Source organism: Cinclus cinclus, chromosome 14, assembly GCF_963662255.1.
Source record: "Cinclus cinclus chromosome 14, bCinCin1.1, whole genome shotgun sequence".
In the NCBI taxonomy this organism is placed as follows: domain Eukaryota; kingdom Metazoa; phylum Chordata; class Aves; order Passeriformes; family Cinclidae; genus Cinclus; species Cinclus cinclus.
The window spans coordinates 17,846,780-18,391,464 of record NC_085059.1 but is presented as its reverse complement, the minus strand read 5'-3'; the positions used below and the strand labels follow the sequence as shown (position 1 = coordinate 18,391,464).

Genomic DNA, 544,685 nt, shown 5'->3' with positions numbered 1-544,685 from the left:
ACCTTATAACTTCATATTCATAACACCCAATTTATGCACACCCTTCCTGAATTACTGAGAAATGACACCTCAGCCAGATCCTGCAAACCAGTTCTCTGCACTACACAGACTTATGTTTTCTATGTACAGACTAAATACACAGGGACTCTAATCTGCATCTAGGTTTAGCATTAACAAAGCATTACTACAGGCTACATATGTTAATTTTGCAGTGCCTGCAACACAGAATTTGCATTGGAAATGTGCTTTCTAGCTTGTATAATATGTGGGTTTCAGGCTACATCTGATTTTTCGAGTCACCGAGACACTGACTCCATCAACCAAAGCCAGCAGTTGCACCATTTGGCCTCACCTTTATTATGGCCCCACTATTTATTTTCATTTATAAATATTTCGAAGGCACATAAATGTTATCAGGCAGGAGGTAGAGCAGAGCAGTTATTGAAGCACTCCCCGTTCCACTACACCTGCTCTGTTTCAGAACAGAGCTCTTGTGAAAAAGTTCTAAATTCAGTTGACCTATTTCTTGGATATTTCACATGGGTTTGGCTGCCTGGAAGTCAAATGCTATTCCTGATTTTTAGCAGTACTGGAAACCAGTTGATTTTGAGATCAGGTTAAACCAACGTGGAAAATTGCATTCAGCCAAACTCAACTTCTCCCGTATTTTTTTGGAATAAAATAAATAGATTTTTATATCATTCAGTTGATCTAAGTGCAGTGCAATATTCAGATGTAGACAGCAACCTTAACAATAAAAATGATCTTACAGATTTGTGTTTTACGTGCTAGGAAGATTTCACATGATGAGTTTTAGAAATATTCATGGCTGATGTCAAGACTTGCTAAATTTAACAGGCTGTGAAATAACTGGGCTGAGCCGTAAGGGCAAAGTAAGGATAATTCTACAGCCAGTGTGGGATCATATAAAACTAATTTATAGACTCTGCATAAACTCTGCCAGCTCCTTGAGGCACGTTTAAGCACCTTTCCTTAAGCAATTTTCCTGAATTCCTCCGAGCAAACGAAGTTTTATATCGGATGTAAGAGATTGGGATTTGGATGCAAATCAGAGAAACTGAGGAAAGCATCAGGGAGGCCTAACACAACATCACTGTGAGATACCTCCAGGAGAGACCATAAAATAATGGAAAAATCAGAGAAAAATAGGTCTGAAAGGATGCAAAGAGCTCATCTTGCTGTACCAGCCTGGCAAATATCATGTTTGCAGTAGATATAATTATATTTTCAATAGAAACATAAATGTATCAAGTTCATTTATTATGTAAATATACAACATTTGTATTTTCCGAGGTGAAATGCAAATATCCAAGTCACTATCAATATTTATACTGTGAAATACAGAAATCTCCACCTATTTTCAAAAAAAATCCTTCCCTCTGAAGGCTTACATAATATGGAACCATCACCTTCTTTCCCGAAATATAAACTCAGTACTTCTTATATTGACTGAAAAGTCAAGGAATAGGAATTACAAAATCATGGGATGGTTTGGGATGGAAGGGAACTTAAAGAGCACCAGTCCTTGGACACTCCTCTCCTGCTTCAACATCATCTTAACATTAATTATTAACATTATTATGTTAATTTCTTTGGCTATAGCTCTCAACGATGGTTATTTATTTTTTAGGGTTTTTTTTTGGTTGGTTGGCTGGTTTGTTTTTGGGGTTTGTTTGTTTTTTTTGTTTGGTTTATTTTGTCTTTTCGTCGTCGTTGTTCTTGCTTTTTGGTTGTTTTTATTTTTCGGTTATGTTTTTTGGTTTGGGGTTTTTTACAGGGTTGGGGGGTCGGGGGATTGTTTTGTTTTCTTTTGTTTTTGGGGTTTTTGTTTTTGTTTTGTGGTTTGGTTGGTTGGGGTTTGTTTTGTTGTTGGTTTTGGGTTTGGGGAATTTTTTTGTCGGTTTTTTTGGGTTTTTTGGGTTTTGGGGCTTGGGGTTTGTTTTGCTTTGTTTTGTTTTTTGGTTTTTTTGAGTTTTTTGTGGGTTTTTTGGGGTTTTTGTTGTTTTTTTGTTGTTGTTCTTTGGGTTTTTCTTGGTATTGGGGAGTTGGGGTTTGTTTTATTTTGTTTTGGTTTTTTTCAGGGTTTTTTTGGTTTTTTTGCTTTGTTTTGTTTTGTGGGTTTATTTTTTGGTTGGTTGGTTGAATTTGGGGGTTTGTTTGGTTGTTTGGTTTGGCTTTTTTTGTTTTTGGGGGGTTGGGGTTTATTTTTTGTTTTTGTTTTTGTTTTGTTTTTTATTTTTTGATGGGTTTTTGTGGGGTTTTTTTTTGTTTTTTGTTTTGTTTTGTGGGGTTTTTTTGCTTGGTTAGCTGGTTGCTTTGTTTTGCTTTGTTTTGTTTTGCTTTGCTTTATTTTTTTGTGTGTGTGTGGGTTTTATTGTTTATTTGTTATTTTTTTTTATTTTGGATGAGGTTTTTTGTTGGTGGTGGTTTTTTGTTGCTTTTGGGTTTTTTTTTGTTTGTTTTTTAATTTTTGGGGGAGGGGGAAGGTGATTCTGTACAAAACACAACAGTAATTTTTCCCAGGACACTTGGGACCAAGCATTTCCCAACATAATCTTAGTAATGATGGAAAGGGAATTACTGGGTAAAATGCCCATTAGCAAATTCCACACATCAATGGATGTGAGAGATAATGGGAGCTCAGAGCCCGAGGTATCCCAACAAAACAGCAAGGACAGGGTCGAAACCACACTGAAAGCACCGATAATTGCATTGGCGTGGTGAACACCCTATTTTTAGAGGAATCACTGAGGTCTTCCAGCCCTGGAGTTATTCCAGCCCTAAAAAATGGGCAAACCTTGTGTCCCACACTTGCCATGCTGGGATGGTTTCTATCATTTCTTACATTTATTTTTTTTTTTTTTTTTTGGTCGTGTCTTACTTTTATTTTTATTTTTATTTTTGGTCGTAATGTCAAATGATTTTTGCTTTTTTTTTTTCCTTGTAGCTATTCTCTATTCTTTACATACATATTTGTAGCCTATTAGCTAGTTTGCACAATTTTTTTTTCCCCTGCCCTGATAGGCAGAAAAACAAAACACATCCCAAGGCTCCTATCCTGTCTTGGTTCTCCTAGCTCTTCCAGATACATTTTTATAAATAAAAAAAATATGTTTCCTATCTGAGGGGAGAGGATTTAGGAGGGGTTTGAACCTGAGCAAAGTTATGCCACCTCTTGTGTCTCTAAGTGGTGATTTTTTTTTTCCCTAATTATTCTAATTTTCTAAATTTATAAAACCATATTCACCCCCGTGGGGGGGTGGGCATTTTGTGGAAATTTTCTGTATCTGCCCCTGGAGGCCTCCAATAAAAACTTTATAGAAATATAGTTTATTTATAATTATATTTATTATTAATATCTATTAGTAATATTTATTATTAATAATACTTATAATTAGTATAAATTATTGTATAATAATATAGTTATATAACTATCATATCATTACTTCATTACCGTATAATAAATTGAAATGTATAATTATTATTTCTATTTTATTTATATGATATATACAAATATATAAAAATTATAAAATAGAAACACAAATCTATATAAAATATACACATTTATATTTTTTATATAAATATAAAGCCTCTATATTGCCTCCCATACTAATATTATCTTGAAAATGTCCTGTTTTATTTCCAGACTCCTTAAGGCATCAGCCAGACAGACAAATATTAAGGCCAGCACAGGTTTCACCCTCTCATGTTGTTAATCCACACATTCCATGACAAACATAACCCAAATAAACCTAAATATTCAGCACCCAAAACCACACACCATTGTTCAGTTGCTCCGTGGAAAAGCTGAAACCTTAAATTTCCTGCAGGGTGCTCCTTGAAATTTGAGGCATCTCCACAAGATTTGAGGGTGTGATTGAATTTTCAGGTGAATAAAAATTAAAAATTAAAAATTAAAAATTAAAAATTAAAAATTAAAAATTAAAAATAAAAATAAAAAATAAAAAATAAAAATTAAAAATAAAAATAAAAATAAAAATAATAATAATTAAAAATTAAAAATTAAAAAATAAAAATTAAAAATTAAAAATTAAAAATTGAAATGCTTCTGTTATAACAGGAATATAGTTATTGGCTTTCACATTTATCTATTGACTTTTACACGGTATTATTGATCAAAAATATTTTGATATAATGCAATTTGTGTTCCCTTTTAAGTGCTTTTTGATATAGTGTAATCTGTCAGCTTTTATACACATTGTATAGCTTATAAATAATAATATGATAAATATATTACAGCTTAAAGCTTTGCATAATATTAAAATAACGAGTATGTAATGTTAAATACTTTTATTTGTGTAACTAACTCAGATAACAGTATAAAATAAGTATATAAATTCAATATATTTATAGTTTATCTTATCTGATTGATAACAACAAGAAGAACCAGAACACCAAGAAAAAAATTTAGAACTGACTCTGCAGTGTCAAAATATACAAATATATACAAATACACCAAATATGCAAAATATACAAGATAACATACAGACAAATCACACAGGTAAAACCGAGCAAAAAAAAAAAAATTCCCAAAATATATAAACTCACAAGAATGTTTAAATATATATAACCCTCATAAATATATATTTAACCACTGCAATGAAAAAGCACATTAAAAAAAATTAGTTCAAGCTAGCAGTGTGCTCTTGGCAGTTTGCCAAGCACCCCAGCACTAGATATTATCCCTTCTATCTTTTATTAAAATTCTAAGAATTTTAAAAAATAAACCCTATTTCTCACGCTTCTGCTAAAATAAATATTGCAATTGCCTTTTGAGGCACCTCACAAATGCAGCATTCTGTGCACAGGAGCAGCACTGAGTGCCTCCAGCACTTTTCATTTTCCCTTTTCTCCAAATGCTCAGACAGTGCCGCAGCAGAATTGAATTTATTGAATTTATTGAATTTGAATTTATGTGCAGAATTCGTGGGGGAAATTTAGAATTTTAGAGATTAGCGTGTTCTGATATTTCTATAAGATTAACGAAAGTGCTGTGTTTGGCTTAATCCAGCTCCCATGAATGCTGTGCTCTGAGTGAGGCTTTTTGATGATCACCCTTTGTATAAACTGGAACTTAAATCACAGCCAACAAAAATGTGCTGCACCATGGTTTTCTGCATTTTTACACTGATTTGGTTGGACATTTTTAGATGATCTGGCAAGTGAAACACTTATTTTGTGGTGATTTTATTTCATGATGGCTATTTTAAGGGAGGTGAGATGAGAAAATAAAAATTTGGTACGTTGAAAATATTGAAATGTTAAAAATAATAGAGGGGAGCAGGTAAATTGTGAGGGGTTCCTGTAGTAATATCCAAGCACAGCCTCGGAGTCTGTTAGCAGTCAGTTACCATCACTAAACTGTGATATCTGACCACAAAAAGAATTCCAGGCCTGATTTCTGCCTGATCTGAAGGGCTTTGCTCACCTGTGCTGCAGATTAAACCTTGTGCAGCCAAGTGGGAAAACCCTGCAAAACTCATCATTTCTTCAGGAATCTCCTCAGGGATTTGTCCCACTGAAGAACGGCAGGAGCTATAGGGTTCCTGTGGAAAGTACAGTGAAATAAACATCAGGAAAATGCAAAGCCTTTAGGATCTGCAGTTCCAGCTTTCACTTTTAAAATTATCATGATGGGGCTTGCATGAAACTGCCTCCCATGTGTCCACTCTTAAAACAGGAGGGCAGTCGTTCTAAAATAAAGGTTATTGATGAATTCCAAGAAGAATAAAACTATCACTGATAATCCTGTTCTGGTAAGGAAGCAAACAAAAGTGAATAAGAATTATTCATATTTTGTGGCAATATAGGTCCTGACCCTTGGTGTGTTTCAAAAAGGCAACTACAACTGGTGTGTAATTTGGTGTAGATTTTTAGATATTTCAAACCCTGTAATTCTTTCTCCAGGATTTTCTTTGAATTAATCCCTATACCTTTATGTTTAGAGATTAGAAGCAATGTTCCACTTAGAAGTACCAAGTGCATACCCGAGTCCCAAGCAGAAAAGAAGAAAATGAACTGTTTTACTTGAATAGCTGCTAGAAAGAAACACACAGAGAAGAAAAATCTCATTTTCTTCATTTTCCACTCACTTCACAAAAAAGCAACTTCTGATATATAGTTTTGTTTAAAAAAATACTATGAAATGCATTCTACATTTATTTATTCTGATGAAAATTCACATCAGTGTTTCTTCATGATGTTCCTTACTGATCCTATATCATTGCAACATAATAAATACAAATTATTCAGAAGCCTGTGCAGATCTTGAGCGGTAAGAATAAAGGAAGGGAATGAATAAACCTCCAGGAAAAAAAAAAAAACAACAAGGTACAGTTCCCATTAGACCCATTAATTACTGCAGAGCTTTCAAACCAACATAAATTCAAAGCAATATACTGATGTCAGAGTAGAAGTATTTGTTCTGAGATAAATATCACACAATATCAAGTAAATCTGCTAACTGGGACTGATTTATTTTTTTGGGGGGGTTGTGTTAATTCCAGATTAAATCTCTGATTTACGGCGCTGCTGAGAGCACCAGATCCTTCCTCCTGGTAATGGAAGATGGATAAGCTGCTCCAGAGCTGGGATGCTGAGATGGAAAAGGCACAAAGTGACCTGAAAAAATAAACTCATCCCCTCTTGGAATATGGGAATTGGTCCCACGAGCTTCCAGCCAGGCTGAATAAATCCCTGGCAGGGCAGTGCTGGGCTCGGGGCTGGCACAGGATCTCTCAGATGAGCCCCTGAGCCAGACCCTGCTCCCACAGCTTTGCCCACTCTGTGAAAAGGGATCCCTGCTCTGCAGGAAGCATCCCAGAGCCCTGGAGCACCCAGGCAGGGGAGGAGAATCCCAGGTGAGGAGGAAAGATAAAAGCAGCCACCAGTGAGGGATTGCCCAGCCTGCACTGATGTGCCCATCCATCATAAACAGGGAATGCTCACGTGTCCCAACGTGGAAAGGTACAGAACACAGATTTATTGTGCCCCTTTTCCCCTCCTGTCTGTGATCCATGAATCTGCAGATTATGGGCTGTTTTTCTCATTGTAAATGTGCCAAACGTGTCCTTTCTGTAAATACAACAGCTGACTGAGATTCATTTGGCTCATTTTACCTTAAAACCAAGAAAAAATGGACAGGACACACTTTGAGGTCCTGTTGTCTCAGGAACAAATGAAATAAAATTGCCACTGATTATATGGACCACTGCAGAGAAAAAAACCTTCTCAAATTCTCTTGCAGTTTCTTTTCCTTTCTTCTTTTGTTTGTTATGGACATTCACTATTTCCAGAAGGAAGCATTTGTACCTGGGCATGTCAGAGAAGGTCTCCCTGATATCACATTGATTTATTATGGAGAAGTTTGGCTTCATGGGCAGAAGTGTGTGAGCAGGTGAAGTTGCACCCACAGATCAAAAGAAAATGACCTACTGTTGTTCCCATATTGTGGATTTAATACAAGCAACAATGTTGTATGCCTCCATAATTTTGTCAATTTTCTCCAGTAATCCCAAGTGGATGCGAGATTTCTCTGAGTCATAAGCAATTTTAGAAAAGGGATACGGGAGCAGATGAGGGGGGAGAAGCAGAAACCTTTTAAGTGGGAAAAAGACAACTGTTTCAAGAAATTCCTGAGGAACATTTGTTTGATGTTTACACCGTGCAGCGAGTCATGGTGATCTCAGAAGTTAAAACCTGTGACAGCAAAGAACGTGCTTCAGAAAGGGACATTTCCAGGGAAAAATAATTGCCATTTCTGCCCTCTTTTGTGCAACTCACAGGGGCTTTATTCACTCAACAGTGAATTCTTGATATTCCTGTAAGTCTGTTTCCTTTGCACCTGGGACCTGTGTACTACAGTGGAGATGGCAAAAGTGTGGCCTGACATCAAAGAATTCTTTCTCTGCTAGGATTTGTTGGAGAAAACAGCTTTTCCCACAACCTGCCACCTCCCCCGAGGGACTGTGGGATGGCAGTAGCATTAGGACAATTAATTAGCTGATAATTAATCTCCCATCCCACCTTTCCAGGCAGCCCAGCAAATGCTGCACAAAGTCCTTAATTAAAATAACTTAAGTAGGTCATTAAAATGTGACATTCCTTTCCATTCTTGAACACAACAAAAAGAGGGGCTGAGACTTTTATGATGCAGAGGGTGCAACACTTATTCCAATACTGGACTAAATTGTGCCTCAGGTGCTAAAGAACCACGCTTTACATTTTAGACTGGATTTTTCCCCTCCATTTTCTTTTTCTTAAATAAACCACTTGCTTTTAGTGGTGATATTTATTGTTGCCACTACACCATTAAGCAGCAGAACAGCCACTGGGGTGATATTTCATTGAGTAGCTAAGACACAAAATGCTGTAAAACCAGCCAAAGCCAGGAGCGCACAACTCCTGTGCAGGTACCTGTGAAAATGAGGGATTGTCTGGATCTCTCAGCATTTTCTTTGACAAATGCCTCCAAAAGCAGAGAGCTCATTGGCTTGAATTTCAGGATATGCAAAGCTAACTTCCAGCTCTGTGTTGCAGTGACTTAGCTGATATCATTTAATTTCATCTCCATCTGCCTCCTGAGCAGATTTGGCATGTGTTCCCGAGTCCCCATCTGTGTCTGTGGGCTGGGTCAAATGATTGTACCCACAGACGTCATTTGGGATTCTTCTGGTTCGGGGCATTCATGAAAACCAGCAATCCATTGGCAAATGGCTCTTTAGTCATTCTGGACTCTTCCCACATTGTTCTTGTCAGCCACGAGATTCCTGCTGAACCCTTGTGCCTGGCTGGGCTGTGGAGCTGTTGGTGCTGCTGAGGGTGTAAAGCCAAACCTCAGAACGGTGGAACATGGCCCCAGCAGGGCCTGAGAGGCCAAAAAATGTATTTACAACTCTAGATCTGATGGAAAACACTCTGTTTGAGAGTCCAAGAGTTTGTCCAGAGTACTGTAGATTACTGACAGCGCAGGTCATGGATGCCTGCTTAGCAAGGGCTTCCAAATTCCCAAGGAATGCCAGTGGGTTTCAAGGATGCTGTGGAGAAGGACAAATTGCAAGAAAAGCTTTGGGATTAGGAAGAATCCAGCTGCTGGAATATTCAGGTACAAATAGCAGTGATCTGAAATGTGATGCTGCAGAGTCAAGAGGTTTGGCTGGGACCTCACAAATTGCCACTGGAGAATTCTCACAGCCCTGATGACAGTGGGATTTTCTGGGACTTCCAAGAAAGTCTCTGAGACTATTTTAGTTAAAGAAACTTTCCTTCTTGCATGGAAAAATGGGCCCTGCAGAGAATTCTTGTCTTCGAGGCCTTTAGCATAAATTAACTTGAAAACAAAAAGCTGCTGTTAAGTTGTCTGCTGCCAAATCTTTCAGCCTCACACCCCTTTTGCCTCTGTACTGGTAACTGCTGAGCAGATTTTTCATCCTCAGAAAGAGTTATGGTCACCCTAATCTTTGACAGAGAAACACCAAAAATTTCATTGTATCTCGACGAAACAAAGAGGAATAAAGACAAGGGGATAAATATTTCCCTCCACACATAATAACCAAAGTTTAGTAGTTTTGAAAGAAAACCTTGCACCTTCCTCATCAACCCCTTTGCACAGAGCAATGCCTAAGACCTCTTTTTTTTTTTGCATCATTTCCTTGGTGTTTTTCAAGTCTCTCTCCTGCCAAGTGGCACAAGCCAAGGCAGATTTAACCCCAGCACTGCTGCTCCCTGAGAATTCTCCTGCTTTGACCCAACAGCTCAACAAAAAAAGTCCAGCCAGAAGTTCTGCATCCACAGGCAGTGACCCATCCCCAGCAAATCCCTGCCTGGCTTCTTCCTGCATTGCAGAACCTAAATTTAGCATCCTCAGCAGCGCAGAGCTCAGCTGCAAGGGTCTGTGACCTGGATGCTCCTGCAGGATCCTTTTTTCCCTGATGGACTCTCAGGGCAGTGATGTGGGGATGCTCCAGAGCACCCCGGGCTTGCCTGGCAGCGCTGATTCCCCCCACACATGGAAATATCTCCTCCTAACAACCCCTGCAAAGATTATTTTTTTTTTTTCGTAGCCACAAAATAAGGGTTTTTTTGGTAGCCACGCAGAGTGCTGGCTGTGGGAGAGCACTGCAGGCTCCCAAGAAGTTGCACTGCACTTTTCCCTCTCTCCACCTCCCTCTCTTCTCCCCTCGTTTTCCCTGACACTTTTTTCGGAACACTGACTTTCCAGCTCCAGGCAAAACAGCCGCTGCTATTTTTCTCTTTCTTTTCAAGGATCACCTCGAGTGAAACTTTGTGGCATTTTAAGAACAAGTGGATTTATCTGTTATTTATATAAACCTCCTCAATTAACCCCTGGATTTCTGTTTGGATGGAAAACTAGATTGGCAAGAGGGTGAGGGTGCCCTCATCTCACTCCCACATCCTCCCTCAGATTCGTAGCAAAAGATGTTGCTTAGTCATGTTTGAATTACATGGTGGGGGATTACTACAAAAAAAAAAAAAAGGTTATTTTCAGGATGGATAAGGCACCCTTTGAATATTGAATAGTGAGTTGGAATAACTGACACATTTCAATTCATAAATGCCTGAAGTGCAACTGAAAATATGTAAATAGTCTGAAATTACCAACTTTACGGGTCTATTTTCCTGAACACTTCTGGAGAAAGTGATACCCTATAGTGTGAAATCTTAATTCTTGTAAACCACAGCATCCTGAGTCTCTAAAGATGTGGAATCTGGCCCAACAAATTTTAGTGTGCTGCTTCTTTTCCCTCCTTAATCTCTGCTGGTGTTCTGAAAGCAGCCCCTGTATTCCCATGGGACCGCAAGCTGCTTCTTAAAAACCTTACAATAAGCAAAGTACATTTCACAGTTAAGTTTTCTCTCATCAGGTACCAGGTCAGCATAAATTATTACAATCTCAGCATCAAACCTGCCTGTCAAGATGCTCTTTCAATACAACCCAAATATTCCAACACACCAAGGATATTTTCTTCTTCTATAACCAGACAGGCTGTTAAGGGGCGGGAAAAACCCCTAAGTGTAGATAAAGATAACTTTTTTTTTTGTTAATTATGCAAATTTTATGACAAAAATAATTAAAATATAAATAATAATAATAAAATATTTTTTTCTTCTATGGAGCCACAGAATCATTTAGATTGGAAAAGATCCCCAGGGTCATCAAGTCCAGCCTTTGGAATATCCAAGCCCTGCACTCCGAGGGGTTCTGCCTCAAGAGCCACTCACCAGTAAAACCAAGCACTGAGAGAAAGTGAGATGAAAACACTTCTGGTCTGTTCTGTTGTGGCCAAACAGATCCGATTTGGCTGATCCATTCCTGTAAACACTGCAGATGTGATGGGGCCTGTGAAACCACTCCATCTTCCACCAGCACAGTGAGAATAAATTAGGACAAATTACAACAGCATTAAACAACAGAAACGCACCAGACTTCACAGTAATGCCCTCTGGATTTTTTTTTTTTTAAACGTGGGGATTCAATTAAATGAGACCCTCTCTACATGTGCTTATCAGAGCAGGCCAAATTCATTTCATGCAGCAAAATTCAGTGAGCAATTTTGGTCCAGTCACTTGAGAACCTCCTGCACAGTGCTACAATATAAAGATGTCATTTAAATTGAGGCAGAAAATTAATTAGAACCACCCTAACGATTTTGCATCTTTAATTTGGATGGGAGCTCTTTGCAGAACATCTGTGCTCCCCTGCCAGCCAATTGAAAGCACAGAGGGAAAAGCCACAAGCACGATGTTTGATGTCTCCTCCCAGAGACCCATTGACACTCACTAAAGCAAACACAGCTTGCTGTAAAACTTGCCAGCACTCTGGGCTCCTTCCACCTCCTGATTTCTGCTTCCTGGCCAGTGGAAAAACGTTGGGGTTGAAACTGCCACTCAAGTATTTATTAAAGCCCTGGGTGCCTCATGGAGTAAATTGAATTGTTGTGACACAAACTGACAAACTGGTTAAGGCTTGTGCCCTTCCCTGAGCTCAGGAATTACAGATTTGGAAAGACCTGACTGTGTGAGGGACAGCTGGCATGATGTCTGTCTGAATTTTCCCAACCTCTCAGTGGTTTTGAAGTCCGCAATTTTCCTTTTATGTTATGGAGAGTTCAGTTCTCTGTGGGGCTGCTGCTCTTCCCTGTTCCAGGTGTTCCTTGAGCTGCTGAGCTGGTCAGGAAGGATCAATTCCAGTGGAGCCTCAGGATGTGCTGTCTGCTGGAGGAGCATGCAGAACAGTTATTTTACCTCAAATCCTCTGCCTCAGAGTAAATGCCATCAAAGCAGGAGGCTTTTTTCTATTCTGTGTGGGTTTACACTAGTCTGTGTTGTGTACTAGATCTCGAAAAGTCTTCTAAGACATAAGAAATATAAATATTCCTTGATTTTTGATAAAAAGGAAGAAGGGCATATAAGTGCAGTGGACTTTGCAAGCTTTGGAGTGTCTTCTCACAGAGAAGATAAAACCATTCTTGTGGACTTTTTGCTTTAGTGGTGTGAATGAATTGCCACATGTGCATGGCAGTGATGTTACCTGACACAAGTGAGCAGGAAATCGAGCCAAAGAAGGGGGAAAAGCTGAGTTTAAATTAGTTCAAGGAAAGAAAAGACCTGCAGATCTCATCATGGCAGGTTTTTCCTGACCTTTCTGCAAAAAACTACTCAATTACATACCTGAGGAGTTCTCCTTAAAAGCACCGTTTAATGTGGGGAAAAATAAACAAAATATTAGCCAAGAGGTAAATCAGGCAAAACAAAGGAATGATTCCTTCAGCACCTACAGAAGTCTGTGTTTAATTCTGTCAGTGTGTTGGACCATAGAAAAGGCAGGGATTTGAGTTCCTCTGGTGGTTTCCTTTAAGGGCAGGCTGATGGATGGAGCCCTTCTCCTCTGATAGCTCCATTAAAAACCAAGGTGATCAGTCAGTGGTGAGCACACATCAGGATTTCAGTCATTGCTATGGGAGCTGTGAAGTTAAATATGAGCACAGACAGCCTCATATTACAGGCTGGAGATATAATAAAGATTATCTGTAATAACGTTTTGTAATAATACAACCTTATTAAAAAACTACTTCATAAATAAAGCACAAAATACAGGAAAGTCGGGTTAATTTATATTTCTTTATGCCTGGAGCTAAATGCCTGTGAAATGCCCGTTTACCTGCAGAGATCTGAGTCCATAGATCAGTGCAGGGTTGTGGAATTGGGGTAAAAAGTGGCATTTTGAGGCTGCACATCCCTGTAAAGGCTCAGCTCAGTGATCCCAGCTCTGGGACAAGGTGCCTTTCAGTCTGTGAGGAATGGGAACATTAATCCTGGGAGCAATCTCTCAATATTGATAATGCTGCATTTGTCAGCACCCCGTCACTTGTTTTCATTTTGCTGTTATCCCCTAACTTTGTGCCATCCATCAACACAAACTGCCTCGGGGGAAAACAGGAATAGCAGTGAGAAATTACTCTCAAAATTAAGCAGAAAAGGGCAGGGGGAAAGCATATCTGAAAAGAAAATATTTTAACTTTCCTTTGCAGTAATTAGAATTTGTTCTTGCAGTGCTGTGTTCCTCTGCAGTTACTTCTCTGACCTTCCATCAGAGTGTGGGTGAGAAGGAGGATTATGAAAATGAGATGAGCTTAATTAAAACTGCTTAATTTATCTCATTTTTTTTTTAAGAGCAAAACAGCTACCCTGATTGAAAAATGTAAATATTTAGCAGGCTTTTTTCCCTATTCTATTAAACAGAAATATAGTTCTAGAAATCTTAATTTTAAATAAAGTTCTAGAAATCTTCATTATTTAACTTTATCAGCCTTTATTTTAAAGCTTTTGCTTCCTGCATGAATTTCTGTAGTCCCCCATAACAGAAAGAAAAACCCAATCCAAACTGTGAAACAGGAATCATTATTAATAAAGCAACTTCATGAGCACTGAGAATTTTTGGGTTGCTCACATAATAAAGAAAAGTTTCAGAAATGACATGTCCTAAAACCAATTAAATTTTCCCTTCTGGAGGGTCCCATCCAGTGAGGTTTAAGTGAGAAAGAGAAATGTATTTTATTGAAGTAGAGCTCTTTTACTGGGGAGTGTCAGTAGATCCAGAATTATTCCACTAAATCATGAGCATCATTTGAATGTCACCGCTGACGTGAGATGAGGATGAAGGTGATGATTAATGCCACGACTAAATTAAAATATTTATTATTGCAATTGGGTATTATTAGCAAAACTGAAGAAAAATAAATGATACCAAAAATACTCAGTTGCATTTGTGTTCATCAAAGCTCATGTTTTGGGTTTTTTTTTTTTTGCTTGTATGAGAATTCATCAGAAACGAGAACCAGCTATTACCAATAATCACCAATTTTCCTGCAGCTATTCTGGCAAATGTCACCTAATTAAAAAGAAGCAAATAAATTAAAATCTTAAGGTGGCTTGGTCTAACACAAGAATCACAAAGTGAAAATTGCATTTGTGGCAGAACCAGGTGTCTGCTGGCATTTCACAGAGGATTCTGCAGGTCCTTCCTCAGCCAGGTAACCCCAGAAAAACCAGGGCATTGTTTCCATGAACATTACTCACGTGAGCAACATCTTGGGAGTGCTCAGTGCTGCATGTGATACAAATCCCTGCATAAAAGTGACTTTGCTGCCACCCTGATTACTATTTCTACCTGTATGGTATTGTATTGCTGCTTCTTTTTTTTTTTTTTCATTTTAATTATACCTGATTAGCAAAACTGCAGCACAGCAGGAAACAGGCAGGAGCAGATTTGCTGAACCCTTGCACACCCCTGCTCATGATTGCAAAAGCTCTGAAAAGATTTGAAGGTCACACTATTCCTCTAATAACCATTTCTTTTCTCAGGGGGTAAAATGTTTAGGAAGGTGCAGTGCTACCAGTTGGAGATTTATTATAAAACAAGCTTTGAGGCAGAATTTACTTCCATCACTGACTTAATTAGAAATGCTGGAGATGTTATAGATGTGTCTGTTTGGGGGTTGTGTTTTTAAAATCTCCTGTAGCACAGGCTGCTGCTCAAAAGCAACCACCCAAGGTGCTCTGCCTGGCCTCAGAGCAATGTAGTTCTCAAATTAGGGATCCTGAAGGAGAGAAATGCAGAGGATGGGAAAAGGAGAGAAACGCAGAGCATGGGAAAAAGGAGCCCCAGCACAGTTGTAGGGGCTGGGTTGTGTGCAGTGACAAATAGCCATGTTTAGGGATATGTATATCCCTATATTTACACGCCAGGAATATTTATATTCCTTATTTATATCCCTGTTTGCAGACATTTAGGCTCTTCTGCCTGAAAACCTTAATCAACTCCATCCCTCCCTGCCAACCTTTTATCCAAGAGGAGAGCGAATCAATCCCAGGTAATTAAGTGGTACTTTGGGAGGAAAACTCACAGATTTTTGCCTTAAGTCAGCACCTACCAGCACAATTATGTCATGTAGCTGAGGGGAGAAACAGAACCTTTTTCTTCCTTTCCTCAGATCATGTAGAAATAGGTTGGATAGTCCTGAGGGGAACGAGGCTGCCCTGCACCAGAGCACGGTTTTGACATAATATTTTTACAATTATATTAGATTCAATTCAATGAGAACATGATCCTGGGGGTGCCATCTCAGTGGGTGCCCTGGAGGGGTACAAGAAATAAAAATTTATGTGTATATTACCCTGCAAGTGTTGAAGGACTGTGCGTGATTCTAGACATACCTCTATGTTTAGTATGGAATATTACAGATATAAAAGACAGAAATATGTCACCCATTCTTCTCCAGGAAAGGTGAGTTGATTTCCACAATTCTCCAAAGTTTCCCCTGAGGAGTTCTGATTTATTTATTATTAGTAATGAAGAGGGTAGGATGTGGCACTAGAACATCTAAATGCAGCAAAATCTTTGCATATAATGCATGTTTACATCAGGTAGCTGCAGTCTAATGAAAAAGCTGTGCTTGTTTGTCTCTTTTTAAACTTTGATGATGCTTTTTTCTTATCCTGAGAAAGTTTTCTTGCTTTGGTTTCAGGGATTCAAAGGCAAAGCTGCTGAATCTCACATTTCTTGGATGACTAGGAATCTCAGTGTAGGAATGTTCAACACACAGTTTCACTACTCTGGCTTTGCTCTTTAACACTGCTTTTTTGGACAGAATTGTATGTAATTGGCTGCTCTGGACAATACTGAATATTGGCGGCTGCTCAAACCCACTCAGGCTGCTCAAATTTGGAGGCACTTCTGCTCACACTCATAGCAGTTTTAAATCCTCCTGACTGTGAGGCTGATGGAAGAAGAAAAGCCAACTTCAATCTGAAACTCAAATCAAAAATCAGCTTTTCTGACTGCATTTCCCTTGTGGAAAGGACAAAAAGCCTGTGCTAAAACACAAGCCCCAAGCAGGGAGGTTAGTGCAGCTCTCATGTCTCCAGCTAATCTCTTATAAAATGTGAATGAGATTTTTCAGTAGAGTTTTAAGGGCTGCAGAAAACATAGGACAGTAAACAAGAGTAGCAAAATACAATGGTAATAGAAAATAGTTTATTAAGCCAAAAGAATGTATTCTCTCCTTTTTCATGTTTGAAAAATTGCTTGTATTTTAAGTAGTTTCTTCCTGCTATTATTGCAAAGGCAAAAGGATGGCAATTTTAGATTTCCATAAGCTCATTCACTCAAAAGCTCCTTTATCCATAATTTAAGTGATACATTTGTGTAGAAGCCAGTCCACAAAAATTGCTTTCTTCTCATATCTTTTGTAACTTCTCTGTAGGAGAGCCTTTCTTTCCTTTGTGCACATTCCTCAAGTTTCTTGCTCAGAAAGTCAGCTCTTATTTAGTGCAGGCAGGAAAAATTATGGCCTTTTGTCTTAATAAAAATTAATAAAAAGTAATAAAAATGTTAACAGGCACAGTTAAGGTTGACACAATCACATCTGTGGGATAAATAATAATCTTGATACTTAATGTGGTAAATTTTTTAGAGCACCCCAGCAATTGAGAGACTTAGAAACAGTGATGGGGAGATTGGTGAACTCTTCTGAAGCACGAGGAGCCACATGGGAGGGAGCAGGGAAGCACTTGGCTGAAAATCTGATGTGATCGAGCCAGAGAACACTGCAGCCTGAGGGACAGCAAGGGCTGATTTCCAGTGGAAAGGACAAATAAAAGACAGAGAAGGGATAAGAGATATGAAAATGAAGGCTATTTAGGATTGATACCCATTAAGGGTGGTGGGACAGAAAAGAAGCAAAGCAGCAATGATCCAAAACACTGAAAAGAATTAGAGGAATGGGCAGGAACTGATGCTCAGGAAGTTTCACCTGAACACGGGGAAGAACTTCTCACCTGTGCAGTGACTGAGCTCTGGAAGATTGCCCAGAGAAGGTGTGGAGCCTCCCTTCCTGGGGATATTCCAGAATTATGGAGCCTCCCTTCCTGGGGATATTCCAGAATCATGGAGCCTCCCTTCCTGGGGATATTCCAGAATCATGGAGCCTCCCTTCCTGGGGATATTCCAGAATTATGGAGCCTCCCTTCCTGATGATATTCCAGAATCATGGAGCCTTCCCCTCCTGGGGATATTCCAGAACTATCCAAATGCAATCCTGTGCCAAGTGGCCTGGGATGACCTTGCTCGAGCAGGGAGGTTAGAGCAGACACAGCAGTCCCTTCCAGCCTGACCCATCCTGGGATTCTGTGAGTTCAAGGCACTTTCACTGCTTAGTGCAGCAATCAGAGCCCTGTCTGTCAGTATTTAGGACAACACCAATTGTTGAAGCTGAGTCACCCAGGCCCATGAGGTATAGCTGCAACAGCTTGAGCCCCCCAGCCTGTGGACACTGTGATTTTCTATTTCTTTATTCAGGGTGCTCAGGAGCTGCCCTGGAAGAGGATCAACTCCACCTTAGAACAAGAACAGAGCCTTCCCTGGCCCAGCCACACCCCACAGCCAGGCCATGTACCCCACACATTCCCTCTGGGACAGATCCAGGAATCCTGGTGTCATCCCTTCATTGTGGGTGACACAACACCTGCAGCAATATTTCTCACTGTGGGGCACATAACTCCTTCTTACGGCCACAGCAATGAGGTGAGAGCATAAATTAAAACCTGACTAAATGAAAACGCACTTCCAAAGAGTATTAATTTGTGTGAGGATCATGGTTGGGAATTTACAGGGATGTTTAATTACGAAATTACCATAGCAACTTTGTGAGTACCATAGAGTCACCCTGGTGATTTTTAAACCTCTGTATAAGGGGAAATGTTTCTTCACACACCAGAAGGAAGAATGTTTATGTGGTTCAGATGCCTGCTTGGTGTTTTGGAGAGGTGGCTCCCAGATTTGCTGCAGTCACTGTGTGAGCCTTTGGGTTGGAGACTGATTTGAGGACTCTTAGTTGGATGCTTAGAAAATCTCAGGAAGTTTTAGCTTGCTGTGGTCAGGAGGAAGCTGAATGCTGATTATGGAGCTCCTGTACTGGTACATCCTTTGGATTGAGTGGATTGTTGCTTCTGGTGCCCCTTCCCAGACCTTGCTCTTCTCTCTCTGCCTGTCTTTTCCTGATATTCCAATGTGATAGTTCATCAAAGGCAGCAAGAGATGATGCTGTACTATTTTTCTAGCTGCTGTTCAAGTGATAATTCAGAACCTGCTGAACTCCATCTTCATTAATTTAATATTTGGCCAAACCTTGAATACTTAGATCACCTGTAAACTTCTGGTTCACAACATTTACCTTGGAGAGTTTTATGTTCCCCTGCATTCAAACAAGTACCACAAGATTTTATTAACAATGGACTTTTCTTTCTTCTTACCATAAAAAGTAGCATGAAAAAGACAAATCTCCCTGGGACACAGAACAGTGTGTCTGCTCCTTAGCACTTCATCAACTTCAGCTGGAAAAACAGCACCCAAAAATACTCTCCTAGGGTTCAGACAGGTGAAGGCAAGGGCCAGGGGGATTCCTGGTGAACTTCTGGACTCTCCTCTGGCAAGATGTTTAATTTTGCTCCCAGTTACCTGTTTGTGGAACAGGGGTGATTCTCTTGCCTCCTCCTTGAACTTCCTGTTACTGTAAGTTGTTGAGGATGGAGCTGTGCTGTCTCTGGTTGAGATAATTCTTTGCTCCCCACCTTCCTGGACACAATCAGATTTTCTGAGGAGGAAGTTACCCTGCTGTCCCCTCCCAGGAGCAGCACTGGTACAACACACACCTGATCCCATTCCATTCTCCTCCATTTAGACCTGCACCCACTCCTTGGAAAGCCCTGTGTATAACCACATTATTCTCATTATAAAACAGCCACTGACTGATAACCCTCATGACCCTGGGCAAACCTTTCTCACAAAACAAACCTTTCCTTACAAAACAAACCACTTCGAGCTCACAAGTCACATACTTGGGTTTGGTTGTGGGTGTTGTCTTTTCTCCTCGTGGAGATGTGTAACACGGGACTCTATCCTGGCTCAGGGCTGTCCCACTCCCAGCTGCACAAGGCAGGAGGCAAAAGCAGACCTGACACCCCAAATTTCCAGAGCTCAGGACTAAAATAGTCTTGTCTGTCTGCATCTGTCTGCGTGGTCAGTGGCTGCTCCTCGCCCACAGATCCAGAGGATGCTTTTTGGCTCCTGCAGTCGTGGCTGTGTGTGGGAGTTGTGATGTATTTTCCTACACTCATTTTGGATTTTTCATTTCAGTCTCCTTTCATTACTCTCCCCTCAGTCTTTCAGACCAAATGGGATTCCAATTAACGATGAACTGTCAGTGACAAATCACTGCCTTTTGTTTCCAGCAATGCCTCTCTTTGTTAGCTTCACTTTGCAAAAGCAACTAAATCAATGGAAAGTAAAAATATATATTTAACCTTTTTTTCTTTTTTTTTCTTTTTTTTTTTTTTTTGCTGGGAGATTTTGAAAAGGAAATAATTTATTGTTTCTTAAAGGAAGTTTCATTCTCTCTCTTGTAACTTCATATTTGGAAGACACATCTTCCAGCCTGGCTACTTTCTGCCATCCTAAAAAAGATTTGAGATCCCAGGGGTTCAGTGAATTGAGTGAATTTAAGCACTGTGTTATAAGGATGAGCTCCCTTGATCAAAGTAAAATATATAACAACAGTACCAGGAAAGTGATACATATATTGAAATGAAAAATAAAGATAAAATTGTAACAAAAGCAGAAATGTTGCCGCCAAATACCATAGAAATGAAGGCCATCATCATAGTTGGCTTTTCAGTTCCTGAAGCATTTTTCTGTGATGGTTCCCCAAGGATATCCATATCCATAATACTTTTTCTTATATCTTCCTGAGAAATGCAGGCTGCGTCAGGAGAAAAATAAGGTCCAGAAGAAAAACTAATTCCCTAAATCATGTGAAAAGCTGGAAGCTGAGGAAGAAACAATTCAATGCCATTAACTTTTATCACACCCCAAGTTGAACAAAACAATCCTTTGAGATTATAAATAATGCTCAACGTGCTTCACTCTATTTCCCAGCACTAATAAATACAGTAGCGCTGGAGGAAATAAATGGGAGACCCAAATTAAGATCACCTTCTTCCTAATCCTGAGAGCAGCACAATATTGAGCCTTCAGGAAAAATGAATTCTGAAAAGGAAACTACTCCTTAAAAACTTTAGGGGTGAAAAAAAAGGGGGGGGAATTATAAAAAGAAAGGAGCAATAAACTGTGTGTACATATGTATTGCTTGGAAATAAAATGCCAACAATATTCTGGAGTGTGATTGTTGACAATTTATCTTTTGCTATGTAACCAGTAGCTATGAAAAATTCTCAGTGATACAAACAGGGCCAGGCCAGCAGGCACCAAAGAGGAGCTGCCAACAGCCCACATTGGCAACTTCATTTTAGTGCCTGTTAAAATTGTGATATACTGCTGCACCCCATGCTGGGATATTTGAGCTTCTTCCACGCCTTTTGCTAGGAAATACATATATTTTTTAGCTCACATTGACATGTAGTAGTGCTTATAGAGACCCTGAAGTCTCTTAGATGAGCTCCTAATTTTGCATCGTTCAAGTGCTAAAGTGTCATTGACCCAGAAACAGATTCACTCAATAAAGAGGAGAGGAGAGGAGAGGAGAGGAGAGGAGAGGAGAGGAGAGGAGAGGAGAGGAGAGGAGAGGAGAGGAGAGGAGAGGAGAGGAGAGGAGAGGAGAGGAGAGGAGAGGAGAGGAGAGGAGAGGAGAGGAGAGGAGAGGAGAGGAGAGGAGAGGAGAGGAGAGGAGAGGAGAGGAGAGGAGAGGAGAGGAGAGGAGAGGAGAGGAGAGGAGAGGAGAGGAGAGGAGAGGAGAGGAGAGGAGAGGAGAGGAGGCACATGAACTTCTGCTCTGAGTATAAAATGTTGATGGCTCAGAGATCTGAGAAAAATAAAAGGGATTTATTCCTGCAGTAAGTGCAGTACTTTGTGTTCTTTAAACCTAATGTATCAAAATTGAGCCTTCCCATCAAAAGTGGCTATTCCCTAAGATATCCAAGAGTAGGTACTCTCGAGACAATGCTGTGCTGATTTGAGCTGAAAGCTCGCAAAATGAAACCTGTTCTTACACACAAGAGATAATCTGCAAGAAGGGAGCCTGCAGGAGGTGCTAAAGAAATTTGTATTTGTGCATTTGGTGGTGTATTATTCTTCCCTGGACGCTGGCACAGTGATTTATGGCATTTTTCTGTCACAGAGGGATGAAATCTCTGACAGCACTGCGGACTGAACTGAATTGCCATCTCCTTACAACACTTAGTGTAGTACAACTACTTAAACATTGACAAATACATGGAGAATGAGTGTGCATGGCTGCACTCGATAGCAGCTAAAAGTCTGAGCAGAGTGCACTGGCTTTGACACAGAGAAAGACAGGTGTTATGAAAACCAACCCGAATATATGGCAAAATAATCCTTGAAATCCTTTCAATCTAAATAATTTATGTAGCTTTACCTAGAAGAGAAATATTTTGCGTCAATTTGTCCAAGAGATAATTTTAATTAATCTTAACTTGTAAATATTCAGAAGAAACACTTAGCTGTACTGATGTGTTTACTTGTATATGAATTTTTAAATTTGTTTAAACAATCAGAACTAGTCACTCTGTGAGGGGCAACAAAAATTCATCAACTTCCCACAGCTCTACAGCTCCTGTTGCCTGAGTTTTGTTATTCTTCTAAATAAATATCTCAAGCATGCACCATAAACTCCAATGTGTTTGCATAGGGTTAAAGTAGCTGCAGTTAGCAAACATATTTATTGGTTTGTTGTTATTTTTTGGTAAATTCACCCTAGGAGGAGAAAAGGTCAGATTTAATAGAGAATTATTCCCTATAAGGGTTTAAGACAGATCCTAAGCGGTGTTCTGCACCAAAGGTATTTTTTGTGCGCAAAATTAGAGAGTTAAGAGACTTTGAAATCTCTCATTCACCTCTTAGTCACCTCTCCTGAGATGTGTATTGAATAACAATGAAATAAAAGTCATTGTGCTCAGTATTTTTTTTTTAGCCACTGACTTGAGCTTGCAAGATCTGTGTAATAACAGCAGAAATATTCACAGCTGACTAACTGACAAGGGGCTATTTATGGAGCCACCTTTGAAGGTGCTCATATTTTCAAAGTTCAGGAGGTAAAAGGTCCAAAGTTCCTTGTGTGTCACTGCCTTTGAGGGTCTCCAACACAAAAGCGAGTCCTGTTCTTGTACAAGGGATTTTGTTTTCCCATTCCTACAGGAGCCTTGCTAAAGAAAGAGTTTGGGAGGCAATGGAAAGTTGGTTTCTGGTGGGGCCTGGCAAACAAATCCCTGGTGTAAATGGGGCAACTGCACCACCTAATTAGTGGCTTGTCTTCATTTTCTTCTGCCTTTGCTCAGAGTTGGGATTAAAAACATGAAGGAGATGAATTTCTCGGACTTGGTTGTTTATTAAATCTTATCTGAAGTACAGAGAGTTCTGCAACACTCCCAGCTACCAGCTAAAAGCGAGCAAAAGGGAGTTGAATTTAGTTAGTTACAAGGTCTTTTAAAGCTAAACAGTCCAATATAGAGCTAACACCTATATTATTTATGCTTTTGACCCAATAACCAAACTCCTGTGACCCTCAGTGCAGCACTGACTGTCCAACCAAAAACTACTGCCTGAAACCATGAAGAAGAAGGAAGAAGACAGAAAAAGACAACTCCCAAGAACCCCCATCTTGTCCCATGCCTGTTACTATATCATAAAAACCCAAGACTCAAAACCTGTCACCATATGAAATCACACACCTCTATTCTAACTACACACCAGTGATTTTAACTTCATCACTCAAATTTGGAAGCTTTCTCCAAGCTTTCTCAAGTCAGAAGCAGTGTTCTCCTGGGGGTCAGTGACAGAAAGCACAGAAAGCTCAAAAATCCCAAACTTCAGGGTTCCAACACCCTGAGTGAGCTGCCTGCACAAAGCTGGGGCTCTGCAGATGTGTCCATGGGTGGGGAAGAAAATAGATAAGGACAAAGATTTTCAGAGAAAAGCCTTTGTCACACTGTGCTTTACATACTGGAGAGAGTCCAGGTTGATTCAGGGGATGAAGCACTTCTCCTGTGAGGAAAGGCTGGGATTGCTCAGCCTAGAAAAGCTTTGGGGTGGGTTTATTTTGGCATTTTAATGCCTGAAGGGATCCCACATGATGAGAGAGATGTTTTACAAGGGCCAGAGCCATAAAGGAAGGGGAATGGCTTCCCACTGATAGAGGACAGGGATAGATGGGATATTAGGAAAAGAAATTATTCCCTGTGAGGGTGGGCAGGCCCTGGTACAGGGTGCCCAGAGCAGCTGTGGCTGCCCCTGGATCCCTGGAAGTGCCCAAGGCCAGGTGGACTCTGGGGTTTGGAGCAGCCTGGGACAGTGGAATTTGTCCCTTCCAAGCCAAACCATTCTGTGATTCTGTGTTATGGGAAAGTTTTAGACAAACCATTTCCCTTCGTGACTTGCACAGGCCCTGGGCCGCAGCAATGACATTTTGGCATCTTTCCAGTGTTCTTCTTAAAATAACCACTTCAAATGAGCTGGTCCAGTCCCCCAGAATTTCCTCCTGCATAAAGAAACCACCAATGTCTCATGGAGCCCTGAGAGTGCCCAGACAATGACCCCAGTCAGTGGTGCTTGGGGGAAGTTTGCTCTCCAGAAATAAACCCCCTTCCCTTTCTTTGCCTCTCAAAGAGCTGCAGCCGAACTGAATGCAAAGCTTTTCCTCTTTGCTGCTGCAAGGTGTGAGCAGCTGAAAACTGAGCAGCTTCTATATTTAGAGCCAGGCATCTTCCAGGGACTGGCTGTCAAAGAGCTGCAAGCATCTCCCTCTTCCCTTCCCCTCTGCCTCTGTCTGGAAGAGGGCACTGGGCACGTTTTAGCACCCCAGACTGCTCAGTGTGTCGTAGCCTTTCCATGTCAATGGTAGCAGGGAATTCCACAGCTCACAGAAATGTGAAACCTCAAACCCAGGAGATGCTCAGGATGGAGGCGAGGAGCTGCTGGCACTGAGGCAGCCCAGGCAGTGGAAAGCTATGGAGCTTCACAGCTTTCACAGAATTCCTTCAATAGGCTGAACTAGCCCGGGGTATCCATGAAACACCTCATTTCCAGCAGGAATTCATCTCAGCCTCCTGCCATTACAGAAGTCCCTCTCTTGGCTGCAGGGAATCTCCACACTGTTGGGGTGAAAATGCAGGATATCATGTAAACACCATGGAGCTGGTGTTCCACTCCTTGAAATGTCACTGCTGATCACAGCTCAGCACAAAACTGTTAGTCATAGGTTGCTCTTTTTGCTTCCTGTGTGTTTTGCAAAAGGTGAATTTTCTTTCTCTTTTCTTCCAAAAACCACTCGGGGCTCCAGTGTTTGATATTTGAACTCAGACTGAGTAAATAAGAACTTGGTTTTCCAATCATATTTTGATGACTAAATGCACTGCTGTAATTCCCAGGTCCTCCTTGCAACACACTCTTTCATTAAAAATAAAAAAGGAATGCAGGTTTTAAGTGTAGACGTCACAATTATGACCTTATACTCAGAGATTTTGTACAACACCCATAAATCATATTTCCTGGTGACTTCAGCTTTGTACAAGGGCTTCTGATTCATCCAAGGCACAGTTTCACAAAAAGTCTCGCAGGAATAGGAAGAACTCTCTGTATCCCTGACTACATTATCCCAATGCTTTATTATTTTAAAATATTCTTGAAAACACACAACTGTTGATTCTTTTCCTGCTAGATAAAAGTGCCATTTACTGTGACAATTCCTCTTTCCAAACAGGCTGCACACTCCTCTGCTCCCTTTTATGTCTCCCCCTGAATAACTGAGTAAATCATGCCCTCACACTTCCCTGCCTCTGTATTTCCCACTGCTCTGCATATTCCCTCCAAGCCCCCTTGTGCACATTTCTCTGTTTTCAGCCCCAAACTCAGACTGCAAATCTCCACACAGCTCCACAAACCTGTGCTGTCTCATCTTCTGCACCACTGTGCATTTTGCTGGTGTTCTTAGTGCTGTGCAAATTAAAAAATAGCTTCTGAGCCAGATACATACTGAAATTCCAGCTTACAGTAAAAGCACATGAGAAGTACAAGTGCTTTGCTTTGTTTTGTTTAAAATATTGCTCATAAAATACACAGGAAATGTCTTTTAGGAGCTGAACTCTTCTGTCCAGCAAATGGACAGAAGTATCCCTGACTGTGCCTGGTTAAACACCCTCCTTATGATTGTTCCTGGAAGGATTTGACCTTTGAATTTCTTCACACATCCTCTCCAAAGGCTTTTGCAAGGCTGCAGCCTTTCAGGAGAAGGCCACGAGAAGCCTCTCAACGTAATGAGTCAGTGACTTTAATCTGCAGCAAACATTCCCTGTGAGGCTATAGATTTTAGTCTGCATTTTACCCAGATAATTGCTCCACCCTATCAGACCAGTTTTCAGTCTCACTGATAACATTTCTCATTTTCAGGTTTTGTTACTCTTGACTCTTTCAATCTCAAAACCTTCGCTGACTTGATGATGACTTTAGAAATGTGAATTTCCAGTTCGAGGATCCTGGCAGAAACCTCCTTATGTGAAAAGACTCTGATCTATCACTGTTCTAATCCTAAGTGATGAGGTTAAGAATTTATAGAGGAAAAGACTCAGGAAAATAATTTGGAATTATCAAGAACTGGCAATCAGATAGCCTTGGGAAAATGCTGCCAAATTAGTGATAGAGGAGTTGCTGTGCAGGGCATCTTTCACAGGATAAGTGACCCTGGGGAACTGCTCCTCCACCTTCTGTGAAAAGCACCTGGAGATAAGGATTATTTAGAGACCTGAGACGTGGAGATCATCCAAAGTTCAATTCAATTTAAAAGTCTCACAACTCAGCCAATGTCCCTCGTGCAGACAAATGAGAGTCATTATCTGTGCTAATCCTACCATCCTCTGGCTCTTCCTTTCCTCAGGATGTCTCCTGCCAGTGTAATAACTGATGGATGCATCTTTGTGACTTTAATAGGCTTTAAAAGAGATTGAAATGCAACTCCTGCTGGAGCCCTGAAACCTCAGATTCTATCATAAACATACACTTAGAAAAATAATTACATTATTATTAATAATTACTATATTATATTGTATTCCATTTCAGCAGAAGAAGAGTTCTTTCCCCCCCTTTCTCCTTTTTATAGAATCATAGGATCACAGGATGGTTTGGGTTGGAAGTTTTAAGTTTTCAGGCTGACTGTAGAATCTGTTGAAGCTGAAGAATTTCCCATCTTAATGACAGTAAGTGATCAGATTGCAGCAGAATGCTATCAACACGTTTATCCAAGCTGATTTTGTCAGCTTTTGACAAAATTATGGTGTATATTTGAAAAAATGGTAGCTAATCAAACAATTCTGGCATTATTTGGGGCAAATTTATAATAAGATGTGTTATTTACACAAGGTCTCCAATGCATACAAAACAAAACCAGCTGTTGGATGCACTTTTCCTCACCCTTAATTCTCAAGGTCCTCATGTCCTGAGGCTCTGAATGTGTTACAACACAAGACTACACCATCATAAACCAAAAATATTCCAACCAGCTCATTTAAAACTTAAAAGAATGAAAGAAATAGAAAATCGTTATCACTCAGAGTCCTTGCAACTTCCTAACCAGAAGCAACCATGCAAAAAAAAAAATTATGAAAAATTATCCTTTTAGGTCATTTCTGGTCCATTTGAAGACGTAAGTCTGAAGTTTCCCAGAAGATCACAGCCTTCCCGAGTCTCCCAAGCTGAAATATTCCAAAGCAAATTAAGAAAAATTGCAAAACCAGGTTCCATGAAACTGTCATTCCAGAAAAATCATGTCAGCTCATATCAAGGGAGGTTCTCCAACTCAACGTTTTACTTTTTGTTGGTTTTATTTGGAGTTTTTTTTAATCTCAAAGGGCAAAATCTGCTCCTGCAGGATTGAAATTCCTTGGAATAACTTGTATATTTTAGTGACTTACTACTTGTAGTGCATTCATGACCTGGATAATGTGCATTGGTGAGCTGGGTCTCTCATAAAAGATTGGGAGGTGTTTTATTGATGTCTGGATGTTGTAAAGCTGCTTGTAACCTTGGGGCTTCTTATAATGTGTTGTAAAAGATGCTTTGCAGTCTTAGAAAGTGCTTAGAAAGGGTTCATTGGCTGTAAACACCAGCCTGGGTGTTTTCATGGTTGGATTTTTTCATCTGATTGCTCATCATAGTCCTGGACTTTCAGAGAGATTCACCTGGACTTTCCTTAAACAGATTCCAGGTAGTTCAGTGTGTTATACTCAGTGATACAGATAAATGTTACATTTGATTTGGCAAAATTAACTTATGTGCTTTTCTAGCTTTGTTCTGAGATGCAATAAATGTGAAAGCCTGCAGGCTGATATTTGCTGTTGTTGTTGTTACTATTATTATTCTTGTTAATAATAATTACATTATTGCGATTGTGGTGTTTTAATTTGTTGGATTATCTTTTTTCATGTATTATTTCTTCCAACACTGCTCATTTTCTGTGTAATTCTCAATATTCACACCAGGAACAAGCACAATTACATATTCCAGCCTCGTCATGCCCAGAGCTCTAGCAAAAATTGATTGAGACTAATTTAATCAAAAGAATAAAAATAACCCCTTGTCCAATGTGAAAATGAACAAAATACAGAGCACAGTGTGGAAAAAACAAAAAAAAATTAATTAAACCTTGACAAGATTTTGGAGGCAATTTTCAACTCTTTTAGGCATTTTTTTTAAATCAAAGGTGTTGGCTGCTGCTCCAAGTAGAAGAAAATATTTCTCTTTTTTTCCCTTTATGTGTATGTAAAGCAAGAGCTAAGATAGTCCCATGGTGCAGAGATTTTCTTGAAGCTTTTCAGACGTCTGAGCAAAGCAGCTCCCAGCACATCTCTCTAATAAAAACTGTCCCTCTCTATCAATCACTTCAGATTTTCTTTCCAAACAAAGCAGTAGCAGCCGCAAGTTCAGTTTAGCTAAAAGGGCCAGGAGCAGATAGGAATAAGTTTCTACTCAAAGAGAGGTTTTGTCTGGTTCTTACACTTCATAAAATATCTCCTGATTTTCACTCTGTGCTCCTCACCTCAGCCCTACACCCTGAAAGTGCTGCTGGTCTTTTCAATTCCAAAAGCTGCCCCTGCCACGGTGCTGTTCATGCAGCAGAGATTTTTGTAGATCACAATAATATCTGAAACCAAAAGTACCCCAGGAGAAGAGGAACCCCGTTTTTTCCCCGCTTTTGTTGCTGAGATAACTGAGAACTGAAATGCTTGTGCTGCTCTGCACCTTTGCCTGTGTCCCTCAGTGAAAACAATGCCATCAATTGCTCCCTGCTGATTTAATAAAGTGACCTGGCTAGAGCCCAGAAAAGCAGATGGCATTATAGATTATAGCCTGATGCCTCCAGGGAGGCCCAGTGAAGAAAGATCCTCAGAAAAGAACTCAAAAGAAGAAAAATTGCTGTACTCGGTGTCTGCAAGAACTTCCTTAGCTGATAGGACTGGGCGAGTCGTGACAGAAAATAACCACGTGTCTCAAAGAGAAACATGTTAAATGCCACTGTAAAACACCTTGCACACAAATTTATCCCTCCAGGTGTGGAGCCTGAGGTCCTCGAGGCATTTTGGGGAGCAGCAGGGTCCCCGGGGAGGAGGATGCTGAGCAGCAGGGACCACATCCCAGCTCAGCAGGGCAGACTGAAGCTGCACAAGGAAAGCCACTGGGAGTGTTTCACCGTGCACGATTTTTGGGCTTGCAGGTTCTTTTCCCATCTGCCCCGAGGTATTTCCATTTCACTGGAGTTCACACTTTGGCCTGATGGCAGCAGCTCCCTTTGGAAGAGATGAAGAGTGAGCACGTGCCTGGTGACACAAGTGGCACTTCACCATCCTAACAAACAACAAGGGGCTGGAGGGTCCGTAGCCCCCCAAAGTGGGTCAGAACTTCGGTCCTGTGTCCCACCCAGAAATCAGAAAACACAAGCACTGAGCTGCTGTGACCTCTTGAGTGATTACAATCATAATCCATTGTGTGCCTGTCTGCAACAGATCCATTTCTGTAAGCAGTTGAGTTTAATTGGGCCACAGCTGGTGTTGGCTGAGTGCATGGGAAGCAGGGGGGTGAGGGGAAGGGTTTATTGACTCATCAGCTCTCTGTAAACTGAGGTTTCTCTCTTCGATGGTATCTGCCTTGTTTTGGTTAGTTCCTGAACCCTTACACTGGGCTGCCAGCCTTCAGAGCAGGAACCACATTGTGGGGCTCACCACGACATCTCCACAGAAATCTGGGAAAAGTCACCACTCCCCACCACGTGGGTTGGTGCTGTCACATCAGCTATGTGGCACTTTTGTCAAATTCTTGTACAGGGCCCTCCCCAGCTTTGAGCAGCAGGTCTGCAGCTGCCTCCTGCTCCTGCCCTGGCTACCAAGCCCTGTCAGGCTGTGCCTGTGCTGCTGCTGAACAACAAACCACCTGCTGTCCTGGGGCAGGAGGAGAAGGGATGGCATGTCCAGAACTCTGGGATTAACATCAGAGCCACCCTCCTGTGTTGGAGTTAGCTCCAATAAAAGTGCATGGCTTAATGCCATGGGAAAACCCTTCAGCAGTAGTGAGTAAAAAACAATCACCCCAGAATCCTCCAGTTCCAGTATGTTCATCATTGCCAGAAAGTTCTCTGCTTCCCTTGTTACCACTGGTTCCCTTTTGCTGCAATAATTTTAATTTCCTAATCACCCTTCTTTACTGGATAATACCCTCCCTAAACTCCACCCTAATTCCTTCCCTCCTCCAAGTTTATAAACACCCCTGCCATGCCCTAACTCCTGCTTCTGCCCACCTGCCCTCGTGCATGGATCAAGCCTCCCTGTACCATCTTTCCTGGTTCATTCAGTACAAACTCTTCGGTTTGCTGTTTGTTATTTTCTAGTATTAAAGTTCTCTAGATCCTGAACAATCAGGTCAGATTTTCTTTCTGCATAAAATCACCGAGTTCTGTGCAGCTTCTGGCTCTAAGAGCCAGGCTAGGAAGGATTGGAGTCTACACTCCTGCCTTCAGCATCTTCAGCCTCCAGATGTGGACAGGGAAGGCTCCACCCAGACACATGAGATTTTCTGCAACCTCCAGCCACTGATGTGAAGAAAACACAGTGCCAGAGCCTGAAGTTTTCTGAGCTGTTTATTCAAGGGCTGTGGTGATGACCTCAAAGATCTTTCTGGGGTTTTATTGGTTTATTTTATGCTCTCTGCCAGGTGCAGTTTGGTGACGGGCATTAACTGAGAAATACTGTCCCTCCTGAAACTCCAAGCCCAGCAAAGACAAGAATACTGAACAGGATACGAGTCAGGATGAAATTTTTATCTGCTGCCCCTTCTCTTCTTTTCCTCTTCCCCTTGTAATGTGGTTATTCCCTCCCATCAACAGAAGCCAAAGTTTATCTTTGGCTCTTTCCTTCCCTAGAACTCACATACATAGAGCATGGCCCATCCCACAGGCACTGTGAATAATTCCAGTCTTCATGATACTACTCTGAATTTGGTTTATTGATATATTTTGGCCATGCTTAGCCAGCAGATCAATCAGCTATAGATGTGGATGTGGCTCCCCTCTGCAGCAATTCACTTGGTGGTGATTCCACCAGCCTTTTGTGGCTGATTTTCTGAGAAAGACCCTGCAGGTGGAAATTTCAGACTCTCCAAGTGGCAAATCCTTTGATGTGCTGATATTTAGCCATGGGTCTGGTGGCAGCAGAGGTGGCATCTCTCTGTAGCTCAGGAATGACCCTCCAGTGAATGTCAGCAAGCCAAAAGTGTGGGAAATTATTGCCTGCTAAGGTAGGTAATTGCCACAGCTTTATCTGATGGTTCATTTGTCAGACACTTCAAACTAATCTGCTGAGGTAAAAAACCCCAGAGAAAAGCTTTCACATTTGGGATGGCCTAATTTACATGTGGACTTCATCAGGACTGTTCCTGTGATCCCTTAACAGGAGCTCAGAGAAGATGGGGTTAAAATCCAGATATTCCTTCGTGCTCCCTGAGAGAGCTGGATGGCCAACATAAAACCAGTCTCTCTGAACTGCTCCTTCCCTTTTGCTCTGCTCACAACCCTCCTACAAGCTCTCTGTGGAAATCCTGAATAGGATTAATTACTCTCCTGTGAAGATACTCCCTTTCAAATCTGCTGGTGAGTGATTTTCTGTTCACTTGAGCACACCTTCCCCTCTCTGCCTCATTTGTCCCTTTGGCTTTAATGCTTCCCTGAACAGCTCCAGACCCACTCCCCCAAAGGAGCTCTTCCATCCCCACCAAACCTCCTGAGCATCTACAAGCTGGTGAAAAACCTCTCCATAACTGGGGGCTGCAGGTTCTTTGTCCTGGACCTTCTGCACATCTCATTTTGTTATGGGCTACATAAAATCCCAGATTTGACCCTAAGAGATGAGGAGCAGCACACACATCTTCTCACTCAGGCCAAGCCTGAGGCCACACCTCTCTGCTTTTTTTTTTTTTTCAAAAGCAGTCATTTTGACTTCTGCAGCAAAATAAGCACTTCAGCTTCTCTGGGCACCCTGTGCCAGGGCCTCACCACCCTCACAGGGAAGAATTTCTCCCTAATATCCAATCTGAACCTTCCTCTGTCAGGTGAAGCCGTTCCCCCTTGTCCTGTCACTTGTAAAAAGTCTTTCCCATCTTTCTTGCAGCTCCTTCAAGCACTGGCAGGCCAGAATTAAGTGACCCCAAAGTCTTCTCCAGGCTGAACAATCCCAGTTCTCTCAGCATTTCCCATAGGAAAGGAAATGTTAGGAACTGTTGGAAGAGGTGCAAAGATAAAAAGAGGAGAATGTCCCAGTGTGACCCTAAGAGAGGCTGCCAAGCTGAGGAGTCGCGTGAATCCTCTGAATTCAGGGCAGCAAACTGGGGCTGGGCTTGGTGACCAGCCCAGAAATCAGCTGTGTGAGAGCCTCAGCATGAACTGTCATCATCCAGTTGGCTCTATTTTAGGTAAGAGAGCAAGGGAAATAATCTGAGATATTCATAGTTTCAGTGAGCATCTCTTGCAGTTGCCATTTAAAATGAAACTTTTTTTTTCCCCCCAGTGAAAAATATTTTTTTTTCCCCCGGTGAAAGTATTTTCTAGTACTAATATGCTGTAGAAATAGAGACAATTTTGAGTTTACACCAGGTATAAATGCTCTGATTTCCAGCACTAAAATATCACTGCAAGCATTTCATCTGCTGCTCTAAATGTGTGATCCATCACTGAGGAAATAAGCACAGTTCAAGCGAGTAGTTACATTATTAAAACATGGAAGTGCTGTTATTCCACAAACAACCACTGATGTGCATAAAGGAGACATTTTACTGCCATGATCTGTGTTCAAGGCTCCTGAAATAAATTAGATTTGCAGCCTGTGGTTTGTAATACAGCACAGCTCTATGTATGTGTATTCTCATTTTCTTAAGTGTCACTGGTGTACGCAAAGGGAAAAATTATTTGTTAACACTGATGAATATTTATTAGCAAATTCTCAATGAATATTTCACAGCAGAAGAGTTGCTCATATTCTTATTAATTAGGAAAAGGAATAATGCTGCCCTCTGAATGTTTTTTACTTGCTGGGACAGGGGAAAGTCAAGGCAGTGGGTGGAATTCTGCTCTCACAAACAGAGCCAGTGGATGGGAAAGGTGAGTCTCAGTGGGCCAAAAAATCACTTAAATGATGTCATATCCCATCCAATAAAATTGAGTCTGATAAAAGGCCAAGCCCAGGTCACTCAGGAGGCAGTGGGAGCAAAAGGAAAGGAGGGAGACTCAGATTAGTCTTGAATTTAGTGGGTGTAACAAGACGTGGGAGCAGAGAACTGACTCTCACTGTGTCTTTCACTTTGATTTATACCTTCCTGGTACTTTCTTTTTCATGTGTTCCAGGAGGTCATTTTATAGAGTAACTTAAAATAAAAATCCGTGCTCCCCTGTAATTAAATTACACAGTGGCTGCAGATACTGATCTCTCTTCTACACTTGGAAATAAGTAGCTTTTACTAAATTTACTAAATTTAACAAGTTACACAGTTTAAAATTGGGCAGAGATGAAAATCAATCTGGGTATTTTGAAGAAAATTTAAGCAATTACACGCTTAACAGGAAGTTAAAGTGCAGGATTTATGTTTCTCATTTTGCTTTTATTTAGGCCAGACTTTCCCAAGGTCCAGCAGAGTCTCACACTTGCAGGAGGAAATACCTTGGAGGGGAAAAGGGGATTCTTCTATCAGTGACTCATTTTAGCCAGCTTAACCTAATCAAGAGAGTCTCTGGGTTAATTACTCCTAGCAATTTCTGAATAAGAGAAATGGAAGCAGAAATAAGAGCTCTCTAGGTCCTCTTAGTCTTCTTCCAATTTTTTTTTAAATATCTCTCCAGTGAATTCTGGAGCCCCCAGAGCCCTCTTGAATATTCAAAATCATTCAATAACAATGGGTAACACACCACACCATTTTAATTAAGCTTGGTGTGCACTGACCTTGAAATTGGATCAGAAGGTCTGTTTACTGACAGCATTGTAGCTAAATTCAACAATTGATTTTCACTAGTTGTTCTGGAAATGCCCATGAGCAGCTCCATGTAATTTCAGTTGGTCACTGGAGACAGTGGGGTTCTTCAGAGAGCTTTAAATATGTTTAAGTGGGAAAATATGGGCAAATATTTCTCTCTAACTAGCACAGGGGAAGAGAAACACTGGTACCTTGATGTTGCATGCAGAGAATGTCAATAAAAAACCTTTTTAGTGCCTATCATTCAGACTCTCAAATCCTTCCACAAGAATTCCGAGCAGTGTGGCACTCACAGAAGTTTTATTTCCAGTTTACTGCTGGGAAATTGAGGCACCATCTGAATAAATAACTCGTCAAGATCAAATGGAAACACCATCATGCTGCAGAAATATTGAAGGGCTTTTAGTTTTTGTCTTCAGCACATCAGAGTTCAGCTTTTAGGACCAAATATTCCTCTCTGCCATTGTAAATGCAGGCTAAGGCCTCTGATATCTATGAGACATCAATTTAAATCTTGAGCAAACAAGATCACAGTCAGCTTTAATCTCATGGTTCTTTTATGTAATAGAGGATATATTCCTGCAGCTTGCTATCTTTTTCTTATCTCACCTGGGATATTATAAAACACAGCAAATACTATTCCCTTTCCAAATGGATATTAGTTGTGTTGACTGAGGGATTCTATCTTACTCCTGATTTATGTTTTCAGGAGGAAACACCGCTTTCAGGAAGGACAGAGAGTAGAAGTGATTCTCCCTGAAGAAGTGATTTCTCTGCCTTTGCGTCCCCAGAGTTTCCTGCAGTTTTGTGTTTCCAGTCATTGGGATGATGCTGCAGTTGTGTCAGAACCAGGACAATTGTATAATCCTACAAATTGAACATAAACCATCCCTCACTGACAGCTGCCCAGTAATAAGGAGGTTTCCCTCAGAAGCCAGGAGAATTATCCAACCTTTATTACCCATGGCAGTAAGAAAAAGTATGGCCCAGTTCTGCAATTTAGGCCACCAAAATAGGAGGAAAAATTTCAAGCATTTCCCCAAAATAAAAATTCTTGCTAATGCAAATGCAGAGAGTGCAGTCCTGCTGACTCACTCTTACTGGGGTTTTTATTTTCACTTAAAAAAGAATGTTAATGCTCACTAGAGTTTGACCTGCGTGAACCACGTTAAAAATTTCTTAAGTGCAGTGGAAGACAGCAATCCAGAGTGAAAAACAATTTTTCTTTAGAGTGGGATTTTCAGTGCATTTTATTGACTTTTAAGCCCCACAACCTTATGACCTCCAAGACCAATTTCCTCCAGCCAGGGCTTGTTTCCAAGGATTTATTTGAAAAGGGAAGTTCCATTACAGTTAGTGCTATCTCTGTGTACCTCAGTTTTAGTAAAATATGAGGTTATACAGACACAGTTCAATCCAGTGAATTTATAAAGAAAATTGGCCCTATTTGAACAATTTAACTGCTCCCATTACAGCTTCCTCTGCTTGTGGAGATAAAACTGAGGGTCACTGCTAAGGTTTTAAACATTCCTTAGAAAATGAGTAGATTATTTAGCTGCTGGAAATACAAGTTGTGGCACCTGTTTTCACACATCTTGACCCAAATTTGCACATACAAGCAGTATTTGGCATCCAGACACACTCAGCTTTATGGCTTATCAAACCCCTGAATGGGCCCAATACAAATTAATATATTTTCTGTTAATTCACAGCACAAAAATTCAAACTTCTGAGTCCTTCGTGTGCTGGTGTTCACCAGCCAGACTGTAACCTTTAGCAAATAAGCATACATTTTGGTTAATTAAAAAGCCAGTGTCTTTCACCTCATATTTTAGCATTTCTCTACTCTATCATCTTTACTATTATAATGTTAATTTAAAAGATTAATCAAAGATTCTGAAGAAAAAAAGCCCTGTATTTGAAGAAGATCAGAAGATAATTTTAAAAGCGTTTCTGTTTATTCAATTTTTCATCTGACCTTCAAGGCTTCTTAAGATCTTTGGAAACACAATCTTCCTTTTTTGCGTCTGGGTTAATGCCAGGGAAGTTCCCTGAATCCAGCACACCTGCAGGTGTTTAATAGCAGGCTGCAGAGAAAGCTGCTCTCCAGACCTGCCTTGCTCAGCTATAATACCCCTCAAACTCTGAAATTAAATCATTACAACTGCATGATCACCCTAATTAGGCAAACCAATTTCAGTGCTGTTACTTGAAGACTGCCAGCATTAAAAATGAAAGCTTTTTTAACTAAAGTGGACCACAAAAATACCAAGCTATGAAGTTTTTAGTGGCATGGAGAAGTGCACATATCTGCATTGCACACACCAGTGTCTGAGGATTTCTTCTTGGAAGACCCTTGATTTTCAGGTCATTTCTTAATTCTCACTTCATTTTCCCCACTTCTAAATGGCAATGAAATTTTAGAAACCATATTCAAAAACTTCAGAAGCCATATTCAAAATTTGCCCTTGTATTTTTTTTTTTAAATGCACGCGGTAGTAACAAGCTTCATTTGATGTCTCTGCATCACAGATTTATTTTCACTGCACTTTACACACACGTGTGTGTGCACGTAGGGATGTGCAAAGGTTTCTTTTCCTAACTGAACTTGAGCACAGGCAGTGCCAGCCTCCTGACATGCCCTGCTGAGAAGGCTTTTTAAGCTTCTCTGAGTCAGAATGTATTTGCTTGTGCACAGCACTGGGTTAATGAGTGTGTGTGACATCTCCAGGAAAAGTCTTTCACAGAGAGCTATTCCAAGCAAGAACAAAAGACCCCAAACCTCCCTGTTCCCACCTAAGTGCTCTGGGTCCAGGCCAACAACTTGTTTTGAGATCTCTTCTCCCCGTCATTTTACCCAAAGCTTTTAGCATTAGAACCCTCTTGAAGAGAAATTCTGTTACATGAGAATTTGTCAGTGCAGGTTTATTCCCAGCATTTTTCACTTTGGCATTAATTTAATACCAGTTTTAGTGAGCTGAAACACCCCCAGCCTGTGTTTCCCTCGTGCAGAGCACCTCAGTGTGTAGCTTTTGGTGTTTATGCCAGGATTCACTGGAGCAATCCTCCAGAAAAACAAATCCCAGAGCCTAATGCAAACAGGCTGAGTGCTTGTATGGCTTGCAGGGAGTCAGGAATCACCTGTCACTGAATCTGAAGCCTCAACACTCCGTGCAGATGACACTTCCACCCCCAGCTCTGCGATTCCTTTCCTCTGAAGACAGAACCTTGTTTTCTTGATTGAAATTGCTGTTGTTATTTACATATGCAGGCAAAAACAAGACACTTGGTGTGAATCTAAGGTTTGGCAGTGCTGCTGGGACCATCTTTGGAGATGAATTTTCCTGTCCTGGCTCTGCTGGGATCAGCTTTACCACCCACCATGTTCTGGAGCTGCCTCTCCCTGCCTCCCCCCAGCTCCTCAGCACAGAACGTGCTCTCACTCAGCATCCTCTCAACAAGCCTCAGAGCCTCCATGTACTGGGAATATCACAGAATACTGGAGGTTTTTTTCCTCCCTGGGTTGCTCCTCAACCTTTTCTCTTTAATTTCTGTGCAGTACCAGGCCTGTTTTTAATATAAATTTGTTTTGCACCTCTCCCTATGACCAGTCTCAAGTTGCATCAAGGGAAAATTAGACCAGATATTAGGAAAAAGATTTTCATAGAAAGAGTGATAAAGTACTGGAATGGTCTGCCCAGGGAGGTGGTGGAGTCACCATCCCTGGATGTGTTTTTTAAAAAAGACTGGATGTGGCACTCGGTGCCATGGTCTAGTTGAGGTGTTAGAGCAGGGGTTGGACTCAGTGATATTGAAGGTCTCTTCCAACCTGGTGATTCTGTGATTCTGTGTTTTCAGCAGTTTCCTGGATGGGAATCAGCCTCGTGCCTCATTCCATGCATCCCCCAGAGCAAAGCTGAGCTGGCTACTTCAGGTCCCAGAAGATGCCAAGAGCACAGGCTCAGTGTGTGCACAGCAAACGGATGGATCCATTCCAGCCCGGAGCCAGGAGACACCGTGACGATGTATTGATCCCATGGCTGCAAATCTGCTGATTTCTCCATGGAAAAGACCAGGAGCACCAGCATTGCTCCTGCCCTGCTTCCCCCTGCACAGGCAAAGCAGGAGGATGGAGGAGAGGAAGGACAAACGGGTGCTTTCCTCAGCTCACAGCACTCCTGCAAGCTTTTATCTGCTTTTATCTGCTTATTAATTGCAAGATGCATCTGTTTCACAGCTCTGTCCTCTGCTTTTCTGTGCTACCTGTGTTGAAACCACTCTAGGGCATTACCCCTTTCCCTGAGCTTGGCTAATGAGTAATGGTTGTCAGGAGAAAGTCTGGAAAAGGAGACACTAAAAACAAAGTTTCTTCCGCTCTTAAATTTGCTCTGTCAGCATCTCCAGATCTGAAAGCTTTGAAAGCTATCAACCCATTTTTTTGGATCATTAGGCACTTTCAAAACAAAGCAATTACATTTTCACCAGAAGAGTGTTTTGGAGATTCCCACCTCTTAAATTATTTCACTTACCTTGGCCCAGTGCTAGGCTGATGGGACTATTCTACAGGGGTGGAATTTTCTGAAAAAAAAAAATAAAAATAAAGCTTTGAAACGTATTTCAAACAATTTTACATTGTGTATTATCAGTTTGTCACACAATGGAGAAATCAGCACCTTCATCAGGAGCTGCATTTCACGAATGGGACCTCTCCATTCTTTAATCTTTTCTTTTGAAGCAGGAGGTCTGCTCAAACCTGAATGTCACTCCACATCACATGGAAAAATCCCTGTCTGTAAATCATAAACTTCCTGGGAGCCAAAAAAAAAAAAAAAGAATTTAGACCAAATATATCCACAAGTAGGAAAGTCAAGCTGCTGAAAAATAATCTGACATTCCCCAACGGGCATCAATTAAACCACAAAAGGAAGAGTGAAAAGAAATTGCATTTGATTATATCTTGCATTCTTTATCTTGAAGAAGGTGACCTGTTTACAGTTTGTACATCATCTTCAGTATTCCTCCCATGCTCAGCTGAGTCTAATGAATGTGTCACTTGTTTGAACAGCACAGCACAGATTTTGTGCAGAGCTTCTTGACGTCCTCTCTGGGTGGAATGGGGCAAAGCACCCTTTGCACTTCATTTTTGCATTTTGCTGTTGAGAGAGAGGAAGCAGGGGCACAAAGGGAAAAGGCACAAGGAGAGATGTTACAAAGCTTAACGCTGATTATTTATTTGAGGGGAGATCAGACTCCGAGTTGAAATGGAAAAGTATGGAGAATTTTCCAGGCAAAACAATTTCTATCTGTAGTAAGCACAAATGTGATCATCAATTATGAGAACTGAGGAATGGAACAGGACAGAGAACTTTACACTTTCAAAGGCCCTGGCATCCCAATTTACTGATGATCTTTATTCTCAGCAGATTTCTGAGTAAATCACTCTCCTTGTGCCATGGAGATGAGTAAACTCTCCAAACATGAAGTGCACCAAACACTTAACAACAATGATTGTGGAACTTTCAGAGGTTTAAATCAAAGTCCAGTCAAACCTCATCAAGAAAAATCTCATCCCAAAAGAGTGAACTGAGCCAAGCAGCAGTGAGAGAAGCAATTTTCCAGCACTTGGAAGTGTCTGATGCTCCTTTTTTTAGCTGCATTTGAAAAGATTTTATCCTCTGTGATATTTTGTTTACTTCCCTCCTGCACAAATCATGCAGGCATTTCATTGCCTGTTTGGATGCACTTCTTCAGCAAGTTGTCAGACAAGTGTGGGTGCAAAATGATGGCCCAGGAGAGAGGCTACGCCTGGAAATGTCAAAGCCAGCCACACAAAGAGACGGTTTCACTTGGCATTTCCTTCATTGGAATTCCTATTCATGGAGATTTCCAAGTCCCAAATGCTAAGTAAGCATCTATTTAAGGGGCACTGGGAGCCTGCCTGCACAGCTGAGTTTCCCCCAGCTGAGATGTTTGTTATCCCTGTGGTGATTCCAGTGATCCCCCTGACTCATGTGTCCACTCAGCTCAGGAACACAACGTGCTTTAAAGAGGGGTTGAAACCCTAAGAGGGTTTTAAACCCCTTTCAAGAGGGGTTCAGCTGCAGAACAGACCCTGTGTGGAGCTGCAGTTTGGGAAGCAGCTCCCTCCCCACCTCCTTCCCTTGTGCTCCATTTTGGGGGAACATCCCCCCATTGATTTCTCCGGTGGCTGCCAAATGTTTTATTTCACAGACTCTGTGGAGCCTCAAGTGTGGCCAATGTGCTACAGGGAGGGAAACAACAGGAGAACCGAGGTAAAATTCCCCTCTCTTCTCATTCCTGCTCTTTTTTACACACAATCCCATTGTTTGAATCGGTCTCATCCAGTCCTTAAGTCTGAGTTTAGGACACGAGTGAGCAAAAGTGAGTTTAAGTCACATTTATTCCTCCTTGATCCCAGCCTGGCTTTAGGCCAGGTCAGTCATCTCCAAGGAGCTATTTTTAGGCTCTGCACCAGCTCGTGTCTTGAAGCAGTTGACATGATATGACAAACGTTTTTAAGACTTCTCAATAGAAAGTTACTCAGCTGCTTTGCTAAGAAAGAGCAAACAAAACAAATAGCCCCAACAATGACTTTCACAAAGTAATTTGCACAGGGTCACTAGAGGGATCTGTGAAGTGGAGCTACCTGCTGAAGAAATATGGATTTTTCTATTCTGAATTGTTTGTTTTCCTGTGCACAAGCAAGTTGTGAAAATGTGTGTGGTTAGAAAGTAGAACTTAAATCATAATGTTAGTCTGTTAATTAAAAAATAGGCAATCACATCTTCAAATTATTAAATTCTATTTATTATTTGTATATTATGCCATATTAATTGTATTCTATTACATAAGCTATAAAATGTTATGTTATTTAGTATATTTAGTCTTCTAAAATTCTTTTCAAATCAGGCAAAAAATGTCTTTTAATTTCTTACATTTAAAGACTTTTACAGTTTTAAAGTCTTGAATTCATCTTTTAAATTCATAGCCAGGGTTCTCAAGATGCTGTTTTAAATAGACATTCACAAACATGGCAGCTGAAGCCATGTACAAACCCCATCAGCTGATTTCTGATGCCTCTCAAAGCACATTCTGAGTTAAGAGCCACCTGCTGCCTTATGAAGTGAATAAAATAATCTAATTTTAGCACTAAAAACCAGTTGCTGGTTATACCCAGTGCTGCCGAGATGGAGATCCCTTGCAGCTCTTGGAGGAATCTTCCTTCAACTCAGCAAAACCCGTGTGTGTGAGAGACAATCAAAGGTTTGAGTAACAAAAGCAGCTTGTCTGATAATGCTTTTTATTTAGGAAGGTGTTGAGAAATCCACTTTATGTGTTTGCAACCTTGAGATTGCTGAGAGGTGCAAAATTAGGCACATCCCCTCAGGAGCTGGAGCTACCACATGTGACAAGTTTTCCAGAAGGCAGAGAAGGTTGGGTGTTTCCTGGAATTTGCCACTGGATCCATGTTATTTTATGGCCAAGCCCTTGGAAACCTGTGCAGGTTCAGCTCCAGCTGAGCCTGGATTTCATTGTCAAATGCACCAAAATTATGCAGACTGGGGACACCCCAAATTTGGGACAAGCCCCGTGGTTGACACAGAAGTGGCAGATGGACTTCCAGACAGATCAATATTAAGTGACACAAAAGGAATACAAACCATGTCTACATGGGGCTGAACTCATTCCAGCCACTGACACCCACGGGAAGAGATTTTGGGGTCATGAGTAGCAGTTCTCAGAAACCAGCAGGACCTTGTGCAGCAGCAGCCAAGGCAGCAGCATCCTGCAGCTCTATAAAAGCTGATTGTGCTCATGTCTCTGAGAAGTGTGGATTCACAGTCTCCACACCTCAGCAAAGAAGCAGTGGAGGCAGAGAGGTGAAAAAGGGCAGCTAAAATGACCAAGGGGAAACAGTTGTTCCCAAGAGACTGAAAAAAACCCCAACTTCTTCATTTTGGAGAGAAGGAGTGTAAATAAAGTAAATACAGAGCTGAAAAGCTAAATCAAAGTAACTGCACAGCAGTGGACAAATGGAACTGGCTGCCCCAGGCACTTGTAGGCACTAATGGCATTCACAGGATGACAAAAGGATCATATAAATTCCTGCAGAGCAGGTGCTTGTTTGGGTAGCTGGAGGACCAGGCAGAGACATCCTAAATACAGCAATTGGGAGAGCCAGGGAAAGAGGGGGAATGGGCCAGAGGATGTGACCATTTTCTGTGTTCTTCCCAAACAGCAGCTCCTGATGGATGGAGAGCACTGGGGTGTTTATGCATCCAGTAGGACATTTCCTACATTCTTACACTATTGCTCATATTTTGAAATGGGACATTCAGAGCGATACAGACACCAAAAATTTGAAATCATTAAATGACTGTCTACACTTTTCGATTCTTCAGAAAAGTAATGGTACCAGAAGGAAACTGTTTCACTTAATGATTTGTTTATTCTTTCATCACTCATGTACATCTGGCCAGTATTGTGACAGCTTTCAGTTCTATATTGTTGTTTCCATCTTACTCCTGATTGATTTATTCATCCTTGCCAGTATATAAAGAATGGATTTGCAAAGCTGCTCATTTTTTCCAGTTTGTCAGGTGTCAGTCCAGCACTAACAATCTGATTCAAAGCACAGTGCAGTCAATTGACATTTCACCCTCATTAATACTGCTTGGGAGAGAAATTGAAAATTTGAATTGCTGCTCTCAGCTTCCCTGTTCCAGCCCATAAACAGCATTAAGAGAGAATCTTTGCTTCCAAACTCCTCACTCCAATCTTTCCCAAAGAGCAGGAGGGTTCTGGGGCTGTGCCTACAAACCATGGGCAGCTCTTTTGGTGGGCAGGACCAAACAACAGCATTTACCTCATATCTTCACGTGGAGATCCATCAAAGTCTCTTCCCCTAGCACTTTTATTCTGATTTTTGATGCACTACAGTCCTTCTCACAACTTCTTCAGAGCTGCTCTCAGTGCATCGACCCTTCAGCGTGGTTTTCTCTAACTGTAAAAAAAAAAACCATGAATTTTTGCAGGGGTTTTGATCAAATGGATTTTCTAAACAGTCAGAATTCCTCCATGCAGATGTGTGTATCTCCATTAATTTATACTGAGATTCCTACAGCTCAGTATTTACTGCTGGTTCTGAGCTGGTACAATGGGTTTATATCATTTCAGTCCAGTAAGTTCTGCAGAAAATTTGCCTGAAGCCCAGTGTTTGTAGCCCTAATTTTCAGAGATAAGGATGGGAGAACCATCAGATTTTCTATCCCAGAGGACGTAAAAACCTGAAGATCCTTCAGCTTTGTGCTTTAAAGCCCAGAGGGTGAGTGAGAATTGCTGCCAGGTCTGCATTGTCACAGCTCTGTCTAAAAGAAAAGTGTCCTAAAGCAAGTCCTGATTCCAGGTGAGGACTGTGCCACACAACCAAGCAGATCCAGCTCCATCCATGTGTGGTCTCAAATTCATTAGGGTATTTGAAGACTATCTGGAATGGTTCATTTTTATTTCTGCTTTTCACACATTTCTGTCACATTTGTTCCCATGACAAAAAGTGGGGTTTTTTTGAAAAATGATGTGGCAGATGTAGCCTGTCTGAGATTTGATGGCTCTTGAACAGAAATGTAGCCAGGAATCTGCAGACAGGATTGCAGTGAAGGGCTGCCTCTGAAAACTGTCCTTCTCAGTCTGTAACGAATTCACATCCAGAGTTCTCAGATTGTTGTGAATTCATTCTCTCTAAATGAAGCTGTTTCAAGATAACTCACAGCCCATCTGCCTGGCAAGGCAAACCAGGGGCTGTGATTGCAGACGAGGTCCCATCACACCCTGGAGAGGAAAGGTCAGGAACCCAGTGGCCTCTGAGCAGCCTCCCAGCCTGGGACTGCCAGAGCCACTGGGCTGGGCTTTGCTGACCCACAGATCAGCTCTGAATCCCAGCACAGAAACAGCCTGGAAGATAACTTGGGCACACCAAGAGGGGGATGCTTTTGGGGATTCTCATATTCACCAGCCAGCTCATCCTGGCTTTCTCAGTTTCCCACTTCTTCCTCCTTGTCCATTCTTTTTTTCTGATGCCGTAGGACCCTTCTGAAGAAACATGGTCATTATCAAACTGAAAAGCACTTTGTATGAAGATTCTTAACTCCAAAGTGCAATTTTCTCTCTCCACTGTGCAGATCCTCCAGTCTGACCTTTCAGTTCCTGGCCCAAAACACCATGGAGTGCGTGGAGCTGGAGAATGCCAGAGCCCAAACCTCTCACTGTCACCAGCAGCTCTTGGAAACATTTTGCATCCATTCAGACGAGTGCAAAATCTGGTTAAACCCACACCACAAACTAAAGAATGACTGAAAAAAAAAAATATTAAAACCCCAAACCAAACCCAAATAGACTAAGCTAAATCCAGAAAGATGGAAACAGATTCTTACTCCAGGCTTTATTACCAGGCTGCTGTGCACTCTTTGGAAAGGCAGGAGCCAGCAGCAAGATACTCAGTGAACTCTCCCATTCACCACAGACTTGGGGGGATTTTTTCCAATTTTACATTTCTATCGTTTTTGCAATGTGCATCTGCACAGCAAGGGCCCTCTCTTTCCAGATGGCATCTTGCCTGCTTCACTCTGGCTTCCATCTGGGAGAATTGTTTTGCATCTGCCTCCAAAACTGGAGCCAGCTCTGCTCCAATAATCAGTCAGTAACATGAAAAGGGAGGTAGTTCATGCTCTCTTAGCTGAGCATCAGTGCTGTGGTCCCCCAGCCTTCAGAAGGATTAACCTTAGAGATAAATTCTTTGCTATCTCCTTTCCCCAACAGAGCTGCTTGGTGCAAACCCCTGGCCTGACTCTGGTGATGCTCCTGGAGCAGAGCTGGGTGGAACCAGTGCAAGAAAAATGCATTAACCGGATCTGTGACATTAAGGATTGCCCTGCTGGTGTTTAATTCCAGACACCTGAAGCTAAATCCCGACAGAGTGAGGGTGAAAGCAATAAAAAATACTGTAAAGCACCTCTACATCAAAGGATTGCTCTCATGTAAGATTGAAAGGAGAAGTTGAATCAAAATGAGTCCTCCAGTTAGAGGACAGAGACATCTGGCTTTTCTCAGGGTGGGGAGAATCACTGACAATCCTGCTAATCTAGCTGTCAAACCTGCCTAAAATCAGATTATAGGAATCCCAGCCCAAGAGGTGTCTCGATCACAATTCAAAGAAGGCTGAAATTGTTAAAACTGATTTTCTAGACATTAGAGCCTTTCTGTGTGACAGTGCTGGGGATGACAGATGTCACTGAGACATCACACCAAGTACCCATTTTAGCTGAAGCATTACAAGTTTCAAGCACAAGTGTTCCACCCTCTGCTAACAAGTTAGAGAGTAGTTATCCCATGGGATTCATGAAAAGGACCGTGTTAACCTTGTCCTTGCAATGCCACAGGGTAAAGTCTCTCTTTGCAGCCTTTTGTAGCCATCTCCTTTGAGCTCCCCTCCTCTGACATGGATGATGGCAGAGACAGAGGAAATCTTCTTGCTGACATGTGTGGGCCCACTGTCTGCTAAACACACTGGTTGTGTTCAGCGTAAGGATAAACTTTGACTAATTAAGGCTTATAAACTATCAGCCACAGATGGTACCAGTTTGAACGTCTCCTTGCAGGAGTCTGCATATGGCTGGGAGAACAGGAGCCAAACCCCACCAGCAAACTTCCATTAACAACCATCAGGGACCTGAAGCAGGTCTTTGGAAAAAGTTGGGGTTTATCATTAATTTCTGGTGTACCCATCAATTTAAAAGCATGTACCTTTTCAGTTTTGGCATTTCCTTTTCCATTTCATTCTGATTAATCCCATAGTAAAACTTCTGTATTAAGACATAGCTTGGAAGTTCAACAGACATTATTTCTTTGCTTTCCATTTATTTTTGAAGTTATTTTTGGTATTAGCATCTCATCTGATTACACAATTTATTTTCCCTGCAAGATAGAGTTTGCCGTTAGCATTTAGGAAAAATATGTGTACTGGATTAACCCTCAGGAACCAATAAATGAGAAATTGGGACTATTTTGGCTAGGTTGAAAATGCAAATGAGCAGCAAAACCACTGATTGTTACGAAAATGGCGGGACAGGAAACCTGCAAATTCACCTTAATAAAATCTGTAGTGGGAAATTACAAAATATGCATCTGTCCATAGTGTCATATTTATATCCACCCACTCATTAACAGGGGATGGCTCAGTGATATCTGTGCATTGGATTCCTGCCCCTGGTAGGTAGAAAGCATGGAACAGAGATATTGATAGGACTTATCTCCTCCAGGCAGCTGGAGTGGAATTAAAAAAGGTAGGATTTTCAGTTCTGTGCATGTCTGTAGAGAAAGCAGCCACATTTGAAATGACAGCATGATTGTATTTAAATGGGACAAATTCAGGATTAACCAGCAGTGAACAGGTGTCAACCCCCAAGTGCTCTACACTTGTCACAGCCTCTGAGCATTAATAGGACCTGAGTTTTTTCCAGGGCTGTGGGAATCTGCTCCATCCAAGCTGTCAGTCCTGAGCAGGCTTCACCCAGTAAAACCAGAGCAGTTACTCAGCAGCTGAGTTATCCTTGCCTGTGGACAAGGGGGAATTCATGAACACACCACACTCTGTCCCCACACTCACACAACCCAACCTGTCCTGCTCTGCAGCTTGGACAGAAAAGTCTGTGCTACTGTTTTCCTCCTGCACCCTATACAGAGTTCAGAGCCTTGACCTAAATCAGAGACAAAATGTGTGCCCAGAAACACAGCCCTGTATTTTTTGGCTTCCTTTGGTACTTCCAGGCAGGAGGCAAGACAGAAATCACAACCCCACAGCATTGTTTCTGTGGTGCAGAGGTGCAGGGCTGTGCTCAAATCATTTGTACAGTAAATGGGGTTCAGGAGCATTTGCCAGAGTCCCCATGAAGAAGAGAGGACCTGGACACAGCAGCTGCTGTGGTTGGCTGGGTGCTGTGAGGAGACCATTGAAAGATTTGTATAAAAAGATTCCCTCAGAATCAAGGTTTTTGATGTCACTCACTCAACTTCTCTCCAATGATTCCACGCCCTTCAACTTCAGGGAATCTTATATCACACCCCATGTTTTTTTCATTCAGAATGAATAAAATATAACATCTCTATTAATAACTGAACGACTCCAGCTTGTCTCCTTCCAAAACTTTTAGAGCATCAGTAATAGAGTAATAGCAGTGGCTGGTGATCAGCCTGCTCCACCCACACCCCTAAATAATGGAGCAATGATTTTTGTACAGGGTTTTAAAGCTGGATTTGCCAATAGAGATAATTTCTCATCACGTGCCAGGGCTGGGAGAGTGCAGCTTTGCATTTTGCTCTGGAATCCAGCAGTCAGGAAGATGCTGCATTCACTCTTCTCCTGATGAAGGGAAATGTTTGTGACAGTGGTCACTGCAGCAGCTCAGCAATCAGATCTAACTGGACATGAAGGGATGCTTGAAGCATGTCACAGCTTATTCTTAGTCATTTTTTTTTTAGTCATTATTTTTGATTATTTTCCCTGCCCTACTTAGTCATTATTTCTGACTCAAAGTACTTTGAATTCCATGCAAATAAATGAAGCAAAGCAAGGCCCCAGTTCAGCACCAAGACCAGCAGGCTCATCCTCTGCAGAGGGGGATGCTCCAAGCACATGGAGCCCTCCAGAGCCCCCAGGGAAAGGCTGCCCCAGCCAACAGAGCATATCCACTGAAGGCAAGAAACAGGACACAAAGGACCAGCTTATTATTTTTGGAAAGATATGAAGGAGCTGAAGAGTTCTCAGGCAGTGGTAAAGGATGGGTCAAATTTCTGTTGATCCAGAAATCAGTACCATGCTGGTTGTACTGAAAGGAAATATCCACATGAGAATCTTGGAGCCAAAACGGCAGGGAAATAAATGTGTGGGAATGAGAAGTCACAGAAACAAGGGCCTAATATGGATTATCTGAATCATGGGGACAATTCTGGGACTGTTACCACCAAGCACGATCTTCCTTAAGCAGAGATGACCAAAACCAGCACTGTTAAAAAGATGGTAATATCCAGGTTAGACTCCAAAAGCGAGTTTTCCTCTCTCAGTACACTCCTTATCACTATTGTTATTTGCTTAATGAGAGACTGGGGGTTCCCTGCAGCCAGGATTTCCCATTGCTTTATCTCTGAGTTGAGCACAGGGATGTTTGCAAACAGATGCTCCCATCCCAGAGCTCAAATTCTCTTTGTAGGGAGGCTTCAGAGCAGCTCTGCTCTTCGTCAGGAATTTTTCCATCCCCATTGCAACTTCTCCACTGTGATCAGACATGTCTTACCTTGATGTACTGAGTGGCACCTGGTGTCAGAAACTGGCAAGCTGAAGGAACCTGAATTTTCCATTACAAAAATAAAATTCATTAAAAATAACCCAAAAAATCTAACTAGAAATTAGACAGTCTTTTATTTACCTTAACTAAAATTGCCGGTTCTTTCTTATCTTTCTTATATCGAAATGTTTTCTTTACAGCTACAGATGTTCGTTTCACAGTGTCAGAAAAACCCCTGGATCCTGTGACATGTGGAATCTCTCATTACTGAAATCCCATTCAGGTTTGGTGGCTCCAAAATAGCCAAATCCAAAATCATTAGTTTGTAAATGGGACCTTGCACTACCCACCATATATTTTTGCAACTATATCTTTCTCATCTTCCTCTTACTTCTTGTATTTAATATATCTATTAAAAATACTTTAAAAGTATTGAAACAGATATTCTCAGAGATCCAACTCTCTCTGATGAGTGAGCAGTGATTCTGGAGGTGTTTTTAACACAGGGGAGTCTGGCCATATGTGGCCAGATTTAAGTTGATCTCTGCCCTGTTCTTACTTCGATTATTTAGGCAGAAAAGCCTCCCTGGATTTTCCTTTCCATTATTTTAATTTTTACTGCACGAATTACATTTCCTGTGCTTTCACCAGTTGGTTGAATCCATACATATTCATAGATACACTGATAAATGACTTGGGCTCATTCATCCCTTAAATCTCCACTGACCTCTCAGGTCTTTAATTAAAGGATTTCCTTCCAGCCTGCACAGTACAATACAAATAAATATCTTTATGCCCGAGTTTAGCGAGCCATTCCTTTCTCATTAAAATGGCAAAGCTCTTGGCTCAGGCAGGCAGTGAATAAGATTAAGGGACTGGAAAAGACCCCGCTACAAGGGAGCAGGGGAAGGAGCATCAGCAGAACATCAAAACTACTCAGTCATTAAATAGTTGGTAACTGCTCACAAGCTGAAAGGTCCTGTGGGGTCAGGATCGCTGCTGCATCCCCCACAGTTCACATCACCAACCCACTGAAATTCAAGCTATCCTTGGGAAAATATTGATCGAACGTTTCCAGTATGAGCTGAGAGCGTTCGCACACAGCCAGAGAGGGACTTTTCTACACCAGGCTCTGCTCAGAGCTCTGGACCAAGCAGAGTGGGTAAAATCCATTTTTCTCCATGCTGGGAACCATCTGGAGACCAGTCCCACCAAAATCCTTGAGTCCAAGAGCAGGACTGTGCCCTCAGTCTCAGCTGCTCCTGACCTTCCTTGTAGGGATGCACCCTCTGTCTCAGCAGCTCGAAGAAGAACAGAAATACACAGGAAAATGGTTAAAACCCTAAAATCCAGCCCTCACCCTCCTGATCAGGGGGTGCAGCCACCACAAGAACAAACTGCTCCTCATCAGGGAGATGGTTTATTTAATTTGGGACCTACTTCACAAAAGGCCACCAAGGATGTAAAGAAAGAGGAAAGAAAACTCTGACTGTCATGTTTAACTGTCCAGCCTGACCAGGATGGCTTCAGCAGAATATTCTAGTGGCCCCACATTCCCAGAAAATCAGTGTCTGGAGCAATCACCTTGGGAAATCTTCGTGCTCTCCAGTAGAAACTCAATATGATCTTCAGTATTTATAGAAGGAGAAGGGCCAGTGAGGCAGCTTACTGCTGTGTGAAAATCTGCTACCTAATGCAAGTCTGCTTTAAACTCAATACAGATGGAAATTGAGGGAGGAATTGAATATATATATACATACACACACACACACATATATATATATAAAAATATATATATCCTCCTAGCTTCCTTAAGTTCAATCTTTTTAATACAGTTGAAAAGTTTGAAACTGGGCTGACTCTACAGAAGGGTTTAAAGGAAAAAAAAAACAGCTAACATGCCAGTTTTCAAATGAAACAAATATTTGAATTTGTTCTCCTTTTTTAGAAAAATATATACTTTATGCTGATAATACAGCCATCTTTGTAAGTGAATAATGCAAACTAAAGTTAGAAAAGAGAGAACAAAATGAAAGGAAAAAATAATGCCAAACCAAAAATGTCAGTTCGCCAGCTCCCAGAATGTTTATTCAAATTATCCACATGGGTAATTTAATTCTCCACTAATCACCCACAGAAGAGAGAGTTACTGATGACAAGCTCTGAGTTTAATCCAATACACTGTAATCCACTCCTTCCTGACTTTCTTGCTCTTGAGTTATACCCCACCACAACAAAGACCAGCACAGATCTGCAGAATAAATCAACCAAGATGAAGCCACTGTTAAATATTTCCACACAACCTCACGCTACAGAAGCAAAACCCTAAAAATGAATTATCTTGGCCTTGCTACATTCAGGGTTTTTGTGGTTTTATGTCTTGGTGAAGAAGACACAAACTTAAAAGCTGAAAAGACCATAAATTCCACAGATTATTTTTTCCATCTTGCATTCAAGCTCACTTGCTCCATTCCCAACCTCTGTCCCAGAAAAAGAAGCAATTCCAAGCTGCCCAACTTCTTCATTCCTCCTTCCCTCAGGGTTCTCAATGCAATCACCACAGTCCAGGAAGCCAAAGCACCAGGACACAAACTCTGCTCCAAGTCCAAGATCCCTCTGAGACAAATCTTGTTTTGAGTCCTCCAAACCTTAAGTTCACCCAATCCCCAGAGTGGGAACCTCAGCAGCATTCGGGCAAAACCCCAAATGTGCTCCTCATGGCCCACATTGCTTTTTTACAGGTCCCACTCCTACAGTACTGCAGGTTCCTGCAGTGCCCTTGCCTCTTGATTTAAAGGATAACTCAAAATATCAGTATTTTGGGCAGTTCTTTCTCCAGATGAACCCCACCTTAAGGAAGCACCTGAAATAGAAGAGGTGGCAGGATGCAAGCACGTTGTACTGGGGAATTTTTTTCTCTTCTTCATTCAGTAAATCAGGGGAAGTCAGTTGTTACCCTCAAATGGCAAAACAAACTTTGTAATGACTCTGTCTCTAATTTTGAAGTCTCCCACCAAACTATCTGATGAAACACCAGTATAAAAATCAGTCTTAGATACAATAAATTAATGCACTCTCAAAACATCTGGACACAAATATTTCTAGTGATTCGTGACTCTCAGCATGTACAAATTCAGCAAATTTTTGGATTATATTTTAAATAGTTCTGACAAAAGGTGATTAAAAGATTTCTTTTACATAAATTCTACAGTGGGAATATGTACTTCCTATGGAAATGTTCATTTAGTAAAACCAGAAAAAAACAATAAACTCTTCAGCTGTGGGAAAAAAAACCCAAAACCAAAGAAAAATACCAAACAATAAAAAAAAAAAAAAAAAAAAAAAAACAAAAAAAAAACAACAGAATTGTAGTGAGCAACTCATAAATGTTCACTTCTCAGCCATGAAAATCAGATCTGTGCATGTCTTCTGGGAGGGGGATAAGCTTTTCCTGAAGATCAGAAGTGCTGCATTCATAATTACTGATAAACTGACTGATTAATTAAATACTAGAGAGGCATATGAATTTATCTAGTGCCTGATCCAGCTCTCATTTACAACTCCCATTAGTAACATTAATGTGAATTGCAATAGGTATCTCATCCATTTCACTCTCTCCACCCATTATGCTTCAGGGAGAGCTGATTGAATGCTGCAAAGAGAGTGAGTGCATCTTGGCAAATATTAATTTGCACTTTGAAATGAATTTACTCTGACTGCTCTAGTTTGCCAGCTGGAATACTCATCAGCACAGGGAATTTTAAGCAGGGATTGGACATCATTCAACAAAAGTAAAATTAGGATGGTATGATATTCCCCAGGAAAGCTTTTCTACATATTTATAAATCCATTTAAATGAGAAAAATACACTCTGTGAGTATAACGTGCAGCAGGAAGAGCAGTGTTTTACCACCTGATATCATACGTCAGTTAAGGATCATTGCAGGGTGTCACAAACCCAACTTGCTTCCAGAAATCATTCAATTAATGTAAGCAAAGACCAAGAAAAACCCCAGAGATTTGAGATAATCTTCTCGTTCGTAGTTTGCAGCCAGAAAAAAAAAAAAAAAAGACAAAATTCACTGCAAGATGTTTTAATTTCAAAGCCCACTCAGGTAACTTGAAAAACCCAAAGGAGCCCCTCAGTATTGAGCATGAGGTAGAAAAGAAGCTGCACATCAGCTGTGAAGAGAGAAAGGTTGGAGTAAATCTCTGAATGGATTCACCAGCCCCACTCTTACAGCCCCAAGGCTGCCCTGTCACATCAAAATTCCCACATCCTCTGTGTCTCACTGGAAAACCAGGAATAAACTTCTAAGAGGAATTTCCTTCTGTATTGAAATGTTGAAGAACAGGGGGGAAAACACATCAGCCTGCACAGTTTCTGCTTTATCTCTGTGTTCCCAGGTGCATCCCATAATCAAACACAGGGCTTGGTCCACTCCACACCTTTGTTTCATTCTTCTGAGCACGTGTCAACAGTTTCACCTTTCATTATTCAAGAATGAAGCAGATCCTCAGTTGTCTGGAAGCAGCCTTAATCTTATTTCAATATTTCACCAAGCCAGGAGCAAAAATTAAGCAAAATTTGGGATACAGTGTCCATAACCCAGTTTGCCAATGGACCCAGGCAAAGTGTGTGTGTGTGTGTGTGCGCCAAGCAGGGGATCCTTAAGGATAAAAAAATAAATTTCAGGGATGATAAAAGGATGGGTTTTCATCTTCATTTTTGGAAACCTGAGAGGGACCTATAACAAGTCTGGCACGTCTCTGCTGCTCTGCCTGCAGGCACTCACAGCCTGGCTCTGCCTTGATCTTTTCACTTCTCTGCTGCAACTATTTTTTTTCTTTTTAACCAGAAGTATGTGAATCAAGTGCTAAACCCTGCTGAGATCTCTTGCATCTCCTCTAAGCCACCTTCCCAGGAGCAGCAGTTCTGCTGCAGTGATGTCAGCAGAGGTGAGACAGGGAAAGGACTTTACAGGATCAGATCTGTGACACGGATGGATGGAAAAGGGGCATCAGCTGATTTTCATCTTCCTGTCCTACAGTACCCAGTGACTGTTCTCTTAAAACACAGCGAAATAAGCCCTTTAAAACAATATTTCAGCAAAATTTCCAGCTCAAACCTCAGCTGGGTGGCAGAGAACCACAGAATCGTTTGGGTTGGAAGGGATCTTAAAGATCATTTCATTCACCATGGGCAGGGACACCTTCCACTATCCCAGGCTGCTCCAAGCCCTGTCCAGCCTGGCCTTGGACACTTCCAGGGATGGAGAATCCACAGTTTCTCTGGGCAGCCTGTGCCAGAGTCTCAGCACCTCCACAGTCACCAGTCTGGCACAACCCAGTGAGCTGGGGGCCAGGACCAGTGATTTACTGGTGAGCTGGCAGACACAGGGAATGGTGGAGCTGCTTGGTACAAGGGTAACACTCACTCTGCAAAACAGAAAGAAAAAGTGCTCAGACCACAAACAGCTCAACTTATTGACACCCGAATCATGAGCAGAGCATGAAAAAAAAAAAATGAGAACATAAAGCCCAGTTCTTGGTATTTAAAGACTCAGAACACTGCACATTTAAATGCTTTTTATACAGTGAAGCTGGCAAATAGCTCTGTGTTTCTTTTAAAGTCTTCTATTTTCTGCTTCTCAAATTTTGGACACCTCCAGACTCAGGAGAGCAGAGATGGAATTTACATGAAAATTAAAGAGCATTTTACATGTTCAATCTGTGTCACTTTTGAAACGTTACCTTCATGAGGGTGGAGGATGTTGGATTGACAGCTCTGGAGATTGGCATCTCTATTTATAACCGAGGAGAAGGGAAAACCAAGGCAGGAGGAGGGCAGGCACATGCCCAGATGTCCTCTGGTTTCCTCCCTTTCCTCCTCATGCCTGCCTTGCCTGGGGAGCAGCAGATTTTGGATGTCCTGCTCTCCCTGCAGAGATGCCCATGGAGAAGGGGATGAGCAGCCACTGGTCAAACCCTGTCACTTGTGGTTTCGGGTGCTCACAGCCCAAGGGGGATCATGCAGCACCTCTCCTATGAGGAAAAGTCAGGAGAATTGGGATTGTTCAGCCTGGAGCATCTTCGGGGTGACCTAAATGTGACTTTGCAGTGCCTGAAGGAGCCACAAAAATTATGGAGAATTTACAAGGGCCTGGAGGGACAGGACAAGAGGGAATGGCTTCACACTGACCTAGAGGTTTAGATTGGATATTAGGAGGAAGGAAAATTAATTATATACAGCAATTATTGTGGGGCAGGGGCGGTGTTCAGCACAGAGCAAAAAGTTTGTAATAAGTTCACCTGAAGCCAGGGATCAAGGGGAAATGGTAAAACTAGAAAAACTTTCCTGAGCCTGACACTGCCCAGCCTGCAGTGATTCCATCTCTGCTGCCACGTTTTTGGGAAGGAAGCCTTGCCTGCTTTCAAGTCTGTGAGCTGTTCATTCGATTGTCAGCTGCGTTTGAATATCTTAACATCTCATTTTGGAGAGGCTCTTGCTTTATTTTTAAACTCTTCTTAAATTCCAAGAACAGGCAATAACACCTCCGTTTAAAACAAAGCCATCCTTTCTTTTTATTCACAAATTGAATCACACAATGGTTTGGATTGGAATTGATCCTAAAGATCATCATGTTCCAGCCCTTGCTGTGGTCAGGGACACCTTCCACTATCCCAGGTTGCTCCAAACCCCATCCAACCTGGCCTTGGACACTTCCAGGGATGAGGAATCCACATCTTCTCTGGGAAATCTGTGCCAGTGTCTTACAGTGACAAATTTCTTCCTAATATAGAATATAGAATTAAAAAGTCACTTCACTAGCAGAGATAAATGGTTTACTAAAGCAATTGAAGCAAGGTAATAAACTGAAAAGGCCTGGGGCAGTGACTGACATAAATTGGTTAAAGACCAGACAGGGGTCATTAGACCAGAGATTATTCATGCAAAAGATGTGAAGGATCTTGAAAAAGAGTTAATTACAATGCCAGTAAAAATGCTGAAACTGAAAACTACACAAGAGCTGGCACTTTCTTTTGGAGGGCGGGATCTTGATTACAGGAATTTTTATAATAGAGTTTGAATTAATTTACAAAAAAGTTGATTGAAAATATAGAAAGGGATAAAATAATAAAACTACCAGAAAAACCGAATTAGTTACAAATGAAACACATTTGCTAATTGTTGGAGAATGCTGCTCATTTAGTTCAGTGAAGTTATCTGGCGAATGAATGAAGGAAAAAAAATAGGTGATAAGGGAATCTGGGTTTCCTTGAAGAACATCCATCAAAAAATGTTATTAACAAAAAAAATATTTTCAGATGCAAGGTGACAACACCATCCTGGTTGAAAAGAATTCTTCAGGAGAGAATTGGAAAGATTTTATCTCAGCAAACCTGGAATCAGACTCGAAGGAAGGCAGGAAGCCAAGACTGGTAATTCACATCTCCCACAAAATTGTGATGTTAGCTGAAGCACCTTGGAAACCTGCAGGGTAAATCTAAAGTTGGAAAAGAGAAGTGAGTGGCCACTGGCTTTGCAGACCTCCAAATGTCAGCAGAGCTCAGCCACAGCACGCTGTGAAATCTGTGCACGCCTTTGTCCAAAGAATTGCTCACACCCATCCATGCCTCAGCTGGCTCAGCCTTTGCTCACAAGCAGGGTCACTGAACCCACCTTTAGAAATGTATTTTCCACAGCACTTTGTCCTGTTCCAGCACCTGTGGGAAAGCTCTGGGGGCTCCTTTGGGATTTATTTTGGGCCTTTTTAGAGCATCCTGTTTCAGAGAGGAAGAAAAAGCAAACTCTGCCATGTGGAAATCTTTCCATCTGCCCATTCCAGCGGCACTTGCACAAGGCTGTGGAGGGTCAGGAGGAGAAGAGGGAAGGGCAAATCTCCCAACAAACCCAATGCCAACCAGAACCCCACATGAGGAAGGAGGGGAGCTTCTCCCCAGCCTCGCAGCTCAGGTGCTGCCTCGGTACGAGCCTGGCTGCCAAGGCAGGTGGCTTCCCAAGCAGGCAGGATAAATAAAAGGTGATCTGTCAGACTGTGCTTTCCCTGCACGGCTTTGGAAGGAAGGCTTTTAACGCTGTGCTGAAGGCAGCAGTGACTGTAACACTTGGTGAGTAAGAAGTGAAACGTTAGCGTGAAAACCAGAGCCAAAGAGGGGAACAGGAAAAAGAATGAGTCAGAAAAGTGATTGCGGGGGCGTATCAATATTTATAGCAAAAAAATCCCCAGGCTCCAACTGACTCTAGTGGCACAAAATAGAATTTTTTCATTATTTTTTTAACACCAATCAGGGAATCTGTTTGACAACAATAAGGACCTGTTGATTCAAACCTTGTGCTCTGCACGGCTACACCAAGCTCTGAAGATTATTTTATGAAACCTTTTTATTTAAAAATAGAATTTTTTTTTCTAATTGCTTACTAAAGGTCAAATCCCTTCACTTTTTTTGCAGCCTACCATGACTGCTTCTAGTGGATTTTACCTCTTTGCTATCCTGCAATTAAGGCAAAAGAAATCAGCAAATCAGGCAGATGAATGTGTCATTTTTCTTCCAGATTCCAAAAGTTCTTTGAATTTCAGAGTTGAAACATTTTGAGTTTGGTGAATCTGTTGCTAAGCAATTGGAGCCATCAAAGTTTAAATCTTGAATTATTATCCTTTATTGTCTGGAAATAGGATGCAAGTGAATGGATCAAAATGTGAGCTGATATGTTCCAGTTCCAGCTCCCAGGGGCTTCTCCCAGGTATCACCATGATCCATGTTGCACATTTTGCAAAGAGCCAAATTTTCTTCTTGTTGAATGATCCTTTTCCAAAAACCATTTTCTAAAGAGTCTTTTGAGGGCATTGAAGCAACTTGGATTTATGAAATATATAAATGTGCCATAGAGCATGTTAAATGCTGATAGCAGCACTCAGTTTATAGGCAGGCATTTTAAAGAGTGGAGAAAACAGAACAGATTCTCACATCCAACCATTATCTTGTCCCACAAATGAATGGGTTTTTTTTTTTGCTTACAATCACTAATGATACACTGCTCTGGTTGTGTTTGGAGCCGTGCTTTGTTTCCTAAATACTTTTAATTCTGTTTATTACCCACAGACATTTAATCACCCCTGGCTTAACTTTCAAAGCACATTATCATCACTCGTTCATGTAATTGCTTGGTTCAGACTGGGTTTTCTGCAGGAAATTGTCCTCAGGCAGTCTGGTAAGTTTGGACAGCCACTGATGGAAGCCAGTTTGGGAATTATTGATTGCTGATATTTTCATACTGTGCATATTTTTATTTCAGGTTGGTAAGGATGTGGGGTTTTTTTCTCTCTCATGTGCTCTGGAAAGATTTATACCAATAAGAATATTATTGGAAGAAACAAAGCATTATTACACACTGCATATCATATTTCTGGGTTGAACCAGCTGCTTAGCAGCTTTTAAAATACAGCTCTTGGTTGCAGAAATACTTCTGGAAAATAAAATCACATTGGATTTTGATTTCCTTTTAATGCTTTCAACAATTTCAAACAGATATGCAGGAACCTTTGATGTCACATATAAAAAATGTACAGCAACAAAGAATATTAATCTGAACAGTAATGGCAGATCCTAAGGAAATAATCTGGTGGAAATGAAACCTCTGGTAGGTACATTTTCCATCTGTTCACCAACAGCAAGGGATACAGAACTCCTCCTCCTATAGGAATTTTCTCTTTTAGAGTTAAGAGAAATATTCAATCGTTTTGGCATCATCTTCCTCCTCCTTTCTGCCTATTCAAAAATAGCCATGCATGAAGACCTTGGGGAACTGCAAAAGAGGAGACTAAACATGGGTTCAGAATTAGTCTCTTCTCAGCCTCAGACCAATGGGATTAATGTTTATTGTTTATGTAAAAACATAAAGAATTGAGCAACGACTGAGCTGACAAAACACCCTGTGAACAAAAGCTGTAGGTCACAGACTGTTAAATCAATGGACATTTGAATATTGAACTGTGGGAAGTTCTGGAGGCAAAACCAACCAACCAAACACATTGGAGGCTGCATCTTTTCAACAGAGGCTTTCCTCTCCTATCCAGAGCTTTTTAAAGTTTTCTTTGGGGGCAGCATTTCCTTCAAGCACAATCAGCAGGTGAAGATCAGTGTTTTGAGGAGGGTTTTTTCAGGACGCTGTTGTTTCTCTTTCCCTTCTGTGGAAGCTTCTCCCTGGCTCCCTGACAGGTTTTAGCCCTTCCACCCTGACCCACAGACACTCTGAAGTGGTTCATGTGTGTTAAACTGTCTCTGGTCCTTCTGGAATGGACCAGACCCAGTTCAGTTGTAAATTCGATGAGGAGTGGCTGAGGGAGCTGGGGTTGTTTAGCCTGGAAAAGAGGAAAGCTGTGGGGAAAGCTTCTCACCCTCCACAACTCCCTGATAAGAGGGGACAGCTGGGGAGGAGCTCTGCTCCCAGGGAACAGGGACAGGAGCAGAGGGAACGGCCTCAGGCTGGGCAGGGGAGCTCAGGGTGGACAGCAGCAGGAATTTCTGCATGGAAAGGGTGCTCAGGGATTGGAACTGCCCAGGGAGCTTTGGATCCCCATCCCTGGAGCGCCCAAGGACAGGCTGGAGGTGACACTCAGCGCTCTGGTATCACTGACAAGGCTCTTGGACTAAAGGATTTTTCCATCCTAAACGATTCTACAATTCTGCGAACATACGGTGAGAGTCACCCAACAGCAGATTCAGTGAAATATATTTATAAAGCAATTGACAGTTCAGTGTGGAAGCATTGCTGGGCTGGTTCCAGCTGATCAGATGGATCGATGGACAGCGATGCTGCCTGTCAGAATGATGAAGCTCCATCTCATCACCATCCCTGCGTAGGTACAGCCTGCCTACCTACTCACAGCAAGAACATTTCTCAACAGGACCCTTATTTCAAAAAAAAAAATTTAAAATTAAAAATTTGAGGTTTTGCTGTGGAGGCTTTCTCATACATGCCTATAATATAATAATATATATGTATTTATATATATATATATGGATATATAATATATATATGTATAAATAATACACATGCTCTTGTTTAGTTTTCTTTTACTTTTGATAAGGTGGGTTAACTAAAATCTGAAATTTAAATATTTATACTGTAGGTTTTTTGATTAGCATATTTTGAAGTTAATCATAATAGGGCTCAGCTCATTTAGTGGATGTGTCAATAAAATTAATAATGAATTCAGGGGTGAAGAGGAAAGGAGGAAAAAGAAGTAATTTATACTTGTGAGAAGGATAATGTCTGTTATATGGGGACAGACCTACAGAAAGTTAAGTAGGAGACAGTTCCTGCTCCCTTTCCAATTCAAGGACCAATTTTTCAGAGTACACTTTTGGAATATTATATATTTTAATCTGAAGTTTAAAACTCCCACTAAACTGGTTTTCAAAGTTTCCCTTAAGTTTAATGGGAAAGGATTCAGATCCTTTTAGCATATGGTACAAAGCTGATCACAGGGAGAATTTAAATCCTGGTTTGAAAGCACCAGGGGCACAGCCCTCAGGATTTCAAACACCAGCCTTGTGCAAGTCCAAAATAGCAGATTGATACAATTGTTCTGTTATCATCTATACATATATATTATAAATGCATGTAATCCTGAACTTTGTTTATTCTGTGCAGCCACAAAGGTCAGAGGATGATTAGGAAGCCAAAACTGATCTATGTGCACGACTGAAAATACTGAGCTTTGACAGAAATGTCTGGCATCATGCAATTTGTCACAAAATGACGAGAACAAGGAAAACAGAAGTCAACTAAACAGCAGAGAAGGATTTATTTTGTTTCATCTTAGATGACTGTGACACATAACATTTTGTCTCAGGCAGTCAGCCCTGACAAAGAGCATCTCCAGAGCATCATCCACACACAGTCTTTTAGAGCTCGCTGTTCCATGAGGGGGCTGGTGCTTCGTGTTTGTTGCCTTTTGTTCGCTATCAACCATTTCCTTGATTCTTTTTTTTCCCTCTAAATTTTCCGAATTACACGTGGGAACAGGAGAGGTGAAACTATGGAATGAAAATTGCCCAACCCATCAGGTCAAGACCATGTTGTACAAGGTCTGACACTCAACACTAAAGCAAGTCAAGAAAAACTCTTCATTTACATCAGCTGAAAGCACTCCCAAGTCTGAGAGGCAAATTCATTGGTTTGACTACAAAAGCCAGAGACAGAAATTTCAAAACTCAAACAAAAATTGGTCCTGACATTTCTCTAATGAAAAGCCTAGGGGCTTTGTAATATGAAAAACATTGCATTTAGAAATTAACTTAAACATGCTTTAAAGGAAGGAATCATCCCTAAATCAAACAAACCCATGAATGCACTGTAAAAGAGTCAAATTTGAGACAGTTTCTCGATCCAAACCTAATTCCCCTGGTTTTGATTCCATCCAAATGGTATTTGTAATGTAACTAATGAATGAATTTAGCCAGGCTGATGAGCTGGCACTGTGACAAGCTCCATTCAGAAAGTCACTTTATTCCTTTGGGTGAATTCAGCATCAGGAACAAACTGCAGGCCTGGTCTTGCCAATGTGATGCCTGAACAAGGACAGATTCTTGAACTGGTGTGATGACTTGGCCTTTTCAGTCTGTGATTTATCCCAAAACAATTATGGCAGTGACACCCATGGCTGGCTGTCACCACATCCATTGCCTGGCATCACCTGAATTTGCTTTTTTTCCATCTGGTCGCCCACATGTCCTTCCCTCTCCTGTCTCCCAAGCCAAGCAGCTGAGGTCTCTGATGGACCCTGGCCACACTGCAGCCCCTCCGCTCTCCTCAGCTGGGCTTGAGCTCCATTTAGAACCCTGGTCCAGTGTAAAAATCCTTAAATTCTTCCCAAACAGCATTTGCAGGTGGGAACAGAGGCGTTGCATTGCACGAAGCTTTTCATTGCAAACCCCATCTTCCCCATGAGGAGGAAATCCAATTATCCTGTATTTTTAAAAGAGGTGCAAATCATTAATTTCTAAACACTTCTTTCTGTAACAATATTCAGAATATATCTTGGATCTATTTAGAAGGCCAAGGGGATAGATTATTATGTTCTTACGAAGTTTAATGGAATTTCAGCACCTAACTCCCAAAGGCTTCTTTGACAACTGCATTCAGAGTCATTTATCAAGGAGATGGAGACTTTTTTTAAACAGTTTCTCTAGTCTACACCGGATATCTTTCTCCTTTCCTTTTGTTGTGGTGGCTGTTATAAATATTCAGTGGTTTTTATGAGCCTCAGCAGACCAAAAATGATCTTCAAAGAACTCACTTACATGTATTCACATATTTTAAAAACCCGAAGGCTTTCTTTCAAAGAAATATTTTCTGTATTTCTGCATGTCTGCAGAGAGTGAAAAGAAATTATTTGCAGCAAATTGTATTTTCACTCAGGAACAAAAGGGCAGAGGAAAGGATGAGAGGGCTGGAGAAGTGATATACACTCCAAGAATTCCTGTTATGGAGCTCTTGAGAAATACTTGTTTACCCCAACACAAAATGAGATCAAATTAAATTTCTTCAAGGGTTGATTGTGCAAGATAGTGAGAGAGTTAAAACTCCACTGAGAAGAACCAGAGGTTGTTTGTTCTCTATCCTCTCCACCGTATGTTGCCAATGAAGGGAAAGGGCATCAGAGCAGCTGAAATAATCATGAAATGCTGTGGTTTGTACTCACACCTCCAAAGGTGATTTATCTCATGGGCATTTCCATTTAAGCAGTAGAAACAAAAATTCTTCCAAAACATGGCGGTGTCATCTAGAGAAATTCCAAGAAAAAATCAGAGAAGGAGCTGAAATCGAAGTACAGGTCTAGCTGTGAGGAAATAAATATCAATTTAAAAAACATTACAAGATTATCCTGTCTGTATCTTTGCGGGGACTTCTCAGAACTGTGGCTAAACAAAACCTGGGTTATCTTGATGCACGCCCAACCTGGCCTGGGACACCTCCAGGGGTGGGGCACATCCCTGTGCCAGGGTCTCACCACCCTCACAGGGAACAATTCCTTCTGTACATTCAACTTAAATTTCTCCTCCTAGAGGGGGAAGCCTTTGTCCTGTCACTCCAGTTCCTGAAGAATTCTGCCTCTCCTGCTTCCTTGCAGGTCCTTCAGACACCTGAAGGTGCTGTGAGGTCTCCACAGAACCTTCTCCTCTCCAGCCTGAGCAGCCGCAACTTTCTGTCCCCATAGAGGGGGGTTTCCAATCCTCTTATCAACTCCATGGACTCCTCTGGATTTGCTCCAACAGCTGCACTTCTTTCTCATGCTGGGGGCACCAGACGTGTGCTCAGGATTCCAGCTGAGGTCTTAGGAGAGCAGAGTAGAGGGAGACAATCACCTCCTTCCAAGCATCCACCCTCCAAACCAATGCTTCTTCTCCAGCCCCTTCTCCTTTATTTCTGATGACAGCAAAACAGATTGGGATGCTCAGAATTTTTCCCGGTCCATAATTTCAAGTTTTTTCCCAGCAGCTCTGCGATATTTTCTTGTGCCTGACAAAAAGTGGAACAGGGACACAGCACTTGAGCAATGACCACAGGGTAATCAATCACTGTGGGAGGAGATTGAAAACAATCTGGCCTCCCACAGGAGGTTCAAAGCCACCAGCACCATTTTATGCACCACCAGCACATGTTTTATGCATCTGTTATTCCATAGTGGAAGCCATTCAACAGATGGTTTCATTTTCACTTACACTAGGTATATTAAGTTGAGAGCTTGTTTGTAACAAGTGATAATCGAGTTTGAGCTATAAAAATAAGTGTATTGATGCCACCCAAATTTTTAGTACGTGTTTGCTACTACTTTAATGAGAGGTGAGGTTTCAGATACTCAAGATCCACTTGATAGGGTGATAGAAGGATCCACCATCCAAGACAAGACTGGGTCAATTCTGCTCCTCCAGCACCTTCTGCTTGAGTTCTGATGAAATCAAAAGCAGACTGGGATGCTCAGGATCTTTCCCCATTGAAAATTTCAAGTTTTTCAAGAAGCTTGGAATTTTCAAAGCTCAGTTATTCACCTGGATCAGTTAGAATCCAAGAGGTGCAGTGACAGGATGTGAGGACCATCACCTCTGAGTGTAAGTGGCCAAATCATATCTTCATTGTATTTATTTATTGCTTGACAACAGATTTTCAAATTATCTGAAAACTGAACATAAAGGACTTCCAGACAGAATCCACATGGATTTAATGTCAGTTTATGACTCAGGGAGTGCATAAGTGTTTGAAAACCACTGGGTTATGAGCAATGAAAGGCACAAAGTTGAAAGGCTTTTCCAAACTTGCAGTTATAATCATCAATGAAAAATGAATATTCTTGATATTCCTACAGGCCCCACATTTCTTTGAAATTCTTGTCAAAATTCACATTTTCAATTACTGTGCCTAAAGTGACTGTTTTGTACCCTACAACCAGCAGTTTCCCACCTTCCAACGTCCCTTTGATCAGGTAATGCAACACCTGGAGAATTTTCTGACCCCCTGCTCACTGCTCAGGCTTTGTGCCTTTACATCATGCTCACTTCTTCCCAAAAATAAAGAATCCGTATATAAATTCCATGAAAAAGTTCTACCTATTATTAAAAAAGAAGTTAGTTTATGCTAACATTTTAAGCAATGATTTGTGCATAATAGTTGAAATGACAGAGCTGAGCTGAAGCAGTTTCTGAATGCAGATGTTTCAAAAGTGAATGTAAAAATTGGATTTGTGGTGGCCTTGGGGAAAAAAAAGTGAAATATTTCTGACAGTGATGGTGTAGCGTTTTTCTAACATTGTTTTCGCTTTCTTTTTCCTTTTCTTTTTTCTTTTTCCCATTATCAAGTTTCACTCAAGATAAAAATTTCTATTGCTTGAGGGAACAGAGAGAAAGGAAATAATGAAAAAAAGGGAAAGATGAGCAGGTACAGGCACGTGGCATTAAAAGGGACTTCCCACCTCCTTGCACCATTTCCCCCCCTAGCCTTCACTGGGTCAAGAATTCTCTCTTTTGAGCAAAACATTTCCATGGTTTGTTGGGTTCAAGGTGGTTTTGGTTTCTTTCTTGCAAAATTGCCTGAAATGTTCAGTTCTGCTGGAAAAAATGTTGGTGTTCTTCTGTGACATTTCCTGGGCTGCTTGCCTGGAAGGCTCTGCTCAATCTCACACTCTGCCCGTGGGGAGGGAAGGGAAGGGAAGGGAAGGGAAGGGAAGGGAAGGGAAGGGAAGGGAAGGGAAGGGAAGGGAAGGGAAGGGAAGGGAAGGGAAGGGAAGGGAAGGGAAGGGAAGGGAAGGGAAGGGAAGGGAAGGGAAGGGAAGGGAAGGGAAGGGAAGGGAAGGGAAGGGAAGGGAAGGGAAGGGAAGGGAAGGGAAGGGAAGGGAAGGGAAGGGAGCTGACAAGCCCTGGGGAGGGAGAAGAGCTGGCAGCAGGGATGGGGCAGGGGGAGGAAGGCTGGGGTGTGAGGAGGAGGAGGAGGAGGAGGAGGAGGAGGAGGAGGAGGAGGAGGAGGAGGAGGAGGAGGAGGAGGAGGAGGAGGAGGAGGAGGAGGAGGAGGAGGAGGAGGAGGAGGAGGAGGAGGAGGAGGAGGAGGAGGAGGGTCTGCCATCGTCCTCCCCCAGAGCAAAGTCTTCCATGAAAATCTATGCTCTAGGCTGGAATGTCAATGGAAAAGATCCAGAAGAAGAAACTTATTTTGGTTTCTTCAAAACAGCCGGAGACTCGCTCAGAGCTGCTGGTGCAGAAGAAGACAACATTTTAACCTGGAACAATTTTCCATGAGACTTCTTTTCCCCATCTCCAACCAAAACTCATCACACCAATGCCCTCTTTGCTCCCCCTGCTTTTCACAACCCTGTTTCCTCACTTGCCCTTTATATTCTAACCTCATCTTGAAGCATTCTCCCTCTCTCTTGCCCGCTGGCAAAGCACAGGTTATTTTTATATCTCCCAAAGGTGCAAAGCGTTGAAAATCACAGACCAAGGCCTCATTTCTCCTGCCCTGTTAACTTCTCTAACCACAGTTCTGCAGCTCCAGGAGAAGAGCCTCCAGCCCCTGCAGCCTGGCCAGAGCTGTTTCTTGGTTTTATGCCAAATTATTGCTCACAGACCCTCTGTAAGCACCTTCTGCCACCTCAGGTGGTGCTTCCAGATCCCTGACAGCACATTTCTGTGCTGCCAGATCACCCAACCATGCAACACACTCTGGATGAAATGGGGACATCCAAATGCTTTGGACAAGGTGTTAAGTTTCCCAAAACCACAGTAAAAAAAAAAATCCCAGTTTAGTAGTTGTGTGCTTTGCTCTGCATCTCTTTTTCACAGGGGCAGATTTCAAACGCAGCATTTTTGATGCACTTTTTTTTTCCTTGACAAGAACGCTGTCACCAAGACAAGGGCTGTAGATTTCCTTTTGCCTGGTTGTGAACTGACTAACATCTTTCAAGACCAACACATTTCTAACCTGTGCTGTCTCATAAATTTCTGTGCCCACCTCTTCCAGCCATGTGTGCAGAGGAAAAGGTGGCACTTAGAGGAACCAAGCATTTGGAAAACAAGGATTGTTGTTGTTGTTGTTGTTGTTATTGTTGTTGTTGTTGTTGTTGTTCCCTTGTTGGCCCAGGATTTGAGGGTTCACTGCTGCCCTGGCTGCAGACAGAGTGGGGGTGGCAGAGCCAAGGAGGGGACAGGAGATTGTTCTGCAGGGGACAGGCTGGCAGGATCAAGGGTGACAACAGGGCAGCAGCCCCAGCTAGAGGAGATGCAGCCTCCCAGTGCTTTGGCAAGAGCTGAGAGAGTCCAGTGGCCACTGACAGGGTCTGCCACAATCCAGAGCCCAGAAAAGTGATGGGGAACTGCAAACCAAACCATGAGGTCAGAGCCTGTTGGCATCCTCACGGTCATGGCTGGAATTCCTGACTGCCCCACCCTGCACCCCATTTTGTGAGCCTCACCACGAGCCCTCACACCAGGCTGGCTCCCAGGAACTGCCTTGGCCCAGCCAGCTGGTTCCTCTGCAGCAGAAACATTTCATTCTTGAAACATTTTTGGCTGCACTTTGCCTTAAAAATAAAATGTGCAAAATCAATCTGTGTAGCAATATTGAAATCTGACAGCATCACTCTGCACAGGGCAGGCTGGTTATTAACACAACCACTCACAGCGATGATCCCACTTTCTCTAGAAACATTGATTACAGGTGAGATAAAAGAGCAAGTTTGATCCGTAATTCATATTGGCCACACATTATTTCTGTAAAGAAATGGGTGCACTCAGTGTCTGCGCAAATAGACCTTCTGGGGAGCTGCAGGTGGTGAGGATGAGGTCCCCTGTGCCAGCTCATGTCAGGGGACAGATGTGGAGCAAGGCTCTTTCTGGGCAAGGAAATCATTAACAGACTTCAGAGACACAGCGGTGTGAATCAGAGGTGAATCAGCCTTGCAATATAAATCCAGAGAATGGCCAGGCAAGGCAGCTTAATAACAGGACAGTGGCAATTCCCAAATATCTGGGCAGTTCTCTGCAGTCAAGATGCCTTGAGAGCGTGGCCCAGTGGGCTGGCACACCAGAGCCATGGGCAGCAATGAAAATCTCCTGGCTCAGTCCTGGGGGTGCTGCTGGGGAATGCATCCAAACACTCAGCATGAACTGCTCACAGGATGGCATCCTTCTGCATGGTGACTCCTCCCTACAGAACTGTTATTCACTGCAAGCCACCCATCCCAGCAAGTCTGTTGACATTAAATTCAGGCTTCATTTGTGTGTTGACTTGCTCAGGAGAACTCTCTTGAGAAATGACATCCTTCAAGACTTCATGGGGAGAGCTGGAGAACTGCAGGCAGCAGAGTGCATGTCATTTATTGAGTGGGAAAAAATAAAATATGCATCAAAGCATCTTAATGGAAGTTGTTAGGATGCAGCTTAGCTTTAATTTGTGTGTGTAAGATGGTGGCATTTCTACACTGTCACCTCAGTAACATCACTGCCATCACTCATTATTGGCAGCTCTGAATATTTGATTACAACTTCACACATACAGGCTGCCTACAGCAGGCTCTGACTCCTTTGTATCCCACAGCTCAAGCAGGATCCTGCTGGATCTGTCACAGATCCCAGACCTCTAAAAAAATTCATGGAGCTGCAGTTTAGAGAGGGTAAACTCTGTGCTGTTGCGCACTGCTTAAATTAGTGACAGTCACGTAATTTATCTTAGTGGCAGGAGAAAAAGAAAAGCAAAGATCTGGCTCCCGTTACTGAGTAAAAATCCAGAAATTAAATTCAAGGAAATAAAAAATATCCAACAACTGCTATGAAGAATTTCTCCCACTCTGTTGAATATTTGTATGAGCAATTAACTGCCTTCTGCCTAAAATTCTCCTTCAAAGGTAATAGATACAGCATATTTTCTCCCTTCTTGCCCCAAGCTGGTTTGCAGTGAATTATGTGCATTGTAAAAATACTGTTATTTCAGCCCAGGAGGGGCTGAAGGGAGCTGGCAGATAAAAGGATGGGGTTTTTAGACAGTTTCTTAGAAAACTGCACTGAAAAGTACAATACAAAAGTATATTATGATGCAATTTGTCTTCAAGACGTTCTTCAATAATAAAAAAACCCTCCCACATATTGTGATACTGGTTGTTCAGTTAAGGAGGACAAAATTGCACTCAATATATTCAGGAATCACTGGGTTTTTTAAAAATAAATCAACCCTGACAGGACCGCTCCTTGTCCAGATTTTAATGATCTGTGTCACCAAAAGCCCTGTTCTTTGTCTGAGCTGAGTCCTCCTCAACAAATACTTCAATCAGCTTTGGAATGAAGCCAATCAGCCGAGCAGGGATGGGGCTGTGGCTGGATGCTGCCCTGTCCTCGCTGAGCAGAGCAGTCAGAAGCAGCTCCCTGGGTTTATTAACACGATTAAAGCAAATCCTGGGCATTAATTTAATGGGAGAAGCAGAGGTCAGAGATGCCACAGAGCTCCTGGAGTTCAGCAGCAGCTCCTGGAGCCCTGGAGAGAGGACGATTCCCTGGGATGTCTCCATCTGACAAGGGGATTTTCCAGGGAAAATGTCCTGACAAACCGGCCCTGTTAGCACAGCAGGAGAGCTCCCTCGTGGAAATGGGAAATACAGATGGTTTAAATCTCCCTGGCAGGGAAGGGATGGGGGGGAAGCTGCGTGTGCAGAGAGCAGAGCTCTGGGGTAGGAAAGCAAAGCTCTGCCTGATAAATCTTAATAGATTTGGGATAAATATAAGTGAAGGGGCTGAACTAAGAAGATGCTGTTGTTCAGAAAGGGTCTGAAAAAAACCTGTCACTAACAAGCCTTCAGGTTACCTCTAAAATAGCTCACTTTTTATATTTGACATATATGAATAACCTAGGTGTTATCCAACATGATAAAACCTACCTTAGCTACTCTGAAACTGCAAGATTTTGTTTCTTTCACTGTTCTGTTTTGGCTCTTTTTCCTTTATTTTTAAATATATATTCGACTTCTGGAGGTTTTACTTTTGCTTGATATAGCTTTGAATCTGTGCTCTGGGCAAAAAGCCACGCTGACACACAAACAGGTTAAAAAATGTCCTGTGAAAGTGTTGCTTGGAAAATATCACCTTCCAACTGAAAATCTCACAAAACCAGCCCTGCTCCTTATTTTCATGGCATTCAAAAAGGCTCATCTTTCAGGTATTTTGCATTTTCCTGTATGTATTCCACTTGCTTCCCATGGCATACTTTAAAACAGTCCTGAGCCTTTCTTCTTTTGAAAACAGACCTTCATTTTGTAAGACAAAAGGTTTTGTAATTCTCTCTTCTATTTCAGGAGAATATTCACACTAAATAAGAATTCGTGCTTCTATAATCAAATCATTTATCTTTAAATTTTCTGTGGGAGGAGATCCTCATCCAGACTCAGAGCCTGGAATCTCATAAAAAAATTCCAAAGGGGTAAGGGCAGCTTACATAGGAAATTATGTTTTTTATGTTTGTTCTGCTTGTGTAAGAGGAAAACCACGGATTGCTGAGACCACCTTTAGCCCGTCCAGCTGTGTTTGATATGTCCTTATCAAAGGGGAGGAAGGAGCAAATGTGGAATATGCAGAAAATGCCTCAGCTCCTGCAGAGCCAGGGGGCTCAGGTTGAGAGCCCAAAAGAGAGCATCTCTTGTTGCTGGTAGCCTGGAGTGGGACATCAACCTCCCAGCCCTGGGATCACCCAATTCAGAACCTAATTCTCTCTCCAGTCCCAACTCACCAGCATCACTTTGAAAATATATTTTTTAAATATTTGAAAAAAACCCAGCAGGAGTTCCGCAGTGTAGCATATCTGTGGCAATTAAAAGGAGCTAAAGGGGGAGAGGGGGGAAGGAAAAGGAAAGAAAACCTTTCTTTGAAAGGAACCTTAAACTTTTCTTTGACAGGAGAGAAAATTCTGCAAACGGTTTGGTTGAAGGATTTGCTGCATGTGTTAACAAGGAATCTCAGGGGTTACACATCGACACAGCTCTAGCTCTGCTTGGACCTGACACCTCTGCAGAAGGGGAAGGGCAAGTTGCTGCCTTTAGAGGTGAGGCTGGACCTCCCCATGCTGTCACCAACAAGCACAGAGGGTCTCGTGGGGGCTGAGTCAGAGGTTTTTGTTTCATTTAAATCCTTTGCAGAACTCTCCCTACCCAGTCTCATGGCTGGGGGACAGAGCACAGTCCCTGTGCACCCCAGTGAACCAGCTGGGTGGGACTTTGTCCTCTTCAAAGTGCAGGGGGCACTTCTAAACCTTGGTGGGGAGCCACGTCTGACTGCTTTAGCCTGGTGCTGTCCTTTTCACCCCAACCCAGAGAAGTGCTGAGCCTGTGGAGAGCAGAGGGCTCACTGCGCTGAGCTCCAAACCTTTATTGTCCCAAAGCAGCCTCCTCTACTCCAGTCTTTCCTAAAGGATGGACTTAACAGCTCCTGCACGCCAACCCACCCCCAGGCTCCTCTGTGCAGCACCGGGCAGGTCCCCGGGGCAGAGCAGCAGCACCTGCCCATTGCTGAGGGTCTGCCCCAGGTGCTCTGCTCTCCCACTGAGCATCTCCAGTGCCAAAACTGAGAGAGCCACAAAGTAAATCAGCTCCCAACCCACTCCAAAAGATCCAGAGCAGAGCATGGAGCAAGTAGTGAGACACAAGGATGCTCTTTTTTCCTTTTTATTTACACAATAGTCTAATTATTGTTGTAGGGCCAGAGCCTACATCTGGATGAGGATTTTATCCCAGCCCTCCTCATGAGAGCTCAGCAGAGGCTGGAAGAGCCAGAACTCTGCCCTCAGCCCTCTGTCTGCAGCTCCCCTTGGTGAGCAGCCCCAGGCTGAGCTCCCCCCATGCTCTGCACAGCTCACACTGCTGCTGCTCTTCTCTCTGCTGCAAATTTTACAGTTCCTCTCTGGAACGAGCATCATCAAATGTCTCCTCGCCTGACTCATTGCTGCCTGGAGAGGATGGCTCAAACTCTGAGCTCACTTTCTACCTCTTGGGCTTGTGGTTGAGCCTGTGACTCACACATCACCTCCTTGGACTTCTTTGGGTTCAGGCCATTTTCTAATTTCTCTCCACAAGACTCTAAAGATTCACTGCCCATGACCCTTTCTGGAAAATTCAGTAAGTTTTTTTGTCTTGGTCCACTTCTCTCTTCCTGCTGAATTCCTACACTACATGTTGCTATTTCCTGAATTTTCAGCTGTCTGAGCCCTTTGTAAACACATACTTTTATCTACGCACACAAAAATGAAACCTCTCCTCTATTATTAGAATCACAGAATGTTTTGGGTTGTAAAGGACCTTAAAACTCACCTTATTCCAAACCCCTGCCGTGGGAAGGGACACCTCCCACTATCCCAGGTTGCTCCAAGCCCCAATGTCCAACCTGGCCTTGGACACTGCCAGGGATCCAGGGGCAGCCACAGCTGCTCTGGGCACCCTGTGCCAGGGCCTGTCCATCCTCACAGGAAGATTTTTTTTTAATATATCCAAACTAAATTTCCCGTTTTTCAGTCTCAACCTATCACTATTTGTGCTATCACTACAGTTCCTAATAGTGAGTCCCTCTCCAGCTTCCTTTCCTGTCTTTTACTCTGACTTCCAGGACAAAGTGGATTTCACTGCCAACACGAAATTGTTCCAGAGACAAATTGCTGTTTTTGTTGAGTGGTTTTTTTCCAGCAGACATCCCAGTTAGCTTTCCAAGCTCTTGGTCCTGTCTGAACACAGCCATCCATCAGGTGTGCACCAGCTGAAGAAAAGGCTTCAGAAGAGAATTCTGGAGACAAATCAAGGCTGTGGCCCCACCTGAGCTCCTCAGATCCATGTCAGAACAGAGATCCTGGGCTGTCCCAGGGTGGACTCCCATCTGTGGTTATTTGAGCTCTCAGCCAGTGCACTCAACCCCCAGGAGAGACCACACTGTGAGTGAAGGGCAGAAGCACATTACAGAAAACAGGATGCTAAATTTGAAATTTGTTTTATTGCTTGTACCCAGCCACAAGCTGCTCTCCTTTTTCTTTAGACGTTTCCCTTAGTCTATGTATGTTATGTTAAGATTTATTCGTATTTCAAATCTGAAAACAGCCATTTCTTGAAGAGATAAACAGACCACAACCAATTGATTCCAATCGGAGAATTTGGTTTTATTTATTTTTTTAAAGCCTCTGAAGATTTATCTATTGCTATCTGAATAATGGATAGAATAGAGTAAGGTGAAAGATAGTGCAAGCTAAATTCAGAGGTGCAGACACACTTTGTTAGGCAAGTTCAGGAAAACTGGAACAAGAAAAGTGAAAATACAGGTTGAAATTCTGAATACAGCACTGTCCATGCAGCCTTTTTGCATTAACTGAGGGCAACCCTGGCAGGAGCAGGAGAGGAGCAGAACCACAGCAGCTCCTGCACAGACATAGCAAAACCAGTCTTTGAGTCCAAAGCTGGGACCTTCTCCTCATTCTCACCCACAAGCTGTAGCAGTGCTGTTAAAAGACAGTAAATTAATTTTAAAACACAATATGGAAGGGAAGGCAGTGTTGTCTGCACTGGTCAATGGAGCAAGCTCTCAGCAGATCTTCCCTTCGTTAGGAAAAGAGGTGAAGAGTGACAGGAGATGTGGAGCAATCTCAAGCAGAGGTTCTCTTCTGCAATTGCTTGATATTCACAGCCAGATTTAAATATCACTCGTTCCACAGCATTTCAACACAAGGTGCCAGTTTTAAGTGCAGTGCTATTAAAGAAAACAGAGCTGTGACAATTTGTATCTAACTCACCCTGACAGTACAAAACACTGGTGAAAAATGGGCAGGCACCGTGCACTTATAAATTCTGATTTTGGAACTATTCTTTCAAGGGGCTATTTGCTTTTCATGTTCATTTATTCCTTCACTGGAGCCTGACATTCAGCTGAAGTTATCTCCTCTCATTTAGAGAGCAATGTATCAGAGCACAGTAAAATTCACATCAGCTTTATTATTACCTAGCAGAGAAAACAGTGGTTAACTGACAGCAAAATGAAGAGGAATAAAACAATTACAATATTGCTGTCTGCCTCACAGATGGGCGAGGTACTAAATAACCACAAGTCCATTACAGGGGATTTCTCAGATGCTAAGAAGGTTAAATGGTTGAATGACTTATCCAAAAGTGATTGCTTTTCTGATCCCAGGCCCCTCGTGCTATGGCAACATTACCTTATTGCTTTCAAAATCACTCATGTGGCTTTTTTAAATTATAATTTGAATCTTCTGGAAGGTACCATCCCAACCATCTGGAGCCTGTCAGCTCTGCCCAAGGTATTTAAAGCTCCCAGCACAGACAGGACAGCAAGGGACAAAAAAAAAAAACAACCCCAGGGCTGTGCCTGCTGCTGGGGGGACCAGGGAGAGGGCCAAGGTTTTGTGCTTCACCCAAATCAGCCAGAAGAAGAATATTCCACAGCTGTCACAGCCTTGCCCACGGCACAGGGTGGGACTCAAAGATCCACCCCAGCTGATGGAAATTCTCTCACAGAGCCCTCTCACTTCTCTCCCTTTCAGACTGCAGCTTTTCCACCGACCTGGATGGGTTTTATTTCCTCCTTTCCCAAGTTTTCCATGAGCTTTAGGATGAAATAAGCAAGCCAGCATTTGCCTAGAGGAGAAAATAATGTCTGAGTTGATCAAATTGTTCTGTGAAGTCATCCTGCACATGTGGCAGTGGATTAGATCTTCCAGTCTTTCTTCTCTGCAGAAATCTTCAAACACTGGGGAAATTGGTCAGGAAGAAAATAAAATGCATCAGCAGAACAGAAGAAATATTTTAAGGATCTAGAGACAAAAGAACTCAGCGTTCTCGGGCACATGGTGGAATTTATTGGGTTGTCCTGTGCAGGGCTAAGATTTGAAACTCGATCCTTGTGGGTCCCCTCCTACTCAGCTTACTCTGTGATTTGTGATTCCATGCAATGACATGCCTGCTCCTCCTGAGATTCCCCTGGAAATGAAAATTTATCTGTTTTTAGATCCTTTCAGACAAACTCAGATCCTCAATCTAAGCACGTCCTGTCTTTCTCCCCTCCATCAGCTCCATCAAAAGCCTTGGATACTTGAAATGGAAATGAATCATGTAAAGGAGCTCTGGATTTGTCATTCAGTTTTGGTAATAAAAATCTTTCTTTGATCCTGCAAGGTGTCACGCTCGCTGCCTGAGCATGTCAGCAAAACCAAATTATGGAGCTGCCATGTTTTTGCTGCCTCTCAATTCCTGTGACACAAGAATTGTAAGGGATTATGCTTTTTTAGGCTCAGATAAATATCAGCAATTTAATTGCTTTCTTTAACCTTGGGTTTGGAAAGTTGATGGGACCATTAGGAAAACAGGGTATGTAAGTGGGTTATTTTTAGTCAGTTAAGGAGAAAAAAAGTAACTATGATGCCTATAGGCATAAAAAATAAATAACTCTTTACCCCTCTCCACACTCACTTTAGTACCTCAAAAAGGCCACATCTAATTGGAGCACAGAGCCAGAATACAGCTTGCTTCTATTTCAGACCACTTTGTACAGTACTCATCATCAGAACTCCTCTTCAGGGAGACTCATAACATACAGGGCAGATTTTGTGTCTTAACATCACAGATTATTTTAAATGTAGATGTTCTGCACGACCGTGCAATTCTGCAAAGCTGCTGCCAGCAATTTCTGCTTCAAATTCCTTCTTCAATTCCTGCCTGTGTGAGGTCTAAAGCCAGACAGCAGAAATTCTCCTCGTGGTGAGCTGGGTATGTTGTTAGAGTGAGGCAGAATTGGTGTGAATTCCAGCAGGGCAGGCTGACAGCCTTGTGGGGATGGTTTGGATTGTTTCCTCCCATGATTCTGCCCAAGGAAACCTTCTGGAATCAGGTCTGGGCATCACAAGTGGGAGCAGCAACTCCCCAGCATCAGTCTGTGCTGTCAGCAGCAACGTTATGAGTGGACATAACTCCTTTTTCTTTTTTTTTTTTCTTTTTTTTTTTTTTTACAAAGTCACCAAATCCTTCATGTCTCTTTCCCATCTTTTGCCTCTATTTGAGTTGAACCTTCAGCTGCTTATTTCCCTTTTTGTTTCTGTGGCTTAAGCCCTCTCAGGCTGAGCCAGCTTTAAGAGGAAAGACTTCTGCTGATCTTTCCTGGATGGCAGTGCTGGAATCACCTTGGGCACACAATTGTTCATTAAACACACACATGGAAGCAAGTAATCAGCAATATCTTCCCTTTCTCACATTCTGGTGCATCCCTTTATTAAAGATCTAAAAAGCATAAATGAAACCTCTCTCCCTCTTTGTTTTCATTTAATAATAAATCCTTAAAATTGGAGACCTTGTCTTAGGTGAAACTCAAAACTTCAGTGGAAGTAAGCCCGGATCCAGGCAGAAGGAGAAGGAGCACATTTGGTGGAGTGGTGAGGTTTTTTGTGAGGTGCCCACACAGTCCCAAGCACACAGGAGATGAGGTAGCTTCAAGGACATCTAAATTCCTGAAGTTCAGGTGTATTTTTCCCTGATGGAACAGCAAAATCCAACAGAAGGCACCTCTAGACCCAGCCACCTGCAGAACTTTCTCCCCTCACTCCAAAACACAGCAACCCCTGAGCTTCGCCTCACAACAGCCCCAAATTTTCATGTGGGGAACACAACTTTCCTTTTCTCCTGTTCTCTTACGCTGCACTGATTTCACTGCTGTGACTGACACTACAAAAGTTTGTAGGTTTGCCTGAGGCACAGATCCAGCATAGAAAAATCTCTCTCCAAAGGCTGAGGCTCAGCAAAAGAGATAAGTGACTGAAAAAAAGGGTCTTCTAAGGGAAAAATCAGACAGTCTTAAGGTGGTCTGGGTTGCACCCCAATCACATTCTGCTAATTAGCGGGGGGATTCTGCGGTCTCATATACACCAGGATAAATCTAATGCAAATCCCTGGGAGTAAATTATATTACTGTGGATTTATTCAGCTGTAATAGATCAACATTCTCCAGCATTTCTTCCCTGGGTGTGCAGTCCCTTCCCTGCAATGCATCCCCACAGGAGGGAATGTTTCTTCTGCTAAGCAGGAAACAGGGGAAGAAGCCAATTGCATTTTGCTCGATGGGAGAATTTCAAATGTACTATTTCCCTAAGACAGAGGCTCCCGTCTCAAACAAACACAGATATGTAGCCATGCCCTCACATGGAAAATACAATAAACTCAGACTGTGAAAAGTGTGAGATTCCTCAGAGCTCAAGAAGCTTCATTCCTTTGAATTTCTCTCCTGAAACATCTTTTGTATTAATCCAGAGAAAGGCCAGTTGTCCAGATCCTCATAATCATGCACCCTGCCTTCTGCATGCACCAGAAATTAAGTAGCTGTTCATCTGGCACATCTCTCTCCCTAAAGTCTCTGATTAGAAAGTGCTCCCGGGCAGAGCAGGGATTGCCCGAGCTCCTTTCTAATCCAGCTCCAAATGACACAGTCAGGTTAACCAGATGCTCTCTACAGTGATGCCACAAGGCACAGCTGCTCCCAGCCCTCACCACCAGCCAGGAGTTTGGAACTGTACATTTGAATGTCAGTGTGCTGTGTCATGGCAGTGGCACAGCTCCCTCCTCCTGCTCGTGGTTGAGGAGAACAAAAAAGCACAATAAAGTGAACATTTTGCTGCTTGCATTTTGCTGAAGTCAGTGTTGTCCAGCAAACATCCTCATTTGATGTGACTCTGTTTCAGGTGACTCATTCATTCTTTGGCTCATGATTGACCTTTCTAGGTGTGATCAGGAAATCAATCAGAAAGTCTCTCACCTTCATAGCTATTGCTGAAAGGAATCACCGATGTCCCAGAATCAAATATGTTTGTTTCCACCTCACAGTGAGTTCTGTGCTGGTGGGGAAGAAGTCTGGGATTTTTTGGAACGTGGTTTTCAGTACTGAAACTCCTCTGCCCAGTTCTGAATTAGGATTTCTGAAGCCCGCACATTTAATCACAAGTCTTTTCTCCAATTAGGCAGTAGTTCACAGCATGACCACAATGAAAGAAAATAAAATAATGTTTCTCAATATTAACTGAAAAGTTGGTGCCCATGTCTAGACACACAAATTTTCCTGCAGTGGTAAACATTGGTTTTGATTAGAAAATTGTTCTTACTCCAGCTTAAATGTCACAAGACAGAATTATTATTTGGCAGCTGAGATCTGAGAAAGCTCAGAAGCTGGCCAGTTAAAAGTAATATTTTTCAGTTTTAATGAAAAAATATTATTTGCTGTATTTTTCTCCATCCTGCTTGGAAGAAAATGTTGTTTTACTGCAGGGCTCTGACTGCAGCTCTGCATCACATGGGAGTCCAATGGCAGAGAACAGCACTTAGAGCATTAAAAATGCATTCTCCACGTATCAAACCAAAAAAGCGTGCCTCTTGGCAGCATTGCTGGCCTAATTTTGGCTGCAGAATGAATAAAATCAAGGCTTCCACTGAAATCCCAGCACGTAGCTGCTGAGCTGCAGGCAGGGAGATAACAGGGAGGGAGTTTGGGCAGCCTTTGGGGTTGTGGGTGCCATCTCCATCAGGGCTCTGTGCTGGGGGAGGCAGCGCTCTGAGCATCCCAAGGACAGCTGGAGAGTCCCTGGGACTGGATCAGCAACATTTGTCTCCTGAAATCATCACTTTCCTTTAAATATCTCTGCCCACCCGAGATGCACCCAGGCAGCCTCGTTAATCCCTCAGCAATGGTTTCTTTGCCGGGGATGGGAGCTGCTGCTGACGGGAGGGACCACGGGGAGGTTGATCTGGAAGCAGCCACACCTCATCCTCACACACCAGATGTGGGAATGTCTCCATCTCCTCAAAAGGCGGCATTCAGGACTAGCTGACCCTGTCTCAAGAATCTGTCTGTAGAAGGATTGATGCAGGCAATCCTTTTTTCTTTTTCTTTTTTTTTTTTTTTTTATGAGACTGATTTCAGAAAGGAACAGAGGAGGCAGAAGCTGTTTGGGGTGCCAACACGTCACAGACTGGTTTGGGTTCTAGGGGACCTCAAAGTTCATCTCATTCCAAACCCCTGCCATGGGCAGGGACACCTCCCACGGTCCCAGGATGCTCCAAGCCCCAATATCCAGCCTGGCCTTGGACACTTCCATGGATCCAAGGGCACCCACATCTGCTGTGGACACCCTGTGCCAGGATCTCAGCATCCTCACAGGGAAGACTTTTTTCCTAAAATCTAATCTAAAACCCCTCTATTTTAGTTTAAACCCATTCCCCCATCATAGTTTGTCCATGTAAAAAGCAAGGGGTGCCGCATGACAGCTGTAATGAGGATAGTTTGGAGTATTACAATGACCCTCAGAGCAAACTGAATCCAGGGTCTCCCAACACCTCAAATCCAGGCCCTGTGTGATAACAGCAGCTCCTCCAAGACTGACAAATGATAATGACTCTCTGAAAGCAACACTTAAACCTCCCCGTGGATGTTCTTCCCATCTCAGCTTCCCACCGAGACAGATGTGATAGATGGGAACAAGCTGGAATTAAAGTATGGAATGGCATCACACCCCCAGCCTGCGAGAACAAGGGTGCTGGCTTGAATAACAATCACAGAAATCACAGTACTGGAGCCTTAGCCCTGTGAATATCCCCTGATCTGTCTGTGGTGACCATGAGGCTGTTAAAAGTACATATTGTATTATTGGCTTTTTGCAAGGATTAAGAGGAATGCTATATGTATAATATTAAAATACCTTTGCTGTATGGATATAGTTTTTATTTTCTGCTATTAGCAAAAGTTAGGCATAGCATTAATACTTAATAGTATGCTTAAACTGTCTGCTTGGTTGAAATAACTTCCAGTGAACAAATGATGAAGACCCTGCTGCTGACATCCCAATTATCAACACTCATGGTCTGTGAAAAGAAGGAACCAAAGCCCAAATTAAAGTTAATAACAAACACGTATTAAAACCACAACCAAAAAACACGCGTGCTCCAAAAAAGCAGACCCAAGGAGTGGCCACGCTGAACAGTTCTTGGAAAATGTAAACTAGTTTATGTAGTTTGAAAATGCACAAATGTCTATGAATATGTAACAAGTTAGAGTAATGGAAAAGGTATTTAAGGGGTGTCTCCAAAGTAGCAGTGATGCTCTTGACTGATTTCCAAGCACCTGGCCCTATTAACTCTTTGCTTTATTTCTGTCTCCTATTGTCTTTATATTAAACCTTTTAAATTTTACCAGGCGAGTGAATTCTGTTTTTCACAAAACCCACACATGGGTGCAGGCTTTGACCCACGAGTGCCTGAGAGGGAACTTAAACACTGAGAAACTACTCTGCAGCATTACATGCCATCCTTTTCCTTAAGGAACTAAAACACATTTTGATTAATCCAGCTGCTGAAACAATTACAGTCTGTTTAGTGCCCTTGAGTTATGGATACAACTAAACATGGACTCGCTGCTAAAATAAAAGCAGCAGTGTTACAAGATAATGCAAATTAAGGGAGTCCTTTGTAATAAAACAAGATATTCAGTCCAAGCGAGGGAAATGCTCACTTCAGAGGGCACAAACAGCTTCTCAGAGAGGAAGGTCCTCCTTCCTAATATCACCTTTTTCTTCAGCTCAGTGACTCCAGGTTTCCCTGGGCAGCATTTCTGGAGCATTGTTTTTGCTCACCCTAACAAGTGAGCTGGCCTTCATTATCTACAGGTATTTGTAGTTTAAAAGTATTACCTAAAACACAGAGGACATTGGCATTCAGGAATGATTTTGTGTCAGTTGTGAGCAATGGAAAGCAGTAAAATATAAATCACATCATAAAAATGTAATAGAATAAAAAAAATTAAATTATAAACAGCGAAGCTCTTTCATTTTAGGGAAAAGTGTATTTTCTCCTTTTCCCCTCCAGCTGAACTGTAAACCCCAGAGGCTTTTACTGGTGACTCTTTCCTACACTTAACTTTGAGCACAGGCAGCAAATGGATGTGGAGAGGAATTTCAGTCATTTTGAAAAGGGAAGGAAATATTGAACGTTCCCCTGATTGCAGCCTGTGGTGTGCAAAGAGTTTCCTTCATGGTGCTGCTCCTGGAGTGGCAATGGATGGGCACTGCCATGGGGGAGATGCTGCTGGGGCTCCTCACTCCCACTCAGCACAGTTTTGTTGTGTTTTCCCTGCCTTACATCCCATCAGTGGGGTGGGGATCCAGCCCTTCGCTGATGAGTTCTTTTCCTGGGTGTCAGGATTGATAACTTCATATTCTCTTTGCTTTTATTGTGCAGCTGGGTCGTCACTTCAACCACGTGTCAGAATTGAGGGTGTTTGCACGGCAGAGCTGGATAAATACTGCAAAATAAAATCAATTTCTGTAAGTGGTTTTTGAGCTGGGAAGGGCAGGAAGCACTGGAGAGCAGATTCCAAGGTTAAGTTTACCAAGGGGTTAGAGCTCATCGACTTTTTGGCCTTTTCTTGAGAATGCCTCAGTCAATTCACTCAGAGCATGACTCTCCCTGTCCCACCCCAAAATGTGCAGCATTCACCTCGGGATGTGGGTGGGGAGATCCCAACAAACAGGATTCCTGGGATGCTGCATCCATGCACAGGTGTGAGTGCCAGGGATGTCCCACAGGTCAGACTGTGGCTGGCTGGGCTGTGAACATGATGTTAAAATCACGTTCAAATCACACTCCTACAATTTACTTTATCTCAATAAATAAAGGCTGAAGAGGCTGAAGGAGTGAACATGCATTAAAGACAGGGAAGGGGGAAGAAGGAATTTGCTCCTGCTGAAAAGCAGCAAGACAATCACAAAGGGCAGGAATTCTTGTGCTGTAGCCTGGGTATAAAATGCAATTTAGAGAGGTAAAAGTCCACTGAGACTCCCAGCAAAAGGCCAATTAATCACACTTATTATAATGAAAATTACCTTTACATACTCATTTAATCAATTTTTAAAATATAATCAATATTTTACAAGGGGAACTAAAGAGCACAACTGAAATTACTTAATGTCTAAATGTGACTGCCTATACTGTTTGCTAGAAAGCCTTTTACTCATGTCACACCTTATCCCAAAGCTCCCCATCACTGCATTTTATCCTCTCAAGCAAGTAAGAAATATGACTGGAAGTAAATTAAACTGTTCTCATCAGAAATTGTTTTCTTTTTTGGAGATTATCATGCATGAATAAAATGCATTGAAAATGTTCTATTTTATAAGGATTGCAATGATGTTTAATTTTTTTCTGAAATTTTAACTATTATGATCTTTCTCACTTTAAAAATACTGCTGTTCTTTAAGCCATAAATCTTGCTTTTGAGAAAATTAACTCAAACTGTTTGCAAACAAATCCAGAAAAATATGAAAATGGATCAGGTTTTGGACTTACAAAAAAGATACCAACAGAAAATGCCTTTTTTTGCTCAGAAATAATTTCAAAAACAGCTGTTACCAGGGGGCTCCTTTCACTGTTGTCCCACATCCCAACAGACCTGGTGGGATCCAGGGTTCCAGGAGGTGCCAGGAGCTGCTGGAGCAGAGTCTGTTCAGCTGAGAAAACAAATCCATATCAAAGTCTGATACCAGCACAGAAGAGCAAAGAGAAGAAACCTGGATGAATTTACAATTCTGAAATCATTACAGAAATTGCCACAAAAGCTTAGCAAACAAGAACGTGAAAAGGTACATAACACTATAATTAAAACTTTTTTCAATATAATTTAAAACACTTTTACAATGGAATTTTGAAGCGTGTTTTCACCGTTTTTTTAAACATTTCATCTCTCTGGCACAAAGTGCTGGCATGGGAGATGTTTCAGTCCTGACAGTTTTGTCCTTTTAATGCAGGTGATGCAGGCCTGGTTCATCTCCTGCTTCTGTAACAAAGAAATTCTCATTCAACTTCACCATTTGTCCCTTCCACACGCTCCATGAACCCTTTAATTGAGAATGATGGGTGTTGTGTACGAACATGCACATGAAAATAGATTATTGGTACTGACACAGAGTGGCATCCAAATCATTAAGAACTTGGCACCATTGAGAACTCCTTCATTAACAGGAGTAAATAACAGAAATAAACAGAAAGTAACAGAAATAAAATGAAAACAGGGGGAAATATCTGGTGTCTGAATCCAGAATTCCCTCTGAAATTAAGAGAAACTTTGCAATGGTGGCAAAAGTCAGGGAGATGTTTGATTCCTCTGCTTGCATCAGTGGACGGACAATCTGGGAAGCAAATATTTCCCTCATTCTCTTCTTTCAAGATCTCAAAAATATTCTCTTGTCTTAGGAAAATGTGAAATGAATAGGAATTCTATTACCTGAAAATCAAGGGATGGGAGCAGGAAAAGGTTTTTACCAATCCAATTGTTTAATGCAAGTCATATTGACTTATTTCATTTTATTGTAGTGTTTAACTTCCTTGTCAGTATATTCAAACCAGGGATTTGAGTTTTAAAAATCTCACACTGCAAATTCTATAGTTAAGTACGTAAAAAATGAAATCATTTTGAAAACATAAAAAAATATATATACAAACAACAGTTTTTCTGATTGTCTGGTTTGGGTTGAGTTTTTGTCGTCATCGTTTGAAATATCCCACAAACTCTTTTATTCCTGTAGGGTGGGAACTGCTCAAACAGAAAAAATGCAACCGGTTTGGAGGCTGTGCCACACATAGCTCTGAGTGAAAACCACATTCCCTGCTGAGCTGTTCCTGTGAGGATGCAGGGACTGGGAGCTGGTTTGGTCCCTGGGTTGTCCTGGACCTGGGCTCTTCCCTCAGCCCTCTCTGGATGCCCAGGATTGTGGCAGGGCACGTGAGCACAGCATTTGCCCAGTGCCACCAGCCCAGCCCCACTCCCCTGCAGCCAACCCTGCAACCTCTTTCTCTTTTGTGCCTCTTCCACCCCAAATCATCCATCTCAGCAGCTCCAGAGCATGATAATGAACCTGACCCAGGGTATTCTTGGATCCCATTTCCATCCTGGGTGAAGCCACCCCCACCCAGAGGGACAGGAAATAAAGCCAGGCCACTGACCTGACAAATCACATTATTTTGCTGGGTCCAAGTGTGTGGCTGCAGCTCTAGGTGGTGGGTAGCAGGATTTGCACCTCCTGCCACCCTTCACCCAGGCACTGAGGAAACTCCTTCACCAAAAAAACAACAGGAACATCCCTCTTGAAAAAGGGAGGAACAGCCTGCCACGACCAAAGGGGAAATGCAACGGGAATAGAAAATCAATGGCCACCAGCACAGCAGGGCCAGCAGCTTTCTTTTATCATTGCCCAAAACTTCTTCCTAGAAATCAAATAAAACAAAGCATGGCAGAAACTCGCTGTTTCGTTCTGACCTTGATTGTAACAACAATCAACATGAAAACAACTGTTATAGAACCATTATATACCCGATTTACAGGTTCAGCCCCAAAATTACACCTTCAGAAAGATGCTGGCAGTGGTGGCTGGGCAGGGCCAGCACAGGGTTCAGCAGATCCCTTGAGAAAGGCTGGTGCCAAAATGCAGCCCCAGCTCTGAGATCTGAGGTGTGGCAGGAGCACCAGACTCTCTTTCAAAGATGGGATCATCACCTGAACCAAGATGGGAGCCCAACACTTGGCTCACAGACCAGTGCAAGAACATCTTGGATTTGTGCTCCCACCTTCTAAAAGCTGTGGAATAAATACTACAGTGCTCCTTGCCGAAGTCGCATTCATTGTGTGGCCATGTGTTCATCTCTAGAAGCACACTCTGCTATCATTACACTAGAAACCAAAATAATTGCTGGAATAATCTGCCTTTTAAGATACTAATCATAGCAGGTTTCTCAGATTTCAATCAGATTTGGTTCTGAATTATGAATAACTTCTGTAAGCTACTGATTTGAAAAAAAATCCAGGATTGGCTCCCAGTAACTGTGTCATTAAGCCTGTGCCTCAGCAAAAGCATTTCCTCATTCATCCTCTATCTTTTGCATGCTTTGGTAAGTTAGAAACTCAAATCAGCATAAAATGCTTAACGAGGGAAGGGGAGAAATGTATTCAGATTTAATCTGGTGATTGCAGCTCATTCATTGCCAACAGCTCCTTCATCAAGGCCATCAGGTGAATTATTAACCTCTTCCATCCACAAACAGAAAAATACCTTCAGTCACGAGGAAGCAAATGCCAGAAAAAAAGGTTCCTTGGTTTATCTGGGTAAGCAGATTCATGTCCTGTCCTTGCATTCATGTCTTGTCATGGGAAAGGGACACAGCAAGGTTCACTCTGCAGAGGAAAACGCTGCTGGGAGGGGAGCAAGGCAGGGAGAAAGTGTGAGCAGGGAAGAGAGAAAAGTGTGAGCAAGGCAGGGAGAAAAGCACAAGCAGAGCAGGGAGAAAAGCGTGAGCAAGGCAGGGAGAAAAGTGCCTGATTCCCCTGGAGTAGACGTGGGGACTGGCCTGGTGGGAGCAGTGACATCCCAGTGTCCTGGCACTTCACTGCTCCTCTGTGGCTCTGCCTCTACCCAGGCACTCACGGCAGCACAGGGTAAGAAGAAACCTTCCTGGGGAGGTGTTCCACCAAAGCGGCCAAAGTTGTCTCGGGGGAGACACTCTCAGAAATGAGTTCCAGAGCAGCAGCTGCCTGCCAGGGTGGAACAGCCAGCAATCCTCCCAGGCCAGCCCCATCAGCCAGCTCCCCTAGAGCCCAGCAAGGGGCTGGCATTCCTCCAGCCCCTGGGGTGCACCCTGACATTGGTGTGACCAGGAATTCCAGCACACCACTGGTTTTGAGCAGCCGGGGAGCAGGCGCAGAGCAGGTAATGAATGCAGCTGCTGAGCGATTAATTCAGCACATAAATAGAGAAGCAGTCAGCAGGTGCCTGCTGCTGTCCCTGCTAGCCATCCCTGACACTGGTGTCCAGGCTCTGCTACAGGTAAGGGAGGCATTTCTGGGAGCAGGATGTGGGAAGGGGACTCTTGGCTGTGCTGGGGGAAGGATTTTAATCTGGGCTTTCTTCCAAGCAAAGGGTAATTGGGGCAAAGAAAGCCAAAAATGGAAACAGAAAGGCTCTGGTAATAATGGGAGGAAAGGCAGAAAGGACAGGTAGAGGCACTTGCTGGGAAGGCTGGAAAACAAAGGGCAAATGGGATGTGTTGGTAAATGAGGATCAAGGCCAATTCATGTTCTTTTAAAATGTATGGAAGGAAAAGGAGCCGGAAGCAAAAAAATGAGTTAAATCAAATGAGAGATAAAACAATAAAATAAAGTCATCCAAGTGTCTCCCCAGCCTCTCACACCTAGAGGAGACTCTCAGCTGCAACAACAGCAGCACTTCACCAAACTTCACAGAGCCCCCTGAAACCCAGATCTTTCTGCAAGGAGGGAAGTTCTGTGACAGCTCCTGGTCAAGCAGAGCAAACTTTTATTGCAGAATACAAATTATCCCCTATGAACTCGTGCAAAACCAGCACCTTGCTTTACACGACCTCCTAAAATCACATTTTGTATTTTGCTTTTATATCAGACTGCTGGGAATTTCAAGTATAAGTAAGAAACCACAGAACTGCCTCTTTGGCCTGTGTACTTTTAAAGAAATGAAGTAATTCCTCAAAGGTAACCTCAAAAAATCAGGCATTAGGAAATTTCCCCAAAGGAGTTCAAAGAGGTTGGAGGCAGCCACGATGCCCTGTTTGCCCCAGACCTGCTGCTTCACTGATCCCCAGGAGCAGCCAGGAAGGGGGACCTGGACATTCCCACAGCTCCTGCATCAGCTCCAGTCCCAGGTGCTGAACTGGTCATGCTGGTGTTGCTGGAGGCAGAAGTGACCATGTGGATTTGTTTCTTCATTTCAAAATGAATCTGCTGACAGAGGCAAAAGCAAAGGGCTGCCAGGAACAGAGGGATCCTCAGCTGCACCCATCATCACCCCACTGCTGAAATGGTTCATTTTGCTCCAAAAAAACAGGCACCAGCAGTGGGGTGTATCAGGCTTTGAGAAGTATTCCACAGCTTGGAAGGGGAAAAAAAAGGAAAAAGGAAAGGAAGAACAACAATAAAAATGCATTATAAACCAAATTCATTATGCTGTTACACCAAGGCACAAAAAATGTTTTAAATAAAAGTTACCAGTAGGTCAAGCTTTACACATTTAAAGCAGAGAGTGGCTGTTTCCAAACTGCTTTTACTGCTTTCAAATTCTAGTTTAGAGCAAGGGCTCAGTGGTCTCTAGTAAGGAGGTTTTCCTCTGCTTCTAACAGAAATTCCCATCTGCCTCATTGGGTGTGATCCCAAATAAGGGCAAATGGGAAAATAAAGGAAACATCCTTCCCTTTAACACGATCAATACAACTGCCAAAAAACAGCATTTATTTAATAAATGCAATGTAGATTGCTTTATTTGACCTTCTGTTCACAAAATAATTTTATTATATGTATGAAAGCAGCATACAGGCAATAAAATTATGAAAACATTCACAATACATAAATACACAGACCTGATGCAGGATGTATATAGTTTGTTAGACTTTAATTTTTTTTTCCTCTCAGTTCTCTTTTTCTGACAACACTTCTTTTATTTTTTTTTATATGTGTTTTGAAAAAGTTGCTCCAGAGGGTATTTTCTCCCATTCAGAAAATAAATGGATTTCTTTGAATGCTGCTGAATATTAACACCCAATGTTCCTGTTGCTAATGCTCGCTGATTGCTTTTGGCATTACAGAGGGAAAGCAGCAGGGAAGGACAGTGGAAAAGTAGCAGGATTTGTTAATTAAACATTGGCAACTTTTTTGGAGGAGGATTTCGAGATGGAGGCTGCAGTTCCACCCCTAATTAGAAATGTTTCAATCCAAAATGGTAATGAGGCCACTGTTCCTTATTGATTGGAGTATTGACATGGCAATCACTAAAGTGTAATGTCCTCCCAGCTCCCAGAGTAAAGCACCAGGGACCTCAGCTTTTCCTTCTGACTGTGACAGAGGAGCAGACAGACAGCAGGGTCCAGGTGGTCCTGCAGGATAACAAGGTTTTGGCATCCTTCCTACCATTATAACCCAGTGTGTTTGTTCAGAAAAGATAGCCAAGACTTCAAATAAGAAAAGTCTGAGAAAGCTGTTTATCTTACATAAATACAAAACACTATATACTGAGAATTGTTATCTAAGAAGCTTTCCTTCCCAAATCGGATTCTTCTTAAGGTTGTAGTCATATTTAAGGTATTTACAGATCCACAAACTTGACATTCTAGCAAAGTCTCTGTAACATGAAACTTTTTAAAAATAAATAGCAGCAATTTCTTTTCTTTCTATAAGGGACGAGAATTCTCAACTCAGTCAACTCTGATCCTATCTTTTGAAAGAAATCACACTTAAAAACAACAACAAAAAAAAAGCCCACAAGCAAATGAACTCCACACAGCATCAGTTCTGATGATTCCTTCATTTCTTGCTGAGCTTCTTAACATTCCTCTGTTCCCCTCACCAGCTCTCCAGACTATCAGAGCTTGTAATAAAGTGCTGACTGGTTGACTGGTCAAAATGCAGTTATGACACTCCAAAAATATCCCATTATTTAAACATTTTAAATAACATAAATAAAGCTAGATCTGTTATAACATATGAAAAATATCAATTTAAAACAATCAATAAATAAAACCAGTATCAACATATTACCTCCCAAAGCTTTAAAAATAACCATTCTTGTTATAAGGCTCAATTATTTGTCAGAAATAATTTTAAGAAGGCATCTACCTACCTTTACAATCCCTCAGTCTTTAATTAGGACCTGTTAACACCCACTATCACAAGACACAGCAATCTTTTAACTTCTAGTAAACATTAATCTTTAAATACTTAACATTTATCTTTTGCCTCACTTTTAGCTAGAAATTGGTTTCTCTGTACAGAGAAGAAGCAACATTTTCTTTGTAACTGCACTGTTATCTAAATTTGTAGATTTTCCTCAGTATGAACAGTACAGTTTAACATCCTTTTTCATAACCAATTTCCAGTATCTTTTTCTCTTTATTGTTTGAAATGTTAAATTTGCTCTGAATGCCAGGAAAATTAATTCTGGGCTTGGTGTAAACATGCATTTTTCTCCCTTAGAGCTTAGGTTCTTACCAAAAAAATCTTGTGTATCTTTTTTTTTTCCCCAAAAAAAGATTATTACAATACACACCATTAGGTCTGGCCGAGTAAACCTTACTGTTCAGGTTTTATGCTGCCCATTCTGTGTAATGGGATTGATCTTTTCCAAAGAAACGTCAGCTTCATAATCCAAGATACCCGACAGTGCTGGAGACATTTTCTCCAAGGTCTTTGACAGCTCACCCTCGTCTTCCTTTTTAAGAGGTTCTTCTTCCGGGCAGATAATGGAGTGTGGAATCAGATAAACCAGATTAGACTCTTTGGGGCTGGACCCTTTGGGCTCGTGTTGGCTGGAAAAAACCACTGCCCCGTTGTTGTTAATGCTGACAGTCTCGATGGCATTGCCAGACATGGGGCAGAGCCTGTAGCAGCCCAGCAGGCTGGAGAACGCCTTGCGGAAATCAGCGTTGAAGGCATAAATGATGGGGTTGAGGGAAGAATTTGCCCATCCAAACCATACAAAAACATCAAAGGTGGTGGAGTTAATGCAGAAAGCCTCTGCTCCCTTGGACGGCTGGGTGGGCTCACAGAAGGGAATCATGCAGTTCAACACAAAAAATGGCAACCAGCAGCACACAAACACCCCCATGATCACCGAGAGAGTCTTCAACACCTTTGTTTCCCTCTTGAAGGACATTTTGAAGTTGCTCTCTGGCTGCTGGCAGTCCATGCTGCTCCTGTTGCCGCCCGGGTTCTGGCAGTTCTTGGCATGCACTGCTGCTCTCTCCAGAGCCGAGATGCGCCGGATTTGCTTCTGAGCAATCCGGTATATCCTGGTGTAGGTTACTATCATGATGGCCACGGGGATGTAGAAGCTAATTAGAGAAGAGGAGATGGCATACATCCTGTTTAGGCTAGAATCACAGTTGTCCATGCTTACACCGTGTAAGCTGGCGTTGAAGTCCAAAAAGCTCGTGGTTGTAGCCTTGTGCCAGTTCAGCTGCACTGGGATGAAGGAGATCAACACGGACAAAGTCCACGCCACGCTGATCATGATGAAGGCTGCCTTGGGGGTCATTTTCCTCTCGTACCTAAATGGGCTGGAGATGGCCCAGTATCTGTCCACACTAATGACACAGAGGTTTAAGATGGAGGCTGTCGAGCACATAATATCAAAGGCCACCCAGATGTTGCAAAATGAACCAAAAGGCCAGAAACCGGCGATCTCGGCCACAGCTTTCCAAGGCATGACCAAAACTGCCACTAAGAGATCTGATACAGCCAAGGAGATGACAAAGAAGTTGGTCACCTTGGACCTGAGGTGGCGGAACCTAATGACAGCTGCGCAGACCAGCGTGTTTCCCAGCAGCGTGGAGAGGATCAGGAGCGAGAGGAAGCAGCCTGTGAGGATCCGAAAGGAAGAGGAGTCCCTTTCCACCAACAGCCCTTCCCCGTCCATAGTGGTGTCGTTCCAAGTCATAGTTTCTCCTGAGGGAAAATCATATCATCATGACCTTCATGACAACATCAACTCCTCTCCTTGCAGAGATCAGAGAGATCAGACGTCCATTAATTACTCATCACCAAACCGACCAAAGGTCTTTTCCTACAGTCCCTCGCCCCCAGACACCCCACCCTCTTTGAATCATCCTGAACATCCTGAAAGCTCCGTGAGCACAAACTGAAAATGCACAGACACAGTCCACCCTACAAACAGGGGTTTTTAGCAATCCCTTCAGAAACACACTGCACCACCCCAGCATGGAGTAGCCTCACTCAGACAGCTCACCTGTAAATGTCCTGCTGCCGTCCTCTGCAAACACACCCCACACAAAACAAAGCAATCACTTTTCCATGCTTGCATCTATTCCCACTTAAATAGACTATTGATCGAGTGTTTCCAGTGTCCACTGCACCAGCCCTTCAGATTTACCGAAGCGTATTAAACAAGATGCCTTTTCTCTAGTTCCCTAAATGTCTCACTGATGAAACACTCCATCCCTCCTCCTCGGTACATTCCTGTTGCAAAATGCACCAGTCCTCTGTCTCTTGACAGTATCAGAAAGCAAATCTTCACTTTGTTTCAAACTGTTTCATATTTCCAAGACAAAATAAATAGACAGTAGGTGTGTTTTAAAGGTTTTCAGCAAGAAGTAGCTCAAGTTATTTAGTTTGACTTAAACAAGAAATGCTGGCTCCTACCTTTCACCTCTGATTCCCTGTTTGCTCTGGGACGCAGGGCCGTCTCTCCTCCTGTTTTAGTTTTGGAATTGCATAGCAAATCTTATATACAAAACCAACACAGGAACACTGCATTGCATCGTGTATGTGAGGTTTTTTTTTTCCCCTGAAAAGTGTAAGTTGGCAAGGGAGAAGTAAAAGTTGGACCACCAGGAGTTAGTTTTCAAGAGAGCAGCAGGTCTGTGCCGTCGGACTGTGCTGGTGTGTGCCCAGCTCCCTCCATCCCACGGCCCCTGCTGATCACTCTGCAAACTTTGTTGGCCGCATCAGTCCCAGTCGCACTTTGTACATCCCGTTGAGGCGGCACATCGGGGCGAACCATCCCAGGCAAAAGGCACGGTATTCCCAACACTGGCAAGAGACGATTACCAGTTTTTCCCTCGGTCGTTTGCCGGATGAAGAAAGAGGCGAGAGGAGGAGAAGGACTCGAGTGACCTTCCCTCGGCCACCACGCCGGCGATGCCCGCAGTGGCTTCTTCTTCCAGCAGGAACAAGTCGCTTTAACACTCCGCTGCCAGGTTATAGCTCTCCATAACTACTCCGGAATAATCCCACCTCCTGCTCAGCGGGGCTGCGCTCCAGGGACCGGGTCCAGCTCTTACCATGTTTTTTCCCTCTCGGAAAGGCGAAGGCGGAGGCTGCTCCTCACTCTCTCCCGCTGCCCGCCCCGGGCCGCGCATCTCCCGTCTTCCTTCTGCCCGGGGCAGGGCTCGGCAGCATCGCCCCTGCGGGAACGCTCTGTCTGCCCGGCGACTCCTTCCTAAAGGATTAAGACAAGGGAATGACAGGCACGGAGGCACGCAGCGTGCAAAAAGCCACCCCCTTTCGCCTCCTCTAACATATTCGGTCGGGCTCCGCTTCTTCTGGGCAGCTTTTCCTGCCTTTCTGGGGAACAACGCCCCGGGCAGGCGGGACGAGAGGCAGAGCGGGGGCTCCGCCAGCGGCTCCCGTGGAGTTTAGCGCAGACGGGATTACTTTGCCCGAGCTGCGGGACGCGCGGGGCGCTGATGCGGACAGCGAGTACCGGCCCCGCTCGGGAGGGGCCGCGGGGCGAGGCAGGACCAGCCGGGGGAGCGGCGACAGCCCGGAGCACGCTCGGGAGCGCGGGGCAGGGGCCGGGGGCTCCAGGGGCAGCGCTCCGTGCGCGCCGCCCCCCGCCTGGCGCAGCCGCGGCCGCCGGGCTCCCTCTCCTGGGCGGCCCGGGGTGGCCACGGACGGGGGAACGGCGGCGACAACACGTCCCGCACCTATCCCAGGCTGACGCCGCGGCCGGCATCGTCATCTCATCCCGCGCGGGCAGGGAGCGGGGAAAAGCCACGGAGAGGTTCCGCATCCCGACTGAGAGGGACAAACACTGCGGAGCAGCCGGAGCCCCGAGCGGGCATCTCCGAGGGCAGGGAAAGGGCGAGCACAGCCGCAGCTCCCTCCAAAACCTCTTGCCAAACTCCCCCGCCCCGTTCGGTGGTGAGCGCCAAAACCGGAAAGGTTGTTCCTCAAATCATTCTTTCTACAAAAGGGTCTTTTCTTGCTTACCTTAGCTGCAACAGGCAGGGAAAGATGAACATGCTGATTTGTAACCTTTGTATAGGAAACTTAACACACCCCCCCCCCAAAAAAAAAATTAAAAATCAGAAAATAAATATAAAAGACATCACGAGGAGGTTTAAAAACCTCCTAGAAGATTCAATGCTCTTAATAAGTTGTCAACATAAATTCTGTGGGGTCCAGCACTTGTGAAATTCCTTTTGAGCCATCCATAATTTCTCATAATATCACTTAAAGCAGAGACAGTGTTAAGCTAATCTTGACTAGTTAACTGAAACTCTTGTTTTCCTTTCCCCTTCTCTTTCTTTCTTTATAAATTTTAACTGCTTCTCACCAAGTTATCATCCCGCCCTCCTCCTGCTTATTATCCTGTCCTTTAATCATCATTCATCCCCAGAGGAGGGTGAAAATAGACAAGAAAATGAATCCTGTGCTGTTTGGTAATCAAGATCTCTAATGAAACTCACTGTGAGTTTTCTATTTTCAAGATCCTTTTTCTATTGTCTACTGTTCTTAAAGCTCCACACAGGTGAAATTTAGTGCACGATAAGTACTTGCTGCAAAGATAGCACATTCCTGGTTTTCCATAGAAACCCTGGGTTGGGGGGAGCATTGCCTGCAGAAGAAGCCACTGAGCACACTTGGTTTTACTTGCAGTAACTTCCAGAGGCTCTCCTAAAATGATTTTCAACCACAGTCATCCTGAATTATTCCAGGAGAAATCACAACTTGCAATCGCCCAAAAAGCAAAATTTTTGAGGCATATTGGAGAGAAATACTGAGATACACATTGCAGAGGAAGGAGAAGTCTGCTCTCAAGCATCTTCTTATCAGCTCATCCAATGAACTCCTCTTTTCAGTTCAGTTTTACCAGGGAGTGCCCTTTTCTGGGGGAGAGACTGGATTCAGCATTGGAGGATCCTAATGCTGTTAATATGGGTGAGGATTTCACTTGAATCTGGCATTAAGAAAAGGCCTTTTGGATCACTACTCACACCAGCTTGCAAGACTCTCACAGCTCTTATTTTTTTGGCAATTCAAGCATCAGTTTCAGAAGCCAGAGCCTCTCTCCTGTCTCTTCCCTAAGTTTGTGTGACCAGTCCAGGGATGAACATGAGGTCCAGCTCAGCCCTCCAGCAGTTTCAAACACCAGCAGTTCATCCAGGGCATCCTGCTGGATTTGTCACTTCTGCTAATTTATGAGCTTTTAAAACTTTCATGACTTAACAGTCATACCCAGGTGAGGAACAAAGGAAATCCATTAAACCCCTATTATTATTTAGGTAAATTTAATGCTGGGATTAGGCAGCAGATTGCCACAACTCTGGGAGCCAGTTACAGGAGTGTTGGGTCATTTTTCCTTTTGCTGCTCTCCAACCAAGCTGTCCCCAGCCAGTGTGAGCAGAATCAGCTCTGGTCCAGCTCTGGGCTTGCCTGAAACTGTCAGCAACAGGATGATGGTGCAGGTATTTCCTGGAGATTCAGAAACAAGCACAGAGCTTGTTAAATTCTCCCTGGGTACCCACATAAAACAGCTGCTTAACTTTATTTAATGTTTTTCAATCACTACCAACTGCTGCTGGAATCAAAGCAATGGCCAGCAAAGGAAAGCTTTTGTGTCTCTATTCCCACCTGCTCCTCCCAGGAGACACTGGTTGGAGAAGGCCCTTCTTGGTTCTTATGAAGACTTAAAAATATAAATACTGAGTAGCACTTTGATCCAAATGATCTTAGTTCAAGCAGAAATTAGCTACTGTACGACCAAGTCCAAGTTGAACGAAGTCCAGATCTTGCATTCAGAGATGAACAACCTTTAACTTAAATAGTGCATACACTGGATCTGAAGAAAAGTTAGCTGAATTTACAAAATGTATTGTGGTACATGGATACAAATTGTACTCACCTCACCCTCAGGAGGACTTTCAGTGTCTGCAAGCATAGGATTTACTAAACATTAAATCAGCTGAGGCATATTATCAGAAATAAGGTCTAAAAGAGCTGTCAGATTTGTAAATAGCTGGTTATGCTAATAAGCCAAGATAAATTTAGCCTCAATGTAACCTTCTTGGAAAAGTCAAGTGTTCCTGGAAATCAAACCACTCTGAAGTCTTTTAGAGATCAGTGAAGCACATTGTTTAAATTTATATTATTGTATTGTGTATTCCGTGAGAAAAACCACAGTAGTGACTACTACAAAATCACAGAGCAAAGAGTGGCAGCAGAAAATAAACACTACTAACATCTCCAAGGATCTCAAGCTCACTCTTGAATGATAAAGATCCATCAGCAGGGAGAAAGGATCAGTGAGAGAAATTATTTCTAGTTCCCAAAGGCAGACAACAAGAGGCCTAAATATTCAGTATTTGAGTGTGGGCACTGGTTTTTTGACTGTAGATTACAGTCATGGTAGCTGGCCCTCAGTGTCTGGCAGATTCAGCAGGGCTGATCTCAAAAAGCACACCAGTGCCCTTGTGCATGTTGACTTGTGAATTATTTTTCCCGTGGCAGCCACAGAGCATCCCTGGGTATCAGGTCACTGGTGAAGTATGTGAGGAAATTGGAACACTGGCAGGGAAAAGGAAAATCAAAAAAGCCCAGAGAGAAACATCATGTACGAAAGTCTGAATTTAAATGACTTATTTGAGGGGGCTCATCCAGGCTGGACACAGAGGGTATAAATGGCAAGGATTTGCTGTGCAGTGCTATTACTTCCCGGGATCTGGAGCTCAGGCACTGCTGCTCCCCTGTCATCTCTCCTCTCAGGCATTGGTGCATCAGCACAGCCTCAGTCCCAGCCAGGGGAGCCCAACTCCACCCCTGGGCCACAGCGGATGGAGCCTGCAGAAAGGATTCCAGGCAGCAGCCTCGTGTCACACACAGGCTTTAGGAGTGCTGGGAAAACCATCCTCTGGTTGTTCCATCTTCCCCTCTTGCTCAGAGCCTGTTCAGGCTCTGCTCCCCTTTCCCTCCCTCCCCAGTGATCCCTCTCTGCATATCCCCAGAGCAGGTTTCAGCTGCAACCCTGCCCCCCAGATTTTACAACAAAATGGTTCTTTTTGGAGAGATGAGGAACACAGGAAAGAAAGAGAAGTACCAAACCTGCTGCCAGGCATCCAAGCAGAAGCTGTCACCTGCACAGTCCTCATCCCCAGGAGCTGTGGGTAATTTAAACAGAGTGTGATGCTTGCTGCCAATAACTGTGTTACTTAATCTGCAGAGCTCATGCACTGACTTTTTATGGGGTTTTTCCAGTTCCACCCACTCACTCCCACAGGATCAGAGAAAGAAAATTTTCCCACAAGGAATACTTGGAGTGACCTTCCTCTTGCAGCTCGACCTGCTCTGCCAATCCAAAAGCCATTTACTGGATCTAAAATCACCCTGGAAATTGCTCAAGTGGGGAAACCTGAAATTTCCCCCCTTTTCTTTCTGGGATTTCCAACTGCCAGAGATACGGGGCAGGAGAGGGATTACTGCCCTGCCAACACTTCCCTCCAGAGTGGGTAGAGAGCCAAACTGCAGAGGATGATAAGAATAAATTATAGCTGAGAAGAGAGCTCTAAGGAAAGGAAAATGCATCCTCCGACTGCCTCATCCCTGCAGCACAGAGCAGTGCCAGGAAATCCACAGCAAACTAACAAGATTCTTTCTTTAAAACCTAATCTACACCAACAAGTGCAGAATACCTCAAAATTTCTGATTGTTTCACTGACAAGTATAGAGACTGGATGTATTCCTGAATTTTATATTCTCCTTAGCTGATTGCTAAGCCCCTACTGTAAGAAATGGCTCATAAAGTAGTAAATCAGCACAAAAATACAGAGTGGGCCATTGCCTCCTAATTTAGACTTTATTTGCATATTCATATTTTTACTACTGTACAACTTTAATTCTTTCACTCCACACTGGACAGACATTTTAGGCCCTCAGAAAAAAAAAAAAAAAAAAAAAAAACTGAATAAGTGAATCAAAAGAAAAGTCACGGAGAAAATGACAGCACTTTTCATGTTAAAGATGGCTTTGACATATTAATTAGCATCTCAGAGATGAAATAAAGCCAGTGATACCGAATGATTCATTAGAATGAAATTAATCTGAGGAATAATTAATTCTGAGGAGATGGAAAAAAAGAATACAAATAGACATATTAGCAGCAAAATGCTTCACCAATGACTGTGACAGTGATTCCTAGCAGCAGTGGATGAGACTGCAGATAATATAATTTTCTCAGCAGATGGTTTGGTAGGTGGTACTCTCCCTCCTAAGATGCTCTCACAGATTTACTCCTGAGCTGCATGCCAGCATCAAATAGATCCTTACCCATATTCCAGCCCAGCCCCTGACTGATGGATGGAGAAGAACTGTTTAACAGAAGAACTGTTTAACAGCAGATTTATTGGTTTTCTGGCACAGGATGTGATGATGAAGAGTGTGTGTGGTACCCACAGCAAGTAAGCAATAGTTTGCCCTACATTTGGTTATTAAATCCACATTATTACACATCCTGCGTGGTCAGGCTCCACAGCCCTGCCACTGGCAGGCTACAAATCCTTGAATTAAAGATAACAAAACTAATACTTACCAAAAAATTAGAAGCATCACTTCTCGCTCGTAGTGAAGACTGGCAGCAGCATTTCAGAGCTGCACCACAGAGAGCCACAGGAGCCCAGGCAGGGGCTCTCTTCAAGGGGAGCAGCCCCACGGTGTCCATGGAGCACAGCAGGTCCAGCTACAGCAGACAGGGTCAGCCCAGCAATGACCAGACCACTCCAAATGTGCCAGTCCTGCAGCTCTGCTGCCTCAGGCAGCATTTTCCCATCTGCAGCTCCCCACACAACCCTGCTGTTGTGATGTTGCAGTTCCACCTTCAGGTTCTGGGATTAAGCTCTTCTCCAAGGCTGCTTGTCAAAGTCAACTCACGAAGTCTGGGCTTGACAGCAGTCAGAAACATCCCACCAAGTTCCATAAAACACTGGAACAATATTCCAGACAAGAATCCGTGCCAAGGTCTAAGCCTTGGGCTGCTTCACTCCTCCTGATGTAAATTCCATTCACATTTCAAAAAACCCTGTGATCCAACTGCCCAAAACTATGGTATTATCCCAAATCCATTCTCACTCTTGTTCACCTGGATCTGTTATCCTGTATCAGCCTCCATGCCTGGCCCACCACATCAGGCAGAACTCTTTCTTCCCCCTAACATGACAAACTTCTCCCTCTGTGCATCCTGCTTTGATGTGCTTAGCTTTCACCTGCCCTGTTGCTGAGGCAGTCTCTCACAGGCTGTACTTTCCCAGGCTGGAAATGTTCCCTGAGTTTCATCATCCACTTGTCAACATCTGTCCCAAGGTCAGGGGCTTTCCAAGGCAGACAGTTCTTCCTGCTCCCTTCCCACAAAACTCATCAGGGCTCAGCTCCACCAACACAGGCATCCAGAGCCTCTTCTCAGTCCATCAAACCACTCCTCTCCATTTAGGAGAGGCTAAAAGTAGGGATGTCTTCCAGATACAAGTTCCATGTCAGTAGAAAGTTCCCTGGTGCTTTCTGTGTACTATTTATACTGCTTTTCTGCTCTTTAGAAATTTCCCACAGCTTTCTAAGAACTGTGCTTTTCCTTCTAGGATTTCTCCACTGTTTTATAGCAATTCCTCCTCCCTTCATGCAAAATTCTCTCCAGCTTCCTGGGAATTTGTAGGCAATTGTTTTGGAACTCACATTTTGCTTTCCTGGGGCTCTCCCACAGCTTTCTAAGAATTCCATTTTCCTTTCTAAGAATTTCTCTTTTTTTTTTTTTTCATGAGTTCTCTGTAGTTTTCTAGGACTTTCCCACATTTTTCTAGACATTTTCCATACCTTTCCAGGAATTTCCTGCCACTATGAATCTCTGCCTGCTCTCTAAGCACTTCTGCCAGCTTTCAGGTGTATCCACCAGGTTGTGGCACAGTGTCAAGGGTTGTTCCATGCTGACTGTGCTGCTACACGCTGTGACATGCCAAATGCTATTCCCAGTTGTCCTCTGGCATCCTGTTTTGTCATCTATGACAGATTTTATCGTTGTTGTGCTGACACACCTCGTTCTCATATTTTTAACTGTCTTATAAAGGCATAGGAAAGGCTCAGGAGGTGAAAGTAAATGGATTAACCAATATCTGGTCCCTAGACATGGATGGAAAAAATTGTCTGAAGGAGTTTGTTTGAAGGAGTTGTAAGAGCCTGTGTCATGTGGGGTGTTCCCATACATCCTCTTGCCCCTGTGGGTGTATTTTGACATCCCAAATCATTCTGCTGGTCAAGGGTCTTCCTGCCAACAGTAGCTGCCATGGATCTTTCATGGCAGCAGTGATCCCACACAAGACATGTATAAAATAGCCACATCATAGAGGAAATGGCTTCCTAATCCCCTCAAAAGGCTGGTTTATCCCTTTAAATGCAGCTTTATGTCCCTTCTAAATGCAGATTGGCTTTTTATCATCATTCCCTTCCATTCTTATCTGATATAACTGTGTATCTAGAGAAAGAGGAAAATTGAGTATGCATTAATTTAGCTTGGCACAGTAGAGAATGAGTAACCTAAAGCTGAGTTCAAATATTGCAGATGGAGCCAAAACATTCAAGTGATTTTTTAAGTAACACTCTATCAGCTTATATAAGAGTTTAATTACAATTTATATTGCCAAAAAATGTTGCATTATGTGCCTGTTTGATCATATTTCCCAAGATAATTATTTATTCCTTATCAGCCTAGACTGGGAAAACAGGGTGGTGTTTTTTGATGTACTGACAGACTCTCAGAAATCACTGGCTCTTTTACAAAAACAATCCTTGAACTCTTTCAGACTGTACCGAGGTCCCAGTCTGAAGTTTGGATCTTCTACATAAAATTAATGCCTGTTACATCAGGAAACCACAGGAAATGTTGGATATACATGATTCACCTCACCCAGCATTCTGCTCATGATAGCAAAACCCAGCACAGAGCCTTCACAGGCACCTCCCATTAAGTGCTAACGAATAATTCCCAGAAATATTCCTGGTTTCTTCTGGCAAACCCCTGATAACAGCCAGCTTGGTGCCAAGGCCAGTTCTTGACATCATAATCCAGAGCCAGCCACTAAAAACACCCCAGATCCTTGCATGTGCCTTTGGGAACATGATCACATCATTCCCCACTGCTCTACAACTACTTTTTTCATGGAGCAGTAGTCTTGACATCTCCCACGTTTGCCTTCACTCTGACTGCAGTTTTCAACCCAGGGTTTGAAATTCCTGGTCCTGCACTGCCACTTACTGGACATTTCTGTTCATAAAAGCATGTGCAGGAACTCTTCATTTACCCAGTTGATTCCCAGAGCTAATTTGAAATGCAGAAAAACATAAAATACACCAATGTTCACTTAGGAATACAGGAAAACTAATACAGCAAAGCTTATTTCTTAGATGAGGCAGTAATTGTGGAGGAACATAAATCTTCCTTTTCTGTAGCAAAGAATTCGCCCTGTAATAGTCTGGGAATTCTTCCAGGTAGAAATATGCAGATGGAAAAAATCATCCCTAGTTCAACAAATGCATATGGGAATTTGCAGGATATATTAATACATCCCTTGGGAAATAAGGCAGCTGAAAGGAACGCATCAAAAGGAGCTGGGGTGGGGTTTATTTGTTTAAACCTGACATACATTTTTAATAGAGCCAAAAACATTTTAGTGTGAAAATTAGTGCAGATGAAGAAAGACATAGAGTCAGAGGTCAGATATTCTTTGTGACTACACATATTCACTCATTTGCCTTTCAGTTTGTAGCTCATGAGTAACTGGTGGTGATTGCCCAGAGCCATGTTGAGCCTTCTCAGGATTCATGGCAAAATATCAGATATGTTACTCAGCAATGGGAGAAATTACTCGTCCAGTGAAAGAGAAGTTATGTAGCTGTTCAAAACCATCTGCACTGAGCACAGAGCAAATTATTAACTCATGTAGCTTTGCACGTAGTGACTCAGAGAAAGAATTTAAGTATCCATATATCCACATTAAATACTCTGCAAACAGAATTTCAACTGTGACATGAACAAAAGTCCACGTGTTAAATCAGATTAACAAGTTTTCTTGTATGTTGGCATTCAAGAAAATTATTTCAGGCAGAGCACATCAGTCCTCAGAATGCAAACCATACAAAATTACACCAGTGATACCCAAAAACAACTAATTTATTTCTCTGTACAACATCCAGCTGTTTCCATTTCCTGAACAAGATGTTTTTCCTGCTCAGTCATTGCCATGATTTTTAGTAACAAGTGTTATGGCCAGATACCACCACAGATGTACCAGTGTTGGACCTGTCAGTGGTCATGGAGACTGGGATCTGACTGACGAGATTAAAAAGAATTAGACATTAGCAGGGAAATATATAAATTGTGCACAAATTTTGTTGTGCAAATTTTATTATTCCATGATGGACTTTCACTTGGTATATTTGCACCTGCAATTGTCATATTTATATCTCTAAGATTTAAGTTGTGGAGCTACAGGGGAAATAGAACAGGAGACATCTGAGATGGGATGTGGCTGTGTCAGAATGAATTTTAATTTTAATTCTTAATTTTAATTGAAGACCATGAACTGAGTTGGCTTTCAGTTAAAAACTGAAAACAAACTCCAGCCTACACAATTCTATTTTATGAAATATATATATATATAATTTCATAGAAGTTGAGTATTAACAGCAAAGCTTTCATCAGTAAGTGCAACTCCACAAACATTGATACCTGGGTAGAGTCAAGGCTTTTTAATATGGAATTCCCATTCAGTATCCTGCAATGAGCATGGAGAGGGAGGTCAGCCCTGTATCCAAAGAGCTGAAGAGTAGGATTGTTCTGCTTGCACAGCTACCACTCCTCCAGGGATGAGACCTATGTACAGAGCAGGGATCTTACAATGGGAATTTCAACAGAGGAGCTGGGCTGAGCTATAGATGGCATTTGCAATCTGTCTCTGTGTTATTCTGGTCCACGAAGGAGCTGAACGAGCTCAGTTTGTGGGCTGTAGAGGGGCCAGAGCACACCACGGTGTCTGCACGTGTGTCCCCGATGGGATGGGATGGGATGGGATGGGATGGGATGGGATGGGATGGGATGGGATGGGATGGGATGGGATGGGATGGGATGGGATGGGATGGGATCCATAGGATTGGGCTCGGGTTTGGGTTCGGTTCAGCTCGGCTGGGTTCGGGCAGGGCACGGGTCGGACCTGACCGTGCCGGTCCTGTCCACACCGGTCGGATCGGCTCAGCCCCCGGCGGGTACTGCCCCGGGTTGTGGCCCCGCCGATCCCAAAAATTCCCATCACCGTACTCCCGCTGTGCCCGCCAGGGGACAGTGTCGCCTGTCGGGACACCTGGAATTAGGGGATCCCAGGCACGAGCGAGCAGGCTGCACAGGACAGACGTGAACCTCAGGGAAAATAAATAAAATTAAAAATAATAATAATAATTTAAAAAAAAAAACCTAGAAGGTTTGAAATTCTAAAGTGTCTCTACTGTCACAGCAGCCCAGCCATCCCTGGGAATAACAGAAAGAAGGAAAAGGACAGTGGGAGGCCACCATTTGTCCCTGTGCGGGTTTCCTCCTCCACAGCTGCATCCAGAACATCCTTACTGCATGCCAGCAGCTTTGAGTTGCTGAAATAGAGATGAAGACACATCCTGCCCTGAGAACTGCTGCCTCCCCAGTGCCCACACCACACACCAGGGTTAGGGGCTGGGATCTCGGCTGAGAAGGGATGTCCCGCTGGAGTGCGGGCAGGGGGTGACAGTGACACGAGGATATTCCTTATCTGGCTGCTAATGGACTTCTTATGCACTTTTTATCTCCTCTCTTACGTGCGAGCGCTGTGACAAGACTCTCCTACTTGAGCACCAGAGCTGACGGTGCTGTCCTCACAGGTGGCAATTTATGGTCCCTCATCGCCAGGTTTGGGGGCTTTAATATGGCTTGGGTTTCTGATAATAACCCAGAAACAACAAATAACCCAGAGGAATCTGACGGCAGATCTCACCACGGTCCCCGTGTGGGCCATTCGGGGCCGGGCTTAGGAGGATGACTCGGGTTTACTAGATGATGCTTGGGGGTCCCTTATAATTTTGAATAATGCGTGATTCTGTGATGTGGTTTGCAGCTTCCTCAGGAGGGGCAGCACCGATCTCCGCCTTGTATGACCAGTGATAAGACTCGAGAGGATCGCCGGAGTTGTGTCAGGGGAGAAAATTAGGAAAAGGTTCTTCACTCCGAGGGTGGCTGGGCTCCCCAGGGAAGCCGAACAGAACTCACAAGGAGCGTTTGTTTGGCAAACGCCCTCGAGCACACGGTGGGATTGTTGGGGCTCTGGGGAGAGGCCAGGAGCGGGACCCTGACGATCCCAGCTCAAGACATTCCATGAAATAATTAACGGCAGTAACTGCGCGAGTAACGCGAAGCCCCCCGAGCCGAGCCGAGCCGGGCCGGGCCTTCGGGGCAGCGGGCTGAGGGAGGTGCGGTCGGTCCCGGGCGCTGCCCGCTCAGCCGCTGCCCGCTCAGCCGCTGCCCGCTCAGCCGCTGCCCGCTCAGCCGCTGCCCGCTCAGCCGCTGCCCGGCCCCACCGGGGCGGAGCGAGGCGGAGCGGGGCGGCCCCGCCGCCTCCCGGCCGCTCGCCCGCGGTGCCGAGCGAGGCTCTTCCGGGCAGCGGGGCAGGGCAGCGCGAGGCCGGCGGCCGGGTGAGTACCGGGCCCGGGGCCGGGCAGTCCCCGCGGGAATGGGCTGCGGCCGGTGACGGGCGGAGGAGCCAGCGCCGGTGGCACTCTCAGGGCTGTACTGGCGACCGGGCAGGGACCCAGTTCCAGCCGCCACCTCAGTTCCCTCCGCAGGGACCCAGTTCCCCGCGTTGCTCTATCCCCTTCACAGGGGACCGGCCCCCCGTGTCGCCTCGGCCCCTCCGCTGAAACCCGGCCCCATCGTCAGCTCTGTTAACCCTGTAGAGGCCCTGATCTGTTTGTGAGCTCTTCCCTCCTCAGGGACCCATCCCCATCTGACACCCCAGGCCCCTCCTCAGGGGTCCGGCGTGTCGCCTCCGTTACCCTGCAGAGCCCCTGAGCTGCGTGTCGCCCTGTCCTCTCCACAGGGTCCCAGCCCCGTGGTGAACCCACCCCCTCCATAGGAGCCTTGCTCTGTGTGTCGCCCCTGTCACCTCCGGGGGTCCCAGCCCCATGTGCCACCCTGTCCCTGTGGAAGCAGGACTGGGCGCTGGCAGTGAGGGTCTGTCACAGCCCCCTCTTCCCTGCACTCATAACAGCTCCCTGCTCCCAAAACCTGCCCCTGACCACTCGCTGTCCCCTGAGCACGGCTGTGTGTCACAGGGATTGTGTGACAGCGGCACAGATCCCAGGCCTGCAAGAGACAAGCCTCCCTGCTGCAGGATCATCATTTCCAGGGGAGGAACACGCCAAATAATTCCAAGGTCAGACACCTGGTAGTCAAGAGATAAACTTTTAATTATGAGTATTATTTTTTTTAATTTATTGAATAATAAATAATCGATTGTTATTATCCTGGTGGGTGGGGTGTAGATAGGCTTTGTAATAATGTGAAACCTGGATGGAAAAAGATATATAAAATAGTGAAAAAGTAGAGAAGAAGGCTGTGAACACATCTGGGAGAGAGCCAAACTGCAGTTTATTGGTGGGGGTTAAAACACAAGGAGCAGAAACAAGCTTGCAGCAATCAGGACTGAAATAAGAGGTTGCACTAACCTTGGTTAACAATGGAGGTTTATTTTCCTTAACGTGGAGATGAGGTGAACACGTGTGGTGTCTCTGGACGTGCCTCGTGCAGTGGGAGAGGAGGTGGCAAAGCAAAGCTGACAGAGCTGAGGTGGCTACAGGGACTTCTAACATCTGGAGCTGGCTTTAATGCAGAATAATGAAATCTCTGGTAAAGTTACACACCAAAGATGGCTCCTGTTTTGAGGAGAGAGCCCCAGCAGCAGGCTCATCTCACCCAGGCTGCTGCTTTTGTTGCTAGGCTACAAGTGGGATGTACATTTATAAGAAAAAAAAAAAAAAAAAGAAGAAAAAAACAAGCATCTTGTAGTGTTGCCATTCTTTGCCTTCTCCAGCATTCCATTTAGGATTGCAGTAGGAAAAAATCATAGTGCAGACAAAGATTTTCCCCCGCCTTGTGATTTAAATAGACATTTTACTGGTAGAAGGTGCTTTGGGAAAGAAAAACTTGGCAAGTGGCTTTAACATTTGGTGCGAGTACATTGCATCAGACTCCCAGTCATCAGCTGTGCTGCTTATTTCAAACTGTGGCAGCAAATGTACTGCAAATAGAGGAATGCCACTGCTTACAGACCCTGATAAGTCTCTCATGTGCTCTTTTGCCACCACACAAAAATGCTTTTTTCCCTGAAAAGTCTATTAGTTCTTCCCATTTGAACTAATTAACTGCCATGACTGACATCCCTGGAGAAGGCCTTGTGTTCCTTTCTTTGCCAGAGCAATTAAAACATGGATTTGCCTTTCTGCTGTTGCTTTGGCAGTGTGGTGTAGTTTTAAAGTAGATCAGGTCACTTTTTCCTAATCAGAGGGAGGTTTATTTCCTGTCTTTTCTCCTAAGCCAACATAGCAGCCCTCTGGGTGGGCATTGTGGAAAATTGGGCATTGGAAAAGAAAAATCTTGATTTTGTTCAGACAAAGAAGCCCCCAGAAAGGAACAATATGTTACTTGGGGAATAAAGAGGCCTAGCTGAACCCCGGAGTATTTCTCTTATCAAAGTGGCATGGGAAATGTTTCAGAAGAGCTCTGCAAAAACAAGCAGCTGTAGGCACTTTGGTTTACAAAGAGAAGGAAGAAAAGCTGTTCTCCCCATTTTATAGCAGCAGGTACTTTTCTCATCCTCAAGATTTTCCAGGCTGCATCTCATTTCCCAGAAAAAGGCACTGACAGCTGGACATCAGGTTGTTAAGGGACTGCTTAGGGGCTTAAGTGTGTCAAATCTTATTTTTGTCTCTCCCAGTGAGTCTGCACATGAAATATCAGCAGCACCTGGCTCTAACTTTTGAACTATTCCTGTTCTAAAGAATCCTAAAGGATTCTGTGAAGAAAGAGGTTATGCTGTTACCTTCTATTTTTACTGGGTTTTCAGGGAAAAGCCTCACTCTTGTTCTTTAAAAAAAGAATTCTTAGTTGCCTCTGGAAGATTTTGTGAGTCATTATCTGACCTGAGTACCTTTACATCACCAGAACTTACAGGTCCAAGTCCTGGTAAAGGAGACGCCTCAAAAGTTACACCTTTCTTTCAGCACTTCCAACCAGTGCAGACTGGTTGGAATTCTGTTTTAAGATGGATTACCCAGCTCCTCCCATGCTTTGTTAAAAAAGGTTGCAGGTTGCAGTTTGGGAGTTGGGCACCAAGAAGTCAAATGTCACAGTGAGCATTATCACAATCATATCTGCTCTACTTTGGGATGTGGAATTCTCTTTAGACTTCTCCCTGAGTTCACAGTTACATCATCATGAAATTTCCTTTTCTGTCACTGTATTCCCAGTTTTAGCTGATACTGTAAAGAAACTGACAAAAATTCTTAATTTTGGAGTGGAGCTTTTCAGGGCTAGGGTTAAAACACAAGGTGTCAGTAACATAGGAAAATATAAATGGTTCCAGGGAAGGTGGTAAAGCTGCATTTCATCATTGGTGCACTGCTGCATGAGTTTAAGTTGCCCAGAATTTCCCAGCTCATTTGCCCATCTGGATTGTTCAGTCATGCAACACAGTTTAAAATAAGTGATCAAATATCTGAGTTGTTCAAAATTGAGTGAAATAAATTAAATAGTCATTGCTACTCGTTTGGTTTGATAAGTGGTTGAAAAATGACCTTCAAATGTTGTGTTTAAAAGATGAACTTTGTAAAGGAACAGCAGAGTTGAACTCCTGAATCTGCATTTTGTATAATTGCTGCAACTGCTGCTGTTAACCTTTAAACAAGGTTTAAAGTCTTCTGCAAATGCTGGTTCTGTGGAAAATCTAAATGTAGCCTTTGTGCCAAAACTGCTGATCAGACTTTGTGAAGGTTTTGTGTGTAATTATTATGTTAAAGGAGGCCACTCTCACATATTCTGAAGCCCTTCATTCCCCCCAGTCAGTATTAAACTTTAAAGCCTGAACTGGCAGATGATTCCATCTGATCAGAGGAAAAGAAGTTTGCCATGGGCAGGGACACCTTCCACTAAACCAGGGTACCCCAGGCCCTGTCCAACCTGGCCTTGGACACTTCCAAGGATGGGGCAGCCACAGCTTCTCTGAGCACCCTGGGTGCCTCACCACCCTCACAGGGAAGGATTTTTTCCTGATATCCAGACTCACCCTACTCTGTTTTGGTTTGAAGCCATTCCCCTTTGTCCTGTCACTTCAGGCCCTTGTAAAAAAATCTCTCCCCATCTTTCCTGTGAGCTCCCTTCAGGCACTGCAGGGCCACAGTGAGGCTGAACAATCCCAGTTCTCTTAGCTCTTCCTTACTGGAGGAAAGCACAGCCATGTGTTGAGGAAAAACTTTATGAACTCACCATCAGTTATGACTCTGAAAACTTGGTACATAGGAAGAGCCACACATGGATAATCAAACCTCTGTGTGCATGCTGGGGACACAAACAGTGCCAAAAAATGTCCCTGGTCACGGGAATCCCACCCCTAGTATTGTTCAGTTGATGCTCAGCCACACAATCCCACAACACGAGGCAGGATTTAGCTGCTCTTCTCCACAGGCAGTTTGGATACAGCTGCTCTAGTTTGGAAACTGAAAGGGTTTAGTGATATGAATATGCCAGAGAGCATAGTCCATCCTTTATTGCTGATGTAATTTGCTGGGGAAGACAGAGTTTCCACGTACAAGTGGTTCTATTAAATGCCTTCCTAATTGATCTGTTACATAAAATAGTGAAAATATGGATAATTTTCTCTTTTACTGCATGTTTTCCATCAGGGTTGTTACTTGTTTGATTGCATTACAATGTCACTCTTTATCCTTTCCAGTACTGCTGATCCTCCTGTGTGAACATAACCTCAAAGTGACATTTCAGTATGGATTATTACAACAATTGATGTGTTTGTAAAATTCATTTTCTTTCCCTAATGCCCTGTAAATGGCTTTGTTTGTGGAGAAGAGCAATTGCCTGGGCAATTTTGCTGCTTCCACATTAAAATTCAAGGTGCTGTTGATTGAAAGTTTAATCTTATTTCAGGATTAGTTGGTATTTCCTGGATAGCAGCAGGTGGGAACAATAAATTCAGGTGTTTACATATATTGGCGCCTTGATTAATTAATAATTAGGTAGTTTGCTTTCATTAGTTGATTGTAACAAAGCAAACAGTTTTATCTTTGTCTTTATCTTCATTGTACTTTTGCTTTCCAGTTCCCTTGCAAACTTTCTACTTATCTCAAGGTTGAGACAGGTTTAATTAAATTTGATTTAATCCTAATGTCCCTTATTTTTTCTCTACCCAATTTGATTATGGTTAATGAGAACTAAAATCTTGGGCACACTTAGTACAGATGGAAAATTAGATCACTGAAAGTAGTGGAGTTCCACCCTTGACAAAGAATTGTAGTTAAAATAATAATTAAATCTTAAGTAGTTTTATTTCAGTGCTTTTATTATTGAGTATTTGAATGGATTATGCAAACAGCAGCTCCCCTCTAAAATTGTATCTGAAAATTAAGGTGACAGGTAGGCAAAAATAGTGTTGCAGCAACCTAAATTGAGGGTGTTGCACCTATTTCTTACAGTTTTACAGTCTCACTGTTTAAATAAAAAAATAAATTTTAAAAAGCCAGTTTATGATGATGACTCTATGGCTGTTAGACAATATATTGATGAAACCATTTTTGTGCAGTCACCACTTTTACTTTATAGTTGGACATTTTGTTTTATAAGGGGATCCCTTTGAAGTATATCAGCATTTTATTAGCTTATGTTTTTGCTTTATGGGATTTATTTCCCTTTTCAGCATTTACTAATGGGGTCTGTTAAGCCATCAGTAGCATCATGCAGTCTCTTTAAAACAAGAAGTGGGGCTTTTGTTGTAAAAAACATTTTGCTGGAAAGCTTCTAAAGTTTTCAAGTCAGAAATTCCCTGATTCTCTTAGGTACTGTTGTAACAGGTCTGTGATTCAGAGTCCCGTGACTGGCAAACTCAGCCACCTTTTTTACTTCACTGCAGGTTTTATGTGCCTCCAAATCATATTATTCTCAACTTTTTTTACACTCCCTTGTGTGTGTGACATCTGCTCTTTCTCTGTGGGCATTGGTGGTCTGTCAGGTTTATTTTAAGTTCTTTAGAACAGCATTGTTCCTACTTACCTGCTAAAAGGGCAAGTCAGCCACATCATTAAGAGAAGAAAATGGGTTTGTGTATTTAAATAGCTGTCACCTAAAATCTAAACCCCTTTTTACAGGAGATTTAGTCCTTTTGCAGGCTGGGCAGCTTTCTTACCCCCCATCCCCTGACTTGCAGGATTGAATGTCCTTTATTAAGATTAGTAATAGTGAAGTCCGTGTCCCCTCTTCCCATGTTTCTGAACAGACACAGACATTTCAAGCACGATTTTTTGTTGTAGCACATGAATTAATGGATGTTTTCCATTTTCCTGCTAGGTTGCTTTTTGCTGCTGCAGCACCATTAACCCTGCTTTGTAGATTTACAAGGAGAAAGAGAGACCAAAGCCTCTGCTGACGTGTCTCTGGTAGCTGAGTCTGGCTCAGGTGGATAACAGCAGGGGGAAGGTATGGAAACATCTGGGAAATCTGTTCCAGGGCTTGCTCCCTGGCCAGGGCAGAAGTTGTGCCTCCTGTGCAGGGGCAGTTCTTAGGATCAGTCCCTGCTTGTTCCTCTGGTGCCATTGCTGGGCCCCAGGGCAGAGCCTGGGCCCTGCTCTATCCCTCCCTGCACTCAGGGACACCCAGGGAACAGAGCCTGGGCCCTGCTCTATCCCTCCCTGCACTCAGGGACACCCAGGGAACAGAGCCTGGGCCCTGCTCTATCCCTCCCTGCACCCTGGGACACCCAGGGAACAGAGCCTGGGCCCTGCTCTATCCCTCCCTGCACTCAGGGACACCCAGGGAACAGAGCCTGGGCCCTGCTCTGTCCCTCCCTGCACTCAGGGACACCCAGGGAACAGAGCCTGGGCCCTGCTCTAGCCCTCCCTGCACTCAGGGACAGGGACACCCAGGCATGGACAGAGACACCCGAGGACACCCAGGGCTGAGGTCCCTCTCAGCTGAGGCTCCTCTCCAGGCTGAGCAGCCCCAGCTCCCTCAGCCTTTCCTGGGCACAGAGATGTTCCAGACCCTTCCTCAGCTCTGCAGCTTCGACTGGATCTGCTCCAGGATCTCCAGGTCTCCGTGTCCTGGGGATCCAGAGCTGGACACAGCACCCCAGAGGTGCCTCAGAGAGTTGAGCAGGGAGGCAGGATCACTCCCTGACCTGCTAAAAATGCTCTTCCCAATGCACCCCAGGGTCCTGTTGGCATTCTTGGTCACCAGGACACTGCTGGTCACGGAGAGCTCATTGTCCAGCAGGATTCCAGAGCTGCTTTCCAGCAGGTCACCCCAGCTGTGCAGCTGCAGGGGTTTATTTCCCTCCTTTCTGCTGCAGTTTCCTGCCGAGGTAGTGAATTCCATCTGCACACCTGGGTAAAGGTGTAGATAAAGTGGGGAGGGGCTAAAGACAGGATGAGAGTGTGTTTAATCTCCTGTGTTCTGTACATTCACCTTTTCTGATTGCTTCAGACTGAAACAATCATGAAATGAACCATTTGCAGTGAAGGAAGATCCTTAATGTTTAGATTTCTTATTACTGAGGACTTGGGTTTGTATCAGAGGTATCAGAAGTAAATTAAGGGAATTCACAGAGAACCCAGTAGTATAAATTCTAATTAAAGTGAAAAGAAAAAATTATCCAGAATGAAAAGAAAGAAAAAAGCTTCTGTGGTCACACTGCTTTATTCAGCATTCATTAGACAGCTTTAACCAGATTATCATAAACTACCCTAAGCAGCTTTAATCTTTCTTAATATAACAGATTATTTCATTATAAAAACATTTACACTTGAGCTTTCCTGCAAATAAGGGAAGCAGTCACAGAACAAGTTAGCAGCCCTAATAGCCTGATTTTTATCTTTATTTTGGTGGAAAAAAGGGTTTGAATAAATGAGTGCACTTGCCTTCATAGGGCTTTGCAAAACCAGCAGTTCCCATTTTAGACCAGAAGATGGACTATTAATTCACAACACAGCACTGTTCACAGGAGGATGTTTTTAATGGCAAAGTAAGAAAAGGAAAAGAAGCCATGGGAGGATCTCACGTTGAGATGCTGTGCATGATATATCTGTTCTCCAAATCTGCCCTGCATTGTTTTTCATTTCCATGATCTGTGTTCATCCTGCAGCATGCCTGGTTGAGAGATGTACATGAAGATAATCCTGCTAATGAACAGTGCTGTACAGAAATGAGCTGAACAGTGAGGGAAATGTGAGCAGAAAAAGGGGGAAAGATTAGTTTCCCCTACTGTACTAGATTTATTTGAGTTCTGGTATCATAGAATCACAGAATGATTTGAGTTGAGAGGGACCTTAAAGATCATATAAAATAGGATCTTTATTTATAAATGTATAAATATATTGAAATGGATTTATATTGATCCTATTTCTTTCTGCCATTTGAACAAGCATTATTTGGAGGAGGATTTTTTTTTACTGGTTGTTGAAAATATTGCAGATGTTGTTTTTTTTAAGAAAGTTAAAATCCATATACTTGTGCTATGGAGGGACTGTCCTTTTTTCATTAGATGTTGAAGTAAATTTAGTCATCCTGAAGTAATTTTTACTTTTCTGGGCTTTATGCCCCATAAATGCAGGACTCTTCAGTGTCCTTCATTGTAGTTCTTTGACCATCTTTGAAGTATCATTAGGAGATTTGCTCAAGTGTTCATAATGTGGCAAATTGCTGCATTATATAATCTCTGTTTTGTTAAAACATGAATTTAGAGAAACAACATTTACTAAAATAAATTGGTGGTTTTGTGTTCCTAATTCTTGGTTTGTTTTGCTATGCCAGACAAGTTAACTGGATTTTACTAAATACTTCAGCTGTCACTGCACTTCGTAGCACTTCAGACATCTCTTGAAATGTTGATTTCTCATTCCTTTCAATACATTATTTTCAACAAACAATAATTCATCACTGAAGTAAAGCACTTTATGATTAGCATATTGTTGTTTGATATGTCTGTTCATTAATAAACTTCTATACTTCCTTTCATCTGCCTCATCTTCAGGTATTTGTAGAAATGAAATAAATAATGTATGAACATTTTGGGGCACTGGACACAGAAGTATTTCTGTAGACTTATCCCTTTAAACCTCCATTCTGCAAATTCTTTGGTGTTTGTTCTCTGGGTTTTTTACTCTAAATATGGCCACTTTTCATCTTGCAGGCTCTAGATGCATTAGGAAATGAGTGGAATTTTGAATTGCAAATGTTGATGTTTTCTTGGCAGAGCTTTTGAAGATGGCACCAGATATTCCATTAAATATTAATATCAAGGAGCCCCGATGGGATCAAAGCACTTTTCTTGGACGAGCCAATCACTTCTTCACTGTAACAGACCCCAGGAATATTTTGTTATCTGATGCCAAATTGGAAAATGCAAGAAAAATTGTTCACGATTACAGGTATGACGTTGACTACTTCTACTACTAGCCCCAAAAAGTCCAAGTCAATGATAAGTATATGGTGATATATTTAAGAGGAAATACTTAAAACTCTGTATTCATTGCAACACTTCTTACTCCCACTTCAGAGCTTGTAATCCTTTTATTTTTAATCAAATTTGCTAATGAATGAAGAAGTTATGTCCCTCTTAAGGGTTCTGAACTTTAGAAGTGTCTAATTCTGAAAATAGTTAATATGACAACAAAGCTTAAAACTCCCTCTTATGTGTAGCACTTGGAGCAATTAAATACTCTCAAAGTGAATTTTCATAGTTTCACACTAATGACCTCAGAGATTTTGGCTCTACATTTTAGCTCTAAAACCTAGTGCAGGTTTGAGTAAACAGACTCAGCCAACATAACCACTTCTGGGAGTTTTAATTCTTTTTATTTCACCAATCCATTTAAAAGCTGAAGAATCTCTACAAGCTGAGAGTCTCGAATAACTTAGGGTGAACATCCCCAAATCCTCTGATGCCACATTTCTTTCTCATGGGAGTTTGCAGCATTTTCTAACAGCTGTGCTTTTTTGCCGTTGTCTTATTTCTTAACCTGTCCCAAGACAAGGTATTGTGGCACCTGGCTTGACAGAAGATGAGCTGTGGAGAGCAAAATACATCTATGATTCAGCTTTCCACCCAGACACTGGAGAGAAGATGTTTGTGATCGGTCGAATGTCTGCCCAGGTCCCCATGAACATGACTATCACAGGCTGCATGATGACCTTTTACAGGTGAGAGATGGAAATAAAACACATAAAACATTTGCCTGCCAGTTAGAGAAGTGGAAAACAATGTTATTGTCAAAAGATTTATAGTGAATATTTTTAAATGTGAAATTTTGCTTCCTTTTCATCTTCTCTCTCCTCATTCCCTCACTCTGATTAATGGTTCTTTCTGAGATAAGCCCTTAGCCCTTCTCCTTCACCATCCCACTTTCCCTCAAACTGGGAAATGTTCCAAAATCCCATCTGTGTGGAGGACAAAGAGAAGGGGATCCCTGGGAATTTCCAGCCTTACTGGCATGCAGGATGTTCTGTGTGCCCCGTGAGTACTCAGAATGCTTTGGTCCATTGGTTGTGGAGTTTCTGCAGCTCCCCTGTAATCCCTGCATTTCCTCAGTGTCTCTGGAATCTCCAGGACATGAAGCCCAATGAAGCAGAGCCAGTGCTCTCTTAGCAGCCTCAGTGTCAGAAACACTTTGACACAGGATGCAGGAACTGGGGGGAGCTCAGAGCAAACACCAGCAGCCTTTTGGATGCTGAGATTGTACAAATTCCTGACACACACCCCAGTTTTGGATGATGTTTATAAAACGTGTCCTTCAAATTGCTGTTAAGATTATGAATCAAACTCCCAGCTCAGCTGCCCATTCCCAAGCACTGCCTCCTGTTAACTGCTTGTTCTGTTATTATCTGTAGCACTTAGAGAAGCTCTCTACCTTTTCTTTGCATTATTATTCAGGTTCAAATCTAGGTGATTTTTAAATTCTTCTAGAATAACTCTGGCTATCAAGTCAGTATCTCACTGTATTGTTTCATTCCAATAAGCAAGAACTTCTGCATGGTTACTGCTTGCAGTGGCTTTTCTTGATATGTTATCATTTTTTATGCTTTTAATTCAACTGTGAGTTTAATAATGATAATGACAATTGTTTCTCTTTTAAGATCGACTCCAGCAGTGCTTTTCTGGCAGTGGGTCAACCAGTCCTTCAATGCTGTAGTAAATTACACAAACAGGAGTGGGGATGCCCCAATCACTGTCAGGTCAGGCACTGAACCTCATAATTCTGATGAATTTAGAAGTTGCTCTCTGACATACTTGAACATGGTTGGGCATTAAAGTTTGAGGTGAGACAGGGATAAGTTTTTCCATCTGTACTAATTATTAATTTGATATGCACAGATGAGAAGTCTGAGAATGGCAGAGCTGAGAACTCCATTTCTGCCCTTAAAGACAAGCCTGAGCACCATGATCAAGAGCACTTAATAGTTCAGGATTTAACAGGAATCTCTGTTTCAGGGCTCAGTCAACCATTTGCAAGTTTTCCACATCAGTTTGGTGTCCTACCAGGATATTTCTGAGCTGGCATTTTGTGGGGGCCTTCAGTTGTGTCACTGTGCCACCTTCTCAGGGCCAGCACACACCACACTGAGGGTTCCTTTACGAAAAGAGATTCCTTCAGCTGGTCTGTGCTTGTTTCTGATTGATGTCTAGAAGAGACAGATGCAGGAAGCAAGAAATCTCATACTGAAAGAGGGGAAATTTAGTTAAGACAAACAGAAAAAATCTTCTCTGTGAGGGTGCTGAGGCCCTGGCACAGTTAGCCAGAGAAGCTGCAGCTGCCCCATCCCTGGAAGTGTCCAAGGCCAGCTTGGGTGGGGCTTGGAGCAGTCGGGGATAATGGAGAGTGTCCCTGCCCATGGCATGGGGTGGAATGGGATGAACTTGATGGTTCCTCCCAGCTCCAACCAGTCTATGATTCTATGAATAGAAAACTGGAATTGCAGTACTTGACTTTCTGTTTTTGGGGCTGACGTGCTTAAAGATGTCTGTGAGCAAGCTGTGGATTCCAGCATATAGAGACACCTCCTAGCTGGGAAGTATGTAAAGTGTGGTTTGGGGCAGGTTGGGTTGGATTTGAGGGCTTGCAGCATAGCTGGTGTGTGTGTGTATGGGGTTTGGTATGGTTGATTATAATTACCATTATAGACATGGCCTTGGAAATCCAACCTGATTTTACTAGGTTAAGCAATTAGGAAATTAAATAAAGAACAAACCCTTCAAGGTGTTCATTCAGATACATGAGAAAATGCTGAACAGGCAGCAATGCACAACCAGCAGAACCTGATTCAGTGTTACAATGTGGCTTGAATATGATTTTTACTGCTAGTGAAATAAAAGTTTAATTTAGTGTCCCATTTAGATCTTGCATCCCCACCTTATTGCAGTAGCCCAAGAAAGCCTATTTAACTTCTGGGGGGGCATAGCTATGGGTGTAAAATGTAATTGTTTTTCAAAGTGACACCAATGTAGCTGTGTATGTGCAAACATTTCCATTTCTGTTTTAGCCAGCTGGGAACAGCCTATGTTTCTGCCACCACAGGTGCTGTCGCTACAGCCTTAGGACTTAATTCACTAGCAAAGGTAACTCTTTTTCTATTCTTACTAAACTGTGATGTCCTATGAGAAGCTTACAGCTCATTTCTCATCTGCTGTGTCTGTGTCATGCACAGCTCCCACTGTGGAATTGTTGTGGCTGCTCTTTTCTTTAGATCCCAACTTTGCTTTTTACCCCGTGGAGATGGATTTATGCATATCTGTCAAACAGCCCATGTTTGGTTCATGCAGACTCTGTCTAATAAGGTGCTTTTTTCCCAGTTTCTTTTTCACCTTTCACCCATCTAATAGCACTTGAAAATTAATTTGAGTTGTAATTACACTTCCCTGTGATGCTACTAAATTCAGAATTGTTTTGCCACTCTCCTGCCGCTGCTCACTCTGGAGAGAAGCATTTATGACTTATTTCTTGTTTGAATCTTGTTCTACCTCTGCCCCACCAGTGAGTTTTCACTGAATTTTAATGTGAAGGAAATAAGTCTGGTCTGTCATTAGCAGATGAAGCATTTCAATAAAGACAATGATTATGTACATTTTTATTTCCATTTTTCCCCTCTCTGTGTGTTTTCCAGCGCGTCTCTCCTCTCATAGGGAGGTTTGTTCCTTTTGCTGCTGTTGCTTCTGCCAACTGCATCAACATTCCACTAATGAGACAAAGGTAGGAAAAAGAACAAAGATCACTCATGCTGGAAGAAAAGATGATGTTCTGTTGGTAGATCAGCAAGTTACTAAATAAAGCACATTTTGTATCTTTAGCTGGTTTCAGAGCCTTGCAGAAACCTCATGCATGACATTTTTTGTAACAGCTATAAAATAGATCATGCTCATTCTCTTCAGATAAATATCCAAAGAGTTCTTCAGTCTTGGATCTCAGAAACCAATTACTGGTTCCTTCTAAACTTTGATCACATGGACCTTTGAATACCAGCTACACTTTGGAAAAACACAGTCATTTCAGAAATGGTGCTTGAAATCCTACCTGCAGAGCTTAGTCATAGAAATCAGGCTCTGCTGTTCTGTTTAATCATCGAGGTGACAAAAATATGCAGTTTGTCAGAAACAAACATTTTTTTCTGTGTTGTGATTTGACTAGGAATAAGAATAGTTCTAGGGAAAAGCAAATTAAAAGCATTCTATTATAAATACAAGGTTATGGGCAGAAAAGGGAATATTTGGACTTTGTATTTACAATGAAAGTTGATCTATGGTAGTATTTTATCTTTTGTAAAATCTGAAGAGAAGAATAAGGGCAGTCCTGAGGATTATTTGCTGTTCTCTCTGCTTCTCCCAGGGTGAGTTTAACACCTAACACTGTGCTTGAGCAAAAGATCTAATAGAGAATAATGCAGTTACAGAAACATAGTAGGTTTGTGCTTCCTTTTATACGTTCAAGTATATTCTTCGTGGTTGAAATGACAGCTCAGACTAGAATGCCAGGGGGGAATTTTCACAGAGCCTTCTGTTTCAGCTCACTGAAAATAATCTTCCTGTGTTCCATGAGCTGTCAGATAGGACAGACTCCACTTCGAGAGGAGTCCAGAAAATTCCATTTTTCTGAATTAGTGTTCCCTTCTGTGGAACACAGAAAAACCACATCTCCTTTCTTCCCCCTTGGAATGCTGTGACCAGACTTGAGCAGCAGATTGTTGTTACAAATATTCAGTTGGTAACTTCTCAACATATTTTTCCTTGATCTTCCTCTGCTGTTTGAATTACTTTTTATTGTGCCTGAGAGTGTTACAAACAGACTCACTTAGAAAATAAAATAAAACACGTAATTCTTACAGTTGACAATTTTAAAGGACAAAGACAAGTTGACAAAAAATAGTGAAAAAATAAGTTTACATCCATCACTGCTTTATTTTTTACTTCTTATTCAACAGGGAGCTCAAATTTGGAATTCCTGTCACAGATGAGGATGGAAAAAGACTGGGTGATTCATCCAGGGCAGCTCAGCAGGCAATTGCCCAGGTGGTGATATCCAGGATTCTGATGGCTTCTCCTGGCATGGGTAAGGATAAACCCTGTGCAGTCCTGATTAGATTATTACCTGCTATAAGAAGGAGATTCAGTTCTATACAAGAGATTTTCCTCAGGGTCCAAATTACCTTGCAGTTCTCCAAGCAGTGTTTGCCTTCCTGTTAAGAACTTCCCCAGGGAAATGTGGAAACATCCTCAGTTTGTTATACTGAACTGCAGCAGGAAAGTTCCTGATATGCTTGTGCAGAAAAGATACAGATAGCAAAGGGATGGGAGCAAATTCCAGTTGCTTGGAGTTGGTTTAGGTTCTCTGTCAGTGCAAAATCACTGAGCTCAGGTTTAGCTACATATGAAATTTCAAGTTTGCTTATTGGGAATTCACCTTTGTGGATACCAATCCAACTGGCAATGTGAAATGAAAACTGAGTGAATGACAAAAGGCTATGAAAATTGCATTATGGTATTAGTTCAGCTAAATGGAAACTAAGTGCCTTTCTCTCCAAGGCTAATGCCTTTTTTTATCTTACTTGCAGCAATTCCTCCCTTCATAATGAACACCCTGGAAAAGAAGGCCTTTTTAAAGGTTAGTCTTAGATAATCTATCTCTGCATATTTCATATCCTAAGTCAATATTTTAATGAATTTTAAATACTTCCTGAATCTTCATATTTGCCTCCCAAACACTGTGGGAGGACATCCCTGTAGAACTTGCTTTACAGCTGTCACTTTCCTTCTGCCTTTCTGAGGGAGAACTTGGTTCTTTTGCCACAGTGCAAAGTAGCATTGAGGAAATAGGAACATTCTTGTTGCTTTTATAATTGTTCTTAGAATGCACATTTCCTCCTGTGAAATAAACCTTCCTCGGACTGAGCCTTGGAATACAGTTTATTGGGGAAAAAAAGAACATTTTAATAATGCTGGTTCTCTCAAGATAGCAATAAGGGAGGCTTTGTTTACCTGCTGTAGTAGCAATCTGAGTTTGGAAACAAAAATGATGGCAAAAATCTTTCTTTAAAATTAACTGGATGTAAAGTGCAGGGTAGACATAGAATGGGCCTTCTTTATGAAAGATTACTTATTCCTGTATTATTTTTATTCTAATGTAGTGTGAAATCAACCCCCTGGTGTTGGTAAATCCCTTACCTACATCAACATTCTGCACTGTGTGTGCAAGAGAGAGTAAAGGACAATAATGGAATTAGTTACAGGTTTGTCTAACACGAGGGAAATAATATTCAGGTGAGGAATCCTTAAATTCTTTACCAGTAAAGGGAGTCTCATCCTCACTGCTGATACCACTGATTTAATTACTTGGTAGCTCCAGGCAAAGCCTCTGCCTGTGAGACCCACCCAAGAATCCTAAGAAAATCTGTCTCCTTCCTGTTAGAAAAAAAACAGACCCTGCCTTGGAAAAGTTTGTGTGGGGGCAAGGAGGACAAGCAGAGAAAGATTTTACTTGGAATGGTTTTGTTTGTCTAAGATGAAGCTTTCTAAAGTGTTTAAATTTTATCTCTGTTTCTGCCCTTCGTGTCTCTTGTGCAGAATGAAATTAGCCAGTCAGACACCCCATTGGAAAGTGTTTCTGTATTTATAAGGCAGGAACAGATTGCTTGGGGTAGTTGTGGCTGACTCATCCCTGGAAGTGTCCAAGGCCAGGTTGGAAAGGGCTTGGAACAGCCTGGGATAGTGAAGGGGGTGGAACTGCTTGATCTTTAAAGTCCCTTCCAATCCAAACCATTCTGTGATTGTCTTCCAATCCTAAAGCTTCTTTTTTTCCCTAAGGTGCTTTGCTTCCCTCCCACTTGTTAACAGAAAACACTTTTGCTCCCAGTGTGAAAACAGGAAATGTGGCATTTGAGTTTCAGGCTAAAAATCAGTGTGTGCTGCTTTTATCTCCTGGAAGAAGTGAGCCTGCAGGGCATCCAAACACACCACAACTTGTGATACTGTGATGTTCTTGAGAATGTAGTGCCTGGAAAATTAACCCTTGTTAAAAGAAATTTAGGGGAAAATTATTTTGTATGTATCTGACTTGTGAGAAAGTCACAAAGCCATTGCCTCAGCTGGCAAATACATGACATTTGTGAAGAAGTTGCAGCAATCGTAAGGGTCTGGAGACAAATACCTGTTGTTTTTGTGTGGTGTAATCAACAAAAGGGTGTTGTGAATTTTTCAGATCAGCCAAAATGAGCGATTTCTGCAGTGACTACTCAGTGGTCTCGGTACCATCCTGACCGTTTATGCTCACCTGTCCTCTCCCTCAGCCTCAGAGACTGAATGCAGGTGAAACACTGCTCTGCAGGTAGCCAGTGGTAACACCTGGTAGAGATTAGTATTAAATCCATTAAGGAATGAGCTGCATTTTTAACAAGCAGCTTCTGCATGTCCTCATGGAGTTTGAGAAGCACATCCCATCCCAGCACTCCAGCACCATCCCCACACTGCTTTACTAACTCAATACCCTCGGCCTCTGCTTTACTGCCACTCTTGGAAATAATTCCTGACTGCTTGCCAAAGCCTGTTAAGCTACACACAAGGCAAAAAATGTGGGCAAATGGTTGTGAAATGATAAAAGAAATTAGAAAGATGGCCTGCAGTAAGACAGAGAGAAGGAAATGCTCCTGTGATGCTGGTCTCAGAGCAGCCTACCATCCTCTGATATTTGGGATAAAATGTAGGTCATGTACCCAACTCTTCTCCCATGTTCCCACAGTGTTTTTCACCAAGGCATTGGTGTGAATTAACAACATTCCCAGGAGGTTTTGCTGGATGATGCCTCAAGAATGTTCTTGGAGCACAAGCACGTATTTACTGCTTCAAAAAGAAGTTGCCTTGAAGAAGTATTTTTATCTGGTTCTTTTTGTCATTGGTTTCAGCAGTAGCTTTGGGGCCTGTTTATATAATTATGCAGTGTAGCAGTAATTGATTAGGCTGCATGTCTATTTTCATTATCCCTATGGCCCCTTCATTATCCTGACCAGCTCTGTGCAGAACCAAGTTATTTTACCTGCTGCAGCAGGAGGATCCATAAAGAGCCTTGCCCTGAGGGCTTATAGATTTTACTTACAGGTAACTTTTCTCCTAAAGAAATAAATTTTGTATTTTCATAGAAACTTATGAAAATCCCAATCAAAAAGTTTTAGTGTAGTGGTTTTTTAGTAGGTTTTTTTTGTGTGTGTGTTTACTCTTACACAGCTTTAGCTACAGTTTCTCTTCTATTCTGCATATTGTATTAAGATCCAAGTTGATTCTAGAAGTTTCCTCATGTATTTTTGAAACAAGCTCTGTGAGGTCTTTTAATCTGCAACCAAGCCTGTATTGAAAACAGTCACAAAACCAGAACAGAGAGCCTTCAAACATTGTTCTTGAATGTCTTATGCCCTGAAGTCCTCCCTGCATTCCTAATTTCACTGTCATTTCATTTATTTATTTTTTTGGAAACAGGCGTAGCTGGCCTGGGAAAGCTGAAAGAGTTTTAGACCCAACAAAGAAAGGAGGCAGTTAGAGAAAAGCCAATTCTCCTTACGGCTTTTGTTTGCTTAATTATCATTTCTCCATTTTCTCTGTTTGCACTAACCACTAAAATGTCATAAAGACATCTGGAAATTAAATCCTAATTCATTGGGAACTGCCTTCTTCCAGAGCTAAATGATAGTTCTCTAACACAGTGAATTCTTCTCTCTTGTATTTTCTCCATTTTCTCTCTTTGTGGGGGTGTGCAGCCTGCATTTGAATTTTGTTGTATTGTTTTATGTTGTTCCCTGGGCAATTCCAGTTCTTAATTCTGACCTCCCAGTCTTACTTTTTCCCTCACCATCTTTCTGGATTAGTGAAGCCTGGTAACATTTTTGAAAAATAAAGACTGTAATTCAGATCAAAAAATGTTCCAGCACATAAACTCCCTGTTCCTTATGGAGTCTGTATTAGACACCTCTCTCTCTCAGATCAGTGACTAACTCTGACAAAGGCATGAAACTATTTATTCCTGTCAGGGCACCTTCCAACAGCCTTTTCAGTTATAAAATTGTATTTGGGGCTTTTCTGTTGCATACCTTGGGTCCCACACCCCCTGCAATGCACAGCATCCCCCTCCCTCCCTTCTCAAGAACAGTGAAGGGCTTGGCTTGTGTTCACCACCTCTTGGCATGGACTCTCCCAGGGTATGAAATGAAAATTTGGGGTGAATTTATCTCAGCTGAAGGTCAGATGGAGGTGTTCAGACAATGCCAGAACAGCAAAGCTCTGCTGCCTTCACTCCTCACCCTTCCTGCTGTTGTTGTCTGTCCCCATTTGTTATCTTTCTGCAGGTTATTGCTGAATTGCACAGTTCTTCCTGAACTCATTTCTGGATTACAGATTGACTCCATGAAAAAAAATGAAAGAAAAGAGAAGCAGTCTTCTACATTGTTGCTTCTCTCTCAGGCTCTGGAGAAATTTTACTCCACACAGGCTCAGTTTTGTGCCTCAAACACTGCTGTGATCTCCCTCAGCCCTGAGCTTTGTCCTCCTGAGCTTTCTACATTTTCTTTGTCCGATTCTACTCTCAGACAGTGCCCAGCTTTTGTTCACCATTTTCCCCTCCAACTGCTATATCTTGAGAAATCCTTCTTGCAGAAGCAAACGTCTTCTTCATTGAAAACATCATTCTCTCTATCAAGTAATTTTTACCTCGTGAGCTGTTTTGTTTTAAAATTCCCTTTGTATCCCCATGGCAGCTGCCTCTGTCCTGCTCTTAGTGGAGCAAGAGGCCAGCAGTGTCCATTGAACAGCTCTGGGTTTACTTCATTGGTAATGAATTTCAACTAAAATTCTACCAATGTGAGAGAGTGGATTCCTCAGCAATTCAAAAGCCTGCGAAAAAAAATGCATGGCATATATTCAAGTTCTGCAAAAGTTACAGAATTAATGAGGAATATGTTAAAATTGCGTCCATGGGTTATGTGTTGCTTTCTCAGCTTTGTTTTCCCAATCCTTCAACCCTTCTCTCCTTCAATAAAAGGTGAACTCTTGCAGAACCTGGGGTGTTGCTACAGGGACAAGTTCCTGCACATCAGTGGAAATCATATGACAGGAGAAAGGGCTAAGAGAGGCAGATTTACATCTCTCTTATTTATGGCTGGTGGCTCTAGATGAAGCTTTAAACCATTTGATGCCACCAAAGGGAAGGAGCTGTAACCAGACTGAGCTCTTCCTTGGAATGCCTGGGCAAAATTCCCTGTGCCCTTGCAGAGATGTGGCAGCACCACTGAAAATTTCAGCTCTGTTGCTACTGTGGGCTTATGAGAATCAAAGCAAGGACCCAGGAGCAGGTCCTGAGTCCAGCAGCCACACACTCTCTGGAGTTTCTAAGGGATTTTTACTCAGGATCACTGTGTACTTTGATTCCCAAGGGAATTTCCTTGCTGCTTTCCAAAGGGATGTGGCTCTTAAACTGGAGCTCAGCATGAAGTCACACTGGTCACGGTTTTGCCTTCACATCTCAGAGGCTTTTAGGTGCAATCTGTTTCTTATAAGAATTCCAGGAATGTGGGAAGCAGGAAGAAAAGATTGCACACTCACTGTGTGTTGTTCTATTTTCAACAGAAATTTCCTTGGATGAGCGCTCCCATTCAGGTTGGATTAGTTGGAATCTGGTGAGTGGTTTCTTTGGGTTGGGTCTGCTATCTTAAGAGGTACTGGTAAGGGTTTTGAGAATGCAGCAATATTTGCTTGTTTCTTAAGGAAAAAAACATGTTGAGAGAGTTACTGAGTTATTACAGCAGTTATTTCCATCTCGGTAACTGATAAAATATCATGTTAAAAACAAAAAGCCGTTAGCAGGGAAGAAGCTGCCAAGAAAAAACAGAGGGAGGGAGAAAGGGAGTGGCAAAGAAAGGAATGTGGCAGTTTGATTAGAAAAGGTGCTTTGGCTGCTACCTCTAACAGGCAGTGGAATCTTATCCTGGAGGTTGATAATTCTGGAAACATTTGGTTAATAGGGTTTAATTTGCTGTGTTCTGGTATTTTCTGTTGTCCTGCACAGAAAGGTAGAACACTGTAAGGATATCAAACAGTCATTTTAGACAAATCTGGCACTGTGGTATTGAAACATTTAGTGCTATTTGTAGGTAAATTATTTCATAAGGTATAGTGCAGTGAGAAATAAAAGTTACGTATCACTTTGTGGAACTTTACTTCACAGTGTACAGAAAACAAGAAAGCTTTTTACCTAAATTATGCATAAGATTTTTGAATTCTGTTTTAACACCCTAAATATTGTAAACCTGGTTTTGTCTTCTCTAGTCTCGTGTTTGCAACTCCCCTGTGTTGTGCACTGTTTCCTCAGAAAAGGTGGGTAATGCTGTGAATTATTTTCACTTTAATATTTTTCCAGATCAATTCATGGTGCTGCACACAGACACAAACACGGGGTCATTGCCTGCTCAAGCACATTTTAATTCCCATATAGCAAAGGTGATAAACAAGAACATATAGAAAAGTAATAACTATGTTATTCATCAGTAATATATAATAGTTGTTTACAAACCCCAGCAGCTCAAGATGAGTTCTATACAATATATTTATGTCCAGTAAGTTTATAGATGCCCTAGATACAGTCAGAGCCCATTTTATTTTCAGCTGGAAACTCTTAAACAGAACAGCACTGGACTGTCACTTGTTACTTGATTAATATTTTTCCAGACTTTTTCATCAATACAGAAATAGCTCAGTACTGAAAGCTGTCTTAGAAACTATATTCATTATAGCTGAAACCATTGTGAAATCTGAATGATTACTTAACAGAAAACTTAGCTCAATTTGGTACATAGCAGGGACAGGGCCTTAAACTCAGGTGTCCCTCTCATTTTAATAGTGGTTTCCTAAACTCAACATGCTGCCAGATGTACCTTAAACAATCCAGGCTTGAGCCGAGTCCATTAAAATACTGAACAACTAAGGCAGCTTTTGACTGCCAGAAAACAATAGCCTATTCTCAGTGTTTAGTACAACTGCCTGACACCATCTGTCTCCCTGCTTGGCCTAGGACAGAGAGCTGTGGTAAACAAGTGTCACTAGGCTACCTGGAGATGACTTGACAAACCAACCCAGCACACATGCTGCAGTTCTTGATTTCACCCAGGGCTCTCCAGTTCAGAGGAAGATTAGACCTTGAACTGTGTTCAGGAAATTGCAGCTGTTCAAATGACCGGGCAGCTTAATTCACCTAATTCACTGTGAACCAGCTCTCATATAAACCTTTTATTTAACTGAATAAAATCATGTAGGCAAATACATTATATTTAATAAAAACCCTTTTAGGAAGGTAAGTTTCTATTGCCAGCAACACCCTGAACACTGAAGTGGATCCTTACACTCAGCGTAGTAGCAACAGCCATTTCCTGACTCCATAAACTATCCCCCTGCCCATGCAGCAGGGATTCATGTGCCCTGGTCTGGGAGCCTGCTTCCTTGAGAAAATAGTTTAAAAACCTCTTTTGACAATGTAGGAAGTTTAAGCAGATGCATTGTTCATCTTATTTTCCCTTCTGGTGCTTGTTTGATGTAACCCCTTCACTGTTTCTTTTGCTCAGTTCTATGTCGGTGTCACGCTTGGAGCCAGATTTGCAAACCAGGATCAAAGAAAACGCTCCTGGCCTAGACCGTGTGTACTTCAATAAAGGATTATAATCCAAGGAAGGCAAAGTATCTTTCAAGGAGAAATTTGTGAACTTATTTTTTGAATTGTGTGCCATCATAGACAAGGACAGACCTCTGTCTTGTCCTTTTGTTAAACAAATTTGATTATCTGCATTGTTTTACAGTTAAAGACTTTCCTCGGTGTAGTGTCTAAATTGCATAAGGTCACTTTGTCCACTTTGGTATTGATTGAAAGTTTAAACATACATATCCAGAGATGTTTACATAAGCTCTCAAGCAGCTACAATAACAATAAACAAGCGCACAATGAAAACCAGATGCTATTATATTGAATTTGCCACCTGTTCCAGTAATAGCGGGGCAGGGACCTCCTTTTAAAAAGTCATAGAGCAACTGAACGAAGTTGCCACCCTCTGGCAGCCACAGGACGGGTAGCTGAACGTGTCAGGATGTTGTGCAGAAAGGGCTTTTTGCCAGGAGGCTGATTGGGCTGCAGGTTTTCCCTGTTGGCACAGAAGCGTTTCTTGAGGGCGGACGTCGGCGGCGGCGCCTGCAGCTTCTGCACGGTGTGGTACTGCTCAGCAATGCAGGCTGCCTTCTTGCGCAGGTCCAGCTTCACCAGCATCATGTTATTCTGCAGCTCTGCCAGGGTCTGGTCCTGAGGAAGGTGAGGTAATATTTTTTTTTATTTTTTTTTTTAATACAAATATATTAAAAAGTGGAGTCATAGAAAGAAAAGCCCATTCCTGGTTGGAACAGACCTTAAAGATCTTGCTCTCGGCTGTGGACAGGGACAGCTTTTGCTATCCTAAATTGCTCCAAGCAATCTGGCCTTAAACACTTCCAGGGATGGAGCAGGCACAACTTCTCTAGGAAATGTGTTTTCTGTGCTTCAGCACCCTCACAGTAAAGAATTTTTTTCCTAATATCTAAACTAAACCTCAGTGTGAAGCTATTCCCCCTTGTCTTGTCATTCTCTGCTCTTCCAAAAATTGCCTCTCCAGCTTTCTTGTAGGCTCCCATCAGGTACAATGACAAGTTGTCTTAACTCCCTGATTACTGGGAACTGAGAAGATAAACTGCCTTTTGCCAAAATACACTAATTCTTCTAAATAAGAGCATACATGAAAGTTTCTACTGTCAACACTGTAGCAGTTCAGTAAGGGTGGGACAAAGCTGACTCCATCCTGCTGCAAATATGTTGCCATAGCAACTGTGATGGAGTGGATAAAGAAATGAGAAACCTGAGTTCTACTTTAAGTGCAGGCTGCCAGTTAACTGAACAGTAACAATTTGGGTCTCCTTTGGAGAAGTAAATACACAACTGACTCAGCCATTGAAAAAAATCAGCAGTAGAGTTCCCTTCACAAAATATATACCAGCAAATAATTTTTATTTGCAGCAGCAAGAACGTGGTTGGTCTGATTATGGCAAAGCACACAGACTAAACCCCTCTCCCCCATGCAACCACGCCAAAGCAGACACATCACCTGTCTTGCCAGGATGTCATCACACATGCCCAGGGCTTCTCGAAGCTTCCCTGCCCCTGTGCTGTGACAGCATGCCCGCTCTGCAGACTGGAGAGACTCCCCAATTTTCTGTAACTCTGAACGCAACAATCTGACATTCTAGAAGAGAGAGGTTTAATGCAACGGCTGCTTTTGGCACTGCCCTGCAAACAAAGCCACTCCAAGGAAATTCAGACATGCAGCACTGAGAGAGGATTCCATCTGAGTGATCACAGGTACCACAACCTTCAACAACTCCTGTAACTTTAACAAACCTATTTCATTTGTTAAAAAACTTGGAAAAAAGCAGCCCCAAACACTGTTTAAGCTGGCAACCACTTTGCCCTGCAAACATTCTTTTCTGTAACACAGAACTGGAGTTACCTTCTGTCCATCCTCCAGCTTCCTGTCCACATCCATAGTAATGGGTTTGGCAGAGGGAGGTGGCTCCACTAATTTCTGGTACTTGCGCAACTCTAAGAACAGACAAAAAGTAGTGAGCAACAGAACAGTGATCAGCTTTCAGTATTCCTGAAGGTCAGGACTTCCCTTGAGACAAGCTGCCACAGGCAAGCTGGAAAGACCTTTTCAGTTTGTGCAGAAAGGCACAAACATTCCAGGTTTCTCCCATTCACTTAGATAAGGGGGCTTAAGAATTTGAAAGGAAATATTATCCTGCCCTGAAGTCCATTTTCTTGTGAAAATGAAATGAAACTGTCCATCCAGCACATTATTCCTGTCACCTACAATTCAAATAACGTTTTGTGTCTGAATCCAATGTACCCTGAAGGAGGTCTCTCTAACCCTGCACAAGGTTCACTCAGCACAGTTCAGGACCAGTGCAGCGTTGCTGCTGTACCTGCACTTGTGGAATTCAACTCCTTTTGACACTGCTCCAGCCTTGCTTTGGTGTCTGCCAGCTCCTGCTGCAGAGCAGACGAGGTGGCCACTCGCTTGGATCGACGTACACTTTGCTCTGAGTCCTTTTGCTTGGTATCCAGGCTTTCCAGTTTTTGTTTGGTCTCCTGCAGAGCAGCTTTGAGCTCAAAAATCTCCTCGTCACGCTCCTGAGAACGGAAGTTTGTTCAGATAGTCAACAAGATTTTTGTAGCACAACTTGTCTGAAGCTTTCTGTGTCTTTATTTCTGGAGAATTTCTCAATCCCACACTTCACACATTGAGCCCAGGCTTTAAGGTCCTTATAGCAAACCCATTTCCTGGGAGCCTAAGCCACTTTATGACAGGGTCTAAAGAGGAGTGATTGTTTTGAGAGTTGGCACTCTGCAACAAGTCCCAGAGGTCACTCAAATGCTGTAGGCATGAAAATATGGGCAGGTCCATACCCATCACAACTAAGAGCAAGAAGAGAAATTGGCACAACTTGTGTGAACCTGAAGAGCCCAAATCAAGCCATTAGTGAAGAGAGTAAGGGGGGAGAAGAAACGTGTTGAATAAATGGATGAGTCAGGATGGTTGTACGTTAGCTTCCAAAATGAGGGTTCAAAATTAGGAAGCCTAGTGGGCTATGAAGCAGGAGACGAGAAGCAAAAACTGTGGATCAAGAGATGAAATAATATCACCAAAAATACCTCAGAAACCAAAGTCTTTCACTTTGCATAAAGATCTTCCTGGACTCAGGTACCCAGAGTCCCCTCCCAACCCACTGCCACTTTCCTGATGTCATTGCATTGCCCTGAACAAACCTGCATCTTCTCCTGGTAGTGGTCAGTCAGTAATTCCTTCAGGATGGTCATTTTACCCTCATACAGCTCCTCCAGCTGCTCTCTCTGATTATCCACATGTTGGCTACAAAGAGAACAACCAATTCCATGTCAGGATCTGGCAGTTCTTGGTGCTGCAGCTCATCCTGAGCAGAGGGAGGGAGACCAGTACAGGCTGTACCTCCACCACTGCTCCTTCTGTTGCATGTGCTCCAGCATCTCATTGCAGATCTCCTCACGCAGGCGCACCTCGAGCTGCAGCTTCTTCTGCCGCTCCTGCACCAGCAGCTCTCGTGCAGCTTCGACCACACGCAGCAAGTCCTGCAAGAGAGACACAGCTCCAGTGCCCACACTGCACAACAGAGTTAAAACATGGAGTAAACTAAGTGATCCCATGTCTGTAGGATGCAGTGATCTAGATTTAAGGGTTTAGTCACCTGGAAAGAAAAGTTGCCAGGGTTTGCTACCTTGACACATGACAGCTTGAGTCTCTGTAGGGATACAAGTTCAATCTTGATCCTTCAGCTATCCCAGCTGTCTGCTTTGAGTATCTAGGAAGTTTGATTATTTTCCCCCATTTAGCCTCCTGTTCTGCATGTTTTCTAGATTTCCCTTGCACAGAAGGAATTACAGGTCTGCACTCTGCACCTGCACTGTTACTGCCACTATTCTGCAGATGACAAAGTGCTTCCAAATTCAGCACGTGTGTCAGATTTAGACCAAACTGTGGAACAATTTTGTCATGGATTCCAAATTTCTTGGGTCCTATATCCTTCTGACGTTCTGTGTCATCTCTCTTGACATAGTGCTGAGCTCCAATCCCAGCTCCCCAGGCCAAAGCCAAAAGTCATGTTCTTGACCTTGCATCCACATAAAAGCTGTAAAACAAATTACAACCCACCTTTTTCTCATACATAGAGACATCTGCCTCATCATTAGTGTCTTCTTCTGATTCCACATCTTCCTCTGACTCTGCCTCTGGACCCTGGCTAGTTCGCCTGTTGTGTTCTTTGATGATGGATTGTAAGGATGGAAGTCCCAGCTTTGTGGGAGGTGCCTGAACAAGCTGAAGGAGAAAAAGACCACCATTATCAGTCTGCAAAGCCTGGAAGTTGTGTAGTCTTTCAACACAGCCCCTCTCTGCAACCTGTCAGCCCTTTCAGTTTAGCAGAATCTGGAAATACTCTGGAGGTAATAACCACTGGAGAAGCATAGGGAAGATGTACAAGGATGCCCCTTCTCTTTGTGGTGGGAAGGGGCCGAGTCCTACAGAAACAGGAGAAACCCAAACTACCCTGACCATGCCATGATCCTCGTGCTTGTTACGCACCTGGCTGGCAATAGCTGAGAACTTGGCTACGTGCAGAGTCTCATCATAGGTGGAGGCACACTGGTTGATGTTGACAATCATGCAGGAGCGCCCACGGCCAGTGAAGAAGGCCTGGAACACACGGGTCAGTTTGCTGTCCCGGAACGGCACCACCGCCTGCTTTGTCCTGTGGGAGAGACAGCAGTGAGCTGGGAAAGAAAAAAAAGAAAAAAAACCCCACAGCCTTCCTCTGGAGGTGTGGGTGCTCACCTGGCCTGCTGGTTCTGGCGGAGGGCAGTGATGCAGCGGCCCAGGGTGTGCAGGGAGGTGTTGATGTTGTTGGCTTCTTTCATTCGGTCCCCACTTTTCTGATCCTTGCAGCGCTCAGACCCCGCCAGGTCACACAGGGATAACCTGAGGGAAGCACAGGGATATTCACATCACTTACTGGCTTTGTCCTGCCATATTAGGTTTATAGCTCAGACACGCTGCAGTCACCTTTCCCAGCTTCCCCATAAGGGTACACACCATTCTGTTGGGGTGCCTGGGCAGTTGATGGATGGAAGGGCCTGCCCTAAGTGTAGGTGTTACACAGAGTAACAGTAAAATGAGCTTTGAAGTGTCAACTTCAAAAATCCTTGTCCTCAGAACAACATATTCCTTCCAGGAATAGGCACCAGCAGCACTCAAATCAGCCCTGCTGCAAGGCTAAGGATGCTCACATTTACTTTCACTCAAAAAGCCTGAGAACTACCTCAAGTTGTACCTTGCAGTACTCTTCAAACTCCTCCTGTCAGTTCTAAGACTTTACATTGGGAGCATTTATTCCTTCCAAGTACTTTCAACAACATCATCAAGATACTTCCCCATACCCCAGGCCCTCAATCAAAGAGACAGGAAAGTTGAGATTACACCCAAATCCTAAAAAACATTGAACTTACTCGCTGATTTTTGGAACAACTTCATTGCCACCTCTTTGCAAGTGCAGAATCCGAATGGAGAACACGCTGTGACTGTAAAGAAACATGCAAATATAAAAAAAAAAATTAAAAGCAAACTTTAAAAGCCCCTCAGAATTGCATTTCTGCCTAAAAAAATCCCTCCCCCTTCAGACCTGCGACTGGAGTTCTGGTTCATCTGGGTGCTTGCAAAACTCTGGTTTTTGCGACCCAGCTTCAGGAGCTTCCAGGCCTCATCAGCATCCCGGACATTGATCCAGTTCAGATCTGGAAAGCAAGCATACATTGGGTACAGCAGTTGGGACACTGGCAGGAAACTTATCTTAGCCCCAACTTCACCTTTGCATATTCTTGACATCAACAAATTTGACAGTCCTATAATCCTGACATTCGAGTTCTCTGTGGGGCTCTCCAGCACATCACTGCTAAGCCACCCACCCACTCAATCCTAAAGGTTTCCTAGCAGGCCACTAAACCTCTGTTGCAGGTAAATGTACCTTTCACATAGGGGTTGCCAGTCTGGTCCTCGCAGAGCCGCAGTGTTTGCCGCTTGCGGTTCTGCCCAGGTAGAGCTGGTTCTAACAAGTCATAGATTAACTCGTTGTAGATCTCAAAGAAGGAGACCCAGATGGAGAACTGCACATCTCCTGAGATGGTGAGTGAAATGCGATCCAAGTCAGCCCAGCAAGGGCCAAGTTCTGGAGAAAAAGAGAAAAAAAAAAAAAAAAAAAAGAAGGAAAACTGATCATGACTGCAGCTTTTCATGGGTTCAACTAGAATGGCTTAGCTCTAGTGTGAGATACTTTCTTCAGTGAGCAAAACCACCCCAGAAACAAGTCCTCCTATTTACCTCCTCCCATTTGTATCTATTCTAGTGCCCATCCCCAGTGAGACAGCCTAAAGTTTCCTTTAACAACATCACCTGCTCTAAGGACTTCTACATACTCAATTTTGGCTCCAGAATTACAAGATATTTCAAACATTAACTCTTTCTAGCATAACTGAAGTTTTAGTCCTTGTTATCTCAATCACTCCATGCTTCTGGATACCTAAGTAGCTGGTAGTTGCTGGATTTGATAGAGCATAAGTGCTTAGTGCAGCCTGTCACTTTGGCATCCTGCTTCCCAGCAATCTCCCCTCTCACATCAATCAGCTGCTCAATAACCACATTCCTTAAATGAAGTGAGTATCAAGTAACTTCTCATTTCACAAGGCCTGGTTGTTACAGAGTGGTGAATTCTTCTGATATTGGCAAAACAGAAGCACAGAGTTCTTCTGACTTAACATCTTTCAGAGGGAAAATCTGAGGCTACAGCACCTTTGCTCCCTTACCCAAAACATAGCATCCAAACAGTCATCACCCTTTTCTTCCCCCATCCTCCAGCAAAAAGAAGCAGGTAGTACACAAGAGGCTTCCAGAAATACCTTCTGTCTGGCTGAGGTCTGAACGGTTGGTGAGTTGGCTGGATGAAGACAGACCAGCAACTCCACTATCAAAACTGCCACTGGTGGTGGCCTGGAGCTGAGATTCAGCACTGTGACTCCTCTTCATTGGCGTTAGCAGCTCCTCCTTGAAGGAAACAACAAACAGGAGCATGCAGATAGTGTGACACCACCCCTTACCTCTTGCTATTGACCCCCCAAGGCCCCGTGCTTACCTCCCAGAGACCCCCCTGCAGCATCATCTGCTTCTTGGTCTCCTCCTGCCGCACCTGCCTGCTATCCAGCCAGGCCACCTCGTTGGAGAGGACAGGCTTCAGGTCCATGGCCTGGTACAGCCGGTCCCCCACACTGTTGAAGATGGTTGCCAAGGAGCGAGGCAGAATTCCCCCATCTTGGGTGGTGCCTGCAGCAAGAACAGCAGCAGAGGTGAGGATTCAGAGGCAGAACACAGAAAACAACTCCTTCAACGGGCCCCACAACAGCTGGTGCTTTCCTTACCCTGAATTGTGTGAGTCTTCCCTGAATTGGTGATGCCATAGGTGTAAACCAGACAGTTCTGCCCACTCAGCACATCCTTTACCACCTGCTTCATTGTCTCATCAAAGAACAATTTCTGCCCCACCTCTGGTCCAAAAATCTGCAAACAAGACACAGGAAAAAAAATGGTTTCATGTAGCTCTTTCCTATCCTTTGCTGATAGTTGCTCAAGTGATATTACATGGTCCTTTGTTCCCTGCAGTAGCCATGAGCAAGAGACCCACCAGCAATTCCAGCTGAGCCCCCTACAAAAATAAACTGCTCACTTGTTTAATAACATCTCATCACTGCAGCCCCTAGTCTGTTTAGAGCCTCATGAACAGGAGTTTGCCATTTGCTGCCAAAACAAGAATTGCCAGATACAGCTTAGAAAACAAAAAAACTAATAAAACAGCAACTAAAACCTGAAGTAGAAGAGACCATACAAGAGTGCAGAGTTCTGGCAGTGGCTTAGGGTCAGTGGATATGAATAAAACTGCTTTTCAAGCTGCAGGGCTAGTTTAAGTTCAAATCACTTCCAGATGGGTTGTCTGTCCCTGCTACCTACCCGGGTGAAGGAGAATCTGTGCACTGCATGTCCCACTCCTCGCTCCGTGCTCCGCATGGTGAAGGAATTCTTTGGAGCTTTTAGAACAAGGGTTTCTGAGTTCTCAATACAGACACAGCCCTAAAGAACACAAAATCCATCACTGCAGTGTCTCACAGGAAGATAAACAGCAAGGGACAACAGCATCCCCCAGCAGGCACACTGAGCCAGAGCCAGCTCAGACTCTGCTTTATTCAGTGTCTCACCTGGTCTTCCCCTTTTTCTACTTCTGTAGATTTCAGAGGTCGAACTCTGAGGTAGACCTTTAATTTTCCATTATCGTCTTCAGCTACAGCCTGCAAGAATCAGCACAAGTTTAATATGGCAGCCAGAGAGGCAGCACACAACCCCCCCATGGGGGCACTTAACAGGAACCACAGTATGGAACACACATGTTGGCTACGCTGCTGGAGCTGTGGAATTTCTCTGGCCCCAAAATCACCAGCAATGCCAGAAGCTTTCTCAGGCATTTCCAAGCACACCAGCCTTTGTTGTTTTTTTTTTTTTTTTTGTTTCCTCTAATGGATCAGACCAACAAGCCAAGCCTGGCACCAAAACCAAGCATCACACCAAGAAGCATTTGCTGCCCACTGTTCTGCCAGGAGCTGCTACCCCCAGTGCAACATTTTGCTCCTGCCTCGTCTGAAGAGCCTCTATTGTTTCTGCATCTCATCATCTTTGTGCAGAGAGCAGCAGCCACGAGAGAAAACGCTACCTTGTTTGTGACAGAAGAGTTCCAGCCTCACCTGAGAGCCCTCCAGGTTTGGGGAGATGGCAGAGAACTCCTGCAGCAGGTCCTTGCGCACGTCAACCCCAAACCCTGTTGCTGTGGACTCCAGCACAGGAGAGGCTGCAGCCTCATCATCGGAAAACAGCCCTGGCGAGGCAAGTGTTTGTGCCATGGTGCCTTACACTGCTCCTGGGGAAAAAGGGGCACGGGACAGGGTGATGTTACAGCAAACCAGGCACGCAACCCCCTACCACATCCATCAGTCTTCACAAACATGCATCCCTACGTGGAACCCCTCCCTACACACAAGGATGCTGCTTGCAAATATGCACACAGGAAACCACACAGGAGCCCGGACACAGCCCGTGCATACACAAACACTACCCAGGACTCCAAACCCAGCCCCTAGACATACGGACACCATACAGGACTCCTTCGTACACATCAAACACCTACGCCCCTTTAACACACGGTACCAAACAGACCTAACGCATACACCAACCACCACACAGGACACCCCCAAACCCACACGCAGTTCTACAGCGCTCCCCCGCCTCCCTACACACCGCAGCACCACGCGGGGCCTGGCCGCACGCACAGGGAACCAGAACCACGGCCGGCCCTCACGCCGCTCCAGCCCCGCTGCCCCTCACGCCGCCCCACCCCGAAAGCTCGCTCGAGGTTTCAAACCTCGCCGCCCGCCCTTTCCGCCAATGGGAGCACGGCACGCGCGCCCCTCGACCAATCAGCGCCCGTCGTTGGGGCAGAGGGGGCGGGGCCCGAGCAACCGGCCGGCCGCGCGCGCGCGCACACGGGGGGGGCGTGGTAGCGCTCGGCCGCCTCCCGGCGGGCCTTGCGCGCGGTGCCGCCCCTGCCGCCCTCAGGGCCGGGCGGGGAAGATGGCGGCGGGGCCGGGGAGTAAGTGCGGGGCCGGGCGGGAGACGCGGCGGGGAGCGAGCGGTGGCGGGGCTGGGGAGGAGAAAGGGTAGGGGAATGGCCCGAAAGAGAACGGAGCGGTTGCGAGGGACCCTCCCGGGAAGAACAAGCGGTGGCGCGGGATGGGGCGGGGTCAATGGGTCTGGAAGGGGCGGGGGCGAAAAGTCCGGGAGGGGCGAGGCCAGCCGTGGGAGCCGCGGGTTCGAGTCCCGGTGCGCCCGGGCGCTGCCCCCGCGCACTCCTGCCCTGTCCTACAGAGCACAAGCTGCTGAGCGCCGGCCCCACCGAGCCCTGGTCCATCCGCGAGAAGCTCTGCCTGGCCTCCTCCGTCATGCGCAGCGGCGACCAGAACTGGTACGGGAGCGGGGAAGGCGGGCGGCAGGTGCAGAGCACCGGGGCAAGGCACGGGGAACGCTGCCTCTGTTCACAACAGACATGGGGTGTAAGAGGTGTTAAAAGTGTGTCTGGACAGGCAATTCGTTGCTTTTGTAACTACAGTGTAAAAGTAGAGGTGTGTTAATCGAAATAAAGAGTGATGAGAGCTAGAGACTTTGGACAAGGAGATGGAGTGTCAGGCCAAGGGGATTGGTATCAGACTGACAGAGGGAGGGTTAGGTTGGAAATTAGGAAAATATTCTTTGCTGTGAGGGTGGTGAGGCACTGGAAAGGGTTGCCCAGAGAACTTGTAGCTCCCCATCCCTGGAAGTGCCCAAGGCCAGGTTGGACAGGGCTTGGAGCAGCCTGGGATAGTGGAAGATGTCCCTGCCTATGGCAGAGAGTTGGAACAAGATGATTTTTAGGGTCCTTCCCAACCCATTCTATAATTCCATGTTCGTAGTTACATGAGGTTTGTTGTGGACGACAACAATATTTGGTAACAGATTCCTCTGCATTGAACCTTTAGCTCTGTTTACTGTATTTTTCTCCCCACTGAATTAAGGGTTTTGTGAAAATGTAATCATGTAACCAGATGCAAGAAACTTGCTTTTCAAAGCAAGGTAGGGAATTAACTATTTATTTTAGAAACAGGCAAATAATTTTGAGACTTGCACAACTCCTTGGTGAGTTTGTCGTGTTTAGCAGGGCTATTCAATGATACCAAGAGAGGTTTTCATCCTTTCTCTGCATGTTGGTTAGGGGAGAGGTTAATTTGATGGTGACTTGCCATTTTCACTCCCAGGGTCTCAGTCAGCAGAGCCATCAAGCCTTTTGCAGAGCCAGGACGCCCACCTGACTGGTTTTCCCAAAAGGTAAGACACTGACATTTGAATCTTGGACACCAAATGTCTGCACAATCAGAAATGCTATATTGAGGATGAATTAAGGATTAATTGTTCCATGCTTTATCTAGCTGTTAAGCAAAACTAACTGAAGAGATTCTTCACCAGGCATGTGATTAAGCTGTGAAATTCCTTGCCTTGGGACTTCATGGATGTCCACGTATTTTGGTGTTCTGCTGTTTGGGCTAGCAAACTGTCCTCTGACATCCTTTGTTTCTTCTCAGCACTGTGCATCTCAGTACTCAGAGCTTTTGGAGACCACGGAGACCCCTAAGTGAGTACAAAGTCTGACCCCAGCACAGCAGCTGAGGGGGAACTCCTGGGTTCTTACAGCAAAGTCCTTGTCATTGTTAAATTACTTTCTCCCCCAAGCAACTCCTCCCAAAAGGAGCATTTCAGAATGAGAAAATTCAGGTGGAATATCTATTACAGGACAGTGGGTTCAGGGTTTGTCAGATAGGAGAAATAATATTTATTTGGCTGGAATAAAACACTGCATGTTAGTCCTACTGATCAGAAGCTTTATACATAAATTCATCATTCAGAATAGGGGTAGAAGAGGAGTGAGAAGGGGGATATTTTGTATTTGTCACTATTTTGCAGTGGTTTCTTAGAGTTTTCTTATCAGTGTTATCACTACAGCTCTGTGATCAGTTATTTGCTGCTCCTAATTCCAGGCATTTTGTTTGGGGACTTCGCATGATATTAATTTAAAGATGGGATGTTTAAAAGTAATATTTGTGTGCGACTGATTTGTTTGTGAATGATCTTCAGCACTAGGATTGCAAAATCAAAGGGCTTAGTAGAGTTAATGAAGAAAAAAACAGATGTTTCTTCTTGGGGAGGAAAGAATTTTTCTCTTGAAGTGGAAGGATTATTTTCAGGTTGAGAATTTTTAGTGGACTTGCACCTTTGATCTGTTCCTGAAGACTTTAACAATGGGTGAATTAGCAAAAATTTGCTGAAGACATTGTTTGAACATTGTTGCTGTCCAATATCATTTAAGGGAATTGGAGGAAGTTGATTTTTTTTTTTTTTGCATGAGCATGTCATGAATGACTGAGAGCAGCCATTTATGAAAGAGGAACTGGGTTTTCTTGTGGTTTGTGTCTGAATTTTTCTTTTGTTTTACTCTGTAGAAGAAAACGTGGTGAGAAGGGAGAAGTTGTGGAAACCGTGGAAGATGTTATTGTGCGGAAACTGACTGCAGAGAGGGTTGAGGAGTTGAAGAAAATCATTAAAGAAACACAGGAAAAATACAGGTACATGACAGAGCTATTAAAATGTTTCACACCTGAGAGTCCTGTCCTGAAAAAGTGGGATAGTGATTGGGGTGAAAATGCTGCATAAGGTGTCCAGTTCAGTGATCAGAAAGTAAGAAGATTTTATGATTACAGGCAACTCAAGAAGGATGCCGAGCTGATCCAGGCTGGACACATGGATAACAGACTGGAGGAGCTGTGCAATGAGATTATGATGTGGGTTATTTAATTATTTCTTCTGATATTGTAGTTTCCTGACACTCTGTTTGTCCAGCATCTCTTGCTGCACATAGTTTGGGTCAAGAGAAATGGGGCAGCTGGGCAGATGTTTTGGCCTCTGAGAGGAGACTTAGCTTGCACTGGGGGATACCAGGTGGTGTAGAACATCCTTTGGAGTCGCTCAGTAAAAAGTTTGGCCATGGCTTGTAGAACCATGTTTTCTGCTTCCATTTTGACAATTATCTGGAAGTGAAATTTCCTGCCCAATGTGTCATTCTCTGGCTCTGCTTCTCACTTTGGGGGATTTGAGCCTGAGTCCACAGGAGTGGTTTGATGTCATCTGGAGATAACAGGGTGGGCATCAGTAAAACACATTTTGAAGGGGGAATTAAGGGGAACTCAGTCACCCTGTGACAGCAGGTTTTTGGTTTTTTATACAGAAAGAAAAAAATGGAAGAGGAGGAGGCAGAAGTCAAAAGGAAGGCTACAGATGCTGCTTATCAGGGTAAGCTGGAAATGAGCTGCCTTCATTTTCCTCCGACCCATGCATATATTCATAAGAACATACAGAAAATACTGAAGTCTTGTTAAGACCTGCAGGAGGAATTCCTTGACCCTAGAGTTGGAGAGAGAGGTTGTATTCTCTTTCCAGCACTAGATTTGTAACAGGGTAAAAGGCAGAGGCTTCTGAAAAAGGAACAAAATCTTCAGGAAAGGTGTATCCAAGGGAAAGCAGGATTAGTAAGGAGCTTTGTGTTAGAATGTCAGGCTTTTCACACTTTTGGTTTCCCCTGGTCGCTGAAGATAAAAGGAAGAGACTTTTGTTCTGAATGTTTTGTTCTTCATAACTCTTGGGACATTTAATTTGGTGGTGGGAGGTGACAAATACCCAACTGCTAGAGAAACCTGCAGTTGAAGTGCAGTACCCATAGTGGGTAATTTTTGGGAACTGGGCCTAGTGGGGTGCAAGAAATCCCTATAACATAAATTGTTCTCCTAAAGTTCTTCAGGGTGAAGTCAAAGGTAACTCCTGGGGACTGTCCACAATGGAGTCCAGGAATCTCACTCTAGTTTCTGTTCCCTTCCAGCTCGCCAGGCCATTAAAAACCCACCTCGAAGACTCACGGGGGTGATGGTTCGTTCTCCTGCTGGCTCCACCTCCCCGGGTGGGGATTATTCCCTCGGAGATCTGTCCCAGCCTGCTGGGGATGAGGCCAGTCCAGGGGTAAGGATCCTTCTCTGGGTGGGAGGGAAAGCCCAGCTCGGGACATGGGGCTCTGCATCCATCACAGAGAAGGGGCCTGGGGAGAAGCCCTTGCCTTGCTTTGCAGACTTCAGGAGCTGTAGTGTGGTTGGTGACAGTGCTGCTCGAGATCAATGTCCTCTTCCCTGTCTGTGGTGATCCGGTGCCTGGATCAAAGACCGTGTAGGGGCATCAGTGGGTTGGCCAGGCAGTCTGTGAGTGCCTGGGAAATGGCTCTGCAGGTCAGGGAAAGGGTGAAAGCACATGCCTGGAGTAGGGGCAGCGAGTGAATGGAGTAGGTGTCTGTGGTGTGCTGGATCAATGCTCTTGGGGGAAGCAGCAAGTGGGGCTGGTCCGTGTGGTGGAGTGTGGCTTTGAACAGTGTGGTTTTTCTCTTTCTCAGGTCACGCCAGGGACATTGCCCAGCACCCCAGTTGCCTCCTTCATTGGAATCCCTGACACCCCTCCAGGCTCTGCTCCCCTGGATGCCCCCATGACCCCAGTCACTGATGATTCACCCCAGAAAAAGATGCTAGGACAAAAAGCAACTCCGCCTCCTTCCCCTCTGCTCTCAGAGCTGCTGAAGAAGGGCAGTCTCCTGCCCACAAGCCCCAGGCTGGTATGGAGCTCTCCACTCATATATGCAAGCACACAAATGATTTGCTCCAGACTCTCCCACTGAAAAAGGGGGAGCTGCAAAGAACTTTTAAAAATGTGCAGTTTTGTGAGAGTCCCAGCAGAAGTGATAATCTGAGAGGTATAACTACCCCTGTGAGCTGCAGAGATGAGTCCCTTTCCCAGCAGGACTGCAGGGCTCGTGCAGCATGTAGGACTGGCTGTCCCCTCAGTCATAAGGAGCTGGAGTTGCAGAGTTTGCTAGAGGAAATTGTTGTCCTCAGGGGAGGGAACTTGTTAGTCAGCATCATCCCCATCAGCCTCCTTGAAGCTGTTCTGCTGATTCCTACACTGGGCTCAGAATTCTTTACATCTTGTCAGGAAGCTGTGTTTCAGTATTTTTTAATGTGTCTTAGTACAAGAGTAGGGAATCCTTGACCTATACAGAAGTGTTTCAGTTTTGTCCTAATTGTAGACAGTTACTAAAACCACTTGTGGTGTTAGTGATTTGGGAGGTCTTAGGAGATGCTGACACTGTTCAGAGCGTAGTCTGGAAACAGCAGCCATGAGCCTGCTTGTGACAAAGGTTTCCTGGGTTAGTGTTTGTGTGATGGAGTAGGTGTGTTGCTGTTGTCTTTTTTCTTCATAGTAGTCAGATTTAGGGTTTTTTCTGTTTGTTAGCTTGGGTAAATGTTCCATGAACTTTGTGTTTGCAGGATGTAGCATAAAGTGGAGCGGGGAAAGGCAATGGCTGTGGAAGGCTGAGTTTTCTTTATAGGAACAGGACTGATTTGCATCTGTTTCAAGGTCCATCATAGGTTCACTTTGTGACCTTGATCAAGTTACTTTCCATCATGGTAATTCTGCTTCTCTCAGCTCAAAACAAGGGATATTTCTGTGCCATCTCAGGGTCTAGAGAGACTCGTGTGTAGAGAATTGTGAGGTCCTTGAACAGAACTGTGATAGAGGAAATGATGCACTTGGCCTCACCTCAAAGGAAGGTGGTACTACGGCTGTGTTACAGCTGAAGAACAGCAGCAGTTTCAGACTGTCACCTTCTGCATTTGTATGAGGGGCGTCAGGCAGGGACTAACCTGAATAAAAAGTGTGGAAGAAATGCTGGGACACCAGATGCTGGTCCTGTTCATGGAGGTGCACATCTTGCAGATAATCACTGGTGTGGTGGTGGTATCTCCAGGAACTTCAGTCTTGTCCTCCTTTGACAGGTTGGTGAAAATGAAATGGCAGTGGCTTCTGGTCATATGAACAGCTCTGGAGTGCTGCTGGAGGTGGGAAGTGTCCTTCCAGTGCTGCACAGTGGGGAAATGCAGTCAGCACCTGGTGCTGTCCCTGCATCTCCAGCTGCTTCAGGTAACTCGGGCCTCTCCCTGCACAGTTCTCCTTTCAGACTGTTTTGGGAATTTTCTTGGGAGAAAGATGATATCTGCCTGGCTGGTTTGGGGGCTTCTCTATCAGTTGTATTCCTATTTCTGTACCCCTGTCTATATCACCCCTATGTTTTAAGAAGACCCTAATCCTTAAAAGAGTGACTGAAACAATTCGGCTTGATTCAGTCCTGATCCATGGAGTCTGATTTTCTTGGTTTGACACTAATACCAGGCATGTGAGTGTAGAAAGAAAGGGTTTGTTCACAGGCAGTTGGGGAAAAATGGTCTAGATCTGATTCCAAACATGTCAAACACGGTCCCCTGTGGAGCTGGAGACCTCATGTGCCTTCCCTGTGCTGTATCTTAGAGATCTGTCGAGAGTTAGATCACTGAGCACCAGAGGAAGTTCCACAGAGTGGGGTAAGGGGGACAGTCCAAGATGCTGCATTGGGCTTCTTCAGAGCAACCTGCCTAAGGAAGTTTTTTTTAATTCTCAGCTCCTGATGACCAGTGATTTAATCACATTTTTTGCAAATGAGAATTTATGTATTTCATTCATACAGAATTCCATATAAGTAATCTTGCTTTCCTCTTCCACATCTGTTTTTTTAAGACCTGTTAATTTGGTCCAGACAGTTCAGTAAATTCAGACTGGAAGTTACAGCTAAGATGAATGGCAACCTTTGATTTAAGAGGAATTCTCCAGGAAAAACCTGCAGAGAGATCCCCTCCACTCCCTCCCAGCTCCTCTGATGACTCTTTGTCTTGGCTTACCTTGTGTGGTTCTCTCAGCACCGTTTTTCAGATTTCCCATAATTGTTTTGGGATGAGCCTTTGGAAAGGCATCTCTGTGCACATGTGGCTTAGTCTATCCAGCCTTTACAGTGAGTGCAGTGTTCTGTAGCTGCATGATTCCGCCTCAGACTGCACACACAACCAGAGTCGTGCATTTTTTGGTGCAGGTTCTCTGTACAGCTTTTGGGATTCTTTATAGGTATCTCTCCATGTCTTTCCCCAGAAGAAGCCACCAGGCAGTGAAGAGCCCAATGGTGGCTTTGTGGACTTCAGTGGTGGCTGCTTCTTGCTCATGTGCTTTTCCCTTCTACTCTGTTAGGTGCTCCTACGCTTTCCCGGCTTTTAGAAGCTGGCCCTGCACAGTTCACCTCACCTCTTGCTTCCTTCTCCGCTGTTGCCAGCGAGCCTCCAGCTAAGCTCCTGCCACCCCCAGTAGAGCCTGTGTCCCAGGCCACTATTGTCATGATGCCCACGCTGTCAGCACCAGCCGTTGTGCCACCAGCTGCAGCTGCAGAAAGTGTAGCCACAGGTGCGTTCCTGAACTACGCACTCAGAGGTCGCATCCTGCTGGAAAGCAGAACTTCCCGTGGGATCAGCACCCTGCCAGCTCTCAGCTGGGCTTTATCACCTCAGTCTCTCCATCCTGGCCATAAAGGATGGTTATGGTTGGGTTCTGAAGTAAATGGATGGTTTTAAACAGGGTTTGCTGGGTGGTGGTGGGGATGCTGGTGATTTGGTGGACTGCGGTTCAAGGGTTGGAATCTCATTTCGTCTCTACTTCGGGAAAGCAAACCTGTATTTGTGTTTTATTAATCTAGGCTTTGGGGTGGGTGGGCTTGGGATACTTGTGGTTGGTGCTTGGTCTTACCCACTGCACTGTTTGTTTATGGGGGGACTTTTCCTGTTTTGGTCTCTGACTGTCCCTCTCCTCCTTGTGTAGTGAGCCAGCCAGAAGCCTGTGTTTCCATGGAGGCAGTGTCTGATGCCCATACTGTGACAGTGTCCATGGACAGCAGTGAAATATCAATGATCATTGATTCCATCAAGAAAGAGTGCCTGGCTTCTGGGGCTGGCAGCACTGCAGGATCTTCCAAAGATCACTGCATGGATGGGAAAGAAGATCTGGATTTGGCTGAAAAAATGGATATTGCAGTGTCCTATACGGGGGAAGAGCTGGACTTTGACACGGTTGGAAATATTATAGCCATCATTGAGGACAAGGTAAGTGGGCAAAGCAGAGTGCCACTGCCTTTTGCTCCACTTTCAGTTGGGTTAATCTCAAATGATTGCTGTTCACCAATTTACTTTAAACAAACAAGGAATAACTATTCCAGAATGCACATTGTCACCATCATTTTCCAGATCAATAGGAAAGGACACCACTGCTGCCTGTCTGGCACTGATGCTCCTTTTCAGAGTATAAAAAGAAATGTTTTTCTTCCTTGGAGGGTAGGGTTTGGGTCATGTCTCTGGTAGACAGATGAGCACTGCTCACAGAATCCTTTACAGGAGTGCCATACTTCTAAAACTGAAGCTTCAGGAGAAGCTCCCACAGGGAGTGATAGAAATCTAGCTGTAAAAGGCAACTTTGTAAACGAAGTAGTCTGGGATTTCCACAATTGTCTGGGTACCAAATGACTTGAACTTTTCTTTAATCCCTCTTTCTGACCTCAGCCTGCATTGCTGTGTGTTTGTTTTGACAATAAAGGTAGATGACCACCCTGAAGTCCTGGATGCAGCAGTTGTTGAAGCTGCTCTGTCTTCTTTCTGTGAAGATACCGATGACCCTCAGACCCTTCCTGGCCCATGGGAACATTCAATTCGTCAGGAGCATGAGAAACAGGTCCAGATGCCACAAGTGTCTGTGACTGTGAAACAGGAGAGACTGGAGTGTGAGGAGCCAGAGGCAAAAGGAATTCGAGACCTAATAGGCATCAGTGAGCTGGGGTCAGAAATAAAGACTGAACTTGCAGAGCAGGACCAGAGTCAGCTGGGCCCTGAAGAAACCATACCAGCAGCTGCAAGAGTGACAGAAACACCAGAGCTTAGAAACCAAGAGATAGAAGAAGATCAAAGAGCAGCTGTAACATCAGGAGAGACTTCTGAAATCAAGATAGAGTCTTCCCAGGGAGAAGTTGCAGTGCTCAATCCAGTGAAGACAGAGGTATGTGGTCACAGAGCCTGTCTGGAACTGGTGTGGGGAAAGAGAGAAGCAGTTGTGGCAGGTAGGAGCAAAGTGTAGAGGAAGGGTGAGTGCTGGGTTGAAGTGACCCTTCAATGAATGTGACTGACTGTTTCCCTGGGAATCAGGCTGCTGATGTCCAGAGCAGCTGTGCTTTAGGCAGTACCTTTGTGTATCTCCCCCGACCCATGTGCAGAATTGCTGCTGGGAAGGTGCTCAGTGAAACTCATTGGCTGGAGTTAGGTTAGGGTGAGTGAGATATGCCCACACCTTCACTGAAGTAAGCTGACACAAACATCTAGATTTGTGCATTTCTCTTCCCTCCAGACCCCACCTGATGATGATTCATCCCCTCCACAAGTCCCAAATGTGAGTGAAGACTCCTCACAGGCTGATGTTCAGCACAAATTTGAGCTGTCAGGTAACTTAATTCAGCTAGGAAATCTTTTACATGCAACATTATTAGCTGGATAGTTGTTAGTTATCTGGTTCAGGTGTTTTGGGGAGGAGGGAGAAAAGATATGTGTAGGAACAGTGTTAATTACTGCAGGACAGTAGGCATTGGTGCAGGAGCTTTTGTATGAAAGGCTGCTTGGGAGAATCAATCTCTCTGCATTTCTTTCTTTCACAGAGTCAATGAAGGAGGAGGCCCAAGCCCTGTTTAGGAGTCAGATGAAGGTAATTCCCAGCTGGTTTTAGTCATCTTGAATTTATTAGCAACATCTTGCTGCTGCTGCTGCCTGCTAAAAGGCAAAGCTTGTGTTCAGCTTTCTGCACTGGGAAGTGAGCAGTGTGCAGCTGAAGGGGAGAGTGCTTCAGAATGTAAAGGTGTTTGTGTATGTGCTTGTGGGTCTGTGGGGAGAAGCAGGGCAGGCTGGGGAGACTGGGATTTTGTGGAAGTGCCTGTACAGTTGTCAGCAGCCTCACAAGAAAATCACTTTGCTCACAGAGCCATTGTTGCTTTGGAGGCGCTGAGTGCCTGCTGTAGCTGGTTGTGCCAGCTGATGGACTCTGTATTTCAGGATGGGCAGGGTGAGGAGGACGATGAGGACGGTGCCAGCGAGGCTGCCAGTTTGGAGGAGCCCAAAGAAGAAGACCAGGGTGAGGGGTATCTCTCAGAGATGGATAACGAGCCCCCCGTGAGCGAGAGCGACGACGGCTTCAGCGTCCACAACGCGCCCTTGCAGTCCCACACGCTCGCAGACTCCATCCCCAGCAGCCCGGCCTCCTCTCAGTTGTGAGTGTCAGCAAGTGGAGGATTCCCATTTCTGGTTTGCTGAGTGGGTCCTAAGGGAGATTTTTTTGATGATTTGTTTGGTTCTTACTTACAAGGGCAAGCGTGCAGACAGCACTCCAGTACCTGCTCCTGCTTTTTCCTTCTGTCTTTGGTGTGGATTAGTGTGGGCATGTCTAGGGCAAAACAAGCCATGAGTTTTCTGCTCTGAGGCAGTGGTCAGACTCATGAAGGAATTATGTTCTTCTCTTCCCAGCTCAGTGTGCAGTGAGGACCAGGAAGCCATACAGGCTCAGAAGATCTGGAAGAAAGCCATCATGCTGGTTTGGAGAGCAGCAGCTAATCACAGGTGAGTTTGATATCTTGGCAGAAAGAAGTGACTAATCCTAGACAAGTCTCCACTCTCCCGTTTCAGAGGCTTATCTCTCTTGGGAGATGATGAATCATATTGTTACAGACAAATAAACAAGAGAGTATGAAACAAATACCTACCAGCAAGGACAGGCACTGAGTGGACTCTTTGTCTCTGCAGGTATGCCAATGTCTTCTTACAGCCTGTAACTGATGACATAGCACCAGGCTACCACAGCATCGTGCAGAGGTGAGTCTCAGCAGTCTTCTGTCATTACAACTCTGCATGTTTGCCTATTTCTAGGGATTGCTGGCAGGAACAGTGGAGATTTTGCCTGCTGTACAGACTTGGAAATGTTCTTTTTCTGACATGATTCAGTCAGAAGCAGATTTCCCCAAGAACAGAGTCATCATCAGGAACAGGCACATGCCTGTACACAGTCCTGACTTTGCATGAAGTACACTGACTTGCACAGAACATTTTATCAGTAAGGTGAAACTAATCTGTTTCTCCCAGTTTCTATCCAAGAGTAGGATTTAACCTTTGGAATTCCTAAAAGCTGTTCTTTAATCAGCATTTTTTACTGTCCCAGATGGTGGACTTTACTGGAAGAACTACCAGAATCCCCTGCTAGCTGCTGAAATCTCTTGTAAACAGCTCAAGATCAGTGGCTGCAGTTCTAGGTCCTTAGTTTCTCTGTCAGTGGTGCCTGGAGAAGGCAGATGCCTCTCCTGAGAGATCTTTCAGGCTGTTGTTACCATTCCAGGTAACTGCTGGACACCTTGTGTCTTCTGATCCAGGCCTTGGTGCTGGGGAGCACAGCCCATGAGGGGAGAACCTATTTAGCTAAATAAAATAGACACTAACTAAACACATTACAGACGCAGGGCTGTTTCCAAAGGAGATGGGAAAGAGTTAAGCATTTCTGTTGCAATTTTGCCTGCATTTCTTTCACAGGCCAATGGATTTATCTACCATCAAAAAGAACATTGAGAACGGGCTGATCCGAACCACAGCCGAGTTCCAGCGGGATATTATGCTGATGTTTCAGAATGCAGTGATGTACAACAGCTCTGACCATGATGTGTACCACATGGCTGTGGAGATGCAGAGAGATGTCCTGGAGCAGATCCAGGTAAGGTACTGAGCTGAGGCCAGTGCAGGACAGAGCATCTGCCTTGGTCCATAGGTCTGGCTATAAGGCCACAGTTTCACTCCCAGTGTGTTTGAGTGCAGTGGGTGTCCTGTCCTTCCCTGCTTTTCTCTCATGGGAGCTCAGGTGTTTGTGTTGAACTAGATTGTGGGCGAGTTAAAAGTAACACAGCAAAATCTTTTTATATGTTCATCCCAGACCAATTTCAAATGTAATTTCCTTCAGGGAAATGCTTAGGCCAGCAAGAACCAGGGTGTGGTTCAGGAACAGAAATAAGCAACAAGAACGGTGAATGACAAGGGACGCGACGGCTTCTTTGGGTGGCTGTGCTGGTTTATGTTGATATAAAGTGCACATGAAACTTCCCTGTAAATTTATGCTATTTAAAATATCCTTTGAAGCAGAATGTCCCAGATAGCAGGGCTAACAGAGTTTGAATTAGGGTTTTGTAGTTCCTCAGGACTTGTGGCTTCTGAGGTAAATTGGGGAACTTATTCTGAGCAGCACACAAGGAACTGAAACTGTCTCTGACCCAATCATTCCCAGCCTGTGGTCTGTGATAGTTAACTGACACGCACTTACTGAGCTCGTTTTGCCTGACAATCTTAACAGACTGTGGTTTCCTTGCAGCAATTTCTGGCCACACAGCTGATGATGCAAACATCAGAGTCAGGGATCAGTGCAAAGAGCCTGCGGGGGCGAGACTCCACTCGCAAGCAGGATGCTTCGGAGAAGGTGAGAATGCTGCACCCTGTGCAAGGGCACTTGGGATCTTCTGAAGAATCCCAAGATACTGCATGAAGTTTCCCACACCAAGGAAGCAAAGGTTCCCACACTATCATCTTCAGATGAACAAATTTTCTTTAAACGTGTTTGTTGATTAGATTCCAGTTCTGGAACTGTACGGCATTCCAGAGGCAGGTCTCATGAGTTTTTTCTGTAATCCAAACACTTCTATTACCTGTTTTTAAAAACAGCTGATAAAAAAATGTAGGGAAATGAACGGAGTATTGGAAGAGGTGTGAATACTCACAGGCACGTGGTGTGACTCTTGGGGATGGGCCTGCAGGGCAGGGAGTTGGACTCAGTGATCCTTGTGGTTCCCCTCCAACTCCACAGATTCTGTGATTCTACGGTATGGCAGAAAGGTGAATTGCCATATCATTCACTTTCTAGTCAGTTTTTTAGAGCTAGGGAATCGGTCACCTCTGGTTTGCTGTGTAAAATGAACTAGAGAACCTTTGAATTCCACACTGATTTAAGCAATGAAGGTTTGTTTGTGGTCTTTTTCTTCTGTAAAGACACATGCAAACTTCGTGACCTCAGGTACTCTCTGGTGCACTGTACAACACTGACAGCAGGGACTGCCTGCTTAGTTCTAGTGACAGCTGCAGCAGGCTGGAATTGTTTGGTAGACCAGGAAAACTTGCTGTGGCTCTGGAGGGAATATCCCTTTCCTGGCATTCTGGCTCTCGCAGTATCCCTCTTTTTGTCTGTTTTTACGTTCCTGCTGCATAAGACTGACGCCCTGCAGGAAGGGGAGTGGGGCACATATTCCTCTTTGCTCGTGTGTGGGCTCAGTGCTTCTGTGTGGTGTGTGCATTTCCGTAGCTGATGCCTGATAAGTCCTTCTGTTTGGCCTTTTAACAGGACAGTGTCCCAATGGGCTCTCCTGCCTTCCTTCTCTCTCTCTTTGTAAGTATTGAAAGGCTCCAGCAGGTTCTGCAGTACTGCTGCCAGGTGCTCTGCTCCTTGTCTGGGTGATCACTGCACTGTCACAGCATCCTTAGCACTGCAGCAGGGTGTGTTTGACTTGGGGACTGCACCACTGTGATCTGAGAAGAGACAGATATCTCAGTCCCTTATTCTCAAAATGGGTGAGCGGGTGGGGCTTCAGTCTTTCTTCTGGTTACAAGTGTTTTTGTTTTGTCATCTGCTTTTGCTTTTCTCCATGACTTCTCTCCTGCTTTCTTTCCATGTAAGTGGGAAGACAAAACAAGTGGTGCAGTCCTGTAGTTCCTGCATCTCTCATGTTTATACAGCTGCCCCTTCCACGTGTCCGAGGCAGTACAAAAGGTCTTGGGAGAATGAGGAGTCAGCCATGTGTCCTTTATCAATTCCTGGTTCAGAAAGCAAATTAAACTCTGCAGAAGTATCTTCTCTGTGTCCGTGGTGATCTGGAAGTGTTTGGAAAATATTTCCTCTGGGAAACCCCAAGTGTCTTGAGTTACTGTGAGGAGAGAGAGGAGGAAGATGGAGAGCTGTCCTTATCTCACATGTATCTAAAGACAGAGGAGTACTCCAGGAGAGGCAGCAGATCAGCCAGAGAGAGGGCAGCGGATCAGAGGAAGCTCTCAGCTCAAGTGCTCATGGAAAGGAGCTGTGTGGAGAACTAGGGAGCTAGTGCCAGGGTCACTCAACTGGAGGAGCACCTCCCATAGGGATCAGCAGCTGATAAGGTAGGTTAGTCAGCAGTTTTCCTTTTCCCACCTTAAACTAGAATCTGCTGCTTAGGGGAAAGCCTGCACTGTCCAGGCTCTGAAAGCATCTGTCTGGGTCAGAGGTGTTGCCTCTTTCTGCCCTGGCTTCAGCAGTGCAGAGATGCTGCCAAGCCCAGCACCCTGCTGTGTCCAGATCCAACTTTAGGTAGGCCTGCAGGCAGGCCTTAGCAGGGACAGCTTCCCTTTCTCCTGATGGGAAGGCATGAAAAGTTGTTGCCAGATGCAGAATTCCCTCCCTGCCTGCCTCCCTTCCTCCTGCTCTGCCGGAGGGACGTTCCTGGGTGGTTGTGTAACTCTTGTTTGTTTGCCTTGTGAGCAGGACGGAGGCACCAGAGGGCGGCGCTGCGCCATCGAGGCAGACATGAAGATGAAGAAATGATGCTGCAGACAAAATCCCAGCAGAATCCCAGGCATCTGGAGCTGGAGTGCAAGCAGGCAGCTCTTAACAGCTGTTGGAGGAGGAAAAAAAAGCTGCAGGTCCATTTCTGGGAGACCTGGTTCACCACCTTTACTTGCCCTTCTGGAAAGCAGTGTCTTGTCAGAATGTGTAACCCAAAGAAACTTCCCCAGAGGGGAAGACCAGCCCCCCTGCCTGTTTTAGGGCAGTCGTCTTGGGCTTCATCAGTGTTCTGGTGTTAGCTAGCAACTGGTGGCTCGTATGTACTGTAATGTGAAGTGTACAGATTTTTACTAGTGATGTGTAAATGTGATGTATATTAAAATCTGGGAACAAACCTGTGTGCAGTGTACTGAGCATTGCAGCTCTGCAAGGAGGAACCCTGTGGTACAAGCCTGGATCCCTACCTGGAATATCTGCAAATAGAATTCTCTTCTACTTACGCCTATAGCACATGCATGGCAGAGCTCTGATGTTAAGAGACAATCCATAAATCATGGGAATGCTGCACAGTGCTTGGATGGAGACGAAGATTTCCTGCTTGTGTGTGAGGATATGGCACCACTGTGGTGACACTGAAGATCAAACCTTGAGAAGTTAAATACTGCAGTCTTTATGGAGCTTTCCTTAGGAGAAAATGCATTGAAAAAGAGTTGACATTCTTTCCCCAGAGATCTGTGGAGGCTGCACTAGTCAGAGTGAAAATCTGTGATCCCAGCACCTGTAGGCAGGATTGCCAGTACCTGGTTTCACATCTGAGCTTGGTTTTTGGTTTTTTTGGGGTTTTTTTGTTACTGTTTCTGCAGGAATTACAGTCCTTTTCCTCAGCAACATGAAGGTTTAAGTTATCTGCAAGAATTTCCAAGTCACTTTTTCTGTTCATATGACCTGAGATGAAATTTTCATGTTTTCTGCCCACACAACCTTTCACGAGGAGGAAAAAAAAAAAAAAAAAAAAAAAACCAACAAAATGACACCATCCTTGATTGTTACACTGCACTCTTTGCAGCATGTCCAGGGTGCAGCTTTCTGGTAGACAGGTTTCAGGAAACTGAGTCACTGGGATTAAGACCAGAGGCGTTGTTGCCTTACCCAGTAAGAGCTCTCAGTTTTCACAAGTTCGGTGTTGAAGTTGGCTGTGCCTGCTGTGTCAAGTCCTGTGTATTGCTGAGGTGAATTTTCAGCAAGAGTCACTTTAGCAATGTGGAAATGCTGAAACTCCCTTGGATTGGTGATTGGTTAATTGTCCTTCACTGCTAAACCCAAGAGCAAATTTCTGGTTTGAATTTGTATTGTTCTCAGTTCATAGCACAGAAAGTTACAGGGGTCTTTGCCTTTCATGCATTTTATGGAGTGATTTCAGTTAGGGACAAACATTTTATCACTGCCTATGTTGACAGGAGAAGGTAATGGTTCTAAACTAAAGAGGGCCTGTTTAGACTGGATGAAGATTTTTTTTATAGTGAGGGTGGTGAGGCCCTGGCACAGGTTATCCAGAGAAGCTGTGGATGCCCCATCCCTGGAAGTGTGGAAGGCCAAGTTGGATGAGGCTCTGAGCAACTTGGGATAGTGAAAGATGTCCCTGCCCATAGCAGGGGGGGTTGGACCCAGACAGCCTTTAAAGGTCTGTCCCAACCCAACCCGTTCCACAGTTCTGAGTTGGAAAGAATCTCTGTGCATTCCTTCATTCAGCTGCTCAGAGCTGGGCCAGCTTCAAATATTTACCTTATACCCAGTCAGAAATTCCTGTGGTGCAACTTGTCATCCTTGTCTCCTTTCACTGCTGGGCACTGAGAAGAGTCTGGCTCCATCTCTCTGTAACACCTCTGCCCTGCCATTGTCTCTGCTGGAAAACTGAAGGTGCAGCACAGAAGACCTTTATCAGACCCTCTGGTAACTTGCTTTCATCATGGCAAGCATTGCTGTTCCTTCCTACTCTTGGTTTCTTCTCTTAACCAGGTATTTTTTCTCTCATCCTTTTCTCTTGTCCCATGACATTTTAATAGTCTTTAGTGGTGTTTAAGAGCATTAAAACTCCAAGATATTTTTCTCTACAGAGCCTCATTCCCTCTTTCCCAATTCATCATCTCATGCTCTGACTACTTATTAATTCTCTTCTTCCTAATACTTTGTTCTAATCTGTCTAGTACAGAGCTGACGTTTTACTGTGCTGCATCTCCCAGCACCCACCCTTTTACAGACAGATAAAACTGTCAACCCTTTCTGGTTTTCTTCTTAAATGACAAGTTACAGAGCATAGGCTCAGTCACATTATATTTAAGCTTCTTTAGGGCTCGCAGATGAATCCCAATGGGTTCTAAGGTTTATTCACTCCCTCAAATTGTTCTAAAATCTCCCCTGTTGACATTTTAATGAGAAATCGTCTCTAAGACCCATCCCAAGAGATGCTCTCATGTGAGCTCCTCTGTGGCAACTCCTGATAATGATGATTAATTTGGTTTTTCCAACTGGCCCTATTTTCCACTGAGATGTTTGGCACTGATTGTGTGTCATCCCCACTGATCATCTGGCAGCTCTCTGCTTCTGATATTTTTGATGAGGTTTTTTGTTTTTATTTGCTTTTATGTCTTTAGCAAATTGTTCTCCTTTTTTCTTTTTGCCTACTTTATGTGGATTCTACATTTCATTTATTAGAGTTCAGGCTTTTATCATTTTTCTTGTTTTGACATGTAAGTTCTTTTTAAAGGCTGTCTTTTTGATTTCTAACAGCTTTTTCCCAGAACAGCAAGGGTTGTGCAGTCTATGATCTCTGCAAAGGGAACTAAAACTTTCCAATTTGAGAGAGGTTCCTTGCTGGTGACTTATGTGGCCAACATAATTAAGAACTATCAGGCAATTCTTAATTAAAAGTTCAAGTCTGTGTCATTTTGACCAGAATTGGTGTAGAGATGAGCTGTCTGTGATTATTTCACTCATCCTGTCTTGAAATAACACTGCTGTTCTGCTCTCCACCATCTTGAGTCTTCCGAGATTTGGTAAAACTGAACATAAGGCTGAAGATCTCTTTAATCTTATGCCCAAGTTCCCAGGACTTCCTGATTTTCAGTGTTTATCCCTTTGGAGCACAGAAGGATGATCACAAGTGGTCAGATTACCCCAGGCTGAGGCTTTTCAGTGCCTCTGCTTGTGGCAGCTCTGCTGAGGCTGCAGAAGAGAGCTCCAGGCACAGGGTTTCTCTTCAGATGGAATCTCAGTTTGCCCAACTCCCTCACCTGGAAGCTGAGAGCAGGTAATGTTATCTCTCACCTCATCAAATTTCATCTGCTGCCACTGAAGTGAACTTTTGAAAGAGGTTTCAGAAGGACAGGCTTTAGATCCCAATTCTGCTTGCATGTTCACAAAATAAGCAAAGCAGTTTTCTCATCCCAGACCCAGTGGATTCTGTATTACTCCCAGTTATTCACCATAAGATGTGCTAGCAGTACTGAGAATGGAAAAGCCATTCAGTGAGAATCGTGCTTGTTCAAAACCCTGAAAAAATTAGGTTGTACATAATTAACTGAAGACTCTAAAGACTGTTAATTAATGCATAGAATTCTCCATAGGTGCAGCATCCAGGCAGCTCCATTCAGTGGCAAGAGGCAGATTTTTGGGACATCCTTCACTGTTGTACTGTGACTCTGCAATCAATTCCCTAGACTTAGAGGACTTAGTGCACTCATGCAGTAGAAGACGTTTAGGCATGGACTAATGAACAGAGAGAAATGAGTGGTTTCTTCCTTCTTAAGAGAATGCTAACTTTCATTTTCTGCAGTGGATAGAACTGTGCCTGTCGGTGTGTGCCTGTGTGGGTATAATTCTGGCTCAGGTACATGAGATATCACCATCCAGGTAAATCATACCTGTCACTTTCAAAACCGTGTAAGGTTTGTAGTAACTTTTAAAACGTTTTAAGTAAGATATAAAAAGTTCTCGGGGGCAGGAAGTGGAATTTCAGTGAGTTGTCCATGGAGTCACCAGTTGTTCCCAACACTCAGCAGCTGAGGAGCCCCAGCAGGACTCGGTCTGAGCTTGCTGGATGCCTTCAGCACCTTAAATATGGAGCATCAGCAAAGCCATGTGCTCCCAGACAGCTCAGCATGCCCTGAGCAGAGTCACCCACTGACCAGGGCAGGGAGAGAGCACAGAAAAAGCACCAGAAAACCTGAAATTCAGTTGCTCTGAAGCAGCAGTTTATGTTGCTGCAGCCCTGCCATGTGCTGTGTGGTGAGCTCAGGTGTAGGCTGCTCACCTCAGAGTCCTTCCCATGCTGTGGCCCTCCAAGTGTGTCAAGAAATGACCTCGGCTTGACAGTTCTGGGTCAGGGTACAAAGAAATTGCTGTCTTTTCATTGTTTGCAGATGGGCCATGCCTGTAAGTCTGAGATGGACTCTCCCAGCAAGTCAGAGAACAGTGATTTCCAGTCTCTTTCCAACTGGGAATTGAATCCTGACTGGGATTCAAGCTCGGATGTGGATGTGAGGAGCTGGAGAAATACTGAAGAGGTGACCATGGGGAAGCTAGAGGGGAGCAACCAAGAGGAAGAGACAGACCATGAGATGGAGCCGAGTGAGCCTCTGTGGATGGATGATAGTGAAGATGACCATGAGACAGAGAAGCCATGTGAAAGCGACGGTCTTTTCCAGTCCCTCTTGGAGGTAGGGCTGTGTGGATTACAGGAAGGTGGGCAGCATAGTTCAGGCCCTCCTGAAATACTGGGTTTTTCAGGGCCTGCACCATCCCTACAAACAGAAACAGTCTGGGGGCACAGCAGAAGCTCTGGGTTCACTTTCTCCCCAGCCCAAGTCCAGCCTTTCCTCCTATTTGGAGCTCCCACTGCATCCAGGCAGCTGCTTTGCCAAAACACAGCTTACCCTTAAGCACAGAAATGTCAGTGAACTGACACTGTAATAATAACACAGGGCTTCATCACATTTTGCAAGGATTCCTAAAAATGGAAAGGCGTTCTTGAGTGATTGCAAAAATAGCATCTCTGCTGTTTATTTCTTCTCCCTTTTGCCTTCACAATTTGAAGTAATAAATCACTGTCTTGCAGGTAACCCAGATGTTGGAATCTTTCTGCATTAGCAGCACAGAGTCATCACAGACTCCATTGGATTGCTGTGGCTTGGAAAAGCAGAGTGATGGGGAACAAGTGGGGTGCCAGGAAAAGACCACAGGAACAGCAGTCTTGGGAGCAGAGGAAAGTCAACTGCACATCCTGGCAAAAAATGAGAAAGAACACTTTCTGGGAAGAGAGGTAGGAGAGTAGTGGTCCTAAAAGAACCTCTGGCCCTGGATAAGAGATGAGACAGTGAAGGAAACCGGCTCTAGAAGAGATGGGGGAGCCCCAGGTTCTGAGAGGGGAGACAAAACACACAGGAGGGGAACACAGAAGAAATGTATGAGGGAAGGGTGTTTTTTATGTATGGCTGTATGTCTTTATAAACAGGAAGCTTGTTACAGATGAAACCCTCAGATGTCAGTTGGAGGAATTGCTCCTTGGCAGTGTAAAGGTGACTCATGAGAGCTGGCAGGCTGCTCTCAGGTTTAAGGCAGGGTTGGAATACTTGCCTGGTTCTAATTGCTGTGTTTTGCAGCACAGCTTGGCTGGTTTCAGGCCCACGTGGCTGTGCCAGCAATAACCATCTGCCCCTGGGGACTGTCATGTCTTGGAAGCAGGCACTGTCTAGCCTGGGTTTGCATCAGTCCTGAATTTGGGGGCTGTGGGCTCCCACCAGTCTGCAGGCTATTCTTGGGAAAAGTAACACAGCAGTGGAGGAACAGGGCCATTTTTCCACACTTGTTCTCTTGCACTCTCAGGACATTGGAGACAAATGACCTCCAGGATTTCACTTGTTCAGCCAGGACAGTGCATTCTCAGCTCTCAACTGCTGTTACTCCCAGCAATTCCCTCACAGTTCTCCCAGTGATCACAGCCAAACACAGCACAGTGTCCAGTTTCTTTCTGAGAAGGCTGCTCGTGCTTCAGATCTGTTGAGGATTCTGAGGTGCTCCTGCATGAAATCCCACTGAGCATTTTACTGGCAAACCACTACAACAACAGCATCACTCTCCTTCCTGGCTGAGTCTATTCCCTGTCATTTTAACGTGGGAGTTTGTGAGGAAACAACTTTGTTGAACTCCAGGGGTTCCTGTTATCTGTATCTGGAGCTTTAGCAAGCCTGGGGCGGTCTTACCTCAGCTCCTGCTTGCCCTCTCTATATCCATGACTTCCCAGAGAGCAAACAGACACAACACTGGGCACCACTCCGCTCCACAGGGTTTGTGTCAGCCAGGAATGGATGTCATCCAAGAAATCAGACACAGCTCTTGCTGGGAAGGTCTGAGTGAGGTCAAACAGCATCCTCTGAGTAACAGAGCAAGCAAGCTCCCAGCTGAGCCTAGATACAGGAAAGGGATATGCAGCAGGCTGGCTTCTAGATACAGGATTCAGGTAATGTGCTGCCATTTTAGATGTATCCTCTGTGCTCTTCAGGGCAAGACTCAAGAGACACCTGAAGAACCACCTTTAGATGAGCTGCACCCACCAGACATGAGTGCTCTGGCCCTGGATCAAGGTGACAGTGACAGCACCTCTGCATCCCTAGTGCTGGACTCCACAGGCTCTCCCAACATGCACCCGTAAGTAGCTGGCTGTGCACTCTTGGAAATGCAGCAGAACAGAGTAATTTCCCTTGACACACATGAGAACAAGTGCATGGCACAGGTCACATCCAGGGAGGTGAGATAGCCAAGCAGAGCAGGAGGGAAAGAGACAACTTGTGCTCTCTCTGGATTTGCTGGTATTACAGGGCATTGATACTAAGATGACGTGAGAAGAGTAGAGGTTGAATAAGAGATTAAATGGAAAATACCTATTTTCTCAAGTCAGATAGGCCTGGTGTGAGCTGAACATGAGGCTCTGTCAGGTAATGCACAGCCCAGCATTACCAACCCCCTTTGAGCTGGTGCAAGTGTGTCAGTCACATGCAGGCTCTGCCACGTGTGTGATAACTTGAACTGCCTCTCAAATGAAAGATGAGGGATTTTGGGAAGAGAAACTTCATTAAAACCACCTCAGTAAAGTTCTGAACTGCAGAGTAGCTTGAGCTTTTCTGTCCAATTTGGTCCTGCTCCTTATCTCAGTTTTGCTTTTACCTCTTGTCCTGCATCTTCCCGCACTCTGGATGTTCAGTTGTGCATTCTGATGCAGAACACTCCCACCATCACACTCAGAGGCTTTTTGTAGCTTCATCCACCTGGATGTGGTGGGTGCCAGCAGAATTATCACCTCCTACTTTGTCTCGAGTGTGATGATCTGGCAGTATCTTCACTCCACAGGCTGCAGCCAAGCTGGAATAACCCCCTCCAGCACCTGATCCTCAAAAAAAAGCTCCTGTCCATCTGGAGGATGATAGCCAGCCACAGGTACGTGGGAGCAGAGGGCTGCATCAACACATCCTGAACACACTGCCCTGATTTCCAGCTCCTGTGTCACCAGTCCCAGCTCCTGTGTCACCAGGCCTAGTCCTCCCCTCCCAGGGGATGGCCTGTCTCTCCAGGACTTTGCTTTGGGAACAGCTGCCTGCTGCAGAGCAGGAGAGAACACTGCATATTGATTTCCTCTGCTTAATGTGGCAGAGCCCAAATGCTGCTTCCTACACAGCTGGCACAACACTGGCTGTGGTCCTTGGGGAGAGGCAAGCCCTGCTCCATGCTTTTGGTGCAGGGGCAGGCAGAGAACATTCTTTGTCCTTGTCCCTTTAGGTTCAGCAGCCCATTCCTGAAGCCAGTGTCAGAGAAACAAGCCCCTGGATACAAGGATGTGGTAAAGAGGTGAGCTTGTGGAAGTGCTCACTGGCTGATTCCTCTCTGGTTGTTTTCTGCCTTCTTTGGTTTCCAAAGGGCCAGTGGGATGATTTCCTTCCTCCTTTTTCAGGGTTTGGCTGTCACCAGCATCTCCCACTGATTCCTTTCAGTAAACCTCCCTTCTGGGTAATTAGAACCTGGAAGCTTGCACTGACTCTGGAGCTGGTGAGAATTGTGCCTGCCCTGTGCAGGCATTGCATAGCTGGCTTATCTCAGGCACAGTCCCTGGGCAGGGAATCCAGGCCCTGCAGCTCAGCAGTCTCTTCTCCCCATGCCTGAATGTGCCTCAGGAGATGCCCCCTCCTCACCTGCTGCGAGCGCCTCAGATGTTTCACTCTCAGCACAGAAGTGGGTCATAAGAATATTTCCCAGAGAGATTAATGGCATTTTTTTCAGAGCTGAATAATGTTCTATTCTGGTCACAGTTGTCCCCTCTGCAGCCATTCATTTTCCCATTCTGTCAAAATAAGGGAAGTAATATTTATTCCCTATCATGTTCCCCTTACCAGCACTGCTATTTTTGCTGGTGACACCATTCGATCTTTAGGGGATTTAATAGATACCTATTTTAGTAACTTTTCTTTCTCCACTAAGACCTGGACTGACTTCCTGAAGACTAATTACTGCTTGCATTCTCTGGAGCTCAGCATCCCATTTTTTCCAGAGGTGACTGCTAATGACCTGCCAAGTTGATTGGATAGCAAGTGTCGAATTGGCTGAACTCGCTTTTGTCTGGCTTGGAAGAAAAGCTTTTCTCACTCACCCACTGTGTGTCTCGAGCAATAAAATTGATTGAAAATAGCTGTGCTTTCAGGGCCACCCTGAAATGAGAACATTCATGCAGATCCCAAAGGGTGTCTAGCCCTGGGTTGCAATTTCATTCTTCTCTCTGTCTTTTGTAGACCCATGGATTTAAGCAGCATAAAGAGGAGGCTGTCAAAAGGACACATTCAGTCCGTGATGCAGTTCCAGTGTGACCTGATGCTCATGTTCCAGAACGCCGTGATGTACAACAGCTCTGACCACCACGTGTTCCACGTCGCTGTGGAGATGCAGCGAGAGGTCTTGGAGCAGCTGCAGGTCTTGGCTGAAGCCATCCTGTTGTCCAGGGACAGGTTGGAGTGAGGCAGGAGGTAACCAGCCCTGCCTGAGGCCTCTCTCAGCTGGAACAGTGTTGTATCTAGGCCATCTCTTAAGCTCAGGGGATGTGCTGCTGTGGCCTTGGGTAGACCTCATTATCCCCAGTGCTGGCTGCTGGGTTGATGGGTTGATTCAAAGCAGTTTTTGGGAGGGTACCATGTTGGAAGCCTCCGTTCTTTTTGGGAAAAGCAGTGATGTAACCCTTCAGGGATAAGAGTTCCCTGGCATGAAAAGCAAGGGAGAAAATTCTGTGTGTGGCCAAGTGGATGAAGCTGGCACAGCCCATGAGGGTGGCTGGCTGCACACCGGGCACGGCAGCGTTCCCATGTTGAACCTGTTGTGCTGTTGTGTTGGGTCGGGTGGGTCCAGCGTCACCGGCACTGACCATACCCAATAAACGCTCGTGTCGAAGCTTGTCCCGGCCTGCTTGACACTGGGACCGGGACCGGGACCGGGACCGGGAAGGGGCCCAGAACTGGAACTGGGGGTGGGGCCGGGGAACGGAGCGCGTGGCCGGGGACGGTACAAAAGCCGCTCGCCATTGGCCGTCTCGGCTGTCTGTCAATGCCAGAGCGGTTGCCGATTGGATGGCGGAGAGCTCGCGGGAGTGTGTCCCGCCCGCGGCGTGGCGCGTGCCCCGGAAGCGGAAGCGGCCTGGTGCGGCCATGGCGCGGGACAAGCCGGAGGCGGCGGCCGAGTCGGAGGCGGCACCGGAGCTCTCGTACCGGGAGCAGCTCGATTTCCTGAACCCCATTGCGCAGCCTCTCGCGTCCCGCAAGCTCACGCGAAAGCTCCTCAAGTGCATCAGGAAAGGTCTGGCGGCGCCGGCATGTGGTGGGGGTGGGGAGGGGTCGGGGCATGGCGGCGGCGCGGTGCGGTCCCCCACGCTGCAGTTCTCACTCAGCCCCTCACGCCGTGGTTCTCTTGCAGCGACCAAGCAGAAGCAGGTCCGCCGCGGTGTGAAAGAGGTGCAGAAGTTCATCAACAAGGGCGAGAAAGGGTGAGTGCTGCCCTGGCCCAGGGGCCCCGCGCGGCCCCGCCGGCCCGGCCGCTGACACGGCTGTCTCTGCAGGATCACGGTGCTGGCCGGAGACACGCTGCCCATCGATGTTTACTGCCACATCCCCATCATGTGTGAGGACAGAAGTCTCCCGTACGCATACGTCCCTTCCAAAACGGTGAGTGCTGGGACTGAGGAGCACGGAACCGGCCCTGATGAGGGGGAACCCGTTGAGGAGCCCAGGCTATGACCGGAGCCTTCCCAGGAAGGTGCAGATCCGGTTCCCGAGTAAAGAACTCGGTGCCTGTCCCTAACCAAGGCACTGAAGGGACAGGGAGGAGGTGTAGGAGCACTTCACTGTGGAATCACATAATTATTTGCCATAATCGAGTTCCTGCAGCAGCTCCGGGACAGAGCCAGCACTTCTTTTCCAGGAATCTGTAAACAGTGAGTCTTTCCAGCTCTTTTGTAAACAGGGAGCTTGGGGGGCAGTCATTGTCTTTGGAGCTTCAGCCCCGGTGCAGACAGCTCTGCAGACCCACTCTGGGGAAGGACTATGGCACATGAACCAGGTGCCAGTCCCTTCTGCCAGCCAGCTTGTAGGAGACAAGCTGGGCAAAAAGGCTTATGAACCCAGCATGAGTCCAGAGGGCTTGGGGGTGATGAGCTGGACAGGCAGAGCTTCCCTGCATTGAACCAGGGCCTGCAGTGAGCTTGGGAAGGGATCTGGCACCCATGGCCTCCCTCTGTTACCTCAGGACCTGGGAGCTGCAGCCGGCTCCAAGCGCCCGACCTGTGTCATCATGATCAAGCCCCACGAGGAGTACCAGGAGGCCTATGACGAGTGTTTGGAGGAGGTGTCGGCCCTTCCTATGCCGCTGTGAAGAGCTGGGACCGGGCTGTGCCCTACGGGGCCGTGGCAGGTCCCTGTCCCTCTACCCGGGGGCTGCAGGGCTGTTTCTGAGGACTCTGCCGAGAGGACTGATTGGGGGGGGGGGGGGGGGGCGGGCACGGATGCTGAGTGCTGTGGGGTGAATAAAGCTGTCTGTGGGTTTGTACAACGTGGTCCTGCTGCTCGGGGCCAGGGCTGGGAGGGGGGGGGGGTCCATGGCAGGGTTAAGCCACGGCCCGGGCAGGGGTGAGGCTGCCCTGGGAGCCCCGTGAGTCATGGCGATTCGCGCCTGCTTGTACTACCCAGCCCGATGGAGCAGCTCCGGGGCGGGCACTGGGCAGGCCCAGGCCGACCCTACACCGTCCTCATCAGGGCCTGCAGCCCTCCCGACCCCGAGAGAAGCAGAGCAGAAGCCAGGAGAGAGAAATGCAGGTTTATTGCAGGAACAGAATGTGGAGCTGGGCCGGGCCTTCACGTGGTTGTGCTGTTAGACACACAGAGCAGCTCTCTTCCCTTCCAGCACCTCTGGGCTCCTCCAGCTCCCCGTCACCTACCCCGGGAGGAGGGGGACCCTGACTGCTTCCCCAGTTCAGGCACAGGCCCCAGGCCTTTCTCCTACCCCAGTTCCTCCCAGTGTGGCAGAGCACCAGCTCCCATCCTTCCTTGCACAAGGCACTCTCCCATGTCAGCCCGAAGAAAGCTGCACCAACCACCTCCATTGCAGAGCAGCTCCACACTGGGGATACAAGAGAGAGGTGCTGGGGCAGCTCCTCCCTCCCCACAGCACCAGAATTCCTCGGGATTTCTTCCTCTGCCTCCCCAGTGCCACCACCAGCTCCAGGGCCCTGCTGACAAAGCAGCCACTGCAAACAGTAGCTGCAACCTTCACAGCAAGGCAGTGGGGTGGGAGACAGGGCTTAAGCTTCTCCTCACAAGACATTTAAGTTACTGGGTTGTAGGAACAGGAGCAGCAGAGCAGAAGGGACAGGGAATGTCTCACAGGGTGCTTGGTTTCTGCCCGTGGCAGAAGGAATCACAGGGCAAAAACTCCTGGAGTCAGAGCACGGGGCACATGCAAGACCCCACCCTGGCACAGATAACCCCCAGCCCTCCAGCGATTCCAACCAGAAGGGCCTGAAGTGCTGCAAAAAGGAAAAGCTCCCCTGTGGCAACCGGTCCTTCAGCCCAGGGCAGCACCGAGTGGGGCCAGTCCTTGAGCACACCCTGAGATCGTCCCGTTGCAGCAGCAAGAGACCTTCTCCCTTCTCAGTCCCACTGGCATCCCGCCCCTCAGATCTTGGAGGACTCCACCCGCTCGATCCAGGGCGAATCGATCCTGACATCCCTGGGCTCCGCCCGCAGCTGCCGCAGCTCTCGCTCCAGCGCCTGGCTGCGGTGGTACATCTCCATGTAGCTGGCCTGGAGCTCCCGCTGGTACCGCAGCACCTTCTCCTTCTCCTCCTGCCACGTTTTCCTCTCCATCTCAAAGTTCACAGCCTGCAGCTGGCCCTGACGCCGCTCCCGCAGCAGCTCTGCCCACAGCCACTCCACCTGCCGCTCCAGGGGCTCCGCCGAGTCGCTCTGGAGGCCCCGGCACTTGGAGTCATCAGTTTCGCAGCCAGGGAAGTCCTGGCACGACGGCATGGGGTCATCGCCCAGAGGCAGCGAGGTGCTGGGCTCCGGGGGGCTCTGGAAGGAGTCTGCCAGCTGTGCCAGCTGGGAGTCCCTGGCCTGCACCTCTGCCTTGGCCTCCCGCAGCTGTGTCTTCAGGCTGAAGATCTCCCCCAGCTTCTGAGCCATCTCCTCCTGAGTGTCCCGGAGTTGCTGCTTCAGCAGTGAGATCTCTGCTGCTTTCTGGCATACCTGCAGGGCACAGGCGAGCAGTGAGGAAGGGCTGGGGGAGCAGGACCCCAGAGGTGGCAGCACCCCAAGTTGTTCTCCTGGGAGACCATAAGCATCATGCGTGGCTCATCCCTCCTGTACTGTGACCCCAGAGCAGGGAACTGCTGCCCCCACAGCCAGGAGGGTGGCAACAGAGAGGGAAGGAGGAAGGAAGGGAGGAAAGAAGGGAGGAAGGAAGCTCACCTCCCACTTGGTCTCCTCCATTTTGGGGCTGCCATGCTCGCCCTGGGACTGCCGGAGCTTGGTCTCCTCGCACTGGCACTGCTGCAGGCTCAGCTCCTCCTGCAGCCGCTTCTTCTCCTGCTGTGCCTTGTAGAGCTGCAGCTGCAGTGCCCGCTGCCCGCGCTGCGCCTGCTGCATCACCTGCTGCAGCCGGGCCATGTACATCTGCTTCAGGTCCTCCAGCTCATCCAGCCACAGCCGCTGCTTGTCCTCAAATGCCTGCCAGCACAAGTGGACACTGGTGAGAGGCTGTAGGTGCAGGAGGGAACCCAAGAGGTACCATGATACTTGATCCTCCCTCATTTGGGCATTCCAAGCTCATCATTCACCATGGCAGCTCTTTCACTGTTCTTTCCACCCCCACATCCCTTCTTGGGGCACCCAGCACCACCCCACCCCACAGCTCACCTGTGTGAAGGGGTCTTCAGTCTCACTGAGGCTCCTCTTGAGCTGCCGCAGCTCCCCTCCCGTCTCCTGCAGCCGGTCCTCCAGCTGCTTCACCGCGTCCTCCAGCGAGTAGGAGAACTCATATGGAGGTGGGGGCTCGCCAGGGCTCTGCAGCCTGCTCAGGGTGGCCATGCTTTTGCAGGACAGGGGCATCTTCTCAGGGGCCAGGGTATCCCTGGGGCTCCGGGAAACCCTGTCCAAGGAGCCCCCAATGTGGTTGATGTGGCCCATGGAGGCACTGAACTGGCTCTGGGCAGGCTTGAGGCGGGAGCCGTAGGACGGGAAGCTCTGGATGGAGTTGTGGCTGGAGTCAGAGGCCTCGTCCAGGCTGATGGCGTGGAGCAGGTGGGTGCGGAGCGGGCCGTGCTGCGGGGCTGCTGTGCTGCTCTGCGACAGCAGCGTGTGCAGGCTCCCATTGCTCTTGGACAATTTCTGCCCCTTGGAAGAGGACAGGCCCTGCATGGAGACCAGCCCCTTCCCAGCCACTGCCTTGAAGGCCGAGGGCCTGATACGGCACTGAAAAACAAGAGTGAGGTCAAGCATGAGCCTCTACAGCCCGAGAGACCCCCCCCACCGCCCCCCTGCCACATTCCCAGCTTCATATCCCTGAACATCCTCAAAACCCCACATCCCACCCAGAGGGGTGCACATCATCCTGCTCCATCCCCATCCTCTCACAGCCCAGGCCGTATTTCAGGACCTCACCTTATCGAAGCGGCCCCGCTCCGGCAGGGAGCTCTTGGAGAAGTCGGCTCCACGGTGATGCTCACGGGAGCAGCGCTCAGGGGATCGGTTCTCACGGTCACTCTCGTAGTCCCGCTTGTAGCAGGCGCCCGATGTCTGGTGCTTTCGCTCCGCCCGCGTCTCCTTCTTGGCCCCGTGCAGGTACCCAAAGAGCTCCCGCTGGCTCGGCCCCTTCCGCAGCAACCCGTCGGGCTGCCGGAGCCCCCGTGAGCCGCCCAGCGGGGCCCGCAGCTCCAGGGGGGACAGATCCTGCTTCTCCACCAGGCTGCCCACGCTGCCCATGCTGCCAACGACGCCGACGGGCTCCGAGGAGAGGTAGGTGCCGAGGACACGGGTGTCGGGCTCACAGGTCACAGGACCCTGTGCTGCTGCCATGGAGAATTAGAGAAAAGTCCAGAACCAGCGCTGCCGGGGAAGAGACAGAGTCAGCGATGCCGGGCAGCCGGGACACACCCCCGGCACCCCCTTCCAAGCCAGCCCCAAGGGCCCACATGGGCTCCCGGCACTGGGATGGATCTGCCATCTCCCGGGCGGCTTCCCGGGGGACAGGGCACAGCAGGCACGGGGCGGGGGCTCCCCGCTGCTGCCCCCACCGCGGTGCAGCGCCTCCTCCCACACCCAGCCCCACCTCCCGCCCGCGGCCGGGGCCGGGGCCGCCACCAGAACAGGCACCTGCCGCCCAGCCAGGCGGGCGAGTTCGGGAGCCGGCAGCACCTGCCCGGGCCTGGCGCCACCCAACCTCCCCGCCGGGACCTCCGGCTCCGGACAGCCTCCGGAGACCTCCCCAAAATGCCTCTGGGGATGGGGATGCCCATCAGCTTGGCCTCCCCGGGGTACGCACGGGACGGGCACCTCTGCGGGACACTTCCCACACAGTATGGGCGGCACGGGCTCCTGCAGCTCGCAGGGTGAGCCCCATCCATCCACAGGCATTCCTTCCCCGGCACCGGGCAGGGAGCAGGCGGCCACAGCCCAGCTGCTCTGCGTGCGTGCCGGGGACCCCGTGGCCGGACATGGCGTGAGGGCGGTGGGAAGGGGCAGGATGCTGACGGGACAATGCAGTTTCCTGCGCAGGTGGCCGGGGGAGGAAGGATGAGAGGATGCCTTCGGCCTCGGCTCTGGCTCCCCAACGCTAGGGAGGGGACGACGGCCCCACACCAGTGTAGGGGACATAGAGAGTGACGAGGGCCAGGCAGAACCCCCACCACCGCTCCCAGCCTCGCCGAGGGCTCCGAGGCCGGGCTACACCCAGGAAGCTCTCCTGGTTCTCAGCACCACGCGCCGGGTAAACAAACACCCCGCTTTTAATTGCTGCCACGCACAAACCTGTCTGACAGCTCCCGGCCTGCGCTGTCACCTCCCTCTGCGCGCCCAACACCTGCTCCGGGCACCGGCACCCCACGAAGGGCACCGGGGACGGACCCTCCGGAAGGATCCGGGCTACCTGCGGTGCCACCGGGCGTGTACGGGGGTAGGGGACGCGGATGTTCCCGTGGTGGTGGTGAGGGGGGGCGTGGATGCACATCCAGCCCCCGGCACTGGGGAGCAGCTCGGCCGAGCCCCGCAGCAGCTCCTCCCGGCACAGGCGGCCGAGGAAGTAGGTCAGGTTGTGGGAGGTTTGGGAAACGCCGGGAGAGCCCCAAGGTGTCGAGCCTGCGGCAGGGAGGGGATCACCCCCCAGGCGGCAAAACACCGGTCCGGCCAGCCTGGCTCCTTCGGGATCTACTCCCAGTCCCAGCCGTGCCCGGGCAGGATACGGCCGCAAGCCTTTTCCCATTCCAATTCCACGCGGGAGGGAACGGCAGGGCTGGAGGGAATCGGGCGCGGGTCCCCGCGCAGCCCCCTCCGCGCCTCCCCGCAGCCCCGCCGGAATTTCCGGCACGGAGAAGGCGGAGGGGGCAGTCGGTGCCCGGCGCCGAGCCCGGGACAAAGCCCCGCTGGCCACAGCGCAGCGGGGGAATGGGATGGGGTGCGACGGGGGCCATCCAGCCCCGCACTCACCATGCCGGCGGCGCTGCGGTCCCGCACGGCTCCGCTCCGCGCTCCTTCCCTCGCCGCGTTTGAACGCGCCCCTCGGCCGCGGCCGCGCGGGGCGGCGGGCGGAGCCGGCAGCGGCAAATCGCGGCGCGGGGGCGGCGGGACGGGAGGGGCGGGAAGCAGGAGAAGGAGGAGGAGGAGGAGGAAGAAGAGGAGGAAGAAGGAGGGGGGGTGGCCCGGCCGTTCCCACCAGCGGGGCGGAGCGGGGCGCGCTGGCTGCGTGCGGCGCCGAGACTTGAGCGTCCCAATGGCGGGGAGACCCCCGCAAATCCCCCCAGATCCGGGACCGGCGCCACTCGGCTCCCGGTAACCCCAAGACCGGCGGGCTGGTATTCCCGGGTATCGCCCACTAAGGGTGGAGAGAAATATTTTGCTTCGTACCTGCGGCGTGGAGAGGGGTCTCGACTCCGTGGGACACTCTCTGTGCCGTCCGCTAGCAGGGCAACCCCGTGTCCCCCCGTCACAGCAGCCGTGGGAGGCAGGAGCCTCACAAAGCCCCGGGGGACACCGTGTACCCCCGTGGGGCTCTCGCCTGGCCCGGCGCCAGTGAGACGGGACACGCTTCATCCCTCTGAATCAGCGCTGCCACATCCTGGCCTGGAGCCGGTTTTGGCAGCCGCAGGGAGCGAGGATTCCCGGCACGGGGTGCACCTGGTCACCGGCGTCCCGGGCCTCGTTGGGAGCAGGACACCTGCAGCAGCCCTGCTCCGTCCCGGCTGTCCCCAGCCCGGCGTACCCGGTGCGCTCGCACCCCGCTCGCTGCCAGCATCCCCCGCCGCACATCCGAGTCCTCAAGCTGTGCTGCCAGTGCTCTCCCACACACACACACTGTCCCCGGTCCCTGCTCGCCGGGCTCACATGCTGGCAGTGTCCTCGGTGCGCTGCCAAGGCACGCTCCGCTCCCTCGGGCCTCAGCCCCCGTTCCCCGCAGCTCCTGTGCCCAGCTGCGCACCAGCACGCGTGGCCTCTGAACAAGGGAGCCCTTCCCAACGGTGCCATTTCCCATCCTGCTGGACTCAGGAATGTGTCTGCCATGCCTTGGCCCTCTGCCTGGAGCTCAGTCGTGAAAGGGACTGGCATCATCCCACGGGGCTCGGACCGGGCAGGCTGCAGCGCTGCCGGGTGACTGCAAGGGGTGCTGGTCACGGCCGCACCCTCCTTCCCGTCTGCTCCGTTTCCTGCTCCTCCACGGGCTGCACACTTCGAGCGCTTCTGCCTGGGACAGCAACTTCCACAGGGCCCCGGAGCTTCGCCCTGCCCAGGTCACTCCAGCAGCCAGGGATGTCACCTTCTCCAGGCAGAGATGCTTCAGCCTCCTCTCACTCTTTCCCCAGTCCTCTCTCTCTCTCTGCTCTCCTCACCCCACAGTGCCCCCCTCTTAAGATACTACAGCAATTTCACGTGTCCACCAGCAAACAGCTCCAGAACCATCCGTCCACTTTTTAACAACCTGGCAATAAAACCCACGGACTGCTGTGCCTGCATCAATCCCGTGTGGCCTCGCTGACAGTAATTGGGACCCCAGGAGGGGGGACACAGAGGGGCAGGGCTGGGCCTCCAGGGGCCCTCTTTGCCCCTGAGCATTCTGATGTTCTCCTCAGGCTTGCTGAGAGCATGAGAACACAGGGAGGCTTTCAGCTCAGCTCTGCAGGGCTCCTGGGACAGCAGGCAGGGTGTTATCCATCTGTGGAAAGGCAATGGGGAAAAACTTCATCCCCTCCCGCTGGGCCATTGCCGATATCGAAGCGTGTGGGGGGAGCAGAGCCGAGCGACCTCCGAGTCACATTCAGAGCTATAAAAGGAAGCCGGGTCTCCAGCAGGGCGCCTCTTCCACAAATGCAACCGGAGGATGAGGGGGCTGCGAGCAGAGCTGAGAAATAGCTGCCAGGCAGCAGGAGAGGAGCCTGGAGCACTGAGCGAAGTGCGAGGTGCACATATGCTCTGTGTTTCTGCACAGCTATGTCTTTATGAAACCTGCCCCAAACTGTGTCATCTATTTTGAACGGCACAGAGAAATACTTTGATCTGCCTCCACCAGCCCTGGCTGCTGTTCAGGCACCAGGAAGGGGCTGCCATACAGATGGCTGATCCTGAACCCGTGCCAGGGAGAGGCAGGAGTGGGGCTGCTGGGCCAGTATCTCCCTCTGGCTGCCCACAGTAAGAGCATGACTGGTCCTGGGGACACTTGTGGAAAAGTGCACCAGGTGTCCACCAGCACCTTCATGCCAGATACCAGCACTGCTTTGGAGCCACCAGGCTGGACAGGCCACCAGGAGCTCTTGGACAGCACAACCTCACATCGCCTGCCACTTCCATGATGCAAAGCAGATCCTCACCACCCTGCACCAGCACCTCAAAGGCAGCCCCCCATAACCTATCCAAGAGCTCCCGACCAGCACAGAGACCAGAAGGCACCACACCCTCCAGCCACCCTATCCCACATCCCCCACAGGGTACATGGCCCCCGCACTTGCCTCCCATGATTTTTCCCCTCCCTCTCTCCTCTCTGGAGCTACTCGTCTTCCCGGGCTGGCAACAGCTTCTCTCTGGGGATGCAAATTGACCACTCCAGAAGTGCCAGACAGGAGACAAGGAGAGAAGGGGCCAGGAAACGTGGAGGGCCTGGTGCGAGTGCTAGTGATGGGGCTGAGCAGAAGGGCGCTGGCTGTTCAACTGGGTCTACCCAGCCCGAGGATGCAGCAGTGCCCAAAACATGTGCCAAGACCCCAGGGGAGACATGAGGTTTTCCAACCCTCCCCGAAAGGCTGAAGCAGCACATGCCAAGGAAGGCAGGCAAGGACAGGAGAGCTCAGCCAGAACTCTCCTCCTCAGCCCAGAAAGGTCCTGGAGGACAAGTGCCGACATCCAGCAGTGCTGTGGATGCTGGGGCTTGGGCACGGCTCAACCACAACCACTTCCTGCAGTGAAATGACAACAGCCCAACCCTGGGGGTACCTGGCAGCTGGAAGAGGCACCATCTCTCTCAGAGCCCATTTCAGACTGGTTTGGCCTCTGAACCAGAGCAGCTCAGAGCTCACCTGTCACACAGAAAGGAGCTGGGGCCAAGCCAGAACAGGTGTGCTGAAGAAAGGTGAAGGGAACAGGAAAAGGGAGTAGTGCCAGCACAGCCCAGGGCATTCACAACTCACAGGTGCCCTGACAGTTCTTTATTGTCCTCTGAGCTGCGTGGCAGCTCAGCCATGTCCAGCACAGGAAAGCCACCTCCTGCACCTGCCCTGGGAGGCAGCACCAGCGCCTGCAGCGATATCAGCGAGTCCCACTCTCAGCTCTTCTGTTGCTCCCAGCAAAGTCCAGTCCTCAGCCTCTTCTGTTCCTCTGTGTCTCGCCAGCACGGCCGTGCTCATCCACTGTAAAAACCCTGCCTGCTCCAGGCAGCTCCACAGCAGCCACGGAGTCTTGGCACCAGCACAGAGCACACGACGGGCACGCGGGGACAGGCTCAGCCAAACGTGCACCAGGGGGTCTCGTTTGTGTCACAGTCCAGCAAGATATTAAGGACGGTGCAAGGGGCTCCTGCCACGCTCAGATCTGTCCGTGACTCGATTCGGTACCTCACGTTGTTCAGGCCTCCCTCCCGATCCACCTTAAACTGTTCCTGAGGAAGAGAAAGACTGCTCAGCCCAGGCTGGAAGGGGGAAGCACCCAGTGCCTGGGGTAGGAGGAAGATCTGGCAGAGGAGGACATGAGCAAGGAGGGCTCAGAGCACGTGGTGACCACAGCCCCAGTCTCCCGCAGCTCCCCTTGACCACAGGTCTCACCTGCTTCTGCGCAGCAATGCGCTTCTGGTCTCTCTTCCTCCAGGCTGGGTCATGCAGGTGCTGGAAAGTCTCATATCCAGTTGTGATTCCAGAGGGACGACGAACCTGGGAGAAGAGCAGAGCTTCTGTAAAGCTACTGGAAAATTCCTGCACCTGCTGCTGGAGAGCAAGGCTGCCTTCCCCAGACCCCAAACTAGGTGGCCATAGTGGGGGCCAGGTGAAGAGACATAAAAAAGGGAAATTTCAAGCCAGGAGGGTGCAGATACCCCTTACCTGGAGACCAGCTCCTTTGATACGTCGATAAAACTCATCGTCCTCCCGTCCCCAGCCCCAGAAGCGGTTAGACATGCCATTGCACTGGAACGACAGCAGCACCATACCAGCCAAGACTGAGCACAACTTCACAGCCTCAGAGGAGCAGACACCAGCCCAGCCTCCCCTGTCCTGCTCCCCAGCAGCTCAGACCAGAGGCTCTGTCCCCAGACCATTCTGACTCCTGTCCCCACTTCCCAAGTTGACCATGACAATGTCATAGCTCCTGCTCCAAACTGTCCAGGACATCCCACCCAGGAGCTCACCAACTCGTAGTGCTGCTTGGTGAGCAGCAGGATGCCACCCACGTAGGTCTTGTAGTGGTAGAGCGGGTGCAGCTCAGGGGATGCCACGTGGAAGGGCCCTGCCTCTGGGAAGCTGTAGTCCAGGTGCTCGTTGAGGGGGAGGAGATCCACATCATGCATGGCAATGTAGTCGGTGTCGTTTCCACTCTCCAGGAAGCCCACGTTGATCAGGGATGCCCTGTTAAACCTGCCACGGGACTGGAGGCTCTCGGTGCCACGCACAGCAGCCACTGTCCCCACACATCCCTCTGCCACAATCATTAATGCTCAATGTCTGACCGGTCCCCAAGCACACACAAGCATTCCATTCTGCAACTGCACCCCTGCTTCTCCCCGCACAGTGAGCTGCGGGCGACAGCACTTTCAAACACCCCATTGCCTGTCTCTGACTTCCAGAGTCCCCAGATGTTTGCTGCTGTACACCTATGACACTGGGGAGAAAGCTGAAATACCCGAGGATAAAGGATTCTGTGCTAAAATTCTATTCTTGCTAAGGAAGAAGGAAGCAAAACACCACTTTGTCCGTCTCTAAGCTCTAGAATGAGCAGCTTTGGGGAGAGCATCATGCACTGCCCCTGACATCCCACTGGCCTGCTCCTCTACAAGACACTCCCAGCACTCCCAGAATTTCGGGAAGGACCCCCTTGGCACACGCAGACGCTACCTGAAGTGATCCACTTGGTTGAGGATGAAGATGCGGTGGCGGATCCTCTTCTTGCTGAGGAAGCGGTGCATGTAGGGCACGAAGGCCAGCAGCTCCTCGAAGCGCTCTCGGAAGGGCACCAGCAGCGCCAGCCGGTGCGGCCCCCACGCCGGATCCTCCTCGGGCGGCTGCAGCGGGGCTGGGGGCGGGCAGGGCTGCCGGGGAACCCCCCGGTGCTGCCCACCCACCGACGGCCCCTCGCCCGAGCAGCTGAGCTGGAGCCAGAGCAGCGAAGCGAAGCCCAGCAGCAGCGCCAGGAGGAACAGCGGGAAGGCGGAGAAGCGACCGGGGAAAAGCCGCAGGAGCGGCGGGGACCTGCGGGATGGCACGGGGGGGTCAGCGCACGGTGGGACCCCCGCCTTCCACACAGCGACAGCATCCCCCAAATCCCCCTACCCCCGGTACCGGACCCCGCCGGGCTCACCCTCCACCGCGCAGCCGGAGCGCGTCCCTGCGGCGGGCCGGGCCCATGGCGCCCGCCCGGCCCCGCCGGCCCCGGGACACGCTGGCTGCGCCCGCCGCTCCCCCTTCTCCCCCGGAAACACGGCCCCGCTTTCTTCCGCCGAAGGGGCGGGACAAGGGCGGGACTGCCCGCCGGGGACATCCCGCCCCACCGGGAACTGCGGGGACACCCCATCCCATCCCATCCCATCCCATCCCATCCCATCCCCTGCAGGTGCTGCTGAGCGCAGATCCCCAGCCGCAGCTCCTTTGAGATCTTCCCAGGATTGCCTCCCTGCACCCGCACCAAGCTGAGCCCCCTCCCCCAGTCCCAGTTCCTTCGCCCCCCACACCAGCACTTCCCATCCTCCCTCCCAGCAGAGTCCCACTTCTCTCCCCGTCAGACAGAGCCAGAGGCACGGGTGGTGTCAGTCCTTTAATGCCCCACTCGCAGCCCCCTCCCCTCAGCCCCTCATGTTCACACCTGCCCCAGGCAGCACAGCAAGTCCCAGCAAGGTGGGGGGAGGGCTAGAAAAACCGGGGAGCAACCTCCAGGCTCCCACAGCACAGCTCTCTGGAGCCAGCAGGCATCACCCCCCTCAGTCCAACCCACAAGAGGCCAAGGGCCAGGCAGGGGTTACAGCCAAACAGACAGGTAAGAAAATACTTCTGGTAGTTCTCAGAAACAGCATTTAGAAACCACAGTTTTTTTACAGCTCCCCATAAAAAATGATGGGTTTGGGCACAGGTTGCTCCACTAGTAGAAACGCTTGTTCCGCTCCTGGCGTTTCTGGAAGACCACGGCTCCCACCACAGCACAGACAATGATGCCCAGCAGTGCACAGAGCAGGAGCAGGAACACCTTCCAGCCTGTCAATGGCCCGCTCCGGAAATTCCCCGTCGGGTCATCCACGTTGTCTGCAAGGGAAAGAACAAAGAACAACATAACCTCAGCTCCTGCAGAGTTTTGCCTGGTGTCACACCTTCAATGCCTTCCACCGTCCAGTCCTGACATCCCAATCCCCCACAGAGTTTCCAAAACCCACAGGCTCACCTTTGGGGGATTTAAGGAGGCTGACGCTTGGCTCGATCTTGGTCCAGTCAACGCTCTCATCTTCTACAGGGTGCTCCACCATGAGCTGGAACAGCTTCATCGAGATAATGTCGTGATTGTCTGGGGAACAACCATGAGCACCAAACACCATTAGAAGCTCTGAGATGTCCACACACTCGGAGCACTCCTCAGACTATCCTCTGTCAGGTCCAGTCTCCTTCCCTCTCAAGCCACCCTCAACCCCCAGGAACCAAACTGCAATCCAAAGATGTTCCTTAGCTCTCAGGTGCCTCCTTTCCCCAGCCATGGGCCTCCAAAGGGTTTCAAGAGCTCGGTGAACAATTCAGAGAAAGGAAGCCATGGAAACTATCCAGCGTTACACTCACAGAATCACGTAATTTTTAGGGTTGGAAGGGACCACTGGAGATTCAACTCCCCTGCCAAGTCAGGGTCACCTAATCCAGGCTCTAACCACCACGTGCTCCCCTGAGCAAAGCCCCCGCTCACCAGAGAGATCTCCAGTGCCAGCAGAAGCACCAAAGAAGTACCCAGTTGGCAGCTGCACCCCTGCAATGTCGATGCAGTTCTTCCATTCGTTCTTGTCTTCCACATCAGTCATCACCTGCAAAACCAGAAGAGGGTCACACCAGGAAGGTTCAGAATCATGGGACAGGATCCAATCTCCCTGTTCAAGCAATGCCATCCCAGATCACGTAGACTGAGTCCAGTTGATTCAGTAATATCTCCAGTGAGGGACACTCCACACCCTCTCCAGGTAATCTCTTTTAGGATGCCACTGTCCTGCCTGGCTGCACCTCTTTTTGGAGCTGGAGGTGCCAGAGAGGCAGTGGCTGAGCCTGGAATACCATCCCCAGGTCCCTGTAGAGCCAGCCCAGCCCCACCTGAAGTGCAGGGACCCCGCTTGGGTCTCACCGTGAGCCGGCCCCGGGAGTAGCGCACGGCCAGGAAGGTGTCGTGGTTCTGGTTGCGCAGGTCAGCGGAGCACCCGGCCAGCTCCGTCCAGCGCCCGTCCTTGCTGTGGTCGTAGGTCAGGGAGCCATTGTTGACCATGGCCGAGATGTAGGGGAACACGCGCTGCGGGGACAGACAGCGGCTGCCGGAGCTCCCGGGGACACGGCAGAGCCGCCGTGCCCGGGGTGGGAGCACGGCACGGCAGCAGGGCCGTGGTCAGGCACAGAGCACAGGACCACGACACCACAGCTGCTTCTCCACCTAAAGCTGCTTCTGAACCAAGCAAGAGCTGCCGAAAGCAGAGCCACCCTTTCTGACCTCCCACTTCAAGACCCCCATCCTGTGATTTTTGTGAATAAACCCACCCTGTACTGTCACACAACCATACTGTCCTACACTTGCAGAGTGGCTGGGTAAAAATCTCAGAATCATTTAGGTTGGAAAAGACCTCTGAGAGCATTCAGTCCAACCTGTGACCAATCCCCACGTCAGGTAGCCCTGACTGCCACGTCCAGTCATTCCTTGAGCACAAGAAGTCTCAGAACAGAGCACAAGACTCAGAATGGACAGAAGTCTCACATAAGCAGCAAAACCACACACAAGGTTTTGTAATCAATGGATTATCTACACCAGGAGAAGACAACTGGAGGCAGGAATTCACCTCCCATGAGCATCAAGACAACAGGGAGATGGGTCATTTCCAGGTGCTTTATGACTGAGGCAATTTTGATGGTACAAACCCCAAAAGCACAGTTTTGTTTTCTGACTGTGCCATAATGAGATCCACAAACACAGAGCAGGACAGAAGAAAAGGATCCTCAGCCCTTGCAGGACTGACCTGTACTGTGGCCCTGGGGAATTCTGGATCAAAAAGGCAGCCAGCCCAGGAGTTTCTTTTAGACACACACAGGTTGCAAAGAGAAAATGAGAGCAGAAACATCATGGAAAGAGTTTCCAAAGCACAGAGATCAAGGAATGACACTCATGATGAGCAGTAGCAGGTGGTGCTAGGTTTACATCAGGTCTGTGCCTGCTCTCTCTGTGCAGAGAAGATGCCTTGAAAACATCCATGTAGCCAAGAGAAGCACAGGAAAGAGCAAGGAGCTTCTTATCTCCATTGATGCACACAAACTCTTCTTTTTACCAATTCCCAGGACAGGAAGAGCAGACCATGCTCAACTAAGGACAGACTTTTCCTGAATCAGGTGAGAAGCACTTGGAGCAGGAAGGGAACAGCCTGCTAGGCACTGCACAAGCTGCCTGGACCACTCACCTCTGTTGCCTCATCATTGGGATAGGTATCAAGGAAAATAGCCAGTCCATGGAAGTTGTCCTTGCTGCCAAAGACAGGACCTGGAACAGGGCAGAAGAATGGAGAGAGGAAGAGACAGAAGGGGGTCAGAAATTGTGCTAGAGAGTTCTGAGCTGTACAAGCTGTTCACTGCCAAGTAGGTGGCTGAGGGCACCTGCTGCCCAGACAGAACACATGGGACACGTCACCCCAATCTAGTGAAACCCCACCGGGGGAGCTCACAGGCGCTCCCTGGCCAGCTGCCGTCCGGGACAGGGCCCGTGTGCTGCCCACCAGCCGATCCCGGCACTGACCTGAGGTCAGGCGCTCCTGCGTGTACCACAGCGCCAGCCCATCCCCGTGCAGATTCTTCTTGCCGGCTCCGTGGATCTTGAAGTGGACGTGAAGCTCCCAGTCCTTGAGGAAGCAGGGCTGTAGGAAAAACCCCAGGATCGTCAAGGAGTGAGGCGGCAGGGCCGTCCCGAGCCCCCGCGCGTCCTCCCCCGGGCTCTCACCACGCGGTTCCAGATGGAGCCTCTTCGACTGCGCTCGTCGGGCGTCAGGCGGACGTACTGGCTGGTGACCATGGTGCTGTCCTGGAAGTCCCACAACGGCATCGCGGCGGAGCCCGCTCCTGCAAAGGGGCGAACAGAGCGCGGATCAGCCCGGCCGGCTCGAGAGGCGCCCTGAGCGTTCCTCCGGCCCCGCGCTCACCTTGGTACGGCTTCATCAGCGAGTGCTCCCGCTTCAGATGCTCGCTGTTTCCATCTGTGAGCTCGGCGGGCACCGGGCGCGGCCCGGCCAGGGCCAACAGCAGCGCCGCCACCGCCACCAGCCCGCCCGCACCCGCCGCCATGCTCCGCTTCCGCCTTCCGTCGCCCCGCCCTCAGCCCTGCTTCGCAGCCTCAACAGCCAATTAGAAACCCGTGCTCACAGCGGTCCCGCCCCCAGGCGTGAGCGGCATCACTATTCGCCTATTGCAGGGGAGGAGGGCGGGGCCAGCGGGGCACGCAGCTCCCGTTGTGCGACGGGAGGTGGGAGGAGAGGCCCGAAAGGTCTCCCGGCGTGCTGTACGCGTGCGCGGCGGCGCGGAGCGTGCCGGGAGATGTAGTCCGCCCTCCTTCCCGGGGCTGCTACACGTGCGCGGATCGTGCAGCCCGCGGCACCCGTAACCCGCCACGACGGGTCCCGGGAACGGGAACGGCCCTGGGATGGGCCCGGGGAACGGCCTCCGGAAGAATGGGCTCGGGAACAACCCCGGGATGGGCCCAAGGAATGGCCTCGGGAATGGCCCCGGTTACAGCCCCGCAGGCCTCGCCGGGCCGCAGAGCAGTGGACCAGCACTGCTGCAGCTCCGCAGAGCAGGAAGGACGGGCCGAGGCGGTGTGGAGGTCACAGCAGCTTTATTGAGGGTTGCAGGGCAGCCCCTGCCCCGCTCCCGCATCTCTCCCCCCATCCCTGGAGGCCGTGATGGCCAGGGAGCGGAATCTCCCAGTCCTCCGGATGGGCGCCTCCAGCCAGGCGACAGCAGCCCTGGCTGGGACACAACGCTTGTCCCAGGGGTACAGGGACCCGTCAGTGACACAGAGCAGCCCCCTCTGGCACCAGGCAAGGAAAGGAGATCCCTCCGTTGGCGACTGGTCCTGTCTTCGTGCTTGTCCCGAGTCCTGTGTGCACATGGGCACTCCTCTGGCCAGCGAGAGGTGCTGAACTAGGCTTCCCCGAACCAGCTGCACGGCTCGGGCAGCACCAGTCCCATGCTGCGGGAGCACAGGGGGACACAGCACTTGGGTGCCTGGCGGTGTAGACAGCTCCATGTCGGTGTGCCTGGTGTGCTGGGGCAGTGTGTGAGTCACATCAGCCCCTGTGGGGTGTAACAGCAGCATGGATGGACAAGTCCTGCACAGGTTCTCATGCTAGAGGTATGCAAGCCCTCAACACGGTGGGACACATGCTTCTCTCCAGGCTGCAGGGTAGTCGGGGTGTAAGGAGCCCGTAGAAGCCCAGGAGGGAGGGAGAGGGGAAGCCAGCTGATTAGTGGAAGGCTGGGTGGGAAAATCATCCAGACATGGCAGTCTGAGGCTCAGGGCCCCGCCGAGGCTCGGGGGCAGCCGAGGGACCGGGGGCTGGCTGTGGCATGGGACCTGCAGCTCAGTCCCGTCTGGCACTTTGCAGCTCTAACTTCCTCCTGTTCATGATCTGACTGGAAATCCAGTTCATCCCATCCTAGGGGGAAAAATAATGTGAGCACAGGCCCTTGGGCCCTGTCCCAAATCTGCAGAGCCCACAGGCCCCCATCTTTACCTGCACCCCTTCCCCAGACAGGGCTGAGCAGGCCTGGATCTGCCACTCCCGGTCTCGGTAGGTGTGGAGGCTCAACCCTTCTGCAATTTCGGCTGCAGGTGCTGCAGTCACCAGGTCCTGCTTGTTGGCAAACACCAGCAGCGGGACCCCCATGAGGTTCTCATCCTCTGTGAGCTCTGCCAGCTCCTGCCAAGAGAGAAGCTTCTCCCAGGGTTGCTGCCCTCCTCCACTGAGCTGCCCAGTGTGAGCTGGACACCTCAACCCTCCACCTCAGCACATTCTCTCTGGTGCTTGTTGCAGATAAGGAAGCTGTGAGGTCTTGATATTCCAAGGGGGAGAAGCTCCCAAAGGAGCTTCACCTCCTGGAGCTCCATCAACCCAGGAGCCACATGCAGGACTACTTGAGGACTGAAACCCTCCCAGCACTGAGAGCCCTGGGCAAAGAGCAGCTGCAGGAGGCTTCTGGCAGTCCCGAGCTGTCTGGTACACCCACACTGCCTTCTGGTGCTGGAACAGCCGGGACTGGCACTTGGAGTCTCACCTTTCCCTCTCAGAGCTTCATTCCCAGGGTTTGCAACCGAATTTGTTATTCATAAACCTTTGTTTGGCCATATCACTAACTTGGTGCAGGGGGGTGGGATGAGGGCTGGGAACTGAGGGGTTACTTTCACCAGGGACTGTCACCCCTGTGCTGGGCATTCTTGGAGCATCCCAGCTCAGGGGGAGCTGCTGGGCCATGGAGTGGGGTATCTGTGCCTGCAGAGACACTGACCTTGAGCCTTCCCACAGAGCTCTGGGGACTGCATGGTCCCCCCTGCAGCGCTGACTCACAATTGAGAGCAGCTTTGCTTCCCCCTCATCCCCAAAGAGCTGGTGCCATACAGATCCAAGTGCCAGAACCCCACAGCCAGCCCTCACCAGACCACTCATACCTGCCCCGTCTCCTCAAAACGCTTCTGGTCGGCACTGTCAATGACGTAAATCTGCCGTGGGGACAAAAGGGACAGTCAGGGGCTCCTTGTCCAGCTGCACAGCCCTTCTGTGGAGCCCACACAGTGTGCACAGGGCTGGGGGTGCTGCCCCACTCACCAGCAGGTCTGTGCTGCCCAGATACTTCTTCCAGTATGGGCGGATGGAGCGCTGCCCCCCAATATCCCAAACATTCAGCTTCAAACCGTGGGAGTGGACGCTTTTGATGTTGAATCCCTGCGTGGGGACACAAAGCTCGGCATCACCCAAGGGATGAGTGGGACCTGCTCCCTCTGTTGCCGCCCCTGTGGCCCCCAGCAGCACTTACCTGTGTGGGGGTGATGGTGCTGACCTCTTCAGACGCCAGGTGCTTGAGCAGCGTCGTCTTGCCCGCGTTATCCAGCCCCAGCAGGATGATGCGGAGCTCCTGCTCCTGCGAACCCTTCAGCTTCTGGATTACAGAGAGCAGCCCCTGGGGGCAGGGGTTGCTAGGGGAGCCCTCTGGGGTTCCAGGTTGCTGCAGAGCACCCTTGTTTGGGTGGGGAGAACTGGGCACACTGTTGCCTCTGGGTACCTTGCGTCTATGGCCTGATCGAGCACCAAGGCCTGGCTCTCAAGATGTTCAGGCTCAGGGTGGCCCCACAGCAGATCTGCCCAACCCCAATTCCCCCTTTCCCAGGTGTGCTGTCCCAGCCCTGAGACCGCTCCCAGCTCCCAGACACGCTGGGGGGACATGCCCCAGGAAGAACCCTGCTCTGCCAGCCCTCCTGGCGCCACCACTGAGAGCTGGTGCCACACACACCCCTGGAACCAGTGGGATGTCACCAGACCCCGCTTACCTTCTGCACATCACCCATGGTCTGGGAGTCGCTCCGGCCCACGGCACCGCCTGGGGAGCTGCCGGGGGCTCGTACCCGGGGCCCGCCGGCGGGTGCGTGACTGGCACGCTCCCCGTCCCCGGGGGAGGAAGAGGATTATGGGCTCCAGAATTAGCTGGTGTTCCTCCATTTACCCACAGCATTAAATAATGCCCTCAGCAAATCCTCCAGCCAGCTGTCGCCCCGCCGTCGCCTACCCCTGGGATAAACCAGGTCCCCCCAGGCTGGGGCACAGGGCATCCCTCTCCCCACGGGGCAGGGATCCCAGCCTGGGAGGATGCCGTGCCCAGGCACAGGGCTGACACAGCCTCCCACACTGGGATATCTCACACTGAGGCAACACTAGTACCCACAAGCTGTCCCCTTGAAGGGTGGCAGGAAAAATTGCTGAGCCTGCTTGAGGCCACGTCAGCGACTGCCACAGCTCCCTGCTGCTGCCCAAGGGACACCACCAGGCCCTAGACTAGGTTGAGGGCTGGGTTGTCAGCAGCTGGAGCTTGGGGATGACACAGGTCCAGAGGTGCTCAGACACATTCCCCAGCAACCCACACCCAACCCAGGTGGGGTGAGGGGCTCATCTGTTCTCCATTTGGATCAAGTGCATTAATTAAGCAATGTCTTTGATTCCTCCATGCTGCACTTCTGTCCTCAGATCAGGTTTCCCAGCAGAGGTTATCCTTGCCTTGTGGTGAGGACCGTGAGTCACGCACTCTTGGAGAGACAATTTTATTTATATCTCTTGTGGCAAACGCAAGCCAAACAACAGAGGCACACTCTGACAAAGTAAAGGGGAGCACCACAATCATCCCTCATCCCACTGCTGCTCCATGCAGTGGGAGGGGGCAGAGGAGCAGCCAGAGGTGCCACCCTCTGTTCCCTCCATCCAGAAACCTGCCAGGGCTGTGGCTGCTTGTGCTGCTCTGCTTTTCTGCCTGCTTATGGCAGGAAAGCTTCATTTTTTTCTGCATAGATCTGCACCCAACTTAATATTAGGGTTCTGCTTTTGATAGGTTAATCACCCACCTTATGTCCCCACTATTAGCATTTCCCTGAGCGGGTTGCCATGGTGCTCTGCGGTTTATCCTGCACTGTTAGTTACTGAGATTTCCTAACAAATAACCTAAAATATCCTCCACTGGTTTGTGGTTGCTGATCAACATGGAACCCTGGCCTTAGGAGATGGGCAAAACTGCTTAGGCATCAGTTTGGTGACTCCAAGCTGCACGTCCACTGCTCCTCTCTGCCAGGTTCTGCTGGCACACACAGCACAGGCAGCCTTCCCCAAACACTGGCCTTGGGGCCAGCCCCAGGTCATCTGGGGGTGACCAGTGCAAGTGGCACCAGGCTGGTGGCAGCATGTGCTGGGTCTGCTGGTGTCCCCCTGCCCCTGCACCCCCCTTCCCTGGGTGATACAATGGCCGGGAGAAGCCCCCTCCGACTGCCCAGGATGCAGGGAGGGTGAATAATGGGATGGTGATCCCAGGGCAGCACAGCCATGCTGGGAATAGACTGGGATGGGTTTGGGAACACAGATGGAGATGGGGATTTGTGATGGATGTAGATGTGGGTGGAGACGGGGACAGGGATGGGGATGAAAGCAGATGGGGGATGAGATCATGGATGTGGATGCAGACGGAGATGGGGATGGGAATGGGGGAATGAATGGGATGGGGATGGGAGACAGGGATGCAGATGGGAATGGGATAACGGATGTGGATGCAGATGGAGATGGGAATGGGGAATGAATGGGATGGAGACGGGAGACAAGGATGCAGATGGGAATGGGACAACGGATGTGGATGCAGATGGAGACAGGGGACGGGGGTAGGGACGGAGATGCAGCGGCGCCGCAGCGGCTGCTGGCCCGGAGCTGGAGCCGGTGGCCGCCGGGGCGGTGCCGGCGGCGCGGGGCGGGCGGGCGGCCCCGCTCCCCCCGCTGCGGTCTCGGTTCCCATGGTGACACTTCCTGTGGGAGCCGAAAGCGGTAGTGTGGTAGTGCCGGGAGCGCCGGGCCGGGCCGGGCCGTGAGAGCCGCGCCGCCGGCCGGGGATGCTGCGGGGCCGCGGGCCGCGCCCCTAGTGCGCCGGGCCGGGCCGAGCCGAGCCAGGGATGCAGGGCAAGGGAAAACTGCTGGTGGTCCACAACGGGCGCATGGTGAGTGCCCGGGATGCCGGTCCCCATCCCCCGGAGCGCCGGTTCCCATCCCCCGGGGTGCCGGTTCTGGCGGTCCCCATCCCCGGGGATGCCGGTCCCCTTCCCCCGGGATGCCGGTTCCCATTCCCCGGAATGCCGGTCCCCATTCCCCGGAATGCCGGTCCCCATCCCCCGGGGTGCCGGTTCTGCCGTTTCCCATCCGCCGGGTCTGTCCCGCCCGGCGTGGAGCTCCGTACCGAGCAGGCGGATGATATGTGGAATTGCAGACCGGGCGGGCGGGGGTGTGGAGTGGATAACGGGCAGACAGAGGGATGTATTGAGTCAGGAAACAGGCAGGCGGCAGTGTTTGGGGCTGGGTAACGGGCAGACAGGCATGTGTAGGGCTGGGGTAGTGAGCAGCAGGGGTTTGTGAGGCTTGGACAGCGTTGTAAGTGGTGATGCGTTGCACTGGGTAATGGATAAGCGGTGATGGATGGGATGGGCTCACAGGAGTCGGCAGTGCTGGTGTCTGTGGGGCTGGGCGGCGAAGGCATGGCAGGGCTGTGTGGGTGTGGGCAGCAGGCATGGATGGGGAGGAGCAAGGAGCTGCCAAGACAGAGGGACGTGGGACTGGGGTAAGAGACACGGCAGAGGAATGTGGGGTGGGGTAGCAGAGAAAGGCAGGGGTGGGATAGTGGGCCTGGGATGGAGATAGTCAGGGGGTGTGTGGGGCTGGCAGGCTGGGGGGCACGGGCCAGCTGGGTCAAGGGCATCACTCAGATGTGTGCGCCACTTCAGTGTGGCCCCAAGCAGCTGATGAGAGCCAGCACCGTGCAGCGAGTGCGTGGCTGGACTTTGGCTACAGAGGCTCTGCCCATCTCCCTGCTTGCTGTGGGTCCTTGGGTACTCCATCCCCTGCCTGGTATCTGGGATGGCCCAGCGGGTGCTGCGGGACACCCACCCTGTCCTGCTGTGCCTTGGACTGGCAGTACCTGGTCCCTGCTTTTGGGCTTCTGCCCTCTGGTAGCTCCAGGCTCCAAGGAAGGAGGGAATAGGCAGCTTGTCTGCCTAGGGCTGTGGCTCTCCTTCCTTCCCTCCCCTCCTCCCCTCCTCTTCCTGTGCGTGGAGGCTGCTTTCTCCTCCCTTCTTGCTTGGGGTGGCAGGGTTACATCTGATAGCATCTGCCCTTTCCCAATTGCTGGGCTGGCCCTAGGCCATGAAGAGGTAGGAGAAATGCTGTACCCCCTTTGTAACTCTATTCACTGCTCCTGTGTCCTGCCTCTGCCACAGAGCAGGTAACACCAGAGCAGTGTTTGCTGACAATGTCTCTTGCTCTGGGCTCATATTGGTCTTGTCCTGGTGCTGCTACCACTCCACCAGGCCAGCAGATGCCATGTAGCCCCTCTCACCTCTCTTCTTTCTACTCCCACAGGGCCCAGCCGTGTCGGATGGAGGTAAGGCTGCTCTTTGCCCTGGGACAGGAGGCCAACATCATCTTCAGGGGAGGGGGAAGCCCACAGGCAGCCTGGTGCCAGGGGCAGATAGCCAGCAGACAGTGAGGTCCTGTGTCAGCACAGTCTGTGCCATGGGGGGGTGGCAGGGCCCCTGCAGTGCAGGGCTGAGCCCTCTGCCCAGGACTGTCCATGTTCCCCCATCCCTCTCTCCTGGCCCCTGGTGCCTGCCCCTCCTTTTGGCTGCTCAGCTGGCACTTTGGGGTACTGGGGGCTGAGTGGCTTCCTGGGGCAAGGAGAATATGGGTACTAGCCAGCCCCAGATTCTCTGAGGGAACTTGTTTGTCAGTCTGAGTGTGCACTGGATATCTCAGATGGTTTATTTAACTCTCTTGGCTCCAGCTACACATGGTTTAGAACACCAGGAAGATAAGTACAGGGAGCCTGGCAAAGGAGCAGCCTGACACACCTCTATTCCTGCCAGCTTTGCCAGGAGAGCACTGCTTCCATACCCTTGCCTTCTCTTGCAAATGACCCCCTGCTTCCAGCTGCACACCAGTCAGACCAGTTCCAAAGCTGGGGTTGCCCCTGGGAACTTCCATCTTTCTGAACATATGGTCATGCTGGGTTTCCCCAAAGTGGGGTTTCCTCAGGGTTGGGAGCTGGAAATGACACTTTCTGTACCCTCCACATGCTGGGTTTGTCCCTCATCATGGCCAGAGGAATAGAGAAAGTGTTCAGGCACCTCTGCCCATCTTCCAAGCTTCCCTCCACTCTGTGTGCCCTCTGTGGCCCCTTCCACTCCGCTTTCCCTGCTGGCTGGATGCCTTCCTCATGGCTGTCTTACCACCTGGGATGGGCACAACTGCCAGCACTGGCAGGGAGAGCTGTCATGCCAGGAAGTTCCAGCTGTGGCATCCTGATGCTCAGTCCTCCAAGGATGCCACTGTGATGTTGCTCATGTTCCCTATCCAGCACTCACCAGGTCCCATCCAGATGGGGCAGATGGAGGGCTGCTGGTTCTGGGGGGTGACACTGGGGGGACAGGGAGACAGCCAGAACTGACCCTTTTTCTCTCTCAGAGTTAAATGCCTCCCGGGCCCGTGGCAGCAACCACAGTGTGAACAGCCTGCCAGGCCCATCAGCCTCATCTGGATCCACACATGGCTCTGTGGTCAGCTGGGCTGAATCCTTCGAGACGCTGCTGCAGGACCGTGTGGCTGTCACCTACTTCACTGTGAGTGTCACAGCCCAGAGCTCAGTCCCTGCTCCCGTCCACTGCTGGACACCAACTGTCCCACTGCTACACTGCCACTAGACCAGCAGATCTCTCTGTCCTGCAGGAGTTCCTCAAAAAGGAGTTCAGTGCTGAAAACGTCTACTTTTGGCAGGCATGTGAGCAATTCCAGCAGATCCCGGCCAGTGACACACAGCAGGTACCAGCTCCATGCAGCTTTGGTCACACAGCTGCTGGGAGGGATGTGGGCAGAGCTCTCCAGCCTGCATGTCCGGGGATCCTGGCAGACCCCTCTTCTTGGGGTCTGAGCAGGCTGGGGGCTCTTGCAGAAGGAATAAGAAGGATGAGATGTGTGGCTGAAAAGCCACAGCTGGGGCTGCCTGCCCCACAGAGCAGGATGTGCTTCCCCAGCCCGGAACTGCCAGAGGGTAGAGAGTGTTTCTGGGGGGACAAACAAAAACAGGGGCAGAGCTAGACAGGGGATCATGGGGACAGAGCCAGGTAGCTGCAGGGGATGGTTCCTCCTTCGGGTTGTACCTCTGTGGAGACACTGGTGTGTTGTGCCCAGAGCTTGGTCCTGAAATCCAGGTACTGAGCAGGGGGCAGGTTGGTTCTTCAGGGCTCAGGTGTCTCTGTGGGATGAGCAGGGGGCTCCCCGGTGTGGTATAGAGGAGGGGGTTGCTAGTCTCAGCCTGGCCTCCTGTCCCCTCAGCTGGCCCAGGAGGCACGGCGAATCTATGATGAGTTCCTCTCCAGCCACTCAGTCAGTCCTGTGAACATTGACAAGCAGGCCTGGATTGGGGAGGACATGCTGGCCACCCCCTCTCCAGACATGTTTCGCATCCAGCAGCTCCAGGTATGGGCAGCACCTGAGCTCCACCCACAGGATGGGGGGCTGTGGAACCACACCACATGTCACCCAGCATCACTGCTGTCACTGTGGGGCTGTGCCATGGGGCAGTGGCCAGAGCCTGTAGGTGTGCAGGGGTCTTAAGCAAACACATCCTCCCTTTCCAGATCTTCAACCTGATGAAGTTTGACAGCTACACACGTTTTGTGAAATCCCCGCTCTACCAGGCCTGCCTGCGGGCAGAGAGCCAGGGGCAGCCCCTGCCTGACCTGCGGCCTCACTCCCGCAGCAGCAGCCCTCCTCCTGACCTCAGCAAGGTGAGTGAGGGGGAAAGGGGAATGGGGACATGTCCCCACGTTGCTGGGTCCCTTCCCTGCTGCTCAACCCCAGGCTGGGGACAGACAAGTAGTCAGGGGACAAGGGAAAGGGAAGGGGAGACCTCAGGTGTTGCTATGTTGAGATGCTGCTCAATTCACCCCAGAAGTCAAAGCTGAAGCTTGGCAAGTCCCTGCCACTGGGCGTGGAGACAGCGGGCAGTGGTGCCAGCCGCAGCCCTCACCGCTCCTTCAGGAAGGGAGAGCGGCGGGAGCCATCCTGGGCAGGTGGGTGCTGTGCTGAGCAGGACAGAGGGGCCACGCCACCCTGAGGGGTGTTCATCTCCCCACCACCATCCCTTTGTCTGTCCTAGAGGGGGGAGAAGGCAGCAGGAGTGCCATGCTGTGGAGGGAGTCCCAGGGCTCACTCAACTCCTCAGCCAGCCTGGACCTGGGCTTCTTGTCCTCAGCCAGCACAGCTGCTAGCCCCTGCACAGAGGTGAGTGGGTACCACACCAATCCCACAACATCACGCTGCCACTGGCTGGACTCATCCTACCACATCCCTCCCTCAGGGCCAACAGAAGAGCCTGGGGGGTAGTGAGGCAGAGCGGCCAGCCAAGCCCATGAAGTACTGCTGCGTGTACCTGCCCGATGGCACAGCCTCACTGGCCTCGGTCCGGCCCGGCCACTCCATCCGGGACATGCTGGCAGGGATATGTGAGAAACGTGGCTTCAGCCTCCCCGACATCAAGGTCTTCCTGGTGGGGAATGAGCAGGTAGGGCAGGCAAAGGGGAGAAGGAGTTCTGCCAGCCAAGCCATCCCTGTGCTGGGACCACATGCCACTCTGCTGGCTCTCTCCTGATGGTTTGTCTCTTACAGAAAGCATTGGTGCTGGACCAGGAGTGCTCCGTGTTGGCAGACCAAGAGGTGAAGCTGGAGAACAGGATAAGCTTTGAGTGAGTGAGAGCTTTGGCACTGATGCTGTTGACCATCCACAGTGCCTCAATCCCAGTCACCCAGCCAGTCCCGAGTGCCCTGGCTCTGTTCCTGCCTGCAACAACCTCTTCTCCCCCTCTGCAGCCTGGAAATCTCCTCCCTCAGCAAGACCATCCGTATCACAGCCAAGTCAACCAAGCGCATCCGGGAAGCGCTGCAGCCCGTGCTGGGGAAGTACGGCGTGAGCGTGGAGCAGGCGCTGCTGCGGAGGGTGAGGCACAGCCAGCCCCTGTGGTCTGGGGGGAGCCCTGGGTTTGGGGCTCAGGCCAAGGGCTGCTGGCTCTGAGCAGGTGATCGGGAGCAGTGCTATGTGCCAGGGGCAGACTGTGGGCTCCTAGAATCACTGTTTTTGGGATGGGCTGTGACCAGTGCGTGTTGCCTGTGCTGGCACAGTGGGGTCTGGCCAAGCAGGTCCTCAACCTGGCTGCCTTTCCCGTGCCACAGTGAGTATGACACTGGCTGCTGTTCCTTTTGCAGCAAGGTGAGCCAACCACCCTGGACTTAGAGAAGCTGGTCAGCACAGTGTCTGCTCAGAAACTTGTCTTGGAAACACCAGCAGGTAAAGTGTCCTCCCTCCCAAACCATGTCCCCTCAAGCCACATCACCCTGAAGAGCACTCACAGAGTCAGGATGTTTTCTGCTGTCCATGGCTCCTGCTCCCTGGGACAGGGTCCATCCTGTCACTGGCTGGGACAGGAGCAGGATGCTGGAATGGGGCACTGAGCCTCACTTCCCTTGCAGACATACGAGTGATGGGGAATACTGGGGCTGCGGCTGCTCCCTCTCTGCTCCGAAGTGAGGTGAGCATAAAATCCCTCCAGCCCCGGTCAGAGATGCCCTCATGGCTGGTGTCATGGTCCACAGGGAAGCTGGGCCCTGCTGTGGCCCCAGCACTTGCCAGAGGGCTGGGCAAAGGGTGCCAAGGCAGGAGCCAGGCTGTGGCAGAGTGATGGGGACACAGCCCAGGGGAGCGCTGCCTCCTTGCTCCACGGCTGAGGCCTGGGCTGCTCGTTGCAGGAGGGAAGCCCAACAGGAGCAGAGCCCGACACACGGTGGGAGGGGCCCTCCTCCTTCTCCAGGCCACAGTGTTCAGCTGCCATGAACCTCAACCGCCGCACATATGACCTGGAAGGTGAGACTTGGTGTGTTTAAATCCTGAGGGGTTGGAGCAAAATACAGGCTGAGGGATGCAGAGCCCCTGATGTGCTGGGGATGTGTGCAGGGACCCATCAAGCTGGAAATGGGCTATGGGGTCTTGGGTGAAGCAGGGAGAAGGTGGAGGTGCTGTGCCTGGGACACATTCAGGGTCATATCAGGTGGAGAAGGCAGCCGAGGTGCTAGGACAAAGCCCCAGTGCCTGGCTCAGGTGCATGATCTGCATTTCCCCAGGGCTGGTGGAGCTGCTGAACCGTGCCCAGAGCTGCCGGGCCAACGACCAGCGTGGGCTGCTCTCTAAGGAGGACCTGGTCCTGCCTGACTTCCTCCAGCTCCCCGTGCAGGACAACAGTGCCTGTGAGGGGTCGGATCAGCCTAGTGCCCCTCAGGCTGGCTCCGAGGGAAGCAGCTGCCCTCAGGAAGAGCCTGCTCTTGCTCAGCCTTCGTTGGACCACAAGCTCTGATGAGTCCTGCTGCACGTCCACACCCGGCACGTGGCACCCCCAGGCCATGCCAGGGTTCCACAGGGGCCCAACAGCCCCTGCCCTGCACTGCTGACACTGCCCGGACTGCAGATTCACCCACGTCCTGTCCCAAACTGTCGTATCGCGTCGCTGTGAGTGGCTGAGCAGCTGAGCAGCCATGCCCCTCTGTGGGGCCACACCTTGGTGCACAAGAAGGGAGTCCTGTACATGGTTTGAACTCTCGTTGCAAAGCACTTTGCAACATCCCATGCATGCCTAACACTGTCCTGCCCAGTGCCTCTGCCTGCAGCAGAGCTGCCTGCCCAGCACAGCCTGTCTGTGTCAGGCTGACACAGCCCCACTCACTGTTTGGATGGGGAAAGCTCCCTTACAGCTGAAGGACAAGCAGGATAGACAGGGTGGGTGGGGAGGAAAAGCAGGCTCCAGTCCTGAAATCCAGTGCAGTGGGCAGGCAGGGTCAGGAGAACATGTGCCCAGAGCTCAGAGCCAGATCCAGTCCCTGGCCCTGTGGGAACAGGGCTGCCCCATTGTTGATTTGCAAGTCCACCCTTCCTGGGGAGGGTGAGCATGGCCCTGCCAGGCTGTGCTCCGGGCAGGTTTTTACGTATGCGTTGTGTGAGCGTGGCCTGATCCTGCCACAGTAGCAGTGCTTGAAGCGGGGCACATTGTTCCTGCCCTGGGCAGACAGAGGCAGAGCCACCAGATGGTGCCAAAAAAGCCTTCCTCCTCCCCGCCGGAGATCCTGCGTGGGCAGCTACTGAGGGACATGCCAGAGCAAATCCCCAAATCTCCCCTGCCCCATCCCCACTGGGGCTGTGGGTGCTCAACCTTCCAGGACGGCTCTGCTTGGTGCCAGAAGAATGCAGCAACCCTGGGTGCTGAGCACCTCAGCCTGGTGCAGGTCCCCAGTGTGTGCCCAGCCTGTCATTCCTGCCAGTGGCTGTGTTGGGCCTTGAGCCTCCATCTGCCAGTCCTGGCTGTGCGCTGTTGGTCCCCATGCCCAGCAGCCCAGCGTCCCCAGAGGTCCCAGACAGAATCTGCAATGGAGACGTTTCCCCAACAGCAGCCAGGAAATCCTGCCATATTCCATACGTGCCAGAGCCCTTCCTGGCTGTGCCTTGGGTAACCACTTCATCATCACTGCCTGGCCAGAGGGGTGACCCAGGGCCCCCAGGCTTGCCCAGAGATGGGGGCATGGCCACCCAGCCCTATGCTGCCACAGCCAGCTGCAGCCTTGTGGCCTTAGTCAGAGCCCCCCTGTATCTCTGTGATGCTGCTCAGTTCTCTCTGTGGTGTGGAACCAGGGGAAATAAAGAGCATTGCCTGGATGTACCTTTCTTTCCTCCCTCTGTCATCAAGGCTGGATGTCCCCTCCACAGCAATGTCCCCTCAGACCCCTGTTCTCCATGGTGCCTTCCTATGGCAGAGCTGGGGCCAGCCCTGGGCTCCAGTGCCACCCTGACTGGCAGCAAGGGGCAGTGCCAGGGGCTTGTTTACCCAGCACTGCTGATGGACATGGGGAAGCTGCAGAGCCAGCATGGCCAAGGACTTCAGCCCCGACCCTGTCAATGAGTGACAGCCAGAGCTGCCAGGGCCTCACTGGATTAATGATTGTAGGGGCAGCTGGCCAAGAGCCCCTGGGCACGGGGCAAGTGCGGACACCAGCCTCCTGCACACTGGCTGCACCCCACGGACAGAAGGGTCCTCAGGGAGGCAGGACACGTCCCCTGCTGTGACACCTCCCAGGCATTCAACTCCATCAGTCTGTGACTCAGTGAAGGTAGCTCAGTGATGCTCCAGCAGTGGCACAGGTGTCCCCAGGCTGTCCCTGAGTGCCCTGGAGTACCCAAGGGATCTTCCCTTGTTCCACCCATACATTTGCACCTGGCTCGTCATGATGATGGCTTCTGGCAGTACTTAACCCTGGGGAAATGGGGATGTGGCAACTGAACACCTCTTTGTACCCACTCCCACAGGCACAGGGCTGGAGGAGCCTTTGGCCACTGTCTTTTCCCTGGACAGTTGTGGATACAAGCTTTCTGGGTGTCCTGTGGGTGGATGGAAACTTGGCTGGAGGTGCGTAAGCAGCAGGTAATGATAAACAGGGCCAAGGCGGTGGTGACAGCAGTGTTGGCCTCACTCCTCTCCTGATCACCCATTGCACATGGTGGGGAGATCTGGTGCCAGGGAGATGCAGGCTCTGCCCCACACAGTCCTCTCAGCACACTGCTAGCTGTCCCACACTGAGCCACTGGCAAAGGCAGGGCCCATCTGCATGTCCTCATCACCACCAGTGGCAGGACATGGGGATCACACTGGTGTTGGCATCACCATCTCCAATGCCCTGGGAGTGAGGACACTGTGCCCCCGGCAGAGATGGCTCCCTCATGGCTGATGCTGTGATGGCATTGAGAGTGATGGACGTGTGCATGGCCTCACCTCTAATTTGTGATGCCCCACCAGCACCAAGCCCTTCTCCTCCTCCTCTTCCTCTCCTGTACTGGATGAACCACCTGGCACCAAATGATGGACAGCTGAGGCTCCTCCAGTATCACCTCTCGAGCACTGGGGCTCCAGCAGTGCCCTAGCTTTGCTCATCACGGCAGCAGCTGCCGCTCACCCGGAGCCCGGGCAGGCGAGGCAGGGAGTGCCAGGGCGCGGTACCCCGGGGGCACTTGCCCCATCCCGCCCCGGGGCCGCAGCTCACGCAGGATGTGGTGGGGGTTACCCATTAACTGCAGGAATTTCTGGGGAGGAGGTGAGCAGAGAGCGGAGGCGAGGGGCAACACAGGGCTCCTTAGACTTTGCTCTTGGCGTGTGTATAAAGGGCCGTGGTGCCCCACAGGCCACTTTGCTGGAGGGACGCGTGGATGTGGCATGTGGAAGTGGCACTGCCCTGAGTACCCGGCCAGCCCCAGGTGAGCTGGGCCCTGGGCAGGAGGAGTCCCCTTCCTGCCTGCTCTGCCTGGCCTTTGGGAGCTCACTGGGTTGGCACAGCAGCAGCTGGTGGCCCAGAGCAGCTGGTGGCCAACAGATGATGGGACGGTGCTCCTCCGTGGTGCCAGCACTGCAGGGATTTGGGGGGATGTGGCAGCTGCTGCAGTACAGCTGTGGTGATGCAAGGCCACCTCTGCTCAGCCTCAGCAGGAGCGATGCTGCCCTACCGGACGGAGAGCCCGGTCCTGCCCGGTCGCTGCCCGGTGCGGGGAGGAAGGGTTGTGCATGGGCCACAGTTCGCCTACTGCCCCAGCCCCCAAGGTAGGTGCCCCCAGCCCTCCTCCTTCTCCTCCTCTTCTCTGCCTGGCTCAGCTCTGCTCCTGTGCCCCTGGCCCAGGCAGTGCTGGGCTCTCCTCTGCAGGGAGGTCCTTGCAAGGACAGATCTGTAACGAAGGTGTCCTCTCTCCCCAGCTCTGCACCGGCTGCCAGGTGCCCACACCTGCCCCTTCACCGTCAGCGCTGTGCCTTGCCCTGACCATGGCTTCTCCTGCCCCAGCTCCCCAGGGCGCCTGCCCGAGGGCCGGGAGCGGTATGAGCTGGATGCGTTGTCCTGGCAGGGGCACCGACTGGGCTTGGATGAGTTGCAGAGGCCAGGTGAGACCCCATGGGTAGTGGGGATCTCACAGCACCTGGGCTGGGAAACACCCCAGAGATAGAGGCACCTGAGGCACTTGGGGTGCCAGGACTGTGCAATGCCAGGATGGGAGGGGAGTGCCAATAGAGAGACCCTTGGTGTCCTGGGGTGACATGGGAAGAGCTGAAGTACAATAGGGCAACCTGGCACAAAGCTGCCAGGGTAGGAGGAGATGGAGGGGACCCTGGGACAGGTAGCAGAGCTGGGGACATGAGCCCTGTGCTACCAAGAGCCATAAGAGTGGCATAAGGCTGTAGGAGCCTGGGGAGCTAAGGCCATGCTGTAGCAGGAGTTTAACACTCTCTCTTGTCTTGCACAGAGCTCGGGTGCTGGGCAAGGGTCCAGTCCTTCTGTGTCTCCCTTCTAAAGGTGCCCCTGATGTTTGGGTTCCTGTACCTCTTCGTGTGCTCTCTGGATGTGCTCAGCTCTGCCTTCCAGCTGGCTGGAGGTAGTAGGGTGGCAGGAATGCCTGGGAAACTGGTGGCACTGGCAGTGCCAGCAGTCTGTGCTCACATTCTCTTACAGGCAAGGTGGCGGGGGACATCTTCAAGGACAACGCCATCCTCTCTAATCCAGTGGCTGGGTTGGTGGTGGGCATCCTGGTGACCGTGCTGGTACAGAGCTCCTCCACCTCCACCTCCATCATCGTCAGCATGGTCTCCTCAGGGTGTGAGTGTGCCCATGAGGCTCCTGGGGACCTGAGGCTGAGGGAGAGGATGGCTGGATGGGGTCACCCTGAGTGGGGCCATGCAAGGCTAGCAGGTCTCTCTGTCCCCAGTGCTGGAGGTACGCTCTGCCATCCCCATCATCATGGGCTCCAACATTGGCACCTCAGTCACCAACACCATCGTGGCCCTCATGCAGGCCGGTGACCGCAGTGAGTTCAAACGGTGAGAGCTGGATGGGTCAGAGGACACTTCAGGGGCTGGGGGCTGGTCCTCAGGAGCACCTCATGCCAACGAGCTCCTTCATTCTGCACAGGGCCTTCGCTGGTGCCACGGTGCACGACTGCTTCAACTGGCTGTCAGTGCTGGTGCTGCTGCCACTGGAGGTGGTGAGTGGGTACCTGCACCACGTCACCCATCTGGTTGTGGCCACCTTCAACATCCGCAGCGGGAAAGATGCTCCCGACCTGCTGAAGATCATCACAGAGCCCTTCACCAAGCTCATCATCCAGGTCTCCTCAGCTGTTATGTTTGCCAGTGTGGTATGCCCCAGGCCGGTGGTGATGTCCCCAGCACTGGTGTGCCTTTGATGGTGGTTTTATCCAAATGTCCCCAGGCTGGCAGTGATGTCCCCATGCCAGTGAAGATGTTCTGAGCCTGTGGGTGCTGTTAGCCCCCAGGTGCCCTCTCCAACATGTGTGTTGTTGCAGCTGGACAAGTCTGTGATCACGGGCATTGCGACAGGGGACGAGAGCCTGCGCAACCGGAGCCTCATCCGTGTCTGGTGCGGCCCTGCATCCCCACAGGTGAGGGGCCTGTGGCCCTGCTGGGGCCACCAAACAATCCCACAGAGGATGGGTGGTGGGCAAGGGCTGGCTGAGGACACTGGAGCCAGCTGTAGCCCACTTTCTCCCTGCAGATGGCCACTGTGGGACTTGCCCCCCCCCCAAACTGCACATCCTCTGGCCACTGCAGCACTAAGGGCATCGAGGTCCTCCACAACATCACCAGGCAGAAGTGTGAGTGGGTGTGGAGGGCTTGGGCTGGGCTGGGGCACAGGGCATGGGGCTGGGGAGGTGCAAGTGGGGCTGGGGGTTGTTCATGTGATGGAGAAGTGCTGGAGTCCTGCTATGGGCCAGGGCTGGGAGATATTGCTCTGGGGTCCAGGTGTGGGGCTGTCTGTGGGGGCAGGTTTGTGAGCAGGGCCGGGCCAGCTCCAGCCCCTTGCCCAGCCGTGCTGTGGGGCAGGTGAGCACCTCTTCACCGACACACCACTGCCTGACCTGGCCGTGGGGCTGGTGCTGCTGGCTGGGTCCCTTGTCGTGCTCTGCACCTGCCTCATCCTCCTGGTCAAACTCCTCAACTCCCTGCTCAAGGGGCAGGTGGCCAAAGCCATCCAGAAGGTCATCAACACTGGTGAGTAGGATGGGGACCACATGCCACATGGCCACCCATGCCCATCTTCACCTGCCATCCTCAGACCACTCTCTGGCTGCCCCTGACCCCCAGCCCTGATGTGTCCATGCCCGTGTCCCTGTTTGTGTCCATGCCCACGCTGTGGCAGACCTCCCACACCCGCTCAGCTGGCTCACCGGGTACTTCGCCATGGTGGTGGGTGCTGGGATGACCTTCGTGGTGCAGAGCAGCTCTGTCTTCACCTCGGCCATCACACCTCTAATTGGTGAGTCCCAGCCATTCCTCATCCCCTGATACGTGCCATCCCCTGGCCTGTGGGTGTTAAAGCACTCTGAGGGACAAAAGGAGCTGCACCTCCTTGGGAGAGCATGGGGATGGCACTGCCAGGAGCAATGGGATGGACAGGGTGCCTCTCCCACAGGCCTAGGGGTGATCAGCATCGAGCGTGCCTACCCACTGACCCTGGGCTCAAACATTGGCACCACCACCACTGCCATCCTGGCTGCCCTGGCCAGCCCGGGGGACAAGCTGGCCAGCTCCTTCCAGGTACAGTCAGCCCAGGGCCATGGCTGGGCTGGATGAGGTCACCAGGCAAGGCAGGGGCTGGGGGCTGCCCACATGCCCGGCCTGATGGGGATGCTATCCTTGCAGATTGCTCTGTGCCACTTCTTCTTCAACATCTCGGGCATCCTGCTGTGGTACCCACTGCCCTTCACCCGCCTGCCCATCCGCATGGCCAAGGCGCTGGGCGAGCGCACGGCCAAGTACCGCTGGTTTGCAGTGCTGTACCTCATCGTCTGCTTCCTCCTGCTGCCCTCCCTCATCTTCGGCATCTCCATGGCGGGCTGGCGGGCGCTGGTGGGGGTGGGCACGCCCTTCCTCGGCCTCCTCTTCTTCGTGGGGCTGGTGAACGCGCTGCAGGCACACAGCCCCGGGCGTCTGCCCAAGTGGCTGCAGACCTGGGATTTCCTCCCTGCCTGGATGCACTCGCTGCAGCCCCTCGACCGCGTCATCACCCAGGCCACCCTGTGCTGCACCGACCGCTGCCGCAGCCCCGAGGGCTGGGAGGAACACGAGGGCGCTCCCCGCGACAAGGCCAGGCTGGGGCTGGACAACCCCGCACTCTCCTACCCCGAGGAGATGCCCAGCCCCACCATGCGGGTGGGCTCCCCTTGCCCGCTCCCACACGGTGCCACGCGGCTCTAGCTAGCAATGCACACCCTGGCTACTGCTCCTGTAGCTACTGGATTCCACCGTCCTTGCTCAGCTGGTGTCTAATAAAGAGGGAGCGCCCACGCCCTTGTGTGTGTCTTTTTGGGTCCTCCCTCTGCAAGCCCTGCTGCCAATCCCACCGTGCTCCTCATTTCCCGTACACCACCATTGCTCAGCCCAGCTGGTGCTGGGGACACACCGAACACTGGAAATACTCGTGCTGTGGGGCACATGGTGATGATGCCACAGCTAAACCCCGAGGTCTGTAGCCACCTGTACTGAGCTGTCACAGGCAGCATCTTCTTCCCCCCACCTCGTCCCCGAGGAGCTGAGCATGTGCCACAGCAGCGTATCGGTGAGCGAGGCACAGCATGGAGCAGCCAAGGAAGTCCTGGGCTGCTGCGGTGCTGCTGGGCTGGGATCAGCAGGATGATGACTTGGCATGCCTGGGCTGTGCCCCTGCACCACCAGGCACCTTGGCACCCGTGGCTGGAGCCCTCCTGCCATGGTGACCCTGAAGTGAGCCCTTTAAGTGGCAGTAACAGCTTCTCTCACTGCCCACAGATGTTTGGGTTCCTGCCAGTGATATCGGCCCACCCTTCCCTCCCTCCCTCCTTCCCGCCCACCCTCCTCCGGGCTGGGACCAGCAGAGCCAGCAGTGCTGCCGTGGGAGCTTCTCTGTGTTCCCGGCACTGCTGCTGTCCCGCATGCCCAACTGGGCAACCACTGGGCCAGGACGACTTCACCACCAGACCGGGTCAGTGCAGGAGTGGTGGCAGCCAGAAGAACCCCTGGGGACTCAGCGATGCTGGGGCTGCGCCCACAGCTGCTTCGGGACTGGTGAGCAGGGTGGGGGAAAGTCCCATGGGGCTTCATCTGCTTGAGGGGCTGGGCCAGCATGGAGCCAGCCAGTGCCCTTCCGAACACCTCCAGTAATGGCAGCGGCGCCGGCAGCGCCCCACACTCACCTGCAGCCACGGGGCTTATCTTGCTGGCCGCCCTGTCCGTCCTGCTAGCCACACTAGTGGGCAACGCTCTGGTGGTGGTGGCCATCTCCACCAGCCGGGCCCTGCAAGCCCCACAGAACCTCTTCCTCGTGTCCCTGGCCTCAGCAGACATCCTGGTGGCCATCCTTGTCCTGCCTTTCTCGCTGGCCAATGAGGTGATGGGCTACTGGTACTTTGGTGGGCTGTGGTGCAGCCTGTACCTGGCTTTGGACGTGCTACTCTGCACCGCGTCCATCGGGCACCTCTGTGCCATCAGCCTCGACCGCTACTGGGCTGTCACACGGGCGGCACGGCTCAACCTGCGCCGCAGCCCGCGGAGAGTGAAGGGCATGATCGGTGCGGTCTGGGCGGCGGCGGCCTTGGTGGCACTGCCACCACTCCTGAGGCCACGGCCAGGTGGGCGGGAGTGCCAGCTGAGCCAGGAGACCTGGTACGTGCTGGCCTCCTGCGCCGCCTCCTTCTTCATCCCCTGCCTCGTCATGGTCGCCGTCTACTGCCGCATCTACCGCCTGACTGCCCAGCGGACGGCCGCCCTGCTCGCTGCCCGCTCCCCACGCCCCACCAGCAGTGAAGGAAAGGTGTCAGGAGTTGGGATGCCGGGATGGCGGCGCCGGAGCCAGCACCAGAGTGTGTTGCTGTGCCGCCAGCGGCTGGTGCGTGTGCGGGAGCGGCGCTTCACCGTCGTGCTGGCTGTGGTGATGGGTGCTTTCGTGCTGTGCTGGTTCCCCTTCTTCTTCACCTACAGCCTGGGGGCTCTCTGTGGGCAGGGTTGCCACATCTCCAAGCCCCTCTTCAACTTCTTCTTCTGGATCGGCTACTGCAACAGCAGCGTCAACCCCCTCATCTACACCCTCTTCAACCGGGACTTCCGTGCTGCCTTCCGCCGGCTGCTCGCCATCCCCCACCGGCACGGCACTTAGGGACCCATTGGGACACCAGGGATGTGGCCCCCAGTCCTGCTCCACATTCACAGCACCTGCCCCACCACAGATCCTGGATGGCAGTGCCAGTGTGCAGCTCGAGGTGCTTCTGGAAATGCAGGATTGAATAAAATGAGACCAAAGCCTGTGCCTGAGGCTGGTGTCTGCCTTCAGGGATCCCAGAAAGCAGCACCAGTACCTTTTGTCACCTGCATCACCCCACACATATGTCTTGCAGTAGCGGTGGTGACAACTTGCTGTAGCAGCTCCAGTGAGTACCAGCCCTCCCCACTCTCAGATGAATGTCTGTATCCCCCAGCAGTCTCTTGTGCAGGGGATGGACCCCATCCAGACCTGGCTGCTGTGAGGAGACAAAACCCTCCACATGGCAGCATCACCAGCACTGGGCTGAGCTGGCTGTGCCACTACAGCAACCCAGTCTGAGCCCTGTGCCTCTCTGCCAGGGCTGTCCCCTTTGGGAACATGCCAGCTGTGCTATGTCATGGGGGCTCTGTGAGGGCATACATGTACCCACAGTGGGGTATAAGGGTTGCAGGTCTGGCGTGGAACACCCTACATCCTGCTCAGGGGCTGTACTGGGATCTTGCTGCAGGAGGGAAAGGAGGAATGATATCCCAGTGCCAGAAAGGCTGTCGTCCCTCGGGAGAGTGTCAGAGATGGGATCGCATGGGAACAGGCTCCAGCACAGCCTGATGTGCAAGAGGCCACAGAGGCAGCTGTGGGGCAAAGACCTGGGGGCAACCACATCTCCCTTGGGGGGCAGAAGTCGCCCCACACCCACCCTCCCTGGCTGCCTGCCTCACTCTGCACAGACACCCAGGGGTCAGGGGCTGCTCCACTTCTTCAGCTTCGCTGCTCAAAATAGAAAATCTCAAAACATTGGACTTTCTCTGGGCTAAAAACAGCCGCTGGCGCCTGGGAGCTAGAGGCCAAGGAACACTGGCCCCTGCCAGGCCCCCAGCCCCCATCGGGGTGGGTGCAGCTCAGCTGGGATCTGGGGGGGGCTGGATGGGATTGGGGGCTGAATGGGATGGGGGTACTTGCAGCAGTGATGATCCCATGGCTATCACTGTGCCTGCTGGCCCCATGTGGGGAGGCTCATGGTGTGAGTTTTGGAGTCAGCAGTGGAATGGGGGTGGGATGAGTCCCAGTGCTGACTCCCAGAGGCGTCCGGCCCCAGTGGCTGGAGCTGCATGGGCACTGCCTGCGGAAGGAGCTGCCCTATCGCGGCCACCCAGCTTCCCCTCCCACGGCCATCATTCTCCTTCTCACAGCTAAACAATGTTTTGCTTCTAAAAATACCCAGATGAGGGCAACTAGTAGGGACCGGGCCAGGCCAGCTCTCCCAGGGGGCACCAGCCCTGTGGCAGCACGCCAGGACCCCACAGTGCCCTGGCCAAGCACTCTGGGTGCCAACTAGGGTACCAGGAACTGTCTGTCCTCCTGGGCATGAGGCACAGCTCCAGGATGCTGCAGGGCAGGAGGGGACAGGGACCAGCTGGAGTGGGTCCCCCCTTCTTGGTCAAGGCAACACCAGCATATCAGGGCAAAATCCGAGTCAGCAAAGGGAGACTCAGGCTGATGCCTAAAACATCAAATCCTGAGGCTGGGAGCATCTGGTCCCCCTCTTCATCCCACTGGGGTGCTTAGGAAGAGCTCCCTCACTGAGCATCTTCCACTGCATCCCCATCCAGCACACCAGCCTGTTCACAGCAGATGTGTTGAGCAGGTCACTCCATATCCCTGCAGCAGCCATTTCTATTCCAAGTTTGTACAAAGTCTGTTTCACTGTTTCATCTGCCACAGCATGACCCTTATTCCTGCCATGCTTGTGACCCACTGGGAAAGAGGCTCCCCTTGAGATGCTGATTGTTGCTGCCCAACTACAGCACCTGTGCCTGGAATAGCATCCTGCATTTTCAGGCTTTTTCTTCAATTTCCTAAGATTATTTTTTAATTCCTCCCCCAACAAGCTTGGGTTCAGAGCCCGAGCCCTCTCCAGCCATGTCTTCCCCACCACAGAATTAAAAAAAAGCAGAGCAGCAGCTCCACCACCTGAGATGCTGCTGGATCTTTTGGGGACATCAGGATCCTCTGGATACTGGTGCTGTTCCAGCAGCCTCCTGTTGCCCATGACTCTTGTCACTGATGAGAATGGTACTGCAAAATCCCAGGTTGGAGGAAACAGAAAATAGCAACCCAAGGGTTAATGCTGGAAATGGATGGAAACAGAGTCATCTCATTTTAAGTTCAAAATAAACATGTGCCAGCTCTGGAAGGAAAGCAGCTCTCACACCATGAGCTCATCCTTCCAGGCAGAGTGATAGAAAGATTTCCCCCAAGGTGTGGCAGGGCAGAGCATCCTCCTCCTCCTTCTAATGCTGCCGATTCATACCCTGAAGATGTGACATCTCATTTCCAGTGGATGCTGAAGGGCACAGCAGCCACAGGCAGTACTGACCGCATGGACAGTGAGTGCTTGGAGTAATTTGTGTTATTATCGTCCTCACTACAGCCTGAGGACATGGACTCTCCTGCCATGGGCCCAGGCTGCCATTGACAGACACAAATCGGGGGATCTGCGCATCATCTTCTCCCTGCCTGGCCAGCACCAGCCTCACACCTGGGGCAGCCTGGCTGCAACCAGCCACCGGGATGGAGACATCCCTGGTGGGCTGGGGCACAAGACTGAAGCAATGGGAAGGCAGAGGTGATGTCCTCACTCCAAAGCCAGGAGCAGCACAAAGCAGGGCAGACACCACTCAGTGTAAAATTAATGAGTGGTTTTGTGCCCAGGAGAGGCCGAGAGAGGAGCAGGTGACCTGAGGGGCTGGCAGGTCATCAAGGGGTGCTTGCGTACAGGCCAGCTCTGCAGGGAAAGCAGTGACTGGTTTGCTGGGAATCAGGTGGGGAGAGGGCCCCATACCACAGCTTTTCTTCAGATAGGATAATGCGGCTGTTGATTTTGGTCTAAGTTTAAAAAACGGCTTTTAGACTAATTGTTGGAAAGAAACTGGTGGGAAGTCAAACACCAGAACTGCACGTGAACTGTCAGGGTCAGCTGCACTGGGGGATGAGAAAACCCAAACCTCTACGGCAGCGGTGACCATGGAAACAGGGCACAGCACTGGAGCTTGGGTCACCCATCCTGTGACCGGGAATGACCGAGACACCGGAGAAACACACCTGGCTGCTTAGACTTTATTGAGGCTGCGAAGGTGGGGAGGCTCCGCTAAACACGTAACTAGTTTTAACAGGAGAGCACAGGACACTGCAGAGAGGGCTCCCCCCGAAGGAAAAACGCCAGAACACCCAAAACCCCACAAACCTTCACGGGTCCGCACAGCCCCGGCGCTCATTTATATGCAACCGCTCGGTCCCACCCACCACAGGAAACCCTATCACGACCCGCTCTGAGGCTGAGTGGCAGCTCCTCACCCAATCAGATGACGTAGGAGGCGGGGCTCCCCGTGGTGAGCGGCCTTGACTCTCTCCCAATCCGTTCGCGGCGCCCCCTGAGTGACATCTCTCTCTCCAATCAGCGTCCGCCCCCTCGTCCCGTCAGCGCCTCGGCCATGGCCGCCGGATGACGTCGCTGCTCTGGCCCTGCCCCACCCGCCGCACCTCAGAAGTCCAACGGGAGGGCGGTGGCGCTGCGGAGGGGGCGGGGCTTCCTGAGGGGACGGAGCAATGGGAGCGCGGCGCGGGAGGAGCGAGGGCAGGCATTGGCCGGGAGGGGCGCGGGGGGCGGGGCGCGGCGGCGGCGGCGGCGGCGTGGGGCGGTGGGCGCGGACCGAGCGCGGGGAGTGGAGCCGGCGGGAGGCGGCGGCGCCCGCGGGCCCATGGAGCTGGAGAACATCGTCGCCAACACCGTCCTGCTCAAGGCCCGCGAAGGTGAGCGGCGCCGGGCACCGGAGCTGGCGGAGGGGCAGGCCCGGTCTGTGGGCCCCGCTGGTGCCGCCCCGGGGCATCGCGGCCTTAGTGGGGAGTGGGGAGGTGACGGCGCCGGCTGGGTGCAGGCATTCGGTTCCGCCGTCCGGCGCGGGAGTTGCCCGGTGCTATGTTCGCTCCGGGCGTGCTGAGTTCCGTGCGGGCGGCCTCGCTGCCTCTCCGGTGCAGATCGCCCCATCTGCCTCCCGCCTTGCCCGCTCCAGAGGCTGCTCCAGCTCCTCCAGCACGGGGGAGAGGCAGCTTCGGGTGCCGTAGGAGAAAACAAAAGTTGATTTCAGTCCGGTAAACTGCTGCTTCCCACACACGGGCCGATCCCGAAACTGCGGCGAGGAGCCCCACCCGTCCGCCGCCTTCACACCAGCCCCGGCCCCCATCTGCGGGGCTCCTGGAGCTCTGCTGCGGGCCCGCAGCACTCCCATTGCTCCAGGGCCACGCTGAATTCCAGGCCCCCGTGTGGGATGTAGCCTGGCAGCAACGGGGCTGTCCTGAAGATGCAGGCGAGCTGCGTGGAGAACCCTCAGGAGGGAATGGGAAGTCTCAGGAACCTGGTCCTTTGCACAGAAGATCCGCTTCACCCAGGCATCGATGTGCGCATTAGATCATGTATGTGGTGGAGAAGTACGGTCCCTCCTGTCCCATGGTGTGCAATTGGCCAGACCGAGCCATCCTGGAGCCTGCGAGACCTGCTGAAATTCAGTTAGAGCGCTGTGGAGATTAGATTTGTGGGAGCAAAAAGCAGCAAAATTAAATTTGTACGGGCAGAAACATTTCCAAGCTGCTTGAAAACCAGGCTAAGTGTAAGTACTCCTGGCACAGTGACCGTGGTGGACCATGACGTTCGGGTTCATAATGGCAAGGTTTGGTTCAAAACAAAGCAGTGGGGTTTGTGACCTCCAGGCACGAGGCCCAGCTTCACATGGAATGACCCGGAGACTGGCTCCTGTTGTGCCCTTGGGGAATAGAGTTTTGGCACTGATGCAACAAGAGGTGCTGGATGGCTGCTTCTCCTGGTGCTCTGCTGGCGGCTCTCCCTCGGCAGTTTGCAGGCAGAAACAACCCAGTGTCACACTTGTGCCAGGTGGTTCTTGGGCTGTGAGAGCTGTAGGTGTCCATGCTGCCTGTCCATGGCTCTCCCACCTGTAGCTGAGTGGCCGTGGTGACCACTGGGGTGAGCTCAGACCACTTCTATCTGAGCGGGCCAGATCCAACAGGACTGTGTTCTTTGCTCCAGCCCAGCCTTTTTGAAGCTTCCTAGATTGGTGTGGGAGTGCAGATCGGAGCTGGGATATGCTGGAAGGCTGCTGACAACCACCTTCGGCTGCTGCCACAGCAAGACCATGCCCTGTGTTTGGTCTTGGATCCTTGTCCCCCTTACCCTAACAAAGAGACAGCAGACCTGCACTCATCCATCACCCCAACCTTGGAAGTTGCTTCTAGTGAACTCTGGGTGGAGGCAGCCCACCCCTTGCCCCATCCCCAAACCAGAGGTGCTGGGAGGTTGCTGTGCAGTAGCCCAGCTCCCTGCTGGACTGTCTGCCGCAGTTCTGGGAGGGTGGGAACCACGAGTGAAGGGTGCTGGAACCTCCTTTCAAAGCAAACAGCTCAAGGAAATGCAACCTCCGGGTGCTGTGAAGCTTTGCTCTGCCTTGGGCTCTCTTGGGGTGAGGATGGCTTGTCCTCCCCTGCCCTCATTTCGCTGCCCCCATCTGCTTCATTGTCGCTGACAAGAAGGTGTCTGCGCCGCTGGTTTCTTCCAGCCCTGCTTACCCTTGAGTCACTTCCTTCCTGAGTTTGTACAATCGTGCGGCCCAGCTGCTGCTGCGGGGCAGATGCAGTACAGGGACCCACGGCTTGCCGGGGCCTGGGGCTGGCACCACATGAGACTGACCAGGATGGCCCCATCCCACCTTGCCTGGCCTCCTGCAGTGCAGGGAGCTGGGTGCCTGGGGACAGTGTCTAGGGTTTGGGGCTGAATTGCATCTGCAGTGGAGGAGAGTGTTATGAAAGTGTTTCTCAAGAGCTGATAAATTATGTTCAACCCCTCTGTGATTTCAGAAGGCTGGGCCTTGAGCCCAACTTTTGGCCCGACCACTTTGGCAGGGTGACTTAATGAATTTCCAAAGAGAGGTGGGAAATTGTGTGTGTTGGCACAGGGAAAGCAGTCCCTGGAGGTTGGCTGATCCCAGCAATCGGTACTTAGTGCTTGCTATGATGTAAATTTTTTGGTCTATCTAGAAGCTTTCCCACCCTGTCCTACAGCACTGGGCATTTACTCCAGCAGCTGAAGCTGGAATAATACCTGGTTCTTGGATCTGGATTTTCTGAGGCTTGCTTATCTCTGGAGGAAGGTGGGAGTGTCCCCACTTCACAGGTGGGAAACTGAAGTGATGAGCCCTGGGCAATGCAGCGAGTTGTCTGTGAAGCCAGGATTAGAGTAGGAATTCCTGTCTCCCAGCTTCATGTCCTCCCTCTGAGAGCCCCTCCCTGGAGTAAGCAATCAGGAATGAGTAGGTGCATGAACTTTGCTGCATGTCTTTACTGCAGCAGGAAGAGCTTCGCACCAAGCAAGGCATGGCCTGGAGGGGTGATTAGTTATGCAGAAGTGCTGGGGACAGGCCTAGGAGCCAAAACCTACTGTGGCTGGGGACACTTCTGTCCCTGGTGGATTCTCCAATCATGAAGAGTCTTCAAGTTCTTGTTTGGGATTTGTTCAGCAGCCAGAGCTTGGTCTGCCCATTTCCAATTGAGGCTCTGACACTTTTGACCCACCAGGAGATGGTGGCACCACTTGGGTCTTGTCTTCCTTACCTGGACTTAGAGAGAGGCTCCTTCCTCAGGCAAGGCTAGGCTGCAGTCAGACACCTTTGCTTCCTGACTCATGGTACTGATTTTGTGTGCCCTGCAGGTGGTGGTGGAAACCGGAAAGGCAAGAGCAAGAAATGGCGCCAGATGCTGCAGTTCCCCCACATCAGCCTCTGCGAGGACCTTCGGCAAACCCTGGGTGAGATGCAGGGCTTGGTGGGAGCTTGTGGTTGGGAGTTGTGCACCCCAAGATGAGTGTCAGGGGCATATAACAGGTCAAATCCCAGCCAGGATTGCTAGGAGTTCAGAGTGTAGGGAAGAAATAATGGGTAGCTAAGTGACTGGTGATGTACCATACACCTGCAGGACTGTGAGGACCTTCACTAGGGGAACATCTCTTTCTGTGTGCAAATATGGAAGTATGACTGCTCCATGCTGCAGAGTTTTGTAGTGTAACTCTGGGGTGCTTTTGCAAAAATAGCAAAGGTCCTGCTAACGTTCTCTCTTCTTCCTGGCTGGATTCAGCTCAGCTCCACAGACCTCAGCTTCTAGCATTCAAGCAGTAGCTCTTGTCAGGCAGACTGTGTGGAGTGGATGAGAACTGGTGTTGAGCAGGGCTTGGCCTGTCATTTTCATTCTGTACTTTGTACTCTTCATGGTTTTAATGTTGTTTGTGCAGCAGGCTTGGTCCTGAGATCATGTGAAATTGTTTTGGGGCACAGAGGGTACAAGTGCTTTGCTTCCTGGGAAGAGGAGAGCTTACTTAAGTTTTCAATCTGGATTCAGCTGCCAGCTGGAGAGTGGCACAGTACTGTCCTTGTTTCAGAACAGGTGTCACTGAAACAAATGGGTTGGGGAGGTTTCTGCAGCTCAAATTCCCAGTTCTGCCCTGCCCAGGTTTTCCGGTCCTGGAAGTCCTTTGGGCCCCATGGAACTGTAGTACTTGGTGAAACTCAACCTTGCTCATCCACATTGTAACCCTTGAGGTCACAGCAGCCCAGTGCAGGCTGTCCCCACCTTCCTCTGCCACACAACCCATGCACCATCTCTCAGGGCTGGCTTCACAGCCAGATGTGACCATATGGAGACTCCAGCCTTTGGAGACTCCAGGATTTTCTGCTGGCTGTTTCTCTGGAGCAAGATCTGAGAGCTGAACAGGGCTCTGGCTTAGGCTTTCCTTGCAGCTCCCATCTTGACCATCCAAAACCCTTCTGCCTCTTTGACTTTAAATGCCCTCAGCAGAGCTTTCCCAGCTTTCCCTCAGCTTTTGTGCCTCCTGTGCCTGCACCCTTCCTGTGGCTGTCATGGTGTTTTCCAACACTGAACTTCACCTGTTTGCTAGTGGTGAGTGCTGGCAGTCTCTGTGTCTGCTGTCCTGCTATTCAGGACAGTGACCTTTTGAAGATTTGGGAAGCAAGTCCCTCCTAGCCACTGGCTGTCACCACCCGTGTCTCACTTCCCCTTAGAGAGGCATGTGAGAAGTGCTCTGACCCAGGTGGCAGCAGCTTCGTTTGGTTTTCCCATGGGAGAGATGACCCATTCCTTGTGCTTGGGAACTCTTTGGCTGGGGTGTCTTTCTTTTCACCTCATAGCCTGCTGGAAAGGCGTTTCTTTGCTATTCCAGAGTCTTGGCAGGACCATGGGCACGGTGGGCTGGTTGCCCACTGCAGAATCAAGCTTTTTGTGCCCTGACCACAGGGAGTAACCTCGTGTAAGCCTGGGCAGCGACCAGAGCAGCTGAAAGCTTCAGATCTCACCGACAGCAAGTTCTGGTCCTCCCCAGCTGAAGGGAACTCCTTCCCCTGTAGACACAAGGAAACCGGCTGGTGCGGCGGAGCTGGTGAGGCCACCTCCTCCTCCGCCACAGCCTGCCTGGCTCTGCACTCCCCTGCACCCTCAGGAAGCTGCAGCTTCCTCGGGAGAAGCTGCTGCACAGGGAGGGGAAGGTTGGGAGTACCCTGCGCTGGGATCCCCTGGGTGGCTGCACATCTGCACTGCAGGCAACGCACAGCCCTCAGTGGCAGTGGCTGCCACAGAAATGTGTTCTGGCCTGCGATCAGACAATGTCTCTTGAGTGGAAGGGGAGGAAAAAAGCAGAAAACTGAAAGTGCTCTGGATGTCAAAGGGGTTTGTGCTTGGGCTGCCAGAGTTCAGAGCAGGGTAGGAGGAATGTGCAAGAGTTGATATACAAGCAAGTGGCTGTCCCATGGAGTGGGGAGTTCTGAGCGCTGTGTGCACATCAGCAAGGCATCTGTGGGAATGGAACCTCCCATTTTGATGCTGCTGCTTCCAGCAGGGCCTTTGGGAACACAGCTGGTTTGAAGGAGTCATCAAAACAACTTTTGGCCTGGAAGATCTGCCTCGAGATAAGCTTGGTGTGTTCCTCATGTTCCAAGGAAATTTGTGTGTCTGGAGGACTTGTTCTATCTCTGTGGAGGGAGAAGAGAGTCTTTAGGCAAGCAGCTGATAGGGAGGTCCTTTGCTAGGATCAAGAGGTTTAGGCTGAGCAGAACAACGGGTCAATCCTTTATCAGGGAAGAGGGTCTTCCATAGGGGAGTGTAAAACCTCAGCAATGTCCCTTGTCCCACTGGGTGCATTTGGCTGTCTTGGGAATCTCAGGGTGGTGGGACCTGTCAGCCCATCTGAGGAGTCACAGCACCCCCACTGCTGCCTGGACAGAGCAGTGGGCTGGGACTGTTCCTTTGGGATTTGGCAGTGTGGCCTTTTCCTCGTTTGCAGAGCGGGACTACCACAGCCTGTGCGAGAAGCAGCCCATTGGCCACATGCTCTTCTGGCAGTTCTGCGAGACGCGCCCCGAGCTCTCCCGCTGCGTCAAGTTCCTGGATGCTGTGGTAAGAGCAAAACCCATCAGGCTTCACTGTGGGGAGACAGGGATGTTCCTGACACCCTGGGCACAAACTGGTTGACTGGGTGTTCCAGCAGGCATATAGGGATTTCCTGTAGGAAAAACCTGGGAGTTGGAGCCCAGATGTGGCTGGGGCTTTGCTTAGGGAGATGTTTGCTGGAGATCTGGTTTTCAAGGAAAGCATGGGGAACTTTGGGCAGAGGGTGTTGCTGCTCCACAGCTGTTGCCCAGTAGCAAGGCTGGGTTTCTGGCTGGACCTGCCCCTCCCACTGTTTGCTTTTTCTAGGCAGGGTACGAAGTGGCTCCAGATGAGAAGAGGAAGGAATGTGGGCAGCACCTAATTGAAAAGTACTTGAAGCCAAATGTGAGTAAGAGGGTTGTGTTTGCTGCCTGCAAGGGTAGAACAGTTGGAAAACCAGCAGTGACATTGCCCATATCCTGCCACAGCCAACATGCTGAGCCACCACACCACCTCACAAGCCTCCACACTGCTTTGCCTACTGACCCTAAAGCAGGACCCCTGGGCTCTTCTCCCTATGTCTGACTCCATGCCTTTGTCCCCAGAGTGAGGACCATGTGCCTGAAGTTCCCTCACAACTGGTGGATGCCTGTTGTGAAAGGCTGGAGCAGGAACCTTCCAAGGAGCTCTTCAAGGAATGCACTAAGTAAGTTGGAGGGCTGGGCTGTGCCTGCAGGTCACACATGGCACAGGGATGATGATGCTGCTGCAGACTCACCTTGTCACCCGTGGTCCCTTCCTCTGGGAGAGTGGGAGCTGGTGTTAAGGCTGGGCCCTGGGGAGTTTTGGACCAGCAGTTTGCGGCCCAGCTCCAGGAAAGTGAGCACAAGGATATCTTATGCTCTTGGAGTGATGAGCTGCTGCAGAAACCTCTGTCAGTCCTCCCAGTCAGAGTTGCCATTTGGGAAGACTCTGTACCAATGCTATTCCCCGTGTTGTGCCGGAATCTTGTAGGCTCTTTCCAATAGCTGCAGTCTGTGCTAGCTGTCCTGTCCCACTGGCTGCAGAAGTGACTGTTGTGGTTGGGTTACTCTGGCCGTTGCTGCAGGGGTTTAAGGTCACTTCTGTTCCCATCACAGAAGCAGTGGCTGAGGTCCTGTCTCCACGTGTGAAGTGGAAGCTCTTGGGCAAGCCAGGCTTGCAGCCTCACCCCTCCCTGCACAGTAGCTGGAGATTGTTGCCTAACTGAGTGCAGGGCTGTGGCAACACATTTGCTGCAGTCTTCTGGGGAGCATTAGCTCTGTGTGTGGTAACCAGTGTGGAGTCTGAATGCAGAGCCTCCGGGCTGGGCCCTGCCTGCTCTTGGCAAGCTCTGAAAGGGGAGAGCCCATCCGCTTCTCCTTGATGCGTGTTTCCAGTCTAGACACTGTGTCTAAGGCTCCTCACTCCGCTGGGCAGCCTTGGCACAGCTCTCCAAGGCAGTTAGCTCTCTGGGGAAGGGTCCCCTGTGGCCTTTTGTGCTGGATATTCATCTGACAGTGAACAGCTCAGTGCCTGGTGCTGAATGTTGCTAGCAGTTGATTACAGCCTGTGTGCACATTTGCCCTGTGAGCCGAGGGGCAATTGCAGAGTCCCATTGTCCCCCTTTGTCCTGCAGCCGTGGCTGGTGCCAGGAGGCTACAATTAGCAGTGCCAGCCAGGTCCCAGGGCGTTGCCTTTGTCACCGTGGTACCTCCAACGCACCTTCCTTTTACATCAGGCTTAGCGTGGAGTGAGGCTTTCTGGGCCAGGGCTATGTGGGTGAGGGATGGCAAAGTGAACAGTTTTTTGGGGGTGTTCACCTCCTCTTTCCTGGGCTGCTGGCTTTTTCCAGGGCTGTGATCAGCTCTCAGGAGCCGTGCTGGCTCTGTTCTCTCCTAGGCTTATCCACGACTACCTGAGCGTGGCTCCCTTTGCTGACTACCTCGACAGCTTATACTTCAATCGCTTCCTGCAGTGGAAATGGCTGGAACGGTAATGCTCCCCTCACCTCTGGGAAACCTGCACCCTCCTCACACAGCCTGCCTGCAGGTTTCTTGGGGCTCCTTCCCGTGCTGGGCCCTGGCAGGAGCCAAGAACCTGGCCTTTGCTGTCCCTCAGGGCTCTTTGCTGGCACCAGCAGCAGCCCGAGCCTTGCTTGTCTTGCCAAGAAGCAAGGCCTAGTTGAGGAGGGGTTTGGGGTGAGCCACAGTCTGTCAGGACAGAGGATGTGGAGGTGGTTTGGGCTTCAGCCCCTGCTCTGTCATTGTTCACATCTCACTCTGGTTTCCTTTCCCTTGCAGGCAGCCAGTGACCAAAAACACTTTCCGCCAGTACCGTGTGCTGGGTAAGGGCGGTTTTGGGGAGGTGAGTAACCACCATTTCCTCTGGGTTCAGGGTTCCAGGCAGCCACTATTGCCTGCTGCCAGTGGCAGACCTGGGTTAGCCATCAGGGTCTAGCATAAGCTGCTCTAGCATCTAGAGGCATGTGCTGCTGGCTGGGTGGGCTGTGGGAGCTCTCTGCTGGGCTGTGTTTTGGGCCTTGTGTGACCTGTCAGCTCTCCCTGAGAGGCAGGAGCTCACCTCTCTCCAGGTGCTAGAGGTGTGGGAGGTGCTGTGCAGGGTCTGTAGCACGAGCCCTGTAGTGCCTGCTGCTAACTGGGCAGTCAGGTCTGTTCCCTGTGTCTTGACAGAGCAAACTGCACTCCTGAAAACTTCCTGCCAGGCTTTCTTTTGTTTATGGAGTGCCCTTCTGGCTTCCCAGGCACCAGCCATGGTGCTGCTAAAGGTGTTAGAGGCATTACAGCTGGCTCCTGCTTCTCTGTAACATCTGGAGCTGTCACTGTTACCTGTGTCTTTGCTCTGACTATGGGCTTCTTTGCCTTCCTGTGCCTCTTCCTGAGAGCAGAACCTAGACCCCCTACTCTGGAAACAGCAGAGGGAGGGTGCTGAGCCTTGTCCTCCCTCCAGGTGTGTGCCTGCCAAGTGCGTGCCACAGGGAAGATGTATGCCTGCAAGAAACTGGAGAAGAAACGGATCAAAAAGAGGAAGGGAGAAGCCATGGCCCTGAATGAAAAACAGATCCTGGAAAAAGTGAACAGTAGGTTTGTAGTAAGTACATAGGAATTGCTCTCACTTCGCTGCGATGCTGGATTCTTACTCCAACCAGCCAGCCTGTCACCTCTGTGCTCCTCACCTGATGTGGAAAGGCAGGAGCAGGCTCTGCCTATGGTGCAGAGTCCTGGTAGCTGCACATCTCTCACAAGGTCTGGCAGGACCTTTACTGCCTCCACAACATGCTCTAAATGCCCCCAGAGTCAGTCCCAAACACCCATCTGGTGCTACAGGCGCCTTTGCAACTTTTGGGGCAAAAGTAAACAGTGAGAACTGTCTCTCCAGACAGTGGGGTGGGGAGAAGCCCAGGCCTGAGCTGTGTGATTGAGAGCTCTGCCTTGGTGCACTGAGTTGTGGAAAGCCTGAACCTCCCTTTGCAGAGGGTTCCTCAGATGCTGCCCCAGTGTTGTTGTTGAGTGCTGCCTGCCCCTGGGGGGAGGCAGCTTTGGCTCAGGGAAAGTGTCCTCCCTGTCCAAGGAAAGCTGGGGGTGTGCTGGGACTACTGGGCACTGCCATGTCCTCCCTGGGTTCATGCAGTTCCTCCTCTGCTGGCAAAGGCCCAGCCCTGAGCCTGTGAGGGGCTGCTTGGGTGGCAAAGTGTCCATGGGAGTGTGGGCAGCTCCCTCTTCCAGCTGTGTCTTCTAACAGTCTTTCTGCCCTGAATTGCAGGTGAGCTTAGCCTATGCATATGAAACTAAAGATGCTCTCTGCCTAGTGCTGACCCTCATGAATGGAGGGGACCTCAAGTTCCATATCTACCACATGGGGGAGGCTGGTTTCGAGGAGCCCCGGGCAGCTTTCTATGCTGCTGAGATCTGCTGTGGCCTCGAGGACTTACACCAGGAGAGGATAGTGTACAGGTGCGTGCTGCCTGGTCCCTGCTGGGAGAGCTTGTAAGGCCTGCAGCAGCAAGAGAGTTCCTGCTGCTCTTACCAGCCCAGCTGGGTCTGTCTGCTCAAGAAAATAAGCTTAGGCTTGAAAGCAGCACAGAGCTGAGTGAGAGGAATCGGGAACAGAAAGCTGACCTTGTGGGAGAAAGGGAGACCTTAGCTTGGCTTCCTTGTGCTGGTAAATGATCGCCAAGAACAGGATGTGATCATGCTGTGAATGTCTCAGGGCAGGCACTGAACTCCCTAGGCAGTATTGACACTAGAACAAAGGAGGGTAGGCTGCCCCAATGTGCTCAAGAGCTGGGGAGGAGGGAAAACAAGTCGATTGACTGTACTCACAGGGGTGTGATGCAGTGTTAGGATAGCATGGCTAAACACTGGCCAGGAAGTCCCTTCTGGTCCTTCCTTGCCCTGGGGCAGGATAAGCAGAGAAGCCTCTGCTCCTTCTGATTTGTATGGCCTGCACCATAGTGAGTTCTGCACCTGCAAAGAGGGAACCATCCTCAGGCTCACTGCGGAGGGTTGAAGGTTGTGTTCCACCTCTGCCCAGGAGGGGAGAGGTTGCAGGGTCAGCTCTGGGGCAGAGGGTGAGGCAGGGGCATTACATCCTGAAGTTGCATATCTAACTTGCTGAGATGTGGCTGTTGCCTGTGTCCTTTGCTTTGACAACAGGCTAATCAAGTCCCTTCCCTCCTAGGGACCTGAAGCCAGAGAACATATTACTGGATGACCATGGTGAGTGCAGAGTCAAGAGGAGCCGTGAGCCTGAGTTTTTTCTTATTCTGCGTGAAACCCTCTTGACAGCTCTTGGCAGCTTCAGACACTGCCCCCTGATTTTCTCCTGTTCACTTGTCCCCTCCTCTGTGCAGGTCACATCCGGATCTCAGACCTGGGACTAGCTGTGCATGTGCCAGAGGGTCAAACAATCAAGGGCCGGGTGGGGACAGTTGGCTACATGGGTAAGTGACACCGGTTTAAGCAAAAAAGTGGTTCAAAAGATGTGCTCTCCCTGCCCTCACATATCCTTCACCCCTGCTCCTCTGCAGCTCCGGAGGTGGTGAAGAACGAGCGCTACACGTTCAGCCCGGACTGGTGGGCTCTGGGCTGCCTGGTGTACGAGATGATCGAGGGCCAGTCCCCCTTCCAGCAGCGCAAGAAGAAGATCAAGCGGGAGGAGGTGGAGCGGTTGGTGAAGGAAGTGCAGGAGGAGTACTCGGATAAGTTCTCGCCCTGCGCCCGCTCCCTCTGCACCATGGTACGGCTGTGCAACCCTGTCCCTTCACTCCCACCACTCCTGTGCATGCAGCAGCAGAGCATCGGGGCTGCTCCCTGCAGAGGTGACAGCCAGCTTCCCTTGTCTCTGATAAGGCAGCACAAGAGGGTTCAGAGTGCCTTCATTCCTTGCCCAGCTGCCTAGCAGGCCTGGGCTCTCCCTAGAACACTCTACAGGAGCCATGGTCTGCTCCTGCACAGAGCACCCTTCACCCAGGACATTGATTTATTTTGTGTCACAGCTCCTGTGCAAAGACCCTTTGGAGCGCCTGGGTTGCCGAGGAGCTGGGGCCAAGGAGGTGAAGGAACACCCTCTCTTCAAGCACCTCAACTTCAAGAGGCTGGAAGCAGGCATGCTGGACCCTCCCTTCAAGCCAGATGTAAGTGCCCATCTGTTCCTGACCTTTTCAGTCACTGATGCTGTCAAGGGAAGAGGGAACCCTAGCAAGGGGAGATGGGACTCCTCCCTGAAGCTGGCAGAACAGGGGTCCAGCAGCCTCTGGGCTGCAGGGAGAGGTGGCCATGGCTTGGCCATGAGCAACAGCTGGAGGTGGTGGCATCGAGGTGGAGCCTGACATTAGAGCAATCTTTGTGCTGCATAGCCCCAGGCCATCTACTGCAAGGATGTTCTGGACATTGAGCAGTTCTCCACGGTGAAAGGAGTGGAGCTGGAGCCCACAGACAACGACTTTTACCAGAAGTTTGCTACAGGGAGTGTGCCCATTCCTTGGCAGAATGAGGTAGGTCTTTGCTCCTGCTTGTGCCCGCAATGGCTGAGGGCAGTGTCCCTGTGCTGTCCCTGCTGCTCTCGTGGTCTGCTGGGCCCGTGGTGATGGGCTCCATGTGGCAGTTGTTGCAGCTTTCCTTTCCCTCTTCCAGATGATCGAGACAGAGTGTTTCAAGGAGCTGAATGTCTTTAGTACAGATGGCACAGTGCCCCCAGACCTGGACTGGAAAGGACAGCCTTCTCCACAGCCCAAAAAAGGGTTACTCCAGCGCTTGTTCAGCAGACAGGTAAGGGTTTGCCCAGCGTCTCCTCCCCAGCCAGTCTCCCAGCAGCAGTGATCCTGCTCCTGGCTGTGCCAGGCAAGTCTGGCATGGAGGTGGGCACAAAAGGGCAGTGAGCAGTCTCCTCTTGTGCTGGGTGGCCAGACCCTAGGGCTTTCAGGGACACCCATGCAAGGCTGCAGGGAGCCAGCCTGGCTGGCACTCCTCATGCTGGGGGATTCAAGGGGCTGGGAAGGAGTGTCCTGGCTAAACATGCTGGAATCACCCAGGCAGAGGGATGCTGAAGACCGTAAAGTATTAAAACATCTCCCTTCTGACATGAATACTACCATCCCTGAACAAGTCCGTACTCTTGGAATGGTCTGTCTGGGCTCCCCAGAGCACTTCTGCCAGATCTTGAGCCAGGCAGAGAGCAGCTCTTTCGAGGGATGAGGAGAACAAAAATGTCTTGCAGCTGCTGAGGGCTTGCTTGTCTGCCTGTTTCCTCTGCCCAGGACAGTCTTTGCCTTCTTTCTAGGCTTGGCAAAGCCTGGGCTGCTGCCTCTCAGCAGCTGTGTGCAGCTGTAGGACTCCAGTATGGTTGGCTCTGGACTCTGAGCCAGCTGGTGCTGACTCCTGCTCCTTGGCAAGCTCCGAGTTGTGCTTTGCAGTTCAGTGGGCTGCCCTGGCCAGAGCCAGCTCTGGGGATACCCAGCCCTTCCCAAGGCAGGCAAGACCTGCCAGAGGATAGGCAGCTGTTTGTAGAAGGGGTTGAGCTGTGATTTCCCACGTGTTTTCTCTTTCCAGAGGTGAGCAGTCACTCCTGGCTGCTCTGCTCAGGGAAATACCTGGTGGCCCACGGACATGGCAAGATCTGGGAAAGAGGAGTGTTATCCTTCAGTGCCTATTCCCTTCCCCTGGCAGAGCACAACCTGCTTGTTGTTCTAACTGCCCCCTGAGCCACTAATCCAGCATCCCTGCTCTTGCTGCCTTTGTGGAGGAGGCCTTGCCCTCAGCTTGAGCCAAAGTTGCCTCTACACTGCTGCTGCTGGGAGTTCTGCTCCCAGAGCGCTGTAGGAAGTTTCCTTCACTCCTCTCCGCATGTCCGGGACACACAGAAGGGTTGAGAAACTGTGAAGGGTTTGGCATTGCCCCGTGCTCAGACTCCCATTTCAGCAGAAAGGGCTGCAGCTGCTTTTGTGGCCAGCTGAACCCTTAGCGGGGCCGAGCGTCTGTGCTGGCACTGAGCTTGTGTCCCTGGGTGGCTGATGTCCCTGGAATCCAGCTTCCTCACAGCTTCTGAGCTAGCCAGCTGCGTGCTCACTAGACTGTCTGCCAGGGGCTGAACCTCCAGATGCAGCTGGACTGTTCTCTGCAGTCTGGGGGTCCCCTGCAGCCTCTTGCCTCCATGTAGCTCTCCCGTACACAGGCTGGGGGGGGCCTGGTCCATCCCTGCCAGACAGCAGCTGTAGGCTGGGTTGTGTCACTGTGCTCACCCTCTGCTTGCTGTGCTCCTCTCTCCCTCCCTTTCCTTGCCCTTCTGACTTCAGGACTGTTGTGGAAACTGCAGCGACAGCGAGGAAGAGCCCACCCGGCTGTAGAGCACAGCCCCTGGGACCCCCTTGCCTCTCCTGAGTGCCCAGCCTGAAGGACACGGTCGCAGTGGCCCCACAAGGTGGATTTGTTTACAGTTTTATACGTCTGTATTTGAAGACTTTGAGGACGATTCCAAGGCTGGCAGCAGCACACAGCTCGGGTTGAGGTGCCTCTGACCATGGGCAAGCCCTAAACAAACCCGGATGCTTCCAAATCTGCCACTTGGGATGGTGCTGCTGCCGCTCCCGTCCCGGGCCCAGGGTGGGAGGGAGGGAGGGATTGAGCCGGCGTGGGCCAAGGCCAGGCTGGAGCAGCTCTGCTGACACATTCCACGGTGCCGAAGTGGCTCCGCAGGTTTGATGTATATTTATATATGTCGGTCTGTACATATCACATGTTGGTTTTTAATCTATGGGTGGGGGCCTGCACTGCCCCCCACCCTGTCACAGGCACAAATGTCCTCCTATGGGAGGAGCGATGGTCCCAGCTTTCTTCCAGGGAGTCCTGGACAGAGGCTTTCTGTGCCTTGAGGTGTCTAAATCATCTTTCCTGGACCTTGCTGGCTGTGCTGAGGTGTCCTGGCTCCAGCGGAGTCCATTGCTCAGCCCCGAGGCACAGGAAAGCGCTGTGCCAAAGTGTCTCCCATTGCGTCCTGGCAGCAAGAGTGTCACTGCCTTGTCCTCAAGTCCCTGTCTGCTGGAGCCTGCTGCCTCCTGCCTCGTCTCACACGTACTGCTAGCTCTGATGAGCTGATCCCGAGCCCCTCTCTAGACCACTGACGCTGCAGGACACAGCCATTCCCAGGCACCTGCTGCTGCTGTAGCCAAAGGGTTGGTCTGATCCCTGGCATGCTGCAGGATGGTGACAGCACAGTTCCACCAGCTTTGGACCTGTGCCTTCCAGAGGTGTGGCCATCCCCAGGCTCAGCTTAGTGGTGGAGGAGCAGACACATGAAGGATCCTGCTCTCAGGGAGCAAAGCTGTGGTAAAGGGTATGTCCCTTCCAGGGGTCATGTGAAGCTGTGACCCAAGAGTGAGTGGGCTGGGACCAGCTTAGTGTGTGTCCCCAGGGGTTCTGTGGAGCCAGCACAGCTCCTGCACCCATGGGCAGGAGCCCTCTGTGGGGAGCAGCCTGGAGATCAGCCCACCTCTCAATTCAGCTTGTCCTGTCCCCTCTTGTGTACACTTGTCCCAGCTGTGTCCTGAGCAATAACTTGTCCCTTCTGTCTGTGTGTGTGTGTGCACACGTGTATGCGTGTGCTGCTGCCTCTGCTCATTCTGAGCCAGGCCCCCCAAGGGGGCTGAGCACCTACTTGGACCTGTGGTATCATTTGCTTGCCTTGCACTAAAGTTGGAGAGTATTTAAATTTTTAACCTTTTGTTAAGTGTAAAGATTTGCTGTGCCTTGTATTGCTCTCGTGTCATGGGTGGCCTGCTCCAGGCCATAGGGGGTTGGTGGCTGTAAGAAGGGAAGCAGGGACCTCGTTTCTGGGTTGTGATGGGCTCTGTTTGTGCTCCTGTCCTGCAGGGAAGGACTGGGGTTGCTCTCCACGGCAAAAAGGCTGATGCTGGCTGAGCCCTGAGTATCACAGATGACCCTCAGTGTCTTCTGCTGTTTTTGGGTCACTGTCAGGGCATGACAGGTATGAGGCCTTGTGCTGTTGGGTTGCTTGTACCTGCTGTGATCCCCTCTGGGGCATGTTCATCTCCAGCACAGACCATCCTGGCTGTCCCAGGTGTGCTGTGGGGCTGGGACAGAGCCCTGTTGCCGTCTGGTCACAGTGAATTACTGCTTCGGGGGGCCACCATGAATGGGAACATTGTGGCAGCACAAAGTGCTGCTGCTCCTTAGCCCATGGAACAGTCCCTCCAAGGGGAAACCCTGTGGGGTGACATGGGGTGAGGGTCACAACGGTCACCAAGGGTGAAGCAGTCAAAGGGGGGCAGCCTGGTCGGGGATGCAGGTTGGGTTTGGGGTCCAGGGCCGGCAGCAGCAGTGGCGGCAGCCTCGTGCGCAGCACGGGGGGGGGCACAGGCAGCTGCACTGGGATGAGAATAGCAAGTGCAGCCGGGTAGCTAGGGAACAGTTGCTATGGGAGCGGGCCGAGGAGGAGTTCTCACACTCGGAGGGGGCATCTTGGGGTAAAATCCAGGAATTTTCTGCAGCCGTGGAAGGAAGGCAGGCAGGGGGATGGGGACTGCCAAGGGCTTGGTGTTCCAAACGCACCAGGCAGGATCCTTGGGCCGCCCTCCTGGCACTGCCTGGGTCATGGCACCCTGGCACCAAGGTCCTGGGCACACCAGCATGTTCGTGTGTCTGTCACATGTTCAGGGTGGCTCTGGGGCAGGGGCAGGGCCAGGGGGTGAACAGAGCTCTGAGCAGGGCAGGGCAGCTGCTCTGCCTGTTCCCACCTGCCCAGTGATGCCCCAGCATTTTAAGGATGTCTCATCGCCATCCCGGTCCTTGCTGAGGAATAGCAGCAGGGAGGGGACAGGATGCTGGTGTATGTCCAGAGCTGGAGTGGGTGGATCTGGACCCTCGGGACACAGGTGAGCTCTGGGCGTTCTGAGCAGTGCCCCGCGCTGTGGGTCTGTGGCGGCAGCTCCGCACACCATTTTCAGGGGTGAAGGATGCTCTCAGCTGTTGCCTGGGCAACGGCTCCTCCTCCAGCCCACCATGTGGCTCGGGGAGCGCTCCCCCGCCTGCCTCCCCCCGCCGCCGTGGGGAGAAGGGGAAGGGGAAAGCAGCTCCCGGCCCCCGGCGCTGGCGGGGCCGGAGGCCTGGCTCCCTTCGCCCGCCCTTGCCCTGACCTGACGATGCCCGTGGGCCCCACCGTGCCCCCCATCCCTGCGGTCCCCATGCCTCAAGGGAGCATCCCTGCCCCCCCGCATGGCCGCAGCCCCCTGCCCGCCCTGGGTGCTGCTGGGGCACCCCCACAACCATCGAGCCGGCAGCGCTCGGCTGCCGTGGCCGCGCTGTGAGGTCGGATCCCCGGAAGCGAGTTCCAGCAAGGTGAGTCGGGGCCAGAGAGCCAAGGGGGCTTGGCGGGGCTTGGCCGGACACCGGAGCCGCTATGCCCGGCTGTGGCGGGAGTGGGCTGCCAGCACTCGGATTCCCCAGGTCATCCCCTGGCCGGGATGGAGGAAGTCCTTCCGGCCGGGCCCCGGCAGAACAATGAGCCGTGTGTGCAGCCGCAGCGGGCGCCTGCCACCCTGCCCACGGGGAGGAAACGGCGGCGGGGTCATGGCCTGCGTGGGGCACCCACACCCATCACCCACCTACATCTGGCACGGCTCCGCCCTGAAACCAGACTGCCCCGCTCCTGGCACAGTCCCGGGGCACAGAGAAGGGACAGCGGGGACTCTGGACCCCAAGATTGGAGCAGTATGAAGCCAGAGGGGTCTCCCATGGGAGCCACGACTGCCGGCCTCAGTTACAGCAGAGAAGAGCTGGTGCCAGCCTCTTGATGGCAAATGGCTGGGGGAATAGCTCAGGGACAAGTGCCCAGGCCAGGCCAGCGAGGGGTCTGCTTGGGGATATGGCACCCAAGGGAGCGGGGTGATCCCAGGACACCCAGTGCCATTTTGATCCCTCACTGTCCTGGGGGCCAGGCTGGCACCCCTGCCCTGCAGAGCCGCGCGTCTCATTGCAGTGGCCAGCCGAGCTGAGGTCTTGCAGCGACTGGGCTGCCCTCCCTGCCTGTGGCCCTGTGCTGGCCGTCAACCCTGGGAGCACGCAGTTGTCACCCCTTGAGTAGGCTTGGGTTGGCATTGGGGGAACGGCGGCAGCACCCCCAGGGTACCTGCAGAGCGAGTGCAGGGCTACTGACTGTGGGAGCCAGTGGCACCACCCCAGCGGGCATCGCAGCGCCCTCACCCCAGCCGGATCGGGAGCCGCTACCCGGGAATCCCCGGCCCCCACGCCGTGGGGCTCCCGCAGCCGCCCCCGGGGATGCCCTGGCCCTCTCGCCACCGGCATCCCGCCGCCGTTCCCCGGGCGTGGTGGGAGCGATTCCCGTGGCAGTACCGGTGCCCAGCCGGTAGCCCCCGAGCGGCTGCGGGTCCCGGGGCGGGGGGTGCGGGGGACCCGCGGATCCCTCCCCGAGCCGAGGGCGGGGCGGAGCGGCGGGGCGGGAGCCCGGGCGGGCGGGGCGGCGCGCGGCAGCGGCGCGGGAGCGCTCACCGGAGACAAAGGCAGCGCCGGGAGGCGGCGGCGGCGGCGACGCGCACCGGGCGCGCACCGGGCCCCCTCCCCCGCCGCCCTATGGAGCCGCCGCCCGCCGCCTGAGCCACGTGCGCCGCCGCCGCCGGTAACGGGAGCCGCGGAGGGAGCGGGTGCGGCGCCTCCGCCTGTTGCGCGGTGCGGGGGCAAAGGGGCCGGGGCGGGGGCGCGCGGGGCCGCCGCCACCGGGGGCCGCGGCGGGGGCGCGCGGCGCGTACCGGGGCGCGCATCTCCGGTCCGGCCCTGGCGGTCGCGCGCCCCGGGGAAGGAGAAGGAGGATGAGGAAGGGGTGCCGCGCCCCGGCATGGGGAGCGGGGAGGTTCCCAGCCGGGGTGTCACCCTCTCCGCGGAGGCACCGAGCAGGGATGCGACGCGGGCAGCGGGCCCCAGGCCGCGGCCGGGGGCAGCGGGGCGACCCGGGCTACCGGCGAGGCCCGGCTCGGCGACCGCTCCGCTCTCCGCCCGGCGTGAGTGTCTCCAGCCCGGCCCCGCTCCTCCCCCAGCCCGCACGTCCTCGGCAGCCCCGCTCCCCCCGCACGCCCCAGCTGCGAACGCCCCCGGTCCGCGGCGCCGCCAGCCCGCCCTGCACCGCTTCCCGGTGTCCCCCCGGCCGTCATCCCGAGGCTCGACCAACGGCCCTTCCCGCACTGTACCTGTCCTCCCCGGGGATCCCCACGCTGCCGGCGCGGAGCCTGTTGCAACTGATGTGGCGAGCGCTGCCCGAACCCAGCTGGCCTCAGCCAGAGCACCCCCTCCCCAAAGACCCACATCCCGGCGCTGCTTCAGCCCACGCGTTTGTCTGCGTGATGGAGCAGCCCCCGCTGCCCGCCGGAGCGTGGTCAGGGCTCCCGGTTCCTTCCTTCCCCATCGCTTCTTCCTTCCGCCGGGCTCGGCCCTCCGGCCCCGCCGGCACCCTCAGCACCCGGAGGCCCTGCCGTGGTCCCTAGCCAGCAGTGTGGCCCTGCACCGCAGGGTGACGGAGCACCCCGCACCCCTTCGCCCTTCTTCGGAGGAGTGATGGTGTCGCCGTGGACACCCAGCCCTCGGCTGCCGTGGCTCCAGGCTCACCCTCCTCCCTGCTGCTGAGCCCGTTTTCTCCCAAACCATGATAAAGAGAATCTGGACGGGTTCTTACGTGCCTGCCTGCGAGCACCCATGGGTGCTTCTCGCTGCTCACTGAGGAGCAGACCTGGCCCTGGCACACAACGTTGACGTTTGGTGTTTGCCTGGATGTGACCAAGCTGTCACCCTGCCTAAAGGGCAAAGGTGATGGTTCCCATCACCACCACCCCTGGCTCTGCATTGCTGTGTTGAGGTGCCACCATCCCCAGGGGCTGTGAGGCCAGCGATGGCTTCGGTGCTCCTGTGAACGCCACGTGCTGCAGGCAACCGGCACCTCTTCTTGTGCCTCCTTCTCCCCGGGTCACCCTCTTGTGTGGCAGCACAGGGATGAGCTGACTGTGCTAAGCAGCCAATTTAAGGTGCACTGGGTGGGCAAAAGAAGGAGATCTTGAAGATGATGCTGTAGGACCACAGCATCCACCTCCCACCCCAGGGTGCCCAGCAGTGCCCTGGGCAATTCTAGGGGGACTGTGCAGGTTCGCATCCATGGGGGAGATAGCGGGGGGTGCACTGGGTGCCAGGCACGGTTCCCCCTGGCTGCGGGCTCTGCGGCGCATGTGGAGCGAGTCACCATGGGAACAGGGCGTCCACGTTTCCGTGTCGCTCACGCTCGCGTCTGTCTCGTTGCAGGGCCCCTACCCCAGCGGTCCCCCCCCAGCGATGGGCAGCGGGACCCCGGCAGCCCCGTCCCCCCGCCGCCCGCCCCGCCGGCCCCCCGCCCCACCGCCCGCCCGGCGCACCCAGGCCTGACCCACCCGCTCCAGCCCCCCCCAGCTCCATGGCGAGGACGGACCCCTGACGGCAGGCGCGCCCGCGGGCCAGAGGAGACGGCGCCGGGCACGGCCCGGGGAGATGCCCTCGGCGGCCCTGACAGCATCGGGTCCTCCCTGACCCTGCCGCCGCCCTGAGCATCCCGTTCCCCCATCCCGAGGTCAGGGAGAGGCGGGGGCCTCCCCCCGGGGCCGGCTGCCAAGATGGTGATGTCCCAGGGCACCTACACCTTCCTCACCTGCTTCGCGGGCTTCTGGCTCATCTGGGGCCTCATCGTGCTGCTGTGCTGCTTCTGCAGCTACCTGCGGCGGCGGGTGAAGAGGCAGCAGGAGGAGCGGCTGCGGGAGCAGAGCCTGCGCGCGTTGGAGATGGAGCCACTGCACTACGAGGGTTACGGGGGCAGCCCCCCCGGCATCGCCATTCCCCACCGCCTCCGCCTCGAGCCCCACCATCACCATCATCACCCCCACCACATCCCACCCCCCCGGCCCTGGAGCTGCCGGCACGGTAAGGAGCAGGGAGGGGCTCTCGCATCCCCGCAGCACATGCCTCCCTCTGGTTTGGGGGGGATACGACGTGAGAGCCGGGGTGCAGCGCTGACGGCAGCAGGGGTCCGGGGGGGGCTTTGCCTTGCAGAGTCGGACCTGTCAAAGCCGCCGTGCTATGAGGAGGCGCTGCTGATGGCGGAGCCCCCCCCGCCGTACAGCGAGGTACTGATGGACACGCGGGGGCTCTACCGCAAAATCAACGCCCCTTTCCTGAGCCATGAGCGGCTGGAGAAGCAGGAGCAGCCTCCCAGCTACAAACCCCTTTTCCTGGACGCCGGCTACGGTTCAGCGCTGCACCTGCCCCGCTCAGCCAGCCCCGGCCCTGCCTGCCCGGACCTCTACCTGCAGCAGGAGTGCTCCCCACGCATGTTTCCCAGCTGGACGGACTCGGAGCTCAGCAGCAGGGACACCTACGAGACGGGACCCTGGCACCTCCCGGTCTCCATGCCCCTCTTCGGCAGGACTACCGCTGTCTAACAGCGGCCACGGGGGAAGCCCGGACCTTGCCATGCACCTGGGAGGGTGGGGGGCTTAGGTTGCTCGTGTCACCCCAGGGACACCCGCCCCGGCGCGGGCCATCGCCGCCGGCGCGGAAGGGGCTGGTTCCCCGTCTGGCCCCCGCCGGCCCCCCTATGGCCGGGGGCGTTGGGGACCCGGACTCTGCTCTGTTTCTTAAATTTTTTGTTTGTTACAGTTTGAGAATAAAAGTTTGTGGCTCGGGTTTGCCTCCTGGCGGGCTGGCATGGTGGCACCGCCCCCTTCCCAAGGCAGCCCCCCCCCCCCCCACTCCCAGCCCTCCCTGCCACCCCAGAAGGCTGCAGCCCCCGTGGGAGACGCTTTATTTATTAACAGACATGAGCACACCGCTGGTACAGAACTTGTGCTTTCCAAAAAGTTTCCGGGGGGAATGGGGGAGAGGGGCCAAGCAGGGGCCAAGCAGGGGAGGACGGAGCTCCCAGCAAAAGAGGAGTGGGAAAGGGGTAAAAGCCCCCACACCAGCTCCCTGCCGGGGTATGGGGGGGGGGGGGGGGGACGCCGCTGGCTGCAGCCTTGCCTCGGTCGGGTCACTTTATTGCCATATTCATTTATTATTATTATTATTATTCTTTTTTTTTTGAACTCGTGCAAAGTACTGAGGGGGCTCTTTGGGGGTGGGGGGCACGAAGAGAACGAGGACCCTGTCCCACATCCGAGCAGGGGATGCGAGCGTGTGTCGTCCCCCCCAGAGGGGTGCTGGGGTATCGGGGGTAGGGGGCCTGCTAAGGGAGGGCTGGGGGCTGACACGGCTCCTACCGACAACTTAAAAAAGAAAGGAGGAGAAGGGGGGGCTGTAAAAGGTGCCCCGGGGCAGGGTTGCAGCGGGGCGGCCACCACTTGGGCCTCATCCTGCGGGGCCCCAGAGGGGTGAGGGGGGCCCGGCCCCCGGCTGCAGCCCCCTCGTGCCCCGCGCCGGCCGGGGCGGGCTGCCTGTGCCGGCAGCGGGGCCTGGGCTCACAGGGCCCCCCCAAAGCTCTCCTCTTCCTCGGGCAGAGGGTCTGCATCCCAGCATGTGATGTCGATCTCTGGAGGACAGGGAGAGGGGTCAGGATGGCTTGGGACGCTCCAGAGAGGGACAGGCTCCCCCTCCTCACTGTCCTCACTCACCTGGGGGCTTGTTGTAGAAGATGGGCTGGGGGGCTTTGGCCGACAGCTCCTCGGGGGGGGGCACCTCCTCCTCCTGGGACTGGCTGAAGTAGCCCTCGCTGGCCTGGGGGGGGGGGGGGGGGGGTAGGTTGTCAGGAACCCCCCCAGCCACCCCTCTTCCCTTGATCTCTCCCCACAGTGATGCTCACCTGCTCCCCACGACCTGGTGTCCCATCCTTGGGGGCCATCTCCCCATTGGTGATGGGGGGCGTCTCTCGGCCCAGGGTGTCTTCCTGGGGTGTGTGCTGGCAGCCCAGATCCTGGGATTGGGGGTCCCCCTCACCAGCTACCACCTCCTCATCCTCATCCTCCTGCTCTGCATCGCAGAAGGTGGCGGGGGGCTCAGGCAGCTCATCCAGGCTCAGCAGGGCCCCCTCCTCGGGCAGCATGGCTGGGGGTGTCTCAGGGACAGGGGCAGCAGGCAGGGGCCAGGCAGCTGGGGAAGTCACCCCGTCGCTCTGCCACAGGTCGATGAGGCTCTCAGGGTTGGGGGCTTCCCCAGTTTGGGGCTCATCAGCCACGGGTGGCAGGGAAGGCTCGGTGGGCTCCAGGGTCACCAGGTCCCCCAGGGCATCACCCCCCGCTGTCCACACTGGCCTGTGACTGGGCTCGTCCCCAGGGGGCTCCATGGCCTTGTCCTCGGGCCCTGGGAAGGGCCAGTGCTGCTCGGGTGTGGCTGGCCCGGGCTCCTGCGCGCTGGGGCTGGGGGACTCTGCAAGGAGGGGACAGCAGTCAGTGGGGACAGACAATCTCATCCAGAGCTGGGGGTCACCCAGGGACAGGGATACTGCTCAGGAGGATTCGGATTCCTTTAGACTGGGCACAGTATGGGGAATGCTGCAAAGATGGGTGGGGGTGACTGGGCAGGGAGGGGATTGTGGCATGCACGAGGGAGTGAGGGGACATGGGGAAGGACAAGGTAATCCCTCAGGGAGTGGCAGGGAGGCAGAAAAGGCTGTGGAGGGAATGGGACAGGCACCCTGAGAAGATACAGAAGGGAAATCTGGGATGCATCAGAGGATGCCAAGTGGCAAGTGGGAATGTAGCAGGGACACATGGTGACATGTGTCAGCAGCAGAGCTGGCTGGGGTGCCCTGGAAATGCAGTGGGGCAGAGGGGATGCACAGGGGGATACAGCAGCCCTGAAAGGACATACAGCAGGATGGTGCAGATTGGGCAGCATTGCACCCGGGGGACCCAGCAGAGACAGCAGGGCTGCACGGGGGGATGCAGCAGGGAGGGCTGGCATGTACAGAGCAGGGGGAATGCACTGGAGATGGGGCGATGCATGACGTGGGGGGCAGCAGAGACAGCAGGGATGCACTGGCATTAGAAAATGCACTGGAGGCAGTAGGGATGCAGCAATGACGGTGGGGCTGCACTGAGGGATGCAGCAGCACGGAGCAGCAGGTACGGCAGGGATGTGCTGGGGGACACAGCAGAGCCAGGTGGGATATGCCGAGGGATGCAGACGGGACAGCATGGATGCACTGAGCCATGCAAGGGCAACCGGGGGGGGGCTGCAGCAGAGTCGAGGGGGCTGCAGTGGGGATGTGCTGTGGGACACAGCAGAGCCAGGCGGGATAGATACACCAAGGAATGCGGATGGGACAGCATGGACGCACTGAGCCACGCGAGCACGGTTAGCAGGGCTGCAGCAGAGCTGAGGGGGCTGCAGCTGGGATGCACCCGGCAGCCCCGGGCAGGGGGAGGTAGCGCCAGCCCTGCGCCCACCTTTGGGCGTTGCCGGCGTCTGGTCAGCGGGCGCGCGGGTGCCCAGATCGCCCAGCGGCGTGGCGGCCGGGCTGGACTCGCAGGGGCTGCAGCCCGCTGCCGAGGCCTTGCGGAAGGCGTCCGACTGGCTGCCTGCAGACAAGGGAGATGTGGTGGCGTGGAGGGGCTGCCCACATTGAGGGGGAAAACCAGCACCCCAGTATCGCTCCTGCCCCACACCAACCCAGCTGTGATCTGTCAAGTGCACATCACTGTGTACCTGCCACCACGTCGTCCCCTCCGGGGTGGTGGGGTGAAGGCTTCCAGGGGTGCAGCAATCACCAGGTCCCTTCCAGGTGTCCCCACCACCCCCGAGTTTCAGCCCCCACATCTGCTGGGTAAGGGGACAGGCAGCCCCATACCTGTCTTGGTGCACACTGGCTCTGCCCAAACATCACTCAGCTGTGCCCTGGCACAGCCTGTGTGGGTACAGCTCTGAGCCCTGTCAAATGTGCCTGTGGGGGCACAGCCCCACCTGGCTCCTTCTGCTCCATTGGCACAACCCCACACATTCCTGAGCACAACATTTTCCACTCCACACTGTCTTGTGGACAGTCTTGCAGTCTTGTCCATGGCACAGCTGTTCCATCTTCCTCTGCCCCATTGGCACAGCCTCACATGATCCTGGACACAGCCTTTTCCACACTGCTTAATTCTGCCCCATGGGCACAGACCTGCATGGTCCAGGGCAGAGATGTCCCTTTCCCTTCTGCCCCATCAGCACATGATTCTGGCACAGCTTTTCCCACATTGCCCAACCCTGCCTCATGGGCACAGTCCTGCATGATCCAGGGCACAGCTCTCCTATTCACTGCTGCCCCATGGGCACATTCTATTCCATCCTGCTGTGGACCAACAACTCCCCAGGCAGAGCTCTATGCTATTCCCATCTGACCTATGGGCATAGCCTGCCCTATGTCCCCCTCCAGGGGCACAGGGACCAGCATGGGGCCAGCCCCAGCAGGTCCCGGCCTGGTGCCCGTCCCCGTCAGGGTGCCTGTCCCCCTCGGGGTGCCCGTGCTGCCTCCGCTGCTGGTCCGGTGTGCCGTGGGGCTGGGTGGGCTGTGGGGCAGCTGCCCGCGGCTCGACCCCCGGAGCTGTGTGCCCGGGAACTCCCAGCTACCTACATGGGAAGAAAGAGGAGAGATTTGGAGTGCGGTGGCAGGAGATATAGGGGAAGGGGGTCCGTGGGGGGGAGGAGGAGGAGGAGGAGGAAGAAGGTGGCCCACTGTCAGCTGTCTTTATGAAAGGACAGTGCAGACGACCTGTGAGAGAAAGATAGACAGACAGACAGACGGACGGAGAGAGAGAGAGAGAGAGAGAGAGAGAGCAAAGAGATGGGTCAGTCCCTGCTCAGCGCAGTCGTGGCGGGGCTGGAGCACCAGGGCACTGGGATGGGAGAACAGCAGGGTGGAAGGCAGCATGGTGGGAGAATGGCAGGACAAGAGGATGGAAAGGCAGCAGGACAGAAGGATGTGAGGCAGCACAGCCTGGCCAGGTGGGGAGAGAGGCCAGGACACGGCCGTGGGAACAACTATCTGCTCAGCCACAGCACAGCCCCACAGCGTGAACCCACGGCACAACCCACGGCATGGCCAGAACACACAGCAGACAGCACAACCCATGGCACAACCCCACAGCAGTGCCTCAAGGCACAGCACCATGGCACAACCCCACAGCACATCCCCATGGCACAGCCCATGGCACAACCCACGGCACACCACACAAGAAAACATGTCACAGGCTCCCTCCCAGCACAACCCCACAGCACAGCCCCACAGCACAGCACCATGACACGGCCCCATGGCCAGAGGCAGCCACCAGGACAGACAGTCCTTCCCTAGATTCACAAAAAGAGTCCCAACACTGTGGTGCAGCCCAGCTTCTCCATGGGGCACTCCTTGCCAGCTGGCAGCACACCAAGTGCCTCACATCTGCCTCACTCTCTCCTGCCCCTTTTTAGTTGTCACCATGGGATGTATTCCCAAGACATCCCTGGACCTCCAGTTGCCCACCTCTACACACTGACCACGCTGCCAACTTGGCTGCGGGCATGGTGCTATGACGGGTGAGTGGACAACACCCAGCAGGTTGAGCAGGGTGAGGAGGGAGCAGGGAGCAGGGTGAGCCCGATTTTCTGAAGACAACCTGACATTCAGCCCCTGACAAGCTGCCCCAGCTGCAGGGGCCACGTGAGGTGCAGTGGCAGTGGCAGTGATGGCGGCAGTGATGGTGGCACAGCAGAGCAGGATGTCCCCTGCCATCCTCATACCCTTGGCACCCAGAACTACAGTGCCAGTGATGGCAGAGGGTACATCCCCTCCCCACATTGCATCCCTGGTCTTTCCATACCCCACTGCAACCTTTTGAGCTGTGACACTGCACTCACCTGTGCCCTGGTCTCCTGGTGCCCACCCCTGTGCGCACAGCCCCCCACAGCCCCTCACCTGTCCTGTGGCTGCCTGGTGAGATAGCATCGCTGCTGCTTGATGCCACCCGCTCCTGCTGCTTGAAGAAGTCCCTGGGGTTGTCAGGCCGCTGAGCGATGATGGCAGCAGCCTCCTGTGGGGATGGGGGAGGCTGAGCCCCGCCACCCCAGTGGCATGGGGCTGTGGGACCACCCTCTATGCATCCCACAACTTCATTCCTGTCTAGTTGTAGTCATTGCTGGACGGGGAGTGAGGACACAGCCATCACCATGCTCACCTCCACCTCTGACTCTGATTTCCGAAACTGCTGCCTGTCGTCCTCTTCTTGCTGATCCCCCTGGGAAGAGACGCAGCATCACTTCCCAGCCCCAGGCACCCCACTGGGAAAAACCTTTCCTTGGGGGTAATGCCAGTAGCAGCCCCGGCTCTGATCCTGGCCCCAGCCCTGCCATGGCACTTACAAAAATGGACTGCTCCTTCAGGCGCTGCCGGGCCTCCTCCGCCTCCAAGCTCTGCTGCTTCCTCCTGCAATGGGGAAATGGAAGAGGCGCTGGGCATTGGCTCCCGCCAGTCTCTGCCCCAACCCCACCCTGTAAGGGACACCTGAGTGCCCACCCAGACACTCACAGTACGTCCCGTACCATGTGTGTGCAGCCATCCCATACCCACATCCCACCCGACCCCAGCCGTGCCTGTGCTCCTCGATCTGCTCCTCGCGCTCCCGGTAGCGCCGTTCCCGCTCCTCCTGCTCCAGCCGCTCCTGCTCCATCCGCTCCTGCTCGAACCGCAGCCGGGCATCCAGGGCCTTTTTCCGCTCTTCCTCCTTACGCAATTCCTCCTCTTTCTGGTGGGGGCAATGAATGAGGCGGCTGCCCAGCAGCTCACCTCTCTCCCTGGGGACTACCAGCTGTCCCTCTGTATCCCACCTTTGCCTGTTCCCAGAACTGCTCCCGGTTGAGCCTCTTCATCTCCACGGTGGCATCGGTTTTCTGGTAAGTGGTGCCCTGGGACAGAGGAGAGGCAGGGGAGGTGGAGGGGCTGGGATCAGCGACTGGGGTAACAGTAAGCGGCACACGGGGTGAGGGGCTGTGGTGGACAGGAGCCCCGGGCGGGAGGGATGCCCCAGTCCCACCACCATCATCAGCGCTGCCATGGGGACATTACCACAGGCTCGGCGTTCTCATCCTCGCGCAGCCGCAGGCGGTGCAGCACCGGGCTGGAGACACGGGCCAGCCCGTTGGAGAGCCGCTGCCCGATGGCCCCTGGGTCAATGTCCTCCACGCTGCTGGCATTGACGATGACATCGACGCCCTGAGGGGGTGCAAGCAGCCATCAGGGTTCAGGATCAGTGCCATGGCAATGTCTTCCCCCTCCCCAGTGTCACCCACCTGGAAGAACTCGGCAATCTTGGCTACGTGGCTGGCACAGGCGCATTTGCGGGCGTCCGGCACATCCTCACCCACCTGTGGCAGTCAGGGAGGGACTGAGCTGAGAGGGGCAGCAGGGTGACCCCCACCCCACTGACCACAGTGGGACAGCAGGGCTGTGGGGCACCCACAGTCCCTGACCACTGCCAACTCCCTCACACCCAGCCATATCCCTGTGCGCACGGCACAGCCTCCCTCAGCATGGCCCCCAGACTCACCCAGTTGACGAGGACATATTTGGGGAGCACAGCCTGGGGGTCCTTGACGCTGCAGAAGCCATACATCACCTTCTGAATCTCAAAGTGGCCAGAAAGCTCCAGCAAACCTCCACCTGGCACAGCACCATCAGCCCACGTGCACCCAGCACCAGGAACAGGTGACAGGGAAAACACCGGTACAGGCAGAGGGGACAGAGGACCTTACCTCCCGACGCTGCCAGCTTCAGGTCATCAGAGCCATCCTCGTATGTGTAGAGGGCCCTGGGAAGACACCATGGGTGAACCAAAGCCAAGAGGAGTGTGGGGCAGCCCCCAACCTCCCCATCCTGCTTACACTGAGGTCAGGGTATGTCCTGGGGTCCTGCCGCTTGTCCCAAAATTAGCACACAGCCTCAACCCTTTGTCCATCAACAGCACCAAAAGCCAGACTGCCAGGCAAGGCAGACAGGATGTAGGGCAGGGCCTATTCCCCAACCCTTGGTGGCAGCTATGGGGAAGGGTCCCAAGTTTGGTGACAGAACAGTCACTTGGACACAGGGACCCACTGACTGCTGTGCTATAAGCCAACAGTCTCACAGCAACTTGCTCGCCCACCCCTGTCCCCTCACGACCCTCCCAGCTACTGACCAGGTTTGGGGACAATCCTGTGCCCCAGTAAGGACCCGGGTCCACTCACGTGCCCGGCTGCGTGAGCCACTAGCCCAGCAGGCACCAGGCTGGGGGAGGACGCCGGAGCACCAGCAGCAGCAAATCAATGAACCGCCAGAGTGTGATGGGGCCGTCATGGAGACTGTTCCTTAGAAACAATTCCCAACTGATGGGAAACCCCCTGTCGCTCCCACTGTGCCCTGGCCAGCCCCTCTGGGGGCTCCACGGGGACCCCCACCAGCCAGCACTTCCCCAGAGGCACACAGCCAGAGATGGAGGGGGGACCACGCATGCCAAATTGGTCCAGGGCGGGTGGGCGAGGGGATGGATGTCGCTAGGCAACCAGCATCCTCCATCACCATGGCAACCCCCCCCATCCCAGCTGGGATGCAGCTCGCCCCGATGACGAGGTGATTAGTGGAGGGGAGCGGGGGAGGCAGGCAGGCAGTGGGGACCTGCGGGGCCTGGCAGGCACCCAAACCTGCCTGCCACCGTCACGCGCTGCACCCGGAAAGCCAGGGCCGCCCGTGCTGGATCCCCCACATCCCTGCACCTCCACGGGTGGGCGGCCCTGCCCATCAGCATTCAGCTGGTGGTGCCTGCACGGCGCTTCTCAGAGCCCCAAAATCCCCGCTGTGCCGAGCAAAGCCGCCCTCACTCAAGCCCGCAGCTTCAATCCACAGCCTCGGGAAGAGGAATTGAGGGTCCCTACGGGCAGAGCCACCCCCAAAACAGGGCTGTGGCTGGAGCTACACAGCAGGGGGAAGGCAGGCAGGTGTCTAAGAGGGAGAGGGCCTCCCTCTGCCTCCAGTACCCGCCGCCCCCCGAGCCCCTGGCAGGGAGCCGCAGATAATTGCACCAACAAGATTGACTTTAATCCGCACATCCCGATCCCGCTAATCGGCCGCCCCAGCCGGCGCCAGCTTTCAGGCCTGGAACAGCTGCAAAGTGCTGTCTGAGATGGCTGTGACAGGGAAGGGTGGCAAATGCAGCCCCTGATCCCCCAGGACTGGGGGAGGATGGCCGCAGTTTGGAGGATCCCAGGGCACTGAGCTGGAAGCTGGCAGGGTGGTATACAGCTGGCAGCAGACAGGAGGAAAGAAGTAGGACAGAGCCATAGCATCACTGCCTGGGGAGCCCTGGGGGTGCTGAGGGCACCCACTGCCTGCTTTTTTTCCCCAGAACCCTGCCATTCTGAGTGGTATCTGAGCACAAGGCTGCTGCCTGCACCCCGGGGGTGCTCCCAGGGCAGATGGGGCTTGCTGTGGACTCAGCTCAGCAGCGCAGCCTGACTCCATGCCAGGATGGAGGCTTCCATTCCAGGACACAGGGAAGCTATGCTTGGGCCCGTAGCATCCCCAAAGGTGCCCCCAGGGACCCACAGCCCAACAGCATCACCACAACCCCTGGCGCTGAGGACCAGCTGTGTCACAGGGGGTGCTGTCAGCATCATGCGTTGCTTACCCCGCTTCCATGGAATTTAAACCCTCCACCCAAACCATACAGCCCTTTCCCACCCCCGAGCTGCAGGTATGTGGGTCACCCGTGGGTGGAGATGCCCCGTGCAGCCTGGGGGGGCTCCACTGAAGATCCCTCATCACCCCAACCGAAGAGCCTGCAGCCCCGCTGCCCTCGCATGGCCTCGCTGCTCACCGTAGCAGGCAGAGCAGCATCCCCGGGTGCCAGAACGGGGCTCCCACGGCAGCCCACCCCCCATGTCATGGCCAGGGAGGGGTCACATCGCCCAAGCCTCCCGCCCCAGCCCCGGCACATGTGTTTCCAATGTGGCTGGGAGCTCCAGGGAGTCGGCGTGCTCAGAAAGCAGCACCAAATTCCTTTCCGATCGAGTAATGGGCCCCAGCAGCCTTCGCGGGGCCGGGCAGGGGGAGGGGATGCTCGGACCCTCCAGGACCGGGCTGGAGCAGGGGGAATCCCAGACTAAACAGAGGGATCCCGGCTGGGCAAGAGCGTGGCATTCCCCGGTACCGGCCCAGGGCCAGGCTCTGGCACAGTGTCCTCCCAGGCAGCACCCTGGCTCAGCCAGGCTGGGCCCTCCTCCCCGTGGGGCTGTCCTCATCACCTTGCCCGATGCAGCCCCACAAGGATCACCCCTCATCCCGCACCCCCGCAGCAGGGCCTGCAGAGGGGATGCTGGTCCCACAGGCAAGGACTCCGCTGACAATGGGATGGAGTGGCTGGGGAGGATGGAGCAGCTGGGGATGATGGAGCAAACTCAGCCCCACGGATGGGCATGGCAGGGGACCACTGCCTGGTCAGGATCAGCGTTAGAGGTGTGGGGGGGGGAGCAGCCACCGGCACTCGCCTTCCCGGGAACCGATTCTGCTGCTCTCAGCAGCTTTGGCAGGGACGGCTCCTTTGCAGCGGATGCCGGGAAGCGAGATGTACCCAGGGCTGACAGCTGCCGCCTGGCCGGCAACACACACGGCGCTTGCCCACAGCGCCCTTGGGCTGACAGCGGGACTGTGGGGCCCCGGCGGAGACCCCCGGGGGCTGGCAGAGACCCGGACCTGCCCAGGCCCACACAGCCCTGTCCTGAGAGCAGGGACCTGGTTAGATAGACATCTGACCGGCTGGGTTGTGGGTGCAGCCCAGCTGGGAGGTGGGAGTCCCCGGATGGGTGGTGGGTGTATCCCGGAGGGGTGGTGGGTGCCTCTGGATGGATGGTGGGTGCACAGTTGCCCCCCCCGTCCGCCCCCCACCAAAAGCATCATGCACAGCATGCACCCAGCAGCACCCCACACCGTCCAGCGCCTCGGCTCTGCCCAGCGAGATGCGCCCCAGCGTGCCGGCAGCATTCCCACCCCGCATGCCAGAGGCACCCTGGAGGGCAGGGAGGGGATCGCGGAACAGATGGCCCCAGGCAGCCTCCCGGCACCCGGCTGGGCTGGGAGATGTGGCTGGGCTGGCAGTGGGTGATGCTCTCTGCAGCGGGCCTGGATCCAGCCGGCTCCGACACCGGATGCACCCCACCGGGGTGCGGACAGGGCGAGCAGTCGAGGGTCCCAGTGGAGACAGCCACTCCCCTCCCCGACTCAGCAGAAATCCCAGCCCGGCGGGGCAATCCCGGACCGACGCACCACGACCCCCCAGGGATGCCCAGGGATGTGGCAGCCCAGAAGCTTGGGGAAATCTGAGGGCAGCGGAACCGGCGGGGGATGCTCGGTGCCCCCGCGGCCTCAGGCCTCTCTCCGCCGGGCAGCGGGACCGCCCGCTGCCGGGATACAGGTGGGGCCGGTCGGGAGTAGGACCGGTCGGGAGCGGGGCCGGGCTGGGGGCTCCCCGATCTCCTCCCCATCCCCCTTCCCCCGGGCGCCCCTTCCCGCGGCTCCTGCCCCAGACAATGGCGAAGAACCGGTGCCGGGCCCAGCACCGGGCAGCCCCCACCGGGCCCTCCCCGTCGTGCGCGAATTCCCCGCTCTCGCTGCCCGGCTGCGGGTCGGACCGGGCCGTGCCGGGGACTCCCGCGACCGGCGGGTCCCGGCGCTCGCACGTGCCGGCCCGGCGCAGACAAAGCGGGGACCGCGCCCCGGCCCGGTGCGGCGGGCAGGTGCGGGCACCGGGGGCGGCGAGCCGGGCACACCCCCCGCCGCCCCGCCCGCCTTTGTGTGCCGGGGCTCCCGGGGACGGCGGGGGGCGCAGCGCGGGGCGCGGCCGGTGTTACCGGGCGGCTCCGTGCACAAAGGGCGGCGGCGGCGGGGACAAAGGGGCGGCGGCGGCGGCGGGCGCGCTCACCAGTCGGTGGGGCTGTCCTCGCCGATCACGTCCTGGTAGGAGGCGAGCAGCTCCAGGCGGTGCGCCGCGAAGCCGACGCCAGCCATGGCGGGGCCGGGATGCTGCCGGGGGACCGGAGGGACCGGCCGCCTGCCCGCCTCCGAGACACTGCCGCAGCGGCCGGGCGGAGGGGCGAGCGGCGGGGAGGCTCCGCCCGCCGCCGCGCCCGGTCCTAGCGCCGCGAACGGCGGCCCCCCTCCCCTCTCCTCCGCCCCCCCGCCCGTCCCCCGCCCCCGGGGCGCCCCCAGGGCACTCCGCCGGCCGCGCCGTCCGGCCCCGAGCCGGGACTCCGGGGGTGCGGGTAGCATCGCCCCCGCCCAGGGTCGCCCCCGCACACAGCTCGCCCCCGGGATCCCGCAGCTTGGGCTCTGCTGTGCCCCCGCAACACCGCGCCCCGGGCCACCCCCGCCCCAGGGACACCGAACAACCCCGGCTCAGCTTCTCTTGGGATCCTGCGCACCCGGTGATTTCACATCCCGGGCTCTCCTCCGCTCTGGGGACCCCGCATCCTGTGCTGCCCCTCCTGAGAACTTGCACTCTAGAGACCTCTTATACTGGGTGGTCCTCTCCATCCCCAGACTCTCCCCTGGCCCACGTCCTCTACACCCAGAGGACGTGGCACACCGGGCTTCCTGAGCCTTCAGCTGCCCTACACCGAGCCCCCATGTCCAAGGTTTCCTCTCCAAGGACACGGCACCGTAGGCTTTGCCTTACACACCCAGCCATGCCCTCGTTGCTTGTGCAGGGGGTCAGTGGACTCCTCTTTCAGGGAGCTTCTTTGCCGCCCATCTCCCCCTCCTTGCCCACCGCTTCCAAACCCCCGGTCCTTTCTGAACCTTGCCAGGCTGTGTCCGCGAACACGTTTTCCAGAAGGTTTTGCCTCTGCGTGAACCCACAGTTGTTTTTCCACTGACCCATGCAGGGCTCTGCAGGAGCTCCCAGCCTATTGCTCTTGCCAGGACAGGCAGCGATTCCCTGTCACCAGCACTGCCCCCAGCCTGGACCAGCACCGCGCTGGAGGGGTCTCTGTGCCAAAGCAGCAATGAAGAGCGCACAGGACTTGACTCCTGCAGGCTGGGGATACTGCTGGAGTGACCCGTCCCAAGACAAACCCTTCAGAGCAGCCCGTGGATGACCCCAGAGGGACATGGGACAGGATGCCTCGGGCCCTGGCTGTGCCGCCCGCTCCCCCCACGCCTTCCTCGCACCAGCATTTCCGAGCGAGGCCAGAGCCGGAGCCGCCCTAAGAGGCTGTGAGAGTTTGGGAGCAGCTGTGGAGCAGCTGCCGGGGCCAGCGCGGGGGCTGGGGCCGGGGCAGGCGCCCCACAAGCAGTTCAGATGGCTTTGGGGGTGGATGTGGTGGGACCCTGCTCAGGGATGCGGTGGGAGCACTGAGCCTGCCGCCGCCAGGCTTTGTTCTCGGAGCAGCGAGGCTGCAGCCCCTCCCCAGGCTCCACCTCCGCAGCCCACCCGAGACCCTCCTTCTGCTGCCTGTGCTCCAGCTCCTCACATGGTGCGCAGAGCTGGTGGGCAAGAGGCGCCCTTGGCAAAGCGCAGAGACACGCTGGAGGTAGAGGCATCACCAGGAGGACCCAAAGGCAACAGGGAACCAAGCAGAGCTAACCCCCCCACGAGCGCAGACTTTTCAGTGGCACAAGGGGATGCTTGGCTCTCTCCTGGGGAGAGGCAGGTTGGCTGTAGCGCCCTGGCTCTGCCCTGGCCCTGCTCCACACCTGGGCACCCTGGGGCTGATCTGGCAGAACCCGTTCCCAGACCATGCCACCCCAGCAGTCCCGCACGACTGCCTGCCCCTGCCCCTTTCCTGCCCTCCACTAACAGGTTGCTGTCCAGCCAAACCCGGGTTGGCTCAGGGGCTGCACACGTGGGGCCACAGCCACCTCACCTTCCCCTGTGCTTCCTCTGACCTTGGCTGCACAGCTGGGACTCACAGACGGGCACGCAGCCCTGCTCCAGCCAGCCCTTCCAGGCAGGCACCAGCTGTCTCTGTCCCTTGTTGCACCCGTGTCCTGCTGCTTCCCAGTGTGACCATCCCCTTGCTCACGTGCCCCAGCCTGAGCGCCTGGCCCAGCCCCAGCCTGTCTTTATCCCCCAACTTTCCTCACCCCCTCTTTGATGTGCTTTTACACTCCTGGAAGTGGCAGTGAGAAGATGTGGCACCGCAGCCCAGATCTGGGTGATGCCAGGAGGCATTTGGCTTCTCACAGCCAGCTCCTGCCCCCGGCAGAACCTTCCAGTAGATGAGCAAGACAGTTTTCCTTACAATTGCTCATAATGGTAAGAGCTGCAATTATTAATGACCGCTCCAGCTGTCAGAGTGGAGAGGGAGGAGAACACCCACTTCCCCACACCCGCTGCCCTCGAGCCTGTTCCAGCCGCTGTGGCCTCACACCCGTCCTTCGGGACAGCAGCTGCACCGCATGAGCGAACACTTGGCTGCTCCGCGCTGGAGAACACCCAGAGCTGGTGCACGTGGCTCACGCGTGCCCCATGACTCCTCATCCCCTCTACAGGACTCAGAGCCAGGGCATAGTGAGCAGAGGACACTGCCAGTTATGCAGGCACCCCCCACTAAGGTCTGATCCTGTCCCAATCTCTCCTTGCTGCATTTTGCCCCCCAGATTACCTACTGCCTCCATTAGCGGTCCTACCTGCTACAAGAGGGATGACCCAGTCAACACAAAAGGGTCAAGCCTGGGCTGACGTGGGCAGAGGAGGAGAAATGTGAGGGAAAGATTTTCCCTGGAAAGCTGGAAGGAGCTTAGTCAGGCCCCAGAGGGAGCAGGATGAGGGCAGAGCATGACCTTCCCAGCAGGCCACACCTCACCCAGCAAAACCACTGGCCTGGAGACAGCCGGCACTTGCAGAGATGTGTTTATTAAAGGCACTAAAAGCACCGTGGCTACATCAGTGCAGCCTGACCGGAGGGTGTGGGTTGGGGGAGGCATCGATGGCCCCAGGATGGCTGTGGGAGAGAGCTCTTTGGTAGGAAGCTGTGCCCAAGCCTTGCAGGAGCAGCTGTCTGGCTGGGCTGGCCATCAGCACACGCTGCCAGCCCACAGTTTGGCCACGCTGGGCTCAGGGTGCTGCCAGCCCCAGAGGAGAAGCAGGGTGGGGGGTATGAGGCACAGACGCTCCCAAAATGTAACTGTGGCAGGAAGCCACCACAGCAGTTTGAGGGGTGGCTGGTGGGTTCTCATGGGCAGGGCCCCAGCCGGGGACCAGGGCTGGGTCTCCAGCCCCAAGCACACAGCAGGGAAGGTAGGGGAGTGAGACAGGAGCTGGTCCTCACCCACTCAGGGATGTGTAAGAAGTATCCCTGCCCCAGCACTGAGGTGTCAGGCAGCAAAGGAGTAGCCTAGCTGTGGCAGACCCCCTGCAATTCCAGCCTCAGCCTGGTTGTGCTCATCCATTGCTGCGTGGCTCAGGGGCAGGAGATCCATGCAGCATCCCCTTCCCAGGGCTCCTAGGGCCAGTTGAGAAGCATATAAGAACCCACCCAGCTATAACAGGCTCTGGACCCAGCACTGTATCTGTCTGGAGTTGAGCCAGGAGCCGCCAGGAAAGAGGCAGGAGCAAGGGAAAGGGCCGAGGGCCCAACCTCGCTCCCTGGGGCAAGCAGAGCAGGGGCAGAGGAGCATGCAGGGCCAGGGGCATGTGTGGGCACGGCTGAATTCCCACTCTTCACACGTGGGAGAAAGCATGGCTCTTGCACAGTGGCTTGTCCTTCTTGGAGTAGAATGTCTTCCCTTCCAGGTTGGTCTGGCAGATCTGGGGAGGAGAGTGCAGATGGTCAAGCTGGGGGGCTGAGCCAGCCTCTGGATCCCCCACAGCCCAGCAGTGGTGTCACACAGGGAGCACTCCACATGGCCCTGGGGCACTGCCAGGGACCAGAAGGCTCAGAGCAGAGTCCCAAGCTCCCAGAATGGAGGCAAGCAGGAAAAATCTTGAGGCAGCAGGTCTCCTGTGTTGCCAGTGTACCCCACCCAGAGCAGGACTGTCAGGCCCTGCAATAGTTGGGGAAGGGAGGCACACTGCTCACCGCACAGACAAAGCAAGTGTCATGCCAGCTGAACCCCAGCGCCTCCAGGAATCGGTCCCCAGCATCAATCTTGAAGTCACAGCCGCGGCACTTGGTGCCAAACATCTTCTCATAGTCTAAAAGGAAAGGCAGAGCCCAGGTCAGCACTTCCATGCACTACAGCTGCTCATGCCAGGGGAGCAGAGCTGCAGCTCAGCCAGGGATCCCACAGAAACAGCCTGGAGACAACTCTGCCAGCCCCCGTCCAGGTGAGAGAATGCCCAGGAGAGGTGCAGGCTGGCCTGGACACCACAGGGCTCCAGGGGGAGGAGGAGAACCTCATCTCCCAGGATGCAGCACTCGCTTTGATGTACATCCTCCCTCATTGCCATGGCAACATAGGGAATGATAGCACTACCCTGCAGCTAGGGAGAACCAGGATGGAGGGCTCAGGGCTGTGGGACTGGGGTCTCCATGCTCCCCACAGCCCAGAGAGAGCCCTGCAGAGTAGGGCAGCTCATGTCCCCAGCCCTGTGCGCAGCTGCCGAGTCCCAGTGACGCCCCATGGCCACATGAGGTGACACATGGGGTGCCTGGGTCCTACCTCTCTCGCAGTAGGGCTGTCCCTCCTCCATGTAGAAGGCTCGGTTGCGGATGGGAGTTTTGCAGGCGTTGCAGGTGAAGCACTGCACGTGCCAGGTCATCTTCAGTGCGTGCATCACCTCCTGGAGGGGAGCCACTGTCAGCCAGGGGCAGGACCACCAAGGGCAGGAAAGGGCAAGGAAACCCCTGAGATGCGACCAAGGTGGGAAGGGACAGAGCCAGGCAGTCACAGAAGAGGGCAAGGACAGGAGATGGAGGGCAGGCTACGGGACACTCACCCCAGTGATCTTCTTCTTGCACTTGGCACAGCTGGGTGCATAGCGCGTGTCATAGCACTTGGGGCAGAAGATGGAGCCTTTCTCCTCAAAGAAGCCACCCTCATCCAGCATCTTCCTGCACTGGCAGCAGGTGAATTCCTCGGGGTGGTAATAATGTCCCAGCGCCACGAGGTACCGTCCCCTGTGGCAGGACAGGGCCACGTCAGCCACGCCAGGGCCCAGGACGTTGGCGTGGCAGTGGTGGTGGCCAGGGCTCACCTGATGACTTTGTTGCACTTGTAGCACAGGGGGGTGCGGCCAGGTCCCTCGGGGGCTTGCTGGGCCGCCTGCACGATGGAGCTGCGGTTCTGCATGGGGGTGGGTGTGGCCGGCTGGCTGTGCTTGCTCACCACCGTGCTCGTCTTGTCCGGGGCGTAGCGCTCGGCAAACGACGGGTCCACAGCCCAGGGTGGGCGGCTGGTGGGGCTGGGGGTGGCACTGGGGGTCCTGGGGGCTGCACACACATACAAGCCTTAAGGACACTGCTCCCGCTCCCTCGGCAGCCCCTCCCCAATAAGCCCAGAGATGTTTTGCTCACCCAGTCCTGGCTCAGTCTTCATTGTCGCTCCTGGGGACGGGGATGGGTCCGGCACGGAGACCTGGCTACAGAACAAGCAGTTCATCCAGCCTGTCCCACTCACCCCCACTACCCAGGGGGTGCAGGCAGGGCTCCCCACCCCAACAAGCAAGAGGGAGCAGGCCAAGTCCCCGTGCCCAGCAGTAGCTGGTTTAGTGATGAGATACTGAGCCAAGGGCCTTCAGTCCTGCCAAGACACAGCCAAGACCCCTAGGGTCTCTGGTACCCACTGTGGTGGTCTGGGGAATGGCAGGAGGGTGAGTTCTGGGCTTCTCCAGACTGACCAGGGACCCCAGGGACCGTACAGCCTTTAGCAGCCCACTAATATATGATGATCACCCCCAGCCTCATTGGAGTGAAGGCGGACCTGGATGTGACCTGAAGCAGGGAGCCCCAGAGTCCAGCTCCACAGCACTGGAACATGCAGGGCAAGCCAGGGCTAGAGAGGCATAGCCCACCGAAAGAGGGGGGAAAGAGGGAGAGGCAGTGGCTCTGTGCCTCTCCAAGACAAATTCAAAAAGGAGATAGCAACAAATCCAGCTTTCATTTGTGTCAGAGCAAACTGAGCACCCAAGGGCCATGGTACCAGGGCAGGAGGTGTCGCAGAGAGGTAAAGGCAAAAAATGGGGTACTGTCCACCCCCCTGCCTGGCCGCACAGAACAAGGAACAACCCTTGCAAGCTGGTGACTTCCTTGAGCTCAGCCGCCCCGCAGCCCCACGCCAGGCTTGCAGGACGCTGTGCCCCAGGTCCAGATGCTGCCTAAACACCACAACAACCCACTGAGATTTGGCCAGTGCCATCAGCCCCTCCCAACCCACTGTTTCTGGGACACACGGCGCAGCTCAGCATTCCCAGCTGAGGGGCAGCAATGCCCAAGGGGTTCTGCCCAGGATATGCAGCCCCCCAGCTCCTGCTGCCACACACTCCCCTTACCTGGGCTTCCTAACAAACACATCATCATGATCCTCCACTGAGCGCAGCAGGAGAGAAAGGAGGAAACAGTCAGTCCTCACAGACCAAGGCCCAGGCACAGGAAGAGAGAAAAGGGAAAAGAGGAAAACCAACCCCTCCTCCCACCAACTCCTGCCCCAAAACAAAGCCCTGCCCAGCCACAGGGCAGACCAAGATCCCAGACCAGTGTTAACCACTAGGAGACCACACACAGCCCCAGGCAGCTCCCACTGACTCATCCACCCTGAAGGGACCACATGGAGCCAAAACCAACACTCCAGTGCCACTCCAGACTCTGCTGGACCCTGGCAGCCCAGGGAGAGTCCAGCATTCCCAGCCCAGTGGCAGGCCCTGTGGGAACTCACTGCTGCTGTCTGTGCCCGTCAGCTGGGCCAGTTTGCGGAAGGTGCGGGACTGGGAGGTCCCAGTGCGGGGCTGCCAGTCCTCAGCGTCCTCTATCAGTCGCAGCTTCCCAGGGTTGCACCCGGGGGTACTGGGGGGCTCCAGAGGCTGCGGGGGCTGTCTGTGAGCAACAGAGGACAGGAGCTCAGCCAGCACCAAGCATAGACCCTGCTCTGGAACAGGGAAGCATTCCAAAAAGTGTCCTGGCACATGGCAACACCTCTGCCAGATCCTGGCACTCACCGCTGCTCCACCGTGCCCCAGCTGGACCCATGGGCATCCCTGTGGCATCAGAAAAAATGGTGGCAGAGCAGTCAGTGGCTGATCCACGGCTCAGCCCATGCTTCCTGTACGCACCCACAATCTCAGAGATACAAGAACCACATGGAAATGCCGACAGCATTCACTCCTGATCAGCCTTGCAGCCATTCCATGACCCCATAAGGTATCGTGCCCAAGATACAGTGCCTGCCCTGTGACCCCAAAAATGCCCAGACAAGTGTTGTGTCACCAGCCACCCCTACACACTGTGTCCAGCACACTGCGCTGCGTATTGGCTTCCCCAGCTTGCTGCCAGCAATGCCCAGTGGGTCTTGCCTGCACACCCATTCGAGGACAAACTGTCTGGCTGGTGGGTGCCCAGGCAGGAACCTCCCAGGTGAAGGCTAAAGCAGTGGCTGAGCACTGGCAGTGCCTGTTGTGGAGTGAGCACAGGGTGGGGGCTCTGCAGCTCCACCACCAGCTCAGCCCTGGTAGAAGGCAAGGAGGAAGAGGGACAGAAGAATCCACAACAGGGCAAAGAGCTTGCCCAGAGTCCTGAGAAGTAGTGCTGCTGAGGGGAAATGAGCCAGCAGCACTCACCCAGCTCTGCCACACCAGGCTCACGAACAACGTGCCCCAGGTGCAGGCTCTAGCCAGCACCTCCCAATATCCCATAGCCAGGTTTTCCCAGTGCCACCAGCTCCTCCACTCCTTGTATGCCCAAAAGGCTAAGGTGCAGCTCAGCATCCCCAGCTCAGAGCCAGCAGTGCCCAGACACCTGGGACATGCAGCCTCAGCACATGCTCCCCTTACCTGGGCTTTTTAACAATCTCATCCTCACCATCCTCCACTGAGTGCAGCAGGAAAGAAAGGGGTACATGGCATCAGTCTGCAGTGACTGATACCCAGGAGAAGCAGGAAAGGAAAGGAGGAAAACCAACCTCCCAACCCAACATCCCCTCGCCCCATCACACAGCCCTGTCTGGCCACAGGGCAGAGCACAACCCCAGACCACAAGCCACACACAGCCCCAGTCAGCTCCCACTGGCTCAGCTGCCCTCAAAGGATGACTTGGGGCCAAAATCAAACTCCTGATGTCACATCACCCCACTGCCTCTCCCAGCTTCTGGTTACCCCAAAACAGTCCCGCATCCCTAGCCAGCACCAGGCCCTGTGGGAACTCACTGCCATCTGTGCCCGTCAGCTGGGCCAGTTTGCGGAAGGAGCGGGACTGGGAGGTCCCGGTGCGGGGCTGCCAGTCCTCAGCGTCCTCTAACATCCGCAACTTCCCAGGATCACACCCAGGGGTACTGGGGGGCTCCAGAGGCTGCCTGTGAGTGACAGAGGGCAGGAGCTCAGCCAGCACCAAGCACAGACCCTGCCCAACACTACAGCACAAGGCAGTGCTTTCAAAGGTGACCTGGCACAAGGCAACACCTCTGCCAGATCCTGGCACTCACCGCTGCTCCACTGTGCCCCAGCTGGAGCCATGGGAATCCCTGTAACATTGGAAAAAACAGCAGCATAACAGTCACTGTTTGACCATCCCTGCCATATTCACCCACAGGCCCACGGAGGCACGAGCCACGTGGCAATACTGACCAGCAGCCTTGCCTGCTCCACAGCAAAGCACCAAGACCAGTTGCTACCCAGCACCTCCCAACATCTCCAGCAAGGTGTTGTGATTGTCACCAGCCACCCCTACCCAGATGGGTGCTTGGGGCAGGACCCTCCTGAGGTGACAGTCAGAACAGTGGCTGAGTGCTGGCAGTGCCCGTTGTGCAGCTCTGAAAACATCTCAAGACTGGGAGAGGGGACAGAGAGGGAGGGAAGAACCCCCAGCAGTGCGAAGAGCACCCGCAGAGTGACTGCAAGCAGTGAGGGTGAAGTGCCTGTGGGGGCTGAGCCTGGCATGGGCACCTTGTGGCTCCTGCCCCTTACCTGGGCTTTTTAACAGGCTCTTCCTCACCATCATCCACTGATAACACCAGGAAAGAAAGGGGGAGATGGAGTCAGTCTGCAGCAATTGAGGCCCAGGCAGAGCAGGAAGGAAAGGGAAGGGAAAGGAAGGAAAAATGCCCTCTCCTCCCACTACCCACCCCCCTGCCTCAACACACAGCCCTGCCCAGCCACAGGACAGAGCACAGGTCCAGCCCAGCAGCACCACAAGCCCACACAGCTCTGGGCAGCTCCCACTGGTTCAGCTGCTACAGAGGGTCCAAATGGGGTCAAAACCATTGCCCTGCTGTAACAACACATCACGGCCTTTATCCAATTGCCCCAGCAAAGCTGGGGACACCTGGGTAGTCAGTCAGTGCCAGGCCCTGTGGGAACTCACTGCTGTTTGCTCCCACCAGCCGGGCCAGTTTGCGGAAGGAACGGGACTGGGAGGTCCAGGTGTGGGGCTTTGAGTCGTCAATGTCCTCTAACATCCTCAGCTTCACAGGGTCACACACAGTGTCAATGGGGGGCTCCAGCAGCTGCGGGGGCTGCCTGTGAGTGACAGAGGACAGAGCTCAGCACCAGGATTGGACCCTGCTCTGGAAGAGGGAAGCACCCCCAAAAATGCCCTGGCACATGCCAACACCTCTGCCAGACCCTGGCACTCACCAATGCTGCCCCGTGCCCCAGCTGGACCCACAGGCATCCCTGCGGTATCAGAAAGAATGGTGGCACAGCAGTTAGCGTCTGACCAGCCCATCCCTCCCCGTACACATCCACAGCCCCACAGACACATGAGCTATGTGGAAATGCTGACAGCGTTCACTCCTGATCAGCCTTGCAGCCATTCCATGGCCCCACATGATATTGTGCCCCACCCATAGTTCCCTACCCTGCAACTCCCAACACCCCCAGCAAGGTGCTGTCAGTGCCAGCAGCCACCCATGCCCACTGCGTCCAGCACATTGTGCTGCATCTTGGCCTCCCTAGTTTGCTGCCAGCAGTGCCAAGAGGGTCCTGCCTGCCCACCCACCCAGCATGAGGACACCTCATCTGGAGACAGCCTGCCTGGCTGATGGGTGTCTGGGCAGGACCCTCCTGAGGTTGACAGTCAGAGCAGTGGCTGTGCCTTTTGTGGTGTGAGCACAGGGCAGAGCCTGTGGCTCTGCCAACAGCTTGGCTCTAGGAAGAAAGAAAGGACAGGACAGAGGGTGGATGATCAGGAGAGGAGAGAAAAACAGCAACAGGGCAAGAGCCTCCCCTGAGTGACTGCAAGCAGTGAGAGAGAACAAGCCTTGTGGGCTGAGCCCAGGATGGGCACCTTGTGGCTACTGCTGCTGCCCAGGCACACGCTCCCCTTACCTAGGCTTTTTAACAATCTCATCCTCACCATCCTCCACTGAGTGCAGCAGGAGAGAAAGGGGTACATGGCATCAGTCTGCAGTGACTAACATCCAGGAAAAGCAGGAAGGGAAAGGAGGAAAACCAACCTCCCAACTCACCATCCTCTTGCCCCATCACACAGCCCTGTCTGGCCACAGGGCAGAGCACAACCCCAGACCAGCAGCACCATCAGGAGCCCACACACAGCCCTGGGCAGACCTTGCTGGCTCAGCTGCCCTCAGGGAGTTACCTGGGGCCAAAACCCTAACTCCTGATGTCACATCACCCCACTGCCTCTCCCAGCTTCTGGTTACCCCAAAACAGTCCCGCATCCCTAGCCAGCACCAGGCCCTGTGGGAACTCACTGCCATCTGTGCCCGTCAGCTGGGCCAGTTTGCGGAAGGAGCGGGACTGGGAGGTCCCGGTGCGGGGCTGCCAGTCCTCAGCGTCCTCTAACATCCGCAACTTCCCAGGATCACACCCAGGGGTACTGGGGGGCTCCAGAGGCTGTGGGGGCTGCCTGTGAGTGACAGAGGGCAGAAGTTTCAGCCAGCACCAAGCACAGACCCTGCTTCAGCACAGGGCAGTGCTTTCAAAGGTGCCCTCACCAAACCCTGGCACTCACCACTGCTCCACTGTGCCCCAGCTGGACCCATGGGCATCCCTGTAATATTGGAAAGAATGGTAGCACAACACTCAGTATTTGACCACGGCACAGCCCATCCCTCACAAAGGCACTTCAGAACTAAGACAAGTTGGAGACACTCACTCAGCTCTGCCCTGCCATCCCACAGCCCCACACCAGGCTCATGGTACACTGTCCAGCACCTCCCAAGACCCCCAGCAAGGTGTTGTCAGTGCACCAGCCCTCTCCAGATCCCTTTTCCTCAAGAAGCAACGGCAGAGCTTGGCCTCCCCACCTTGGTGCCAACAGTGCCCAGCAGGTCCTACCCAGCAAAGGACATCTTGTCTGCCAGTGGGTGTCCCAGCAGGACCCTCCCGAGGTGATGGCCAGAGCAGTGGCTGAGCTCTGGCAGTGCCTACTGTGGGGTGAGTGCAGGGCAAGCTCTACAGCTCCACCAACAGCTTTACTCTTGGAGAGGGAGAGAAAGAACAGAGCAAAGAGCTTCCCCCTAAGTGACTGCAAGCAGCAAGAAAGAAGCAAGTGTGTGGGCCGAGCCTGGGGTGGGCACCTCGTGGCTCCTGCTGCTGCTCTGGCACACGCTCCCCTTACCTGGGCTTTTTAACAAGTTCGTCCTCACCATCCTCAGCTGAGCATAGCAGGAGAGAAAGAGGGAGATGGAGTCAGTCTGTAGCAACTGGGGCCCAGAGACAGCAGAAAGGGAAAAGGAACAGGAAAGGGAAAAGGACCGCTCCTCCCACTGCCCACCTGTCCCAACACACAGCCCTGCACAGCCACAGAGCAGAGCACGGCTCCAGCCCAGCAGCACCACCACGAGCCCACACAGCCTGAGGCAGCTCTGCCTGGCTTAACTGCCCCATAGGGCCAAAACCAACACTCCATGAGGCACCAAAGCCTTTATCCAGCTCCAGTTTCCCCAGCAAAGCTGGGCAGTCAGCCAGTGCCAGGCCCTGTGGGAACTCACTGCTGTCTGCGCCCACCAGCCGAGACAGTTTGCGGAAGGAACGGGACTGGGAGGTCCAGCTGTGGGGCTTTGAGTCGTCAATGTCCTCTAACATCCGCAGCTTCACAGGGTCACATACAGTGTCAATGGGGGACTCCAGCAGCTGTGGGGGCTGCCTGTGAGTGACAGAGTCATCTGTCAAATCTGACAGATCTCCTGGGGCTGTCCCCCACCTTCACCAGCACAGAATCACAGCACGCCAGTACCAGAGACGCCACACCTTGTCTTACTCTCCCACCTCACAACTCCTCCCTCACAAAGGCTGGGCCTGTGGAGGCTCACTCTGGAATGACCACCACCATTCCCGGAAATTTGAAACTGGCCCCAGGGGCCAGAAAGAGAAAGGACAGAGCAAGAATAAGCCAAGGTCAAAAAAACCAACATTGGGGAAGCTGCACCACGGCTGTCTATGGCAGTGCCACCTGGCCCTGGGCACAGTGCCCAGCACAGCCCATCAGCCCTTGCCCAGCCACATCTTGGGGAACAGGAAATGGATCACACACAGGGACACTCCAGGACCCCAGCAGCTGGCAGAGACAGGCAGCTGTCTCCTCTACACTAGGGACAGCTTGGTGCCAGGAGTGACCCTCCCACATGGGCAGAGCAGTGCCTGCTGCCCATCCCCAGGCTGGCCCTGCCCCAGAGGACGGGGCACTGGCAGGGAAGAGGCATGCAGGGAGGATAGAGAGAGCAGATAAAAGGCTTACTGACTTGTCAAGGCTCAGCACCTGTAGGGAGAGGGAAAGAGAAAGGGAGGAGAGAAAGAAAGAAAAAGGAAGGTGAAATTAGACCTGCAGCACCCAAGAAGTTTCCAGAGCTTACCTATGGCTTGTATTAGTCCCCCTATCCCTGAGTCTCACATCCAGCTTGCCCAGGGCTGAGAGCACACTGGGACACAGGGGCAGGTGCCAGCAGACCAGACGGTGCTCCTTCAGTCCCCAGAACAGGTCTGGATGCCCAGGGCAGTCAATGCCACATCCCGCCCCATTGCCCAGTTCCTGGGCCTATGGCAGCTCTGGCAGGAGAAGCAGGGACCAGTAGCTGCTGGACACAGGCAGCAGAGCTGGGGGAGAATAGCGTGGCAGGGCTGGAGGCCATCATTCTGCCCAGATCCTTCCTGCAGCCAGGAGAACAGCAGGACTTCCCCAGCAGGCTGGTGGTCACATCCCTACCACTGCAGATGCCAGCCAGTGTCCTGCTACAGGCACCATGTCAAGCCTGGCAGGAATCCCCACAGGCTGACACATCCCTGAGCAAGGGACAGGCGCGATCGTGGCTGTGTCCCTGTGTGTGACAGTTCTGTTGTGCCTCCTCAGCAGCAGCCACCGGTTACTCCGGCACGGGCACTGTCAACCGCTCCCACCCAGGGTGCCTGGCATGCAAGGCGCAGCAGGGCTGGGCAGCAGGCTCCCCCCAGTCCTCAGGGAGCAGGATGAACAGCAACATACCCGTTGTGCTGGGGGGTGCAGGCGGGCACCAGGGGCGCGTACGTCACAGGTTTCGTCACCAGCCCGGGCTGTGGGTTCGGAGGTGAGCCAGCCCCAAAGGGCCGAGCTGTTTTGTTGAGGGCGGTGCTGGGAGCGAAGTTATATTTCAGGGGTTCAGAGCAGGGGAGTGAGTCCTGAGCGAGACAAAACACACAGACACGGGCTCACACATCAAGCAGCATGCAAGGGGCAGCCCTGGGCCAGGCAGCACAGCAGGCAGCCAGGTAGGAAAGCCAGGCAGCACGTGCACCTTGGAGACCAGGTTCTGCCAGGCTGGCACTCACTCCACTGGGCACCTGGCCCAGCGACAGCAGGTCACAAACCCAGCCTGAGGGTCATTTGAAGATTAGTAGGTGCCCCGTACACTCGCTGCTGCCCGCGGCAGGGCGGTGCATGCACACACGCCGACTTCAACTGTCCCATGGCACAAAGCTGAACATACGCAGGTGGCTTCCGCCCAGGAGCCACCAGTCACCAGCCCCAACCCTGCCTCCCTGTGACAGGGTTACTCCCCAGCACTAGCAAACATGGTGCTGCACCTGCCCAGCCTCCTCCCCTGTGCTGGCCCCTCTGCATCCCTGCCCACACCCAGCACCAGCAGGGACACAATCTGGCACCTACTGTGCAGATCCTGCTCCCTCTGATCCTCCGTGGTGCCAAAGGTCAGAGCTGCTTCTCCAGCTGGGTTTTCTAGACCTCCAAACACACCCTAGCCCCCTAAAAGCCCCAGGAGCAAAGTCCATTTTTTTGACTACACTAATACTCCCTACCCCTGAGATGAGGTTGAGCTGCCACTGCAGCACCAGGAGCAACACGTACCTTCTGTGGCTTCCCCAGCTGGTTCTGGGCTCTGCAAGAGAGGAGACAGATGGGCAGGTACTGAAGCTGGCCCCAGACACCAACAGCATGTTGGTATCCCAGAGATGCAGCACCCAACCGAGGGGAAACAAAGCCTGGTGGCACTGCCCTGTGGCTTGCAGTCAGGTTGAGCCTTATCCAGGCAAGCAAGACCTTGGACACAGCCAGGGACTTCCAGGCTCTAAGTAAGGAGCAGTGATGCTGGGAGATGTTGATGCCAGGAGGTGGCACTGGGGAGAAGGCCCTGATTCTACTCCAGTCACACCAGAACCCCATGTTTGAGGGACCCACAATTCCTACCTGCTCAAGGTGAGGCAGAGCCTGTCCCCACAAGCACGGATCCTGTTCTGGGCCTCGATGTGTGTCATGGCACTGGTACTCTCCCCATCAATGTACAGCACCCAGTCGCCCACTCCCACGCCGGCCTGGGCTGCCTTCCCACCCAGAGTCAGCTGCAGGACAGACAGAGTTAGGGAGAGCAGGAACAGTCAAGCAGTGACGTGGGAGCAGAGTGACATCCTCACGACGGGCAGGGGCCTGCCAAGGCCCAGGATCCCCAGCCCAGCTCAGCACACCACACAGACCTGACACAGGGGAAAGTGGGGATCCTCAGATTACTCCCCATTTCCCTGTGCACGAGCCCAGCCTCTTCCCCTTGGCAGCAGCAGAAGGCAAAGCATTTATCCAGAGCACTGCCCAGCCCCTGCCCTCTGGCATGGCTGGGGACCCTGCCAGCACCCCAGGGCCTCATCACTGTGACACCAAACATAGAGGCAGTGCTGCCTCAGCCTCGACAAGAAGCCCAGCCACCCCTTGGAGTCATCCCTGTGGTCCCGGGGCAGGAAGGGAACGCAGTGAGTCAGGGCCCGTTGGGCAGCCCACATCTCACTGGAAACCACAGGCATGTCCAGCCCTTTGCCTGGGGCAGGGGAAGGACAGGGGAGGCACCCCTTGGGCACTCCCCCCAGCCGCCCGCGCTCCCGTCCCGTTCCCACCAGGCGCAGACATTACCTCATTCCCACAGAGGAGCAGGAGCCCTCCCGGGGCAGGGAGACACCCGCCCCCACCGGGACAGCCGGGAGCACAGCCACAAGCTCCCCTTCCTGGCCACAGTGCCAGGGACGAGCCTTACCCCTGCTAAGGCTCCATGGCACTGCTGTACATCAATACCATGCTGTGAAGGGGAAGCTGCCCTCCCCTCCCACCAGGGATGCACAGTCAGAGGTGAGCAGGGCCCGGAGCACCGCACACAGCTCCCAGGCACTGACAGACAGACAGACAGACGTGGGCAGGCTGCAGCCATTCCTGCTCCTCCAGCATGGAAGAACTCGAGGCGCTTGGACCCAGACCAAGTATTTCCTCAAGTCCTGTTCGACATGAACATAAAAGGAGCGAGCCAGATTCCCAGCACTGTCAGAGGGCTGAAAAATCCCTGCCAGAGAGTCCTGGCCCCTCCTTGCAGAACCAAGCTCGCCCCAGAGCCACAAATCCCTTCTTGAGGACAGCACCAGCCCTCCATGCAAGGCCAAACACCACATATAGGCTGGATGTGGCCCAGTTCCATCTGCATCCCATTGCTATTCCCAGCAGGACTTGGGTACCCCCACCCCGTACCCCACACTGCCCTCCCATTTGTCCTGCCCAGCACTGGAAGGTGCCCTCGGCAGCAGTGATGTCCCCAGCTCCTGGCCATGCTGCTGCAAGCCCCAGCTTGCTGCCCTGGAGGGCTGGGGAAGGTATGGGGCGGCTGTGTGGGTTTGGAGGCAGGAGCAGGAATTGGAAGAGGTTTTCACACGACTGCCCAGGAAGGGGAGAGCACGTCAGGCTGCGTCATGAAGCTTCACCCAGCCTGGTCAGCACTTCCTGTCCCCCTCCATGCCAACGTGCAGGAAACCCCTTTGACAGGTGCCAGCTCAACCCAGAGCCATGGCAGTGCCAGCCCTCCTACTTCCCACCTAGACCTGCTAACCAGGACTTCCTTCCTCCCCTCTCCACCCAATCTTTTGTTCCCTGCACCTCCATCACCACATCCAGAGAGGTGCTCACCTACATCCTTGTCCAGGGGTCTCTAGGACAGAGCATCCCTCAGCACCTTCCCACCACCACCATCAAAGTGTCTCTCCGCTTTCACACCTGGCAGATACCTGGATGTGCCATGCAGCTTCCAGCTATCCAGAGTGCAGTGCTTATCCTGACTCCAGCACAGGGACCATGGTTTACAGCCTGCCTAGCCAAGGTGCGAGCACCCTAGCAGAGCCCCGTGCCACAAGGGGTGCACGTCAGACAGCCATGGTGGCACCTCTTTTGTGCGATCAGTGAGCTGAAACAGCCTCACTGCTCACTAAGGAGTGTCACAGCAATGGACACAGCTGAAAGCCAAGTCAATGGACACACCAGCACTGCCCTGTGCAGCCCACCCTGAAGACCTGCAGAGCAGGGCCCCACTGCAGCCCACAGTGCTGGGGCAGGATGCTTCCTTCCTGCCCATCTGCATCAGGGCCAGCTCACGGGAAGCAGGGGCCAAGGACAGCATCATGCTCTGGGCAGCAGGTCTGGGGATGCCTCTGGAGAACAGAGCAGCACAGGCTCACACCTTCCCATCAAAGCACACTGCTCTGCCATGCAGCCCAGCCTCACCAGATAGCCCCCAAAGCCACCTGCATCCCCTGGGAATGTCCTCCCTGCTCCTGCCCAGGACGGCAGCACTGCCCAGGCCTCACCAAGCACTGCTTCACGAGGCCCCTGCCCCAGGCTCTGGGAGGCTCCTCCATCCGACCAGACCCTTTGTTAAGAACTGGCTGGCAGCCAAGAGAAACATTTTTTAGAGAATAAACTCGCTGAAGCCGTCTCTGCATGCTCAGCAGAGATCAGCAGGCCCCAGGGCAGAGGCACTGGCGACTCCAGCCTCACACAGTGCCCTCAGGGCCCGTCCTCCATGCTGGGATGCTGTGGAGATATGTGCCCTCTGGGACAGGTGTGCAGTGCCCGACTCGTGCCAGGGGCAGGTCCCCGTGCAGCACTCGATGCCACGAGCAAAGCTGTCCTTTGAGAAGCAGCCTCTGTGCCAGCTGCCCAAGCGCCAGCGGCACAGACGATGCAGTCACATTCCAAGGCTTATAAGGCAATTGTGTGGCCAAAGCTGTGGCCAGCACCCGCCCAGGGACGGGGACCTGCACACACCCAGGGTCAGACCCGAGAACATCCAGCGGGAGAGGCTCAAACAGTGGCCTCAGGGCACAACCAGCTGTGCCACAATGGCTCTCACTGGAGAAACAGTGGAATTTCGTGGAGGGAGTCACATCCCTGTACAGGCAGCAGTGCAGCTTCCTCCTCTTTATGCCCATTTCAGGAGTGACCTCAGGCACAGAGTTGGGAGCAGTGCTGTGGAAAGGAGGGCAGAAGGGCACTGACTAGGTCTTGGCATGCCATGCCCAGTGCTGGGGTGCAGACCAGGAAGCCAGTCCCACATCTCAGAGAGCAGATCCCTCCCTGCTGTGGTGGGCACACTCCGGAAGGGGCCTCCACTGCCCCCCTCTGCAGAGGCTGTGCAGAATTTCACATTTCTGCTTGCAGCTCTCTGCCCGGAACACCCCCGTGCTGGGCTGCAGCTGATAAGGGACCAAGGAGGCTACATGGAGCCAGGCAGGGCAGGATGCAGCATTCCCGGGGCCCCAGCTCATCTACATCCCTCATACGGCTCTGCCTCAGCCACTGCGGCCTCCCTCCCACAGAGGCAGGAGGAAGGATGGGTGTCACCAGCCTTGGTTTCTCTTACCCTGGAGATGGAGAGCGGCATGCTGAAATCCTTCCCTCCCTGCAGCCTGAAACCCCAGGGTGCCGGCCCATTCAGCATCACCTTGTAGGACTCCATGTCGCCCATCTCTGCAAAGGAAGAGGGTGTGATCCCAGTTTTAGGGTACGTGGAAACAATGCAGGGAGAGCAGGCGAGGAGAGGGCTCAGTGCCCGGCAGGGTAGGACAGGAGGCAGGTCACGTTCCCAGCTGTAACTCCACCCTGACCATCCTACACTGTGGTTAGAGACGCACCCCAAATCTATCAGCATCTTCTCCAGTAACGTCAGAGCTGAGGGGCCCAGGCTAACACTGACTAGTGCCAGGGAGCCAGGCACAGCCCTGCTGCCACCCACAGTGGAGTGTCTGTGGGGCTCTCCTCTCCTCCCAAACCTGGGATGTGCTCTCCCTTGCAGCACCCCAGGAACTCCTGCTGCTGAGAGCCAAGGATGCTCAGACCGCAGAGAAGCAACAGCAGGTACAGAAGGACAGGAACCAGAAGCATTTCTGCCGGATGAACTAGCAGCAGCAGCAGCAGCACAGGAGCTGCGTGATGCCACCCGAGGCGCCTGGCAGAGCAGCCAGGCTGGCATTCCGGCAGCCGGCCGAGCAGATGCTCGCTGGGAGCGAGCCCATCTCCGGGGCTTCGGCAGGAGGGAATCCCGCCGCTCCCCTGCCTGACAGCTGTCAGCCGGCCAAGACTCCGGACAGATGAGCCAACGCCAGCCTCTTGCCACCTTTTACCTGGAAGAAGCCGCCAGACCCCCTCGAACGGCCCCAGGACCTTCCTCCCGAGGGCGGACAGGGCCGGCTGCGGAGCTCCCCACGCCTCGCACGGCCCGGCTGCAGGGCTAGGGGCCAGCGTGCCCCCGCTCTCCCCGGGCCGGTGTACGGGCTATATAAGGCGTGTAAGACGACACCAGCCCGCTCCCCGCTCGGGAGGGCCGGGGGAAGAACTGCGTGTCAGGCATTCCCGGCGTCCGGGAGCCGCGAAAGCCCCAGCGAGGCGCCGGGACGCGGCGGCCAGGAGCGGGCGGATACCCCCCGCCCCTCCCCGGCGGGAAGGGGCCCGACTGCACTGGGGGTCCCCAGCGTGCACAAGCCGGGGAGCCTTTCTTCTTGCTGGGAAGCCCCACCCTGACCCGCGGGGGGGGGCTCGGGACCCCTTCCTATCCCACACCGCCGCCCCTCCCGGGGTCGGGGACGCCGGCTCTGCCCCGCAGGGGCCCGACCCTAATCATCTACATTCCCCTTAAGCCAGGCCTCAGCCCTCTACTCCCCATGCCCCAATCCCCCCCGGCAGAGGACGGAGCCTCCCGCCACGGCCCGGCTCCCCGGACTCACCCGCGGCCAGCGGGGCCCGGCGAAGCAGGCGGGAGCGGAGCGCTGCGGGACGACGCGGGACTCGAACCCGGGCACCGCCCCCGCCCGGCCCGGCCCCAGTCTATATAGGATCGGGAGGGGGCGGAGCCAGCGGGCGTGTCCGCCAATCACCGTTCGCGCCTCTGCCTGTCGGGGCGGGCACGGCGGTGCCCCCTAGCGGGGAGGCTCGAGCTGCCCCCACCCGCCCCCTCACTCCCCACAGCAGCGGCGGAGCCGAGTCTTTATTGACCTGATTGAAAGGCCTTTATTGACCGACTGGCACCGGCCACATCAAGCCCAGTCCCGCGCTCCGGGGCTCTCCCGGCTCAGCAGCCGCACCAGCTTGGCCCGAAGGCTGTGAGGTTTGTGCCCCGAGCGCCCTGACAGCGCCTCCTGCCCTCTGCGTCCCCAGCCTGTGGCCCGGGTGCTCTGGGCCATGGCGGCCCTGTTGTCATAGAGGGGCCCCCCCTCACTGCTGTGGCCCTCGGGGGCCTCTCGGCAGCCCAGCTCCCACTGCCCTTCCTCCTCCTCTTCTTGGGCCCCAGATGGATGTGGTTCTGCAGTGAAGATGTTCTCGTAGAGATGCTCAGGGAACAGCTTCCCCACAGCCCATGGCTCACCAGAGCCTGGCTGTCCTGGCACAAAGAGGGGCTGCTGGCCCCGGGCAATGGAGGCATAGACAATGGGGCACGAGCCTTCTGGCTCTGGTGGGTTGAAGCGGATGGGGTTGGCAGGGGGGTGAGAGGCAGGCTGTGTCCCCCCCAGGGCTAGACTGGGCTGGGGATCCTCATTCCCAGGCTCCCAGGGCTGGGGCTCAAGACCCTGTGCAAAGAGCTGGGGGTCTGAGACACAGAAGAGTCTGGGGTCCGGGGTGTCCTTGCCCTTCTGCTGGCAGGCAATGGCAGCAGCCACAGCCCGGCAGAGCTCAGGGGCCCGTGGGGTGCTGAAGGTGAAAGTGCCCTCGCCGGAATCACTGCGGCGGCCGGCCTCAAAGGAGAAGACAGCCTGCAGGGTCAGAGGGGAGGGTGAGGGGCTGCCGCCCACCCTGAGCAGGCAACAGCCCAAAAGGAAGGGAGCGGGGGACTCACCTGATCCTGGCCAAACTTGCGAAGGAAGGGGTAGGGCCAGGTGAGCAGGGGCTGATGGGACTGGGGGTCCTTCAGTGTCAGGCTCTGGGGAAGGGCCGAGAGCAGGTAGTGCCCGTGCAGCCCACAGCGGGTGGCTGCGTCTGTCTGGACCACCAGCACCAAGAATTCAGTCACTGCAGGAGCCAAACAAGCCAAGGGTCAGCACTGCAGCACTGAGCTGTAGCCCACCCCAGCCCTATTCACCACCCCTACACATACAGTCCTGCCAGGATGAGTAGAGGGAGTTCTCCTCCATGGGGACAACGGAGCCAGGCTGGGTCCTGGCACTACTTGGCACTGTCTCTTTTGCACCCTGAAACAAAGGGATATGAGTATGACCTGGGATTTTTTTGGTGGAGGGGGGTTGGGGGCACAAATCCCTTGCCTGCCCTGGAGCTTCCCAGCTCACCCAAGTAGGGCTCTAGGCTCTGCCAGACCCCTTGGTACCTGGAAGGCCAGCTGGCAGAGCTGGGTGATCCATTCATCACGCTGCTCGGCTGCCAGCACATAGCTTTTCTCTGTGGTGGTGAGGTAGAAGGCAGCGGTGGCTTTGGGACAGCTCTGTGTGCCTGCTGGGCCCACAGAGACACAGTCAGAGAGGCGAATCACCCGGCGGGCACACCGCTGCAAGGACATCTTCTCTGGGATCGTGCCATCATCCCGCACATCAAACTTCTCCATGCGGGCCACGCCAGATGGGCTGGCGGCGAACAGCTGGGCTCGCATCTTCCTCCAGGACCTCTAATGCATGGAAAGGGGAAAGGCAGGGGAAAAAAAAACGAGTCAGTGAAGAGCTGGCCGCTGCATCTGGCAGCACAGCCCTCCACACAGGGCCAGTAGTGCTGGTGGAGAGCCATACAGGGCATGAGGGGCATAGGGGAGTCCCAGCCTGAAACGGCCAAATGCTGTTGGAGGACACAAAGAACGGGCCAGCACAGCCCCCTGAACTGTAGGGCAGGGCAGGCCCAAAGCTGGGCTGAGGGGGGCCTTGCCCCGAGCCGGCTTGGCATGGCTCACTGAGTGAGTCACACTCACTCCCCACTCCCTGAGCACCAGGTCCTGCTCTTTGTTCCCTGCTGCAAGTGCTGGCTTGTCAACCTGCAACTGAGCTCTCAAGCTGTTCTCAGGACAGACCCTGATGCAAATTAAAGCCAATTTGAGCTGCTGAGGCTCCTGCTGGCAGCCCCACATCTGCTGAGCAGCCCGCTTCCTCCCAGGGGAGCCTCTGCAGCACCAGCACTTTCCCAGTCTGTCATGGGATAGCGGGGGCGTGTGCCATCGTGTACCTCAAAAGTGCAGCAGAGCCTCCACCCTGCAGGAACCAGATGCGGCCAAGCACCCAAAATACCCACCACCCCCAGCCCACCTGCCTCCTCCATGGCAGGGCACCAGCTCCTCACACACAGAGCTGCCTGCTGCACTTCCAGGGCTTTGTTCTTGTTCAGCAGGGAGGTCAGAGTGTGATTGAAGCCTCACACATCCACTGAGATCTCCACGGTGGACATGACCACCCTGCTATGGTGTAACTAGTGTGCCAGCAGGACCTACCTCACCAACACGTGACACCTCCCTGGAGCTGGCCCAACCTCGGGTACTCTCGCTATAACCCACACCCTGCCCTGAGGGCTGCGGCGCTCAGTGCCCCCTCCAAGCTCAGAGGAGCAGCCCAAGCCATGAGGGTGTTGGCAGATGGTGCTGGCCCCGAGGGCCAGGCAATGGAGGGCACGGGAACACATCCCACGTGCTGCCCCAGGGGCCTGCTCCCATACACACACACACACACACACACACACACACACACACACACGCTGGAGATGCACAACGTTAACGCAAGTTTATTTTTCCATTGCGACTCACATGGTGACCAAGCGAGGACCCAATACATGGGCAAGCCAGAGTGGGTGCCCACACAGATGAGTCCCCTCAGCCACAAGGGAAAGCCCCATTTATAGGGCTGTTGAGCCCAGGGCTCCCCCAAGGGCAGCTCCAATGGGTCTGGCTCCAGTTGCCCCTTTCCAGGCTGCTGAGGGCCCAGCCCCAGGCCCGGCATCATGACAAATCAGGGCAACAACCCTCTACCAACCCCAAATCCACCCTTTACCTTTCCAAATTTGGTGTGCTGCACATAGAGGATCCCATCCTTCACTGGTCTCTCCATGGGCCCAGTTCACCCTGGCAGCCAGCGCAAGGATCAGGGACTCGTGCTACCCGCAGCAGAGAAAATGTGACTGCTGCAGTTGAAGGAAAAGCATGGGGCAGACTTCCTTGTCAGAGACTTCCCCTTTTTGGGGTGTGGGGATGGGGGACAGAGGCTGGGCTATAGGAGGTGTCCATGCATCTGCCCTCCTCCTCACAGCAGGGCAGTGGGGCAGAACGCGGGGGCAGAGCACAGGAAGCACCTCGGGGAGCGCCTGACATGAGCATAGCACACTCCACCTCACCCTGGCTGCATCCTCCCAGCATGTGTGGGGAGATGGGAACAGACATCTGCTGAGAATGCACTAATCCAGGTGAGGGAGATGGACCCAGAGAATCTGGGTGGATTTATGAGGAGCAACAGAAGAACCTGACCTCACCACTGCAGGGGGTTGGCAGAGACAGCAGGCAGCTGGCCAGACCAGTCACCCCACCTGGGGCTTTCTCTTGCCCTGAGGCACTGCTACCTGCTTGCCCAACACACCGCTGATGTAATGAGCTGTTGCAGCACAGCTCCATACATTTCCTTCCGGGGCAGGAGCTTTGTCAGGCTGACCTGCCAATAGTCCCAGTGACCAAAATTCTGGAAAAGGGGCCACAGCAGTGCAAGACAGGTCCCTGGGCTGAAAGGGAACCCAGGCCCATCCAGGGGCAGCACACTCTCCAGGCTAGAAGTCCATAGAGCTGTGGGCCAGGTAGTCCTTGCGGCCAATGTTGCTGACTTGCTTGGTCTGCATCGCCTCCAGCTTGGGGCAGTCCGTGATGCGATGGCCCAGGCCGCCACAGAAGGCACAGCCCCGCTCACCTGCAACAGGAGGGATGGGGTCAAGGCCAGGACAGCAGAGTGCCATGCCAGAGCAAAGGGGCTACACCAGTGTCTCCCCAATGCTGTGGTGCTGGGAGCTGAAGGGTCCCGTCTGGAGCTCAGATTTTGCAGCAGCCCCGTGGGGGTCCCTGTGTCAACCTGGGTTCTCTCACCTCCGATGTCCAGCATGGTCTCATCCCCACAGTGCAGCACCTGGAGCACAGGAGGCACCTTCTGCTTTGCCTCCAGGAGCAGAGCCTTCAAGTCCATCAACACTGACTCGTCTGGGGACAGAGACACAGGTCAGGCAAAGCCATCCTGCTTGCTCAGAACACACCCCTTGCCACTGCCCAGCTGCCTCCTGCAGCCCCCAGCCCTGTGCTGTTCCTCACCACAGGCCTTGTTGATGAAGGTAGTGGCAATGCCGGTGTTGCCTGAACGGCCTGTACGCCCGATGCGGTGAACTGTGGAAACAGGGACAGGACGAGCCCCAGGTGAGCACAGTGTGACACACCATCCCTGCCCCAAGATACTGCAGAGGCAGGCACAAAGCCTTGCTGGCCTCCAGACCCCTCCCACAAGGCCCAGTGCCTACCATAGTTCTCAATCTCCTCTGGCATGTCATAGTTGATGACGTGCTGGATGGCTGGGAAGTCCAGGCCCTTGGAAGCAACGTCAGTGGCAACCAGGACATCCTTCTTCCCATCCCTGAAGGCCTCAATGGCTTTTGTCCGTTCTTCCTGATCTGCAAAGGCCCAGCAGAGAAGATCAGCGAGGACAGACCTCCCAACCCTACCTACTGCAACAAACACTATGGCATCAAAGCCAAGCATCACTTCCTCAGGTGGCCTTTCTCCTAATGAGGGTGCAGAGGGGCCTCTACATCCCACAGGGACCTGCACTGTGTTTATACTTGCTATATACAACGTGGAGCTCACTCCAGACACTGCCACAGCCCTTCCTCATACCATCAACAACTGCTCCAGGCTGGCACCTTCCATGGCTACACAGGTTCCTTGCAGGAGTGGGGTCATACCAGGAGCCCAGGCCTCTCGGGGACCCTCACTGACCTTTCCCTCCATGGATGGCCACAGCTTCCACACCCTTGAGCAGCAGGTACTCATGGATTGCATCAACATCTGCCTTCTTCTCTGCGAAGATCAACACCTGCCAGCAGCACAGGCATCATATCAGAGCCCTTTCTGCAGGCTGGCACCAGCATAGCACCCTAGGGAAGCCCATTCCCTCTTATTAAGCAGAGCACACAAAACTGCTGGTCCCAGGACCTGCTCATACGTAAGCATGGCCTACTCGGCATAGGGGGTCCCCCCTGCCAACTCCCCTCATGCCCCAGTGTGACCACATTGTCCCTAGCATACTCACAGGTGGAGGGGTCTTCTGCAGGCATTCCAACAGGTACACCATCTTGGCTTCCTCTTTCACATACTCTACTTCCTAGGAAAAAGCAGAGACATGGGTTAAGCAGCAGAGAAACTGCCACGGCTTGGTATCCCTTACCCAGCTGGGAAGGAGGGCCACAAACCCCAGCTCCCTGGCAGAGGAAGGAATTAAGTGCCCTCAAGAATGTTTTTGGCCTCCCACACAGGCACGAGGGAGCACCCAAATACCTCACCTGCACAACATCCAGGCTGGCAGCACCCGCTCGCCCAACATTAATGGTGATGGGCTTCACCAGGGCACTCTTGGCAAAGTTCTGAATCTTCTTGGGCATTGTGGCACTGAAGAGGAGGGTTTGCCGCTGTCCCTGCACAGGGAAGAAGCCTCTAGCACTCACCCAACCTGGCATATGCAGGACTGAGCTTCAGGGTGCTCCTGTCGTGGCAGTTCAGTACCTTGAAGTAGGAGAAGATGGTACGGATGTCCCCCTCAAAGCCCATATCAATCATTCTGTCAGCCTCATCCAAGGCCAGGTACCGGCAGATGTCCAGGCTCACCATCTTCTTCTGCAGCAGGTCCATCAGGCGCCCAGGGGTTGCCACCATCATGTGCACCCCACTGTGGGGTTAGAGGATGCCACAGTCAGGCCCTCAGCATTCCTGCCCCATGCAGGACACCTCCCTGGCACACCACTTTCACCCCTATGCTGTCCTGAAGCCAGGGTGCCATTCCTTAGCCCCCTGCCAGAAAGCAGAGCATCTCCAGCTCCATGGACTCCCCCAGAAGCTCTTACTGTTTGATGGTCTCCATCTGTTCCTTGACAGACATGCCCCCGATGCAGAGGGCGCAGCGCAGCGGAGGCAGCCCATCCTCCTGCAGCAGACGACAGTAGTACTCCAGGATGCCATGGGTCTGCCGGGCCAGCTCCCGCTACAGAGACAAAACCAGCTCATTCCTACACCTATGTGCAGGCAGAATTTAGGATTGCCACTGCAAGTCAATCACAGCCTCCTCCCAGCACTCACCGAGGGACAGATGATGAGTCCATAGGGTCCCTCTCGCTTAGAGAATGGCAGTCTCTTCTCCTGCTCCAGGCAGAACATGATCACTGGGAGGGTGAACACTAAAGTCTTCCCAGAGCCAGTGAATGCAATGCCAATCATATCCCTTCCTGAGAGGCTGCCAGAGAAATGGGGCAGGAGGAGAGGAGGAACATCATGGAACAGCTCAAACCTCCAGGGCTAAGCAAGGTGACAGGGTGCATCTGTCACCAGGGAAGAGCACCCAGTCCGCACCCCTGAGTGAGCTGTGGGAGCAACCATTCTGTACTCTGGAATGGGATAGAGCACTCACATTGTGGGGATGCCTTGGATCTGTATGGGTGTTGGTTGCTGAATTCCTTTTTTCTTCAGGCCTCTCAGAATAGCTGTCAGAAAACAAGGGACAAAGCATATTCATGACCTGAACTGTTTCCCCTGTTTTCCCACCCAGGACCCAGCAGCAGCTCTTCCACGAGTGACAAACACCCCTCAGGTCAACAGCCAGAAAAAAGGTGGGATCCCTTCCAGGCTCCTCTCCTAGACTACCTGCTGGGAACTTCATCTCCTTGAAGCTCTTGATGGGGGGTGGTATGCCCTCCCCCTCCACCAGGATGTGGTACTTCTTGCGTACACGGTCGTGCCGTGCCTCCGACATGCCTAGGATGTAGCGAGGGGCTCTCCAGCTGTGAAAGCAACAAAACAGGTCATGGTGCAGAATGAGGCCAAGGCTCCAGAACCATCAGCTCCCATGGAGGAATTCAGGGGAGTTCTCTGTTAGGCTCCAATATCCACCCCAGATAAAACAGGTAACCCCAAGGGGCTCCATAGAGTGAGCGCAGGAGCAGATCTGAGCCAGTTTCATGCATTAAACCCTTCCCCAAATCTCAGTGAAAAGTGCTAAGCTAACAGCTGAGAACAGCCTATGGATGGTGGATGGAGCATGCCAAAAATGTCTGGACACACCTCAATCCTCTCCCTGACACTGCCTCAGAATCACTGAAGATGGAAAAGACCTCTGAGAACATTGAGTCCAATCTTTGATCAACCACCACCTTGACAATGCTGCCTCAAGCATCACTGACTCCAAAGGCTCCTCTAGACTCCTTCTCCAGCTCCTCTAGTGACATCCCAGACCTGAAGACCAACCCTCAGGCCTTCCAGTTTAACATAAATGTCCTTTATCAAGCTTTACTGTATATAAAACAACATCCAATGTGACTCAACAGCATTTGATTTTACAGATAATGACAAAGTCAATCATTCAAGCAAGAGGCTGCAGAGCCACACTGCTCCTTCAAGACTCTGTGGCTTTTAGTTCTCTTCAGCCATGATAAAGTGATGTTTTCAGAAGGACAGCTTCTGAGTTGTGCTGTGAAACTTACCTGGTTTTGATTGGGTCATCGTAGGTGATGCCCTTGGCCATCTCCTTCACCGACATCAGAGCTGCAGGAACAAATATCATCAGTTAGAGCAAACTCTCCACATCCACATCAACCTCACTGAGAGCTACTTGGACAAACAGTTTGGGAGATTATGTCTGCAGACAGAAGAGGAGAAGCAGCACAGGAACAACAAGTGCTGCTGTGCCCAAAGTCCTGTTACAGCCATGTCTCAGCTAAGCCAGGCAACTGAAGGGACCCACTGTCACCTCCAGTCCCACCCCTGAGGATTCCCACGGCAGGGAACAGCTCTCCTGCTGCCCTGGGAGCTCTGGAGACAGATCTGAGACACAGAGCTCCCACTCACCTCGGCCCTCTGCCACGCTCTCAAGGATTTTCTCTTCCTCCTTCAGCTGCTTCTCCTTGGCTGACTCCTTTCGAGCTGGGGGAGAGCCAAGAAATAATGAGGGTGTTTGCTGTCCCCCGAAAGCCACCCAGTCCCGCCACCAGCTCCTCCCTTACCTTCTGCCTTCTCTTTGAGGTGCTGGTGCTGGTCCAGTAGACTGATGTTGGACTGGGGCCCCAGCGGGATATCATCCTCGTCCCCGCGCTGCTCGCTACCGCTGTCCCGCTGCTCCTCCTCCGATACCACCTTCCGCCGCATCTGCAGCAGCTTCTGCAGCTGGAAGGACACAGATTCAGATGGAGTGAGCGGCCTCGCGGCGGGAGGGCCGCTCGGAGCCCTCCCCGGCCAGCCCCGTTACCCCATTACCATCTGCTGCTTGCGCTGCTTGACGGGCACGTACGGCACGTAGTCATCATCATCCTCTCCGGACAGGTCGGACGTGTCCGCCGGATCCTCGCGCTGCCTCTGTGGGAAGACACGCGGTGAGGGGAGCCCGGGGCGGCACCGGGAGCGCAGAGCGGGTGGTACCGGGGACCGGGCCCGCTCCCACCTTCCGCTCCGCCACGGCCTCCATGGCTCCTTCCCGGAAGAGATTCAGGAAGTTGCGTCATCTCCGCAAAGCGCCATCGCCTAGCAACGCGCAGAGCGCGCCTCTGGGCGGGAGCTGCGACTCGGCACGACGGGTCCCCGCGGCGGCCAAACCTGCGCAGATTATGTTGTACAGTCCCATCCCCCCGCTCCCCCATCCTCCCGTCCCCCAGTTTCGCCGGCGCGGCAGAAAGCAGCAGACACCGGGGTTTAAATAAAATAAAAAATTAAAAAGTTCTTTATTGGGTCCAGCACGGTCCTTCCCCGCGGCACGAGGAGCCGCGTGCCCGCGGAGAGGGGGACGGGACGGCCGGGATCACCCCGCGGGGAGGGGCAGGAGGATGGAGGGAGCCCCGGGGGTCCCCGCGGGGCAGGAGAGCACCGGGGCCCCCCGTGAAGGAGGGGACCCCACCAAGGTGAGGCGGGGGGCACAGTGAGGAGAAGTGAGCGGCCGTGGGTGGGTGGGGGTGGCCCCTCCACACCTCACTGGGCTGCGCTGGAAGTGGTTTTCTTCAGGGTGAAGTTGGTCCAGTTCACGGCCACCTTCTGCCGCGTCTGCTTGGCCGAGTCCAGGCAGAACCTGACAGGGAGAGGACAGCCCCGGTCAGCCCCAGCCCATCGGGACCTCCTGCCCTTCTGTGACCCCCACCCCAGTCAGCTCCCAGCCCCTTCATGCCTCCAGCCCTGCTGGCAGAGATCAACCCAGCAGGGCTCCCCCCTCACCTTTTGAAATACTCCACTTCTCTGTCAGTCTCGTCCATCTCTGCCCCATCCAGGTCCTTGGGCAGGAACACATCATCTGGGAAAGCAGAGGAGAGGGTCAGCGCTGCAGGGCAGGGAAGGGCTGTCAGCAGGGCAAGGGGCCACCAAGAGGATGGTGGCACAGAGCGGTGCTCCCAGCACTCACCAATCGAGGTATTGGATTTCTCCACCTTGTTTCGGCTCTTCCTGCTCTTACCCTTGGGCTGGGGAGAGCCCCCAAGGGCAAGGTGGGTGGCCAGGGCAGGTGGCTGCTGTGGCGCCAGCTCTGGCAGCTCCACTTTTCCCTCTCCCCTCCGGCCTTTCCACTCACTGGTTCTCTCCTTCTCCACCCTGGCAGCACCGCTGCAGCCCCAAGGCTGCCCCTTTCCGCTCTCCCCAGGCTCGGCACAGCCGCTCGCCCGCTGTGGCTCCAGGGCACTGGCTTTGGAAGGGTGCTTGGTTCCCAGCACCTGCCCCTTCACACCAGGGCTCTCCAGCCGGGCCTGGCTGCTGGACACAGGCGTGCTGCCCTCTCCTTTCTTTGCCTGCCCGTTCTGCCGCTTGTTCTTCCGCTGCCGGCTCCCCGTGGGCAGGGACTCTGGTGGCTCCAGCCCCTTGGGCTGTGGTCCCTCCTTGGGCTCCGGGCACAGCCCATTGCCATCTGCAGCAGAGTCCGCAGCCTTGGACTGCACCCAGATCATGCGGGACAGGCTGGGCACGGCGCTGAGGCGTTTCACCACACCGTTCTCGGCCGGTGGGGCTGGCGGGGGCTCCCCCGGCCCCTCGCCCCATCGGGGGCCCAGTTCACCTCGCAGCAGTGTGTGGCTCTTGGCAGGGCCCAAGCTGAGTGGGGCCAGCGCCAGGTCTATGTCCTGAAGGTCAGAAGACCCGTTGAGGTTGGAGAGCAGGTTCTTCTGCTCCAGGACAGCTGCCTTTTTGGGGAAGTCATTGACATCCAGGTTGAGGTCATAGACACTGAAACTGGCCCGGATGGAGTCCTTGATGGTGTTCTTGATCTCCTGCAGCCGGCTGCTGAGGAAGCTGTTCACCCGCTCCAGCTCCAGCTCTGGCCACTCCAGCAGCTTCTCCTCAGCTGGCTCCCTGGCCTGGCTGGCTGCAGGGGCACGCTCTGCCCGCTTCTGGGCTTCCGCCTCCAGCTGGGCTTTCTCCTTTTCCTGCAACACAGGTGCAATGAGGATCATTTAGGCTGGGCCACAGAACCACGGGTGCAGGACACAGAGCTTTGCTCCAGCTTTGCCTGACAGCAAACCCAAGGGCAGCTGCTCAGCACAGCCACGCCACATGTCTCACAGCTCCTAAACTGTCACATGTCCCTCATGAACAGTGCAACAGCTGGACACAGCACACGTGATGCTGCTCTGGGCAACAGGCACCAGAAAGAGCCATCATGGCACTGCCTTTCTCTACCAGAGATGCACGGTGTCAGAATGTGGCATGGAGCGGACTGGACAGTGCAGCCCAAAGCACCCAGGAAGGCTGGGCCACCCTCTGCACGAACAGAGGCAGGGGGAGTCCTACATGGGGCCAAGCACTGCTGCCACCTTGGGCAAAGAGTGACACAGAATTCAAGAACCCAAATGGATGCAAGGGAGAGAAGGAAAAGCCCTGCCAGCAAGGGAGAGAAGGAAAAGCCCTGCCAGCCAACAGCACAGCCCCGCCAGGCCCTCCTCCTGCAGCCCCAGCCTCTGCCCACCCTCACCTTCTTCTTCTGCTTGTGCCGTGCCCGCTTGGCCGCCTTGGCACTGTTCAAGGGCTTGGGCTCTGTGCTGTTGATGTAGTCCAGCAGCTCGTCCACATTGCGGTGGTCCACAGCAGGCTCCCCTGAGCTGCTATTGTGCCCTAGTTTCTGTGGCAGCTCCTCTTTTCTCTTGGTGAGGCGAGAACGCAACTTCTCTCGGATCTCAGCGTAGTTGCGGCTCGTGGGAGCGGCCGGGGGCTGTGGAAGGCGAGTGCTGTCAGCCAGGCAACAGCCAGCATGAGGGGCAGGCAGCCCAGTCTCCCCCAACAGCCCCTCATGACCTTCCAGCCACTCCCTTCCCTGCAGTCTCAGCAAGACAAGTCAGCACAGCCCTACTGAGCTCTTCCACCATGAAGCCACAGGGCTTGGCCGGCTGCTCCGAGCCCTGGGGCTGGGCAGGTGGCTGCGAGTCAGGAGCAAGGGACCAGCAGGCTGATGAAGCAGGGTAGAAAGGAAGTGGGGGATGTACGTGCCTGCAGAAAACAGCCATGGCCAGACCTGCCCACCTCCACACTCTGGGCAAAGGGACCGACTGATGTCTCCCCACATAGAGCAAGGACCAGGGGTGGCTGCAGACCAGCCCCTCACTCACCGCGTTGTGGCCGAAGAACTCACAGTAGCAGCAGTCGCAGAACTTCCCATCTTTCTGGTTGGTGGAGGAGGAGGTGCAGGAACTGCGCTCTGAGCTGCTGTCCTCATCCTCCCCGAGTCCTTCGTCTGCCTCACAGGGCTGTGGCGGGTGGCAGCTGGTACCATTTGAGAATTTGTGCCCTTTGCAAGAGGGATCTCTGAGGAGAAGGGGAGAAGGGCGAGAGGTGAGCAGGCACTAAGGGATCTCAAAAAGTGCCCCATACTATGCATGTAGTAACAACCCTGCTGGAGAAGCTTGTGCCCAAGCAGGAGGATTTTCAGGACAAACCCCCTCTGCTGCACTCTCCTCTTCTGGGGAAGATGCCTGAGGAGCCCACAGCAGCAGCAATCTCAGGGCCTCTGGCCAGTAGGAGGCTGCTGCAGAAGAGCCCCAGCGATCCAGGCCCTGGGCTGAGAGCTCGGCAGGGTGTGGTACCCACTGGGGGTGGCAGGTAGCACACGTGAGGAACAGTGGGACCATGCAGCTGCCAGACATCCCCACGTGAGGTAGGTCCAGCTCACAAGGGCACAGGCTCAGAGACAGGGAGGCCAGGGCACAGCCCACAGCATCATTCCTCAAGATACAGCTCAGGACCTGACTGGCCCTCCACAGAGAGAGCTAATTAGCAGAGAGGAACCAATATGCTCTCTTCCAGGGCACAGGCAGCCCAGAGAGGACCAGAACAGGTGAGCAGAACAAGTCCACAGGCTTCACCTTCTCGAGGACCTTTGCTCAGCTGCCTGACAGGTCTCACTGACACAGGTCCTGTTGGCTAACAGCTGGCTGACCAGGATGATCCTTTGGGTATTTTAGCTGGAGAGGAAGCACAGCCTCTTCTGCACCACAGAACCAAAGGACAAGCGCAGGAGGAACACACGTTGGGAGAGAAAGACCTTCAGTCTGCATCAGTGGAACTGGCCCACAAAGAGAGAAGCTTCCTGCATCACCATGTCAGGGCAGTCAGCCCTTCCACAGGGAAAAGTACATCCACGGGCAGGGACGGGAGAAAAGGCACGTGGCTCCACAAGGAGAGGCTGGAAGCAGGCAGGGCTTCTCTACTCACCTGTTTATGCTGGGCAGCTGGTGGGAGGCAGGAGGAGGAATGAGTGAAGTGCTGCAGTGCCCGTTGCAGGGATGAGCACAGCCTGACAGCGGTGGCGGCATCTTCAGCAGCGGCACGTTGGCAGGGGGCAAGTGAGGACTCTTGCACGGCCCTGGGCTGTGTGAGGCCGTGCTGGCCGGAGGGGACTCGGACACTGGCTTGGGGGCTGCTGCCTGCGCGCTGGGAGCAGGGAAGAGCACGGCCTGCGAGGAGGTGCCCAGCGGGATGTGCGGTGGGGAGCTGAAGGGCCCTGGATGGGGAGGTGTCTGCTTGGAGGGGATCAGCGCCGGTGGCTGGGAGGGGAGGCCGGTGGGACTGTTGGGAGGAGCGGTGAGGTCGGAGTGCTGATGATGCTCTGAGGAGTGGAAGGCCTCACCTGCAGAGAGGCAGGAGTAGAGGCAGTCAGACAGTGGCTGTGCTGCATGGACCAAGGCCACGGTCAGAGCCACCCACCACCTTTTGAACAAGCTGTTTCTCCTCCCAGACATCAGAGTGCTTGGGATAGAAGCCATCCCTGCTCATACAGGGCCTTGGGGTTAGTGTGCCTCCCCTACAGGATCCAGCCCTACCCCATGGAGAATGGGGCAAGGGGAAAGGCTCTGGAGCAGCAGGCTGGGAGGGCGTGGCTGATGCTGTCCCTGGGCAAGTACCTGGTGGGGTGGCCCTCCGGCACAAGCTTTTGAACTGCTTCGGCAGCGTCTTGCAGAAGTCAAGTGAGGTAGGCAGAGGCGAGCCTGGGGTGGCGTTGCTGGAGGTGGCAGAGGCCGTGTGGCTGTAGGGACATGCCTTCAGCCCCGGTGCCATGGCCGATGCCTGGCTGGTGCACTCCGGAGACAGAGCAAGGCTGGGGTGCTTCTCGCCTGGAAGGAAAAGTGGAGCTGGGGCTGAATCCCAGCACCACCTGCCTTTTTCAAAGGAGCCTAATTATGCTGCTGGTACTGAGATTCAGAGGCCCAGCCTGCTCACCCTTACCCACAAGGGAACCACCTAAGAACTGGGCAGAAAGCTGTGCTCAACCCCACAGCCAGCTTCAACTCACCTAGTGCAGCTGGAGGGGTCCCAAGGGGGCTGCCCTGCACGGTCCCATTGGTGTGCTGCGAGTTCCAGAGGCCCGAGAGCTTGTGAGCAGACAAAAATGAGCTGGGGTCCCAGTCCCCTGAGTTCCCGTGGCACGAGGAGGAAGAAGACGAAGAGGAGGAGGAAGAGGAGTGTGAGCCACCCCCACAAGACTGTGACTTGCAGGATGTGTGGGATAACGAGACCTATCAAAGGAAACACAGAATGAAGTGGCTGAGGGGACACCCTTGGCCCCAGGGTGTCAGCACCAACACTCTCTCCACTGTTGCAGGGCTTCAAGTCGTGTGAACCACTTCTGTCACTGCCTTGGGAGTGAGAAACACCCCCTCCATCCAACACCAACATAGCCTGGCTCACAGAGGCTGGGCCATGCCAAGGGCCACATGCCTGTGCTGGTCCCACTCACACCAGGACAGGGTTAAATAAAGCCAGACGGGAGGCAGTCCTCTACCTGAGCCCCATGCACAGGCAGGCACTTGCCCTGGCAGCCACTGCCTCTCTCTACGTCATGAAGGGAACAGCCCTGGGGCTGGGGGACGTGGCACAACACACAGCAAAGCAGGGCTGGCAGGAAAGCAGTGGCACTGTCAGCCTAGCCAACCCAGCAGCTCCAAGCCATGGCAGGCTGCTGGATGAGCCTCCACAGCACCACACACTCCCACAACAGGGCCTGTCCCAGCTGAGCTAAAGGCAGCCTTGGGCAGGGAAGTGAATGCCGGGATGTCTGGGACACTCAGAGTGAGGATGGGACCCACACACCCAGTCAGTGCCACAGGGTGGTCAGTGCCACATTCCCACAGCTACATCCCTGGCTTTCAAACCCCAGCTCCACAACCGCGTACCGCCAGGGCCTGCTCCTGCACCGCCCGTCGCTCTTCCTCCTCCACGCTCTTCCGGCAGCTCTGGCAGATCCACAGTGGCATTTCCCCCAGGAGGTTCTGCACGAGCGTTGGCACAAAGTCTGGTGGCAGCCTCTCGCCCGGGGAAACCAGCCCATTGTGGGACGGCCCTCCCCAGTCCTTGCGCTCCCGGTGACAGAGCAGGCAGCATGTCTGCACAGACTGGTTGGTGGTGGGCAGCACCTGAGGAAGGACACACAGACTGTGAATCACCCAGGTGTGATCCGGCACAGATGTGGGGCAGATGAGGCAGTGAAGGAGGCCTCAGGATGCTGACACCAAACCAAGGAAATTCTTGTAGGCTACATGTGGGATTGCACCTTCTCCCTCTGGAGCAGAGCAGCCTCAGACTGACCAGCTGCTGCCAACCTGCCATGTGCCAGCTTGGGAGTGTTTGGACTTCTGGGAAGATCACAGCATGCCAAAGAGCCAGCCTTGCCACCAAGAAAGGCTGGGAAGCCATCAGCAACTCCCATCATCACCTCTGGTACAGTGAGACTTAGAGGACTTGCATGGCAAAGCAAGACCAACAGAAATCCCACAGAGGGATGGGAAGGTTGGGTCTGGCAGCCTCAGCTCTCCCTCCTTGTCCATCAAAGATGCCCCCACTGTGTCACCCAAGAGCCCCAAGCCCTCTCCCCCGCCCCTTTGTTCTGCACAGCCAGCGGTGCCGATGCGCTAGGGTGAAGTGCAGCCCCCCGTGCTGCTTCATGCTCTCCCCGCACAGGCACAGCCAGGTTGGGGCTTCCCTGCAGGAGCTGGGTTGCAGCCCTTGGGCTCGTTGGAGCCCTGACAGCCATGACGAGCCCGGCGTGGCGCGGGTGAGGGGGCCCCCATTGTCTGCCGGCGCAGCAGGGTCCTGCCACAATGAGCCGTGCATTGAACTGCTGCTACCAAACAGATGGCGTCTGCAGGCTCAAGGTGAAGCAAAGGTCAGAGGCCAAGGAGATCAGAGTGGGGGCACAGCCCCTCTGCCCACCCACGGCAAGGGGGGAGCAACCAGGCAACCCCGTGTCCCAGCTGACACAGCCACCACGGCGGGTGACACCACGGCGGGTGACACCACGACTATCCCCAATCCACCCAGCACATCCACACCCGGCGCCCAACCCCTTCTCCCTGCCCGCAGCCCGGAGCAGGTGGCGGCAGCCAGGTGTGTCCAGCAGGGAGAAGCGCGCTGGATGAGGATGCTGGAGCCACCTGCCATCGCCCAGTGGCAGGGCTGTGGCAGGGCTGTGGCAGGGCTGTGGCAGGGCTCGGCCCTCCCGCGGGGCGCTGTGGGAACGCTCCGAGCCCCATCCGCAGGGATGCTCCGAGTCGGGGGTCGGGGCGGGGATGAGACAGGGCCCGGGGGGGGGGATGGGGTGGAAGGGGCAGGGCCCCATTCACGCTCAGGCAGAACCCCCCCGCGGAGCCAGCCCCGTACCCGCCGCAGCGCTACCCCGGTACCTGTGCGCTGCCTCTGCCCGACTCCCCGCCGCTGCCCGCCGCCGCCGCCACCTCAGGCGGGGCGGGCGGTTCCGGTGGTGGTGGCGGCGGGGGAGGCCCGACGTCGGGACCAGCCATCCTGTCACGGCGAGGCCCGGAGCCACCTGGCGCCGCTGCCGCCGCCGTTGCCGCCTTGTTCCGCCGGCGAGTCATGGCGAGCCCGCCGCAGCCAGGACAACAGCCAATATGGCGGCGCGGCCCGTCCGGCCCCTGCCCGCGGGAAGGAGGGAGGGAGGGAGGGGAGTAACGCTCGGGGAGGTGAAGCCGCCGCCGCCATCTTGCGAGAGGGCAGCGCTGCGCCCCCTGGCGGACAGGAGGAGTGGCGTCAGCGCCGCGAGTTCGAATCCCGCCCCTGCTCCCCGGGGCTCCCCCGGGTCCTAAAGCCGCCGTCGTGATCGGGGGGATGCATCGCGATCGTATCCCCAGCCGGATCATGGGAGTACAGCTCCTTGGGCTCAAACTGAAGGAGAGCAGGATTAGATTAGATTAGATTAGATTAGATTAGATTAGATTAGATTAGATTAGATTAGATTAGATTAGATTAGATTAGATATGATATTAGGGAAAAAGTCTTTCCTGTGAGGGTGGTGGGTCCCTGGCACAGGGTTCCCAGAGAAGCTGCGTCTGCCCCATTCCTGGAGGTGTCCAAGGCCAGGTTGGGTTGGACGGGGTTTGGAGCGACCTGGTCTAGTGGAAGGTGTCCCTGTGCATGGCAGAGGGGTGGAACGAGGTGATCTTTTAGGTTACTTCCAAACTATTCTATGATTCTGCGATTCCTGGCATTGCACAGGACAACCCCAAAAATCTCACCCTGTGCGTAAGAGCTCCTGGAGCTCTGGCAGGCTTGGGGCCATGACCACTTCCCTAGGGAGCTTGTTCGTGCCCGACCACCCTCTGGGCAAAGAACCTTTTCCTAATATCCTACCTAAACTTCCCCTGATACAGCTCCAGCCATTCCCTCGGGTCCTGTTACTACCAGAGAGAGCAGAGCTTGGAGCTGCCCTCAGCTGCTCCTCCTGAGGAAGCTGCAGCCCATACTGAAGTCTCTCCTCAGTCTCCTCTTCTCCAGACTGAACAGACCAAGGGACTCGAGCAGCTTTTCATATGACTTCCCCGCTAGATTCTTTGTAGCCTCCCTTGGACACTCTCTAATAGCTTTATGTCCTTCTTTTATTGTGGTGCCCTGATCTGCAGGGACCTGTGGGACAAGCAGGGCTCCAGTCTCACTGTGTGCACAGGGATCCTCATCCATTGGAACCAGGACATAGCTGAAAACAGAGCTGGAGTCTGCGGGGTACACAGGGAGCTCCAACACCGGGGCTAGTCCCACACCTGCACCCATCCCACGTAGCCTGGGCACTGCTGTGACTCAGGGACTTTCTGAAGCCAGGGACGTGCAGCTGCCGTGTTTGTTCACCCATCCTCCACGGATTTTTTACCCATGAATCCACCCCATTAGGCTTTCAGCCACCTGAATTATCGGCACCCACATCCTGTGGCCAGCAGTGCCAGGTCGGGAGCAAACACGTCCTTTGGCACAGCCGGGGCAGTTTGCTGTACCCAACACCCCGACTACTCCCGGGGAGCTCTTCTTGGCCACTTGGTTCCTCTTTGTCCCACCGAGGGGCCACTTTACCCCCTTCCCATTGCATTACCCCGCTCTGAACCCCATGTCCTTCACAGTAAAGATGCCTGCGGGTGATTCTGTGGGTGTTCCACATCACTTCGGGAATGCTCGGGGGGCTTTGGGAAGAGCTGGCGTGTCCCTGTCCCCGGAAGGTTGGGCTGCAGGGAGAGAGGAACCGGGGGAGGATAGCTGGGGATTTAGTCCGGAATTTGAGGCAGGAACCGAGACCGGGAAGGAAAGCCGGCAGTGAAACCCATCCCGCCCCACAGCAGACGCACCCTCACCCTTCCCATCACAGAGAACCGGTCCGTCGAGGAGCGGACGGGCCGTCCCGGTGCCGGGACTGGGCGGACACCGCTCCGATCCGCCCCCCGGGCGGTGCCCGGTGCCGACCCGCCCCGTCGGCGAGCGGCGGGCGCGGGGAGCCGGGCGGCGGCAAAGCTGCGGGACGCGCCATGCTGCCCGCTGCCCTCCGCCGATGGCTCCGCCGACCCAAGGTGAGACTGCGGGGTGGTCGCACCTGGGCCGCCCTCCCTCCGCCCGGGACTGGCGGAGCCCCCCGGACGACCCCCGTCGGGGCGATCCAAAGGCTCCGGCGATCCCTGGCGGAGGGGGGTGCGGCAGGGGTCCCTCGTGGTGGAGCGGGAGGAAGAAGCGGGGGGGACTCCGGAGGACCTTTCCCGGTGTTTACAGCCAGGCACGGATCGGTGCCAAAGCTGCCGGGATGCGGCTGAGCTTGTTCATCCTGCTCTGCCCCCGGGGAAACTGAGGCACGGGTGGGTGGGGAGGGCGGCGCTCCACTGGCGGAGCCAGAGCTGCCGTGGGAGGTCCCACGTACCTACCCGAATAGGTGTTTGTGGATCCGTGGGGTCCCATCCCTCCGCGATTGTGGGAACGGGAGATTTGGGATCCTGCTGAACGTGGAGATACAGGGTGCCCCAACCATCACCCCTCCGCTCTTCCCGCAGCGCTCCGACCCACGCCTGCTCTCCCAGTTCTTCTTTGCCGATGAGAGGGTGACAAGGGTGGTGGCCGAGATCAATGGGCTGGATGCTGAACTAGATCCACAGCAGTACCTGGTGCTCCTCAACCAGCTCCACCTCAGCCAGGTACGGGGGCAGCCCGGGTCCCGGCGTGACTCGGTCTCCCCAGGAAGCTGCAGGTGACACCCCTGCCTTTCCCAGGCTCAGCTGCTGGCTGTCCTGGAGCGGATCATGGAGGAGTGCATCCCCACGCAGCGGCACAGCCGTGACTACCTGGTCAAATTCCCCGAGGAGCTCTTGGTGGACAACTTGGGGAACCACATGCTGTTTGCTGCCGAGGTGAGCCCGGGGCGATGGACACCCCACTGTGAGCTGACCCTGGTGTTAGGCATTGCCTTGGGTGCTGGCTGCTGACAGTCCCTATCCTGGCAGTGTCTCCTGGCTGGGACTTTCCTGGAGATGGAGGAGTCAGATGGGGCACAGCTGCGGCCCCAGGCCAGGAATCTGCTGTGCAGCCTGGAGTTGGTCCGGACAGTGCTGCGGGAGCAAAGCCTGAGCCAACCCAACTCCTACCCAGAGCCTGTCCGTGCTGTGCTCATCCAATTCGACCAGCTATTTGCAGAGTTTGAGCTGAGGTAAGGAGCAGGGTTAGGGTGCTGGGGTTGTGGTGGGCTGTGCCAGGATTGTAGGAGCCTCAAGTCTCCCCTACTCTCCAGCTACGTGTCCTCACTGGTGGCAGTGAAGTCTCCTGATGAGATCTACAGGCAGCAGGAGATCATCGTGCTCTTCTGTGAGACAGTGGAGAGGTGAGTGAGGGACACTGTGTGTCAGGTGGGGGCTGCAGGGACTCCAGCCCCAAGGATGGGCAGTATCCCTAGGCTAAGATCCACTGTAAGGGTGTCTGTGTGTCCCCAGAGCCCTGCACCTGGGCTACCTGACCCAGGAGATGATTGATGGCTACGAACCACTGCTGATGTTCACCATCCCTCGCCTGGCCATTATCAGGTGGGTGCAGCCCCTGAAGAGGGGGTTATGTTGCCTGCCCTGTACCAGCCCCTTCCCCCCATGGGGAGTTGGGGTCCCAGGCAACTCCTGACATGAACTGGGCTCTGTCCCCTCACAGCGGTCTCCTCATCTACCCCGAGGGTCCCCTCAGCCTGGAGCGGAGACCTGAGGAGATGTCCCGAGTCTTCAGCCCCTTCTACAACCTCCTGAAGAAGATCAGGTGTGCAGTGGGGGGTGATGGGTGGGGCTGTGGGGCAGCAGTGAGACTGTGACATGGAGCTGATGCCTACCCCTCACCACAGGGACCTGTTGTGGGTGCTGTCAGCAGAGGAGCTCTGCCTGCTGGAGAGGAGCCTGTGCACAGCTGAACAGGAGGATCCCTGCAGTCCAGACACCCCTCCAGCTTGGGGGGGAGCTGTGCCCAGTGTGGACACCCCTGCTCCTTTCAGTCTTCTGGAGGTCCCTAATGCCACCCAGCCACCCTCCACCTGCACGACACAACTGGGACCCCCTAGTGTAGTGGATGACCTTGGCACTGACTGGCATCAGGAGTGTGCAGTGGGCAGGGATCAGGGCCAAAATGGCAAATCCCTGTCCACTGGGACAGGGATATCTGATACCATCCCTGGTGTAATGGTCACCTCCCCCCTGCACAGCCCCCAGCCCCTTCGGAGTGGCCCAGGGATGGGGTTCCATGCCACTCCAGGTGCCCGCTGCTCAGAGCTTCGCGCCCGCTGCTCGGAGCTGCGTTCCCGCTACAGCAGCACCAAGGATATGCTGCACACCCTCTTCGTCTGCATCTCGGGTGAGTGACCCCCAAGCCAACCCCCCAGCACCCTGATCCCCCCCAGCACTCTGACCCCCCACCCTCCTGGTGCAGGGGTGGCTGATCAGCTTCAGACCAACTTTGCCAGTGACATGAGAAGCATCTTGAAAACGGTCTTCAAGATCGTGTGCTCGAAGGCGGAGCCCTCAGAGGAGCAGAGTGGCAGCAGTGAGTAATCCCCGGGGACATGTGGGACTGCTCCTCTCTGCCCTGCCCATCACCCATCCCTGGTGAGACAAGGCCACAGCCCTAGGCTTGGGAAAAATGTGACTATAGTGCCCGCCCAGCTTCAGCTTGGCTGGACCACAACCCTTGTCCCCACAGAAGAGAAAGATGGTGACTCCTGTGTGACACATGCTTCTCGCGTGGCTGACTGCCCACTGTGCTTCAGGCCTGCAGAGGCTACCGGGAGGGCAGGTAAGGCACTGCCCAGGTGCCGTGCTCTGGGGCAGGGTGTGAGGCTGGGGCTGATCCTCCCTCATCCTGCCTCAGGGGGTCTGGCTGTGAGGGGAGCCAGGTTGAAGGGCTTTTACCAGCGTGTTTTGCCCAGCAGGTGCCCGCCACCTGCCTGAGTGGGTGCCGGACAGCACATGCAGCCAGTGCTCTGCCTGCCGCTCGCCCTTCACCCTGCTACGCCGCCGGCACCACTGCCGCAGCTGTGGGAAGGTAGGATGGGGTTGGGACGGGGCATGTGGGGTTCCCCGAGGGACCCAGCTCTGCTCAGCCCCTCTGTGCCTTCCCTGCAGATCTTCTGTGCCCACTGCTCACCGAATACCGCAGTGCTGCCCCACTATAGCCAGACCAAACCCGTACGTGTCTGCACCCACTGCTACATCACACACCTCCCGCCCATGTCCCGCTGTGCCCGGAGCCAGTGAGAGCCCTTTGCCAGACCTGCTTCATAGGAGGCTGCACAACAGGGTGCCCAGGGCCGCTTCGGGGCTGCTGGGCAGCACCTCGGCCCCGTGACTCTCCTCAGAGCTTGGTGGGCATGGCGGCAGGACCCCCCCACGTGGTGTTAGGCCTCCCCCGATGCACAGGGGCAGGACCCCACACACGGTGGCAGCCCATACGGAGTGATGGTGGGCGCAGGACCACCTCTCCTGGTGCACCGTGGCCTGCTCTGCTTTCGGTGAGCTGCCTGCTGCTGCCGTGCACCTGGCCCCCGTCTGGAAATGTGCTTCGTAGTGGGTTTTTTTCAGGTGAACTTTGGCTGCTGTTGGGCCCCGGGGCAGAGTCTCCCCCCGGGGCCTGGCCTGAGAAGGTGCAAACAGCCCTCACATGACAGCGGGTGCCCCGGGGCCGCCCGTGCCGTGCAGTGCCGTGCCCGGGAGCTGGGGCCCGGCGCTCACCTTCCCTCCCTATCGCCTCCCCCCGATGGATTTTAATAAAGAGATAAACCCGTCTGTCTGTGTGGCGCTAGGTTGCGGCGATTCCCGGGGAGGCTGGTAGGCGCGGCCGGTCTGAGGACAGCCGTGGACTCGATGGGGCGGGGGATGAGGGGCTGGGGGAAGCAGGGCGTGCCTGCTCCCGCCCGGCTCGCATGGGCGGACACGGGCGATCCTCGCCGCGCGCGTCACCGGGCGCACCTTTCCTGGAGGGCGTGGCCTTTAAGGGGGCGTGACCACTGATGATAATTGTTTAAACACAGACGGGGCGTGGCCTGACGCACGGGGGCGTGGCCTGCGTAGCCCCCTCCCACCGATTCAAATTTGAAGCACGCGCTTTCCCGCCTGAATTTGTTTGCCCGCCGGAATGACGTCGGCGGCGCGGGACGCCCCGCAGCCAATGAGAGCGCGGCTCGCGGCCACCCCCCCCCCCCCCCGCCTCCCGCCATGGAGCCCGCGGCCACCAGCATCCAGGTGCTGCTCCAGGCAGCCGAGTTCCTGGAGCACCGCGAGCACCGATACCCGCTCGGCCTGACCGAGGCCGAGCACGGCTACGCCGCGCTCAGCCCTGCGCCGTCGCGCCGGGCCGTGGGCAGTGTCAGGTGAGCGGCGGGCGAGTGGACGGATGGATGTGTGGGTGGACGGCGGCGGTCGGTGGCGACCGGGTTGACCACCGGCGTGTCTTCCGCAGGTCGGTGCACAACGCGCTGGAGAAGCACAGGTATGGGGAGACCGGCGGGGCAGGGGTTGGTAGAGCCCGTGTCTCTCCGTGGCTGACCCCCGTGTCGTTCCCCCCCGGCCGGTCCCAGGAGAGCCCAGCTCCGGTGCTGCCTGGAGCGGCTGAAGCAGCAGGTACCGGTGGGCGCGGGGCCGTCCCGTTCCACCACGCTGAGCCTCCTGCACCGTGCCCGGCTTCACATCCAGGTGAGGGGGATGTTGGCCCCGATATTGTTCCTGTGTGGCAACAAGGCCGCCTAGCTTGGCCCCCACTCATGGATCACTGGGCCCCCACAGAGGCTGGAAGAGCAGGAACTGAGGGCACGAAGGGCTAAGGACCAGCTGCGGGACCGGCAGCGGAGCCTGCAGCGGCGGCTGGAACTGCTGCTCTTGCCCAATGATGGGGAACGGGCACGGGCTGACAGCCTGGACTCGTCACGGCTCTCAGAGCCCTCCGAGGAAGGTAAGAAAGGGGAAAGAAAGAACGAGGGTGGGCAGGGAGGGAAAGCAGGCAAGGGCCTGACCTGCGCTTCCCCTTGTGCCCAGAGGATGCTGAGGTAGAGGTAGATGGTGTGGTGTTCAGCGGGGACCTGCTGCCCAGCTTTGGAACCGGGAGGGAACACAGCTACTCCAGCCCCCACAGCCTGGCATCCTGACGGCGCCTGGTGCCTTCCCTGCACTGCGTGCCTGCCTCCTTCCTGCTGGAAACCTGGCCTCGGCCAGCCTCACCACAGCTGCCAGGCTAAGGGACCTCAGGTGGGAGCAAGAGTCCGGCTTTAACCCCCACAGCTGGGTGGCACCAACTGTGGCACTAGGTGCACGGGGCTAGTGCTGCACTGTGGCACCTGCTGTGCATGACAAGCACTGGAAGAGGTGCTGGAAGAAGGCCCAGCTGTCACTGAGGACACCCTCCTGCCTCCCCCTGTGCACACCTAGGCAGTCTGGGGGCTGCCTGATATGGGGCAGTGCTGCCTACTGCAGACATGACTGTAGGAAGGCTCTCCTGCCCCTGGAGTGCCAGGAAGGGGAAACAAGTACATTAAGCAACCTGCCTTCATGCTCCTGCAGCCACCCTGCTCTCTTGTACAGACCTGACACTTTGTAGTAAAGGCACTTGGTAAAACCCTGGTTTGTGTCTTCCCTACAAAGGGCTGGACCACCCCAGAGTAGAGAGCAGCACTGGGCTCTGCTCTAGCCAAGCCAGCCTCAGCCAAATCAGAGGTGGGAATAGATTCTTTAATGATAATTACATCTCAGAAAGGGTCAAACAGCAGCTGATTGTCAGACTTGTACAGTTTCTTTAAAAATACAAAATCTAAGGAGTCTCCTATCTGTCCTGGTGCAGATGGCCCCTCACACATACTGCTTCTTCTTGGTGGCTGCCTTGCTTGCCAGGTCCTTGGCTTTCTCCGTAGCAGCCAGAGCTGTTTCCTTGGCTTTCTCAGTTGCTTCCTTGGCTGTCTCCACCAGTGTTTTGGATGGAGCTTCTCCTACAACATGGAAGCTATTAACCCCACAGGAGTGCCGGCTAGACCGGCCCTGCCACCAAGGCACTTCCCCACAAAGGGAGGAAGATGAGCCTGGCATCCCTGACCCCAGCACGCACGTCAGGGCACGCTGAAAAGGGGAACCACAGGCACGTGACTGTTGCCATGTTCCATCCCCTCCTGCCTGCACTCCACCCTTGCCCGGCCCTGCAATCACTGCTGGCCTACTCCGCTCAGGAAGAGCGGGCTGTGCCACAGGGCAAAGGCAAGGGGTGAGGATTCTACAGCCAGATTAGTTCAAGCCACAACCTGCCCCTGGACTGAAGTAGTCCCCGTGTGACCTCTAACTCCAAGAGACCCATCCCGGTCAGCCCCAGCCTGCCCTTGGTGCCCACCTTGCATTCTTGCTAGCACATATTCAAATCCCTTAGTGCTCTTGGTCACGTTGCTTTTGAACCTGGCCAGACCAAACTCCTGCAAGAGAAAAGTCAGTGAAGGTGCGAGTCCTGTCACACACAGCCCCTGGGGCTTTGTCCCAGTGACTTTCACTGTGATGGGTCTGGGTGCCTCAAGAACTCATGAGGATGGGGAGGAAACAAAGGGAAAGGGTGTAAAAACCATCACGAGGAAAGGGTAGAGCAGGAGAGAGCAGCAGCTTTACTGCTTGAGCTCACCTGGATGGCCCGCGAGACGCCAAATAGGCTGGAAGACACCCAGGCCTCCCGCTTGACCTCGGTCCAGTTGCTGTTCTCGGGATTCACCCGGTACTCGCAGCGCTCCTCCACCACCTGCACAAGGCACAGCCCAGCTGTGGGCACTGCTGGGTCCCCTCCACCCCCCCACACCTGCCCAGCAGCAGCACCTACCATGAGACGAGCGTGGTTGATGTTCCAGGTGAATGTGGTCATGGTTCGGTTCTTGGGGTCCACGATAGAGTCCTCCAGGATGTAGACGGAGTGAGCGACATTGGCTGGGAAGAAGCGCTCTGCCCAGCGCGGCATCCGGTTGGTCTTGGTCAGGAGCCGCCGAGAGAGCAGCTTATGGTCCGGCGTCACCTCCCGGTGCACAATATCTTCGGTCAGGACATGTTTGCTAAAATAGGGAAGAAAACATCAAGCCCTGCTCCTCGCCAGCTCTTCCCCGGGGCTAGGAATCGTCAGGAACTGAAGGATTAAGGCAGGGAGGAACCAACTGCCCGCTGGGAACTGGTGGTGCGGGACACCCATCCCCGAAGGCTGGAACCCGCGGGACCCCCGGGGAAAGGGCAGGGCTAGGCTGAGGACCAGGAATGGCACCAACCCCAGGTGGGACCGGGTTGGCGGAAGGAGGCAGAGGGGTCGCGGAGAGACCCGGCGCACCTGTAGGGGTTGGGGTAGCGCTGCCAGAAGGCGGCGAACACCTGGTCCCAGGGCCCCTTGAGGACGCCCAGGCTGGCGCAGTATTTCCCCATGGGGCCACCGCTCAGGCCCGCGCCTGCTGGGCGGCCGCCATGCGGCCCGCGCGCCCCGCCCCGGCCCTCCCCGCCGCGCGCTTCCGCCCCGCACTGCGCACTTCCGGCACACCTCTCCCGCTTCCGGTTACGCCCCTCCCCGTTCCGGTCCCGCCCCGCCCGCTGCGGCCCCGCCCCGCGGCGGCGGCGCGAGGATGAGCGGGAGGCGGGTGGACGCCAAGGTGGTGCTGCTGGGGCAGGAGGGGGTGGGCAAGAGCAGCCTCGTGGAGCGCTGCGCCCACGGCCGCTTCCGCGCCGGGCCCTACCAAAACGTGAGTGACACACCGGCACCTCGCGGCCCCGCGCTGCTGCCGCGCGTCCGCGGCATGGCGCCCTCCCGTGTCTCCTTCGCCTTCCCGAGATGAGCCCCTCGCGTGTCACCCCCGCAATCCTGCCCGTGATCACTTCGTTTCCGCGCCGTGTTCCCGGGAAGCTGCCACCCACGTCTCTGAGTAGGCGTCCCCGCGAGTTGTCCCCCACCGTGTACGGACCCGCCACGTCCCTCCCGCGCCCGCGGGTCGGTCCCCTCGTTTTCTCACCCTCCTTCCGCACGCCCCGGGGTGAATTCCCCCGTTTCCCTGCGCCGGTTTCCACCGTGTTCCCAGGCCAGATGCCCCCGCTTCCCCGGGCCGGTTCCCACCACTCCTCTTGCTTTGCTTCCAGACGATCGGAGCCGCTTTTGTGGCCAAGGTGATGACCGTGGGAGACCAGACAGTGACCCTGGGCATCTGGGTAAGAGCAGGGGCAAGGGCTGTGCCAGCGCCCCGCTGACATCCCTGGCCATCCCCTGGCTGAGGGACCCCTGAGACCCTCCGACCCCTGTCACCTGCCGAGCGCTTCCCTGTCGCCCCCAGGACACGGCGGGCTCAGAGCGCTATGAGGCCATGAGCCGCATCTACTACCGGGGAGCCCGGGCTGCCGTCGTCTGCTATGGTAAGGGCACGGAGAACGGGAAGGAGCAGCGGCTGCAAAAGTCCCGGGCCAGGGTGGTGGGTCGGGCACTGAGGAGCAGTGTCTGCAGACCCTGATTCCTCTCCAGATCTCACCGACAGTGGCAGTTACCAGCGAGCCAAGTTCTGGGTGAACGAGCTGCAGAGCTGTGAGGAGGTAGGGAGGGGCTCATGGGGCTGTGAAGCCTCACCACAGGACACGGGGTGCTGCTGGTGGTGATGTGTTGGAGACCCCTCCCAACCCTTTTTCTGCTGCAGGGCTGCCGGATCTACCTGTGTGGCACCAAGAGCGACCTGCTGGAGGAGGACAGGAGGAAGAGGGGTGTTGACTTCCACGATGTGCAGGACTACGCTGACGGTACGGCCGGTGCTGGCCCTTCCCGGGCTCATGAGCACTGAGTGGGTGGGAGTGAGGGAGGACTGAGGAGCTGTGTCCTTTCTGTGGGCCCACACCAGATCCAGTGGCACCAGGGCTCCCTGTGTGCTCCCTGCACCCCCTGGGCACAGCATGTCCTGACATGGGCAGGCACATGGCCAGCTGGGCCAAGGGGCTGAGAGCCCTGCCTTGGGTCCCTGCCAACCCGCTGTCAGCAGCTGTGCCCAAGGGGTGACTCAGGGCAGACAAGCCCATGGAGCTATATCTGCTGCACCTGCAGCAAGTGCCAACCTGCACCCTCATTTCAGAGATCAAAGCAGACCACTTTGAGACCTCCAGTAAAACGGGCCAGAGCGTGGGTGAGTAGCTCCTCGCTGGGGCCATGTCTTGGCTGAGCAGGGCTGGGGGCTCTGCCCGGCAAGCGGGCAACCCACACCTGCCATGCCTCCTTTCCCACCAGATGAGCTGTTCCAAAAGGTGGCCGAGGACTATGTGAACTTCTCTGCCTTCCAGGTGATGACAGGTGAGTAGGCAAGACCTGTCCATCCCCAAGCATCCTTTCCTGTGCTTCTAGGGAGGGTGCAGAGCATGAGCTCTGGGGGTCTGGCAGGGCTTTTCATGGGGCTGCGGTGGCTTCATGTCAGGAATTGTCTCTTAGAGACCGAGTTCCATCATCAGCATCCTCATGCCTGCTCAGACCAGGCTCAGCACATCCACCCAGTTGGGTCATGGTGGCCTTTGGCAGCTGGAAGCCAGGAGCCTTGTTGGGCTGCAGGAATGGCTCAGGTCTGCACAAGCCCTGCCCAGGCATGCTCAGCTTGGCTGTGCCTCCCGCCCTGGGCTGGGCCATGCCATGCCCATGAGCTGTGCCATAACCCTGAACCTTGCCATTTCTTCATGGGGCACCAAACCCTCCCCAGGTGACCTGCCTGGGAGGTGCCAGGGCCCACACATAGGACTAGCAGCTTTGGTGGCATAGACGTGCCAGCAGCCTGCTGCTCCTGCTCTCTTCCAGAGGACAAGGGTGTCAACCTGGGCCAGAGGAACAGTCCCTACTTCTACAGCTGCTGCCACCACTGAGCCCCTGTGCCAAAAGGGAATGGCTGCTGCTGGACGGGCAGCTGGTGCGTGCTGGACTCCTCTGGTTTTTTACCTCCTGTGTTTTAGCTGTTTGGGCCTGTCTGCAGCACAGCTTACAGACTGTTCTGGCACACAGAGCAGCACAGGGCTGCCGTGCAGTGCTGGGAATCATGGACTGTCACCCTGGGGACCCCCTCCCTGCCACCTGGGACGTTTGTGGGAGCTGTGGTGGCCCAGTGGTGGCCAGTAATTTATTCTCTCAGAGATGCTTGGTTCTTTGCAGATTTATTTAAGCGTCTTCTCTTGAGGTGTACAATGTAAATAAAACGCGTTGTGGTCTGAGCCATACCCCTGCGCGCGAGGCTGTCAGGGCTCTCCCTTTCCTGCCTCCCCCCATTCAGCAACACAAACCACAAGAGGACATCGAGAGTAAAGTTAAACTTTACTTTACAGTAATTTTTCTTCTATATACAAAGAATTACAGTACATGTTCTGGGAGCACCTGGGCAGGGCAACCCTCTTTTCATTATAAGTTTCACATACACAGCCAGCAGTCTAAGGGGAGCAAAATGAAAGTAATCAATGGTCCAAGACTCTCCCCTCTCCCTCTTCTAAAAATAATATACATGCTGGAAATATGTAGTTTTCTCTCACCTGCTCTGGCATTCCTTCTTACAACTGACAGACGACTCCTGGCCAGGGCTGAGCACTCCCTTGTCCCCCCTGCAGTGCTCCGGTGCTGGCCTCAGCCTTGGCTGGCATCCTTGACTCCTGATGGGTTTCCCTCTACCTGAGCCTGCAGAACAGGACCCTGTGGGCAGCAGAGCTCAGAGGGGAAAGGAGGCAGCATAGGGCTGGTCACACCAAGGTTCCTCCCACGAGCAAACCTCTCACTCATGGCTCCAGCACAACTTATGCTGCTGCCACGAGTGGCCCCCCATGTCCCTGGGCAGTGAGGAAGGGGCAGTGGGCAGCCACCCTCTTCAGGGCCCTCAGCTAGCTGGCAGCCAGAACCCCAGCTAAGAACACACGGTGCTGGGAGGGTGACAGGGGACATTAAAAGCGAGGCACAGTGCCCAACACGGTCAGTGTCTCGAGGGTGAGCAGGCTGGTGGGGCAGTGAGCTCGGCACCATGGATATGCAGGGCTGGGAGTGCCACTGCTGAAAAACTTCCACAGCCCCTCACAGGGAAAGCCACTCCCTGCCTGCTCCCAACACATCTCACCTCCCACCCACTCCGGCCTGGGGCAATCCTCAGCTCCAGCCACGTTTCCACCTTGAGCCTCCCAGTGCTTGCTGCTTTTCCTTTTAACAAGTTCCCAGTGTCTAAAAAAATACACAAAACCCAGTTCCTTGAAGTCAACAACTTGGAAACATCAGAAAAAGAAACAAAAAACTGAAACCAGCTCAGTACCAAACGGACACGAAGAACATGCAGTAGCGGGTGCCTGCTTGCTTCACATGGCTCCACGGGGATCAGTGGCACACCGGTTTGAGTCTCAAAACCACCATAAACTGAAGGAACCGAGCCACTCCTCGTCCTGCTTCAGTCACACGTGCTGAAGCCCGGCCCCCAGCTCCAGGGGGATGGGATCAGCTGCCCAAGAAGCCCCAGCCCGAGGGCCAGGAGCCTTGTGAGTCCAGCCCTACTGTGCTAAGCTGCCAACGGTTTACAATAGCACCACAATAGCCCAAGGGCTTTGCCAAGGGCAAACTTGATTAAAACTTTACCTTGAAATAGGCCATAGCAACACCCATTTCTCAGATTTCCCTAGGAGGTAGATTCAGTGCTGTAGGGACTGTCCATCACTGCTGCTCCTCCAGCCCGAGCTCACACAATCTGTCCTGTCCCCCCATCACCAAACTTTGCTTATATCACTTTTGTAGGACCCGGAGCAGGAATCTTGCATTCTCCCATCTTTTGCTAAGCAAGGGCACTGCTACCCTACAAGTGAGACTCCTGCTGAAGCCAGGCAAGTGGCAGAGCAGTCCCCAAGCTCCAGTGCCCCGTGTCCCAGGCCCTGGGAGCCCGAAGCACCCATCAGCCCAGCTGTGCTGCTCTAAGAGGAGCAGCCTCCCCTGCAAATGCTGCCACCAGCGTCATCACTATCACAGGAGGGTGGGTAATTAGCGCAGGCAAAGCCTGGGAGATCAAACACAGCATCCCCCCAACACTTTCAGAGCAGCTGCACGATTTGCCACTTTGCTTTAACACTCACTGGCTAGCAAAGGCCAAAAGCCTCATCAGTAATTTAGGGCAAAGCACATTACAAGCAGGTTACAATAATGGTTATTCCAAACATCGAGCAAAACCAGAAGTTAAGGCTGAAATTAAAAATAAACAGGTGTTGAAGGTCTGAGGTTTCTCAAACTCCCCCTGCCCTGTAACACTGGCTGTGGTGTCCAAACAGGGCACACCCACAGCATACTCAGGGCTAACATACTGCCAAGAGAATCAAGGTTAGGGCTACTTTTTCTTTCTCTTTCTTCCTTTTTTTTTTTTTTCTGTCAAACTAAGCTGAAGCTTTTCTAGCAAATGCACTGTCTCACCTTAGTTCTTTAATGTCGTTTACATTCAACCACCTCTCTTATCGCCCAAATTTTAACACCAGCCACACCTTCAGAGCCTCTGCCTGCGCGGGTTTAACCCTAAATTAACTCGTGCTCCCATGGTACCACCCAGATGCTTTGTGTATTGAAGTGACTCTGGTAACTGTGGAGCTTTTTTTGTTAAATAGGAAAAGTTTAACTGGAGAACAGCAATAAAGCAAGCTACCATTGGCTAATTTGCATCTGGAGACGTGCAGTAAGTGAGGTGATTATTCCTTACAGGGATAACTCTCCTGCTAGATTCACCAGAGCCCTGGCTGACAGTGGGCACTGGGGAAGTTGGGACAAGCCACGCAGAACAGTGGTCTGTGCCTACTCCCCTCCTGCCCACACATCCCACAAGGTCCTGTGGTGGCTCCTCCTCTGCAACCCTCATCCCGACTGGGTGCAAGGCCCTGATCATGTTGTTACCCTCATCAGAACTCCTCTGTCACCAAAGGGCACCTGGGACTCTCCTGCCCGCAGTGGAAATCCAACACTCAAGTGGGTCCTGTGGTGGGGTGGAGGTCATGGCTGCTGACCCCAGCCCACTGCTCTCAGCAGGGGCAGCAGTTATCCTGGCAGCAGGAATGTTGACCAGAAAAGTGTTCATATAGGAGCAGAGCCTGCGTCCCCTTCAGAAATGGGAGCCTACCAGGAATGAGTCTGGAAAATTCTTGTGAGCCATTGTGGGACACCAGGGAAGAGACAGAGATAATTACACCCTTGATTGTTCTTCTACAGTGCTCCATACCAGTGAATCAACACAGGACTCACCTCTCACTCACCCTGGGTGCAATTAGGGCTGACCCAGGACTGAGTGACCAGATGATTGGATCCCTCCAACACAGCAACAGAGCATCACAGCCTTGGCATGGAGCTCTTGCACAGGTCTGAGCCCAGCATGGGGCTGCAGCAGTGTCTCTTCCACAGTCTGCCAGGGTTACTTTGCCTCCACCCTCTACTTTTAAAATCCCTCGTGATTCAAACTGGCTGAATTCTGAAGGCAGCAACGAACAGCAACAAACCCAATTGCTTCAACACAGACATGTCCCTCTCCTCCTCCAAGGCAGTGCTGCCAGCTGCCACCACAGTGAGTCACCTGGAGTACAGAAGATTCCCACATTTCCTTCACAAGGGTTTTGCAGCCTGAAGCTGTTCCCCAGCTCATGCTCTCTGATGAGGGCAGGCTGGACAAGGGCAGGGTTGCAAGCTGGTCAGGCGTGGTTACGTGACCCAAAAGAACCCAGGGACTCCCAAAAGCACCACGACTCCCTCTGAAAAGCTCTTCTGATCTGAGAGAGCATCACCCAAGGGCTCCAGCAAGGGCGAAGAGGGAAGAACAGCTTCCTGGCTTCCTCCTTCAATGATGTTCCTCAACACCAGTTTTGCCAAGCAGCCTCCTAGCTATGCTGAACTCAATTTTCCAACAGTAGCTACAAGGTAGCAAGCCAGAAACTTGATCCTTGTGGAATAGGGAGAAAAGAGACAGGGTACAGTAGCTGCAACAAAGTACGCTGTGGGAAATGCCATGCAACAGTTTAATCCATGTTCACTGTTCCAAACAAGCTTTTGGGTAAGCACCTGCTGGCATGAAAGGCAGCTGCTGCTGTGAGCCTCACCCTGCTACGCGAGCCCACGACGTATAGAAGTGATTTCTTTCAAACCTGCTCTTGTGAGAATTCACTGAGAACTTCTCCATTTTACAGATTTAAAAAAGCCTGCACCAAAAATATTCACAGTTTATTTTTTTCATGAAACAAGTAACTAGTTAACACGTGACAATGCGAAGCGGAGGTGGACAGAGCAGTGCAGAGACCTCTCTGGTTACAGCGGGAGCTAGCTGGGTGCTGGCACTGAGGAAACCCTACTTACACAATCTACATGACTAAGTCCAGCTCATGGGAAGGCTTATAAATGTAAATTCAAGATTTATTTTCCTTCTCACACATGATAAATACTTAATATACTGAACGTCATAGATTTTTTTTTTAAATTTTTGTTTAAAAACCTTAATGAATGCCCTTAAGGTAATCTTGTCTCTCAATGGATCTGAGTTGTCCTGATTCCCTTTGTGGAGGAGTCACGCAGGAATGCAAGCTGCTTGCATTTCCCTAGTTTCAGCAGCAAGCAGGAACTGACCTGCCAGTCTTCCCGGAAAAAAAAAAAAAAAAACAAAAAAACATTAAACAAGTAAGTTTCCATAAGCCATACAGCTTTTCCAAGTCGTGAGCTATTCTACAGAGGATCTGAAATGATTCGGACTAAAGAAGAGATGCACCATAGCACTGGTAATGTCCCCATGTGCCCAGCACACCCAGCCTTTACAGCAGGACGTTGTCTTGGGGTGCACATATCAGGAAAGGAGAAGGATTGGGATTTGTCTTGGTACAGGTGTCTGCCTCCCTTCATAGAAAACTGCAAAGCTCATGACCGTCTGCTCTGGGAACAGCAGGCACTTGCAAGCCAGGTGGGAACAAGGACCTGCTCCCATGGGGGAGGAAGGAGGTCAGCATTGGGGCTGAACGCTCCCTTCCTGGGGAAGGGCCTGTGGATCTGCCTGCAAGGAGAAGGATACACACACTGGAGCTGCACAAGGGTCTGGTGGTGGTACAGAGATCTGAGGCTGTGGCCCCAGATGGTGGAGTTCAGGTAATTACAGAGGTAATATGTTGTGAGAGTGGGAAAAAGCTGGGCAGCAGCGTTTCCTTGGCAGGACACCAACCCCATCCAGGCCAGGCAGTGCCACCAAAGGAGGTCTGTCCTCCTCCTGCCTGTGAGGGTGCCAGTGGTCACAAGATGCTGTGGATCCCTGGGACTCTACTGTCTGCCCCATCAGCACCACAGCCAAGCCAACTTCTGCCTCAACGCTTGAGTGAACGGCTTTCAACAGGCCTGGTCTGGACACCAGCCCAGTGACCACCAGGTACTAAACACTGCCTTCACTGTAAGAAGAAGAGGAAAAAAAGAAAGCCAGCCAGCTGCTGGAGCCCACCGTGTTCCAGTGTGAGAACTACAATTCAGTTGGATGGACGCACACGTGCACACACACATGCACACCAACACAGTCCAGTTACTTCAAGTCTCCTTTGGTTGTAGAAGAGTTAAGCCAGAAGCTACACAAGGGGAAGGTGTTGAGATGGGTCCCAATCCAGCTAGGGCACCCTTGCCTCTGCGCTGTGCAGTGAGCGGGACAGGCTTGGCTTGCTGCTGGCAACACCAGGTGTGATGGGAACACGTTCTGAACACATCTGAAGCAAAGGGAGAAAGGACTGCTCAGTCCACTGGCTCACGCTGACAACAGAGGTCTAGAAGAGACTGGATGGAAATTTGAAAGGGAGCACTGTCCCCCTGGCAGGGCAGTGCTCAGCACCTCCAGGAACCCACTCTGCTCTGCTCTGCTATTGCTGCTTTATGGGTCACTATGATGTCAAGTGGAGGAAAACACTCCGTGTGTCCTGTGCTAAAGGATTAAGACATGAGAATGAAAAAACTGCCAGATAACTTCTTCCAAGATCTCTCTTTTCCCTGACTCCCTCCAGGTTTCCCGCTTCTTGGGGCTGGCCAGTCACAGCCATGTAAAAAAGAAGCCTGAATGGATTTCTGCCTATTGCTAGAGAAAACTGCACTGAGTGCGTGCAGGAGCTCCTTTCCCATCTCACTGGAGATGATCCCTGTCCTTGAGCAAACCCCACACACAGCATGTTCCAGTGAACACACGGACAAACCTCGTAAAGCAACATCCTGCAGGGACAGAGACCTGGGCAGGTGACACAAAATCCCTTTCCTGTTTCTGGAGTCTGGCAAGGACACACACCTGACTGCTCACCACATGATCCATGAAACATCTCCAGTGCCAGGGCAGCCTGACTGATCCACTTTCTTTAAATGCAGTAACAAGAGCAAGGCTCCTGGCTGTGCCTGGGAGCCCACCTACAAATCAAATCTGGAGCTTGAACATGCTGGATCAGTAATGTGACCATTTCAATGGAATTGGAGGTTTTTACCCAGAGTGGACTCTTTATTTCAGCTTTACCATTTGTAAAATGAAGAGGAAAAGGTCACGGATGCTCTCTCCCTTTGGCTGGGCCAGACTCAGATTTAAGAGAATGTCCTTGCTCATGCCACAAGAGAATATGGATGGGATGTGCATGGGTTAGGGGCTGGGCTCAGGGAAGTGAATAAAAAAAAACAAAAGGTTCCCCCTCCCTAAACATTAAATGACTGAAACCTGCCTCCCATATTCACCAACCTCATTTTGGCTCTGAGTCAGCCAACTCGCGACAAACAGAATCCTGGTTACGGGCTAGCGCTGTGTTTTGTTCAGGCAAAGGGTCCTGCCCCCGAGGAGTCTGTGCTTTTCCGCTCAGCCAAGCAATCTGATCAATTGTCTGAATGTTCTTGACAAGCCACTGCATCTGCTCTGGGGGTACTGGCGCTTCCCTGGCTGGCCGAGGGGTCTGCTCGAATGCACACAATCTCTCTGATGTCCACGGGGTCTGCTCCGAGGGGGCTGAGGCCACTTCCCAGCTGGGCTGAAGGGTTGGCTCTGGTAGTTTCTCTGCTGTCCGGGAAGGCTGCTCTGCAGGCGTCAGGGCTTTTGTGGTGGACCAGTGGCTTTGCTCGTGCGTCTGTAGTTTCTCTGTAGGCCAAGGTACTTGTCCAACGTGCGTCACCACCTTCCCAGCAGACCAAGAGATTTGCTCCCCAGCTAACATGGTCCTCTCTTTCTGCTGGGGACTCAGCTCCACGGCTGGGGCTCCTCTCTCCTTCAGCTGAGCGTTCTGGTCGACGGGACGCAGCGCCTTCTCCGACAACAACAGCCTCGGAGCTGATGCAGCTAGAGGCTTGTCCAAGGCTTGAGGCCGAGGAGCCACAGCAGCAGCCAGCTTATCCGATGCCTGAGGCCACGGGGCTGAAAGAGCAAGAGGCCGAGACACCCCAGAGCCGAAAGGCTTTTCCAAAGGAAGAACCCGCAGGGCGCCAGAGTCAGCAGCCTTCTCTTGAGGAAGGGGTCGCAGCACCCCGGGGGAGAGAGACTTCTGTGCGAGCGGGATCCGAAGGGCCCCTGAGCTGACACCCTTCTCCACGGGCAGGACATGTGGTGACCGGGAGCCAGGGGCCTTCTCTGGAGACAGGGGCCACGGACACCCCAAGCTGGGAGCCTTCTCTGTGGGAAGGATCTGAGGCACACCCGAACCAGCAGCCTTCTCTGGAGGCAGGGGACAGGGTGACCCAGAGCTGGGAGACTTCTCTGTGTCTGGGACCTGCACTGCCCCAGAGAAGGAAGTGTTTTCTAGAGGCAGGGATCGTGGTACTGCTGATCCAGGAGCCTTCTCTGAGGGCAGGATCCGTGAGACTGGGGAGTCTGGGACTTTTTCAACGGAAACAGACCACAGCACCTCAGGACTGGAAGCCATCTCCAACTCTGGGAGCTGCGGCACCACAGAGCTGGAAGCCTCTTCCACAGCATGTGGCTGCGGACTCCGAGCAGAGGAGTCGTCCAGTGGCTGGAGCTGATCAGCCTCAGGAAGCTCATCCTCCACCTGGGACTGCAGCATCCCCACCGTGGCAAGGAGTCTGTCAGACAGTGGAGGATGCAGGCATTTCACGGGAAACTCATCCAGCAGCTCGGGCTGCTGGGCCCTGCTGTCAATGAGGGACTTGTCCGATAACTCCAAAACCTCGGGGGCATCAGGAGTCTCATCTGACAGCTGGAGCTGCAGGTCATCAGCAGTAACAAGTGACTCATCCAACAGGGACTGCGGTGATCCTGGAGGAGATTTGCTTGGCAGCTGAGGCTGCGAGGCGTCACTGGAGGACTCGTCCAATGGCCAGAGCACCGCGTTGCTGGGAGGTTTGTCAGGCTGCTGAGGCCGCAGCGCTACAATGATGGGCTGCTTCTCTGACTGCAGCCTGAGGGACAGGGCAGCCTGGGGCTTGTCTGATGGCTGCAGGCGAAGCGACAGGGTGGTGGGAGGTTTGTCTGAAGGCTGAAGCCGGAGCGAGAGGGTGGTGGAAGGTTTGTTGGACGGCTTCAGCCTCAGTGACAAGGTGGCGGGGGGTTTATTTGACGGTGGCAGTCTCAGAGCCAGGGTGGCAGGTGGTTTGTCTGGTGAAGGTAGCCTGAGGGCCAGGGTAGTGGGGGGCTTGTTTGATGGCTGCAGCCTCAGGGCAAGGGTGGTGGGGGGCTTGTCTGAAGAAGGCAGCCTCAGCGCTAGGGTAGCAGGGGGTTTTTCTGGTGACTGCAGTCTGAGGGCCACAGACTGAGATAGGCTGTCCAGGGGCTGAACACTCAGGTCTGTGTCTGCCTCTGTGTCTGCAGGCAATTGCTCCGGTGGCTGGGTGTCCTCGCCGTTAGTCAGGCCTTCTATGGGAGGTGCATACTCACGAATTTCTCCTGGCTCTAAAGGGTGAGGCCCACAGGGATCATGCTCTGTACAGCATAATCGTCCATCCAGCTTGGAGATGAAGAGCATTCCTTCCCGGTGCTGCTTGCAGAAGGATCTGGGGCACATCTCGCAGAATGAAGCTGCTTCCTTACCACACACATCACACTGATGCCACGGGCACTCCCACTTTCCTGCAGCACAGACACAAGAGAAAAGACACACCTTAGGAGTAGGACAAGGGCAAGAGACAAAGGCCTGCTAAAAAGGGAGTTCAGGGGAAAGTGAGAGCACTCCTGTAACACCTACAAGTCCTCTTCAGTTTCTGCCTTAGCTTGACAGGCAGTTAACACCAATCTGCACTCTCAGAAGCAGCAAGGGCAATGATAATCATGACAAACACAAGCCACATCAGCTCAGACCAAAAGCCCATCTGGCTCCTGCACAGCACTAACCAACAGAGGTAGAGAGGAGCAGACACCCCCAGCATGCACATCTCTGTAGCTCTCATTTTCATAGAAAACAGCAGTGGTTATCTGTGCACAACACCCAAAGGACTTTTTAAGCAAACATGTCAAATTAATCTTTTAATTCAGGGTCAAGAACCTCCCTTCCTGTTTTCTAGAAAGAAGAAGTGAGAGAGCAGTCATCACAAGGGCTAAATTTCTATTGTCGCTGAACCCAAAGGCATATCCTTAACCTCTGGCCGTGTATGGCCACGATAAAACAAAGCTGCTTCCCCAGCAGCTCCATCTTCACAGCAAACGTACTGACCATCAGTACCAACACCACCAGCAGGCAAAACACAACATTACACTTCAGAGATTGCTGCTTGTCTCACTTGTATATGACCTCCCTGACTCAGCCTCCTACTCCCTCAGCCAAGGCTGTGGCTGGCTCTACCAAATGCTTCCAGTTCATGGACACACTGAGCTCCACAGACTGTGGCTGCGGCTACCAGCTCCTTTCCAGGGAGGCTGGTTCCTGCAGCACAGCACTGAGCAGCTGCAGGCACTGCTCCCTGGACTTGTGCAACAGCAGTTCTCCACTCCCCTCTCTCACGCTACTTTTCCCCTGGGATTGAAGGCAACATGAAGTAAGTTTTTCCCCTCCTTTGAAGCCAGTCCAAGACTTCTGTTCCAATCTCAAAATATGCACACTGCTCTTCTGTACCTTTTCCAGTTTTTCAGCTTTTTTTTTTTAAGTGAGGATGTTTAACACTTCCCATGGTCTCCCCTCCTCCTGGCTGGCTCATGGTGTTGCAGCACAAGCTGTCACTGCTCCCCCTGCACCAGCAGCATCCCAGAGAGCCACACAACACTGGGCCACTGCAAAGACCCTGGGACCAACCTTATAGAGGTAATTTGTAAAGATGGAAAATAAAGTAAGTCAAAACCTGCTAGTTTGTTGTAGGAAGGATAAATCCTATCAAACCACTGTAATAATCTTTGACAGGATAAAAAGGTCCAGTGAATAAGCACCTTCTCCAGGGGCAGCCCAGAGCTCTTGGAAGTAAGATCACACAATTAGCAAACATGCAAACAAGCAGGAAATTCCAATTACTTGACAGCAATGCCGGTGGCAGAAGAAACATCTGAAGTAGAAAGTGCTGAACCTTTCATGTCTTGAATGATACTCTGAGGAGCAGGCTATGAAAATCACTGCCTATGTGTGAAAAGAGCAAAAATGCTACAACTGACTGAAAATCATTCTCAAAAACCAGTTTTTAATGGTCTTGTGGCAAACTGAGGAGCCATTTCAAATTACATCCTTCAGAAGTATATTTTAATGTGTACAGTAATTTAAATTTCTGAAAGCAGAACAGCAAATATGCTTACAGCTACAGGTAGATAACATTGAGCCTGTAAGGGACTGCAAAAATTCAGTTGGACAGGCTCAGAATTTAGAGTGGACAAATGCTCTTGCACCAACAAGGTGTAATTAAATAAAGACAGGTGCAAAACAGGATCACAGGAGGAAGAAATACGTAAGAGAAAATGACCAAGATGAAAACTCAAGAAGGATAAATCAAACCATGAACATCACATCAATAGAAGATATTTTTGCAAAATAAGTGAAACATACTTTCCAAAGAAATTTTATGTAAAAAACAAAATATAATTATTCTCTTCTATCAGAATAAGCAAGGCCTTGGCTGCAATGCTGTTAAAATACTTGTTTCCAGTTTTTAAAAAATGTGAAGGCAAGTGGGACACAGTCCAGAGTAGATCGAGAATAAAAAACTTGAGGCTATGTTTGTATAAGCCAGAAAAGGACTGAGACAACTATCCCCCACTATGTAAAAAAATGTATATCAGAGCTGGCAATCCTCAGTGGTTTTAAGTAAGGCTGTTGGGAGAAACTTTGCAAATGGAAAGCAGGGGAAGAGGCTGGAAGCTGGACTGTACTTTTTGAGTATTTTTTATTTCAAATTTTTGCCCTCATTTTACCACAAACTAGAATATGCTGTGGTACTGTTCTCATATATGAACTAATGACTATTCAGACATTTCAGAGATTGTTTTCTAACTCCTATTTTACAGCAGTGCTTCTCCTCACCATTCAACTCACAACTGTCTTCAACTTTGGGAAAACAGCTAGTGTAACAACCAATACCTCAGCTATTGCTGGGATTATGCTCTGCCAGGACCCAAGAATGGGGTCCACCATCTCTTAGGCAAGAACCAGCTCCCCCTTCAGCAACTAGTTCACCTTTTTGCAGACAAAGTGGGGTGCAAACCAGGGTTGAGTTGTTTGGGCAACAAGGTCTGTTCAAGCGAGAAAGATTCCTCTAAATGTTAAGATGCTGTGAATAGAGTGCAAGGTCATGAGCAGCACCCAGGACACGCAGAGCCACGACTGTGACCCAAGAAGAGCCCAGCTGTGCAGAGCACTGACCTGCAGGTCTCTTGGTCAGGTTGAGGCAGTCAGCATGGTACACTTTGGGGCAGCCTGACTTCTTACAAGAGACCAGCTGCCCTCCGTCCCCGCAGCTGAAACACTCGTCCTCCCGCTCCTTCATCACCTCCGCCTGCGACCTGCGCTTCATCTGCGGCCGCCTCTTGAGCTTCTTGGACTTCTCCTCGCTGAGGCTGGGTTGGCTCTGTGAGTGAAAGAATGTGGCTTAATGCAGGGCTCTGCCCCATCCACCTGCTCCCTTCCTGGTCCAAACTTTGCCGACAGAAATCCCACTGCCAGCCATACCTAGTGCTGCTCGCTAATTGGCAACTAATTTACTACAGCAAATAGCTCCCAGTTGTTTTGAAAGAGCCTGGAAATCCTGCAGCAAAGCTTGGTTCAACATGGGATTTATACAACTAGCAACAGCAGAATAAGGAGCTGGGGCTGTCACTGAGCTCGTGCCACCTCTCACAGACTCTTCAGGTCAAAGCAGTCAGGTCTCCTGGCACACATGACTCATAAGGAATCTATCCAGGACCTTCCTGGACTTTTTCATTCATCACTTCCCTCTCAATTTTCAGTCTGAATTTATCAGTTTAGACCTATTTGTTCTTGTCTCAATGCTGCTCTTTTGCATCAGAATCACAAAATCTTTACGGTTGGAAAAGACCGCCAAGATCATCAAGTTCAACATTTGAAGCCTTCCTATCTTGCTGAAGAAACATCTGGGACAAACTCTCCTGCTTGCAAACTGAAACTTTCATAGTCTGTACACTCAGTGTCCCCAGTGGCTTTTCTCTGCCCTTATTGAGCATAATTTATCCCAAATGAAAGTTACAGAATTACACATGCTACCTCAGATAGCACCTCACAGGCAGTGTACAAAGACATCAACAGCCAAAAGAACAGGAAATTCCCCCAAAGCACTGCCCCCATTTGCCTTTGCCACAGCTGTGTCACACCACAGCTCAGTCCTGTGGCAGCTGAGCTGCACAGTGGCCCCTTCTCCACCACAACTGCCCGGCCACGACCTTTTTATGGTGGATTTGTTTCTGCTGTTAACCTCTCCAGGTATGTACTGTGGAATATCCAATCTCTATTTCCCCATACTCAGTTATTCCTTTGCAACTGCCCCATCCTCTCACTCTCCCACACCAATGACAACTGAACTCTGTGTCATGAGTACAGTTAAATTATCCGTGTAGGGAAGGAACTACAACTGGACCCAGAACAGACAACTAAATGGGTCAAGTGCTCTCTTCTCTGGCCTAAGGCTTCCTCCAACCCTGCTCTTCCAACTCTCCCTCCAAGCCCGGCTGAGCCTCTCACTGTGTTCAACACTCAATTCCACGATGATGCTTCTTGCCTCAAGTCCTGACCTTATCAAAGCACCATCAGTTTAGTTTATCTAAGGAGACTTGAGCTAAATTCTGTGCCATTTTCTACATCTCTTTGTGTTCAAGTATTCGTTCTCCATTCAGGACATCTCTTCGTGCTGAGACAATGCCTATGAAGCAATTTTTACATCCTTTACTCTGCATAAATATAGTGCATAATATTTTCATCACCAAAGCATTTAAAAACCTTGGTCTCCAGACCCACAATTTCAGAATGCTGCAGTTGGCTATCCAGCTTTTCTGTCACCAGGGAGTTACATCTCTTGATTGTTTCCTTCCCCTTCACATGTGGATGTTTCTGCTTTCATACCATCATTCCCCCAGACAATGGAGACAAGCCAGGCCTTTCTTATCACTGAAAATGCAGGCACTGAAATGCCTGCATCTAAACGATGCCACCGATTTTCTGCGCCTACTTCCTCAGCCATCTAATTACACAGAGAATGAGAAAATCCCTTCACAGCTAATTTGAATGTCTAAGAGAGGTCTAACAGCTGGACTAAGCGATTCCCACTTGATTCCCACTTGCTCCTGCAGTACAGTACACTCCCAAACATTCTTCCACACTCCCAGTTAGAAGGCACTTTTAAGAGTGAACTTGAGTATAATCAGATTTATCTTGGTGTATCTTCAGGAAGCATAAAAATGCATCTATTGTGAAAAGAATTTTTTTTAAAAAACACCCCAAGGTACTGTTTTCTCGGTATTGTTTCTTAGCCCATCTCATCAAGATGGAATGAGTTGCCTCAGATATCACAATATGAATGCCAACTAAAGGGCACCATTTTCTGATTTCCATCGTGCACCCTGCTATTTCAAGGCAAAAATGACAGTCAAACCATGTATAACACAGGGGCAGCGCAAAATCAATTGAACTTTAAATTGCAATCTGAAAAATAACTAAATACATCAGATGTGCAACTCCCCTCATCTGTCAGCTTCTGAAGACATAATTTTTTTTATTTTTATAAGTTCATTTTTCTGAAGAACTAATCTCTGGAGAATTTATAAAATCTTCCCTATATATTGACGGGGCTCAACAACTGTGCTGCTGGAGCTTTTTAACCCTTAACTGTGGTCACGGCAGGATCCACATGCCAGAGCACAGGGATTACAGACTGATTTGGTGAAGCACTTGTAACAAACCAACAGCTGAGACATAGATTTAGCGAGTGACAGCTGGGAACTCGGCCAACTGCTCCTGTTATTTCCTTTTCCCAGTGAGAACCAGCTCACACAAGGAGGTAATTGAAATCAATTCCTGTTACTGCAACATTACAGTTACAAATCCAAGCCCTCAAAAAGTCAGTAAGTTCTAAAAGCTGGTACTTTTTCTACTACAGATAGGGCAAATTTCATATGTCTATCCAATGTGTAAAAATCGGTCACTTCATTAAGACCAGAATAAAACCAAGAATTTTACTGCAGAATAGATGGTGAGGTAGCAGCCTTCTGGCTCTAAAGCAACTTCAGCGTGAAGGAATGTGAGTTTGCTGGCCTTCCATGCATGCTCACAATTTACTCAAGCTTTTACTTTTGGGTTGAGTTGTATTTTCTTGATTATCTGATGAAGTCTTTCCCATGCCTGTCCTTTGCTCCTCTAGTGCAGTGAAAATTGCCATGATAAGAAGTAGAAAATTTTTTTAAACCATCTGAAAAAAACCCTCTTTCTTTTATTCTTTCAGTGTAAAATAAAACTTCCTGTCATTATTTATAGCAACTCTGATAACTGAAGACTAAGATTTGCTCTCTCAGAATGAAAATGCGAATAATTAACTCATTTCAAGCACTGTTCCCATGGCCACAATGAAATTATCTCTTCAACCTGAAACCTCTGCACCCAATGAATGATACACATCTATGCAAAGAGATTTAGAAGAACAAAAGCTTAAAGGATGCATCATACCTTTGGCCTTACTCCTAAGAAGCCACTGCAGTTTGGGGCACCACATTTACAAACCGTCTTTCCATTTCCCAAACACTCCAGATTGTAGTTGAAAGTCAGCTCAGTCCCTGGCACAAAAGCAGATCAAAATCAAGCAAGTTGTTAATGAATTACAGAGTAGCATGTTTTACTACTGAAGTAAAAGCACTCTTTAAATATAATGTCACAAATGACTGCCACCACTACACAAGGACACCAAATTATTAATCTCCCCATAGATCTGTGTAGATTAAAAAGGGCATTGATCCTGTAAGTAGGGCCCTGTATCAACCCCCACTGATACCACGGCTATGTGTTTCATTTTGTTAGTGTTGCTGTTAAGCCTCATGAATACCCGTATGAAAATAAAAATTAAATCCCCTTCCAGGGAGCTACAAACCCTCCCTTTTCCCTACAGAATCCCCGAGGCTACCGCAGGCATTGACAGCGATTTCCTTACCAGCTTTGATATTTACAAGTGCGAAGAGCCCGACCCGAGTGTCACCATTCACACACCATTTCTGAGTCTCACAGTTGGGCTGGCAGCAGTGGTTCATGAACCGAGCATAGTTGCCCTTTGGCCCAGCATCAATGATTCGGTCCTAGAATTGCAAGAAGAAAACAAAACCCAAAAAACAACATTTCAATCAGCTGTCATCAACTGTTATCAACCAGCTCTGATGCTTCTGGCCAGTGCTGGCAGATCACATGGCAATACAGCTTCCTGCACATGATCCTTCTCCTCAAAGACACAGGGCTCCCAAACAGCCAGGACAGTGCCACTGCTGCTTTCTGGGAAACAACGTCTGCCTGTAGCATCAGTACTGGACAAACACCACCCCAACACACTTCCAAGGCAGTGGTTCCAGGCCCCAACTTTTGCTTAAAAATAAAATTGTAGTTCCCACTTCTTACATGTCAGTGTATAGGAACTGGTGCACAGCTCCTTACAGGGCTGGAGAGGAGAGGGAAGCTGCAAATGAGATTTGCTTTTGTAGTAATGAGGGAGATATTAACACTTGGGTCTGCCCCATCAGCCAGACAAGGAGAACAAGATATGGTCAGTGTGTGAACTTGCAGCAGGATGAGGGGAAAGATATAAAGCAGTCACTGTTATCCTGTCCCACACTTCACAGCTTCCTCCCCATGTCTGCTTTCATGGTTTCCTTCTCATCTTTCCATGGTTGAGTGACAAAGTGTGGTAAGCAGCTGACAAAACCACTTAAACCTCTGAAAATCAGGAGCTCATAGCAACAACAAGCCCTGCAGGACCCACTGGGAGCCTGTGGGTGTAACTAAATCCATCACTCGACTGAGAACAGCAAGACCTGAGATCTGAACTTAGATTAAGGTCTTGCTGTGCCTATAACTTACATGTCTGAGGTCTGATGCCTCTTTTGGCACACACCAGCCCCATTCTGGGCTCTCCAAGGTTCAGCTGCTGGGAAGAATCCCAATGTCCCCTATTTCAGCCTCTTATGCTGAAGCAGGATTCATGGTCCTCAGACAACTATCCTCACCTCTTCTGAACAAACTCAGGCAATGTCTATTCAGACTTTTCTCCTAACCCTGAAATCCAACCTGAAGCTCCTCTACTACATGTTAATTAATTTAGTCATTTCAAAGGAAATGCAGACCAGCTCATCAGCAATGCTTAGCACTTTTTTACTAGATGGAGTATCACACCTTCCTTCCCATCTTTTTACTTGTTTAGGATGCTGGCAAGAGATTGCTTGCACATACCTTATCCAGTGTCAACATGTAGAAATTGGTAATGTCATGCTCCTGAGCATAGCGGATTCGGGCTCGGCACTCCTCTTCATCAATTAGCTCCCCAACATACTCATTGACAAATTCACCCTGCCAGACAGAAAACAACAAGCTGATAAGACAAGACAAATTATCTGCAGGATGGAGGGATGTCCACCTCTGTGCTAGAACTTCGCTCCTGTTTCCTTCCTAAAAATCTTTCCGTGTGCTTTGCAGCCAGCCTGACCTATAACCTTCATCAAGAGCCCTGAGCCATACACCAGTTTCACATGCTCAAATAACTCAAAATAAATTAAATGAACAACTGTGACCATCAGGTTATTCTTTGTGCCAAAGAAAGAATTAGCATCGAGGGACAGCACAGAAGTTAACCACAAGAACAGTACTTTTGCTGCAAAGCTCAAAGCACTGCCCTAATTGCATTCCAGCTGAAAACAATATCCCTTTGGGGACCAAGCCACCTGGAGCAGCAGGATGCACCTGGGGCACCTGCTCCTGCAGTGAATCCATGGAGTTGTCCTGTGGTGAAGTACTGCAGAGACCGTATTCCAGCCATTAAAGAGAACTTCAGCTCTGCTCCACTGGGGCTAAGGTCCCCCCACTAAATAACTGAGTGTTTCTGTTTCCAGACTGTCTGCTGAAAGTGAAACAAGCACATGGAATGGCAGAAACATCCTTTAACTTATGGCACAGCAGACAACAGTTTTCAATAGGACAGCCTCACATTTTGCCTACTCTATCGAAGTCTCCCTCTTATATCATCCCTACCCCTTTTTCAGACATTCTTTTCCTACTATGCTAATAGTCTTCTGTTTCACTTCATCCTTTATTAGCTTTGGGGTCCTTCCAGATTTAACATTTCTCCTTCTTTGTTCAGCACAGATGTGTGTCCAAAGAATTACTCTTCTTTGCATTTAAAAAATACATACAAGTGTTTTAGGTGGAGAAAATCAGTTTCAGCAGTAGTAACAGCCACCTGCAAGACACTGCCCTTTTTTAAGACCCAAGCCCTGGTTTCTGTTTCTGACACAAGATTCTCATGCTGGACAAACCTGGCTAGTCAATAATGGGGGGGAGGAAAAATCACTGTTGCCATCTGGAAATCCTGATCACCGTTCCATTGGTTCTTACAAGCAGACTGACCAAGCAATCACCTTTCTTACCCTGTGGGACATCAACATGCATATAATTTTCTTGGTCAGCTGAGCCAAAACACTCTTAGCAAGACTGGAAAGATTAAATTCATCACTTTTTTTCTAAATGGCATTCTACAGCAAGTAGTCTTCAAATTCAGTTTTCAAACCAAGAGTGATCAAGAGAGAAGCAACAAGAGGAAGTGACACAGAAGGAGAGTACGTACCTTCCTGATGTCCGTTTTGGCCTGCAAGCCCCAGCCTCGTGCCAGCGTGCGGAAGATCTGTACCTCGGGGTACTGGCGCTTGGAGAAGCACTGGTTCTGACAGCGCTCCCCAGCAGGACACACCATGGGGTGGCACTCGTACAGCAACATGCGGTTGATGCACTCGGAGTCCAGGCCGCAGGGGTTCTCGTCCGTGGGTTTGCAGTTGCAGCGTGGTATCTCAGACAGGTCTGCAGTGAAGATCTGCACCTTCCCCACCGGTCGGTTCACCTTCAATGCACACGAGGGACATGAGCTCTTGGGAGCTACAGGTTACCCTGACAGGCACTTCTATACTCCACACCCTTGCCTACAAGCTGACGGGCTGCAGTGACTTAGTGACAGCAAGGGGAAGAAGGACACAAGTACAGGCACAGCTGTACTTCTGGCAGTACTATTTCAAGAGGCAGAAGATTAGAGCAAAGAGCTCAGGAGGATGCAGGTTCCCCACTAGCATCACCTGGTGCAGTGTGTATTCTGTGACCCTGGAAGGGCGAGAGGCTGCCAAGTGTCCCCCTCCCATCATCACTGAGCCCACATTCAGCTCAGGTGGCCAGCCCAGTGCTCTTGCCTGCTATACACCATCCCTGTGATCAGCACCAAACCACTTTCTGCATCAAACTGCATCTTTTCCAGTCTGAGTGTCAGGTGCTTTTCCTCAGCTTTCCCTTACTGCCCTGCTTTTTGAATGTTACCTTCTAGCTGGTTTGTGCTCTCAGCTGTCACATCTGTGACAGAAGGCCTACCATGCAGTTACCTCCCTACCCAACTGTCCTGCAGATGTAAATGGAAGCCAAACCAGACAAGGCTGGGGTTGGAAGGCCCAAAGAGGAGCTCAGAGTTAAGCCAAGGAGCTCTCTAAAAACCGCTCCAGAAGGAAGCAGAGTGCAGCACCAGGTGGAGAAGCGACTGGCGTGTCTGTGGCATGAGCTGGGTCCTTGGGGTTTGGTTAAAGGCAGCGAACGCTGAAAAGCAGGCAACAGAGAGTCAGGACTTTGGAGACAGACACTGAAGAAAAACTCCATGCTGTTCTTTCCCTGGGTGAACCATTGTCCCACTCTCCTCTCCCAGAACACGAAAGGAAGAGATATTAGCAAGACTATTCCAGCCCCCATATAAATTACCTAGCCCCACTCACAGAGTTTCCACACTGACAGCCTGTCTGAGGCTGGCCTGGTCCTGATCTCTCTTTCTTTAAACACAAACTCTGCAAAAATCCCTCATTCATCTCTTCAACATAGTCTCCCCCACCTTCCTCCTAGAACTGTGTCCCACCTCCAACTTTCCTTGACACTCAGGTTTTCCTCGGCTGCTTCCCCCATCTCTTACCCAGACTCATCACCTCATTAAGAGTAGCAAGACTCACAGGATTGTGTCAATCCACCACTGGCACTGCCCTGGCACTGCCACTGCACACCACACATACCCAACACACCTGCCCTGCTCTCTGAGGCACTGCTGGAAAAAAAACAAAACCAGGGCAATGCTTGGACTAGTCATAAGCCTGACATGATGAAGGATCCCAACTGCATTTTGCAGCAGTCTCTTGTGTGGATGTTACTTGGGATGGACTCGAGGTGCTGATCTCCTTAGAAGAAGTGGACACTAACAGCTTCAGCCATTCCACCCTGAAGCCTTCACCAGGTCACCATCTGCTCAGGCAAACTGCTTTGCTTTTAGGGAGACAAACAGCTTGCACCCAGACCTCAGAAAAGCTGCCATGAGTAATGACCACAACCGTCATTATTTATATAGAAGGGTATTTCAAAGGCTCCAAACTGCTTCCAAAGTTCCTTCGTGTTGTGGCCAGAGAGGCCTAAAAATAGCTCTAATGAGAAACTGCTTCCTCCACTGAAGCTGCCCGGCCCATACTGCTGCCACAGCATTCAGCTGTGCTCTTTACACCGCACAGTAATTCATGCAGGATATACCTGTCTGCCTAAAAATTCTAGCTGGATACAAAAAGTGCCAGAAATCAGTTAAGCTTTCATATTTTGCACCTTAAAAAAGGAAGGAGCAGACAGAAGCAGTAAAAAAAGAACACAATCCCTGAGTCAATGGGTTCTCAGACACAGGCACACGCTTGGTCCCAGCTCTTCTCTCAAGTTACCTCCATACTGCAGGACTTCTAGTGCTGCTCCAATTCTAACTCAATAACAATAACAACCCTTAACATGAATAGCTCCCCAAAACTGAGGAAAAGGGCTGATACTGCAGTCTGTACACCTGCTTCAGTATTTCCGTTCAGTCACCAACTGATACAGAAAGAGATATAAAACAATAGCAGTGATAATAGAAGATACTGTGGGTTACCACCCTCCACAGAGCCTTGCTGCACTGCACCCTGACCATCTCCTGTCCTGCACCACCTGGTTTGCCCACCTAGCCATCAGCAGCATGGAGCATTTGACCATACTGAGCATTACCAGCCCTCTCCCCGAGTTCTCAAGGGAGAGAGACACTTCCTTCAGACCACACAACTGACATGGACAGCACAGACATGACCAGATCTGTTCCAGCAAATCACAGCACCTCTGTTACTGTAGCTTAACTTACTGAGGATTGAAAGAGGATCAAAGAAACCTTCAAGGACAGCCAGACACCTATACACCAGAAATGTTTCTGTATACCTGTAAATCACCTGCATCGACAGCTCAAGGCTTCTCTTCCGCACCTGCCCCCCACCACCTTCCCTCACCTTGATGTGTTTGTAGGGTGGTGGTTTCTTGTCATTCTTTTTGTCTTCCTGAAGTTGTCTCAGTTCCTTCTGTGCCTTCAACTCTTCAAATCTCACAGCAGCTTCCTGAAGAGCTAAGTGAGAGAATAGGCTCTGTTATGAGGAACTCACTCTGCTCACACAGAGCTGGGCAGCCACTGTCCACCCAGTGCTCACAAGGTTCAAGAGAAGAGGGTGAAGAAAAGGCCAATGCAGCAAGAAAGTGCAGAAATTACAGTCAGGGGCCTGTCCATGAGTGATGAAGCATCCCAGCTGTTGGCTCTCTTTGCCTGCCCTCTTGGGCAGAGATGCCAGGCAGCTGCATTCACAACTCTCAAGTGCACTTTTGTATCAAGATAATGACTGTATTACACAGAGGGAAGCTGACACAGCAGCAGCTCACTTGAATTTTGACATATTATGTGAGAGCTGGACAATCATTTGAGATCTGCACTCCCTTCTCCCTCTCTGGGAGTCAAACAAACACTCTGAGCATGCTGGATGATACATAAGCAGCAGCTCATTCTACAAATTTAATTTCATTTCAGTTATAAGAAGACACTTTTCTCTGCTACAGGAATGACACTTTTCCAAAGAGGAATGAAGAGGGAAAGACAACGTACTTCCCTGGATTAAGACAAATTACCTTTTTTATATATGCCATCCACGCCCTTCCCCATCTTGTCTTTGCTGCTGACATCACCTTCCATGTAAGGGAATACACGAGCCTGGTGTGTCCACAGGTAGTCCTTGGAGCCAAAGAACAGCACAGGGAACTCACCGATGTCATGTTTCATTTTCTGGATGTTGACAGGAATTGTCCTAGGATGGCAAATCTCAGCTGGCCACCACCTGCAACACAGGGAAGGGCAGATGAAACCTCTGGCCTTCCCCACTTCTAGCTACCTCAAAAGTATGCTACTGCATGGAGACATGGGAGAAAGTGTGTGAGGGCTACCAGCAAGACTGGTGGGGAGAAAAGAGGCTGCTGGAGGAGGAAAGCTCACATTTTACCAGTAAGGTGCTTGCAAAAAAGCCAGAGGCCTGCTGCAATGAACCCTGCAGAGGAGCAGCTTCTCACCTCCATCACCATGAGCACTGCATGAAGAAGGGATGGGGACAAGTCTGTTCTATCTTCACCTACCTGTAGCGCCCAACTTTCACCCAGACTACTTCTTTGTAGTGTGGCTTTTTGCCTGCCTTGCAATCATTACAATACCAGCTTCCCTCTGGCATCTCAATGTTTAGACACTCACGGTGAAACGCAGCCGGGCACGACTCGCAGCATAAAAGGCTGCCCCCTGCAAAGAGAAGGAGAAGGAATTCATCAGTCACTGTGCAGAAGCCCTGAGCTCCCCATTTCCAGACAGACCTGGAAAAAGGAAATTATGATCTCCTGCAAGCCTCTTTCAAAAGCTGGGCCCTACTTATGGCCTTTCTAAGGATCCAGAAAAGGTCCTAGCCTGAAGCAGGACTTAAATATGGAAAGACAGAGAGGCAGTCTGTTCTCTGCAGCTCCCACTGGGACATTCTGGATGGGAAAAGCTTCTGCCCTTTGAAATGAATTCTTGCCTGGTGCCAGGCAACCCAGGGCTGACCATCTCACCTTCTGAGCAGACAAAGCACCAGCTGACGTTGACGTGCTCGTGGTTGCGGCAGCCCCTGCGTGCAGTGAAGTGGTTGGGGCAGATGATGCTGTTGGAGGCCAGGACCACAGAGCCAGCAGCGAGGCAGAAGTCGTTGGAGTGATACGCGACCGGACACCGCACACAGCGCATCAGGCGACCTGCCACCAAACAGCCACAGCACAGTGAGCCTCTCTTTCCTACTCTTTTCACCACTCTAAAACTAGACCTAAGCTCAAAATGAGCTTTGGAGAAGGAAGTTGACCTTTAATTTTTATGGTCCACCCATGATATACACATTGGATTCCTATTAAGTTATTTAATATAACTAAATATATATAAAATTATTGAATCTGTAATACCTATACCATAGGTAAAATTCTATTATTTAGAAGTGAAAAATCTCCTGCATGCCGTGCAGAAACAGTTCAAGAGTTCACAGACTGGGACTGCTTCCTATCATACACAAATAATTGCTAAATCAGCTCCGACAGTAATTACAGACGGGGTGTTTCAAGTGCTTAGCTGCACATAATGAAATCAATCCATGTAGCTTCTGAAAACACCAGCACTTGCCTCTTGTTTATCAGATTTTACCCTGAAATTCCAGAACTTCCAGGCAATTCAGACTTCCCTACAGGCCTAGTTTATCTGAGGTTTTTGAGAGCCCGTTTTCAGTTCCTCACAGCAGACTATAAACAGGAAGAGGAGGTAGGAGAAAAGGGGTAAATGTGACCACCGAGAAGCAGCAGCCAGTCAACAAATGTTCAGTGGGGAAGTGGCTAGCTATGGGTTGCAGGCTTTTGGCCTTGGTGTTGTTTTCTACACCAAAATACTGATAAATGGGGACAAAAAAGACAACTTTGACACAGACTCTGAGGGTAAAAACAGAGCTGATCTTATTGTCACCCATCTTAAGATACCAAGGATTAAAGAAAGGCAGCCTTAGAAGCAAACATGCACAGTAATCACAAAACTTTTAAGTTTGATCATGTGAGATAAAGGTCAAGGTATTGCTACAAACAGCTCAAATAAATGTTTGCCTGGGAAGCTTAGCCCAACGGTGTCTCCACTACGAGATGAGAGTTTACACAGAAAAAAAAATGGGATAAGCAGAACAATATCTTAGTTTGCCCTGTGCTGCTCTTGATGCCGTTGTGTTGCCTGCTAAGCAAGGCTCCATCAGCAGGACTGGCACAGTAAGGAGCAGGTGGGAGAAACACAAGCATGTCTCTACAGCTCCAGAGATTTACTCAAAAACCCACTGAGGCCTGAGGCAAGGCTGGACGTGCAGGAATCCAATCCTCTGGACAGGCTGAGAACATTCCAGCCGCCATGTCCGACCATGGGGAGTGCTGCCGAGCCTCACACTCTGACACCACCCCTTCCACTCCCCTGGGAGCAGCTATTCCTCAGCAAACACAGCCAGTGCTGTGGCAAGGACACAAAGGCAACAACACAAAGAATGGGTCGACATGAAACAAAGAAAAACCAGGTGACTGCACTGCCCAGACCACCCAGGAGGACTCAGGTACCTTTAGAGGCGGAGATGTTTGCTGGATTAGCAGCATGGCATGTCATGCAGATGTGCAGGGAGCAACGGAAGCCCTTGTTCTGCATGACTGTGGGTGGGTATTTCTGTATGCAGGCTTCGTGGTAATACTTCCCACAGAGGGGCAGCAAGCACCGCTTCACATCCTCCCCACAGCTCTTGCACACAAAGCAGGTGTGGACCCCTGGAGAAAGAGCAATGCACCAGTCACACAGGAGGGTTAAATGAGGACCTGATGCTGTCACCAGGCCCCAGCTTGCTGCACCCATCCCAGAGCACAGGTCTCTGCACCAGACTGGTTTGGCCTGCAGTACAATGCCACATCAAAATAAATATTATTATAGCTGAGACTTCAGGTCAGGGTAAACAGAAAATAAAAAAATTATAACCCTACTTTGAGATTTCCCCCTTTCCAGCCTGAAGAAGACTCCTCCTACCCACCAGACCCCTTTCCATAGTCCCAGGTAAGAATTTGTCTCTTTCCCAGCAGATCATGGACATTCACTTCTTTGTATACCAAGTCTGAATCAGCAGTAAGGCTGGTAAATATTTGAACCCCATATTAATAGCTTCAAATAAACAAAGACTAGGTTTAGATTAAACATTAGGAAAAAATTCTTCCGTGTGAGGATGATGAGGCCCTAGCATAGGCTGCCCAGAGAAGCTGTGCATGCCTTACATCTGGAAGTGTTCAAGCCCAGGTTAAACAGGGCTTGGAGTAACCTGGTCTAGAGGAAGGTGCTCCTGCCTGTGGCACAGGGGTGGAATTTGATCATCTTTAAGATCCCTTCCAACCCAAATTAACCTGTGATTCTATGATTCTAATTAGAAAGTTATTATCAGACATCAAAACAATAATCTGAGGACTGAGAGCTACCTAGCAGCCCTACATCAGGCACATCACTCCAATCAAGGAAGCTTCAGGTAAGCCCACCGTCCTGCACTCATAGAAGCTGCCCTACCTGTGGAACACTCATTGCAGATGAATTTGCCCTTTGGCATCTCGGAGAGCCCAAGGCACTGCAGGTGGAAAGCACCACAGCACTGCGCCTCACACAGCAACAACTCCCCTGGCTTCTCACAGATCTGTGGGAAAAAAACAGTATCAGCTTGAGCAATTTTCTTCCCGAAGCATCCCAGACAGCAGCAACCAGGAACTGCCAGCAGAGACCCCCTGGGGAAAAATGCTACACTTTCCTTGAGTCAGTTAATTCCAGTAGTTTGTGTGTAACCACTTCCATTTACCATGGACTCCCTGATATCCTACGTTGGCTAAAATATATCTTACATTGGTCACATCTCCCTAATCTTTGTGAACTTTAAGAAAGGCTATTGCAGGAGAAATGCTTGATACAGAGCACAAAAAGCTGGTTAATTCTGCAATAAGCACTTGGAGGCTACCTGGGCTTACTCAGGGCACCAATGTGTCCCAGAACATACACAAAAATATTTTACACTGGGATAGCTTCAAAGAGATTTCTTCAAGAACACTACCTGGCACACATTCTCCTTGAGAGCTGCTCCTCCTCCACGCTCCCCCTGTATCTTTTTGGATGAAGGCACTCCATGGTCATTCTCTGACCCTTCCTCATGACCCTCTTTGGGGCTTGCAGCAGTCCCATGAATGGATGTCTCCCCCTTTAAAGAGAAAACTAGAATTAGGACTGTCAGTAGTGCCTATCCTGTCTTGGACACTACAAATTCAGTCACTGAGCGCTTAATGGGTTTGGCAGGTGATCAGTGTGTTACCCACCCTGGAGAGAACATCCCCCATACAGTTCCACCAGATTTACAGGATAGGAAAGAGATCTTAGTTTACCAGATGATTAAAAATACACAACACAATTATCTTCCTGTGCGTAACCCCTCTCTGAGCAAGGAGTCAGCCCTGAATGGAAACAAATCAGATAGGCTTGAAAGTCAGAAGCATCCCAGTATCTAGTTGCACTAGAAACACAAATGAAAAACCTCAATCTTCATAGCACCTGTCACACACAAAATGAACTATGTTTTTCCTCTACACTTATCCCAGCTTGTCCTAAATACACACAAAGGTACTCAAGGCCTGTGTTGGTATGAGGTCAGCCAACCCCAAAACAAGCAGCACAGCAGGGCATTTACACCCCATCCTAACTGAGGTGTGGAGCCTCCCACTGCTGTGTACAGGTGTACAGCACTGCCCATAATATCCACTGGTGAAAAGAGCATCTTGAGGAGGATGGGTTTCAAATTATAAAGGCCCAACCACACATGGGCCAAGTGAAGGACCCTGCCATAAAGCTTCCCACAGTGTCCATGGGACCTGCCCAGGCACTGTTAAGAGGGAATAATAGAAGGTATCCTAGAGACACTTGTTTCTACCACAAAATACTGCTGTCCTGCAGCTACATTCTACAGCAGTGCCACAGATTTTGTCAGGACAGGCAACTCAGAGCTAGGAAACACCATCCTGCCAGCTTCCAGCCCACTTGGGAGGTCTAGGGAACACTTGAGTGGCCTCACAAGCCCCAGATGCCACGCCAGGGTAGGTACAATTTAAGGACCATTAATACGGCACCAAAGTGATGCCTTTGGCTATGTGCTTTGAGTCAGAACATTTTAAGGACTCTGACACTTTTCAATATGCCAGCTCACTACAGGTGAGTGACCTCAGTGCACAGCTGCCAGTTCCTCCCTGGGTCACCAAGCTGTAGCCATTGTACACACATGCACAAATAGTACAGCTGAGAGACCTTGCGAGGAATTCAAAATGCAGTAACCATCACTCCCACACCTTCAGGCCTGCTTGGTGCAGGCTGTCCAGCTAACAATCATGAGAGGGAGCTTTGCACCACTTTCTGAATGTTAAAGTCTGAGCTGTGGTGCTACTAAAGCTTGTGAGCTGAACTGAATGCCTTTTGAACACATTCTGAATCTGAGCAAAAAAAGCACAAAGATCTTCTAAAGTTTAAAGCTGGAGCTAGTATTCTGCTCAGATAATGATGATTTCTTTGCCTGGAACTGTTCGGTTTTGTTCCCCTATTCCCTGAATGAAGCATAATGATTTTATTTGGGGACACTTTAAAGCTATGTGCCTTCTGTGGAGCAATGATGCACAGATACAATGATGATATACTGAAGTACACAATACAAAGATGAGTGGTATAAACTGATTTTATTGAGAGAAAAAAAAAAGCAAAGTCCCAACTACAGGCTACTGCCAGTCCAATATACCTTACACAGTACAGGCTTGTTCTAACACTGCTCCCAGAACTGCACAGGGAATGGATGTCAGAGCTAGGCAGGATGGGCAAGGCCCATCCTTTGTGAACACAAAAAAAGGGAATTGCCACTCAAGGCCATCACTCAAGGACCTGTCACAGTTTCCCCTCCTTCCTCTGCCCAGCACAACAACACTACACACCTCCTGCAGAAAGAAGGGCTCATCCCAGGTGGTCTTCCAGAACTATCCCTGCTGTTGTGTTTGGCACAATCCCAAAGCTTGACCTGTTCTTTGGCACAGCCTGACTTTGGCTCACAACCTTGACAACCATCTCAAACAGCATTTTCCATCCCATTTTGTCAGTCTCTTACTGTCCTGATGCTGTAAATTTGCACTCCTGGCTCTACAGATGGGCAAGGTCAGAGAAAGCTGCTTAGCCCAGACTGATAAGCTTTCCTCTGCCCTCTTTTTCTTGGAAGGCAGCTGGATTCAGGGCTTCACTGTGCTGTATCATCAGACCATGTATTTTTTCTAGCAAAGTGGAGTTCCTTTCCCAGTGTGTGCAGTCACTGAGGGACCAGCACAGTCCAAATTCCACATGAAAGCACACCTGCATTCTCCACAGTATCCCAATACTCACCAGAACCCAAGCGAGGGGATGAACACCTACCATGGCAGCTTAAGAGAAACAATCACACAGAGAGGGATGCTGGCAAAGGTGCCAAGCATTTGACTTTTTTTTTTTTTTTTTTGCATGGTTTACACCATACCTGACTTCTGGTACTCACACAAATGTCTACAGCTGGAAGCAGTTAAGACTGGGTATCCTCTGCAGTGAGTAGTGAGTACAGGATTCAGAGCCATGGCTCTTTGCTGCTCAGAACTGCCCCTCCTTTCACAGAAAATTTGCTGTCTCTTAGTGGGTACAGTAGACAATGCTAACTGCCCCTGCCCAGCATTGGCAAAGATATTTGTACAAGCTGTTTTAAAACATTGGTCCAGCTGAGCACACTTCAAAAAGAACACTAACACCAGCACAGAAAAGCTTATATGGACCAAGGGTGATTACACAAATTTATTAACTTTATCAGAAGTGCCCTTTCCAAAATGCAACAGGGAAGGCTGAAACTGTTTCAAGTGGTGTGAGGTTTGTGTTCTCCTGTAAACTGGGTTACAACAACAAATATAACAATATTTATCTATAATTGGCTCCTGAAATACATACTATCCTGCCTGCTGCTGAACCTGGGCCACTGGAAGTGAGAGGCGATGGCGAGAGGCCCAGAGGTGTCCTGCCTCTCCCAGGAAGTCTTGCTTCCCCTACACTTGCTGATAACTGGCTCATTCCTAAAAGGCAAAATGTGCTTGTCAGAGATATTTGTACACTGACCCTGCTAATATTTAGTAGGGGGAATTGCCCAAGTTATCCCTTTCTGCTGGATGGCAGAATGCAATCAGAGGCTCTTGTAAGCAGTCACACAGTCCCCCCCAGCCCCTCCAATGGGGTTCTTGGCTCATCCTGGTGTTCAGGTGCAAGCAGAAGGGACTGAAGTCCAGTCTAGCACTTATGCTTCATACTCGTTTGTGAAAGGGCAAAAGTCCCACCCCCAGAGAAGACCTTTTACAGCAGTTTGATTTTCTGAGGTGCAAAGCAAGATGCCAGGCAAAACCTGGTTCCATGAATTCAGAACAGCCTCTTTTACAGCGAATTAGCTGAACAGCAGTTTGAAAATAGAGCCTGACTTAAGCATCATTCCAAAACAGCTGCTAGATCAAGGAGGTATCTTCAGCCTAACCCCAGCTCATGCACCTGTATCAGGGGGACAGATTCTCAAATGACAGGCCAAAAGATGGTTCTGGCTTAAGCTCTGCCCAGTACCCTGGGAAGTAGCAAACAGGTTATAGGGATGAGAGCATGAAGACCCAACAGTACCTCAGAGTGTGGGGTCTCCCCCAGCCCCTCCTCATTTTTCTCCTTCTTGGAATGGACTGCAGCAGTGGTATGGCGCTGTCTCTTCCGCTTCCGCTGCTTCTCCAAGAGCTTTTCAGAAGCTGGGATGCAACAGAAAGACCATTCAAGGAAAATGCAGGTGCTGCAGGTGACACCAAGATCTCCCGCCTTTCTGACAGCTTCAGGCACGGTCCTATATGCTTTGAGGGCCTAAGGTCTGAGGCAATACCAGCCCCCAGGTACTTGGCCCTCTGCCCTGCAGCCTTTAGAGAACCACCAATTCATATTGGTTTAAGTAATTTTTGCTGAGCTGCTGAACCCAGAAGACCAAACACTTACACATACACACAATACCACAGGCAGTAATCCAAAAGTCACAACAGTCTGCCCTGCTATCCCTGCCTTCACTTACCTTCTCCCAGGTCCTGGAAGTGGGCTGGTGAGTAGAGCTCAGAGCTGTCACTCTCTGAAGGGCCAGTACTCTACAAACACACAAGAGAGAGTCAAGTCACCAGATGGAAACAGAGCCACACTCCTCAGCAGTGAAACCTTTTGGAATGATGCACACTGCAACACCTAATTTACTGTCCAGGTCATGAATTCAGCAGTCATTAGAGATTTTACAAGAAAATATTTGGTTTGTCTGTGTGATAAATCACACATGTAAAAATCTGTCTCTGGGCAGGGAGGAATGTGGAGTCTGATGTGTCTTGTGCTCATCAGCACCATTCACTGCTTCCTGTGCTCTCCCAAAAAAGGCTGCTAATACTCTGTAATGTGCTGGAAAAAGACTAAAATACACTGGCCTCTACATTACTGCAATGGTGATAATGTACTAAGACTGTGCCTCACAGTGAAAGAAAAAAGAAAGCAGTGTTATTATTTAACTTCAGGAACAGTAGCAAGTTTTGTGCAGGTACATGATTTGAAACAAATACAAGTTGCTTTTTTCTAAACTGTGCCACTGAACATCGATTATTCAGTGGAGAAGAGCAGAGAAGCATTTTTAAAAATCTGAACCAAACACGGTATCCTACATGTGATTTACCTCAAGCCTCCATCCTGCTTCAAGCTCTGTACTTACATGCATTCACCAGCTCACTTGGGCAGGTAACAAAGAAAACACTGCTCAGAGGAAACCTGACTGAAAAGGAAAAAGCCTTAGGTTCAAGTTCAAGCTACACTGTAACATGACAGAAAGCCTCTGTGCAGGACATTTCTGCTCATCTCTTCCCAGCCAGCATCCAGATGACTCCTTTTCCATATAAAACAATAAAAAAGGAGATTTTTAAGCAAAAACTATTTAGTCCCCATTGCAAGTGAGGAGGGGTGGGGGACAGTGAATTATTTCATCGTAACACAGCAACCAGAACCTTTTGGAAGGGTGGACCTTTGCTCCTGGGCTGCAGCCAATAAAAAAAACACATCCCATTGCACTGTCTTGTTCAGCGGGATCTGTTGTCTATGCCTGTTTTCTATCCAGTTTTCAGAAGAGCTGGAAGGGTACCTTCTTTTGGGGAGTCCATTCCTCCTTCTTTGGCATAAAGGCAGTGTCCAAGTCATTGGATTCCAAGAGCTTTTTAGTGGGCTTCCTCTGACGCTTGCTTTCGAAGTTTCCTGCAATGAAACCCTTCACATCAGATAAACAGGGGTTTTCTTGTCTTCAATCAGATTAAGACCATTAAGTAAATATCAGCCAACAGTACAAAACAATCTGCTTCACCGTGTCTTTGGGATCATAAGCTCCTAGGGCAGAGATGCCAATTACCTGTTTCTGTACAACTTCAATAAAAACAGACCTCAGTCTGCCATGACCTTCAGGCTCACCTCAGTATGTAATATAAAAATCCACCCACAGAAGAGGCACTGTGAACTCACTGCCAGCAGGTAACACATGCTGGCAACACAATTCACATCGTAATTTCTCAAATACTTTGATCTGCATAAGCCAGTCCTACCACTGACACAGCCCTACCTACACTCCCACATCCCTCACACCAGCACTCATCCTGCTGTAGTAAGCAAGCTGAAGATTAAAATCCTGGTTAAACCTATGTGAGAAAAGATACCCAAACAAAACTAGGTGTAACCTGCACTATTTCCAACTCAAGCATTATCCTCATCAGGATAGCCCAACAGACATGGCCTCCTTCACTAATTTTGTCAACAGCATAAACTTAGAACCAGGAAATGCTGATGCTGAGTGCAGACTCTTCACAGACACAGCCTGTTGCCCATCCCACCCCACTGATATGCTGGCTTCGACAGTCTCAGCTGTGCCCTCTGACACCTCTGTAGGCACAGCTCATCCATCCCATTCCTAACCCTCAAGACAAGCTTCTGCCCACTCTGTGTGCTTCAGCAAAAGGTAAGAGCAAATGAGGGGAAAGAGTTACACAAACTCTGCAGACTGAATGTTTGCTCCCTCTGCTGCAGCCTGTTGTTCTCCTGCATCTCCAATCTTGGGTTCACATCCTCAGTTTTTCCTCCTTTAATCCTCTCCAACCTCCTTGTGACACACACAAGTCTCCAGAGGCAATCCCTCCTCCCTCACACGACAGGCTAACTGACCTCCCACTGACCATATACCTGCCTGCTTGGTTTGTTTTTTTTTACTACTAGCCCTTTAGGAACAGTGTTCCCTCCAAGTTAGCACAGACAGAACACCAGGCCTTTAACTCTGTACACATCTTTAGATTCTATCAGAGAATAAATATACTGAAAAGAAACTCTGAGACTGACACTGCTGGAAAGGGAAAAAGACCCCTCAGACCATGCTCTTTCTACACCGTGCCTTACTGAAAGCCAAGGTCCTGGCTTGCTGCTCACACAGGTATCCAAAAATTTCTACAGATGCTTAGAACCTCTTAAGGAGAAAGTTTTTCCAGAGAGAATTTTGTGCTAGAGCTCCCTGAGCTCCGTAGGAGAACAAAAGATCACTCCATGAGCAATGAACCTTAGACTGCATCACCTTCAGCACAGCAATGTTCATCCAAAGGGGTTTACAGCAACAAGAGACTGTCAAGCTAAAGGAATGTCACTGTTTGGAAGCACAGACAGCAAGGACTCAGAGGAGTTGTGGCCTCCTTCATTTGGACAAAAGAGGCATTCTGTGCCAGGATCTAAGAAGGACCACCACAGTCTATAGAAAGCCAACACTACCAGGTCACTGGATGCCCTTGCATCTGCCCTGCCTCCCTTCTCAACACATTAACAGCCACTGAGTGAAGTAAAGCAAGAACAGACTAACAGCCACTGACTGACTTTTCCATGCTGCCTCAAGTATCATTTTCCACTGAACTCGTGTTACTTTCACTTACAAAAGCAGCATCAAACAGCCTGCCACTTACCTGATTTCAGGAATCCCTCTTCTGCATCTGGAGAAGCAGAGACCTCAGAAACATCTGAGGAAGACAGAACCACCTCTGGAAAATCTGAAGATCTTCCTGGAACTTGATTAGGGGGATCAGTGGAGTGGGATCCTAGTTCTGAGAAGGAACACTCTGCTTCAAGGACGGGAGGGGACTCTTTGGTTGAAGACGGAGTTGAAACCAAAGAACTTGGTCCCCGCTGGGTATCTCTGTCAGGACTGCATTGTGCAGGAATGCCTCCTTCAAATTCAGACCTCGCCACAGAATTCACCTGGCACAGTGAAATATGCTGGTGAAAACATTCATCCTCATGGCACTGCACACAGCAAGAACACTCAGCCACCAAGAACATAAACACAGACCAGAGCCCTGGAGTAATAACCACAAAAAGCACATTGGCCTTCACCCACCTTTTGCAATTGCTCTTGGCCCTTCTTTGACTTTTTCTTGGGTGCAAATAAGTGATCATATTCTTCTGCATATTCCAGAAGCCGTTTACTCGGCTTTCTAAGGCGCTTCCTCTCTGAATGTGCTAAGAAAAAGGAAAGCAGCTTCAAGACTGTGTTTCTGAGAGGATCACAAGACATCTGTGGATAACAGCTGTTCCTGCCTTCTCTTCCAGAGGTTCCACGTGGGAAGAGCTGATAATTCTTTCTCTTTGGGACAGCCTAAAGAATTTCTGAGCTTCCTATTTTTCAAAATCCCAACTTAGCAGGGTGGTTTTTATGGACTTCAAGTGGTTCAGGTAAGAAATCAAAACACATCAGACTGAGAGGATCCTAAAATTTCACACAGCATGTCCCTACAAGTTACATCTAACTTGCCTGCAGTACTTCTACCAGAACCAAAGGCCATTAGCAACTCATTACTCTTCTGCTGTTTACCCAAACTCTTTTGGTTTCAGTGCAGGGGCACAGGAAAACACTGTTTTCCCATAACACAGTTCAGTCACTAGTTTCACTAGGAACACGCAAGCTTAATTCCTTCCCTTCCCCTCCTCCCTGGCATTTTTTTATGTACTACAAATTCCCCATCTGCTACTGTGAGCACATTTATTGCTTTGTTTGTTCCACAATGAGATCAGAGAGCCAGTGACTGCCACACATCTTGTCTCTGCAGCGTGGTAGCACTGCAAGGTAAAAGGTGTTTCCTCACCACAACCCTAACCGTGCTACACCACCTCAACACACCAACGCATGGCAAGCTCCAAAAAACTGAACCCTGACACTCTCTTAACATCTCTTACAGTAAGCTGCAAAAGCAAGGTGATGCACATTTATGTCTTCTCACTTCCCAGAATACCTCTGAATATCTCTGACTTTTCTCCTTTCCTAGCATTTAAAATCATTAAATAATACTACCCGAAGATTTCCCCCAGTCATGAAAACACCTGCAGTCTCCTGGAAGTTTTGGTACAAACAATAAATAGTCTCTTTTCTTCATTTCATTTGTAGGAGGTGGCTTTTTCTTCTTTAAAACGGAAGCATTTCATAACAAAGCATTTCAATGCAACGCTTCAGAACAGGGATGTTGGACAAGACTGCTACATTTTATTGTGGCTTTGTGGTTAAACAAGCATGAAAATTTCAAACTTGGCCAAAAGAGAAGAAAGAAACAACTTTCTCAAACACAGCTATTTTCAGCCTCTATTAACACTCTGCACAGGTGTCTGAGTGAAACACACATTTCAGCACATAAGCAGTTATGGGATGAGTATCCTCACCAGGCAACAATTTAGAGACCCAAAGCCATGCAGCAGAGTACTGTGCCAGAAGGGCTGGCTTAACTTCTTTTTGTTTACAGAGGGAATCCTGTACAAGAATCCCAAATGCAGACTGACAGTGGGAAATCATAGACCTGATGAAACTATTATTTATAAAATTGGCTTACATCAGCCAATTCCACCAATCTTCACTTTTGCCTCATTTGCTCCCAACCACTGCACAAGGTTTGTGGCAAAATTATGCCCAATGCTGCCATTTAACTATGATGAAGACTTTATGTAGTTTGAACTTAGTGGAAATGGCACAGTTGTGACTGTAATCTGTTCTGATCTCTCACACTGAAGCTGCCTGCTGTGGGCAAGGATGGGTCATATCTTCTCAAAGCACTGCAGTCAGTCCAGTTTCCAGCATCAGTTCCTCTACTTTCTAGGCTTTGTTCAACATAAAGGAATGGTCTCAGCACAGCATTTAGAGGTTTACTCAGTCCCACCAGCACTGGGGGATGTTACAGCAGCCCTGACAGTGGTGCTGGTGCCTCCCCACAGCATATCTGTACAAAAGGGGGTGTGTGTGCCCAGAGCTCATTGCTATTTAGGGCAGGGAAATTACTTTATACTGCAGTTGCTGATCTGGCACTTTTGTCAGCAAACCCAGGCCCTGACTGCTGCTGCTGCATCCCTGCGTGCAGCACCAAGAACCTCTCTACACTCCTCTCTACTATCACCACCTTGCCCAGAGCCTGCTGCCTTCCTCTGCCACTACCCTCCTACCTTTACTGCTTCTCAGCACCTCCTCTTCCCTAGCTCTTTCTGCAGACCTTGATAGTCTCCTCACACAGCATCACTGCAGGGATGCTTCAACTGCCAAACCACCATGAAGCCATAAGAACCTGTCTGGATCTCAGCGTGAAGGAAGAACCCTCAGCACAGCCCAGAACCTGCATCCTCTCATCCGTTGTATAGAGACTCAGAGGAGTCAGTGAATGATTAAGCTGGTCATGACTTAAAACCAGAACTTTTACCCCATGTGTTACACCCTATAGGCTTGTTTTCTGTGCCTGCTGCAACTTGCCTTGGGCAGGTCCCACAACCACCAAGCCAGGAGCTGCCTTCGCTACAATAGAACCAGAAGTGCAGGCAGCCTCCAGCAACCACAAAAAGCAAAATACACATATCAAAATGTGCACTGAGGGAACACGTAAGTGACATAACGCACACAAGCTCAAAATTATGATGAGTTGTATTATTTTATGATACCACAATTAGATTAGAGCAATTCAGTTTGGTGAAACCTATGCAAAAAACCTAATTTTATTGGTTTTACTTAGGTATGTTTCCCCAGATTCCCTGCAGAAGCCAGAGGATGGTACATGTTGCATATGGTTCTGTTGGCCCTATTCCTTCCACACACCCTTTTATTTCTTCCTTTGGCTTTAACCAAATGTCCCCACCTCTGTGGGAGAGGCAGGGCTCTCTTGCCTTTTGGTCCTCAGAAGCCTCTTCCTTCCTAGGTCACTTCCCATCCAATGCTCCTGCCTTCCTTCTGTCTGCCATATTCCAAACCCACCTCCAGCCCAGCCTCCCTGGCAGCTTCCCTCTCTTCTGTTCTCTTTTTCACCCATCAGGCCACCACACCAGCAGAACTGTAAATCAGAGTATCTGTGGGGCCCCACAAGTCACTATTAGCAGCTAATAAAATTCCACACTAAAACCCAAAAAACTCCCAACACATCTTCTTGAGGAAATACTACAAAACAAACCAAAGACAAACTCTGTCAAACAGGACTATGAAAGATAAAAAACAGAGCAGCCATTGAGGTTCAGCTTCCTGGAACTTTCTAGCACTGACCTATCCCACTAACACCAAGTTTGTGGCTCTAAGGAACACATTATGAAGGTGCAAGTTAAAAAAATAATCCCAGCCTCAGAAAGATTCTTATTTTACCTTTCACTGTGCAACTAAACTAAAGATTTTTAATGTGGGTAAAATCTTCTGAGCAATAACCTGAGTACAAACTCATAATTAATCTGCCTCCTTTGCTGTCTACTTACAGAGAACTCAAACCAAGTTCTCACATTTTCTTCTGCTCAGACATAGACATCTTTACATTGTAAGACAGCCACAAGCTCTGGAATTTATCCTTTAAATGAAAAAGTATAAAATGTATACAAATACTCTGGCGCAAGTCCAGCTCCCTTACCTTGTGCAGAGATTTCAGACTGGGGAACAAAGTTGCCAAGCTCTGTTTCTGAGTCCATCACACTGGTGTTTGGCTTACCACATACATTCAAACGTTTATCAACTAAGTCTAAACGATTCTTAAAGTCCTGAACTGCCAGGTCTCCCTCAAGCACCTTTGAATGAGGGGAATGCCTACGTCCCAAGCACTCATTTCCCTTCAGTGAAAAGCCACGAGAATTCATGCCAAAGGCACTCTCCAAGTTTCCTTGTTCCCTAGATCTACTGATGTGCTTATTAGATCTAGCACTGCTTTGGTTAAAACGCTGCCATCGCTTTTTGGGTGCTACGTGATTTATATCATTAGACTCATCACCAAGAGAGCTCTCACTATTTGCCTCTGAATCCAAGTCTGGACTCTCCCCATTTTCCGCAGAATTGCAGCTCTCATTATTTCTACCAGCTTCAGGTCTCCTTCCAATACGACCTAAATTGTCATCAGACAAACAGGCAGAGTCTTCATCAGTTGAATGCTCTGTTAAATCAATACACTCTTTCCTCTTAGTATCTTCTGCCTCATTCCCTAGAGGACTGGTAACTGAACCATGCACACGGAATGCATGTTCTCCTGAATCTCTGGGTAACCGACTTAGCAACTTACTTGGCCCTCCTGGTTTTAAGTCCTTTCTGTTTGAAACTGTTTTATCTCCAAGCTTTGATGACTGCTTAGATTTTGAACAGTTGCGTTTGGACATGCAATTTGTGCCATTTGTCCCAGAAACAGCAGCACTCGCAGGCTCCCTTTTACCAGTACCAATCCCTGTCAACTTGGTTGGAGGACTGCATGAAAATGAGGAGTTGCTTATAGCGGAGTTTGGAGTTACTGTTTCCTGGACACAATCTCCATTTTTTTCTACTTTATATGAGGGACCTACAATAGACAAAGACTTGAGACCACTTGCAGAATTGCTTCCAGAACCATCACCTGTGCTGGTATTTCGAAATGAGACTATATTTTGACCAGTCATCAGTTGCTGCTCTTTTGTCTTACTGTCATGCATATCCTTCAACATCATTAACAAGGTGCTGAATTTGTAATCTGGTTCAATAGGCAAACGACCATGACCAGAGGCAGAAGAGAAAAGCAAAGGTACTGTGGCCTTTGGAGTGCCAGAGTCACTGGCATCATCATTCATGGACCGATAGGACAGTTCCTTCAGCTCTGACAGAACGTGCTTCACCACAGCTGTTTCAATTTCAGCAGAATCCCTGGGTTTCTCATGCATGTTGTTTAACAGTTTCTGACCATCAACTTTTCCACTTCTCTGAAGAGAATCTCTCGGAAGGCCAGAGAAACCTTTGGTATCTGAAGAGCAGCAATTCACACCACCCTCCTCTTCTGCAAGAGAAGGCTCCAACCCAGCAACCTTTTCTTTATGTTTACATTTTATACTCCTGATTCGGGGTAATTTCATGCTTTTTGATTTCAAGATTACTTGATTTGTAACAGCAGGCCAGGAGCTGTCCTTGGAAACACTTTGGGGGGTAGTGTGCTTGTTTGCTGGGGCAAGATTGTAATTTCTCACATCTGAAGAGCACTCAAGAGGTGTCAATGACATCTCAGCATCAGAGAAACCTACTTCAAGCTCCCCATCCACAAATTCAGCTTCAAGTCTGTTGGTTACTGAACCTCCCAGAGGCTTGCGATCTCTGTGCGACTTCTTCCTGGCCCTTCTGCTGCTCTTCTGAGAAAGATACATGGAAAGCTTAATGTTTCCACTTGACGTCATAGGAAAGTCCTTCTCCACTTTATCTGAAGAATCACTAACTTCAAGAGCACTAGAAGCTCTCTCTGAACTTTGGTCCATGGTATCTACATCACTGTTCCCACCATCAGAGAGGGAAGAGGATGAGTCTGATTCAGTTTGTTTTTTCTCAACACCAGCATCAGATGCAGAATAGTGTATCTGTAACTTAGAACTGCACAAAATGCCAAGGGAGCTCTTCTCTCTCTCAAAAGATGGGCTGGAAAATAAATCCCCTTGGAGGGTGTTTTTCAGAGCATCACTTTTACGATTCTCATTGTCCGGTTTTAAAGGTGTCTTTTCAAAACGTCTTTCTCCAAATGAGGAAAGCAAATGGTTTTCCCTGGTGCTACTGGATGCTGTCAGGCTGCTGGCAATCCGGCGAAGCTCATGAGATGCGTGTTTCTCCGGCAGGTCCCCAACAATCACGTTTCTAACTATGCTCTCTGGTGTTTTGTCTTTGATTTCTTCCCTCGATGCTTCCCCTCTTGTATCACTCTTTTTTACTCTAGTCCTTTTTCTGCTTTCAGAGGTTGTTTTCATGTGTGGCTTGATGTGCAATTTTCCTTTTTCACCGGCCACGTGTCTGGAGTCAAAGGCCAAGGATTTAAAGCAGCCGTTCAGTTGTGTGTCCCTTTCTGCTCCAGGGCCATTGCTGTAATATTCCAACTGCACATCCTTCTCACTGTCCAGCTCACTGGAGTTCTGGCTACACTTTTGATCCTCTGGCCCCCCGAGAAGAATGTCTTCTGCCTGTCCAACACTGACTTCCCATTTAGCCCTAAATCTCTGAGGAACCTTAGAAGTTGGAGACAAAAAAAAAGAAGACAAAATTTGAGTAGGTAACCAAGAAATAAAAGAGGAGAACAAGGCACAGAACAGAGAGACATTCCTGCATTTTGCATCTTTAAGACAATCACATGGATCCCCTGAGACTGTGTCTGGCAGACAGAGGAAGTACTGCTCCTGGGTAAGCACCCTGCATTCCAGCTGAGCCCTGTGCATTCCCAGAACAGTAAAAAGGTCCCTGGCAAGTACAGGTCTCCAAAGAACCCAGATGTCTTGGCATACCAATACATCCTGAACACAACAGCCTATAAAGGGCAATGCATATGGTATGGATCCCTGGCACAGAAATGCAAAGCTACATCCAGCAGCATTGTTTTCCTCAAAATATCTGAGCAGACCTGTTTGCTGTGCTCATTGTTGATTCTTCCTGCATCCTCAGAATTCAGAGCACAATCTGCCTTCTCCATCAACTCACCTAGGGACAAACATGAGATCCACACTCATCTAAGACGTGCTCTATCAAGTTCACAATGCCCGTTCCTGAGAATTCTCCCAGTTTAATTCTGTATCTTTAGAAAAACCAGAAAGCTCTCTGCATACTTAACAGGAACTTAACAGGAATACTCAAAATCAGCAAGAAACTTGTTTCTTATCAGCATGTGTGGCTTTTGGCTGCACAACAGCAAACCAAAAGCTTCACAACTGCTCCTAAAATCAAAACCAATTCCAAGGCAGGAGGAACAACTCACATTGCTGACACTTTTCTTTTAATGAAAAGCCCAAACCAACAAAATCTCATCTCAGCAGACTCAAGAAGTTTTACGAAGCCTGATAGCAATCCAGCCAAACACTCTCAGCTTTGAATCAATTCTGGTTTCCAGAGGGGCAAACCCGGACATTTGTGAACAACAAACATTTGATTCCCTCTACTGCAGGCATGCTGGCACTCCATTTACATACAGAATGAGATTCCAGCCACGCAGCACTTCTAGGACGAGAGAAGTTACTTGGGAGCATGTCACTAGTTGTTGGGAGGGCTGAGAGCACAAGATGTCCTTAAAGAAGATAGTGAACATGCCCTTGGAAAAGAAAAACCAAATAAGGCTGTTGCCCCCAGGGACTCACATCTGCAAGAGCCCATCCAATCTGATGGTACTGCACTAACATAGGTTATAAAGCTTTAGAGCAAAAAAAACAGATACTATTGCTTAGTATAACTATTTCCTCTCTTACAGTAACACAGTAGCCTCTGTAGTTCTTCACTTCAGCAACTCTAACGAGTTAATTTCTGCAGTCACCTTCCTAAAGACACAGACCAGACCCCTGTGTCACATTACATTAACTGGCTACAACTGCTCAGGGCTGTTATGTTTGGAAATGGAGATGGTGCGATGAGCCACAAAACTCATTCCCACAGGCTCACTGACAAAGCATTTTCCAAGTCAAATTATAAGTCCTAACAGGTTTCTATAAAGAGAATTACTGAAGCAGTGCTAAAAACCCCACTGCTTTATCTCAGCCAGTGATCTAGTGAAGCATGCAACTCCACCTCTAATTCAGATCAGCCAAAAGGAGGCTGCCAGAGAGCACAGAAGTTTTTTAGCAGTGCTGCAATCCACATTAGGAGGGCTGTGCCTCTGAACAGATCCCACACCAACAGAGCACAGATCTCTCTGCCTTCCAGAGCTGTCCAGGGCAATAGAAGCAGCAGGCCACACCCCAGCATAGAAGACAGCCTGGAAACTCCTGGCAGTTTACAAACTATGCTGCTGTAAGGACACAAAGAATCCCTTGCCTGGCTGCCCTGCTACAGTCAGTCTCACAGAAGCTGTCAAAGCACATATCCAGGAATAAAGGAGTATTTTGTACTGTGCAGATTCAAAGAAATAAAAACATATTACAGAAAACAGCTCTTTCACCTTCTGTTTGTAGCCTTTTTCCTTTTGCTTCCCTCTTTTCCGGAGAACAGGCAGCTCTTCAAACTGATGTCTCCCTTCAAAGAGGACAATAGCTTTCCCAGCAACCCAGGTTTTCTCTGAAGATTCTCCTAAGGCATCCACACAGTACTCTCGGTATGCTCTCTGATTGGAAACTATTTCAAGAAATTTAACAGAATTAACCCCTTGTATGCAACAGAATAAATACACAAAAAGAAACACAGAAAACAGTAACAACTTGAGAGGCAATTTTCAATTACATTTTGCTTAACACCATTCCCACATAAATGCCATTTCTGGAAATTTCTACTCAAAACTAAGGGAGACCCCTTTGGTTGCAGCTGTCTACATTCCACATTGCTACTCTTATTTTTAAGTTGTTTGGGCTTTTTTTCTTACAAACAATTTATTAACATGCTTATGATTGGTCATCTTCCTACAGCAAAGACTTCTTGCAAAAAATAAAACAAACCAAAAAAAATCTAAATATTTTTTCCTTGAGAGACACAACACACCAGGCAGAACACTTCTTTTCTGCTACTCCCTGATTAATGATTAAACAGTCTAGAGCACTTGACCGTTGGGAAAACACAACTGTTCTGGCAACACCCAGAACTGACATCCTTCTGGACAGGATTTACTCACACAGGTTGAGCTTCCCCCTTTACAATACATCCCATCTTGTTCAATGTTTTAATACCAAACAAAGTCTTATTTAGGACACAAAACATGAATATCTGCATTTAAGCAAACACATGCACACACACTGAAAAGATTAGGGGCAACATGACACAACATTAGATGCAATGAGTCTCTCCATACTTCACACACAGAGGTGCAGAGAAAGAGAAGAAATTCAATCATAAGGGCACATGCAAAGATTCTTTAAAGGTACTTTCTATGCAAGAATGGTGAAAACATATGGTACAAATAAGAACTGAATCAGCACTAGGTGTGCTGGTGGAAAAGGACAGGTCACAAGCATTAGAACAGAGCAAACAACACTTGAAATAAAGGGATATAAACTTCTCCCTGCAGCTTGCTGCAATGTATTAACCTTCTGGAATCACCTTCACCCTCTGAAAAGGCAGATTACACTTCCAGCTCATTTGGTTTGTGCTGCCTCTTCCAGGGTGCCAGCACAATGTGGCAGCCTGGCCTTAAGTGATGCTGAAACTGAGATTCTAACCAAGGCCATTGAGAGGATGACAAACAATGACCAGAACAACATCAAACCAAGTGCAAAGATCACAGGCTTCATCCACCCCTTTCACAGTTCTGGGACTCTAGCCACTGAGCCTACACCTTCCAGCTCCAAAAATCTTCCAAGTCAAGAGCTTGCTGAGAAAAGGTAAACTGCCTTTAACTAAACACCATTCCTCAAATCCCAAGAGAAGAGCTTTCAGCACAAGTGACAAGGTTGAAACAACCTGTCTTGTTTTGAAGGGCTTGTTCCCTTGGCAACAGGAGAGCCAGGGCAGTAGGACTGTGCTTCCTACAGTGCACACAGCCCAGCTCTTCCTGCCCAAAAGTGTCAGGAGTTCAGATCCACCTGCTTGCCACCTTAGCACTGGGAAGCAGACTACATACAACCACAGCTGGAAAACACAATTTTCCCCTGAGCTCCACTGGTTTGAACACAGATAAAACAATGATGGGAAAGTCCACCATGGCTAGAGATCAGACCTTCCTGGAACTTGTTAACACAGCTTTTCCTCCCTGCAGAATTCCTTTATTGGAAATCCTCATGCACAGGATGGGACGGGAATAGTGGACAAATATATACATTAAATCCTGCTCAAAACTTCATGAGGAGGGGTGTGGGGGGAGAATATATATCAGCATATCTTCTGGAAACATCTCCATCAGGATTTTGAGAGCTGGAAAAAGACTATTTAAAACAGCACATTCAGTATTCTCTAGAATCAGGAAAAATGTCTCCCAAAGGATGAAGGGGGAGGTGAGGAAAGAAGACTTCAGCAATCAGGCCTGGGGATGATGCAAGCACCACATAGGAAAAGCTACTTCATGTCACTAGAGAAACAGCAGTGGCTCTGAGCTGATGGCCACTCAAAAAGAACTCCACTCATGCCCAACACATGTGCTTAGGCTTGCAAGGGCCACAAAACCTTGAGATAAATACAATAGTGAGTGGCAATCTCACCAGTCTAGAACTGTCAGTGGCAGAGGGTACCAGTTCAAGGGGTTTTCAGTTGCCCACAGAAGAAAAAGAATTCAAAGGGGAAACCAGGAACAAATAAGCCTTTCTGTTTGTGGCAGTCTCCCCGTGGCATCTGGTATGATACTAAAAGCAAACAATACCTCACTTCCCTTCTGTTCTCTCCATCACTCACCTATCTCTGTCTTGATCTTTAAAGACTCTCATTCTCCCTTCCTGGCTCTCTCCTGTGGTCAAGCAGACACATCTGTCATATTTGCCCATCTCTCCTCCTCACACTACACCCTAAATATTCACATACATGGCTCCATCTCTTGGTTTTTCCAGGATTTCCCTATCAACAGCCCCTTACTTTCTTGTGTCAAACAAGACCCAGAAATTTCACTTCCATGCACATGCTCCCTTTGCACCTTCAGACATTTAGCTGCTACACTGCAGTACCCCCCCACTCTACTCCTCAGCCTCTCCAACCTCCCATTCTCCAAGGACAACTCTCTGTCCTTGCACACTCCAATCTTCCCAGTTCTGCTTCCTCACCTGCTGCACCTCTCTGATCCATCTCCTTTTTCTCTGCATAACTTTTTTGAGAGGTTGCTTTTTTTTTCTGCACTGCCCTGAGCTTAGCCCAGCTATTTATCCTTCCTACAGTCTAGGAAGAAAAGCCTGAATGTCCAAAAGCTATCTGTGCCACTTCACCACCCCCAGCCCTTCTTCTTCCTGCCACCTCCCTCATTTAGCTCTAATTTGAAGATACAAGTCTTGTTTTCCACAGGAGAGGCCATTTCTTCACACTTTTCGAAGGCCAGAAATGCTTTTTAAATTAATTAAGAACTGCAGCATCCTGCCATACACAACACCTCCACTTTGTGGTCTGAGTAAATACAGTACCTTTCATTTTTGAGTGACAGTCCAGCACTGGGTCATGACAAATTGTGCATGGCCACCATGGGCGTCTGTTGAACTTGGCCCAAACAAGATCCCCAACTTCATACTTCACTGGAGTAGATTTCTTCTTGGCTTGGATCTTTGAGGAAAAACCAGAACACAAGAAATCACTAAAGCTCCAGATGCTTTTGAAGATATTTGCCTCCCCCCCTGTGTGCAGATTACCCGGGACAACAGAGACATTTCCATTAAAAAGCAAATCCTGATTTTACTTAGTGGCTCCTACACCTTCAAAGAACACAATGACTCCCCATTCTTCTGAAAGAACAAAACAGTAAGAGGATTTGAGAAGGTTTTTGTTATTTTTTTAAGTAAGTAACATGACCTCTGGTAAATGACTGCACTCAAACTTTACACATTTGAACAGGTAAATATTTGGAGTCACTACTAGACCCCATTACTTCACCAACACCAGTTTGTTAATTTCAAAGGTTACAACATATGGAAAAAAAGTAGTAGTAAGACACAGTGAAATTTTCCTGACTGAAATGTGATAAGAACAGCGAATTAAGTGTTTATCAATTGGGGAAAAAAAATAGTTGGTATCTACAAGTTAGTAACTTTCCTGCTCCTGCTTCTTAGATGTGCTCAGGAAAAAGCTTCACCAGAAGAAATATTTGAAAACAAAGACAGGTGCAATCACAAAGATCTTAAATGCTCATGTTTAGCTTGTATAAGCAGATGTGGTGTTGCTTTGCCCTAAAACTACAGAGCAGAAAGGGAGCATAACAGTAGTCACCCTCCTCTAGGACAGACAGACACTGACCTTGCCTGTCTCCAAAACCTCACAAGTATCAACTTCACAGACACAGTCACCCAAATCCACTCAGCTTCTCAGGGCTGTGCAGCAGCCACAAGAACACCAAAATCTTTCAATACACAAACCCTAAAGCTGTTTAATGCCATTTCTGTGTCACTGCCCAAGAGCTGAGAGCAGATCCCGTGCTGTTTGCAAAGCATGAAGCCTCTCTGGCTGGATGTGCTTTACCAGCAGGACCTCTGCCAAGAAGAGGATCTAGGAGCTTTGGTGTTGTGAATAAATGAGCCAAGACGAGATACAATAGGTTTTCATAGGATACAAGAGTCCCTGTACCCTAGCTTTGAGGTATCCTGCCTGTTTAGCAGCACCCACCGACATGTCCCAGGTGGGTTCAGCATTTTAGGAGCTCCCAGAAGAACTCTAGGTATTTTTCTTGCCAATAAGTACAAGCAATATGCTCCTCATTAAAGCTGTTACAGCAAAAGCACACACCTTTCTGCTTCACTTCTCCATCCTGCTAACCACCCTGCTCGAGGCACGTCTCTTGCCATACCCAGTTCAACATCCCAGCAACTAAAACACAACAGACCTCTCTAATAAAAGGTACATTCCGATTCTCATTGAGTTTTATGGCTGTCCTTCATGTGGTTAAAACACAAAAGAATAAACCTTGTCACATGAAAAAAAGGCACGTAATGATGCTACAGACTACATTATTGAAATTCTTCTCACTCACTCAACAAAAGTAACACAATAACTTATTGCTGAGCAGTTCAGGAACAGGGAATGTGAACAGCACTGGGCAGGGGGCTGCAGCCCCTCTCTTTGCCACTGCCTTGCTGCAGACTCTCCAGCTGTAACTGTGAGCACAAGAACCAGAGGTGCTGCTTTGGCTGTTGCTTTTAAAATGCACATATTCTTTCAGATGCAAGCCCCCCCTTTTTTTTTTTTTCGTCTGTTTCCTGCTTGAGTTCTGATAAATGTGACTTTGGCCTCAAATTTTTTTACACAGATTTCTAAGCTGAGCTTTGAGGGGTACATGTATATCCCAGTTGATGATCTCTGATGCTGTGCATACACATACAATAGATGTGCATCTTCCCAGCAACTGTAACCTGAGCATGGTCACTGGACAGAGCAGCAAAACCTCACTGGAGATTTGCCAGAGCCATTCACATTGATCTACCTGAAGGACACCCACAACCCCTGCCCTTAGGCAAGTCTGCATTTAAATCAACTCTTTGTCAACCTCCAACACTCCAGCCGAGTGAAAAGCTGGCTTTCAAGAAACTATTCAGACAATGCCTAAACCTCTTTCTAAGAAGTCAGCAGCTATTCTCATTCCTGGGCAGTTTCCTCTCTCATTTCCCCAGCATTAGCAGTCAGGTGTTGGATTCACCATCACCCACCACAAAGTCCCCACCAGTGGGTCACAGAGGCAGATCAGGAAGCATCATATCCTAAGGGAGAGCCTTGTGACAAGATGCACAGCAGCAGGTCACTCTCTTGCATAATTTTCCTCTCCACTTTCCCAAAATCCCACCAACCTGCCAGAGATGCCTTATTTTTTTTTTCTTTACACAGGAAAAAAAATCTGCTAGAGACTTAAAAAACATGTAGTACTGAATAACCAACAGCAGAGGAGCAAAAGCAGCAGTTATTGTCCTTTGCAGGTACAGTTAAGTCTCTTTCTTTAAACACTGCAGCATGACAGAAAAATTACAGCCCCAAAGCATATATTTCTTATGTCAGAATACAACAAATTTTACTCCTATTAAAATTAGCATTTACTATGCCACGGTTAAACTGCTGTTAAATCCTGATGGCCAGAAATTTAGCCCTGCAGTAACAGTGACTTCTGTGAGCTAGGGAAAGCCCAATTTTTTTAAAAAAAGACAAGCTTCAGATGTAGTCCCCTACATCTGATCACAGCACTGTTCACCTTCAGAGCATGGATATATTAAAGTATTTAAATAACAAGAAAATTCGTGAGCCCCTGCAGACTGGGTAAGAGCCATGTTGTAACTCTAGTGGAGATACACCAAAGAAATTAAACCAAGTAAAAACCTTCATTAGTGAGGAAGGAAAGAACAGGGCCTTCTCCACTGAGGGGAACAACACAGTCTTGTATTGTCTGATGTTCACTTCAAGGGAGTCAGTACTGTCTACTCTGTTATCAGATGTTTGGCATTCATTTGCTGTTCAGATGGGACTAGCTACAGCCTATACTTCAGATGATGTGCAGCATTTCAGATCACTCCGTGCTGTTTAGGACAAACCCTCTCCCCACCAAAGACCCAACCGATCACTGTGGAGGGGGTCACAAGCCAAGATTCAACAGCAGGATGACACAAAAGCCACCTGCAAAGTCACCTCTTGAATTTTTACCATGCCAACTAAACACACCAGTCTGCAATTCACTAAGTGAAATACTAAACACTTGAGCTTAGCTTCATGAGATGAAGGCTTTCTATTAGAAAGCCAAGTACCTCTACCTTCCTGAAATTCTCACCATACAGCAAATAATGAAACACATCAAGCAAAGAAAGCTTAAATTTTCAAGTGTTTTTAATTTGGTAAACATACCGTCAATCCTCAACTGACTGTCACCAATCTTCCTCCACTGAAAATAACCACATCATTAAAACGTGGAAAAAATAACCCTTATCCAGTAACCATTCTTGGCTCTGTCACTGGAAGCTGCTGTTCATCCCATTAATCTTGCTGGAAGAAGTGGTACAAAGCAGAAGCCCACAAACAGAGACAATGTTCACAGCCACCTTTCCTGCAGCACTGGACATGTCTGAATAAAAATCACAGCAGCACCAGCCCCTCCAGCACAGCTGGAGACAAAGGTGCAGACACCCCAGGTGTCCCAACAGCATGACCTGGGATGTGACCACCTTGGCAGAGCCACAGCAAGACTGCCCCACTAAGGGGCAGAGATATGTCTGGTATTTACAGGCAATTTCAAATTTCCAATTTCAGATACCCAAAGAAAGATCTGTAGAGATCAAGCACTGATCTCATAGCCCTGCACACTTCCATTTCAGACCTGCTTTGGAAAGCCATCATGGAAATAAATACTTGGCCAAGAAAGCCCTATTACAGTTTATTGCTGGCTTAATTATAAACAATGTTACTCAATGAAGCCAGGGATAGATCATGTTTTGCAGAAAGACTGGGGCAGCAAAAGGCTGTGTGTAAGGACATGAAGAAAAGCAAGAAAGAAGCCAATGACCCCCCAAAAATAACAGAGGAAGATCCTGCCAAGCCTGTTTCAGGCAGGAACTGGACAGAATCAAAGCCAAGGATGAAAATAAAAGGAGGCAAGCACATCCAAAGGGTAATTAACCAATACAGTGTAAACAATGACACTAATAACCCCTTCCTCTACCTGCCCAGGGCCCTGCAGCAGCAGCACGGGATAGGGATATCTCCAGAGCAGATCTCACCACACTAAGGTGTGTCACACCCCCCACAAGAGCTGGCCCAAACATCACTGCCAGGGGCAGAAACAGCAACAACTCTGCCCCATAAACTTCCAGTGCTCTCTTCAAAGCTTCTCATTTCCAGGCCAGCAACTCTCATCCTTCTCCCTGCATTCCATCGATGCTCAGGTTAAAGTTGTTCCCAATACCTACTTCTTACCAGTTTGAACTGGAAGCTTGCTGATGATCAGTCCACAGCCTGCACCCCCACCACTACCCTGTACTCCTTTAAGTTTGGTGATCTTTTTTTTTTTTTAACAGGACAAGATGACAACAAGTCCATCTAATTCCTATGAGCCACCAATGCCAGATACAGCTGAACTGGCTGAAGATCAACAGCTATTTTAGCAGGAAAAAAACACCCTACCAAAATGGACTTGAGGGAAAGATGACATTTGAAGGTGCCTGGACAACCAACCTGGGCCAAACAGTTTGCTAGAGAGGGACATCTTACAAGGACAGAGTGACAAGACAAGGAAGAATGGCCACAATCTGTGAGTAGGTTTAGATGAAACGTGAGGAAGAAATTCTTCTCTGTGAAGGTAGTGAGGCCCTGGCACAGGTTGCCCAGAGATGCTGTGGCTGTCCCTGAATCCCTGGAAGTGTTCATGGTCAGGTTGGATGGAGCTCTGAGCAATCTCATGTAACAGAAGGTGTCCCTGCCCATGGCAGGGCATTGGAACTACACTATCTTTAAGGCCCCTTCGAACCCAAACCATCCTGTGATTCTATAAAGAAGTTACTCACTAACACAACCAACCCCACAGCTGGTGTCACAGGTGCCCTGTGCCTAGGACAGGACACTCCCAGCTCCTGCCATTTCGGTGGAACAGGTTATTCACCCTCTGCCCTCACAAAGGAGAGGCAGCAACTGGGGCAAGTTTTCTCCCTATTAAAATACTCCCAGAACAAGCCTGGAAGGGCATTGCTATAGCTGAGCTACCCCAAGAGTCTTCAGGAGATGGAACTTCCCTCCAGCTACAGCAAACCTTACTGAGTTAGCAGAATTTAACACAAAGCAGAGCAGTTTTACCCTCAGCACTCGGGATTATCCCTCTGTCCATACAGGTCCTGTCCCAGGGGATCCAGATCTTTCAACTCTGGTCATAGAAATGAAGCAGCAATGGATGCAATTCCCATACAGTGACTGCTGCTGACAGATAGTTAAAAGGTCAACTCCTACCTCTGTACTGCTCTTAATGAAGGGAGAATGGAAAGAAGTCTGAGTGATCCATGGCTCATTGCTCAGCCCCAACACTTGTGCACTGAGAAATGGACACAGAGAGAGGGAAAGAGAGGAATTGGGAAATAACCTTTGCTTGGGAATGCTGCATGGAAAGGTAAAAAGGAGAAGAGAAGAGAAGAGAAGAGAAGAGAAGAGAAGAGAAGAGAAGAGAAGAGAAGAGAAGAGAAGAGAAGAGAAGAGAAGAGAAGAGAAGAGAAGAGAAGAGAAGAGAAGAGAAGAGAAGAGAAGAGAAGAGAAGAGAAGAGAAGAGAAGAGAAGAGAAGAGAAGAGAAGAGAAGAGAAGAGAAGACAACAACAAAGCAAAATTACTAACTGCTTGTGATGGAAGCCAGAAATAACAATTCTCATTAACAAAGATTCATGTTTTAAAGAAGCTTTTCTGAAATCAAAACCAAATCAGTTAAAAAAAAGAAAACAAGAAAAAATGACAAAAAATAAATTGTATGTATTTGATAGCTTAAGAAATATTTGAAACTAAGCAAACAAAGATCACCAAAGTTTCCTCCATACAAAGTACCATTAAGCACAGGAGCTTTAAGCCTTTACAGAGAGAGGCTGTAATGCTGACCCTGCAATCTCTGCGACAAAACTTAAGAGGAATCAATCCCTGCACAGGGAAAGGGGTAGGGCCAACTGGAGTCCATATGGACAAAACCCCAATCCAAACCACAGCACGCAATGCTGTATCTGAAGAAACCAGAGTAATAATCACACTGGCACTTTATAGTAAGCTTCAAATCCAACAGAGCAGCTGGAGAAGCCTGCTGGAAGCCCATGGGCAGCCTGTGTAGCTGGGGACATGCCCTTCATCCCAACTGCTACAGTCTTCCTTCAGCTTCAGCACTGCAGGAAAGAGCAAACAGGAATTTGACCTACATTCATGTCTGAAAAAGTACACTACCTCTTATCTGGCACCACGATCATCCAGAAGTGTTAAATACTCACTAATTAAATATTCACTAGCAAAAAATACAGGAGATATTATGATACAGATCAAACTTCTGTTATCAACATGCTTGTGGCACTTGTTGTCTTTGGCCAGTTTTTACTACCATTTTTCCAGGGTACTGAAGTTTTTCAGGGTCCATATGTACATATGAACTACCCTGAAAGGGTAAAATCAAGAGAGCAGATTGGACTACTTTAAGTAATCCCTACATCATGAAGCACTTCTATCAAGCTTAGGAGTTATCCACATACAGATTTTAAATAAAGAATGTACAGACGAGAGAATACCAAGTTTTAGTCCCCAAGATAACTGGGTAACAGCATCCCTGTCTCACTCAGTGGAGATAGTTTTCCTTATGGAATAGGTGGAAGAGCAGTGCAAGAGAAAGCTTTGGCACTTTAGCACCCTAACTACCAGAAATGCACCTGACAGCAAGGTCTGAGGGAGGCAGGAGGATGAAGCGGGAGAGAAGGGGTATGATCTCACCCACATCCCCAATGGAAAGAAATTCACTAACACATGGAAGATTTCAGACCACTTCCAGGAGCCTGAAGGAGAGGACAGATTCTCAGACTTGCTTATCTGCACCTATTTTAAATGATAAACCACATTCTCTTTAAATATTACTCTTTTAATCAGCATTGTTTCAGCAAGTGAGGAACTGCTGGCATTACCAAAACTTTGCAAATTTTCACAAACAATTACCCACAAATATCTCATTATGTCAGAGAACAAGCAAAAAAACCCACAAACTGAAACCAGGTCATCAGATTTGTCCCCTTCTCAGCCTTATTTTTGTGCTCCTCTATGTATTATCAAATTGCTCACAAGCAAGACATCAGATAAACACAGCGCTCATTTTTCAGACATGAAGCTTCCAAATCCATGAAATGAAAACCAGATTCAAACTATGTGAAATGAAACTTGGCTATTCTAATTTATATGTGTATGCTCTATTCATTACAGCTTAAGCTGGAACTAGAATGAAGCAGGACTAGAGAACAACATGTACAGTGCAAAGAGTGAATACTGTACTAGAACCTCAACAGCTAAAAAGTGTGAGTTTGAGCTGAGTTAAATTAAATTAACTGTCTTGTTGCTTGTTTTGGTATGGTTGCTGATGTTTGGGTGTTTTAAGTCCATGGGATTCTTTAAAAGCAACAAACATTCAAGGGGGGCTTAAAAATCTCATTTTCTGTCGAAGTTTTTATTTACCCACAGGAACAGAAGGGATAATCCCACTTTGCTAGTCCAAATAAAAAGATGCCTCTCACACAAAACCATAACCTCCTGAAAATGAGGTGGTATTCAGCATGTAACTACCTCTATCTAAAGACACCATTTTTCCAAAAGAAACAGAATTTCTATTAATATAAAATTAAGTTTTAATTTGCACTTAAAACTTTGACTGCTTCTTCTGAATTTATACTAAAATTCCAATCAGAATTTTTGAACACTAGCAGGGCAATAAATTTAACTTGTGCTTATTTTTTTGTTGGTATCAAAGCCATGACCCGAGGAAGGTTCATGCTTCAGGCACGAGGTACTGCAAATTTATGCTTCCAAGAGGCTTCCAAACCTTTCTGTGATGAATCCAGCTTCCAAAACATTAAGAACATACTGTGAGAGGACAGCCAACTAGAATCAAAAGGAACCTGACTTGTTTTACTGCTGTTATTTAGAAATCTGCAGACAGTCACAACATTAGCAGAGCAGTAGGAAGTCTGAACAGGTGCTTGGGAAAACCAAACAACAAAGTAACATCAGGGCAAGGGGAGGAACTATTAAAAGGGTGATAACCATTCTGCTCCTCACCCTTGTGTTAGGCAACAGCAGGTTTCTATCTTTCCACTAACAGTGGGAGGGAAAGTCATGAACACACTCCTCCAAAACCAGTAGAGCATGGAAGCTTTAAATGGGGCTGAGGGCAAGAGCCTCACTGCACACTCAGCACTGCAGGCACTATAGGAGCTGAAAAAGAAACTGGCAGTTTCCAGTGTGCTGAGATACTCCTGTGCAGGAAATCCACTGCTCACTTTTTCCTAAAGAATACCACACCAAAAGGCATTCCATCCTTTGGCTTGGATGCAACAGTTGAATTGCTCCACCCAACTCAACACTTCTGGCGACCCACATGCAAAAGTCAATGGCTGAAAATATAAAAGGAGTCCCCAGTGCATTATTTCTGAGGAGTGTCAGAAAGTTAAAACAATTAGTCTCCTATTTTACTGCATAATCCGTTTACTATAAAATTGTTTTCTTCCTGAAGAGCCCAGCAGTGGGATGTGCTATCTCTAGCAACCTCCACAGCTATCCCAATTACTGCATATGACCAACAGAACAAGTTCCCTATCAAAAATTCACTCAAAGCTTTTCATGCCAACCCTTCCTACCCCAGTGGCCTACCCCATGAGGAGGAGGATGGGAAAACACATGAGGAAGCCTCCTCCAGAACTAGAGATGTGCTGTCCTTTCACTGTGACTCAGCTACCAGCAGTGCTCCCACAACACTCCCTTCCCTGATGCCACTCATGTGGTGCCCCTTCCACCTGCAGCCTTGCTTTTCACCCAGAACCCCAGCAGCATCTCAGCCCCACAGAAACAGCAGGGAATTCTGCTGGAAAGGACACTCATTCACCTGTGGATTGTGCAGTTCCATCACTGCCAAGGCAACAACTAGTCCAGGCAATGAGTTGGGACAACTTAGCACAACCCTTCTGCTCTGGCTGTGCTCGAGACAGCAGTGAAGGCACCCAGCCAGGACCAGCCTGTCCCTGAGAGGCAAAGAAGTGATACACAAGGTGACTTTTCTCCCAACTTCTCTTCACCATTTTTCCAAAGAACTATGTGAGATAAATCTTAATAATAACCACAAAGAGTCAGCATGTCAGTTTTAACAAGTGCTTTACCATCCTTCAGCAGAGGCAAGACACACTGCTGAAATTCCTCCTGGCTTCATCAATGCTTTTGGACACAAGAGAGATGGATGCACACTGAGCCCACCTTTATCTCTGTCACACATTTAATCACTGCTGCAGAGCTACTGTGAGCAGCCACAATGGAACCAGATTTCTAATTTAACAAGAACAGAGCACTTCAGCTGGCACCTGCTCCAACACATGGCAGCATCCTCCCCTCTCCTGGGCTCTGGGGTCAGGAGCACCCACTCACATCAGCCAAAGCAATGCCTGTTCTACCCAGGACTGAACCAGTGGGGCTCAAAACTTTACACCACACAGTTTTCCTCAGCATTGCACCACAGCTCTACAGCCATGCCAAACTCCAGATGGCTCTGTGCAGACAGAACAAAACTGAGGTCATAGTTTTTTGGTAGCAAAAGTGGCATTCACCTAAATTGTTGAGTTCTTTAACTCCTAGGGCAACCCCCTGCCTGCTAAGATTTCTCCTTTTTGATGTTTCTATTCCCTCTGCCTTTCTAAATGCCAGAGCAATAATTGAAAAGTAATCAAAATGATTATATATAAGCTGTCAGTCACAGGCAAGAAAAGCAGAAGTATATTCCAAGCAACTGCACTCAAAATTGACCATCATCCATACACTGATTTCTGAGTCACAAACGTATTTTCAAGAAATACCATCTCAATTATATCTCAGAGAATACTACTTTTTTCTTGGGGCTCAAGTAGCTTGTTGACCATATTCAGAGTTCACCTGGGAACATAAACCCACATAGTAATTGTTGCACATCACACAGTTTAACCCCACTTCTGGGAACAAGGGTGTAGTAAGGTGCAACAAGAAGCTGCTACATTGCAAGAGCCAGTGAACAAATTCACAACGTCATGCAGAATATGCAGCTCTGAAGTCAAAGGCCACTGCTATAGCATCAAACTGAGCCACTATTATTGATTTTACTAAGGCTTGACAAAAAGTTGTATCAGTAAAACTTGAATCACTGTACCCTCAACAGCCTAAGATTTGTTAGGAGAAGAAGGTTCAAGCTGTAGGAGATACATTCTTCCAAAAGAAATCACCAGCACCTATAGTCATTTAGCACAGCCTGACAGGCAGCATCCAGCCCAAAAAAACACCTGCAAAAGCCAATTTAGTTGCTACTACTGCCAGACTTAGAACTGCAAACAGCGTATTAACCAGGACATTGCTTAAACGACTTCCCTCCTGCTCAGATTTTAAAAGTTAAGTTTTAAATTTAGAAAGCAGAAATTACACAGAGATTTCTGTCATTATATCTAGTAAAACACCACTTTTAGAACTGTCCAATCTGCAAGAAAACACCTCTGGTTTTGCTGTTTGCAAAAATACAGGTTCAGCTTCAGAACATGAACCGCAAAAGCATCAGTCATTCAAATTTCACATGGCACACCAGGTATTTTCTAGAGAAACAAAGTCATTTCCTGTAACACAACGTACACAAACAGATATTTCACACTTAATCAGCAATCGGAGAACAAATACAATGAAACAAGGAGAGAAAGGGCAATCTCAGCCAAATGCTATGATAAAACGCTTCCAGGATCCAACCTGCTGTGCAGGAGAGCTCTGGATCCTAAAAAACTGCTCAAACCCCTCAGAATGAGCTGCTCTCACACACAGCAGGTCCTGCTATGACAGCTCCTAACACTCACCCACTCACACCTCCACCATGACCAAGTGGCAATGCAGCGTCATCACACCGTGAAAGCATGAAGTCATTAAGGACCTCAAAAATTTATGGTCAAGCAATAACACAGGCCAAGACAGGGCCCTCGCTGTGGAAATTCCCATTTTTCTGCACTCCCACCGCGGGTGTAGTCCTTTATAGGTAAGTTTAGAGCTATTTAAAGCAAGAATGCCCTTCAGTACAAGGCCTGGTAGGTGCCATCAGGCTGTACAGTAAAGCAATATCCACCTACGTGCTCTCTTCTAAATATACCATCTTCAAAGAGTGTAAATCCTAGTGCAAAGGCGGGATGTGTGCAAGATCAGAGGCATGGGGACAGCAGCATGCAAAGACCCTGTTCTCTCCAGGTGCACAGAGTGGGAAATGATGCCTGCAGGAATCACTGACAGCCAAACAGAATTCATCTCCTCATCAGGAAGATGCCAACTGACCAAGGAAATTTGCATTCCCCGCTAAAACAAACCACTGCCTATCTACTGCATCTCAGGGATATAATGTTATCAGTAGCTAGTTACACTTCCAATCAACAGTCTGTAGTAGGAGATTGTTTCAGAAATGTTTACAGGAGTAGCGAGGATCACATGGCTTTGGTTCCTTCAATTTTATTTTAAGCAGAGAGAGAAATGGCACCAGACTCGTCAGTTAATAAACCAAGCACCAGAGTAACTCTCACACAGGCAACACCAACATTTTATAACGAGCGCAGCCTCCCACAGCTGTAGATCAGAACACAACTCAAGTTCATAATGGATTAATTCTACAGAGGACTCTGCTGGCCTTCAGTACTTCTAACACAGCGCAGTGTGATTCTGGTGAAGCAAAAACCTTCCAGCCTTACACACATGCTTCACTCATTCCTCACACCCAGCCCCTGGAAGCAGCCATTCTTAGGGATAAAACATCTGGCTCTAGATTTCCCTGTACCTCACTGCCATTACCTAAACATCACACTCCTGCATTGTGGGAATGGACAATAAGGAAATAATAATGAAAAGCAACACTGAGCCTCATGCAAGCCTCTGCACATCCTGGAATCTGAAATAATCAGGGTTCCATGAAGAAAACAGCTTGTAAATGCAAAATGCACACACAGCAGGAGTGGCCCAGATGTACCTGAATCCAAGAACTCTCTGCTTCCTCGAACGCTCAACTCTGCAAATAAAATGACTCAAACATACTTTGTACACAGTAACTAAAACCAACAAGCTAACAAACTGAAGTGTTAAAGCATCAAAAGTTACATTAGAAGAGCAAAATTTCCACATGAGAGTTCTGCAAGAAATAAGTCCACCCGCTCCAATGCCCCAGCATCTAAATTCAAGCAACGTCTGTGGCACTCAGACTTTCTGTGGCTGTACCCACCCTTCCCAGCACTGCAGTCTGAACTCACCTCTCCCTCCAACTGGACATAATGCTGTCCAGGGCCTCTGCAACTTGGAAATACCAGGAGAGCACTAGAGACAAACTCACATCAGGATGGTAAAAGACAGAGACATTCAAGATCAACCACTCATTTAAATTTAAATGGCCATAGTTCAACATGTGCATAAGGCAGCAAGCCAGCAGCTGCCAGCAGTCACCCTATCACCACCTCTGGAAAACAAGACCCAAGAACTGATGTTATCACTTCCTTCTCCAAAACACAAAATCTGTCAGGAGGTGCTGGGAACTTCAGACACCCTTAGGGGAAGATTAAGTTGGCACTTAAAAGTTTTAGTTCAGAATATGCACACCTGTCTTTACAACTGAATGGTATCTGAGCAACCTCCCCTGTTGGGGGCAATGTTTGAGAGCTACGGGGTGTCAGGGCTATTAACAAATCCCCATGCAAAACAATACCTGCAACCACCCCTCCAGTCCAGAGGCTTTACTTAAATGCTGGAGTTTGCATCCCACTTAGGACTGAACCAAATTCTGGTCCTCCTGCTGCAAGCACTCTTGACATTTCAGAAATCGGCCTTTTCAAAGCAAGCATCTATCGAAAAATTCAAATCTTGCAAGGGGCAGATACAGATATACACACACTTCCCTCTTGGCAAAACAGGAAGTTTGAGCAGCAATGGCACACTCAGAGCCATGAGCTCCAACAATAAAAGCTCTGAGACAGTCCTGCTGTAAGGTGGAGGAGCCCCATCAAGAGGCAGCATAAAGCTGGCACCTGTAAGAGTAGCCCAGCTATGACAAACAGCTGTGCAGAACTCCCAGAGATTCGTGATGCTTTTTTTTGGGCGGGCTTTTATTGTAAGTTTTAGCAGGTTGATTCCAGTTACCAAACACAGATGAGACTGGAATTAAATGTCTAAATGAATACATGACCTAAAGAGCAAACCTGGGAATTTCTAGCTACTATGCCGTGTTCAACTATTAAAAGATTTTAATTGCCTCAGTGGTAACTTGGCACACAGAAAAATCTATCTTTTCCTACTCCACAAGAAGTGGAGCTAAAATGAAAGACCACTCAGACAACGTGCATTTACTTACTGAAGAAAGAATGTAGGACTTAGAGAAAGCAGGACCCCAGGCTGCCTAAAAAATGCTGTTCTTCTCTGCATTTTTTTTTAGGAATGCAGATGTGCTTTCAAGTCACCAGAACAACCCAGCAAGGCTAACTACAGCATACGGGTAAGGCAGTTTTACTGAAAAGTCAACCCTCATTGTATATTCAAATAACAGGCTACATCACTAGGACGGTTTTTCCACCGTACCAGCTGCAGTTGTGTGGAGCATGTTGTAAAGGCAACTGTTGTGAAAGTACCTCTGCGAGCTTCTGTTTACAAAGTGAGACCCTCCCACAACTGCATCACTGAGCACATGTCTGCGAGAGATCCCTGCTTTCCTCTGCAAAACAAAGCTGAAGAGATGCACAGACCTCAGACCCACAGCAACCTCTCACCACCAGAGACCGAGGGATTCTTCCCAAAGAACACTGAAAAGTACCTGCAAGCCTGAACTGTTCCACAAACAAATTAAGCTGCTGTCAGCATCTTCCTGAAATCACCCCTTCCACGGTCACTGTGTGACAAATGCTCCCCACCTCCCAGAGCACCCAGCAGGAACACTGAGTGCTCCCGAAGGAACACAATCCTCCCTAGAGCCTCCCAAGCACTGCACGCACCAGCACGATCTGTCCGGCATCAGTGGCTCTACTGAAAATAGAGAGCAACATGGTTTCGGTATTAGTCCTGTCAAAAGAGCTAATCTCCAAACCCTGCATCAATACTTAAAGCCCAGAATATCCTTCAACAAGGAACTCTGAGGTTCAAAAAACATATTGAAGAAATACACAAAAAAACCCCCAACAAAACAAACAACCGAAAACTGCAGGAAATGTACATATATGGCTGTAAGCAAAAGATTACACTGAGAAACATCTCTTATACTTGGATTCAAAAGCAAATTGCACAAAAAAATACTTAATGCATCTATCTCCTTTCAGAACTCCTACAGTTCCATCAGTTCCGCCCCATATTAATTATATTATAATTAAAAGAAATTTGTGACTGTAGAGAGAAATTAAAAACAATTTTTAAAAAAAGTCAGCCTGAATAAGAGGCAAGGTTTGCTGCCCGCGAGGTCTGTCAGGCCATGACACGGCCTCTCCCCGGCCACCGCCAAGGTCTCACAGCTCGGGAACCTTAGGCCTGGCCAGACAAAGAGCCTCTGACAGCGTTCAGCCGGAGAGGTAGGAGACGGGAACGCTCCCCCCTGCCCTCTTCATCTGCACTGCGCTCAAAAAAACCCCTTCCAATGGGGAAAGAACTCCATCGAACTCCGCAGCGAGTTGCTGGGCAGAAGGATGATGCCTCTTATTCCTGACGGGAGAAAAGGCAGCGGGGGGGAGCGCGGGGGGCCGCGCCGGGACACAGGTGCGCGGTGAACGCGGTGACAGCCCGCGCTGGCCCCGGCACGGTCCCCTCGCTTGGTAAGATGGCTCCCGTCCTCCGGGGTGCCGGGGCGAGGGAGGCAGCGCGGCCGGCCCGGCCCGGCCCGGCCCTGCCGCACCGCAAAATGGCAGCGGCCACGGCCCCCCCCGCCCGCGCCCCGGCGGTGCTTACGAGTTGCAGGGCCGCCAAGGACTCAGGCTGCTCCCCGGGGCCGCCGTCCGGCACGGACTCGGCCGGCTGCAGGCGGCTGTCGGGGCCCCGCTGCAGAGTAGAGCGGCCGCAGCTCCGCTGGCCGGGCTCTGTCGCCGCCTCCTCGTCGTCGTCGTCGTCCTCCTCCTCTTCCTCGTAGTCGTCGTCGTCGTCGTAGTCGTCGTCGTCGTCGTCCTCCTCCTCCTCCTCCGGAGTCTCGGCGCCCTCCTCCTCCTCCGGCGCTTCCTCTCCACCGTCCCGTAGGAGCAGGGGGAAGGCCCGGGCCCCGCGGGGCACCTCGGCCGCAGTGTCCAGAGCCGCGGGCTGGCGGGGGCCTGGCGAGCCAGGGTCGGGCAGGGCCTCAGCGCCGTCAGAGGCACCGCCGAGGTACTCGGCGTTGATCATGGAAGCCAAGTCCTGCAGCCGGCGTAGCGGGATGTAGCAGGACGACGGGTCCTGGCCGTAGCCGGGCTTGGCGGCCGCCAGCTGCATGGCGGGCGGCTCGGGGCCGCGGGTCTCGCCAAAGGGGCCGCCCTTGGGCTCGGCGGCCGACAGCGAGGTGCCGAAGGGGACGAGGCAGCTGCGGCAGCTCACTTCGCAGGCCTGCTCCATGCCGGGTGGCGGGCATCCACCTGCGGGCACAGCACAATGGGGTCAGCCCGGCCTGCACCGCAAAATGGCAGCCGCACCCGGGGGCCGCGATGGGCTCCGCCAGCCCCGCTCCGCCACTGCCGCACTACAGGCCCCAGGCCGCAGCCCGGCCACCCCGGCTCGGCTCAGCACGGCACAGCCGGCGCTGGGGTCGCTCGCCCTACTGGGCGCTGCCGCAGGGGCCGCCGCTCACCTGCGGGTGCCGCGGGCGGCTCGGCGCCTGCCCCCGGAGCGGGCGGATGGGGAGACGCGCCGACCCGGCCCGGCCAGGCCCCGCCGCCGCTCCGCCGCCTCCCTCCTCCTCCCTCCCCCGCATGCGCGCGCCCGACGCCGCCGCCGCCGCCATCCCGCGAGGGCGCGCGCCCACCCCGCGCGCCCCCGCTCTCGGGGTTCGGCGGCCGCGGCCAATCAGCGCGCGCGCGCCCGCGCGGGCCTGCCCCCCCCACCCCCCCGCACGAGCACCCCCCCCCCTCGACGGCCCCCCCCTCACATCGCGGGAGGGGGAAGTGGGGAGGGGGCGCTCAGTGCTGCCCCCCCCCGGCGCGCCCCGGCCCGGCCTGCCCCGCTCCCCACATCCCCCCACCCGGCACCGCGGCCTCGGGGCCGCCGCCCCGCACCTCCATCGTAGGCGGCGGCAGTGGGCAGTGGGCACCGGGCGGGATGGGACGGGGCGGCCCCGCAGTCTCGCCCACCGCTCCCCCCCCCCCACCCCCACGCCGGGCAGGCCCCGGGCCTGCGAACGGCGGCGGAGCGGGCGCCAACAAAATGGAGTCGGCCAGGCCCTGCGCCCCGGCGGGGCACCCGGGCGGCGGCAGTCCCCGTGCACCGCTCGGCACCGCTCCCGGCCCCGGTGCCCGCGGGCGGTCAGCGGGGCGAGTGGCGCGGTTCGCCGCCCGCCCCCGCTGGGCTCGGGTTACCCCCTGCCATTGTCCGCCGCGCCCCGCGGGCCGGCCCGGCGCCCCCGCCGCGCTCCCCCGCCGCCCTCCCGCGCACCGGCGGGCCGGGCCGTCGCCCTCCGCGGGGCTGCCGTGCAGAACCGTGGGAGCCTCGCCGAGCCTCGCCCGCCGGGGAGCGGTGCCGGGTGCCCGCGGCCTGGCTGTCCTCGCCGGGCTCCGCCGCTCCTGGACAGCCGCGCTCCCACCCGCCCTCCCGCCGCCGAGCGGCGCGCACCGGCCCCGCGCCCGCCCGCTCCGCCGGGATGGGCCGCCACCGCCGCCCCCCGCAACCGGCCCGCGGCGGGCGACGGCTCCGTCGCTACCTCCGATGCGGGCCGGGGTCTCCGCCGCCAGCCGCACGGGTCCGGGCGCCGCGCCGCGCCGCCGCACCGGCACGGCTGGGCAGGCACGGAGCGGGGGGCAGCCGGGGCAGCGCGGGGATGTGGCACCGGGGCGGTGCTGCCCGGGCCGTGCGGGGGGCAGGGCCGGGCTGCCGCCCCCCGGGATGCCGCCGCGGAGCTCGCCGCGGCGCTGCCCGGGCGGACCCGCTCCCCCCGCCCGCCGCTGCCCTTTGTTTTCCCCCCACCCCCCCTTCCCCCCCGGCCCGGCCGTGCGGGAGCCCCCGGCCGCTCTGGCGCCGCGCTTCCCCCGCCGGGCTGAGCCCCGGGGCAGCCGCTCTGCACACCCAGGCAGGGAGCACCCGCTGCCCGGGCCTCACTGTCCCGCAGGCGCAACTTCTCCCCGCTGAAACGCTGTCCTGCAGCAGCTGCGGGCTGGCACCTCAGCGGGGCACTGAGGACTTGCCTTCTCCTTGCCTGCTCACCTTGTTAGCCCCACTGAGGATACCTGGGTTCCTGATGCCCTTGTGGGTCTTGCCCAAGCCCTCCCTCTGCCCTGTCTGTGGCTGGTGATGGAGCAACCATTTCTCCCACTATCTGCTCCTGAGGAGCCCCACCAAGGTCCCCGACCCATTGCCACCCCACTGGTGTGCTGCCACCACAGAGAGTCTGCCATGTTCAGCTCATGCCACTCCAGCACACCCACGGAGGGTGGGGTGACTCGGCAGGAAGTCTTGTTCTTGACATGTTTGTACCTCTGAGGTCCCAGCCCAGGGCTCAGCTTGGTGGCACCCGACCTATTTTAGGCCCTTACCCTCCATGCTCACGTATCATGGTGACATGTGGGAGCTGGGGCCATGCTCTGCCCCAGTGCTGAATGAACTTGGCACTGAGTTCCAGTATCCACACAGTTCTCCCCACCTTTGTAGAGCTGGGGCATCACCCGTTGTGCCTGGATCCCTTAGTTTACATCAGAATGGGGGAAATACATAGTCCATCTTTCCAGGATCGACTGGTAGCCACAGCCTGGCACACCTGGGAGAGGGCCCAGCAGTCAACTTGTCTCCTTTCTCATTGGAACAGCCTGCCACACACGTTTCTGCCACGTTCCCAAAATAAAGCTAGTGGTTTATTAAACCCCCCCCAGGGGCAGGCAGGGCGTGTGCAGAGCCAGGAACGCCTGGTGTCTTCCCAGAGCCTGGTGTCTGAGGGCCAGTGAGCAACCTGGGGAGATGTTTAAGGCTGTTCCCAAGCAGGGAAACTGTATCCTGGGCACTGACTGTCACCAGCTGCCCTCCTTCTGCTGAAGTGCCCCATCTTAGGCCGAGCAGGGAGAGCCATCAGGACAGGCACCAGCCTGTTTTCCCCTGTGAGCCCTTGGTCCATGGGCACATGGAACAGCACATCCCAATGGGACACTGGTGTACAGGGGCTTTACTGCCCGGGCATTGCTGCCCAGGCAACTCCGTGCACCCCGAGGCATATCCACATCCAGCTGTCCCAGTGCGGCCCGGCAGTGATCCACCTGCAGCCATGCAGTTACTGGAGCAGAGGGCAGCGGTGGCGAGATGCCCTCAAACGCACTTCCCATCTGCTTTGTCACTTCTGCCCGTGCCATGGCCAGCGCCCGCAGGAAGGGCCCTTCTCCAGCCCTTCTCTTCCGGCAGAGGAACAGGGAAATGGCATCCCGGCCACTGCCTCCCGCTCCCGCCCGGATGTGCCGCGCAGCGGGCAGCGTGGCTGCCCTGTCGCCGCAGGGCTTTGTCTGCGGGCAGCAGCGGGGAGTGTGGGCAGCTACTGCCTCCTCATCGCGGGGTTCGCCCTGAGCCCCCCACCCCGCGATCGTGCTCACTCACAGCCCAGCCCCGCTCCCAGTGCACGCTGGGGTTCTACGGCCGGTCAGGCCGGTAGCCACGGAACCGCCCGGCACTGCGGGCTCCCTCTGCAGGTCCCGGTGCCCGCGCACAGATCGCGTGGCGCCTCCACGGGAGCGGCCTGGTGCCCCCGCGCCCGGCGGGAATGTGCATCCCCAGCTCCCGCCATGGCCACTCCCCGCCGCCGCGGTGATGCCGAAGGGACCGCGGCCCCGCACCGGGGGCTCCCGCGCGCTTCGCCCGAGGGAGATGAGGGCGTCACGGCCGCCCGGCGGGGAGTCCCAGACCCCAGCGTGGAGGGAGCTATGGCCCACGAGGGTCCCGCGGGAGCCGTGGGCAGGATGAGCTGGTTGCGAGTCGCCTCCGGCCGCGGATGTTCGCCGGGGCGGGGCCTGGGGGGAGCGCGGACCCCGGGAGCAGCACCGGGATCCTGCACAATGGGCCGGGGGCGGTGGCTGGAAGCCTTGGCCGTGGGGCTGGATCACGGCCGGGAGTGTGGGCGAAAGGGTTAAGGAGTCGCGGCGGCCAGGGAGAGGGCTGGCCCGGCTAAGGGAGAGGAAGGAAGCAGAGGAGGAGAGGAGCGGAGAGCATCCTGCCCGGAGGGTTTGCCGGGGGGCCCCTTTCCCCCAGGAAGCGGTTTGCGTGGCTTGAAACCGCAGGGCTGGAGCGGCGGGAGCGACGGGTGGGGCTCAGCCCGGCTCCGTGCCCGCAGGCGCGGCTGCACCGGCCCGGTATCCCTGGCGCCGGGGCTGCTCCTCCTAGCGGGGTTAACCTCTGCTTCCTTCACCTTGCAGTCCCCCTGCCCTGATGCTTCCATGGATCCCCGAAACCTTGCGGGAGGCAGCCTAGGGGCACACAAGGGCGGTGGTTGCGGGCAGGAGCGCTGCCACGAGCTGAAGGGGACAGAAGCCATCACTGCTGGGCAAATCTGCCCGGCGTGGAAGAGCTATCACTGCACTGTCACCTGGAGGCCAGTCTTTGCAGCAGCCATGTGCAGCAGCATGAGGCTAATCCGGAGGGGCCGAGGCCCAGGGTGCCCGTCTGGGTGCTGCGGCTGCTCTTATGGACCACTCTGCTTCCCCAGCCTTCAGGTTGCCCCCTATTCCCAGCTTGGGGGGGCGTGGGGGGGGGGTCAGGGCTACCACCTCTGGGCAACAAGGCTGAGCTCATGCTGGGCTTTGATCCTTCCACCCAAGGTAAAGCCAGATTCACCAGGCTGGAGTGCCCATAGGGTGCCCTCCCCACACTGGTCCTGTCGCCTGGAAGGATACAAACGGGATCCACATTGGGACACAGAGCAGTTCTGCAGTCCAATCCCCTGCCTCACTCCCAGCCCCATCCATCAGTGCGGGTGATGGAGAGCAGCGCAAGGATACATCCCCATGCTGCAGACCGTTTTTCTCCGTCGCGTTCGTCATCCATCCAACACAGTCCCGTGCCTGTGCAGCCGCGAAGGCTCCTGTCACCAGCCTGCATGCGGGGGATGTGCGGCGGGGATGAACTGCTCCGTTCTGCCCGCCCCGCGCAGCTGCTCCCGCCGGCCGGGAGATGGGGCTGAGAGTCCGCGGCTTCCTGCAGCATCGGCGACTCTGGCCGGCGGGCGGGGGGCTATGGACGGAGGGTTCCCAGCACGGGACCACCGCCCTCGCTGGCATCCCCAGCCTGGCCTGTCCGGCTGGATCTGGGGATCCACAGTGGCGCTGGAGCCTCGGCTCTGCCGCTGGGGGGACAGGGGAGTGCGTGAACGGAGGTGCAGAGGTGTGTGTGCGCTTGTGTGTGTGTGTGTGTGTGTGTGTGTGTGTAAATAGGGCTGATGGTGTACATGTGTGTGCGTGGAAGCGGGTGCGCGGGCGTGTATGAAGGTGCACCGGGGTTTTGTGGGGGATGTAGTGTGTGTATTTGGCTGGAGTGGACGCATGCTTAGGGGATGCTCCTGGAGGGTGTGCCTGAGGTGTGTGTGCGGGATGGTGTGAGTGCGCACGGACGTGTGTGTGCAGGTGCTTCTATATGGATATGGGGGGATGCCTACATTTCTGTGCCTGCCTACATCACTGTGTGAGGTGTCCCTGGACACAGGAACTATGTCGGGATCCAATGTTTGGATTCCTCCACAGGAGAGATGGGGCCCTGCCTCAGCCTCTTCTCCGATGTGTGGGTGCTCATGGCCCCCTTTTCTCTGCCCGCTGGCCCATGTGGGCTTTTCCCTCCCTTCACTTCCCGGGCGCATGGGGTACAGGCATGGGACAATGACAGGCAGGTCGTGGAACAGGGGCTGTGGCAGCCAGAGGGGCAGTGCCAGCTCCTCCTCCTACCAGTGGGACAGACAGCATCCTGGTGCCTCTCCGCCCCCCAGCCTCATCCTCTTCTGCCCGAGGGCAGAGGCTTTCTGCATCTCACAGAAACCAGATTCTCCCCAGAGATAAAATCCTGTCGCCTTTGTTTTGAGGAGAAAAGACAACATCAGCTCCCGGCCAAACAACAGAGTCGTTAAACAAAGGCATCTCCGGGCAGGGGCTCGGAGCCACATCCCCGAGCTGGAATGAGGAACCAGCTGGTGTCTTGGCCCCTGGGGTGCTCCCCCAGGGCTCAGCATTCCTCCCAGGACCAGAACCATATCCATCAGCACTCAACATTCCCCCAAGGACTATAGCAGCTCCCCCAGGACTCAGCATCTTCCCCACACACCTCCTTCCCCCACCCCCGGACCAGAACCGGGACCTTCCCTAGGGCTCAGCATTCCCCCGGGAATCACAGCATCTGCTCCAGGACCACAGCATCCCTCCAGAACTACAGCCAGGGACCACAGCATCCCATGAAAGACCAGCAGCATAGTGGGGTGGCTGGGAAGGTTCTCAGCCCCACCAACACCCCATATCCCATAGGGACTGACAGACATATCCCAGGAACAGGCAAGGGGAATCTGCAGCCCTGGAATGGCCAGATTCTAGGGCGGGGTGGGGTAGCAAGTTAATGGTCCCAGAAATTGGGCAGACGGGATGCCCGCAGGCATGGCCGGGCAGGGATCGGTGCCAGGGCCCAGAGACTGGGAGCAGGCGGCAAAGGGGGGTTGTGGTGGTGGGGGTATGTGGGAACGCTGCCTCAGGAAACCAGCAGGATTTACTGGGCTACACGCTAAATCCCCCTCACAAAAGGGGCCTGTTCGTGCGGACAGGATGCTGGTGGCTCAGCCACACTTGTTTGGCCAGCAGAGCCTGGCGGATTAAGGACAATTGGTTCAGCCCTGACAGAAAATACCAGGAATGTTAAACAATAAAAACTGCCTCCAGTTGTCGTGGGGCTGCTTCCCTGCCCAGCCATGGCCTCGGCTGCCCTGTGCCTGGCAGAGCTGCCTCAGGCACAGACCATGTACCCACTGCTGCAGCATTTGGGGTTCACTGGGGGATGCAGTGGTGCCTGAGGACGGGCTGAGGACTCTCCCCCCAAGCTGGGGAACGCAGGTGGGCACTGCCAGGACCCTGAAAGCATCCCTGGGCTGCAATGGTGTGGGTTGTTGGGCTGTGGGTAGTAGGCACTGCCTGCACCTGCAGCAAGCCTTTAAAGTGTGCAGAGAATGAAGAGAGGCTTTGGCAGGGGATGGCAAATCCCTGATCACAATATCCCCTTCATCCGCCCTCCCTCCCTTTGGTATTAAGCATTAGCAAACCCACCTATGCCTCATGTTGTGAAATTGGCTGTGGCTCCGTTTTCCAGGGAAAGGGCAGCACAGGGTGAGCAAGAACTGCCTGCTCTCTGTGCTGCCCTCAGCATGGAGACCCGGCTCTGAAGTGAAGTGGCGGCAAGCTGGGCACAGCCCCTCTCTATGTTCAGTCCCACTCCTAGCCGGGATCTAGGCAGCCCCTGTGGGCAGCTTGGGCAATTTGCCCTTCAGCATGTGAATGCCCTATTCAGGACTGTGCGAAATGCATTGGTTCTGGCACATTACGGGACAGCTGGGATCCTTCCCAGGCAGGCAGGCTGCCGGGACAGGCAGGTTTCACACCTGCCAGTGGGCTGTCTGCCTCCACCCCCCATGCTGGAATGGGGGGCTCGTCCCAACAGAGAAGGAAGCTGGGCTGGGGATGGAGGCTGCAAGCATTCCAGTGGAGTGAAATCCCCTCAACAGCCCTGTGAGGGGCTGTGAAAAGGATGGTTCTGAAAGGTGTTGGGCTCCCAGCACATACAGTTCACAACAGGTACAGAACCCATGGCTGAGTCAAGTCCCGAATTGTGTGTCTCTTGAGATCCCAGACCCTGGCACCATCACAGCAGCAGCCAAGATCTAGAGACTCTTTTTCCAGCTGCCCTGGGCTCAGGTCCTGCCCCACAGCACCTGCAAGCCCCCCATCTCCTTGGGCTGTTTTGGGGCAGGCTGTGCCAGAAAGCCAGCTTCCATGCTGGAAGAGGGGCTTCCAGGCAGGAGGCTGTGAGTACAGCTGGGAGCTGAATGAGGAAACCAGATCCTGGTGCTAACGCCTGGCAAAGACTGGCCCTAGATGAAACCCTAGACCCAGGGAGCAGGCTGGCAGGAGGGGGTGAGACAGCTGCAGCCCTCCCTGCCCACACTGCCATAGGGCAAGGTGGGGCAAAACAGACATCGGAGAGCAGGGGCTGGAGACACCCAACTTGTGCTCCCACGGGCTTTGGGGAGACATAGCCGATAACTCACTTTTATCTGGAGTGCTGGGCTGGCCTGGGCAGGAGGGTGCGGGAAGTTCCCAGTGAGTGGGGCTGGGCCCCAGAGCACTTTCCCAGCCTGGGAGCCCACGGCAGTTGGGGGATCAGTTTCAGGGCAATGCTGGTAGCGAAGTTCACGGTGGCTTAGTGCAGTAGTGGCTAATAGGGAACAGATGCGAGGGTGCTTTGTGCTGGAGCAGGCCTGGAGGCACAGGAGTGGGGACATCACTTCCTGCACCTGTGGCACTGTCTCTGTGTCCCCCAGGAGTGATTGCAGGCCCCTGGACTGGCTGGAGGGCAAGGAGGCAGTGAGGAGGCAACCCCTGGCCTGCCTTCCAAACTAAGGTGAGCCCTTTGTGCCCCAGGAGCAGCCCAGAAACTGCACTGGGGTGTATTCCAAAAAAATAATTTATCAGGTTGATATTTCATGTACATAAATATTCATCTCTGTGGCTATGTACAGATGCAGTGGGGCTCCTGCCCAGAGACACTTCCACTGAAGCACTTGGCAAAGCCCATGTCCCTGGGCAATGCCATGGGCATCCCAGGCAGTGCCCACCTGGAAAGTTTCTAGCTCCTGCTGCCCCACAATACCAGGCAGATCTCAGCCAGGGCTGATGGCCAGGGCTGATGGCCCAAACAGAACCTGGAGAGAGGGACACCCTGCCCTGGTGCTGTGGCTCAGGGCCTTGCCCACACACTGCTCAGCCTGGACAACACAGACACCTTTGGAAACCTGCACCCCCTCTCTGCAAGGGCAGAGCTGGCTTCAGCATCACCCTTCCCTGCCCTTCCTTAAGTCCTCACGCTGGGGTAGGAGAAGAGGCGGGGAGCCAGTGGCAGTGGGTCATGAGTGAAGACGGAGTCATCAGAGGAGCAGGAGCTGGCAGTGTCCTCACAGGAGGGCGAGTACTGCTCGAAGGGCATGGAGAGGTCCAGGTACTGCAAGAAGGGATGGTGTCATGACCACCAGCGCTATCAGTGACCACACTGCCCACTCCTCCCCCACCAGACTCCCCTTCTCTCACCTCCTCTGAAACGGCTGCCAGGATCTTGTCCAGCCCCTCCACGAGCTGCTTAAAGGTGGGGCGCTGTGAGGGCACAGCGTGCCAGCACTCCCTCATCAGCATGTACCTGGGGATGAGGGGGTGTTAGTGGGGGTCTCACTGTGCTCCCTGTCCATCCACCTGGCACGTACTCACAGCTCATGGGTGCAGTTGGATGGCCGGTCCATGCGGTGCCCCTCCTTCAGCAGCTTGAACAGCTCCTCCACAGGGATGCCAGGGTATGGGGAGCCCCCCAATGTGAAGATCTCCCACATCAGGATCCCAAAGGACCACCTAGGATCATGCATAGCAAAGGGAGGTGAAATACATTTACTGCACCCTGCAGTGCTGTGGGAGCAGGGATGGGAGAAGGTGGATCACCCCTAGGGAATACGTCCTCACAGAGTACTCCCATTCTGCTCATAGGGACCCTCCAGTACATGCATAACCCCACAGTGCTGCATTGTTCAACACCAACAGCATCCTCAACCCACACCCAAGAGACCCTCACTCCCCTCAGGACTCACACATCACTCTGGTGGGTATACACACGGTCAAACAGGGCTTCGGGTGCCATCCACTTCACTGGCAGGCGACCCTATGAGAGCAACCCCCTGCTTAGCTCAGGCCTGTCTGGTGGTCCCTGTGCCCCTCTCCCAGAAGCCCCACTCACATTGCTGGTTTTTTTGTAGTAGTCGATATCGTGAACGTCCCTGGCCAAGCCAAAGTCAGCAATTTTCATCACACTCTCTGCTGTCACCAGCACATTGCGAGCAGCCAGGTCACGGTGGATGCACTGCCAGGGGGGAGCATTACCCACAGGGGTGTGAGATGGATGAGTTGCAGATGTCCCCTTCAAACACTGAAATCACTGTTTCCCTCCTACACACCCCCCAGCACCCCTGCAGTGGTGGGGCCATCCTGTTGTCAGGCTGGCAGCAGTGACAGGTGCAGCAGGGGGGGTACCTACACTTCCCCAGGAGGTGGGTCAGGCTTTGAGTCCCACATTTTTGGGGAGGTACTGCCTTGAACTTTGCTGGATGGGGCTGGGAGGTTCTGGACAGATAGGAATGGGCTGTACTCCCTTTCCACAAGGACAGTGAGTTCACCAGGGATACAGCTCCTCTGTCACCACCATGCTCTCCCAAGCTGTGCCCAGCACAGGTAGCCCACACAGGCCAAGCCAGCCGTACCCGTTTGGACTCCAGGTACTCCATGCCACGGGCCACCTGGTAGACGCAGGAGACCAGATCCTTAAAAGAGAGCTGCTCCTCAGGCATTGCCATGACATCAAAAGCGTAGTCAGGTGTCGGGGGGCGGCGGGCACGGAGGTACTCACGCAGGTTGCCCTTCGCAGCAAACTCCACAATCACGTACAGCGGCCCTGGGAATGGTGGCCACTTGCTCAGCCCCCGCCTTGTCCCTTCCCAGTTAGCCACAGACTACCCCCAGTAGTCCCCATCCCTGATCCTGCTCCATGCCCGTGGCCTGCCTGAACCCTTCCTGCACAGCCCCCTCACCATCCTGTGTGCAGACTCCCAGAAGGTTGATGATGTTCTTATGTTTGTCCATGAGCTTCATCATCTCCATCTCGGATATGAGGTCAGCCAGGTCCTTGTCGGTGGCATTGTCTAGGGAAGGAGGGCTGTGTCACGATGCCATCTGGGTTGCACCCCTTCATGGCACTGATGCCACCTCCGTTCTTTCGACACTGGCACAGGAGCCATTACCTTTCAGCATTTTGACAGCCACGGTGATGGCTCTGTCTGGCCGGTCTCTGTCTATGCCGTAAGCCTCTGCCCGCACCACCTGGCCAAAGCAGCCTTCCCCCAGGGGTTTCCCCAGTACCAGCCTGGCAAGAACAAGCAGAACCATGAGATCACAGGGATGGCCTTCTGGTGGCCAGATGCCTCCCCATCCGCCATCTGTATGCTCCTGTCCCTGGGGCAGCTGGGGAGAGCAGGCCCTGTCCCTGCCCTGCATGGCACCGTACTTGTCTCGGGGGAACTCCCACTTGGCATCAAGGGGCAGGTCCAGCTCCATGACACCAGCCAGCATTGGGGCACAGCTGGAGGAGAGTCGGGTGACGCGCATCAGGGATGTGCTGGACTTCCCAGAGGAGCTGGAATCCAGGGAGAACTGTGGAGAGAGAAACAGGTCCTCAGCCATCCCATCCATGCTCCAGGGCCAAACAAAGATGCAACAGAAAAGCAAAGAGACCCTCACTGGGAGCAATGGGAGGAGGGAGCCATAGGAGGCAGTGGGAAGGGCAGCCCCAAAGCTGGCAGCAGGGTAAGGTGTGATGGGCACAAGTGGCACTTACAGAGCGCACTGCTCACCAAGGTCCCTCTGCATTACCAGGGCCCAAGTTTTGTACCCACCTGTCGAATGAGTGGGAATTTAGAGAGCTTGTGGACTGCCATAGGCTCCAGGTGCTGCTTGCTCGACTGCGTCTGCATCCGGCACAGCACCACGATGATAATAGCCATGGCCACGGCAAGTGAGCCTGAGGTGTAGATGATGATGTCTGTGTACTTGGTGTCAGGGGCCTCAGCTTCCCGCGCCAGCTTCTCTTCTGCAGGAAGTGAATGAGTTGGCCTGAGGCATGGAGCCTGTGTGCTGGGGATCCCAGACCCCATACCAGGACTTCACCCCTACCTGGCAGGACGGTGAGCCAGGCAGACTGGTAGGAGAGGCCGATAGAGTTCCCTGCCAGGCAGGTGTACTCGCCAGCATCCTCCATGGACACATTGCGCAGGTACAGCACCTCCACCTCAGAGCTGTTGATATCTGCAGTCTGTCATAGAGAGGGATGGTTGGTCAGTATCCCTCTTCTTCAGGGGGCTCTGTGCACCCCTGTCACCACTTTAGCATGGGTATCTGGGACTTGGGTGCTTCCAGCCTTTGTTACCTTGAGCACTTGCACATAGGGGACCCCGTCAGGACCATAGTTGCTGCCATTCACTTCAATGTGTTTCAGCCACTGGATGTGGGGCTGGGCATCACTGTAGACCTTGCAGAAGAACTCCACATCACTGCCCACCAGAGCTGTGGTGTTGGCAGGCAGGCCAGCCTGCAAGATGGGCCTGTGTGGGGACCTCTCTGTGCACAGGGAGCAGAGCAGTGTCACTGTCATGGTGGTCAAGAGCACAAGCTTCTTTCTCCCTCCTTCTCCACCCACTGTGGAGCCACAGAGAGCCCTTCCCCAGCCCTCAAACAGATCAGAACAACCTGAGCCTGGTCTCCATCCCATGTTCCTGGGGTGCGAGAGACATGTGGGCTGCATCAGTGGACAGAACATGAACAGAGGCTCCTCCACCCCTTTCCCTGACCCCACCAGGTATGGGGAAGCCCAGATCAACACCATGCTGAGGAACCCTCACCCAGCACATCCAGGAGATAGCTGTAGCGGATGCTGCCAAACCTGTTTTCCACCAGGCAAGTGTAGTTGCCACGGTCAGAGGGCACCACGCTTTCCATCACCAGGCTCCAGTGCTGGTGACGGAGCTGCAAGAGGGGGAGGTAAGGCAGTGAGGTGAGCTGGGGAAGATGGGTCCTGGGAGGGAAGCTGTGGTGGGATGAGCTGGCCCATACCCGGATGCCCCCAATGCGGTGCTCCCCTCGGAACTCGCGCCCATTCTTGAACCAGCGGATGCTGGGGCTGGGGCTGCCTGAGGCCGGGCAGCGGAACTTCACCGTGTTCCCTGCAGGGACTGCATACAGCTTCTTGTCCATCCGGTGTGGGTGAGTCCAGTAAGGAGCTGGGGACATGCAGGATGTACAGTGGGAGGGGGCCTGTGCTGGGAGCAGGAGGCAGCAGTGCCCCATGCCCCTGGTTCTGCCCCACCTGCCCTCTCCTGTAGTGCCCCAGGGTGGCACTGACCTCTGTGCACATAGACTGACTCCTCATTTTGGTCTCCGTGGGGACTGTCCCCATCACTATCTTCATCATCATCACCTGATGCCAGGGAGTCTGCAAAGGGAAATGGACTGACAAGGACATCCCTGCTTGCAGGGCTGGGTGGGTAGTAGCTGCCTTGCTGCCCCAGGGATAGCTGGGTGCTGCTGGGGCTCCTACCCATGACAGAGATGGTGAAGTTGCGCAGGACCTCCCCAGTTCCCTGTGCCCGGCACACGTAGAGCCCTGAGTCCTCATAGGTGACCTCTGAGATCTCAAGCAGGCTCTGACGGAGATGGATGTGAGCCCCCGAGATGAGTGGCCGGGATTCCTTGTACCAGACCACACTGGCACCACTTTGGTTGGCATCACAGTACAGCTTCAATGTGTTGCCTGGGTCCAGTAGGAGATGTTCCTCTTCTGACTCCAGCAAGGGGCTTTCAAATAGCTCTGGAGAGATGTGGTGAGTGCCCACCCCAGTGCTCACCCCTCCCTGACAGCAGGACCCCTCCATATGCCTATCCTAGTGTGGAAAGCATGTGGTGTGACACAGCCCAGAGCCTGGCTCTGTCACCCCAGAAGAGGGTAAGGGCTGGACTCTGCCCTGAAGCACAGGGACATGGTTTTCCCAGTGGCACGTTCCCGTCCAAGGCCACACATGCCACCATCCTCCCACCACTCCCAGTGGTGCAGGGCGCTCCAGCCTGTTCTGCCTTTCTGAAGGAGGGCACCAAACCCCTCCAGACACCCATCATTGGACCTCTACATGCCCCAAGCATGGCTGGGACCCATACAGCCTGTCAGTCCTCGGCAGTACCCGGGCTGGCAGTGGAGCCCAGCTTGCCGATGGCCATCAGCAGCGTGTTGCACGTGGAGGGCAGAATCAACCTGGCCGCCAGCACAGCAATACCACGGCAGCCCGAGTGCCACGCGCAGGAGCCTGGAGGGCAAGAGTGTGTCTCCAGCCCAGTGCATGGCCAGGACAGGAGGGATGTAGGGCAGTTGGTCTCTGGTCCCCGGGGCACGTCCTCCTCCTGCACCCACGACTGCGATGCACGGACTGCGCGCACCTCGCCAGGAGCTACACACAGCAGCCACAGCCCACAGCGATCTCGCAACCCCTATGCCACGCGTGTTCACCGAACGAGCCAAGCCTCCGCAACAGAGGGACAGCCTAGCTGGAGCCACCCTCCTCCTGTCAGCGATGGAAACGCAGATCCCTGCGCCGTGTATCCAGCTCCCGCCAGCCCTGCCCTACAGGCAGAGCGATGGGGCTGTCTGCCCAGGGCAAGCACCCGCAACCCAGCTGGGATGGAGAAAGTATTCAGAAAGCACGACCCCACTCCCGCCGCCCCACGGCTCTGTTTCGCCCCCCGCAGCCATACCTGGCTCCATCGCCCTGCCCCGTGCAGCCGCCGCCAGCAGCAGTCCCGCCACGACCTGCAAGAGGGGCCGCATCTTCCAGGCCCCCCAGCGCGGGGGTCCCACCCTGCGGGACAGGCAGGGCTGGGTAAGCGGATCCGGGCGGGCAGCCCCTCCTCTCCCGAGGCACAGAGGAGAAGCAGTGCGAGGTCCCCAGGTCACCGCGAGGGTGGGTGTGCATGGACGGAAGGCAGAGCACAGGGGTGCCTGGGCAGGAATGAGAGGGGGCACGGAGAGTGGGAAACAGCCTGTTCGGGTGCCGGGAACCCGACCTCTCCAGCCAGTATCAGCCTGGTCAGGGCGCTAGGGGAAGTTAACTGGGGGCGGGGGACCACGGGGGATCCCAGGGAAGGGGAGAGTGTCCCGGGAGGGGAGGGGAGCCCGAATGGTGCCGGGGGCGAGGGTCGCGGTCGGCGTGGTTACCGGCGGTGACGGGCTCTCGCGGCGCAGCCGCCTGCGCTGCGCGGGCCGGGGCAAAGTCCGTGGACAGCGGGCTCAGCTCCGCCGCGCCCCACACAGTGGCCCCATGGCTGCAGGGCCGGGGACGGCTCCGGCTCCGGGCTCGGGACGGCTCCGGCTGCGGGCAGGTCGGGGGCTCGCTCCGGGCTGGCTCCGGCCCCGCTCTGCCGCCGTCTCGGGGGCGCGGACACTTTGTAGGGACGCGCTCGGGTTACAGCAGCTCCGCCCGGAGCGCTGGGGAGGTGGGAGGGGGGGACGGGGACCGGCCCCGCTCCGCCGGCACCTCTGCAAACCGACCCGCCGCCGAGCTGGACGGGGGAAGTGGGGGGGTAGCACCAGCCCTCCCCCCCAGCAGCGAGAGGCGGCCCCCGGAACTCCCCCCCCCGTCCCGGTCCTGCCGGTTCAGCCTCGCCTCGCGAGTGGGGAACGCAGGGGGCTGCAAAACACCCGAGGCTGATCGCCTGTGCCGTCCCCCAGGCAGACCCCACGCGTGGGAGCAGCAGATGGGACAGGGGGCAAGGACACCCCCGTTTCCCCCCGATTGCTGGGAGTGGCAACACTCCAGCCCGAAGCAGGTGTCGTGGCCCAGGCTGGGTACTGAGCGTTGCTGGGTGCCCAGCAGCCCACACGATAAGTGCGCCATAATTAGTTGTAGCGTTATCGCCTTCGGTGCCATAAAGTGGCTGTGACCCTCATTAGGAGCCCATAACAGAGCGTCATAAAACGTGGCTGAGCTGGGAGCCAGCGTTGGAGTGGCCTAATCTGACCCATAAACACTTCACCCTCACCTTCCCTATGCTGTTGGCTATGCTGGGGCAGGCAGACCTCACCATGCCCAGGCCTTGCTGCTCGTTGGCCCATGCAGAACCCCTGGGAACTGGGGGAAGCCTAGCCTCAGACACTCTGAGCTGATGTGATCCCAAAGAACAGTGGCCCCTGAGCATCAAGAGGGGTCCCTCAGTACATGGCCAGGATCTGACTCTAGAACTGCTCTCTTTTCCTGTATCCTGCTTTGCCACCTGCTTTCCAGCAAGATCTTCCAGGACTGTGCTGAGCCCCACACACAGCCTTGCTCATACCTGGCATGGATCCTGGGGCCCCGTGAGTGGGGTGCACTTTCACTGTCACCCCTCATTCTGTAGGGTCACACCGCAAGTCCTGGGCACAGCCTTGTCCATGCTGTGCCAATCCAGCAACTTCCAGCATGACACGGTTTCACTGTGAGGTCTGGTTGGTGCTACAGTCTCCCATAGCACCATCCACCCCGTGCTGCTCCCTATCTGGAGTACTGGTGTCCCCTTGGGGTGCAGAGGTGCACAGAACAGTCTTGGGGGCCAGCAGCCCCCAGCAGCTGTTCATTCCTGCTGATGCGTGAAGCGGTCGAGAACATCAATTTCACGGAGCAGCGGCCGCCCCTGCAGAGTTCACAGCGTGCCGGAAACACAGAAAAATGTTGGGTTCAGCTCAATTCGAACCAAAACCAAATTAAAACCAGAGAGAAGGGGACGTTCCCAGTACTGGGAACACCACGGAGAGCTGGGACTCTGGGGAGTCTGTGGGACCCAGAACCTGGGATGAACATGGAAAGATTCCCTGTATCCCAGGGTTCCCAAATGCTGAGTGGAAGAAGCCAAGCAGACCAGTGCAGGCACCTCGCCCAGTGTCACACTAAACATACCCACTGGGCTAGGGCACTTCCAGGCACAGGCCAGGGCTTGGTGGGGCTCTGTTGCAGGCAGCTGGGAACCGGTCACCTCCCTGCTGTGGGGCAGCACTGGGCTGGGGCTGGGCTGCCTGGCTTGATTTATAACACACAACTGATGGCAAACAAAAAGCCCTTCACAGCAGCCCAGCACCACCGCCTGCCACCCGCTGCCGGCAGCACCACAACGGCCTCTTCCATGCCAGCAGCTCAACAAGGGGGGGGGATTGTGCCAGCACAGCACTCAGTGCTGTGGGTGCACCCCTGCCCCAGCACCCTCCTCTGGTGCCCCTGTCTCCCCCAGCTCATGGGCTGCCCCCATCACTGTGGCACAAGGGATACGTAACCCGTGATTGCTTAGCTCAGACACAGCAGGGTGCCCAAAGATGAAGTGTGTTTTTAAAACTCCCAAAGATGGGGCAGAGGGATCCCTCTTGCCCCATGCCCGCTGGGAGAGACGACCCCCTGGTCATACTCTCAGCCTTGCTTGCATGTGCGGGGCCCCGCGGCAACGAGCATGCAGAAGGGGCCGGGCGCCGGCCTGCTGGGGCTCCATCCTCCCGCCCCTACCCCTTCCCCCAGGCAGTAAATCATCCCCACCCCCCTCATGAAAGGCCCATGTATGTGCTGCCGGTGCAGGGAGCCTGCCTGGTGCCAACAATATTGCTCTTGGAAGGCAGCCGGAGCTGCGGGAACACAGCCGCCCCTTGTGCCTGGCCCCAGCACTTGCTGCCACTCCCGCTGCGGTGGCACCTGTGGCCAGCCAGAGCCCGGGCAGCACGGTGGCTCCTGTGGGGGCCAGAGCCTGGGGGGCTCTTTCCTCCTGGAAGTTTCTCTTGGCCTCCCCTGAACGGCTCTTGTTTGGGGCACAGAAGCCCCAGCTCACCATACCCTGTACGTGCATAGGATCTGAGGCAGAGCAGGCTCAGCCTGGGGTGATGTGAACCTTCTGGCACTGAGGGAGTGGGTCAGCCCTGGAGCAGAGGGGTGAGCCCCAATACAGGGCTTCCAGCTCCATCCAGTCCCACTGGCTTTGACATGGCAGCTTCCAGCCCCAGCCACAACCTGCTACCCTCTTATCAGCAGGGAGCTGCTGAAGAAGGCAGGGGGCAAGCTGGAAGGGCAGGCAGCTGCCCCAGACTGGGCAGGGTATGTTGCAGAGGCTAGGTCCTGCCCTGGAGGCAAGCTACCAGGTTGGGGGCAGCACATTCAACCAGGCCCTGGTCTTCCCTGCCTATCCTTATCTCTGACTGGGAGGGACTGATGGAGCAACCCAGCTTGGTTAAGGTTTAACCGGGCAAAACTTGGCAAACATAAATCTACTGCTTCCTCTGGGGAGCCAAGAATGTGGGGCCCAGCACAGGGGCTGCAGGACAGGGACACCAGGGGCCCTGGCTTCATCTGGCCCCAGCATGGCACAGGAACATCCACAGATTTGGGCAGTGATGGCCGAGTGGGGAATATACAAGTTGAGAGTGATCGGCAGGAGGGTGGGCAGTGTCATGCCTTGTCCCACTGCAGCCCTGCCACCTCTTCCTGCCCCGGGTGTGGGAGGAAATGCTGTGGCTGCAGCTGGCACAGGGAATGAGGTACCTGGGGCCAGAATGTGTCCTGCTCTCTGTGGGGACATGGCATACACCATGTGCTGGGTTGGGCCACAGTGCCCATCTATGGGCCAAGAAAGCAGGAGCTTTGCTCACCAGCCTTGTCCCTTGCACAACATTGGGGGTTCATCCGGGTAAAGCAGCAGCCATGGCAAGGAACTGCAAGGCAGGAACCGGGCCACAGCCAACCTTCCCAGCCCCTAATTGTAAGCAGGAACCTGGTCCTGACTCCACATCTGCACCTGATTTACTCCACAGAGCCTGTGGGGCCACAAGGGATGGCAGTGGTTGGGGCTGTGGCCAGGACTGTGCTTCCCCTGGGTGTGCTGCTGGAGGAGCAACTGGCTCCACAGAGCTGGCTGTGGCCTGGGCAGGGGACTGTGGCGGTGCTTCTGTGGAAGATGTGGCTCATGGGTGGCTCTGTGCTCTGTCCTGGGCCTGCCAGCCCAGAAGGCAATGGAGATCAGCCTGGCAAGGCAGCCAGAGCCTTGGCCCAGGGCACTGAGGAGCAGAGCTGGGCTGACAGCACACCAACACCAGGGCACACCTAGGGACAAGAGCCATGCTCCCTCCTCAGCCTCCTGGCCACATGGGTGTCTCTGGTCCCACAGCCAGGCTCCAGGTCCCCTTGGGTCATGCCTAGGGGTGCCCATGGGTGCTGGTGTCCCTCTGAGAGCAGTCCAGCAGGAGGATGGGCAGCGCCCTGGAGTGGGGACAGGGAAAAGGTGCCACTACCAGCTTGCTGCCAAACCCTCCTTACACCAGAGACACACTTCCTCTCACACCACACCCACCTTCACAGGAAGCAATTACACAATAAAAACTACTCTAAGGGAGTGAAGTATTTGCTGTCTAGCAAGTCTCTTCCAGCTGGATCCTTTTCCTGACAGATTCAGTCCCGGTTCTGCTCAATGGGTGTATACAGGAGGGTAGGGCTTTGCTTATCCGGAGGGATAATGAAACCATTGTGGGCTGGCAAAGGATGTGCTTTCTGGGGCCACCAACAACTCCAAGAATAGTGCTGCAACTTGCTCTAGAAGTCTTGGCTGAAGTAACTGTAGCCTCCTGGGGCAGTTGACTCTTCCCGGACATACTGCTGTGGCGGGAACGGTCCGACAACCGGCACTGCTCCTGGCATCCTGCACATTGAAGGGAGTAAGAAAAAGGAAAAAAAATGAGACTATGTCACAAATGCTCTGAAATGTGCCAGCTGCAATCACTGCTCAGCAGGCAAGGCTGTCAGTGGAGCAACAGCCCACTGCAGCCAAAGCAACAACTTGCCAGAAAATCTTCCAAGTGAATCCTTGCTCTCTGTGCCTGTGTGTAAACAGACACCTTTATCATGGCAGAATTAGCTGCAGCACAGCTCAAGGACTGCTAAAGAGCTCCCATTACAAAGCAAGCATCCTGCTTCTCTGCAGGCTGCAGAAGCTGGAAGAAGACTGCACAGCTGAATCCAGAGCAGCTTTCTGAAAGGGAGTTGTGTGGCTGCGACAGCTCCAACAACAGCAGCGTCCTTAAAGAGAACATTTATGTGTGTGTGTGTGTTGGGAACATCCTCAGTGTTATCTCTCCCAAAATGGAATACTTCCTATTCACTGATCCAGTAGTGCTGATCAAGAGCTGGAACTTCCCTGGGATGAAAGATGTCTTCCCATCAAGTACTCCCCAGAGCTGAGGGACCAGGAGGCTGCTATTCCATAGACAGGCAACAAGGGATCCTAGTTTTCTTCTTGTCCCTTCTGGGGAATTTGGCTAGGAGCCTGCCCTCCTTTCAGATAGGACTTCCTAATACCTTTTCCTTCTAAGAAGCTTTCTAACCAACCCAGGCTCTTAACTGCGCCTCTTTTAGTGAAGGCTCTTAAAATAAAGATTGGCAGACTCCAGAACAAGTATTTTTGGTATTAATCATCTGGCAGCATAATTTTTTTCATTTAATAATATATGCAAGGGATGCCATTATTTAGCTTGCCAGCTATAAGAGTGAGTTCAGGAATACAGTCCAGGTTTCTGGAATTGTGCTGACTGTACGCCAAATTTTAAACAAGCAATCCCAACGGAGATTAGAATGGCAAGCAGATCTCCACTAAGCCACTCCTTAATTAAATTAAAATCTCAGATGTTAAGAGAAACTGTGTTTAATAGGTGTCAGGTTCACTGCAAAGGTCTGTGCTGAGCTGAACTACTAGGAACCCAAAGTACCAGAGGCACTTACACCTCGGCAGCACGACTGGTCTGTCTGCAGAGGGAGCTCCTGGAGCAGTGACAGGACAAACAGAGAAAGCCTGCACAGACCCTGCTGTTCTGGTTGGAAGTCAGCTGGAAACACGTGCTCAAAAATGCATGTTAGGTTATATTTAGGCCATCGATTTGAACAGCAAGGCTGGAAACACACTTAGACAAGAACATTACTTACTGATTCTTGTGTTTGAAGCCACTGATGTGAGCTTGGTACTGCTCTATGGAGTTCAGCACTATGTTACATGTGCTGCAGGGGTAGCCCTTCCCAGCTGAAACAGACAGTAATGTTAGCACACACAGCTAGCCAATCCCCGTGCCTGAACTAGAAACAAACCAGATACTCGATCACCTGATTTATTAAACAACCCTAAACAAAGACAAGTAACAGTCAACAATCTGACCAGGCAGGGAGATCACAGAATCCCACTACCTCGCTGTGAATCAGCCAGTCACTGCAAGGCAATCACTAAGCCAAAAAAGCCTCCCTGATCAGAACATGGTTTGTTCACCACTAAAAAACACACACATATTTCCTACCAACAGTTCACAGTACCAGGCATAGTAAGTATTTCAGATTTGGACCCCAAACCCCAAAGGCTTTAACTGCCTTTACAACTCCCTTTCTCTCCCATATTCCTGCTTCTGCTGAAGTGGACATCTCAAAACAGAAAATAGGAGATACTAAATTTGTAAGCTTATAACATTTCAATAAAAAAGGCAGCCAGAGGAGATTACACCCACTGTCCAGCTACACAATGCAGCATTTTGCTAAGCCTTGCTGAGGTGCCAACTGAGGATATTAAGCTCTATCCTCAAGCAGTTTGGTTACAGTCAGTGGATCAGTTAACTGCCAGGAAAAAAAAGAGTTTCCAACAATAGTGGTACTCGACAGGATCAATGGTTTTGTGTAACATGACAGCTCCAGCTGGACTGAAAGTTCAGGAGGTCACAGATACCAAACAGGCAAGTATGGCAGCACTGGAGTTTCTAACAGGGAAAAATTCTGGCAGTTGTCCTCAAGACATTAAGCATTCCTGAATTTTGGCTCACTGGGGAAGGGCTCTGGTTGGGAATCTCACAAGGAAGATATTTCCCTAAGGTGAAAGAGGAGATGGATGCCAGGTGTGCAGAGCAGTAAATCATCAGGAAGCTCAACTCTGGATATAGCAGACACTTTGCCATGCGGCTGCTGCACCTCAGGTATTTCAGACTCCAGTGGGACATTTTGGCTCTTAAAATGGAGCTGGATCTGGGCAGTAAAGGCCAGAGGAGCTGACACAGCCTTCAGGTTTGCTTCCCTGCATCATCTGCTTTTCTTGACCATCCATGTCAAGGTTTCTCTGTTACAAACTCATCCAACAGATGCATGCATAAAGTTGTCTGAACTACACTCTTCAACCCCAAACTACCTGTTCCCAAAGAACTTTAAGTGGGTAACCACCTCAGTGTTGCATTTGCAAAGAACACATCTTTTATCTGCTGCAAGTCAGGTCTCAGCAGAGAGTTTAGGGACAACTGTGGCTGCTGGCACACAGACACAGGCAAAGAGAGCGGGACAAAACATCCCTGACTGCAGCCCATCTCATCTGAGAAGCCCCTGATTATAGCCCAGGCTCTGAAACCTTTCCTGAAGAGCTGAAGTGCCCTGGATATGTGACTGTACATATTCCCATTCTGCTGGAACTTCTTGGGACACATCAATCACACAGGCAAGGGCACTCTGTCCACCTACCCAGGCAATGGCACTGCCCACCTACCCAGCCCGCCTGGGCTGGGGCTCCTGCCCCTGTCAGCACCTGAGTCACACTCAAGTGGAACCATTCATCAGACCCTACTAATTAGGTGCAGAGCAGATGGGTAACGTGAGATACCAAGCACCTTTTCCATCTCCCACACGGCCACGCAATGTGGGAGAGAACATTACTTGGCTAATTGAGCCTCATTTGTCATAAGTGCTACCGGTATCTAAAGGTGGCCTGCAAAGAATTAGAATAATTCATCTTCTGCTTGTGTGGGTTTTTATGACAGAGAAAGAAGCACTTAATGAAGATTTTAAGATGATCTGTCTGCTTATTATTTACCTCAAGTATCCAGAAGGTACTAAGACTTCCTGGCCCAACAGAAGGCTGCTGGGAGGAACAAAGGAGTTTTCTGTGAGTGCCTAATGCTTTCACTGGAGTCTGAGGGCTTTCATCACGTACAAGTGCTCATAAGCAGCAGATCATAAACCAAAAGAGTTGTAACTGTCTGCCTAAAGTTCCTCCTTAATAGCTCTGGGTTGTTTTTTTTTTCCACATTCCTGCTTGCTCCAGAGAGAGTTGCATTAGTTCATCAGATGGAAGTGCCCACACAGAAGCAGAAAGGCATTCAGGGAGAAATCTTTCCAGCTTTCATGTGCTTTGAAGCAGCAGGTGCAGTTAAACCTATTCCTTCCATCTCTGGCTAGCCCCCTCAAAGATGACTTTTAAGCATCAAATACCACTTTTATCTTTCCATTTTGGATGCAATCACCTAACTAGAAACAGTACTGGCCAAAATCCCTGGATTATCCGCACAGAGAATAAAAAGGACACGTCCCCAATTCAAGAGCACCGCATAACAAAACCCAAAGCTTGTCACGAGTAGCTACAGCCTAAAACATCTGCTGCTGGGGGTTACAACATCAACTAAATCAATCTTAGGGTGTATAATCAAGTTCCTCATCACATGCAGTACTCCCCTGCTCCCTCCACACAGACTCTCTTGTCCAAAGGCCTGACAGACACATTCTGCTTCTTTCCCACCCTGCTCTTCAGCTGGTTATCAGCCTCCCTGTTGAGAACTCACCCATGAAGGATGACGCTGGTGCATCGGGGGTTCGGCCGTAGTGCGCCATCAGCTTGTGTTTGGTCTCCTGCTTTCTATGCTTCTTGCCTACATAGTGCTGTTTTGCCATAAGGGGGTTGTTGAAAGTGGCATGGCAGAGGCTACAGAACTTGTCCGGGTCAGTAATGTCCTTGTTCTCTTCGTTAGAAGATGCAGTAGAGGTGGGGAGGGCAGCAGGGTGTTTCTGTGGGGGCACCGTTTCTGTAGAGCAAATCCAAACTCCTGGTCAGCCACAGAACTCAGGTAAAAAACAGTTACTTTATTTCCCCCAAACACACATTAAAACCAGTAACACCCTACATCTAAACCCCAAACCTAGCCAATGTAAGATATCTCAATAAATTAATGATTTTCCTACCTCTTCCCTTAATGCTGCAGAATTTAAAGACATGTGGTAACATAACTCAGAGTATGTTAGGAAAACTTTCAGGGTTTAAAAAAATCCAACACATTTCCATATTTCTCCTTAACATAAGCATGACTGTATTCAAGAAACATTGGGTCTAACAAGCTTCCACCTGCTGTTATCATCTCCCAGACAGAACATGGGCACAAACCCTTGCACAGCAAAGGCAGTGGGATTCTGGAAGCACAGGACTTGATACTGAATTCATAAGGAGTCTTGCCTGAGACACAGCAGAAATGGGATCAGGTCTGACACAGTGAATCCACACAGGGAAGCAGCTCTTCTGCGTGGTAGAGAAACCTGCACCCTCTCCCTCCAGGGTGCCAAAGAGCAGAGTGAGTAACCTGCTAGGGATCAGAGAGCTTCTCTTGTGCCAGCACCAAAGGCACACATCAGACTCCTCAGTGAACATCCACCTCTTCCTGCAGGCTCCCTTCATCCCCAAAAGCAAGGGCTCCAAAGAACAAGAGGATCCCAGAGGTGGCTTTGCTGTGCACACATTTTAGCAAAGTTATGAAGACATGCTGGGACAGACAGCTTTTGCCTGGAAGATCCCAGAAATCAGGTGACTCACAAGTCCCCAGCTTGGAATTAACACAAGCTTCCATCCTCAGGTGCACTCAATGGCTGTGTTGTCCTTCTGTCCTGACCAGCTGCAGCCCCCCTGGCCCACAGCTACCCCTACCTGCCCTGGACAGAGGCTGTCCCCACCCACCAGGCCTTTCTGGCTGCTAGCAAAGGGATGAGACACACAGGTAGTTGTGCTGGGGCAGACAAGGTCAGAATAAACAGGTACTGATGCTCCCCAGCAATCTGCAGCTCCTGAGTCTGTGAACCTCAGAGGCCACATTGTTGCAGCTGAGCAGCCCTGGGGAATTTGTCATATCAGAGCTTCACCAATCACTTCAGTCTCTGTAACCTTTTGATGAGCATCATACCCTGTGACAGGCTTCTGTGACAGGTTTCTACACGTTAACATCACATGCCTGGTCCCTGAATACAGGGGTGGGTACAATGGCTGCTGCCAGCTGCATTTTCCCCAAACAAAGTAAAACAAAAAAAACACAAAACCTCTTGCCAATGTCAGCCCACTGAGCAGGCTGGCACAGCCAGGTCTCTGAAGGTGCACTGCTGGTTTACTCTATTTCATGGCAAAGAGCATGCACGCTTACAAGAGCTCACACTTGGGGTTCAACAAACCTCTCAACAGCCCTTTGGGACAACGTGAAGGTGCTGCAGACACTCATACCTCCTACTTTGGGGGCCTGCTGCTTCATGTTCTTGGCATGAGTCTTGCCCAAGTAGTGAGATGTTGCCACAGCTGGAGAGGAGAAGGTCATGTTGCAGATGGGACAACACTTGTTCCTGTCCTCCCCATTGCTGCCTTCCTGCTTGCTGTCCTGTGCACAGAGAACCACCGAGTTGATGAGGCTGGGAAGGACCTCTGCAGGTCATCTGTCCAGCCTCCTGGTTTTGAGGAGAAACACTATGGTCTGGGAGCTAAAGAAAGATTATCAAAGACATTTGGCTGTTAAGTTGATGAAGCATGACTAGGTAGAACTTCCACGATGCAGCATCACCCTCTCCCTTCCTGGTGAGTGTTCTTGCACCAGATGACTGTTTTTAACCTGTTGGCAAACACTCCAGGCAGAGGGGCAGCCCTGGCCTGTTTGGGTTAAGGACAAGGTTAAGCATGTGGCTGCCAAAATTGGACCACGCAGCCTTGTCCCCTGCAAGGTGTGAACTGAGCAGCACAAACATCACTATCAGCTGGGTCATCTGCAACACAACACCAGCTGAGGAGGGAGCAGCAGGCAGTTCTCAGCCTGACACTATGTGCAAAGGCATCTGCTGTTATCCCCCAGCTCCCTGCAAATGCCAGAGTTAGGGATTACAGCTGAAGCAATCATAAAAGTAGAATCTGTTCCACAAGGGAGTCACGGGGCAGACAGATGGCTGAATGGAACGTGGGGCCTTTATTGACCAACAAGCTCCAGCTACCAGCTGAGGAAACCTAAATAAGTAAAATAATTCTCTGGGAGGAGAATTCCTGTGGATAGTGAACCCAATGTGCTCTGCATGATGTTATGCAATGATGCTCCTGACAAGCTGTTGCTTCTCTTCTTTCTCTATCATTTCAAGCAAGACTATCAAAAAGAGGAATATGCATTTGTTTAAATGGGGAGAACAAACTCAAAGAGGCTGTCTGAGTGGGGAGGGCAGCAGGAACTGGGACAAGGCCTGGTGAAACACCTGCCACTGAGCTTCTCAGTTCTCACAAAGCCCCTTCTGAAAGTATTTTCCTCATTTACTTACAAGGTTGGGCAACTGCCTTTAGCCCAGCAGGTCTCATAGAGCTGTATTTAGCTCTGGTGGATCCTGCACTCACAAAATCCAAGGATAGATCACACTAGAAGGAACCACAGTGGGTTGTCTGGTCTAACCTCCCTGCTCAAGTAGGGTCATTCCAGAGCACCTGGCACAGGATTGCATTTGGATGGTTCTGGAATGTCCCCAAGAAGGGAGACTCCACAGTTCTGGAATATCCCCAGGAAGGGAGACTCCACGCTTAGTCAAGCTCCTTCCAGTGCTTGGTCACTGCACAGGTAAGGAGTTCTTCCCCATGTTCAGGTGAAACTTCTTGCGCATCAGTTTATGCCTGCTGCCTCTCACCCTGTTGCTGGGCACCCCTGAGCAGAGTCTGTTTTATCCTCTGACACCCTCCCTCTAAACAATCCACAGAATGAGAGAATCATTAAGGCTGGAAAACATCTCCAAGATCATCAAGTTCAACCTCTGACTGACTGCAACCTTATCAACTAGACCAGAGCACTTGAGTGCTATGTCCAGTCATTTCTTAAACACCTCCAGGGACAGTGACTCCACCACCTCCCTTCAGTGAAGAAATCCCTCCTGATGTCGAACCTGAACCTCCCCTGGCACAGCTTGAGGACATCTCCTTTTGTTGCTGGTTTCCTGGGAGAAGAGGCCAATCCCCACCTGGATACAACCTCCTGACAGAGAGTTATAGAGAGCAATGTGGTCTGCCCTAATCCTCCTTTCTCCAGACTAAACACCCCCAGCTCCCTCAGCCACTCTTTGCAGGACTTACCCTCTAAATCTTAAGATATTGATTGTAGACATTAGTTATAGACATTGATTGGGTCTCCTCTCACCTGCTTCACCTCCAGCTTCATCTTCTTCCCGTGGGCACCCTCCTCCCCGCCGTGGATGGACAGGTACCGTCTCACCTTGTTGGCGTGTTTCTTGCTCTGGGGAAAGCAGAGAAACCCCCGCTCGGTGCCTCGCCGAGAGCGGGGCTGACCTGGGGCGGAGGACTTCCCCTTTACCTGGTAGTGAGCCAGCCGCTGTGACTCGGAGATGAGCAGGGCGCTGCACACCTTGCACTGCGCCTCGGTGAAAATGTGTCCGTTCTCCCGGATCAGCCGCTCCACTGTGGGGTGAAGGGGGTGGGACACAAAACGGGGGCGTCAGCGGCCCGGTGGAAACCCGCGAGGTGCGGGCGGTCCCTGTTCGGGATATCCCGCACCTCGCAGGATCCAATCAGGCTAGAGGGCACCTCGTGGGGCCCAACCACCCACCCACTGCCGGTCCCGCCGCCTCACCCGCCTCTTTGCCCACCAGCGGCCCCGCAGCGTCCCCGTTGCTACCGGCCCCGTCCGCCATGGCCATCGTCGCCGCCTCACGCTGTTCTCGCGAGAAGCCGCCCGCGCGCCCCCTCCGCGCCTAGCAACGGTAGGGCGGTTTCCCGCGAGAGCACCGCACCCTCCAAAGGAGGCGGCGGCGGCCATGTTGGTTGTGGGCATAGGAGTGTTGCGGACAGTCCCATAGCGGCTCGTTTTTGTGGGCGTTTGAGCGACGCTGCGCATCCTTCTCCTGAGGAAGCAGCGTCCGGGGGGAGAAAACGGCGAGACCGCCAGCACCTCAGAGCAAGGCGTCCGGGCCCGCTGCCCGCCCGCCACGGACATGGCGCTGCCCGCTTCAGCACCCCGATGACCACGTGAGACACAGCGAAGCCGCTGCCGCCATCTTTGCTGAGGGCAATGAGGCCTCCGCCGCCAACTTGAGCGCGGGTGCGGGACCCACCGACCGGGGCCGGTGCGGGAGACCCGGTGGGGAGGCCGCGGGCAACGGGGCGGCCCGGGCCCGGTGAGTACCTTGTGCCTTGCGGGATATGCCGCTGCCCCGCGTCGGATGGGCCCCGGGCGAGCCGCGGGGCTCCCGGGGCTGCGAGGAAAACTCCTTCCCTTGCCTGGGGCCATTGTCCGGCCCCTGCCCCCGGGCTGACCTCCCCCAGGTATGATCCCCGCTCCCCGCCCCCGGCGGCCCGGGATTGGGCCCCAGCGCTGTCCCATGGGGAAGGGACACCTCCCGTCCCCCTCTAAGGGCACTTCCTCTGTCTCTTGTCCGGAGGGGGACCCAGGTGCTGTGCCTGGGGATACCCTGGAACTCCTCCCGGACCGTCCCCTGGGGAGAGGACCCGAAAACCCGAGCTCTGCCTTGGCTACATCCCCTGAGATTGAGGCGCTCCTGTCTTTCCTGTTCCTTTTCCAGGCCTGGCTCCCTCCCCTTTTCCCGGGGCAGCTCCCTTCCTTTAGGTTTGCCCACCTGTGGCTGATCTCCTTCCCCAGAGCTCACCCCTGTCCCGCCTGGATCCCCTACGCTTCTCCCCATCTTGTCGAGTATCCCTGACTCCATCCTTGTAAATATATTCCTGCAGAGCCCTCCGTGCCCGAAGGCAGCGGGTTGGGAAAGGGAAGGGACCGTGGATGGGTTCTGGGGCGAGGCTCGCTTTCCCTCCATGTACGGGGGAAAACGTTTTCTTCCTCTGCCCTTGGAGGAGGGAGATGCTGAGGGCTGGACTCGAGGGCCTTGGAGCAGGGAGCATCTCCCGAGAGCTCAGCAGCCTGTGCCGATGCGTCCGGCCATGCATGGCCTCTGCAGTGCCCGTGTCCCCTCTGTGCAGAGCCAGCTCTATAAACGGATCAATCCTGTAAACAATTTCTCTCTTCCCGGGGCGCTGCCAGCCCTCGTGTCCTGCTCACGGCGCATCAGCTGGGCCTTGCGTGCGGGGTCGAGCCGAGGGTCTGGGGATGATATTACCATGGAATCGTGTGGTGCTGACCTGCCTGAGTGCGGTGAGCATCGTGCCTCTGCTTCCCGAGGTGGGGGGAGTTGTTTACAAAGCGACAGCCTGTGTCTCCAACGACTCAGGAACTCATCCGGGGATGAGAGTCATTCATTTTTTTTGGCTTGGTTTTTTCAAGCATTTTTCAAGCTGTCACAGCTTGGCAGGTCTGTAGCTGCAGTGTCAAGATTTAGAATTGTTCTGTTGGTAATTGCTTTCTGATTCATCAAAATGATAGATGAGAGGGAAAATGACAAATAATCACAAGTTTGGGATCTTCAAGGATATCCCTAAAAATGTGACTGGAGAAGTGTGGCATGTGCGAGTCCCTTGTCAGGAGGTCACCTTTGCTGTCAGAGCATTTACAAAGAAATTCTCTTAAATTTGGAGTTGGAAAAAATCTGGATAACTGCAAAATGAGTCTGCAAACTGGACTGCAAAGGTAATTTTAGATAATTCAGTCTCTGGCCTTTTTGTTTTGCTGGGTCTGGAAGCAGGTATCTTCCCCTTAGGCACTCACAACTATCCTTTCCAAGAGTGCTAAAAGCAAAATATGCTCAACTTCGCTTCCTGAAGAGGAGGTCTGTGCTCTGATGTGTGTTGTCTTCCCTCAGCTATACCAGCTTGTCTAATAAAAGCTATTACTGCTCTCCTACTCACAGCCTCAGACTAGCACGGCTACGAGTGATCTCTTACTTGTCTTGTTCCCTTAGTTACATTTTCAGAGACTCTCTTTGCCACAAGTCCCTTCATTTTCAGAAGTGTTGTGGGAGTTGTGTGGTTACATCTCTTACATTGCCTCTTTTCTCTCCTTTAAATGTTGAAGGTAGGTGACTCATCATAACTTCAGCTGATATTTCTCAGTGATCTCTTATTTAGCACAGAGCACTGAGCAGAAGATGTATCGCAGAGTCAGAGGAGAGATGGTGATACCGGCATGGATTTAAAAAACAAAAAAACAAAGAGGCAGCACAGCAGTTGTTTGTTGCCTTTGTTGTGGGGGTAAAAAGGTTTATAGGCTGCCTCTCCAAAGCCTCAGTGGCCCTGCATGGGCCCTTCTGTGCTTCTCAGGGCATATGAGTGAGGTTTTCCAAAGATAAGGGAACATTCTCCACCACCATGGATGCCCTTTGTGGAGGCAGCTCACAGTAGCTGGGTGTGAGGCTTGGCTCATCTCCCTGAGCAGGGAGGGCAAAGAGACCATTTGGAGCAACAGATAAAAAAAAAAATTGAGAACATATAGTGAGGATGTTCCAGCAACACTGGAGTTCAGTTTAGCTGGAGCTGAACAGCTTTGTTTTTCAAGAGCCAGAGCTTTACCAAAAGCAGTGCTCATGTTTGTTTCCTTTAATGGCTCCAAACTGACAGAGGGAGGACTACATTAGATATTAAGAAGAAATTCTTCCCTGTGAGGGTGGTGAGACACTGGCACAGGTTGCCCAGAGAAGCTGTGGCTGCCCCATCCCTGGAGATGTCCAAGGCCAGGTTGGACAGGGCTTGGAGCAGCCTGGGATAGTGGAAGGTGTCCCTGCCCATGGCGAGGGTTTGGAACGATATTGTCTTTAAGGTTCCTTTCAACCCAAACCACTCTATGATTCCTAAACAAACACTAGAGGACTGCAGAGGTCCTTGCAGTCACTTTGGCCGTGACTGCCCATTTGTGCAACATTCTGCTTTCAGAGGGCTCAGCAAACCTTTGGTGCAAATCATGACTCACCAGGATAATCGCCTTTTGTCTCTGGGCGTGTGTGTGCATGTATTTGCAGAAGGAAGTCTGCAGATCAGGGAGGGAGCATGGTTATTCCTCACCTTGCTGCTCGGACTGTAGATGGAGCAATGCACTGCTGTTCTCGGCACTGATGGGGATTTTGGCCTCCCTTGATGTTTCTGTATGCAGTTGCTCTTTGCAATTTTGTGGTGTTACAGAGAAAGGGTTTGGCTCTATCCTGGGTGATGCAGGGTTTCTGTTGCATCTTCTCTTACTCTTATTTTAGATCTCGGTGCACACATCTGAGCTATTTCAGTGATCTTGAAGGAAGGCAGAGTGATTCTGTGGAAGGACACTGGTCTGGGAACCGGCCAATTTAACTTGCATTTCCAGCTCTGCTGTTCCCTGATGTGGAACGAGGGGCTTGTTGTTCAACCTCTGTCTGCACATGTTTAATTGAACTTCAGCAGAGCTGGTCATGCTCAACCTGCTTTGTAAGGCTCTTTTACATCACAGTTCAAGAAGCACTGAATGTTATTGTTGAGCTACCAGGCAAACAGCAAGCACAGGCAGGAAAGGGTGATTTAACTCTGTGCCATCCTGCTGCTCTCCTTTACTGAGATCACTTCCCAATTCTCTCCTCTGAGCTCTTTTGGATACAGGCAGCTAATGCTTGCTGTGCATCCCTCTCCATCAGTCTAAGGGTTGCCAAGGGAAGGGATGCTGAAGTACCGGTTTGCATTGTGTGGGCACCTGCCCTGAATTGTTCCATGCACTCAAGTTTGCACTAATAACACTCAGCAGGTTCCTCACTGCTTGTTAAGTGCCTTAGTTAATGCAGATGGTTTGGGCATGTCTGGGTGGAGTTCTTCCGGATGCTGCTGCTCATTGAGAAATCCATACTGCCAGATAAACCTGTTGTCTTGTTTCCAGCCTCCCTGCTGCCGTTGCCTGTGTTTTCCCTGTCTGTAGTGCTGGAGCAGCCACGCACTGAGCTGTGCAGATGGCAGGACAGCATTCTTGAACGAACAATGTCTTTCCCCCGGTTTTGTCAAACACAAAAGCTGACAGAGGGTTGTGCTGTGGTGGCTTCTTGGTCTGGTGTGCAAATGTCAGCTTGATCCACTGCCACAGCCTGGTTTGTTTTGGTCGAGGTGTGGGGCTGGAGAGGGGAGGTTGTGTTGGAGGGTGGGAGACCCGCTGTGAAGTGATGCTGTGGAGGAGTTTGCTGATGGGCTTTTAGAGGAAAGCCTCATTGCTTTGGAATAAGGCATTCAGAGTGGCTTTGGTCTGTGTTGCTGTTCCCCTGAAATCCCTTTTTAGCAATCAGCTGTAATAAAGTGTTCTTAACTAGATGAGTGGTGACTGGTGCATGTGGCTCCCAGTAACACTAAATCCACCATGCTTTGTAATAAGGTTTCAGTGCCTGGGGTCTTTTTGCCTAAAAATAGCAAAAAAAAAAAAAAAAAAAAAAAAAAGAGTGTTAAGGGAAATCTAAATCAGAAGGAAACAATGGCTTTTAATCTTTCCCTCTGTTTCAGAGTGAAGGATGCCAAGGAAGAAGAAGCCTGCAGAGGGCCTGGAGTCTCGAGGTCAGGATGGAGAGGAAGAGGAGGAAGAGAAGAGGAACCCAGCCAACGCCAAGATGAAGCGCAGTTTTGTGGATGCATTTATTGTTATATCCGACAGTGATGGAGAGGTCAGTGGTGGGTTTGGGGTATCCAGAGCCCATTCTGGGCACTGCTGCTGCAGGACAGTGCCAGAGCAGCCCTTGCTGTCATGCTGGGGTCAGGCTTTGCACAGAGGATCTTGTGCCATTCCTTTTCTTACATGTGAGATGAATCAAATCCTATTTGACTAGGAAATGAATGGTGTGCTTCGTGAGGGTGAGTTATGAGTCTGGGATTTGATAACCAAATCCTCTCAGAACTGAATCTGAAACGTAATTTAAAAGTAACCTTTCCTCAATCCCTTTACAAATCTTTTTTTTCATAATTTTTATTTGATTGATTTCCAGCTAAACCTTAGCAACATGATTCTGTATTATGTGCAAATAGATAAGAAAATGATTCAGAACTCAGGCTTGTGAGTAGCTCAGAGACTGGCAGTGTCTGGTAAACTGATTCTGAATTAGAGGAGCCTGAGTTTGTAACCCATCTCCAAAGGGTGTAAAGGTGAATGTGGTGTGGGAGTGCCTGGCTAAGGCATCAAGGCTCAGATCCCTGATCCCCAGGGTCGGCTTATGCACGTCAGCATTACACTCAAGATTGAAATGTCTGTGTTGGTTACACGGGTAGTGGGATGAGCATGGGAACTCCTGCCCAGAGGAAACCCAGACCCCTCTGAACCTGTGCCTGACTGAGCGAGGTAAATTATTACAAAATTATGACTGAGAGGAAATTATTACAATCAGTTTTTTCGTGTGTGACTCTCAAGGCTTTGCTCTGTCTTGCTGGTGATTTGGGATCCTAAGCTGCTTTTTGTAATTCCACCATTTTCAAAAGCATTTCAGTTCACTCTCAAGCTGTAGATCTTAAATCAGGTCCCTTTTGCTCCCACATCTGCAGTGTGCTGCTCTCCAATAAGGCGATTATCATGTGAGGAGGGGAAAATCACTAGAAATAAACAGTAAGAAGCTGTAGGGCAAACTATATTGAATGTTTTTTCTTCACATTGTCTGAGTTCTTTCCCGTTGGGAAATTCCCTGAAAGAAATGGAACATATGGCAGTAATAGTTCAGTGGGGTTAAACCCTTAGCTCTGCAATATGCTAAGTTAACTTCAGATGTCTGCTGCATCACTGGCCTTTATTGTGAAACCTATAAGGAAAAAAGAAATCAGCAGCTATAAGAGCTGCTGCAGTACATAAAAGATCAGGACCTGTTATTGTCTGCAATTATTCATCTCAATGTGCGCGTATCTGAAAAAGAGGAAACAAACGTCTCTTAAAACACATCTATAAAAAGGTTAGGCTCCCTCACTGTTCTGTAAGTTTGTCTATAAACAATAAATTCTGATGGCATAATCGGTCATATTACAGAAAAGGATATGCTCAGAGAGGCTGTTAAAGAGCCAATTAGGTTCTGTTTAAGTGACAACAGTTCAGTCAGTTGAATGAGTAGATTTATTCAGTTCAGTCTCTTTCTGTGAGTCATCAGCTTCCAGATCCAGTGCCACAGTCTCTTGTCATGTTGTTTTCTACAAAATCAAACGCAAAACTGATTTACTCAGGATCTCAAAAAAATAACTGTCTGCCTTCTGTAACTGTCTCAGCTCTTCTGTGTACATCAAGTTGAATTTCAATTTTGAACATTGTAACTATTGTTCTTGCACTGGTAAGACCTTGTTGTGTGTTCAAGAAGAGGTGTGGGAAGCTCAGATCAATAGCAATTTTAGAGAACAATACATTCTCAATTAATCTTGCATCTGTTAGGACATGGTTCCTTATGAATCAAAAGCTACAAGGACAATTTGGGCATCATTGATTCGATGGCTTTCTTCCTTGGCAGTCTCTTGGCAGGTATCTATAGAACAAGTCCCTAGTTCTGCTTTCAGACCAGCAGATCTTGTAGCAGCTGCACCTGGAAAGCCTCCAGCTTCTCACTTTTGATGATCTTTGGCAGACTGCCTCTCCCAGGAATTTTTCAGTCATGCTGGATTATCAAGCTCATCCATGTTATTTTGCCAAGTTCCCTTTTTTGCTCATGTCTATGCTGTGGCATCTGCAGAGCCGCATCAGAAAAAAGTTTTCTGGACGTGAGGCTTTCTGATCTCTGCTATATATAATCCTGGATTCGGGGAACACTTCTCTTTTTTTGGAAAGGGTCAGACAAAATAAGAACAGTCTCTCTGGCTCTGTGGAAACCGGAGGAGATGACCTTCTTTGTGCAGACTGTGTCTCTGAAAATGCAGACATGCTGAATGAGTAGAGTGGTTCCCATCTCCCTTGGCTGTTTAATCCCACAGGGACTTGGTTGCCTGTGCCAGAAGATGGATGTTCATTCACAAATACACAATATTTCAAGTAGTGCCCAACAATGCTCTCTTTGAGCATGACAGTTCCGGGTCTCCTGAGCCTCCTGCTTGCATGGGGCTGTTGGTTTGACCCCTGAAGCCATGTCTTTGAGATGATTGTTCCTCAGCACAGGGCCTGGCCAAGCATGAACTCTGAGCACAGCACAAAAGTTGTGCTGACCTGTTAGACTGGTCTGCAGCCTTTAGTGCAGTTGATCCTCAAATACTGCTGATTGGTCTGGGACCTTTTGGAAGGGTCTTTTGCCTGGATAGGTCCTTTGGGAGCTTTCAGAGTACCTGCTTGCACTTACGAAGTTGGCATCAAGTCTCACAAGCTCTTTCTGCCAGATCCATCAGCTCTGCCAACCCTCAGGGAACATATGACAAGATTCAAGGGTGATGGTGCCATCTATTTCTGAATGGCCTGTCTTCCCTTCAGTGTGGAACATCCCTTTGCCTGAGTGTTCCTGTATGTGGAGATACTCGCAGTCGGGGTAATCAGCAGCATGTGTTGATGTTCCAGATCAGATTTTGGCTGAGGTGCAGTGGGAGGTGTGTTTAGGCATTGGCTGGAATACCCAGCCACTGCCCTATCCTGTTTCCATCAGCTGTGACAGTGGGCACTCATCTCAGGACCAGGCATGGTCTGAGGGACACCTTGCTGTGGAGAAGATGGTACTGGAAATGTCACAGCCAGTATGGCAGTGCCCACCTGTCATAGTTGAATCCCATCCAGCAGCTGAGTACCAGGCAGCTGCTTGCTCACTCCCACCCCATGGTGAGGAGGAGAATCGTGGGGAAAAAAAGTAAATCTCGTGGGTTGAGATAAGAACAGCTTAATAATTGAAACAAGATAAAATATAATAATACTATTAATAATCCTAATGATAATATCAAGAATCATTGTAATGAAAAGAAGGGAGAGAGGAACTGCTTTTCATCAGGAACCGTAGTGATAGGACAAGGAGGAATGGGTTCAAATTGAAAGGGGAGAAATTTAGGTTAGATATGTGGAAGGAATTCTTTACTGTGAGGGTTGTGAGGCACTAGAACACGATGCCCAGAGAAGCTGTGGATGCCTCGTCCCTGCAGTGTCATTCCCAGGCAATGAGCAACCTGTCTTGTGGGACGTGTCCAAGACAGGAGGGTTGGAACGAGATAATCTTTAAGGTCCCCTCCAATCCAAACCTTTCCATATTTCTATGAGTAAAACCAAAGAGAAACCAGTGCCACAATCCAGTTGCTCACCACCCATTGACCAATGCCCTTCCAGTCCCTGAGCAGCAGTTGGTGTCTCCCAGCCAATTCCCCCCCGTTTATACACTGGGTGTGAGGTTCTGTGCTGTGGAATATCCCTTTGCCCAGTTCCTCCAGCTCCTTGTGCATCTGCTCACTGTCAGAGCTCAGGAAACTGAAAAGGCCTTGATTTAGAGTAAGCACTGCTTGGCACCAACTAAACCATTGGTGTGCCATCAACATTATTCTTGTACTAAATCCAAAACAGCACTGCACCATCTACTAGGAATAAAAATAACTTAATCCCAGGATGCCAACTCGCACCACTGACCATCCAAGCGAAGCAGAGCCACCTGGGAATATTGCTGCAGTGCCCTGCTGTCTCCATGGGTTCTGGTGGTGCCAAGGGAACCAGTGCCTCCATCTCCCAGAGGAGAATGCAACGGGAGTTGGTTCTGGAGGAGACTTCATGGCTCTGCTGAGCTCACTTGTTGAAAATCAGACTGATCTGTATCCAGGCTTCTCACAGCCCAGTAAAAGCCCTTTTTCCTACAGTCTTCTCACCCTGTGTCAGGAACTGCATATCCTGGCATGAGCCCTTGTTGTGTCTTGTTGCTCATCTCCACTTCCAGCAGGTTTGTTCTAATGAGCTGAAAGAGCAAAGCTGAAACAGATTCCGAGCTGAAGTCGGAGTCTAATAAAGTAGGGTGTGATATTAATTTCAGCAGCAGCCTTGGCAAGAGCCAAACATGGCAATTCCAACATCTAATTGGCTTTTAAAAATAAATTAGTCTGGTTTTTATCTGCATATTTCCCATGCAGGATGTGTGGTGTTTGGCTGTGTCCTATTGTTAGATGGTCCCAACTGCTGTTGAGCAGTAAAATTACCCAGACCTTTTGACTTTGCAGTTTTCACTGTTAGGGGGTGGAGACATTCTGCTGTAGACTTTTCTTCCCTGAGTCAGTAGAAGCTGATTTCTGTGGTTTATCATGCAGATTCAAGGGAGCAGGATGTGGGATGCTGGCTACTGGCTTCCATTTATGGGCTTTTAGAAATGAGTGGAGCTGTATCTGTTTCTGCTGGCAGAGTCAGTTTCTCTTAAGTATGTGCAAAAGCATTTTTAAAATGAGAGTTTGATTTCCTGCTGTCTGGTGAAACCAAGCAGGTTACAAAAACAAGAGGAATAATGGCTGCCTTCCACTAAATGTGTAAGGAATTTTGGAGGCCTGTCTATTTCTTGATCTGTGTACAATGCTGACAGTGGAATTGCTCATAAGAGAGCATCATAAATTAAAGTGCAGAGCCTGACACACAGGAAGAGAATTTGGGTTCCTTCTGGAACCCAATCCGTTATGCCTTGAATTTACAGCAAAGGAGGAGGGGTGCTCTCCAGACTGGCACTGAGCAGAGGTGTGCAATTCCTACCTCACCTCCTCTATAATAATTAGTTTCTCTTGGAAGGTGTATGTTGGAGATGACCTTGTAACTAAGAGTATTGGCTGCAATTTTGGAATATTTTAATTGATTAAGATTATTTTTGGGCTAGTGATCTTATTAGAAAGGCAGTTGGTTGAGTGGCCCCTTGAGTTCCTATTATCCTTGTAGATAGATGAGCATTAAAAGGTTGGGTTAGGAAGAGCAAGCCCTGTTGTCTTCTCTGAATTTTCTTGGCCCCTTCTGTTTCTACCATCCATGCCTGCATTTATGCAGAGTACTCTGGGGCCTGCGGGGCTCTCTCCCAGCAGAGGTACAAACAGCCATAAATCCTAATTAAAAGGTATGTTTTATTTTCTAGGTTTAAAAATAAAGAAGATTTAAGAATTCTTGGAATTGAGATGTGTGTATATATTTTGGCCCATCAGGATTAATTGGATTTGCTTCAGCGGTTCACTGTACCGTGCCTGTTCAGTAGAATGCTGCTGAGCAATTTAAACATTTTTCTTGAATGTATGAGGTTCATACAACACGTGTCCTTCAATAATTTTGCTCCTGCCACTGATGTAAACGTTGAGATTCTTCAGGACCAGCATGGGGAACTGAGGCACGTATTTGGCTGTGCCGTGGATCCGGGCAGCGTGCCCAGTGCCAGGCACCCTGTTCCCCTTGGAAGCCCTGGAGGTGTTTGAGCCCTGTGTTGTCCCGTGGTGTGTGTTGTGAATGTGTGTCTCTGTGCACAGAGCAGGCGCTCACGGCCGCGGAAAGTTTGGTGTGCTCATAAATCACATCTGTGCCCTGGAAAAGAGCTGCAGATGAGAGTGTCAGGGTTGACCTTCCAGCAAGTGTGGGAGTGATGAGGGGAAGATTGATGCCTAGAGAGGAGAGCTGGGGATTTACAGAGCCTGTTAGGATTAAATTGCCCCTGTTTTAAGCTGGGGTGGGTTTAGCATTGTTAGACAGGGTTTTTGGGGAGGGCAGGAGAGCTGTTGCTGAACTTCTTCCAGCATATAATCGTTGTTTGATCCCACAGACTGTTCACCATCCCCTGAGGTGTGAGCAGCCCACGAGGTCAGCACAGGGCTGTTGCTGCAGACCAAGGCAGGGCAGTTTGGGGTGGGAGATCCCATGGCTTATGGAAAACTGTGGAGAGAGGCACCATGCCAGGGCCCTGGGAGAAAGAGGATTTCACCTCCTGAGCAGGAGCTTGGCATCCATCTCCTAAGAAGAGAGACTCTGGATGTGAAGCAGCCCTTTGGAGACTCATTGGAATCTTGGAAAAGGGGTACCTGAACCAGTCTGTGTGAGGAAGAGAAGGAATCAGTCACAGAGAAAAACCCTTAGGCACAAGCACGAGTGTGTGTGGACTTGCCAAGCATGATTGCTGCTGTGTTGTGAGGTGATTTTTAAGTCAGTGAAAGTGAGGAATGGTGTAGGTATTAGGACATGTAAAAGCTGTAATGTATTAAGGTTTCAGGAAACCACCTAATAGTATGTCTTGCAAAATCTTAGTTGGATAAATAATTTAATTTGGTCTAGATAGCAACATTCCTGGATTGAAATCCTGCTAAAAGACTGTCAGTAAGAGCTGCTGATGAACAAAGGAGAGGCTCATCTCGGGGAGATGTAAAGCTGAGGCCAAAAGGATCAATATTAGGTCTGTGTGTGTTTTAACATCCTCATTAACGATCTGTAAGAGGGAGCAAGTGGTGTATATAGATTAATAAAATCTACAGATAACACTAAAGCTAGAGATGTCTTCAACAAAACTCAGCACAGACGTGCAGTCTGAAGGACTTCATGGGTTCAGAAGCATGGGCAAAGGACAAAATAAACGGATGACACTCAAAAATAATCAATGTATCCATTTGTATTAAAGTAGCCCATGGCGTGTGTCCCTCCTTTACCCTCCTCTTGGCACAGGAGGTGGAAAGAGGCAAACATGTGGCTGATGTGTCTCACGGGCAGCAAAACTCAATGTAGCTGCCGAGGGAGCAGTGCAAAGCCCATCCTGGCCAGGCGGGGGTCTCTGCCTGAAATGCTGGATTTGATTCTAATCCAACTGATTTAGAGAGACAAATTGGAAGGGGTCCAGTGCCAGCCTTGGGTAATGTGTGTGTGCCCTGCCTAAGCCGTTAGGACAGCAACTTGCAGAAATTAGTGTCATTTAAGCCTGTGCCCATTTGTGCTGCAGTCTTTGTGCTTAAAGCCGCACACATTTAAGTTGTTTGTGGGAGTGTTGTTCTAAGGAGCCTTGAGACAACAAGTTTCTGAAGTATTCAAGTTTCAGAAATGAAATACTTGTGACAGTTCTGCCCAAAGAAGCTGTGTATGCCCCTCAAAGTGTTCAAGGCCAGGTTGGATAGCGTTCTGAGCACCGTGGTCTAGTGGAAGGTGTCTTTGCCCATGAAATGAGATGATCTTTAAAGTCTCTTCCAGCTCAAACCATTCTTTGATTCTATGAATATGATGAGAGAATAGCATGGGGAGAAAATACAGCTGGCCCTCCTGCCCTCGGGTTGCATTGGTGTGGCTCTCCAAAAATGGCTAGGGATTCTAGTTTTGATCACCTGAAATTGCCTGGGCATAGTACTAGAAGCTGCATGACAGGAAACAGTCCTGGCTTACAGGTGTGTGATGCTCAGTTATAAAAAGGTTCTGTTTTTCTGTTTTGAGTGCTTACAAATATCAATGTTTTAGCAAGGCCAAACAAATTCTCTAAAATTGTGGGTAGCAGGTGCAGTGCATGGTGGTGACTGGCATGAAGTCTATTGTCTCTCCTACTTCTCTGTTTATGTCAGTCTGTAACTCTTTTTGCTCGTTATGCTTATCACACAGCTTTTAATAGTTACAGAATGTGTTTGGATTACGTTTGAAATTCAAATTTCACACAAATAGACACTTGTTCTTGAACCAGTGTTTGTGTCTGAGTAGTTGGGGGGAGGGGGCTTGTAGTATTTCTTACATATTGCATTCACTCACCATGTTGTTTTCCATTGCAGCAGGAGTCAAAGGAAGAGAGTGGATTGCAAAAGAAGAGAACAAAGCAGCTGGATCGAACGCAGTTTGCTGCTAAAAGAAAAATTGCACGTAGGTCTCGATTGTGGGGCTGGGGAAGTTGTCTGGTGCTGAGCAGCTTCTGCTGTTTGTGTAAGAGATTATTTCTCTTGCAGAAAGGCTGTGACATGGCTAGGGATACAGAAAACTCTTCACAGGGCTAAATTTTGTACTTCCAAGATAAGTGTGTGAGGGTGTTGGTACCTCACCGGACTCAAAGGTGTCTGAGGCTGATCTGAAAGCGCCATCAGTCACAAACTGCTTTCCTGTCCAGGCCCCTCTGCTCCTGTCTGTCCCTGAAACACCATAATGCTCTGACCCAACAGCTGCTGCTCAGGAAGGATCTGAGTCGCAGCTGACAGTTCTCTGAAATCATCAGCTCACAGTGTGGGGGCAGCCAGAGCACCAGCAATGCTGGGCGTCATAAGGAAGGGTGTTAAGAACCAGGGATTTAGTTGATTTAATTTTGCTGTTATATAAAGTGTTGGTGTACCCTTGTCACAGTGCTGTGAGCAGTTCTGGCCTCTGCATAGCAAGGTCACAGTGGTAAATCCAGAGAAAGGCAGCCCAAGCTGTGAAGGAGTGGGGACAGCTGCCTGGTGAGGAGAGACTGGAAGGCTTGGGGATGCTTTATTAGGAGAGAACAGTGGGATCAAACAACACCTCAGCTGAGCACAGAGCTGTTGTTTACCAGCTCCTGGGGTGTATCAGTGGAAATAGCAAGAAATAGATGGGTTTAAAATGGGTGAAGGACAGTAATGCTTCACGCAGTATGGGGTGAACTCCCGGAAGTTTGTGTCACAGGAGATTGTGGAGAGGTCAGCATCAACTGCTTTAATAAGGGATTAAATGCATTCATGGACAATAAGTCTATGGACAGATTTTAAAGGCTGGGATGTTCCTGCTCATATTCTGATGTACAGGCAGAAGGGCCCACTGAGCATAGCCAGCATGCCTCTGCTCCCTGTACAGCCCCACATGTTGCAGCAGCCAGGTCTCAGAGGGTCCCCACTCATGTTCCTCTGCTCTGCGAGGCAGTGGTCCATCCAGCACGTAAAATTCAGGATGTTTTAAAATGGGAGAGATGTTGCCTGCTGCAAAACCCAAAGCAATCACTGAACAAAATGGAGCACACCAGTGCTCTGCAAAGCAGCAGCAGTTGGGCTTGTCAGTCCTCACAGGGTTTGTGTGAATTAAATTGTTTTTAATAGAGGCCCAAGGCCATAGCACAGAACAGCCCAGCTCTTTGTGGGAGCTGCAGCCCACTGTGCATGTCTGTGTTGAACAAGTAAGATAGCAAAGTCAGAGATGGGGAAAGAGTTCTTCTTATTTTTCTTTTTTTCCCAAAGGAAACAGAGCCCCAAATTAAAGCTGAAACCCCCCTTGGAGATGCCACTAAAATGTGACCAAGCATATGGTGCTAAGAGCAGGGATCTGCTGAAGTTGGATGTCCTCGTTGCATCCTTGAACATGTAGGGTTTCAGGAGCTGGTGCTGTGCAAAAGGTGTTCAGTGTGCTCCAGAAAATCCACGGGAGACAGGGCCGGCTCTCCAGACGTTGTGTTATGGAGGAGTTCTGCTGTGTTTCTAGAAGTTGAAATTATTGGTAATAGTTTTTCTTTTCCTGGGGCAATAGCTGCCTTTTTTTTTTTTTTGTTGCTTAGTGTGCTCCTTTGAGTTTGGGGGTGCCTGGTGCCGCACAGTTGGAGAGCAGGGGCTTATTTAAGCTTGTGTGATGGTGGGGCTGTTCTCATTTGTGGGAAGCTATAATTAGACTTTTGGTGTTTGCTTTTAGCCAAATTAAGATTTGAAGTAGTAATTATTTTTCCCAGTGTCTTTAAATAAATTCTTTGAATTGCGAGGCAAATTGGTCTTTTGTAAAGATTGGGTGCTTCTGGGTAGAGCGAGTTCTTTCTCCCCAGAACTGGAAAATTTCGGATATTGGCAGGCACTCATAAAGCATATCCTCCCTTTTTTTGCTTTGTTGTGGCTTTATTAATTTTAACCTAAAGCCATAACTAAAATACATCTGTGACGTTTCATCCTGACAGGATAAATGGAAATACAAAACCTAAAGGAGTCTCTCTCTCTCTTTTTCTGGAGGAACTCAATGCTTTAAAGCACATTTGAATGTTTTTACTGTAATTGCACTTTGGATATGTAAAAATACTGAGATCCCGAATTTCTGTTATTTTTGAGTAATTCTCTTATTAGTAAGTGTTATAACTACAACTAGTGGGGTTTTGCATCTAATTCACTTTGCAAATGTCAAAATGGAACATAAATCGCTTTGCAAATTGCCGTATTAGCATTTAAAAAGGCTCTGAAATAGTTTAATTTGTTTAGGGCTGCCTTATCTTAAAAACAGTTTCTTGATGACCCCTCCTTCCCATCTGCCGGTCTTTTGGATGCCCTGGTCCCCAGAGAGGCGCTGGGATTTCCTGCCTCCTTGGGATGGATGTGTGTGACAAGAGGATTTTGGAGTGTGAGATGCAGAGTTCCCAGTGCTGGTGCTTCCCCCTGGGAATTGGCTCCTCCAAGGCAGGCGAGTGATGAGCTAAGCATCGGTCCAGATGGAGAGGGGTCATTTCTCCAGGGATCTGTGGAGCCCCCTGCCACACATTCTGAGCTCTCTCCCCAGCTTTGTTTGCACACCGTGGTCAGGGGCTAACGCAGCGCTCTGGGTTTCTAATCATCATAAATCATGACGGCTGCAATCAGCATCAAATTTAATAAAACACACGGTGTTGAGAAGTGATCAGTCCTGGAGCATGAAATACCATCAGCTCCACTTAAAGCAGGTCAGGTCTGCTGGAAGGCATGAGCAGAGCTGCTCTTTGCTCTCCCTGTAGTAATGCCAGGTGGATTTAAACTCGAGTTTTCCCCATCTCCAGCGCACCTACTCAACTGGAACGTGCACTAAGAGCATCTTGTTTGTCACTGGTTTCTTTGCCAGAGGCAGCATTTGTCTGGCACATTCCCTGTCCCCAGAGGGGAAATTGCTGTGCCAGGGAGGGAGAAGAAAACAAAATGTACAGCAGTAGCTCGCCAAAAAATGTTTCTTTTTATTAAGCTTCATGGATGTTGATAGCCTGAACTGGCAAACACTCAGGCCCCTGTTGAAGCACGTGGAAAGTCGTGTGTTGCAGGGTGCCGATCATGTGCACCAGTTTTCCTGCACATGTCTGAGTTTGCAGGATCTGGCCTGATTGCTGTGATGGTTTGAGCAGGAAAACAAATCAGCACACACTTTCTGAATTCTTGGAAGGTGTTTGTTATTATGGAAAAAGAAAATACTTTATGTAGCACTAAGTGCTGTGGTCTAGATGACACAGTGGTGTTTGGTCAAAGGTTGGACTCAATCTCAATTAGGTTGGAAAACACCTCTGACTCTGTGATATTCTGTATAATGCTGCTGTTCTTGGGGCTGGGAGTTTTCTCCATACAGCGGACTGTGCTTTCCATTAAAGGATGCTTTTTTTTTTTCCCCTGGTCCCTCCTGGCTGTAACATCATAGAGTGACTTTGTCCAAGGACAAAAGATCCCCACGATCCCTGAGAGTGCTGCAGTTTGCTTTCCCTTCAACCTCTTTCTTAATTTTCAAAGGAATTACTCCCCACCCCCACTCCACCCCAAACCAACAACCTGAAGCTAAGTGCTGTTTTAGTAGGACACAAAAAGGAATCTGATGGTAATCAGTCCAAAAATGCTTCAGATCCTGCTTTGGTGGGGGGAGCACGAGGCTGCCATCATCCAGGAGCTGGGGGAAGGGCAGAGCAAAGCTGTGCTCTGTGGATGCTCCTGGTTGCAGCAGTGCTGTCATGGACAGGCTGCGGTACGACCAGAGCACGGCTGCACTGCTGTGTTTGGGTGGCTGCTGGTAGGGACAGGATGGGATAGAAAATGTGAGCGTGCAACTTGTGAAAGCATCTTTATCCAGGGGAATGCCTGTCTCTGGAGCTGGCTGCAGTGAAGGCATGTTTTGTGCTTGGGCAGCCTCCCTGTTCAAATGGCATGTCTTAAAAATGTTGTAGCCCATCGGAGAGCACGAGCCTTTGGTTCATGCATGAGATGGCGCGTGCAGGATTCTGCCTGAAGGAGAGAGCGGGTTCTGAAGGAAATCTGTCAATTTGTTTCGAGTGAGAAGATGTATTTTTCAGCTCCTGAGAGTGCTGTTGAGTTGTTTTTCAAGCTGCACTCCATTCTGCAGGCATTTTATAATTTAAGCAGAGTGAAAGTGTTGGATTGAATCTAAGTAAATAAGTGTTTTCTAAAGTAACTAACTGCTTTGTTTCTACATAGCCAGTCTAGACTTTTGGTTTGATTGGAGCAAGGAATATTTTAGGAATGAATTTTCTGCTGAAATAGCAGTTACAAGTGTAGGAAACCTGTTTCCCATGCATGACTGACTTAGTGATGCAGTGGAGTGGTGATGTGAGCAGAAGGGGGATGTATGCATTTGAAATATCCTCTATAATACCACCAAGCAAGTAACATTATCCTCCACAGAGCTTTCCAACGGCAGCTCAGGGTGAACAACATGTAGCTCTTTTTCTCTTGGATAGGTCTCCTGTGGTATTGCAGGTATCTGTGTCAGAAGACACTGAGGTATGCTACTTGGTTAGTAAAAAAAGTGTCTTAAAGATGTTTTGTTATCCTACCTTGTTGCTGAGCCTATCCAACACAAAAATGAGCGCACTTTAGAAATCTGTCCTTTTCCTCTCTCCTTGAACATGCTTTCTGCAGCTGCAGTGTGTGTTGTTTGATGGCAAATAAAATGTCATGTTGCAGTTAATATACTCGGGGAATGGGAGCTTAGATTGCTGTAGAAACCCGAGGTGAAGTTCCTGACCTGAGTTACCTTTCTCATTTAGTGTTGCCTGCTCCAGCTTTGGTGACACCTTTTCAGGACAGCTGAGGTTTAGATGATTTTCTCTGCATTCCTCCTGGGGAGGTGGGACTCTCACCCATTTCTGCCTACATGCTGGATATTCACTGAATGTTTACATACACCTGCAGCTGTGACTTGACATTATCCTGTTTCTTCTGCTGTAGAGATGACTGAAGAGGAACAATTTGCACTGGCCCTGAAAATGAGTGAGCAAGAGGCTAGACAAGTGAACTGTCAGGAAGAGGAAGAGGAGGAGCTCTTGAGGAAGGCCATTGCTGAGAGCCTTAGTGTAAGTGCACTTCTGTGAAGAGGCTCACTAGGGTTCTTTAGCAGCGTTGCTGTATGTGCTTGTTTTACCATGCTGCACAAAAGGAAGTTTTACTGGGCGGCGTAGATATTCCCAGCACAAACTGGAATGACAGCAGCTGCAGAGGAGTTGCTTTGTACTGTTCCTAGTGAGAGGGACATGAAGTCTAACCCCAGCTGTCCCTATTTTGGGGTGCAGAGTTCTGATTTGGGATAGGGGGATCTGCAGTCCAGGGGATAGCTGCCAGCATGCTGTGAGAGCACTTGATTGTGCTGTGCTGATAGAGACCATGTCTGTAGGAGAGTAAACTTTTTATTTTTCAGAGCTGTCAGCCCTCAGACTCGTTGACTGGAACTCCTCAGCTGTCAGTGGAAGAACTAGATTCACAGGGCCAAAGCCAGCCTGCTGAGAACGAAGGCTCTGAGGTCCTGGGAGGCCTGGCATTCTGCCCTGACACCCCTCCCTCCGATTGCAGCTCCCACTCACAGAGCTCCAGAGCTGATGGGAATGGACAGATGGATGTCGCCCGGAGTCCCTTGGTAGTGTTGAGGAGGTTAAGCCAGAAAATCGTTGAAAACTCACTAGTATCCAGCATAATCGTGTCTCCGGGGAAGGGCCAGCCTGCGACAAGGTCAAGTGAAAAGTCTTCCTCACCAGCAAATAGTGATTTGAGTAACATGTTACCTAGCACTCTCAGAGAGGACTTCATGTCTTTGAGTCCCACCTTTGGCAAGGTGGCTTCAGGAGGCTCCTGGCGACTGACACCTCGTAGACTGTTCAACAGCCCCTCCAGCTCTTCTGAAGCAGCAGGCCATGAACCAAAAGAGCAACTCCTGCCCTGCACTGGTGATTCTGTTGGAGAAGCTGGTGCTGGGAGCTCAGCCGCACTCTGGAAGAGCAGGACCACAGAACAGTGTGGCAGCCCCAGGAGGAGTGGTGGAGGAGCAGGTACCAAACACAGCTCACAGCCTGGGCACACTGCCAAGGTCTGTGTTTCCACAGAGCAAGCAGAGCAGAATGAGGGGTCTGGCAGTACCCCAGATCTTTGCATGCTGACTGCAGTGGAGGAGAAGCATAAACAGGAGGAGGCAAGAGAAACAGTGCACTATTATTGGGGCGTCCCCTTCTGCCCCAAAGGGGTGGACCCCAACCAGTACACCAAAGTCATCTTGTGTCAGCTGGAGGTTTACCAGAAGAGCCTGAAACAGGCTCAGAGGCAGCTATTGCATAAGAAGGAGTTTGGTAACCCAGTTGTGCCCAGTTCTTCCTTGAGCCAAAACGAGCTTGGGAAAGGAGAGGAGATAAGCAGGGAGAATGGGGTTGCTGACGGTACAGAAGATGGAGACACAGAGGGGCAGGAGTCTGAAAACATCGCCTGGCTCCACCCTGCAAAGAGGAAGGAGGCAGAGAGTCTAGGGCACAGCATGGAAGAAGAGAAGAACTCCACTTCTGATGATGAACCAACCACCAGCTACTGCCAGGTAAGAGTTTTGCCACTGAGCAGAGGTTGAGCAGCCATGCCCTTCTGTCCATTTTACGGTTCAGTCCCTTCTGCAAAGCAGGCACTGCTATTTAATGCCCCTGTTAAATTTAGGGATTTCTTCCCCCAGCCTCACAGGTTACTGTGGAAGGGAGAGAAATGTACTGGCTGACACCGAGCTCACACAAGATAGGGGCCATTGAGCAGTCTGGCAGTCATCTTTAGTGCTCCAGAGACCAGCTGATCCTTCTCAGAAGGGTGCAGCCTGGCAGTGTGTCAAGGTAGAGGGCACAGAGGTGATGCTGACCACCACCAGCTCTGGTAAACCAGTTTATAAACCTGTGGCTATGTAGGGAGCTCTGGGTTTCCCTTTGCAGACAGAGATTCGGGCTTGTCCTTACGGCGCAGCCTTTCCTGTTTGCTCCTCCACACTCGTCTGCCTCTATCAATGCTTCACTCTTGGAAGTGCTCTTTTCCCCCGTGGCTGGGAGAGGCTCTGTGTGGTCAGACATCTTCTGCCTGCCCTGGTGATCTGTCACCACGGTGGTGCTCCCTGTCCTTGTCCTGGTGTTGGGCGCCTGCCTTCTCTTGGGTTCGGGTGTGCTAGACACTAGGTGTCAGCCTCTGTCTCTGTCAGGGCTCTCCTGCTGGAGCGGAAGGCAGCTTTCTGTCACTGCTAAGTTTAAACAGATTGCTAGTCAGATGAAGTATTTATTACTGCTGTATTTTAGGTTTGTGTCAGCCTTTTCCAACCCTCATTTTTCATAATGACTTCACTCCCGGATCATTGTATAACTTTATCTTCTCTACGACTGAAGCCTTGGCTCTGTTGTTCCTGTTTTCAAGTGTATTTGATCATTTACCCTGGTGTTAGAAAGATACTTAACTTGTTTTGTGATATTTATATTCTGTCTTGTAATATTGAACACTTAGGAAAAACGTCATGTCTGCATTTTCTGGTTGCAGAAAAAGAGCAGAGCAGCCTGTGCTGAAATGTGACTTTTCATGACAGTGCTTTGGCTTGGGTTTAGCAGATGGAGATTTAAACAAGCCTTAGAGGTGATCTGCAGAGGAAAGGAACCGACTTGTGCCCTTTTTCATTTCCTTAGGATAGATACAAAAGACCTGAGAGGTTCTTAAAGCAAACTGCACTTTTTTTTCCCCTGTAGCTTTTCCTCTGGAAATGAAGGTATCATTATACTGGAAGATTGGGGTGACTGGAGGTCTGTGGATGTGTACTCTAAAGCCCTTGGGAAGCTACAGCAGCTGGGAAGGGCATGAACTTTTAATCAGTACTGAAAATTGTGTGGTATTTTTAAAAATGCTATCTGTTTAATGCTAATATCTAATTAATTCTTGAGGAGAAAGGAGGTTTTAGTGGTGCTGAGTGGTAACTTGTAACCTACTCCTCTTGACCATGGGAGCTGTCTCAGAGCCATAACTGAGAGATGTAGCCTTTCTGGTATTTTTAAGGTGAAAAAATAAGGGAGGAGCAGCAGACTTTACAGTTTCAAACGTAGCCCAAAATTTGCCAGTCTTTTATTTACATGAGAGAAAATAATTTCTAAATGCCTTTTCATCTGCTTTTTCACACCCAGCATGAGAGGTAGCTCCTTTCTCTTGCCTCTCTGTGCAGTCGCACACTGAGGCCAGAGCAGGTGATTTACTTGCAAAATCGATATGTTTGATGTTTGCTTGTGCCTTGTCTCCATTTTTTTCCCTCTACCAAATACAATTCCATTGGCAGTGACAAAGGAGGGGCCCAGAGCTGTCGTGTCTCCACCTTGCTGCATCTCTTGGAGACCCTTTGCTGCCTGTGCTGCCCTGGGGCTCCCCCAGTGCCACCAGGGCTGCTCTGCTGGTGCGACTGGTGGGAGATCTCAGGCTGTGCTGAGTGTAGAAACCATCCTTAAGGACTCAAAACTGCCCTTGAAAAAGGACATGGCCTCATGCCATGTGTGAAATGAAGGTGCAAAGGATGTGCTTGAGGGAGGCTGCCTGTACTCCTGCCCTGAAACCCTCACCTGGAATGGGTACAGACCTTCCACCCTGGCAGCAGTTGACTGCTGCCACTGCCTCCTGCAGCCAGGGGATGTTTGCACAGAGCAAATCCTGGTTGTCGGGAGATCTCACAGCCTGTGAACCTGCACTTACAAACTTCAGTGCTAATAGAATCAATTTCTTCAGAGCCTTTCAGATAAGGTTAGGGGATTCTTGGTCTTTAAAATATTCAGAGGGAAAAGACCCAATTCTGGAGATTTGGAGTCTGGTGACCTGAATTAGTGCCATATTTTATAACAGATGTACAAGGAAAAACAGAAACATGGATGAGTGTTCTTGACCAGGGCAGAGGCATTATTAAGAAATGCACAATTCAGGACAAAGAAAAATAAAAATAAAAGAGGAGGTGTGGTATTTTATGTTAATGATGAGCTAGGCTGCAAAGAAGTAAAGAAAGCATAGATAAAAAAGGATATTTGGGGGTTGGAGTCATGTTAGGGAAGTTTGACAGGAGAGGCCTTTTTTGGATCTTGCTGGGGAAGTATATCCAGGAGTGGAGCAGATTGAAGTTGAAACATTTGCTGGAAATCAAGCTCGTAGCATTTGATAGACTTAAGGAAAGGGGGGGGGGGTAAACTCCTTGGGTTTCTTTGAGACCTAGCATGAGAAATTGTAGGCCTGACCACAAGGACTGCTAATAAACCGTTGTAATTCCACCTGATTAGAGAATGGCAAGTGTAACGTGTACACTGCAGAAGAAGAAAGGGATCTGGGTAATGACTGGCATGTTAGCCTGACCTCAGCAGTGCAGAAGGCTTTTGAACAAATTTTAAAAGAAAGAATAAATGGAGTCGTAGAGCTAAATGAAAAATGGGGTAAAATGCACATGGATTTTCCAGCTGTAGATTGTGCAGGTTAATCTGTTCCCTTCCTTTGATGGGACAGCTGATTTCCTAGGCAAGAAAAATGCAACAGATTTTATCTCTTGGAAATTTCAGAGAAGTGCTTCTCATGGTCAAGCATCAGCTGTACCATCAGTTGATCAGGTCATTCTGGCTCAGGAAAATAAATTTTAAAGTGAAGTAGGTGAGGGCTGCTAGGGTACCTGGGGGAATGCAGGGGACACTAAAATCCTTGGGTTGTTTCAAGCTCAGCATGGGTGGAAGTGGAGAAAAGCTATGGTTGCTGCCTACAAATACATTGAGGTGGATGCTGAGAACAGGCAGAGAGCATGGAAGATGATGGGCAATGTTGGAAGGAGTGGGTGGGTGTGGACTGTCCAGAAACATGTCTAGGCAGCAAGGTAACAAAAAGTACTGCCAGGCTTTATTACAGGGAGTACCTTGCCAAAAGGAAGCATGGAGGGAAAAAGCTGACTGGTTCCAAATGGATACTGACTCATTTTCAGATAAAAATATACAGCAGACTGGGTGCAATGTCATGGGCAGAATCCAGTGACCCAGCAGACCTCAGTCAGCTGTGCACATTGTTTTATATAACACCAGAATTTTTCTTTCCAGCCCTCCCAGGTACTGCCTGCAGAGGATGTGCCTGAAGATGAGGAACCCATGCAAATAGCACAGAGGTGAGTAGGGTGTTCAGAGTGTGGCTCGCAGGTTCTTTCTAGTGATATGGGCTCTTCTACCCTCCCTGGATTATTTTGGGGTGCAGTCCCACCACTGCTTGCTGCAAGGCTTGGTGGGAAGGCATGCTGCAGTCATTGCTGTTAAGTATCCCTGGAAATACATGACTTTGGAGCAACATGGGAGAGGAGGGGCACAGCTGAGGAGAAGGGATCAGTTGCTGTTGTTACTTGATAAGAGATTTTTGTGCAAGGTGCATTCTTGTACAAGTTGAAGGAGTTGCTCCTTGCCCTCTGAAGCTCCTGTGACATGGTGCAGTAAAGCCGTGGGGAGCTGGAGGTGAGTTACAGCGATGCCATCACGTGTCTGTCGGGGAAGGCGCACAGGCAGCACGGGGAAGGGTTTACTGGATTTCTGCGTGTATTTTTATGTTCTTGCCTTACTGCTGAAGAGGAAAGCAGGGAGGAGGAAGCCAGACGGCACTGCCTATCAGCCAAAGATAGAGTGCAGTGCTCCAGAAAAGCCACTTCAGCAGATGACAGGTGTGGGGCAAGTCAACATGATTTTCTTCAGATTTAAGCCTACTCCTCTTTTATTTTTTTTCCCTCTCCTTCCTGTGGGATGCAATTCCACAGCAAAGGCTATGGAGAAGGACAAATGGGAGAGGATTCAGGGAGCAAGTTACAAGAAAGGCCAGATAATGTCATGTTTTTAATTTGCTGGGCTTTATAATTTAAACCTGCTTTGGAACAAAACTGCCAACTTTCCTCCGATCTAACAGCATTTGGCCTGAGCAGTTAATATCAATATGCAGAGTATGAAAATCCCTCTTGCTTGCACCTTTCTAACAAGCTTAAAACCTGCCTTGGGGAGCAGGAGGAACCTGCAGCTGCGGAGGCTGATGAGCCTGTGACAGCTGAGCTCTGAGCTTGCGTAGAAGGCAGTGAGGTGAGCGCTCTGCAGCGTTGGCCTCCCGCCTGCTTAGGGCCTGAGAGCCCAGCATGTGGAGGATATGAAAAGAAAGGGACCTCTTTACTTTGGAATAGCTGGTGGGGTTAGTCTGGAACATTCCCCAAGTTGGCCAGGAGCTCCTGGCTGTGCCTGTTTTGGGGTGGGATGCACCTGGATGCAGTGGCCCCTCCTCAAGCAGCTGGAACATCTGCAGCAAGGAGAGAAATGGCTGCAGTCTTTGCAGTTTTGTGCACATTAAGTGTTGCCATCTGGCTCCTGGTAATTTGCCAGCACAGGCCTCTCTTGGGGATGGCTCAGGCACCCCAACTGGCTGGCCTCAGCAGCACTTAATAGGAAAACACGGCTCTGAGCTGTCTGGAGGGAGTGGAGCAGTCTAGGAAGTGCCAGTCCTGTGAAGAAATTGCTTTGCTTTCTGTGGGCTGCTCTCCCTGCTTGTTCCATGCTTTGTACAGAGCATGGAAGATTGGGGTTTTAATAAATGATTATAGGCTTTGTTACCAGGAGATAGTTGGTGTAGCAAGAAATGTGGTTTGACTTCAAATTGATTAGCCCATTTTATAAATGTCATAGCAAGTTGTTTTGTGTGAGTTCTTTTGAAGAGAGCCCTGATGTTAGACACGGAGTAAAACACGCTCAGCCTGGATTCATAACAAATGCTTTGAGATGCTTTATTTAGAGAGAAAAGCCACTTGTGATTTCCTATCAGAATTTTGTTATTTATCATAAATCAGCAGTGGCTGTTCTCTCTTCTCTAAGGCCTGTGGTTGAGCTTAATAAATCTTGTGTTTGTCAGTGTAGGGATTCATGTTTCTAAAGTGTGTTCTTGCATACTTGATCAAACTAATCAGAGAGCCACGCAAGGCACAGAGTGTGTCAGCATGGGTGCCAGACTTACTCAGCAATGCCTGCCTGTGTCAGAAAGACACTGTGCAGTGAGGTGTGAGGGGGGGAGAAAAGGAGGAATGCAAAGGTCAAAATGAGAGGAGCAGTGCTGGGTGCTGCTCTGAGGAACCACCATGCTAATGCTGTAAGGACTTTGCTGCAGGGAAAATGCCTTGTGTCACATCTGTGCACGGGGATAAGGGAGAAAATGAGCAGTGTGAGCGGGGAGAGGATAATGCAGGATAAAGCAGGTCTGTCTTTCCCCTGTGAGGATTTCCTTCCCCAGACAGAAAGAGTCACAAGGCTGGTACCTGCACAACTCCCACATCTTCTCCCAGAGTCCCACAGTTGTGAGCAGGTGTTCTTACTCCCTTGACAAGAGATAATTACTCCTTCTGCCTTTTCAGAAGAAAAAAGAAGTTCCCTTTGGGACTTTTGCTCAGGAAGCATTTTAGACCCATATTTTGCTCTTATCCTGGTCATTTCTGGCTGTCACATATTGACCACTTGGAAATTATGGCATCGTCTTCTGTTCTGAACTGTGTGAGAAAGGCAGGTGTGGCCCTCTCACACCTACTGGATTGGAGATTCATGTTATATTTATATTTTGAACAGCATCTCCACAATGACCCCACTTGGCAGTAAAAGGAGCCCAGATATTGCCACAGAAAACTCTGCTGAAGAAGAGATCTCTGTTTGCCCAGGTAAGAGGCACTTGAGACTGTTATAAGTTTTGTACCAAAAGTTACTCACTTAGGAAATTCGGAGAAAAAAGAATTTTCAAGTTATTTGAACAAAATGAGATTTCTTTCCCATCTCAATTTTTCAAGGCTAAAATTATTGAGGAAATTTAGCTTGATCCCCTAGTTTTGAACCCATTTCTTCTAAGACAGTTCTGTGACAGGGATTGTGGAGACTTGCTGTAGAGACACCTGGATGTGCACTGGGCATGGAGGGATCACTCAAAACAAGGTGTCGCTGCAATGCAATCAAATTTTCAGTTTTTTCAGTGTCAAGATAATGTACGAAGCATGAGAGCTGAAATAATTTTTGTCTTTCATTAATTAAACATGTTTGGGACGAAGGAGTTTTTCTTCCTTGGTCTCTCCTACCATGTTTGAGATTTTCTGGTCCAGGGTTTTAAGTGAGAAAAATAATGAAGAGGCTGTTCCTGTTCACAAGCAGCCGTAGCAGGATAGGTCATAGTGGTGTTTGGAGGCATATTTTGTTGCTGACGAAGATGTGGAGGTCTAAAGAAGGTGTGACTGAGAGACAGACCATGGAATGGGAGCTCTGCTTGTCTCAATGTGAGAGCAGCTCTATTCTTGCTTTGTCTCCATCCCAGCAAGTGTCCCACGCACTTTCCCTGTGTCTAATCTCACTCCCCATGAAGCTTCAAAGCTGCAGTGCCTTTATCCTCACACTACCATGCTGTGACTTCAACCCCTCATCTGGCTGTGTTGTTGCACTTTGTCTGATAACATTTGTGGCAAGTCTAAAGAATGTTTTGAAACTGTGAAAACTCTTAAAAAGCCTTAAGGACTAAGCTACATCAACAAGTGAGGAGATAGTTCGGGGGGTGCAAACCTGTGCTGACATGGAGGTGTTTTTCTGCAGAGACACAGCCAAGCCCACTGGAAGCTGTTGAGGAGGAGAGAGAAGAGCTCTGTTCACACAGCAGACATGCACCTATGCAGGTAAAAGAGCTTGGAAGTTGAAAGGTCCTGTTTCCAATCCCACCTTTTAGACCTTGGTTCAGTTGAGCTGTGCTGGCATTTCCCTTTGAGTAGCTGGAAGCTTGGACTTGTGCTGTTTGGATCCTGACAAACACTTCCTTTTTGGTTTTCTCTGCTGCTTTGTATCTCCAATCCCTTTTGGCTGGGGACTGCATGCAGCTGCTTCTGAAGCCTTTCAGTCCTATAGCTGGAGAGCTGTTGTCAATTCCAGCCCATTCTTTTATATCCCAGTGCTGCTGAGCTGGAGGATGCCATCAGCGTGGGTGGCAGTGCTGTTGCTTGCCCATGCTCAGGGGTACAAGCTGTGATGCTCAGCAATGCAGAGGGACCCCAGAAGCTCTGAGGAGCGTCAAAATAAACTTCAGTCACTTGTGCTGTCACCTGTTTTTCCCTGTTACAGTGCTCTGAACTCCAGTTTGCTCTCCACAGACCATATCTAAGAGGTTAAGAGAAGGGCTTCACCCAGAGATCACACTGGTATAAAGATGTGCTTGAAATGTTGAGGGCTGGTGGTCGTTTTCAGGCCAAGCAGAGTGTCCTGAGTCTGGGAATCTTGAGATTTGTGCAGTAATAGTTAATAGCAATAGTAAGTCAGCGGCAGGGCTATCCTCTTACCTCTTGCTGCAGATGTGTGCTGTGTGCAGCCCCTTTCCCCATGTTGTCACACCTGCACAGCAATTGCTTTGCAGCTGTCACTGTACCAACATCTGACTTCAGTTCCTGCTTCTGATAAAACTCCCTTTGTCTATTAATTTAGAGAGCGATATCAAAGGGGTTGCCAAGTACTCCTTTGGCACAGGGTACATGAATACAGAATCGTACAGCTCTTGACAGGAGGATTCATTTGTGGAAAGCTCATTCTGGGAGTCTGCAGCTTGTACAGCATGTCTGCAGTTCCAATGTCTCATTCTCACAGGCCTCTTAATAAACCATCTTCTGCTTTTGTGTGCCTTTCATTCTGCAGGTATCTCCAAGCACTGCTCAGTCAATTAGGGACTGCAGCAAGGAGAGGGGTGGTCCTGGGCCGGTCACCAAAGCACATTCATCACCCATTTGGCTGTGGCCTGGACACTGCCCTGTCCCCTTGTGCTTTGCAGAGGGTTGGTTGCCTGTGTCTCACACCTCTGCCTGGGTGGCACAAGGTGGTGGGGAGCGGGTTCCTAGGGATTATTTGACAACATTATGGTTGGCAGCAGGTCCCAGACCAGAGCCTGCAGCCCTCCAGGAAAACAACAGAAACAGCTACCATGGCATCAGTGGTTTGCAGGAGCCAAACAGAGACCACTGGGACTGACTTCTTCCTAGCAGATGCTGAGCCAGGACACAGGAGTCTTGTTGAGCTCAGCCTCTAGCATTGCTTTTGGCTGGCTGTTGGCTGCAAGTACTATGTCTTGTAGGCAATTTCCTCTGCTAAAAAGCTGAGGCAACTGTCTCTGGCTCTGACAGGGGTGATTGGTTCTGCAGTTGAGGTTTTCCAGACTGTTATAGCAAGGTTTTGTACAAGCAATCTTTTGTTACAGAATGTTGCATTTCCATTTAAAATTAGTAATTTACCGCGGAATGTAGGCGGGCAGGGTGTGCAGAATTGGTGATCTCCTAAGATTGCTTTAAAAAAGGCAGCTAGAAGGAGCAGTGCCTGCTGCTTTTCCCATCATATTTTTTATGTGTGTTGTCTGTGTAGTGCAGGTTTGATCTGATCACTCATATTTGACACGTCTTGTTTTTTATGGCTCTTCAGTGTGACGCCCCACAGTGAGGACTTCACAAGATGTATTGACACTGAGATGTGAGAGAGGGTACAAGTGTTAATGCTTAAAAGTGATGTACTTCAGCAGCCTGTGTTTGGCTGGAAGAACTCTTGTGGAAACTCCTCTGCAGAAATTCAGGGCAGAGAGCCTCCCTGGGAATGAGGGATGTTCCTGGGGCTCATTGTTGTAGCCTTTCAGCTGGTGTCAGGGAGAAATGCATTTTGAGAGTCAGAATCTCAGTCTGAGGCCCAGTTCTGCAATTTTTGTCATAGCTCTTCTGAGTCAAGAAAGCACCCTCCTTCCCTTTAGGACATAAAAATCATGATCAGATCCTCATTTGGGAAAGGAAGTAATAAACCAAGTAACACAGCAAAGCACTCCAGTGGCACGGAGCATCTTGGCTGACCCCAATTACTGCTTCCCTGAAATGATACCGTTGGAGGGAAGCAGACAGCAGTTTTGCTGCACACTGTCTACATGTCACTGCTTAGTTCTAAGAACAGAATCTTCTCCCATATTATTTTTCTATAGGTTTCTCTACATGGTTAATATTTAAATAGCTTTCCTTAATTATCGTGGGGAGGGGAAGCTTTTTTCTTAAATGTGGAAAAATCTTACAGCAAGCCTGACTAGGCAGAGATGCAGTTATGAGTGAGATGGCTGCAGTCTGCTGCATTTGGGAATGTCAGTGGCATAGGGAGCAGGTGGGATCTCTGTGGGTTGGTAGTGGAGCACCTCTGCAGCTGTGTGAAAAATGCAAAAAGAGAGTGTCTGTAAGTGGTAATGGCACCCTGAGAACGTACACAAGCTGTGACATTCTGCCCTGGCGAAAAGCCTCTGCTAGTAATTTTGTGTGACACAGATTTTTAATGGTATTGCTTCTCTCCTTGATCAGTGTCCCCTCTCATGACTGCTCCAGCCACCTCCCCTATAAAGGAGGAGCTTCCAGTGATCTCTCCAGGCTTCCTAACACCACAGCAGCCTCCTTTCATCCTGGGGGAAGCTGTGTTTCCAGACAATGCTGCCTGTGTGGCATGGAACATGTCCAGAAACTGATGAGCACAAGTCAGGTGTTGAACTCCTGCTTTGCCCCATGAATTTTCCATCAGTTTCACTTCTGAGATTTCCTGATTAATGGAAGCTTTGCTGCTTTTCCACTATAGTGCAGGTGATGTTTGCCTTAAACAGAGTGCATGGCTGTGCAGGGAGTTTCACCATGATTCAGAAGGACATGTTGCCTTTGCAAGAAGAATTAGTTATTAGTGCAGCACATTTTATTCAACCAGTGCTGTTATTTCTGAGCACTATGTGATGAAGGAAAAGTAAAACTTTCCAAGAAAATCTGACTCTCTGTGAGAGCAAGTAACTACCGGACAGCATGGAGCTCTGCACTTAAGCAAGGAAAGAGAAACAGCTCTGTCTGGCTAATTTTTCTTCTTCTTCCTTAGGTTGGTGGGGATGAAGATGCTGGCAGGACTGTGTCTGAGTGCAGTCCTACAGCTGCTGGCCATGTGTCATGCCCACTGTGCGACCACGGCTTCCCAGCTGACGAGATCGAGGTGCACGCCATGTACTGCAACGGCACCACGGGACCTGAGCCTGGCGAGGACGCTCCAGGTCTGCCAAGTGCTGCTTCCACGTGTTTGTTCCTCATGCTCACCCCCCCTTCCCTGTTGTTACTTGGCAGGCAGGTGCTGCAGTCTTGTCTCTCTCAAGGTATTTGGCTTATGGGGAGGTTTGTTCACTCTGCCTTATTCCATCTCCACGCTGCCCAGGAGGGTGTTATTGGAGGCTTTGGTATTTGGTACCTCCTGCACAGAGACATCATTTCTGATTGACTTCACACAATAATTCACCACATTATCAGCTCCTGAATATTACCCCAGGATCTAGTTCTGGATGCTTCAAGCAGTACTTATAAGATATGTCTATTGTGTGCTTTGTTGAGGACCTGCACAGAATGTGGCACTGGTAGAAAATTGAAAGTTTGAGCCATGTGGGCAGTTGTCCTTCGGGGCTCTTGAGAAGGGAGAATGTTCTGTACTACTCTGAGAATGGCCTGTGCTCTGCATGAAGTCTGACATTGGTGTGTGCAAAAATGTCTTGTTCAGGTGGCAGAACCTGCAGAAAACTTTCCTTCTTGTTTTAGTAAAATTCCAAAATAATAACTATCAGTCTGGGAGTATGGATTTTTCTCCTTCTTGTGAAGAGTGAGGCATAGAAGCACAGTCAGAATGCCCATATTAATCCTCTTTGTATTCTTTTTCATATCAGTTTTCCATAGCCAACCTTTGTAGAGCTTAAGTGAACAAATACACTGGTTGGTTATCATCACATTCAGTAAGTTACGTTTTAGCTGCTGCCTGAAATATAAAATCTGTGTTAGCATAATGTCAGGTAATATCAAAGTAGTAGCTTGTAATAAGATTAACTTTTCAGGCTGTGAATATATAATTTTCAGTTACATACTGGGTTGTTAAATGCAACCTAAATCTATGATGTTTAAACAATTTGAGCAAATCAGAGCTAGTACAAGAACTGTAACTTCTGCATTACTCTAGCAGGAGGAAGTTTCACCATGTAATCTTAAAGCAGAGTTGATGTAGTTTTAAAGTAAAGAGTTCCTGCTATACTAAATCTTTGGGGATGTGACATGGGTCCTGTCAAGATAACAGGAGCCAGAGCGGAGGCTGATACTGGCTGGAGTTTAATTTTGGTGGAAGGTTCTCTCTGCAGGCACAGCCCAGCTACTGATGCAAAGCATTTGGCTCAGGCAAATCACAAATTATCATAGTTCCTCTCCTGTCCTCAAGACTGATAAAGGTCTTATTTGTGTTACAAAATGGAGCAGAATTTTTAGTGTGCCTTTTAGCAGGAATGTCTTTGGCATTGTGGTATTCCAGTCCCTGGTGTGGCTGGACTGTGAGTGTGTCCATTGATCCTGGGGAATCCCGACTGTGATCAGGAAAAGGCTTTGAATTTTTTGGCAGTGCAAGGGAATTTGTTCTTTTCTTTGGTGTTGGCTTTCAGCAGGACAGAGTTGAAGGCTGGCCTCTTCATTCTGCTTCCAGGCTGGTCTCCTTGGGGATGTTTGTAAGGGTAGTTATTTTGGAATTGCTACTCTGCTGTTCTGGCTTGTTCAGAACAATCCCCCTGTAAGAAAACCAGCCTGGAATAAAAGGGATTTTGCTCTGCAGTAATGGCTGTAAGCAGAGCAATGGGTCTGGGACAAAATCACAGTAATTTGAGTTTTCTATTGCCAGTTATTCTAGTATTGTCCCTGTAGAGACCAGGCTCTATTAGCCATAACAGTCTAAGGCACCTGTATTGTTTGCACCCAGACTCTTTGCAGTACCATGGGCTTCCTGGGCTTGGGCAGAATCCTTCCTGCCTGCCTGTGGGGTTCTGGCTTATGGGGCACCTCGGGCCAGTTTCCAGCAGCTGTTGGAAGGCAGCTATCACCCAGAGGGCTCTCAGCTGCTGGGCTGGTCTGTGGGATTTGGGTTGGTAGACAGAGATGATGTTCAGCTCTGAGCAGAGGCCAGACAGTAGCCTGGCACAGCTGTGCAGGTACAAAAGGACTCTGTTTCCAGGGCTGTTAGCTTGGCATCCACCACTAGCACAACATCCACAGGTAAAGCCAATGCATGGGGAGAAAAAAGATGTGAGAAAACTGTCTTCTGAAGCAAATGCCAGCTCCTGTGTGGATCCAGAAGCTGTTCTCTACTGCTGCAGCACTGTGTGCTCTTGGCTGGCTGCTGGCTTCCTTGAGAGCACAGTAACAGCCCTGTGTGAGAGTCATGCCCTCTAAGCCATGCCCTGATCTGTTAAGAAAAGATGGCTTCAGTTTTCCTTTGGTGCACTGGGTCAGGGGTTCCTCATCTGTCTTCAGGTTTATTAATTGATGTCTCTAGAACTGCAGTCCTGCAAACTATAGCTGTCAGTGATTTTCATTTTAATGCTACAAAAAGATGGGTTCTTGCTGGTTTTACTTCTCTTATTCCTTCTTCTAATCATGCACCAAAGTCTCTGTCTTGGGTCTCAGGAGGCCAGCTCAGTCTGGCTGATATCTAAGGGCAAGTTTTCAAATGAGCAGCTGGGCAAGATGAGCTACAGTCACTTCCCCTACGTACACGGTCACCCTGGCTGGATGCCCAGACCACCACATACCTGGGCAGCATGAAAATCTTATAATGAATTTCCACTTTCCTGTGATCTGAGTAAATAAAAAAGAAGAGCCTGATGTTGTGTTAGCTGTACCAGTCTGGGGAGGGCTGAGGTCCTGGGTTTCCAGCTCAGCAGCTGGTATTAGTTCCAAGTGAATGAGTGGAGCTGTGGAATTTCTGTGCCAGCTCCCTCTTTCTTCATGCACTCAACTGAAGGGGCTCACTTGTGTGAGAGGACTCTGCAGGAGTCACCACATTCATCACCCGCTGCTGCTGCCAACGCAGGGATCCGCTGGTCTCAGTCTGCAAGCGAGTCTTGGCTGCAACTGAGTACAGCAAATACTCTGGAGCTTTGTGACTTACTCAATGCCTCTCACTCTCCGTCTACATGCATCCGACATTCTCAGTTCCCAAGTCATATCCCTTCCTCCCAAAGGCTCAAATGCAGTCTTGATGCAGCTGTCAGTCTTCAGCAGCGACACTGGTGCTGTTAAAAAGCTCTTGACATCAGTAGAAGTGGCACTGATATGGCAGAGAGCGTAATTAAATGGGTGCAGAGGAAAACTTCATGGCTTCTGAGAAGGGACCATGAGCCAGGCACTAATAAATCCTGCAGGGAAGCGGCACAGCTGGTAATGAGCACAGGGAGCCAGTGGATCAGACCACAGGTGAGCTGAGCAGGAAGGTGAGGAGCTCAGTGGCTCTGACCTCACAGCTCCACATGCCAGCTAGACCTGGCAGCCCCAGGAGGTGCCCGGGCTGAGTGTGCTTGATAGCAAGGCCATACTGGGCAAGGTTTGCTGCTCTTCCCCAGGGTGAACGGTGGAGCCAAACAGGCCAAGAATGACTTGTCATCCAGAAAAAATGCCAAGCGAGGGAAAAGGTTGTTCTCAGGCCACGGAGTATGCCTGACCCAGCAAAGAGCATTGCATCTGGGAGAATTACAAGGCTCCTGTCACACAAGCAGGTCAGCACTGCTCTGTGGTGGGAGTTTTGTCTGTGGCAAGTATTTTCCTGTGTCCTGAATCCCCTTCTTAGGGGCAACCAGCTTATTTTGGCAGGGGCTGTGCCTCACCAGCTGGCTCAGTTCTCTCTGCTGCTTCTTCTAGCAACACAGCTGAGGGTCTCCTCCTGGGCAGCTGCAGAGCTAGTCCCAGACATCTCTAATGGGCCCATTATGCCAGATGTGTTCACTTCTTTTGGAAGAAAATAGAACTGATTAACACCTGAGCTAGTGCACAAGGCTCGTTAAAGAATATTAAGGAGCGCACACTGATTTGGAGAGCAGTTCTCACCACGTTGTCAAACACACATGTTGATTGGGTTCTTTGGAGGCTGGATGACCTGGGGGGGGTGGCCACTGTTACCAGTCTTCCTAGTAAGGCTGCCACTTCATATCTGGGCCAGGCTACATTAAAGAGAGACATTTTCTTCAGTTCCTGTGAGCAATGAGCTATTGGTAAGTATCAGTCATCCCCTACGAGACAATACCCACATCCTAGGAAACGCTTGAGCTTGTTTCTTCAGCATGGTTGTCTCCCCTCAGCTCCAACAGCTCCTGAGCACTTCACAGTACATTGCTGGTTGTAGCTGCAGATCAGTGATTGCTGCTAAAGGAAAGGCTGTGTTGCATTGTGGATAGATACTGAGGTTGTGCAACACTCTGGAAATGGAGTTTTGCTAAAACTTGGAAGAATTCCCTTTGTTTTGCACAAAACCTCGTGCTTCACTTTCTTTATCACAGATGATGTGCTAACAATAACGGGTTTGTTGTGCCTATACCTTGGAGTCAGACTTTTATTCTCATGAGTATGGGAAGCAGCATCGCCAAGCCATAAAACAGCTCCCTGCATTGTCCCCTTAGCCAGCATGCCTGAGAATGCTTACTGTGACATCTGTTTTGGAGCTGGAGTCTTGAAAGTCCCTGGTGAAGCAAGCTAAGCTATCTGAAATGTTCCCTGAGGATCTTTGCTGGTGGTATGTCAACAAGAATACATGAGAGGAATTCAACTGAAAGGGACAACACTCCAATGTGTTCCCTGCAGATGCCTGCAGAGCCAGTTGGGAAAGGCTGCTGGGGGATTAGAAATGGTTGGACCCGTCATCAGCTGCTCTGCTGGGATCTCACTGGCTACCCACGTGTTGGAGCTTCTGGAGAGCAGCACTGCTCCTGCTAGAGATCTTCATCCAGGAGACTCCTAGGGCTGTCTGTGGACGATAGCACAGATCACCACAGTTCACATGGGCAGTGGGAAAGCGATGAATGTGGAGTAATTGTTACAACCTTCCCTTTCTGGTGTGAGCTGTGCTCCTTCCCAGCCAAGTTCTCTGTCAAAGGTCTGGTGCCTCTGCACAGCCCTTGCCTCAGCTCTGCATTCCCCTGAGCCCACAGCTGGCACTGTCTCTCCCTGCAGCAGGCACAGGAGCCTGGTTTGGCAGGGAGCGATGCTGTGCTGCCAGAGCAGCTGGATAACGCTGCTCTCAGGCTATCACACTGCTGTGCATCAGCTCTGAAATTCCTGTAAACTACACACTGTCAATCCAGCTGTTTTCTGGCAAGTTAGGTGTGAAATGGTCAGCTGCCTGCCAGTCTGGGAAAGGTAAATTTTTCAGTAACTCCCCAGAAAAAAAGGACACTTGTCCAGCAACCTCTTCTGCAGGAAAGAAGACCATGTTTGTCCCAGTCCACTGTTTCTTCACCTCTACCATCACTTCTGCTACAGCTTTGAGTGGAAGTGATGGAAGCTTGGTTCATTTGAGCATGATGTAGGGGTGGTTTGGGGTGGATGGTAGTAACTCTTTTTGTTAACCCTTTCTGTTCTTCCTCCAGTGCTCACCCGGCGTCAGAGAGAGGCAAGAAATAAAGCTGCCGGTGATGGAAGCAGCCCACCATCCTTAGACATTGACAAGTAAGTAGGTATGCCTACTCCTCCAAGATTGTTTCTGTGCTTCTGTTCTGGCTTGACTATGGATGTCTTTATTACTGTACAAATGCTGGCCATTGACTTTATAACAGCATTTCCCTAAGAAATTGCTTTTCCTCAGTACCTCTTGTTGCAGTGCTGGCTATATTTAAACCGAAGCAAGAGGAATTTGCTGTTCTCAGATTGTTTATTTTTGCACTGATTTCCTTTCAGCCCAATCCATGACGGGTCAGGGGCGCATGGCTGCTGGTGGGGAGCTGTAACTAAAATGGTGCTAACTCAGCCAGTTTCTGATGGGAGGTTTGAGCTTGGTAACCCTGGGAAAAGAAGAGGCCAGGACATGGAGGCTGTCAACATGGCACCTGTAGTGATATTCTTAATTAAATTAGACTTTCAGAATAGCAGTGGCTTTGTTTAATCTCTCTCCATGCAGCCCCTCCTCCTGCCACCCACACAAAGCATCATAAGAGAGGATCTGACAGTAAAATCCGTGCTATGGAAGCAATTTTGCTGTTACAAACAGTGGATGGCAACATCACTAATGGAATTAGGCTAATTATAGAGAGGACAGCTTCTGTTTAGACACATTATCTGGGTAATCAGCACTGACTGGAAAGAAAATACGGGAAAAAGTGCTGCAGAGTTTTGCTCGATGGGGGCTCTCCATATGCATTTTAGAGCCTGGGGTGTTTCACTCAGAGAGTACCACTATCAAACTGAACGCAATGTTGCTGGGGCTGGTCCCTGGGGGCTTTGTCTCTTCTTGGAGATAGTTCATTCCTGAATGTAGCTTCCCTCCTGAAGAGCCAGTGTCCTCTTCTGCAGGGTTCAGTCCCTGCTGAGAGATGGTGTGGAAGTGAACGTAGCTATGTAGATCTATGCTTGACCTTCATCTCCTTTCACCCAGAATAATCTACTTCCCAAGAGGACTCAGTTGTCCTGTGTGAGCTGAGCATCTTCCACCCAAACGAGGGGGTTTGAGAAACAGGCTGAGCCAGCCCCCCAGCAGGAGCATGTGCTCTGCAATTCCTCTCCCTGCATGGCATGATGTAAAATGGAGACAGTGCAGAGAAAGGCTTGATTTACTAGTCAGACAAGTTCATCCAGCCCTGGTAAAATGTCTCTCTGATTTAACACACTTGGTTTGCTTTTCAGGCAGAATTTAACTCCCCTTTGCAAAGCCCTTGCACTTCATTTCTGTAGATTTTGACAGGGTGCTTTATGTCTGGGGAGAAATCAGTGGTGTTTGAGATAGTTAGATGAGCAGATTTGATTACTGTCCCGCTGCTGCAGCAGCAGGATACAGAGGAACAGGCAGGGAAAACTGATAATCACTCAGTCTTTGCGATTGGTTCCGGCCTGACCCCACTGAGCGAGACTGGATTTGGTGACACGTCTTCTCCATGGCATGGCCTGGAGGGGGAGAGTCACTGCTGGTGTCTGGGAACCCGGTGCAGGGTGAATCCTAATGCAGCGCTCTGTCCTTTGCTGCCTGGCAGGTGTGAGAAGTGCTACCTCTGTAAGGCACTGGTGCCACTGCTGCAGTATCAGAGGCACGTGGACAGCTGCCTTCAGGCTGCTAGGCAAGCTCAGGGAACCAGGAGGCTGCGAAGAGCCAAGGTGAGGGGCGACCCTGCACACCATCCCCTTTGCTTTGCGCTGGGTGTGGGACTGGGTTGGCAGCAGCAACTGTTTCCCTGGTTGGCAGGGATGAGCTGACCTGATGTAGGATTGCCTGTCCCTGTGGTCTGCTGTGGACAGAGAACTCATTGCCCTCCTTCCCACGACGCTCTGCAAGAGCACGGACCGGTCCCAGGGGTGAGCTAATCCAGCAGAGCTGCCAGCAACCTCTCCAGTGGGCAGGCAGCCAGGGCTGTCCTGCTGCCAGCCAGCACGCCTCAGTCCTGCAGCCTTCCTCGGCTGAATGTCGATGGAGTGGAGGCCAGCATCAGGATGACAAACCTATCTGGATATCCACAAGCTCATTCCCATGGGGAAGGCTTCCGAGCCAGAGCAGGGGAGATTGCTCAGTTCTGGGAGTGAACAGCAGAGTCCCAGGAGAATTGTGGGGGAGTGAGTGTGGTGGAGGTGTGCTGGGTGTGGGGAACGTGCCTTGCTAGAGGAGGTGGGAGGCAGGAGCGTGGGTGGCAGCAGGCTCACAGTCACTCTCCAGGTGTTGGCCCCCACCGTGCTTTTTCCTGCTTGTGGCTGTCCCAGGGGAGCACAGAGAGGGTCCTTCCAGGCCTTCCTGCTGGCTCCTGCAGGCAAAACCCTAGTGCTGCAGTTTTGCCTGCGCTCAGAAATGTGATTCACGGCATGAAGATGCAACATGATGTCTTAGTTTTGTATAATCCCTTAAATCCATCACAGACCTCAGCCCTTTGGGGATTCAGATGCAAATTATGAGATTTCTGGTTGATGATTTTGGCTGGGATACAGCCAAGCGCTCTGTGGTTCAGAATACTGCAGGGCATGGCTGCTCCTGCATGTGACCAGCTCTGTGGGGGCTGTTTGACTCTGTCCCTATGCCCCACAGCTGGCTGGTGTGTGGGTCCTGCAGGGGGAAAGATGTTGAAGTTGAGGGCTCTTTGTGAAGGTTCAGCAAGGCTCTGTTACCTCTGGCCCTGCCTTTTGATGGGGTGGCAGCTCAGTGGGGAAGCCTGGGCATGGGCCGGGCCATTGCAAAGCCTCCTAGTGGCACAGTTGGGCTTGCAGTTTCCTGCAAGAGCCCATTTTGGGGTGATTTGCAGCTCCAACACCACAGCCAGGATGCCAGTGCATCCCAGCGCAGTTCTGGGTGCAGGGAACAGCCAGGAGAGGGAACTTTGCTGGTCCAGGAAGGCTCAAAGTAGCCAGGCCAAGTGGTCTTCCCCTAGCATGTGTGACCAGCATGGCTGCATCTTCTGAGGGGCAGAGACAAGGCACAAGGTGTGTTCCTAGTCTGGTTGTGCCCTGAAGGAAGGACCTTCCCTCCAGCACCAATACCCTTGGAGAAAGTGAGACGAGTCTGCCTTTGGACATGCAGTGCTTGGGGATGTGTTCCAGCTGTGTCAGAGCCCCTGATGCCCCCATTTATCACAGCCCTGTGCTTGCTGGCTGGGCTTGGGGGTGGCATCCTGTACCCTGGCCTCCCTCTTTACCAGGTTCTGCTTGATTAGCTGCTCTCTGCTGCCTCTGCTTGAGCGCTAGTTGAGCTGGGCACAGAGCAGTGCCTTTCCCATGGCTGGCTGGAAGCCCTGGATTAGCAGCAGTCTCTATTATGTCCAGCCTGACCCTGAGGGCTGGGGCAACAAGTGCCCACAAGCCCATCCTGGCTAAGGGGTTCCCTCGTGGCAGTGCTGTGATGGTGGTTCTCCTCTCCTTGCAGATCACTGGAAGGCAGGAGAGAGGACTCCTCAGGATGCTGGAGCTCTCGGAGAGCAAGTCTGAAGGTGGAAAACTTTCTATGCCAGTCTAGCTGGGTCAGGGCTGCTCTTTCCCAGCTCACCCCTTTTCATCCTGGCTTGGCCTGGATTGTTCTGGGGGAGCAAATTCCCTTTGGAAGGGTCTGTTCTTTCTGACCAGGAGGCTGTCAACATTCCCCAGCTGGCTGCACACATTCCTGCCAGTACCCACTGGATGCTTGCCCACTGGACCCACACCAGAGCCCTTGCAGGAACAGGGGTGTACTCTGAACCATTGCACCAAAACATGTTCAGCTTCCTGGGGGATGTGGGAGGCTTCTGCTGTCCCTGTCTGCTTCCCTCCATGGATTCAAGGACAGGAGGAGAAGAGGGAGGAGAGGTGCTCTTGGCAGCACCCATGGCTCACACAGGAGGGTTGATGTGTGCTCTTGTTGCAGGTGCTGATGCGGGGACTCCCCTCACTGGATTAGGAGACCAACAGTCCTCTCCCACACTCTCAGCTGCTGATGAAGAGCCGTCAGCCGACAGCCCCATCTCCCTTCAGCACCTTCCTTTCCATATCTCCCTTGCGAAACCCAGCATCTCCTTGGAAGCCGTGGATGATGTGGTGGACTCGGAGCCACATATGGCTCTCCATGCGGGCAGCCAGCAACAGCCCAAAGGCTGCCGCCGGAGAAGGCACAAGTTCTGAGGCTGGCAATGCTGCAGGGACCCCCAGCAGCTCCCTGTGCCCCAGCGAGGGTCTTCTTGGCACTGTATCCCTGCTTCACCTGCAGCCTTTGTCTCCTGCGCCCCTTTTATATGTTTTATATGACCTGCGCGGGGAGTGCTGGGTGGAGAAGCGGCTGTGTGTTTTATAGGTGCCTGTGCAGCTTTGCTCTCTGTTACAGAAATGGAAATATATTTATGTATGTTTTTATGAAACTGCAGCACCACGGCAGAGCTCTACTGGCTTTCTCTGGGGAATGGGAGGGCGCTGGAGGGAGGAGAGGAGGAGCAGCAGACGGTGGGTCCCAAATCCCGCTTCCCCCGGCCTCTCCTGGAGCTGAGGTTGGTGGGGGGGGTTAGCCAGGGGGCTGCAGTGCCCTGTGCTCTATGCAGCAGCACAGCACTAACATTGACAACCAGCGAGTGGCAGAGGGCACCTTGGTGCCAGCTGACAGCCGCAGTCAGCGGATGCAAGGACCGGAGGAGCCGCGGCCGCGGTGTCCCCGTGTCCTTGGTGCTTTCCCGGTCCCCTGGTGGCTCGGCCGTACGCCCGCACCCCGGAGCAGCGGGGCTCTGCCTGCCTCGCACCGGGCCTCGTAGTGACCTGGTCCTCGAGAGCATCCTGACGGAGAACAGGGGAGGGCGACCCATGCCTAATTAATGGGACGAGCTGGTGCAGAGCTCATTACACTCCGGGCTTTAAGCAGCGCTGCCGTCCGGCCGGGAGCGGAGAGCGGCCCCTCTCGCGGGTGGGGCCCGGAGCGGCGCCTCCTATTGGCCGCGACGGGGCCGGCCCGCGGTAGGGCCACCAATGGCGAGCCGGGGCGTGGCTGTTGCCAGGGGGACGGCGGCACCGGCCCCGGCCCCCCCCACCAACGGCCCCGCACCGGCCCCGGCCACCACCGGCCCCACACACCGGCTCCAAAAAGCGCCCCCCGCCCCGCCGCCATGGGCAGCCGCAGCACCCGGCCCAGGTCCCCACAGCGCCGGTCCAGCGGGGCGGACAGAGCAGACCAAAGGCGAAATCTAGGCGACAGCCGGTGCGTGGGCTGGCGAGCGGCTCCTGCCCTGCGGAGAACGCTATGGGGCCGGGGAAGGGGCCGCGCAGGCTCCCCACATCCCTCGGGCTGTTGTAGGGGAGAGATATCAGCCTCTGGCCTCTTGCAGGTGGTGGGGACCCTCTCCTTCCACCGCCCCCGAGCTCGGCCCTATGACCGTGATGGGGCAGAGCTGTCTCCTCCACGACCGTAGAGGCAGTGTGAGGATACTGCCCAGGGACGAAAGTATGGACCACTCATGGAGCATGGAGGTAGACACCAGGTGGGAGCAGAGCTGGGTACAGCCCCACAATGTGCCTGGGCAAGGGCAGGCTGTTGTCCTATCCTGCTGGCCAGAGCTCAGTGGGTAGCACGCCACCTCCCTCCATGCAGGGTCTCGGGGAGCATTCTGAGCCACCGCCGTGACAGTTCCCACACCACACCGGTAAGGCCCATCCCAGCTCCAGTCACTCCCTGCCCTTTGCCTCTGCACCTCTGCCCTAATGCACCACCTCCAGATACAACGAGCCCTGCGATCACTCAGCATCCCACTGGAGAGGCTGCATGTTATGAAGGGCCACATGATGGAGGACATGTGCAAGGGGCTGAGCCGCCAGACACATGCACAGGCCAAAGTGAGGATGCTGCCCACCTACATCTGCTCCACTCCCAATGGCACTGGTAAGGCAGCCCAGCCTGAGGATGAGCTGTTCTGCTACCAGCAGCCCTGCACACCCTACTGGAATCAGCCCTGGGGGTGCTGGGGAGGGGTAAACCACACTTGGATCAGTCATGGGGTACATAAGCTTCTACTCTGCCACTACCCAGTGCAGGGACAGTAGCCAGAAGCTTGTTCCCTTGGCCACTGTGAAAGACTTAGGCTCTCAGGAGCCTCCCCCATGGGTGAGCGGCTGTTCCTGGGACAGGGCAAAGAGCAGATTTTAGGAGATCTGCCACAGCGAAGGTCTCTGCCTGACACTGCTTCTGTTACCCCACAGAGAAGGGCAACTTTCTGGTGGTGGAGCTGTGCCAGAACCAGGTTCGGATCCTGTTGGTGACGCTCTACGGAGATGGAAACATGAGCCCCCACATGATGTACAAGATCTTTGACATGCCAGAGGGCATCATGCAGGGCGAGGGGGAAGCGGTATGAGGAGGTCATGGCAAAGGGTGGCTGGTGCTGGGCTTCCCAGCATCACAGAGGCTTGGCAGGGCTCCAAGCTGGTGCTGGAGCTCCAGGCTGCCTTCCATAGCCTGGGTACTGGTAAGGCAAGCAGCCCTTACCCCCAGTCATGACTTTGCAGCTCTTTGACTTCATTGCACAATGCGTGTCCCACTTCCTGGCTGAGACCATCAGCTCTGAGAGCAGAGAGATCACAAACCTGCCCTTGGGCTTTGTGTTCCCCTTCAGCTGCCGGCAGACGCAGCTGGACAAGGTGAGAGAGAGAGCCCCATCCCAGGCTGTGACCACAGCACGGCAGCAGTGAGGAGAGGAACCATCCTGGTGCCAGAGGTCAATGGTTCTGCTGCATGCTCTCCACAGGCAGAACTCCTCTCCTGGTCCAAGGGCTTCAGCTGCAGTGGCGTGGTGGGGAAGGACGTGGTGCAGCTGCTGCAGTCAGCCATCAATAAACAGGAGATGGGGGCCAGTGGAACAGATAGCAATTGGCTGTCCTCGTGGAGGGGCTGGAAATCCTCTCAATTTGCTCCTGGCCAGCTCTGCCACGTGGAGGTCGTTGCTGTGATGAATGACACTGTGGGCACCATGATGACCTGCAGCATGGAGGGGAGACCCTGTGAGGTCGCCATGGTTGCAGGTGAGACTTGGGCACAATGTGTGCCATGGTGGTGGGTGTTGGGGGGGCCGTGCTGGTGCTTAGCCTCATCATTCCTGCAGACAAGGGCTCCAACTGTTGCTTTATGGCCGAAGCATACCTGGTGGAAATAACAGATGAGACCAGCGGGCGGATGTGTGTCAACACTGAATGGGGCTGCTTTGGGGATGATGGCATCCTGAATGACATCTTCACTCCCTATGATGAACATGTGGATGAGGAATCTTCCAGCCCTGGGGAGAAGAGGTGCTCTTTCTCCCCCAGAAAGGACAGGCTCCCGGTCTATCCTTGAGCATGTCAGGTCCCACCAACAGGAGCACACATTCCCCTGCAATGCTCCTGAGTGCTCTTAAAGGGCCAAGGGGTGCTGCTAGGGAGGCATGACTGACTCCCATGTGGGCTCAAACCCATGCAGGTTTGAGAAGATGGTGGGCAGCCTGTACCTGGGGGAGATTGTCCGGCACGCACTGATTGCCCTGACTGCTGAGAAAGCCCTCTTCACTGGCACCGATATTTCTGTCCTGAAGGAGAAAGGAGTGTTCACAATGCACCATGTTCTGGATATCATCAAGTGAGTGTCTGAGGACCAGGAGCTGCCAGGGGAGGATGGGGTGTGATGGATGAGTGTTCCTGGCTGTGAGCTGGTGGACCTGCAGGTGCTGTAAAGCTATGATCTGCCTTCTAGCAATGAGGACGGCATAACTGAAGTGAAGAGGATTCTGGAGGCTCTGGGGCTGCAGCCAAGTGAGCGAGATTGCGGCCGGGTGCAGCAGATCTGCCGGGCAGTGATGGGGCGTGCTGCCACACTCCATGCCACTGGGCTGGCTGCCATCCTCAGCTACATGTGCCAGACCCGGGAGATGGAGACACTGATGGTCAATGTGGGGGTGGAAGGAGAATTGTACTCGGGCTACCCCAGGTGATGAGGAGCACAGGGGTCCCAGTGGGGTGCTACCCAATGGGATGCTTCACACCCAGCCCATACTATCTTCTTCATCCTCGGCAGGTTTGAGGAGATCCTGCTGAGTGTGTCAAGGCTGCTGGCCCCTGAGTGCATGGCGACCTTCCTGCCCTCGAGAGATGGCTCTGGGCGGGGGGCAGCCATGGTGACAGCAGTGGCTTTGCGCCTGGCAGCCCAGCGCCGTGAGGTGAACGAGGTGCTGGCCCCGCTACGGCTCTCCCATGCTGACCTGGAGAAAGTCCAGGCACTGATGAGGGAGGAGATGGAACGGGGCCTGTGCAAGGAGACCAATCCCACTGCCTCTGTTCGCATGCTACCCACCTACGTTTCTCACACACCCGATGGCACCGGTAAGGGACAGGGACGCTGGGAATGGGGTGCCAAGGAGGCCGTGGACCTGCTAATGCACTGTGCTGGCTCCCCACAGAGAGAGGCGACTTTCTAGCACTGGACCTAGGGGGGACCAATTTTCGTGTGCTGGTGGTGCGTGTGACAGAGGAGGGCATCAGCATGGCCAGCGAGATCTACGTCATCCCAGTTGCCATCATGCAGGGCACTGGGGAGATGGTGAGGCTGAGGACCTGTGACCAGTGGCTAGGGCAAGGGGGTGGGCATTGCCTCCCTACTTGCTCTCCACTGGTGCCACGATGGGGCTGGGAGAGCCCCCCCAGCATTGCCCCAGCCTAGGCCATGCTGACCATAGCAACTACTCACAGCTCTTTGACCACATCATCGACTGCATCATAGACTTCCAGATGAAGCAAAACCTGGTGACACAGATGCTGCCCCTCGGCTTCACCTTCTCCTTCCCCTGCCAGCAAGTGGGCCTGGATAAGGTGAGGGGGTGGCTCCAGCACCAGGACGGTGGGAAGTACCCCAGGATGTGGTGGTAGGCAGCTCCCCTGGCCCCTGCTCCTGCCACTCTTGCAGGCATTGCTGCTGACCTGGACCAAAGGCTTCAGTGCCTCAGGCTGCGTGGGACAGGATGTTGTCCAGCTGCTGCGGGACGCTGCCCAGCGCAAACAGGTAAGGAGTGTCTGGTGGGCTGTCCCTGTCCCCAGGGTACACCCTGCATCCAGGCAGTGTCAGCCCCAGAAGCTGTCTGGGTGCCACTAGACCACGTGTGTCTCTATCTCCTCTTTGACAGCACTTAGGGATGCATGTGGTGGCTCTGGTCAATGACACAGTGGGAACCATGATAGCCTGTGGTTATGATGACACCAAATGTGAAATCGGCCTCATTGTGGGTGAGGAGCACCTATGCATCCAGGAGGTCCCCCATCTCCTTACCACCACTCTACTCCGTGTGGCATGGCCACATGCCTCTGCCAGAACTGCGATGGAGTGACACCAGCATGGGCCTTGCAGGGACAGGGACCAATGCCTGTTACATGGAGGAGATGAGGAACGTGGGCACTGTGGAGGGGGACCAGGGCCGCATGTGCATCAACATGGAGTGGGGGGCCTTTGGGGACAACGGCTGCCTAGACCACATCTTCACGCACTTCGACAAGGTGGTGGATGAAACCACCATCAACCCGGGCAAGCAGAGGTGGGTGAGGGCCCTGGGGCAGAGAGGGCTGGGAGCGGGTGGCTGTACCTAGCTGAGGCTGTGCCTTGGTAGGTTTGAGAAACTCATCAGTGGCATGTACCTGGGCGAGATTGTGCGTCAGATCCTGATGGTAATGGTAGAGAGACAGCTCTTGTTCCAAGGCAGACCCTGTCCCAAACTTCAGACCAGGAACATCTTCCAGACCAAGTTCCTCTCTACCATTGAGCTGTGAGTGTTTGGCTTCCAGGAGAGGGGCCAGGCTACAGTGATGTGGCACAGGCAGGGCGATGCTTAAGGGATGGGGACAGTGATGGGGGTGGGGACTCTGCTGCTAACAGTGCCACTGGTCCGAAGCAGCAATGGGCTGGCCCTGGGGCAGATAAGGGCCATCCTGAACGAACTGGAGCTCGATGCCAGCTTTGAGGACAGCATGCTGATGCGAGAAGTGTGCCAGGCTGTGTCCCTGCGGGCAGCCCAGCTCTGCGCTGCTGGCTTGGCTGCTGTGGTGGAGAAGATGCGGGAGAACCGGGGCCTTGACCAACTGGCTGTCACTGTTGGGGTGGATGGCACTTTGTACAAGCTGCACCCATGGTGAGTAGGGCCAGGGGTGGCAGGCACCCACAGGGAATCCTTGCCCTGTGAAGGGGTCTGTGGTGGGAGCATCAGCCCTCATCCTCTCCTCATGTCCTGCCTAGCTTCTCTGACAACCTCCAGAAGACACTGAAGGACCTGGCACCCAACTGCAATGTGACCTTCCTGCTATCAGAAGATGGCTCGGGGAAAGGGGCCGCGCTTGTGGCAGCTGTGGCCGATCGTGCTGCCAACGCCATGCAATAACCACCACCCCAATAAAGATCTTTGGTCTGCACCTATAACTTCTGGGGGGATCATGAAGGGTGTGGGGCAGTGCACGGCCGGGTATAGTCTCACATAGCAATATATATCGAATTTATTTACATTCACGTCCGGCAGACCCCCCGCCCGCGGCACCGCTATGTACATAAGGCCAAGTGTAAATACTTGAATGCACTTAATACAGAATTAAAAAAACGGGCTTTACACAACACGGCACGGGGCCCGGAGCCACCTGGCCCCACACGCAGACAGCACGACGGCACCGCACGCACGACGCACACCCAGTGCCCCCCCAGTCCCCCACCATGGACTTTGGGACTCCCAGGGCTGGGCTGAGTCCTGTCACCACGGTGCTGGAGGGGCCTGGCTGCCATGGGGCAGGGACATCCTGCCCTCTCAAGGGGGCCAGGCAGCCCTCCTCATGGCCCTGTGGGGCAGTAGGAGCCTGGTGGGCCAGCCAGGGCCCCCCTTAGCCCCATGGTGGTGGTCACCTGGGACCCACCATGCTCAGCATTCAGCCTCGGAGAAGAGGGCACCGTCCTGCTTGCCGACCTCAGCCACGGCAGCAGCCAGCTGGGAGAGGTTGCCATTGGGGAAGTGCCGTGCTTCCCACAAGTTGAGGATCATGGCTGTGGGGCTGGCCTTCGAGGCGAAGAAGCTGAGATGGCTGGAAGGGGACAGAGGGACCACGTCAGGGCACAAGGATGGCTACACATCCCATTACCAGCTCCCTGCCAGCCTCACCTTGTGCAGCAGCCCTCTCCCAGGGTCCCAGCATCCATCCATAGGTGCAGGATGAGGCCAGAACCCCTGCCCCCATCCACCATGCCACCCCATCCCCAGCACTGTCCTCAGTCTGCATTACCTGTCAAGGTTGAGCTTTTGTGCCAGTGTCCTCCAGTCAGCTCCCCGTGTGCCTGGAGGGTCCAGGCTGCTGATGATCTTTTGGCGGATGAGGAAGGGGATCTTGAAGGCACTGGGGCCCACCAGAGCCGGGGTGCCCACCTCATCAGGGACCAGCCAGTCTGAAAACCTCGTGTCCTAGGAGAGGACATGAGCAGGGAGGGAAAGGGATGTAGGGCAATCCTATGGCCACCCCCAGGAGTGGGCCAGTCCTGCCCTCACCTTGGCGATGTTGAAGTTGACGGTGAAGCTCTGCCCGTCTCCCTCCACCTGCCAGACCCAGATCTTGCAGGCCAGCTCACAGGTGCTGGTGCTCAGACGCTCCAGGGTGAAGGTGCAGTGCAGGAAGGGCTGCAGCCCACTCCAGATGTGGTAGAAGGGGATCTCCTGCAGTGGGGTGACAGAGCTGGGCATGTCAGGCAGGGACACCTCCCTGCACCTCTATCACCATCCCCACACACCAGCCAGACTCCTCACCTGGTAGCTGGCGAGGAGCTTGCTCTTCCAGAGGGAGCTGGGCATATCGTGGATGGAGAGGCGCAGGTTGTGGTAGCTGTCCTTGAAGTGCAGCACCCGGGGGGCTCCGATCAGCTGCCCTCCCAGCTGCTTCTCCAGCTGGATCACCTCCTGTCAGCACAAGCAAGCAGTCAGGCAGGAGATGCCGCACTTCAGGAGCTCAGCTCTCGCTCCAAGCTGGAATGGGCAGGCTGGGGACACCGGTACCTTGAGGACGTCCTGGGTGTCACTGAGGCAGTAGACGCGGATGTTGTACTCGAGAGAGGGGCAGGCAGCCGGCGCGAACAGGACCAGCTTGAGGCGCTTGGAGGCCGCCATGCTGAGGGACTCCCCGACCAGGGCAAAGCGTCCCAGCTGCTCCGTGAACACGTAGCAAGCCTGCGCTTCCAGCTGGCAGTAGTACAGCTCTGTGCACGGCTCAGCGCCCAGCTGCAGCACGTCCTGCGGCACCCAGGCAGAGATGCACCTCAGCCGTGGCTGTCCCTCCTCCATCCCTGAAACCCCTCACCTCTGCTCACCTCCCATGTGCCCTCGCACGACTGCTTTTTCAGTCGGATGCTCCAGTTCTCAGCACTGGCTTCCACGCAGTGCCCCATGGCCAGGATGGCGGGGCGGGTGAGGAGGACCCCAGGGGGGCCACAGCTGACGATGGGGCTCAGCAGCGTCTGGCAGCCAGCCAGGGGCAGCCTGGGGCAGCAATGGGGGCAGCTGAGTTAGGACAGAAGCCCTTCCAACAGCCCTGTGCCCCAGCAGTCCCAACACTTACCTCACCTCCTCCTGCTTGTGTAGGGTCAGGTAGACCTCATAGATCTTCCCCCTTGGGATGGCATCAGGTGGGATGAGCAGGCTGATCCCTGGGTGGGAATGGGGGTGCAGGCAGGGGGTGAGCCCCATGAGGACCCTGCCTGGCCTGAGCAATGCTCTGGAATCCCCACCCCCTGTACCTGTGTTGGGGATCATGAGCCGCCCCCCCAAGAAGTTGAAGGTGCCATAGGCCATGTTGTTGATGCCGCGGGGCAGGGAGCGGAAGTAGCTCTGTGTGGAGAGCCGGGCCACGAAGTCAGCACCCTCGGCGGCAGGTGAGCTGTGGTGCAGCGTGTGCCGTCCAGCACCCAGCGGGCTCAGCAAGTGCCCATTGGGCAGCTGGAGCTTGGCAGGGCCATCCTGGCGTGGGCAGAGTGAGCCCTGATAGGTCATGGTGGTAGTGCTGAGGTCTGGCTGGATGGTGAGCAGGCTTGGATTGTCTGCAGCACAGAGCAAGCGACCGTGGCACCGGGGCAAGGCAGAAACAGGGTGTCCCCACCCGTGGTGCACAGACACAGTCAGCTCGAGTGGGCATGAGGCACACAGTCCCTGCCCCATAGAGAGGACCCCATAGGGCACAGCCACCACCCCTGGGGATCTGAGCCTATGTGGCATAGAGCACTGACCCCACAGTCAGGGACTCTTAAGATACAGAGTCCCTGTCCCTAGGTCAGGGATCCCATAAGGCAAAGAATCAACTCAATCAAAGAATCAGCTCAGGCACCCCACAGGTCACAGAACCCCACCCAGGGATGCCCTGTAGCAGACAGCCCCTGCCCAGAGACCCCCTGGCAGGTATGGCCACCTGAAGGTCCGAGGAACACCATGTCCCAGTGTGGGTGCACTGTCCCTGCAACACTCACTCACCAGCCTTGCTGGGTTTGATGCTGACAGGCTGGAATCCGGCAGTGAGGATGGAGGAATCAGCCACATCAGCGTCCAGGCCCCCCTTCTTGCGGCAGTACACCAACACCCCCACCAGCAGCAGCAGCACCAGGCACACGGCCACGGCCACCAGCCCCACGTACAGTGCTACGTCTTCTGCTCCGGGGGCAGCTGTGTGGGGCAGGGCATCAGCACTCATGGTCACCTCCCGGTCCCCTCTCCCAGGGAACAGCCCTGCCATCCCCACCGTGCTCACCGTGGGTGCAGAGCTCAGAGGTGCAGTTGCGGGTGTCCAGCTCGGGGCCGTGACAATCTCGGCCTCCGTTGCGTGGTGCTGGCTCCGAGCACTCGCGGCTACGCCAGTGGGTGCATTCGGCCCCGCACTCCGACCACTTGCTCCACTCTGACCAGGCGCCGTCCACTGCAGGCACAGCGTGGGGTCAGCACCCCACTGCTAACCCCCTTCCCTGCCCCGGGGCTGGCAGAGACGGACACACAGGGGAATTGGTGGACAAGACATCTGGTAGGGACAGGGACTGCAATGGGCGCAGTGGGGAGTGCAGCATCGGCACGACGGGGCGGTGACGGTGCCCCGAGCAGGGCAGGTACCTGGGCAGAGGGTGGTGCAGGCTGTTTTCTGCACATTTTGGCCCTCACAGAAAGCACCCCCATTGAGGGGTGTGGGGTTGGTGCACGTCCGGCTCCGCTTCTGCCAGCCCCGTCCACAGCTGGTGCTGCAGCCTGACCACTGCGTCCACGTCGACCAGCCGCCGTTCACTGGGTGGAGAGGGACACGTCAGCGCCCTGCCACTAAGGGGACTCAGGGAGAGGACAGGACAGGAAGAGTCACACCAGGGCAGCGTGGTGGGGACTGGCATGGAGGGGCCATACCGTAGACAGTGATGGCAGCAGAGGCGCTGCGGCGACGGGCCACGATGTTTTTAGCCACGCAGGTGTAGTTGGCAGTGTCTGCTAGGCGGGCCTGACGCAGCACCAGGCTGTGCTCTGGCGTCACGTAGACATTGGCATCCAGTGCCGGATCCACCAGCTCCTCATTGCGCAGCCACTCCACCTATAGGGCACAGGGACGTCAGTGTGTGCCTGCCTGGGATCACCACACATCATCGCCCTGGGCAAAGGGTGTCCTCAGCCACATCCCATCCTGCCCAGCTGCAGGGACCCACCTCGGCAGGAGGGATGCCCTCGGGAGGGCGGCATGGCAGCACGATGCCCTGCTCAATGGAGACCTCCCTGGCTGTCGGCTCCTGCTCGAAGTTCTTGCGCAGATCTGGGGAGGCACAGGTGTGAGATGGGGGACCGAAGCCAGGGCCCCACACTGTCCAGACACCTGCAGACACTCACAGGCGATGCGCACAAAGGCTTTCTGGCTCTTGGTGGTGCCAGAAGAGCTCCAGGCCACGCACTGGCACCAGTACTCCTCCAGCCCAAAGATCTTCTCAACTTGCTGGCGGGTGACCTCGATGTGCACTTCCATCACTGGCAGCCCTGGGACCAAAGAGTGGCATGTCACACTGGCATGCTGGGAGCTGTCCCTATGGCCCCAGCCCCTGGAAGCCCTGCCAAGAGCGGCACATGTGGCTTCCCAGGAGTGGGGTCACCGCTCCTCCTGCTGGCACTCACCAGTGCTGTGGTCAGTGCTGTGCTGCGTAACATGGTCACCTTGGTGCACCCACTCGCCATTGCACTTGAAGTAGATCTGGGTGGCAGGGGTGGCACGGCAGGCCAGGCTCACTGCCTTGTTCTTCACAATGTAGACATCCTCTGGCTCCAGCTGGAAGTGTGGCAGCAGGTCCGGGGACGCACCAGATGCTGGGTTGGCCACAGTTGCGCTTTGCTGAGCACCTGTGGGGAGATGGGGCTTGGCCACCTCCATGTGCCCGGACGGGTGCATCACCCACAGCGGCATAGCCATATGCCAGTGGCCCTGTGCCTCACCACTGTCCCCTCCACCAGCAGTGCGGCAGCCCTCTCCCACCCTGCCATCCATCAGGGAAAGCAGCCACGCAGTGGCTGTGCCCGCTGAACCCTTACCGATCCCTCATGTCCACACTTAGCACTAATGAAAAGGAAATGTAGTGTGACCAACAAGGGCCATTGCTCACACCTCCGGGACGCCTGCATCCCCCTTCTCCAGCACACTGTGAGGCACTGACCAGGGGCCACATCCTGCCCTGCTGCACCCCAGAGTGGCACAGGGATGCTGGACAAGTGGTGGTGACACGGCAGGGTGGCACAGCAGTGTGCCCTATCCTGTGCCACTGACACCCACGCTTACATGGACCATGGGGGCTGGCTGTCCCCAGGGTGGTGAGGATGGCTCAGTGCTGCACACACATGCCCCCACGGGGACATGACACATGGCACAGTCCCACGACATCCACATCCCCCAACCGAGACAAGGCCAGGTGCCCCTTCTCCCCCCACCCCGCCGGTGCCTGCTACGGAAAGAGTTAATAAACCGGGGCCCTAAATAAGCATTTGATTAACAAACGATAAAATAGCGATTGTGTCACTGAATGAAGCTGTAATTGCTGCTGCTAATTGGCTGGTTAGGATTTAATAAGCAATTAAATGGGATGGAATGCGCAGTAATTAAGTACCTTCGTTTGGCAACCACCAGCCACTCCCTATGTGCCCATGGGACCCCACTGCCTGCGCCCACCCCGACTGGCTCCCGCCTGGCACGGCTGCCTGCGTGACGGGAACGTGAGCGACACGGGGGTCCCTTGGGCCCTGCCTGAGTCCCCCAGAGAGGGTCCAGGCCCTGCTGCTCCCCCCAGCTGGCTCAGACCCCTCAAAGCCGGGGAGTGGGTGCCAACGAGCCCGCCGCGATGCCCGCCGGGACGGGCAAGGTGCGGCAGCTAATTTACGCGGGGAAGATAAACGGCGACTATAACGCGCCGGTTATTACCCCATCAGCACTTTTACAATGTCACCGGCAATTAATTTAATTAAAACTCCTGTCGGGGATATACAGGCATTTCATATTTCACTGGTTTAACGACCCCCCCCAGCCGCAGCCTGGAGCCGGCCCGGGGGTCACGGCACGGACAGGCGCTGCGGTCCCCGGCGCGGTGCTGTCCCTGTGCCGGCTGCGGCACAGCTCGCCGCATCACCCGCGGGTCCCACCGCTGTGCCTACTGCTGGGGCACCCCGGGTGCCCACATTGCACTACCCAATGCTGGCACGTGGGCGCTGGGTAAATAAACCAAATTTATTTATGAAATGCCATGTTTGCTGCTGCACAGCATCGCGGCTGCCTCCCGCCCGGGCGGCTGTGGCAGACGCGCCGGGTGAACTGTGCTGCGGGACCAGCTTTTTAATCACACGTGAAATGAGTACAGCGATTGCCGTGCTGCGTGTCTATCCATCACGGCTGAGTGGAGGGGCGCAGGAAGCCTGGGACCAGCAGCAAGGCATAGAGGATGCAGGATGACTATGGAGCATCCCCCAGCTGCCCACCCAAGCGTGCTGCTGGGTGCCTTGTGGGCGGGGTGGGGGGAGCATGGACAGCAAACAGGGCTGGGGATGTGCAGTGAGCGGCAGAGCCGGCGTGTTGCCCAGCCCTGGATGTCCTGCTGCTGAGCACCGTGCCAGGCACTGATGAGGCTCTATGCTGTGGTGTGGGCATGGATGGAGCCATGTGGCAAGAGCCAGGAGGCTGGAGCTGGCATGGGGTGCCGTGAGGGAGCGGAGGGACTGTGGTCTGGGTGCCCCATGCACTGTAGGCACCCCCTCCATGACGGGTACCCTACACACCGTGGGCTCTGCACCCCCCACGCACCCTGCGACCATCTAGTGGACCATGGCCACCCCACGCATCGCACTTACGCCAGACACCTCGGGGATCTCATGCAGTGTGGATGTCACACAGTCTGTGGGCACCTCACATCCCATGGGCGCCCCACACTCTGCAGCCAACTCTGTGCCCCCCCAGCCCCCCCAGAGTGTGGCACCCCCAGCCCGTGGGTGCGGGCCCGGCGTGGGCGCCCTGTGGGCAGCGGCCCCCCACGTGGCGCGTGCCGGCTCCCGCATCCGCCTCGCGCTCACCTGCCGCTGCGTTGTCATGGAAACAGGCGAGATGCTTATGTCACCTTGGCAAAGGGAACCGGGGAACTTCGGCGGGGACGGGGAGCCAGAGGACGGGGTTGGGGTGGTGGGCTCCGGGTTCCACACACCCCTCACCACCACCCCCCCCCACCGTGGCAGGACACAGCCTCGGCCGCTCTCCCTGCAGCCAAAGGGGTTTCTGGGAGCACAGTTTGCTCCAGCGCCGATAAATCTCAGCCAGTAAAGTCGGTGCATTAAGCAGGGCTTTAATATCAATTATCTCCCCCAACACGTGGGCTAACGAGTGGTGCCTGATGGAGGGGAAGGGTGGTGGGCTAGGGAACAAGTCTGTAACACCTCAGGGTGTAGAGGGGATGGGGACACCTCGCTCTGAGCTCTGGGCACTCGCCCCTGCCTTCATCACAGCACTGTAGGACCCTCAGCTGCTCCTGCCCCCCAGGTACAGAGCTCCCCCTGTTCCCTGCCACCCCAGGTGGTCACGCAGCCTCTCACCATACCAGCTGGGCCCTCCAGCAGCAGAAACACCAGGTGTACTGGTATTACTGGTCAAGGAGAGACCACAGGACACTGCACTGCCCAGTTTGGGGGGGTGGGTGGGGGGACACATGGATAGAACACACCAGGCTCCAGTGTGTGCCCCAGTATGGTCCCTCTGGTCCTCAAGGGGCTGATCCTGCCTGGGTGATGGTGCCAAAGTCCCCAGTGGTTCTGGGAGCAGCCTGGTGGGCGTCTCTGTACCTGCCGCGGGGAGACACTGAGAAGGTCAGCGTGTTCTTGGCGAGGAGAAACTGCCCGCCAGTGGCTGCGGCAGTGCCAGCCCCGGCACCGGCACAGCCGGTGGATGGATGCCCACATGGCACAGCTGCCCCTGGGAGGGAGCAGGTGGCTGCCTGCAGTGGGACAGCGCTCCAATGGCACGGTTCTCTCTGAACACTGCTGCCCACCACATCAGCACCCCACCCCACCCCACCCCACCCCCCCCCCCCGGCAGGGCAACCCACCCCATCCTCCCTCTACCCCCACCCCTCACATGCTCCTCTGCCTGCTGCTGCCACTCTGGGGGTCCCCACAGAAGCGTGGGGACCTCAATGCCAGCACCTACCTCCACCACCCCGTGCCCCTCCGTGGACCTCCCCGGATCACCTTGGGCTTTGCAGCCGGCAGATTCGCTCCCAGCTGGTGCCCCATCCATCGTGTCTGTGCCAGGCCTGGCACACCATTAACATGAAAGATTTCTTCTCACTTTGCCGGCGCTCGGCCCCCGACCCAGAAGCAGGTAATTACAGCCATAATTGCTCCTGATTGCTCCGGCCTTAACGAGGGAAGAGTGGGCATCAGAGATACGGCAGAGGTTCCTATCTGTTCCCAGGGGAGCCTGGGGGTGCCAATCCTACACGCATGGGGTCCCCGTCGCTGGCACTTTGCTTTCTGCAGGGTGCAGAGAAGGGAACTGGCACAACTCACAAAATCAAAAAGCTCGTCTGAGGCTTTGAGCTGGGCATCATCCTGCTGGGAGAAGCTGGCTCTGAGCCACATGAGCTGATGTTGTCTCTGGGAGACCCTGCAGCCATGGGCCACAGCATCACCCAGCACTGCCCAGCTGCTCCAGCCCTCACCTGGGGAACCAGAACATCGGCAAATGCTTCCCTTGCACCCATCTCTCCACCCCACACAGTCCCACGGCAACAACGCCAAGAGGGTGCAGTGCCAGGCCCGGCTGGGCAGAGATCCAGCAGGGTCGGATGCCAATGCTGGGCAGCAGCACCTGGCTCCTGGCCAGCCTGGCGCGTGCTGAGCACTGGGGACGATGCGACTGTGGGCACAAGATGCCAACGCGGCCTCCACGCTCCAATGGGCACCGTGTTCCCGGGGGTGCCCCCGCCTGCCCTGGGACCGTGTCCCCAATTTTCTGGCATGTCCCCACAAGCTGGCCATTGTCCGGGGCCCCTCAGGCGTGTGGCCCACGTGCGCCTGCCCAAGGGCTACGGGGGAGGCTGGGTGGAGGTGTCTGTCTCCCGGTGAGTGCCTGGCAGCGTCTGGGCGCTGATGAAGGGAGTTCTGGTTGTGAATGAATTAGGCGGGTTTGCATGACAATGGAGCTGCCTAATTACGGATTTGAGCTGATACTGCTCTCCCCATTACATGCAATTAGCATGTGCCAGGGCGGGCAGGGCTCCCAGCGCCCGCCCAGGGCTGCACGCCCTGGCTTTGCCCGCACATGACCCACGCTGCACCATGTCCGGGGTCTGAGGACAATGGTGCCAGTGCCACCAAAGACAGCCGGGGGTGGCAGCCCCTCCCCAGGGGCCACCTCTGCCTGCTTGAGGGCTACCAGCCCCAGCATCCAGTGCAGGGCATTCTTCCCCAGGCACACACAGAGCCAGGGCTGAGAGGGGACATACTCCTGACCAGCTCTGGGTGGCTGAAGAGCTCTACAGCTCCCAGACCCTCTGTGCTGACAAGGACTCCTCCCAAAACCTGCCAGCCCCTCTCAGCAGCATGGTATGGGGAAGGGGTCCCATGCTCGGGCTCATCCCTCATCCCTTGGAGGATGAAGGGGTCCCCTCAGCCCAGTCTAGCACTGGGATGATGGGAGACACAAGACTGGCGCAGTGCAACGTGCGGGAACTGTCGCTGGGGTCTCGATCCCGGGAAGCCGAGTGGGTTTCCTGGCTGTCCTTTGACAGTGAGGAGCAAAAGCTCTGGCCAAGCCCTGGCACCACTGGGAGGAATGTCAAGGTCATGCTCAGTCCTGCATCTCACCAGAACGGGCAGGGGACAAGAGTCTCAGGTGCCAGTCTCTCCCCTCTTACCCACAGGTGTTACCCAGTGGTGATGGCAGCCCTGGCACCTCATAACCCTATGGCAACAAAGGTTGGCTGAGAGACCTGGGACCTGAGAACCCCATCCTGCAGGAACCATGGCAGAGCAGGGTCTGGGGGCCCTTGGGGAGGAACCTGCCTGACATCCCCCCCGGGAGCAGCACCCAAAGAGCAGGCAGATGCAGAGCCAAGGGGTACTGGGCAAGTGGGACTGACTGGATGAGGACAGGGTCCCAGTGTGCCCAGTCTGGAGTCAACCCACCTCAGCCAGCTATGAGCAGACATGCAGTACATGGACCAGTAACTGAGCTGAGAGACAGAGCAGTGCTGGCATGGAGGGTGTACCCCTGGGCACAGGGAAGGGGGGACAGTGGGACATGCACAGCACTCAGTCCCTATGCCAACATCCTTGGGCACTGGCAGCAGTAAGAGGGTGGTCTCATGTGCTTCTGGCCACCCAGGTGGGCCAGGCTATGAGGTGCCCACAGTGACGCTGCGCAGCCCCTGGTGGCACCGTCAGCATTCCAGTTCCCTCCCGCAAGCACCTGCCAGGCTCCGCACGGTTTGATGTAGTGCCAGCCCCGCGTGGCACTGAGCCAGAACAAACAGCCCTGGGCAGGCTGCGTCTGCCGCGTGCTCGTGCTGACAGCCGGCACGGCAGCTTCCCGGTGCCCGGTGCATACCAGCCCTGCCTGCCACCCTGCACTCCTGCCTGCCCCATGGAGCCACCAGTGCCCAGCCAGGCACAGGTTGTAGGATGCTGTAGGATGCAATGACCTGGGGTGCCAGGCTGTGGGGCATCAGGCTGTGGAGTGCAGTGTTTGAGGGCTGTCTGCCGGAGCCCTGGGGTCCCTGACAGCCCAGTGAAGTCAGCAGCACAACGTGGCTCGTGTGTGGTTAGAGCAGAGTCCTTGGCCCCGAGCAGGGGAGCTGGAGCTGGAGCAGGAGCTGCTGCGAGGCTGGGGCGAAAGATGCACTAGGGCCTGGCACTGACTGCAACAATGGCAAGGGGGAAGCCCCATGGCACAACACGGCCAGGAGCAGTTCTTGGGAAGGACCTCACCTCTCTGCCCATGCCCACCTGCCAGTGCAGCAGCCAAGCAGGGCAGCCCCCCACCTTGGGAGCTCACCACTCACTGCTGCCCATGGGTGACCCCCAGTCCTCGCTGCTGTTCTCGCCCTTCCCCTGCGGACACCAATGGCTGGGCAGCCCACAACCAGGGATGCTGTTCCACCAGCACCCAGGGGCCCTTTGCCTCAACACCTGGGATCGCTGTTCCCAGACTGTGGCTTGACAGCCCTGGTGAGTGGAGCTGTGCCATGCCATGCCGTACCCCTCTGTGCCGTGCCTTGCCAGGCTGGAGCAGAGGCCCAGCCCTGCCCCGTTTGTGCCAAGCAGTGGCTGTGCAGGTGACTGGGCTCAGACGCGGCGCGGCTGGCTGTGAGCTGCCTGCCAAGAGAGTGATGGGGACCAGCACCACACCACACTGCCCGAGCCTGTGCTGGCCCCTTCGGTCTCCTCACACCTTCTGTCACAGGGCCAGCATGGGGTGCTCTGGTGCTCCCCCTGCCCTTCTGCCCCCCATCTCCATCCATCTTCACAGTTCCCACGGGTGCTGTGGGGACAACCGTGGTCCCTGCCCAGCTGGGGTTCGGTACCCACAGCATCCTCCATATAGGGTCCCTTGCACTCAAGGGGTGCCCACCCACCGCGCCGTCTCTGCAGCGTTTCCCTGCAGACGGGGCCATGCTGGGAACGCAGAGTCCCTGAGGATGCCCAGACGGTTGCGGGGAGCACGGGGGCTGCAGCTCCTCTGGGTGTCTGCCGTGCCCACCAACACACTGAAACCATTCTAGGGGACATCTCCACTGGCGGGTGGAGGGTCAGTGGTCCGGGACCCTGGGGCACAGAGGGGGAGCCCCCCCCTCCCCCGGACCCCCCGCAGAGCTCACGTCCAGCCTCGCGCGGCTCCCCGCCCCCAGCCTGGTCCTTTGTCTGCAGCCGCCGCTTCCCGTCTGCCGTGACACCTGCCAGCGGCCGCCACCCCCGGGCACCCGCCGTACTCACGGCCAAAGACCCCACGGACCGGCCGCTGGAGCGACCAAGCCCTCGGGGTCCAGCCGGCCGCCCCCGCTCCCACCGGCTCCTGCCCGGGGGGTATTGCCGGGGACAGCCGTGCTCTGGACCGTCCGCGTCTGCAGCATCACCGATACAGTCCCGCATACTCCCCGCGTAACGACCACCCCCGCGCACCCCCGCGGCGTGACAGCACCCTCCGAGCTATCCCGTCACCGCGGTCCCCCGCGTCCCGACCAAGTGATGGCAGCGGCAGGAACACCGTGCCAGCGGCAGGGATGCTGTGTGCGTGGGGCAGGCATACCACGCGTGGGGCAGGTGCGCTGCGGACACCGCTGCCCGGCGCTGGTAGGGCCCCGGGGGAGCGGAGCTGTGGCGGGGATCGCCAGCCTCCCCCCCCCCCCCCCGCCCCGAGTGCTGGCAGCGTTCGGGGCACTGCCGGCCGGACACGCGTGTGCGGCCACGCTTGGGCAAAGGGCGGGAGACGGCAGTGCCCGCCGTGGGGCGGGGGGCACATCCCCAGTCCGGGAGGGCGCTCCACCAGCACCCGAACCTCTCACAACCAGCGGGCATCCCGCACGACGAACGAACGGCCCCCGTCCCCGGGAGGGCACCGGCGTCCCGCAGGACGCCCACCCTCCGCCGCTCCCCGGGTGACCTTGCCCGGTGCCCAGTCCCGGTGCCGGATCTCCCCTACCGCCCAGAGCGCGGTGCCCGCGGGAGGCGGGCGGTGACTCACCGGCGGCGGCGAGCAGGGCAGCGGCGAGCAGAGCACCGAGCGGTCCCGGCGCGGCGGCGGCAGCGGCGGCGGCGGCGGCGGGGGGGGCCCGGCGGCGGGGCGGCCGCGCACCCATGGCGCGCCCCGCGGAGCGCTGCGGGGCGAGGGAGCAGGGCGGGCCGCGCTCCGCGCCGCCCTCAGCGGGCCATGGCGCCCCCGCCACCGCCACCGGCCCCGCCGCGGCTGCCGCCCGCCGCCGCGCCGCTCCGCTCCGCCCGGGCGCCGCCAATGCGGGGCGGGAGCGCGGACCCGCCCGCGGAAGGGACGGCGCAACAGCTGGGCGCGCCCCCGCCACCGCCCCCCGCCCGCAACGCCGGCACCGCTCCCCCCGCTGGCACTGCACCCCCTCGCCTCTGCACACACCGGAGCCGGCACCGGGGGACCGTCCGCACCGTCCCCGAGTGCAGCGCAGCGCGGCTCTCCCGGTTTGCATCCCCCCCGGGCACGGCGCATCCCCTGGCACGGCGTCACTCCCCTCTCCGGGACGCCCGCGGGCTCTGCACCCCCCCCGGGACATCCCCCGGCAGCTCACACCTGCTACGCTCTTCATGTCCCCTGCACACCTCACTCTACCCAAGACCCTGCTGCACCACCAGGTGATGCTCCCCAGCCCAGCCCGGCACACCACGGGAAATGCCACACAAGAGGGACCACAATCTTGGCGGCATTTGTGGGGCCCCACCTTACTGCCGTACACGGCAGTCTGGCCTCAGGGTACCCCATGCTCAGCCACACTGGCCTCTTCCAGGGAATGTGGCTGCAGGATGTGACCCCTTCCCTCTCTGTCCCCTCCCTGCACCCTGCCAAGGTGCCCACAAGCACTGTGGGCCATCACCAGTGGGCAGTTGCAATGTGGGCAAGGGGCAAAGGTCAAAGGGGGTTGAGGCTGTACCGGGGTGCCTAGGTTGCTCCCCAAACCATGTGGCAGCCAAAGCCTGTGGCATGGCAGCCCTGTCCCCAGCAGCAGGGGCCAGGCAGTGATTCCCATTGTCACGTAGCAATAATTTCTTTAGCGGCATCAGGAACAATTAGCAACTGCTCTGATGCCTTCAAGAGCTGAAGAGTGTGAAGCCAGCGCAGCTCTCCCGGGTGTCACCAGCTGTGTCGTGGCCTCCTTCCACCCCAGTGCCATGCTGGCAGTGGCAGGCAGAGCTGATCCCATTGCCAGCACTGCTCCAGGATGAGGCCAGAGCCATCTCCCATCATCACACAGCTCCTGGGACCTCCTGTGCCAATGCAGTCCTGGACCAGCCATGCACACAGGTAGGGCAGCAACTGTGGGGTGACACCCGTGGGTGCCCATTTTCATCCCACCATGCTGCCCCAGGCAGATCCACGAGCCCCAGGGCATCTGCTTGGACATTGGTGGGGGCCAGTGGCAGAGGACACCTCCAGCCCCTGTAAGCAGAGCTCTGGCACAGCAATAACAACCCTCCTTCAGGCTGGCTCGTTATTACTGATGGCATTTGCATGGAAACAGGATGTTTTTACTCCTTGAGGCTCCATCTGCTCCTGCTGAAGTCACTGCTCTGCACATGAGCTCCAGGGGGCTGCCATGGGAACCAGGGCGAGCTCCCCCGCAGCACTGGGACCCCCAGCTCGGGCTCCGACGGTGGCCAAATCCCCCAGGCAAGCGGCAGGGCAGATCAAGGTGGGGGTACCCAGTGCAGATGGCACCCGAGGTGGGCACTCAGCATGGTGCTGCCCTGGGGCAGCGTGGTGGGGAGGGGGCTGGGGGTCCCAAGTGTGATGCCAGCTCCATCTGCTCCTTGTACCTCTCTCTTGGGATGGCTTCCAGCCGGCAGTGCCAGCAACAATGCTCCCACCCCCTGGGCATGCACTGCATCCTCCCTGTCCCGGTGCCCAGCTGGGGGTGCCGGTGGTGCTCAGTCCAGCCTCAGCTTCTCTCAGTTCTTCTCGCCGTGTGCTGGTGCTGCTCAGTGCCATGGAGGTGCCATGCCAAGGCTGTGTGGTGTTGCCCTGCATGTCCCTTCTGCGCTGTGGGCCAGCACAGCTAGGTCATCAGTGGAGAAGTGGCAGGGTGCACTGACGAATGAATAAACTCTAATTAAAACAGATTGGGGAGATCACTTTTAATTCTGCTTGCTTTCCCTCTTGCTGAGGAGAAACTGAGGGGATGGATGAGCCAGATCCTGCTCTACAGCTGCCAGAGCCCTGAGTCTTGCTGCCAAGGGTCAATGTCTGCCTGGCTCATGCCTGTGGGGGCATCTGGGACCCCTGACCACCTGCCAGGCTGGTGTGAGGGGCTGCAGCACATAGGGAGCCGTGGGAATCAGTCACTGAGGAGGGAATTGGAGTGCCTGGCTGGCCCAGTGCCTCCAATGCCACACGCTCAGCATCTGGGTGTCCTGTGAGCCCCAGGGGGATGCCAGAAACTCTGGTCCCACTGGGTGCTGTAAATGGATTATTACTCAGAGTAATTAAGGTGGAATTAAAAATTAATTCTCCTCTCCAGTGTTCCACGGTCATGGCTCAGCCACGTGCTACAGCCATTGTGTCAGGGCTTTCTTCTGAAAAATACTGGATTAAGGTGGAGGTGGAGGGAGGGCATCACCTGGTGAGCAGTGGTACTCCCAGGTTCTGTGGGCTGCAGCTGCCAGCTCCCTAGGGGTGTCACCTCCCTGGCACTGCTCACCTCTCACCACATGCCTCAGGTGCCACTTTTGTCTGGGCCAGCTGAGGGGAGGCAGCTCCTATCACCACAGAGCCTGGCAAGACCCTGCCTGTCCCGTGCCCAGCCTGCTGCCCAGCCCTGGCAGCCACAGGCAAGGCCAGCCCTGAGATTTTCTAAACTCCCATCAAATATTTAAGTAGATATTTGAGCTCATGTATAATGGATCGCCCGTGCGCTGCCTCCCTATCCATTTGTGGTATTTAAGGAAGCCGAATATTAAACACCGTTGTATTAGCAAAACCGCGCCTGCTTAATTGAGTTACAAACAGGGAAGGTGCTGACGGATAAACAGTGCATAATGCAGGGACCCACGGACAGGATGTGGCTGCCCTGGAGCCAGGCAGGGACTGGGCTGTGCATGGGACAAGAGTGTGCTCCAGTGGGGAGAGGACACTGGTGCTGATGGTGTCACTGGCAGAGCCACAGGTGTGAGGAACATGTGTGCTGTATAACAGAGTTATACAGGTGACAGAGCATGGTACAGCACAGCATGGCATGGGGCAGCTTGGCTTGGGATAACGTGGCGTGGTGTGGGACATCCCAGGTGTCATCCTGCACAGGGATGCTGAGTAATGGAGACAGTGAGAACAACCCCAGCCACACAAAGAGCAGAAAGATTATGAAAATGAAAAGTAAATAAATATGATGTTGAGGACCTGATTCTGATAAGAGGATTTTCAAAATTAGCCATTTGCAAGAGTAGATTAACAGCATGCCGCGCTGGGGGTGAGAAGGGCTCCTTTAGGATATGCAGCAAAGCCCATTGGCCACAGCCTGTTCCTTGTAGCCCCCAGCACTCACAGAGTCACTCCTCACTTTTTGAGGAGGTGGATTTGCTGCTGCTGTGGGGTAAAATGAGGTGGCTAGAAGCATAGTGTGGTGCCACCCTGTGCACACAAGTTCTGCAGACACAATACTGGGATGCCAGGACCTCACCAGAGAGAATTGGCATCTGGCAGCACTGGGATACAGATGGTGGTGACCAGGATGACAAGAGAGTGGGCATGGTGCTGACATGCACATTGGGGTCCCCAAGGGTGTACGTGGTACCCCCAGCCTGGGCATGGGGAGGCTGCACCAGTGCCAAGCATGGGCTGGGACAGGGGCCAGTGGGATAAATACGTAGAGAAGCCTCCGGACTGCACATCCCGAGGGTGCCCCATGCCAAGCAGTGCAATGGGTGCTCCTGAATGGAGCTGGTACTGATGCCCCCCTGGGAGCACTGTGGATGCTGGGGCAGGGGCACCTCTGTATGCTCTGGGCTGGGCAGGGGCACAAAGCTGATGGGGCTTGGAAAGGCATTTTACATCCTCTTGCTAGGATTTTCTATCCAGGCAGCCAAGCAGAAATCTCATTACAGACTGGCACAAAGGCAGCATCCCTGTCCCCACACCAGGTTGGGGGCAGGCTGGGGTGGGCACAGCTGTGAGCAGTGTGGAGTTGTTCTGGGCATGGGCAGCTAGTGAGCTGCAAGTGGCCATTTGCTGCCCCCCCCCCCCCCCCCCCCAACCATCATTTGTACCCCTCACCCTGCCTGGGTCTGTCTGTCCCATCTCCAGCCTGACACAGACCTCCCCACCTTGTGGTACGGGTGGGTCTGAAGTGGGTGCTGGCTCCTTGACATGTGTGGGGCAAAACCCCTGTGCTGGCAGGCAGGGTGCAGGCAGACAAAACACCCCCCTGCCCAGCACTCCCACAGCAGCAGCAGACAATTAATTAGCGGGGCGGTGGGAGAGCAGCCGGCGGAGCTGTGCAGGATCGATGGGCACATCGACCGTCCGGGAAACTCCAGCCCTCCCAGCCAGAGCTGTGGAGCTGGGGCACGCAAGGAGCCCGTGAAAGGGGGTGGTTGTGGGTGCAGCATCACCAGCCCTTTGCGAGGGCACACCAGGGTGCACAGGAGGAAAAAGACAGGCACCGACAGCAGCGCCACGTGCCCTGTGTCCCGGCAGCCTCAGGGCTGGCACCTGCTCCCCCGAGAGCCGGGAGAGTGGCTGGTCCCTGTGTCACGCTGGGAGGACCTGGGGATGCTAATGTTTGGATGCATCTGTGTTGAAGGAGGTGCACAGTGGTCCCTCGGAGCTGGTGGGATCCACTGTGGGAGTTGAGGGAGGGGGCTGCAGACAGGGGCAGTACCAGTCTCGGGGACAACATAGGCATGGTGACTCAGGGAGGGGAAGGCTCCCTGGGCGTGTGCCAGCCATCAGGGTGGCACCCAGGCCATGATACAGGACCAGCAGAACACAACCCAAAGGCGCGGTGGCAGTGCCTGCACAGCCCGTACTGCAGACATGCCTGCAGGTTTGTGACCACATGGATCCTGTCCCCGTCCCCATCCCTGTCCCCATCCCACCCGCCACCTCCCCCCGCCTGCCTCTGCCAAGCGAGAAGTGCCAGCCCGTCCCTGCGGGGAAGCAGAGTGCTCAGCCGTGTTGCAGAGCCTGGTATCCACCCAGATGAGAAGTGACAGCAAAGGACCCTTCTCAGGTACAGGCTCCCTGAGGCGCAGGGCAGGAGATACTGTCCCTGTCTTTGCCTCTTCTGCTGCTGGCACTGGGGACGACCCTGCAAGCACTTAACCACTTCCCCACCGTGAAAACCAGCTATAGTTGGAGGGCAGCAGCCCAGAACCAGCTGTGCCATGACTGCCTGTCCCAAGCTGCAGGAAACAGAATGGAACAGGCAGAGCCTAAATGTGGGAGAAAGAATCAGAGGTGCAGCCCCTCTGCTGTACCATACTGTGTTCTACCAGGTGTGGGAGCCCATGCCCCATGCTCAGTGGGTCCACAGTCCCCTCAGCTCCCGCACAGACTGCTGCCTCTTCTGGAAGGTTGTCATGGGAACTGTGCGCGGTGGGTACCCCTCACCCTGGGTACCCCTCCTTGCATACCACAGTGATTCCGAATGGAGGGTCGGTGCAGTTTGTGCCATTTCCAGGGCCTGGCAGGGAGGGCACAGGGAGTTCCAGTCCAGGAATGAATGGGGATGCTGGCATGGGATGGAGGTCCTCTATGTACCACATCTCTCCTGCAAAGTCCAGAGTCCCCTGGTGGCCCCTGGCTGGGTGTTGGGGCAAGCAGGTGGGCTCAGGCACTGCAGGAACAGCGTGGCACAGCCTCAGCGCTGGCAGCTACACTGCCTGCCCACTCCCACGGTGAGCCAGCGCTGCCTGTTCTTCCCCGGCCCACACACCCTGCATGGAGCTAGCAGCTCCTTCCCCAGTTATTTGGGGGATTTTAACCCTGCAGCACTCACTGTTTGCAAGAATGGGTGCATGCACCAGATGTGTACCAGGGGCCAGAGGCAGGATCTGTCCTTGCTGCCAGGCCTGGTAGCTCAGGGAGGAGCTGGACTGGTAGTGCTTGGCCATGGCTCCATGCCAGCTGCTGGCAAGGTGACCCAGCGTGGGCACCCAGCACCACTGACCCACGCCCCCATGCACAGAAAGGGGCACACAGGACCCGATCCTTGCAGCAGCACAGTCCATCCCCCTCCCTGCTGTGCCCCACAGCAACCCCAGCCCCATATCCCCCACCCCTCTTGTGCCATGTGGGTTCCTTGACCTGCACATCCCATCCCCACTAGACCCCACAGCACTCCTGCCCCCCCCCCATCCCTGTCCTTGCAGGCCCCTCTGTCTGCCGTGCCTCCCACCCCCACCTCCAGCCCTGCCGCATGTCTGCTGCCATCTGCCTCTCCCTTTTGATTAGTATTAATTTTTAATTATTATTATTGACAGGGCTGCCAGCTCGGCTGCCAGCTGGGACAGCTGCCCAGTATGGGACAGGCCAGGGGCAGCCCTGGCACTGCTGTACTTGCTGTGTGGCTCCTGGCAACTGTTGTGCCCACCCAGGGGGTGACTTTGTGTCCCCCAGCACCCTCTGGCCCTCAGACAGGAGTTGTGGGGTGCAAAACTTGAAGATGAAGGTCATTGTGTCCCCAGAGGGCAGGCTCTGGGTGGGCACTGCCAGCCCCCCAGCCTAGCTGGGCTTCAGGGCTGATGGGAACCCATAAAGCCATGGAGATAAATGGATCCTATTATTTTTCCAATCAAATGAAATCCCACTGTGGCTACATGAGAATGGTGATGAACCACGGCAGTGCAGCAGCCTCTGCACCCCCTCCTGCCCCAGTTAACCTTGGCCTTGTGGTGTGATGGGGCAAGGGCACCCCACGAGCACAACACCCTTGCTGGGGTAAGGGGACAAGGACAGCCAGGCTGAAGGGGGCTCAGCCCTAAAGCCAGGTGGGGGGTAATGACAAGGCCATGTGAGACAGCACTAGGCTGAAGGGACAGACAACCCCTGCTTCTCACACATTTGACGCTGTCAGTGCTGGGGAGGGGCATTAACGGTGCGTTTTAGGGGTTCTCAGCAAACCCTCCTCCAGCTCCAGCTTTGCCAGCCCCACGCGTGGCTCTGCCTGTCTCTCATTCTGGGGGGTCGGAGTGGGGAGGGAGTGGCTGGGGTAGCGCTATGACCCCGCTTCAGGCAGGGACCCAAACGCGGGCAGGGCAGAGCAGAGCAGAGAGGGACCCCAGCGCAGGCAGGGCCGGCTGCCATCCCTGCTGCGCCGGAGCTGGCCAAGGCCGGGCGAACGGCACCATCGCGTGGCGAGGGACCGGCGGTACAGGCAGCGCAGGGCAGCACCCGGGCTGCCGGCACGCGATACCCGTGAGGGACCAGTGGGCAAGAGAGGCAGAGCCAGCCCCTGATCCCCCGCCTGCAGCAGCCCCAGGTTGGGGTGCTGCCCCCCATACTGCATCCCTTCTTCCCAGTCCTGCCCTCTGCAGCCTCCCCGGGCCCGTTGCCCCACCGGGGAGGGCAGTGCGGTGCTGCACAGAGAAAGGACCTAAAGCCATCACACAAAGACACAGGGACACGGGCTGACACACTACCTGCCAGGGAGGAGCCCCTGTCTTCAGTCTCTAGTATCAGCTTCTGCCTGGAACAGGAGCAGTATTGGGTGGTGGAGGGCCCTGCACGGTGCTCGGGGAGCTGCAAGGTTGAAGTCATTGGAGAAAAGCAGCTGAGTCCCAGGGACACAGCTCTCTGCAGCCATGGCAGCGTCCCAGGGTAGTGCAGGGCTCAGCAACCTCAACCCCACAGACTGTACTGCAGGCAGTCGAGACCCTGGGTGACACAGCCACAGCAGCTGCTTGTCAAGCTGTGACCAGACAGGTCACAACCAGCTCTAAGAGCAGAGAGTGGTCAGTACTTCATCCTTGCACAGGACCAGGTCCCTGCAGAGCCTGTCTTCAGGGAGAGCAGGACTGAGCCATCACAGGAGGGGACAAGCAACCCTGGCTCTGGGCTGATGAGGTGGCACAGATGGGCTGGACATGTGGCCCTGGCCAAGGTGTAGCCCTGGGCTGGGATGGAACCTGAGTGCTGCTGAAGAGAGTGGGGGATACTCCTGCATGAGAGCTGCAGTGAGGGCAGAACTGCAGCTGCCACTGTCAGGAGGTGAGCAGACAGCTCCACCTCTAGAATCTGACTAGGTAGGGAAGCACAGATAAAACAATCAAGCACACAAATAAAAGATTAAAGGACAGAGCGTGGGGTGTGTCTGAAAGAGAGTATGGTGGGCCAGGACCACCAGAAGGGACAGTAGAAGACATGGAAAGTAGGAGCTAGCAAAGTCCCAGGGCTCAAAAACTGAGGCTATGAACATGCAGGTCTGGCAGCAACAAAACCTTGGGAAGAAAATGAGCTTCATAGCACCTATGCTGCAAGTGTCTGCAGGAGAGGATGTAGCACGGGGACCATGCTGTGCTGCAGTCCAACACCCACCCTGCAGGGACACTGCCAGCCTCCAGCTGGGAAACTGATTTTCCTGAGAAGGCAGACCCATGTTCCACAGATGTGCAGGGACAGAGGAGAAAAGTGGACCAGCTCCCCAGGCTGAGCTGACTCAGATGAGCTGGGCCTCAGTAGTCCCTCCCATGCCCAGGTTTGTAGGACAGTAAGCTGTGCCCATGTCTTGGCCAAGCAAGGATAGAATAGCATCCTTCTGGGAGCTATCCAGGTCACCCCAAACCACAGGAAACAGCCCCACAGCCCCAGGCTCTAGGGAAGGTAGGGGGACAGGTGCAGTGTCCCAAGCCCACAGTGCTGCCAGCTCTGTGCTCCTGGCCCTGCTCACCCAGAATGAAGGGACCAGGATATGGCACATCATCTCCTCCCTCCCAGGAAATCTCCCCCAACAAACAGGATCTACTCCAGTTTCCAAGAGCCCTGGAGACACAGATCATGCTCAGATACAGAAATTCATTATAAGATAGTACATGGGAACTTCATAGACAGCTCCTCACTCTCCCTGCAGTCACAGTACAAATTTGGTCTTGGCAAGGGAGCCGCTCTTGGTGGCGGTATCTGCATGAGCCTGGTAGCCAATGGCCACATTCTGTGACAGGCCCAGGTGCTCCTTGTAGACACGCCTGGAGGAGAGAAGGGGATACATGAACAGGGCAGCACCACTTCTCCCATTGGGCCTATTTCCTCAAGCAGGGGGAGCCCTCATTCCCCTGCACAGTCTCCCCAAAGCTGCATTACCCAATGTGGGTGACCCCTTCCTGGTTCTCTGCTTCCCGGGTCCAGATGGCAATCTTGTCTCCCTTGGTGCGGATGTTGATGACAGCCCCACACACCTCATCACTGTACTCATCAAACATCTCCCCGATGAGACACAGCAGCTGTTGGGAGGAGAAGGGGAGCCTGGGACAGTCCTCACTGGGGATCACCTTTGGGGCAGGGGGAATGCCACAGCCAGAACCCTCGAGTGGGGCCACACTCACTGTGTCCAGCCAGAACCGGTCCAGCTCGGTGTGACGCTGCTGCTTGGCCAGGGTGATGAGCCAGCGCCCACCACGCTTGTTCTGGCTGTCTTCCCACATGGGCTCGATGCCATCCTAGGGGTGGGCAAGGGGACAGTCAGGGGCACCAAGTACCCAGCCAGAGCTGGCCTGAGGAGCTGTGAACATCCAACCAGACTTCCCCTCCCATCTTATAACCAGGACAGACTTACCAGCACCCAGTGTGCCCACATAATTCTGGGTGCTGGGGGGATTCTGAGGATGGGGTATCATACCTTGAAGAGGGAGTAGTCACAGCCAGCTGCAAGCTTGCTGGCAAGCTGGATGTGACTGTACAGCCTGTGTTAGATGGAAACACAGAAGCAGGTGAGAATAGGTGCCTCAGGCTCAGAGCCCCCCACATCTCCAGAAGGAGCACAGCGGGTGTCCCCACCCAACGGGTACTTACGCCCAGAAGTCCTCCACAGTGCTGAATTTGGTGATGAGGCGCAGGTTTGCCTGCCACATCTTGCTCTTGTCATTCTTGAAAAACCACAGTGCCCATCTAGGGAGGAAGGGGAAATGGGGCCAGAATCCTCCTCCAGCCCCAGCACACTCCTCCCAGTGCTGGGAGAGGCTGGCCTCCCGTACCTGTTCTGCAAGGGGTGCTTGCCCAGGATCTCTGCCTGGATCAGCTCTTGCTGCCGAGCCCTCTGCCGGCGTCGCTCCTGCTGCCTCTGCAGAGGAAAGTGGGACAGCCCAGAAGAGCCCCCTGACCATCCCAGCAGGGAGTCGGCAGTCCCCCGGCTACCTCCCACAGTGGGTGCCCCGAGGGGTGGCAGGGCTGTCTGTGTTCTACATCCTCCCCAGTCCACAGGGCGAGCACCCACCTGCTCCCCTGTAGCCATCCTGATCAGCACAGGCTCTCCTAGGCTGCCTCTGGCTCTTAAGTACCCACAGGCAGGTGGGATGAGAAACTATCCCAGCTGCAGCTGGTGGGGTGGGAGGGTGGTATCCTGGGGGAGAGGGTACTAGTCCTGCCCCTCCTGGGGAGCAGAGGGCTAGAGGATGCCTCTCTAGGGCAGGGAGCTGGGGGATGAGGACAGGGGCTCAGAGTGGGATGGGATAAGGATGAGAGAGGAGCACTGGGCAAGTTGGGCACCGTGTGTGGGGACCATGATGTGGTACTAGCAGGGCGGGATGGTGCGCAGGATGGAATAGGATGGGATGGGGAGGATGGGGTCAGGACAGGATGTGATGGGGAGGGGATGGGTTCAGAACTGGATGTGGTGGGATGGGAATGGGGTGGCATGAGGTGGGAAGAGGACACGATGAGAAGGGGATGGGAATGGCACAGGGACAGGGTGAAATGTGCAGAGTGTTGGATGATAATAAGGATGGAGTGGGTTGAGGGCAGCCTGTAGATGGAAAGCAATGGGATCGGGACTAGATGGGACAAGGAACGGGAGGATACGTGACTGGGAGAGGGTAGGATAGGATTTGATGGGGGTCACGACAGAACAGCATGAGGACAGCGTGGGGTAGGATCACGATGAGTGATGGGGATGGGAAGAACGACTGTCCCGGGGTGCCGCGCAGTGCGGGGAAGGAGACTGCGGGGCTTGGGTGGCGAAGGGCCGGGGGCGCCGCTGCCGTGCGGGGCGGGGCGGTGCGGGGCGGGCGGGGGCGGCGGGGCACGGCTCGGCACGGCCGAGCACGGCTCAGCCCGGCTCAGCCCGGCGCGGCGCGGTCCCCCCCGCGCATCACGGCGCAGCGCGGCGCAGCGCGGCCCCGGCACAGCCGCACTGAGCCCGCCCCGCCGCAGCCCGGCCCGGCTCGGCCCGGCCCGCCCGTCCCCGCCGACAGCGAGCCAGGTCGGGCGGGCGGCGGGACCGGAGGCGCGGGGAAGGGATGCGCGGGACCGGGATGCGCGAGGATGGGATGCGCGGGGAAGGGATGCGCGGGGCGGGCGGGCGGGGGATAGGGGGGGGTGAAGCCCTGCGGCCTCTCCCCGCAGAGCCGCCATGGAGGTGTTTATGAAGGGCTTGTCCAAGGCCAAGGAAGGGGTGGTCGCCGCAGCTGAGAAGACCAAGCAGGGGGTGGCCGAGGCCGCTGAGAAGACCAAGGAAGGGGTCCTCTATGTCGGTAAGGACCTGCTCGTCCTGCCTGCCCCCTGCCAGCCCCCTGCCTCCCCACCCCCGATTAATCTCTGCCCGTCCCTGCCTGCCCCTGCCTGCCCTTGCCTGCTCCTGCGTTTGCCCTTGCGTCCTCCTGCCCATCCCCCTGCCGTCCCCACTGCGTCCCACCTGTCCCAGCCCCTCTGCTCCTCTCCTCTGCTCCTTTCCCGCCACGACCACCCTGCGGTGGAGTGCTGCGGGGCAGAGGGTCGGTGCCCGCAGCGCCTCCTTGCCCACCGGGAATCCGCAGGGCAGGAAAGTGAGCTCTGAAGGCAGGAGCAGAGTCGGGGACTGGTCCCCAGGCTGAAGGGATGGAACCCTCGGGGACTGGATCCCTTGCAGCTCTCAGTCTGAGCCCGAGGGTCTCTCAACTCTGTGTCTGGGATGCTCTGGATCAGGAAAGCAGAGGGACCATGATGGAGGTAGTGACCCCTATGCTGGGATGTGCCTGCCTTTGGGCAGTGGGGTGGGGACCAGGTTTGTCCCACTTGGAGAGACAATGCCCTGGAGCTCATCCCACACCAGCATCTCCCTTGCACCCGGCTGGTGACTGAGGGGGTCCCTCCGTGCTGCCCCTTGGGGGCGGGATCTGTTTGGGGCCAAGTCCTAGAAAACATAGCTGGCAGGAGGAGTAGTTCCTGGGCAGTCTGTGTGCCTGGCTGTGGTGCTGGATTGCCCAGGGAAGGAGCTGAGGCCAACCCTGCTTAGAGTGGGAGGGAGGAGAGTGCAGGGCTGAGGCTCTGTTCTGCTCCAGAGGGCACAAGCTCTGTGGAAGAGCAGAGGCCCCAGAACTGTTCCCCTGGGCAGTAGTGAGTGCCTGCCCTGGGCCCCAATCTTTGCCAGGGTGTGTGTGCTGGACAGGAGTCCAGCAGCTCAAGGAAGGCCCTGAGGCTCCATCCTACAGGAGCTGCCCAGCCTCTGCCTTTCCTTCCATCCTAGACATCCCACTCCCATTCCATGGGGTATCCTGGGTCATGTCTCTCTGCTCAAGAGAGCCTGGAAGGGTTGGCACAGCCAGTAGCAGCACCCAACTCCAGGCACTCCAGCTGTGGGGCTTCCCATGTTGTGTTGGTTCTAGGTTTGGATCCCGTGGGAGGTTTTTCTCAGCAGCACAGCTCACATTCACCCTGCCTGGCTGTGCCCTGACACAGTGCTGGGCCTGGGGTCTCTGCCCTGCCTGGCACGTGGCAGCAGCTCTGTGCTGCCCCAGTTCTGGCTCCTGTAGGGACAACAGGAGACTGGAGGGGAGCCAGGCAAATGCTGAGCTCCCCAGAGGCCCTGGCATGGGGTGTGGACAGGATGCTGTCCTGGCTCAGAGCCCTGCCAGAGTCCTGGGCATGGCACATGTTGGAGCCCAGCTATCAGTCCCTCTAACCCAGTCTCTGTCTCTTTCTACCCTCAGGGAGTAAAACCCAAGGTGTGGTGCAAGGCGTAACCTCAGGTACGGACCCTTCTGCCTCCCTGCTGCGGTACCCCTCCGGCCCTGTGAGCCACCCTAACGAGATCAGAGGCTAATTGAGGGGCTGATGTCACTGTGCTAAAGCCTCTTATATAACTGTGCTGGCAACCAAGGATTTGTGGTGGCTGCTCACACTCCTTGCCCAGCTGCAGAGCAGTATCATGGCCCCCTCCCCACCAGGGCAAAGAAGTGGGAAGAGCATGATTATGCCCAGCATCTCCCCGCCAGCTCCCTCCCTGAGTGGTACAGGACATGAAGCCACAGCTGAGCACCCCTTTTGGCATGGGCGGGGGGGGACACTGATGGACACCCCCGGCTCTTGCAGTGGCTGAGAAAGCGAAGGAGCAGGCATCCCAGCTGGGCGAAGCAGCGTTCTCCGGTGCTGGCAACATTGCAGCGGCCACCGGGCTGGTGAAGAAGGAGGAGTTCCCTGCAGACCTGAAGGTGAGAACCACCAGGCATCGCCATACCCGTGGGGAGGCTGGCACAGCCCCAGGTTTGGCGAGGAGCTGTTCCCCGGTCCCAAAGCAGGGACCACGAGGATGCGCAGGTGGTCTCGTTGTGCCTGCGGCAGGCGGGCATCGCGGCCGCGAGCGTGCGTGGCCGCGTGCGCGGTGTCTGCGGACGTGTGCGCGCTCGGGGCCTGGCATGGCGGCCGGCGGCCTGGGCCTGTGGCGCATCGCTCCAGCGGCTGTGAGGTGACCTGACAGCTGCGGGAGGGGCAGCGGGTTCCAGCTCGCCGCCCCCGTGAGACGTTGGCTTCCAGCTTAGCCCAAAATAGCATCAGCTGAAGAAATGAGGCCACAGCCGCCACTGCCACTGCACAGGGGGATTGGCTGCCCCCCTTTCCCGCCTGCCAGCCCCGGGGAGGGGTTACCCAGCACCGCCCTCCCCTGCCAGGGATGCAGGATGCTCCCACAGCCCTGCTAGAGCCTGGAGTCTGTCGAGGCCCACGTGGTGCTAGCACTCATTGCCTGCCCGAGGCTGGGGCTGGGAGCAGTATAGGGACATACAAATGCAGTCCCTGCTCCCACAGACCGAGGGATGTCTCTCCCAGAGAGACATGTCTTCTCCCAGCTAGATGGGCTGCTGTGTGCTTAGGGTCCCACTGGCTCCCCATAGAGCCCCTTGTATCCTGGGTGCATTGCTGGTCTGTTAGGGGCAAGGAGGGTGGGTGACTCTGTGTGTGCGCGTGGCATTGACCTCCTGGTCCACTCTCAGGCAGAGGAGGTGGCCCAGGAGGCTGTGGAGGAGCCACTGGTCGAGCCGCTGCTGGAGCCAGAGGGGGAGAACTACGAGGAACCCCCACAGGTGAGGAGACAGGGTGGCACAGTGGACACAGCGCGACAGTGATCCGTGCGCTGTCCAGAGCAAAGCTGGGGTTGGGTTGGAGAAGAGAGGGGCTCTGTGCCCCACCTGAACTCTCTCACTGTCTCCTTCCTTCCCCATACCACAGGAGGAATACCAGGAGTACGAGCCAGAGGCATAATGGACCCCCATCCTTGCCTCTTCCACCAGCAGCACAACGAACCGCCGGTAGCCCCCTGCTCCTCTCCAGCTGGCCCCAGCCGGTGCCTGCGTGCCGGGCAGGAGCAGGGGCGCCCCTGCCCCGTTCGCTCACGAGTTCTTCCTCCAGTTCCGTTCCAAGGGACCGTGTCCGTGTCTCCGTAACATGTCTAGCAGTGAGAAACACCCGCTGTGTCCAAGCCCCCGAGCCCTGGCACGTGCCCGAGCCGTGGGCGCTGCCCACAGGGGCTGGTGCGTGTGCGTGTGAGTGTGTGTGTGAAGCCCGGGTTTATGGCTCTGTCTCCCTCCCAGCACCATAAACCCCGGCTGTGTCCCAGCGTGTCTGTGTGTGTATGAAGCATGTTTACCTGCTCTCGGGCTGCTGTACATTTTGCTTGCACGCGTGTCCCTGTGGTTCTGCTCTGGTCATCGTGGAACTATTTTTTTTTATATATATATATATATATCTCTATCTATGGGTGGACGGGTCTTTTGCCTTTGTGAACCCTTGGCGCCCCAGCCCGCCCCCCAGCCTGCTGGGTGGTGACGGTGCCTGCGCCCCCCCTGAGGTCCCATAGTGCCGACGCTGTGTTGTGACGTGGCATGGATATTACCCCGTCGCTGGATGTGCAATACGAGGGCAGCTGCCAGTGACACAGCTGCCCCCGTGTCCATGAATAAAGCCAACTCTTGTCTGTAGCCCCCTGGTCCTGGTTGTGGGGTCCCTGGGGAAGGGTTGGCCCTGTGCTTTGATGGCAGGGATAGTTTTGGAAAGAGAAATGGGGCTGGTGCTGGGGGATTCGGTGGGACTGGTTGCTCATGAAGACAAGATGCCTTTCTGTCTGCTGGCTGCTGCATCACAGCAGGTCACTGTGCCCTGGGCCTCCAGACAGACTCTGGCTGAGACTTTGGGTACAGGCAAGTACCATACCACCTGCCTGTCTTCAGGGCTCTGCATCTGCAGGGGGCTCTGTGGGGCTGAGGACAACATGCCAGGACGAGGGTAGACACAGCCCAGGGCTCCAGTGCTGGTTCTCCCTTCCTACGTGCCCCTGCTCCCCTCCAGGGGCAGAGGATGTGGCTGTCACCCACAGCTTGTTCAGATACAGTGTGACCACCTGAAGGGCAGGAGGGCAGGGTGGGGTGTCTACCATGGCAGGGGGTCCTGTGTCCACCCCACAGCACCATCCTTGGGTCTTCAGCTCTCCCAGGGCAGGACCACCAACCCAGCCTGGGCCCCTAGCTAGTCTTTAGCCCCTTGACTGCATCACCAGCTGGGGTGAGAGGCTGGGCTGTGTGTCCCTGCCTAGAATATCAGATTAGATCCCCCACCTGTGCTGGCTCGCCAGCTTTGCCAGCAAGGAGTGAAGCTGCAGCAGTCAGCATGGACACACAACGACTTTGCTGATGCCAGCAAATCCTACCCTGGCTCTGGTTGCAGCAGTGCTCATAGCACACACTGTGTGTTATTGGAAGGACCGAGACAGCTCTTTGGGGGCTGCGTGGCTGTTCCCCTGGAACATTTTTTTCCTTTCTTCATCCAATTCTGCCATCTGTGGGCAAGCAGACCCAAACCAGCGGCAGCATGGCTTGACCCAGTGCTTGCCCCTGTAAAGGGGCTGGGGCAGAGGCAGGGTGGGGGAAAACAGGCTTGTGTCTGGGAGAGCTGGAAGCCAGAGAGCAGGGAGAGAACTTGCTCAAACCAATGCTTTATGGAAAGCTGGGCACCTCCTCTGTGCAGCACCCCCTGCACAGCAGGACAGTGACCCTCACTGGAGCAACTCCTGTGGGTGCTGTGTCTGTAGGTGCAGCTGACCTTGTTGTACACAGTGAACACCTGCTCCAGATTCCCTGTCCACACCTAGGCTGTAGTTGCAGTCATGGTTGTTATTTCCTAGAGAGAGGAGAGCTGTGAGGCTGGTGTTTTCCAGGAGGGTCTGGAGGTAAGAGGGGGGCAGAGGTCCCCACGTGGGCAGTGCCACATGTGTGAGCACCAGGCACAAGCCTGGAAACGGGGTACAGAGCTTTGTGGGAACAGAGGCAGGGATGGGGACCCAGCAGCAACAAGGAGCACTGCTGAGCATGAGGCTTTGTCTGAGATGGATGGAGTCACTGTGGGAAGATGAACCCAGACCTTCTACTGACCTGCCAGGACCTGTGATGAGGTGCCATGAGTGGGAACCCCTCAAATAGAGCCAAAGATCTCTGTAGCAAGGCAAAGAATCCAAGAACAAAGGATGGGTGAGGCAAAGAGCCCTCAGGTACCTCGGCTGATTGTTTCATGGTGTAGGACAATCCTAAACATAGTGGTGGGAGGAAGCTGATAGCAGTCCCCTGCTTTGCTCACTTTTTTCTGCTGCCCATGATTTTCAGTGCCAGCACAGTGACACCCCAGTACCTTTGAGAGCATCATCTCCTCTGCTGTGGGGGAAGATCTGATACAGCAATGAAGACTGAGGATGCAGAAGAGCCAGCCAAGGTCATTCCAACGATCCTTGCTCCCTTCCAGCAAAAGGAAGGGCTTGGACTTTCCTTCCCCCAAATTATGTAACCTGCTACCTCCACCTCACACTCCATCCGTCTGGCACAGCAGGCAAGATATCAGTGTGGTGATGTGGCACCTTCCTGGGCTGCTGAATTCCTAAAGCCAAAGTTTAGCTGTGCTGCTGCCACTCACACACCAATGCAGGGTCTGCCAGGAGCATGTGGCATGAGTGGTCTGTATGTTTGCTTGCTCTGGGGTGTGTTCTCCCTCCTGAGCTGATTCTCAACAGTGGCAGGGATTAGGATATTGTGAGACATCTCCAGCATGCTGCTATCACAGGGATCTGTTTTTGGGAAGCCAACTATGGTGCTGTGGTCCTGGGATGTTCAGGAGAGTCCTGTTGTTCCCAGCCTGGCAGCATTAAGCACAGCCCTCAGAGCTGGGTCTGTAGGACACAAGGGGCAGTCACCTTCTCTGTGGGCATTTCAGAGGCAGGTACTCACCACCACCCCTTAACGAACAGTGACTGGGATGACTGGGCTCAATTCACCTGCTCTTTTAGTCTTTTAGTGCCTTGGTGCTGATGTTTCTGGAATTGTAAATGCCTCTGCCTGTGCCCCCTGTGCAGATAGAGCAGGCACCAAACTTGTACAGGTGTTCAGCCCTCTTTGCCAAAGCCCTGCAGTGACACGGGGCAGAGATGGTGTGGGGAGAGGGAAGCTGTGAGGACAAACGTGTAACCTGACCCTCTGTGCTGATAATAGTCCCTCTCAGAAGCTTTTGCTGAAAAGCACAAATAGAAACCTCAGTGTAGCTGTTCTTGGTGAATGTTTTGGCTGGATAGAGACTGGGACCTGGCAGGACAGAGATCTCCTTGGCTGGTGAGAGGTTAGTGAAAAGCAGAGTCTGCTCATCTTCCAGCTCATCCTGTCTTTATCACCTCCAGAGCTCCTGGACATGATGTTCCAAGCACAGCATGCTGTTCAGTTCATAAGAGCCAATCCTGATGGAAAACGGATCCAGTGAGAAACAGCCTCTTGGTGGGCACCACACAGCATCCAGGCACAATGTGAACAATCCTGCACCTCCCACTCCCATGCAATGGGCTGCCACGGTGTTGTCATAGAGCAGGGCCAGGGTGGAGATCAACTTTCCTTACTGGGACAGAGGATTTTCCACTGTTTGCCCTGAAGCCATTACCAGCTTGGTACAGCTTCTAAAAGTAAAATTGACACTGCAAAACCAGTCCCAAAACACAGCAGAGCTATCCACACAGTAGTCAAGGTCTTCACATGTCTCATTCTCTGCTGTACCAGCGAAGCAGAAGGATGTGTGGAAAGAAAAAGGATCAGCATGGCCAGGGCCATTCCTGAGGGTACTGCTGGCAGCAGTTCAGGGTGCAGCCTTGGTTCAAAGCCTTTTCCACGGGGAAGGGAACTGCTGTGAGGAGAGAGGGCTTGAAGGGATGCACAGAGTGCCAGCAGGACTTCAGCTGTGTGTTTTTCAGTTTATTCTTCCCTGTCAATGGCCTCAGGAATGGGCAGCTGTGGGCTCTGAATCGGGGCAGCAGCGCCTGGCCAAGAGCAGGAGCTCCTGGAGTTACAGCAGGGGGAAGCACCTCACCGCAGTTGTGAGCTGGACCTGGTCTGCAGGGAAGGGAGGGAAGGTCCTTCTGGGAGGAGAGGAGAAAATGCAGTGCTGGTGCTCTCAGGGTCCCACTGAGCTCTCAGGCTCCGAACGGGTGCTATCAGAGTTTACTCAGTGCCCCACGGAGTGGGTGTTGATGTTTGCTATCCAAATCATCTCCCACTCCCCAGATACTGACATCAGGGGTCAGCACATCAATCCCAGACCCTGTGGAGGTAGAAAAGTCAGTCACATTTTATCTTGTAATTCATTTGCTGAGTTCCAACCAAAGCATATCTGGAACTGGGTGATTTGCACAGCCTGGTCATGGTCTCGGACACACCAAGGAGTGCCCTGACCAATGCGTGGTTCTGCCCCTATCCCAGGGCCACACCAGATTCCCTTAGGCATGAATGGGTTTGGCTTTCACAGGGTCATTTTTCTTGGCCCTTACCAAGAGGGAGTGTAGAGGTCTTTGCCTTGTGACCACCACTCACTGAACTCTCTCACATGCTGAGGCAGGAGAAACCTTCACTCCTCCCCGAGTCTGAGCAGGCCACTGAGAGTACAGGATAATGTCCAAGTGAGGCCCCTGCCCAGTAGGAGGACCAACCTGAGGGTCCCTCCGCTCCAAATTCTCAGTGCAGGCCAAGTAAAGCGTGAAGGAGCATTGAAGCACCGGGGCAGTGACAGGCAGTGATGGTGGAAGCTTCTGTATCTGCCTGGCCAGGCAGCTGCTGCCAGCACACACTGCTTACAGACCTGGGACAAACCCACCACCTACAAACTCCTTCTTGGCCTTTTCTACAGTAAAAGGCCTTGTTGTTTCCTTGAGCTCGTGTTCCCGCACAAAACCAGCAAAACACAGTTGTTACTACAGGCCCCAGGAAAAATCACAGAGCCTCAGTAAAGCATCCGGCAGCTGCCCTGCCCTGCCTGACGGCTCCAGGGAGTTTAGCCACAGCAGCTGGGGACCCTGGAATGGAAAAAAGAGATGTATGAACTCCTGCTCCCTTTGCTCACTGGCCTTCTAAGCCCTTCCTGATTTGCCCCTTCCCCAGCACAGCAGGCAGTGGTGGGAGCATCCCCACTCCAGGCTCCCTCAGCGTGTCTCCGGTCAGATGCACCGACCCATAAACCAGAGTTCACCCCCCTCTCCTCTCCCCACGATGCTTTTCACAGTCGCTGGGTGAGTGTTACTCACTACAAACATCTCCCCCCCACTCGTCAGAGCACATTGCTGTGATACGCACGGAGAGGGAGGGCTGTGCAAATGGAGCGTGAGTTATGGGCTGTCGGCAGGGAAACAAGGAGTGAACTCACACAGTATTTCCTTGGATTGATCCTCACACCCACCATGGCAACACAGAAAGGAACATCTGGAAAAGGCTGGGTAAGGCAGATGTTCTCTGCCAGCTCACCTGCTCCCCAGGGGGAGGAAGTGACTGTGGCAATCGTGACTGTGTTGGTGAATCCAGGCAAGGGGCCACTGCTTCCCCATGCCACACATGGCTCCCTGGTAATGCCATGAATCCTCTGCAGAGCAGAGCTGAAGGCAGGATGGGATATGGACCTTGAGCCTGCCACAAATGCCACCAGCCAGAGCTGAATCCATGACAACCCAGGCACAGCGACTGCATCTGAGGAGCACGATGCTTGACACTTCCTGATTACCACCAACATTCTGGGCTGCCAGCGTTGTATTCTGCAACAAGATATGCCCTCACACATCTGTGCCCAGAGAAGCATCCTGCACTTCCAAAGACCTGCTGATTTTCACAGTGCCTAATGATCTTTTGTGACTTGTGGCTCCATCCCATGCCCAAGTCACCACGTGCTTTATGTTCCCTTTGTACTTACCCACTACAGTGCATCTGTGTGCTGTTAATGCAGCCAGGGCTTTCACTCCATCAGCATGGATTAAGATGCTGAACCCCTGGGAAAGAGGAGAAGTGAAGAGTCCCTGCCTCTCTACCACACAGGCACAGAGGCACTGTAGAAAAAGCTTTTGCTCTTCTGGAGCAGCAGCATCTGGTTGTGATAGATGATTGTATTGATGATCAGAGGGCAGGAACATCTCAGTTGTAGAGACAGGATGGGAGAGCTGGGGCTGTTCAGCCTGGAGAAGAGAAGGCTCTGAGGAGACTTTAGAGCCCCTGCCAGTACCTAAGGAGGGCTGGAGAAGGACTTTTTACAAGAAAGTGGAATGATAGGACCAGGGGGAATGTCTTTAAGCTGAAGGAGGTTAGATTTATATGAAATATTAGATAGAAATCCTTCCCTGTGAGGGTGATGAGGTCCGGGCACTGGTTGCCCAGAGAAGCTGTGGCTGCCCCATCCCTCAAAGTGTTCAAGGTCAGGTTGGATGAGACTCTGAGCAACCTGGTCTAGTGGAAGGTGTCCCTGTCCATGGCAGTGGATTGAAACTACATGATAGTTAGATCTTTTCCAACTCAAACCATTCATTGATTATATGGTTCTCTATGTTGGTTCTTTTCCAGAGTCCTCCCTCATCCTGTGCTGAGAGATCAAATGTGTGACTGCGTTGTTCCCCAGTGTCACCACCCAGCTCTGGCTGATTGATGCCGTAATTGGGTCCCTCTCAGTGGCACAGAGCAGCTGGCAGAGCTGGGCCTCTCTGTGATGCTGTCCCTGCCTCTGCCCCCACCTAGCCCTGGGGCCATATCTCTTTCTATACCCAAGAATATCCTGAATGATGTTCTCGGCCACCAGACTGCAGCACCCTGGATGCAGTGTTCTCCCATCCCACAGGGCTGTGACAGGGGACAAATGCCCTGTGTTTTGGGGCACCTGGGACACGAGATTCTCGCAGGGATCAGATACCACCTCCCAGCATATCCACACCAAGGCAGCTGGGAAAACACTGCCGTTTTTAGGGTGCTTGGTGGGGAGGCACCTGTTTTAGGGTGCTTGTCACCCCAAGGCACTCACAGCTCTGGGCACACTGAGGGTCCTGCTGCTGGTGATGCGACTTCGGGGACAACACAGGACGCACATCGGTGGCTGGAGACAGGATCCTGATGCCCCCAAGCTTCCCCTGCCACTGCCATCTGCCAACACCCCACCACCTCCTCACCTGACATCTCTGCCCACCGATACCCTAGGCAGCCGTGCGTGAAGGCTGTGAGAGGCCGTGGGAAACCTCTCTCCTTCCTGCCGGGCAGCGCCACAGGGCTCACATTCCCAAGCAGACCCTGCCAGCTGTGTCCCACCTCTCCCTGGCACAACCGGGCACCGGCTGAGCCGAGTGCGGGTCGCGTGTGCTGCCCGCTCCGGCGTGTGCGGGGGAGCCCGGTGTGCGTTCACGTGGCGCTGCCCGTGCGGCGTGGGAGGTGGGCCACGGCGCCCGGAGAGGGGGTGCCGTGCTACCTGCGCCAGCACCCCCTCCGCCGAGGGAGAACGCGCTTTTCAGGCAGCTGCCTGGCTCCTCCCGAGCCGGCAGCGCGGGAGTGCGTTGCCAAGGCGATGGGGACCATCTTACTCATCCTCCTCGCTATTGTTCTCCTGCCAGCCCTGAGGTGCCCGGGCGGGGAGAGGAGGAGGAGGAGAAGGCAGCCAGCCTGGGATGAAGGCTGACTGTGGGGAAGGGAGGATGCTCCCTATGACCCCCCCCCCCACCCCCCCCCTTCCAAACCCCCAGGCAGCTCTGGTGGGACGGGGACACGCTGCTGACAAGATGCCGATGGGGATGGGGAGAGACGCTGCTGGCGGAATTTAGAGAGGCAGGTGGAAGCAAATGACACCAGGATATGACCCCGCACCCTCTTGCCTGCAGTAAAATCCCAGCCAGAGTCCGGTGGGCGTTTGTCCTCTCCTCTGCCAGGACTTACCCCAGTCCACTGTGTCTCTTGGACCCGAATGGGAATGTGCCGGGTACTGGGTCTGATCCCATGCGGGGCACCATAGGATGTAATCCCACATCTGTGCCTCACAGTGAGTTAGTTCCCCCACCACTGCAGGCATGCAACTGGGTCCAGCCGCAGGACCAAGTGTGGGGACAAACAACTTGAGATGGGGACACATGGATGGGTGCAGGGATACACCCCCCCCCCCCCCCCCCCCACACACACTCCAGCCTCTCCAACCATCTATTACCCGTTGGTGACATTGGGGTGTCTTACTCTGCCCCAGAGAGGGAGTGGGAGGGGGGGCAAGGATTTTTATTTAATTTTCTTATCCTGCCTCCCTATTTTTAGCCATCAGGGTTTTGTTCCAGGCTGGCTGTTTACTGAAAGAAGCATTTCCAACCTCCCTTGTCTCCAAGCAACCAGGTGTGCCAGCTCCCATGGAACCAGCCTTCCCCTATAGATCTATAGGGCTGGGGGACTGGTGCTAATGTTACCTCCAAGATGGGGAAGCCTGTCTAACCTTACTACCCACACTCCCAGACCCTATAGACCTATAGCTCCTGTCTCTGTGCTGACATCTCTGGGTCAGGGAGGGGACCCTGGTCCCATAGGGTGATGAGGGGCAGTTGGAAGTTTAGGGGGTATGCTGGAGGTTTCTGGGGGGGATGTAGGGATACAGGTGAGGCGAGCAGGCCGCCTTCCCCCCAGCAGCGCGAGCGGGAGTGCGTGGGAAGGAGTTAGACAAAGCCTGAGCCCGGGAGCAGAGGCAAGCGCTGCCGGGAGCTAGACGGGGCCGTTCTTCCCTCCCCGTCCTCCCCCACCCTCGGGTGAGGGGTAATCGAGAGCCCATCTCCATCCCGCCACGCTGGCACGTTGTCCCGGTCCCTCGGGCTGACTGGGGTGCAGCCCTGTCCCCGGTAATGCCCGGGAGGGAAGCGACCGTCTCCATCACCAGGTAGGAGGGGAACTGCGCTCTGTGTTGGTGTCACCCCCACCCACGGGACCTACGCTAAGGTTTGGGATCCCCTGACTCTACCGGTCCCGGCTGTGTGTCCTGCTGTGCCCGAGTGCAGCGGGGAGAGCGGGGATGCTCGTCCCTGGGGCGTGCGGCGTGGTGATGCTTTGGGTACCCGGGGGGGCTGTGGGACGATGGGGGGGCTCCCAGGGCAGGCCGTTGTGGTGACAGCGATGACACAGGGGGGCATGCGGTGTGCCGGGACCCCCACCCCCGACGCGGCAGCCAGCTCTACCTCGCCTCCCCACTGCTGCCGGGGGTGCCGGGGCGGGCGGCAGCCGGGGGGAGCGGCCCGGGGCACGGTACCGCCCCCGCCGCCACCGCCCCACGCATGCTCGCCTCCGCTGCCGCCGCCGCGCCGAGCCGAGCCGAGCCGAGCGGGACGGGACCGGACGGGACGGGACCGGGCGGGTCGGGACCGGGCGGGAGGGTCCTCCGCAGGTACCGGCGGCCTCGGGGCGCACGTGGCGGGACCGGGCCGGGCGCTGCCGTCGCCCGCCTCGTAGCGGCATGCCCGGGGGAGGGGGGGCGGTGGGGGGGTGAGCTGCAGCTCCGGGACGGGCGGCGGGGACGGGTCGGCCTCCCCCGGCCGGGGCTGCCACGGGGGAGGCTATGTCCGGGGCTCGGCCGGGGAAGCGGGCGTGCACACGCGTGTCCGTGCGTGCGGGTGTGCCCGTGGCCATGTGCTGGCGTGTGCGTGCCCGTGCGTGTGCACACGCGTGTGCCGCGGCTCGCAGCTCCTTCGCGGAGCATCAGTGCCGGCCACAGCGCCGCAGCCCCGCGGGATCGGGATGCTGTTGGGGCAGGTCGGGATGCGGGGCGGCGCGGCCCTCCGGGGATCGGGGTGCTGCGTGGGAACCTACAGACGGGGCAGGGATCATCTCCTCCGGGCTCAGCACTGTTTGGGGACGTCGGTGACCGCCTGGTTCTCGCTCTTGTCGCCTCCCCTGGGGGGAACTCGCTCGGCTTCATCTGTGTCGCTCGGCTCTGCCCTTTTCGGGACCCACGAGTGGCCGTGTCCGGAGGCATGGAGTGCCCGACGCCTCCGGGACGCATGTGCTCCCAGCTCTGCAGGGACTCTGTGGCATTGCCAGAGCCGGGGAACTCCTGGAATGTTTGGGGCTTCCTGCCCTGCTTCTGCCCCATGGGGCCGGGAAGGGTTTTGGGATGGGAAGGGTTTGGGGACAGCCGGGTGACAACTGGACCATGTTCCCCTCTTGTGGAGAGGGAAGGGCTTGGGCTGCCCCGTGTTCCTGTCCTTCTCTGCAGTTTCCCTCAGACCCCAGGCCCAGCTTGCTTTCGCCCCTCACTGCGCTCGGCTTCCCACTGACAGGAAGGGGCTGATGAGCCCCCCGGTTCTCACCCTGGTGCCCAGGACCATTCTTCAGCTAACACTCTCTCTGCAGGGGTGCCTGCACCGCGTCCGCCACTCCAGCAGCCACAGCAGTGCCTGGATCCTGCTCCCGGTCCTGCTGCGCCAGGAGAAGGCTGACTTTTACGGTAGGCAGCCAACACTGTTCCTCCCTTCCCATGTGCCTGGGCACCGTATGCCACCACACAGGCTGTGCCAGGGACACTGAGTTCTCCAGGTGGCCACCCAACCTGTTGTCATGGGTGGCATGGAGAAAAACAGTCGGCAGCTGAGGTGTACTGGGGGTCCACGTGCTGCTTGCTCCTCACTGCCCCATCCTCTCTCTTGCAGACCCGTGGCGGGACTAGCATGGGAGAAGCCTTTCCTGGGCATGGGCAGCGCTAAGGAGCCCGAGGGGCTGCAGGTGCTGAGCTGCCAGGCCGGGGCTGAGGACGCCTGCGAGCCCAGTGCCAGCTCCCCTGGCTGCCCAGCCACAGGCGAGTGCCTGCCCGGCTCCGGCTGTGCTGTGGGAGCCTGTGCCATGAGGACCTGCTGTGTGGCTGAGGCAGAGTCTCAGGGCACGAAGGCCAGCTCAGTGGCAGAGAAGAAGGTGCCATCACCAGCAGGACCAGCTCCTGGCACACTTCTCCAGGACACCAGCACAGAGCAGAGTGTGTCAGTAGCAACAGGGAGCTGCGGAGGACCAAGCGCTGCTGCCCTTGCCTGTGGTCCCACAGGGATGGGGGTCCCCAACACCCAGAAGGAGGATGGAGCCCCCACTTCCCCTGTGCCCGATCCTTGCCTTCAGGCAACCAGCAAGGACATGGGGAGCACTCAGGCTCTTGCTAAACATGTGGCATTCGTGGAGCCCACTGCAAGCACCGGGACAGCTGAGCTTCCAAGCCAGGAGCAGCCCCAGGACAGCAAAGGGACATCCCTGGATGCTGCTCCCCAGACAAAGAGCAGTGAGGCTCCCAAGCACCCCCAGAGAGGCACAGCAGACCCTCCCAGCACCAGCACTGCAGGGATTGGGGGTCGAAGCGAGGCAGGACCAAGCTCCACTGCTCTGGACCAGGGCAAAGCCGAGGGGAGCTCATCCCTGGATGTGAGTGGTGGGAGCAGCCAGCGGCCCCCAACAGCCAAGCAGCTCTGTGAATCCTACTCCTTTGAAGTGACCCCACCCCAGGATGCTGGGACACAAGACATGGGGACGCAAGTGGACAACCGTGTGTCCCTGGTGTCGGTGGCCTTAAGCCCCATGAGCCCCCCATGTGGGGCTGCTGCCTTCACCTTCCCCAAGAGAGAGACGTCCTCTGCAGCCCCACGCCTCGAGCCCTCCAAGAAGGATGCGGAGATGCAGGTGTCCATGCCTGTAGAGACTCGCTCAGTGGCCACTGGGCCGATGACACCAGTGGCCAAGTCCCCACAGACCTCGTATCCTGAGGTGCAGGTGAAAGGGACGGTGCCGGAGGTGGTGGAGGAGGAGCCTCCGGAGCCCATCCGGGAGGTGAGCTGGGATGAGAAGGGGATGACGTGGGAGGTGTATGGGGCCTCCATGGAGGTGGAGGTCCTGGGCATGGCCATCCAAAAGCACCTGGAGAAACAGATTGAGGAACACGGGCGGCAGGTGGTGGTGACCCCGCAGGCCACCCGCACTGGCTCTGTCAAGGGAGGGGCCCGCAAAGGTGAGGCCAAGAGGCAGCCCAGTGTCTTTCGGGCTCTGCTGCAGAACGTCCGGCGGCCCCGGTGCTGCTCCCGCACCGGCCCTGCCATGGAGTGAGTTGCTGCCTAGGCTGGCAGGGTGGGGGTGCCTCGGGGCTTCTCAGAGAAAGTGGGGTTGGGTCCCTGCCCTGGCGTCCTGAGACACCCGGTGCCAGTGTGCAGGGCTGTGGTGGTGATGGAGCACTGCACACTGGGACAAGGTATCTCCTTTGCTGGGGTCCTCCCTGTCAGCCTGGGGTTCCCCCATGAGTGTAGCCTCATGGAGGTGCCCTGGGACATGAGACTGGTGCCCTGTCTCTGTGCTTGGTGGCTTTTTTCAGCACGAGGAAGCACGTGGCTCCTTCCAGATGGAGGCAGCTGCTCCTGTGCATCTCCTGCCCGTGGCACAGGTCTGAAGATGGCTCAGGGTGGGTGCTGCTGGCTACCTTGAACTCTGGCACCCCAAGCAGCAGCATCACTTCGCACACTGGAGAAACACTGGTGCATCGCCCTGCCATTGTTTTGCCATCCAGGGCTTGGCCACACTCCCAACAAGCCTGTGGCTGTGCATGTGTGGGTCCCCACAGATGCCCATGGCAGGCACCAGTCCCCCCACCTGCCCTGCTGTCTCTGCCCCACTGCTGTGTTGTGGGTGCCCTGGAGCTGGGAGGATGTGGCCACACAGGACACCAGGACAGATTTCAAATTAGAGACACAGGGGCCAACCACGTGTGTGATGGAGAGCTGCTAATCCCTGTCACCATGGCTGGAGGTGCTTGGGGAGTCTGTCCCCATGGCCCCCAGCTTGACCTGCCTGGAAGCAGCACATCCTTGCCACGGCTGGTGGTAGGCATGAATCTTGCCCTGCTTCCAGGCCTGTCCAGCTGCCCCAGTGGTGCTGGAAAGGCCCTGTGTGCTAGGGACATGGGCATGTGTCCCACTGGCCCTGCTGGCTTCTCCACTCCGATGGTAGCTGGGGACGCAATGACTGCAAAACACCGCCACTTTTTACAGCTGGGGTTTTACAGGGTGGGCGGGAGGGGAGCTTTTATTGAACTGTGTTTGCATTTTTGGAGCTTTTTAAGAGACACTTTCAGCCATGAGCATCCTGCCTGGAGCCGCCTCCTCCATGGTGGCCTGTGGGGCTGAGACAATCTTTTCAAATGCTGTTCCTACGTTGCCTGTGCTCTGCTAGGCTGAGGAGCATTGGGAGTGAAGGGTCAGTCTGCAGGGGGATGAATATCCCTGTGGTCAAGCCAACATCCCTATGGCTGGCAGCACCTCGGTGTCCTGCCAAGATGTGGATCTTGGACCGCCCCAGCCTGGCCCCATACAGAGGACCAGCCCCACAGTGCCACAGACAGCAAGGGTGTCCAGCATCTGATGGGCAGGAGGCTGCAAGGAAGGGGTGCTTGGAGAGCTGCACCATCCTCTCTGGGCAGAAGTACAGGTGGGCTAAAGGTGCCAGAGTCACCACTGCAGCTGTTTTCCCTCATCAAGGATAAAGTCTTGCCCACCTGAAACCATACTGTACATCCTGGGCTTGTTTTGTCCCTGTGGGGCTGCAAAGGGCTTGCTGAAGTGCCAGCTGGCAGCCAGGGCCATGGCAAGTGCCCACTCTGTGCCGTGGCACTCGCCAGGACCTGGATCTGCTCAGTGCCTTGGGCTGTGGGACCAGTGCCATGGCCATGTCAGAAAGACCAGGAGCCCTGGGGCATCTCCTTGCCACCCTGCCCCAGAATGTGCTCACCTCCAGCTCCGCACTGCCAAGCTGTGGCACACAGCGCTGCAGCTTCATCACCTATTTTCTTCTTTTTTTCCTCTTCATTTCTTTTGGGGTGGGGTGGGGGAGGAAGGGGCGGGAGGATCAATCTGTCAATGTGGATGTTGGGTAATAAAACCTTGCACAAACCTCTTTGTGGGGCTGCCTGCACCTCCCTCCCCCGGGGCAGAGAGGGTCCTGGAGACAAGAAGCCAGGTTGAGCCCCACAGTGGCACCACCCCTCTGGCATTAGCTGGCCCAAAACCAGCACTTCATGCTGGGAGAGATGACTCCAAGCCGACTGAAACCCCTAGGCAGATGGACTGATGGCCACAGGACACCATGACCCCCGTGGAACACTTTTATTGCCAGACACTGAACATACCAACACCAAAGCAGCTGCCCGAGTCCTGCTCCGGCCCCGCTGCACCCTGTGAGCCCGCTCACAAGTCCGTGGTGGTGAAGGTGGTGTTGAGGTACGCTGTTTTGGTGGGCTCCTTCAGGTTCAGGGCAGCCACCAGCACCTCCTTGTCAGTGGGGTCTGTTTTCCGCATTTTGACCTGCTGCAGGAGGAGAGCGTTGTCAGAAGGGATGGGGACAGAGTAAAGGGCAGGGACTCCCGTCCTTCCCAGAAGCTGAGGGCTGTGGAAGGCTGCAGAGTAAAGGACAGAAGGGGTCCCTGAGGCCCTGAGGACCACAGCAGAGAGAAAAGGATGCAGGGTGCTCTGTCAGGATTCTCAGCTGCTAAGCACTGGCAGCTCTCTGCACACTTACCTCGACCTCAAAGTTGTCATCTGCTGGTGCATTTACTGTATTTTCATCCAGGGAATTCATGCTGTCGAGAATGGAGGGTGGGAGGTAATAAAGGACCCAGGCACTGGAGAAGTGAGGTATGAGGTGACAACCTGTGACATTTGGGACCTGCCCGCAGAGCTCACCTGGTCACAGAGATGGAGTCCTCGTGGAAGCCCAGGTCATGGGAGGGATCAAGCGGGTGGTTCAGCATGGGGTTGGCCCTGGTCAGGGATGGGTAGCAGGTAAGTGCTGCCCCATGGGGTGCTGCAGCCCCTGGATGTGTGGACAAACCTGGTCTCTTCCCATCTGCTGCAGGAAGCACCTCACTCACCCCTCAGCATTGTACTGGTTGGTCCCGGGGATGCCAGCTCCCTGTTGTGCTGTGGCAGGGTTGAATGTTGTGGCCACTTTCAGAGCCTTCATGGCACTCAGCTTCCTCTTGTAGCTGTAAAGCCCAGGGATGGGGTGGGTGAGAGGGGCAGGGAGGACCTGGACTGTGGGATGGGGTGGGCAGAAGCAGGTTGGAGGATGGGGATGGGTCTGGGGTGAGGGTAGGAGTGGTGATAGGAGGGGGTGCAGGCAGTGAGGTACCTCTTGGTGGTGAGTACCAAAACCAGGGTCATGACGAGTATGAAGATGAGCAGGAATGCTGCCAATCCTGCGATAATGCCAATCAGCTCTATCTCCTTGGTAGGCTTTGTCACCTCCCCGGGGCCCTGGCACAGAGCAGGGGTGAGGGCACAGTTCCAGCCAGTAGAACTCCCCCAGCCAGCCCCAAAGGGGTTGTTGCCCTCTCCCCGTGCTCCTTGCCTGGCCCTACTCACAATGACAGCCAGGCCCAGTTTCACCAGCTCAGCCAAGCCCACCGGATCAGACTGGATGAGTCTGCCAAGGAAAGCAAAGGTGTGAGCAGCTGGGTTGGTTCCAGCACGTGGCAGTGCCCGTGCATAGCCCTAGCACTCACATGCTCAGGTCATTGACATCCAGTGCAGTGCCATTGCTGTACACAAAGTAGGCCTCCATCACTGACTTGGCATCCACACTGCAGAATCAGAGAGATGGGGGGAATGTGATGATGTGCCCTGCCCCAGGGTGACACCCTTGATGCCACCACCATGTCCCCTTCCCCACCACCACTCACCGAGTGTCACGGGTGTCCTCTATGCCTCGGATGGCCACCACGTAGACTGCTGTCTTGGTCACAGTGGTCAGGGCCCTAGGAGCAAGGGAGAGGGGGGAAGCTGGGCTGGATATCCTGCTGTTCTGCTCGTGGGCACAGGAAGCAGATGGGCCTCCTGAAGCCCCCTCCTCTGGTGGGGACTTGCCTGGCCCACCCTGTTCACAGTCCATGAAGCTGAGAGACACAGCTGGTGGGTCCAGCCATACACCCCCAGCCCAGCACCCCTTACAATTTAATAGTTTCGGAGTTACTCTGGACTTCTTCCACCGTTGACACAAACTGGAGCCGAACGCGGTAGCTCTGATCCACCGTGAAGATCTGTGTGTGAGGAGCAGGGGTGAGCAGACCTGGGCTGGGTCGTGGTGTCCTGGTATGGGGGTGGGGAGTAACACTCACATTCAGCACAGTCTGTGCTCTGTGCACTGGTTCCTCACCATCCTTAGCCTCCACCGTCACCTGGTACTGCCCTTTCAGTGATTCATCAAGGTTGCTGGCCACCCTGTGAGGACAGTGACATCAGCAATCCCACTGCACTGCACAGGATGCTCCCTGCCATCCCTCAAGCTCCAATCCTGCCTCCATGCCGAGGCAGGACTCCAGAAAGGCTTTGTCCCCTTTCCAGCCCATGCTGGTCCTGCAGCAGGCAGGATCTGAGCTGCATCCCCCCACCCTGGCCCAGACCCATGGCCTCACTGGATACTCCCGATGTAGGTGCCCTTGTCGAGCGTTGTGGACACCCTGAAGAGGTTCTCGTACGGCCGACTGACCCCGTTGTCCTCCACAAGCACCACTCTGATGATGGAGAAGGTGATGGCTCCCCCCAGCCCTGAGTCAGCATCTGTGGCCTGCAGAGACAGGGCATGGCAGGAACATGGGTGGGAATGGCCCCTGCCTGTCCATGATGGGGACAAGTGAACAAGACTGACAGATACAGGCAGGCAGCTCCTCACCTTCACAGTAGCCACTTGCAGGTCCACAGGAGAGACTTCGGGGACAACCACTGCCAGGAACAGACAGATGGATGGTGCAGTCATGCTGGTGAGCAGCCAGACTTGCTGCAGACCCCATGCCCACACAGCCCCAGGTTTCCAAGCACCCACTGCTGCCTTTGGCCTCACAGCCTTCATGGAAAGCCCTGAGTAACCCCAGCCTGGCCCCCGCACTGCTCAGCTCTGCCCTGGGCCCAGGGAAGATCCTCACTGCTGGTGAATGTGACAGGGCATGTGGGGGTGCATTGAGGAGCCCATATGATGTGCCAACCCCATCTGCTCACCAAAAGTCTCTGAGATGGCCTCGAAGACTGGCGCATTGTCATTCACATCAATTATGATGATCCTCAGGGTTTCTGCAAATGTCCCAAAAGCAGAGCTCTGATCACCAACAGAGCAGCCCTGCAGCACCATCCTCTGCTTCCTGTGGGAGCCCTGTACTCCCAAAAGGCTCGGGTCAAAAGAGCTGGGGACACCCTCCCTCCTGAGCCAAACCACTCAGCTCCCACCCTGCTGCCCACAGCCTCTTGTGGGAGGTGGGAGAGGCAGGTCCCAGCACCTGCCATGTCCAGAGGTAGTGGAAGGAGCGGGCAGTGGGGGCCATACCGTTCTGGCTGTAGCGGCTGCCCTTCTCAGTGAACAGGTCCTCCACCCTCAGTGTGAGCAGGACCCTGTCACACACCTCGTAGTCGATGTCCGAGCTGTTCACGAGCACTGAGCCATTGGGTGCCAGCACAAACCAGTCCCAGCACACGTCCTCAGCGCTGCTGTCCCCCTTAAAGCAGGCAACAGCCAGCTCCTCGAAGACTAGTGAGTGGTTGGTGTCAGGGTCGAAGGCGTTCAGCGTGTGAATCAGACCCTGCTGTGTCCCATTCTCAGCCACTGACACGTCCTGCAGTGAGCCTGGCAGGATGGTGGGGGGCTCGTCATTGACGTCTAGGACGTGGACTATCACTGAGACGTTGGCCTTGTCCCCTGGGTTGTCTGCAGCTGTGTTCTCTGCCAGCACTGTCAGGGTGTAAAATTTCTGCTGCAGCGTGTCATAGTCCAGGTACACGTCAGGGTCTACAGACAGCTGTCCACTGTAGTTCCCTGGCCCCAGGCGGGAGGAGCGGATTAAGAAGTTGCTGGAGCCACTGCCTCTTTCAAATTGGAATGAAATGCGGGAGTTGATCTCTGTCCGGTCGGCATCTGTGGCCTTCACCTCACCCACGAAGGACCCTGCAGTTGGAGACAGACACTGACTGAGCAGTGGGCACTTACTCAGGGCCACTGCTGGTCCCACAAGCCTGGCCATGCAACTTCTACCTGGAGAATTTTCAAAGACTGAGAACTCATATGACTGGTTGAGGAACACGGGAATGTTGTCATTCAGGTCCTGCAGGAGACAAAACCCATGGCTGTAGCCCTTCCAGGAAACAGGATTCCCCACAGCCAGCTGGGGACAGGAGTGTGGGCACCTGCCTGCCCACAGGCAGGAGCTACACAAGCCCTCTCCTGACTCCCTGCATCAACTATTCACTCTGCCCCCACAGAAAGCCTGGAGACACCTCTGCCACAGCCAGGGATTCCACATCCCCGCCCTACCCATCCATCCCAGTTCCAAGCCCCAGCCTGCCCCAGCCTGTCCCTGCTTGTGCCTAGGGCTCACCCCCACGGTGATGGTGACGTTCACCGTGGTGTTCAGAGGTGGCTCGCCGTGGTCATACACCATCACTGCCACCACCATCTGTCCACGCTCATCTTCCAAGGCTTCGCAGTCCAGTGGCTCGATGCTGTGCATCTCACCTGTGTCTGCATTGATGGTAAAGTTGTTGCTGAACGGTCCTTGCAAGATCTTGAAGCCCAATTTGCTGTTGGGGCTCCCAGGCTCATCATTGTCAATAGCCTGAAAAAGGTCAGCATTTGGAACAGGGCTGTCAGGCACCCTGGGGACAGTCCCTCCTCTCTGACAGCCCTGTCAAACCCCCCCACCTCTGTTGGTACATACCTGGATCTGAATACTAACATTCTGCCCCTCGTCCACTGAGATGAAGTAGGAGCCAATGATGATGGGTGCATTGTCGTTGGCATCCAGCACGGTGATCTCCAGCACCGTGGTGCCCACCTGGTTGCCCCCATCCTTAGCCTGGAGGTTGGCGTAGTAGATGGAGCGAGTCTCCCGATCCAGCAAGCTCCCGTCGTACACCAGCAGTGCCCCGGTTGTGGCATTCACCATGAAGGTTGTAAGGCTGTGGCATAAACAGAGCCCTCAGGCCTGGAGCCCACTCTCCAGGATGATGCCCTGGTTGTGGCTGGCTTTGCCCTTACGTACATGGTCTCTGGGAGCAGCTGGTAGGTGATCTGGCCCAGAACACCGCTGTCTGGATCATAAGCCTATAGGAAAGAAGGAGCCATCTGGTCAATCTGTTTCAGCCCTCAGAGCAGTGATGAGTCTGGGGCAGTGGCTGTTAGCAGTGAGCACCCCAAAAATATGGCCCTGGTAGGCAAGGGGTCCCATCCTTGAGTAACCACTGGCCCTGAGTCCTTCCTGTGTGTATGAAGATATCAGTGCCCTCAGCACAAGCTGTATTAGAAGTGCTAGGTGTGCCTAGTGCCCTGCTTGGGGATATTAGGTGTGCCCACCCCATGCTCAGTGCCTGACCGTGATGTTTGGGGAGATGATGGTGCCATTGGGGCTATTCTCCATCACACTCAGGTTGTAGGTGCTCTGGGGGAACTCAGGGATGTGGTCATTGCTGTCGATGAGGTCGATGGTCACGGTGGCTGTGGAGCAGCAGTCTGTAGGATTCCCTGTGTCATTAGCAATGATCTGCAGGATAGAAAAGGGACTGTGTCTCATGTGAGTCCCCAAACATTAGAGAGACCTGTCACACTCCAGCACAGCTCCCCTGCACCAAACAAACTGCCAGGGCAGAGCCCTGTTCTGCTTTAGCTCCTGAACTCTGCAAGAGAAGGGCTGTGTCCCCACTGCATGCAGGGAGCAGGAACTGCCTCCACAGAGCAGGCCAGCCCAACAAGTCCCACCTGCACCACCATGACATGGCTTATCTCGTAGTCCACTAAGGTTGAGTTTTGCACCAGGATCTGGACTTCCCCTGTGCCCGCAATTGTTGTGGGGAACACAGAGAAGGCGTTGGCATTTGGACCCTGCAGGCTCAGCTCAAAACTGCTGTTGATGCCCTGCCAGGGAGGGACAAGAGCAAGGGTGAGTGGTGCAGCCAGGACGGACACTGGCACCACAACCCAGCACCATGGACAGGCGTCTACCTTATCTGGGTCGTGGGCAGCAATGTTGAGGTTGGACACAGGCAGTCTGGTGGAGGAGTGCTCTATGATGCTGCCCGTGAAGTTGTTCTGAGGACTGGCAGAGAAGTTGCAGGTGGGCAGGGAGCAGTTGTAGAAATGGGGCTTGTTGTCATTGACATCAGTCACTGTGATTGTCACCAGGGTGCTTGTCTGGGCCACATTGCCATGGATATCCAGGTGCTCCTCATGTGCCTGGGCAGGAGGAGAGAGCAGGTTGGAGGGGCCCAGGGAGAGGAAGAGGATGGGGTTCTCCTTGCTACCTCCTACTCACTGTGACTTCCAGCTGCACTTGCTCACTCGGCAGCTGCTCACGGTCCAGGGGCTCACTCACAGTGATGATGCCCGTTGTATCATTGATAACAAAAGGAACATTGGCATCTAGGACAAGGAGACAGCAGGAATCAGTGGCAGCCACTGGGAAAGGCAGGCCTGGCCCTCTCTCTGCCAGTAGGTCAGGCTGGCAGACCCTGGGTGCCCAGAACCAGTTTCCAGGGTACCCCTTGCTCCCTGACTGCCCCTCCTGCTCATCCCACTGTGTCATCCCCTGCCTGACCCATTCTGCCCCATCACTCACTGGTGATGATGTAGAAGATTTTATCATTCACGCCCGTGTCTTGGTCTATGGCGGTGACAGTCAGCACACTGGTGCCCTGTGGGGACATGGCCATCAGGGCAGGACCTATGACATCTCCAGCTGCCCACAGGCCTGGTGGCCCAGACACTTCAAGAGCCCCTAGGGAGGGCCGGGGGCAGGGGACACTGGGGCAGGCAGACTGACCAGGTCGCAGTTCTCAGGCACAGAACCCGAGTAGGGCTCATTGAGGAACCGTGGGTCCAGGTTGGGCATGTCCTCAACGATCACAGACAGGTAAGTAGAGCTGTTCTGGACAATCCAGTTGTTGTTCAACCATCCCCCGCCATCCTGATGAGCAGAGCACCTGTCAGTCCCACAGCCCCCTTATCTGGCAGCCCTGCACCCCCAGCCCTGATGGTCCCCACTTTGGCAAGGATCTTGATCTGGTAGAAAGTGTTCTTGGCATAGTCCAGGGAACCATTGAGCACCACACTCCCATTGGGCAGGATGTAGAAGAGCTGGAGATTCTTCATGTTGTCTGGGGTCACCTGAGCAGGAGATATCACCCTGTGTCACCAAGGCAGGGGGCAGAGGTGTCCCAGCAGAGATGGGGGCTCAATCCCCATCCTTCTGCCAGGCTTGGCCCATGGGGACCCCTGACCACCTGGTTCATCCCCGGCCTGAAACTGTTCAGCGCCTTGCACCCATTTTCCAGTGGGTCCTGATCCAAAACCTCCCTGCACCTCCAGAGATATGGGTCTGTCCTGGATGTGTCCCCCAGCACCTCAGCACCACAGGGATGGCCCAGGGGTGGGGTTTATGTATGGTATGACCTACTCCCCAGTGCTCTGTGCTCACCTCCTCGATGCTGTAGCTGACTTTGGAGGCGTTCCCAGTATCGATGTCAACGGCAAACACAGTGTAGAAGATGCTGTGTGGACTTGTGTTCTGGGCACACAAAGGGGTGGTGGTGGCAGAGAAGGAGGTGATGCTGAGCCTGGACCCTGCCAGCCCTGCCCTGAGATGTTCTGGCCCTGCAGGGCTGCAGGTACTGCCTGGTACCATGGCACACGCAGGGATGAGCTGCTGGCCTTGCTCAGGCTGGGCAGAGGCTAGACCCCCTTGCTACCCTCCCTGGGGCCCCTTGGTAGAAGAGGCTACACCCCAGCCCTGGATTTGCTAGATCGGGGTCAGACTCAGCCCCACACCCCATCTATACTTTGATCCAGAACCACGCTTTCCTGGGCTGACAGGTAGCTTGGGCACACCCTGAACAGGAACTCATTGCAAGGGCAGAGTCCCAGTCTCATTCCAGCGTCTCAGGTGGCAATTCCCCATTGGGAACTGCCCTGGCACAGAGTCTTCCCAGGTACTGGCTGCACCATTGATGACCCTTGCCCAGACACACTGTCACCACACACCCAGGTGTGGGGTCACAGAGTTCCCAGCCTGTTGTCCTACTGCTGGCACACCTATGGCACAGGAGCCACCCAGCACCCCTGCCCTGCTGACTGTGGGGGCTGGGAGGCCCCAGAAAGGTACCTCAGCAATGTTGGCAATATACGGCAGGTTTTGGAAGACTGGGGCGTTGTCGTTACGGTCCTCCACGATGATGGTAATTTTTCGGGAGACCTACCAGGAGTCAGAGAGGGCACAGGACGGGTGTGTGGGAGATGGTGGCCAGCATAGCTGGGTGCAGTTCTGGCACCCCATGCCCACCCTGGCCAGGCAGCCAGCATCACACACCCGCTTCCAATTGCCTTCCCACTGAGCCTCGTCCATGGACCTGTCCATGGGGACTCCCTTACTGCTGCAGCCACCCCACCATTGCCCCAGCACTCACCGGATCATTTACACCATCAGACACTATGGCGGTGATGGTGAGCCTGGCCTGGACCTGAGGGGACACAAGCCATGACTCGGTCAGGGTCAAGGTGGAGGTCAGTGCTTGGGCAGTTGACCCCCAACCTCTGTGTAGGGCGGAGCCCCAACCTGTGTGAGGACAACTCTCCCTCCAGAAGCTGGGTTTTGGGGCCAGGGAGTGACCCACAGGCTCTGCCCTCCATCCCCATACCCCCACTCAAGCAGAGACATCTGACCCCATCCTCTGCCCACACCTCACGGTCCAGGGAGTTCCTCAGTGTCACTCTGCCTGAGCTGGAGTTGACAGAGAAGTAGAAGGCATCTGCCCCTCCAATTTGGTAGGTGAGAGGGTCGTTGTCTAGGTCATAAGCCACCAGCTGGAAAGCAAACTGGCCTGGCGACACAGGCGGTGTCAGCCCCTGCCTGAGAAGAGCAGTGCTCTGACACCCCAGGCCCTTCTCGAGACCGCCCTACTCACCCAGCTGCAGGTCCTCAGGCACTTGGACGATGGTCATGTTGAAGATGGGGACTGTGTTGCCTGAAACTACAGGGAAGAGGAGCTGAGCACCATCACTGTGCCAGGCTCTGCTGGCAGCCCCATGTCTGGCAGCACCTCCTCAGCTCCAGTCCCAGCTCCCAGCCATGGTTTGGGTCTCCATGGGAGGCAGGGGAACACCCATCCCTCTTGTCCTTGTGCTCATCCCACACCTCCAGACCACCCTTCTCTTCCAGCTGCAGCCCCCATGCTTTCCCTACTGTCTAGCTCTGCCCTGCCCTGGCTTTCCAGTGGGGTAGGCAGATGTTTTGGGGTGGCAGCTTCCCCCAGGAAATTGAGAAAGAGTATTGGGAGTTGAAAGCAGCTCCAACACCCCCACCTTCCCATACGAGATGCCAAGAAGAGTTCTTACCTATTGCCAGGAGAAAGGGAAGCAGCACCAAAGAGCTCCATGCCATCCTGCCAGGATGCCTGTGGGCACACACCAGGGAATGAGCACCTGAGAGACCAAGCCCTGCCTCCCAACTCCCTCCCAGGGAGCAGCCACCAGGGCAGGAGAGGTGCTGGTGGGGACTGTCCCCTCTGCTGAGCTGGATTGGTGAGCAAACAAACACCAGGCTCCATACTTCACTCCTGGTCATGGGCTACCTGAGGACATGGCATGAGAGGACAGGGTTGACCTCCAGGTAGAGGAGACTGTAGGTGTGCCTGGGGGAACCTGGGAGCCTGTTCTGGGCATGGCTGGAAGCTCCATTGCTTGTGCCCCGCAGGGCCTCCCCAAGCAGTACATGGAGTCCAAGAGCAACCCATGGCATGCCACAGTGTCTCTCTCCTTGTGCCAGGGCCTATGGGCAGCTCCACAGATGACAGAGACCCCCCACCTCCCCCACCATGGAGTAAGGTGCCTGTGGGGGCTGGGATAGGGGCTGACATCCCTTACCTGTGGCTGTGTCCCTGGGGATGCTGTCTCTGCATTTGCATCTTGACAGAGCCAGACCTTTGCCTCCTGCAGTAAACATATTCATCAATCATTAACTGAAACGAAAGGGTAAGAAATCCTTCTCCTGTCTTCCACATTCCTTGTGCTTATCCCACAGCTCCCACCCAGCTCAGGTCCAGGCTCAGTCCCCAAAACCAGGTCCTCAGGTATCCATACTGGGTGCCGTCCCTCAGGATTCAGCCACCCTAATCTGCATCCATGGGACCCCAGCTCCCAGAAGGAGTGTGGAGCCTGCAGGGATGCAAATGGATTCCAAACCACCCCAGGAGACCAAAGAGGGGTTAGGGAAATGCCCTGCATCCCCTGGGCTGGGGACACTGGGGTCCTACCAGGACAGGGGGTGGGCACCAACCTTGTGGTGTGGCCACTGGGGCGGATGCCTGGGGCCCCTCTGCACCCCCTGCCACCTACTCCCCTCCCCAGGGGCTTGGCCCAGCCTCCCTGACCTACTTCCCCGCTAGGGACAAGGGTGGATTGTCCAGCTCTGCTCAGGCAGAAAAGGGCTGGGAGGTGGCGGTGGGGGGGCATGGCCAGTCTGTTGGACCCCCCGCATCCGTGGCCGTATTCCCTGGGGAACCCGCAGGGCCTGGATACTGGAGAAACTCTGGAGTCTCCCCAGACACTCAGCTTGCTCTGAGGTTCCCATCTCACCCTACACCGGTGTCAGAGAACCCCCAGGGAAGGGGCTACAGAGGACAGACTGTGACCACCCCATAGCAAACCTCTCCTGAGCTGGTCGAGGACCACCCCATCTCCTGCAAAGGCTGCTCCAGGACATCGTCCCAGACACCCCATGAGCTGCCTGGAGTCATCCCGGGAGTCCCCCAGGGTCCCTCCCCAGACATTCCTGGGGCTGGTGCTGGATCCACTCTGCAAATTGCCCCTGCCTGTCCTGGGGCATTTCCACACCTCCCAGGGCTGTTCTGAGACATCCACAGCTTCCCGAAAGGAGGTTGTAGCCAGGTGGGAGTCTACCTCTTCCCCCTGGCAACCAGTGAAGGTTTAGGTTGGACATCAGGAGGAATTTCTTCACGGAAAGGTTTGCCAGGCATTGGAATGGGCTGCCCAGGGAGGTGGTGGAGTCACCGTCCCTGGAGGTGTTTAAGGAAAGACTGGATGTGGCACTTAGTGCCACGGTCTAGTTGACATGGTGGTGTTGGGTGATAGGTTGATCTGCATGATCTCAGAGATCTTTTCCAACCTAATTGATTCTGTGATTCTCTAATTCCTGTGATCTTCCCAAACTCAGTCTCGGCTGGCGGTGGTTGCGCTGCCACTCGGAGCATTACGGTCGAAGAGCTCCGCCGTGCACTTTAGCGGCGCCGTTCTTGAGCTCATTACGGCAGGAGGCGGCGGGCGCGCCCATCGGCGCCGCGCGGTGGGGGGGGAGGGCAGCGCGGCGCGGCCAGTTCCATCGGCGCGGCGGGTGCGGGGGCGCCATGAGGCGGGGCTGAGGCCGGAGCGGGAGCGGCACCGGGACTGGCACCGGCACCGGGACGGACACGGAGCCGGGCGGGCCCGGCCGCCGCGCCATGCGAGCGAGCTGAGCGGCGGGCAGCGCCGGGGCACGGCACCGAGCGCCGGGGGCGCGCCTCCCGGAGGTACGGGGCGCGGCGGCTGCCGCAGGCCCGGGATGTGCGGGGCAGGGCCGGGCACAAGGGGGAGGCGGCGGGCAGGGCCCGGGGCTGGGGGAAGGGGGAGGGCAGCCCCGGGCAGCGGGACGGGGTGGGAGGCCGGCAGGGCCCAGAGCGATGGGGCGGATGCAGGGCCGCGGGGCCCGGTGCGACGGGCGGAGGAGCGAGCGCGGCCCGGTTCGGCGGGGGCGGCCGGGCCGGGCCTGGTGCGCGGAGGGAATGGATGGCCGGAGCGGGCGGGGGTGGCGGCTGCCGGAGCATTGGGGTTCGGGGAATCGGCCGTAAAGCGCAGCCAGGCCCGGTGCAGCCGCAGGGCGGTGGGAGGAGCCCCCGCTGCTGGGGGAGCCCCGCGGGGACAAGGGGGGCAGCGGGGAGGGAGCCGGAGCGCTTCTGCCCGTGCCCGTGGGGGCTGTCCGAGCCTGGCCCGGCCGGAGCCCCTTCTTGGGGTCTCCCACGACCCCAGCCGGGCGGGAGTGAGGGGCTGATGCTGATGCTGTTGTCTTCGTCCTGCTTGGCGCCTCGCGGGGTCCCGTTTGCCGTTCCCCCGGACCCGGTGAACTGTGCCAGTTCGGGGCAAGCCCCGGTGTGGGACAGGGGACGGGAGAGGAAGTGGTGAAACTCTTCGTAAAGTTGTCCCTGGGGAGGAGGAAGGAAACAAATGAACCCGAAGTGACGGGGTGGGGGTAGTGGCACCCGGGGTGGTGGCAGTGGCACAAGCCGTGCCACCGGCTCGGCAGGATCTGTACTCATCTGCAGCGTGGGTTGTGTGTGGGGCCCGTGGCATCTCTGTACCATGGAGGACGTGTGGGACCGCGTTGTGGGCAGCTGGATGCACTCCAGGGTTTGCTCTCCCGGGCAAGAGTTGAGCTCTGCGACTAGGCAGGTGCTGTTCCTCCGTCCGGGGACAGCCCCTCTTCCAAGGAGCACGTCTCTGATTTGTGCTGGTACCTTGTCCACTAGTTCCACACTGGCCCTATGCTCCAGCACAACCGGCTGTGTGTGCCTGCAGCTCCAGAGATCATCCCTGCGCTTGCCTTCTTGCTGTCCTGTGCCAGTGCCTTGCCCTGTCCCTCTGTCACCTGCACCCATGTCAGCTCTGACGCCTCAGGACCTCGAGGCCCTCCTCGAGGCGGGGTCTTGTGCCCCGGGGAGATGCGCAGGGCAGAGCCCGGCGGGGCAGGTGGGTCCCCGGGGCCAGGCAGGAGCCCCGGGAGGAGGAGCAGCTGTCGGAGGAGAGCCGGCTGCGTCTGATGTCACTGCGGTGCATGGTGGGTAATTATGCACGTTGCAATGAAAATAATAAGGCCGGCTCCATAGTGGTGTCTAAAAATACTGCTAATGCGGAGTGCCTGCTGGGCGCCTTTGTTTGTCACCTTTGGGTGTCTGCTCTGGGGCTTGGCAGGTGGTGTCACACACCTTGAGCAGTGGGTTAGGTTTAGCAGGTGAACTGTCGCCCTCTCCATCCCCCCCCACATTGGGACACGGTGCCAGTGGAGACAGGGCAGGTGTTGGCATGGGAGGTGAGGCAGGAGGCACCTGTGTGTGTTTGGGAGGCTCCAGTGCCACCTCCCTGCATGCAGCCATGCAGGGAGTCTCGGTGGGATGGCAAAGCTTTGTTCCTCTAGCCTTGCTTGGAGCTGGGCACTCTCCAAGCAGTGGCTGTTTTGTGTCCCAGAAATCTGTCCTGATATCCCCTGGCAAGTACCAGCTGGTTCAAGTACAGATCAGGATTTGGTGGTGTGGTCTGTCCACCACTGGCATTGTGTGGCCAGGGCAGAGCTCACTGGAGCTGAAGTTGCTGGACCTTCCCTCTGCAGCTGCCACCGTGGTCTGTCCTGGCACTGACAGGAGTTGGACTGTGGCAACTTGCTGCTTTCTGGCTGAGCAGAGGTGGGAGGGAGGAAGAGATATGCACCTGGAACAGAGGGAAATGATGTGATAGATGGCGGGGGCACCTGGGTGCTGGCTCAGGCCAAGGGCTGCCCAACACTCTGATGTCCACTCTGTGGGCTTTGCCTGGATGCTCTTGGTGCAGCTCTGGCTGCTGCTGTGGTCCCTTCATCTGCTGCCAGGCTCTGGAAGCTCCTGCTGCAATGGAGGGAGAGGCTTGCAGGGGTGGCAAGAGCCATCTGGAGCCTACTGGCCTGGCAGGCTGGCAAGGGAAAGTTGTTGTGTGGCAGGGCAGCAGCAGAGGGCTGGGAAGGGCAGGAAACACTGAGCCTGTGTGCCTGGGTCTCAGTGACGAGCCTCTTCCGCTTTGTGTGCAGGGAGGTCAGAGAGGTGGTGGCTGCTCTTGGTTCCCAGCTGGTGCTTATGGTGGGCTCTGACTCCAGTTGTCAGCTGTGGGAGCTGAGCCTTGTCCCTCTTCACCGTGGAGCAAACAGGGAGATGTCACCCTGCTGGCATGCTGAGCTGCTTTGCCTTTAGGGTTGTGGCTGTGTTCTTCACTGGAGAAGGGAGCGTTGCTGCTGCCTCTGTTCTTGCCAGGCGCTAACTCCGACCTCTGAAGCCATGCGTGGCAGTGGTGTTCCCCTGAGCAGTGAAACTCACTGTCCCTACCTGCTGCGCTGTGTGGCTCCCTTTGGTGAGTGAGGAACAAGGAATGGGGTAGGAGACTTTGCAAATCCCATTGATCCACACTGTGGAAGCTGTGTGTTTGCATCTGCCTGTCCGGGACCAGGGCCCTGTGAGGGGAATTGATCAAGCTGTAAAACCCAGAGCCAGCTAATGAAATAGGGACTATAGATTTTTATTTTTAATGGAAGAGAGTTTAGGAGAGATTTAATTATCCTTGGTTTATGGACCTGTTAGGGGAATGAAATAACAGCTGGCAGGTAAGGGCGGACTTCAGGTCACAGCACTTTTCTCCCAGGTTGTCTGCAGACCTGCTGAAGTCCTGCCACCTAGGGTAGAGTGGGGAATGATGTAAATTCATTCGGAGCAGAGTTAGGGTGAAGTCTTATCCTGAGGTGCTTATCCTGCTGGGTGTCCCTGCTTCCTGCCGGGAATATGTGTGCTGAAATAGCAGAGGGGCTGGCCCTGGGCAATTTGGGCTCATGTTTGAACAGCTCTCCTTGGTCCCTAAGGCTTGGTGTGAGCCAGTCCTTGTGCTAGTGGACATCAGAGAGTTTGGGAGCCCCATACTCACTGGGCTGTCTCCCTCTGGGTGTTATTTTCCTGGGGCTATGGGCACTGAGCTCTCACTGATGCCCGTGTACCTGCGCAGTGTATGGAGTTTGTAAAGGAGAGCTGCAGAGCGCTGGGATTTGCTGGGCTCAGCTGTGTGTTGGACACAAGCTGTAAGGCTGTCACTACAGCCACTCCTCCTATGTGCATCCACTCCACTGTCATGTGAGGCTGGCCGCGGGGCACGGCTCAGGAGGTGCTGGTGGCAGGTGGCATGGCACTGTTTTTTTTTTTTTTTTCAGAAAAGCCCGGCTTCTGGATGCTTTTGGGGTTTTCACTTCTTTATTGAGGAGCTGGGGTATAGCATTTTCCCACCATCTCTTGTCTCCCTGCTTGGACCAGTCTGGAGAAACATGGTTTGTCATCTGCTGTGTGTGGGTAATTGGTTGGCCAAGGGGTTTGTGTACCCACCATGCAGACACAGCCTGCAGGACGCCAGTCTGATGTGTCCAGAGGCTACTAAAAAATCCAAGGAAGCTGCTAGTGCTGGAGAGCTCTCCCAGAGCCCTCTAACATTGATGCAGGAACTTGGGAGAGCCAAGCCCTGAGCCCTGTGATCATAGAGCTGCATGAGGATGTTGTGTGGCTCCCTGAGACAGGTCAGTTCCATAGGGGAGCAATGTGGATCTGTGCTCTTGGCTCACAAGGGTGCTGGGAGAAGCCAGTCTGCTGACTCTGGGCAGCAGAGCTGCACCATGGTGCTTATCCTTTTCTCCACCCTTGCACCTGCAAGTCCTCAGCATTTCAGGGCAGGAGCTGTTTCCTGGAGGGCACAAGCAGACCATGGGGCCCATGTCCAGTGTGGTATGTCTGGGTTTTCTGGAGTGGGGTGGTTTGGGAGGGCTCCATACTTTGCTGTGTGCATGAGATTGAGGGTGAGATTGAGCAGTGTCCCCGACAAGCAATGCTCATTGCAGGCCTTGGGAATATTATTTTCCAGCTGCAGGCTGGTCCCCGGAGACCTGCTCTCACTGTCTGCAGAGCTGTAGTTCTGGGTCTTCCTCGGCTACCCTGGAAAGCAGAATGAAGGTTTTTAGCTCAGCCATGCAGAGCAGAGGATGGGCCTGCAGTACTGTGTGTTAGGAGCTGCTTTCTCTGGGGTGAGCCTGTCTTGGTGATCCAGGCCTCTGGCATGTCTTGCTGTTGCCCCTGGGAAGGGAGGGCCCGTGTTCTGGTCCTTCTTCCCCCAAGCCTGGCAATGCTGAGGCACAGTCCCCTCCGGCAAGTTGTCTTTTCCCTGCTGTGCTGGTGGGACTCCCTAGCTGCGTTTGCATTTTGAGCCAAGTGTCTTAGTTGGTTTTCTCTCCATGCCTGTGCTTTGGGAAAGTGGTGAACAATAAAAATCTGCCGTTGAGAGCTGTAGCAGAGGTCAGGCAGCTCCTGTGCCCCAGGCTGCTCTCTTGTCACCGCACAGTTGCGCTTTGTGTGCAGGGGCTGTCAGTTTGAAAGTCATGTTTTTGCTCTTAAAACCAACCTCAGGCACTGGCGTGGGGTTCTCTGAGTGATGTACGGGGATGTATTGCAGCAAACCTCCTTTGCATTTAGGGTAGTGGTCACTCCCTGTTTTGGTGCATCTTGTAAGCAGCCTCTTGGCAAATTTTTAATCAAGGACAAGGGAGGGTAAATGGTTGCTCAAAATCATGAGTTTCTCTGAACTCCTTTCTGAAAATTATTGTTGCAGGTTGTCGGTGTCCCTGCAGGCTTCTTAAAATGCAAAACAAACCACCCAGCCCAACTTCCTGACTGTCACTAGCGCTTTCAAGAGACACTTCGTTTTGCTGAGTGGAAGTGAAATTGCTCTTCGCCATCCACCAGCTCCTGGCTCTGCCTGTATCCCTTTGCAGGAGCTGCTCTGCCTGAGCACAGTGGAGAGCAGTGGGGAAGGTGTCTGGAGCATGGCCCCTCCTGCCCTTGGCTGCTCACTTGGCAGATGCCATTAACACTGTCCACAGCATGTAGAGAGCAGGCTGGACTCAGAGAGATGCTTTTAGAGAGGTGACAGATGAGCTGGGGACTCCAGGGATGCTGTGTGGGGAAGGGAAAGAGGGGTGATCCCTCCTCCCTGAGCTGGCTCTGTCCCAGGAGAGATTGCAAAGGGCTGTCTGATCTGTTGATCTGCTGATCTGTTCTAGGAAAGGGCTGTCTGAAATGAGAACTAAAAGTGAAGGGCATAGGGGTATGGAGTCCTGAAGAGCAGTGTCTTGTCGTAGGAAGGAAAGGAAGGACCAGGGATGTTATCCAGGCAGCAGGTTGGGGACGGACATGGTGGCATATGCTCTTTTCTTCCCACCCATGTGCAACTGAGCTGTGGAAGTTGCTGCTACAAGATGTCTGGGAAGACAGAAGTGTGTATAGTTCAGCATGCTTCTGTTCGGGGGAGAAGAGGCCACCCAGGAAAGAGGAGGACACAACACATTCCTTGATGCTGCTGAGCTACAGAGGTGGCCAATCTGGACCCTGCAGCCTTCTGGTCATGCTATTCAGGTCATGGTGGTGTTTCTAGGGCAAATGAAGGAAGGTGGAGATCTCTGCACATTATTTACCCTGTCCTAAGGAAATGAAGGCTTGTTGCAAGCTCGCTGTTTATTTGTGAGTGAGTGTTCACTCTGCTTTGAACTTGCTGGATGGTGTCAGTTGGGGTAGGTGTCAGGTGTGGATGCTGCCTCTGAAGTCTTGGCTTGCTACAGGCTCTGGCTCTTGGGGAGGAAGGTGCTGCTTGTTCTCCCTCTGCAGTGCAGCTCAGCCATGCTATTAGACATCAGAGAATCCACGTGGGAGAGATCGACAGGAAACTGGGCGTTATCAGTTCCGCTGCCTGTGCAGCTACTCGCTCCTCATGTCAGCATCCTCCACGTGTGTGTGGCTGGAGGCGTTTGATGGGAGTGCTGTCAGCCCGGGGGTGGGAGTGGGTGGTGTGTGATCACGGTGGAGGCGTCCTGCCTCCACTGCCAGTGAACTCAGCTCCACGGGGTGTGTGGAGCAGGGAGGGAGCTCCTTGTTCCCCCATCTCCATGGTGGAGAAGTGCTTCACCCTGCTCGTGTTGGGGTGTCCCATGTCCTCTGGTGCTTGTGTTGGGCCTTGGAGAGAGTAGGGATACTCCTCCTCCCTCCCCCCTGCATTCTGAGAGATTCTGTGTTCTTGGTGCTGGTTTCTTCATGCTTTTTTCTTAGGCTCTGGGGAGAAAAAAGAAGAATCTGGGGCCTCTTTCTCTCCCTGGGCTTGCGTGAGAGGCCCAGGAGAATGTGGAGGTGAAGCATTGGCATGCTGAGTGTCAGGGAGAACACAGGGCAGACCAAGCCTCCAGTGGGAGATGTGCTCTCACCACTGGATCACCCTGGCTAATCCTGTGTCAGATCTGACCTATATATGGTGCAAGGGAGGTGGCGCGTCTGTGGCAGCAGATGGTCTCTTAAAGAGCCTGGACTCAGAGAGACTTTGTCCTGCTGGCCCCTGGCTATCCTGAAGGAAAGGATGGGCCACCTGTTGGCTAGAGAACAGCCAGGTTCAGCCTGAGTAGCCCCTGCAGGTAGAGAGCTTTCTAAGGCTTATGGGCTGTCCCACTCACCAGGGATGTCACAGGTCTCTGTGGCCAGACTGGGATCCCTTGTCCTGGCCCAGAAGTGCTGACCAGCCTTACCGTAGCATCATTTGGGCCCCTCACATGGCTTTTTCAGGCAGAGCTCTGTACTTGGGGCAGTGTGATGTTGGTGTCTGTGTGCATGGCTGTGTCCCTAAGACAGTGTGGGCAGAGCTGTTCCCACATGCTCCTGATCCTGCTGGATGTGTGGTGCCTCATCCTCACTGGGCACAGCCATGTGCAGTGTGGCTGTGCCAGGGGAATGATCCAGCCTGGCTGGGCAGGGAGCGTGAGCAGCGTGTGAGCTGTGTTCCATCGATGGCTTCTCCTGATGCCATCCTGAGGACATCGATAGCTGCTGCCCACAGGGAAGCTGGTGATGCTGGAGCGGGTCTGCAGGGAGTATCTGCACAGATATTCACCATCTGTGGCCTCTGCCTGCTGCTGGTGCTCTGCTCAGGATCAGACCGTGTCCTGGCAGCCGTGTCAAGGTGCAGTGCTGCCTCTGCCCACAAACAATGGCAAGGTCAAAGGACGGAGTGCTGTTTTCCTTCTCTTCCCTGTAGTCCCCAGCTCCTGAAGCAAAGAAGCTGTAGTGGAACAGACCTGGAGGGTGGTTGTTCAGGTTTGGGCTGATTCAATCCTTTGGCTCTTCCTGCTGGAGTTCTTGACTGAGTGCGTGGCTCTGACACGATCATAGGTCTGCCCTGCTGTGCTGCCTTCCTGTCCTGTGTGTCCCCTACTATGGGGACAGAAGCAGTTGGCCGTGGTGCTACTGACAGTCATGGTAGAGGGATCGTGCCTCAGAGTGCTCTATGTCCTGGAGGATCCTTGAGCCTGGTTTAGTTCCTCCTGCACACCTGGATTTGGGGTGAAGAGGTGAGAGCCTTGAGAGGGGCCTGAAGGGACCTGGGCACAGGGCTGGGATCGGGCAAAGCTGAATCTGACTGCTCATTGCAACAATGAGCTACTGAATTGTTAAATCGTCGATCTGAGGTTTTCTTTGAAAGGGGTGATGCTACAAATTAATTAGCTCCCTTTTGGTTGTTAGCACTTTAAAGCCCAGCTGTCAGGGGAGGGCTGGTTTATAGGCATTACATCAGGGCTGCCGGCTGGCTCGCTCGCCTACCTGGGAATTTCTAAGTGTGCGTTGTAACCGGGGGAAATTTGGCTCGGATGCAGCATCTGGCACTCAATGAAGCTGCTGCGATGCGCTGCGCTGAGCACGGGGATTTGACTGGTGCCTGAGCGGTGCTGCTGGGGCACACGGGGAGCCTGTGGCACAGCCTCTTGAGCTCCCGGTGGCTCGGCCTCTCAGTGTCCAGCTCTCAGCGTTAGCCACCAGCCGGGTGACTCACTCAGGTGAGCTGCAGGTGTGCAGGAGATGGTCCGAGTAGTTCCTGCTTCTTGATTAATTAATGTGAGAGGAGGCTTTTCTGAAGCAAAAGGGGCTTTTCTGGTGCATAAAAGTTTGAACTGACTACAGATGCCTTGGGAGAGCTCTCGGTGCGGGCAAAGGACTCGATGTTCTGAGCGGGAGGGCAGTAGCTCCTCCGTGCTCCCGTCCGAGTGTGGAAGGTGGCAGGGAGCTGAGCCCCTGCTTCCCAACCCCCGCGTTTTTCTGCCCACCAGCACAGAAGCACGGCGACTCCCGGGAACACGGAGCTGCCAGCCCGGTGACGAGGGGCCCGGGAGTGATGCGCCACAGGTACGGTGCCACCAGCCTTAAGGCCTGACCCAGCGGGTCAGGGTGGCCGGTAGCGGCACCAGGCCACTTGAGAAGGGCGGTGCGTGCCCGGTGCCTCCCGTTCTGGGCCCGGCTTGGTGGTCCCTGGCGGGGGTCGCTGCCCCGCGTGGCGGCCCCGCGCTCCAAGATGGCTGCGGACCGTGACACGCCTGGTCACGTGGGACGCGCGCCGCACCGCCCCCGCCCCCCCCCCCCCCCGGTGCCCCCGGCCGTCCCCCTCTCCCCCCCCCCCCCCCCCCCGCACCAGCCGCGCGCGCCCCCGGTGCCCCCGAGCGCTGTGACTCGGTCCGGTGCGTCCCGCTGGCTCTTAAAGGCGCAGGCACCCCGCGCGCACACCGGGCCGCCGCGGCCGCCCGGCACCGCGGAAAACAAAGAGGCACCGGAAACAGCGGCGGCGGGGAGGGGGCCGGCCCGGCGGGAGGCGGGCGGGAGGGAGGGAGGGGAGGGCCGGCGGCGGGCCGGCGGGGGGGGCAGGCCCGGGCCCGGCGTCGGCGAACAAAGAGCGGCGGGAGGGAGGGGGTGGGGGCGCCGCAGCGGCACCGGAGCGGTGGCCCAGGCCATCGGTGCAGGTACGTGCGGACCGGGGGTTGGGTAGGGGGGGGAGCGGGGCGGGGGTGCGGGCCGGACCCCCGACGGCACCTGCCGCGGGCGGCGGCGGCGGCAGGGTCCGGCGGCCGCCTTTGTTATTGCTTTTGTTTGGCGCCGAGCACATGGCCCCGGAGCGGCCGCTCTTAAAGCCACAGCTCAGCACCGGCAGGGCTCCGCGGCGGGGGGCGCGGGCTGGGGTGCGCTCCCGGGTGCCGGTGGCCGCGGTGCCTCCCCGGAGTGCTGCGCGGTGGGGCGCTCCGTCGGTGCGCTCCGGGATGTGCTGCTCGCCCCGCCGTGCGCCACCGTCCCGGACACTCAGGGTCGTGTTCGGGTCGGGTCTGGGGGTGGGGTTGGAGGTCGGGGGTCGCTCTTCCGAAGGGGCTACCGGTGCAGCGGGACCAGCGGTGACCCCCCACCCCTCCTTTCGTGGGGGAGCTGGCAGTGCTCGCGTGGGAACGGCAGAGAAAGCGCTACGGGAGAGCTCGGGGTGCCGGGACGGAGCCGTCGGCGGGTGGCAGCGGGGTGGCAGGACCTCCGGGGCGGGCGGCTCCCCCGGCAGCCCCGGAGCCGGGCTCTGCCCGAGCAGATGGCACCGGGCGTGAGCGCTGGCGCGCTGCTAACTTTGTTCTCGGCGGGGCTCGGGAGACGCCTTCCCCCGCCCCTCCGAGGGGCTGCGGGACCGCGATCCCCTTCGCTTCGGAGCTCCCGTGTCCTCCTCGGGGTCACGGTCATCCTGCTCCGCGTGGCCTCTGGCTTCCAGCCACGGGTGCGGAGGGAGCCGGGTGTGCTCGCTTGGGACAGAAGGGTGGGTACCTTATGGGTGCTGGCTGTGGCAGGACGAAGGCCGGCCAGCATTGTCCCGCAAGTCAGGGGTGCCATCCTGCCTCGGGATGCCCTCCCGGCGTTCCGGGAGCATAGGCAGCTCCCTGCTCTGGAGGTCCCAGGAACAGGCGAGCCCCTGTATGGCTTCAGTGTTCCTCTGCAGATGTGCTGCCCATCCCCAAGCCCATCGCTATGGTACCTGGTCTGGAAGGTGCCCGCTGGATCACACGGGGCCTTGGCACCACGTGTGCTCAGAGAATGAGGATGTGGAACTGGAAGCAGTAACACCTCAGAGACGCTTATTCAGAGTAGTGCTAAACCCGGGTTGTTGCTGCATTCTGGACCCCAGCCCACTCAGGGTCATATTGCAGCTGGGCAGAGCTTTGAGGTGGGCAGAATAAACTCCCTGTGGAAGGAACCTCCTGTTCAGGCACACCCCCTTCCCTGGCGACAGTCACAGACAGGTTCGGGGGGGGGGTCAGGCTGTGGCTTTTGCTTTTCTTTTTCCTTTTTCCTACCAAAACAAAGAGAGAAATTTGCTTTCAGGCTCCACAGAAGTGTGGAGATGAAGGCGAGGTTAAGAAGAGACTTGTGTGTGGCACCGGACTTGCCCCAGTGGTTGTTGATACCCATCACCCAAAAGTGACATTGCAGCTTCTCCCTGCTAGGCTGAGATCTCCCTGCTGAGCAGCATTCTCCAGGTCCCTGGAATGTCTTTCCTGTCCCTGGTGTGTCTTTGCCATGGGCACTGAGGAGGAGGTGGGGCTGAAGAAGCTTCTTTGAGGGGGACCTCACCAGCCTGCAGTGAGCTGGATTTAGGGGTGTGTGTGCTGTGGTGTCAGGGCCACGGCTGCTGCTGTGTGCTGGCCTGGTACTGTGGATGCTGAAGGAAGCTGGGCGATGGAAGGGTATGCAGGGAGGATCTTGGATACACATGGAGCCAATGAAGGCCCTTTTGGGACCAGGGAAAGCAGAGCCTGGGGAAGCCCAGCCCCAAATGCAGATGTCTCCTCTGCACAGTGCCAGGCTCCACTGGGGCTGAGGGGTTCAGCTGTGTCCTGGGAGGAGGCTCTGGTGCAGGAACCAGTCAGGCTGGGTGCAGGAGGGGAGATGGGGCAGGGCTAAGGCAGTGTTCCCACTGTCCTACTGCCTTGGGGAGCAGCTGGGGGAGCAGAACTGCCTCCCTGGCTTCAGCACAGCCCATGCTTGTCCCCTGCTCCATGGGGACCTGTGTGCCCTGTTTGCAGCAGGGAGTTAAAATGCACAGCTCTGACAGAGAAGGGCCATGAGTCCTGCTGCCAGCACCAGCTCCTGTGCCCTTCACTGGGGCAGTAGTGTCACTCTAGAGTTGGATGTGCAGGAGCTCAGCAACAAAGAGCATCCCCCAGAGCAGCATCAAGGACCTGCTGGTAACTCCCCATACCATGCTCAGGCTCCCTGTTGGCCGGTGAGCAGGCTGGGATGCTGCCACAGCCACAGGGCTCTTCATCACTTTCCTTTGTCTGTGCCAAAAATAAGTGCTTCTCTGTGTGTGTGTATCTGTGGTGTGCATGGGGGGTTACTCTGGTGGTGAAGAGGAGGGACAGTAACAAGAGAGTTAGGGTCAGGCTCTTCCTGGCCCTTCTCAGAGGCGTCTCCAGCTCCAGGAGATGGGGTGGGTGCAGCTCTAGGTGGAGGAGCAACAAGAGCTCCGGCTATTGGCATCACCATCCTTGTAAGGATGGGGCAGCAGCCTGAGCGGTAGCGGGACAGTGCCATGACCTGCTGTCCCTCTTGCAGAATTCAAAGTGCTGTTGTCTTGCCCTGCCTGGAGCCTGAGGTCCCGTGTGCCCATCCGCCTCCCGACGTCACCAATGCGACCATGGGAACTGGCAGTGAATAGGCGGCCACCCTCTGCCCCTTTTGCCCAGCGCCGTTTCTTGGGGAGACCCTGCAGCAGCCCCGACCACCTCCGGCGAAGGTACGGGGTGCGGCGTGGAGTGGAGCCTTGTCCCCTGTGGTACATGGGGATGTGGGGCTGGTTCTCTGGCCCTACTCTGGGGCGAGGCACCGGCTCCCAGTGGGGCTTGGGGGGACATTGACAGGGAAGCACATCCGCCTGGCCCAGATGAAGGGTCCCTGGGGAGCAGGGGTCTTTTTTATGCTGCGGACACGGAGAGGGCACTTGCAGGGTGAGCAGAGAAGCTGGTTCTGGAGCTGACCATCCTGATGTGGCCTGGCACAATGCCCTGAGCATCTCACCTTGGGCACTGGGCTGGCACTGATCCTCCTGTAGCCATCCTCCCTGGGGCTGTGGTGCCCCTCTGGCCTAGGGGGTCACTCCTGCTCTGTTTCTCTCCTGCGGTGGCCCCACAGCCCCTCTGCCAGGCGTCAGTGGGGACGACGCGACCGACCTCTGGCAACCCTGCTGGGCCAGGATGAGCCCCAGGTGCACCCTGCCTTCCCCCAGCAGCCGCACATCCCTGTAGATGAGCCCCGTGCCTACGCTCTTCCCAGCACGCCGCCACGAATGCTTCACCCAGCCGCTCACCCGCCCCACCAGAACCCATTCATGGTGGATCTGCATGACCAGGTAGGTGCTGCAGCCCCCAACCCCAGTCCTAAGTGTGGTCCTGCGGTGTTCCTTGGGTTGGTGTCTAGAGTGGTGATATGTCCCTGGGTCCCCTCTGGCCACTTGCTTCTGGGATCACCTAGCCATGAGCCTGCTGGTGTTCTGGCTCTCCGAGATAAATCTGGGGGTCCCTCTGCCTGCTGGGTATGTCCAGGGTGGTCCCTGCTCCCAGGGGCTGGGGACAGTCCCCTTGTAGGGTTGTTCATGTGACAACTGTCATCATAATCCATGGTAATGGTGTTGTGTTGGAGACTGTATCAGTATGTCTGTGTGGAGGAAAGAAGGGTCCAAAACTCCCCCAAGCTGGGCACACCAGGTGTTTTGTCCCAGTGCTGAGTGCCCAGTGTCCTGCTATGACCCTGTCAGGACAGGGACAGCTCAGACAGGGCTGTACCCTGACTGTGTCCTCGGCACCTTGTCCTTAGGTGCACCAGGGACCTGTCCCTCTCTCCTACACGGTTACCACCGTAACGACGCAAGGCTTCCCCATCCACGCTGGCCAGCACATCCCTGGGTGCAGCACCCAGCAGCTCCCAGCATGCTCAGTGATGTTCAGTGGACAGCACTACCCGCTCTGCTGCCTCCCACCCCCGGTGAGTCACAGTGGGGGATGCCTGGGGACAGTCTGGGCCTTGAGTACCCAGAGGTTGTGTGGGTACCCAAGCCCACTGTAGTGCAAGTTTCTGGGAGTGCAGGGTCCTTTAGCAGCCCTGGGGAGGGGGCAGGGGTGTCTGACCCTTGTTTTTCTCTCTCCCCACAGCTGATTCAGGCATGTGCCATGCAACAACTTCCCGTCTCCTACCAGACATTCCCCCCCATCATCTCCAGCGACCATTACATCCTGCACCCACCCCCGCCGCCAGTGCCCCCCCACCAGCCACCCCACATGGCCCCCCTGGGGCAGTTCGTACCTCTCCAAGCCCAACATCCACGTATGGTGAGTTGGGGTGGAGGGACAGGCTGGGGACATGATATACCCACCACCTTGGGGTCTTGTCCTTCTGCACCCCCTGCGGTCTAAGCTGGGGGTGGTGGGCAGGGTGCCCTGTTTTCATAGCATCAGGAAGGTGTAATTCAGGATGCTCCTCTCAGGCTAACATTTGCCCCCACAGCCTCTGCAGAGGATAGACAATGACGTGGACCTGCGAGGGGAGCAGCACCCCATTGCAGGCTTCACATACCCTCCGTCTCACCACGCTCCCACTCTGTCGCCCTCAATGCCGCTGCATTACCTCCCCCATGACCCGCTGCACCAAGAACTGCCATTTGGCGTGGTGAGTCCCCATCCTGGGGTGGGGCTGGGGGACACTGGGGCTGGCATGACTCTGAGTGCCCTGTCTCTTCCTGCAGCCATACCCCCACATGATGCCCCGGCGGCTGAACACCCAGCGGTACCGGCTGCAGCAGGCGCTGCCCCCACCGCCACCCCCTCCGCCTCCTCCTCCGTACTATCCGAGCTTCCTGCCCTATTTCCTGTGAGTACCGGTGGGGATATTGTAGGATGTGTAGGGCAGGGGCGGCAGTGTGGATGGGGGCCACGGTGGCCCCGTGTTGGCACAGTGGGCTCTGCCCCCTGGAGGGTGCCAGGGTGGACGTTGGGGTTTGCTGCCCCATGCTGACTGCCCTGTCCTTGCCCCACCAGTTCTATGCTTCCTGTGTCGCCAACAGCCGTGGGGCCCACGATCAGCTTAGACCTGGACGTGGATGATGTGGAGATGGAGAATTATGAGGTGGGTCAGCTTGGCTTCCCTACAGTGATAGGATGGGAGAACTGGGTGGGGGGTTGCTGATTGCTCTGCTGGGAGGGGAGAGCCTGGAGGGGTGCTGTGCCAGAACACGAGATGATCTGAACCAGCCTCTGCATCTCCCTCCAGGCACTGCTGAACTTGGCTGAGCGGCTGGGGGAGGCCAAGCCACGGGGACTCACCAAAGCAGACATCGAGCACCTCCCGTCCTACCGCTTCAACCCCGAGAGCCACCAGTCCGAGCAGACCCTGTGAGTGAGCTCGGGGTGCACATGGGAGGCCTGGCAGGGGTCGGGGGCTGTGGCTGGCAGCGGAGCCATACTGATGGCTGCTTCCCTCAGGTGCGTCGTGTGCTTCAGTGACTTTGAGGTCCGGCAGCTTCTCCGCGTCCTGCCCTGCAACCACGAGTTCCACGCCAAGTGTGTCGACAAATGGTTAAAGGTACTGCCTGTGCCCACTCTGGGGAGCAGGGTGGCCTCTTGGGATGCTGTGTGTATAGGGTGCTGCTGCCTTTTGCACTGGGAGCTGGGGCCAAGCACTGTGCACTCCTGGGATGTGGTTCCAACCTTGCCAGTGGTTCGTGGTGGGTCCAGTGAATGCCTCTCATTTGCCCCTGTCTGGTTGCCCGCAGGCAAACCGCACGTGCCCGATCTGCCGGGCGGACGCGTCGGAGGTGCAGCGGGAGGCGGACTGAGGCTGGCGGGCGCTGTGCCGCACAATTCGCTAGAGGACAAGGACGCCGGGCTGGGGCGGGGGCCGCTGCCCGCTGCTGGGGCCTGACCCTGCGCTTACCCCCCCTCCCCAAAGCCTCTCCTCGGATGTGGTGAGCATTGAGCAGTCCGGGCTCCCGGCCAGCCCTCCTCCTCCCCGCCGGGGCACACGGACTCAGCCGGACGCCTGCCCGCTGCGCTCCCAGGGCCCCGAATCGTGTTGTGCTGGAGGTGGGAGGTGTGTGGCCGTGCCCTCTGCGCTCCAAAGACGCTGTTGTTGCTCCATCACTTTCCAGGTCTTTGTACTCTGCTAGGGAATTAGTGTTTTTTCCCTTTGTCACTATTTTTTTTTTACGGTAGTTTTTTTCCCCCTTGTTTCCTTTTAATTTCCGTCACGTTTTCGGTTCCTTGGCCGTTTGCCCTAGGGGCACGCAGGCGCCTCCTCCCCTCGGAGGGGAGGAGAGAGGAGAGAGAGCTGCGGGTTTGATGCAGGCGGCACCCCAGCCCCGGGAACAGCAGGAGGTGGCTGGCGGAGTGCGGCTAAGGTGGGATACCAGCAACCCCGTGGCGTGGCTGGGGCAGAAAGGCAGGAACACAGGAATGCCTCTGTCCCCACTCCTGTGCGCAGCGTGGCACGGCCTCTCTCCTGCCTCAGCTGCCCTGGGGAGCCCCAGAGGGCTATGGCTGCTTGGAGTCTTTCGCCAGTGGGAGGATGGTGCTGGTACAGCCCTGGCCCCTCTCCCTGTTCATTCCCCTGTGCCTGGCCAGCGCAGCTCCCGGCGCCAGGCCGCGTGGCATCCTGCAAGGCAGCCGAGCTTGAGGCGGGGACACTAACCCCGTCCCTAGGGCTTTGGGCATGTGGTGTCCCCGGGGTGCTGCCCGGCCCCCGGCTCCTGCTCGTTTCTCTGTCCCGACGACGTAAATCAAGGTAGCCCCGTGCCCCGTCCTGCTGGCTGGACGGCGCGGTTTCCCGGCCGGTGGGCAGCGGCCCCCAGAGCGGGGCGGGGGGGTTTATTCATAACCTCGTGGAGTATTTTCAGTGCTACCCTGGCCTTGGCCCGGCTGGTGCGGGGGAGGCTGTGAGCGGTCCCCTTGCCACCGTATTCCCCCCCTGCCCATGTAGGGGCCAGGGGAGAAGCCGCCACGCCGCCGCCCGGCTCCATCAATCCCGCGTGGCCGTTGTTTTGCATGATTAATTAGCGAGGAGGGTGACGGGAGGCGGTGGCAGGGGTGGTGGTGAGAGCACCGCCCTCCCCTCCTGGCGCGTCGCTGACGCCTGGGAGCTTCCGAGCGGACGCCAGCCCTATGTAAATGTTCACAAATATGCATGCATGTCTGACCAGCTTGGAACGTGGTCTTGGCTACGTCTAGCCGGCTGTGGGGTGAGGGGGGTGGGGAGAGGGGTTTTTGTGCTCAGCTGATACTGCCATGCACTGTACTGCACATGTCCGCAACGCCACAGCAGGACCGTGAGACTTTCAGGGCCGTCCCCGCGGGGTCCGCGCCCGCGGCGGCGGTGTGTGCAAGGGACCGGGGCGGGAGGGGGCGGCTCCCCGCGGGGCGGGGGGCAGGCACGGGGCTGGCCCCCGGCGGTGGCTCGGCCGGGTGCGAGGTGAGGGGCCGCGCCTGGAACAGGGGTGGGCACGATGGTGTTCCCCACGCTGAGGGCCAGAGGGCAGTGCCAGCCACCGGTGGGTCGACCCCAGACGCTGCTCGGTTGGGCGCAGGGGGTGGCGAGCGGTGGGGGCGCTACGGGCCGGCTCCCCCTCGCCGCCCTTTCCCACCTCTCCGGTGGCTGCCCTCCATGCGGAGCGTCGAGGCCAAGGGCCCTGGCCCGGTGCCACCCGCTCCGCTGTGGCACGGGCGCTGGCACCGCTGGGCTCGGTGCCCCTTGGGCAGGACCCCGGTCCCCTCCCCGTCCCTCACTCAGTGACAGATAACCAAAGGAGTCCCCGGCTTTGCGCCCCCGGAGACGCCCCCTCCTCCCCTCCCGCCCTCGCGGTGCCCAGGGAGCCAGGAAAGCCTTACGGTCCTTTGACGGCGACTCGAAAGCTCACAGCTCGTGTGCTGCAGAATTTATTCCAATGAGCAGCTAAAAGTATCATTTAAAAAAAATAACAAAAAGAAAAAATGTAAAAAAAAAAATACTAAAAAACAATTATTTAGGGTGTTTGTGATTGCTGACTGCGCTGTAGATACCACTGTTTACCAATGAATTCCTGTGGTGGGATAGTGGACTGTTTACTGTTCTATTATACCAGTCCCCGGGCCCTCCGGTGGGACCCCCGCGTTCCCCGCGGCTCCCCGGAAGGTGCTAGGACGTGTGTTCTGTGTTAGAAAGTTTTTATATATATATATATATATATATAAATATATATATATAATTTTTTTTGCTCTGTTACTTGCACATTTTACAGTTACCTCATTTTTCCCATGTATGTATTTGAAAAAAGGCTAATATATAGAAAAAAAAGGTTCTTAAAGCTCTAAAAGTGTTTGTTTTTTTCCATTCCATTGGAATCATATTGGTTTTGTAGCATTTAACATAACTAGTATGTTGTATTATATATATGTGTATTATACTGATTGAAATTTTTAACAGATTTGTACTTTTTTTAAAATGAAAGTTGCTAGTTCTGCTTGACCAAGTAGTGCAATCATTATTTTTTTTAATGTTGTGGCTGATTTTGAGAGGGATATTCACTAATAAATGTATGATGTATACCAACACACTGGGCCTAGCTCTTGTCTCCATGGGGGCTCGAGGGGAAGTGTGGGGGCCAGGGATGAGAAGGAGATGCAGCAGCTGGAAGAGAGGCTTGGAGGAGAGTCCAGAAGAGCCTTAGGGTGGGAGGAGGGAGTGGCTGCATGCTCTGCCCCAGCAGGATCTAGTTTTGAGCAGCACCACACCTCCCCTCCTTCCCACCTAGAGACTCCTCACAGCTTGTAGAGATGGAATATCCTCATGGCTGCTATCCTGGGACAGCAGAGCTCCCTGGGTGGCTCCAGCCACAGCACTGATTCACCTTACACCTCTCCTCTATCCCAACCCTCCAGCATTCCCATACCGGGCCAGGGAAGAAGCTATCCTTGTGTTCCTGCCCATGGCAGGGGCTAGGAGGGAGATGTGCTTCGAGATTCCTTCCACTTCCAACCGTTCGTGGCTCCAGCGCAGGTCACTGGAGGAACAGGCTCCTACCCCTCTGCCTTAGGGCAGCTGATGGCACAGCTCCACAGCCCCGACCAAGCCTAGGGCAGAAACCAGCCTTACACTCCCCCTCCCACACCTTTTCCACCTCCTCCAAGAGGGCTGACCCAGCCTCAGCTCCCTCCCTCCCACCCTGAGCCCAGAGTCGATGCCACAGGAGGTGACACAGCAACAGCCCCAGCCCTGCCATGCCCCATGCTGGGCACACTCTACTCTCAGGTAACAGCTCCATTGGCACAAAATCACCAGTGTGAGACCAGAAGCTGAGTGCACCCACACTTCTGGGAGTCACAAGTCCCTGGGGCAGGGGCAGAAAGCATCAGCACAGACATGCTAGAGGCAGAGTTTATTACACTATGCAGGCTAAGAACCCTGGGCAAGACCCCACATGGGTAAGAATCGAACCAGCTCTTTATCAAAAAGTTAATACTATAATCAACCCCAATCTCCTTTGGTCATTACAAAGCAAGAGAAATATTAAAAGAACAGTATTTATACACAGAGGGAAGCTGAAGAAAGTATGTCCAGCCCTTTCCCCCCCCACCCTACTCCCAGCACATTCCGGTGCTCGGTCTTGTGTCTCTCAGGAGCGGCAGAGTATCAAATCTTCACGAGATGTTGGGTTGCTGGGGTTTTATTATTATTGTCATCAATAAAAGCAATAATTACCAAGAGCTGCCATTCCTGTTCCTCCCCAGGGAGGGCAGAGGGGCAACAGCAGCTCGCCCCTGTGCTGCCCCCCCGGTGCAGGGGATGGCCGTGCGCACGCGTCCTCTCGCCAGCGCACACACGCAGCACAGCTGGCACAGGCCATGTGGTCTCTGATCCCTCGTTTGTACACAGTCTTTTAAAAAAAATATTGTATTATAATAATAATATGAATTTCTCTTTCCATTTTGTGTCTTCTGGAAAAAAAAAAAAAACCAAAACAAAAACCAAAAACGAAACAACAAAACAAACAAAAACAAAACCAAAAAGAAGTGTCAATCGTCCGTGAGGTCCTGCACAAAGAGGACTTCCGTGTGGCTGAGTCCGGCCTCCTGCAGCGTGGGGGGGTTGGGCCACTCCTCTGTAGGGAGGCAGGGCAGGACACGGCGAGGGAAGTTGGCCTCAATCTGGAACTTCTCAGGGCTTTCTTTCAAGGAGAACAGGAAGTCGTGGATCACCTAGGAAAGAAGCAGAGAAGTAACTGCCAGCTGGGGGAGCAGTGACACAGCCAGAGCGAATGCCTGGCATCTCGCGGTGGAAGGTTCCCAAATTTGCACCATCACTGCACTGTAGACCTGAGACAGCCACTTCCTTGGCACACATTAAACTGGACTTGGCACAGAGCACTGGGGAGACCAGACACTATTTCTGGCTTTTCCTACACCTTTATTTCATAGGGAGCAGTGGAATTATAGAATGTTAAGGGTTGTAAGGGACCTTAAAGATCATCTAGTCCCACCCTGCCCCATCACTGGCAGAGACACCTTCCAGCTTTTCAGAAGGAAAAAAAAGCTTCTTCCATTTTCTCTCCTCTTCCAAGCTTGTGGGAACCAGGCCCCACAGCACTCTTAACAAGGAGCAGCTCTGCCTGCTAAGGCTCTCAGCAGAGGTCACCGTTTGGCACTGTCCAAGGGAAATAAAGCTTTGCTGAGCCACGTGCAAGTCTCTTCACCCCCTTGCTCTGGAAGACCCCTCAGCTCTGCCCCAAGCTCACCGTCAATGACTGTGTGAAGTGGAATCTCCGCTCCACTCTGGAATCGTTAGGCAGCTTGAAAATGATCTTGACACTCTCCGGGTCGTCGGGATGCGGTTCTGGAGGAAGGCATTCCGACTTCCGCTCCTTCTCCTCCTGCAGTGTCTGCAAGGCAAGGAGGGAGCAGGAGCAATGGCTGTGCACTGAACTGGCCTTTGTGCCTGTCCCCTGCAGCACAGCTGCTCTAGGAGCCTCAAAGGACACTCAAGCCCCAAGCAAGACTGCAGGCCAGGCATCCCACAGGACACGGCAGCCTCTCCTGCAATCCCTCTCCTCTCACCTGCCGCCGCCTCTCCTCTGCCAGTTTTTGCTGCTGCACTTCCTCCTCCTTCTTCTTCTTCCTCTCCCTTTCCTCCTTCTTCTTGCGTTCCTTTTCCTGGTCCGCACGCAAGGATGCCAGATATGCCTCATCCTGCTGCTGCCTCAGGACTTGGGTTTGGTTCCTCTCTTCCCTGCAAATACGAATGGAAGTGGTCAGGGCTAACAGTCCCTAAAGTGAGGGGGTGGCAGGCTGAAGGCAGACCCAAGGGTGCAGGGATAGTCTCCAACTCACAGGAGCACAAAGCAGGTAATGCCTTGGGGTACTACAAGCTCACAAAAGGACAAGTCAGTTCCCCAGAATCCTTCCCAATCAATTTGCTTCCCAAGGGTGGGTGGAACTGAACTTAAAAGGTTTCTGAACCTCTGCAGCTTGACAGAGCTGACAGCACAAGAACAGCGCCCAAGATTCATGCCTCATATTTGGGATTCTTCCTAGTTTTTATCTCCTTCAGGTAATTCCTTGCACGTTTCAAGAACTGGAATGTGCTACTGGGTCCCCACACAGAGCGTGGGGCAGAGGAGGGACAACCAGGAAACCAAATGGTGGGATCCTGTTGTGAAAGGAACCTGTACATCCCTCTAAGAGTCACCAGGGGCTTGTGATGCCCCACCAGAAAAGCAGCCAGAGCTCAGCACAGCCAGCACCACGCACTTACCAGCTGGCTGTAGACACCAGCTCTCTTGCCTGCAATGCCTTTGCTCCCACTTGGATCCTACTGGCTATTGTCCAAGCTGCCCCTGCAAAGCTCCAGCATGCCAAAGGTGTGCTCCAATTGCAGAGAACAGAGTACTCACATCCACCTCTCAGTGGTGGCATTGTGCGTGCAACACATCTGGCTCCCTGGCTATAAGGTGGCCTGAATTTGTGGACTGATGATCCCCCTGGTAAGAGGAGAGCCCATGGGCTGTGTTACAGAACAGGAAGTGCTGAGCTATGTGCCTACAAACGGTGTCTGGAGGGAGGAAGGGGACAGAGCAAAGCCTGCCTCAACAAGGTTTGTGTTCCTAGAGCTCTGGCTCCACCCTACCTTTCCAGGCGCTCGGACACCAGGTATGTCTGGTTGGCATCCATGATGAACATGAGCTGATTGATGAGGTCATCAGCCTGGATGAGGCCTTCCAGCCGCCCAACCACGGTCATCCTGCGGTCCTTGAGCATGATCACGGCCAGGAAAGGGTACGTGTTCTCCCGCAGAGCCTGGGACACTGGAACAGCCATAAATGTCACTATCCCATCCACAAAGGCCACAGCGTTAATGTTTCCCATCACTGAGGGCCAAAGAAAGCACCTTCCCCACACATTCTCTCTTCCAAGGCAGAAAAGGCCTCAGGTTCCATTTTGAAAATTAAACCCTGCAAGTCAGCAAAGGGAGGAAATGGCTTTGGGAGCACAAAGACTGATGGGGAAAAAAAAAAAAAAAAAGCTTTCAAGTAATCAAAAAAGGCTCTTTTAACTCAAGCAGGAAGGAAATAAATGGCTCTGAACACCTATTCAAAATGGGACAGAGCCATGGGTTTAAACTGCAGGAAGAGAAACACAGGACAAGCAAGTGGAAACGCTCAGTGCTTAGGGATGGTTGGACTCTGGAAGACACTGTCATGGGGGGATGGCAGGATGTCCATGTTGAACATTTCTGAACAAATTCAGGTTGGTTTTGCTGGAGACAGGCTCTGTCTGAAGCAGGGAATGGAACAGATGATGTGTTTAAGTTACTGTTCACATATGGCTGTTGATCCCCTCCTTAAAATGCACATGGTACATCATGCAACTTGGGGCCACTGTTACCAAAGGAGCCCCCCAAACAAAATTAGAGCAGTTCAGGGATTAAATGGAAGGCCATGATCCCTTCCAGCTCTGCTTTCCAGGCTGTGATTCCAAAGCAATGAAACAGGAATAAATCAAAGACTGTCTCCTCAGAGAGCTGTTCTCTCAAGATGTTGATAACTGAGAGCAGAACTATGGAGCCAAGGTTGACCCAAATTTAGCATTTTCCTGACCATGAAACAGAAATGGTGGAAACACAGGAGCCATGAATAGAACTTTAGGAAATGGCTCCACTTGAAGCAAAACCTTACCAAACTGCTGTCTAGCCAGATATATCAACACCTCTCAAACACTGTGGGCTTTTGAGGAGACACAAATTGGGTGTGGATTAAGATGACTGTCTCAGAAAGGCAAAGAATGCACCTAACAAGTCCTTCCTGGCCTCAGGCATCACAGGAGCCAGTGTTAAGGACAGATCTAGTTGGATACTTGTTTCTCCACTCAGTTTATCCACTGCACACACCCAGCAACTCCCACTGACAAGGCACTGAAAGCAGCCCAGATGTCCACAGCAACGAGCACAGAACTACAACTGCCCAGAAACACACAACAGTGAAGATCAGAATGTATTTCCCTGGAATCCAACCCTTCTGAGATATCCCAGGAATCCAACATATGTATTACCCCATGCAACCCTGAAATCTCTCATCTACTTGCACAAAATACAACAGTGTTTTACATGTGTAAATTTGTCAAAGAGCATCTGGCTTGTTCCAGAGACAGGAGGGGATAGGCAAAGCCTAGGAGGGACACACTCACCTCTGTATCCCTCTGGTTTATTGGTTGAGCAAGCCCAGAAGAGCATTCTAGTGTTGATGAGGGTGATGACCTCAGGTGCACACAGTGTATTGCTGGGGGATGAGAAGAGACCACGTGAGGGAAGCTACATTTCAAGTGCAAAGACAACTATTTGGGAAATTCTCCTACCTACCGGCAGAACTCATCTGTGTCTTGGTGGTCATCTCCATGAAGATAAACCAACAGGAAGCGCAGCTCCCGCTTGGCATCGTTCAGTGCCTTGGCATAAGAGCAGAGGAGGTAAAGTTACAGGGTCTCTGGGACGGGGAATGCAGCACCCATAAGGCTTGTGTGACCCAGGCCATTACTCTGCCACTAGAGCGGTTTCAGTGAAGCAGCAGTGGAAGATAAACCTGTCAGACCTTCTACATAAGCCTTTATTTAAGAGGGGTACAGAAGTGTTTTCTTGTATCTTCTCAGGATGTGGCTTTGGGCAACACTGAACTCAGAGTGAAACTGGGTAGGCAATGACATGGATTCACACCTCAGCTGCCTCACCAGACTCAGCTGGCAGTGAAGAACCTCCTTTACCCTTTGGACTCACAGTGGACAAGGCTGAGCTTTCCCTTGAGCCTCTACAGGACACAATCTTCAGATCACACCAAATGAAAATTTTATTAAAATCGTTAATAAATAATGCTGCAGGCCCTCCAAGAACCAGACAACAAAGGAAAAAAAATCCCTCCCTTTGCACATCTACAGTGTCTGGATTCCACCCACCCAAGAGCATTTTTAATAAGACCACAGGAGAAGTGCACAATATGCTCCCTGTTTTACTGGCACTGAGTTTTGGTAGCCTAACCATTCCACAATTACTTAAGTTTGCATTCCAGGAATGGGAGAGGAGTCTCAAAGAGCTACAGAGGCAGTGAGCTCCATCACTGTGCAGTGTGGAGCAGATGGGCACTTGACACTTTTTCCCCAGGCACTTAGGAAGCAGTGCTGACCCAACTGTCTGATGGGGTGCTCTGGAGAAGACCTTTTCCTTTTCCAGGCTGAGAGAAGCTGTGGAAGAGGCAGTGTCCATGGGGACATCCCTCTTCTACAGAGAGCCCTCTCAGATCTGATATATGGAACACTCACCTCCTATAATTTTACAGGCTCTCTCTGAATTTTGAGGCCCTGCACTGTTGTGAAGTTGCATTGTGATACAAGCCCAGGCAGTTAATCCCAATTTGGTAAATAGAAGGACAGATTCTGGCACAGCACACCAGTTTATAAAAACAAAGGCAGGATTACAAAGAAAAGCTGTCAGCTACAGAGTCACACAGACGGTCGAGGAACAGCCAGAGCAGCTCTGCTTTCCAACTTTGCAGGCCTGGCAAATCATCAAGCCTGGCAGACATTGGCTTCCCAATACACTCTTTCACTAGCTCTCCATTACCTTGTTAAGAGAGTTTGGGGATAAATGCTGGGCTTGTACATGAAAAGCAATTTTGCCATGTAGGCCTTGATACCATGTGGCAAAATCCCCACTCCCCACCTCCCTAGCATCTAGGCACCAACACATGACACTGACCTGGCTGTAAGTTCCCTGGTAGAAGACAGGGTGTATCCTCCCATATTTTTCCTCAAACATATGAATAAACGAAATAATGTCACCCACTGGGTCGGTGACCCGACTACGAGGATCAGGGCGTATAAAACGCAGAGCAAACCTAGGAAAGAAGCAAAGGACACTGGAAATTCAGCTCACTGACTTCTTGAGGAACAGGTTTTCTTTTCCAGACAGTCAAGGGATTCATAAAGAGGAAAAAAGTCACAGCTGAGACCCTTGAACATTTATAATCTGAACCTGAACTGACACCTGCTCCAAACTGATACCACTGCTACAGAATCAACCCCCAATGAAGATTCATCTCATGCCAGGGATCAGCAAGGATCCAAATTCTGTGTGATTAAACTGTTTCAGCTTCCTCTGAAGCATCAGGCATAAGCCACACTAACAGTAGGAGGTTTGATGAATTTAGTCAAAGATGAGCTGTTAAAAGCCACACAGTTTTGTCCAGATAACTTTGAAAACTGCATTTCTGCTAACCCAGAACTAACAATTCCAATGTACAAAGAGTTGCAGAAAGTGAACATTACACTAGGAGTCCTATGAAACTGTCATTCTTCTGAAGCTGAAAAAGCCTCACTGCAAGGCAGGTATCAGTGTGGTTTAGTTCTACTGATGGACAGAAGATACACTGAACTTTGGAAATGTCTTTAATGTAAAAAAGTAATACAACAGGGAAAACTGCCAAACCAGTACAGGTGTCAGGTCTGCTGGTTATTTACCACCCTTACCATTCCCTTTTCCCTCTATCAATGCTGTAAAGGAGAAAAGGAGAATTAGTGCTTTGGGGCAGTAAAGGGAGAAGAGGCAGTAGACACCAAAGGGAATAAAGTTTACAGTTTGGATTTTGCCAAATAACATCCAGGACTTAGGGCAGGTTAACCTGCAGCCCAGCCCAATGGGACACGATTCTGATGTTTGTCCAAGAACACCAAACAGCTGGAAACTGTTTTGCAACCCCTTTGTGTGGCACTCAGACTGTAAAGCTGCATGGAGTTAGAGCTCCAATTAAACACTTCATTTACAGAACTGCAAGGTGCTCTTTTTCTCTGCAATAAGATTTGTTTCTTACTAAACAGCATAGGAACTTTACAAGGCCACAGATAATGCCAGTTAAGCAAACAAATGGAAAATCTGTCATGAGGCTTAAAGATCTAAGTGACAGAGATCCAGTCAAATCTGAGCTAGTGTGTTCCCTGATGCAGTCAATAAATGAGTCAGCACAAACAAGGACTTACCTAAATATATCAAGTAACGTGTAATAGGTAAATCGGAATGGAAGCATTATGAAGTAGTAACCCCATCCTAACAGGCCCTGCAATTATAAGTAAGAAATTAATTTTCTTAACTATACAAAGAGATTAAGAACACCAAGTCTTACAGGTACTTGTGCAAATTTGTTTGTAAAACATTAATGAAAGTAAGTGATACTGTATTCTAGTTAATACAGATTTAAGGGGGGCTCTAAAAAGAAAAACATTATCACTGGAGGGGACAGTCCTTTGTTCCAATTCAACTGATCAAAAGGCTTTACTACAACACAGCAGACAGTCAAAAACAGACAAAAAAAAAAAAGTCCTCATACTGTGAATCACACCTCGGAGAAAATTTCCACAGCAGTAACAGAAACTGAAGGAATAACTCTGAATTTTGTTTTCCTAAGATAAAATATTTAGAAAGGAGATAACAGCATGCAAAGAAAATTTATTTCCCTGCTTGCAAGTTCTGTGTTCACAGAGAGTCAGCCAAGAAGCAGGACAAAATCCACTGTAAGATAACTTGCCCTTGGCTGTGGCCTTGAGACAACGTAGCTGTAGATCCTGTGGTCAGCTGTATTGACCTGCAAGGGCCGCAGTGGAGGAGGATTAAAGACACTTGGGACACCCTCTTGCTCGTTCAGGCGATCCTGCACAGCTGCCTTTGACATAAGAAAGAGCAAAGGGAGGTTTCAGACATTTTACAGTTTTTATACTTAGGAAAGTGACAGTGGGTATTACTTGTTCACAGCCCTGGGGCAGTGGATAAACACAATTCCTGACAAACAGCAACCACCAGTGCTCTTTTCCATGTGGAAAGCCTTCTCCATGGCAGCCAGCACACAGGCTCCACGGGAGGGCACACTGTGTGCCAGTCAAGGGATTGTTCACAGTCATAATGACTCTGCTGTGTTTGGCTGAAACCAGCTCTCCGGACATGTGGAGATACAACTCTAAAGAGTTACTTGGGTAAATCCAGGGGTGGACAAATTAATGCTAGTGGTAGGGTCTCCCCTCCCACAGAGGACTGCATTTAATCCAGGTATTTGGAAACTGCTACAAATCTCATTTTCAGCAGTACCTCTATGTTCCAGTTGTGCTGCTCCAGTGTGTGGCGACATTGGTCCATGGACTCTATGCCAGTCAAGTCCTAAAGAAGGAGAATAAAAGCAGATGAGTGCCAGAAGTGTTGCATTTTGACTGTTCTTAACAACACATGAGCACATGATGGGAATTACCACAACACATTATCATAATGCTCATTTTTTAAGTGCCCTGCTCTGGATTTAAGAGCAGAGCAACCTGAGCCAACCTAAATCCATAAACACACAGGAGGCCTCAAACAGGCCTTTGCACTCTTCTAGCACCAGCCAACTCTCAGTGTGCCCAAGGTCTGTCACTACAAAAGCACTCAGCACAGTCAAAGGTTTAACACAATACTGCCCACAGGCTTCACTCTGAAAAGATGTGCTGGGCCAATGTCCTCAAACATCACCTCAAACTCAAAATGCAAGCAAAGCATTTCTGTAAACTCAAGATGACTGTTACTCCACTCACTGCCAGCATAAACAGAAACTAAAACCAAAATTAGCCAGGCATTACTGAAGGTGATGTTCCCAGCATCACAGAGGAAGTAAAAAAAAGTATAGTAAACAGTGTAGTAAAAAAACCAGGAACAGATCCGAACACAGGGCCCAAAACAGAAAACAGTCCAAACACAGTGGCAAACCTCAAAGCCACTGGGTGCATTTTAACCCTGTGCCAATCAGAATTTCTGCACAAGAGATCAAACAATTGTGTCTCTTATTACAGGAAGCCACATCAATATCTCCCGAACAGAGACAAGCATTTGCTGAAGCAACATCCCTGTCACTGTGCCACAGAAAAATCTCTCCCCAGTGCACTTGCCTTAAGGTCTGAGCAGATGTTTTCCTTGATGCCTCGAAAAGCCCCTGACACACTCCTGACAGGCTGACCATTTAAGAATGCAATGAATTGTGTTTTTTTTTTAACTAGAGAAGGACGGTGCATCTCTTCCCCTCCCTGCCCCTATTCATACATTCCACATGCCATTTCCACCCGAGCAACAAACACTGTGGACAAATGCCCTATTCAATCTCTGGGCTCGGTTCAAACTTTTGAGCATTTCTTGGCTTCTTTCTCACAAAGTCTTCAGATCACCACCTTCTCTCCAATCTACTGGGCAAAAAATAGTTTCATTCTCTGCACAGAACCAATCAGACTGTTTAAAGCATTGTGACTACAGAAGCTCAGAAAAAAAGCACTTCAAGTTGCTGTTCAGTGGTGTATAAATATTTATTAAAAAGTAAGTTTGCAGCAAGCCTTGCAAGGAAACACTGTAGAACTGGATTTCATAGAAGAAATAAAGCTCAGTGAACTCAGCTGTTGCTGCTACAGTACCTTTGATTATCCCTCAGTTTCATCATTTAATGTTTTAGTTTGGCTATCTTCCTGTAAAGATGGGCTTCACAGAATAAAATGTAGGGTTTGCATTTTTGACCTTTTTTTTAATTTATTTTTTATTCAATTTATTTTGCATTCTGACTTTATTTTTTTTAACCTGAACACCTACAGCAGGCACTTCATTGTCTTTTTAGAAGGACACCATTAAAGGCACCTGCAATCTACTCAATTAATTGATTTTACAGTGGAATCACTATGTGTTTATTCCACAGCCTTGAAAGTCTTCTCATCACCATTCCTCAACAGCCTGGAAATTTTGCTGGTGTTTACAAGTTTACAAGATTCAGAAGCTCATTTACACCTTTGTCTCTAAATGCCTGGATTATCTGTGAGCACTAAGAACATCACCAAGCATCCCCTCCTTTTTAAATCATGCAAAATTCTCCTGCAGTTTTAGGTCAGAAAGCAGCAGAGCTATCAACAAGCATTTAATGAACACTGAATCACTCAGCATTTGCAGAACCTTCCCAGTTCCACAGAGACACCAGAGCCAGCCATCTTCACCCTTCCTGACCACCACCACCACAGTGACATGCAGCTCTAGTCACTTCTGAGTGTTCTACACAGGCTCTCCAGGAAGGTGAATTTCCTTTTAATTTTTTTTCCTTAGCACCTTAATTCAGCTGCTCTCAACTCAAACCAGAAGTGACAAAGCCACTCCAAGCATCACAGTGCTGAGTGCTCCCGCCACTTGTCTGATCAATGAGGCTTCATAATTAAACACTGCAGGAAAAAACTGCCTGCCAAAGGCAGCTTTTAATGCTCAACACCTTGCTGGCTGTTACTGTGATGTGCTCCACTGGATACACCACAGCTCCCTTGTTCTGGGAGACACACCAGGGTTCAGAATGACCCACGCCCGATGTAAGGAACAGCAGGACCACAGCTCAACTGCCACTCCAGACAACTCTGGCTGGAAACCACTGATACCAGTCATTATCACCCCCATGACATTCCTACAGCCTCTGCTTCACCAAGTCATGGAAAAACAGATCAGAAACTTGAAATATCACATCATTTCTACTGCCTCACTCACAGCACCTCTGGTGAACTTTTTTCAGCCGCAAACTTATGTACATGGCAAACAAGCACATCCTATCATCAAGGTTAAAAGAATAACCAGCATTTTCAAACCTTGCTGCTTGCTGTGGTCTCTTTTTAACTGCCTTTAAGAGCACCTATCTTACACAAAAAAAATAGTTGAAATCAGTCCCATTAAATCTGTCTCAAACCTTCCAATAAATCCTAGATCAACACAGTGGCTAGTATTTCAAAAACAAAATATTAAATTCCACAAATGCCAGGAAAGTTCAACAGTGCTTTCTCAAGCACCACACAAAGCAAGAGTGTTATTGTAAAACACAGTGAAGATTTCTCTGGAGGTAATTATTTGTATCTCTCACCTGTGAGACTGCTCAGAATCTTCTCAATACTGAAGTAGTGGAAAGTACAATTTCATGCTTCAAAAGCAGAAAGAATACCCCTGAGTGGACAAAGGTTGTATACTGGACTTACGAAACCGTTGCCTCCGCAGATACGCTCCGATGTTGAAACACAGCACAAGAGATGCAAATCCACAGGACTAACTGGCACTGCTCTTACTTCCCAACCCACTGCCAAATTCCAGAGAATTACTTTCCAAGGGTAAAGAACATCTGAGTTCTAACTGGAAAAAAAGCCTTAACCAAGTGTTTCTCATTGCATATTACAGCAAATGCCTTTCTGAGGGTTTTGATCGATACACTGAGTGGGAAACTCCAGTCAGTTTCATGTTTCCTCCTTCCCCTAAATCAAAGCCATATTCAATCTTGAACATTTTGTTTTCCCCAGCTGAAATCAGAGATGATATCATGAGTGCCAACTCTTTTGCAAATAACACTCCATTACTTTGCATTAGCATATTACAATATCAGACATCAGCCCAAGTGTAATGGGCACAGATCAATAACCAGATCCTACAAAAGCTGCTCTGCTGTTTCTTCCATCTCCCAAATGAATCATATCTCCACAGCTTTCCTAAACTGCTCACATAAAACCTCTCTCTCCAAATGTCAAGGCAGAGAGGTCTTGACAGATGAAAAATTTAGGTGCTTTTATTCCCTTATATTATTAGCAAGCTCTCCAGCAGTAAATGGGAGGCTGAAAGCATGCAAGAGGCTTTGCTGCTTTCATTTCAAGTTTATCCCAGTTCTCTCTACTGTTTTTTTTTCCTTTACTAACCTGCCCCAGCATGGTGCAGAGAGCTGCCCTGTTCCAGCCCTGCCCACAAGAAGGAAGCTGCTGTTTCCAGCATTCTGCCAGCAAAGCTGTTTGTACAAGCACTACAAAACCCACCACAAAAACATCAGTGGAATTAATGCAGAGCAGGCACTAACACAGAACTGTGCCCAACAGCTCAGGCCAGGACAGGACAGCACATTCACCTCTGCCTAGAAAGGTGCACTCTCCAGCAGGAGTAGGATAAACAGTTTAGGGCAACAGCATCTTCACCCCAAATAACTGTTTGCTAGGTGAATAGCAGCGCTTGCTCGATGCTTCCTCTGGCTCTCTGTTTAACTGAGGGCTTTCCACTATTCCTTACCTCATCTCTGTCACCCTGCCTTCTTTTCCAGTCTGCTCTCCTGCTCTGTCCACACCGCAGTGAGATATAACCTTCTGTGGAAGTGACATGCTCTGTCACCATGGAATGCTTACAGCCTACTTATGATGGCACATCACAAAGTGTGAAGCTATCCATGAAAACACTGAAGTGTTCCCTGCAAAGTCTGCAGGGATCCCTGAAGGCTTTCCAAGCTGACTTGTAGCAATGTACAAATCATTTTAATGAGACTTAGCTAATCTCTCCAAATACCTCATTCTTCCTATTGGAGTCCAAGAAAAAAAATAATCTCTACCGGGTGTACTGATTTACTTTTGAGGAAGCAGCAGGACCCACACCTGAGCCCTTCTCAGCCTGGTATGATGTACCAGAGGTCTGGGGTCTGTCATTAGTCCTGGACAAAGCTGATCCAGAACACCCCAGAAGACAGAGGATCCTGGCTGGTATCCCAGCCTTCTGGACCACAGCTTTCACACTGGCTCTTCATAGAGTCTAACTGAAAAAATTTCTCCCATTTACATGCTGAGGGGTGTTTCCCTGTGCCTCAAATCAGGGCTTGACAGGAAGCTGGACTAAAGCATGAATCCCTCCTCCTGCTTCCCTGGCAGCCCTCTGTCCATGACAACACCAGGTAGCATTGGGAAAGAGGATTATTTCATTTCACAGCTGCCAAAAGGGGTTTGAAAATAGCAGCAGGGCAGTGGTGAGAGCAGCTGGTCCTACCTGTCCAGGCTAAGCAGATCACCAAGAACCAGGATATCTCACAACAAGAGATTGGAACCTTTGCACATTTATATGCACAAAACTGTCACCTACTCAGCAGGCAGCACAGGGACAGCAGTGGTTAACACTGCTCTATACCTTTTGTCTGTATTTAATTTGACTGCCCAAACAGCTCAGTTTGCAGTAGACTTAGAGGGGACATCTGTAAAGCAAGTTTCCTCATAGGTCCAGTCATAGGTAAACACGTCAGCATATTAATTAAGTCAGGGGACTGTGTATCAGGTAAAGGTTTGGGAAGTCAGTGTGTGGAATGATGAACACCTGCACTGTCTCACCTGGGGAAGGCAGAGCCAGATGCCTCTAGAGTCCCTTTTGGCCCTTTAAATCTACAGTTACATCACATCAAACTTCCAATGCACAGACTTAAAAAAAATAATGTAAAGCAACAAAAGCAGACAAAACACTCTTGAGAGTAATAATGGTATTTGTAAAAGAACTGCAATCCAACAGACACCACATGATGCCCTATGGCTCAGAAACAAACTCAAGCCACCTGAAGGCAATTTTCATTGCTCAGCACATATAATTACTCATGAGTGAGCAACCCTAAGTATTTTAGCTATCCAGCACTGTTTTCTTCCCAATAAACCACATTTTTAGATTGTGTTTATGATCATTCATCTGCTACACAGCCCCAGGCCTCGCAAACCAAAGGTTAAGCGACCCTGACTATACTGTGTAGCAGACACAGATTAAATCATGACAGTCTCCAGCGGCATCAACCAATCGCGAGGGGTAGGAACCATGTTCCACAGAAACCCACTAGATAACTCTCTCTTGGTGCCAAGAAAGGCTCTTCAGCTACAACAAGGGAAAAATTCAGACTAATTAAAATAGCTAGGACTTACCAAGGACTTTTCCCTGTACGGAGTTTACTCAACAGCCACCTCTCGCCTCCCCAGTTAGAGACGACAGAACCTCGCCCCAACGTAGTATTAGAGGCACAGAAGTTTCACTCACCCCGGCCAGGACTGGGACCACAGGTGTCTCTCTTCTCACCGCCCCTCAGGCCCAGCCCGACACCCCACTCCAGGAGGGCCTACCAGGCTCTGTGAGCCCCGTACCCCCCAGCGCCGGCGGGGCGGGCCCAGCTCAGCCTATTCCGTGCCCACGCACCGCCTCCCCCGCTCCCGCCGGCCGGCACGGGGCCCCCGGGACGCGGCACCTGGAACTGCAGCAGCTTCTCGGTCTGTTCCGCCGTCAGCTCCCGTTCCTCAGGCGCCGCCATTTTGCCGCCGCCTCTGACCCGCCGCTCCGTCACTCTCCGGAAATGACGTTGCCCACCCACGCTTCCACCCCAGCCCCGCGCGGCGCGGCCAATGGCTGTTTATCGGCCGCCGCCGGAACTGCTGGGCCGCATTCCGGACAAAACCGAAGTGCTCTAGGGCCTGTCCGGAGGTGCCCGAATCCCATCGGCGGCGGTGGCCGCTCTCGGGTGTCCCCGGCGGGCGTATGTAAAATTCATCAAGTGTGCCGACCACCGCTCGGGTGCTCCTGGCGGACGCACGGGGAGTTCCGAAACGTGTTAAGGGATGCTCGGATGTTCCCAGAACAGAGCGGGGATGAGGGGGTAGCCTGTCGCTGTGGGAGCGGGCCGTGAGCCCAAGGCGGGGGGCATATAAGCCGAAGACCCCCGTGAGCTGGCTATGTTCCCGTCACCGCGAGGGCTGCCGGACACCGAATGGGTCCTGCCCGGGCACCTCCGGTCCTGTCGGGTGGGTCCTGCCCGCTACCTCTGGTTCTGGCGGGTGGGTCCTGCCCGGCACCCCTCGTCCCGCTGGGCCGCCCGTCCGCCGGACCCAAGATGGCGGCGGCCGCTAAGATGGAGGAGGTTGTGAGGGGCCCCCGCTCCCACCCGCAGCTACAAGCGCCCGCGTGAGGGGTCGGCGCGGCGGGACCTCCGCCAGTCGAGGCCCGGCGGAGGCAGGCGGGCAGCGCCGGCTCCCGTGCCCGCTGCGGCTGGTGGGGAGGCGGGACGCACCCGCGGGCCCGCCCCGGCGCTGATGTCAACGCGGCTGCTCCGCCCGCCGCCGCCGCAGTGACAGCGACAGCTCCGCCCGGGCACAGTCGGGCCCAGCCCAACCGAGCCGCGCAGCCGGACCCGGAGCGGCGCGGGCGGGCCAGTCATGGCCGACGACTTCGGCTTCTTTTCCTCATCTGAGGGCGCTGGCGCCGAGGAGGACCCGGCCGCCGCTTTTCTGGCCCAACAGGAGAGTGAGATCGCGGGCATCGAGAACGATGAGGGCTTTGGGCCGACCGACGGCGAGGCGGCCGCCGCCCCGGGCGGGCAGGCGGCCCCGCCGGAACAGGGTGAGCACGCCCGCGGGGCCACCCGGCTTCGCTCCTGTTGGGTACGGGCGGGCTGCCGACCTCGTGGGGTAACGGAGGGCTGTGCCCTCTTCTGCCCCGAGGGCACGGAAGGGCCCTCCGGGCCGCGTCCACTCGGGGCTGGGGTCCCCGGGGGATGCACAGCATCTCCGGTGGGTGACTGGGTCTGTGCTGCACTTCACGGGCCGGTGGCGGGGTGACCCTGTGGGCCGGGCTGGCATCCTGGCAAGGGTTGTCTGGGCCTGTGCTTGTGCCCAAAGAGCTTCTCGAACCTCGGGGACGTGGGATGAATCCTGAGCTGGGACCTACCAATCATGGGGCAGTTTCTCCCCCTTGTGCTCAGGCTGGGTTTCCTGGGTTGGGTGGGTTCCCGACTCCATGTTTCAGTGCTCCCAGCTGTGGCAGTATAAAAGGCATCCGGGCGGCACTGAGGAGCAATGACAGCCTTGTCACTGTCCCCACAGACAGGCGAGCCCTTTGGGATGCAAAATGGAAGACATTGCCATGGGGAATATTGTGGTCCCAGGCCCTGCAGGTAGAATGTGTTAATTCTGATCTCTTGCCTCCAGTCTGTAGGGGCTCTGGTGTCTGCTCTCTGTGTGGACATAGCGACACTGTTGCCACAGGGCTCTGACTCCTTCCCCTATCCCAGCCCCACAGGGTCTCATGCTGGCTGTGGAACAGTGGTTTCAGAGGTCTGCGCACAGGGCCATGGAGGCAGATCTGGGCCAGAGGAAGTGTTAACAGCCACAGTGATAAATGCAGTCAGACAGGCTGGAGCTGGGTGTAGTCGTGGGGGTGAGCACTTTGGGGACAGTGCTGGCCTGAGCTGCAGCTGTGCCTGCAGCTGGCTGGCATGGAGAAGCCCTGTAGTCACTGGGGAAAGCTTAGGGCCTGGAGTGTGACTCCTTCAAAGTTTCTTCTCTCCTGGCAGCACAAAGCCCCCAAGGTGTGCAGCTCTCTGTGGCTGTGTGGGGGCAGATGGGTGCCTCATTACCAGCCCTCACCTTGCAGCTCATCCCAGGTGGCCTTCCAAGGACCTCGGTGTACAGGCATACCCTCCTGTGCTGGTGGAGCACAAGGCATGTTTCCATGGAGAGTTGCCTTGGCACTTGGCAGGCAGCTCTTGGTTCAGTTGTGTCCATTGGCAACCTCTGCAGGTTGGGGTTGGTCACGTTGTGTTTCTACAGTCAGAGCAGCAGCCTGGGTCAGTCTTGTGCTGGAGCAGTTTCCCTCATCTTCAGATAAGATTAAACACCAGTGAAAACACCATAAAGATATAAATGCCTGCAGAAGTTTGTGTGGGAGAGTGAGAAGTGCTCACTGAATCCCACCAAGGACAGGACACTGTGGGGGTGTTGTGCATGTGTGTGCTGGGCTGAAAAAGAGACAGACAAACTCCCAGGAACTGCTCTGATATAGTTCCATGAACACCAGCTCCTTTGGGATCACCTGCAGCTGCCATAGTTGTATTTTTCCTCCTCTCTTCCTTTTTCTTGAGCAGGTTTCCAGAATGGAGGAGCCACTGTCAATGGAGATGTCTTTCAGGTGAGAGCTCAGCCCAGGGCTGCTAAGGGAGATTGGGTGGGTGTGGGGCCAGCATTCTGCTGCTCTGCTCCCAGCATTGACTGGAGTTTGCTGTCTAGCTGCAGAACAGCTACGGTGCTCCTGGAAAGGTCTGGGTCTCCTGTGGGAGTCCTGGCTGCTCCATTCTCTTTGAAGAGAAGATGTGTCCCACCTGCCATGACCTGCCCCACATCTGTTTGCAGGTGGCTTGTGCCATGAAGGAGTGCCCTAAGAGCAGGTGACAAATTGTCCATTCTCCACAGAAGCCCCTTCTCTCCCGCCTGGGTAGCTTCTGGAGGCCTCTGGGGGCAGGCAGGAGCATCTCTTGGCAGAGGCCAGAGCCAGGATGGGGCTGCCATGGGACTTGAATCTTCCATTAAAACCACTTGCCCCGTGGCCAGGGGTGTTTCAGGGGGACCCATGTAAGTCTCAGGTCATTTTGGGAGCCTGGAGCCCAGCTCTACTATCAGCAGTGCCAGTGTCTGACAAGCCCTTCACCCCACTTGGTGCCCAGCAGTGGGGCATATGTACTGCCAGTGCCTGGTTTACAGGATGATAATCTCATTAGGAATGGGACAGACTTAATTAGATTGAGGATCTTGGAAGAAAGCTGTAATCCTCTTGCTGAGCTTGGTGTCAGACTGGGCATCTGGCCAGAGGAAGGTGTTAGGGGAGGTGCTGGGCCTGGTGGGGCCCTCAGCTCAGGCACGAGGAAAGCAGCTCAGTCCTGGAGCTGTCTGGGCCCCAGTGAGGGCCAGGGAATCCCTGGGGAGCAGGCCCAAGACCTGTGTCTGCCCATAGGATACAAGAGCTGTGGTGACAGCAAGCAGCAAGTCAAGGAGGGAAACACTGGGAAGGCTTTAGGTGACAGGGCCTGAGGCTGGGGCAGCAGCTTGAACAACACTTTGGGAACACTGTCCCACATGTCCCAAGCTATGATTATCTTGGCTTGTCAGTATTGGGAGTGTGGAGTCTTGACTGCTGCCAGGCCTTGGAGGTGGCTGGGCTGGGCTCTTGGAAACACCGGTGCTGACAGTGAGCTGCTCATGTGCTGCAGGAGTCCAACGGTCCCACGGATGCCTATGCAGCCATAGCCAAGGCTGACCGGCTGACCCAGGAACCTGAGAGCATCCGCAAGTGGAGGGAGGAGCAGAAGCAGCGTCTGGAGGAGCTGGGTAAGACCCAAGGCCATGTGTATCCCCCCCTTTGCTTCTGGCACCCTGTGATGTGGCAGTCAGGGCCCTTGGGATCCCTCACCTCTTGGTGACCTTGCTGCATCCCAGAGAGATGTCTCGTGCCCCTACCAAAGATCTGCTATCCTTGGGGCAGTGGTGCCTTTTGACCAGTATTGGTGGGGACTAGGGACAGGTCTGAGGGGCTGCAGTTGTCCTGCCTGCTGAGGGGTTCCCCAGCACACCCAGCAGGTGCCAGTGTGGCTGATGGGCTCTGTCTCACTTGGACCTTAGATGCAGCATCAAAGGTGACTGAGCAAGAATGGCGTGAGAAGGCCAAGAAGGACCTGGAGGAGTGGAACCTGCGTCAGAATGAGCAGATGGAGAAGAACCGAGCAAACAACAGGTATTTTTGGGTCAGCATGGCCAAGAGGACTGTCTGCCTTCCTGGGATATTTGAGGGCCTCTTTCCCCACAGTGGGGCCCAGCCCTGCAGGGACAGAGCTTTGGCAAGCAAGCTCTGGCTGGAACCACGCTGGGATCACCTGGGCATCTTGCTGCTTCCTGCCCCTGCGTGGGGCTTGCAGGGGGGAAGGGCTGGGCTCCAGGTTCTGGTGTTCTTTAGTGTGTGGGTCACTCTTTGGGAGGACTAACCCCTTCTGTTCTCTCTTTCTAACCCTCTGCGTGCCTGTCGCTCCACTCCGCTCTCTCTCTCTCTGTGCCCTGGGCTAGGATCGCTGACAAAGCCTTTTACCAGCAGCCGGACGCCGATATCATTGGCTACGTGTATGTGCCTCTTACAGACCATATCCTGCCCCGCAGGCTCTGAGGGTCCCTGCCCCATCACTGCCTGCCCAGCCGAGGGAAAGGGGGATGCTGGGAGGTGCTGGGCTCTGGTGAGGTACCAGAGGGAGGATGATGCAGTTGAGTGCCTCCAAATGGTGGAGTTTTAGGAGTGGAGCTCCTGGAAGTGCCTCTGTGGGAGCTGGTTGAAGATGCAGAGCCGTGGGCTCTTATCCCTTTTTGGGGATGGCTCTGGGGGGTGAAGTCTTGGGAGCAGGCAGATACTCCTGCACCCCTGGATGAATGATGTTTTGGGTGAGTGCAGCCAAAGGCAGACTTGAGCATCCTGTGCCTTTGGGTCCCAGAGGACACTGAGCTCATCACCTGGAGTAAAGGGATAGGAAGCAGGGACACAAGGGGTTTTAAGACAGAATGAAGAGCCTCCTTGGAAAGGGCTCTGCCAGTGACAACCCTCAATGTCTTTGCAGGGCCTCGGAGGAAGCATTCCTGAAGGAGTCCAAGGAGGAGACCCCAGGCTCTGAGTGGGAGAAGGTGGCCCAGCTGTGTGATTTCAACCCCAAGAGCAGCAAGCAGAGCAAGGATGTCTCACGGATGCGCTCGGTGCTCATCTCCCTCAAACAGACGCCCCTGTCCCGTTAGCTGTGCCTGGCACAGCCAGGGGGCGCAGCAGCGGGCAAGGCTGGGCTCACTGAGCCGCGTGGCTTCAGGGGCCGGCCCAGGAAGGGCCTCCCACTGCCTGCTCCCTGATCTGCGCCTCGGCTGTGCTCGAGTCACTGGTTGTATAACTCTCCCCATGGTTTTCCTTTGCTTAAAAGGTGCATTGGTCTCTTTTTACACTTATTTATAAATCACTGTGGCATTTCCCCGGGAAGCAGCACTGGGTGGCAGAGCTGAGTTAGTGGGGAAGCCCCAGTCCAGGCTCTTCAGGAGGTTATGTCTTAGGGCATGGCTGAATGAACAGGGAATATCCCATCCTGTGTTCCCCACTTCAGCCCTGTGCTGGGAATAAACTTGCCTGCAGCTGTCCTGGCAGTCCCATGTCCAGGCCTCAGTCCTAGCCCTGAGGCAGAGATCCCTGTGGGATCCTGGGCTGCTGTCTACCTTTCCCATGGGATTCAGAGCAGAGCTGGAGCAGGGTTGGGAGGGTAGAGAAATAGCCCTGGCTTGGCTCCACACTGCTGGGTCTTGCAGGGAGCATGACTGCAGCATGGCACTGCCAGACTGGCAGGGACTGAGGAATGTGAGTACAGGTGCCCAGGTTGGGCCTGGACTGCCAGTGGCTGTCCCAAGCCCATCAGAACTCTGCCCAGCCTGGCTATGCCGCAAAAAGTTGGTGGGGTTCCGGTGTCCATGTGCCATCCATCCTGCAGTGCTTGCAGCACAGTGGTGGAGGTCACCAGAAAGGGACTATGGGGGGGAATGTGCAGGATGTTTCCTGTCCTTCCCCCATGAACACCAGCAGTTGGGAATGTGAAATGCCAGGCTTTGGGGGGACCCTTGGCTTTGCTCTGCTCCTTCCCTTGCTACCAGAATGGGAGATGGAGGCTGTGTAGTTGAAGGGAAGGATGTAGGAAGGTCCAGCTGCTGTTGGGCAGGTCAAGACCTCAGCTTCCTAACCCAGGGGGCCTAGAGCAGGGCTCTGGTGCTGGGGCTTGTACTGTCCCTGAGAACAATCTGCACATCTCTCTGCAGTTGCTCTGCCCCCCTGGATTTGCCCACCTAAGACAGTATAGGGAGATGCCTCAGTCCTGCTCCCTGCTCGAACTTTCTCTCCTCTGCTTGGCAGGGATGGCACCAGTTCTGGGAATCTATACAACTCCTGGGTAGCAGGAGAGGGGACAGCCTTGAACTGGTCCCCTGGGTCTGGCCTGTTGAGGGCTTGGGAAAGGCTTGCTGCAGCTTGGAGGGACATAGACCAGAGCCCACAAAACATTCACTTGAGCCCCACTGCAGAGCCCTGCTCAGCTGGAAATCAATTGTACAGGGTTCTCCTGCCCTGCAGCTGTGGCTCAGGGCCAGAATGTCACTAGTCCTGCTGCTGCAGCTGTGGGGGTGCCCGGGCACCCATGGCTCTGGGGCATGATCTCACCAGTGGACTGGGAAGGTAAATGTATGTGTAGGGAATCACTTGGTGTTGTGCGTTGGGACTGTGCCCCCTGCCCGTAGTAGGGCTGATCGTTCCTGCTTGGCCCTCCTGAGCTCCAGCATGCATAGGCAGCTCTGCTGTGCTGCAGAACACCTGGGGACTCTGCTGCCTGCCTCAGTCTTTCATTGCAGAGCAGCAGGAAGCACCCCTGGCTACCTGTGGGGGGCAGTGTGCCCCTCCTGTGCTCTGTCCCTCCAGCACCTGCAGGCAGCTGGGCCTTTATGTCCCCCAGCTGCCATGTGCTCTGTGTCAGGCTGGGGCAGCTCTCGGGGAGCCGTGCCCACTGCTGTTCTACATCCCCTTGGCTTTGGTATCTGTGACTGTCCAAATTACCTGTTACAATAAACCAACATCTCCAATCCTACAGGGCGCTGTCATTTTTCTGTGTTAGGGATGCACGCTGTGTTTAGGAGAACCCACACCCATAAAGCCTCCTATGGAAAGGATGGGGCTGGAGGGGAAACACCCTACCACAAAAAAATAGGAGTGAGGGGAAGGCTGAAGGGTTTGTGCTCGGATGGGGCCAAAGCAGTGGCAGCAGGACCTGGGGCTTGGCTCTGTCCCCAGGGAGCTGCAAGTTCTGGATTGTCCAAACAGGCCAAGCTGCTCCCCTGTCCACTACACCCTTCTCCAGCTGCCAAGGGATTGTGCTTACAGATCTGCCCTGCTACTGCTCCTCACACCCCTGCCCCAAGCTGGCTGGGCTGGAAGTGCCAGTGAGGCAGCCAAAAGCAGTTTCCTCTGGGAAAGATGGAAGGCAGCTGGAGTGGCGAGACAGGCCCTGGGCTCCCCAGTGCTGAGGTGGAGCTTACCCTGCTCTGCACTAGCAATGGGTTCTTGCCTACCCTCGTGTTTCAGAGGTCAGCTCTAGTGAGCAAGAGCTTTCCCTCTCCTTGCCAAAGCCCACCAGCACAATTCCCTGGACAGGACAATCCACCTGCTTGTTTGCAAACAAACGTTTCACCCCTCAGCCCATCCTTATAAGGACTCGGGGCACAGGCACCCGCTCACAGAACAACACCTGGAAGCAACCCAGGTTGCTTGGTGTTTCAGCACAGGCAGAGGTGTCTGTGCCCCTGCAGGTACAAGCTGCTGCAGCCCCAGTGCAATAAACAGAGACTGTGGCCCTGGTATGGGAGAGCAAAGCCTCGTGGACCACCAGACCCCCCACTATGATCCAAAATCCAACCGTGGGACTGTGTTTGTCAGGACACAGGCAGTGCAGGACCCTTGGGGAAGAAGGTGTTGTTGACTCCCCAGCAAGAACAGCCGAAGCAGCAGCATGTCCCAGAGAATACAGCCAGACCCCATTTGAAAAATGCAAGTTCCCTGCTTGTTTTCACAGGGAGTTTTACATCTTGTTTCTTCTTGCATCACCACAACTTCAAGACACCCATGCCTATTCCTTTTCTCCCTGCATGTTTACAGCTGTGGCTTCTCAGTGCTCTGCAGTCCAGTTATCAGTCAGAATCTTGCTGCAATTTATTTTATTACTCACCAGTTTCAATTGAACAGGTCACACAGACCTGTTCACTCCCAGACTGCCTCCCCTGCTACCTAGGGACTCTGTCCTGCCAGGACCAAGCCATAAGCAGCAGTTGCTTCCTCATGGGCAGCTCATTTCTCAACCACACCTCAGACCACGAACAAGAAGACATGGTTTTATCAGCCTATGACAGCATCAAGCAGGAACAAGAAATCTGACAGCGATGGTGAGCCTTAGTGACATGCAGCCTCAGTGCTGCAGGAGGGTAAGCTCGTGGGGAAACAAACAACAGCAACAACAAAAAAGACACAGCCCAAATTACAAGTTAATTAGAGAGTGTATTCACCCCATTTCCAGTGCTCCAGAACTGGCTTCACCGAGACATCACAACAGTCTCTCAGAAAACTCCATCTGCCAGGATCCATCCCGCCAGCTGGGGCTGCTGGTGGCTTGCCTGCGGCCGCGGTTTCACTCCTGGTTGACGTCACTGTCGGGATTTGACAGCCGTGGCTAACATGCCCCCCAGCATGGCGGCTAAGGTGAAGCCCTGGGCTATGACACGCGCCCGCATCATCAGCTGGGAGCGCCGAGTGTTGCCTTTCTTGAAGCAGATTATCCCGTAGGCCAGGATACTGACGGTGCACAGGCAGCCTGCGGGAAGGACGGGGGCTGTGAGGCTCGGCTTTCCCCGGGTTTGAGCACTGCGGGCCGGTTCCACCGCACTCCCGAACCCGAGCCGCGCCTCCCCGGGTGGCAACCGGCCCGGGGATGAGGGACCGCCCCATCACCAGCGACCATCGCTCCGGGCCGCGACCCTCACTCAGCCTCCGTCCCGCCACCCCCCGCCCCACTCTCACCGAGGGGCACCAGGGGGTTCTCGCGGGTCTTGCGCAGGAACTTCTCAGTGAATCCCTCCTCAGGGAACACGGGCAGCGGGCACGGCTCCAGCGGCGGGGGCGGCTCGGCCGCCATGGCCAAGGTGACAACTACGGCCCTTTCCGGCTGCCGTAGCCACCGCCTCCGAGGCCGTGTATGCCGGGAGTTGTAGTCCAACGCGCACACTTATCGCGCGGCGCTGCTGTGTCGGAACTACACTTCCCGTGGTGCCCCGGGGCGCGCGCGGCAGCCCCGTGGCCAGCCCGCGTGTGTCCGCCATGCCGAAGGCCAAGGGGAAGAGCCGGCGGCACAAATACTCCTACAACCTCAACCGCAAGCGGCTCTACCGCAGCGCCCGCCGCCGCGCCGCGCCCCGCATCGCCTGGTGAGCGCCGGGGACGCGGGGGGCGCGGGCCGGGCGTGGGCTGGGGCAGGGCGGCCGGGACGCTGCGCGTGCGGGTGGGGAGGAGGACGCGCTCCGCCGCGGGGTGGGGGACACAGCCGTGATGTCCCTTGTCCCTGCGCAGCTCGCACATCCGCCATGCCTGGGATCCGCACAAGTCGGTGGCGCAGAACCTGGCCGAGATGGGCCTGGCCGAGGATCCCAACAAGGCTGTCCCCATCCCGAAGAAGCTGCTGGTAAGGAAGGGTTTGGCCGGGACCGCTCCTTTGTGGGGGGAGGTACCCTCGCAGCACGGGGCAGGTGGCTCTGGATAAGCCTCTGGCGGTGGACACATTTCTTATCTTGATCTACACGCTTATCTTGCCAACATCTTGGCGTGGGAACGAGATACAGCGCTCCGGAAACATCATGGACTTTAGAATAAATATAAAAAACGTCAGTCTGTCTCCTGGGACTTGCCAGAGACAGGTGGGGCTGGGAATGCTGCAGCCAAATTGCTTCTGATAACAAATAAAGGCTCTTTGTGTACAGCAATGCCAGCCTGGCTCATCTGCATAAGAGGGCAATGTTTTCAGGTGAAAGGTGGCCCCAAGAAACTCAAGGAAAAAGCAGGAATGACGTTGTTTGCCATTTGTCTCCATTCACACAGCGTTTCTCAGCTGACAGTCTCTCCTACAAGCCAGTTTAATGGCACAAGTAAGGCTCTGCTTAAGACAGATGGGATTTTCTGCCCCTTGCAGCCATGTTGGAGTTTTGGGAACAATGTGTGGGGACAGAGCACTCTTCATTTTTTCTTCAGCTTTTTTTCATTTGTCTTTGCTATAATTCAGGGGGTGGAAGAGGAAAGCGACAGACAGCAGCCAGGAAAGAAACTAGTGCGGAAGCCATACGTGGTGAATGGTCAGTGTTGCATTTGGGGGTTCTCCTAAGCCCTTGTGGGTTATTTTGTCATCCTGTGCTGTGCCGGGGTAGGGAAGGGTGTTATTTATTATCCAGCCTTGTTGAGCAGCATGACTTTTCCACAGTGTTGGTCCCTGCAGCCTCAAGAAGGCTCTTGTCACTGCGAGATGGAGGCAGTACCTCCCTCATGTGTTTCAGTGGTTGGCTGGGCAGCTCTGAGCAGTCCCACTCTGCAGCCTGGGCTGAAGGGGTCTGCTGCTCGTATGTGAGCTGGAGAAGAGCTGCAATGCAGGCCTGGATGCTTCCAGCCTGAGCAGAGCGCTGTTATCTTCAACATTTTCCTGCATCATCCTGCTGGGAAACGTCCCTGTATGCACCGGCAGCCAAGCTGTGTGGCTGGAGTCAACCTGGGGGGGGGAGGTTGCGGACCTCTAAGGTGTTGTTGCTTCCTTCCCCTCCCTCATGTTACCTCTGCCCTCTGCCTAGAGATGGAATTGGAGGCCAGCCTCCCTGAGAAGAAGTCGAACACACTCTCACGAGACCTTATTGATTATGTGCGATACATGATCCAGAACCACGGGGAGAACTACAAGGTACATTCCGGAGCAAGGAGCACCCAGAGTGATTCACTCCTGGATCTTCCCATCAGCAGGATGAAAACTGCTAATCCTCTCTGTCCTGGATCCTGTTTTGCAGTCAGCTGATTCTTAAGAGAAACTGTGGCCAGCTAGCTCCCTGTCTGAGTCAGGCAATGATCACAGTGGTGTGGGTAGGCTGGTTTGGTGTTTGCCCTTGGGACCGCTCCTCTGACTTACCGTCTCCTTTGTTGCAGGAGATGGCTCAGGATGAGAAGAACTACTACCAAGATACTCCCAAACAGATAAAGAGAAAGATCAATGTGTACAAGAATTTCTATCCTGAAGAATACAAGAACTTCATTGCATCACTCAAGCCAGAAAAAATGGAAGTGCAGTGACTGCTCTTTTTCCTCAGGTTTACCTGCAAGTGTAGGCTTGACATGAATATTTCCCAAACTGAAAAAAGCTTCTGGTGATGGATGAAGGACCCTCACTAGGCAGAGATGGTTATAACTATCCATGAAAGACTCTTGGTATTGGCCTTGACTGTGCTGTTCTGCTCACTTTCTGTGTGGCAGCCACCATTTCTTTAGCTTTGCTAAAATAAAATACTCTTTCTAGCTGCTTGTGAATGTCTTATTTGTGGGCTCTTGCTTGGTGTGGTCTTGCTTTGGAGACCTCCTGGTGCCAGCCTGGGTGATGTTGGCATTGGGCACTTGTCACCCTGTGCAGTGACAGGGCTGAGTGTGGGCCGCACTCAGACTTTTGTTGATTGTCCTGTGGGCAGTGTAAGTTGGAGCAGGGCCACATGCTGCTTCCTTCCCCCGCGCCTTCAGCTTGGGACAGCAGGCTGGGCTCCCTTCCCTGCCGAGAAACTGGAGGGCAGCAGAGAGGTCACCCTCCCATTGACAAGAGGAAGGAGCAGCTGTAGAAAAGGTGTCACACTGAGACTGTCTGCCACGTAGTCGTGTTCCCTGATGCGCTTGCCAGCTTCCAGGACTGGTTTTCCAGGACGTAGCGCCCTGTGGACTGACTCAGCAACCTCCTCTACAGGAGGACAGGACCCCAACTCCGCCACTAGGGCCGTGGGTGCGCGGGGGACCCGCCCCGGCCCCGCCTCTCCGGTAATCCCGCCTTCTCCCCCGAACTACATCTCCCAGCGTGCCCCACGCGAAACCACCACATCTCGCGAGACCGCGCCCCTATAAGAGCGCCCCCGCAAGCGTAAACAACCCCCGGCTGTGGCGACTCCCGGAGGTTCCGCTATGGCCGCTCCGGCCTTGGCTCTGCTGCCCCTCACCGAGCCCTGCTGAGCCCCTGCGATGAGCTCTGGGCAGCGCGACGCTCCCGGTAAGGTTCCCCACGCGCTCCCCGCCGGCCTCGGTCGGGCGCGGCGGCGGGGCTGAGTGCTGCGCTCTCTCCGCAGCGCTGGAGCCGGGCGGCGGGCCCCGCTCGGGCAGGATGTCGCTGCCCCTCGGTGTTCCACGCCGAGCCTTCAGCTACGATGATGCCCTGGAGGACACGGCGCCCATGACGCCGCCGCCCGCCGATCTGTGCGCCAGCGTGCTCTGGAAGCAGCCGGTCATCCCCGAGCGCAAGTACCAGGAGCTCTCGAAGGTACCGACCCGGCTGGACCCGGCATGTCCTTGGGTACCCCGCAGCTCTGGCATCCCTTTCTTGGAATCCTCCTTCTCCCGAGCCTCCCCCCTGTCCTTACACCCCTCCTGCCTGGCTGGGGCTGTCCCCTCCCCTCGCAGCAGGACCCTCGGGAGGGGCTGGGGACAGAGCCCGGCACTGCTACCTGGCCTTGCTCTGGGCACATGCAGGTGTAGGTGGGACAAGCGTGTGCTGAGCGTCTCCTCCGTGTTTGTGGTTAAAAAAATCCCCACTAACCAGGTGTAATTGTACTAGAGTATAAGGGTGGTTTAGGTTGGATGTAAATCCTTTATAATAAGGGTGGTTAAGGCACTGGCACAGTTTGCACAGAGAAACTGTGGCTGCCCCATCCCTGGAAGTGTTGAAGGCCAGGCTGGCGGGAGCTCTGAACAAGCTGCTCTAGTGGAAAGTGTCCCCCTACCATCGCAGGGGGTTGGAACTGGATGATCTTTAAGATCCCTTCCAACCCAAACCGTTCTGGGATTCTATGCTTTGAGTGCAGGACCAGCCCTTTTAAATTTAGAGGTTTTTTTCCTAAGTTTGAAATTAAGCTAAATATTGTTGGATGGAAGTATGTAGCTCTGCATCCCTTTGATCTTAACTTCTACTTTATACCTCCTTGGTTTTTAAATCTCTTGTGGGAGAGAACTGAAAGTTGTGGTTTGGTACAAAAAGTAAACTCTCCAGTCAGGGAACTCCTGTTTTGTGGGAGGGAAATCAGTGCTTCATTGGGTATTTTGTTTTCTAGCATTTATTTTCTGTTTCTTTGCTGGTTAGTAAGTGGTAGAACTGTCACCATCAGACACACTGAATGAGAAACATACAAGGAATGAGGTGGGAAAACAAGTGGTTCACTCCAGGCTCTACTCTTGTTATTCTGTGAACAGCTGGTGCTTGAGCTGCCTGTGGAAGGTGCTCTTGGTGCTTTTACCCAGTTGACCTTGAAGTTCAGCTTGTATTTAAGAGAAGACCAGATGTTCTTGTTTCTTTCCTGTTGACCTTTTTGTACTTGGACTAACAACTTGTTTGTTCTGAGCCTGGTAGGCTTTCAAATGCTGGCTGCGCGTTGCTTGTTCAGTGCTATAAATTCTAAGGTTCTCAATATTCCTGGGCTGTAGTGAGCGCAGTGTAGGGATTTCTCCCATGGGATGAAGGCTGGCTGCCAGAGCAGCATGGCCTTGTCTCACTTTTGTAGTTAAGAGATGTGTCCTGGCCAGGTACTGGGATACTTTCCCATCAAAACTGTCCCCTGCTGCTTCCCCACAGGATGAGGAAGGGGATGCCAACATGAAACCTGTCATAACGCCTTCATCATCCACAGAAAGTGTGAACAAGGTGCCTGTGGTGAAGGCCAAGGCCACTCACGTCATCATGAACTCTCTCATCACAAGTAAGAACTCACTTCTTACACTCCCATGTGTGGATTGAGCCTGGGGGTGCTCCAGCTTGGTGATGACTCAGTGTCATTCCTGGAGAACTCCTGAGTTCAGACTGGTTCTGCTCTGGTGCTGTTTGTTTTTTTTTCAGGGGATGTTTCTAGAAGGAAGCAAGGAACTGGGGAATAGGCCACGTGTGGTGCTTTCTGTGTTTCCAGGGGCAGGGGAAGGAGTGCAGAGTTTGTTGTTTGCTGGCAGGACACTGCAGTCCATGTTACTGGAGTGCAGAGGCTGCTGATGCTCTGTTTGCTTATTAACTTGCTATTTCTGAATGACAGGCAGAGCTCTACCATTAACCCAAGTAGTGAGGAGGGCTGACACACTGTGCTAATGGAGCACTTGCTGGCAATTTTGTTGTTAATAGCAGCAGCTGCCTTGCTGACTGCAACACTTCAAAACATAAATCACAGTGCTTTAAAATAAAATCAGGTCAGTTTTGTTTGCGGAGATTATGTGCCCTTTTGCAATAAGAGGAATTATTTGTGTTAATATGTCCGTGCTGCCTCTTCTTTCAGCAGCTACAAATAACAGGGATCTGAAAATAAGGTGGGAAGTGTTATCTGTTTTAAAGAAGACAGTGGGCTTTTCCACTCACCTTTTTGTGCTCTGATCCCTTTTTTCTCCTCGTTCTACTAGGGAGTGAACCTCTTACCCTGGGGTTTGGAGAAAGGGCTTATGTTTTTCAGAACAAGTTGATATCAGTGTATTAGATGCTGGCTCTGTATCTGGCTGAAGCAGCTTATTTTACCTGATCTAAAATCACTGGGAGTCTTTAAAACATGATCTGCAATACTCCCTTGAATGCAATGGGCCACTTAGTGTCCAACTTATTGGGTTCTCCTAGATTTATGAAGTTGTGAGTAGGAGTGATGCAGTGTCTGGGGTGATATGTGATTAATTATAGGTGTTGCATTTGTGGCATATCTGGTGATTTGGGACAAATCACTGCTCATCTGACAGCCCTGTGTCTCAGGGTAGTTGTCAAGTCAGAATATCTCACCAGGTTCATCTTTCTGCCTCAGCCTGTTAAAATGTGTGAGTGATGAAAAAATGGTTTGTGTTCAGTTGCTGGAGCTGCCTTTGCTAGAACTCCTTGTGGTGGCATTTCTGTGTGAATTTGTGCTCTTGTGTGTTCCAGAGCAGACTCAGGAGAGTATCCAGCGCTTTGAGCAGCAGGCAGGGCTGAGGGAAGCTGGCTACACACCCCATAAAGGCCTCACCACTGAGGAGACCAAGTACCACCGAGTGGCTGAGGCTGTCCACGTAAGGCTTGTTTTCCACTGGATTGCTCTATGCAGAATTTGTCTGGTTTAATATTTACCTGGTGACAAAACTTTTGGAGCATGTTGCCAAGACTTTCCTTAAGCTGCTTCCTCTGAAGACTCTTAGCTCGTTGTGTAGGAAAGTTTACCCACTTGTATTTTAAAGTTAACATTAGCATTTGTAGTTTTGAAACAACTTTTTTTTCTGAAATCTGTAATGTTTCACTGTCATATCAAACTATGATAGTTCCCCTTCAAGGTGGGGACAGCCCTACACAATCTTAATTTCTTGCTGTACTTTTGAATGTTGCCCTGCAGTTGATTTCTGCAACTGCGTGTTCAAAGAGAACTTGTAAACTGTGCATTTCCATTGTGGAAGTTACCAGATGTCTTGCTGAAAAGTCTTGAATGAACATGTTACTGTGGGCTACTGAGCTCTTAAAAAAACTCTGCAGTTGGAGTTTAATAGTCAACTCTTCCAGTGTCCTCCCACGAGGCCAAAGTTTCAGTAACTGCGTCGATGAATTGCATTAGTGTGGCTTGAATGGCCACGGGAAACATTACAAGGTACCCTGTGTATTTTGTGTTTGAACTGTAACTGCCCTTCAAATGACTTCTTCAAAGTTCAGTTTGTACTGTCCAGCTTGTAACAACATGCTTTGCATACACCCAGTTCCTGTTTATTTTGTGCCCAGGCTCATCTCTGTTTGAAGGTAGTGTTTCCATCCTGATGTACACTCATTGCTTCACAGGGTCTGGTATTCCTGACCCTGTACCTTCTGTGAGAACTGGTTTCATCCTCATTAGAGAACTGGTGGGACTGAAAGCTTTGTTGCTCTGAAAAGTGCTGGAGACAAATGGGTGCTGTGGCATTTAGACCAGTTACCAGGTAGCTGAAGTGAGCTCTGCTGCCTCCACAGCCTCCCTGTGAGTGCTGGTATTCCTTCCTGTAACCTGAAGTCAATTTTCAAAATGCTTATATTTGATTGGAGAGGAACTTAAAGGAGTGTATGCAGGTATTGTAATACTGGATACAACTTTAGGTGTGGTGACACTTTATCACCTGTAATGGAAACAGTTGTCTGGTTGTGACAATAAAACTGAGTGTTGTTCCTTATGTCCTGTATTTAAGCTGTTACTTTTGTTTTTCTTGCCTCTCCTGACAGAACCTAAAAATGCAGAATGGAGAGACAACAAAAGATGACAAACAGAATTCTTCTGCTCAGTCCACTCCAAGCAGCACCCCCCACTCCTCCCCCAGGCATAAAAACAGGTACTCTGCCTCCTTTGGTTTCCTACAGGCTGCTGAGGTGGGAGCTGCTACAAATAACCTTATCCTATGAAGGACTGTACAGGGTGGAATTTAGAGCCTGATGAGGATCAGTGTTGGATAAATCCAAATGTTGGAAATCTTTGGAACTTGAGCATGCATATTTTATCCTGGGTGGTAACAAACCTATTAAGATTTCTTAAATTGTCCCTTTTAACTACAAGAAAAATTCCTGGCATAGTGAGGGTCATTTGAAGTATTTATTCTGTTTTAAACATCTCAATTATTTTTTTTCCTTAGGGGTTGGTTTAGTCAGGGATCCTCTACTTCTATCACTGGCTCAGACTTTGCTATGGAAGGTGGTGGGGACAGATTGCCATCTGAAAGATGGAGCTTTTTTGGACCCAGAGCTCTCCAGAAATCAGCCAGTGATGCAGGTATGTCCCTGAAAATCTGCCTTGCCAAGAGCAAAGGGGGAACTGTCACACAACAGACTTGCTGTCTCTTTCTGAAGTCTTATCCTGCTTGCCTCGCCAGGACCATCTTGGCAATGTGCATTAGTCATATAATTTCTGTGCCGAAATATAGAGCAGTTAGGTAAAACCTGTGCCAGGGATATGGAAATAGAAATAACTTGCAGTGAGCTGCACTGGGAGGGGCAGGGTGTGAAGGTGACAGCTTTTTACTCTTTCGCTGATGTGTGATGCAGCCAGGACTAGAAGTGCCAGCCCCAGATGTGGACTAGGCTTCAGATGATATGAAGCTTCTGGAATTTGCATGGGCTGTCTGTGGTGCTGAGTGCCAGTGACACTGCTCACTCCTGGCAGCAGTAGGAAAAGGGTTTGACTGGTGTTCGTGGTTTTTACTGTGATTTTTTTTTTTTTCATCAGCAGGATTTACCATTCAGCCCTATAAGGGTGCCCAGAAGCCATCCCCAATGGAGCTGATGCGTGCTCAGGCTACAAGGATGACAGAGGATCCAGTCACCTTCAAGCCACCAAAAATGGACATTCCAGGCACAGATGGGAGGAAACAAGCTGCACGTTCCCACAGTATCAAACCTCGGGATCTAAATGTGCTCACTCCTACTGGGTTCTAGAGGAAAGCTTCCAGTGTCTTTAGCAGGCTACAGGGTGTCTTAGGCTCTACTTCCCTGTCCCATGTGCTGAAGTAAAGTAGGAGAGTCTCCTTTTCCAGCTCTTCATCTCAGAAAAAGAAACAGTTGTTATGCTGAAAGTTCTGCTAAAGCCAGTCTTGGAAAAACTCCTACACTAATCCTAAACCAGCGTAAACCATCCTGTCCACCCCACTAGTTTGGGCTGCCAGGTTGCTCTGGATGTGCTTCCCAGTACACCACACCACAGTGAAACCCTGTGCCATGTTTTTTTTGGACAGGATTCCATGTGGTGTGTGAGCACCTGGCTTGTATGCCTGGAATCTGATTATTTTGTCTTGCTTGGTGCTGAAGGACCCACAGGAGGACTGGTTTTGTCAAGAGATCAAACAGTAAATGATGTGAGCAAGCAAGGACTGAAAACTGGACTATTAGCTGCCAGAAGGAAGATGGGGTATGTGGTGGGTCAGTATAAATGTGGCACTCCCTTCACTATCCAGTGTGACCATGTTTTTTGTTCTTGCAATGTTTTTTAAAGGGAAAAGGGACTAGTGACCATTCTAAGATCTCATTGGAAAGGCAGGGAGCAGAATCGAATGGGAGCTTGGAAGTAAGGAGGACAAATTTCCTTTTCTTCCAACTCTTCATCTTCCTCTGACAAGGTGGAAGTAACCAAAGCTGGTATGGCTTGAACCAAGTAATCCTCCTTTCTTCATATTGCAAAACAGCACCGTCCTGCATTCCAGACAGCAGATTTGCAGGTGTTCTGGCACTCTGGATGCTGCTTGATTTGGTTTTGCTCATTGTTTTCCCTAGAATTGTGTAGAATGTATTAGACACCAGAAACACTTCTCAGACAGGGTATTTTGTTTTATCAGCATTAAGTGTGTTCTACAGGGCTGGGGGAGGACTGAGGGCAGACCAAGGCTGAACTTAACAGCTCCCTGCCAAGGTACAGCTGGATGTGATCCTTGACCTAGTCTGAACCAGTTCCTGGGAACAGCTAACACTGGCTTTCAGGAAAAGTGGAAGGAACCCTTGGCTACTATCTAATCCCTTAAGTGTGATAGGCAGCATTGCTCTGTAATCCTCACCTGTGCTGTGGCAAATGGGTCTCCTCAGGTCTGGTCTTGATCTCACAGTTGTGTTGCAGAGTGCTTCAGCCAGCAGGAGGCTTGCATCTGGAAGTGGAACCTTCTCTGTTGCCAGGACATTATACAGAGGTTACTTAACAGCTGGTAACTGTTGACCTCCAGGGTTTCTGCCTTCTTAAACCAAACACTCTCCTGGAGGGTGAGACAGGGTTGGCTCCCTTGGCTGGCTGCTGGCCCCTCTGAAGCAGCACCTTTTGTAGCACTGCTTTCTCTCAAGCTTCAGCAGCACTGCCAGTGATGTGTTGTGTGAAAGTCCCCCACCCAAACCAGCAGTTCTGTCACCACTTGTTTGCACCTTGGTAATCAGGCTCTCATTTGACATTAATTTATTTGCTGACTGTATTCAAGTCTCCTAATGTGTATGTTTTTGTTTTGTTTGTTACAGGACAATAAAATCCTTGTGGAATTGAGGGTCCAGTGTGTGTTGGTGCTGGCAGAGCATCTGTGGGAGAAATTTGGGGCTGTCCAGTGAGTGTGTGGGGTCAAGGTTCTGATGAATAAGGCTCTGGCAGCACCTCAGTAAGGTGAAATATTTGGACACAAACTCCCTTTTCACAGGGAGACAGGATCAGTTGTCATAGAGCGCATGCAGATGAAACTAAACATGAAGTCTCTGTTTTCTTGAGCAATCCAAATCCATGCTCCAGAGATTTTTGTCTCTTGTTGCTTGCATGCTGTGTTTCCACCTGTACTGTGGAGGTGGGCACAGGTGTGGGAACTAGGCTGGTGTTTCCCTAGAGGTGCCCAGTTCCCCTCTGTGAAATTGTGGTTTGGTGCTATTGCAGTGCTTTTAGCTGCCCTTTAAAGTACTGCCAATGGAGCACGATTCACCTGGGCTGGGGAAGTCTGAGCTCTGAATGCTGGTGTTCCCTGTGCTCATAGAGTGGAAGCTGAGCTAAAGTCATGGAACAGATTCAGGTATTGAGGTGCAAACTGCTGCTGTAGTCCTGATTGCACAGGTGAATCTCACAGGTTGGGAAAGCTGGGGTTAAAGCATGGACTTATGGTGTGATCTAAGGGAGCTCTGGACTTCCTTTGGGCAGTGCTGGCACCAAGATGAGTCTTAGCAAACATGAAAAAAACCTCATTTTTTAAAGTGTACAAAGTGCTTTGTAAAACTGTACAAGGAGGCAAGCTTGAATGGAAATTCTGAGACAATTTAAACCAAACACCTTTCAAAAGAAGCGTATTAAGCAACCTCCATGATGCTGAAATTGCAGTGTGAGATGGGGGGTTGTCTATTGAGAATATGAAGTTTTGTCCCCCTTGCTGCAGTGGCTGTCTCTGTCAGGCAGCAGTGACAACGTAGAACAACTCCTGCAACATGAACAATTTCTCCTGGATTTGGGGGGGAAAAGGCTGCTTCAGGGTCTCCTGCATTCTGCTGATGAAGTCATTCATCTTCAGGTGAATATCCAGCTGGCTGATATCATCACTTTCCTGGAGCCTGGGCTTGGCTTTCTGAGCAATCAAATCCATCCGGTCACTGACAGCAGTCCGCAGGTGTTCTGCAAGAGGAAATGCTGGTGGGGAGAGGCAACACCCAAAGGGCTGCCTGAGCTGCTGGGATGGATCCCAGTGTGCCACAAGCAGTGCTGGAAATGGGGCTGATCCTCTTGTTAGCCTCAATGGTTCTGCACAAGACTTTGTGAAGAAGGGACTGGCCTCTCCTAGAGCTCATTCTGCATGTGTACAGAGTCCAGGAGAAAGGGCGAGGCTTATATAATCCTTTTCTGTGTGAATAGCAAAATGGGAGCTGCAAAGGAGTCTCCAAAGAACCCAACAACAGTTATTGTCTAGGGCTTCAGGGAGAGTGAGCCTTTGCATGTATGATGGTGGATTCCTCTGCATTCATTCATGACAGCCTTAACCTTGGGCTAAAGCACCTGAAGTTGGAAGACACATCTGGTAAAATATGGAGTTTTACAGTGTTTTATGACTGTGCCCCTCTCCTGGGGTCAGAATTGCTGCTCTTTCCATGGCTGCTATGGGTGGTGTTCCCTGCACAGTTTGCTAAGTGCCCTGGCTTGCCCAAAGGAGGGCTTCAGAGATGGTGAGGGGTCTAGAGGGGAAGCCACATGAGGAGTGGCTTAGGTCACTTGGTGTGTTCAGCCTGGAGGAGACAGATGAGACCTCACTGGGGGTCTACAGCTTCCTCAGGAGGGGCAGCTGCCATCTCTGCTCTGTAGGACAGTCACAGGACCCAAGGGAATGACTGGAGATGTGCCAAGGGATATTTAGGTTTGCTATTAGGAAAAAGGTTCTTCCCCCACAGGGTGGTTGGGCACAGAATAGGGTCCCTAGGGAATGGTCATGGCTCCAAGGCTCCCAGAGATCCAGGAGCATTTGAAGAACTGTCTCAAGCACAGAGTGGGATTATGGGGTATCTGTGCAGGAGTGGAACTCAATGTTTCTTGTGTCTCTCTTCCAACTTGGGATATTCTTTGACCCATTTGTCTTTTACTTCCTATTCTTCCACCCACTGTGCAGCAACTTAGACAACAGTGAGTACAAAGCACCCTCCTGAGTACTTTCCAGTGCTAGGAAGTGCTTCCTTCCTTTAGGAAGAAAGCTATTTTGCAGGGACTAAACTTGACAAAGCAAGGTGGGTGCTCTGACTGATGCAACATCACTTCTTTGATTTCTGGGAGTAGTTACTATCATGGATGGAGGCACACTGTCTTTGTAAGATTCAGTGGCCATGAGTCCAAGAGTGATGAGAAGAGGAAGAGCAATTTGGCTGTTCTATTCATTAACAGACTGTTAGGGCCAGAACAAACACTACTTACCCAGTTTTACACTTTGGTAACTCAGCAGCAGCAAACTCAAGTATTGCAGCATCTCGTCCCACCTTTGCCATGTTGCTGTTTCATCCTAAGACAGGAGACAGTATCTGGTTGTTAGAAGTTTTCTCAGAGGAAAACAAGTCAAAGGAGAAATTGGGCTGGATACCTGGAATTGTGGCAGCACGGAGGAGTGGCTCAGGAAATACAGGATCTTGTCCAGAGACATGGACGAGGTTGTGGGCACATCACAACTATGCTGGAATAACAGCTCTAGCAGTCTGCAGCGCAGGAGCTGGCTCTCCATGGTGTTTAATAAAGCTTCCCTGGAGCACAAAAGAAATTTACTTTGGTTGAGGCAGCACAGCCTGATGAGAGACAACTGTTCCAGCATGCTCCTGCTGTGCTGCTGACCTAGTGCAGATATGGGGTGACTGCAGGGGCTACCCAGCCATGCTGTGGAAGGAAGACCACCAGATGTGGTGAGACCTTTGTTATGCAGCTTGGCCATGGCTGTGTTTTTGTCCTCAGGTGTGACCTGTAGCAGCTGGAAGTGACTACAGTCTCTAAAGAAAGCTGACCTGCTTCACTTCACCCTGCCCAGCAGCCTGTGTGGCAATGGCTCATTCCTGCTGACTCATACCCCTGACCCAGCCCAGCCAAGCAAGGGTGATGGGTCAGGAGTAGATGGATCTATATCTGTCCTGGGCAAAGTGACTGCTTGGTTAGAGTAGTTTTGGCTTGGTCATACCTCCTGTATGCACAGAGTTCTGCTGAAAGGGTGTGAAGGGCTGCTTGGTGGGCATTGAAATGTGGATTTGGAACACTTCAGGGCCTAGTGCTCTCTTGCTTACACCAGAGCCAGTTATATGCCCTTGTGCTTTGGTTTAAGATTTGCATTTCTTAAAGAAGCAACCAAAGGATGTAAAAGCAAAGCTGTAGGAACTGCATCACATTTCTGACTACCTGGTTGCCCATGAGAATCAGAGATGTCTGCCAGTGCTTGGCTGTGCAAATGCACAGTGATGCTTTTCAGACCCTCTTTACAGTTTTAAGGTTACAGCATTAACAAGTGAGAGCATTGACTGTTCTCAGCAACACATCACCTGGATGTGTTTTCAGCAACCCATAAGCTCAGCTGGTGATGTTCTATCTCCATGGGAGACACAGTCATGCTCTTACTGGCTGGCCTGTCTTTCTATACCCTGTAGAACTTTCTGCATCCAGACTTGGATGTAAATTGGGAATAAATTGTTCACAAAGTCAAGAGATGCCTTGCTTCACTCACCTTTGGCTCCTCAGGGGGATATTCAGTATGAACGGGAATATGTCGTCTGCAATCTTACGGGAGCTGCAGGTGGGAGATCTGTCCACTTCTACTGCCATGGACAACATCCGCTGGAGCAGGAGCATCACCCTGGGTGAGAGGGAGAGTCAGCACAGGGACACTGCCCTTCAGCTTGCCAAGCTAAGACTTGGGGCTGGTCCCTACTTCAGCCTGGTGCAGTGAGGGGCTTGGCAATGCTGTGGGCCAGGTTTGGCATCTCCTGGTGGCTTCTGAAACTGATGCTTTTGCAAGCAAAGCTCATCTCCAGATTGACCCTCAGGAGGTCTCAGTGGCTCTCCTGAGTATTGGAGCAGCATGGGACTGCCTGAGCTGTGGGCAAGCTCCAGCCTAAGACTGCATGCAAGAGGATGCCACTGAGCCCGTTTCTTACCCGATGAGTCTTTTGCTCATCAAGTCTTTAACCTAAAGAAGAACTAACAAAGCTGGTCACAGGTACAGCCTGGCTTCCCTGAACTGACAGTGAGAGAGATGGGCTTCTGCCTGACTTGGGTCCATGATAATGCCAGAAGGGAGTTTGGAATTCTGGAGCTTACTTTTGGGTGAAGAAAGATGTCTGAGCCTGGTCAGTCTGAGCTGTATGAGTGCTGGCCAACCTTGGTGAAGAAGAGCTGTGTTCAGCCCTGGCTTCTTGCAGCTGCTCCAAGGGCTGGGAGAACCCGACTCCAGTAACTGCTGCCACCAACCACTTGACCACTTCCCTGGGACAGAAACAAGAATTTTATTGGGGATGTGCCTTGTTTTGTTGTGTTCTGACCTCTAGATCCACTTGGAGCTTGAGGAAAAGCCCTGAGAATGAAGAGTAAGTATGTTCCACCCACTTGGACAGGTTAAGGGAGTAGCTCTGTTGAGCAGCTCAACACAGGAGCTCTCTTGATTTATACGCTTGCCTACAGGACAGCCTTCTTCTCATTCCTGTCCTGAGCAATGCAAATCTGACCTCATGCCTTGGAAAAACCCACTCTATTATGACTGGAAAGGCCTTGCATCATCTCTGGTGGTCTGCTTTTGTAAATCTTTTCTTAGCCCCTATAGTTAGCCCTACATTTCCCTTTGTCTCCCCTGTCTGCTTCTTGGAAAGTCTTAAAGTTTGACTTGAGTCTTGACAAGTGTTTCCTGAGCCCCTGCCTCTCAGCTTCTGGTTAGAGAATGAGGAGGAGGTGTCCCTTACTTGACATTGGTGAAACACAAGTCGCACGAAAGCACTTTCTTGGCAATTGACTTCTGCAGCTGGTGTGACTTCAGATTGTGCTGGAAGTCATCTTCCAAAGTCTGTACCATGTACTGCAGGAAGAGGAGCCGGCCAGGGGGCTTCTCCTGGAGGTAGATGGAGAGCATGTGAGTCTGGTGGGGCCACAGGCTTAGGAACACCAGGGAAGCTGGCTGTCTTGGAAATGGACTGATGTACATACTGAGAAGTATTTGTGAGAGGAGCTGCCTGGCTCAGGCAAGACCCCATTTGCACTATTGCTGTGACATAGAGAGGGCTTATCTCTTGCCGTGCCTTCTTCAGTGGGACAACCTGCCTAAAACTGTGCAGAGGGTTAAGGGAGCACTGTGGATAAATGTGGGATTCCCAGCTGGCACTTGCTGTTGAACTGGCCAGCTCTGCAGCAGAGCACAGTCACAGAAAGCACTTAGGAAACATTCACCCTCAGGCAGTGTGGGCTGGATGATCCCTGCCCCAAGTGACACACACTGTGCCAAGTACCTGGTCCTCCATGATGAATCTCACCAGTGTCCAGTCCCATCCCACTGTGGTGATGTTGGCTGGATGGAGCCTGCAAGGACAGCCATGTCTATTTGTGCTGAACTGCCTCACCCTCTGCTTGGAGCCCCTTAGCCCTTCCCCAGCCACTCCCAGCCCCACTCTCTCAGGTGCCTCTCCTGCCTTCTCTCCATCTTTGCCCTCACCTTTTCCCGTCCCCATAACACGTTAAGTTTTTGGAAGCACCTGACAGGGGCTATACTCCATGGAGATATCCAGGACTCCTAGGTCCATGGCCTCATAAAATGTCATACCTCTCTGAGGGAAGCCTGAAGGGAACTGAGGGAGCTGCTCCAGCCACTGCTGCCACTGCTGCAACCCAGGGAAGGCACTTCTGCCATGTCACAGCAGTGAAGAATGAGACCTGTGCTTTAGGGCAAGGCAAACACACTTTTCTGTCCCCAGGGGCTCTCTTCTGTCACAAGCTGTCTCTGACCCACCCTTAGAGAGCTCAGGGTGTGTGTGTGTTGCTAGGAGGATTATGCTGGGTTATAGGGGAAATCACTCCCTGTTTGTGGTGAGCACTACAGAGAATAAACCTTACGGTAGGTGTCTGTACCCTGGGAACACCTAGCCAGCCCCAGGGCCCTGGGACAAAGGGAACACATACATTTGGATCTTCAGCAGCAGTGTGTAGATGTCACTCAGAATCTCCTCTTTGTGGGTGTCCAACAGCATCTGTTTGATCAGGTGGCAGATGATTTCTCTGGGGGGACAATGCTGGCAGGAGACAAACTCGTTCAGGAAATATAAGGTGCCCTCCAGACTGTTCTCCTCCATGGTGGTGTGCACCATACTCAGCTTCCCGCTGGGGATGAGCTTGGGTTTCTGCTGTGTACAAGACAAGACAATGGGTGAAAGCTCCCCAGACACAGAGGATCCCAGCTGTGATGTGGGGCCCACTGTGAAGGGAACTTCAATAACCAGAGCCCCTGACTGCCTGGCAAAGGACAAGGGGAGCAGGGGCTGCCCTTGCTCCATCCTGTACTGCAGGCGCTACTCCAAGCCCTCTTTACCTGCTGTGTTTCCCTGTCAGGTACTATGCCTTGGAGGAAAAGGTGCTGGACTCCATTCCTGCTGAAATTGTATAGTTTGTCCAGCCAGGCCTTGCTGTCAGTGTCAGTCCTGGCCAGGGTGGCTTGCTGGATTGGTTGGTGTGGTGGGAAATAACTTGATTCTGGAAAAGACCTTTGGGCCTTTTCTGGGGTTACAGGAATGGATGGGGCAGGGCTCAGCCTTGGGGGGAGGTTCCTTTCCTGGCAGGGCTGGGGAGGATCTTCCTCTGGGCCATCAGCTTTCCTGCTGCTGTTGCTGTCCAGGCTGGGGGGAGATGGGGACAGGCAGTCTGAGTCCAACTGTGAGTCCAAGTTGCTGTTAAAGGTGGTAGTGCCAGAATGTTGCTCTGAGCTCCAGCTGTGGTGCCTAGAGACAGGAGAAAGGCAGCTGCAGTTCTCTGTGGTTTCTGCTGGGACCGTGGCGGAACTGAGCTTCACAGGAGTGCTGAGTGATGATGGTGCAGCGCTTGGCTCTGCCACTGCCTGTATTTCTTCTTCTGTGGTGGGGCAGAGCTGGGGATGGGATGTATGTGCTGCTGGGGCAGTGTTTCTGGGGTTCTGGTCAGCACCAACAGTGGAGTGGAGAAGGCTGCACATGTCTTCAGTCAGGTCGATGATGGTAAGGCTGCTTGATGGTGTTGGGTCTGTGTTTGCATCCTCACAGGTCAGGTCAATGATCTCCTGTGGGGACAGAGCAGCAATGTCAATGTCCTGTCCTGCCAGGTGCCTCAGCTATGGTGGCCCTGTAGCCCCAATCCAAAAGGGAAAAGGGCACTGGCCTAAAAAAACAGGGCAAAGAGCCTTCTGCCTGTGCAAGGGGGCCTGTGGCCCTGAGCTCGGGGATCAGCCTCCTCTGGCAGCACAGCTGAGCCTGAGCTCAACCCAGACTCTTCCCCACTGCTCTCAGGGCTCGTGTCCTTGTCGGGCCTTGGCTCCAAGCAGACCTGGCTGCCTGCTCAGCTCCTTCCCACGACAGGTAAATGCCAGTCCTGCTGGTATGTCCAGGGAGGGATGGAAACACAGGGAGCTCTCCTGTACCCAGGCACTGGTAGGAACAGCACAAAGATCCAAACCCTGATGCCTCTTCTGTGGCACATCACCCACTTTGGAGAATAGGAGTGGCAGGAAACAAAGCTGCCTTTTGATCTATGGTACCAATGAAAAATGTGTAGCCCTGAGACTTTGAGGATTCCCACCCAGGCCACACTGGGTGATGCAGGGTCTGAGGGGCAGCAGGAGCAGGCAGGGGAAGGCAGCTGTGCCTGCACTAGGAGCAGGCCAGACACTGCACTTCCCAAGCTTTTGGTGGGCCCAGGAGGGGTCAGGGCCTGTTTGCTCTCGGGGAAAAAAAATCCCCCTCAGGACCTCAAAGCAGAGAACACGTTTAGCAGACAATTTATATCCGATTTTCTCCCCCCGACTCAGACCTGCTGCCTTCTCCCAGGAGGTGGCAAAGCCCAGCGGGTTCCGGCACACAAGAGGAGCTGCGGAGGGCGAGAGATGCGGGGCTCCAACCGCCTCAGGACCCGGGACAGCGGAGCGGGGACGGGGACCGACCGTTCCCCTGTCCGGGCCTGGGCCTCGTGCCCGGAACCGCCGCCGCCGCACGGCCTCACCGGCCCGGAACCGCCGGCGGAGCGGGACAGCGCAGAGGAACGGCACGGGGGAGACGGGCGGCACCCGCATCCCGCTCCCTGCAGGGCCGGACCCTTCTCGGGGTGCAGCGAGAGCACCGCGACACTCTATGGCAGGCACCGTGCTCTTTCTAAGGGTACATGGCCAAGGAGGCTGGGATCCCTCCGGGGGAACGCCTTGTGAATGGGGCTCTGCTGGCGGCAGAGGCCCGCTGGCACCCGAGCCCGGCTGGGAACAGGGTGGGAAGTCCCTGAGGATGCGGCTGGGGCGGGACGGGACGGGACCGGGGAACACACTCCCACCCCCTCCACTGCCCCCGAGGCTGTTTGTCCGATCGCGGGATGCCATGCCGCCCGCGATGGCGGCGCCACCATCTTGTGTGGGGCAGCGGCGCCGAGCCCGGCCCGTAGGAGCCGCGGACTCACGGCGGGGGCGGGCAGCGAGTCGCGGGAGCGGCAGGGCTGGAGCGGCGGCGAGCGGGCGCCCTCCGAGTCCGAATCGCTGAGGAGAACCACGCCGTCGTCCATCTCGGCGGCGGACGGCGGCTCCGCTCCGCCGGTGGGGCCGCGCCCGGCGCGGGAGGGCGGCGGAAGTGGCGTCAGGCGCGGTGCCGGGGCGGGGCGCGCGCGGCGGTCGCGGTGCCGGTGGCGGCGGCCCCGCCATGGCGGTGTCGCCCTACGTGCAGGCCATGCAGGAGCTGTTCCGCGCCAACACGCGGAGCCGCGAGTTCCCGGCGCACGGCGCCAAGGTGCACTCGGTAGCCTGGAGCTGCTGCGGCCGCCGCCTCGCCTCCGGTTCCTTCGACAAGACCGCCAGCGTCTTCTTGCTCGAGAAGGACCGGCTGGTGAGATCCCCCGGGTGATGCGGATCGGCACCGGGAGCCCTTGGACACCCCGGGTGCGGGTGCTTGGACTGATATCCGGAACCGGGAGTGTGTCCCGGTAGTCGGTACCGGGCCTGGGGGTGGGTACTCGGTGTGCACCGGGACAGGAGCATCGCCAGGCACAGCGCAGGCCGGGAAGGGAGCCGGTGCCTGGCGGGGACTCTGTTCTGGGCGGCCGTGGGCGGGACGTGGCTGGGGTGGCGGCGGGGCCCGGGGCGCGGCTCCTGATGGGTCCCAGCGGGAATGCAGCGTGCTGGAATGTGTGCCAGGAGTGGGAGCAGAGCTGGCCACATCCTCCCGTCGCCTGCCCTCTCCCTCCAGGTGAAAGAGAACAACTACCGGGGCCACGGGGACAGCGTGGATCAGCTCTGCTGGCACCCCAGCAACCCTGACCTCTTCGTCACAGCGTCAGGGGACAAAACCATCCGCATCTGGGATGTCCGCACCACCAAGTGCATCGCCACTGTTAACACCAAAGGTGAGTCCCTGCAGGGGACTCATCTGCAGTGGCACAGAGCCTTGGACCTTTCCTGTGGTTATTTCTGGTCGGGACATCTTTGCTAACTGCTTTATGTTTGTGTTGCACTCATCGTGTGAGAGTTGATTTAGTGTGGGGTCAGGACTGGTAGAACTACTGAAATATGGTGCTGACTGTTAAAATGTCCTTTGTACTTGTCTCTGGAGTCAGTGGGGTGTAAGGATGGGGACTGGGGAAAAGCAGAGAGCCATGGTGGAAATAATAGTTTGTGTGGATTCAGAAAAACAATTCGAATTCATGTGATGCTTAACCCAAATACCATCTCTGCTCTTGGAAGTGTCTAGTTTTGAGTTGTTTGGTCTGGGAATGGCATTGTAAGGTTGTGTAACAGCAACCTGCATCTTCTTACCTTTATTCAAAGGCATTTATTTTTGGCTTCTGCTTTTTCTGGATCTCAGAGATGACTGGATTTAGGGGATCTTTGGCTTGACCTTGTAGGTGATTGTTGTGGTCACATCTCGGCTGAAATGGGGTGTGGCATATTGTTTCCAAGCTGTACTTCTCACAAGTTTGGTTTAACTGCATAGCTACTGTGCAGGGTTTGTGTGTTAGAGTGAAGAACTGGCAGTCTTTCCCATTTGGGAATGGTTTGGAGTGGAAGTGGGACCTGCTGCCTTTCTGTCCCTTCAGGTGAGAACATCAACATCTGCTGGAGCCCTGATGGACAGACCATTGCTGTAGGGAACAAGGATGATGTGGTCACCTTCATTGATGCCAAGACTCATCGCTCCAAAGCTGAGGAACAGTTCAAGTTTGAGGTGAACGAGATCTCGTGGAACAACGATAACAACATGTTCTTCCTCACCAATGGGAATGGCTGCATCAACATCCTCAGGCAGGTAGCCCATGGCTGCTGGTGAGCCAGGTGTCTGGACTGGCTGCAGTCATTTGCAAGTGCCTTTGCTGCTTTTGGGAAACCCGAGCCCCACATCCCAGCAATCCCCTGCCCTCTGGTGGGAATGAGCTTGCCTGGAGCTGAGATTGCCACAGCTGTGGACTGGACTCAGCTCCCCAAAATGGTCCCCGATGCTTTGCCTCATTCACTGGACACTCATTGTCTCCTGCCTTGGCAGCATTTGCTTCCAGTCCTGGTGCGTCTTATGCCTGCCCTGCTCTAGGGAATCCCTGTGCTTCTCTCACTGCTCCCTACCTTCTCCCTTCACCTCCGCAGCTACCCAGAGCTGAAACCCATCCAGTCCATCAACGCCCATCCTTCCAACTGCATCTGCATCAAGTTCGATCCCATGGGGAAGTACTTTGCCACAGGCAGTGCTGATGCATTGGTCAGCCTCTGGGATGTGGATGAGCTGGTGTGTGTCAGATGCTTCTCCAGGTAGGTAGAGCTGTCCCAAAATTGTTTTCCCCCCTCTCTGGGGGCTGTGGTGGCAGTCCCTCACTGTCTGCTCCTCTCGGTTGCTGCAGGCTTGACTGGCCTGTGCGGACGCTGAGCTTTAGCCATGATGGGAAGATGCTGGCCTCGGCATCAGAAGATCACTTCATTGACATTGCTGAGGTGGAGACAGGTAATCGTTTATTTTGGGGAACAGCAAGGAGGGAATTGGATGGAGAAGTGCTGGTGGACCTGGGAGGACACAGGGAGAATCCACCTGCTAAAGAAGAACTTCCCTGTGCAGAGCAGAGTGCCATGAGGGGGAGCCTCTGCCTCAGTAGTCTGTGGCAGACATGCCTGTTGTATCTGTACCTTGTCACTGGGTGACTAAAAGGCGCTGGAGCAGCGTTTGTGCTGCCTCTCCTCTCTGCTGAGGGAAGCAGCAGGTGCTTGGCTCTGGGGAGGTGAGAAGCAGAGGGGGCTGATGTGGCTTCTTTTCCATGCAGGAGAGAAGCTCTGGGAGGTGCAGTGTGAGTCCCCCACCTTCACAGTGGCCTGGCACCCGAAGAGGCCGCTGCTGGCCTTCGCCTGTGATGACAAAGATGGCAAATACGACAGCAGCAGGGAGGCTGGCACTGTCAAGCTTTTTGGGCTCCCCAACGACTCCTGATGAAGCTGCTGCACCCAGGGAGTCAACACCTGACTGCTCTCAGGGGTGGGAGCTTGGATAGCATAGGTGGAGCAAGGAACTGGCTCATCTCCTTGCCAGCCTGGCAGGGCTCTGACCTTGGGCTCAGCTCGGTGTGTCCTGCTCTTGGGAGCTTTTACAAACAGGCAGCTGTGTGCTGGGGAGAACGGGGGGATGCTGGCAGGGTCCCCCTCTGCCACCTCCTCTCTGGGGTGTGGGGGGCTTGTTCCAAAGGCAAGTGGCCAAAGAAAATCAGTCACTGAAGGTGACTGCTGAGGAGCCTCCCATGGGAGGAGCTCTGTTTTGACCAGGCTCCGCAGCAGTGATGAGATATGTGACTGTCCCCTTGTCTCCAAAAGCCTGGTGGCAAGGGCAGCTGTGGGAGCATAGCCTGCCTCTCCCCCTCCCAGATATCCCATGTCCCTTCTCTGTGCTGGGGCAATGAGGGGTGGGGGGAGGGGGTTGAACTGGTAGATGTTTTCCCAGATGGGGCCTTTTAAAAATATTTGTGGTGTCTTTTTCTAATTTTGATAAATCCTCTTCCTTAATGAAGGTGCCTGTGGCTATTTGGAGGGGGAAGAAGGAGGGTGCTGAGCTGCTCTCCCTTCCCCTGCTTCCTTCCCTCGGCCATAGCAAGGCCCTGGCAGAGGGGTCTGTGGAGGATTGTCCCTCTTGTCCCCGCTGCCTGTCCCCGCTCTCTGTGTCCCCTGTCCTGCGCTGTCACCACACCAGGGGGCGCTGCGTCCCCACCGTGGGGACAGGTGACAGCGGGGACCCTGCTGCGATGGGGACATGGAGGACGCTGCTGCTTCCATGCCATGGCCACCAGCACCGAGCACAGCCCTTCCTCTGCCCTGTCCCTGCTACCCAGGAAGGGCTGTGGCAATTTCTCCCCACCTGCACTGTCGTGCCAGGTCACTGGGCACAGCCTGCCTGTGATGGAGACCTTGCCTGCGAGATCTCTGCTGTTTTCTACCCTCATATTTCCTTCTGACAGAAGCTTTTCTGGGTGACTGCTCTGCTGATGACGCCTGGGTAACAGCTGAGCTCTTTGCTGGTAAATGGTAGCACATCAGTCAGAATCAAGGCTGGCACCAGGCTGAAGCCTCCCAAGCTGTGCCAAGCCTGGGCACTGCCAGAGCCTCTGCCTTGGTGTGGGGGCAGGAGGTGGCCCATGCCCACAGCCTCATGCTTCTCTCTTGGGGTGGTGGAAGGCTGTGACCCCTCAGAAGCAGCCCTTGGACCCTTGGGTGTCCCCAGTCATTCAGTGAGGGAAGTCCTGGAGTCAAGGGGAAGGGGGAGAAACGCTCATGCTGTGTCTGTGGGACATCCTTTTTGTCTTATCTGCAGCCCCAGAGAGGACAGATGCCTGTAGTAGGCATCCCTGGAGTAGGGAGGCAGCAGGAATTAGTAGGACTCTGGGAGCCACATGTGGTTGCTTCCTGCACCTGTACAAGCCTGGCAGGGGCCAGCCCATGTGTGATGAGCTGCTGGATAGCAACCCTGAGGTTGGTGGGGTGAGGGAGCTGACATGGGGGCCCAGGAAAGCAATGGATGAGAAGAGGCTGGAGCAATGTACAAATCCCTTTATTTTTTAGTTTGTCAAAGACTAGTTCGAGCAGGATGGTCACAGCATGTCTGTGGGGCCCCGAGCTGCCCGCCACCTCCTAGGAGGGCCCTGGTGAGCAGCTGGGGGCCGTGGCTCAGGGAGCACAAGGAGGGGGGAGCACGGTGCGGCAAGAGACAGATCGGGATGAGGGTGTGCCCCTGCCTCGCCCCTTTGGGGTGCAAGCAGCAGCTCCTGGGACATCCCGGGGCGCTTGCCCAGGGATGCCTTCCCAGGCCTGGGTACCCATGTGTCCAGCATCAGGTGAGGGCAGCCGGGTACTCCCAGCCCGGGACTGGCCCGGCAGCCCTCAGCCCCACGCTGGCTTTATTGCAGGGGGCAGAGTGGGGGTCCCAGCAGCACGGCGAGGGGTGCCGCGGGTGGCCCCCGGGGACAGTGGGGACTCGGGGGGGGGAGTCTGAGCAGCGGACACGAGGACGCATGGAGCGATGGGGCGCACCCTGGCACAGAGACACTAATGCAAGAACGGGGGCCAGCGGGGCCAAGACACAGACGAGCGAGCGGCGGGGACGGGGGGACGAGGCAGGGGGGTCCCTGCCCCGCGCGTGCCTTTGTACACGGTCGGCGGAGCGTGGCGCCCACTCCTCCCGGTGCTGAAGTATTGCAGTCTAACTGATATGGCTTTAACTATGGGGCCAGAGATGCGGGGAGGGGGGGGTCCCCTCCAACCCCCCGATGCAGGGGCACACCGGGCAGCCCCGGGGGACCCCCGTGCCCGACGACCGGGGATGGGGGAGCTGCGGGCAGGGCGCCTGGCTTTGTGCTTTGGGCTTGGCCCAGGGCGGGAGGGGGCAGGGGGATGGCAGTGTTGGGGACGAGGGCAGGCGAGCAGAGGCCTTACTGGGGTCCCCTGGGAGAACAGAAGGGGCAGGGGGCACGAGGAGCCACCCCGGGGGGGCCGGTAGGGCCTGGATGCCCCTAGCCTGCCGCGAGGTTACATCAGTGCATTTGGTCCCGGTTCGCCCTGTCCGGCCAGGGCTGCTCCCCTTTGGCGTGGTGGGGGGGCCCTGCCTGGACGGGACGGGGCGGGCTTTTGGTTTGGTTGGGGGACAGGGTAGGAGGGGATGGGAGGGGGTGTCGGGACACCCTCTCCGGGGCCAAGGGAACTGATGGAGGAGTTGTAGGAGAGAGGGCGCCCGTGCCCCAGCACCCTATGGCAGGGTTGACGGTGCTGTTACTTCTTGAACATATCCTGCAGCGGGCCAGGCAGGTACTTGAGGACGGTGTCCAGGATGCTCTCCTCCTCCTCCTCTTCCTCATCCCCACAGCCTGCTGGGATTGCCTTCTTGGGGCGCGTCAGGCTGCCCTCACATGGCTGCTCCAGAGCAGCTTTCTCCTCTGCTTCCTTCTCCTCCTTCTTCTTCAGCCCGTACTGAGAGGACACAGGCTCTCAGCAGGGCAGGCAGTGGGCACTGCTTGCGCTGTGCCCCGTGCCCATTGCCACCGACTTGGGCCACCCTCCTCCCGGCCATGCCGGCTCCCTGTCCCAGCCCCACCCCGGCTGCCACGGGCAGGGGCGGGCACAGGGGAGGTGTGTGCCCACCTTGTCACGGATCTGCTGCCGGACTTTCTCCCGCTCCGCTTCCATGCGGGCGTGCTTGGCTTTCCGCTCCTCCTCCTGTTGGCGCAGGGCCTCCTGCCTCTCCTCCTCCTTCTTCTGCGCATCGGGGTCCTTCTCCTCCTCACCCCCCAGCATCTTCCCCATGTCCTTGGTGGCCCCTGCACATAACAAGATCCTTGGTTGGTCCCCAAGGAAGCTGCAGCCAGGTGCTGCAGCCAAAGCCCCTGCAGCAGCAGGGAGGGCAAGGAGGACCTGGGACATCCCCTGGGCCACCTGTGCCGAAGTGAGCTGCAGATGGGCTCGGGAGGCTGTGGGGATGGGGAGTCACAGGCTGGCTGTTCTGCCCTAGTTCAGTGTCAGCTGGGGGAGACGCCAGCAGCTCCTTCTTCAGCACCCAGAGGACCCGCTGGGGAATCCCACCTAGTGGCAGAAGAGCCAGGATTCCCCAGCCAGCCACTGACGGCACTGGAAATGGGAAACCTGGAAGGCTCCAACAGCAGTTCCCGACTGCTGGTGGCTCTCTGTGTGACTCTGTCCCCTTGCCATGTCCTTCCCACTGCATGCACTAGTGCAATGCTGGGCCAGCATTGCTCCCGGAGGAGGGACCCTGAGGGGGGAACAGCTCCCACTCACCGCCCAGCGCTTGCTTCATGACGAAGTCCATGGTGCCGGTGTGTGCGTGTGGCTAGGCCAGTGCCCAGCACTCATCCACTGCTGTCTGGGCTTGCTGACCTGGGCCACCTGTGCAGGCAGAGAAGGACAGAGTTGGGGATGCCAAGGTTCCCTACTGCCCAGGCTGAGGGATGGAATGATCTCTGGGGCTGCACTTTGCATCCTCAGCCCAAATGCTTTCCAGGATGGGCAGAGGGAGGTTCTGGGGTCTGCAGGCAGACAGTGACTGTGCCTGCTCCCTTCAGCCCCCTCCCCACATCCCTTCTGGCCTTGAGGACCTGTGGAGGCACCAAGGCAGCGACTCCAGAGGGATGTTCCACCTCAGCACTGCTCTTGGTGTGGCACCAGGAGCCCTGGTGTGCTGCCTGGGGGCTGGTGGGATGGGGACCCACCAAGCCACCATGCACCGTGTGCCCCTACTTTGTGGGAGGGGGTGACAGACCTTTTCTGGGGGTGCCAGTGTGGTGCAGCTGGACCCGGGGTGCCGTGTGTGCGTGTGTGTGCCTACGGCAGTGCAAGTGCTCTGCAGAGGGATGGGGAAGAGGCTGCTGGCAGGTTGCAGCAGTGCTTGGGGGCTGCAGGGGTTGCAGGCAGCAGCCTGTGACTGTGTGTGTGATCCATGCGGGTGCTGCGGGTGGGTGACACCGTGCAGGGGCAGTGCCTGTGCAGGACGGAGCGGGTGCGTGCCGTGTCTGCGCACGCTGTGTGTGAGCCCTGGGTGCAGGCTGTGTTTGCTCAAGAGGTGTGTTTGCGGGTGGATGCAGGCTGTGTTTGCACGGGGGGTGCGTGCACACATGCGTGTGGATAAGTTTGCGGGGCTGCAGACTGCGTGTTCCCTCGTGATGTGCGGGTTTGCAGCCTGTTTGCAAGCTTTGAGCATGTGCGTGTGCGAGTTTTGGGGGGTCTGCGGGCTCTGCGGATGTGTGTGCACGCAGGTTTGGGGGCTGTGCCCGTGTGTTGGGTGTTTGTGCTGCGGGTGTGTGTGTGTTTGCACACTGGGGGGGTGCTGCAGGCTGTGTTAGTGTGAGTGCGGGGGGGTTGTGTGTGCAGCTCCGTGGGTTTGCAGGCTGCACGGGGGACTGTGCGCGCAAATTTGCAGACTGTGTCGCGTGTGTGTATGTGTGGGGGTGTTGCAGGTTGCTTGTGTGTTCCGTGTGCGTGTGCATGCGGAGGATTACAGGCGGAGGGTGTGTGGGGGGGGGTGCCCGTGCCCCCCGCGTGCCCCGTGTGAGTGGGGTGCTGCAGGCTGTGCTCGGAGCCTGGGGGTGCAGTTTGCAGCGTGTGTGTGTGTGTGTGTGTGTGTGTGTACGTGCCCGGTGGGTACCGCAGCCCCGCGGGTACCCCCGTCCTGGCTCCCCAGAGCCCCAAGGGGGCTGGGGGGGTGCTGCACGAGCTGTGACCCCGGGAAGTTTGCTGCTGCCAACCCCGGGGCACCCCGCGACAGCGTTGGGGGGCTTCTCCGGGCAGTACAGTGCTGAGCCCGGCGACTGCAGTGGGGGCCTGGGGGACACCAGGGACGGGGGAACACCGGAGAGCACAGGGACACCGGGGCTATAGGCAAGGTGCGAGGAACATGGGGAGCACCGGAATACTGGGATGGCGTGGCGGGTGGACTCGTAGCGATTGAGGGGTACGTGGGGGACATCGGGAGGTGCACGGGCGACGCAGGGGGAACACAGCAAACGGGGGAACACCGGCAGGCACCGGGATACCGGGGCCACAGGGGCTGCAGAGACGCAGGAGACACGGGGGGGCGCCGGGAAGGCGGGGACAGCGGGGACACGGGACGTAGCGGACACCCGGCATGCGGGGGGATACCGGGACTGCAGCGGGGTGCGGGACCCGGGGGGGGCGCGCCGCCGTGGGGAGGCGGGGGGGGGGGGGGGGTGAGGCGCGGGGCGCAGGCACAAGGAGAACGAGGGGGTAACCCGGGTCGGGCGACACGCACCGGGGGCGCAAGGAACACCGGGGACAAGGGGGAACGCGGGGACACGGAGAAGCCGGGAACAGCGCGAGGGGCGAGGGTCGCGCAGGGGACGCGGTGCCACCTGGGGAGACCCCCCCCCCCCCCCATCCCGATGTCTGGGGCGCGGGGCCCCGCCCGCCGCCCGGTGCCGCAGCGGCGGCGCTGTCCCTTCAGCACCGGCACTCACCGGCTCCGCCGCCGCTCGCCGCTGCCGCCGCTCCGCCCCGCCCCGCCCCGCCGCGGCCCGGCCCCCTCCCGCCCCCGGCGGCACGCGTGGGCCCGCCCGGAGCGACACCCCCCGCCACCGCACGGACCGGCCCCCCTCGGGGGCGGCGGGATGCGGGACCCCCCCGGGAAACGCCGCACGACCCCCGGGAAAACGTCGCGGGGAACCCCGCACCGCTCACCAGGTTGCGGACGGAGCCCCCTCGGACACCACCCCGCGCTCCCGGAGCGGAGGGACGGGGCGAGCGCCTCCTGCGCGGGGTTAATGATTCACCACCGCGGCAATTAACGGGCGAAACGAGGCATAATCAGCTGGAAAACTCCCCAGTCCCGCACCCCACCGCTCCCTCACTCGACCCCCGACCCGCAGCACCCCGGCCTCCTCTGCAGCGATGCGGGCGGCTGCGGGAGTTTAATTTTTAAAATCCCTGATAAATCGTGTCACCCTCCCTCCCCCTTCTCTCAAGAGCTGCCGCTCGGGGGCTCCAGCTTTGGATTTTTGGTGCTGTCCCCCGGCGGGGCTCCCAAGGCGGGTGTGGGTTGCTCAGGGAGGGGATGCCAGAGAGGATCTGCAGTGGCATCGAGGATATGATGCCCACGGAGCTCAAAATCCCCTTCAGCGAAGGGTTCCCGGGCAGGAAAGGGGGTGCACCACCCTGACTGGACCCCCCACACCTGCCCGAAGGGACTCCTGCAGCCCCTCCTGTGTTCTCCCTCTGCAGTGCAGGACAGACCTCCCCGGGTCTGCCACCGTTGTCCCGATGCACAGGGACGGTGTACGCTCCTCAGAGTGGCAGCTGCTGCCTTCTAATTGATCCAGCCCTGGGTTCTTAAGAGACAAGATGAGCCCTGTGCGAATCGCATTAGTGGTGCTTGGAGCCGGGCTTTGGGATAGCTGGAGTTTAATTGCGAGGCTCTGGAGTAGCAGCGTGCGAGGGCCCTGAAGGGTGCTGGAGGGGGTCTGGGTGCGGGGTCCTTTCAGGGATGAGCCCCTCCTAAACGTGGGAGGCTGCAGGGGTCTGGGACAGGCTGCAGCTGCCCCCACAAGCCCCTTGGGGTGGGCTGCGGAGATACTGCCGGGCATTGTTGGGGCTGCTGTGGGATGGCTGGGGGTGATGCAGGATGTGGGGCAGGAGTGGAGGGACATCTCACAGCCAGGGGGCAAAACTGGCTTGCAAGTGCCACTTCCACAGAGATGCAGCACCGACAGATCTGTGTGCGTGTGCACCCACTGCCAGCTCCTGCCTCACCGCACGGCCGCTGCCACGGACAGCTCTCAGCACAGGGACAGCACATTAGCGACTTGTCCCTCTTGTTCACCCGCTCTCACTGCTCTCAAAAACACCCCCGGGCTCAGCCCATCTGCCCCAGCCCCGAGCCCTCCGCCTGGCATTTACCAACAACTCCTTTCTCCACCTCTAAGGTAAAAACCCCTCCTGCCCTCGTGCCCAGCCCCGCTCTGCCTGCTGGCAGCTGGTGGGACGGGCATGTGGGCGGCAAGACAGGCCTGTGCTTGGCCCGTCCGTCTGTCCGTCCGTCCGTCCTGCAGCAGCCCTGCTCCGGGCGTTGACGTCAGCGCTCCCGGCAGCCGGGCGGTGGGCGGGCGGCACCGCTCCTATTGTATTAAAAATAATACAGCGGAGCACAAATTCATTACAGATAAGTGTGACAGCCAGGAGGAATTAACGAGCCCGTCTCTCAGCGCCTGACAAACGCCTCCTTTTGTTCCTGGGATGGGTCCTTGAGTCTTTCAATCTTTGGAGATGCCTCGGCTCATTAAGCGCATCCTCCTCCAGTAGATCCCAGTGTGCCAGAGGACTGCTCCCAGTATGAGCTGAGGCCAAACTGGCAGGGACATCCCTTGTGCCAGTGCCCAGTGCTAAATCAGGCCTGCCTTTCTTGGGAGTCAGTGGCCTGGAGTACTGTCCCCGAGCCCTGTCCCCATGTGGGGTGGGGGTGGCCAGGGGGAGGTGGGCGAAGCAGCCCCCATCCCTGCTGCTGCGAGAAGCACGAGGCTCATGAGAGCTGAGGCCACCCGCCCCAGCACTCCAGCTGCTGGTGCCCACAGTGCAACCTCAGCTGCCAGGCTGGTGGGCACCCAACTCTGTCCTGCTGGCCAGGCTCTCATGTGAAGGGCAGCCCTGGCTTGTCACCAGCCCTGGGCATTGCCTCCTGTCCTGCACACCCCTTCTCCTGGGACAGAGGTGGATCCAAGGCACCCCCACAGTCCCAGAACTGAGCTAACTCTGGCTGGTGTTTCGGGGATGCTCGTGGTGCTTGTGCCCAGTGCGGGCACTCCTTTAGGCCCAGCTGTTCCTTGGCATCATCCTGGGCAATTGTCACTTGCTGGATGGCTGCCTGGAGCTGCTGGGGGAGGCAGGAAGGGAAGGGATGTGGAGAGGTGTGAGGAACTAGGGTAGCAGCACCGTAGCCAAATGGAGGAGGAAGCTCTCAGCACCACCAAGCCCCGCAAGTCGCCTCTGAGGAGTTAGCACAGGTGCCGGGGCCCCAGCAGTTCCGTGCTCCACTCCACGCTGGCGCCCAGGGAGGGAATGGGGCTGGCTGGTGCCACCACATCGTCCACAGCATCCGCTGCCAGCAACGTCTGAGTGGCACCTGCCTGCTGGCATCATCCCCATTGTCCCCTGACTGCCAGATGGGGACCCTGCAAGGTCACAGCCTCTGCGGGCCCTTGCAAAGCTCCCAGGCAGAGGGAATACCTGCACCCATCCCTGCAGCACTGCCGGCCTAGCCTGCTCTCACCCATTAGCACAGGGCAGTTATTTCACTTATCCGCCCCCCAGCATCTTTGCAGAAAATAATTATTGGTCCTTCTCATTGCACCAAGGGATTAAAAGTGGTTAACTCCATTTCCAAAGGCTTTGTTATGTTGGTTTTCCCTCAGCTGCTGCACAAGGCGATTTCCACAGTGCCACTTAGGCAGCTTTTATCAGGTTGTCTTCTGGAGGTAATTGGGTTTTTCAGGAGCCTGTTTAAAATTCGTAACCCAGCCTCTTAAACAAAACAAAAACAGCAGCGGGGGAAAAGAGGAAGAGGCAGTACGAAACATGCAGCAGCTGCAGCCTCTGAAGAGCAGCTCTGGTCCCTTGGGGCTAGCACCCGGCGGGGACAGGGACAGGGACAGGCACCAGCCGTGCTGTGGAGTCAGTCTGGAGACAGCCCCTCCAGCTCAGCGGCTGAACACAGACTGCTCAGGGACAAGGGGGACCCGGGGTCACTCCCTCATGCTCTGCTGAGGGCGAGGTGAGTCTGCAGTGCTCAGAGCCACCCACGTCCAGGCTTGGGGATGCTGGACCACCACTCTGCCCCTGCAGAAAGTCACAGACCCCCCAGCACAGGTGAGGCAGACCCCAGCACACACTCACCCGTTATCAGACCCATGTCAGACACGGGGTGTAGATATGGTCTCACTGTTTGCTCAGCTCTCACCAGGAGCTTTGGGGCTGGTGGGGAGAGAGGTGGGTTCATACCATAGCTTGACCCCAGCCCCACCACGATGCTCCCAGCTGTGGGAGCAGCACTGCGGCAGGTCCCCCTGAGCTCACCAGAGAGGGACAGAGCAAATGGGCAAAAAACACCTTTATGGGGTAACTTCTGCTAGCCTCAAGCTCTGAGGGTCTCCCTGGCTCTCGGCTTTGCTGGCTGGCTTGGAGGGGGGATCCTGCTGCCCACCCTGTGCACCCCTGCAGCCAGAGGGGCTCTGGGCCGACACTGCGGCTGTTGCTGCTTTCCTGTATCACTCCACGGGTCCGTCTGCATTAATACCCATCTGCATTGCTACCACAGTCCTGTCACTGTCACTCTGGCTGACCTGTCTGCCCCCTCCTCGTCGGACAAGGGGTGCATTGGCAGCCCCAGCTCATCCCTGCCCCTCTCCGTGCTGCGGGGCGTAGCGTGGGCTGGGGAGCGAGTGGGTGGCAGGGAGCTGCCACAGCAGATGGTCGGTGGGGCCGGATCAAGGAGCTGCAGGCAAGGAGGGCTGTCCCCGGGGGCCATTCACGGGAGCTGGCTGTGAGCTGGTGCCTGCGGGGCCCCATCACACACCCGCTCGTTCCAGGTACGGCAGCAGGATGTGAGCTGGGGGGGGCTGCGGCTGATGGAGGGATGGGGTGAGAAGAACACTGAGCCTAAGGTTTCCAGCTGTTCCCAGCATGGCAGTGTTCCACCAGGATATCAGAAAAAGAGGGGTGCTCCCAGTCCTGCTCAGCCCTCCAGAGCTCCCCGAAATTAACATCTACACCTACATCTGTGTCACAGAGTGATGCAGGGACTGAATCTCCCAGTGATACCTCCCAAGGGGACAGGGACTCAGCTTCAGGCTCCAGCTAAGAAGACTCCAGAGTAGCTGGAGTGTCAGCCATGGTGCGACCGAGCTCCTTGGCTTTGCCACCACTGCTCTGTGCCCTGTGAAATGCAGCTCTGCTCACCCAACCCCAGTCTCAGAGCCACCCAGAACCACAAGGAGTCCACATCCCATGAATGCTGGGGCACGCCAGGATGGACCTGTGCTTGCCAGGGGGACCCTGCTGGGATGGACCCTGCCACTCGAGTGCTGCAGTGGTGACTTCTCATCCCTGCAGCTCCCGACTCCCAGTGTGTGTCCGGTGCCTCTGTGCCATGCATTATTAAACAGGCACTGCAGCCCCTCGCTGTTTATCCTGGTGTGGCTGTGTGGGGCAGGCTATGGGAGCCGTGGTGGCTTGCTGCAGACTCAGCCACAAGATTTAGGCTCACTGCAGGTCTGGCCAGTTCCCCAAACAGGTTTATGATCCCTGGGCTTATTCACCTGGCTTCTTCCAACCCCCCATCCTGTATAGGATGGATCCCACCTCCCTGTGGAATAGACACTGCGTTCAGCCCCGGTGCTCTCACCTAGGCTGCCCTGCCCTGCCCTGCCCTGCCCACACAGCAAGTACAGCATTTACATCCCGATCGCCTCTACAAGGGCACACTTGTGCTGAGTCCACCCCATCAATATTTATGGCAGGCACGCACACCCGTGCAGCTCTGCAGGGGCCGGTGCGGAGCCGAGCTGGGAGCAGCACATCAGACACTGCTTGGGAAGCAGACAAAAGCCCCCTGAGCCCCTGTGCTGCCTCCTCATGGCCCCACCCTGTGCACACGCTGATTTTCATCCTTGCCACACTGACTGGGCCTGTGCAGGCACCAGTGACTGAGGGGGTCAGGACTGTGTAGGTAGCGGATGCACAAGGATCCTGGCTCTGTGTCAGGATGGGATTTGGGCACACACTCCCCACAGAAAGCCTCAAAGTGGTTGTATCCACCCTCATTTCACTGACAGAAAAAAGACATGGAGGGCATGAATGGTTCAAGGCTGGGCATCCAAGTCATGGCAGAAAAATGTCAGCCCCTGCCTGACCCCTCTCCAGCCAAAACACCCTAAAAGGTGAGGCCCTTGGCACTGCTCCCCTGAGGTTCAGCCTTATGCTGATAGAGCATTGGTTTTGTGAAGATCCTGTAAGCTCTTTGGGGCACCTGAATTGAGGACAGAGACTGGGGTGCTTTAACCCCTCTCTGTGCCATCAGTGCTGGGGAGTGGGAGGAAGTGAGGAGCAGGGATGTTTGACTCCAACTCCCTGCCTGGCCCTGGGAGAGCACCTGCCTTCCATGGGGGAAGGGCTCATTGCGTCCCATTAGAGGAAGGGGTTTGGGAGCCCAGATACCCCACGGCCAGGGTGACAGAGCTGGATAAGGGGGGACAACAACAGGGCCACCCTGTCCTTGATAGCAGCAGATGGCTGCATGGTGGGGGCTCCATGGCAGCGTGGGGGGAGACATCTGGGTGCCTGGGCTCTGGCCAAGCTGCAGCTCAGTGAGAGCAAGACGAGCCTGAGCTGCCCAGGCTAGGGAGGTGGGGAGGGGACCACCAAGGAGTAGCTGGGATGGGTGTAGGGGGCTTGCTGCCCACCCCAGCTGAGACGTCCCCCAGCCTGCCTGTGCTCAGGGTTTCTGCTGTGGCGTGACGCCGGACAGGCACCGTGCTGCTCCAAGAGCTGCTGGGGCTTGGGCCAGAAAATTCATTCTTGGCTGCTTTCAGTGGGGTTTGGCTCGTACCTTTCCCATCTGGGGGTTTTCAAATGGAGGGAAAAAAAAAAAAGAAGAAAGAAAAAAAAAAACCCTGGCCCTGTGCCACCTCCACAGCCACCATCACTTGCCATGGTCTCGAGGTAGGACTGTGCCCAGCATCTGCTGAGAGCCTGAGCTGGTCCTCACTCCCACAGCCTCTGCCTGGTCCTGAGCTGCTTCAGGTGCCTCTTGTCCTGCATCTAAGTGTTACCAAGAAGAGACCCACCACCCCCCATCTTGGGTGACCTGACTGGCTCCACTGAGGCAGCCCCAGGTGTTACCTCTGAGTCTCCTCAGTCCCATGGCTGCACTGCATCCCCCATGCCATGGGGAGTGAAATGACCCCCCAACCCCCCAAGAGCCGCAGTGCTGCCTACCTTGGTGTGTGCAGCACCAGGAGTCTGCTGCTTCAGCACCTAACGAAGGGGGACAAGGACCTCGTGGGGGTGGCTGGGCATCGCAGGGAGAGCAGGGCCTGCAGAGACACCGACAGCGAGAGCATGAGTGCCCTGGAGGGGCCACAGGACCAGGTGGCATAGACAAAGTGCAATCACTTGATGCGTGACAGACAGAGCACACCACTGCTTGCTCCCTCTCCTCCACCTGGGTGGGTCTGTGTAGTCCCCACATCCTGATCTTCAAGGACGGGAGCAACCTGCTGCCAAGAGCCACCACATCCTTGCAGATGGGAGACCAGCAGGGTGTGCAGAGGGTGACAGGCTGCAGGAGAGGGCAGCTCATCAGAGTCTTTGGTCCTCCCCTGGCTCAGGGGCACCCACTTTGCTGCTGGCAGAGGGCTCCTGGCCATCTCTGCAGGTACCTGGCAGTTCAGATGCCCTCATTAAAAATTTAGAGGGCTCTCAATTCTTTAAGGGTTTTAAAATTTCTCATTAACTCTGCGTTCCTTAGCTTTCACATGATGAATTTCTTCTTTGGAGAACATAATGGCAAGTTAAAACAAGCCACCAAACAAAAGTCCTTGCTCAGACTCAGCAACTGGAGGAAGCCTGATGATGCTTTGGACTCCCCCCTCCAGCTGGACCTCAGGAAATGTCTGTCTGGGGATCTCATCCCTTCCCCAAGTGTCCTTAAAATCCCCCTGTGATACTTGGGGAGAGGCAGGGGGATGCTGGCCTAGGCAGGGGCTTTGCAGGGACCTGGGCACCAGGGTTCTGGGTGCCACTTTCTGGGGTCCCTGTGGTGTGGTTCATGTCACTGTGACAAGGGTCGTAAGTGTGATTTCTCCTCTACAACTCGAGGATAAGGTTCCCAGGGAAGTTACAAATTCATCATGACTTCAAGCAAAAGCTTTTCCTCCACTCTGGGGAAGGAGGGAGGCTTTGGCAAATTGGAGATAAATACATGACCCAGGGGAGCCAGGGGAAACACAGGCAAACACTGACGCTGTGGAGGAGCAGGAGCTGGGATGGATGGAGCCTGCATTTTTAAAAGCTCTACAGAGCAGGGATGTCTCATTCCAACCCTGGGAGTAGGAGACACTGACAGCCCCTGGGAATAGGGTTTGGGGAGGTTAGCTGTGGAAAGAGGCAAAGGGTCCCCAGTGGACCTCCAAGGACACCCAGAATGGTGACTGGTGCCCTGGGAAATGCAGTGCTAAGAGCTCAGTCTGGAAAGGGCTCAGCAGCAGCATGAAGGTGACCTTTACTGGGGACAAGCACTGCCTTCTTGGGGATGTGGGAAGGCTCTGGAGCAGGGTGAGACAGGGGTATGTTCCTGGGGGCTTCTGGTTTCCAGACAGTGCCCTGCCAAGGAGACAGCTGGGCTGGGACAGAATCAGTTTGGCTCTGCTGGCCGTGGCCTGGGGTGCAGATAGCAGATATTTATTTGCTGAAAACCCAGAGGGTAGGAAGAGCAGGAACACCCTGCCCAGGTACCTGAGAGAATGCAGAGAGTCCTGAGGGGTGCTGGTCCAATCCCTGCAGGGTATTTTTTATTTCAGCCAGTCCAAAGAGGGTTTTTTTTTTTTCAATCTTCTTTGCAATAGTACCATGAAGATGCATCTTACCTAGACAGCTGCACGAGCTCAGTGTGTCTGTCTGTCCAGGCAGCCAGACACCAACCACAGCCAGAGCAGAGGACAGGGAACAGCAGAGCAAGGTGATGGTGCCAGAACACCCCCAGCTCCAGGGATAGCAATGCCTTCAGGAGCTGGCAGGGATGTTTTGATCCAGTTTGGACACAAAACACAGTATCCAGGGAAAACTTAATGCTCAAGATGAGACATTAGTCAGTCCACAGCTCTTCTGCTTTGGCACATCCAGCTCTCAGCACCCTGCTTGAATAGCTGAGCTTGTTGAAGTGTCTGAGAGGAGGGGGGACTGGGGAAGGAGGAGGGTGAGCAGTGAGGTGCATGTCTGAGAAACTCAGAGCACATCTTAAAGCACTTCCCCTGCCTAAGAGAGATGCTCTTGGGGCCTGCCTTGGGTCCGGCACCAGTTTCCTGTCTGGGCAGCAGGTGAGAAGGAGGGTTCAGAGTCACAATGTTTGAGGAAAGTCTGTGCTAGCAGTGCACTGTCCTGGTTCTCACACAAGAGGCATTCCCAGGCATCCCCAGAGGCA

The 544,685-nt window shown here is 52.5% G+C and overlaps 42 protein-coding genes across 72 annotated transcripts; 20 read left to right on the top strand and 22 right to left on the bottom strand.

Moving 5' to 3' along the window:
* Nucleotides 1-88,216: 88,216 nt before the first annotated feature.
* Nucleotides 88,217-90,411, bottom strand: DRD1 (dopamine receptor D1). Its single transcript, XM_062502194.1, has 2 exons — nt 90,298-90,411; nt 88,217-89,583 (listed from the first exon to the last, which is right to left on the bottom strand). The coding sequence occupies exon 2, from the start codon at nt 89,573-89,575 to the stop codon at nt 88,217-88,219; it is 1,359 nt and encodes a 452-aa protein (XP_062358178.1). The 5' UTR covers nt 89,576-89,583; nt 90,298-90,411.
* Nucleotides 90,412-111,463: 21,052 nt separating this feature from the next.
* SFXN1 (sideroflexin 1) lies at nt 111,464-124,444 on the top strand. The gene is made up of 10 exons (XM_062502587.1): nt 111,464-111,636; nt 112,238-112,408; nt 113,342-113,440; nt 114,746-114,821; nt 115,367-115,452; nt 116,678-116,805; nt 117,308-117,357; nt 122,358-122,407; nt 123,057-123,104; nt 124,346-124,444. The coding sequence occupies exons 1-10, from the start codon at nt 111,473-111,475 to the stop codon at nt 124,440-124,442; spliced, it is 969 nt and encodes a 322-aa protein (XP_062358571.1). The 5' UTR covers nt 111,464-111,472; the 3' UTR covers nt 124,443-124,444.
* Nucleotides 124,445-124,771: 327 nt separating this feature from the next.
* KIF20A (kinesin family member 20A) lies at nt 124,772-133,377 on the bottom strand. Its single transcript, XM_062502585.1, has 18 exons — nt 133,222-133,377; nt 132,682-132,771; nt 132,437-132,556; nt 131,851-131,989; nt 131,568-131,755; nt 131,335-131,479; nt 130,407-130,607; nt 130,065-130,176; nt 129,892-129,963; nt 129,221-129,364; nt 128,972-129,137; nt 128,543-128,707; nt 127,823-127,962; nt 127,624-127,726; nt 126,780-126,987; nt 126,305-126,396; nt 125,903-126,040; nt 124,772-125,070 (listed from the first exon to the last, which is right to left on the bottom strand). The coding sequence occupies exons 1-18, from the start codon at nt 133,375-133,377 to the stop codon at nt 124,795-124,797; spliced, it is 2,655 nt and encodes an 884-aa protein (XP_062358569.1). The 3' UTR covers nt 124,772-124,794.
* Nucleotides 133,378-134,101: 724 nt separating this feature from the next.
* Nucleotides 134,102-157,907, top strand: BRD8 (bromodomain containing 8). Of its 2 annotated transcripts, XM_062502220.1 has the most exons (26): nt 134,102-134,123; nt 134,399-134,495; nt 135,322-135,391; nt 135,646-135,695; nt 136,561-136,683; nt 136,819-136,899; nt 137,343-137,407; nt 137,991-138,127; nt 139,987-140,131; nt 141,263-141,472; nt 141,884-142,164; nt 142,652-143,107; nt 143,453-143,546; nt 143,757-143,803; nt 144,148-144,362; nt 144,616-144,708; nt 144,892-144,960; nt 145,669-145,846; nt 146,495-146,599; nt 147,515-147,559; nt 153,124-153,420; nt 153,819-154,022; nt 155,262-155,407; nt 156,107-156,193; nt 156,533-156,601; nt 157,537-157,907. In XM_062502220.1, the coding sequence occupies exons 1-26, from the start codon at nt 134,105-134,107 to the stop codon at nt 157,757-157,759; spliced, it is 3,606 nt and encodes a 1,201-aa protein (XP_062358204.1). In that variant the 5' UTR covers nt 134,102-134,104; the 3' UTR covers nt 157,760-157,907. The 2 variants fall into 2 exon arrangements, with proteins under 2 accessions (XP_062358204.1, XP_062358205.1); XM_062502221.1 differs by lacking the exons at nt 147,515-147,559; nt 153,124-153,420; nt 153,819-154,022; ... (2 more) ...; nt 156,533-156,601; nt 157,537-157,907 and adding exons at nt 138,549-138,764; nt 148,685-149,103.
* Nucleotides 157,908-158,436: 529 nt separating this feature from the next.
* On the top strand, nt 158,437-159,753 carry NHP2 (NHP2 ribonucleoprotein). Its single transcript, XM_062502217.1, has 4 exons — nt 158,437-158,587; nt 158,705-158,774; nt 158,847-158,952; nt 159,533-159,753. Exons 1-4 carry the CDS (start codon nt 158,440-158,442, stop codon nt 159,656-159,658), a joined length of 450 nt encoding a protein of 149 aa, XP_062358201.1. The 5' UTR covers nt 158,437-158,439; the 3' UTR covers nt 159,659-159,753.
* An 866-nt stretch (nt 159,754-160,619) lies between these two features.
* Nucleotides 160,620-163,356, bottom strand: N4BP3 (NEDD4 binding protein 3). Its single transcript, XM_062502293.1, has 4 exons — nt 162,943-163,356; nt 162,199-162,753; nt 161,752-162,009; nt 160,620-161,529 (listed from the first exon to the last, which is right to left on the bottom strand). Exons 1-4 carry the CDS (start codon nt 163,354-163,356, stop codon nt 160,957-160,959), a joined length of 1,800 nt encoding a protein of 599 aa, XP_062358277.1. The 3' UTR covers nt 160,620-160,956.
* A 4,823-nt stretch (nt 163,357-168,179) lies between these two features.
* Nucleotides 168,180-170,626, bottom strand: B4GALT7 (beta-1,4-galactosyltransferase 7). The gene is made up of 6 exons (XM_062502191.1): nt 170,542-170,626; nt 170,079-170,432; nt 169,376-169,601; nt 169,071-169,154; nt 168,798-168,902; nt 168,180-168,634 (listed from the first exon to the last, which is right to left on the bottom strand). The coding sequence occupies exons 1-6, from the start codon at nt 170,586-170,588 to the stop codon at nt 168,479-168,481; spliced, it is 972 nt and encodes a 323-aa protein (XP_062358175.1). The 5' UTR covers nt 170,589-170,626; the 3' UTR covers nt 168,180-168,478.
* A 362-nt stretch (nt 170,627-170,988) lies between these two features.
* Nucleotides 170,989-174,735, bottom strand: LMAN2 (lectin, mannose binding 2). 2 transcript variants are annotated; one of them, XM_062501924.1, is made up of 8 exons: nt 174,590-174,735; nt 174,391-174,509; nt 174,190-174,307; nt 173,858-173,937; nt 172,546-172,707; nt 172,120-172,234; nt 171,613-171,732; nt 170,989-171,476 (listed from the first exon to the last, which is right to left on the bottom strand). In XM_062501924.1, exons 1-8 carry the CDS (start codon nt 174,729-174,731, stop codon nt 171,316-171,318), a joined length of 1,017 nt encoding a protein of 338 aa, XP_062357908.1. In that variant the 5' UTR covers nt 174,732-174,735; the 3' UTR covers nt 170,989-171,315. The 2 variants fall into 2 exon arrangements, with proteins under 2 accessions (XP_062357908.1, XP_062357909.1); XM_062501925.1 differs by lacking the exon at nt 172,546-172,707.
* Nucleotides 174,736-176,026: 1,291 nt separating this feature from the next.
* Nucleotides 176,027-178,156, bottom strand: LOC134049498 (ADP-ribosylation factor-like protein 3). Its single transcript, XM_062501981.1, is given in 7 exon segments — nt 176,027-176,101; nt 176,180-176,365; nt 177,112-177,162; nt 177,269-177,385; nt 177,477-177,677; nt 177,988-178,053; nt 178,055-178,156. Coding segments are annotated over 7 exon segments (798 nt in total).
* A 1,896-nt stretch (nt 178,157-180,052) lies between these two features.
* RGS14 (regulator of G protein signaling 14) lies at nt 180,053-187,898 on the top strand. 2 transcript variants are annotated; one of them, XM_062502006.1, is made up of 15 exons: nt 180,053-180,180; nt 181,592-181,613; nt 182,693-182,847; nt 182,954-183,046; nt 183,560-183,703; nt 183,865-184,014; nt 184,179-184,299; nt 184,386-184,510; nt 184,587-184,790; nt 184,895-184,971; nt 185,096-185,222; nt 185,489-185,570; nt 185,753-185,811; nt 186,029-186,143; nt 186,401-187,898. In XM_062502006.1, exons 1-15 carry the CDS (start codon nt 180,136-180,138, stop codon nt 186,628-186,630), a joined length of 1,749 nt encoding a protein of 582 aa, XP_062357990.1. In that variant the 5' UTR covers nt 180,053-180,135; the 3' UTR covers nt 186,631-187,898. The 2 variants fall into 2 exon arrangements, with proteins under 2 accessions (XP_062357990.1, XP_062357991.1); XM_062502007.1 differs by having other exon boundaries at nt 186,378-186,495.
* A 1,872-nt stretch (nt 187,899-189,770) lies between these two features.
* SLC34A1 (solute carrier family 34 member 1) lies at nt 189,771-193,746 on the top strand. Its single transcript, XM_062502028.1, has 12 exons — nt 189,771-189,909; nt 190,060-190,242; nt 190,602-190,730; nt 190,808-190,951; nt 191,061-191,172; nt 191,264-191,459; nt 191,658-191,753; nt 191,867-191,966; nt 192,196-192,363; nt 192,512-192,628; nt 192,785-192,909; nt 193,015-193,746. Exons 1-12 carry the CDS (start codon nt 189,804-189,806, stop codon nt 193,567-193,569), a joined length of 2,031 nt encoding a protein of 676 aa, XP_062358012.1. The 5' UTR covers nt 189,771-189,803; the 3' UTR covers nt 193,570-193,746.
* Nucleotides 193,747-194,229: 483 nt separating this feature from the next.
* LOC134049569 (alpha-2Db adrenergic receptor-like) lies at nt 194,230-195,650 on the top strand. The gene has a single exon (XM_062502103.1). It carries the CDS (start codon nt 194,474-194,476, stop codon nt 195,500-195,502), a length of 1,029 nt encoding a protein of 342 aa, XP_062358087.1. The 5' UTR covers nt 194,230-194,473; the 3' UTR covers nt 195,503-195,650.
* A 3,666-nt stretch (nt 195,651-199,316) lies between these two features.
* Nucleotides 199,317-213,227, top strand: GRK6 (G protein-coupled receptor kinase 6). 2 transcript variants are annotated; one of them, XM_062502551.1, is made up of 16 exons: nt 199,317-199,417; nt 202,380-202,475; nt 205,017-205,129; nt 205,430-205,507; nt 205,708-205,808; nt 207,023-207,115; nt 207,424-207,487; nt 208,091-208,231; nt 208,904-209,094; nt 209,822-209,859; nt 209,994-210,083; nt 210,171-210,379; nt 210,639-210,776; nt 210,999-211,136; nt 211,276-211,410; nt 212,934-213,227. In XM_062502551.1, exons 1-16 carry the CDS (start codon nt 199,366-199,368, stop codon nt 212,982-212,984), a joined length of 1,728 nt encoding a protein of 575 aa, XP_062358535.1. In that variant the 5' UTR covers nt 199,317-199,365; the 3' UTR covers nt 212,985-213,227. The 2 variants fall into 2 exon arrangements, with proteins under 2 accessions (XP_062358535.1, XP_062358536.1); XM_062502552.1 differs by having other exon boundaries at nt 212,191-213,227.
* A 6,069-nt stretch (nt 213,228-219,296) lies between these two features.
* PRR7 (proline rich 7, synaptic) lies at nt 219,297-220,118 on the top strand. Of its 2 annotated transcripts, none has more exons than XM_062502416.1 (2): nt 219,297-219,600; nt 219,730-220,118. In XM_062502416.1, exons 1-2 carry the CDS (start codon nt 219,297-219,299, stop codon nt 220,116-220,118), a joined length of 693 nt encoding a protein of 230 aa, XP_062358400.1. The 2 variants fall into 2 exon arrangements, with proteins under 2 accessions (XP_062358400.1, XP_062358399.1); XM_062502415.1 differs by having other exon boundaries at nt 219,297-219,669; nt 219,703-220,118.
* Nucleotides 220,119-221,132: 1,014 nt separating this feature from the next.
* On the bottom strand, nt 221,133-231,658 carry DBN1 (drebrin 1). Of its 2 annotated transcripts, XM_062502173.1 has the most exons (15): nt 231,573-231,658; nt 227,377-227,432; nt 227,172-227,284; nt 226,915-226,989; nt 226,691-226,837; nt 226,453-226,530; nt 226,219-226,370; nt 225,988-226,051; nt 225,804-225,863; nt 225,545-225,659; nt 224,225-224,362; nt 223,059-223,190; nt 221,474-222,036; nt 221,286-221,388; nt 221,133-221,203 (listed from the first exon to the last, which is right to left on the bottom strand). In XM_062502173.1, the coding sequence occupies exons 1-15, from the start codon at nt 231,656-231,658 to the stop codon at nt 221,133-221,135; spliced, it is 1,953 nt and encodes a 650-aa protein (XP_062358157.1). The 2 variants fall into 2 exon arrangements, with proteins under 2 accessions (XP_062358157.1, XP_062358158.1); XM_062502174.1 differs by lacking the exon at nt 224,225-224,362.
* Nucleotides 231,659-234,486: 2,828 nt separating this feature from the next.
* On the bottom strand, nt 234,487-251,265 carry PDLIM7 (PDZ and LIM domain 7). The gene is made up of 22 exons (XM_062501980.1): nt 251,214-251,265; nt 249,854-249,960; nt 246,379-246,530; nt 246,040-246,070; nt 244,445-244,461; nt 242,453-242,607; nt 242,067-242,103; nt 241,834-241,886; nt 241,102-241,278; nt 240,705-240,741; nt 240,224-240,262; nt 239,949-240,094; nt 239,577-239,613; nt 238,746-238,784; nt 238,469-238,623; nt 238,083-238,119; nt 237,109-237,173; nt 236,790-237,024; nt 236,532-236,712; nt 236,255-236,375; nt 235,672-235,787; nt 234,487-235,400 (listed from the first exon to the last, which is right to left on the bottom strand). The coding sequence occupies exons 2-22, from the start codon at nt 249,956-249,958 to the stop codon at nt 235,314-235,316; spliced, it is 2,022 nt and encodes a 673-aa protein (XP_062357964.1). The 5' UTR covers nt 249,959-249,960; nt 251,214-251,265; the 3' UTR covers nt 234,487-235,313.
* A 256-nt stretch (nt 251,266-251,521) lies between these two features.
* On the bottom strand, nt 251,522-254,524 carry DOK3 (docking protein 3). The gene is made up of 5 exons (XM_062501872.1): nt 254,460-254,524; nt 252,806-253,099; nt 252,578-252,671; nt 252,320-252,492; nt 251,522-252,236 (listed from the first exon to the last, which is right to left on the bottom strand). Exons 1-5 carry the CDS (start codon nt 254,514-254,516, stop codon nt 251,523-251,525), a joined length of 1,332 nt encoding a protein of 443 aa, XP_062357856.1. The 5' UTR covers nt 254,517-254,524; the 3' UTR covers nt 251,522.
* DDX41 (DEAD-box helicase 41) lies at nt 254,179-260,250 on the bottom strand. Its single transcript, XM_062501871.1, has 17 exons — nt 260,133-260,250; nt 259,949-260,047; nt 259,699-259,858; nt 259,544-259,618; nt 259,180-259,240; nt 258,344-258,480; nt 258,111-258,183; nt 257,783-257,936; nt 257,551-257,687; nt 257,213-257,375; nt 256,993-257,124; nt 256,743-256,814; nt 256,430-256,526; nt 255,955-256,104; nt 255,752-255,823; nt 255,533-255,643; nt 254,179-255,359 (listed from the first exon to the last, which is right to left on the bottom strand). The coding sequence occupies exons 1-17, from the start codon at nt 260,154-260,156 to the stop codon at nt 255,223-255,225; spliced, it is 1,854 nt and encodes a 617-aa protein (XP_062357855.1). The 5' UTR covers nt 260,157-260,250; the 3' UTR covers nt 254,179-255,222.
* A 170-nt stretch (nt 260,251-260,420) lies between these two features.
* Nucleotides 260,421-267,985, bottom strand: FAM193B (family with sequence similarity 193 member B). Its single transcript, XM_062501870.1, has 9 exons — nt 267,829-267,985; nt 266,323-266,562; nt 265,443-265,665; nt 264,365-264,779; nt 263,263-263,458; nt 262,632-262,868; nt 261,078-262,086; nt 260,894-260,969; nt 260,421-260,750 (listed from the first exon to the last, which is right to left on the bottom strand). The coding sequence occupies exons 1-9, from the start codon at nt 267,943-267,945 to the stop codon at nt 260,654-260,656; spliced, it is 2,610 nt and encodes an 869-aa protein (XP_062357854.1). The 5' UTR covers nt 267,946-267,985; the 3' UTR covers nt 260,421-260,653.
* A 2,693-nt stretch (nt 267,986-270,678) lies between these two features.
* Nucleotides 270,679-273,431, top strand: LOC134049496 (lateral signaling target protein 2 homolog). Its single transcript, XM_062501979.1, has 10 exons — nt 270,679-270,816; nt 270,910-271,112; nt 271,194-271,283; nt 271,393-271,482; nt 271,601-271,702; nt 271,785-272,287; nt 272,363-272,476; nt 272,633-272,725; nt 272,862-272,974; nt 273,055-273,431. Exons 1-10 carry the CDS (start codon nt 270,709-270,711, stop codon nt 273,184-273,186), a joined length of 1,548 nt encoding a protein of 515 aa, XP_062357963.1. The 5' UTR covers nt 270,679-270,708; the 3' UTR covers nt 273,187-273,431.
* Nucleotides 273,432-274,143: 712 nt separating this feature from the next.
* On the top strand, nt 274,144-275,509 carry MXD3 (MAX dimerization protein 3). Its single transcript, XM_062502211.1, has 5 exons — nt 274,144-274,298; nt 274,388-274,417; nt 274,506-274,620; nt 274,711-274,876; nt 274,960-275,509. The coding sequence occupies exons 1-5, from the start codon at nt 274,144-274,146 to the stop codon at nt 275,067-275,069; spliced, it is 576 nt and encodes a 191-aa protein (XP_062358195.1). The 3' UTR covers nt 275,070-275,509.
* A 119-nt stretch (nt 275,510-275,628) lies between these two features.
* PRELID1 (PRELI domain containing 1) lies at nt 275,629-277,391 on the bottom strand. 2 transcript variants are annotated; one of them, XM_062502140.1, is made up of 5 exons: nt 277,259-277,391; nt 276,767-276,992; nt 276,575-276,688; nt 276,296-276,374; nt 275,629-275,903 (listed from the first exon to the last, which is right to left on the bottom strand). In XM_062502140.1, the coding sequence occupies exons 1-5, from the start codon at nt 277,348-277,350 to the stop codon at nt 275,767-275,769; spliced, it is 648 nt and encodes a 215-aa protein (XP_062358124.1). In that variant the 5' UTR covers nt 277,351-277,391; the 3' UTR covers nt 275,629-275,766. The 2 variants fall into 2 exon arrangements, with proteins under 2 accessions (XP_062358124.1, XP_062358126.1); XM_062502142.1 differs by having other exon boundaries at nt 275,629-275,870.
* Nucleotides 277,392-277,541: 150 nt separating this feature from the next.
* Nucleotides 277,542-280,106, top strand: RAB24 (RAB24, member RAS oncogene family). Its single transcript, XM_062502143.1, has 8 exons — nt 277,542-277,661; nt 278,053-278,121; nt 278,244-278,322; nt 278,429-278,496; nt 278,598-278,697; nt 279,024-279,074; nt 279,176-279,238; nt 279,731-280,106. Exons 1-8 carry the CDS (start codon nt 277,545-277,547, stop codon nt 279,793-279,795), a joined length of 612 nt encoding a protein of 203 aa, XP_062358127.1. The 5' UTR covers nt 277,542-277,544; the 3' UTR covers nt 279,796-280,106.
* Nucleotides 280,107-280,218: 112 nt separating this feature from the next.
* Nucleotides 280,219-339,917, bottom strand: NSD1 (nuclear receptor binding SET domain protein 1). Its single transcript, XM_062502139.1, has 22 exons — nt 339,283-339,917; nt 324,083-324,218; nt 320,998-321,170; nt 316,507-319,087; nt 312,993-313,114; nt 312,562-312,853; nt 310,719-310,828; nt 309,624-309,693; nt 309,194-309,312; nt 305,553-305,696; nt 305,021-305,144; nt 304,042-304,242; nt 302,488-302,667; nt 302,026-302,182; nt 301,528-301,733; nt 300,864-300,976; nt 298,127-298,396; nt 296,740-296,856; nt 295,457-295,598; nt 294,979-295,085; nt 291,673-291,877; nt 280,219-288,968 (listed from the first exon to the last, which is right to left on the bottom strand). The coding sequence occupies exons 1-22, from the start codon at nt 339,910-339,912 to the stop codon at nt 286,639-286,641; spliced, it is 8,529 nt and encodes a 2,842-aa protein (XP_062358123.1). The 5' UTR covers nt 339,913-339,917; the 3' UTR covers nt 280,219-286,638.
* Nucleotides 339,918-340,001: 84 nt separating this feature from the next.
* Nucleotides 340,002-341,546, top strand: LOC134049495 (basic proline-rich protein-like). Its single transcript, XM_062501977.1, has one exon. It carries the CDS (start codon nt 340,002-340,004, stop codon nt 341,544-341,546), a length of 1,545 nt encoding a protein of 514 aa, XP_062357961.1.
* Nucleotides 341,547-348,191: 6,645 nt separating this feature from the next.
* Nucleotides 348,192-354,174, bottom strand: FGFR4 (fibroblast growth factor receptor 4). 2 transcript variants are annotated; one of them, XM_062502516.1, is made up of 17 exons: nt 354,102-354,174; nt 352,897-353,166; nt 352,702-352,791; nt 352,413-352,579; nt 352,202-352,325; nt 351,730-351,920; nt 351,477-351,615; nt 351,200-351,393; nt 350,812-350,957; nt 350,549-350,670; nt 350,339-350,449; nt 350,012-350,202; nt 349,492-349,614; nt 349,346-349,416; nt 348,975-349,112; nt 348,801-348,906; nt 348,192-348,714 (listed from the first exon to the last, which is right to left on the bottom strand). In XM_062502516.1, exons 1-17 carry the CDS (start codon nt 354,172-354,174, stop codon nt 348,568-348,570), a joined length of 2,403 nt encoding a protein of 800 aa, XP_062358500.1. In that variant the 3' UTR covers nt 348,192-348,567. The 2 variants fall into 2 exon arrangements, with proteins under 2 accessions (XP_062358500.1, XP_062358501.1); XM_062502517.1 differs by lacking the exon at nt 352,897-353,166.
* A 4,566-nt stretch (nt 354,175-358,740) lies between these two features.
* Nucleotides 358,741-367,109, bottom strand: ZNF346 (zinc finger protein 346). The gene is made up of 7 exons (XM_062502131.1): nt 367,042-367,109; nt 366,766-366,869; nt 366,592-366,687; nt 364,665-364,815; nt 362,971-363,210; nt 360,320-360,413; nt 358,741-359,042 (listed from the first exon to the last, which is right to left on the bottom strand). The coding sequence occupies exons 1-7, from the start codon at nt 367,106-367,108 to the stop codon at nt 358,937-358,939; spliced, it is 858 nt and encodes a 285-aa protein (XP_062358115.1). The 5' UTR covers nt 367,109; the 3' UTR covers nt 358,741-358,936.
* A 382-nt stretch (nt 367,110-367,491) lies between these two features.
* On the top strand, nt 367,492-407,035 carry UIMC1 (ubiquitin interaction motif containing 1). 8 transcript variants are annotated; one of them, XM_062502197.1, is made up of 13 exons: nt 367,492-367,585; nt 371,814-371,971; nt 379,959-380,046; nt 385,068-385,192; nt 385,534-386,691; nt 390,212-390,276; nt 392,744-392,832; nt 393,746-393,825; nt 397,061-397,229; nt 402,609-402,687; nt 404,202-404,322; nt 406,070-406,133; nt 406,544-407,035. In XM_062502197.1, the coding sequence occupies exons 2-13, from the start codon at nt 371,822-371,824 to the stop codon at nt 406,795-406,797; spliced, it is 2,442 nt and encodes an 813-aa protein (XP_062358181.1). In that variant the 5' UTR covers nt 367,492-367,585; nt 371,814-371,821; the 3' UTR covers nt 406,798-407,035. The 8 variants fall into 8 exon arrangements, 7 of the variants coding, with proteins under 7 accessions (XP_062358181.1, XP_062358182.1, XP_062358179.1 ...); XR_009933625.1 differs by lacking the exon at nt 367,492-367,585 and adding an exon at nt 404,411-404,520 and having other exon boundaries at nt 371,510-371,971; nt 406,544-406,599; XM_062502198.1 differs by lacking the exon at nt 367,492-367,585 and having other exon boundaries at nt 371,510-371,971; nt 379,962-380,046.
* Nucleotides 407,036-407,762: 727 nt separating this feature from the next.
* On the top strand, nt 407,763-413,036 carry HK3 (hexokinase 3). The gene is made up of 19 exons (XM_062502541.1): nt 407,763-407,833; nt 407,982-408,134; nt 408,245-408,296; nt 408,370-408,532; nt 408,850-408,998; nt 409,156-409,287; nt 409,395-409,668; nt 409,749-409,932; nt 410,102-410,257; nt 410,372-410,605; nt 410,693-410,997; nt 411,075-411,214; nt 411,364-411,483; nt 411,578-411,673; nt 411,795-411,894; nt 412,016-412,199; nt 412,272-412,427; nt 412,557-412,790; nt 412,895-413,036. Exons 1-19 carry the CDS (start codon nt 407,763-407,765, stop codon nt 413,034-413,036), a joined length of 3,045 nt encoding a protein of 1,014 aa, XP_062358525.1.
* Nucleotides 413,037-413,561: 525 nt separating this feature from the next.
* UNC5A (unc-5 netrin receptor A) lies at nt 413,562-425,726 on the bottom strand. The gene is given in 19 exon segments (XM_062502095.1): nt 413,562-413,721; nt 413,920-414,095; nt 414,180-414,344; nt 414,435-414,584; nt 414,681-414,914; nt 414,992-415,160; nt 415,240-415,327; nt 415,418-415,717; nt 416,145-416,333; nt 416,419-416,583; nt 416,772-416,939; nt 417,054-417,234; nt 417,347-417,450; nt 417,525-417,668; nt 417,804-418,025; nt 425,136-425,237; nt 425,240-425,438; nt 425,441-425,566; nt 425,568-425,726. Coding segments are annotated over 19 exon segments (3,201 nt in total).
* Nucleotides 425,727-434,950: 9,224 nt separating this feature from the next.
* EIF4E1B (eukaryotic translation initiation factor 4E family member 1B) lies at nt 434,951-436,327 on the bottom strand. 2 transcript variants are annotated; one of them, XM_062502135.1, is made up of 7 exons: nt 436,310-436,327; nt 436,071-436,156; nt 435,889-435,984; nt 435,716-435,779; nt 435,423-435,536; nt 435,181-435,320; nt 434,951-435,065 (listed from the first exon to the last, which is right to left on the bottom strand). In XM_062502135.1, exons 1-7 carry the CDS (start codon nt 436,325-436,327, stop codon nt 434,951-434,953), a joined length of 633 nt encoding a protein of 210 aa, XP_062358119.1. The 2 variants fall into 2 exon arrangements, with proteins under 2 accessions (XP_062358119.1, XP_062358118.1); XM_062502134.1 differs by having other exon boundaries at nt 435,181-435,536.
* A 1,116-nt stretch (nt 436,328-437,443) lies between these two features.
* On the top strand, nt 437,444-440,544 carry SNCB (synuclein beta). Of its 3 annotated transcripts, XM_062502255.1 has the most exons (5): nt 437,444-437,564; nt 438,999-439,037; nt 439,381-439,499; nt 440,277-440,366; nt 440,512-440,544. In XM_062502255.1, the coding sequence occupies exons 1-5, from the start codon at nt 437,444-437,446 to the stop codon at nt 440,542-440,544; spliced, it is 402 nt and encodes a 133-aa protein (XP_062358239.1). The 3 variants fall into 3 exon arrangements, with proteins under 3 accessions (XP_062358239.1, XP_062358240.1, XP_062358241.1); XM_062502256.1 differs by lacking the exon at nt 438,999-439,037; XM_062502257.1 differs by lacking the exon at nt 440,277-440,366.
* A 14,269-nt stretch (nt 440,545-454,813) lies between these two features.
* Nucleotides 454,814-464,608, bottom strand: CDHR2 (cadherin related family member 2). The gene is made up of 32 exons (XM_062502219.1): nt 464,517-464,608; nt 463,989-464,047; nt 463,559-463,624; nt 463,335-463,474; nt 463,061-463,114; nt 462,760-462,849; nt 462,076-462,165; nt 461,643-461,765; nt 461,422-461,565; nt 461,218-461,293; nt 460,915-461,021; nt 460,605-460,835; nt 460,362-460,517; nt 459,979-460,146; nt 459,649-459,710; nt 459,325-459,565; nt 458,986-459,222; nt 458,643-458,712; nt 457,941-458,555; nt 457,619-457,690; nt 457,296-457,345; nt 457,039-457,190; nt 456,742-456,844; nt 456,575-456,663; nt 456,307-456,381; nt 456,130-456,207; nt 455,990-456,050; nt 455,757-455,881; nt 455,497-455,610; nt 455,309-455,386; nt 455,145-455,205; nt 454,814-454,933 (listed from the first exon to the last, which is right to left on the bottom strand). The coding sequence occupies exons 1-32, from the start codon at nt 464,606-464,608 to the stop codon at nt 454,814-454,816; spliced, it is 3,999 nt and encodes a 1,332-aa protein (XP_062358203.1).
* A 10,240-nt stretch (nt 464,609-474,848) lies between these two features.
* On the top strand, nt 474,849-482,540 carry RNF44 (ring finger protein 44). The gene is given in 14 exon segments (XM_062502045.1): nt 474,849-475,040; nt 475,042-475,184; nt 475,186-475,243; nt 475,245-475,290; nt 477,911-478,091; nt 478,487-478,703; nt 479,168-479,335; nt 479,503-479,679; nt 479,855-480,016; nt 480,093-480,217; nt 480,385-480,472; nt 480,617-480,738; nt 480,829-480,928; nt 481,119-482,540. Coding segments are annotated over 14 exon segments (1,842 nt in total). The 3' UTR covers nt 481,182-482,540.
* Nucleotides 482,541-484,717: 2,177 nt separating this feature from the next.
* Nucleotides 484,718-499,060, bottom strand: FAF2 (Fas associated factor family member 2). Its single transcript, XM_062502091.1, has 11 exons — nt 498,936-499,060; nt 492,986-493,054; nt 492,432-492,566; nt 491,887-491,963; nt 490,610-490,748; nt 489,224-489,309; nt 489,052-489,143; nt 487,496-487,673; nt 486,427-486,598; nt 486,108-486,251; nt 484,718-485,571 (listed from the first exon to the last, which is right to left on the bottom strand). The coding sequence occupies exons 1-11, from the start codon at nt 498,996-498,998 to the stop codon at nt 485,389-485,391; spliced, it is 1,338 nt and encodes a 445-aa protein (XP_062358075.1). The 5' UTR covers nt 498,999-499,060; the 3' UTR covers nt 484,718-485,388.
* Nucleotides 499,061-499,847: 787 nt separating this feature from the next.
* On the top strand, nt 499,848-506,150 carry CLTB (clathrin light chain B). 7 transcript variants are annotated; one of them, XM_062502572.1, is made up of 7 exons: nt 499,848-500,080; nt 500,879-500,896; nt 501,600-501,646; nt 502,722-502,839; nt 503,131-503,242; nt 503,569-503,622; nt 504,108-506,150. In XM_062502572.1, the coding sequence occupies exons 1-7, from the start codon at nt 499,897-499,899 to the stop codon at nt 504,277-504,279; spliced, it is 705 nt and encodes a 234-aa protein (XP_062358556.1). In that variant the 5' UTR covers nt 499,848-499,896; the 3' UTR covers nt 504,280-506,150. The 7 variants fall into 7 exon arrangements, with proteins under 7 accessions (XP_062358556.1, XP_062358555.1, XP_062358560.1 ...); XM_062502571.1 differs by lacking the exon at nt 500,879-500,896; XM_062502576.1 differs by lacking the exon at nt 503,569-503,622.
* Nucleotides 506,151-507,431: 1,281 nt separating this feature from the next.
* On the bottom strand, nt 507,432-508,294 carry HIGD2A (HIG1 hypoxia inducible domain family member 2A). The gene is made up of 2 exons (XM_062502582.1): nt 508,130-508,294; nt 507,432-507,923 (listed from the first exon to the last, which is right to left on the bottom strand). The coding sequence occupies exons 1-2, from the start codon at nt 508,242-508,244 to the stop codon at nt 507,757-507,759; spliced, it is 282 nt and encodes a 93-aa protein (XP_062358566.1). The 5' UTR covers nt 508,245-508,294; the 3' UTR covers nt 507,432-507,756.
* A 97-nt stretch (nt 508,295-508,391) lies between these two features.
* Nucleotides 508,392-510,649, top strand: NOP16 (NOP16 nucleolar protein). 4 transcript variants are annotated; one of them, XM_062502579.1, is made up of 5 exons: nt 508,392-508,533; nt 508,676-508,787; nt 509,394-509,451; nt 509,938-510,044; nt 510,284-510,649. In XM_062502579.1, the coding sequence occupies exons 1-5, from the start codon at nt 508,427-508,429 to the stop codon at nt 510,425-510,427; spliced, it is 528 nt and encodes a 175-aa protein (XP_062358563.1). In that variant the 5' UTR covers nt 508,392-508,426; the 3' UTR covers nt 510,428-510,649. The 4 variants fall into 4 exon arrangements, with proteins under 4 accessions (XP_062358563.1, XP_062358562.1, XP_062358564.1 ...); XM_062502578.1 differs by having other exon boundaries at nt 509,382-509,451; XM_062502580.1 differs by having other exon boundaries at nt 509,382-509,451; nt 509,938-510,199; nt 510,284-510,324.
* A 603-nt stretch (nt 510,650-511,252) lies between these two features.
* Nucleotides 511,253-518,333, top strand: KIAA1191 (KIAA1191 ortholog). Of its 2 annotated transcripts, none has more exons than XM_062502334.1 (7): nt 511,253-511,379; nt 511,456-511,646; nt 512,952-513,075; nt 514,260-514,384; nt 515,550-515,656; nt 515,954-516,090; nt 516,547-518,333. In XM_062502334.1, exons 1-7 carry the CDS (start codon nt 511,352-511,354, stop codon nt 516,750-516,752), a joined length of 918 nt encoding a protein of 305 aa, XP_062358318.1. In that variant the 5' UTR covers nt 511,253-511,351; the 3' UTR covers nt 516,753-518,333. The 2 variants fall into 2 exon arrangements, with proteins under 2 accessions (XP_062358318.1, XP_062358317.1); XM_062502333.1 differs by having other exon boundaries at nt 516,544-518,333.
* SIMC1 (SUMO interacting motifs containing 1) lies at nt 517,177-527,118 on the bottom strand. 3 transcript variants are annotated; one of them, XM_062502329.1, is made up of 10 exons: nt 526,933-527,118; nt 524,834-525,553; nt 524,428-524,648; nt 523,761-523,830; nt 523,221-523,366; nt 522,586-522,750; nt 521,993-522,121; nt 520,874-521,030; nt 520,711-520,795; nt 517,177-519,429 (listed from the first exon to the last, which is right to left on the bottom strand). In XM_062502329.1, the coding sequence occupies exons 1-10, from the start codon at nt 527,032-527,034 to the stop codon at nt 519,209-519,211; spliced, it is 2,016 nt and encodes a 671-aa protein (XP_062358313.1). In that variant the 5' UTR covers nt 527,035-527,118; the 3' UTR covers nt 517,177-519,208. The 3 variants fall into 3 exon arrangements, with proteins under 3 accessions (XP_062358313.1, XP_062358314.1, XP_062358315.1); XM_062502330.1 differs by having other exon boundaries at nt 524,428-524,645; XM_062502331.1 differs by lacking the exon at nt 526,933-527,118 and adding an exon at nt 526,300-526,386.
* THOC3 (THO complex subunit 3) lies at nt 527,081-530,475 on the top strand. The gene is made up of 6 exons (XM_062502332.1): nt 527,081-527,351; nt 527,712-527,868; nt 528,559-528,763; nt 529,100-529,261; nt 529,351-529,451; nt 529,765-530,475. Exons 1-6 carry the CDS (start codon nt 527,169-527,171, stop codon nt 529,926-529,928), a joined length of 972 nt encoding a protein of 323 aa, XP_062358316.1. The 5' UTR covers nt 527,081-527,168; the 3' UTR covers nt 529,929-530,475.
* A 2,272-nt stretch (nt 530,476-532,747) lies between these two features.
* Nucleotides 532,748-533,798, bottom strand: CPLX2 (complexin 2). The gene is made up of 3 exons (XM_062502345.1): nt 533,768-533,798; nt 533,117-533,292; nt 532,748-532,945 (listed from the first exon to the last, which is right to left on the bottom strand). The coding sequence occupies exons 1-3, from the start codon at nt 533,796-533,798 to the stop codon at nt 532,748-532,750; spliced, it is 405 nt and encodes a 134-aa protein (XP_062358329.1).
* Between the last annotated feature and the right edge of the window lie 10,887 nt (nt 533,799-544,685).

Coding starts and splice junctions, on each gene's coding strand:
- FAF2 (XM_062502091.1), bottom strand. CDS start 498,998: ATGGCGGCGCCTGAGGAACGGGAGCTGACGGCGGAACAGACCGAGAAG. Junction 492,567..492,985: donor AGCACAACTGGAACATAGAG/GTACTGCTGAAA, acceptor CTTATGTCAAAG/GCAGCTGTGCAGGATCGCCT. Junction 486,252..486,426: donor CAGAGGAGAGGCGGCGGCAG/GTGAGAGGAGAG, acceptor CTTGCCTTGCAG/ACACTGCAGGAGGAGAAGGA.
- NSD1 (XM_062502139.1), bottom strand. CDS start 339,912: ATGGAGCAGGCCTGCGAAGTGAGCTGCCGCAGCTGCCTCGTCCCCTTC. Junction 313,115..316,506: donor GTCTGAAATCTCTGCACAAG/GTAAGGGAGCTG, acceptor CCTTTTTCTTAG/CACATTCAGAGAGGAAGCGC. Junction 305,697..309,193: donor GGGAGACCCCACACTCTGAG/GTACTGTTGGGT, acceptor TTCTCTTTAAAG/GGGGAGACATCCATTCATGG.
- PDLIM7 (XM_062501980.1), bottom strand. CDS start 249,958: ATGGGCGACATGGAGTCCTACAAGGTGATGCTGAATGGGCCGGCACCC. Junction 241,887..242,066: donor GAGATTGTTAAAAAGCCTAG/GTAAGGGGAGCG, acceptor CTTTCTTCCTAG/AGCCAAGCTGTTGGCAGAGC. Junction 236,376..236,531: donor GCAAGAAGAAGATCACTGGG/GTGAGTGTCCCG, acceptor GCTCCCCTCCAG/GAGGTGATGCACGCACTGAA.
- MXD3 (XM_062502211.1), top strand. CDS start 274,144: ATGGAGCCCGCGGCCACCAGCATCCAGGTGCTGCTCCAGGCAGCCGAG. Junction 274,299..274,387: donor CGGGCCGTGGGCAGTGTCAG/GTGAGCGGCGGG, acceptor TGTCTTCCGCAG/GTCGGTGCACAACGCGCTGG. Junction 274,621..274,710: donor GTGCCCGGCTTCACATCCAG/GTGAGGGGGATG, acceptor GGGCCCCCACAG/AGGCTGGAAGAGCAGGAACT.
- NOP16 (XM_062502578.1), top strand. CDS start 508,427: ATGCCGAAGGCCAAGGGGAAGAGCCGGCGGCACAAATACTCCTACAAC. Junction 508,534..508,675: donor GCCGCGCCCCGCATCGCCTG/GTGAGCGCCGGG, acceptor GTCCCTGCGCAG/CTCGCACATCCGCCATGCCT. Junction 508,788..509,381: donor CCATCCCGAAGAAGCTGCTG/GTAAGGAAGGGT, acceptor GCTATAATTCAG/GGGGTGGAAGAGGAAAGCGA.
- SLC34A1 (XM_062502028.1), top strand. CDS start 189,804: ATGCTGCCCTACCGGACGGAGAGCCCGGTCCTGCCCGGTCGCTGCCCG. Junction 191,173..191,263: donor GACCGCAGTGAGTTCAAACG/GTGAGAGCTGGA, acceptor CATTCTGCACAG/GGCCTTCGCTGGTGCCACGG. Junction 192,629..192,784: donor GGCCATCACACCTCTAATTG/GTGAGTCCCAGC, acceptor CCTCTCCCACAG/GCCTAGGGGTGATCAGCATC.
- RAB24 (XM_062502143.1), top strand. CDS start 277,545: ATGAGCGGGAGGCGGGTGGACGCCAAGGTGGTGCTGCTGGGGCAGGAG. Junction 277,662..278,052: donor GCGCCGGGCCCTACCAAAAC/GTGAGTGACACA, acceptor CTTTGCTTCCAG/ACGATCGGAGCCGCTTTTGT. Junction 278,323..278,428: donor GGCTGCCGTCGTCTGCTATG/GTAAGGGCACGG, acceptor ATTCCTCTCCAG/ATCTCACCGACAGTGGCAGT.
- LMAN2 (XM_062501924.1), bottom strand. CDS start 174,731: ATGGCGGCGGGTGCGGGCGGGCTGGTGGCGGTGGCGGCGCTGCTGTTG. Junction 173,938..174,189: donor GCAGGAGCGCCTGACCTCAG/GTCAGTGCCGGG, acceptor GCCCTGTTCCAG/GTCCTGTCTTTGGCAGCAAG. Junction 172,235..172,545: donor ACTCCCGGGGCCGGCTCACG/GTGAGACCCAAG, acceptor CTGGTTTTGCAG/GTGATGACTGATGTGGAAGA.
- DOK3 (XM_062501872.1), bottom strand. CDS start 254,516: ATGGAGAGACCAGTGAAGGATGGGATCCTCTATGTGCAGCACACCAAA. Junction 253,100..254,459: donor AGCACACCAAATTTGGAAAG/GTAAAGGGTGGA, acceptor TCCATGCATTAG/AGGTCCTGGAGGAAGATGCG. Junction 252,493..252,577: donor CTACTCATCCTGGCAGGACT/GTATGTGTAGGG, acceptor TGGCTCCTGCAG/TGACTGAATTCTTGGTGCTG.
- NHP2 (XM_062502217.1), top strand. CDS start 158,440: ATGGCGCGGGACAAGCCGGAGGCGGCGGCCGAGTCGGAGGCGGCACCG. Junction 158,588..158,704: donor CCTCAAGTGCATCAGGAAAG/GTCTGGCGGCGC, acceptor GTTCTCTTGCAG/CGACCAAGCAGAAGCAGGTC. Junction 158,775..158,846: donor ATCAACAAGGGCGAGAAAGG/GTGAGTGCTGCC, acceptor CTGTCTCTGCAG/GATCACGGTGCTGGCCGGAG.
- DBN1 (XM_062502173.1), bottom strand. CDS start 231,658: ATGGCTGGCGTCGGCTTCGCGGCGCACCGCCTGGAGCTGCTCGCCTCC. Junction 227,433..231,572: donor GAGGACAGCCCCACCGACTG/GTGAGCGCGCCC, acceptor GTGTCTTCCCAG/GGCCCTCTACACATACGAGG. Junction 226,990..227,171: donor AATATGTCCTCGTCAACTGG/GTGAGTCTGGGG, acceptor TGACTGCCACAG/GTGGGTGAGGATGTGCCGGA.
- THOC3 (XM_062502332.1), top strand. CDS start 527,169: ATGGCGGTGTCGCCCTACGTGCAGGCCATGCAGGAGCTGTTCCGCGCC. Junction 527,352..527,711: donor TGCTCGAGAAGGACCGGCTG/GTGAGATCCCCC, acceptor CTCTCCCTCCAG/GTGAAAGAGAACAACTACCG. Junction 529,452..529,764: donor CATTGCTGAGGTGGAGACAG/GTAATCGTTTAT, acceptor TTTTCCATGCAG/GAGAGAAGCTCTGGGAGGTG.
- PRELID1 (XM_062502140.1), bottom strand. CDS start 277,350: ATGGGGAAATACTGCGCCAGCCTGGGCGTCCTCAAGGGGCCCTGGGAC. Junction 276,993..277,258: donor CGCTACCCCAACCCCTACAG/GTGCGCCGGGTC, acceptor TCCCTATTTTAG/CAAACATGTCCTGACCGAAG. Junction 276,689..276,766: donor TCAACCACGCTCGTCTCATG/GTAGGTGCTGCT, acceptor TGCCTTGTGCAG/GTGGTGGAGGAGCGCTGCGA.
- EIF4E1B (XM_062502134.1), bottom strand. Junction 435,780..435,888: donor ACTGTGGAGGACTTCTGGGC/GTAAGTACCCGT, acceptor CATCTAACACAG/GCTGTACAGTCACATCCAGC. Junction 435,066..435,180: donor GAAGGGGTCACCCACATTGG/GTAATGCAGCTT, acceptor TCTCTCCTCCAG/GCGTGTCTACAAGGAGCACC.
- LOC134049496 (XM_062501979.1), top strand. CDS start 270,709: ATGGAGGAGTGCATCCCCACGCAGCGGCACAGCCGTGACTACCTGGTC. Junction 270,817..270,909: donor ACATGCTGTTTGCTGCCGAG/GTGAGCCCGGGG, acceptor CTATCCTGGCAG/TGTCTCCTGGCTGGGACTTT. Junction 272,288..272,362: donor CCTCTTCGTCTGCATCTCGG/GTGAGTGACCCC, acceptor CTCCTGGTGCAG/GGGTGGCTGATCAGCTTCAG.
- RGS14 (XM_062502006.1), top strand. CDS start 180,136: ATGCAGGGCAAGGGAAAACTGCTGGTGGTCCACAACGGGCGCATG. Junction 180,181..181,591: donor TGGTCCACAACGGGCGCATG/GTGAGTGCCCGG, acceptor CTACTCCCACAG/GGCCCAGCCGTGTCGGATGG. Junction 186,144..186,400: donor CCGCACATATGACCTGGAAG/GTGAGACTTGGT, acceptor GCATTTCCCCAG/GGCTGGTGGAGCTGCTGAAC.
- DDX41 (XM_062501871.1), bottom strand. CDS start 260,156: ATGGAGGCCGTGGCGGAGCGGAAG. Junction 257,937..258,110: donor ATCCAAGGCATCCCCACAAT/GTGAGTGCTCTA, acceptor TTTCTCTGGCAG/CCTCTCAGGAAGGGATATGA. Junction 256,815..256,992: donor CCAGCCTGGATGTTGTGCAG/GTGAGGTATTTG, acceptor GCTTTTTCCTAG/GAAGTAGAGTATGTGAAAGA.
- FAM193B (XM_062501870.1), bottom strand. CDS start 267,945: ATGGCTGGTCCCGACGTCGGGCCTCCCCCGCCGCCACCACCACCGGAA. Junction 266,563..267,828: donor CGGGCAGAGGCAGCGCACAG/GTACCGGGGTAG, acceptor GTCCTTCCTCAG/GTGCTGCCCACCACCAACCA. Junction 260,970..261,077: donor GAAATCCAATACCTCGATTG/GTGAGTGCTGGG, acceptor CTGCTTTCCCAG/ATGATGTGTTCCTGCCCAAG.
- SFXN1 (XM_062502587.1), top strand. CDS start 111,473: ATGGCACCAGATATTCCATTAAATATTAATATCAAGGAGCCCCGATGG. Junction 113,441..114,745: donor GATGCCCCAATCACTGTCAG/GTCAGGCACTGA, acceptor TTTCTGTTTTAG/CCAGCTGGGAACAGCCTATG. Junction 116,806..117,307: donor GATGGCTTCTCCTGGCATGG/GTAAGGATAAAC, acceptor TCTTACTTGCAG/CAATTCCTCCCTTCATAATG.
- KIAA1191 (XM_062502333.1), top strand. CDS start 511,352: ATGAGCTCTGGGCAGCGCGACGCTCCCG. Junction 511,380..511,455: donor TGGGCAGCGCGACGCTCCCG/GTAAGGTTCCCC, acceptor CTCTCTCCGCAG/CGCTGGAGCCGGGCGGCGGG. Junction 514,385..515,549: donor GAGTGGCTGAGGCTGTCCAC/GTAAGGCTTGTT, acceptor CTCTCCTGACAG/AACCTAAAAATGCAGAATGG.
- DRD1 (XM_062502194.1), bottom strand. CDS start 89,575: ATGACTTGGAACGACACCACTATGGACGGGGAAGGGCTGTTGGTGGAA.
- HK3 (XM_062502541.1), top strand. CDS start 407,763: ATGGGCAGCCGCAGCACCCGGCCCAGGTCCCCACAGCGCCGGTCCAGC. Junction 407,834..407,981: donor GCGGACAGAGCAGACCAAAG/GCGAAATCTAGG, acceptor GGCCTCTTGCAG/GTGGTGGGGACCCTCTCCTT. Junction 408,135..408,244: donor AGCATGGAGGTAGACACCAG/GTGGGAGCAGAG, acceptor CCCTCCATGCAG/GGTCTCGGGGAGCATTCTGA.
- LOC134049495 (XM_062501977.1), top strand. CDS start 340,002: ATGGGCTCCGCCAGCCCCGCTCCGCCACTGCCGCACTACAGGCCCCAG.
- SNCB (XM_062502255.1), top strand. CDS start 437,444: ATGGAGGTGTTTATGAAGGGCTTGTCCAAGGCCAAGGAAGGGGTGGTC. Junction 437,565..438,998: donor GGAAGGGGTCCTCTATGTCG/GTAAGGACCTGC, acceptor TTCTACCCTCAG/GGAGTAAAACCCAAGGTGTG. Junction 439,038..439,380: donor GGTGCAAGGCGTAACCTCAG/GTACGGACCCTT, acceptor CGGCTCTTGCAG/TGGCTGAGAAAGCGAAGGAG.
- N4BP3 (XM_062502293.1), bottom strand. CDS start 163,356: ATGGCAGCAGCACAGGGTCCTGTGACCTGTGAGCCCGACACCCGTGTC. Junction 162,010..162,198: donor CTGAAGACCCCTTCACACAG/GTGAGCTGTGGG, acceptor TTGTGCTGGCAG/GCATTTGAGGACAAGCAGCG. Junction 161,530..161,751: donor TGGAGGAGACCAAGTGGGAG/GTGAGCTTCCTT, acceptor TGTGCCCTGCAG/GTATGCCAGAAAGCAGCAGA.
- GRK6 (XM_062502551.1), top strand. CDS start 199,366: ATGGAGCTGGAGAACATCGTCGCCAACACCGTCCTGCTCAAGGCCCGC. Junction 207,116..207,423: donor CAGTGGAAATGGCTGGAACG/GTAATGCTCCCC, acceptor TTTCCCTTGCAG/GCAGCCAGTGACCAAAAACA. Junction 210,380..210,638: donor CCCGCTCCCTCTGCACCATG/GTACGGCTGTGC, acceptor TTTGTGTCACAG/CTCCTGTGCAAAGACCCTTT.
- PRR7 (XM_062502415.1), top strand. CDS start 219,297: ATGGTGATGTCCCAGGGCACCTACACCTTCCTCACCTGCTTCGCGGGC. Junction 219,670..219,702: donor TGGTTTGGGGGGGATACGAC/GTGAGAGCCGGG, acceptor TGACGGCAGCAG/GGGTCCGGGGGGGGCTTTGC.
- HIGD2A (XM_062502582.1), bottom strand. CDS start 508,244: ATGGCGGCCGAGCCGCCCCCGCCGCTGGAGCCGTGCCCGCTGCCCGTG. Junction 507,924..508,129: donor GAACCCCCTGGTGCCCCTCG/GTGAGAGTGGGG, acceptor TCCTTCCCGCAG/GCTGCCTGTGCACCGTCAGT.
- BRD8 (XM_062502220.1), top strand. Junction 141,473..141,883: donor TGCAGAAAGTGTAGCCACAG/GTGCGTTCCTGA, acceptor CTCCTTGTGTAG/TGAGCCAGCCAGAAGCCTGT. Junction 143,547..143,756: donor GCACAAATTTGAGCTGTCAG/GTAACTTAATTC, acceptor TTTCTTTCACAG/AGTCAATGAAGGAGGAGGCC.
- LOC134049569 (XM_062502103.1), top strand. CDS start 194,474: ATGGAGCCAGCCAGTGCCCTTCCGAACACCTCCAGTAATGGCAGCGGC.
- ZNF346 (XM_062502131.1), bottom strand. CDS start 367,108: ATGGCCATGGCGGACGGGGCCGGTAGCAACGGGGACGCTGCGGGGCCG. Junction 366,688..366,765: donor AGCGGCTGGCTCACTACCAG/GTAAAGGGGAAG, acceptor TGCTTTCCCCAG/AGCAAGAAACACGCCAACAA. Junction 363,211..364,664: donor GCAGGCCCCCAAAGTAGGAG/GTATGAGTGTCT, acceptor TTTGCTCTACAG/AAACGGTGCCCCCACAGAAA.
- CLTB (XM_062502572.1), top strand. CDS start 499,897: ATGGCCGACGACTTCGGCTTCTTTTCCTCATCTGAGGGCGCTGGCGCC. Junction 501,647..502,721: donor TCAATGGAGATGTCTTTCAG/GTGAGAGCTCAG, acceptor CATGTGCTGCAG/GAGTCCAACGGTCCCACGGA. Junction 503,243..503,568: donor AAGAACCGAGCAAACAACAG/GTATTTTTGGGT, acceptor GCCCTGGGCTAG/GATCGCTGACAAAGCCTTTT.
- KIF20A (XM_062502585.1), bottom strand. CDS start 133,377: ATGGCACAAACACTTGCCTCGCCAGGGCTGTTTTCCGATGATGAGGCT. Junction 131,990..132,436: donor ACAGATTCTCCTTCACCCGG/GTAGGTAGCAGG, acceptor TCTTGTTTGCAG/ATTTTTGGACCAGAGGTGGG. Junction 130,608..131,334: donor AGACCTCAGCCAGACAGAAG/GTATTTCTGGAA, acceptor CTTTTTCTCCAG/AACTTGGCCCTTGCTGGGCT.
- CDHR2 (XM_062502219.1), bottom strand. CDS start 464,608: ATGATTGATGAATATGTTTACTGCAGGAGGCAAAGGTCTGGCTCTGTC. Junction 459,711..459,978: donor TCATCTCCCCAAACATCACG/GTCAGGCACTGA, acceptor TCTTTCCTATAG/GCTTATGATCCAGACAGCGG. Junction 457,691..457,940: donor CAGCCGCTACAGCCAGAACG/GTATGGCCCCCA, acceptor GGACATTTGCAG/AAACCCTGAGGATCATCATA.
- CPLX2 (XM_062502345.1), bottom strand. CDS start 533,798: ATGGACTTCGTCATGAAGCAAGCGCTGGGCG. Junction 533,293..533,767: donor CATGAAGCAAGCGCTGGGCG/GTGAGTGGGAGC, acceptor TGTTATGTGCAG/GGGCCACCAAGGACATGGGG. Junction 532,946..533,116: donor GGCAGCAGATCCGTGACAAG/GTGGGCACACAC, acceptor GTGTCCTCTCAG/TACGGGCTGAAGAAGAAGGA.
- UIMC1 (XM_062502197.1), top strand. CDS start 371,822: ATGCCAAGGAAGAAGAAGCCTGCAGAGGGCCTGGAGTCTCGAGGTCAG. Junction 371,972..379,958: donor TATCCGACAGTGATGGAGAG/GTCAGTGGTGGG, acceptor TTTCCATTGCAG/CAGGAGTCAAAGGAAGAGAG. Junction 392,833..393,745: donor AGAGATCTCTGTTTGCCCAG/GTAAGAGGCACT, acceptor GTTTTTCTGCAG/AGACACAGCCAAGCCCACTG.
- SIMC1 (XM_062502329.1), bottom strand. CDS start 527,034: ATGGACGACGGCGTGGTTCTCCTCAGCGATTCGGACTCGGAGGGCGCC. Junction 523,831..524,427: donor CTGCTGCTGAAGATCCAAAT/GTATGTGTTCCC, acceptor CTGTCCTTGCAG/GCTCCATCCAGCCAACATCA. Junction 520,796..520,873: donor CCGTGCTGCCACAATTCCAG/GTATCCAGCCCA, acceptor CTCCTGTCTTAG/GATGAAACAGCAACATGGCA.
- B4GALT7 (XM_062502191.1), bottom strand. CDS start 170,588: ATGGGCCCGGCCCGCCGCAGGGACGCGCTCCGGCTGCGCGGTGGAGG. Junction 170,433..170,541: donor CTCCGGCTGCGCGGTGGAGG/GTGAGCCCGGCG, acceptor GCCATCCCGCAG/GTCCCCGCCGCTCCTGCGGC. Junction 169,602..170,078: donor AACCAAGTGGATCACTTCAG/GTAGCGTCTGCG, acceptor GTCCCGTGGCAG/GTTTAACAGGGCATCCCTGA.
- FGFR4 (XM_062502516.1), bottom strand. CDS start 354,174: ATGCGGCCCCTCTTGCAGGTCGTGGCGGGACTGCTGCTGGCGGCGGCT. Junction 351,394..351,476: donor CTGGCTCACCGTCCTGCCAG/GTAGGGGTGAAG, acceptor CACTTCCTGCAG/AAGAGAAGCTGGCGCGGGAA. Junction 349,417..349,491: donor ACTACAAAAAAACCAGCAAT/GTGAGTGGGGCT, acceptor TTGCTCTCATAG/GGTCGCCTGCCAGTGAAGTG.